The following is a 436,106-nucleotide window of genomic DNA, read 5'->3' as shown; positions in this document are numbered from 1 at the left end:
CGGATTAAAGTACTGGCCACAAGGGCCCTTTGCCCGGGGTGCCAAAAACAGAAGAACAGTGGAGCAAAAAATAATAATAAATAAATGCGTTCCAAAAAAATCTCTCTGCCTGAGGTGCCAAAATACCCTGGTCCGCCGCTGCGTACAAATACAGGATGTTTTTGAAAGGTCTCCTCAAACTTTGGGTTCTACTGAGCATGGGATGGAAGCAGCTTGTATGGACGTCTTGATATATTTCCCTTCCGACTTATAGTCGTTTTCTTTTTTTCATAGAATGAAGGTAAGGATATCTGTCAAGTTGACCTTTTTCATTAAAGTAATTAATGCACACTGTAAGTGACCATTGTGAACTTCCCTTTACAGTGTATTGCAGAGCAAGTGTTTGATATGGTCTTGAACATACACAATATATGCATCAGAGCTCTTCTTGCAGATTGTCAAACACGTTTGAAAACTCTTGGGAGTGTTCTGAATTGTTTGACAACCATTTGCTATCAACATTCAGTGAACTTGTGAATTACGAATCGAGGTAGCATGCAGGAGGTAGCCTACAACCATACAGGAGGGCGTGCTGGCTATGCAGTTAGCCACCTATACCAACCCAATGGACAGGATACTTATAGAGAAATTTTCAAGTAATGAGGCCAAAATGTGCTAAGCCCCACATTCATGAACCCCATGCGACGACAAGTTTTTAATGGAACCTCCAGCAATGCAAATTGCCAGAAAAATGAATCAATCCAGTAGTCACCAACGACTACCAAATTGGCCTACCTCTTTTGGGACTTCTTTTAACGTAATTAGAGAGATTCCATCAGCCAAAGGCCTTTGTGCACTTTTAGCTTTAGCTGCAGCAATTTCATTTTCATATTTAACATTATTATAAAATTATACAATCAGTATCAGATAGATTTCTGATAACCACCATTTATAAAAATTTCTTCATGTGTGAATGTAGGTGCAAAATATTCACACTGCCCTATCATTAATTAGTATCAGTACAAGTAGTGGCAAATGTTAAAGCATCAGCAAAATAAAAAAAAAATCCTTTCACATCACCAGTCCCATCACCTCCAACCTGAATTTACTCAAATAACTCACTTCCAGAACAGCCAATGGAATGTTGTTTCAACAATCCATTGGCTGAAGGCAAGCTTCCATACATCTATCCTGCAATTTGAATTTAAGTGCTCTCATAAGTGAGCAAGAGGAAGAATGCCATCAACATTCAGTGAAGTAATGCAAGATCTCAATCAGATCTTGCATTACTTCTTTAATCAGTAACTTCATTATTTTCTCTGAGACAGAAGTTAAGCTAATAACAGGTCCTTAATTACACATTCCACCTTTTGACACCCTATTGTGAATTGGAGATACATTCGCACATCTCTAGTCCATATGGACCTCCCCTGAATCCAAAGATTGCTCTTGTAATGATGGCTAAAGGTTTGCTTACCTCCATTGCTGCATCTGTTAACATACCTGGATAGATTCCATCCGCCCCAGGTACCGTTTTAAATTTTTAGCTTCAAAAATTTCCCTTCCAGTTTCCTCTCAGTTATCACAAAATCATTTAGATCCCTGTTAGACTTTTTTTAACTTCTGCCATCCACTTCCCTAAAGAAATTGTTATGCATGAATGTAGATGCAAGATACTTATTCACTTTGTAAGAAACCTGAGCAGCATCAACGGTTAAACTATTGATATTGGTGGTGCCGTTTTCTAGGTAGTCAATCATATGATGCCTTCTGCACCCCCAAAAATTATGCCATCAACTTGTCAGCTGTTGAAGCAATACAGAATTTCTTACAAGGTGGAGAAATAACTGCTTCCACATTAGACTTTGTGTTTTAGTCTCTCGGTCAAAGTGATGAACCCATTTTTTTTTCCATTGTAACGACCTGGCACCTGAAATTTTGTGGATCATCATGAAGCATGTTCAAGTTAGTGATGCACATTTGTTTGCGTCATGCCTTTTGCTCATCTGTCAACATCTATGGGGCCCATCAAGCACCGACCTTTTTCATCTTCAAAGATTTTGTCAGGATTGAATTGACACCACCGACTGAAATGCCTACAGACTCAGGTATACACCTAACAATCATTTGTCTGTCTTACATTACTAAATCATGCAAGAAGTTGATGTTTTTCTGTGGTGAATGTGGAGAGTTGTCCAGAACAATATGCATCATTGCATGATTTTCTACCACAATGAAATTGTATGTGCCACCTTCACAATTGTGGAACATGCAGGAGCTTTTTTTAAAGTCTGCACCATATCAGCACGAATCTCCTATCAGGATATTCCTTTCAAAGACATAATCTATCACTGCCCATAGCTGTTTTTTCCACTTCGAAAATATTCTACTCCTTAGTTCACAAAATCACCTACTAAAAAAAAAGCATTGGATTTACTAAACTAAGATTTGGTAGTGTCATACAAGATGTACTGCCTGCTCAAAAAATACTGCATGATTATATTCACTAGTAGATTAGAATACAAACTTTTTGAATACTCTGCATATTTGTTCCATGTAATCCACAGCAGGGCTTGAAATCCCCGACACCTTGCTTTCCAGGCTACTGCATGTTCCAATAGCAGCAGAGCAATAAATGCTTTCACCTCTGCCTGTGGCTATACTTAATCTATTAAATATTATATTTTATCTAATTAGTCTGAGTAATCTATTAATATCTGAACATCTGAATATCTACATACCTTTATTTACTGGAAATCTAATAACATGGGCTGAAACCTTTAGCCTTTATGACAGCCTCTAGTCTCTGCAGAAGTCTCCACCAGTTTTTGGTAAATGTCCTTGGATATTTTCTGCCATTTGGCCTTCAAAGCAGCGATCACTTCAGCTGTCTTTTTTGAACAGTTTCTCTTCAATTCCCCCCTCCCCCGCCTGCCCGCCCGCCAATGATCCAATTCTCCCTACAAGTTTTCTGTAGGATTAAGGTCAGAGCTCTGGGCTGGCAAGTCCAACTTTTCCATGTTCATGTCTTCAAACCAGTCTGTCACAATGTGAGCAGTATGATATAAAGCACTGATCTTCTGATACAGGTATGGATCTTCTCCGATGTCCATGCCTGTATCTGTATCAGCAGGTATGGATGTTAGGGAAGGTCTGTACCTGCTGTATTGTTCTGAGAGAGCGTGACTTGATTTGAAGTGGCAACTGAGTATCCTTGTTTTTTATATTTCAGGACAGCCACTAGTGTAATTATTATGGTAGTCAGACAGCAGCACTTAATTTACAATGGATCATGCATGTTCCAATTCTGTCTTAAATAATGATAAAAAGAGAGAAAGAGAATGATTTGCTGTCAATGGAGTTTCTGTGGCTAGCACCATCCTTACCACATCAGGTGGAAAATACTTAGTTTCAAATCCAGATGATGCAAGGAACTTTTATTGGGTTCTTTTCACTCTGCAGCTGAGTTACTTGATCTCGGGAATGGATAGCAAGGTCTCCCTCCCTGGAAACTGAAATTAACATGCACAATTTATGGATATAATACACACAGATAAATGTGTGGCCTTAATATGAGTTTTTTAAATGTCAGTACAAAGGTAATCCAGCTGCTCATTTGGATGCAGCTCTATTTCTCATTTTGGAAACAATGGAATTAAAGCAACTTTCCTTTCACATTAAAAGAATTTGTCACACAATTCTACAGAACTCCCCCACAAATGCATGAACAGTCCACATATCACTGGCAAAGCACACCCAGCAACCTATTCTGCCATGGCCAACTATTCCTCCTACCCATTTCTTCAACGTAACTGGACAGGATCTACCTTTCTTTTTTCTCAAACTCCTAGCATCCTCATGCATTTTCCAGGACTCCACATAATCCCGAACCAGTTCAAGGGCAGCCCATCCATATAGGCCAAACAGGTGGTTAGTAACTAGAGGGTGAAATTGATTGCATAGTTTGTCAAGGGTGCTGGATAGGTCAATTCTGAATACTATCTCTATTAATCTGAACTTGATGGTCAGAATAACTATGAATTCCAGTTTTTGTTTTGTTTGCTGTAGGGTTGGGTTTAGGTACAGCAGCAACTTAGGCTATATTGAGCCATATATATTATCTGTAAATTATATGTGTTCTGTGGTTGATTTTGCTGTTTGCTAGATGAAAAATGGGAATTTTTGGGAGGGAACCATACTATTCTTGCCTGAGACCAACTAACTCAGCCATGTTGTGAAAAAGGGCCCATAAAAATTCCTTACGTTATCAACGGGATTCAAACTCAAGTATTTGCCACCTGGTGTGGGAAGGATGGCAATTTTACAAACTGTGCTACCCACAAGGCATGAATTCTAGACACACAAACTGACAGAACTAGTCCACTAACCCAAAGCAGCATTGTGATATGAAAACGTGCTTGGACTAAAATGCAAGGTGTAGCACACTAATCAGAAAATATTAACAAATGTCAAAAGTTTATCTAACATACTAATACACTAGTTTTATACAGTGGCATAAGTGGCATTTTTAGGTGCCTATGGCCAAAAACAGAGGTAGGCATTGCTTTTCATTAATTTAATTAAATTAATTAATATTATAAATATAGTTTAAATAAGTGTTTAATAAACTGAATCATTAATAATAGTCTTCCACACTTACTGGTTTTGTCTGTTGAAAATTACTTCTAGAAATCAGTTTCCCACTGAGTATAATCCAATTGCTGTCTCACTTCCACAGTGAAGTCTAAGTAATACCTACAAGTGAAGATGGAACTTATCATTGGTTTCTAGTGCCTTAATGGCAGCAATTTATTTTTATAGCCTCAGTCATACCCGGATGTTCATTGACCTGCAGCTGAATTCTCTCAGCTGTAGATTTTCAACAGTGGCAGAATAGGAAATTTAGAGACCCTGGGTAAGAGGTGATACCCACTTTGGCAGAAAATTACATTTAAGAAATTTTAAGCTACTTCAAGTTACAGAATTTTAACATTAATTAAAATTAAAATACAGTGGTATTTTAACTTTAATTAGCACAGTGGTTATAATCACCGTCCTTCCCAAATTGCGTAAAAGGCCTGGGTTCAAATTCCATCAATGACACAAGGAACATTTATGGGTTTTGTTCACTGCGTGGCTAAGTTAGTTGGTTTCAGGTGTGGATAGCAAGGTTTCTTCTGGAAAAACAGGCAAATCGACCAGATAAGAATAGGCAATTTATGGACAATAATATACAAGGGTAGATAAGATAACTTTTGGGCAGTCATAATATGACAGTTAATCCTAACTTTACATGCTTTTTTTCATGACGTAGCTAGTTAGTCGGTCTCTGTTGAGAGAACATGAAATTATACACGTGATATACTGATGCTTCATAACCTTGGTTGCTTTGGCACTTAACACACATACACCAACTTTTAAGTACAATACATACAGCTGTTTTATAATTAAGGCATGTTTGTGTGCTGCAATTAATTTATGTATGAGGCGGTTTTAATATTATCTGTTGCCATTTTTGTGCAAAACCATTGATTCATTGATAATTAGCAATGGAAAAATCAAGTTTCTCAGTTCTGTTTTTCTTACATGACACATAAGGTTGACAAAGCATTTCAGTTATTTGAAACTATGCCAATTCAGCAGGCTTTAATATATTTAATCAGGATAAAAATCAATAAATACTTTAAGATTATGCATTCATGACAGCATTATACTGTACACACTGCCTTACTGGTTAATATCTGGTTAAAATAACCTTTATTTGCAGGAAAATTAATAATGTGTGCTGCAAATTTTAGCTTTTATGACAGCCTCTAGTTTCCATGGAACTCTTTCTCCTGTTTTTTGTAAATGTCCTCTGATATTTTCCACCATTCCACCTTCAAAGCAGTGACCAGTTTAGCTCAGTTTTTTTGGGCAGTTTCTCCTCACATGTACCCAATGATCCAACCATCCAAAACATTCTCTGTAGGACTTAATTCAGTACTCAGGGCTGACCAGTCCAACTTTCCCACACTCATGTCCTCAAAATAGTCTGTCACAATGCAAGCAGTGATAAATGGGCATTGTCCTTTTGATACAAATATGAGCCCCCGATGTGCTGCTACAATGTAGGTAATGCATTATTGTCTGACATTCAGACAAACCTTAGCAAGCATTCACGATTTTATCCAAAACAACCAATTGTCCCAGGATGAAAAATGAAAAATAGCCCCAGACCATCATGCTGCCTCCACTAAACTTCAATGCTGAGATGATACAGTCTTGCAGGTAGCTTTCTCTGGGAATCTGCAATGCTCAGGCACAACCACCACACTGGTAGGCCATGCTAATGTGACTCAATCACTCAAAAGCACACCTTTCCATTGGTCTGTGGTATAAGAATGGGAGACTTCACATCAAGTTAGATGTTGGTTTGCATTTCAGGGTGGTTAATGGCTTGTGGACAGCTGTACAACAGTGGTAACCTATATTATGCAGTGTTGTGCACATTATTGCTGCTGATATGTGTTTCAATCATTTCATTGAAGGCCTATGTGTAATTGTACTTTGAAATTGACTGGCATTCGGAGTGAAAAATTTTTTGCGGGGCTCTCTTGTCACATTCCACAAGCTTCGGAGGTTTTTTGGATCATTTTGTGGTGGTTTCAGCACCATTCTGCTCCAACTTTCAGATCACATTACCAATCACTGACTTAGGGATCTTTAGTGCGGTTGCAATATCATGTACAGTCCCATTGCTTATGTGGCACCCATCATCATTCTGTGCTGGAATCAGTTAACTCCATCAAATGCAGAATCTTGTATTCACAATTGTACTGCTGTCTCTTCAAAGGCCTATGAGCATTTTAATAGTTGTGTGGTGTTTGGATAGGCTGTGACCAGCTATCAATGAAAACAAGTCTGGACTGGCCAAGGGGTGCTGAGGCTGTTATTTTTGCATTTCTTTTGAGTTTCATGTAATCTCCACAAAACATTGACCATCAGTTCAGGTTTAGGTGCTGGTTTTAACTGATGGTTTTAAACACAATTAAGAATGAGAAAACTTAAAATCTGAATTTTTATTGTAAAACAGAATTGCAGTTGCAATAATTACTGTTTTAATCACATCCTTCTCTTTACAAAGCATCCCTGTAAATTTGTCATTTTTTATGTTTTTTTTTCTATATTTGTTGTTTGATTTACTATGCTAAAAATAATCAATTTATCATTTTTTATAATTAATTTTGCATATATGATAAAAATTCATCATTTAAAGAAATTTAAAGGGTCTAATTTTCAGAGAGTTTAAAAGTGGACTTTGACACTAATCTTGGTGTGGGTTTGTTCAGCATCAACAAAGACACTACTTCAGGAATCTACAGCAAAGTTTTCAAATGGGGCTCAAGTTCTGTATGAAATTGTCAAAAATCAATGTTATCATAAATTAATTTAATATCAGCTCTTCCATTATGCAGGACATTAAAGAAAAAAAAAAAGTTGTAACAGTCAAAGTTGCTTTACTGTTAATTTTGTCTCTGTACTTTACAATTATGTATTTTCATTGTTTTATTGGTTAGTGTGGTGTGGTGTGTGGAGATAACTAAGGCCACAAGGCATCGGAAAATCATCTCTAATAGCATGCACTCTTCAGCTGGTTTGTCTGAACACTGAGCAAAAAATTTCAGTTTCAGAGAAAAAAAAACATGCAACCCTCGCTGGAAACTGACTAACTTTACTATGTGTTAAAAAAAAGTCAATAAAGTTCCTCTCTTTGAGATGAGAGTCAAACTGATGCTTTTTCCAATGGAGCATAAAGGATGGCAATTTGTATTTTCTAGCTATTATTTTATATAGTAAAAATAACCATTAAAAATATAGAATAAATGGCATACTAAAAATTTTTGGGTTACATGAGGACTTCATAAGTATTTTTAAATAGGCATTCAATAATCCGACACCACTGCAATCCCATGGTTGCCAGTTTATCAGACTTCTACTATACTAACAACAAGCAGGATTAAAGTTTTCACTCACCCTAAAAATATCTTTTGTCCCTTTACTTGCAACCAAATTCACTGAAGTTTGAGACTAGTCTGGTGCAGAAGCAGTTATTTTCTGTGGAAAGAATGGTCAATTCTGATAGGCATTCCTGTGCCATTAGGGCTTAATTAGTTTCATTCTTTAAAAGATCTGTCAGGAGATGCATTAATTATAGGATAGTCATAATCATTCTTAAGAGAGTAAAAATATTTGGATACACTTCATCTGAGGTTTCAATGAACAATAAACTGAAATGTATTTCATGTAAACATTTGAAGGACTGACTACTAATTACTTAATTATTTAAACAGTCTGTAACAATCAGCATCACAATCATTGCCAAAAAACCACATTTTTTAAATGGTCTTCTGTTGATTTTTCATACTCTTATTTATACAAGAATGAGATTTAAAATGGAATGAGCATTCACTGAGAGCTGTGACTGTTTGGCAGCCTGATGTGATCATATTCCCTATTACAGTGGTTCCCAACAAGCGGTTTGCGAACACCCAGGGGTTCTTGAAAGTGTTCCAGGGGGTTCACAGTAAAAATTCTGTAATGGTGTCTGCTTAGATTTACATAGCTATATTATTGTAAACTAAAAAATATAACTAATAATAAACAATAAAGTAAAATAAAATTAAATAAAAAGTAAAAATTGCCAAAGAAAGAAACCACATCTCTCATAATTCCTTATAATTAGTGTACTATCTTACAGTATATCATGTTAAATAAATGTTTTCCATACTAATTTTTTTTTTTTCATTCTCAAGGATCGTTGTTATGTATAGGTACTTTTTTTCTTTTTTTTTTTAGAACCTATAGTACTTAGTATCGTGAATTGGTTGAAAAGTTGAAAGAAAATTCTTCTTTACATTAAACTTGAACTTCTGTAGATTGTAATTTTCAGGAAATACATATGAAGGAAGGTGGTTCCAGAAAACAGAAGTTGAATGAATAAATGAGGAAGAAGAAAAGTTGGTTCTGTGAGTTTGAACTTGGACAGCTAAATGATGTTGACTGGTTGTGGCACGTGTTCAAACTGCTTTGAAAGAGAGAGCAGGAATTATAGAAGCCAATTCAGAAGAACAGTGCATTGTATCTGTAGAAAAAGCTGTTATTATTTGTTATTTGGTTTTTAGGAGCATTAGCAACTAAGGCCATATTGCTCCGGGATATGCAGTGGTCATTCCCTGACCTTTCCGCATCCTCCGTATTTGGTGGTGACGGGCTCGAACCCCGGTCTAATCAAGAAGCGCGTGCTATGCACTGCTGCTCCTTCCCACCTGGCTATAGAAAAGGCATGCAACAGAAACAAAGAGTCTATGAGACAGAGAGTGGAGAGACTCTGTTAGAGATGAGACATCAATTAGCCTAACTGCCCTCTTTTGAATGGAATCTAGAAGCTTGAGAGAGGTTTTGGAGGCACCGTCCCAGATGTGAGAACAATATTCCATGGTAGGGCGGATTTGCAATTTCTACAGAGTCAACAACTGTTTGGAAGAAAAGTAACACTGAGAGTGAAAGAGAAAACTTAGTTTATTAGATGCAGAGGAAGCAATATTTGTAATGTGCTTTATGCCAAGAGAGATTAGAAGTCAGGGTAATCCCCAAGATCTTGCCTAGAAATTGGAGCGTCATTGAAGATAAGCATATGAGCAGAAGAATCCTTTTTTGTGAGATAAAAGACAGGACTGAGTTTTAGAAGGATTGAAATTAAGTGATCTTTGCCCCACTGGAGAATTATCCGAAGATCAGGATTTAAGGATTTGGCAGTGGATACTCAAGAAGTTGAAGCTGTTTGAGCAGGGCAAGGTTTCTCAAATTGGAAGGTGGAATTCAATGTGCTATTGACAGCAAAACTATGGATTGGATTTCCAGCCAATGGAAGAAGGTCATTAATATACATGAGGAAAAGGGTGATAGAAAGAACTGAACCTTGGGGAACACTAGCACTAGTGGACAAGTTAGAAGACAGAGAGCTGTCTATCACCACCTGCAATGTGCGGTTAGAGAGAAAACTGGATACCCCGTTAAAAAGAATAGCTGGCAAATCATAGGATGGAAGCTTATTCAGAAGACCTTTATGCCAAACACGACCAAAAGCCTTTGAATCAGTCAGAAGTCAAGAGAAATGGCTTGAGCTTCACCAAACGTTTCCACTGAATTTGTCTATAGATGGGTAACATAAGCCAGGTTATCACCAGTGGAACAACACTGACGGAATTCATACTAGCGATCGTTAGTCAGAAGAAAGATTTCCAGATAGTTTTAAGAGTTGGTGGTTAATTGATTTCTCCATTACTTTGGAAAGAGTAGAAGTAATTGCAATGGGACGATAATTGGATGGAAGGGATTTGTCACTCTTTTTTAGGAACTGGCTGGATATGAGAAAATTTCCAAGCAGAAGGAAAAACACCTTTGGAATAAGAAAGTGAAAAAAGATGACACAAAACAGGAGTAAGCTCAGGAGTGCAGGTTTAGAAAACAAGTGGAGAAATACCATCAGGACCTGGAGTTTTCTTAGCATCAGATTCATCAAAATCCTTCTGACATCCTTTTGACGGAAGCCCACAGGAGGTATTGAATGGAGTGTGCTGGGAATGGTTTGAGGTGATTTACCAAGATCATCAGTACATAAGTTGGAAGAAAAATAGGATGCTAGCAGGTCAGCTTTATCTTTGGCTGATGTCACAACAGAACCATCTGGTTTTCTCATAGGTGGAAACAGAGATGGGCAAAAATTGCGGCCAATAGCTTTGGCAAGAGAGCAGAATGCTCAGCTACCATCTGGACTAAAAGCAAGTTTTATACTCTTAGCCTGTTCGAAATCTAGTTTGGACTTATTAATAACTGCATCACAAAGTATAAATAATACTTAATAATAATTTTTGTTATTATGCAATGTCGCTTATAAAAACATAGTACTGGAAATATTTCATAATAAAAATTCAGTATTATTATACGATTTCAGAGAATATAGGCTTAGTGGTTCGCATTAAAAATATTATGTGAAAGTGGTTTGCGATAAAAAATATTACATTGAAAGGGGTTCGCGAGTCAAAAAAATTTGGGAACCGCTGCCCTATTAAATACAAAAAATATACAGGCCTAGCTTCTCATTTTTTTGTAGTTATGATACTGAAATTATGGTTAATGAAAATAGGAGCATATTTCTTCTCCAAATCAGTAAAACTGAATCTTATAATAATACAAGAGATTTGGTAGAATTCCATCAAGTATATACTTTTTGGTATACTCTCACCATCAGTTTGCTGCCACAGCAGTGGTTTCTTTTGCACATTCCTATTCTTTCAAATGAAAGCATGTCAAGAACAGTTTCAAGAGAATGAATTTCAACTCATCTGTAAAGGTGAATATTGACCCACTAGTCCTGGTTCCAAATTTGAAAGATTCCATCAAGTATTTAAAAAATTTTTTTTTTTAATATCACATATTTGATGGTTATTGGTTATAACTTAACATTTGGACAGTAGTAGTATTATTTTTTTAATATCACATTTCATGGTCATTGGTTATAACTTAACATTTGGACAGTAGTGTACATTACTGTGGCACTAACTACTCTAATGTCTCTAACTGGAGAAAAGTAAATTCTCTTAATTGTGAGAGGCTGTTCCAATTCAGCTGTCCAGGTAGAATAAAAGTGGAGGTTATTTTTGAACTGCTAATAATAAGCAGTATGACAATGTTTAGAATTTTACTTCCCAAATCAAAATTTTTATTATATTTTTATTGTTTATATTAATTACAGCACTTGACTGGCATAGCATCAATGAAAGTTTTCCTTCACTTGGGCTTATTCTTTCTTTCCATAGAGATATAAGTTGGCATCAAGAGAGGCCACAAGCAGCTATAAAAAAAAAAAAAAAAGTGGTAAGTATTTAGTAGGTTTTTTTTTTATTATTATTATTTTTTATAATGGTGTAGTTTCTTTATAATAATGAAGTACAATAATTAATGTAATTACTAAAATTACTACTGTTGTTGTTGTTGTTGTAAAATGATATATCAAACACAGATTACTGCAATGGTTTCTGATATGGTGCTGTTTCAACTATTATTGGCTAAATAGTCCAAACATTTTCCTTCGGCTTCTGCTGGCACTTTATAATTGTAATGTGTGAGACCATATCTAACAGAACTTCTCTAAATCACAAATTATTACTATATTATTGTAATTTATTATCATCTGATCCAAAACAACATGATTAAAAACCATTATTTGTAACAAATATTCAATTAAATTGTTTTCAACAATCAATATTTATTTTAATACAAATATAATTTCACATATCACTACACTGTGTTTCATATGAATCTCATTGTTAGCATATTTAGCATATAAAATTTCAATAAACTTTGAATATAAATATGATTTTGATAAAAATCTTGGAATATTTTTTCCATCTGCAATAAGATGCATAAGAGAACATAAAAGTATTTAATTTTTGTATGGCTTGATTAATGCCATTCATCAACAAATAATTGCATTAATTATTAATGCTAATAGCATTCTAGTATTATGGATAAATATTGAATAACTGTAAGCCATAATTTTCAAGAAATATAGGTAAAGGAAGTTTGTTCCTAAGAATGAAATAAAGATATATAGGTGCCCTGGATAAGTGGCAGAGGAATTAAACACATGGAACATCAGCACTGTCTGTAAACTACGTATTCTGTGGTCAGTTTTCTTGTTTTGCTGGTTGAAAAGCCTCAGTTTCCTGGGGATTTATTATCATTGTACCCAATGATAATAAATCACCCAGGAATTCAAACCAGATCGTACCAAATATGAGACAAGTGGCATAGCCACAATACCACCAGAAGAGTAAAGTATAGAAGATGAATGAAGAGGAACATTTAACCAAGTATAGAGTTAAACCAAATGGACAATGCTGGCTACAATGTGTGCTAAGAGATTTAGAGTTATGAACTACGAGTACCATTTTTGGTAAAACAATTTGCCATGGAAATATAGTTCTCCCTTGTATAATACACTTTTGTACTATGTTGTCATTATTATATTATTAAACAGTTTTTCTACCAGGGACAATTAACTAATTTATTGGACAGAGGGACTTTTTTGGCAATGTGTATGTGCATGCAATATACTGTACACACTCACATAAATCGGACTCAACTAAATTATGGTTTGTCTGTGCCATTCACTGAAATCAAAAGTGGTATGTATTCAAGGCTTGGCCTCTCTTATTCTGTGGATCTGTAGAAAGTTCATAAAAAAAGTTATTATGTAACTTATTCCTCTGAGTTACTTTGTTATGTAACTTACTTTTACTTAATATTCTTGAGTTGCTATATTAATGGATTCTTATCAAAAAATTAAATGTTTACAGCTTCACCTCACTTAATAAATAATTAAATAGCAGGTTTAAACCCATTTACAATAATAGTTGGTTTTTGGTATGTGTTACTTAATTCTTATGATTGTCAGATTCTCTTAACAGTTTTAAGGTGTCAGCAATAACATTTCAGAAACACCTTTGTATTTCCTAATATCTATCATTGTAGACACCATGCTCTCAATAATAATTTTCATTAATTGTGGAGCAAGGAAACCCAAAAAAAAAAAAAAAGCTGAGGAGTTCTTAAAGGGAAAGTGATAAAAGTACTTTTTTGAGAGAAAAAAATCAGACCACAAGCATCTCTCTCTCTCTCTCTCTCTCTCTCTCTCTCTCTCTCTCTCTCTCTCTCTCTCTCTCTCTCAGGAACATCTACAAGGGTATGCATGTATACTGGTTTTGTCTCTATAACTTGTTTAAGAAGATATGAGTTCAACCATCTTTTTTTTTATAAACAGAAAAATATATGGTTGAACTCTACAGCCTGAACAGAAACAAAATTTTTCTGCTCAGGTTGTAGTTAGATTGACCACAGGAAGAGGCTGAGAACAGTGCTTTTCAACCTTATTCATTTGGTGGTACAATAAATATGGATCAAAATCTCTTGGCTCACTTAATCTGAGCAACGTTCCAATTATCACATTTTATTACTTTTCATTTATATAAGGTATTCCAATTAAAATCCAATTAAAATAAGATATTCCAAAGCCTATTTTGCAATACACCAAATTGTAAAATGGGTTTAAAACGAATGTATAATTTAATGAATGTAGAATTTAATTAAATTGCTGGCAGTATCTTTCTTGTTCATTTAGACATACAATAATTTTTTTAGTGTTTGATTAAATTTTACTTTTACAAAATGCTAAAAATTGTCCACCTTGCTCATCTAGGCAGATATTAACTCTTTACTGTGTTTAATGTGACTCTACGTAGAATATTTAGGGAAAATGGGAATGTATTCTATAATTGAGACAGATGGAACAGAACCAGGGTATGTTCTGTTCAAAAGCATAAAACTGATTATGCTTGTAACCAATCGTTAGTTCCCTTAAGAACTGATAACTGGTTGGTAACACAACTGATGTATAGTTGCACATGTGGGAATTAAAATTAACTGATGATTTGGTCAAGAAATATAAGGACACATTGAAAAATGCTATGAGATGGGTTGAAATATTATCATGCCTGTAATTCTGCTCAGATGTGACAGGAAGGACTATATGATGAATGCCTTGTGGATTAACTTGGAACTTGAGGGATTTTGTTTATGGGGGAAGTTTTTCATAGCCCTGCCTGCCATAGTTAATAGAAGGGATTTATTTTGCAAGGATGGGATTCAGTTGAACACGGTCTTTACTCATATCATATAGCTTCAAGGGTCTTTGATCATGCCACAGAGGAGGCCCTAAGGGTTCAGGTCACTTTTGCTAATTTGGTGGGTGGAAAACATAGAAATGCCAATGGGGGAGAATAGGGAAGTCTCTGATAGTACTCAGATTAGGATGACTAGTTCCCTCTTATAGATTGGAAATCATGAATATGCAATACACATAGTGGGAACAGTTTCTTGAATTAGCTAAATGGCCATTATTTATTTAAACATGTTAGAAAAAGCAAATGGGAGTCAAATATCTTTGACCTAGTTCTCAACAAACAAAAGGGAATACTACAATGGAACATGCCTGGACCATATAAATATGGCCTTTGACATGTGTTTGCTTCCCCTTTGAAGATGTTATAAGCAAAAAGCCCCCATCAAGCTTCAGGTATTTATCTCCTTTTATACTTCCAATTATTTGCCATGCATGGATTTAAGGTAAAAGTTTGCTTTCATTCCTTTGTCCTGTTTTGAAGCCTAAAGATAGATGAACTGCAAGTTTCATCTATCTTTAGGCAGATCATTCAATACTATTTCTATCTATTCTAATTATACCTTACCTGAACGTGGTTATTCCCGAAAAATCCCAGGTAAGAGAATTCCTGACTTAAAATTTCTAATATTTCTATAATCTTTCTTAATATCCTATATATTCTATTTAATATTTTATTTTTATTTCATTTAAAATCAAACCATTGATTTAAAAATTAAATTGAAAATGAGGATATACACTGTGCTGCATATACACTTTATTAGGTACACCCCTATGGTGCACACAAATGGTTTGTCCCACAATGCTGCAAGTCACATGGCCACAGTTATGGATATAAATGCAGCAGAACAACCTTTCTAGTATCAGTTAAGTGTACAAACCAGAGCAAGAATGGGGAAAAGGAGTGATCTAATGGACTTCGAACGTGGATGATAGTAAGTGCAAAACATGCTGGGCAAAGCATCTCTGAAACGGCAGTTCTCCTGAACTTTTCATGCACCACAGTGTCAAGGGTGTATCAAGAATGGTGCAACGAACAGAAAACATCCTCTCAACAGCACTACTGTGGAAGAAAATCGCTTGTTGATGAGAGAGGTCAGAGGAGGATGGCTGGAATTGTGCAAGCAAACAGACGGGCCACAATGTCGCACATCATGTCAGAATACAACCTTGGTGCAGAGAACAAAATATTGCAACGGACCTCTAGTTGCACTTTGTCATGAATGGGCTACAACAGCCGACAGCCACATAGCATATCTTTGTTATCAATGAAGAACAAGAGAACACGCTTCCTGTGGGCACAGCAACACCAGCACTGGACTATCGAGGATTGGAAAACAGTTGCTGGGTCTGATGAGTCAAAGATCCTGGTGCATCATGTTGATGGAAGACTTGGAATTTGGTGAAAACAACATGAATCCATGGACCCGTCATATCTGATGACTACTGTGCAAGGTGGTGGGGGCAGTATTATGGTGTGGGGAATGTTTTCTTGGCACATGTTAGGTCCATTGATACCCATAGATTCACATCTGAATGCCACATTGTACCTAAACATCATTGCTGACCAAGTGCATCTGTTCATGTTGACAGTTTATCCTCAGTCAGATGGTTACTTCCAGCAGGATAATGCACAAGTGCAGAAAGCCCAGATCACTATGGAATGGTTCCAGGAACATGACAATGACTTTTCTTTGCTATAGTGGCCCACTCAGTATGCGGATCTCAATTCTATTTAACATCTTTGGGATGAACTGGAAAGGGCTGTTCGCTGCAGGCCTACACCTCTGTCGAATGTCAAGGAACTGCACGACACACTCATGTCTGCATGATACTCCATTCCTGGGCAACGTTTTCAGCATCTTGTTCAATCCATGCCTAGAAGAATTCAGGCTGTTTTGAAGGCTAAAGGAGGCTCAACACACTACTAGGTAGGTGTACCTAATAAAGTGGCAGCACAGTGTAGATCCTCTACAAGAGAAAAACATCACAATAAGTTAGCATTTGTCAGATTTTATGAATATTAGCGGGCCTCAATCATACAAGTTGTTTGTCCAATCATCATCAGATTTAGGAATCATTCTCTTGGAGTGGTGAAGTGTCAATGTCTCCCCAGTTCATAATAAAAGAGCCAAAGAAGTGAAGTGACAGCCAATTATAGATCAATGAGTTTAACTTCTCTGATAGGTAAGATTATGGAATCTATAATTAAAGATACAGTATGGAAGCAGCCAAATGGTCAAGCATGAGAATGCAGAGGTGCACATGTTTAAGTGGACTGTGGTTCCAGTGGCCCGTGTTTCTGTTAAATGTGGTTAATGATTGTCGAAATGATTAAAAAAGAAAAAAAGATGCCAAAAGTTTACCTGCTTATGCTCTGGCATGGACACTAGGTCAGAGAAGTTTGCAATTAATTATTTTGAAAATAAACATGAGTGCTTGAACACTGAGATAAGTGGCCTAAAGGTTTTATATTATGGGGAGTTTCAAACTTGGATCTGCATGTTCTCTGGGTAGGTACCAAATCCACTAGGGTACTGAGATTATTTGTAAACTCTTCTAATCGAGTAGTTGTGCCAGTGTATCAATAGAATAGTATACAAAAAGTGTCTCCACATAGTTTCACGAAAGGAATATCTTACTTTACTAATCTGGTAAATTACTATGATGATTATAAAGCAGTTGGATGCAAGAAACAACCTTGGCATTATATATATCTTGATTTTAATAGGGCTTTTGATACAGTTCCTCCTAAGAGGTTAATGCCTAAATTAAGTCAGAATAACAGAGAAGTAAAGCTTTTGACACTGTTCCATGTGAAAGACTGCTCTTACAAATTGTGGCATTGAGAAAAGTTACTGCTATGGATTAAGGGATTATTGAGTGGTTGAAGACAGAGGTGGTTATAAATAATCACTGTTCTATTTGGACTAATGTTATTAGTGGGGTCCCTCAGGGTTCAATGCTGATTCCCTTATGTTTTTCAATATTTATTAACAATACTGATGAAAGCATGTCAAGCTTAATGTCTAAGTTTACAGATGATACAAAGGTTGACAGAGTGGTTAATGAAAGAAATCAATGCATACTACTGCAACAAGATCTAGAAAAATAGGACAGATGTGCCAAGAAGTGGCAATTGAGGTTTAACTTACCCACTGGGTGGTAACACACTCAAGGTGGAGAACAATAGAGACCAAACTCATAACACAGTCAGGCTGCTAGGACAGCTGATCAGGTTCTGTCTTGAATATACAAGAATTTTGCCAGAAGGGTCAAGGAGGTGATTATCCCATCATATAAGACAATGGGTAGGCCACACCTTGAGTACCATATACAGGTCCGGAAGCCTCATTTTAAGAATGATGTGGATCTCCTGGATCAAGTGCAGAAAATAGCAATCGGATTAGTCAAGGACCCAAAAGGATACTCTAACAATGAAAGACTGCTCTTCTGTAAACTGCAGTGCTTGGAAACTAGGTACCTGTAACTGACCTTATTAAGTGTTTAAGGCTTTAAACTGGACTGAGTAAACTAAATGCTGATGGCATACTTACTGTTTTTTGAGCTAAGTGTTCTAAAGACAACACACACAAGGGAACATAAATTTAAAAAGAATGGGTGTAGGATAGATATGCAAAAATTTTCTTCAGCCAGCAATTGATTATTGGAACAAACTTCTGTCTGGTGTTGGGGGTGTAGTTAGTTTAAATAATTTAAGGAAGAATAAAACAAATTATTAGCAGGGAAGGATAGATGAAGTGAGTTTTTTTTTTTTTTTTTGCTGATCCTGCATATGCTTGCTTTCCTAAAATCCATCAGTGGATTAGGAGTTGGTTGAAGGACACGAGACAGTGATGGTCAAAAATGTGTATTCATTAGAGTGAACTGGAGCAGCAACTGGGGACCCTCAGGGATCAGTGCACAGACCTCTCTTATTTATTTACTTACTTATCTTCCTAAATGATGTCGATGAGGGAATACAGGGTAGATGTAAAAGTTTGCTGACAACTTAAGGTTTGGGTGGTTGATTAGTGACCAGAAATAGGCTATGTTGCTTTGGAAGGATTTGGACCAACTGCAAGTACGGTCTAAAATATGGCAGCTAAAGTTTAGCCACTATGCGTCATGAATGGGCTTGTCTTGTGCTCTTTAACAAGCATGTCAAACTAACTAGCTGGACCCCCTTCCTGCCTAAGGCCTCACTGATCAGAAATTATGGTGTTAGTAGATAATATTCCATAAACTTGTATAGATCATGGTTTGTCAAACAAGAAAAATGAGCGTATCATACTATCACAAACAAAAATGTGAATGGGATTTGCAGGTCATGAAAGAAAGCCACTGATATACAGGGTGTTTCAAAAATGATGGTCAATAATTTAAAGGTGAAAAGTACAAACTAAAATAAGCAAAAAAGTCCCAGTGAACATTGGGCCACAGATGACCATTTTCAAGATAATGCACATTTTCTGTTAAGATCCACCACTGACTATAGGAGCACTAGTTTAGCAAAAAGCTGTGAAATCCTTTGCTAAGGGTGGTTTTATTAAACATAAGATAATACATTTTTAATTTTTGGTTTCAACACTACGGGATTTTACAGATGTTACAAAAGGTGTTCAAAATGCTGTCCTTGCATCCATATGCAGCTTTGTAGCCTTCTCTGCATTGAACTGCGAATCCTCTCAGGCATTCTGGGTCATTTCTGATTTGCTGAAAGGCTCCTTCAACCCAATGCTGCAATTCCTCAACTGTGTTAATATCAAAAGTGTACACCAAGCTTTTTACATAACCCCAGATACAAAAATCCATAGGATTTAAGTCTGGTGATCTGGGAGGCCACATTACAGACCCACCTCTACATATCCACTGTTGACTATACTTTCTAGTTAGATACCGAGTCATAACTCGAGCAAAATGTGCTGGTGCACCATCATGCATAAACCACATGTTCTGGCGTTGCTGAAATGGAACATTATCATCATCAAGAAGGTCTGGAAGAACATTCTGCAGGAACTGAAGGTACAGCTCTCCTGTTAGCCTGTTTGGCAGAAAGTGTGGTCCAATTAGACAGTCTCTTAGTAGTCCTGCCCAGACATTCAATGAGAAACATTGCTGATGTCGTGACTCATGAATTGCATTAGGATTTTCGTCGGACCAAATGTGACAGTTATGAAAGTTAAAAATACCATCACAAGTAAACCCAGCTTTGTCAGTGAACAAAATGTTTAAAAATTGGGAGTTCGGGACACACTGTTGTTGCATCCACTGGCAGAAGTTCACTCTGGGAGGGTAGTCTGTATTACTGAGACCTTGTACACGCTGGATATGGTAGGGGTACAGTAATTGGTGATGTAATATTTGCCACACATTGCTATGACTCAGTACATGCTCTTGCAGAGCAACCCTCCTTGTCGAAATTCCTGGATTTTGTTCTATTCTTTCTAACACCCTTCCTCAACATCAGGTGTTATGCTTCTGTGCATACCTGCTCATACTCCATGTGCGAAGTGCCCATGTTCTCTAAGGCATTGATACCCTGATGAATGTGCCCCTGTTGGGCTGCCTTCAGCGGGAAAATGCTTCGTACAAATGTGCAGCCTCGAGTGCACTGCCATTGGCTTTACCATACCTGAAGTGCATGTCCACATATTCTTAGTTGCTGTAGCTTCTTTTAATGTTGACTATATCCTTTGACAAGTACTAGTATGCCTGCTATGTCTCAGAGCATTGAGAGAGGGGAAAGAGAAAGAATGAGCATAACCTAATCTAAACAAACAAGTCAGTGGTGGATCCCAAATCCGTACAGTTCACCTTGTACTTGCACCTTGTCAGTGGTGGATCTCAACTAGAAATGTGCAATTCTCGAAAACAATTCACTTAAGGACCCATGTTTATTAGGATTTTTTGCATATTGTAGTCCGTACAGTTCACCTTCAAATTATTGACCATCACTTTTGAAACACCCTGTATATACAAGAAATACTGATGTACTCCAACAATAAGAGAGGAAACTAATCATCTAATTGCAAAAGGCAGAAGGTGAACTTCAGAATGGGAACTTTTCAAATAAAAACTTCTAAATAAAAATTTTAAATAAAGATTTTTCTCAAAATATAATCAAACCTTTCTGAAATGTCGAAGGCAACTGACTTTTTAAACCTTTCTGGGAAATTTGTCCAGATGAAGGACATTAACTAGAAGACCCAGGTGGACTAAAAGCAGTAAAAAACATAAAAAGTAATTACAAAGTAGCTTTGCAACTTCAAACATTTATAACAACTTTATTTTTCAAATGAAAGAAAAACACATCAAGTTTTCAGATACACAGTTAAGTCTAGGTAAAAAGCGGCAAGCTATAAAAGCTATACAAAGTTATTGTACATGTTGGGGATAACTTCTTTCTGTAAATGGCTATGCTTTGCTTTTTATTTACAGCATATTCTGCTACCCAGACCAGGTTAAAAGCATGGTAGTAGCATACAATTTGGTTAAAACCTGAGTCAGGGTAATGGAATTTAAAAGCTATATACCTCTCCATCGGAGCAGTTCCTTTTTATCTTGAGTAGTGCAATATCGACACAACTTGTGAAGTGCCTCTACAATGTAAGAATAATGCACTAAGTAGCAAACCTAGCCATAACTATGCACAGAAAGATGGTTTTCAGATACTCAATGTATGCACCAGAGGTGATGTGGCACCCAACAAAACTCAATTTTATTTCTACACTTCATGGAGCATATTAGGAGTTACTTGGGTGATAGTCATAGTAATTCTTGTTGCTTTCAGCTCATTGATAGATGTGATAATGTTGAGTGATAAATTGCATCACTGATGAAAATCCAAAGAGAGGGAAAATGAATAGGGCTAGGTTTATAATGAGGAGATTGAAATATTTAATGAGAAGATTGATGATAGTACAATGAAGCTGTACACAGAAATAGAGTGGACCAGTAAATCAGATTGTCATATAATGGGGGATTTTAACTACCCAGATATACACTGGAACTTGTGGGTTGGTCACTCACACACTTGCAAGGCTTTTGTGGATATACTGGATGACTGTTTTCTACAGCAGCGTGTTAGAGAGGCAACAAGAGGGAGTAACACTCTTGATCTGATTATCGGCAGTGATTATTCATGCATTAAGAATTTACAGATAAAGGAACTACTAGGAGGCAGTGCACTGATCTGGGATTTACTCAAAGATGTGCATCAGGGGTAAAGGAAAGGGTTTTTGCTTTTGTAAAGGTGACTACAGTGGTCTCAGACAGTTTTTAAATTCTATACAGTGGGACCAAATGATGATATTACCAATAGCAAATTCTAAATGGGAAGCATTCAAGGAATTAATCTTGACAGCTACCAGGCTTTTCACACTAACTAAGAAATACTGCTCAAGATTTAAGCCTAAATGGATGTCAGATGAATTAATGAGACTCATGGCAGAGAAGAAAAATGCATGGGATGTTATAAATTGTCAGGAGACACAGATGCCTATGGTAGATATAAGATAGTCTGTAATAAAGTCACAAAGGAGGTTAGGCAAGCGAAGGCAGATTGGGAGAAATCTTTGACAAAGGATGCAAAGAAAAACAGTAAAGACTTCTTTACTTATGTAAACTCTAGAAGGAAGGGATGAATCAGATTGGTCCATTTGATACTGATGGTTCGACTGTTGATGATTCTACTCAGACAGCTGACAAGCTGAATGAGTTTGCATCTATATTCACATGTGAGGAATTCTGTAGGGAAGTGGAGGCCAGAAGCTTATCAAATTCTAACAGGGAGTTAAATGATTTTGTAATAACTGAAATCAAAGTGGAGGAGAAATTGCTGAAGTTAAACATAAGAAAGGCAAGTAAGGAACCTAGGATGGATGGGATCTATCCAGTTATATTAAAGGCAGCAGCAAAAGAAGTAACCAGGCCCTTAACCATGATTATGAGGGCACCCTTGGACTCAAGGGAGGTCTCCACAGACTGGAGATGTGCAAATGTATCCCCAATTTACAAAGGAGAGGGGGGGGAACAGACAGGATTCCTCCTCTTCCTCAGATTCCGCACCTGAGGGGGCATAAATTCAAATTGATGAAAGACAATTGTAGATTAGATGTGCAGAAATTTGTGTTTAGCCAGCGGGTGGTTGATTGCTGGAACAAACTTCCATCTGTTAGTGTTAGCATTAGCATTAGTAGAGGCATAAGATACAAGGGGCTTAGAGGGGAACAAGTATCCTGTGTGTTATCAGACACTCAGCCTAAAACACTGATGGATCCAATATCTCTCTATTACAGAAGATTTAGGAGAAGTCCGGTTGGCCTGCCTCCCTAAAATCCACTCATGCACACCTTCTCGATGGTAAGCCCTGTTACGTCACTTAGGTGGCAACGAACGTGTAGAGTGGTTCTCTTCAAGACGCCTGGTCAGCGTGAAGAGGAAAAGACCAAACCCTCCAGCAATGAGAGCACAACAATACAAATGGCCCTCAGTCCCCAGCAGCTTTCACTCTCCCTCTTACGGCAGCGAGAGGATCAGAGTGGAAGCAGAGGGTGCTAAGAATCTCTGGGTACGACCAGGCTGCCATGCACGGAAATTGAACTTGGCCTGTTATAACGTACGATCACTCATCAGTGAAGACAGGATATTAGAGCTGGAAAAGGAATTAGAAAATGTGAATTGGAATATCATCGGTTTGGCTGAAACAAGAAGAAGAAATGAATCACTTATAAATTTATCAAGTGGAAATCTGCCGTACACCAATGGAAACAGTGAAAGGAGTGAAGGTGGAGTTGGGTTTCTGGTCCATAAAGATTTTAAAAACAACATTTTGGAATTCAAAAGTACATCACCAAGGGTGTCAAGACTAATACTCAAGATTTCTAAGAGGTACAAGCTAAAGATTATAATGATTTATGCACCAACATCGAGCCATGATGATGAAGAGGTTGAAGAAATGTACACTGAAATTGAGAGTCTTCTAGATGAGCAGAAAACCCACTAAACTATTATTATGGGGGACTTCAATGCTAAGGTTGGAAAAAGGCAAAACAGCGCAGAAAGAGGAACTATAGGAAATTTTGGAATTGGTGAAAGAAATAAAAGAGGTGAAAGACTTGTGGAATTTGCAGAATCTCAAGGAATATCAGTAATGAACACATTTTTCAAGAAAAGGGTGAACAGAAAGTGGACATGGAAGAGTTCAAATGGATTAACAACTAATGAAATCGACTTCATCCTCACTAACAGAAGATATATTGTGAATGATGTTACCGTCCTGAATAAGGTAAATGTTGGAAGTGATCACAGAATGGTAAGATGTACACTTGATGTAGATGTAGGAAAGGAAAGGAAAGGAAAAAACTGACTCGAGTAAATAATACAAAGGTCTTTGAAATAACAGAGAGGAGGAGAAAAAGCAGTATGTACTGGAACTTAAGAACAAGTTTGAGCTTCTGCAGACTGCTCAGGACCAAGATATCGACGAGGAATATTACAACTTTCTGAAAGTGATAAAGCCCAAGAAACCTATAGGGAAACAGAAATCCAAAGAAGAAAAAATTAGTCAAGAAACACTTGTCATGATGAACCAAAGACGACAAATGAAGAGCAAGAAAAACACTGACAGGGAGAAAATTGAATATACTGAGTTATGCAAAGCCATTAGAAAGAGACTTAGAGAGGACATAAGAAGATTTAACACAAGAAAAGTAGAACAAGCATTAAGGGAAAACAAAGGATTTAAATCAGCAGCCATGAGCAGTAATACAGAAAGACAAATGATACTGAAACTGAAGAATAGCGATGGTGTACTTATAAACAGCAGAGAAGGCATAATTCAAATAGCAGAAGACTACTATAGAGAATTATATAAGGAGCGAGGGAATGATACCAGCAGTGGGGAAGATGGATTGCAAAGTAGCAACACATACGACATACCCGATATTCTTCCTGATGAGGTAGAACATGCATTGAAGAAAATGAAGAATCGGAAAGCCCCGGGGGAAGATGAAGTTACTGTAGAGTTGTTAAAATTGGGAGCAAGAGACAAAACACAAAAATTAGCAAGGCTCTTCACAAAGTGCATTAGAAAAGGTGTGACGCCTAAGTAGTGGAATAATGCAATCATAGTTTTGCTGCATAAGAAAGGAGATAAATCAGAAATTAGAAATTATAGACCAATTAGCTTGTTATCCCATATCTACAAGTTGTTCACAAGGGTCATTACTAACAGATTAGAAAGAATACTTGATGAGAATCAACCGAAAGAGCAAGCTGGCTTTAGGACAGGATTCTCAACTATGGATCACCTTCACGTAATATCACAGCTAATGGAGAAAGCAAATGAATATAAAACACCATTATGCCTGGCATTTGTGGATTATGAAAAGGCATTTGACTCCATACAGCATAAGGCAATGTTTCGGGCACTGGAAAGACAAGGCATAGATACCCCATATATTATGATTTTGAAGAAAATATATGAGAGTGCTACATCCTTTATTAGACTAGACAAAGACAGTAGCAAATTTAAAATCGAGAAAGGAGTTCGACAAGGAGACAATATCTCCGAAGCTGTTTACTGTTGCTCTTCAGGAAGTTTCAGAAGATTAGACTGCTCACAGAAAGGAGTCAATGTGAATGGAGAGTACTAAACCATTTATGATTTGCAGATGACATTGTGGTCATAAGCCACGATCCCAAAGAATTACAGAAAAATCTTAATCAGTTATGCACAGTTAGTAAGGATTTTGGACTAAAGATGAATATGGCTAAAACAAAAGTAATGATGAACAAGTATGCCACGGAAAGGGAAATAATGATTGAAGGAGCAGTAATTGAAAAGGTGGAGTCATATACTTATCTGGGACAAGTTATTAGCTGTAATAATGATAAATGGCTGGAAGTCAAGAGAAGAATAAATTTTGGATGGATAGCATTCAGGAAATATAGTCACATACTGAAGAGCAATATCCCAGTTTGTCTGAAACGTAAAATAATGAATCAATGTATACTCCCCACCATGACTTATGGAAGTGAAACTTGGGCACTCACCAAAAGAATGGAAGAGAAGCTAAGAACTACACAGCAAAAAATGGAACAAATTATATTGGGAATCAGACTGTTAGATAAGAAGAGAAACACATGGATTAGGCAGCAAACTCAAGTAAAGGACATTCTTATCAAAACTAAAGAACTAAAATGGTCTTGGGCAGGACACATAGCTCGAAGACATGATGACAGATGGACTAAGAAAATAACAGAATGGTACCCAAGAGGAGCTAGAAGAAAACCTGGAAGACAAAGGCGGAGATGGATAGATGAAATTCATGAGTTTTTGAGTAGTAAATGGATGGCCAGTGCTCAAAACAGAAAGAAATGGAAAGTTGCTGGAGAGGCCTTCATCCTGCAGTGGATTGAAAATGGCTGATGATGATGATGATGATGATGAAGATACAAGAAAGCAAGCTTATGCAGCATCAGCCAAAAAAAAAAAAAAAAAAACCCTCCCATTTCACCCCTCCATTTGTTCCAAATGCCTGTCAAGCTCAGCCTTAAATTTATTTAGGCTATTAGCTTCCACAACAAAAGATGGAAGCCTGTTCCACCAATCAACTACTCGCTGGCTAAAGGCAAATTTCTGCACATCTATTCTACAACTATCTTTCCTCAATTTGAAACTGTGACCCCCTAAGGATCTTAGTCTGAGCAATACGAAGAATCCCATCATCATTCAGCTTGCTGAACCCATTCAAGGCCTCAATCAGATCACCTCGCAGGTGCCTACTCACCAGGTGCTGCAATTTGCAGAACTAAAGCCTTGCTTGGTAAGAGCACCCCTTTGTTCCCCTCACCAATATTGTTGCCCTTCTTTGTACTAGAGACCTGTACACAGTACTCTAGGTGTGTCCTGACCATTGCCTTGAATAATGGGATAATCACTTCCCTGTTCCTGCTAGCAAAATTCCTATATATCATCGACAAGACTCCATGACCTGCTCTGGCAGCCCATCTGCACTGCTCAGCAAACTTCATATTTGACTGCACAATTAGCCCCAGGTCTTTTTCACTTTCTACTTCCATGAGTGTAGTACCACACAGTTGGTACGTTTCTCTTCGGTTATTGCTACCCATATGCAATACTTTACATTTGTCAATGTTAAACTTCAGTTGCCACTTCTCACCCCATTTTCCCAACTTATTTAGATCCAGTTGGAGTAGCATACTGTCTTTACTGTTGTTAACAACCCTGCCAACCTTTGTATTGTCTGCAAACTTGGACATTAAACCTGACATACCTTCATCAATATCACTGATAAATAAACAAAACAACAATGGGCCCAACACCGAACCCGGGGAAACTCCACTAATAACATTTGTCCACGAAGAGCAGTGTCCATTGATTACCACTCTCTGTCATCTCCCACTCAACCATCCCTTTATCCATTGTAGCAACTTACCCTTAATGCCATACCTCTCCAATTTGTACAGAAGTCTTCCATGTGCAACAGTATCAAAAGCTTTCCTGAAATCTAAGTATATGATATGAGAATTATTTTTGGCATTCAGTTCCTTTGTGAACACATCACAGTATCCAATCAAATCGGTCAGACAAGACCTCCCTTTAACAAACACATGCTGTGTCTTAACTATTACTGCAGTCTTGTCTAGGTGATCCTGCAATGCTTCTTTAACCAGTGATTCCATTATTTTCCCGGGAACACAAGTTAAACTAACAGGTCTGTAGTTACTTGTGTCACTTTTAGAACCCCCTTTGTGAATTGGTGATACATTTGCACACCTCCAGTACATGGGGACCTTACCTGAGTTCAAGGAAGCTCTCATAATTATGGCTAAGGGTTTGCTTACTTCCTTTGCTGCCTCCTTTAATACAACTGGATAGATCCTGTCCACTCCAGGTGTCTTCCTTATGTTTAACTTCAACAATTTCTCCTCCACTTTGCTCTCAGTTATTACAAAATCACTTAGCTCCCTGTTAGAGTTTGATAAACTTCTGGCACTCCCCTCATTGAATAACTCCTCATGGGTGAATGTAGATGCAAAATACTCATTCAGTCTATCAGCTACCTGAGCATGATCATCAATAGTCAACCCATCTATGTTAAATGTTAAGTGGTCCAAACTGATTCATCCCTTTCCTTCTAGAGTTTACATAAGTAAAGAACTCTTTGCTGTTTTTCTTTGCATCCTTTGCCAAAGATTTCTCGTAATCTGCCTTCGCCTGCCTAACCTCCTTTGTGACTTGATTACAGACTAGTTTATACCTGCCATAGGCTTCTGTGTCACCTGATACTTTATATGCATCCCATACATTTTTCTTCTCTGCCACGAGCCTCATTAATTCATATGACATCAATTTAGGCCTAAACCTCGAACAGTATTTCTTAGTTGGAATGAAAAGCCTAGTAGCCTCCAAAATTAAGTCCCCGAAGGCTTCCCATTTAGAATTCAACATTGGTAACATTATCAGTTGATCCCACTGTACAGAATTTAAAAACTGTCTGAGACCTCTGTAGTCACCTTTACAAAAGCCCTTCCCTTTAGCCTTGATGGTAGTTACATCTTTAAGTAATTCCCATATCAGTACATTGTGATCACTGTCACCCCAGTGGTTCCTTTACCTGCAAATTCTTAATGCATGAATAATCACTGCTGATAATCAGATCAAGAGTATTATTCCCTCTGGTTGCCTCTTGAACATGTTGCTGTAGAAAACAGTCATCCAATAAATCCACCAAAGTTTTGTTAGTGTGTGTGTAACCAACCCACAATTCCCAGTCAATATCTGGAAAGTTAAAATCCCCCATTATAAGACATTCTGATTTACTGGCCCACTATTTCTCTGCACTCCTGCTCATTGTACTCATCAGATTCATTAGGCCTATAACACACACCTACTCTCATTTTTCCTTTTCCAGTGCTTATTTCACACCAAACAGACCCAGCATTGCATTGTCTGCCAACATCAATTGAATGCACTTCCTTAGATTTTATGTGTTACTTACCTAACAGCATAACCCCTCCTCCCTTCCTGTCCTGTCTATCCTTTCTGTACACATTGTACTCCCCAAGTTCTAATTCTGCACTGCTTATGTCTGTGTGACACCATGTCTCTGATATCCCAACAATACCTGCTTTTGATGTCTTGACTAGCATTTCAAGCTCATAAAATTTATTAACTATACTCCTCGCACTGTGTACATGCAAGTATACATGCACCTGTTCCTACTCTTTGTTACTCTAACACGGCCCATGTATTTACTTGTTTCATTATGACTCCCAACAGTCCTGGAAATCTCCATTACCTTGCTTTCCAGGCTGCTGCTTATTCTAATAGAAGCAGTGCAAGAATCACTTTTGCTTCTGCCTTTGGCCACTATTAACACTGTCTCCATAGCATCAGAAAATATTCTTGCACCCTTCTTATTTAAGTGTACCCCGTCCCTGTAGAAGCAGTCTCTCCTGTCACAGACCAGGCTGAAAAAAATTCTACCCCTTGAGCCTTGCACAATCTCTCCAGGGCCGAATTGATCGACAAGACTCTCATCATATACTCCCTTGTATTGTGTCCGGACACTTTCACATTCAACCCTAATTCGCGACTTTGTTTCAACATTGACCTGTACTTGTTGAGTAAATCTGCAGATCTCTTACTCTTAATATCATTAGTTCCAACATATACAAAAATATCACCTTTTGTGACCTTAAAAGATGATATCTATTTGCTCTACAATGCTATCAACTTTTGCCCCCGGCAGACATACCCTGGTCTTATTCCACCTATCAAATGTTGTTGTGAAAGTTGACGGCCGAAATAAATTCAAGGCTGAAGTAGACAAACTTTTGGAGTGAACTGATGAGTGAAATAGGAAGGTTGTTTTTAGCTGATGCTATATAAGCTTTCTTTCTCGCATCGTATGCCTCTACTAATGCTATTAATGAAGGGTTAAATCTGAAAATGAGTGGAGTTAAGTTTCAATGAGGAGGCCATTGCAAATGCTCTAGAAACTGGGAATTGTTAATTTAGACAATTTCTCACTTGTAGCAAGTAATGGGGATGCCATCTTGTTAAAAAATGATTCACCCTTCCAAATAAGTGTTACTGATTTGTGATAATAAAGTTCTTGAGCAAATCCAATTACAAAACACTTGTAACTGGCTTTTCACTAAAAAAGGAAGTCCGTGAACTTTGATTCCAATGAACAGAATAAATCAACTTTAAGGCTGCTATGCAGTTTTTGCAGATATTATTAGGGCTTCTCACTAATATGGAAGGTTCACTTGTTATTAAAATGATATTCAGGTGTGTGTGTGTGTGTGTGTGTGTGTGTGTGTGTGTGTGTGTGTGTGTGTGTGTGTGTGTGTGTGTGTGTGTGTTCATTTTCTAGTAGTGCCAATATATGTTTCAACACAGAATGTTTTTTACTGTCACTATGATTGCTTGGAACACTTCAAATTTGTTGGGTTTGGTTGTAGACACATATACAACCAAATACAAGACAGCTCACAAATTGCATAATAAGTGAACTTTTTCAAAGTTTGGATATATGCCTGTTTTATTTGTTTCAATCTCACAGCAGCAGCTCTGCTGATTTTTGTAACATGCACCATATAACACACCCAGTATGCAAAAAATTTCTGTACAAATGGGATCTGCCAGGAAATTTCCTAGTATGTGTAATGTGCATGAAACTTTTCCTGCAATTGTATTGCTGACTAAGTTTCTTCATACCAAAACGCATCATGCTTTCTCTGCACCTGTGAAATCTCATATTTTGGTTTTTCCTACAGCAGTGCTGCTGACGGACAGGAACACAACTGAAAGAAAAATTGGAAAACACACAATGTATTTTTCTCTATTCTATTGTCATTCCTTTCCCTTTTGTGTAAAAAATAAAGTCATAAATCATTGAAGTATTAAACTTTGTGATTATATGTATATTCTAAATATATTTCTTGACAAAATGTCAAAGAGTATGAAAAGGCTGTTTAAGCATGGGTAATGCATCTCCATCATTTCTACTACCCGGGTAGTATGCATGCATTGTTTTATTATATCTCATATTGTGAATACCTTCACAATGAGTTGCCTAGGTGTTGCACTACTTTGAATAAGTAACGCTTCCCTGGTAGATGAGACTACTGTTACTTATTCTCAGATGGGCACCACCACCACCCAAATGGCACCATTTTGAAGCTGGTTGGCTTCATTATCGGTGGTTGGGCAGGTACCCTCTTGCAATATGACAACCCAGTTATGAAGTATAACTCCGCAATATGAGAGATGCTTGATGGCAAACCATGCACACCATCAAGCATCTCTCATATTGTGGAGTTATACTTCATAACTGGGTTGTCACTATTGCAATAGGTTACCTGCCCACCCACCGATAATGAAGCCAACCAGCTTCAAAATGGTGCCATCTGGGTGGTGGTGGTGGTGCCCATCTGAGAATAAGTAACAGTAGTCTCATCTACCAGGGAAGCGTTACTTATTCGAAGTAGTGCAATACCCAGGCAACTCATTGTGAAGGTATTCACAATATGAGATATAATAAAATGATGCATGAATACTACCTGGGTAGTAGAAATGATGGAGATTGAATACCCATGCTTAAACAGCCTTTTTATATGTATATTGATTATCATTAATCAGAAGGAATGTTTCAAGAAAACATAAATGTTAGGGATTAAGAGAATTCTTATTTACAAAAGGACTGGAGGAAGAACTACAGGATGAACACCAGATGGGAAAAATTCATCTTCCCTTTTTGTAGTATCTTAAATGTGGATCAATTTCCATGCAATAAAGGAAAATCTGTAATAAGAAAGCTTATAAAGCCAACCCAGAATAGAAATTTTAAGAAACGTCATCAGAACTATAAGACATGCTAGTACCAAGATTGGTCAAGATTCACAAAATTAAAGAAAGTAAATGAATGTGATATTATTCAGTATAGTTAGCAAAATATGTAATGAATGTCAATGCAGGAATTAGAGAAAAAACAGAGGATGCTAATAGTTCAGCTTTATCTTTATATAAATGTTACATAAAATCATTTAAAATCAAAAGCTGTGGAAACAGAGTTGGATACAATATTTACAATAAGATTGTTATTGTTACTAATAGTAATGGCAAATGAGGCAAGCAAGCAAGCAAGCTTATAGAGCATAAAAAAAAAAAAAAAAAAAAAAATTTACCTATCTCTGCCCACCCCCTCTAATAATATATGTAATTCTAACTTAAATTTATTCAAACTACCCACTTCCACAACACCACCAGATGTTCCAACAATTAATTACTCTCTACCTGAAAGAAAAAATTTTATAGTTTCCAAGTGATACAATTTGCAGAACTGAAGTCTTCTGTGATAAAGAGTATCTTTTTGTGTTTTTGATTAATCAGACTGCTCTTTTCTGCTCTCATTCCAAGAGATCTACATCTTTCTTAAAATGAGACCTACAGATCTGTATGCAGTACTCAAGATGTGGCCTAATCATTGCCTTATATAATGGAATAATCACCTCCTTGTACCTGCTGGAAAAATTCCTGTATATCATTAATTTATTCTCGCAGTCTATCTGCACTGCTCAGAGATCTTCATGTTAGACTGTACAATCATCCCTGTCTCTTTTGTTCTCTACTACCTTGAGTATGGTACCACAGTTGGTATGTTATTCTGGGATTACTGCTGCAGAACCCTGGATTTACCAATGTTAAACCTCAATTGTCACTTCTCATCCCCCTCTGCCAAATTTTTCTAAGTCTTGCTGCAGTAGCAATCCTTTATTCCCGTCATTAACCACCCTGCCAACCTTTGTATCATCTGCAAATTTAAACAATAAGCTTGGTATGCCTTCATCAATATTTTTAATAAATATTGCAAACAGTAAGCAGCCCAGCAATGAACTGCAAGGGACTCCTAATAGCATTAGCCCAAGAAGAGCAGTGTTCATTTATAACCACCTCTGTCTTTTGCCACTCAACTATCCTTTTACTGATAGCAGTAACTTGCCCCTAATGCCACACTGCTCTAATTTGTACAGCAGCCTTTTATGTAGTCTAGTATAAAAAGCTTCTCTGAAATCTAAATACATGATGTCAAAATTATTATTTCCATCGATTACTTTTTTGCTATGTCATAGTAGCTAATCGTATTGGTCAGACTGGGTGCTGTGATTTTGCTATGCTGTGATTTTGGTGTAATTCCACTTTTGTTAAGGTGACCCTGCAATACTTTTTTTTAACCTCTGACTCTACTGTTTTCCCTGGAACAGAAGTCAAGCTTACAGGTCTATGATTACTCACCTCATCCTTTGATCTCATTTGTGAATTGGGGAGACATTTGCACATCTATAATCCATACAGCTTTCCCCTGAATCCAAGAATGCTCTCATAGTTAAGGTCAAAGGTTTGCATACCTTTTTTGCTGCTTTTTTAATATAACTGGATAGACCTTATCAGCCCCAGTTGCCTTATTTACTTTTAGCTTCGGCAATTTTTCTTCCACTTTCTTCTGAGTTATAACAAAATCATTTAGCTCTCAGTAATAATTTGGTGTATTTCTGGTGTCTCTGTCCCTAAACACCTCTTCATGTATGATTGTAGATGCAAAATATTTATTTATTTTGTCAGCAATTTGAATGGGATCAACAATAGTTATGCCATTCATATCTAGTGGACCAATGTTGTTCTTCCCTTTATTTCTAGTATTAACATAAGAAAAGAATTATTTGCTACTTTGCTTTGCATTTTTACTCAAGGGACTTCTCATAATCTGCCTTATCTCATCTTATCCTCTTAGTCATCTGAGTACTGATTTGTTTGTACTTACTGCAGGATTTCACATTCCCTAATAACTGATCTCTTATCAGTTCACCTGATAAGCTATTAGTTCTAAACTTCAAATGATATCTCTTTGTTGGTATTAAAAGCCTAGTAGCTTCTATGATTACCTCCTTGAATATCTTCCATTTGGAATTGGTAATGTCATCAGTTGGTTCCAGTGAAAGGAATTAAAAACTGCCTAAGAACATTGTAGTTCCTTTTATGAAACCAAAATTCCTTCCCTTTACCCTTGGTGGTAGCTATATCTTTAAGATAAAACAATAAGTTGTGATAAGAATAAGAAACATTTTTACTTTTATATTTAACCAATCTAGTATTTAAATTATTATATTAAATATCATTTTATATTAATGAAAACTTCTTTTGAAGTGAAAGGGAGGGGAAGTTAAATTTCTAACTCCTGGACAGGCTGCTAACTTTCCAAATATATTTTGATTAAAAGTTTAAATTGAGTGTTAATCTGTGTATAAGACACACAATAAATTTAGCTCTTAATATGTTTAATGAATGAAGAAAAATGTTTTAACTTCACATACCACATGGCAGCTCACCCTGAAGAACTTCATTACCATTGTTTCGGCAACAAATTGTCACTAAAGACCATTTGTCACATGACATATCAGTAAGTACCAGAATAAACTGTAATAATGGTCTCATTTTTTAAACAGATGACAGATTAATTTTTTTTCAATGTTATTTGTTATTGTTATTTGTTGTTATTTTGGTTTTTTTTAGGAGCATTAGCAACTAAGGCCATATTGCTCCGTGAATATGCGGTGGTCATTCCCTGACCTTTCCGCATCCTCCGTATTTGGTGGTGACGGGCTCGAACCCCGGTCTAATCAAGAAGCGTGTGCTACGCACTGCTGCTCCTTCCCACCTGGCTACTGAGGCGCCCATGTTATTTGTTCAAAAGAAGTGCAATACCAAGGCAACTCATGGTAACATGAAGTGTGTTCTGCTGTGAGCACTAAACTGGGCAGTTTAAACCATTTTGGTCTCAAAAATACAAAAGAGGACAAGGAAGTCCTCCTGCTTTTCATCTTTTCTTGAATATTATTATGTTTCTAAAGATGTAAATGCAAAGAAATATTGCAGTCTAATTGCACTTTATGAAAATGTTTTAAATTAAAAATAACTTTAGAAAAGAACAAATAACATACTTGTGGTTTTCTAAGAGAAAAACAAACTTGTGAAATAGCACTACTGTGTTCTATTACTCTATGAAGGTAACTTGCAGCTCTTATATCATAGATGTATACCTACAGAAACAAAAGTAATTATTATTATTCTTGTAATAAATATTTACTAATGAAAATTAAATTATTTATAAAGTACAGTTTAGGTTTCAAAATTTTACCATATTAAAGATATTCGTAATTAAATACATTTCTTTGGAGGTTGACCTAAGATGATAAATTTTTTGAAAATATCTAACTAATATCAGTTACCAAATAGTTTCTGCACTATGAATATGCAAGTGTGTAGCTTGTGTACTCTCAATGCATGCAGTAAACTCTGAACAATCACAGATTGTCTAGCAGTTTGTCAGGTAGTTGCACATATTCCTTTCTCTTGTTTTGCAATTCAGTACACAACTAATGCAGTTATGGAGCAAGCCTACAAGAAGCAACTTATACACGGCCTACATCGAGTACTACAAAGCCTTTAACTTTGTGCCCCACATCTGGCTGATAGAGACACTGAAGATCTACAAAGTCAACTCAACACTGATACACTTCCCAGAAGCAACCATGGCAAAATGGAGGACCACCATCAAGGTTGAGAACATCATGACCAGACTGATACCCATCAGAAGAGGAATCTTCTTCCATGGAGATGCCCTGCACCTACTATGGTTCTGTCTAGCGCTCACCCATTGTCCACCAAACTCATTAATAGCAAGTATGGTTATACCCTAAAAGAAGGGAGGAAGAACCTGTACACCCTCTCTTACCTGATGTACATGAATGACATCAAACTCTATGCAGAAACTGAGAATCAACTCCAACAGCTACTCTGGATCACTGAAGAGTTCAGCACTGAGATCAGGATGCAAATTGGCCTAGACAAATAAAACACCCTTGGATTAGGTTAAGGGCATCCAGTCAAACAAAACTACCAGTTGAAGAGGGCAGATTGCTGAGGGAGGATGAATACATTTGAATTATGGAATGCTTTGAAAGCAAAAATCACAGAAGCCATGAATGCATACATACCATTAAAAAATGGTATGTATGTATTCATGGATGCAAACGGATGCCGAAATGGATGCAAACGGATGCCGAAATGGATGCAATGTATGCATTAATGGATGCAAACGGATGCCAAAACGGATGACTGCAAGGCTGGTTGGGCAAATAGAGCAGAAAGAGATAGCATGAGATAGTTACAGAGTGATGAAAAGTACTGAAGCTTACAACAGATAGAAGTTGATCAGTAATGGTACAACAAATAAGGTTAGGGAAGCCAAGAAGGTATTGGCTAAGAGAGCAAAGAATGGAGACAAAGAATTTTTCATGTGTATGAAAAAACACAAACTAGAAAACTAATCAGATCAGACCCTTGTGAACTGGGTGTGGGTAATTCTTAGATAACCCAGCTGTTTGCAGATGAATTGAATAGGCACTTTACATCAATCATTACTGAGGAAAGAACCTTCATACTGAGAAGAGGCTGTGCGAGTGAGGCTGAGCAATATAAAATTAGTGATTATGTAATTACAGGTGACTGTTTATTAGAAAAACTTCTGAGCATAAAGGCAAGTAAGGCTCCTGGAGTTGATGGCATATATACCCTGTAGTTTTGAGGGAGACCACAAGAGTGTGTATTGAACCATTGAGGTTAATTATGAGGGCATCTTTAGACTTCAGGGAGATTACGTTTGGATTGGAAAAGTGGCAATGTATCACCAATTCATAAAGGCAGTTCTAAGAGTGAAGTTGGTAACTACAGATTAGTTGATCTGGCTTCAGCAGTAGGAAAAATCTCACAGATGATTTAGAGTGCAATCCAGGGACATTTAGATAGATATGGCATTCTGAAAGAAACACAATGTAGTTTTGTTATTTCATAATAAATGCACAATCATACACCAACCGTTATTAAAAATATAAATAGTGTTATGTTATATTAAAATAATGATGTAGATAAATGAAATAAATAGAATGATAAAATTCCAGTGGATAAAACTGATGAAAAGGTAACTGTCTGTACAATAAAATATGAAATTTTAAACTGCAAAGAATTATTTACAATAAAACAATGTAGATAAAACAGGATGATAAAAGCGCTAAACACTGTAGCTTTCAGAGGCATCCGCCTTCTTTTTCAACAGTGAGGTTTATCATATGGCACATCCTTAAATATCAGCAGGCTCACGGTTCTCAGCATGTGGTTCTACAGGAGCATGGGCAGTATTCTCCTCGTGCACTGGAACCGGAAATGGCTCGGGAGCGTACCAGGCAGAACCACTCATCCCGTCCAAGAACCATTGCTTCGAAGAGGGGATGAATGCAGATCCCCCTGTCTCTCTTAATGGTATTGCTCTCAGAGGAACAAATCTGCAAGCTCTCGAGCCATTTGCGGTCCCAAAATCTATGTGCCCAGTCGACAATAACAGATTTTGGGACCGCAAATGGCTCGAGAGCTTGCGGATTTGTTCCTCTGAGAGAAATACCATTAATAGAGAGAGGGGAATCTGCATTCATCCCCTCTTTGAGGCGGTGGTTCTTGGACGGGTTGAGCGGTTCCACCTGGCACGCTCCCAAGCCATTTCCGGTTCCAGTGCACATGAGGAGAATACTGCCCATGCTCCTGTAGAACCACATGCTGAAAACCGTGAGCCTGCTGATATTTAAGGATGTGCTGTACGATAAACCTCACTGTTGAAAAAGGAGGCGGATGCCTCTGAAAGCTACGGTGTTTTAGCGCTTTTATCATCCTGTGTTTTATCTGCATTGTTTTATTGTAAATAATTCTTTGCAGTTTAAAATTTCATATTTTATTGCAGACAGTTATCTTTTCATCAGTTTTATCTGGTGGAATTTTATCATTCTATTTATTTCATTTATCTACATCATTATTTTAATATAACATAACACTATTTATATTTTTAATAACGGTTGGTGTATGATTGTGCATTTATTATGAATATTCCCAATCCCAGAGGCCTATTTGAAGATCGTTTTGTTAAGGGAAAATCATGATTACTTAACTTAGGAGGCTGATGCAGTTACTCATGAGCTGGATGTGGGGAACAATTTCGATGTAGTTTACTTGAATTTTAGAAAAGCATTTGAATTGGTTGCTCATGAGAGGTTACTGAATAAGCTTGAACAGGTTGGGATTACAGGTAAGATTCCAAGATGTACTGCTGGGTGGCTGCAGGGCAGAAAGCAGAGGGTTGTTTTTAATGAATATTCTTCAGATTGATGTAAGGTCAGAAGTGGGGTCCCTCAAGGATTGGTTCTTGGACCACCATTGTTTCTCATTTTCATGAATGACATAGATGAAGGGATAGAAGACGTGATGTCAAAATTTGCAGATGTAATAAAGATTGGTAGAGTCACTAATAATCAATACCAAGCAACACCTTCTGTATGACTTGAACAGGCTTCAGGAATGGTCAGAAAAGTGGCACTGAAGTTTTAATGCAGAAAAATGCAGGGTCTTACATTTGGGGAAGAGCAACCCCAAAATAGCATCCGTAGCCGAGTGGGCAGGAGTGGGAATGCAGCAGCACACACTCTATGAGTACACCATGATTCAAACCCCTGACTGCTAAATACGGTCGATCTGCCAACCCGCACTGGACCAGCATGGCAGATTATGGTCCATTCTCTCAACAAGAATCATTGAGGAGGCTTCCATCCTTCAGTGAATTGATAATGGCTGCAGTTTACTTTACTTTACTGTAACCTCAATAGACTATAAAATATTTAAGGGCAAAGGTCTCATGCTATGAGGTAGAATGACTAACATGTAGGTTAGTGCAAAAGCATCATTTTTAATATAGCCATAACCAAAACGATGCCAATTTAATTAATTAATTTAACTACTTCAGTAGATGGCTACATTAAAATGATGCTTTTGCACTAACCTACATGTTAGTCATTCTACCTCGTAGCATGAGGCCTTTGCCCTTAAATATTTTATGGTCTATATCACTGCACATCTCATATTGTGAAGTTATACTTCATAACTGGGTTGTCACTATTGCAACACCAGGGTACCTGTCCACCCACCGAAGAGAAGCCAATAAGCTTTGAAACAGTGCCGTCTGGGTGGTGGCATCAGCTGAGAATAAATAACAGTAGTCTTCTCCACTGGTGAAGTGTTATTTATTCATATTTAGTACAATACCATGGCAACTCGTGAAGGTATTCACAATATGAGATATAACAAAAACGATGCCAATTTAATTAATTAATTTAACTACTTTCGTAGATGGCTACATTACAAATGATGCTTTTGCACTAACCTACATGTAACCTCAATATTAATTATACACTTGGTGGAGTTGAATTAAAAACAGTACAGGAAGAAAGAGATCTGGGATTTATGATATGGGCAGATATGAAGTTTTCTGAACAGCATAAACAGGAAAGCCCATGTTGTCCTTGATAATTTATCGAATATTATCTTGTAGAGATAGGAAGGTTTTAATCCCCATATATAAGGCAATTGTAAGACCACATTTGGAATACACTGTATTCAAGTATGGAGATATCTGAAAAATTACACTGAGCTTCTTCAAAGGGTCCAAATAAGAGCAACTCAAATGGTGAGATCGGCAAAAGGACGACCATATGAGGAAAGGCTCTGATTATGTGGGCCACAGAATTTATCAACCAGGTACCTTAGAGGTGATCAAAAGAGTTTACAAGGCACTGAGAGGGATTAGTAAAATGAATGAAGGTGGAATTTTCACTGTTATAAAGAATTCCAGAACTAGGGGCCATAAATTCAAATTACAGGGGTTGAGGTTTAGATTAGATTGTAGGAAGTTTTTGTTTTCTTTTAGTGAGCGAGTCATTGACTGCTGGAACATGTTGCCCTCACAGGTAGTTGAGGCTGACAGTTTGAATAAATTCAAAGGTCAACTGGATAGTTACCTATATCAGGAGGGAAGCATATAATTTGTACTTTCTTATCTACTTGGTGTTTTTTTTTTTTTTTGCCAGTGCAGCAAAATGCTAAATGGCAAATATTATTACTAAAGCCGGTAAATATATTGAAGCTATGACAGATTGAGAGATATACAAATATCTGGAGATGATGCAGACTCACCAGTTAGAACACAAGGAGATCAAGTCCCATCTGACTGAGAAATACTATTAGAGACTGCGAAGCCTGCTAAAATCAAAGCTGAATGGTGGAACATGTGGTTGTCAGATTGGATCAACACCAAGCTGAAGGAAATCAACCAGGATAATGATGACTAAAAGCCATCAATGCCACCATTGAAAGACTGACAATAGCCCGTAAAGAAGGAAGGGGGAGGGAATTGACTGATCTCATTGAACAAGGGAAGGCAATTAAGAACCAGAGGGAATACTACCAGTAAAACACAGCACCAATCTACCAAGCCATGAAAAAGACTGACAAACAGCACACAACACTCAACCTCAACAAGGAGACCATGCTCACACAGACAGAAGAAACAAAGACAGAAAGATAGGCAAAGAAGACACTCCAGGGCAGACACTACAATGACCTCCTTCAAGACTACGTAGATAAGATAGCTTTCAATGCTTGGCTCATGAAAGGAAAGTTCTTTCCCGAGACCGAAGGATTCATGCTCACCATCCAAGACCAGGTAATCAAACCAGAACTACAGGAAATACATCACCAAGGAACCCCGGAGTACATAAACAATCCAGCACATCACTGCAGGATGCAGGGAGATCATCCAGACAGAGTACACTTACAGACATGACCAGGTGGCCAGGATAATACATCAGAAGCTAGCACAAAAATACCAGCTGAACAAAGAAAGTTTACCGTATTATAAGTACGAGCCTCAGGCTGTACTAGAGACCCATACTCACAGACTGTACTGACCGTACCATAATAATTGACAAGATGATCCTGCACAACAGAGCATACATAACTCTCAGTGACAAGAAGGAAATGGCTATCTACCTACCTGATCGATGTAGTAGTGCCCAATACCAGCAACCTCCAGAAAACATAGGAGGAGAAGATCAAGAAGTACTCAGACCTAAGATATGAAGTCAAAGATATGTGGTATAAGGAACAAGTAATGATCATCTCGATCACTATGTCAACCACAGGCATGGTGCCAAAGAGCCTCTATAAGAACCTAGCAGCAATAGGTTTCCCAGAAAACACTTACATGGAACTCCAGAAAGTCGCGATCCTGATCATAGGATATATTGATGATAGTATGACAGTTCCTCGTACATGAACTCTGCACTATGACTGATGTGCAGGGAAAAAATAATAATAATAAATAAGTTAGATAATGTACACAGTTCATTACATTTCAGGTGCATTCAATTTTTTTTTCTTAAATTAATTGAATTTCTTTTTCTATGATTAGTACTTATAATATAGTAAACTTTCTTTGATCAGCTGGTATTTTTGTGCTAGCTTCTAATGTATTATCCTGGCTACCTGGTCATGTCTTTGAGTGTACTCTGTCCGGATGATCTCCCTGCATCCTGCAGTGATGTGCTGGATTGTTTATGGGGGCCAGGTGTCAGAGGAGTGAAAAGTCAATATTAGCATTAGCATTAGTAGAGGCATATGATGCAAGAAAGCAAGCTTATGCAGCATCAGCAAAAAAAAAAAAAAAAAAACAGCTCTGATTTCACCCCTCTGTTCGTTCCAGATACCTATCCGGCTCAGCCTTAAATTTATTTACGTTATCAACTTGAACAACAACAAAAGATGGAAGTCTATTCCACCAATCAACTGCCCGCTGGCTAAAGGCAAACTTCCGCACATCTATTCTACAACTGTCTTTCCTCAATTTAAATTTATGCCCTCTCAGGTGATTATTCTGAGCAAGAGGAAGAATCCCATCTGCATTGAGCATGCTCAAACCATTCAAGGCTTTATATACCTCAATCAGATCACCTCACAGGTGCCTAGTCTCCAAACACTGTAATCTGCAAAACTTAAGCCTTTCTTCGTAAGAGCAACCCTTTGTTCCATTCACTAATCTTGTTGCCCTTCTCTGTACTCATTCCAACAGCTCTACTTCCTTCTTAAAATGAGGCCTGCAGACCTGTATACAGTACTCAAGGTGTGTCTTGACCATTGCCTTATTACAAGGGGATAATCACTTCCTTATCCCTGCTAGAAAAATTCCTATATATCATTGACAAGACACCATGGGCTACTCTTGCAGACCGTGTACACTGCTCAGAAAACTTCAAACCTGCCTACACAATTACCCCTAGGTACTTTTCACTCTCTACCTATGTCAGTGTAGTACCACACAGTTGATACGTTACTCTGGGGTTACTGCTTCCCATATGCAGTACTTTACATTTGTCAATGTCAAAACTTCAGTTGCCACCTCTCAGCCCATCTACTCAACTTTTCTTGATCCTGGTGCAGCAGTGTACTGTCATTAGTGTCATTAACAACCCTGCAGACCTTCGTATCGTCTGCAAACTTGGACATTAAGCCTGATATACAGGTCACTGTTGAAAAAAATCCGCGAATTAGGGTTGAATTTGAAAGTGTATCTGCAATTCTGCCCAGACATGATAGGAGGGAGTATATGATAAGAGCCTTGTTGTTCAATTCGGCTCTGGAAGGATTGTGCAAGGCTCAAGGGGTAGAATTTTTTTTCCGCCTGATCTGTACTTGTTGACAGGAGAGACTGCTTCTACAGGGATGGGATACACTTAAATAGAAAAGGTGCAAGAATATTTGTTGATGCTATCGAGGCAGTGTTAGGTGGGTCGGAAAACTGTTAGCTTGGAGGGATACAAGGACTAATAGATTAGCAGCAGCCACTGGCAGAGGTGAAAGTGATTCTTGTACTGCTTCTATTGGAATGAGCAGCAGTCTGGAAAACAAGATTCAGTGTATTTCAGAGACTGCTCGGAGTCATTGTGGTACAAGTAAACACATGGGTTGTGTTAGGGTAGCTAAGAATAGGAACAGGTGCATGTATACTTGTGTATACACCAATGCTAGGAGTTTAGTAAATAAATGTGATGAATTTGAGATATTGCTCAAAACATCAAAGGCAGATATTGTTGGGATATCAGAGATGTGGTGTCACACAGATATAAGGAATGTAGAACTGGAATTTGGGGAGTACAATGTGTACAGGAAGGATAGACAGGAAAGGAAAGGAAGGGAGGAGGGATTATGCTATTAGTTAAAAAACACATAAAATCCAAGGAAGTGAAGCCCATTGAAATTGCCGGACAGTGCAGTGTCGAGTCAGTTTGGTGTGACATAAGCACTGGGAGATCAAAATTGAGAGTAGGAGCGTATTATAGGCCTAATGGCTCTGATGAATATAATAAGCAACTGTACAGGTAAATAGAGTGGGCCAGTAAATTAGAGAGTATTATAATAGGGGATTTTAATTTCCCAGATATTGACTGAAATTTGTGGTTTGGTCACTCACACACTAGCAAGGTTTTATGGATTTATTGGATGACTGTTTTCTACATCAGCATGTTTGGGAGGCAACTAGAGGAAGTAATACTCTTGATCTGATTACCAGTAGCGATTCTTCATGCATTAAGAATCTGCAGATAAAGGAACCATTAGGTGGCAGTGATTACAGTATGCTGAAGTGGGATTTACTCAAAGATGTGACTACCATCAATAGTAAAGGGAAGTGTTTTTACTTTTGTAAAAGCGACTACGGTGGTCTGAGACAGTATTTAAATTCTATGCTGTGGGACCAACTGATGATGTTACCAACAGCAAATTCAAAATGGGAAGCATTCAAAGGATTAATCTTGGAAGCTACTAGGCTTTACATACCAACTAAGAAATATTGTTCAAAGTTTAGGTCTAAATGGATGTCAAATGAACTAATTAGACATATAGCAGAGAAGAAAAATGCATGGGATACATATAAATTAATGGGTGACATGGAAGCTTATGATAGATATAAGCTAGTCTGTAACCAAGTCACAAAGGAGATTAGGCAGGCAAAGGCAGATTATGAGAAATCTTTGGCAAAAGATGCAAAGAAAAACAGCAAAGATTTCTTTATCTATGTAAACTCTAGAAGGGAATGGATGAATCAGATTGGTCCACTGGATATTGATGGTTCAACTGTTGATGATCCTGCTCAGGTGGCTAACAAACTAAATGAGTATTTTACATCTACATTCACACATGAGGAGTTATTTGGGGAGGGGAATGCCAGAGGTGAATTAAAATCTGGCAGTGAGCTAGATGATTTTGTAATAACTGAGAGGAAAGTGGAGGAGAAATTGTTGAAGATAAACATAAAAAAGGCACTCAGAGTGGATGGGATCTATCCAGTTATATTAAAGGGGGCAGCAAAGGAAGTGAGCAAACCCTTAGCCATAATTATGAGAGCTTCTTTGGACTCAGGGGAGGTACTCATAGACCAGAGATGTGCAAATGTGATCCCAATTCACAAAGTAGGATCAAAGGGCGACAAAAGTAATTATAGACCTGTTAGTTTAATTTCTGTTCCAAGAAAATTAATGGAGGCACTGATAAAAGAAGCACTGCAGGATCATCTAGACAAGATGGAAGTCTGCTGAACAAATTGGAGCAGTGTGGCATTGGGGGCAAATTGCTGCAATGGATAAAGGGTTGGTTGAATGGGAGAAGACAGAGAGTGGTAACCAATGGACACTGCTCATCGTGGACTAATGTTATTAGTGGAGTCCAGCAGGGCTCACTGTTGAGTCCATTGTTGTTTTCTGTATTCATAAATGATATTGATGATGGTATATCAAGCTTAATGTCCAAGTGTGCAGACAGACAATATGAAGGTTGGCAGGGTTGTTAAGGACACTAATGACAGTATGCTGCTGCTGCAACAGGATCTGGAAAAGTTGAGCAGATGGGCTGAGAGGTGGCAAATGAAGTTTAACATTGACAAATGTAATGTACTAACCCCAGAGTAACGTATCAACTCTGTGGTACTACACTGACAGTGGTAGAGAGTTAAAAGCATCTGGGGGTAATTGTGCACACAGATATGAAGTTTTCTGAGCAGTGCAGAAGGTCTGCAAGAGTAGCATATGGTGTCTTGTCAATGATATACAGGAATTTTTCTAGCAGACATAAGGAAGTGCTTATCCCCTTGTATAAGTCAATAGTCAGGCCACACCTTGAGTACTGTATACAGGTCTGGAGGCCTCATTTTAAGAAGGATGTAGAACTGTTGGAACGAGTACAGAGAAGGGCAACAAGATTAGTTAATGAAACAAAGGGTTGCTCTTACGAAGAGAGGCTGAAGTTTTGCAAATTACAGTGTCCGGAGACTAGGCACCTGCGAGGTGATCTGATTGAGGTGTATAATGCCTTGAATGGTTTGACCATGTTCAATGCTGATGGGATTCTTCTTCTTGCTCAGAATAATCACCTGAGAGGGCATAAATTCAAATTGAGGAAAGACAGATGTAGGATATATGTGCAGAAGTTTGCCTTTAGCCAGCGGGTAGTTGGTTGGTGGAGCAGACTTCCATCCTTTGTTGTGGAATTTGATAGCCTAAATTAATTTAAGGCTGGGCTGGACAGGTATTTGGAATGAACAGAGGGGTGAAACGGGAGAGTGTTTTTTTTTTTTTTTTTTTTTTTTTTGGCTGATGCTGCATAGGCTTGCTTTCTTGCATCATGTGACTGTACTAATGCTAATACCATCAACAATATCATTAATGAATACAAAAAACAACAATGGATCTCCACTAATAACATTAGTCCACTAAGAGCAGTGTCCATTGATTACCACTTTCTGTCTTTTCCCACTCAAGCATCCCTTTATCCATTGCAGCAATTTGCCTCCAATGCCACACTGCTCCAATTTGTGCAGCAGTCTTCCATGTGCCACACTATCAAAAGCCTTTCTACGATCCAAATATATGATATCAAAATTATTCTTTGCATCCATTTCCTTTGTGACTTCATCATAGTATCCAATCAAATTGGTCAGATAACACTTTTCCTTAACAAACCCGTGTTGTCTGAGCTATAACTGAAGTGTTGTATAGATGATCTTGCAATGCTTCTTTAACCAGTGTCTCCATTAATTTCCCTGGAACAGAAGTTAAACTAACAGGTCTGTAATGACCTGTGTCTCCCTTTGATTCTCCTTTATGTATTGGGGGTCACCTTTGCACATTTCCAATCCATAGGTACCTCCCCTGAATCCAAGGAAACTGTCATAATTATGGCTAAGGGTTTGCTTACTTCCTTTGCTGCCTCCTTTAATATAACTAGATAGATTCCATTCACCCCAGGTGCCTTTCTTATGTTTATGTTCAACAATTTCTTCTCCACTTTACTCTCGGTTATTACAAGTTTATCTTGCTTACTGCCAGAGTTTAATACACCTCTGGCATTCCCCTCCCTGAATAACTCCTGCTGTGTGAATGTAGATGCAAAATATTCATTTAATTTGTTAGCTACCTGAGCTGGATCATCAACAGTTGAACCATCGATATTAAGTGGACCAATCTGATTCATCCCCTTTCTTCTAGAGTTTATATAAGTAACGAACTCTTTGCATCCTTTGCCAAAGATTTCTCGTAGTAGTAGTAGTAGTGGCATGTGATCCAAGAAAGCAAGTGTATGAGCTTATGCAGCATCAGCCAAAAAAAAAAAAATCACACCATTCCCTCCAAATGCCTGTCCAGTTCCTCCTTAATTTATTCAACTTATCAACTTCCACAACGGCAGATGGAAGTTTGTTCCAGCAATTAACCACCCTCTAGCTAAAGGAAAATTTCTGCACATCTATTCTACTTTTTTACATCGTAATTAGCCTTTGCCTGCCTAACCTTCATTTTTTTTTTTTTTTTTTTGATTTGGTAGTTGTTGGCGCATCGGCTTCTGTGGCCATATTGCACCTCCCAAGGTTTTTGCAGTACTTTGATCCAAGCCCGAGGCGGGAATCGAACCCGCGACCTTTGGGTTGCCGGGCAGGTATTTTACCCACTCGGCTAGCCCGGTCGGCAACCTTCATTGTGACTTGGTTACAGCCCAGCTTATATCTATCATAGGCTTCCATGTTACCCATTAATTTATATGTATCCCATGCATTTTTCTTCTCTGCTATATGTCTCATTAGTTCATCTGACATCCATTTAGGCCTAAACCTTGAACAATATTTCTTAGTTGGTATGTAAAGCCTAGTAGCTTCCAAGATTAATTCTTTGAATGCTTCCCATTTTGAATTTGCTGTTGGTAACATCATCAGTTGGTCAGACCATATAGAATTTAAATACTGTTTCAGACCACCGTACTCACCTTTACAAATGCAAAAACCCTTTCCTTTACCCTTGATTGTAGTTACCTCTTTGAGTAAATCCCACTTTAGCACACTGTGATCACTGACTGCATGAAGAATCACTACTGATAATCAGATCAAGAGTATTACTCCCTCTAGTTGCTTCCCAAACATGCTGCTGTAGAAAACAATCATCCAATAAATCCATAAAACCTTGCTAGTGTGTGAATGACCAACCCACAAATTCCAGTTAATCTCTGGAAAATTAAAATCTCCCATTATCAGACACTCTGATTTACTGGCCCACTCTATTTCTCTGCAAAATTGCTCATTATTCTCATCAGAATCATTAGGCCTATAGCACACACCTACTCACATTTTCCCTTTCCCAGTGCTTATGTCACACTAAAGAGACTCAACATTGCATTGCCCACCAACATCAATTGGATGCACTTCCTTAGATTTTTATGTGTTTCTTAACTAACAGCATAACCCCTCTTCCCTTCCTGTCCTGTCTATCCTTTCTGTAGACATTGTACTCCCAAAATTCCAATTCTGCACTGCTTATGTCTATGTGACACCACGTCTCTGATATCCCAACAATATCTGCTTTTGATGTCTTTACTAGCACTTCAAGCTCATCAAATTTATTAACTATATTCCTAGCTTTTGTGTACACACAAGTATACATGCACCTGTTTCTACTCTTAGTTACCCTAACACAGCCCTTGTATTTACTTGTTCCCATATGACTCCCAGTAGTTCTGGAAATCCCCATTGCCTTGCTTTCCAGGCTGCTGCTCAATTGCATTTCAATAGAAACAGTGCAAGAATCACTTTCACCTTGTCAGTGGCTACTGTTAATCTATTAGTCCATGTATCCCCCTAAACTAGCCGTTTTCCAACCCACCTAACTCTGCCTCGATAGCATCAGCAAATATTCTTGCACTCTTTCTATTTAAGTGTATCCCATCCCTGTAGAAGCATTCTCTCTTGTTAACAAGCACAGACCTGTCCGAGAAAAATTCTACCCCTTGAGCCTTGCACAATCTCTCTAGGGCCGAATCGATCAACGAGGCTCTCATCATATATTCCATCTTACCATGTCTTTGCAGAATTGCAGACACTTTCAAATTAAACCCTAACCTATGGCTTTTTTTCAACATTGACCTGTACTTTTTAAGTAATTCCACCGTCTCCTACTCTTAATATCATTAGTGCCAACGTGTACAACAATATCACCCTTTTTGCCCTTAAAAGATGATATCTGCTCTACAACATCATCAATATTTGTCCCTGGCAGACATACCCAGGTCCCGTTCAACCTATCCTTTTTGCACAATATATATCCCCCGTTTCCCTGACAGTAGCATCACTGACTATAACTAGTTCCTTTGGGACCAACGCATTCTGCCTTCGGGGTTGCTGCTGTATTGCATGACGTTCAAGTGCAAGCTCTGGCATTGATGTGGACAGCTGAGAGCTTGATGGGCCTCTGAATTTAAATCCTTTCAGGGCATCCCCCCTGTCCTTCAAGCTCTCATCTTATGCACGATTAAACTCCCATAACAACAATCAAGCTCTCATATAGGTCCAACAACACTGAGTTGGTGCCTGATTTCCTCACATTCCTTATATCGTGCACACACACAAAGACATTCCCCTTGGCAATATCATGTCCCGTTCCTGATTGATCCACAAACATCAAACAAGCAGTGCATTTCAAAAGGCTGTGATTCACAGGACAACTGCCCCTCTCTGTTCTCTCCTGAGCCACAGCACTCCCATTAGTTTGAGCCTTTTGCTTTGCTGCTCTGGTCTAAGTCATGATTTATATTCAATTTCAAATAAAATTCCAATACAAAATATAACCCTAAACTTATATCCCAATGCAGTTATAGCACTATATATATGTATTTCAGTATCAAATATTATCTCCAAGTTATGTTATATGACTTTCTTATTCTCCTGTCAAGTTATTTGTATTAATTTATAATGTTACATTTGTAAAACTAGGTCGTTGTATATATTTAGTTAAAAAAGCACAATTTAATTGATAATGAAATTTAATAAGATTAGTAAATTTTACTGATTAATTTAATCAGTAAAATTTACTGATTACTCGCTATCTAGTTTTCCGTTAAACCTTACGATTTCTGGTTCGGGGTACACATTGTATCATATAACAATGGCGGCAAGTTACGAACGGTAAATCTACGGACACGAGGTATTAATTACTTTCAAAATTGCGCTATCGAAATTCAAAATAAACCTCAGAGCTTGACTAGGTCTATAAGCTACTTATAGAATATAATTTAATCTAACAATTAAATCAATAAAACGGCTAAATATAATTAAAACTTAGCGTTTGCGGGAGCTGCAAAACTTGTTCAACACGTGGATTAGATACCCTTACCGATACTAAGTAATAACCTACAAAATCTCTAAGTTCAAATTATACTAAACTATTGTTACTAGGAATATACAGCAACTCTAGAAAATAAATTAATATGCCAATTTAAGTCAATAAAAAAGCAAAATTTTTAAAAAACTTCTCTATAGCTGGAGCTGTAAAAACTTTGCCTGTTCAAATGTACTCTTGTACCCAACTCCTATAGGTAGGAGAACCAAAGTTTAGTAAATTTAGATTATTATTATTCGAAAATTCTTTAATCAATTTGCCCCTTGTGTCCATTGTAGTGGATCCTCACAATGGATGGTGGCCATTAAAATCACCTAAAAGACAAATTGGCATTGGGAGTTGTGTAATGAGGTTGTCCAGTTCTGAATGAGGAAATGGTATTGATGGTGGAAAATAAATGAGAACAAGGGTTACTGAAACACCAACTGCAATACAAACTGCCACAGCTTCTAGAGCAGTTTGCAATTGGATGTGCTTGGATGGTGTGTTAGAATTAATAAGAATAACTACTCCTCCATGGGCAGGAGACTCACAGATCCTATCTTGTCTGTAGATGATATAATTTGAAAGTTTTGGTGAAACATGCGATGACAAGAAAGTTTCTTTTACACATATACCTATGGGGTTGAACTGAGCAAGTAAATCCTTTAGGTCATCAGAATGACTGATTGGTCCTCTGCAATTCCATTGTATGGTGTTGTGCCTCGTTTTGGTTTAACTGAGGATGATTTTTTGTATGAGGAGCATTTTTTTCGTTCTTTTTTTGAGAAGATGGGACGTCCAGTATCCATAGTGTCATGAAGTTCGCACGAAGTTCTAGTATGGGTTCCTCATAACCTGAGAGCATCTACTTCCATACTGTTCATGGTTTTCTTGCTGTCTTTAGATCTCAATTTTTCACTATCATGCAAGACTGTTGGAGTACCAACTGGAATGCTAATTGGAGTGTTGGTCACTTCACTGGTTTTAGTTTGAGGTATGGCCTTTCCAGAGTTTGATAGTGTTGCTTTAATCCAGTTAGCAAGAGATGTGTTAAAGGGTATTGATACATCTGTTTGAGTTGCTGTTGAATGGGTGCTTAGAGTGTGAGATGCATAAAAATGGCTGGGCATGGTCAACATTACTTGTCTGTGTGTCTCAGGATATGTCACTTTATGTTCCATTTTATATTTTTGAATTTTATTGCCTGATTTCCACATTTTGCAAGATTTAGAAATGGCTGGGTGATTTCCTTTCAGTTGGAACAAATGGGAGTTGAGGTTAAAGAGTCTGCTTGTGTATGCTCCTTGGAACCACAAATAGGACACATGGCATCACCTCTACATGCCTGCTGGGAATGCCCATATTTCTGGCACTTAAAACAACAAATGAGATTAGGAATATAAGGCTGAATTCAGCAGTTTAAATAGCCAGCTTTTACTGGAGATGGAAAATCTGGGGTACTGAAAGTTAAAATTATGGATCTAGTTTGGATGTGATTTCTATTTTTATAGTCATTATGCGTTTGGTGCCAATTATTTTTTGATTGCTCAGTTCTTGAACTAATTCCTCTTCAGATACTGTAAGTAGGTCCCATTCAGTTATGATGCCTTTTGAGGAATTTAAGGTGTAGTGCAGAGTAACAGATACTGGCAGCACACCGAATGTCATTGTTTTGAGCAGCCACTCGGAGTGTTTGGTGTTGGCTGTTTCAATGAGGAGGTCTCTGGATTGCAATCATTTAACCATTTTTGGTGTTCCAGTAATGGATTCCAAATATCTCTGGATTATGAATGGTAATAATTTACCCATGGGCTGGGTGGAAAGGGAGTGATTTACGAGAAAATTTGACATGTCATTGCACCACACTTCCCTTTGAAACCTTTTTGGTTGATTACAGTCATTATCAGTGGATGTGTCTGGTTTGGAGCTTGAAGGCTCTAGAGGTGGATAGTCATTTGAATCCATGGTTACTCCTTTTAGCCCTGAGGATAACTTTTCTCCCAGGTTACCAGTCCCTGCCACGGGGAGGCAGGCGCAGTGCCGCTCGGAGGCCAAGCGATTGAAGTTAGTTGATTAGCAGAACTAGAAATATAGGAAAATAAAGAAAGGTGTGTTTCCTTTCTGTGTTCTAACTTGTGGCTTTCAAGTATAGAACTGGTTTTAAAGAAAGACTGTCGATAGAAATGTAGAAACTTTTAAGTAGAAACTTAAAAGAAATAACTTCAATCACTTATCAAGAGCACTCTATAAATTGCAAGACTATCGCTTGGCCTCAAAATATGCTTGGCAACTGGGGCCTAGGAATAAATGATACTCAATACACACACAGAGGTGAATGTCATTATTTCTGCTCTGATCTATGTGATAATGTTTAAAAACCATAATAGAACTTTAATTCAGTAATATCAATCTCATCTTTCCTATAATCCAATTAATTTCATTAAATCAGCATCAACGACCATCATCAGTTTCCTTTTAGTGACAATTAAAGAAAATCATGTTAAAAGTTCATACTAAGAAAAACTTAAACTTCATTTTCAAAACAAAACTGCAGATCTACCTGTAATTTTGTTTATAATCAAAAAGAGGCTATACAATTTCCATATCATTAAAATTACTCTTTATCTATTAGTATGCAGTGTTAATTCCTAAATGCATTCAAGTGATTTCACAATTCTTCATCTGGATATCAGATTAATATATTAAGTATGGCCCAAAAAGTCAGAACAAATTAATCAATGTTGGTTATGCTAAATTTCTTTATCTGTCCAGCAGTTGTGCCAAAAAAAAATTATAACAGTAAGTGGGCAGCATATTTTGTGCACCATTATATTTTTGGGATAAAGGCAAGATATATTTAAATTGTACACTTTGTAATATCATCTGTCATTCTAACATAAAGTAGATAAAAATATGAATAATATGCTTTTTTTAAAGTTCAGAAGTCTTGTTTCCTGACAATTACATCCACACTCTTTCACTTCCAATGCAACCAATGATACAAATCAAAAGTGAACCGAAAACTAAGGAAATACTAGAGTTGAATATTCACAATGCATATTGAGTAGTGCATCAAGGCATTACTTTAACATGCAGTGAATTAAAATAAGCAAACAAGTTTGAAAACATAGCATCATTGCTATAACATCTGATATTGTGAAATCCTTCACAGAGAGTTGCTCAGCCTCGCATATTTGAATATATCATGTATTTCAGTAAATAATTCACAGAGGTGAATGCCATTATTTCTGCTGTAAGAAATAATGAGGCCTCTGATCTATGTGATCAGAGCAGAAATAATGGCATTCACCACTGTGAATTATTTATGTATTTGGCATCTTTGAACCTAGGAGTCTTGGGAGAGTGGGAATCACATAAAAATATTTTAAATATGTGCACATCAGCATACAGAATGTTCTGTGGTCCTCTTCAGAAACATCCCATTACTTCTGAAAGAGTCAGTGATGCTATTTATAGATGTTTAAAATTTCTTGCTTCAACCCTTGATTCAAACTGTGAGTGGATGTTTCTATAAACAGTATTCTTAAGAAAACCACACAAGAAGAAGTTGCATAGGTTCAGATCTGGAAAGAACAGTAGTTTCCTCCATCCATACCTGAAATGTGCAGAAATCAATTACACAAACCTCAGTCGTGAAAATGCTCACTGAGAATAGCACAGCATCTACCACATGCTGTGAGGTCTGTCCTACTAAAAAAATGCCTGGTTGAAATCAACATCTATTTTTCTACATTTTTAATTTTATTCCATACTTTGGAAAAATAGGATCAATTTTTCAAAGAGTTGAACAGCCAAAGCAGCACCCTACACTGTACATTTCTAAGGAGGTGTAATTCAGTCTCCGTTATGCCAATCAGATTTTCTGCGGCTTATAACATGTATATTTTGCTTCTTACCATAGCCATTCAGACAAAAATGGACTTTGGAGAAAGTGAAAATTTAAACATTTCACCTGCATGGAGTAAAATCTGTCTTGGATTTGCAAAAAAAAGGTAATTCTTGAATGTTTTGTGGAATTTCTATAATTTCTTCAAAATTATCGAATTGCTGTTATTATTACAGTGTCAATGTAATCTATCCAGCTGGTGGGGCTGTCCAAAGCTTTTCAAACTCAGTGCATTATGGAATAAATAAATAAATAAATTTTCTGTTTATAATCCGGCACGACAACCAAGTCAGTAGAGTTTACAATAAATTGTCAATACAAATATTTATCGTATTTAGTAGTCACAGGCTTAAACCCCGGTCCACTCAAGGAACGTGTGCTATGCACTCTCGCTCCTGACCACAGGCCTAAATAAATAAATTTTCTGTTTATACTCCTGCACGACAACCAAGCAGTAGAGTTTACAATAAATCGTCAATACAAATAAATATCATACTTAGCAGTCACGGGCTTGAACCCGGGTCCACTCAAGGAACGTGTGCTATGCACTCTCGCACCTGACCACTGGACTACGTCATACACACAATCGGTACTTATATGCAACATTACAATGAGGTCGTCTTCTTATCTGTCAGTTATTTTAAATCTAGCTTTCTGCTTCTGCAGTGTTTTCAGATGTGATCATTGTTTCAGGTGTATGGGAAGTACATCATCCAAATAGTCTTTGAACCTTTGCATCCACTTACAGATATGATCTTCACATAAGCATGCCTTTGTTGATGCACTTGTGTGAAGATAATAGGTGAATGTTTAAACAATAATTTTAATTTGATTTACCCTTCATAATCATCATCATCAGCCATTTTCAATCCACTGCAGGATGAAGGCCTCTCCAGCAACTTTCCAGTTCCTTCTGTTTTGTGCAATAGCCATCCATTTACTACCCACAAACTCATGAATTTCAACTATCCATCTCCGCCGTTGTCTTCCAGGTTTTCTTCTAGCTCCTCTTGGGTACCATTCTGTTATTTTCTTAGTCCATCCGTCATCATGTCTTTGAGCTATGTGTCCTGCCCAAGACCATTTTAGTTCTTTAGTTTTGATAAGAATGTCCTTTATTTGAGTTTTCTGCCTAAACCATGTGTTTCTCTTCTTATATAACAGTCTGATTCCCAATATAATTTGTTCCATTTTTTGCTGTGTAGTTCTTAGCTTCTCTTCCATTCTTTTGGTGAGTGCCCAAGTTTCACTTCCATTAAGTCATGGTGGGAAGTATACATTGGTTCATTATTTTACGTTTCAGACAAACTGGAATATTGCTCTTCAGTATGTGACTATATTTCCTGAATGCTATCCAGCCAAAATTTATTCTTCTCTTGACTTCCAGCCATTTATCATTATTACAGCTAATAACTTGTCCCAGATAAGTATATGACTCCACCTTTTCAATTACTGCTCCTTCAATCATTATGTCCCTTTCTGTGGCATACTTGTTCATTTTTACTTTTGTTTTAGCCATATTCATCTTTAGTTCAAAATCCTTACTAACTGTGCATAACTGATTAAAATCTTCCTCTTAATTCTTTGGGATCGTGGCTTATGACCACAATGTCATCTGAAATCGTAAATGGTTTAGGTACTCTCCATTCACATTGACTCCTTTCTGCGACCAGAATAATCTTCTGAAAGCTTCCTCAAGGGCAGCAGTAAACAGCTTCAGAGATATCATGTCTCCTTGTTGAACTCCTTTCTCGATTTTAAATTTCCTAATGTCTTTGTCTAGTCTAATAAAGGAGGTAGCATTTTCATATATTTTCTTCAAAATCATAATATATGGGGTATCTATGCTTTGTCTTTCCAGTGCCCGAAACATTGCCTCATGCTGTATGGAGTCAAATTCCTTTTCATAATCCACAAATGCTAAGGCATAATGGTGTTTTATATTCATTTGCTTTCTCCATTAGCTGTGATATTACGTGAAGGTGATCCATAGTTGAGAATTCTGTCCTAAAGCCAGCTTGCTCTTTCGGTTGATTCTCATGAAGTATTCTTTCTAATCTGTTAGTAATGACCCTTGTAAACAACTTGTAGACCAAATACTGAGGATGCGGAAAGGTCAGGGAATGACCACCACATATCCCAGAGCAATATGGCCTTAGTTGCTAATGCTCCTAAAAACCAAATAACAACAAAACAAACAACTTGTAGATGTGGGATAACAAGCGGCAAAACAATGATTGCATTATTCCGCTGATTAGGCGTCACACCTTTTCTAACGCATTTTGTGAAGAGTCTTGCCAGTTTTTGTGTCTTTTCCTCCCAATTTTAACAACTCTACAGTAACTTCATCTTCCCCCGGGGCTTTCTGATTCTTAATTTTCTTCAACATAAGTTCTACCCCATCAGGAAGAATATTGGGTATGTCATATGTGTTGCTAATTTGCAATCCATCTTCTCCACTGCTGGCATCATTTCCTCGCTCCTTGTAATTCTCTATAGTAGTCTTCTGCTATTTGAATTATGGCTTCTCTGCTATTTATAAGTACACCATCGCTATTCTTCAGTTTCAGTATCATTTGTCATTCTGTATTACTGCTCATGGCTGTTGATTTAACTCCTTTCTTTTACCTTAATGCTTGTTCTACTTTTCTTGTGTTAAATCGTCTTATGTCCTTTCTAAGTCTCTTTCTAATGGCTTTGCATAACTCAGTATACTCAATTTTCTCCTTGTCAGTGTTTATCTTGTTCTTCATTTGTCGCCTTCGGTTCATCATAACAAGTGTTTCTTGACTAATTTTTTCTTCTTTGGATTTCTTTTTCCCTATAGGTTTCTTGGAACTTATCACTTTCAGAAAGTTGTAATATTCCTTATCAATATCTTGGTCCTAAGCAGTCTGCAGAAACTCAAACTTGTTCTTAAGTTCCAGTACATACTGCTTTTTCTCCTCTTCTGTTATCTCAAAGACCTTTGTATTATTTACTCGAGTCAGTTTTTTCCTTTCCTTTCCTACATCTATATCAAGTGTACATCTTACCATTCTGTGATCACTTCCAACATTTACCTTGTTCAGGACAGTAACATCAGTCACGATATATCTTCTGTTAGTGAGGATGAAGTCGATTTCATTAGTTGTTAATCCATTTGGACTCTTCCATGTCCACTTTCTGCTCACCCTATTCTGGGAAAAAAGTGTTCATTACTGACAATCCTTGAGATTCTGCAAATTCCACAAGTCTTTCACCTCTTTCATTTTTTTCGCCAATTCCAAAATTTCCTATAGTTCCCCTTTCTGTGCTGTTTTGTCTTTTTCCAATCTTAACAATGAAGTCCCCCATAATAATAGTGCAGTGTGTTTTCTGCTCATCTCGAAGACTCAATTTCGGTGTACATTTCTTCAACCTCTTCATCATCATGTCTCGATGTTGGTGCATAAATCATTATAACCTTTAGCTTGTACCTCTTAGAATTCTTGAGTATTAGTCTTGACACCCTTGGTGTTGTACTTTTGAATTCCAAAATGTTGTTTTTTATATCTTTATGGACCAGAAACCCAACTCCACCTTCGCTCCTTTCATTGTTTCCATTGGTGTACAGCAGATTTTCACTTGATAAACTTATAAGTGATTCATTTCTTCTTTTTGTTTCAGCCAAACTGATGATATTCCAATTCACATTTTCTAATTCCTTTTCCAGCTGTAATATCCTGTCTTCACCGATGAGCAATCTTATGTTGTAACAAGCCAAGTTCAATTTCCGTGCATGTCAGCCTGGTCATACCCAGAGATTCATAGCACCCTCTGGTTCCACTCTGATCCTCTCGCTGCCGTAAGAGGGAGAGTGAAAGACGCTGGGGGCTGAGGGCCATTTGTTTCGTCGTGCTGTCATATGCTGGAGGATTTACCCTTAGAAAAACATAAATTTTAAAAAGAAGGTATGTCATATGAACTGAATAACTCACAGCTGTATCTTCTGCTCCTGCAGCAATATATCGGCCACAAGCACTGAAACAGGCTCCAGAAGGTAAGTATCTGCTGACATGTTCTGTATAATGTAGAACACAACTATAATAAAAATAAAATCGTATATCATAATTAGTATCAAACAATATATGCTCTGATGGGTATAAAAAAATTTTAACACTCTTAAAATTAAAATAAATCAGGATAAAATAAATAAATAAACCATAATTAATCAGGAATAATTTTATTATTCCTGATTAATTATGGAATGTACAGTGATCCTCACCAACTTCAGGGATTACTGTGCATTCCAGTATTAACTGGTACAAACTGGGGCCAATTTAATAATTTTTTTAACACATTGCAGTATTAAAGTACTGACTGGCAAAACAATAAATATTATAATAAAATATATGAAAAAAGGACAGTAAATTGCATTTTCTATTTATACAACATAAAAATGATAATAAGGTTGAGAACATAATAAGAAAAATAATATAAGAATAAGGCAATGGAACAAGACATGAGTAGACATATTCAGTTTTGGTACTTGTTGAATATTCAGAAGATATAATAAAGGGAGGAACAGAATAAATGTTAATTTATACTGTATAATAAACATGGTAATCCTGAAGATTTACAAAAAATAAGTCCAAAATAAATCTGGAAAAAACTGTAAATGTTAGTCAAAACACACACACATACAACACTGTATATTTGGTACTGATTAGTGCCATCAAGAGGGCAGAACGTAAACAAATCCTCTTATTCTGCGCCATGCACTAGCAAGACAGCTTAGTGAGGTTGCAGTGGATTGGTTGATCCAGTCCAAAAAAGTTGTGCAATTACTGTTGATTCAGCCCCTCCCTTCAGTGATCTTATTTATAGGGCCTCTAAAAATGCAAATATAAAACTGCATTATCTAAAATTTGCAGTCAGCAAGCTTGCAGCTGTGGAAGAATTTCTACATATCAATGCCAGTATTCATTAGAACATTATTATTACTAATTTATATGTTCTAATTAGCATTAGCATTTAGCATTAGTAGAGGCATATGATGCAAGAAAGCAAGCTTACGCAGCATTAGCCAAAAAAAAAAAAAAAAAACCCACTTCCACTTCACCCCTCCGTTCGTTCGAAATACCTGTATAGCTGAGCCTTAAATTTATTTAGGCTATCAACTTCCACGAGAAGGGATGGAAGTCTATTCCACCAACCAATCACCCACTGGCTAAAGGCAAATTTCCGCACTTCGATCCTACATCTGTCTTTCCTCAATTTGAATTTATGCCCTCTCAGGTGATTATTCTGAGCAAGAGGAAGAATCTCATCAGCATTGAGCATGCTCAAACCATTCAAGACTTCATACACCTCTATCAGATCACCTCGCTGGTGCCTAGTCTCCAGACACTGTAATTTGCAAAACTTAAGCCTTTCTTCGTAAGAGTACCCTTTTGTTCCATTCACTAATCTTGTTGCCCTTCTCTGTAGTCGTTCCAGCAGCTCTACATCCTTCTTGAAATGAGGCCTCCATACCTGTATACAGTACTAAAGGTGGGGCCTGACCATTGCCTTATACAAGGGAATAATCACCTCCTTATCCTTGCTACAAAAATTCCTGTATATCATTCACAAGACACCATGAGCTACTCTTGCAGCCTGTCTGCACTGCTCAGAGAACTTCATATCTGCCTGCACAATTACCCCCAGGTCCTTTTCATTCTCTACCACTGTCAGTGTAGTACCACAGAGTTGATACGTTGCTCTAGTGTTTCCCATATGTAGTACTTTACATTTGTCAATGTTAAACTTCATTTGCCGCCTCTCAGCCCATCTGCTCAACCTTTCCAGATCCTGTTGCAGCAGCATAGTGTCAGTAGTGTCCTTGACAACTCTGCCAACCTTTGTATTGTCTGCAATCTTCGACATTAAGCTTGATATACCATCATCAATATCATTTATAAATACAGAAAACAATAATGGACCCAACACTGAGCCCTGAGAGCCTCCATTAATAACATTAGTCCATGATGAGCAGTGTCCATTGATTACCACTTTCTGTCTTCTCCCACTCAACCATCCCTTTATCCATAGCAGCAATTTACCTCCAGTGCCACTGCTCCAATCTGTGAAGCAGTCTTCCACGTGCAACAGTATCAAAGGCCTTTCTAAGATCCAAGTATATAATATCAAAGTTATTCCCTGCATCCAGTTCTTTTGTAACTGCATCATAGTATCCAATCAAATTGGTCAGGCAAGACTTCCCCTTAACAAAACCACGCTGTGTCCGAGCTATAACTGAAGTCTTGTCAAGATGATCCTGCAGTGCTTCTTTAACCAGTGCCTCCATTAATTTTCCTGGAACAGAAGTTAAACTCACAGGTCTATAATTACTTGTGTCGGCCTTTGATCCTCCTTTATGCATTGGGGTCACATTTACACATCTCCAGTCTGTGGGTACCTCCCCTGAGTCCAAGGAAGCTCTCATAATTATGGCTAAGGGTTTGCTTACTTCCTTTAATATAAATGGATAGATCCCATTCACCCCGGGTGCCTTTCTTGTGTTTATCTTCAACAATTTCTACTCCACTTTACTCTCAGTTATTACAAGATTCTCTAGCTTACTGCCAGAGTTGAATACACCTCTGGCATTCCCCTAGCTAAATAAACTCCTTGTGTGTGAATGTCGATGCAAAATATTCATTTAGTTTGTTAGCTACCTGAGTAGGATCATCAACAGTTGACCCATCGATATCAAGTGGACCAATCTGATTCATTCCCTTCCTTCTGGAGTTTACATAATTAAAGAACTCTTTGCTGTTTTTCTTTGCATCCCTTGCCAAAGATTTCTCGTAATCTGCCTTTGCCTGCCTAACCTCCTTCGTAACTTGATTACAGATCAACTTGTATCTATCATAGGCTTCTGTGTCGCGTGTTAATTTATATATATCCCATACATTTTTCTTCTCTGTCATATGTCTCATTAGTTCATCTGACATCCATTTAGGCCTAAACCTTGAACAATATTTTTAGTTGGTATGTAAATTCTAGTAGCTTCCAAGATAAGTTCTTTGAATGCTTCCCATTTTGAATTTGCTGTTGGTAACATCTTCAGTTGGTCCCACTGTATAGAATTTAAATACTGTCTCAGACCATCGTAGTCGCCTTTACGAAAGCAATACCCTTCCCTTTACCCCTGATGGTAGTTACCTCTTTGAGTAAATCCCACTTCAGCACACTGTGATCACTGCCACCTAGTGGTTACTTTATCTGCAGATTCTTAATGCATGAAGAATCACTACTCGTAATCAAATCAAGAGTATTACTCCCTCTAGTTGCCTCCCGAACATGCTGATGTAGAAAACAATCATTCAATAAATCCACAAAAGCCTTGCTAGTCTGTGAGTGACCAATCCACAAATTCCAGTCAATATCTGGGAAATTAAAATCCCTCATTATAAGACTCTCTGATTTACTGGCCCACTCTATTTCCCTGTACAGTTTCTTATTATACTCATCAGAGTCATTAGGCCCAAAATTGAGAGTATGTAGCACACTCCTACTCTCAATTTTGATCTCCCAATGCTTATGTCACACCAAACTGACTCGACACTGCACTGTCCAGCGATGTCGACTAGCTTAACTTTCTTAGATTTTATGTGTTTCTTAACTAATAGCATAACCCCTCCTCCCTTCTTATCCTGTCTATCCTTTCTGTAGATGTTGTACTCCCCAAATTCCAGTTATGCATTCCTTATATCTGTGTGACACCACGTCTCTGATAACCCAACAATATTCGCCTTTGATGCTTTGAGCAATACCTCAAATTCGTCAAATTTATTTACCAATCTCCTAGCATTGGTGTACACGCAAGTATACATGCACCTGTTTCTATTCTTAGCTACTCTAACACAACCCATGTGTTTACTTGTACCGCAATGACTCCCAGCAGTCTCTGAAATATCCTGCATCTTGTTTTTCAGGCTTCCGCTCATTCCAATAGATTTAATCATTCCAATTAATATAAACTTATTGTATAATTCAGAAACTCTACTGTCAAACCATGAGCTGCAATAAATTTATGAATAGAAATTTATTGCAGCTGCAGAAATTCTATTGTTGAACTTCTTTTCTGAGATGTACTTATTGGATTGACCCATTTGCCAAAGTAATCAACCACTTTGACATGTATAATACTACATCATGGCAACTCATTGTGAAGGTATTCACAATATGAGATATACTTAATGATGCCAATTTATAACTACTTAAGTAGTTGGCTACATACAGAAATGATGCAATTGCACTAACTTGTACACTAGTTAACTCCCTACGTAACCTGAGGCTTTAGCCACTTCTAACTATTTTGTAATCTAGAGTACATTCAATATATGAAAACACTACAAAAGTTATTTACCTGGCTATGAAAATGATGTCACAAAATCTTAACTTTTTATTTTATTAAGGAATATCTTCATAGTTTCTGTGCAAAGTAATATCTTGTAAAATACTTTAGATATTAATCTTAGAAAAAATTATCTAAAGTAAAAAATATGTTGAAGTAATATGGATCTGAAAACACTGGAATACAGAACAATTAAATTCCTCATCAAAAAAGCCAAGTCTCTCAAAGAAATTTATGAGACGTAGATTAATGCATACAGCCTTTTTATCATGTTAAGCAACGTTATGGAGCAAACAATACTGAAATGAGGAAAGAAGTCACTAGAAATATGTGAAAAGGCAGCATTTTTCTTAAACATAAAGTTACAAAACAGATTTTTTATATTGCAAATTATTTCATTATTACATGTATTGGCAAAAAAATCATATTTATTTGTTAAGTCAATAAAAGAAATTATTTTAAACAAATAATTATTTAAAAACAATGCCATTAACTAACCTTTTATGTCGTAGGTCCCATATCTTAATACTATCTCCTACTGCAACAGACAAAAATACATCATATAATGATACTGGTAGACTTGTGTAAGGTGAACCCTGAAAGAATTATTTTCCATGAAATATACAATCATGCATCAATTATAAAGATCATAATAACATCTACAACAAGTAGGAAAAGTTTTTCCCCCCAAAAGTAAGAAAATAAAATTTTGTAATTGTTTTATTAAAGTGATTTCATCAATTATTCTAATGAAAATCATTGAATAAAAGTAAAGAACTTTTATCGAGTAATTTTCATTAGAATAACTAAATTTTCACATTAATTTTTTGTTGACTGACAAAAAAAATAAAATAAAATAAAATTTAAAAAAATGATCTCCAATCCTTGATTGACTTTCACGCAATATCACTGACAGGATGCCTTACTGCACTATGAATATCAGCTGCTCACTTTCCAAAATAGAAGTTTCTAGATTTGTAGATAAGGTGGGTAGAGAATTTCTGTTAGTTTTGCTTTGAGCTCAAGACCAAAAACAAAGTCATCATCCGGAATTCCATGAAGTGGAAAGCTGATGCATCTTGTAAAATTTCAAATCATTTATTTATAATCAATTATAAAATGTTAATATGATAAAAATCAACAACAAAAACTGTAGTTAAATATTTTGGAAACTGGAAATTTATTCTAGCTTGAATTAAATACTTCATCACACTTTATTACATTTATTCAGAATGCTTCATTTGTTATTCAGTTTATCTGAAGTATAATTACTTATGCCACTCATGACAGTGCAGTGTGCTCTGTATCATGGAGTTTTACGAGGAGATTTATGTTCTATTTTCTTTTCTAATGCAGAAAGTGACCAACTTTCTAATGGATTGTGTTCTAAAAGTTTTTTCATTAAATTGGCTGTTAAGAATTCAGATTCCCATAGAAGTAATCCTATGGGAATCTAGCTAGCCAATATAAACATATTTAACCTATAATGTAGCAAAACTACTGTACATCTGGAATGAAAAACAGGAGAAAGAATGCTGCAATAATTAGTAATTAAATGAAAAAATACAGTGGGCCTTCAATATCAGCCTTGGTCCCTGAGAAGTGTGACAGATAAGGAAATGATGAATAAGGAGCAACAGACTTGCATGTTATAAAGATAATTGCTTCCAGAAAAGCCACAAATTTCTGCAATAAGTTTGTTTTTCAGATAAATAAGTGCCAATAAAAACTAGTTTAATGACAAATTTATTGATTTAAACATACAATATGCATATCAGTTTACTTCACAAAGCGTGAATCACTCTTGATCTACATACCAGAAAATTAATATACAGAAGTTATGGCTGTAGATTCCTTGAGGCATCCTTTTTGCTGTTGTTTTTGTTATTTGGTTTTTAGGAGCATTAGCAGCTAAGGCCATATTGCTCCGGGGATATGCGGTGGTCATTCCATGACCTTTCCGCATCCTCCGTATTTGGTGGGCACGGCTCGAACCCCAGTCTAATCAAGAAGCGTGTGCTATGCACTGCTTCTCCTGCCCACCTGGCTATGGAGGTGTCGATCCTTTTTGCAAAAAGAAATCTACAGCTGATTGCTTACTAACCTTCTATTCTTTGTTTTTGCAAGTAGGTCCCAGAATTGATGTTGGAATGCTATTCAGGTTCACCAAAAGCATCAGTAATGTTATATATATGTATTAACTGCCTTCTGCATGTATTATCCTGATGACATTCCATGTCATAAAATTTTGAGTTCTGGCTACAAAGATCACTCTGTAACTGGGACATCATCAAAGGTCATTAGACTACCTATTTGTATTTGGGTAGACATTTAAAACTCCTTCACTGCCTCCCATGGTTAAAGAACTCCATTGGTGTCAAAGTTCTTTGTTTATTTTCCACCCCTTCATCACGTAACTCCTCTGAGACCTTGAATTCACTCATCTGAATTTCACTTAATTGAATCAGTTAATTCAGAATTTTGAGTGTTGACATTTTAAGTATGCACCACATACTTAAAATGTCATACTTAAAAACTCACACTGAAAAAACCTTTCCTGTATTTTTTCAAGTGTCTCCTCTTGAAATCTAGGGAAATCACCCATAACTTCCTTCATGTAGCATTCATACAATAGAAACTGCCATCATCACAGACAATTGCACTATTGTCTATTGCATTCTTGACAATGAAGCATTTCCAATATTCCCTGAGCTCTTTTTTCCATCAGTAGCCATCATACATTTAGGATATTATTAAAATGAAATGATTCCCATTTAGGAAATATGATAGTATGTCTTGAATTAGCAATCACATTCTGGTCCTTAGGGTGTAAGATTGATTTTGTATTGGGGAAAAGAAGGTGGAATTTATTATTCCAGCTCCACCATCCCATTTCTAATTCATCTTATGAAGGTTGTCTGAGCGAGCTGGAGCACTGTTAATGATCCATAAGTCATTATTGCCAAAACAAATCTTTAATGCAGGGCAGAAATGATAGCAGAACCACTTCTGGAATAAGGCTGGTAGCCCAAGTGTTTTTGTTTGACTTCAAAACAAGACAAAGCTAAAGTCTTCAAAGTTCTTGGTTTCTCATAGTAGTAAATAAGCATCAATGAGAAATCTCAAATAATACTGCCTCCCAGAAGAAGTAAGTTGATTCTCAGAAGACTAATACTTATCAAGTTCTTCTCTTCCTACACGATGAAAGTTTTGTTGGTCATTTTCTTACAGAACAGCTTGTTTCGTCAATGTTAAAGATTTGTTTTGGAGTTTAGATATGCTTAGAACACGTTTATCTTTTAATCTTGACTGCTCTTACTGGACTTTTAAACTGGAGACTGCATGAGAGAGAAAATGTAAGAGAGTAATAGATCCATGTTTTTTTTTTTTTTTTTAAATTTTCAGCTAACGCATTTTTTTGTTTTATAGAAAATAAAATGTGTAAAAAATGTTTTTTTAAATGTTTCATTATTAAATTAATTTTTTAAATAAAAATTAAAAAGTCACGTAAAATAAGTACTTCAATTTATTAAGAAAAGATGAAATACTGGTACTGTCCACTGAAAATTGGCATTGTCCAAAATTCAAAAAACCCAATAACTTTTCCCAGAAATTAAAAAGGAAATTGGCACCTATACGGTGCCATTCTACTGTGTTTGCCATAATTTGAGCTCTACCACTGGCAAGTTAAATTAATTTCAAGTGCTGTTTCCTTGAAAAATGTAAAAATGTCTGAAAAATTTATGGAACAGCAAATTTTTATGGAAGCTGAAATTTCTGGTTAAATTGAGGAAACCTCTACCAGAAGTTCTGAATTATTACAAGAGGTTTACAAGGAATGTGCAGTCTCAACAGGTTGAGTTTTTGATTGTCACAAACAGCTTTCTGAATGAAAAGAAAATGTCTATGATGATTCTTGATCTGGCCATCCAACGACAATGAAAACTGATGAACATGTTAAAGTGCAGGCTCTTGTTCATAACAACTGAAGGTTGATTATCAGAATAATAGCTTAAGAAATCTAGCAGCATATACAAGGGCACTAAAATCAATATCAGTTAATGAGTTCTAGAAATGATTCCAATTATGGCAGAAGAGGATCAACGAAGTAGCAGATTAAATTTGTGTAATTTAATCTGCTACGTCATCAAGAGAGTTCTGTTGATGCCATTTATATTTTGTTATGACTACTGGCTCACCAAGAACTGTTTGATTAGAAATGTGATCTTGGTAATATGTATGGCATAAATATTGTTAATATGTAAATCGAAAACAGGAAAATATGAAAAATTTATTAACATATTTTTTTACTAGGTTTTATTTTTTTTATTTCATGTTTAGAATTCCTCTCCCGTCATGTAAAAGTACATGCAAAAACTATTTTACAAAGTTTGTGAAGGTTGAAACTTCACCGGTAAACATTTTTTTATTATTATGTTTTTTTTTTTTAAAGTATTTTTAATTGGCAGAATAGCCAATATAAAGAGAATTACCATCAATCTCTGAGGAGCAATTTATAATTAAGTTAAAATTGACCTTATCAATTATTTGCTTTTGTTGCCTTCAAATACAAAAGTATTTGTTGCCTTCAAAGTAGTTCCTTGGGAACTATTTTGAAGGCAACAAATACAAAGTACAGCCACTTCCTGATTAACGTAAGGGTTGCATTCCGCAGAACTCTACATAAGTCAGAATTTCCCCCATGCTTGTGCAGTACTCGCAATTGTGCTCACTGAATTGATTGAATTTTAAAAAAAATGTTCGATTAACATGTGAATAGAATTATTTATTGTATGTATTAAATTTTTTTATCTCATGCGCAAGAAAAATTACAAAAGCATGCAATTTAAAAAATTTAAAAATTATAAAATTACAAAAAAAGAGAGGAGACAGGCATAACATCAGTAAGTTATACCTTTTGAGCATCATTGCCAGAATTGACATCTTCAGCTGATAAGTACGCAGCTGCAGAGGTTGAGGGCTGTGGAGATTTAGAAGGGGTCGGCTGCTCAACCTTGTTATTGTTATTTGGTTTTTTTTTTAGGAGCATTAGCAACTAAGGCCATATTGCTCCAGGAATATGCAGTGGTCATTCCCTGACCTTTCCTCATCCTCCGTATTTGGTGGTGACGGGCCCCGGTCTAATCAATAAGCGTGCGCTACGCACTGCTGCTCCTTCCCACCTGGCTACAGAGTCACCCCGCTCAACCTTACGAAAAAGAACATATTAATGGATGACTGGATGGTGGCTTTTTTATTTTCATCATAGATTTCTTTGTAGCAAGCAAGCATATCATTCACCCCTTTGTTAACTTTTAAGAATCATTCGCTGTCAGGATCCATCTTTTTAAGCCTCGCCATTGCTGATGCAATTTCACGAAATGCCATTGCCATCTCTCTGGTGTGGAAGCATCTCGACTCCTCATTTGGTTCATCTTGAGCTTCGTCAGCATTTTCTTCTTTCACTTTCTGCAAGTCAATAAGTTCTTTGTTAGATAATTCCTTCTCTTCTATTAACTCCTCCACGTGTTTGGCAACAACCTCCAATTGAAGTAGCTCTGCAACCTTTACAATCTTATCTGTAACCTCTTCATATGATTCGTCTTTTTCAAACCCTTCGAAGCTTTTTATGTGCTATGGGCATATTTTCTTCCATGCACCATTTAAACAACTTTTAGTAATTTCCACCCAGGCCTTATTAATGTTTAATATGGCAGGATATATATTGTAAGATTTCCAAAAGTCTCATAATGTAACATTTTTCTTACAATGCCCGAGCAGATGTTGTGCATAAATAGTATGCGTTTAAGTTCGGAATAACATCCTGATCCATAGGTTCGATGAGTGAAGTCGTGGTTGGCAGTAGAAATATGACTCTCACGTTTGAATTGAAATCATCTAGATACGTAGGATGTCCAGGAGCATTATCTAATAGAAGCAAAATCTTGAAAGGAATGTCGTTGTCTTTACAATATTTTTCAACCTCGGGAATGAAGCAGCATTTAAACCAATCCTTAAAGAGAGATTGTTATCCATGTTCTCTGGTTCGATCAAAAATGCACAGGTAGGGTGGCTTTATTAATGCCCTTAAATGCACGAGGATTTCCAGAATGGTATGCAAGCAGTGGTATTAATCTGTAATCTCCCACTGCATTAGCCCCAAGCAAGAGGGTGGCCCCATCTTTTGAAGCCTTGAAACCTGGCATTGTCTTTTCCTCTTTGGCAATGTATGTTTGATCTGGCATTTTTTTCCAATATAGAGCAGTCTTGTCAATGTTAAAAATTTGCTGCATTGAATAGCCAGCTTTATCAATAATTTTTTCCAACACATCACAAAATTTCTTTGCAGCTGTAAAATCAGCACTGGCAACTTCACTGTATACTTTAATATTTTGTAAACCAGCATGATGCTTGAACCTATTAAACCACCTGTTGCTTGCCATGAACTTGGCTTGGGGTTCACCGTACTTATCCTTAATATCTTCATAAATACTTCTTGCTTTTGCTTGAATGGCCATTGGACTCAGGGGCACTTGCTTCTGAATCTGATTTTCCATCCATATTATTAATAGCAGTTCCATCTTTGATATAGCACCTGAACACTGTTTTGTGATCACTGTTGATCTTAAGTGCATTGGTCCTTTGACATGTTCTTTTATACGCACACTGTCCCTTAAAATAGTATTCATTGTTGAAGCAGCGAGACCTAATTCCCGTGCAATAGATGACAAATTTTGTCCTCCTCCTTACTTTTTAATCATTTTCACCTTCATTTCTAAATCAATTTTGTTTCGTTTCCTGGCACTGCCACCACTTGCACTTTCCATTGGTTCCAGAAAGATGTTTTAGTGAAATGTGAGTCCGCATTTGTTTGTTGTTTGGTTTTTAGGAGCATTAGCAACTAAGGCCATATTGCTCCAGGAATATGCAGTGGTCATTCCCTGACCTTGCCACATCCTCTGTATTTGGTGGTGACGGGCTTGAACCCCACTCTAATCAAGAAGCGTGTGCACTGCTGCTCCTTCTCACCTGGCTACGGAGATGTCGTGAGCTCGCATGGGGTGATAATAGTGAGTTTTTGCCTTAACCCTGTGAAATTATTTACATTAAATTTCATTTTGACCGTGATCATGGTGCCAACTAAGAGAATAAGTGACAGCGGTACTAGTAAATCTATCAAAAAAAAAAAAAAAAAATGAAAGCAGTCAATTCGGATCAAAAAATTAAAATAAGGATGTTTGAAAATGGTCAAACATGAACAAGTATCGTGCAGAATTTAGATTTGTCAGTGTCAAAAGCAAACACAATAATAAAGGAAAAAAGACAGAATACGAGACGCAGTGAAGGGATTGGCACCAATGAAGTCAACTATGATAAACAAGGCTACGAAATACATATCAGTTTTTACTGTACAATTTCTTCCTTTATGAAACAAGTAAACATTGTTTTCTTTTCTTATGTGGCCACTCCAGCAACTTCACCGCTGTCCCCAGATAAAGTTTTTAATTGAACTAATTAAAAATATATCACTATTTATCTTCATTCTTCTGAGGATATTATGTGGTTTTTATAATTTTGGCATATCACGGATATAGGAGCAATATTTTATTAGTCATTCCCTAGTTACGTAAAACTCGACTTACGTAAGAAGTTCTGGAATGTATGTTGGGGACTTACAGTATTTTTGGATTAACCGGGAAATCGATTATCCAGGATTTTTATTTTACCATCTATCCAGAAAATTGAGAGTCTACTGTACTTGGATTGAATTTGAAAGTGTCTGCAATTCTGCCCAGACACGATAGAAGGGAGTATATGATGAGAGCTTTGTCGATCAATTCGGCCCTGGAAAGAATGTGCAAGGCTCAAGGGGTAGAATTTTTTTCAGCCTGGACTGTACTTGTTAACAGGAGAGACTGCTTCTATAGGGATGGGATACACTTAAATAGAAAGGGTGCAAGAATATTTGCTGATGCTATCGAGGCAGTGTTAGGTGGGTCGGAAAACTGATAGCTTGGGGGGATACAAGGACTAATAGTTTAACAGTAGCCGTAGGCAGAGGTGAAGGTGATTCTTGCACAACTTCTATTAGAATAAGTAGAACCTGGAGCGTGGGGTGTTGGGGGTTTCAGGGACTGATGGCAGTCATCCTGAAATAGGTGAGTATATGGGATGTGTTAGGGTAACTAAGAATAGGAGTAGGAGCATGTATGCTCGCATGTATACCAATGCTAGAAGTATAGTAAATAAATTCGATGAATTTGAAGTGTTGGTCAAGACATCAAAGGTGGATATTGTTGGGATAGCAGAGATGTGGTGTCACACAGATATAAGGAATGCTGAACTGGAATTTGGGGAGTACAATGTGTACAGAAAGGATAGACATGATAGAAAGGGAGGTGGTGTTATGCTGTTAATTAAGAAAAACATAAAATCAAAAGAAGTGCATCCAGTTGATATAGATGAACAGTGCACTGTTGAGTCAGTTTGGTGTGACATAAGCACTGCGAAAGCAAAAATAAGAGTAAGAGTGTGTTATAGGCCTAATGACTCGAATGAGTACAATGAACAATTGTACAGAAAAATAGAGTGGGCTAGTAAATCGAAATGTCTTATTATAATGGGCGATTTTAACTTCCCAGATACTGACTGGAACTTGTGGTTTGGCCACTCACACACTAGTCAGACTTTTGTAGATTTATTGGATGATTGTTTTCTGCAGCAGCATGTTTGAGAGGCAACCAGAGAAAGTAATACTCTTCATCTGGTTATCGGCAGTGATCATTCGTGTATTAAGAATTTGCAGATAAAGGAACCACTAGGTGGCAGTGATCACAGTGTACTGATGTGGGATTTACTTAAAGATTTAATTACCATCAGGGGTAAAGGAAAGGGTTTTTGCTTCTGTAAAGGTGAGTACAGTGCTCTCTGACAGTTTTTAAATTCTGTACACTGGGATCAACTGACGATGTTACCAACAGTAAATTCTAAGTGGGAAGCGTTCAATGAATTAATCGTGGAAGCTACTAAAAGTTTCATACCTATTAAGAAATATTGTTCAAGGTTTAGGCCTAAATGGTTATCTAATGAACTAATGAGACTTGTAATAGAGAAGAAAAATGCATGGGATGCATATAAATTATCAAGCGACTCAGAAGCCTATGGCAGATATAAGCTAGTCTAATCAAGTCAACAAGGAAGCTAGGCAAGCGAAGGCAGATTACGAGAAATCCTTGGCAAAAGATGCTAAGAAAAACAGCAAGGATTTCTTTACTAATATAAACTCTAAAAGGAAGGGGATGAATCTGATCGATCCACTTGACATTGATGATTCGACTGTTGATGATCCTGCTCAGATAGCAAACAAACTGAATGAGTATTTTGCATCTACATTCACACATGAGGAATTATTAAGGTTTGAAAATGGCAGAAGGTTATAAAATTGTAGCAGGATACTTAATGATTTTGGAATAACTGAAAGCAAAGTGGAGGAGAAGTTGTTGAAATTAAACATAAGAAAAGCACCTGGGGTGGATGGGATCTATCCAGTTATGTTAAAGGAAGCGGCAAAGCAACTAAGCAAACCCTTAGCCATAATTATGAGAGCGTCCTTGGACTCAGGGGAGGTTCCCACGGACCGGAGATGTGCCAATGTATCCCCAGTTCACAAAGGGGTATCGAAGGGTGACACGAGTAATTACAGACCAGTCAGTTTAACTTCTGTTCCGGGTAAAATAATGGAGTCACTGGTTAAAAATGCATTGCAGGATCATCTAGACAAGACTGCAGCAATAATTCAGACACAGCATGGGTTTGTTAAGGGAAAGTCTTGTCTGACAAATTTGATAGGATATTATGATGTGGTTACACAGGAACTGAATACAAAAAATAATTTTGATATCATATATTTGGATTTCAGGAAAGCTTTTGACACTGTTGCACATGGAAGACTATTGTACAAATTGGAGCAGAATGGTATTAAGGGTAAGTTGCTACAATGGATAAAAGGATGGTTAAGTGGGAGAAGACAGAGGGTGGTAATCAATGGGTGCTGCTCTTCGTGGACTGATGTTATTAGTGGAGTCCTACAGGGTTCGGTGTTAGGTCCACTGTTGTTTTGTATATTTATCAATGATATTGATGAAGGTATATCAGGTTTAATGTCAAAGTTTGCAGATGATACAAAGATTGGCAGGGTTGTTAATGACAGTAATGGCAGTGTGCTACTGCAACAGGATCTAGATAATTTGGGCAGATGGGCTAAGAAGTGGCAACTGAAGTTTAACCTTGACAAATGCAAAGTACTGCATATGGGTAGAAGTAACCCCAGAGAAACATACCAACTGTGTGGTACTACACTTAAGGTGGTAGAAAATGAAAAAGACCTGGTAGTAATTGTGCAGTCAGATATGAAGTTTTCTGAGAAATGCAGACAGGCTGCCAGGGCAGGTCATGGGGTTTTGTCAATGATATATAGGAATTTTGCTAGAAGGGAAAAGGAGGTGATTATCCCTTTGTATAAGGCAATGGTCAGGCCATGCCTTGAGTACTGCGTACAGGTCTGGAGGCCTCATTTTAGGAAGGATGTAGATTTACTTTAGCGTGTAGAGAGAAGGGCAACAAGATTGGTGAGGGGAATGAAGGGATCCTCTTACCAAGAGAGGCTTAAGTTCTGCAAATTGCAGTGGCTGGAGACTAGGCACCTGCGCAGTGATCTGATTGAGCATGCTGAATTCTGATGGGATCCTTCACTTGTTCAGATTACGAACCTAAGGGGGCATAAATTCAAATTAAGAAAAGACAGATGTAGAATAGATGTGCGAAAATTTTCCTTTAGCCAGCGGGTGGTTATTTGCTTCAACAAACTTCCATCTGTCGTTGTGGAAGTTGACAGGTTAAATAAATTTCAGGAGGAACTGAACAGGCATTTGGAGGCAATGGTGTGATTTTTTTTTTTTTTTGGCTGATATTTGCATAAGCTCATACACTTGCTTTCTTGCATCACATGCCACTACTACTACTACTATATCATGGATGTAGGAGCAATATTTTATTAGTCATTCCCTAGTTACGTAAAACTCAACTTACGTAAGAAGTTCTGGAATGTATGTCAGGGACTTACGGTATTTTTGGATTAACCGGGAAATCGATTATCCAGGATTTTTATTTTACCATCTATCACGAAAAATTGAGAGTCTACTGTACTTGGATTTCAGGAAAGCTTTTGATGCTGTTGCACATAGAAGACTACTGTAAAAATTGGAGCAGTATAGCATTAAAGGCAAGTTTCTGCAATGGATAAAAGGATGGTTGAGTGGGGGAAGACAGAGAGTGGTAATCAATGGGTACTGCTTCATGTGGACTAATGTTATTAGTGGTGTTCCTCAGGGTTCAGTGTTGGGCCCATTGTTGTTTTGTATATTTATCAATGATATTGATGAAGGTATATCAAGCTTAATGCCAAAGATGATACAAAGGTTGGCAGGGTTCTTAATAACGGTAATGAGAATATGCTGCTGCAACAGGATCTGGAATAGTTGGGTAGATGGGCTTAGAAGTGGCAACTGAAGTTTAACATTGACAAATTCAAAGTACTGCATATGGGTAGCAGTAACCCCAGAGAAATGTACCAACTATGTGCTGTTATACTCAGGGTAGTAGAGAATGAAAGAGACTTGGGGATAATTGTGCAGTCAGGTATGAAGTTTTCTGACAGTGCAGACAGGCTGTCAGAGTAGGTCATGGGGTCTTATCAATGATATACAGGAATTTTGAGAAGTGGGATAAGGAGGTGATTATCCCATTGTATAAGGCAATAGTCAACTTGAGTACTGCTTACAGGTCTGGAAGCCTCATTTTAGGAAGAATGTAGAGTTGCTAGAATGAGTACAGAGAAGGGCAACAAGACTGGTGAAGGGAACAAAGGGGTGCTCTTATGAAGAAAGGCTTAAGTTCTGCAAATTGAAGATTCTGAAGCCTAGGCACCTGTGAGGCGACCTGATTGAGGTGCATAAGGTCTTGAATAGATTGAGCAGGCTCAATGCTGACGGGATTCTTCCTCTTGCTCAGATTACAAAACTGAGGGGGCATAGATTGAAACTGATGAAAGACAGTTGTAGAATAGATGTGTGTAAGTTTGCTTTTAGCCAGCGGGTAGTTGATTGCTGGAACAAACAATCTGTTGTTGTGGAAGTTGATAGCTTAAATAAATTCAAGACAGAACTAGACAAACATTTGAAATGAATGGATCAGTGAAATGGGAAGGGTTTTTTTTTTCTTTTTTATTTGGCTGATGCTGTATTTCTTGCGTCATGTGCTGATGCGTCGTGTGCGTCACTAATGCTAATTCCTGGTGAGCCAGTAGTCAGAACAAAATATAAATGGCATCAACAGAACTCTCTTGATATAGCAGATTAAATTACACAAATTTAATCTGCTACTTCATCAATTACTAATTTTATTTATGTATTTTAATTAATTATTTTTGCACTAGATTGCTTTTGATTCGTAAAAGTTAGGATATTGATAAAATTTATATATTATACTAAAAATCCTCACAACATAACAAAATTTTAGTGCAAAACTATCTGTCATTATTTTAAGCAACAACAGTTACCTCATTTAAACTAATACAATGAGCAGGTCTTGTATGTACGTTTGGCATAAATCTTGCACATTGTCTTGTGTTCATGTCCAATATGCCTATTGAGCTTGTAGAATATGCACATACACACAGATCTAGAGATACCTGATAAGTAATATAACAAACCCTAAAAGTTAACAAGATAAACAGTATGTTTTATGATTTTTAAAGTCAAAACATGGAGGGTTGGAGAAGTATATACCAGGGTATTAGTCTTCATTCTCAAAAAATAACATATCAATTTAAAAAAAAAAAAAAAAAAAAGAACAAACTTACTTATAACATATATAGCTGGATAGTCCAATGTATTTTATCTTCCTTTACCTTTCTTTATCTTAATTTCTGTCAATGTATAATCTGCAGTTATTATGCCATTTGGTTCAAGTAGAAGTTAGCATTTAGTTTCAGATCTTTTCCATCTATTCCTGTATCATGAAGACAAGTTATAAGTTTTTCATGGTTGACTGTGTTGTCAAAATCTTTTTCATAATCCTTGAAGAATATCACTGGTTAAAGAAGTAATGCAGGACCATTTGGACAGGCATGCAAATATACTGCAATCACAGCATGGATTTGACAAAGGGAGGTCTTGTCCAATGAATCTGATAGGTTACTATGATGCAGTGAGCAAGGAACTGGATGCAAAAAATAATTTTTACATCATACACTTAGATTGCAGGAAGGCTTTTGATGCTGTTGCACATAAAATAATGCTTTAAAAACTGGTAAAAATGTGGCATTAAGGGCAAGTTATTGCTATGGATAAAGGGATGGTTAAGTTGAAGAAGACAGAGAGTGGTTATCAATGCTGACTGCTCTTCATGGACTAATGTTATTAGTGGAGTTTCTCAGGATTCAGTGCTGGATCCATTGTTGTTTTCAATATTTATCAATGATATTGATGAAGGTATATCAGACTTAATGTCTAACTTTAAAGAAGATACAAAGGTTGGCAGGGTGGTTAATGACAGTCATCAGGGTGAGCTACTGCAATGAGATCTGGGAAAATTGGGTTGATGGGCTGAGAGAGATGCTGAGAGATGGCAGTTGAAGTTTAACATTGACAAATGCAGGGTACTGCACATGGATAGCAGTAACCCCAGAGTAACTTATCAACTGTGTGGTACTACACTCAGGGTAGTGGAGAATGAAAAATACCTGGGAGTAATTGTGCAGTCAGACATGCAATTCTCTGAGCAGTGCAGACATGCTGCCAGGATGCTCACGGGGTTTTGTCAATGATATATAGAGAAATTTTGCTAGCAGGAATAAGGAGGTGATTATCCCTTTGTATAAGGCCATGGTTGGTCTGAAGGCCTCACTTTAGGAAGGATGTACAATTGCTGGAATGGGTGCAGAGGACAACCAGACTCGTGAAGGGAACAAAAGGGTGCTCTTATCTATAAATGCTAGCTACAGACTAGGCACCTGCAGTGAGATCTGATTGGGATATTGAAAGCCTTGACTGGATTGAGTAAGCTGAATGTTAATGGCATTCTTCCACTTGCTGAGCCCACACACGAGGGGACACAAATTTAAGTTGAGAAAGGAAGGTTGCAGGATAGATGTGCAGATGTTTGCCTTCAGTCAATGTTGATTGGGTGGTTTGATTGTTGGAACAGGCTTCCATTTGTTGTTGTGGAAATGGATGGGTTGAATCAATTCAGTGGAGAACTAGACAAATTCTTGGAAGGTACAGATGGGTAAACTGTTTTTTTTTTTTTTGGCTGATGCTATATAAGCTTAAGAGTAACTTATCAACTGTGTGGTACTACAATCCGGGTAGTAGAGAATCAAAAATACCTGGGAGTAATTGTGCAGTCAGACATGCAATTCTCTGAGCAGTGCAGACATGCTGCCAGGATGCTCATGGGGTTTTGTCAATGATATATAGAGAAATTTTGCTAGCAGGAATAAGGAGGTGATTATCCCTTTGTATAACTGGGTCAACTGTTGATGATCCTGCTCAGGTAGCTAACAAACTACATGAATATTTTGCATCGACATTCACACATGAGGAGTTATTCAGCAAGGGGAATGCCAGAGGTGTATTCAACTCTAGCAGTAAGCTACAGAATCTTGAAATAACTGGGAGTAAAGTGGAGGAGAAACTGTTGAAGATAAACACAAGAAAGGCACCCGGGGTGGATGGGATCTATCCAGTTATATTAAAGGAGGCAGCAAAGGAAGTAAGCAAACCCTTAGCCATAATTATGAGAGCTTCCTTGGACTCAGGGGAGGTACCCATAGACTGGAAATGTGCAAATGTGACCCCAATTCACAAAGGAGGATCAAAGACTGACACAAGTAATTATAGACCTGTGAGCTTAACTTCTGTTCCAGGAAAATTAATGGAGGCACTGGTTAAGGAAGCACTGCAGGATCATTTAGACAAGACTTCAGTTATAGCTCAGACACAGCATGGTTTTGTTAAGGGGAAGTCTTGCCTGACCAACTTGATTGGATACTATGATGCAGTCACAAAAGAACTGGATGCAGGGAATAACTTTGATATTACATATTTGGATCTTAGAAAGGCTTTTGATACTGTTGCACATGGAAGACTGCTACACAAATTGGAGCAGTGTGACATTGGAGGCAAATTGCTGCTATGGATAAAGGGATGGTTGAGGGGGAGAAGACAGAGAGTGGTAATCAATGGACACTGCTCATCGTGGACTAATGTTATTAGTGGAGTCCCTCAGGGCTCAGTGTTGGGTCCATTATTGTTTTCTGTATTTATAAATGATATTGATGATGGTATATCAAGCTTAATGTCCAAGTTTGCAGACGATACAAAGGTTGGCAGTGTTGTCAAGAACACTACTGACACTATGCTGCTGCAACAGGATCTGGAAAGGTTGAGCAGATGGGCTGAGAGGTGGCAAATGAAGTTTAACATTGACAAATGTAAAGTACTACACATGGGAAACAGCAACCCCAGAGCAACGTATCCACTCTGTGGTATTACACTGACAGTGGTAGAGAATGAAAGGGTCTTGGGGATGGTTGTGCAGGCAGATATGAAGTTCTCTGAGCAGTGCAGACGGGCTGCAAGAGTAGCTCATGGAGTATTGTCAATGATATACAGGAATTTTTCCAGCAGGGATAAGGAGGTGATTATTCCATTGTATAAGGCGATGGTCAGGCCACACCTAGAGTACTGTATACAGGTCTGGAGGCCTCATTTCAAGAAGGATGTAGAGCTGCTTGAACGAGTACAGAGAAGGGCAACAAGATTAGTGAATGGAACAAAGGGGTGCTCTTACGAAGAAAGGCTTACGTTTTGCAAATTACAGTGTCTGGAGACTAGGCACCAGCGAGGTGATCTGATAGAGGTGTATAAAGCCTTGAATGGTTTAAGCATGCTCAATGCTGATGGGATTCTTCCTCTAACTCAGAAAAATCACCTGAGAGGGCATAAATTCAAATTGACGAAAGACAGATGTAGGATAGACGTGCGGAAATTTGCCTTTAGCCAGCGGGTGGTTGGTTGGTGGAACAGACTTCCATCCCTTGTGGCGGAGGTTGATAGCCTAAATAAGTTTAAGGCTCAGCTAGACAGGTATTTTGAACGAACAGAGGGGTGAAGTGGAAGTGGGTTTTTTTTTTTTTTTGGCTGATGCTGCATAAGCTTGCTTTCTTGCATCAAATGCCTCTACTAATGCTAATGCTAATAAGGCCATGGTTATGAAGCATCTTTAGTACTGTGTACAGGTCTGAAGGCCTCACTTTAGGAAGGATGTACATCTGCTGGAATGGGTGCAAAGAAGGACAACCAGACTCGTGAAGGGAACAAAAGGGTGCTCTTATCTAGAAATGCTAGCTACAAACTAGTCACCTGCAGTGAGATCTGATTGGGATATTGAAAGCCTTGACTGGATTGAGTAAGCTGAATGTTAATGGCATTCTTCCACACACGAGGGGACACAAATTTAAGTTGAGAAAGGAAGGTTGCAGGATAGATGTGCAGATGTTTGCCTTCAGTCAATGTTGATTGGTTGGGTTTGATTGTTGGAACAGGCTTCCATTTGTTGTTGTGGAAATGGATGGGTTGAATGAATTCAGTGGAGAACCAGACAAATTCTTGGAAGGTACAGATGGGTAAACTTTTTTTTTTTTTTGGCTGATGCTATATAAGCTTGCTTTCTTGCATCATTTGTCATTACTACTACTACTGCTTTCTTTTTCATTTCTATCTCTCACAAATAGTTCTTACATTAAATATTTCTTCTCTTGTTCCTTTTCAATTTTTAAAATCAGTTTGTACAGCAACCCATCATGGACATGGCTCAGAAGTTTTTATAGTCTTGACTATATTGCTTTTTTGGAGAGAGGCACTAATGTAGAATTCATTTGATCATTTGTTGGAAATTTTCCTGTGTAAACACAGTTTGCCAATTAAATAACGAGACTGATTTTTTCTGTCTGTACTGTGAATTCTACATTAAAAAAATAGTGTAACATTTGAACTACTAGATGTGCTTTTTCGATAGAGTGCATATGCATGCACATCACTTCAGTAGTTTTTGAGTCACAGCAGTTGTAATGAGACAGTAGTGTGCTGTGTCAGAAATTTGAAGATGGAGCAATGTTCAGTAATTAAATTTTATTTTAAGTTGGGTAAAAATGTGACAGAAGCATTCAAAGACCTGAAAAAGGTTTATGGAGATGAGTGTCCATCCCATACGTGTGTTAGAGTGGTTTGTGTGTTTTTGCGATGGACATGAATCGACTGAGGATGACCCCAAACTGGGATGGCTGGATTCCATCTGAACTGAAGGAAACATCGAGAGAGTCTGCAATCTTGTGAATGAAGACCAAAGTATCACCATTTGTATGATGGCAGTTTAACATGTAGAACATTAATAAAGAAATGCCTTGTGACAGTTTAAAAAATGATTTAGGGTAACAAAAGATTTGTTCACGATTTGTGCCACACAGCTTGAACCATGAACAAAAGCAAAAAAGAATCAACTACTGTTGTGATTTCTTTGAATCTGTTGAAGACAATCCTGATATTCTGAAGTGAATTGTGATGGATGATGCAAGCCGGTGCTTTCAATATGACTTGGATGAAACAGGTTGTTGTTGTTATTTGGTTTTTAGGAGCATTAGCAACTAAAGCCATATTGCTCCAGGGATATGTGGTGGTCATTCCCTGACCTTTCCACATCCTCCATATTTGGTGGTGACGGGCTCAAACCCCGGTCTAATCAAGGATGAAAAGACATAGCATGGATTGATGATTGCCTAGCTCATCCAGGCAGAAGAAGATTCGACCCAAGAAATCTTGCATTGAGACAATGCTGATCATTTTCTTCGACCTCAAAGGAATCATTCACAAAAAATTCATCCCTCAGGGCACTACAGCCAACAGCTACTGTTTGGGTGTCACACACCATCTGTGTGAATGCATGCATCAAGATGAATAATGAATTAATCTATGATGTGATTTGTTCGACACAAAGCAGTTTTTGGCGAAGAAAGTGATCATGACTAATGATCACCCTCCCCCACTAACCCAATTTGGCACTAGCACAGCCTATATTTTGTTCACAAAAATTAAGAGGGTGCTAAAAGGACAATGTTTTGACAACAGTAAGGCCATTCAGGAGGGAGTGATGCAGCAGCTGAAGGGTATTACTTTGGAGCAGTATCACTGATGCTTTCAGGATTTAATTAATCATTCTGAACATTGTGTAGAGTCACACAGAAATATAGCCATTTTTTGACTTGGGCATTGTTATTTTCTTTTTTTTTAAATTTTGTCTTGTTATTGAATTGGAAGACTGTATATTAGATTAAAAAGCTTTGTTAGGCTATTACAGAATTAATAACAATAACTTTTCATCACTACACAGAACATTCAAACTAAAATATGACAAAGAAATAAAAAATCAACGGTAAAGCAGTAATAACAATAATTATCAATGCCAACTATAATAACAAAATTCTGAGACCTTCCAAAGGACAACAACACACATTGGACAATTAATAGGGACCCAACAAATTAAATCAGCAGAAAGATCAAAACAAAACAAAAATTGCTACTAAATCAGAGCAAAATAGATGAGACAACATAAAAAAAAAAAATTTCCACAGAACTCAGAAACTCCAGTGTCATTTGGAAAAAAGCCCATAAAAAAAAATAGTTTTCTATTTTCTTTATGTAAGGAACCACCCAGCCAGAAACTGGCAAGGTGGTTAGAATAATTAATCCAGCTCTACCATACAATTAAAGGGTTTTGAAATTCACAACATCTTCTGAACCACTTGCAAAATATTCAGGTCAATTCCAGTGATGTGCTGGTTTCCTATGTTGTGGACTAATATACAGGGTGATTCACTACCAGTGCAATAAACTTGCAGGAGGTGTAGGGGGCACAAAGATGAATCGGAATCACATAGCATTGCAGGGTCCGAAATGCCTTCGTCATGCGGTAGAGGACGTTGAACGGGAGGTCGCGTGAAAAGTGATCCTGCTGGAAGTCAGCATTTGTGAACCGGTTCCCGAGGCAGTAAGATGGACGAGTATTCAAACTTGAACTGGCCGACATGCACCTCGCATATGGAGCTGCGGACTGTAACGGGCGCGCCACTCTGCGCTTGTTCCAGGAACGTTTCCTGCACAGGCGTGCTCCTCATCATACGATTTTAACCGTATGATGAGAAGGTTATGTGAGACTGGTTGTTTCACAAGAGGTACCATGAATTGAGAGCGAACGACGAGGACACCAGACGATGACGAGAATGTCCTGTGTCTTGCAGAAGGCAATCCGAGTATGAGTTCATACCATCTTTAACGTGTCTAATCATTGGAGCATGCAGATTATCCACTCTGGAGGACTTTTGCTACTTGGTTTCTTCAACAGAAATGGTTCGCAAATGCTGGCTACCAGCGGGATCGCTGTTCACGCGACCTCCCGTTCAATGTCCTCTACCGCATGACGAAGTCATTTCGGACCCTGCAATGCTATGTGATTCCAATTCGTCTTTGTGCCCCCTACACCTCCTGCAAGTTTGTCGCACTGGTAATGAATCACCCTGTATATTCCAGTTGCAGCTTCTGAAACAAACTGTTTCAGAATCTCGTCACAATCAGATATTCCTTAGTATTACTATTTCTGATTTCAGGTCAGAATTTCAAAGCACGTCCAGAACTGTTGCATTTAAGCAAATTTGTTTAGCACGATGGTCATGCTGGCCATCTATGTTAAATAAACTGATATGTGAAACTAAATTTCAAGAAGTCAAGGGAAGAGGTGCAGGGAAAGTGTCAGGGAAAGCCTGTACCTTCCTAGGGAAGTACCATTCCTAATCACAATAAAATATTTGTTTCTGAAGTTTTGAACATCCATCCTATTGGTTATATCTAGATTCCATGTGATTTCTGTTTGTTATCAAAACTTTTGAAACAAATATTTTATTGTGATTAGGTATGGTACTTCCCCAGGAGGGTACAGGCTTGGCACATCTAAGGCTCTGAGCTGGATATTCTTGTTCTTTGTTTATTTGTTGATTCCCTTCTGTTTCTGACTCTTGTTTTTATTACTTTTTTTTTTCTGCAGTGAGAGTCTGCCTTCTTTTTCTCAGGGTACTTGTCCCACCCAAATTATGGACAATTAGATACAGCAATGGAAACCATCATTGGCAGTGAGCCAAGGTGTCAGGTCAGCAGGGGAGTTCATGAGATCTTCCACATTAACCAGCAAAACCACTGTGATATAAGCAGGAAGTAGAGGGGAGATGGTGAGAAATGGAATGAGGTAAAAACTCCACCAACCTTTCTTGGTGGAGTTTTATGATATCGTGGGTTTGGGTGGGATAAGAAGGAAAATTAAAAAGGGAACTTTAGAAGTGATCGGATAAGGGTTATATATTGCGGAGGTAATGAGAATAAGAATGAAGTAGAATCAGTTTTGAGTAAGCAGGTAACTGAAAGTGTGGAAGTGATGAAATTTATTAGTGATAGGTTGATAATTGGATGGATTGGATGCAGAACCAAAAGGAGTGGCATTAGTACAAGGACCGTATTTCTTCGATTCTAAGATGGCATTGATTGTAAGACGTACCTTAATTTCAGTACTACCAACAGAAAAAAAGCTCTGATTCTAAGAAAAAAAAAATAAATAAATAAAATAAAACTAAAATATAGCTAACAAATATTTTTATTATAATAGAATTCAATTTACTAACAACAATAGTATTTATCAGTAGATATGTTATCATCACTTCCTTCTGAATCTTCTGAGCCATCAATATATGCATCTGAATCAATATCAGGGTCCACTTCACATTCAGAGTCTAATTCTTATGAGCCGTCATTATCTTCATTATCCCATAATATATTGTCTTCTGAGCCATCGAGAGCATTGGTGATGTAACATTTTTTAAATGAGTGCTGCACTATTCTTTCTGGGATTAGCTTCCAAGCTGTTGATACCCATTCCGCCAATTTTGATGCCGGCGCTTTCTTAATTTTTCTGGAAAGTGTCAGCGGAATGTTGTCAGTCAACAGCCAGGATTCATATTGCTTTCTCAGGTAATCCTTAAACGGTTTGTTGACTGAAACGTCGAGTGGCTGCAGTTGGCCAGTCATGCCACCAGGAATCACAACCAAGTCACTATGTTTTTGCACAATTTTATTTTTGACCCGTTTGGACAAATACCCATGAAATGCATCAAGTACTAGCATGCTAGGAGGGTTACGAAGATTTACAGGACATCTATTCCACACAACATTTAGCCAGTCTTCTGTAAGCTCTGCTGACATCCATCCATTTTTTGTGCAGACACAATAACATTTTTGGGGAAAATTTCATTCTTTGGTATGGTTTTTTGATTTAAAATTAAATATGGTGGCAACTTTCGACCATCAGCGGTGATGCATAGCATCACAATGATACACTGCTTTTTGTAGCCTGTGCTTATAATCTCGATTTCTTTAGCACCTTTAGCATTGACAGTGTAATTTCGAGGCATATCGAAGAAGACCGGGATTTCATCAGCATTTCCAATTTCACTAAGCTCATAGTTTCTTTTTTTCCTTAATTTCATCACCTGTCACTGAAAGTTAATCAGCTTCTGTTGAAAGTCTGCAGGAATTTTTTGACAGATAGATGTTCCCTGCCTTAACGATAATCCGCTACAATGCAAGAGTCTGTCGCAACAGCCATGACTGCCTTTAAAAATTATTTTCTCTATTCTGAGGGACTTGGAAATTTCTCTGGCTTTCAATTGCATGGCTTGTCAAGTGATGGGTAATCCTTTTTGCATGTCTCTGATACAAAATGTATCACAGCTTCATCGACTTGTGGAAATCTTCCTTTCTTCGGCCCTATAATCAATTGGACTATATAAGTATAGAAACAGCATAAAACTCATGCATACCAGGACTGGACATATATACTGATCATGATATTGTGATAATGGATGTGGAATTAAAGTTGAGAAGGATAAGAGGAGCAAAGAAAGATAAAAGATAAAACATGGAGAGAATAAAAACAGCAAGGAAGAATATTATTGAGGCAAAATCAAAGAAAAAGATATCACTGGAAAGGGATGATCAGAAGGATATTCAAAGTACAAATGGTACATTTAAGAGACAAAATAGCTGAAGAGGACATAGGCAGGGAATAAGACCCAGGAAACCATGGGTGACAGAGGATATGAAGAGAAATGGAGGAAAGAAGGAAATGGAAAAGTACTATTAAGTACTTTTCCATTTCCGTAAGATGGCAGAAGAAGGTATAGAGAGAGAGATTAGCAATACGTTTGGCAAATAATAGGTAAAGTAAGGAAGGAATGATGGGATGGGTTTTGTAGGGAATAAGAAGGAGAAGTATTAAAAAGCTTAGGAAAATATTATTTAACATATGAGAGTAAGGAATGTGAGCATGGAGAAAAAGGGAAGAGATCAGAGTGTTGCAGAGAGAAGAAATGAAAAGGTACCAAGAAAACATGAGGAGATAAGGGGGAGAGGGGTGGATATATAAAGAGTTATATGGGTCAAACAAGAGGCAAGAGGAGAGTAATTTTGATGTAGAAATGGTGGATCAGGACAGTTTGGGGGCCAGTCTTAATGGAAGAAGAAGAGGTAATCACAGAAACAGAGGAAGGGAAATAAGGCAGCAGGTATCAGTGGAGTTTATAAGGTTACTAGGGTAAATGCACTTAAGGGAAGTAACAGAATTATGTAAGTTAATGTAGGAGCAAGGGGAATGGCCAAAAGATTTTAAGACTACAGCAGTGATACTAATAAAAAAGAAAAGCCATACAGCGATATGTAAATTTTTTTAGAACTATAAATTTGGTACTGCAGTAGCAAAGATAATGTTAACAATTTATTACATAGAAGGATGATGAGAAAGATGGGGGAAAATGTGGGAGGGCAGTCTGGTTTCAGGAGGGAGAGGGGGATGCAACAGATGTGATGAGAATGTTGGTAGAAAGACACTTGGAAGCAAAGAAAGATGTATATAGATGTTTTAGATTTGGAGAAGGCTTCTGATTGGGTTGATTGGGTTAAGTTATTGAATATGCTGGAAAGGATAGGAAGGACAGAAGAATGATCAATAGATTATATTGGGGACAAAAATTAATAGTAAGGGTAGGACAAGATGACACAAAGTGTAGAGATGGAAAGCAACATGAACAGGTGTGAGACAGGTGTTTTGTCAGTCCCCGACTTTAATATATATGTAGAAAAAATGGCTAAAGAGACATTTGATAAAGAAATATGGATGAGGAAGAATTGTATGGGATGAATATGGAGAGGAAGATTATTGAGTGTGTTAGAATTGCAGATGATAGCAATGCAGATATCTTCCACCTGCCTTATCTGCATTGGTGGCAGATTCTGAGGAAGGAGTACAGAAATTGGTTAACAGGCTAAAACACAGTTGTAATAGATTCGTGATGAGAATAAATATTAAGAAATCAATAGTTATGAGGGTGAGAAGAGAAAGGTGCGAGTTAAATATTGAAATTGGGGGACAGCAAATAGAACATGTGAACAAGTACAAGTATTTGGGAAACATAACAGTGGAAAAAAACAAAGAGCAGCAGGGAAATAAGAATAAGAATGGATAAAATAAAATAAGCAAAGTGAAAAATATTATGGTGAGAAATTAGGAGATGGTTTAAGGAAATGATTGGTAATATGCCTAGCATGGAGCATGGTACTTCATGAAGAAGCAAAATGGACACTGAGAACAGAAGATATTAAAAGAGTAGAAAGTATGGAGGAGGATGGAAAATGAGTCAAATGAAACAAGAAATGAGGAGGTTTTGAGGATGGGTGAGAAGAGATGTTCAACTGAAATAATAAGAAGGCGGAAGAGAAACTGAATTGGATATATGTTCTGAGGTGAAAGGGTAATGAAGGATGTGATGAGGAAGAAGTTGAGGTTGGGGGGGAGAGGCCCTGAGGACAACTAAGAAAAACTGTCGGCTGAATTAAGAGGGATGGTGGATATGGGGAGATGAAGAGAAAGGCTGAGTATAGGAGGATGGAGAAGTGGTTGTTCAGCATATGCCTGGGCCTGCTCTTGGCAGAGCACTAATGATGATAATGGTGATGAGAAATTGTGAAATGGTCAGAGCATCAAAATAAATATTTATTATTTATTAATTTTTTGGAACTGGGATCTGAGCATCGGTATATCAACAGTCCAAGCATAGTTAAAGAGGGGCATGCAAAATAAGGAAACAAATAAATGAAATAAATAAACAAAATAAGGAAACAAATAAATGGAATAAATAAACGAAATAAGGAAACAAATAAATTAAATAAGGAAACAAATAAATGAAATAAACAAACAAATTAGGGAAAGATATAAGTAATTCTTCACTCTGAAAATATCAATTTGCCATTCATCTTCATATATATCTAATTAAACCTCAAAGGATACTAGAATGAAACTGATTTACTGCTGCAATGGCTGTAATATGCTTTGCATCAACAGAAATTGTGGACATTAATTCTTTAGAGCTGCGTGTTTTGTACCTTGGAGGAAACGTAATAGCAAGTATAACTTATCAATCAGCATAACTTATATTATCATGCAGTTTTCTTTTTGAATATCAGTTTGTATAAAAAAAGAACATTAAATAAGTGAAATTTCTGGTCTTAATTGGAGACTAATCATTGGTAAATATAAAAAAAACAAATAGAAAATACACCAGTGAGCCAAAACATTATGACCACCTACCTAATATGATGTTGGTCCTCCACGTGCAGCCAAAACAGCTCGTACCTGGAGAGGCATGGATGCTACAAGATTTCTAAATGTGTCTTGTGGTATCTGGTACCAACATGTAACCAGCAGATCCTTTAACTCCTGTAAGATCCGTAGTTGAGACACCACAGATTGGAGTTGCTGTTCCAACATGAACCACAGATGCTCGATGGCATTGATGTCTGGGGAATTTGGAGGCCAGACCAACACCTGGAAGTTTTTCCTCATGTTCTGTGAACCAGTCTTGAACAATCTGGGTGGTGTGGCATGGCGCATTATCCTGCTGAAAGACGGCACCACCAGAGGGGAAGACCGTTGCCATGAAATGGTGCACCTGGTCAGCAATGATGTTTAGGTAGGTGGTAGACGTCAGAGAGCATGGAACATAGATGATTGGACCCAGGGTATCCCTGTAAAACATCACACAGTGCATCCAGGTGCCATCACTTCTCCAGGTAAATGACGCACACGTACCCGGCTGTTCACACAGTGCAACAGGAAACATGATTCATTGGATCAGACGACCTTCTTCTAATCAATCAAGGTCCAGTTTTGATGCTCATGTGTCCATTGTAGGCACTGTTGTCAGTGAACCATGGTTAGTATGGACACTCGGAGTGGCCTGCGGCTACGCAACCCCATTTTCAGCAGGATTCAATGTACTATGCGTTGTGACACATTACTCCCATCACCAGCAGTCGAATTACCGGCGAGTTGCACCACAGTCGCCCTTCCGTTGCCACGTACCATCCGGGAGAGCCTTTGCTAACCTCGAACATCGATGAGCTGTGGTCATCCAACACCTCGCTGGCGGTTCATGGGTCCCACCCCCTCCTCGGACCACTTTTAGTAAGTACTAACCATGGCTGACCGTGAGCACACCACCAGCCGTGCTGTTTCGGATATGCTCTGACCCACTCGTCTGGCCATTACAATTTGGCCTTTGTAAAACTCGCTTAAGTCTGCTGCCTTTCCCATCTGAAGAACAAGAGTAACACTGATTAACAGAGCTCAGTATCAGGTGTTTTTCATACCGTGTCCCAACCCACACACACACCGTAGTTCACCTGCAGTTGCTTTGATCTGCATAAGGACTCGCTGGTCATAATGTTTTGGCTCATTGGTGTAACTAATGACAATAGCAATACTATATTTAAAAATAAACAGTTTAAATTGATGAAAATAAGAATGTAAATCAGTCTGTACAAGAATGATAAAAATGAAGTTTAGCAGTACTCTTAATCAAGTGCTATAGGCATACATTTCTGAATAAAACAACCAACTATAATGAAAACCCAAAAATTTAACGTGATACAAAGTGTATACTTTGTCCATTCATTCAAGGTAGTTTGATCAATCAAGTTTCTTAATATTATAAAGAAAGAAAAAAATTAAGAATAACCAAACTCTTATAGCCATACCAGTCAAAGAGCTCTGATGCCTTTATTCTTTCTTTACATACATAAATTAGAAAGCGCTATATAAGTTCTCCCACCCCTCAATGAGTTGATTAGCTTTGGCATTAATAGATATGAACATACCATATCATCATAAAAAAAGACCGAAATTATGTACCAGGTACATAATGAGTTGCTGCCGCTTTACTCTGAGACTGGTAGTGTCATTGATAATGTCACAGAGGGAGCCGTTAAAAACGTCTTTACTGCCGTTATTTGACTTAATATCTAAATTGAAGACATCTTTCATAAATTTAGAAAACTTCTTTCCAGCCTCAGAATTTAATTCTAGATTGAAATCACCAGTGAGAACTATACAACCTAGTGGCTCTTCCAATAATTTTGCACCTTCAATGGAATACGGCATCAAATTCTTGTTTATGAATTTCTGAATTATATCTAACGGCATCCCTGGAGTGATGTATATGGCAACAATGAAAATAGATTCACTATTGAATTTGCATATAGATCCACAAATGTCTCCGATTTCATCTGATACCACTGTCGCATTACTGCTATTATGTTGTGCAAAGATATGTGGTGTTTGTTATTGTTATTTGTTTTTTTTTTTTTTTTTTTTTTTAGGAGCATTAGCAACTAAAGCCATATTGCTCCGGGATATGCGGTGGTCATTCCCTGACCCTTTCCACATCCTCCGTATTTGGTGGTGATGGGCTCGAACCCCAATCTAATCAAGAAGTGTGTGCTACACACTGCTGCTCCTTCCCACCTGGCTACGGAGGCACCAATATGTGGTGTACTGATGATAGTTGAACCTTCATGTTGATATATTGCAACACCACCACTACGAACATCCAACCTTTTAAATTGAGTCACACATTGGAATGGTTTAAGTAATATATGTTCATTATTATCCAACCACGGTTCACTTAATATCAATATTTTGGATTTCTCTAAGATTGTACCCATTTCGATATCTCGAACATGGGCCTGTAAACTTTGTTGTTGTTGTTATTTAGTTTTTTAGGAGCATTAGCAACTAAGGCCATATTGCTCCGGTGCGGTGGTCATTCCCTGACCTTTCCGCATGTTCCGTATTTGGTGGTGACGGGCTCGAACCCCGGTCTAATCAAGAAGGGTGTGCTACGCACTGCTGCTCCTTCCCACCTGGCTACGGAGGCGCCTTGTAAACTTTGTATGTTCATTGACGATATAGATATATCATCAATATATCTATATCACTTTGTATGAAATCTTGCAGCTCATCCTGTGGAGATGGTAGCTTATTATTTTTCAAGTGATCTAGTTCAGCATGAAGTTCTATATTACTAGTGGCTTTGCCATGGTGAAATGTGAAATTGTCGTTGGGATTTGTAATATAAACCTTGCAATGAGGTCACTCGAGATAATGCCACATATACAAGTTGCTGTTGATGATCTTTCTCATAATTATATATGTCTTTGTCGAAGGTCCCTCCTTGAGATTTATGTATAGTCAAAGCACAAGCAGATACTACTAAACGAAATTGTGTATGTCTACATGTTAATTTCCTATTGTTCTTGAATGGAATTGTAGTTGATTGTTTTACAATAGGTATGGATTGACTAGGTAAATGTTTATCTTTCGCATATTGTTTATAACGAGATTGAAGGTTAGGTCCTATTTTTGACTCAGGAAATTTCATCCATACACGTTTAACTGTTTCATCATCCTCAAATTCGAAATATACTAAAGTACCGATTGCATTGTTTACCAATCCATCGACCACATCTATATTTGTAGTAAACATGTATGGTTTTCCTTTCAATAATGGTAGCATGTATAGAAGTCCTGCATTTCAGTAACTGACATTTTATGAATTTTATTTCGTATACTTGCTTGTTCTTCAGAATGATACCTTGGTATAAATCTTGTGTAACCACTTCATGGGTTTCATCTGCAACTAAAAAGCATTTGTATTATAGGAATTTACATCACTATTTCTTAAAAATAGTCGAATCCTTTGTAGACATAAATTAGAGAATCTTCTTTGGTTACAAATCTTGATTCTATAATTTTAAGTCCATCTGGTAATAACGCTTTTCCGTTGCCTATTTCTGTAAGAATTTTAGAAAATGTACTATCGGACTGTTGAACAACTTGTACTAATTCATGAAATTGTAGTGAATGCCATAATTTTGGAGCAATCAATGAGTTCTTCAGGCATTTATACAGGGTGATTCACTACCAGTGCGACAAACTTGCAGGAGGTGTAGGGGGCACAAATACGAATCGTAATCACATAGCATTGCAGGGTCCGAAATGCCTTCGTCATGCGGTAGAGGACGTTGAACGGGAGGTCGCGTGAACAGCGATCCCGCTGGAAGTCAGCATTTGCGAACCATTTCTGTTGAAGAAACCAAGTAGCAAAATCCTCTGGAGTGGATAATCCGCAGGCTCCAATGATTGGACGCGTTGCAGATGGTATGAACTCATTTGGTTTGTTGACAGTATCCGCCATGCAGCGGATTGGGAAATACCCAATCGTTGGCCTATCGCTCGAGTACTCGTACTCGGATTGCTTTCTGCAAGACGTAGGACATTCTCCTCATTGTCTGGCGTCCTCGTCGTTCGCTCTCGATTCATGGCACCTCTCGTGAAACAACCAGTCTCACGTAACCTTCTCATCATATGATTAAAATCGTATGATGAGGAGCATGCCTGTGCGGGAAACGTTCCTGGTACAAGTGCAGAGCAGCGCGCCCGTTACAGTCCGCAGCTCCATACGCAAGGTGCATGTTGGCCAGTTCAACGTTTGAATACTCGTCCATCCTACTGCCTCGGGAACTGGTTCGCAAATGCTGACTTCCAGTGGGATCGCTGTTCACGTGACCTCCAGTTCAACATCCTCTACCGCATGATGAAGGCATTTCGGACCCTGCAATGCTTTGCGATTCCGATTCATCTTTGTGCCCCCTACACCTCCTGCAAGTTTGTCGCACTGGTAGTGAATCACCCTGTACATGGATGTAGCATGCACTGGAGGCAATTGCCGTAAATCTCTAATGAAGTATATATTCATACCTCCAAATGATATTTCATGAACACCAGTTATCTGCTTTAAATGCATATTTATAATCGATAATAGTTCTGCACTAATTATATTAACTTCATCGATTATAATACTACGTACATGTTGAAATGCAGTTCTATATTGTCGAAGAATTTCATCACTAAGTTGAAGATTATTTGATAGACATATACGGAAAGCAGAATGCACTGTTGTACCATCAATTACCACAGCGGCGTTGCCTGTAGAGGCAAATTAACATATGCATTGTGAATATGTGATACATTTACAAAAGCGATTATACATTTCCATCAATAATTTAAGAGTAAATGTCTTTCCACAGCCAGCAGATCCGGTGAGAAACACTGTATCGGTTCATGTATCTGATTATCAATTTGATGATACAGCTTCAAGTAATAATGCGCTTTGTTCTTTATTAGTACTACTCATCAAAGACAGTATTCTTCAGATGTAAGACATTCTCTTGCTTCCTAACAACAGATGATAATTTATCCATCATCACCATTCTCATCTCCTCATCAACAGTTTTCTTGTCGGTAAAGAAATCATCATAAATTTCTTTTGATTTAAGAAATTCTTCATTTTTTTCCCACCAGACCATTTTCATCATTCTCATCAAGTTTGATACAATCATCACCATCATCAGCCATTTTCAATCCACTGCAGTATGAAGGCCTCTCCAGCAACTTTCCAGTTCCTTCTGTTTTGTGCAATGGCCATCCATTTACTACCCACAAACTCATGAATTTTATCTGTCCATCTCAGTCGTTGACTTCCAGGTTTTCTTCTAAATAATTGGAGACTAATTGGGTACTATTCTGTTATTTTCTTAATCCATCTATCATCATGTTTTTGAGCTATGTATCCTGCCCAAGACCATTTTAGTTCTTTAGTTTTGATAAGAATGTCCGTTACTTGAGTTTGCTGCCTAATGCATGTGTTTCTCTTCTTATCTAACAGTATGATTCCCAATATAATTTGTTCCATTTTTCGCTGTGTAGTTCTCAACTTCTCTTCCATTCTTTTGGTGAGTGCCCAAGTTTCACTTCCATAAGTTGTGGTGGGGAGTATGCATTGGTTCATTATTTTACATTTCAGACAAATTGGGATATTGCTCCTCAGTATGTGACTATATTTCCTGATTGCTATCCATCCAAAATTTATTCTTCTCTTGACTTCCAGCCATTTATCATTATTACAGCTAATGACTTCTCAGATAAGTATATGACTCCACCTTTTCAATTACTGCTACTTCAATCATTATATCCCTTTCTGTAGCATACTTGTTCATCATTACTTTTGTTTTAGCCATATTCATCTTTAGTCCAAAATACTTACTAACTCTGCATAACTGATTAAGATTTTTCTGTAATTCTTTGGGATCGTGGCTTATGACCACAATGTCATCTGCAAATCATAAATGGTTTAGTACTCTCCATTCACATTGACTCCTTTCTGTGAGCAGTCTAATCTTCTGAAACTTCCTGAAGAGCAACAGTAAACAACTTCGGAGATATTGTGTCTCCTTGTCAAACTCCTTTCTCAATTTTAAATTTGCTACTGTCTTTGTCTAGTCTAATAAAGGAGGGAGCATTCTCATATATTTTCTTCAAAATCATAATATATGGGGTGTCTATGCCTTGTCTTTCCAGTGCCCGAAACATTGCCTTATGCTGTATGGAGCCAAATGACTTTTCATAATCCATAAATGCCATAAACATAATGGTGTTTTATATTCATTCGCTTTCTCCATTAGCTATGATATTATGTGAAGGTGATCCATAGTTGAGAATCCTGTCCTAAAGCCAGCTTGCACTTTCGGTTGATTCTCATGAAGTATTCTTTCTAATCTGTTAGTAATGACCCTTGTGAACAACTTGTAGATGTGGGATAACAAGCTGATTAGTCTATAATTTCCAATTTCTGATTTATCGCCTTTCTTATGCTGCAAAACGGAGAGAGTCTGCTGACGAGGCTACTAGAGACGGTCGTGTTCCAAGCCGCTAAGTGGATTTTTCTTATTTATTGATTTGAAAAAATTATTGTTTTTCTAAAACTTTTGATTTAAATTTAGTAGTATAACATCATTTTGTGATTTTCTGATTAACTTGGTGTAATTATTCTTTACTCGGCCTTGTAATTGCATAAAAGTATTGGTAAAGGTTTCCACGTATTTCAACTCCGGTACCGTTCGTAATTTTCCCGCCATTGTGATACGATAGTTGTATGCCGTACTAGATAGCGTTAGTTGAACTTCGTTAGGAGTTAAATTGTACGTTTAAATAAATACATATAACGACTTAGATTACAAACGTAATATAATTAATTATATTTAACATAATTAATAACATAACATAATTAATTAATAAATTAATAGAATCATGACTCAGACCAGAGCAGCAAAGCAAAAGGCTCAAGCTAATGGAAGTGCTGTGGCTCAGAGCAGAACTGAGGGGGGCAGTTGTCCTCTGACTCACAGCCTTATAAAATGCACTGTTTGCAGAGCAATCGGGTACGGGACATGATACTGCCGAGGGGGATGTCTTTGTGTGTGCGCGATGCAAGGAGTGTATCGATATCAGGCAACAACTCGGCGTTCTTGTGGGCCTATATGAGAGCTTGAAGGACAGGGTGGATGCCCTCGAAGAAACTAAATTGAGGGGCCCATCAAGCTCTCAGCTGCCCACATCAACGCCAGAGCTTGCACTTGGGCATCGCGTGACACAGAGACAACCCCCAAGGCAGAATGCGCTGGTCCCGAAGGAACTAGTAGTTGTTGGTGACTCTATTGTCAGGGAAACGGGGAACATGCTTTGTAAAAAAGATAGGTGGAACAGGACCAGGGTATGTCTGCCAGGGGCAAAGGTTGATGACGTTGTAGAGCGAATATCATCTTTTAAGGGCACAAAAGGTGATATAGTTGTACACGTTGGCACTAACGATATTAAGAGTAGGAGACCGGCAGAATTACTTAACAAGTACAGGTCACTGTTGAACAAAAGCCGAGAATTAGGGTTGAATTTGAAAGTGTCTGCAATTCTGCCCAGACACGATAGGAGGGAGTATATGATGAGAGCCTTGTCGATCAATTTGGCCCTGGAAAGATTGTGCAAGGCTCAAGGGGTAGAATTTTTTTCAGCCTGGACTGTACTTGTTAACAGGAGAGATTGCTTCTACAGGGATGGGATACACTTAAATAGAAAGGGTGCAAGAATATTCGCTGATGCTATTGAGGCAGTGTTAGGTGGGTCGGAAAACTGCTAGCTTGGGGGGAGACAAAGACCAATAGATTGACAGTAGCCACTGGCAGAGGTGAAAGAGATTCTTGCACTGCTTCTATTAGAATGAGCAGAAGCCTGAAAAACAAGATGCATGATATTTCAGAGACTGCTGGGAGCCATTGCTTTACAAGTAAACACATGGGTTGTGTTAGGGTAGCTAAGAATAGAAACAGGTGCAGGTATACTTGCGTGTACACCAATGCTAGGAGTTTAGTAAATAAATTTGATGAATTTGAGGTATTGCTCAAAACATCAAAGGCAGATATTGTTGGGATATCAGAGACGTGGTGTCACACAGATATAAGGGATGTAGAACTGGAATTTGGGGAGTACAACGTCTACAGAAAGGATAGACAGGATAGGAAGGGGGGAGGGGTTATGCTATTAGTTAAGAAACACATAAAAACCAAGGAAATGAAGCCAGTCGAGTTGAGTCAGTTTGGTGTGACATAAGCATTGGGAGATCAAAATTGAGAGTAGGAGTGTGCTATAGGCCTATGAAAATTTATGAATAATTACAATCCAAGGATTGTAATTATTCATAAATTTCTCTTCTATCTTGTGTTTAAAAAATATACATAGTCGTTTGATACCAGCCCCCAAAATATTTAGATATTCTTCTTCTGATTGGTATTGATTTGATTTAAGGAATTTTTCAAAATTAACATGATTATCGAATTCTGAGTCATGCATTTTATGATATTTTTTGCAATAATCTGATCTTTGATTGTTATCTGTGGCCATCGGTATCAATATACAAGTTTGTGACATTGGCCAAAAAGGTGCTTCAAATCGACATTCGCATCGGTTTGCATTATTATTTTTATAACAGGTAAAAGTATGTTTATGTTGTTGTAAATTTGAATAATCTGAAGTTTTCTCTATAGAACATAATGCATCTATCATTTGGATTGCTTCTTCCATCTCACCTTCTTTTTCTTCTAATGGTGCAGAAGGTGCATTGTTCATCCATAATAATATATGTGCATGTGGACTTCCTCGATGTTGAAATTCAATGCGTTTAAAGAAATTCACAACATAATATTTCCCAAAAGGACTATAGGTTTTGATTTTAAAATTTTGAGTATACTCTCAACAATTTTATTAAAGTATGTGGCACACGTTATGGGGTTTTCATTTATTAATGTAGCTCTTTCCATGTACAGTAGATCCATAACTTTGTTAGTTGTAATTTCTCATTTATATCTGAATTTGTATAGCATACATAGTAATACGGACCATGTTGGTTCCCACGCACTCAATGTCATGAACATTGTAGGTTTTCCTAATTGACGAATCATGGAAAACACATCTCATTTACGTTGACTCCAATAATATGCTGAATTGGGAAATGATTTTAGAAATTCCAAGTTAGGCTCTAATGACTTGTTTATAAATTCTTTCGATTCCAATATAGAACGAGTAATGTTAGCTGTTATTCCTATTGATTTAAATGCAATTTGCAAATTTTCTGCGGTATGCATTCGCATAACTTTCATTGCCATATATAGCAAATGCTGGGGAGTTACTCCACGACGATCAGATCTACGAATTTCCCTCAATGCCATCATAAAGGGAGTAATTTTCAATCCATTTTTAAATTTTTGTGCATGTCCCAAATATATAGCTGGAAAAGAAAGTTCTTCTGCATGTATATCAAATATGAAACTTGTTGGAGATGATTTCTGACCCAGTGCTATACATAAATATTTATTTTCAGACCATAATAATGTTTGTTGTTGAGTTAACAATAGTTCATCATCATTGTTGACAGGTTCCACATTTTCATCTGAATGTTCCTGTTCACTATCATCATTTGTCCTCAAGAAATCATCACTCACTTTTATGCCATAGAATTTATACAAAGGAGAATTTATCAAATACTGCAACCATATTTCCACTATTTTCTTCTGCACACATCCTTGTAGATATGATGATTTATGTATGAGTCTTCGTTTTATACGTACATTAATGGCATAATCGTCATCTAATTCTCTAAGTAATTGATGAATCATCGTATTTACATTAACTGATACATTTACTACTTGTCCAATGATCCCATATTGTCCATATTCATAACATAAATGACGAATTTGCATAAAGGGTAATCGTGGTGATATCAAACGCTCAGTTACAACATCCAGTGGAGGAAAATCAGTAGGATATGTTAGATATATAAATCCATTTGACGTGGCCATAGTTGGTATCCGTCCCTCTTTTAATGAAGTAAATTAATTTTGAAGTAATTCATATAAAGTTGTTGGAAATGGTTTCAAATCTAATTGAAACCATAAACAATCACAAACATTAGAACTAAATCCAAATGGGTTTTTGTACACTAGTTTTTCAAACTCACTGTCAGCTTGTGTAGACACTATAGGGATGTAATCAGGAATCTTATAATTAACCATTTCTAATTTCACTTTTTTTCATGCACGATATTCCTTCATTCGTTCTGCTGGAGTTTTAGATTCCTGATAAGTATAATAAGGCATAGCAGAATTTTGTGGTTGAATTTCATTATGATTTGGAATAGTTTTAATTCCTAATTTCCTTTTCTTCTGTTCACGATATCCCTTCATTATTTCAGCTTGAGTTGTTTTGGGTGCAATATGAGAAGTCTCAGGCATAATGAAACACTCTTGTTGAATTTCATCTGGATTCACATTTCTGTCCAATTTCCTTTTCTTTCTTTCACGATATTCCTTCACCTTTTGAGTTTGAGTTTTCTTGTGGGCAGTTTCAGAAGTTCCAGGCACAGTGAAACACTGTTGTTCAATTTCATATAGATTCACATTTCTGTCCAACTTCCCTTTCTTTCTTTCACAATTTTCCTTCAAACACCGGGATGTAGATTTTGGCACAGTCTCTCGTGTATTAATCATCATGCTGATATAACAGTATAACGTAGCACATCACTGCTCAATTGCACTTGTTGCGTACAGTTGAGTTTTCTTGGGTGTATGCATTGTACTAATTGTGTCACTGCACGCAACAAGTACAATGCATGCGGCCAAGAAAAGACATTTTTAACGTAAAGTACAACACATGCACATTGGGTTTTGTGACGATTTTATATAACGATTTTTAGGTAATGTAATGCTTTTTTCCAAATAACACTGGTAAAGATTTTAACGTCAAAATTTTGCACATTACATACATTATGACCAAAAGTATTTGAAAATGTAATACATAGGAGGACCACATTAGGTTCTGTATGGCAGCCTAAACCCTCCCGGCCCAACTTCTGGTACATGTCAACCAAAATTTACGTTTTCTTCTGCAAAGCAACTGCCAGTTTGGAAGAAGTTTCGGCCACAGCCCAATCTGGCACTCCAATTTGTTCTGCAAGTTGGAATTGAAAAGTGGAGTTCAAATCCATATGAGCTGGCTGGCCCAACATTTCAATGTCATTTTCAAAAAACCAGTCTTGCACAACCCTTGCTATATGACATGGAGCATTGTCTTGGCTGCTGCTGAGACTAACAAGGCTCATTTCAGTGGTACTGCTGTGTAGGTAGTTTCGGGCATTATCCCCATTGGAACAAGTCCAAACCAGATGAAAAAGCCAAGTACAACCTGACTACCTTCATCAAACTTCAAAAGAAGTTCTCTCTGGGAAACCTACAAATGGAAATATATTCATCAGTATGAAACATTGTGCAGTGTGACCTTTTGTCATTGTTCAAAAAATCCAAATATACTGAGAAGAATACAGTTTCAAATGCTGTTTCACACTAGTGGCTGTAAAATTGGGTTTATGCAAAGCTGCCCCACCAATTAACCTAAGTCTACGCAGCTCCGTATGTGTGTGTGATTGATATACTGATGGATGTTTCTGCAGTCTCTTGGACATTTTCTGCCACATTCTCCATAAATGCCAATGCAGGAGGTACAACATGTTTTTTTTTTTAATATTTTATCTAATACATTCCACGGGTTTGTAAGGTTGTCCAGATCTTTTTTTTCAGTGAGGTATCACCTGTGGTCTAACTTTGAATATCATTTGCCACAATGGATTTTTTTAGGATGTTCAGATCACTCACTCACTCACTCACACACACACACACACACACACTCACACACACACACACACACACACACACACACACACACACACACACACACACACATGGACGGACGGATGGACAGAAGGGGTTGCTAATATGGCATCCAATTGCCATACCAAACTGAAAGTCTGTATGTTGTTGTTTGGTATATTATCAACGATATTAATGAATATATATCAGGCTTAATGTTCAAGTTTGCAGATGATACAAAGGTTAGCATGGTTGTTAATGACAGTATGTTACTGCAACAAGATCTAGAAAAGCTGGGCAGATGGGCTGAGAAGTGGCAACTAAAGCTAAACATTGACAAATGCAAAGTACTGCATATGGGTAGAAGTAACCCCAGAGAAATGTATCAACTGTGCGGTACTACACTCAGGGTGGTAGAGAATGGAAAAGACCTGGGGGTAATTGTGCAGTCAGATATGAAGTTTCTGAGCAGTGCAGACAGGCTGCCAGAGCAGGTCATGGGGGTCTTGTCAATGATATACACAAATTTTGCTAGTAGGGATAAGGAGGTGTTATACCTTTGTATAAGACAATAGTCAGGCCATACCGTGAGTACTGCATACAGGTCTGGAGGCGTTATTTTAGGAAGGATGTAGGGTTAGAAAAAGTACAGAGAAGGGTAACAAGATTGATGAGGGATACTAAGGGATCCTCTAACCAAGAAAGGCTTAATTTCTGCAAATGCAGCATCTGGAGACTCTCTGGAGGCACCTGCGAGGTGATCTGATTGAGGTGTATAAGGCCTTGAATGGTTTGAGCAAGCTCAGTGCTGATGGGATTCTTCCTCTTGCTCAGATTACAAACTTGAGGGGGCATAAATTCAAATTGAGGAAAGACAGTTGTAGAATAGATGCATGGAAATTTGACTTTAGCCAGCAGGCAGTTGATTGCTGGAACAAACTTCCATCTGTTGTGGAAGTTGATAGCTTAAATAAATTCAAGGAAGAACTGGACAAACTTTTAGAGCAAATGGATGTGTGAAACGGGATTTTTTTTTTTTTTTTTTTGGCTGATGCCATATAATATAAGCTTACTTTCTTGCATCTTATGCCTCTGCTAATGTTCCAATCCATGACCTGCATTCATTTCTAACATAGAGCTGCTGCACAGGCAGGCATTATAAGATTTATATTGGTGTTTGAGCTGATATGCATGTGTGGGAAGACTTCTGGCACAGTGCACAATATTGATGGATGGGTTTCTGAACAATTTTGGTCATATAGTTTATATAAGCATTCTAGAGAAATAGAATAGTCTCCTTTATAAAAAAATAAATTTCTGCTTATTCTCGATACAGCTGAGAAGAGTTTACACATTCATTATAACTGCATACATATTGAATTAATTATTATTAAGGGCAGCCGTGTAATAATTAACATCTCCTGCTGTGGTAATTATGTTAAATATGAGCCAGTGAGAATCAGTGATGAAAGTCATAAAATTAAAAAAGAAAATTACTTTCACCCACCTACATATTCCTTAACCTTGCTTCCTTTTATTTTGCAAATTAATTAATTCATTAGTTCCACGAATAAGCGACACATCATGATTAATCATGAGCAACACATCATTATTAATGCTGAATGAAAATAATGAACTGTTCAGAAACAGTGGTGTAAGTCAATGTTTACATTATGAACACAGTAGTTCTTCTGACTGTTTGAGAAAATGACATTTACACATTAATGTAATGTGGATGTCAGATGAACTAATGAGGCATATGGCAGAGAAGAAAAATGCATGGGATACATACAAATTAACACATGACACAGAAGCCTATGATAGATACAAGTTGATATGCAACCAAGTTACAAAGGAGGTTAGGCAGGCGAAGGCAGATTACGAGAAATCCTTGGCAAGGGATGCAAAGAAAAACAGCAAAGAGTTCTTTACTTATGTAAACTCTAGAAGGAAGAGGATGAATCAGATTGGTCCACTTGATATTGATGGGTCAAGTGTTGATGATCCTGCTCAGGTAGCTAACAAACTAAATGAATATTTTGCATTGACATTCACACATGAGGAGTTATTCAGCGAGGGGAATGCCAGAGGTGTATTCAACTCTAGCAGTAAGCTACAGAATCTTGAAATAACTGGGAGTAAAGTGGAGGAGAAACTGTTGAAGATAAACACAAGAAAGGCACCCGGGGTGGATGGGATCTATCCAGTTATATTAAAGAAGGCAGCAAAGGAAGTAAGCAAACCCTTAGCCATAATTATGAGAGCTTCCTTGGACTCAGGGGAGGTACCCATAGACTGGAAATGTGCAAATGTGACCCCAATTCACAAAGGAGGATCAAAGGCTGACACAAGTAATTATAGACCTGTGAGCTTAACTTCTGTTCCAGGAAAATTAATGGAGGCACTGGTTAAAGAAGCACTGCAGGATCATTTAGACAAGACTTCAGTTATAGCTCAGACACAGCATGGTTTTGTTAAGGGGAGGTCTTGCCTGACCAACTTGATTGGATACTATGATGCAGTCAAAAAAGAACTGGATGCAGGGAATAACTTTGATATTATATACTTGGATCTTAGAAAGGCTTTTGATACTGTTGCACATGGAAGACTGCTACACAAATTGGAGCAGTGTGACATTGGAGGCAAATTGCTGCTATGGATAAAGGGGTGGTTGAGGGGGAGAAGACAGAGAGTGGTAATCAATGGACACTGCTCATCGTGGACTGATGTTATTAGTGGAGTCCCTCAGGGCTCAGTGTTGGGTCCATTATTGTTTTCTGTATTTATAAATGATATTGATAATGGTATATCGGGCTTAATGTCCAAGTTTGCAGACGATACAAAGGTTGGCAGGGTTGTCAAGGACACTACTGACACTATGCTGCTGCAACAGGATCTGGAAAGGTTGAGCAGATGGGCTGAGAGGTGGCAAATGAAGTTTAACATTGACAAATGTAAAGTACTACACATGGGAAACAGCAACCCCAGAGCAACGTATCAACTCTGTGGTACTACACTGACAGTGGTAGAGAATTAAAGGGACTTGGGGGTGGTTGTGCAGGCAGATATGAAGTTCTCTGAGCAGTGCAGACGGGCTGCAAGAGTAGCTCATGGAGTATTGTCAATGATATACAGGAATTTTTCCAGCAGGGATAAGGAGGTGATTATTCCATTGTATAAGGCGATGGTCAGGCCACACCTAGAGTACTGTATACAGGTCTGGAGGCCTCATTTCAAGAAGGATGTAGAGCTGCTGGAACGAGTACAGAGAAGGGCAACAAGGTTAGTGAATGGAACAAAGGGGTGCTCTTACGAAGAAAGGCTTAAGTTTTGCAAATTACAGTGTCTGGAGACTAGGCACCAGCGAGGTGATCTGATAGAGGTGTATAAAGCCCTGAATGGTTTAAGCATGCTCAATGCTGATGGGATTCTTCCTGTAGCTCAGAAAAATCACCTGAGAGGGCATAAATTCAAATTGAGGAAAGACAGATGTAGGATAGACGTGCGGAAATTTGCCTTTAGCCAGTGGGTGGTTGGTTGGTGGAACAGACTTCCATCCCTTGTGGTGGAGGTTGATAGCCTAAATAAGTTTAAGGCTCAGCTGGACAGGTATTTTGAACGAACAGAGGGGTGAAGTGGAAGCGGATTTTTTTTTTTTTTTTTTTTTGGCTGATGCTGCATAAGCTTGCTTTCTTGCATCAAATGCCTCTACTAATGCTAATTATTTTCCACAGGCAGTTTTAAAACTTTTATAGTTTATTAAACTTACACCATATTTAAATTATTACTAACGAACTTTTTTTGATAACTTGAAATTGGTGTTATTCATACTATTTCAAGTGTAGTGTTACCTATGAAACAAAAGTATTAAAATAGAAAAGATGGCATCAGCTCGTCACAATAAAAAATTTATTATCTGCAGAATACACTCTGAAAAGTTTTTTCTATATCACTCTTAGAAAAGAGCATCACTAGGTGAAATATGAAAAAATCATCCTTTTTAAATTCTTTACAAGGAGACCCTTTAAGATTTTACGAATTTTCAAATTTTGAATTTAAAAGCAAAATTGGTTAGCTTTAACTAAGTAAGACTGCAGTTATAGTTCAGACACAGCATGGATTTGTTATGGGCAAGTCTTGTCTGACAAATTTGATTGGATACTATGATGTGATCATAAAGGAATTGGATGCAAAGAATAATTTTGATATCATATACTTGGATTTTAGGAAAGATTTTGATACTGTGGCACATGGAAGACAACTGTACAAATTGGAGCAATATGGCATTAAGGGAAAGTTGCTAAAATGGATAAAAGGATGGTTGAGTGGGAGAAGACAGACAGTGGTTATCAATGGACACTGCTTTTCATGGACTAATGTTATTAGTGGAGTCCCCCAGGGTTTGGTGTTGGGCCCATTGTTGTTTTCGGTATTTATCAATGATATTGACGAAGGTATATCAGGGTTAATGTCTAAGTTTGCAGACAATACGAAGGTTGGCAGGGTTGTTAATGACAGTAATGATAGTACACTACTACAACAGGATCTCAAAAAAAAAAAAGTTGAACACATGGGTTAAGAGGTGGCAACTGAAGTTTAATGTTGACAAATGTAAAGTACTGCATATGGGTAGCAGTAACTCCAGAGTAACGTATCAACTGGGTGGTACTACACTCAGGGTAGTGGACAATGAAAATTACCTGGGGATAATTGTGCAGTCAGATATAAAGTTTTCTGAGCAGTGCAAAAAGGCTGCAAGAATAGCTTCATGGTGTCTTGCAAATGATATACAGGAATTTTGCTAGCAGGGATAAGGGATGATTGTCCCCTTGTATAAGGCAATGGTCAGGCCCTACCTTGAGTACTTTAACATGTCTGGAGGCCTCATTTTAGGAAACATGCAGAGCTGTTGGAACGAGTACAGAGAAGGGCAATGAGATTGGTGAGTGGAACAAAGGGTTGGTGTTAAGACAGGCTTAAGTTCTGCAAATTGCAGCTTCTGGAGGCTAGACACCTGCGAGGTGACCTTATTGAGGTATATAAAGCCTTAAACGGATCAAGCAATGCTAACGGGATTCTTCCTCTTGCTCAGATTACTCACATGAGGGGCATAAATTCAAATTGAGGAAAGACAATTTTAGGATAGATGTGCGGAAATTCGCCTTTAGCAAGAGGGTGGTTGATAGTTGGAACAAACTTCCATCTGTTGTAGTGGAAATCAGCAACTTAAATTTTTTTTTTTTTTTGGCTGATGCTATATGAGCTTGCTTTCTTGCATCATATGCCCTAGTAATGCAAATTCTAATGCTAATGCTTTTGAATTTAAAAGCTAACTAAAATTGTTGTCAATTATCTCAAAGAAAAATTATACGAAACAAAACACCCAGTTATGAAGTTGAAGAAAAAGAATGTGATGGAACTCTTGCATTAATTCTCCTGTGTGTCACACTTACCGAGGAAGCAGAAGAATGAGGAGGGGGAAGGGGCTTTAGACTTACATGAAGAAGAACGCAGGTTTAAAAGTTCATCAAAGAGAATTTAGTTATGTTGTGTTTTCCTTCACATTTTATTCAATAATATTTTTAACTATTGTTTTGATATTGTTCAAGTTTTGTTATTTTCTCATTTGTTTGCTTATCCCTGATTTCACGTAAAAATTAAGATAAAGTGTCAAATTTTCTTCATTCATTTTTCCAACGTTTTTAATTTTAGTACTCTTAATATTTCACTTCTTTTACCTATAAGAATGACAGTTAATAAGAGATGTCATCATTTTTCTATGATGAGGTAATATCCTTTTCTATCATTTACAAAAGGTAGTACCGTTTCTAAGTTGAATAAAACCTTAAATATTATAATGGTTTAAGTCATTTTTGCCATTCAGAAAACAAATTTTTTCAACATTTTTAATTGTAGTAATGTTCTACAATATTCCAAGTCTTTTATTATAATAATGACAGTTACTAAGAGCTTTCAACATGTTTCTTAATTTTTCTGTGATGAGATAAACACACTTAAAACACTAAAATGCTGAAAAGATTATAAATTTGACTTTACACAACTCCAATTCTCACCATCTCATATCATGCCAATTTTATTAGGTGCTGCTAGACAGCTAAGTTTACAGATTAATGTAGCCAGACAAGAACAGCAGCACGAAGATAGCAGGCTGTGAATTGTGATCTCCACCACACCAACAGTGACCTTTATTGGGGGGAGGGATTACAATGACTGTCCCAAAATAAAGTAATAACTAATTTCAAAAATTTTAACAATATATATTTCTGATCCAGCAGAGATCTTTATTTTTTAAAATTGGCATTTGTAACAATGTTTGTGAAGAGCTCTACTGTGTATGTATGTTTTTAAAATTTCAAATAATAAGTATTATTATTATTATTATTAACATTAAAAATTGTGTGTATATAATGGGTGTCCATAAAAGGTCTAATGATTTCATTTATGGACATATCTGGGGGAGGACCAAAAGTGTGGACAGGCACATAATTTTGAAAATTTCTTATTATGATCTTTGAAAACACTAAAATAAAATGCACTTTTGGCTAAGCAGCTCCTCAAAATGCCTCCATTCAGATGATCATTAAACTATCCAGCTCAATTATTGTCAACAACAGTATTTACTTTTGGGGGGGCACTAGCCAGGTTTGCTCATGAGGAAAGACAGCTCTGTAACTGGGTATGGACAAAATATTTTAAGTACATTGGGCTTCCCTTCAGGCTTGTAAATTACACAGCTGTTGCTTTAACTGAACCAGAAACTGTATTTCTGCCTCTTGACCTCTCACAAAAAAAGAAAGAAAAAAAAACTGAGCACATAGTTTATACAAATAAATTTGACTATCAGCCACATGAAGCTCTTACCCATTTACATTTCCTCAGGCCAACCATGTATAAAACATCATTATGATGGATGTTGTGTGCATTGGGTGGCTGTCACTCCAATATTTGGTCCCAGAATAATTATGACTTGATTGATGAAGGGAAAACTTCCTAATACTATTATGATCAGAACAAATCAACAGCAGAAAGTTAATTCTGATAGTCATTTGCAAAGTAGCATCAGAAGAAGGAAGTAGTAAATTTTCTAAAATGTAGTGATAAGTAATCATTTTAACTGCAAACAAGTTAGGACTGTATAACATAACATGGTGTAAATTTTTCTATTCAAACATGGTGTAAATTTTTCTATTCAAACATGGTGCAAATTTTTCTATTCAAACATGGTGTAATTTTTTTCAGTTGCCGATTAAAGGATATAAGACATCAAAAAGAATCAAAACATGTCATGATAGTGGGGTGATCCAAGAAGGAAAGTTTCTCTTTCTGGAAAGGTGAATATTCAAATATTTTGAAACTAAAAATGGACTTAATGTTTGATTTCAATAGCTTTGAATTCGCCTCTTGATGTATTTAGCTTTTAGCTGGAATAGTATGGTAAGGATTCTGTCCAAGTTCAGTATACTGGGAAAATTATCACCTACATTTACTGTCACATTTAATGACAGAAGATATTAATTGAATCTGAATAAGCCTGATGTCAAGAAGTCTCCAAGTCCTGATGGCATCTTTCCATTTGTTCTCAAAACTCCTGCTTCAGAGCTTACTTATTTTATGTCATCTTTTTACACTATCTTATTCTACTGGCATTTTTTCCTTCTGCACGAAATTTTTTCGTATCCAGCTAATTCTAATCTCTCCCTTCTAATTATTGTTCCACTGAACTTTCCAAATTAATGGAGTAAAGTATCACTACCAACTCTTATGCTATCTGAAAACTCACCATCTGATCAACAATCACCAATACAGTCTATTGGTGTGAATCTAGAATCTAGTGGTAATATCTTGGTTCATGTTACTGATCTTTGCACAGATTAAATGGAAAAGTTCAGAGAAACTAAAGCATTTTCTCCTGAAATTTCTAATCTGAAATGATATCAATCACAAAGGCAGATAAATGAGGGATTCCATAAAGAATTTTAAAAATTTTTACTTCATATCAAGTTACACTATGCTTACTTTATGGAAACTGGAAAAAATCATTTCTAATAATGGTTTCTTGCAGTTTCTCATGACGTTCAGAAGAAAAAAAGAAAAACAAATCTAATAAGAAATATTAATCATGTTTGGGATAAATTTTCATGCTAATGCTGCACTTTTCCATAGTTAGCAATTTTTAAAAATACATATTTTAAAACAGAAATATACAAAGTAAAAATTTCACCTTTTAAGATCAGATTTAGTGGAATCAAGATGATATGAATATATCAATAATTCATTACCAAATGACATCAGTAAAAATTTATCCATGTAGTAGAACTGTACACATACTTCATGATAAGAAATGCACTAAAAGGAATATAAATATCAAAAGAGAAATAAATATATGTTAGTCAAACTCTTGATTTTATGGATATACAAGGCATATGCATATTTAATGGTACCCCCATCAATATACATTTAATTAAAATAATTAAATAACCATGGTTTGTTTTAAAACACCAAGAGGACTTAAACAATAACAGATCAAAATGCTAATAGTTCAAAATGGCAACTAAGTAAAAAAAGCAGAAGCTAAAATACTGACCGCTTATAACAGATTACAATGCCAACCAACTGGCATTTATTTACTTATTATTAATTCATTAGTCAAAAATTTTTTGACAAGTGTTTTACTCCCTTTTACGTGGTTGGGAACCATGACAAAAATATGAATCTATTATCATTCACTAAATATTATTGTAATTATTTAATCTCTTATAGCATATGATAATAACATGTTGATCATGCAGAAAAAAAAAAACACACAGCAACAGCTGTCTATTACAAACTGAATCAGGCACAGCTAGGGGGTTAACAGTAGAAAAATACAACTAAGTTATAATGTAACATGGGTAAAGGGTTCATTTTCACAAGGCTGTAGTTTCACAGCTGTATGCTATATAGCATCCTCCTCATGGTGCCTTATGTAAATAATTACCAGCACTGCTTAGCTTGTGTCAATGAAATTATTCTTGTAGGAATGAAATCCTTTATTCTGTATTCCACCATAAAATCATGTTCTTTATCTAATCTCTGGTTTTCCAATAAATGTGCTCAGGCTGTATAAGATATGAATGTAGCATATTGCAAATGACTTGTATCCAAATCTCCAGTATCATTTTCTGCATACACAATAAAGCTCACAACAATTGTAAAATAATTATTAATCAATCCAAAGTTGACTTTGAACAGAATAAGAATATAAAACTTGCTTTTGGTCTAACTGGTAGTTGAGACTTGTGGTCTTTTACCAAAGCTATTGCCGCAACTGCTGTCCATGTATACTTCCACTTCTGAAACCTGATGGTTCTATCACATACTTAGCTAAAGATAAAGCTTACTTAGATTACTTATTATCCTACTTTCTTTCTAACTTCTGTATTGATGAACTTAGTAATTCATCTTTTCCATACCACGCACACTTTGCTGCTATGGTCTTATGACAGGAGGTTAGAAGAATTCTGGACAGTCTTGATGTGAAGAAAGTTACAAGTCTTAATGGCATTTTTCCACTTCTTAAAATTTGTACTCCCAAGCTTGCTTCTGTTTTGTGTTGCTTTTTTTTTTTAGACTTTCTTATTTTATTGGCATTTTTCCTGTGGCATAGAAATTTACTCATACCCAGTCAGTTCCTAAATAAGGGTGATAAATCCTTCCCTTTGCACCTATTTCTACTCTTTCCAAAATAATGGAGAAATCAATCAACAGCCAACTCTTAAATTATCTTGAGATCATCAGCCATTGAATCACCTGATCAATGATCACCAAAATGGATTCCATCAATGTCATTCCATTGGTAATATATTGGCCTCATGATGATCATCTTTGAACAAAGTTGATGGAAAAGTTTGATGAAACTCAACCAATTGCTCTTGACATTTCTAAAGATTTTGATTGCTTGGCAGGTTTTCTAAACAGTCCTTTCTTATGGGTGGCCCAACTGAATTTTGCAGTTGGGTATCCAGTGGGGAAATGCAAGATGACGGAAATGTTGTGTGTGTGTGAACTCCTCAGTGTTTCCATGAAGAAAAAGAAATAGTTAAGTTTTTTTTAATATTCAAGGAGAAGAGGAGTTTCCTGAGTGGATATTGTGTTTGAAGTTTTATGTAAGTTTAGTCTGAAGTTACTGAAGGTTGTAATTTTGACCTTCATAATGGCTGCCATTATAACGATAGCAACAGCGATAATCACTATTGAGTTTGATGTTGGCAGCCAGTTTTGTGAAGTATAATTTGAATTGTGCCTCAGGTTAGTCTTTGATATTTAGGAATTCTTAAATTGGAGTGTTTAAGATTCCAGTTTATATTTTAATGGGTTAAAGCTTGGTATTAAATTGACTAGATTATGTACAGAGGAATTTAACTTGGGAAACAGTAATTGGAGTTGCACAAGTTGACACCATTTTGTTTCTTTCACTGTCCTTTAGTATGGTTTTTAAAGTATTGTACCCTGTGTTAGTGGGCTATTTTAATACTGTTTTTTTTTATATTACTAATATATTTTCTGACTGGGTTTGCTTTGGTGGTTTTGTTTTATATTTTAGAATTTTATTATTTATTAGTTTTAAATTATAATATTATTTTATTATATTCTAATATTATATTGTATATAGCTGAACTTTTTTTTTAGATCATCACAGATAGTTTTTTTTTTTAATTTATTTTTGGTGCTGTTTGAGGTTTGAGCTAATTTTGATTGGGGCTCCTTGCTCTTTGACTTAACAGTTTGTAAATCTTTATAAAGTTTGTCACTAATCGTGTTTGATTTTAACTTTTAAATTGCATATAGCTATTTTATGTTATACAATACTAACTTATGTCCTCTATAAGTTATTCAGACATTATGGATGAAGACTTGTTGACAGCAAACAGTGAGGATGAGAGAGAGGAAATATTCTCTCTCGAGCAGAAAATATGATCAAAATGAGGTATTCTCTGGGAAAACTATTCCCAGAACACCTGTTAAAACAAGTTCGTTATTACACCCTGGTCTTGTGCAAAGGACTAAAGGGAAAAGCTCTAACAGGAAAAATTTAAAAGGAAAAGGTGCTGATGTAAGTCAAGAAGAACTTTCAGACTCTAACGTTCAGAAAGAGGATAAAAATCGAAAAAGAAAGAGGTAAAGAAAATAGCATAACTTAGAAACCTGAAAATGAAGGATTTGAGTATGTCCAAGAAATCCGTAAAAGACTGAAAAGTATTTTATGGGATGTAAATAGTAAAATCCTTATGGCAGCAATTCGAATAGTAGTGGACTCATGGGATAACTTGGAAACAAAAGGCTTATAATGTTTTCATGGAGAAAACATTATGAGCCTTTATCCACTTAAAAGGAAAGTAAATAAAAACAGTGAAAAAAAAGATGGCTGTTGATAAAAAATGTCCAGAGTGAGATATTTAAAAAGAAGATTAATTATGGGTAGAGAAGTAAGTGTTTTACAATTGAATGCCCAGAGATTTAAAAGTGTTGCCACTCAAATTAGTTATTTGATGGAAAAGGATGATATGGCAGTTGTCCTCTTCAGGAGCTGTAAGCAGCATGTAAACAAGTATCAGATATAATCTTATACCCACTGAGGTATAAGATTATATCTGACAGTGATTTGCCGGGTGCCGTGATCACAATTAGAGGCAATGATTTTGCTGTTACTAAGGTTTTGGATTTATGTAGTAAAATGACTGTATGTTGTGAGGTGATCTGCAGTATTGGCAGGGTCTACTTTGTTTCAGTATATTATCAGTATTCTGATGATATTGAGCCTTATGTGGGATATCTGGAATGTGTTCATGAGATGGTTGGTTCCTGTGGGATGATAATTGCTATTGACCCCAATGCAAATTCTCCACTATGGGGTAGTGAAGACACTAATGAAAGAGGATTAGTTCTTGAAGAGTTTGTAGCTGCCTCCCGGATGGAGATATTAAACATATAAGAGCATGCTCTAACATATTCAACAGTCCATGGGCAGTCACATATTGACTTTACTATGGCAACTTATGCTATTAAGAATAAAGTTAAAAATTGGCAGGTGATGGAAGCTTACACAACAGTGATCATAACAGCATCTCCTTCAGTATTGTTAACAGAGATGAAATAAGCAAATGATGTGATACTGGGAGATATTTGATTAAAAATGCAGTGTGGCCTAAGTTCCAAAGTTTGTATATAAGGTACGTTAAAGAAATAGATTGGCAAGTGTTAACATCTGAGTAGTATGCCAGAAAACTGATTGAAATTTTAGTGAAAATTTGTAATTCATGTATGAAAAAGAAGATGGTTACAAAGCCAGTTTTCTGGTAGAGTCAAGAACTTACTCAACTCAGGTCTCAAACTATGAAACTGAGAAGGCAATATAAGAGGCATTGAAGGTATAGAAATTTAGATATATGTAGTGTTTATTTACAGTTATATAGACAGCAAAGGAAACAATATGTTAAAGCTGTCAATGGGACTAAGATTATGTTGTGGAGAAAACACATTGAAGGTTAAGGATCCTGAGATCCATAAGAGTACTGTTTTTAAAGTATTAACAAATAAGAAATATCTATCTGAAATTGTTAATATATTGGTATTGGAGTTGATGAAATACCATTGGAGTTGATGAAAATCAAACTTTAACTTGGCATGATTCTGTGGACAGAATTCTGGAAGACCTCTTTCCTGATATTGAAATTGGGAATAAAAGCCTAGAACAACAAAAAATTATTATTGAAAATGCTTGGTATTAATCAATGAATGTGGAGCAAAAGTTTTCAATTGAAAAAGTTAATGAAGCTTTGGGCCATGCAAAGAATGCATGGCCCAAAGCTTCACTAACTTTCACTAAGAATCACAGGGCCTAGAAAAATTAAGCTGTTGTTATGAAAAAGTCATATGAATTGAAACCTGAATTATATGTTGAGTTGTTTAATAAATGTTTAGAAGTCTTCCCCCAGTGCTGGAAGAATGCTTGGGTGAAATTAATTGTTAAAGGCATGGATAGAATGCTTAATGAGATGGGGTCAGATCAACCTATTACTTTGCTCCCTGTTATAGGCAAAGTATATAAACAACTGTTGATCAACTGATTAATAATGATTATGTATGATGCAGAAAACATTTTCCTCCAGAAATCAATTTGGTTTCAGAAAAGGATTACCCACAGAGGATGCTGTGTATCAATTGATACAAACTGTGGAGCAAAGTGATACTAGGTATGTCCTTACTATATTTGTGGATTTCAGGGGAGCATTTGACCGACTATGGTGGGAGGGTATCCTGAGTAGAATAAGGATTTCTAATTGTTCACAGAATTTATATTCTGTATTTAAGAGTTATTTTTTGTTCTAGAGAAATAGTTATTAAGACAAGGTATATTCAAATTATTAAGGTTTCATGTGGATGTTCACAAGGCTTGGTGATTGGCCCCTTTACTAAAACAGGGGTCCCAAACTACAGCCAGTGGGCTGAATCCGGCCCACAAAAGAATTTTATCTGTCCTGCAGATATTTCAGTTAGATCGTAAAAATTAATGTTTATATTAGATCACAATAAAATTTACGAAAAACACATTTTACAGATTAGTTTAACATTCGTCAGTTGATTAACAGTGTTGATGCCTCTGTGTCGTCAGCTTAGTCTTGTTAATTCTGTTATTTCTACTCAAAGCTATTCTTTGGAACATTGTTAATATAATCCATTAATCTTGACCCTGTCATTAAAAAGCAATAGGCTAATGTTAGCGACAGTAATTAGGGATTTCCTAATCCCTTGCCAGCCTGCACATGAACCTTGATGTTCAGAGTATGGAAGCAAAGTCACCCCCGGCTTCTACTATACAAGAACCCCAGATCCACAATAAAAACATGACACTATCCTATTGGTTAATGGAGTTAATCCCTCTGCTATAAATTAACTGCTAGCGGCCTATTTGCACATAAAGTTTCTGGCAGAATCGGCAAGAGGAGGCTGTTGGCAGGTAATTTAATCTCTTTGTATTAGTTTAAATTTCCTGTTTTTTATTGTAACAGCAATTCAAAACTTAATACAGTAGAACGTCGGTTATCCAGAATAATTTGAAAGGCTGATCTTTCTTCTCTTTTTTTATTAACAGTAGTACAGTAAGCTCCAGTCATAGTGATCATGTTTGCAAATTGAATTTTGATTAAAATAAGCGAAAGATCGAGTTTACTACCTCTTTATAACAGATTGTACAAAGCTTCAAATTATTTTTATTGTTTTATGGTTGTGATCTCTAGAATTCTATGTGACCTTCAGAATAGAAAAATATCACAGAGACTATGAGGTTTTCTCAGAAACCATGAGTGAATTTCTGATTAGTTTAGCCCCAGATTCGGTAAGAATAATATCGGCCCGAAACTGTGCGATTTATTATTTTTTCTCAATTTTTCTAAATTTCGCAAAATGTAAATGAAAAGGAAACGCATAGTTTTAACATTGCAACAAAAAACTGAAATTATTGATAGAATTAGAAAAGGTGGAAATTTAGGAAATTTCTCCAAAGAGTTTAATATGGGGACTTCAACAATTTTCCAATGCTATATCAGAATTTGTGTTATAGCATTGGAATTTTTGTGAATTCGTGGAATTCACAAAAGATGATGTCGAAACCTGAAAATGCCACTTCAGAGAGTGCACTCTATTTGTGGTTTCTTCAGAAGCAAAATTTAGGTGAATCAGTGTCTGGCCCAATGTTGTGTGAAAAAGCATTGGATTTTAATCGAAAATTAAGAGGTAATGAAGATTTTAAGGCAAGCACAGGCTGGCTGAAAAACTTTAAACTGAGATATGGTATACGTGAACTAGATACTCAAGGTGAGAAACTTTCTGAAGACGAATCGGCAGCAATGTACTTTAAAAGTAAGTTTGCTTCAGTTATAGCAAATTAAGAGAAAGCAAAATTTATAATGTTGATGAGATGGGCTTATTATGGAAAGTATTACAGAGGAAAACCATAGCCACTAAAAGAGAAATGCCTGCACCAGGTTTTAAGATGAGAAAAGAGCAAGTTACAATTGCTATGTGTGAAAATGCTACTGGGACACACAGATTGCCCATGCTCGTTATCGTCAAATCAAAAAAACCGAGACCATTAAAAATGTTTTTTAATTTTCCTGTTTTGTATAAAAAATCATAAAAATGTCTGGATGGATGTTCCTGTTTTCTGAGATTGGTTCATATATATTTTTATTTAATTAATCTTATTTAATTTAATCGTAAGGTACGATTAAATTTATTTAATCTTACCAGAAAAATTTTTCCAGTTTGATTATTCAAAAAATGACTATCCGGAAGAGATCTGATATTAATTATTCCGGATAAGTGATACTCTACTGTACTTTAGAATCGTAATTTGCAAATTGCAATATGGATAATTACAATTGTATTATTGCTTTATATTATAATATAAATAATAATGTTTTATATTGTTTTATATTATAATATAAAACAATAAGTTTTATATTATAATAATGTAGGTTATTAGGCAAACAGCCTAACAAACAATATTATTAATTGCATGTGATATAATAATAACCTTTGTTAAAATATTTGGGCATAAAAGGATGTCAGATGAATTAATGAGGCTCGTGGCAGAGACGAAAAATGCATGGGATGCATATAAATTATCAGACGACACAGAAGCCTATGGCAGATATAAGCTAGTCTGTAATCAAGTCACAAACGATGTTAGGTAGGCAAAGACAGATTATGAGAAACCTTTGGCAAAGGATGCAAAGAAAAACAGCAAAGAGTTCTTTACTTATGTAAACTCTAAAAGGAAATGGGTGAATCAGATTGGTCCACTTAACATAGATGGTTTGACTATTGATGATCCTGCTCAAGTAGCAGATAAACTGAATGAGTATTCTGCATCTACATTCACACATGAGCAGTTATTCAAGGAGGGGAATGCCAGAAATTTATCAAACTCTAACAGGGAGCTAAGTGATTTTGTAATAACTAAGAGCAAAGCGAAGGAGAAATTATTGAAGTTAAACATAAAAAAGGCACCCAGGGGCAGATGGAATCTATCCAGTTATATTGAAGGAGGCAGCAAGGTAATAAAGCAAACCCATAGCCATTATTATGAGAGCATCCTTAGACTCAGGGGAGGTCCCCATGGACTGGAGATGTGCAAATGTATCTCCAATTCACAAAGGGGGTTCAAATGGTGACACAAATAATTATAGATCTGTTAGTTTAACTTCTGTTTCGGGAAAAATAATGGCATCACTGGTTAAAGAGGTGATACAGGATCACCTAGAAGACTACGGTAATAGTTAAGACACAGCATGGGTTTGTTAAGGAGAAGTCTTGTCTGACCAATCTGATTGGCTACTACAATGTGATCACAAAGGAACTGGATGCAAAAAATAATTTTGATATCATATACTTGGATTTCAGGAAAGCTTTTGATACTGTTGCACACAGAAGACTGCTGTACAAATTGGAGCAGTATATCATTAAGGGCAAGTTGCTGCAATGGATAAACGGATGGTTGAGTGGGAGATGGCAGAGAGTGGCAATAATAAATGGACACTGCTCTATGTGGAGTCTCCCAGGTTCGGTGCTGGGCTCATTGTTGTTTTGTGTATTTGTCAATGATATTGATGAAAGTATATCATGCTTAATGTCCATGTTTACAGATGATACAAAGGTTAGCAGGGTTGTTAATGACAGTAAAGACAGTATGCAACTGCAGCAGGATCTAGAAAAGTTATGTAGATGGGCTGAGAAGTGGCAACTGAAGTTTAACATTGACAAATGCAAAGTACTGCTTATGGGTAGCAGTAACAAAAGAGAAACATACCAACTGTGTGGTACTACACTCATAGAGGTGGAGAATGAAAAAGACCTGGGGGTAATTGTGCAGTCAGGTATGAAGTTCTCTGAACAGCGCAGATGGGCTGCCAGAGCATGCCATGGAGTTTTGTCAATGATATATAGGAATTTTGCTAGCAGAGACAAGGAGGTGATTATCCCTTTGTATAAGGCAATGGTCAGGCTATACCTTGAGAACCACATACAGGTCTGGAGGCCTCATTTTAGGAAGGATTTTAGAGTTACTAGAATGAGTACAGAGAAGGGCAACAAGATTGGTGAGAGGAACAAAGGGGGTGCTCTGATGAAGAAAGGCTTAATTCTGCAAGTTGCAGCATCTGGAGACTAGGCACCTGCAAGGTGATCTGATTGAGGTATATAAAGCCTTGAAAGGTTTGAGCAGGTTCAATGCTGACGGGATACTTCCACTTGCCCAGATTAATAACCTGAGGAGGCATAGATTCAAATTGAGGAAAGACAGTTGTAGAATAGATGTGCAGAAGCGGGTGGTTGATTGCTGGAACAAACTTCCATCTGTTGTGTAGTTCAGCCTGTGTTTAGGCTAAACTAAACAAACATTTGGATGACCAGATGGCTGTAATGGGAAGGGTTTTTTTTTTTTTTATGGCTGATGCTGTATAAGCTTGCTTTTTTGCATCATATGCCTCAACTAATGCTAATTCTAATATTTCATAAAACTTTAAGACATATCAATGCTTACTTCAATATTATGAGTATTTTTTTTTATTCCAGTGATCCCATAAAAATCATGTCGAAGTTCATGTCAAAAAAAAGAAAAGTTAATGCTGAGTGTCGTATTTTTAATGAGTGGTGGACAATTAATTACTTCTTTGCACTGCTCAATGATACTTGCACATATTTTAGTTGCAATGAAGCCCTGTTGGTGTTCAAGGAATATAATGTGAAATGTCACTACACCACAAAACATACCTCAGATTACGATAAATTTCAAGGAGCTTTGCGGCAGAAATAACTCCAAGAACTAACCCAAACTTTTCAAAGTCAACAACAGAAGATTATACAACTTTTACTCATCAAAATTTATCTGCAGTTAGAGCTAGTTTTAGAGCCTCTCAAATCATTGCTAAAGAAGGAAGGGCCTTTATGGATGGAGAATTTGTAAAACGAATTTGTTTGGCAATTGCAGAAGGAGTATGTCCTGAGAAAGTAGAGAATTTTGTGTCTGTAAGTTTATCTTCAACTGTAACGAGAAGAACTCAAAATTTAGGAGCCAATGTTCAAAATCAACTCGTAGAAAAAGTTCATGAATTCATACATTTTTCAATAGAAATTTATGAGAGTGAAGATACAAGGATTACAGCATACAGTTCAATTACTAATTTATATCTGAGGTGTAAATCAAAATTTTGTAGTAACTGAAGAGCTAGTTGCATTAAAAAGCTACAACAACAGGTGAAAATATACAACATACATGAAAGATCATGAAAAATATACATGAAAGATATAACAACAGGTGAAAATGTATTTTTGAGTGTGTCAGAAGCAATTGACAGCCTCAAACTGAATTGGGATTTGCTATCAGCTGTTACGACAGATGGCACTAAAAACATGGTCAGTACTAAATTGGGTTAATGGGTCAGCTTCATAAATATCTTAAGAGTAAAAATATTAAAAAACCAATGCAATTTCATTATAAAATTCACCAGCAGTCTTTATGTGGAAAATTTTTGGGCGTAGATTCAGTCATGTCTATTGTAATATCAACATTAATCGCTAGACTTGTCTGAATCATTGGCAATTCAAAAATTTTCTTGTAACTATTCAGGCTGAATATGGTGATTTGTTTTACTACACTGAAGTACGATGGTTGAGTTGCAGTACCGTGTTGAAGTGATTTTTTGAACTTAGGATCGAAATAGATCTATTTATGAATGAAAAATTGAAACCTGTTCCTGAACTGTCAGATCTCAAATGGTTGTGGAACTTTACTTTTTTAACAGATATGTATGAACACCTGAATTTCCTATCAAGTATTTAAGGGCAAAGGTCTCATGCTATAAGATAGAATGACTAATATGTAGGTTAGTGCAAATGCATCATTTTAACATAACTATCTACCAAAGTTAAATTAATTAATTAAATTGGCATAATTTTGGTTATATCTCATATTGTGACTGCCTTCACAACAAGTTGCCATGGTACTGTACTAGCTCGAATAAACAAGTGGAGAAGACTATTGTTATTTATTCTCAGTGGATACCACCACCCAGACGGCACCGTTTCAAAGCTTGTTGGCTTCTCTTCGGTGGGTGAGCAGGTACCCTGGTGTTGCAATAGTGAGAACCCAGTTATGAAGTATAACTTCACAATATGAGAGATGCCTGATGGTGCATAGTGATATAGACTATAAAGTATTTAAGGGCAAAGGCCTCATGCTATGAGGTAGAACGACTAATATGTAGGTTAGTGCAAATGCATTATTTTAACATAGCTATCTACCAAAGTTGTTAAATTAATTAATTAAATTGGCATCGTTTTGGTTATATCTCATATTGTGACTACCTTCACGAGTTGCCATGGTATTTACCTTGAATAAATAATACTTCACCAGTGGAGAAGACTATTGTTATTTATTCTCAGCGGATACCACCAGTAATTTAATTAATTAATTAAACTACGTTAATAAATGCTAATGCTAAGATCAGCTTGTTATTCATCTTTGCGACATTATTAAGGTGACTACAAATAAATAAAATGAAAATAAAAATATTAAACAGGAAACTTTTTTTAATGTCTTGGTTGTTTCTCTAGTTGTATTGGACCGCAAGTTTTTGGAAGTATCCTCAATTTTCATCAAATAATAAAGATGCTCCTTAAGTCTTTAATTATATCATGAGGTGGGGAAAACAACCAAGAAGAAATGATCACAGAAATCCTCAGCCACAAGAGTATATTTTACTGACTGAGAACAAAAAAGTTGCTTCCTTATAAAAGTTTAAATTAGACACATGGCATAAAAATTCCACATCAATAAATTTATGCTACAAGACAAAATTATGAAACTTACTTGATCATGTTTTAAATCCTTATTTTGTTGTTCAACTGGATTTAAAACTAAAAGGGGCTCAGATTTCCGATTTTTCCATTCCCAAACTTTAGCTACATTATCATTAGCTCCAGTGACTAGCCAGTTACCACAGTGGCTTGTATGGGCAGTGGTTAGTGGTCCACTGTGACCTATGAAGTTTTTATAATTAATTGTGATACCCAGTAAATAAACAATCAAAATTATTAACACTCAACCAAGTAAATTATAAACAGCAGGATAGTCAAAAGTAATGCTGAACTTATATGAGGTTAAGACTGTTTACTTACATGACAAAGTGTGAGATCTTTTTAGTGTTGGTATTTTAATTACTTCTACAGTGCCATCAGAGAAACCACATAACACATGGCTTTCATTACCTTCCAAAGGGAGGGAAAAAATTATATTTGATTTATACACTGAAATCAGATTCAAAGCAAATGCAAGTAATAATATTTATATAATCTGGTTACCTCTTGTATGCATATATCTCTTCCAAAATTAAAGATAATTTTACTGAAAAGACAAACATGCTTATGTGTCAAGCACTGTTATAGAAAATATAAACACTAATTACCATAAAACAAATACTACAATTAGGCTTATGCTAGGCAAGGTGCTACTTTGCTAGCTGAATATCAAGATAATATCCCACTTATGTCTCAAGGATTATTATAGAAAATATAAACACTAATTACCATAAAACAAATACAAGCAGTTCCCACTTTATGAAGCTTTGTGTTTTTTCGTTTTGTTTTTTTCCCCAAGTATCAAGTACAAACAAAATCAAAAATATGAACATTAATTTCAAAAAAAAAAAAAAAAAAAAAGAATGTTAAACATTCATAAATACTGCATTTCAAACCACACGCATGCAGGTGCATTTCAAACCATACGATGGTGTCTCTCGACACCATCGTATCGTGAAAATATCGTAATGCGAACCCAATAACACATTGTTTTTTGGTAATTCATTCCACAACCTCAGAAGTTGAAATTTTCACTATATAACTCTCTAAAAGGTCATTTTTATAGTGTAAATTGTATTTACACTTTACACTATAAAAATGTTGTTACCAATTCAAATCATTAAAATAAACTACACTTTCATCGTTATCATATGTTCTGTTATAAGAATCAATTTTTAACGGCTTTGTGATATTTTTCTAAAACACATTTCTGGAGATCGCGGCCATAAAACAATAAAAACAATTTGAACTTTCCGGTTTATTGGGCTTTTCTGTTAGCACAATCAATTATAAACAGGTAGTAAACTCAATCTTATTGCATTTGCGATAATCCTAATAACTGGAATTGTGTGGGGTTTTTACGTTATTATGGTGAAATGTGTTTGTTTCCCCTTTACTGAAATCTTCAATAGTATAAAAAATATACGTAAATTTTCCGAATCTTCTCTTCATTCCCTTTTGCATGGAGTAACAAGTAACATAAACTTGTTACTCCACGCAAATTGTGTTAGTTGCAATTTGTGCATGGCGTTAAAAAATCCTTATGCATGCTATTGAAATTTCTAAAGAAAAGAGAAGATTATCTTGGAAACAAATGCCACTTGAAGCTGTTGTTGTTATTTGGTTTTTAGGAGCAGTAGCAACTAAGGCCATATTGCTCCGGGAATATACGGTGGTCATTCCCTGACCTTTCCGCATCCTCCGTATTTGGTGATGACAGGCTTGAACCCCGGTCTAATCAAGAAGCATGTGCTACGCACTGCTGCTCCTTCTCACCTGGCTATGGAGGTGCCCCTACTTGAGGCATTCAGAAGGCATTCAGAAAAATGAAAAGATACAGACGGCAGTAGGCGCAGCTTTAGCATGTCAAACCCACTACTACCACTTAATTAGGTGTGGGTTTGGTTTTTTGTCTTACCTACTATCACCTAATTAGGTGTGGGTTTGGTCTTCTCTGGGTTTGGTTTTCTGTCTTACCTACTACCACCTAATTAGGTGGTGGTAGTAGTAGTAGTGGGTTTGACGTGCTGAAGCTGCACCTATGCCACCATCTACATCTTTTCATTTTTCTGCTTATATAAGCTGGTTAAGCTTGCATTATGTCGGCGGTGTGGTTCTGCTTTGGAGTGCTAGTCTGTTCTATAGTTTATTTTTCGCTGCATAAAGACCACCACTATTCAAATCCTCTGCACTGGTGGTTCGATTGGAGGATGGAGGGGGTGGTTGAGTCCTTCGACGATTTGTCTAGCAATTGAAATGTAGCGATTCCATAACCATTATTGGCCTCGTGGTCCTCTGTCATTATGGGGCATGATGGTCAGTCTATTATATTTTTACTAAATTTCACGTTTCTCAGAACTGGCACTTTACTGGTGGTACCGCTAAATTTCTATATAATTGACTAAAATAATTTATATTTTAAATTTTAATATGAATTTACTTTGAATTGGATTTTAATTGAATTTCTAAATTATTTGGAGGTTTTTGGCTACAGTTTCTGCCTTATCTTTTCTTTCCACTCCCTGTTGTTTTATTTTTATGTTAAATTTTTGCTCTACAGTTTTGACATACTGGCATATTTTTTAACTTTAATTTTAATTTTATATTTAATATCGGTTATGTAATGGGCATCATGTGGAGGATGTGTAATTTACTGCCTCTAATGATAGCTTTATATTTATTTTATGTACTTTATTTTCTTATCTATTTTCATAATGTCATTATTTAAACATATATATATATATTCCTTTTTCCTGTTTTTATTTATGATTTTATTTTATTTTAAATATTTGGATATTGTGGTACTCGGGTATCAAAATAGCATCTCGTGATGCATAACCTTCCTTAATTGTAATAATTGTAATATTAATTTTCTAAATTTGTTTTGTGATAATCAGTGTGATAATTTTTGATAATTTCCTTTTTCTATAATAACCACATTTGTCTTCATAGTAATATTACTTTTTATATGGAGATGATATGGTCTGTTGTATTTTCTTTTATTCTTTTCCCCACACACTTGATTTGTATTTTTCTTCTGTCCATTTTTTCATTAGTTGAATGCTCACAACAACCCCTTCATTATGTTTTAATTTAATCAGTAATTTGGCTTACATTAATTAGTTGACGATAATTTGATTTATTTATGTTAATTCTGTTTATGATTTAGTTTTAATGTTTATTTGCTCATTTGTTTGGTTCAGAGCTGTCAGCTGACTGAGTTGGCATTCAAATTTACATTTTGTTTGTTACATTTGCTTATTCAAATTATAGAGGGCAGTGGCCACATCACATTTTCCTTCCATTTTGAGTTTAGTTGCTATTATTTTCTTCTGTTCAGATCATATAGGGACATCTGTTGACATAAGGCCAGGTAGTAATCAATAACTGAAATACAATCCTTTTGGAGTTCACAAGAGCTGATGTCCCAGTGAAGAGGTGGGTCCTGTGAATCTCCGGGTTTTATTTAACTCCATTTATTTTTATAAGTGGCACTTGCAGGAATGGAATGCTTTATCCCACACTCCACTTTAAAATCTCATCCTTTATCCAACACTCCACTTTAAAATCTCGTCCTTTATCTAAATGTTGGTTTTCCAATAAATGTGCTAAGGCTGTCCAAGAGAAGAATGTTGCATATCGTAATTGGCTTGTTTCTAATTCTTCAGTTTCATTTTCTGCCTACACCAAAGCTCGCAACAATTGTAAAGCAGTTATTAATCAGTCCAAACTAGGGTTTGAACAGGCTAAGAGTAGAAAACTTGCTTCTTGCCCTAACGGTAGCTGAGCATTCGCGTCTCTTGCCAAAGCTATTGGCCGCAACTTTTGCCCATCTCTGCTCCCACCTCTGTCCCAACCAGATGGTTCTGTTGTCACTTCAGCCAAGGATAAAGCTGACCTGCTAGCATCCCATTTTTCTTCCAGCTCATGTATTAATGATCTTGGTAAAACAGCTCCCACCATTCCCAACACACTCCATTCAATGCCTCCTGTGGTCTTCCGTCAAAAGGATATCAGAAGGATTTTGATGAATCTTGATGCTAAGAAAGCTCCAGGTCCTGATGGTATTTCTCCACCTGTTCTCAAAACCTGTGCTCCTGAACTTACTCCTATTCTTTGCTGCCTTTTTTCACTTTCTTATTCCAAAGGTGTTTTTCCTTCTGCTTGGAAATTTGCTCATATCCAGCCAGTTCCTAAAAAGGGTGACAAATCCCTCCCATCCAATTATCGTCCCATTGCAATTACTCCTACTCTTTCTAAAGTAATGGAGAAATCAATTAACCGCCAACTCTTAAACTACCTAGAAACCTTCCGTCTGATCAACGATCGCCAGTATGGATTCCGTCAGTGTCGATCCACTGGTGATATTCTGGCTTATGTTGCCCATTTATGGACTAATTCAATGGAAAGGTTCGGTGAAACACAAGGAGTTGCTCTTGACATCTCAAAGGCTTTTGATCGTGTTTGGCAAAAAGGTCTTCTAAACAAACTTCCATCTTATGGTTTGCCAACTGTTTTTAGTAATTGGTTATCCAGTTTTCTCTCTTATCGCTCACTGAGGGTGACGGTAGATGGCTCTCTGTCTTCTAACTTCTCCACTAATGACGGTGTCCCCCAAGGTTCTTTCCCCCACTCTTTTCCTCTTGTATATCAATGACCTTCTTCCATTGACTGGAAATCCTATCCATAGTTTTGCCGATGATAGCACATTGCATTCCACTTTCCATTTTGAGAAACCTTGTCCTGCTCAATCAGCTTCAACTTCTCGAAAATCTGTTACCAATTCCTTAAATCTTCAATTCCTTAAATCTTCAGGTAATTCTCCAGTGGGATAAAGACAACTTAGTTGATTTCAACCCTTCTAAAACTCAGTCTTGTCTTATATCTCGCAAAAAGGATTCTTCTGCTCCTATGCTTATCTTTAGTGACACTCTGATTTCTAGGCAAAATGATATATCTCTTTTGGGGATTACTCTGACTTCTAATTTCTCTTGGCACAATCACATTACAAATATTGCTTCCTCTGCATCTAAAAAACTTGGTTTTCTCTTTCGCTCTCAGCATTACTTTTTTTCCAAACAGCTGCTCACTCTGTATAAATCGCAAATCCGCCCTGCCATGGAATATTGTTCCCACATCTGGGATGGTACCTCCAAAACCTCTCTCAGGCTTCTTGATTCCATTCAGAGGAGGGCAGTTAGGCTAATTAATGATTCTTGTCTTCTGAATTGGCTTCTATAATTCCCGCTCTCTCTTTCAAAACAGTCCGAACACGTGCCGCCACCAGCCAACATCCATTTACTGTCTAACTTCAAGCCCACAGAACCAACTTTTGATCTTCCTCATTTATTCATTCAACTGCCGTTTTCTAGAACAACCTTCCTTCATACGTATTTCCTGAAAATTACAATCTACAGAACTTCAAGTCTAATGTCAACAAATATCTTCTTTTGTCTTCTCAACCTCCAACCCAAGCACGGTACTAAGTACTATAGGTTCTAATACTTCTCGTGTTTGGGGTTCACATAAAAAAAAAAAAAAAACTTGTGCTTTGGTGGGTGTGAGGATGCATCTCCTTAAGCTGGGAGTTGTGCATTTGTACTTCTGAGAGTGAGCAATGCTTTGTTTTATTTTTCTGTTTATTATTTAATTTCATTTTGAATACTGGATACCACAGAAAAATAACATCCTGCTAAAAGTAACCCCAATTGTATTATTAACTTGCTTTTTTATTTTATGATAATGAGTGTTTTTTTTTTTTCTGTAAAGATAATATTGATATTTTGTAATGAAAACATTGTTACCAGAATCAATCAAAATATCTTCATTCTGTTTATTTATTTTAACCCACAGAATACACTTTTCTAATTGTTCAGTTATCTAACAAGGTGAGCAAACAATCATGCCTTCTCTGATTTATTTTAAATTTTGTGAGCTAAAGTATCCTTTAAATGATGCAAAATGACTGAGAAGTATGATTACATAATTAGAAACTTCTGAAAAAAACCAAGAGAGAGAGAGAGAGAGAGAGAGTTTCCTTTAGCTCTTATCAATACTTGTATCACATCTTAGAATCAATCCTCACAGTCTATGGGTTAGAGCAAAGTATACCAGTTCAAAAGCTGTGGATTTGATCCTCATATTTCTTGTTTCTAATTTTCTACATTTCCATTTTACCACTTTTTGATGGTTACAATGTAGCCGAGTGGTCAAAGGCAAGAGCACAGTGGCATGTGCTTTTTGAGTGGACCAGGGTTCAAGCCTCTGACTACTAAATGCAATAAACATTTGCATTGACGTTGGGTGAAGGAAACACCAAAATAAAACCAAGAACATAGAGGCCTGGCTAGCCGGCTTGTAAAAATTCAGATGGGTATAGCAACATGGAGGAATGACAAGCGTTCCATCCATGTCGCTGACCCCTAACCAGGACAAACAGAGCAGAAAACATTTTTTCATTTTACCACTTTTTTTTTTATTTTTCTTCATAGTATTTCAGAACTATTCACCATAAAAACAAAAGAATAGTGATTAATGCATTTTAATTACTCATCCAGTAAAGAAACCACAAATTCTGATCCCCCAACAAAATTTTTGAACCCCCCCTAACAAAGTGGCATGCTTGGTGCTATGCTGGTATCACTAATGCATTAGTAGTGTCAAATGATATAAGATTTAGTATTATTACTAAGAATTTGGTAATAATATTACTATTAATAGTAATAATATTACTTTTTACTAAAGATAAGATTTTGTATTAGTAGTGGCAAAAGATATAAAAAGAAGATATAAAAAACAAGCTTATAAAGCATCAGCCAAAAAAAAAAAAAAAAAAAGAAACCTACACACTTCACCCATCCATACGCTCCAAGAATATGTCTAGTTCTTCCTTGATTTTATTCAAACCAACCACTTCCACACATAACAACAGATGGACGTTCATTCGAACGATCAACTACCCACTGGCTGAAGGCAAACTTCTGCACATCTATCCTGCAATCATTCTTCCTGAACTTGAATTTATTCCCCCTCATGTGTATTCTCAGCAAGAGGAAGTATGCCATCAACACTTAGGCTTACTCAATCCATTCAAGGCCTTAAACATCTCAATCAAATCTCCCCACAAATGCCTTGTCTCCAGATGCTGCAATTTGCAGAACTGAACCCTTTCTTAGTAAGAGTACCCTTTTGTTCCTTTCACCAATCTGGTTGTCCTTCTCTGCTTTGTTCCAGCAGATCTATATCCTTTCTAAAGTGAAGTCTCCAGACCTGTACACAGTACTCAAGATGAGGCCTAAACACAGCCTTGTACAAAAGGGATAATCACCTCTTATCCCTGCTAGAAAAGTTTCTGCAAATCATTGACAAATGGCAGCTTGTCTGCACTGCTCAGAGAATTTCATATCTGACTGCACAATTACCTCTAGGTCTTTCTCATTTTTCACTACCCTGAGTGTAGTACAACACACTTGGTATGTTTATCTTGGGATTACTGCTATCCATGTGCAGTATGTTGCATTTGTCAATGTTAAACTTCAATTGCCATAGCTCAGCACATCTGTCTAATTTTTCTATATCTTGTTGAAGTTGATTACATTGATTAGTCATTATTTTACATTGATTAGCCATTAACCATCCTGCCAGCCTGAGTATTATCAGCAAACTTAGACATTAAGCTTGATATACCTTTATCAGTGTCACTGAAAGAAAAAAAAGAAAACTGAGCTTCTTGATAGGGTGCAAAGACAGGCAAATCAAATGGTGAAAGCAGCAGAAAGATGACCATATAACAAAAGACTCCAATTATGTGGCTACAGAGCTTGGCAACTAGACGCCTCGGAGGTGATCTGATTGAGATTTATATGGCTCCTGAGAGGGATTAGTAAAATAAATGAAAGTGGAATTCTAAAGAATTCTAGAACTAGAGACCATAAATTCAAATTACGGGAGTTGAGGTTTAGATTAGATTGATGAAGTTTTTTTTTTTTTTTCCCACCAGCAAGTCATTGATTGTTGGAACAAGTTGCCCTCGCAGGTAATTGAAGCTGACAGTTTGAATAAATTCAAAGATCAACTGGATAGTTACAGGTATGAGGAGGGAAGCATATAATTTGTATTTTCTTATCTACTTTTTTTTTTTTTTGACCAGTTCGGCAAAAGTCTGTGGTTTTCTTGTACGGCAAATACTATTACTTACCTACTTACCATACTTTTATCCACAGTAATAACTTTCTCTTAATGCCACAGGCTCCAATTTGTATAGCGGTCTCGTTTATGAGCAAGAGTATCAAAAGCTTTCCTGAAATAAAGGATATATGACACCAAACTTATTTTTGGCATCCATTTCTTTGGTCACTGCCTCATAGTATCCACTCAGATTGGTCATTCAACACTGCCCCTTAACAAATCCATTCTGTGACTGCATTATAATTGCATTCGTAGTAGTAGTAGTAGTAGTAATAGTAGTGGCACATGATGCAAGAAAGCAAGTGTAGGAGCTTATGCAGCATCAGCCAAAAAAAAAAAAAAAAAAATCACACCATTCCCTCCAAATGCCTGTCCAGTTCCTCCTTAAATTTATTTAACCTATCAACTTCTACAACGACAGATGGAAGTTTGTTCCAGCAATTAACCACCCGCGGGCTAAAGGCAAATTTCCGCACATCTATTCTACATCTGTCCTTTCTTAATTTGAACTTATGTCCCCATAGGTTGGTAATCTGAACAAGTGGAAGGATCCCATCAGAATTCAGCGTGCTCAACCCATTCAAGGCCTTATAGACCTCAATCAGATCACCGCACAGGTGCCTAGTCTCCAGCCACTGCAATTAGCAGAACTTAAGCCTCTCTTGGTAAGAGAATCCCTTCATTCCCCTCACCAATCGTGTTGCTCTTCTCTGTACACGCTCAAGCAAATCTACATCCTTCCTAAAATGAGGCCTCCAGACCTGTACGCAGTACTCAAGGCGTGGCCTGACCATTGCCTTATACAGAGGGACAATCACCTCCTTTTCCCTGCTAGCAAAATTCCTATATATCATTGACAAAACCCCATGACCCACCCTAGCAGCCTGTCTACACTGCTCAGAAAACTTCATATCTGACTGCGCAATTACTCCCAGGTCTTTTTCATTTTCTACCACCTTAAGTGTAGTACCACACAGTTGGTACGTTTCTCTGGGGTTACTTCTACCCATATGCAGTACTTTGCATTTGTCAAGGTTGAACTTCAGTTGCCACTTCTTAGCCCATCTGCCCAAATTATCTAGATCCTGTTGCAGTAGCACACTGCCATTACTGTCATTAACAACCCTGCCAACCTTTGTGTCATCTGCAAACTTCGACATTAAGCCTGATATACCTTCATCAATATCATTGATAAATACACAAAACAACAGTGGACCCAACACCGAACCCTGTGGGACTCCACTAATAACATTAGTCCACGAAGAGCAGCACCCATTGATTACCACCCTCTGTCTTCTCCCACTTAACCATCCTTTTATCCATTGTAGCAACTTACCCTTAATACCATTCTGCTCCAATTTGTACAGTAGTCTTCCATGCGCAACAGTGTCAAAAGCTTTCCTGAAATCCAAGTATATGATATCAAAATTATTTTTTGCATCCAGTTCCTTTGTGACCACATCATAATAACCAATCAAATTTGTCAGACAAGACTTTCCCTTAACAAACCCATGCTGTGTTTGAATTATTGCTGCAGTCTTGTCTAGATGATCCTGCAATGCATCTTTAACCAGCGACTCCATTATTTTACCCGGAACAGAAGTTAAACTAACTGGTCTGTAATTACTCGTGTCATCCTTCGATCCACCTTTGTGAATTGGGGACACATTTCCACATCTCCAGTCCGTGGGAACCTCCCCTGAGTCCAAGGATGCTCTCATAATTATGGCTAAGGGTTTGCTTAGTTGCTTTGCCGCCTCCTTTAAAATAACTGGATAGATCCCATCCACCCCGGGTGCCTTTCTTATGTTTAACTTCAACAATTTCTCCTCCACTTTGCTCTCAGTTATTACAAAATCATTAAGCACACTGCTACAATTTGATAACCTTCTTCCATTTTCAAATTGTAATAATTCCTCACGTGTGAATGTAGATGCAAATTACTCATTCAGTTTGTTTGCTATCTGAGCAGGATCATCAACAGTCGAACCATCGATGTCAAGTGGACCAATCATATTCATCCCCTTCCTTTTAGAGTTTATATAAGTAAAGAAATCCTTGCTGTTTTTCTTAGCATCTTTTGCCAAAGATTTCTCGTAATCCGCCTGTGCCTGCCGAACCTCCTTTGTGACCTGATTACAGACTAGCTTATATCTGCCACAGGCTTCTGCGTCACCTGATAATTTATATGCATCCCATGCATTTTTCTTCTCTGTCACGAGTCTCATTAGTTCATTTGATAACCATTTAGGCCTAAACCTTGAACGATATTTCTTAATCAGTATATAAAGTCTAGTCGCTTCCACGATTAATTCTTTGAATGCTTCCCACTTAGAATTTACTGTTTGTAACATCGTCAGTTGATCCCACTGTACAGAATTTAAAATTTAATGCAGGATAATCGTGTCTAGATTATCCTGCATTACGATGAGCAATGTCCATTGATTACCACTCTCTGTCTTCTCCCACTCAACCATCCCTTTATCCATAGCAGCAATTTACCTCCAGTGCCACACTGCTCCAATCTGTGCAGCAGTCTTCCACGTGCAACAGTATCAAAAGCCTTTCTAAGATCCAAATATATAATATCAAAGTTATTCCCTGCATCCAGTTCTTTTGTGACTGCATAATAGTATCCAATCAAATTGGTCAGGCAAGACTTCCCCTTAACAAAACCATGCTGTCTCCGAGCTATAACTGAAGTCTTGTCTGGATGATGGATGATTCTGCAGTGCTTCTTTAACCAGTGCCCCAATTCATTTTCCTGGAACAGAAGTTAAATTCCAGGTCTATAATTACTTGTGTCAGCCTTTGATCCACCTTTGTGAATTGGGGTCACATTTGCACATCTCCAGTCTATGGGTACCTCCCCTGAGTCCAAGGAAGCTCTCATAATTATGGCTAAGTGTTTGTTTACTTCCTTTGCTGCCTCCTTTAATATAACTGGATAGATCCCATCCACCCCAGGTGCCTTTCTTGTATTTATCTTCAACAATTTCTCCTCCACTTTACTCTCAGAGATTACAAGATTCTCTAGCTTACTACCAGAGGTGAATACACCGCTGGCATTCCCCTCGCTGAATAACTCCTCATGTGTGAATGTCGATGCAAAATATTCATTTAGGTTTTTAGCTATCTGAGCAGGATCATCAACAGGTGACCCATCGATATCAAGTGGACCAATCAGATTTATCCCCTTCCTTCTAGAGTTTACATAAGTAAAGAACTCTTTGCTGTTTTTCTTTGCATCCCTTGCCAAAGATATCTTGTAATCTGCCTTCACCTGCCTAACCTCCTTTGTAACTTGGTTACAGATCAACTTGTATCTGTCATAGGCTGTTAATAGGTGTTAATTTGTATGTATCCCATCCATTTTTCTTCTCTGCCATATGTCTCATTAGTTCATCTGACATCCATTTAAGCCTAAACCTTGAACAATATTTCTTAGTTGGCATGTAATGCCAAGAAGCTTCCAAGATAAGTTCTTTGAATGCTTTCCCATTTTGAATTTGCTGTTGGTAACATCATCAGTTGGTCAATCTGTATAGAATTTAAATACTGTCTTAGACCATCGTAGTCACCTTTATGAAAGCAAAAACCCTTCCCTTTACCCTTGATGGTAGTTACCTCTTTGAGTAAATCCCACTTCAGCACACTGTGATCACTGCCACCTAGTGGTTCCTTTATCTGCAGATTCTTAATGCATGAAGAATCGCTACTCATAATCAGATCAAGAGTATTACTCCCTCTAGTTGCCTCCCAAACATGCTGATGTAGAAAACAATCATCCAATAAATCCACAAAAGCCATGCTAGTGTGTGAGTGAGCAAACCACAAATTCCAGTCAATATCTGGGAAATTAAAATCCCCCATTATAAGACTCTGATTTACTGGCCCACTCTATTTCCCTGTACAGTTTCTTATTATACTCATCAGTCATTAGCCCAATAGCACACTCCTACTCTCAATTTTGATCTCCCAATGCTTATGTCATACCAAACTGACTCGACACTGCACTGACCAGCGATGTTGACTGGCTCCTTGGATTTTATGTGTTTCTTAACTAATAGCATAATCCCTCTTCCCTTCCTATCCTGTGTATCCTTTCTGTACACATTGTACTCCCCAAATTCCAGTTCTGCATTCCTTATATTTGTGTGACGCCACGTCTCTGATATCCCAACAATATCTGGCTTTGTTGTTTTGAGCAATACCTCAAATTCATCAAATTTATTTACCAAACTCTTAGCATTGGTGTACACGCAAGTATACATGCACCTGTTCCTATTCTTAGCTACCCTAACACAACCCATGTGTTTACTTGTACCGCAATGACTCCCAGCAGTCTCTGAAATATCCTGCATCTTGTTTTCCATGCTGCTGCTCATTCCAATAGAAGCAGTGCAAGAATCACTTTCACCTCTACCAGTAGCTACTGTTAATCTATTAGTCCTTGTATTCCCCCCAAGCTAGCAGTTTTCTGACCCACCTAACACTGCTTTGATAGCATCAGCAAGTATTCTTCCACCTTTTCTATTTAAGTGTATCCCATCCCTGTAGAAGCAGTCTCTCCTGTTAACAAGTACAGATCAGGCTGAAAAAAATTCTACCACTTGAGCCCCGCACAATCTTTCCAGGGCCGAATTGATCGACAAGGCTCTCATCATATACTCCCTCCTATTGTGTTTGGGCAGAATTGCAGACACTTTCAAATTCAACCCTAATTCACGGCTTTTTTTCAACGGTGACCTGTACTTGTTAAGTAATTCTGCTGGTCTCCTATTCTTAATATCATACCAACGTGTACAACTATATCACCTTTTGTGCCCTTAAAAGATGATATCTGCTCTACGTCATCAACCTTTGCCCCTGGCAGACATATCCTGGTCCTGTTTCACCTGATGGGATTCTTCTGCTTGCTTACATTATGAACCTGAGGGGACATAAATTCCAATTTGAGAATAGATGTGTGGAAATTTGCCTTTAGCCAGTGGGTGGTTAATTGCTGGAACAAACTTCCATCTGTCATTGTGGAAGTTCATAGCTTAAATAAATGCAAAGAGAAACTGGACAAACTTTTAGAAGGAACGAATGTGTGAAATTGTTTTTTTTTTTTTTTTTTTTTTGCTGGTGTTATATAATACTTGCTTACTACACTTGTTACATACACTTTCTTTCTTGCATCACATGTCTCCATTACTATTACTATAAACTTTGACACACATATGTATAAAAGTTGCTATATTTTAATTTTATTTGCTTACCTGAAGTGCACAAAGCAGTGAGTGCTGGAGAATTAGTTAATGAACTAGACATGAGCAAGATTGGTTTTTCAAAATCCCAGATATTCTGATATTCATAACTATATATTAAAATACATTATTAATGTAAACTTCATTTTCATTTATTTTTCTTCTTCATTTTTCTATATATATAACTAATATATAAAAAATATATATATAAATAATTAATTGAAAAATATATAACTATTTTTCTTCATTCTTCTGAGGATATTATGTGGTTTTTGTAATTTTGGCATATCAGGGATATAATAGCAATATTTTATAAGTCGTTCCCAAGTTACATAAAACTCAAGTTACGTAAGAAGTCCTGGAACGTATCTCTTATGTATGTTGGGGACTTACTGTATTGAAAATGCTTAACAATTGCTTGGCAAGGACTTTATAATTTCAAATGAGTTAAGTTATGTTGATGTAACTCCACTAATGGTGATACAAAAGTATTACAGAATGTTTCATTATTAATTTTTATTTATTTTATTACATGTTTGCTAATCATAAAAGTACCACATAGCAAGATTATATTTAAATGCTTTTATTAGTTGTATTCTAAGCATAGTCAAAATATTATATGACGTTATAATCATCTGTACAGTTTCTTTGTGACTGATGAGACTGTACGATAGACTGCTGGGTGGGAGAGAGGGAGGAAATAGAATTAGTAGTTGTAGTGCTAAATGATGTAAGAAAGTAATCTTATACAGTATCAGTCAAAAAAAAAAAAAAAAAAAAAAAAAAAACCCAAAAACTATTCACATCATTTGTCCAGCTCCTCCAATAATTTTTCTTATCCTTCCTAAAATTTATTCAAACTACCCACTTCCACAACAACACCAAATGGAAGTTTGTTTCAACAATTAATTACTGTGTGAAAATTTTCACACTTCTGTAACCATCCTTTTTCAATTTAAATTTGTATCCCTTATGTGTGTTATCTCAGAAAGAGTAAAGATGCCATAAGCATTTAGTTTACTTAATCCATTTAAAGCCTGAAACACACACTTCAATCAGGTCTCTTGTAGGTGGTAGGTTTTGAGATGCTGCAATTAGCAGAACTGAAGTCTTTCCTGGTAAGAATACTGTTTTGTGCCCTTGACTAATCTTGTTGCTCTTCCCTGAAACTATTACAACTGATCCATATCCTTCCTACAATGAGGTTTCCAGATTTGTATACAGTATTCAAGATACAGTTTAACCAATGCATTATACAATGGGATGATTGCCTTCTTGACCCTGCTGCAAAATTCCTATATATCATTGACTAAACCCTATGAGAATGGTCAGACTGTATAATGAAATTTGCATCTTTTCCACTCCTTCAGTATGGTTTCACCCAATTGATATGGTATTTTGTGATTACTGCTGGGATTCTTGCAGTACCTTGCATTTATCAATGTCAAACTTCAAATGTTACTGCTCATCCCATCTGCCTATTTCTTCATGTCTTGCTGTAGTTGCATAGCACACTCTGATTTCTGTCATTAAGCATGCTACCAACCTTTATATCATCAGCAAACTTTGTCATTAAACTTCTTATGCCTTCATCAATATGGTTAATAAATATTAAGAATAGGAAGGGAGGCTAGTACCAAACCCCAAGAAACTGCATCAATAACAAGAGTAGCAACCATTAATAATCATTCTCTGTCTTCTGCCACTCAACACATCTTTATCCACAGCAGCAACCTTCCCCAAATGTCATTGCTGCAATTTGTACAGTAAATTTTCATGTGGAACAGTATCAAAAGCTTTACTGAAATTTAAGTATATGATGTTAAAATTGTTTTGACATCATATACTTGAAGTTTCTTTCCAGATTTTTGTTAATGCTTCATAATGAGTAGCTAATCAGATCGGCCAGACAAGATCTACCTTCAACAAAATTGTGTTGTCATTGTTGTATAACTACATTCCTGTCAAGATGATCCCAGTACTTCTTTAACCATTGAATCCATTATTTTTCCTGGAACAAAATTCAAGCTTACAAGTCTCTAATTACACAATTCGCCCCTTGTCCCACCTTTGTGAACATGGGGAGGCATTTGCACATCTCTAATCTGTAGGGACTTATTCACGAACCAAAGGATGCTCTCATAATTATGGATAAAGGTTTGCTTACCTCTTTTGCTGATCCTTTAAACATAAATGGATAACATTCAGTCAGCCACAGGCACCTTATTTATTTTTAGCTTCAACACTTTTTTCTTCAACTTTACTCTCAATTATCACAAAATCATTTAACTCCCGGATGTAACTTAGTATGAGTATAGTTTTCAGGGATGCTATCGCCCCTCCCTAAAAACTTCGTGCATAAATGTAGATGCACTAATGATGGATCTGTGCAATAAATACAGTTGAAGCTCTATATATCTGGTCACTTGAATGCTAGCAAGACTTTTGTGGATTTATTGGAGGACTGTTTTCTACAGCAACATGTTCGAGGGGCAACCAGAGGGAATAATGCCCTTGATCTGATAATCGGCAGTGAATATTCATGCATTACGAATTTGCAGCAGTGATTGACAGTGATCACTGTGTACTGATGTGGGATTTAACTACCTAAAGATGTAACTACCATCAAGGGTAAAGGGAAGGGTTTTTGTTTTCGTAAAGGTGACTGCAGTGGTCTCAGAGAGTTTTTAAATTCTATACAGTGGGAGCAACTGATGATGTTACCAATGGTGAATTCCAAATGGGAAACTTTCGGGGACTTAATCTTGGAGGCTACTAGGTTTTTCATACCAACTAAGAAATACTGTTCAAGGTTCAGGCTTAAATGGATGTCAAAGGAATTAATGAGACTCGTAGCAGAGAAGAAAAATGCATGGGATTCATATAAATTATCAGGTGACACAGAAGCCTAGCAGATATAAGCTAGTCTGCAATAAAGTTACAAAGGAGGTTAGGCAAGCAAAGGCAGATTATGAGAAATCTTTGGCAAATGATGCAAAGAAAAACAGCAAAGAGTTCTTTACTTGTGTAAACTCTACAAGGAAGGGGTGAATCAGATTGGTGCACTTAACATAGATGGTTCGACTATTGATGATCCTGCTCAAGTAGCTGATAAAGTGAATGAATATTTTGCACCTAAATTCACACATGAGGAGTTATTCAAGGAGGGGAATGCCAGAAATTTATCAAACTCTAACAGGCAGGGTGCTCAATGATTTTGTAATAACTGAGAGCAAAATGGATTTGGTTTTTTTTTTTTTTTTTTTAGGAGCATTAGCAACTAAGGCCATATTGCTCCGGGATATGCGGTGGTCATTCCCTGACCTTTCCGCATCCTCGTATTTGGTGGTGACGGGCTCGAACCCCGGTCTAATCAAGAAGCGTGTGCTGCGCACTGTTACTGCTGCTCCTTCCCACCTGGCTACGGAGGCGCCTGAGCAAAATGGAGGAGAAATTGTTGAAGTTAAACATAAAAAAGGTACCTGGGGCAGATGGAATCTGCCCCAGGTACCTTTACAGTTACATTGAAGGAGGCAGCAAGAGAAGTAAGCAAACCCTTAGCCATAATTATGGGAGCAACCTTAGAGTCAAGGGAGGTCCCCATGTTTGTTGTTGTTTGTTATTTGGTTTTTAGGAGCATTAGCAACTAAGGCCATATTGCTCCGGGAATATGCGGTAGTCATTCCCTGACCTTTCCGCATCCTCCGTATTTGGTGGTGACGGGCTCGAACCCCGGTCTAATCAAGAAGCGTGTGCTACGCACTGCTGCTCCTTCCCACCTGGCTACGGAGGCGCCCAGGAGGTCCCCATGGACTGGAGATGTGCAAATGTATCCCCAATTCACAAAGTGGGTGCAAAGGGTGACACAAATAATTACAAACCTGTTAGTTTAACTTCTGTTCTGGGGAAAATAATGGAGTCACTGGTTAAAGATCACCTAGACAAGACTGCAGTAATAGTTCAGACACAGCATGGGTTTCTTAAGGGGAAATCTTGTCTGACCAATTTGATTGGATACTTTGATGTGGTCACAAAGGAACTAGATGCAAAAAATAATTTTGATATCATATACAGCGGGCCCTCATTATAACGTGGTTCACTCTACGCTGATTCGCTATAACACTGTTCTTATATTATAACACATATTTCACTATAACGCTGTCATAACTCACTATAATGCTCTTTTACCAGTGTACAGATTGAATTTTTGGCATGTTTAACTCAAACGTTTCATCTGATGTAGTCGATAGCTTGAAAATGAATAGCAAAGTTTCCCATGCTCAGTGAAATTTTCTCCTACACTAATTTAATTGCACTATGGTGACTTGTTACGTAGTTCCGAGATCAACATTTTAAAAAATTAACAAGTATTTTGCTTGTAATATTTGCGTTATACAGGGTGTTTCAGTTAACCGTTTCAGAACTTCTAAGAGGGGTAGGGTACATTCTGACAACTCGAAATCATATAGCAATGTGGGGTCGGAAATGCTTTCCTGAAGCGGTGTTGTACACAGAAGCACCATAAAGAAAAGAGACCGTAAGTGAGAAATCGTTTTAATAATACATGAAAAGAAGCAAAAGGTACATGGATTAAAGTAAGTGTTCGAAGTTTCTTCCACGGGCTACAATGCACGCCTCACATCTCCGACGCATGGACATCCGAACATTCTGGATTACTCCAGGCGAATTTCGAATTTCTTCGGCAGCTACTGCGATTCTTGCAACCAGCTCCTCAGCATTGTCAACAGGGGTGTCATAAACTAGCGATTTCATATGACCCCAGAAATAAAAATCAAGACATGATAGGTCGGGTGACCGAGCAGGCCAACGCACGGGACCACCACGTCCGATCCACTGTTGACCAAATGTGACATCCAGGTAGTTACGAACATCTCCGCTATAATGGGCAGGGGCTCCATTGTGTTGGAACCACATTGTCAAAAGTTGTGGCAATACTTGCTGCAGAAACATCAAGTAGATAGGTCCGGTTAGACGACACGGTAACAGGTAAGGTCCGATGAGGTGATCTCCCATAATACCGGCCCATACATTGACCGAAAATCGAATCTGTGCTCCACGACGTCGTATTGCATGCGGGTTCTCGACCGCCCAGATATGGTCGTTATGCGTGTTGAAAATTCCTTCCCTTGTGAAGGATGCCTCATCGGAAAACAACACTTCAGCAGGAAAAAGGGGATTTGTAGCACATTTTCCAAGGTACCACTGTGCGAAAGCAATACGAGGTGCATAATCCTCCGGTTGCTGTGTCTGGACACGCTGCACGTGAAACGGATGCATGTCTTGTTCTCGGAGAATCCTCCAGACGCTGCAATGGGAAACCCCGACTGCGTTTGCTAGACTTCGTGTACTCGTTCTTGGATTCCCCTGTACATGCTGCAGCACATTCTGTTCGACGGCTGGAGTCCATGCTGTTCTTACCCTGTCCCTGTCAGCTCTTTCAAATGAACCTCTCTCAGCTAACCTCTGGTGCAGTCTTGCAAAGAAATTATGACTGGGAATACGCCTCGTCGGATATCGTTCCGCGTACAAACGCTGTGCGGCCGGCCCACTACAATTTGCAGCCCTGTACGCCAAATGCATATCAGCTAACTCTGCGTTCGTGTAATCATCCATCCTACTAACTTGGCGTTCTTGTTCAAGAAATTCGAAATTCGCCTGGAGTATTCCAGAATGTTCGGATGTCCATGCGTCAGAGATGTGAGGCGTGCATTGTAGCCCGTGGAAGAAACTTCGAACACTTACTTTAATCCATGTACCTTTTGCTTCTTTTCACGTATTATTAAAACGATTTCTCACTTACGGTCTCTTTTCTTTATGGTGCTTCTGTGTACAACACCGCTTCAGGAAAGCATTTCCGACCCCACATTGCTATATGATTTCGAGTTGTCAGGATGTACCCTACCCCTCTTAGAAGTTCTGAAACGTTTAACTGAAACACCCTGTATGCATTTATCCGAAGTCTAGTCATCACTCGGTACAGCGTTAGACATCGTCTGTAATGGACAGTTTACTTGAACATTGTATCATAATTAATGCAACACAGTTACATTTTTAAGATTAATAATCATGGATAAGAATTAAAAAGGAACAACATCTGGACGTATTACAAAACCTACTAAGGTAAGAAAAATACTGAATTTGAAAATTTAATTATACGTTTTGAAGAGAATCGATTCCATTCAACGATAAGTGGATGGGTGCAATAATTTAGGACTGGCAGGTTCAACTGTAAAAACAATTATAAAAAATAAAGAATCAATTTTAGAAGTGGGAAAGATAGCTGATCTAATGCAAGCAACTAGGCCAGCTATTGAAATGGAGACACTTCTGAATAGTTTTATTGAAGATAATATCCAACACGCAATTCTATTAAGTTAAATATTATTAAAGAAAAAGCAATTAGCCTATATGATAATCTGAGGAAAGCTCACCTTTAAAAAAAAAAAAAAAAAATTGGAACCATTTAAAGCTAGTAAGGGCTGGTAAGATAGATTTAAAATCCAGGGAGAAGCTGCAAGTGCAGATCAAGAAGGAGCCGAAACTTTCAAAGAAGAACTTCTAAAAATTATTGAAGATTGTTGTTAAATCGAGGCAGTGTTAGGTGGGTCGGAAAACTGCTAGCTTGGGGGGGGGGATACAAAGACAAATAGATTAACAGTAGCCACTGGCAGAGGTGAAAGAGATTCTTGCACTGCTTCTATTGGAATGAGCAGAAGTCTGAAAAACAAGATTCAGGATATTTCAGAGACTGCTGGGAGTCATTGCGGTACAAGTAAATACATGGGTTGTGTTAGGGAAGCTAAGAATAGAAATAGGTGCATGTATACTTGCATGTACACCAATGCTAGGAGTTTAGTAAATAAATTTGATGAATTTGAGGTATTGCTCAAAACATCAAAGGCAGATATTGTTGGGATATCAGAGACTTGGTGTCACACAGATATAAGGAATGCAGAACTGGAATTTGGAGAGTACAACGTCTACAGAAAAGATAGACTGGATAGGAAGGGAGGAGGGGTTATGCTATTAGTTAAGAAATACATAAAATCCAAGGAAGTGAAGCCAGTGGACATCGCTGGACAGTGCAGTGTCGAGTCAGTTCGGTGTGACATAAGCATTGGGAGATCGAAATTGAGAGTAGGAGTGTGCTATAGGCCTAATGACTCTGATGAGTATAATAAGGAACTGTACAGGGAAATAGAGTGGGCCAGTAAATCAGAGAGTCTTATAATGGGAGATTTTAATTTCCCAGATATTGACTGGAGTTTGGGGGCTGGTCACTCACACACTAGCAAGGCTTTTGTGGATTTATTGGATGATTGTTTTCTACATCAGCATGTTCGGGAGGCAACTAGAGGGAGGAATACTCTTGATTTGATTATCAGCAGTGATTCTTCATGCATTAAGAATCTGCAGATAAATGAACCACTAGGTGGCAGTGATCACAGTGTGCTGAAGTGGGATTTACTCAAAGAGGTAACTACCATTAGGGGTAAAGGGAAGGGTTATTGCTTTCGTAAAGGCAATCTCCCATTGGACTGAGACAGTATTTAAATTCTATACAGTGGGACCAACTGATGATGTTACCAACAGCAAATGCAAAATGGGAAGCATTCAAAGAACTTATCTTGGAAGCTACTAGGCTTTACATACCAACTAAGAAATATTGTTCAAGGTTTAGGCCTAAATGGATGTCAGATGAACTGATGAGGCATATGGCAGAGAAGAAACATGGATGGGATACATACAAATTAACACATGACACAGAAGCCTATGATAGATACAAGTTGATCTGTAACCTAGTTACAAAGGAGGTTAGGCAGGCGAAGGCAGAGTACGAGAAATCTTTGGCAAGGGATGCAAAGAAAAACAGCAATGAGTTCTTTACTTACGTAAACTCTAGAAGGAAGGGGATGAATCAGATTGGTCCACTTGATATCGATGGGTCAACTGTTGATGATCCTGCTCAGGTAGCTAACAAACTAAATGAATATTTTGCATCAACATTCACACATCAGGAGTTATTTAGCGAGGGGAAAGCCAGGGGTGTATTCAACTCTAGCAGTAAGCTAGAGAATCTTGTAATAACTGAGAATAAAGTGGAGGAGAAACTGTTGAAGATAAACACAAGAAAGGCATCTGGGGTGGATGGGATCTATCCAGTTATATTAAAGGAGGCAGCAGAGGAAGTAAGCAAACCCTTAGCCATAATTATGAGAGCTTCCTTGGACTCAGGGGAGGTACTCGCAGACTGGAGATGTGCAAATGTGACCCCAATTCACAAAGGAGGATCAAAGGCTGACACAAGCAATTATAGACCTGTGAGTTTAACTTCTGTTCCAGGAAAATTAATGGAGGCACTAGTTAAAGAAGCGCTGCAGGATCATTTACACAAGACTTCAGTTATAGCTCGGACACAGCATGGTTTTGTTAAGGGGAAGTCTTGCCTGACCAATTTGATTGGATACTATGATGCAGTCACAAAGGAACTTAATGCAGGGAATAACTTTGATATTATATACTTGGATCTTAGAAAGGCTTTTGATACTGTTGCACATGGAAGACTGCTGCACAAATTGGAGCAGTGTGACATTGGAGGCAAATTGCTGCTGTGGATAAAGGGGTGGCTGAAGGGGAGAAGACAGAGAGTGGTAATCAATGGACACTGCTCATCGTGGACTAATGTTATTAGTGGAGTCCCTCAGAGTTCAGTGTTGGGTCCATTATTGTTTTCTGTATTCATAAATGATATTGATGATGGTATATCAAGTTTAATGTCGAAGTTTGCAGACAATACAAAGGTAGGCAGGGTTGTCAAGGACACTACTGACACTATGCTGCTGCAACAGGATCTGGAAAGGTTGTGCAGATGGGCTGAGAGGTGGCAAATGAAGTTTAACATTGACAAATGTAAAGTACTACACATGGGAAACAGCAACCCCAGAGCAACGTATCAACTCTGTGGTACTACACTGACAGTGGTAAAGAATGAAAGGGACCTGGGGGTGGTTGTGCAGGCAGATATGAAGTTCTCTGAGCAGTGCAGACGGGCTGCAAGAGTAGCTCATGGTGTATTGTCAATGATATATAGGAATTTTTCTAGCAGGGATAAGGAGGTGATTATTCCCTTGTATAAGGCAATGGTCAGGCCACACCTAGAGTACTGTATACAGGTCTGGAGGCCTCATTTCAAGAAGGATGTAGAGCGAGCCATGAGTACAGAGAAGGGCAACAAGATTAGTGAATGGAACAAAGGGTTGCTCTTACGAAGAAAGGCTTAAGTTTTGCAAATTACAGTGTCTGGAGACTAGGCACCGGCGAGGTGATCTGATAGAGGTGTATAAAGCATTGAATGGTTTGAGCATGCTCAATGCTGATGGGATTCTTCCTCTCGCTCAGAATAATCACCTGAGAGGGCATAAATTCAAATTGAGGAAAGACAGATGTAGGACAGACGTGCAGAAATTTGCCTTTAGCCAGCGAGTGGTTGGTTGGTGGAACAGACTTCCAATCCTTGTTGTGGAAGTTGATAGCCTAAATAAGTTTAAGGCTCAGCTGGACAGGTATTTTGAACGAACAGAGGGGTGAAGTGGAAGTGGTTTTTTTTTTTTTTTTTTTTTTTGGCTGATGCTGCATAAGCTTGCTTTCTTGCATCAAATGCCTCTACTAATGCTAATGCTAATGCTAATGCTAAACTTCTCAATAAGTTTTTAACATAGACGAAACAGGACCTTTTTGGAAACGAGAGCCCAAAAGACGTTTCATATCGAAAGAAGAAAAAAAAATGCCAGGCTTCAAAGCGGTGAAGGATCGGTTGACTTTATTGTTGGGTGGTAATGCTGTGGGGATTTTAAAGTAAAACCCCTTTTAGCTTACTAGGAAGACCGCCAAAGTACAACCCAAAATTGACCAAAGTTACGAAAACACGGCAGCCCAGGGCCTAGGATTAATAAATTCATGATTTTAATTGGCATTTTAAGTTTAATTTTGATAAGTTCTGTGAAGTATAGTGTTATTTCACTTTGTTATTTTGTGCAGTTATTTTTCACTTTCACAGCTTGGCTGCGCTTGAAAACAATCAAAGTACAAGTTCTAATCCTTGATGAGCATCTTACACTCAAGTTTCTTGTATAACCACAGTAGGTCACTCATCTTCATCACTTCTTTTTTTTTTTTTATTGTTTGTTGGCACTGTGGAAATTAACATTGTGCAGGAAAAAATTGCCAGAGTGAGATTTGGGTGGGGAGGTAGAGGGTTCTTTTTTCTTTTTTTTTTTTGCTCTCAGGCTTGGGCGTGGGATTGCTGGCGCCCTCTGGTCTAGCACTTCCACCAGAGGGTGCGGGAATTTTGTGCAGTCAGCACAGACAGTACAGTTCGCCTTTTAAAGTTGCTTTCTCCACGTTCATAAGGACGCGCATCAGGTAGCAGTTATCCTAGGTGATGACTGCTCTCTGGTGGCTAGGTATCCTGTACAAGGATAATAAAATCAAGTATATAAGGTGGATTTGGACAAATGTCTAGGGGCCGCCAAAGACAAAAATAATAATAATAAAATTATAAAAATCATCTTCATCACTAAAAATTTCAGAAGATTCCATTACGTCTGCAATGAGTTCCTCTTCAATCGTATTTATCCTGAAACATTCAATGTCCGCATCAACTTCTGCCTAATCTTTGAAGCTTAAGATTTCCTGTAAGTTTTCAGTGATGATGATGCACATGCTCAAATATTTCTTTCCTATTATCAGACTGTTCTTTGCAATTAATAGAAGAAGAAGCATGCAAATCTTCACAAATTGCATCATTCAAAGAGGTAAATCAGGAATGTTTGAACCAGCTGGAGATCACTTTTTCATCAACTTCTTCCCATGCAGATGTCAATTTCCCATTCAGTTTTTCTTTTAAGACATAGCACAATTTTGTTTAATGGCATTCTTCAGTAGATTTCTTAAATCACTGGATTACACCTCGATCAAGTGGCTGAAGAACTGACATCATATTTGGTGGTAGGTATTTGACAGTGATTGAATGTAGGTTGTTTACTTGATGAGGGATGCAGTTATCCACAAACAGCAAAATTTTTCTGTTCTTCTCACTCATCCTGCAATTTAAGTCTCTGAACCATTCTTCATAGATCTGCCATGTCATCCATGCCTTTTGGTTTGCTTGATATGTATTTGGTAATGTGTTCAAACCTTTAAAGCATTGAGACTTCTGGATTTCCCATTGATTAAAAGAGGGAGCTTGTCTGTGCCTTTTTCTGCCACTACGTTTCTTACCTTTAAATATGTTTTATCTGGTAGCAATTTAAAAAAGATTCCAGTTTCCTCAGCATTGATATCACTGTGGTCATATATCAGCAAAACAATTTACCATTAGCATTAGTAGAGGCATATGATGCAAGAAAGCAAGCTTGTGCAGCATCAGCCAAAAAAAAACCCCATTCCCATTTCACCCCTCTGTTCGTTCCAAATACCTATCCAGGTCAGCCTTAAATTTATTTAGGCTACCAAATTACACAACAAAGGATGGAAGTCTGTTCCACCAACCAACTACGCACTGGCTAAAGGCAAACTTCTGCACATCTATCCTACATCTGTCTTTCTTCAACTTGAATTTATGCCCACTCAGGTGATTATTCTGAGCAAGAGGAAGGATCCCATCAGCATCGAGCATGCTCAAACCATTCAAGGCTTTATACACCTCAATCAGATCACGTCGCAGGTGCCTAGTCTCCAGACACTGTAATTTGCAAAACTTGAGCCTTTCTTCGTAAGAGCAACCCTTTGTTCCATTCCCTAATCTTGTTGCCCTTCTCTGTACTCATTCCAATGGCTCTACATCCTTCTTAAAATGAGGCCTCCAGACCTGTATACAGTACTCAAGGTGTGTGGCCTGACCATTGCCTTATACAAGGGAATAATCACCTCCTTATCCCTGCTAGAAAAATTCCTGTATATCACTGTCAAGACACTATGAGCTACTCTTGCCGACCGTCTGCACTGCTCAGAAAACTACATATCTGCCTGCACAATTACCCCCAGGTCCTTTTCGTTCTCTACCACTGTCAGTGTAGTACCACAGAGTTGATACGTCACTCTGGCGTTACTGTTTTTCCCATACGTAGTACTTTACATTTGTCAATGTTAAACTTCATTTGCCACCTCTCAGCCCATCTGCTCAACTTTTCTAGATCCTGTTGCAGCAGCGTACTGTCATTAGTGTCCTTAAAAACCCTGCCAACCTTTGTATCGTCTGCAAACATGGACATTAAGCTTGATATACCATCATCAATATCATTTATAAATACAGAAAACAACAATGGACCCAACACTGAACTCTGAGGGACTCCACTAATAACATTAGTCCTCGATGAGCAGTGTCCATTGATTACCACTCTCTGTCTTCTTCCACTCAACCATCCCTTTCTCCAATGCTCCAATGTTTTCAGCAGTCTTCCATCTGCAACAGTATCAAAAGCCTTTCTAAGATCCAAATATATGATATCAAAGTTATTCCATGCATTAAGTTCCTTTGTGACCACATCATAGTATCCAATCAAATTGGTCAGACAAGACTTTCCCTTAACAAAACCATGCTGTGTCCGAGCTATAACTGAAGTCTTGTCTAGATGATTCTGCAGTTCTTCTTTAACCAGTGCCTCCATTAATTTTCCTGGAACAGAAGTTAAACTAACAGGTCTATAATTACTTGTGTTGCCCTTTGATCCTCCTTTGTGAACTGGGGTCACATTTGCACTTCTCCAGTCCATGGGTACCTCCCCTGAGTCCAAAGAAACTCTCATAATTATGGCTAAGGGTTTTAGCATTAGCATTAGTAGAGGCATTTGATGCAAGAACGCAAGCTTATGCAGCATCAGCCAAAAAAAAAAAAAAAAAACCACTTCCACTTCACCCCTCTGTTCGTTCAAAATACCTGTCCAGCTGAGCCTTAAACTTATTTAGGCTATCAACTTCCACTACAAGGGATGGAAGTCTGTTCCACCAACCAACCACCCGCTGGCTAAAGGCAAATTTTCGCACGTCTATCCTACATCTGTCTTTGCTCAATTTGAATTTATGCCCTCTCAGGTGATTATTCTGAGCCAGAGGAAGAATCCCATCAGCATTGAGCATGCTCAAACCATTCAAGGCTTTATACACCTCTATCAGATAACCTCGCTGGTGCCTAGTCTCCAGACACTGTAATTTGCAAAACTTAAGCCTTTCTTCGTAAGAGCACCCCTTTATTCCATTCACTAATCTTGTTGCCCTTCTCTGTACTCGTTCCAGCAGCTATACATCCTTCTTGAAATGAGGCCTCCAGACCTGTATACAGTACTCTAGGTGTGGCCTGACCATTGCCTTGCTTTGGGTTTGCTTACTTCCTTTGCTGCCTCCTTTAATATAACTCGATAGATCCCATCCACCCCGGGTGCCTTTTTTATGTTTATCTTCAACAATTTCTCCTCCACTTTCTACTCAGTTATTAAAAAATCATCTAGCTCACTGCCAGAGTTTAACTCACCTCTGGCATTCCCCTCCCTGAATAACTCCTCATGAATGAATGTAGATGCAAAATACTCATTTAGTTTGTTAGCCACCTGAGCAGGATCATCAACAGTTGAACCATCGATATCAAGTGGACCAATCTGATTCATCCCCTTATTTCTAGAGTTTACATAAGTAAAGAACTCTTTGCTGTTTTTCTATGCATCCTTTGCCAAAGATTTCTTGTAATCTGTCTTCGTCTGCCTAACCTCCTTTGTGACTTGGTTACAGATCAGCTTATATCTATCATAGGCTTCCATGTCACCCATTAATTTATATGTATCCCATGCATTTTTCCTCTCTGCCATATGTCTCATTAGTTCACCTGACATCCATTTAGGCCTAAACCTTCAATAATATTTCTTAGTTGGTATGTAAAGCCTAGTGGCTTCCAAGATAAATTCTTTGAATGCTTCCCATTTTGAATTTGCTGTTGGTAACATCATCAGTTGGTCCCACCGTATAGAATTTAAATACTGTCTCAGTCCACCGTAGTCGCCTTTACGAAAGCAAAAACCCTTCCCTTTACCCCTGATGGTAGTTACCGCGTTGAGTAAATCCCACTTCAGCACACTGTGATCACTGCCACCTAGTGGTTCCTTTATCTGCAGATTCTTAATGCATGAAGAATCACTACTCATAATCAAATCAAGAGTATTACTCCCTCTAGTTGCCTCCCGAACATGCTGATGTAGAAAACAATCATCCAATAAATCCACAAAAGCCTTGCTAGTGTGAGTGACCAACCCACAAATTCCAGTCAATATCTGGGAAATTAAAATCCCCCATTATAAGACTCACTGATTTATTGGCCCACTCTATTTCCCTGTACAGTTTCTTATTATACTCATCAGAGTCATTAGGAATATAATACACTCCTACTCTCAATTTTGATCTCTCAATGCTTATGTCACACCAAACTGACTCGACACTGCACTGTCCAGCGATGTTGACTGGCTTCACTTCCTTGGATTTTGTGTTTCTTAACTAATAGCATAATCCCTCCTCCCTTCCTATCCTGTCTATCCTTCTGTACTCCTTGTACTCCCCAAATTCCAGTTCTGCATTCCTTATATCTGTGTGACACCTTGTCTCTGATATCCCAACAATTTAAAATGATTTCCTTCCATTCATTTGTAGCATCAATGTCCATGGCTACACTTTTGCCACACACTTTTGTAAGGCAGGCCATGACAAATCTAAAATTTCTGGAACCATCCTTCTGAACTTTTAAATTCTTCAATATCCGTTTGATGGATATTGAAGAATTTAATATTCGGTAATGTGTTCAAACCTTTAAAGTATTGAGGCTTCTGGGATTTCCCAATGATTAAAAGAGGGAGTTTGTCTGTGCCAGACATGTTTGCTGCTAGGGGAATGGTAATCTGTTGTTTGGCCTTTTTTCTGCCACTACATTTCTCACATTTAAATGTGTTTCATCTGGTAGAAATAAAAAAAAAAAAAAAGAGTCCAGTTTCATCAGCATTGAAGATGTCATTGTAGTCATATGTCAGCAAAACATTTTTTAAATGATTTTCCTTCCATTTGTTTGTAGCATCAATGTCTGCAGCTGTACTTTTGCCACCCACTTTTTCTGTAAGATAGGCCACGACAAGTCTTAAATTTCTGGAACCATCCATCTGAACTGTTAAATTCTTCAATATCCATTAAATACACAAATGATTCAGCCTTAGCTTTTTTTAAAAGATTAAGATGGGAATGTTTTTTGCAAGCATCATCGTTAGCCATTCCAAAAGTACCTTTTCAAGATCTGGTTACTTCACCTTTCACATTTGAATTCTACCCAGTGTAGCAGGTTTCTCTAAACTTTCGATCTTTCAGAATAGTGACTAGAGTACTCTTAGGAATGCTGAACTGTCTGGCGATATCAGTCTTAGAATGCACACCATTATGTACAGCTTGTAAAATCCTAATTTTATCTGAGATTTGGCAAAGCTATTGGCTTTCTTGTCATACCAATAAACATAGACTTAAACCAACAAAATGAACTTCCAGCCAATGTTCATTTCATTACCACACTGCAAGAAAAGAGTGTGGGAAATCTTAACGAATGATTTCTCACGATCAGGCTACAAGCTCATCAGTTACTTCAATATATTTGAAGCGTACTCTCATTTTTAAATGCAAATATTGTAAGAAAAAAGTAAAAATTCAGATTAAGAGGTAGAAATTTATGGCCATTATAATGAAATCCATTTGTTTTCAATGTCATTATAATGAATGTAAAATAGCATTAGGTTAATGAGAAGCTGGCTGGGACTAACCACATAGGATATTATAACGTGTTGGGACATTAAAAAGAGAGTCGCTATAAAGACTTCGACTGTAGAAACACAGCAAGGTAAAAGAACAGGAATTTACAGATCAATAAGCTTTAGATTTTGTCAATTCAGGATGTCTCTACGTTACTTCAGCTTTTTGGATAACCACAGAATATCACCAATAATTTATTGGACCATCTGATTTGAAATGACCTGTCTATGAGATGAAGCATGTGATTTTCAGAGGGTTAAACAACTTTTTTATGATCTTTTGTAATTCTCAAAGAGCTGGAATACAGAAACATGCAGAACTGAATTAAGCTAAGAGCTTAAACCTTATCATAATCATATTTTTTCCTTGTCCTGCCCATCCTAAATATTCAAAACCATAGTATGCCTTTATATGGATTTTGTGAAAACTTTTTTGACTGCAGCATTAATACATTTTACAAAACAACAATAAGGTTGGTTGACATTTTAACCTCTTATGGATTACTGCTGTTTAAATTCCGTTGCCATTCTGACAGTCAGTGTTTTGAAAAATTGTCATTTTACCATATCAACATTTCTACACGTTTAGCATTCTGAAGTGTTGGTGCTTTGAAGTATCAGCATTTCGAACTTTGGTGTTTTCACGTGTTACTGTATTGACTGTGCTGGTATTTCAATGTGTTGGCAGTCTGAAAATAAATTGAGATTTCAGTTGTCAGCATTCTGATCATCCTGTTGACCTTTTGGCTGAAAATATTATAACTTTTGCTGTTATATCTTTTGGCAATGAAATTGCCAAAAGACGACAGATGACTGTTAAATATTCAATTTTTCATTCATACCATAATTATTATTCCACAAAATAAAATAAAACAAAACAAAAAATTAGCTAAAAATTATTTTTTTTTATTTGTTACCTCATGTTTCTGACTGAACTTGAAGGTTGCACTCGTAATGATAAAGGTTTTTCACGCTTGTTAATCTGAGGCTTAAACATTACTTGCCTAGAATCCATTAAAAAAATTATTAATCAATTAAATTATTTCAATTTTTATTTATCGATACAAAATATTAACATGCATATTTTCTAAATATGCAAGTTAATATGACATTTACCTGACAATTACCTTTCATGATATAAAAAAAAATAAGAAACTGATATAAATCTTAATACTAAGTCAAAAATCTAAAAACATATATATAATTTTTATATATTTTACATTATACATATTAATATGAATATTTAACAGGACTATGGGATCCAATATATCTTGAAGTAGATAGCTTTAAATAAAAAATTAGGCCCTTATTACTTGTTTTGTCAAAGCACTACAAAACAAGTGCCCTTATCATGTGTCCTGTAGGCAAGGCACACAATAAATTACTTACACTCATGAATTTTAGTACTCAGGAAACAAGCTACACCCATATTCCCTCCGAAACAAATGAAAGGGTGCCCACCCACCATCAACATGAGACATGAAAATGCACAATTTATTTCAAATGAAACACCAAAAGACAAGTCTATTAGAATGATAAAATTGCTCAGTCCTAAGCCAGATAGGGATTTCTACCCAATGACTTGTGTTTGGGGACAAGCTAAACTTGGATACCAAGAAAACAAGATTTTAAATAACCCCCATGGTAGCACTCATAAGACCATTAGCACTCGTATGGAGATAATACGCTTTGCTAAGAATCTTAATAAATATGGACATAATACACTCATGTAATTTTGGTGTAACTTTATTTCTAAGGCCTTAGAGATTAATAACTTGTGATATTGTGCATTATGCCCATTATTTTGACAATTTTAAAGGTGAATAAATGTTTGAAATTGATGGAATGACGTGGAAGGTCTAAGATGATGAACTGCAACTGAAGCACCATGTTGATCGCATCTCTATTTCAGCATACACCTAGTTGAATGCTGATATAAAGAATTGCAAGTAGTACAAGGAATACTACACAGGGTCATGTTTCTGAAGAGAACTGGCTGGTCTGCAAAATGATTGGGATTTGAATAAGGACACCAATTTACAGATGGGTTACACCACTATATTTTATTTTGTATTTTTAAGTAATTGTATGAGAAATTAAATCACTGTTCAATGTTAGAATGCAAGTAAAATATTTTTTCAGCAGAATTTAATTGTAGGCTAGTTTGCTCTTTTACAGATAAAATTAATTTCTAAGGGTATATTCACTTCATAAACCTATCTGTCAAAATGTTGATATTACTTTCTAAATCAAGTGGAAAATGAAATTAACATTTTAACAGATAGTTTACCTGTTAAAAATGTTTGCCTATAAATTCCTTCCAAAAATTCAATATTCTGACTACTGATCATGCAAACATATATGTGAAAAACCTTCCTGATGGCATGAGGGTTACTTAAAGTCTCATTTGTTTAATATCAAAGTTTGGCTTATCTGTGAACATGATGAAAAGCTCTGCATGATTTAGGGCTAAGCTATTTCATCATTTCAATTGACTTGTCTTTTGGCATCTTGTTCAAAATAGGTTGTGCATTTCCATATTCTCACATTGACAGTGGGTGGGCACCCCCCCCCTTTCATCAGTTTGGGTGGAAGTGTGGATTGTAGTTTGTTGCTCAAATTCTAAAATTCATGAATGTAAATAACTTTATTGTGTGTCATGTCTACTAGCAATACTTTTAAAAAATAATAAATAATGAGGATAAGAGTAATTTTATATTAAAAATATTAATGTGGAATATTAAAAAGTATAATACAAAATGGACCTTATATCAGTCTGCTGAGAAGAGATGCAATCAACCACAAAGTAAATTACTGAAAACAGTTTGAACAATTCATATGTCATAAATAACTTCATGTAAATATTTATTAATATTAATAAAGTAACATAAGCATGAAATTAATGCACAAATTATTTCTTAATAAACTGAGATATGTTAATAATGTATTAATATATATATACAAGTGTTGGTCCATAAATAATGCTTCTTTTGCTTGAAAGTATAAAGGCACTAGACAAAGTTGAATTTCATACCATTTATCAAACCGTGGGAAGTATATATATACATTATTATATTAAATTACAAATGCTGTGTTATTATTATTACATTGCTTATCATTACATTTTTACCATCGTTTTTTCCAACTAACATATTCACTGTCCAAGGATGAACCCTGCTGCTGAAATCAGCCAGTTACTGCTGAAAAAGTGTTTTATATGAAGAAATCTTTTCATATAGAAAAAAACTCAGAGGCAACCAAGTTTGGCACTATGCAGCATGAGGCAAACTCTCCACCCTATGTCTGAAATTTTCATCTTAGTCATATAGGCAGTGTGTAGCCTGGCATTATCATGGGGTAATGTGATCTTGTGTCCTGTTATAGCCTTCCATTTTTGTTTTGAAACCCTTTTAAGCTAATCAAGTGCATGGCAATATCTTTCCTTATTTATAGTCTGCCTTTCTCTAAAAAATCAACCTAGTTTTGTTTGATTTTTTTGAGAAAGGTAAGACTATAAATAAGGAAAGATACACTGTGTTGCCACTTTATTAGGTACACCCCTGCTGTGCACACAAATGGTTTGTCCCACAACATTGCAAGTCACATGACCACAGCTGTGGATATAAATGCAGCAAGAATGGGAAAAAGGAGTGATCTAACAGACTTCGAACGTGGCATAGTAGTAGGTTCGAGACGTACTGGACAAAGCATCTCTGAAACGGCAGTTCTCCTGAACTTTTCACACACCACAGTTTCAAGAGTGTAACGAGAATGGTGCAACGAACAGAAAACATTCTCTCAAAGGCACTCCTGTGGAAGAAAATCATGAGAGAGGTCAGAGGTTGTTGTTGTTGTTATTTGGTTTTTAGGAGCATTAGCAACTAAGGCCATATTGCTCCGGGATATGCGGTGGTCATTTCCTGACCGAGAGAGGTCAGAGGAGGATGGCTAGAATTGTGCAAGCAAACAGACGGGCCACAATGTCACACATCACATCAGAATACAACCTTGGTGTGCAGAACAAAATATCACAACGGACCAATAGTCACATTTTGTCGCAAATGGGCTACAACAGCCGATGGCCACATCATGTACTTTTGTTATCAATGAAGAACAAGAGAGCATGCTTCCTGTAGGCACAGCTACACCAGCACTGGACTATCGAGGATTGGAAAAAACAGTTGCTTGGTCTGACAAATCAAAGTTCCTGGTGCATCATGTTGATGAAAGGTTCAGAATTTGGTGAAAACAACATGAATCCATGGAATCGTCATGTCTAACGACTACTATGCAAGGTGGTGGGGACAGTGTTATGGTGTGGAGAATGTTTTCTTGGTACATGTTGGGTCCATTAATACCCATAGATTCACGTCTGAATGCCACATCATACCTAAACATCTTTGCTGACCAATTGCATCCGTTCATGTTGACAGTTTATCCTCAGTCAGATGGTTACTTCCAGCAGGATAATGTGCTGGTGCACAAAGCCCAAATCACTACGGAATGGTTCCAGGAATATGACAATGATTTTTCTTTGCTACAGTGGCCTGCTCAGTCTGCAGATCTCAATCATATTGAACATCTTTGGGATGAGCTGGAAAGGGCTGTTCGCTGCAGGCATACACCTCCGTCGAATCTCGAGGAACTGTGTGATGCACTCATGTCTGCATGGTAATCCATTCCTGCACAACATTTTCAGCATTTTGTTCAATCCATGCCTAGACGAATTCAGGCTGTTTTGAAGGCTAAAGGAGGCTCAACACACTACTAAGTAGGTGTACCTAATAAAGTGGCAGCACAGTGCATCTTTGCTATCCTAAAACACATATGTGTGAAAAACCTTCCATTAGGAGGGTTTTTCACACACATATATACTGGGATCATAATTTTTTTTTGATGATCTGGGAATTCAAGGTTTTTTATTCACTGGAGATGATAGATGTGTTCATTCCATAGAATAAAGGTCATAATAGAAGGTGCAGATCTCAACACCTGCTATCAAACTTTAAAAAATCTTGAAATTTATTTCACTTCTGCAACAGGTCTTGGCAGATCTCCTGCCTGGAGAATTTCATTTCTTTTGTTAACAGCTTGGGTACCCATTTCCAGCATATTTTCCTCTAATTTAATGTCTAAAATGGTTGTCTTTTTATTGAATCATTTCATCCAAAATCTTAAGTGTTTTCTTCAATACACAGAGATTTAGGCTCCTTGGATGGTCACAAATGTGAATGACTCCTCATTTAGAAGGTGCAAGCCAATTATAAACATTGTTAAGTGTCTTGTTGGTATGCTTACCTCAATTCTTCATGAATCTGGACAGTTGAGTTTTATCCTGACTTGAAAAGGAACTCATTCACTAGGAAGAAATACTGACAGCCACAATTCACATACAATGAATTACATTGTTCTAACATAAATGCTTGACCTGCATCCCTTGTATGTGATAAAGTTGGATATGGAATGCTGTATTGAATATCATAAGCAACAGCTCATTTACTAATAAATACACATTCACGGTCTCAGCCATAATATTACCTGAGTTGTCAGAAAATGTCAGAATTTTATTTTTCAAATACTGCCAACATCAAATCCATAATACTCATACATCAAGATTACAACCAACCAGCCAAATTAACTAGTCTCAAAATACCAGCTTACCTGTGAATGTAACCAACTTTGCATGATTCAAATGGTCCATCACTTAAAAACAAAGCTTTGGAAAACACAAGTCTAACATCAATCACAAGAGAGTCAAATACTTTGGACAAGGCTTTACATTGCATCAACCTGGACCACAATTACTTCCACAAAACTAAAATTCTTGATAAGGATAAGGAGACTCAATTCAGGTGATTCAAACATTTTTACATCCAAACTCATTACAATAATTTCCTCAAAAGCAAAGGAAGGCAGTTAAACAACTGTTGGATCAGCATCTTTAAAGAAAAAGTTTTTCCTGGTACAGCAGTCACTAAAAAAAAAAAAAAAAAAAAAGCATATCCTATGGTGACATCACTGACATTTTGTACAATCTGAAACAACTAGTGGTCACTGTTTTGTTGTTATTTGGTTTTTAGGAGTATTAGCAACTAAGACCATATTGCTCCGGGAATATGCGGTGGTCATTCCCTGACCTTTCCGCATCCTCCATATTTGGTGGTGACGGGCTCGAACCCCGGTCTAATCAAGAAGCGTGTGCTACGCACTGCTGCTCCTTCCCTGGCTACGGAGGCGCTGAGTGGTCACTGTAACTAATTCTAGTCACAATATTTCCTGGCACTGGACAATATCCACAGCCAATTCTGTTATCATTTAATTCAACAACTCTTTCTTCCAAAAAAGCCATCGCCATCACTTCTGCCTTATATAAATAGCTTTCTCCAGTTAGGTTGCCAGAGCTTTGGGGGGAGTGCCTGAATAGTTGCAACATTATAATAACATCATCCATACAAGATACCTTGAGACAATTTTCTGACTTCTTTTACTTTTAATTTCAACTTAAAAAAAACTGTTCACATTGACCTGTTGCTTAACTTGGTGCATCTTTTGTGACTTTATTTAATCCATTGATTTTCTTCTTAATTGTAAATAAGATATCAGCATAGATACCAAACTGCATTGTTATTAGTGAGTAGCTATAGGGAATAAATATCCATTTTATATACACAAAGCAAGTGTGGTTTTCTACACGTTCAACATGTAAACAATTACATTTACCAAGATGATTTTGCTATACCTCTAAATCTATCCATCAACTACTGAAACTAAACTGTTTAATCATTTTGATGATTTGTTTATGGTTTCTAGTAGATTTTTTATTCAGCAGGTATATTATATGGCAGGTTATGGATAGGTCCATTAAGGAACTTTTATTAACAGGAAGCAATTTTAAACTCAACTTAATATATGAAAGAAAATTAGTAAAGCTGTTAAGAAAATGAAACAAACAGTTTTGAATATCAATGCTGCATCACTGGACTGTGTACTCATTAAGGACAAGAAAGGCCTATTAGGGTATCTGAAACTGCAATGGCCAAAATTAGACCAAAATCATAGTAATATATACATTTTTTTTATCTAATAGTATAGCAGACCCTAGTTACTGTGATCACATTTGTTAATTGTATTTTGATTCTATTAAATAGTGATTCTAGTAAATGAAAATTGTAAGACTAGTACAGGAAAAACATTATAATAACAAACAACAACCTTCAAGGGGAGATAAAAAAAATTGAGTTATTGAAATTTTATAAAAGTATAATTAAATTATGTTGTATATGGAACCTTAATAACCTCTCTGTATATTAAAAACCTATCATAGTCAAAGCAATCAATAAATTATTTCAGTAATTGAAAACATTTCAAATTACAGAAAATTTGACATACTGTATGGAGATCATATTTCATATATTTATTTATACAATGTACTGTAATTCACTTTTAAATTAAAAATTCGGTTATTTTTAATTACTAAGGCATTATTTCTTTGCTTGCACAACAAAAACTTCCAAGATTATGTATAGAGTAAAATATATCATCAACATTTTCTTGCATTAAACTGCACATTTCAGTGTCCAGGACGTTAATTGCCTCACACACCTAGACCAATGCTAAATCAATTTCACCTCTATCTTCACTCTTTTTACTGCTCAGAATTAGCATCTGGGTTTTTTTTTTGTTTTTTTTAATGTTCCTTGATACCAATGGCAACAGTTACAAATTTAGTTTCTATTATGCCACAATGTGTGTATACCTTTGAGTTAACACAGTGGTTACAACTGCTGTCTTTCCACACTATATAGAAAAGGTCTGTATTTGAACCCCATCAAAGTGGGAGAATTTTTATGAACCCTTTTCATGCTTTGAGGAGTTAGTTAGCCTTGGATAAGGGTTACATGTCTCCATCCCATAATCAGAAGTTTGGATTATTTTTCCAGCAAAACAGGCAAATCGCCCAAGAACACACACAATTTACAATTACAACATACACCAATGAGCCAAAACATTATGTCCAGCGAGTCGTTATGCAAATCGAAGCAACTGCAGGTGAACTACGGCGTGTGCGCAGATCAGGACACAGTATAAAAAACGCCTGATACTGAGCTCCGTTAATCAGTGTTACTCTTGTTCTTCAGATGGGAAAGGCAGCAGACTTAAGCAAGTTTGACAAAGGCCAAATTGTAATGGCCAGACAACTGGGTCACAGCATATCTGAAACGGCACGGCTGGTGGGATTCTCAAGAGCAGCCGTAGTTAGTACCTAACCGAAAGTGGTCCGATGAGGGAAAACCCACAAACCGCCAGCAAGGTGTTGGACGACCATGGCTCATCGATACTCGAGGTGAGCGAAGGCTCTCCCAGATGGTACGTGGCAACAGAAGGGCGACTGCGGCGCAACTCGCTGGTAATTGGAATGCTGGTGACCGGAGTAATGTGTCACAACACACAGTACATCCAACCATGTTGAAAATGGGGCTACGTAGGCGCAGGCCTCTCCGAGTGCCCATGCTAACCACGGTTCACCACCGACAGCACCTACAATGGGCTCGCGAGCATCGAAACTGGACCTTGACTGATTGGAAGAAGGTCGTCTGGTCCGATGAATCACTTTTCCTGTTGCACCATGTGGATGACCGGGTACGTGTGTGTCGTTTACCTGGGGAAGTGATGATGCCTGAATGCACCGTGGGACGAAAACAAGCTGGTGGCTGCACTGTCATGCTTTGGGCGATGTTCTGATGGGATACCCTGGGTCCAGTCATCCATGTGCCAGGCATTCTGATGTCTACTACCTACAGAAACATCATTGCTGACCAGGTACACCCTTTCATGGCAACGGTCTTCCCCTCTAGCGATGCCATCTTTCAGCAGGATAATGCCCCATGCCACACCGCCCAGATTGTTTGAGACTGGTTCATGGTACATGAGGAAGACTTCCAAGTATTGCCCTGACCTCCAAATTCCCCAGACATTAATCCCATTGAGCATCTATGGTTTGTGTTGGAACAGCAAGTCCGATCTGTGGCATCTCAACCACGGACCTTACAGGAGTTAAAGGATCTGCTGGTTACATGTCGGTACCAGATACCACAAGACACATTTAGAAATCTTGTAGTGTCCATGCCTCTCCGAGTATGAGCTGTTTTGGCTGCACGTGGAGGATCAACATCATATTAGGTAGGTGATCAATGTTTCCAATGTTAGGTAGGTGATCAATGGCTAGCACAGTGCTATAACAGGTTATCGCTGTCATACTTCCACATTATGTAGAAAAGGCCAAGGCTAAAATCTCATCTTCATGAGAATTCTTAAAAGTATTTTTCATGCATTCAGTCTCACACAAGGGTTGTATGTTTTTTCACCCAGAAACTAAAGTTCTTCATCCAGCAAAACAGACAAAACGAACCACAAAATTTATGCAAGCTGCAGACATAATATACTGATGTCCCATGGCCTTTGTTATCTTGTGCAAATTGATATGAATTTTGTACATATACTATGCAGTTTATTTTTCTGCTTTTTCTTGCAAAGTCAGACTGGATACCAGACTATTTTTATTTATTGTGATTTCAATCAGGTAACATTATGGGATATCAGAGACGTGGTGTCACACACCACGTCTCTGATATCCCAACAATATCTGCTTTTGATGTTTTGAGCAATACCTCATATTCATCAAATTTATTTACTAAACTCCTAGCATTGGTGTACACACAAGTATACCTGCACCTGTTTCTATTCTTAGCTACCCTAACACAACCCATGTGTTTACTTGTACCGCAATGGCTCCCAGCAGTCTCTGAAATATCATGCATCTTGTTTTTCAGGCTTCTGCTCATTCTAATAGAAGCAGTGCAAGAATCTCTTTCACCTCTGCCAGTGGCTACTGTCAATCTATTGGTCTTTGTCTCCCCCCAAGCTAGAAGTTTTCCGACCCACCTAACACTGCCTCGATAGCATCAGCAAATATTCTTGCACCCTTTCTATTTAAGTGTATCCCATCCCTGTAGAAGCAATCTCTCCTGTTAACAAGTACAGTCCAGGCTGAAAAAAATTCTAACCCTTGAGCCTTGCACAATCTTTCCAGGGCCGAATTGATCGACAAGGCTCTCATCATATACACCCTCCTATCGTGTCTGGGCAGAATTGCAGACACTTTCAAATTCAACCCTAATTCTCGGCTTTTGTTCAACAGTGACCTGTACTTGTTAAGTAATTCTGCCGGTCTCCTACTCTTAATATTATTAGTGCCAACATGTACAACTATATCACCTTTTGTGCCCTTAAAAGATGATATTCGCTCTACAACGTCATCAACCTTTGCCCCTGGCAGACATACCCTGGTCTTGTTCCACCTATCCTTTTTACAAAGCATGTTCCCCGTTTCCCTGACAATAGAGTCACCAATAACTACTAGTTGCTTCGGGACCAGCGCATTCTGCCTTGGGGAGGTTGTCTCTGTGTCACGTGATGCCCAAGTGCAAGCTCTGCCGTTGATGTGGGCAGCTGAGAGCTTGATGTGCCCCTCAATTTAGTTTCTTCGAGGGCATCCACTCTGTCCTTCAAGCTCTCATATAGGCCCACAAGAACGCTGAGTTGTTGCCTGATATCGATACACTCCTTGCATCGCGCACACACAAAGACATCCCCCATGGCAGTATCGTGTCCCGTACCCGATTGCTCTGCATTGGGAGATCAAAATTGAGATGCAGGAGACTGCTGGGAGTCATTGCGGTACAAGTAAACACATGGGTTGTGTTAGGGTAGCTAAGAATAGAAACAGGTGCATGTATACTTGCGTGTACACCAATGCTAGGAGTTTGGTAAATAAATTTGATGAATTTGAGGTATTGCTCAAAGCATCACAGACGGATATTGTTGGGATATCAGAGACGTGGTGTCACACAGATATAAGGAATGCAGAACTGGAATTTGGGGAGTACATCTACAGAAAGGATAGACAGGATAGAAAGGGAGGAGGAGGGGTTATGCTATTAGTTAAGAAACACATAAAATAAAAGGAATTGAAGACAGTTGACATCACTGGATAGTGCAGTGTCGAGTCAGTTTGGTGTGACATAAGCATTGGGAGATCAAAATTGAGAGTAGGAGTGTGCTATTGGGCTAATGACTGATGAGTATAATAAGAAACTGTACAGGGAAATAGAGTGGGCCAGTAAATCAGAGTCTTATAATGGGGGATTTCAATTTCCCAGATATTGACTGGAATTTGTGGTTTGGTCGCTCACACACTAGCATGGCTTTTGTGGATTTATTGGATGATTGTTTTCTACATCAGCATGTTCGGGAGGCAACTAGAGGGAGTAATACTCTTGATCTGATTATGAGTAGCGATTCTTCATGCATTAAGAATCTGCAGATAAAGAAACCACTAGGTGGCAGTGATCACAGTGTGCTGAAGTGGGATTTACTCAAAGAGGTAACTACCATCATGGGTAAAGGGAATGGTTATTGCTTTCGTAAAGGCGACTACGATGGTCTGAGACAGTATTTAGATTCTATACAGTGACACCAATTGATGATGTTACCAACAGCAAATTCAAAATGGGAAGTATTCAAAGAATTTATCTTGGAAGCTATAGGCTTTACATACCAACTACGAAATATTGTTCAAGGTTTAGGCTTAAATGGATGTCAGATGAACTAATGAGACAAATGCTGAGAAGAAAAATGCATGGGATACATATAAATTAACACGTGACACAGAAGCCTATAATAGATATAAGTTGATCTGTAACCAAGATACAAAGGATGTTAGGCAGGTGAAGGTAGATTATGAGAAATATTTGGCAATGGATGCAAAGAAAAACAGCAAAGAGTTTTTTACTTATGTAAACTCTAGAAGGAAGGGGATGAATCAGATTGGTCCACTTGACATCGATGGTTCTACTGTTGACGATCCTACTCAGGTAGCTAACAAACTAAATGAATATTTTGCATTGATATTCACACATGAGGAGTTATTCAGCAAGGGGAATGCCAGAGGTGTATTCAACTCTGGCAGTAACCTAGATAATCTTGTAATAACTGAGAGTAAAGTGGAGGAGAAATTGTTGAAGATAAACAGAAGAAAGGCACCTGGGGTGGATGGGATTTATTCAGTTATATTAAAGGAGGCAGCAAAGGAAGTAAGCAAACCCTTAGCCATAATTATGAGAGCTTCCTTGGACTCAGGGGAGGTACCCATAGACTGGAGATGTGCAAATGTGACCCCAATTCACAAAGGAGGATCAAAGGCTGACACAAGTAATTATAGACATGTGAGTTTAACTTCTGTTCCAGGAAAATTAATGGAGGCACTGGTTAAAGAAACACCGCAGGATCATCTAAGAATTCAGTTATAGCTCGGACACAGCATGGTTTTGTTAAGGGGAAGTCTTGCCTGACCAATTTGATTGGATACTATGCTGCAGTCACAAAAGAACTGAATGCAGGGAATAACTTTGATATTATATACTTTGATCTTAGAAAGGCTTTTGATACTGTTGCACATGGAAGACTGCTGAAAAAATTGGAGCAGTGTGGCATTGGAGGCAAATTGCTGCTATGGATTAAGGGGTGGTTGAGGGGGGAGAAGACAGAGAGTGGTAATCAATGGACACTGCTCATCGTGGACTAATGTTATTAGTGGAGTCCCTCAGGGTTCAGTGTTGGGTCCATTACTGTTTTCTTTATTTATAAATAATATTGATGATGGTATATCAAGCTTAATGTCCAAGTTTTCAGATGATACAAAGGTTGGCAGGGTTGTTAAGGATACTACTGATGCTATGCTGCTGCAACAGGATCTGGAAAGGTTGGGCAGATGGGCTGAGAGGTGGCAAATGAAGTTTAACATTGACAAATGTAAAATACTACATATGGGAAACACTAGAGCAACGTATCAACTCTCTGGTACTACACTGACAGTGGTAGAGAATGAAAAGGACCTGGGGGTAATTGTGCAGGCAGATATGAAGTTTTCTGAGCAGTGCAGACGGGCTGCAAGAGTAGCTCATGGTGTCTTGTCAATGATAGACAGGAATTTTCCTAGCAGGGATAAGGAGGTGATTATTCCCTTGTATAAGGCAATGGCCAGGCCACATCTTGAGTACTGTATGCAGGTCTGGAGGCCTCATTTCAAGAAGGATGTAGAGCGAGCCATGAGTACAGAGAAGGGCAACAAGATTAGTGAATGGAACAAAGGGTTGCTCTTACGAAGAAAGGCTTAAGTTTTGCAAATTACAGTGTCTGGAGACTAGGCACCGGCGAGGTGATCTGATAGAGGTGTATAAAGCTTTGAATGGTTTGAGCATGCTCGATGCTGATGGGATCCTTCCTCTTGCTCAGAATAATCACCTGAGAGGGCATAAATTCAAATTGAAGAAAGACAGATGTAGGATAGATGTGCGGAAATTTGCCTTTAGCCAGCGGGTAGTTGGTTGGTGGAACAGACTTCCATCCCTTGTTGTGGACGTTGATAGCCTAAATAATTTTAAGGCTCAGCTGGACAGGTATTTTGAATGAACAGAGGGGTGAAGTGGAAGTGTTTTTTTTTTTTTTTTTTTTGGCTGATGCTGCATAACCTTGCTTTCTTGCATCATATGCCTCTACTAATGCTAATGCTAATAACTTGTGGGAAAGGAGGGCACTACTCCCTCTGCCTGAGAATGGCCAATGGCAGTGTCAATTGAAGAGGACTTTAGAAATTTCTCCAGTCATTTACAAGATTCAAACCCAGATCTCTTATGACAAGTGACTAATGGTAAAGACACATGCAATCTGCACATACCATCTGCACAATATGTTAATCACAAATTATTTCTCCAATTATTGTTTTAACAATAACAGAACTTGTTTCTCCTATCTGTATTAGTACACTAATCATATCTAATCACAAACTGTTTCCAAATTAATGTTTTAATGACATTGAAGCTTGCTGCTCATGTCTATATAAGTATACTAATCATTGTATAAGCATGAACTGTAGCTAGTCTGCAGTTCAGGGCTGGAGGGGGTAAATCTCCTTACCCCAAGATTATTTTGTTTTAATTTATATAATTGTACTGATATGTGACACTTGAGAAGGCTACCAAAGTGGAAGGTATGATCATCCCCTCTCACCATACAAAATTTCTGGATATGCCACAGATCCAACAATTATGCTAGGCAACACACCTGCTATATATCAGTTCGGATCATTTTTGCTTTTTTTTTAAATAAAAATAATGCTTTGAAAATATTTAAAAATTTTAAAAAAATTTCTTGCTCTTTCTTTCTCTTTAATGGAATGAGTTTGAACTTCTGGTTAGGACAACTAATGCTGACTTAATTAAGGATAACAGAAACTCAGTCACCCAAAAATAGGGGATGATGACCTCTGCTGTGGCATGGGCATGTATAATCCATTTAGGAAATACAGGCATGGTAGTAGGAGATGGTGGGGGGACATCATGCTTCTTAACAAAGGAAGGCTGAGCACAACAAAAGCATTCCTAGATTGGAACTTACATATGTTAGCAGAATCTGTGTGGTAAGAGACAGTTGGAAATAAAGGATAAATGAGACTGGGAGTATAATACAGACCAGAAGAATGTGAAGAATATGAAGAGAGCCTCTACATGCAGAGAGAATGAGTGAGTAACTGTGAATGCCTTCTTATGGGCGATTTCAATTAAATCCTTATTGATTGGAGCAAGTAAGCGGGGAATCCACCATGGGGAATAAAACATTTAAAATAAACTAGATAATTCTGATATTTACATTAGGCATGTTAGGGAAAATAAACTGGATAGCATGACAGGAAACCTTAGTGGGAGGTGATCATGAAGTTGGATGAGAGAGAGAGGTTGTTAAAAGACAAGGCAGAGGTTTAATTTCAAGAATGGGAGGGAATCGATCAGAAATAATATCACAGAAAACTTAAGATGGTGAAGGCTGATTATGAGAAAACAGTCTAAGAGAAGAAAGAATGGGAGTTTTTCATGTATATGAATACAAAGTAAAAAACAAAGGAAAAAGCTGATTGGACCCTCATGTAATGGATACAGGAATTGTGGATAACTCAGCCAGTGTTTCTAATGGATTTGATAGATATTTAACATTGATCTTTACAGAATAAAGCCTCTTTATGTTGAGGAGAAAATGGGCAGTATAAAATAAGCATTACTAAATTACATATGACTGCTCATTTGGCAAACTTCTGAGGGAGATGGCAAGAGAGTACATTGAATCACTGAGAGTAATTATCAGTCATTATCAGTTTATTGTATATGTCAATACAGAGTGCTAAAGCCAACAGATTACAATAAAGTTATGAGGGTGTCACTGGACTCATGGGAGACATTATTTTGGATTGGAGAAGTGCTAGCATATTGCCAATCCATTAAGGCAGTTCTAAAAGAGAAGTCTGATTTCAATGGTAAGGAAAATCATGGAGGCGATGATTAAAACTGAAATATAGAAGTATCTAGGTGGGAATGGAATTCAGAAGGAAACACAGCAGGGTTTTGTAAAAAAGATTCTTGTTCAACTAATCTGGTTAGATATTTTGCAAGAATAATTCATGAGCAGGAAACAGAAAACAACTTTAACCGTTGATTTGGAGCTTAACAAAGCATTTGACTCTATCCTGCATGAAAAGTTACTGTAAGATCCTTAACTGGATTGTGGGATTGCAGCCATATGTGATTAATGGTTACTCTTCAGAATGGGCCACTGATCAATGATCGCCAGTATGGATTCCATCAGTGTCGATCCACTGGTGATATTCTGGCTTATGTTACCCATTTATGGACTAATTCAATGGAAAGGTTCGGTGAAACACAAGTAGTTGCTTTTGACATCTCAAAGGCTTTTGATCGTGTTTGGCATAAAGGTCTTCTAAACAAGCTTCCATCTTATGGTTTGCCAACTGTTTTTAGTAATTGGTTATCCAGTTTTCTCTCTGATCGCTTACTGAGGGTGATGGTAGATGGCTCTCTGTCTTCTAACTTCTCCACTAATGCCGGTGTCCCCCAAGGTTCAGTTATTTCTCCCCACTCTTTACCTCTTGTATATTAATGACCTTCTTCCATTGACTGGAAATCCTATCAATAGTTTTGCCGATGATAGCACATTGCATTCCACTTTCCATTTTGAGAAACCTTGTCTTGCTCAATCAGCTTCAACTTCTCGAAAATCTGCTACCAATTCCTTAAATACCGATCTTCAGGTAATTCTCCAGTGGGGCAAACGCAACTTAGTTGATTTCAACCCTTCTAAAACTCAGTCTTTTCTTATATCTCGCAAAAAGGATTCTTTTGCTTCTATGCTTATCTTTAGTGACACTCCAATTTCTAGGCAAAATGATATATCTCTTTTGGGGATTACCCTGACTTCTAATCTCTCTCTTGGCACAAGCACATTACAAATATTGCTTCCTCTGCATCTAAAAAACATGGTTTTCTCTTTCGCTCTTGGCGTTCCCCAAACAGCTGCTCACTCTGTATAAATCGCAAATCTGCCTTGCCATGGAATATTGTTTCCACATCTGGGGTGGTGCCCCCAAAACCTCTCTCAGGTTTCTTGATTCCATTCAGAAGAGGGCAGTTAGGTTAATTAATGATTCATCTCTAACAGAGTCTCTCCACTCGCTTTCTCATAGACGTACTGTTTCTGCTGCATGCCTCTTCTACAGATACTTCCATCGGCACTGTTCTTCTGAATTGGCTTCTATAATTCCCGCTCTCTCTTTCAAAACAGTCCGAACACGTGCCGCCACCAGCCAACATCCATTTACTGTCCAACTTCAAACCCACAGAACCAACTTTTCATCTTCCTCATTTATTCATTCAACTGCCGTTTTCTGGAACAACCTTCCTTCATACGTAGTTCCTGAAAATTACAATCTACAGAAGTTCAAGTCCAATGTCAACAAATATCTTCTTTCGTCTTTTCAAACTCCAACCCAAGCACGGTACTAAGTACTATAAGTTCTAATACCTCTCGTGTTCGGGGTTCACATAAAAAAAAAAAAAAAAAATTAAAAGTGGAATCCTTCAAAGATGTTTGGAGTATCATTGTTTCTGATTTTGTTAAATGACCTTGATGAAGGGATACAAAGCATGATGTAAAAATTTGCAGATGATATCAAAATCAGAAAAGGGATAGCTGTGTTTTAATGGTAAAATACAAGGATTTCCATTTATTAAATAACAACTCCAAAGTAATTTATACACAAGGAGACAAATTTCTCTCTCTTTCCTCCCTCACCCACTCTACTATAGAGAGAGAAATTTGGAGGTTATGATCCAGGTAGACAAAGTTCTACATGCGGTACAGACAAGCAGGAGAGCTGATGGTATCCTATTGAGCATTTGCTTGTAGAGATGGGGCCATAATCCCACTGCAATAAGGCAATGGTGAGACCACGCTTGGAATACTGCACCTGAAACAAGGCATTAATTAACTACCTGAAAATGTCCTAAGGTGTGCTTGGTGTGATTGGAAAAAAGGGTGCCCACAGGAGAAAAGGCTTTGAATATGTGGGCTGCAGAGCTTGGAAATTAGTTACCTTAGAAGAGATCTGATTAAAGTCTATAAGGATATGAGAAGGGACAGTAAAATAAATGAAGGTGAAATTTTCACAGTTATAAATGATACTAGAACTGGAGGCCACAAATTTTAATTATGGGGGAGGGGGAAATTTAGATTGGAACACAGGAAGTTTTATTTCAGTCAGAGAGTTAATTATTTAATAAGTGTTACTGCTACAGGTGGTTGGTACTGATAGTTGAGAAAAATTTGAGGGTCAGCTGGATCAATGCCTACACGAGGAGGGAAATAAGAAGGGATTTTTGGCTGGTGCAGCAAGCAAAAGTCTAGGGCTTCCTTGTGCCATATGGCTGATACCAATATTAATTAAATGGAAACAATAAATGTTAATGAAAAAATAAATGTTCAATTAACAGTGCCAATTTTTTTTTTTTTTTTTTTGCTAAACAAATGCTTTGTGCATTAGCACATTATTACCTTATTTTCTCTAACCAGAGCTGGTTTAAATTAAGCAAGCACCATCAAAACATCAAACAAAACTAATAATCTAGGTAAAGCTGCTTTTCAATGTCATGGAACAAAAACATAATTCAAGTTATATACTTTGTGAACTTTAATATTAATCAAATAAACCTAGATTAATGAAATTATGAACCTTTTTTTAATATATATATATATATTTTTTTTTTTTTTTAATTCTGTTGTTTCATATTTATGAAAATATTGCACCTCATTACTCACTTAGGAGAAGCAGTATATCCTGATGATTTTATTCTTGAATGAAATACTAAAGGCTGTGACATGACTACTGATTTGGATAAATTACCTACAGAAAATAAATTCTGTATAAAACATTTATTAAAATAAAACATTTATTCTGTATAAAACATTTATTAAAAAAAACATTTATTCTGTATAAAACATTTATTAAAATTCAAAATGACTATAATAAATTATTCCATGAATTCATACCAGAAATGAGAAGAAAAATACCTAAAATACCCTACAATTTAGTAGAGAATTCAGCATTCTGATAACACAGGCAAATGAAATAGCCTGTAATAAGCTGGGACACATTAGTATGATAGACCTATAAGAAGAATTGCAATGTCTTGGTGGTCATTAAAGTAGAACCATGAGAAAGGTAGGTGATAACAGTGATGCTATGAGAGGCATGATCATAGGTACCCGTGCCACAGGAGCATTATTAGAGGAAGTAGAAGAATTCTACTCATGTATCACACAGTACCAACAGGTCTTCAATCATAACTTCAATCATAGTTGACGCCACTGTTATACGACACAACTTGTGCACTGAACTAGATAGTGTAAGGTCTAATGGAAAGCTAGAGCGTAAGGTTTAATGGAAAACTAGATAGCAAGTATAGTAGTATCAATTAATCAGTAAAATTTATTAATTGTCAATTGAATTGTATTTTTTTAACTAAATGAATACATTTAAGTTCACAGGGGATAAGAAAGTCATATAATGTAAATCTGAGATAATATTTGATACAGAAATACATATATATAGTGTTATAACTGCATTGGGATATAGGTTTAGGGTTATATTTTGTATTGGAATTTTATTGAACTTAAATATAAATTATGACTCAGACCAGAGCAGCAAAGCAAAATGCTCAAACTAGTGGAAGTGCTGTGGCTCATGGGAGAACTGAGGGGGGCTGTTGTCCTCTGAATCACAGTCTATTGAAATGCACTGCTTGTTTGATGTTTGTGGAGCAATCAGGAACGGGACATGATATTGCCAAGGGGAATGTCTTTGTGTGTGCGCACGATGTAAGGAGTGTGAGAAAATCAGGCGCCAAATTGGCATTGTTATGGGCTAATATGAGAGCTTGATGGACAGGGTGGATGTCCTCAAAGGATTTATTGAGGGGCCCATCAGGCTCTCAACTGTCCACATAAATGCCAGAGCTTGCACTTGAACTTCACGCAACACAGCAGCAACTCCCAAGGCAGAATGCACTGGTCCCAAAGGAACTAGTTGTTGTAGGTGACTATATTGTCAGGGAAATGGCAAACATATTGTGCAAAAAGGATAGCTGGAACAAGACCAGGGATGTCTGCCAGGGGCAAAGGTTGATGACGTTGTAGGGCAGATATCATCCTTTAAGGGCACAAAGGGTGATATTGTTGTACACGTTGGCACTAATTATATTAAGAGTAGGAGACCGGCAGAATTACCTATCAAGTACAAGACAATGCCGAAAAAAAGCCGTGAGTTAGGGTTGAATTTGAAAGTGTCTGCAATTCTGCCCCCAGACATGATAGGAGGGAGTATATGATGAGAGCCTTGTCGATCAATTCTGCCCTGGAGAGATTGTGCAAGGCTCAAGGGGTAGAATTTTTCTCAGCTTGGTCTGTGCTTGTTAACAGGAGAGACTGCTTCTACAGGGATGGAATACACTTAAAAAGAAAGGGTGCAAGAATATTTGCTGAAGCTATCGAGGCAGACTTAGGTGGGTCGGAAAACTGCTAGTTTGGGGGATACACGGACTAATAGATTAACAGTAGCCGCTGGCAGATGTAAAAGTGATTCTTGCACTACTTCTATTGAAATGCATTTGAGCAGCAACCTGGAAAGCAAGGCAATGGGAATTTCCAGGACTGCTGGGAGTCATAGTGGAACAAGTAAATACATGGGCTGTGTTAAGGTAACTAAGAGTAAAAACAGGTGCATGTATGCTTGCATGTACACCAATGTTAGGAGTATAGTTAATAAATTCAATGAGCTTGAAGTGCTAGTCAAGACATCAAAGGCAGATATTGTTGGGATATCAGAGACATGGTGTCACACAGACATAAACAGTGCAGAACTGGAATTTTGGGAGTACAATGTGTACAGAAAGGATAGACAGGACAGGAAGGGAGGAGGGGTTATGCTATTAATTAAGAAACACATTAAATCTAAGGAAGTGCTTCCAATTGATGTGGGTGGACAATGCAATGTTGAGTTTGTTTGGTGTGACATAAGCACTGGGAAAGGAAAAATGAGAGTAGGTGTTTGTTATAGGCCTAATGAATCTGATGAGTATAATGAGCAATTGTGCAGAGAAATAGAGTGGGCCAGTAAATTAGAGTGTCTTATAATGGGGGATTTTAATTTCCCGGATATTGACTGGAATTTGTGGGTTGGTCACTCACACACTAGCAAGGCTTTTGCGGATTTATTGGATGATTGGTTTCTACAGCAGTATGTTCAGGAGGCAACTAGAGGGAGTAATACTCGTGATCTGTTTATCAGTAGTGATTCTTCATACATCAGGAATCTGCAGATAAAGGAACCACTAGGTGGCAGTGTGCTGAAGTGGGATTTACTCAAAGAGGTAACTACCATCAAGGGTAAAGGAAAGGGTTTTTGCTTTCGTAAATGTGACTATGGTGGTCTGAGACAGTATTTAAATTCTATACGGTGGAACCAACTGATGATGTTACCAACATCAAATTCAAAAAGGGAAGCATTCAAAGAATTAATCTTGGATGCTACTAGGCTTTTCATAGCAACAAAGAAACATTGTTCAAGATTTAGGCCTAAATGGATGTCAGATGAACTAATTAGACATGTGACAGAGAAGAAAAATACATGGGCTACACATAAATTAACATGTGACACAGAAGCCTATGATAGATACAAGCTGGTCTGTAACCAAGTTACAAAGGAGGTTAGGCAGGCAAAGGCAGATTACGAGAAATCTTTGGCAAAGGATGCAAAGAAAAACAGAAAAGAGTTCTTTTCCTATGTAAACTCTAGAAGGAAGGGGATGAATCTGATTGGTCCACTGGATATTGATGGTTCAACAGTTGAGGATCCTGCTCAGGTGGCTAACAAACTAAACGAATATTTTGCATCTACATTCACAAATGAAGAGTTATTCAGGAAGGGGGAATGCCAGATTTTTTTTTTTTTTTTTTTTTTGATTTGGTAGTTGTTGGCGCATCGGCTTCTGTGGCCATATTGCACCTCCCATGGTTTTTGCAGTACTTTGATCCAAGCCCGAGGCGGGAATCGAACCCGCGACCTTTGGGTTGCCGGGCAGGTACTTTACCCACTCGGCTAGCCCGGTCGGCATGGGAATGCCAGAGGTGAAGTAAACTCTGGCAGTGAGCTAGATGATTTTTTAATAATTGAGAAGAAAGTGGAGAAGAAATTGTTGAAGATAAGCATAAAAAAAAAAAAGGCACCTGGGGTGGATGGGATCTATCCAGTTATATTAAAGGAGGCAGCAAAGGAAGTAAACAAACCCTTAGCCATAATTATGAGAGCTTCTTTGGACTCAGGGGAGGTACTCATAGACTGGAGATGTGCAAATGTGACCCCAATTCACAAAGGAGGATCAAAAGCTGACACAAGCAATTATAGACCTGTGAGTTTAACTTCTGTTCCAGGAAAATTAATGGAGGCACTGGTTAAAGAAGCACTGCAGGATCATCTAGACAAGAATTCAGTTATAGCTTGGAAACAGCATGGTTCTATTAAGGGAAAGTCTTGCCTGACTAATTTGATTGGATACTATGGTGCAGTCACAAAAGAACTGGATGCAGGGAATAACTTTGATATTACATATTTGGATCTTAGAAAGGCTTTTGATACTGTTGCACGTGGAAGATTGGTGCACGAATTGGAGCAGTGTGGCATTGGAGGCAAATTGCTGCTATGGATAAAGGGATGGTTGAGGGGGAGAAGACAGAGAGTGGTAATCAATGGACACTGCTCATCGTGGACTAATGTTATTAGTGGGGTCCCTCAGGGTTCAGTATTGGATCCATTATTGTTTTCTGTATTTATAAATGATATTGATGATGGCATATCAAGCTTAATGTCAAAGTTTGCAGATGATACAAAGGTTGGCAGGGTTGTTAAGGACACTACTGACGCTATGCTGCTGCAACAGGATCTGGAAAGGTTGAGCAGATGGGCTGAGAGGTGGCAAATGAAGTTAAACATTGACAAATGTAAAGTACTACATATGGGAAACAGTAACCCCAGATCACCGTATCAACTCTGTGGTACTACACTGACAGTGGTAGAGAATGAAAAGGACCTGGGGGCAATTGTGCAGGCAGATATGAAGTTTTCTGAGCAGTGCAGACGGGCTGCAAGAGTAGCTCATGGTGTCTTGTCAATGATAGACAGGAATTTTTCTAGAAGGGATAAGGAGGTGATTATTCCCTTGTATAAGGCAATTGTCAGGCCACACCTTGAGTACTGTATAAAGGTCTGGAGGCCTCATTTCAAGAAGGATGTAGAGCTGCTGGAACGAGTACAGGGAAGGGCAACAAGATTAGTGAATGGAACAAAGGGTTGGTCTTACGAAGAAAGGCTTAAGTTTTGCAAATTACAGTGTCTGGAGACTAGACCCCATGGAGGTGATTTGATAGAGGTGTATAAAGCCTTAAATGGTTTGAGCATTCTCAATGCCGATGAGATTCTTCCTCTTGCTCAAAATAATCACCCAAGAGGGCATAAATTCAGATTGAGGAAAGACAGATGTAGGATAGATGTATACGGAAATTTGCCTTTAACCAGCGGGTAGTTGGTTGGTGGAATAGACTTCCATCCCTTGTCGTGGAAGTTGATAGCCTAAATAAGTTTAAGGCTCAGCTGGACAGGTATTTCGAACGAACAGAGGGGTGAAATGGAAGTGGTTTTTTTTTTTTTTTTGGCTGATGCTGCATAAGCTTGCTTTCTTGCATCATATGCCTCTACTAATGCTAATGTTTTCTGTTTATTTGTATTTGTATCAAATTAACTCAATTAATTTATATAAGTTAGCATCTTTAGGTCGTCAGTGTCGTTAGTAACTTTAGATCTTTTTGTCAATGCCTAGTTCCTGACTGATGAAGTGCCAAAAAGCATAGAAACAACTTATTGACTGACTCTTCTTTGTAAAATGTATTTTGATTTTTGTGTTCCTACAGTTAATGTTTTCTTATATAAAGCATAATTGTCTGGAATGTATTATGTTCGTACAGTTAATTCACTGATTTTACTTGAAGGAAAAAAAAAAATTATATATCTGTGTACTGTTTCATAAAATAATATTAACATTGCAAATATTAGGATGTCCTAGAAAAGGCAAATATTACAGTGGTTGGCTTTATATTGCTTAGTTTGGAACTGTCCCAATTTTTTCTTCTTCAGGGTGCATTATGTTCCAATTTTTTTCATATTTAGAATTTGTTTTGTCCTGGTTTTCATTTCTGAAAATCTAGAAACCTTAACTGAACAATGATATGCAGTATGCAAAAATACATAAAATTCTGTGATTAATCAGTAATCAATTTAGTTCTCCCCCCCCCCCAGACTTGGCGTTTTTCTGTATTTGGGATTTGAACCATGTGTATTCAATGCAAAATTGCAATAAAATTAAAAGGATAACCGTCCATTGATATCTAGAAACACTCTACACCTTGATCAGGTGGACAAAAGCAAGAGAGAAACAAGTAGATTTCCTTTATAATCAATTCAACTTCATTTCATTAAACTTCAATTCAACTGCTGTACAAATTGGAGTGGTATGGCATTAAGGGCAAGTTGCTATAATGGATAAAGGGATGGTTGAGTGGAAGATAGCAGAGAGTGGTAATAGTTGGACACTGCTCTGCTCTACATGGGCTAATGTTATTAGTGGAGTCCCTCATGGTTCAGTGCCTGGTCCATTGTTGTTTTGTGTATTTATCAATGAATTGATGAAGGTATATCAGGCTTAATGTCCAAGTTTGCAGATAATATAAAAGTTGGTAGGGTTGTTAATGACAGTAAAGACAGTATGCTACTGCAATAGGATCTAGAAAAGTTAGGCAGATGGGCTGAGAAGTGGCAACTGAAGTTTAACATTGACAAATGCAAAGTACCACACCAACTGTGTGGTACTACATTCAAGTAAGTGGAGAATGAAAAAGACCTGGGGGTAATTGTGCTGTCAGATATGAAGTTCTCTGAGCAGTGCAGATGGGCTGCCAGAGCAGGTCATGGAGTTTTGTCAATAATATATAGGAATTTTGCTAGCATGGATAAGTAGGTGATTATCCCCTTTTATAAGTCAATGGTCAGGCCACACCTTGAGTACTGCATACAAGTCTGGAGGCCTCATTTTAGGAAGGATGTAGAGTTGCTAGAATGAGTACAGAGAAGGGCAACAAGATGGTAAGGGGAACAAAGGGGTGCTCTTACAAAGAAAGGCAAACTTTAGCCTGCTGGTTTTTTCGTTCTCCCCATACAATTCCAGGCAACAGCTTTACGAAAACTTAAAAACAAAGCCTCTGCAACAGGTGATCAACGAGTCTGGAATCATGCTTCTTGCAAAGTTAATTACCGCTACAAGCGATTCACCAAACTTAGCCAATATAATAGCTCCTCCCAACAGAGAAAATTCAAGAAACCAACAACAATTCAAATCCAAACTCTTCAGACTCAATCAAATGGACAGAATGTTCCCAAGTGCATCCCTTCACCTCATAAATTATCACAACGTTGATTGCACAGAGAAGCCTACAGGAGTCAGATTTACAATCAAATGAGAAATAAAAACAGCTGCCTGCCTGCAACCGAGTAACTGCATCCAAAAGCCAAATGTGATATTCTGCAATATATATATATATATATATATATATATATATAAATTATTTATTCATTTTATTATAATTTAACTTTATTTAATATAATTCAATGATAGTATATATTTCGGCTTCATATGGAGGAATTGCAAGTTGCTGCCTCTAATGAATGCTTAATTATCTTAATTATTTTAATTTTTTATTATAATTTAATTTTCGTCAACATTTAATATAATTCAATAGTAATGGGTCGATATGCTAATTTAGCAACGCCTGTGCCGCCATCTATTTTCTTTTTTTCTTCAATATAAGCTGATTCAGCTTACAGTATGTCAGTGGTGTGGCTCTGCTTTAGAGTGCTGTCTGTTCTATAGTTTATTTTCGCTGCATAAGGACCACCGCCATGCAAATCCTCTGCATTGGTTGATCTATCGGAGAATGGAAGGGTGGTTTGGTTCTTCGATATTTCCGCCTTTGCGATGTTTTGTATGACGATTGAAATGCAGCGATTCCATGACCATTATTGGCCTCGTGGTCCTCTGTCGATATGGGGCATGATGGTCAGTCTATTTTATTTTAGTTTATTTTGATTTTGTTATCGTTTGGTAGTTCCTTTAACCCTCTTTGGGTGATATTTCACGTCTTTCGGAACTGGTACCTCTCGGGGGGGTACCGCTAAATTAATAACTAATTGGCATTATCCTAAAATTTGTATAGTTTTTGTTAATTGGATTTAAAGATCGAAATTATATTAGGGTTTCTGGGCTACTATTTATATCTATTCTTTCTTTTCGTTCGATTGTTTATTTGGGTTATTTTTTATGTTAATTTTCGCTCTACAGTTTTTGCCATACTACTGGCTTATGTTTTATTTAATTTAAAATAATGGATGTATTTCAGCTTCATATGGAGGAATTGCATGTCGCTGCCTCTAATGAATGCTTAATTATTTATTCATTTTATTATAATTTAACTTTATTTAATATAATTCAATGATAGTATATATATATATATATAATTTTTTTGATCATTATAATTCATATCCATTGTTAATGTATATATAAATTCTGCTAAGTATTTGATTTTATATTTATCTCCTTTGTACTCAATTTATGCCCATAGCCTAGTGCTGTGATGGGCTTACTGTATTTGCAATAAACAAATATTTTTTTTATTTATTTTTTGAAATGCCTAGCCAAAGTGGCCGTGAAGGGTATAATGCCGGTGCATTTCTTATCTCTGCAACAAAGAATATTTGTTTATTTATTTACACTTGCAAATTGATTGTCATAATGTATGTCCACTGTTCATCTATACACTATAACTGCACAATGATGTGCAATATACAAAATATATGAAAAATCTGCTATTACATAATATCAGAAATCTCTTTCTGAAAGTCCAGTGACTCTCCTTTTCTTTTTTTAATTAGAATCACCAAATATGGTAGCTATGCAAGATTGTACGAAATATTCTAGATTGTACCTAGTGCAGGGTAATCTCAGTTACCATCATTAAAAAAAAAAAAAAAAAAACTGTTTTGAGATTGAATTATGAAAATATATACATATAAAGAAGTCCCTAATACCTTAATGGAATATGTTTAAAATTGAGTTTTAATGATTGAGTTTGCCTTAATTAGTCTGTGAGCAATTTGGAAATACAGAGGAGCTTGGATAATTCAAAATATTGTTTGTTTTGAATTATTTTTCTGAACGTTGAGCATCATAGTTGATAAAAAAGAATTATTTAATATGAAGTTTTGATAATTTGAAATAATTTCGATGCCCCTTCATCTCAAAATTATCCAAGCTCAACTGTATATGTTTATTGGTTCAGTGGAATATAACAAGAGTGGGAATAAACTTTTTATTTTTCATCTTGCAAAAACAAAAACATTAAAATAAGTTTTTCAGAATTCAAATCTATCATGGAATTTATGGAAGTTTTTTAACATGTTGACTGCCAAATATGAGTTAACTCATATTTGCCGATCTGGCCCAGGATGAGTTAACTTGGACTGGTATGACTTGCCTTTCAGGTGCAGCTATGAGTATTTGTAGCAAATATGTGCAACTGATGGATAGTGGACTTCTGGGATAAGAATAAAAAATCAACCACAGTGTCAGAAAACAGAAAATTTATTCACAAAAAAAAATATTTTATTCACAAATACATAAAGAAAAGTGTAAGACTCACAAAAATAATAATTGCTTATTTGTGATATTTCTTGAAACATTCTTCTACACAAAGAGCAGGCCTTTCTTGGCACACTGGACAATAATAGCATGTTTCGCAGTGTTTTTTATTCCTTGTACATACTCAACACAGCTTAGTCAGGCTTGTTTTTTTTTCAGTTGGTGGTATAGCCTCTAAATAATGAATTTCAAGTTCAGACCTAATCTTATTTGGAATGTTTAGATATTTTTCTCCAATCAAAGATTCAATGAATGTTTCTCTGAATTTTAGAGATTTTATGGTGGAATCTATAACTTGACGGAAAAGGATGTACGCATTACGTATACATATTTCTGAAATGTGTATTGCAATTTTTTTTGGCCATCTGATGGTTTTTCTTAGCACTGAATAATAGGAGAGCATTTGATCTGATCAATCTATGCCGGACATTCCACTATTGTAATCTCGAATTATGTTTGGTTTTATTGAAATTTTTCCATTCCGGTTATGTACCTCAACCATTTCAACAACGTGTTTGTTAGAAATAGTGAGAACTTCTCTTTTATCCCTCCACTTACATACTACAACAGGGCCATTTCACTGCCATGCAACTTCCCCTTTCTTCAATTTTTGCATCACCCAATCTTTTGGATTTTATTTTCTGTTGGTGCATAATGTTTCCACATACATAAGTTTTTCGAGCAAACAACAATTTCGTCAGAGCAACAGAATTATAAAAATTGTCCACATATAATACATATCCCTTGTCTAAGAAGTCTTCAAGCAAGTATAGCACAACTTCAGCAGTATGACCTGTGTTTTTTTCAGTTTCTGATTTACCAGAGTAAATTTTTATTTTTATTACAAGTCCATTGGACTCGCACAGTTCGTAAAGTTTGATTCCGTACTTGTGATTTTTATTTTTTATGTACTGGTGGAAATTCAGTCTCCCACGCCACATCATTGACTCGTCAATACAGATGTTTTTATTCGGTACGTAATTATTGCGCATAACATTATTGATATGATTCAAAATTGGTCTTACCTTGTATAGCCTGTCAGCAGATTGTAATGAATTATCTGTGAAGTGAAAATATCGTAATATCAACTGGTATATATTTCGACTCATAAATGATTGCCAAAACATAACATTGTAGAATGCACTTGTATTCCAGTAATGCTCTACTGAAGGAAAGAACAAGGGTCCATTTGTAACAAAAGTCCAAGAAACACTTTCATTTCTGAGTTTCCTTCCATTTCATTTCCTTCCATCTTGACGACCTGGCAGATTTTTGCATTTGTCCACATTTTTCAATTTCTTGCAAAGCGTAAGAAATGTAAGAAATCCTTCCGAAAAATACAGGTCTACCAATTTTTGTACACTAAGTTCTGTTTTTGTTCGTTTTCAAACCAACGTTCTCATCAAAAATAAATTGTGGAGGATCTTGTGCTATTTCATTCCACAAATTATTGTCATTATTTGACATACTTGACCATGGAGAATAGGATTATCTTCAGGCTGGGAGCTGGCTTCATCTTCGCTATCCTCACTTGAATCATTAGAAGGTTCATAATTGTCACTGTCGGAACACTAACTAATCCCATTGTTTTGTTTTTTTTGTAAAAAAAAAAAAACACATTTACTAAATTACTAAATACAAATATTACTAAATCACAAATTACTAAATACAATGTACATGGCACAGTCTGTGTCATTACTACGGATTTACACATAGCGCTAACTCTTACACGGTGAATTCTGTAGGTAACAATACGTCTGAGGTAATCGAGTTAACTTGTAGTTGGCTGCCGTGAGGAATTTTCTGTTACACACGCCATCTACGAGATAATTCAAGGAGCTTTTTTTTTTACAACAGTAAGCTACTTTTACGAGTTTTGGTGATGAATATATATTATAATTTGGGTTTTGAATAATTTAACATGCCTAACTCAGATTGGCGTCGGAGACCCGTTTACCCAAATAAGCTGTAGCAGTCATTGTGTTAAAGAATCATTGAAAGATTGGCACTGAGGGTTAGATGTCATTTGTGGTTTATTCATAGATGTCAGTAGAAGTTTAGAGATATATAAAGAAGTAGGACAAGGATCAGTTAGAAGTCTGTTTGTTATTACTATGAACAAACTGGCTAACTCTGAAAACCATTAAGATAATTCAAGAAAGTTTTATGAATGGGGGGGACAGTAAATTGAAATACTGTCTGTACAAACTTTTTACATAAAAACTATGCTTACCTTTTTTTGGTTTCTCTCTCTTCTGATGTGGTTTTTCATATCTGTTCATCATCTTCAATGGATCACTTAGGGGAGAAAAAAATTCTCTTGATATTTGCCAACTTATCAAAACTTTTAAATTTATTTTTTAAATATGAATGAAAATGAAACACAACTATAAAAGTTAAATTCAGGAAAAATTATTAAATAATAAAGAAGTTCTTTTAACAAGTCATAACTGACTTTCTACCAACCATGGTGTTTAAATTTTAATTAGCATTAGCATTAGTAGAGTCATATGATGCAAGAAAGCAAGCTTATACAACATTAGCCAAAAAAAAAAAAAACTAAAATATTTATAAATGCTGAAAAAATCCTCTAAGGTCGAGTAACACATATTGTATATTCTTCTTTGTTGTTATGGTCATACTACTGATTTTAATAAAATTCTGATGATACTAATCTTTAAAATATACTTAATACACAGATTAAAAATACAGAAGTTAGAAATAAGATAAAATATTAAAATGGCTTTATTATAAAATTAAAATAGTATTTATGTTAAAATGGATATGACTAAAATTAAAAATGACTCTGAACAAAAATGAAAACTTGGAAATAAATAAAATATGATGCAACTCTCCATGGCTATATGGAAAGTTGCATCTTGGCAACATAGATCTTAAAGTGTGGCTAGGGCTTAAATTACAAACTATTATCCCAACACGAGTACAGTGGAAGCATGTGATGCTTAGTAAGTGAAACATGTTGTTTCAAGATTTGCTGGTGGTGCGTTTACTCTTTTAATAGCACCACTCACATGGCTGAAGCCCTTCTCTCCTTTCTAATGTGCATCCTGCTGAAATAACAGAGCCTCAACTATATATGATGGATACAAATTCTTCTATTTCTATTAATGTTATCAGCTGGAATTATATTCTGACATTGCACTTTATATATATATATGATCCCAATCTTCATAAAGTCACGGGTGAGAATCTTTACTTTCATTATACAGATCATGTCTGCCTGCAGAGATTGTTGTATCTTGTATTATATACACACATTACCCTGCCAATGGTTTCTGAGGTGGTTTACATTCTGTTCCAGTCAGGCATTCCAGACTCATTGCCAGGGAACTCTGACATATATATTTGATGTATGTATATTTATTTAAGATTATATTTTCCCTGGCAGGAAAATCATTAGCATTAGTAGAGGCATATGACGCTAGACAGCAAGCTTTTATAGCGTCAGCCAAAAAAAAAAAAAAAAAAAAAAAAACCCTTTCCCGTTTCACCCATCCATTCACTCCAAAAGTTTGTCTAGTTCAGTCTTGAATTTATTTAAGCTTCAACTTCTACAACGACAGATGGAAGTTTGCTCCGGTAATCAACCACCTGCTGGCTAAAGGCAAATTTCTGCACATCTATTCTACAACTGTCTTTCCTCAATTTGAATTCAGGTGTGGAATCTGAGCAAGAGGAAGAATCCCATCAGCATTGAGCTTGCTCAAACCATTCAAGGCCCTATACACCTCATTCAGATCACCTCACAGGTGCCTAGTCTCCAGATGCTCCAATTTGCAGAATTTAAGCTTATCTTGGTAACAGCAACCCTTTGTTCCACTCACTAACTAATCTCATTGTCCTTCTCTGTATTCCCCCCCCCTCTCTCTCACTAAATCGACCGAGTACACCCCTTAACAATGCCGCCAAATTATAACACCAATGTTCTACCGGCTTTGTGCAAATCTCTAAGATATCTAACACTATCAGCTTTTATCTAGCGTTACATGTCTAAATTTAATAACATCAAAATTTTGCCCGACCTATTTGGCCTTTAACACATCTCTTTAGTGTTCAACCCTAACCAGCGATTTCCAAACAGCAATCCCATTAAGCATTAATGTCAAATGCATAAACTTTTTTTTTTTTTTTTTTTTAATAGGCCCTAGCCACTGAAATCCCAGGAAACTAGGTGGCAGGACCTGCCAGAGCAAATTGTTGTGATACTGGATACACCCGGCTAGCCTCCACGTGGCAGGGTATGGGCAACGTCGGGCCCCACTAGGGGCCTGGCGGCCAATAAGCCGGATAAACAATGGGCACAACATATCACACTGCACAGACACGACCCACACACTTTCAAGTCTCTGGCTTGACAGTGTACTGTCCTCGATACAGCGAAACACACGCGGAGATGGGAGAAATCCCAGGTGCCGTCTGACACGAACATACCTTATGTCCTTCTCTGTACTCGTTCTAGTAGCTCAACATCTTTCCTAAAATGAGGCCTCCAGATCTGTATGCAGTACTCATGGTGTGGCCTGACCATTGTCTTATACGAGGGGATAGTCACTTCCTTATCCCTGTTAGCAAAATTCCTATATATCATTGACAATACCCCATGAGCTGCTCTTGCAGACTGTCTGCACTGCTCAGAAAATTTCATATCTGATTGCATAATTACCCCCAGGTCTTTTTCATTCTCCACTATCCTGAGTGTAGTGCCGCACAGTTGGTATGTTACTCTGGGGTTACTGTTACCCATGTGCAGTACTTTGCATTTGTCAATGTTAAACTTCAGACCACCTGCTGAACTTTTCTAGATCCTGTTGCAGTAGCGTACCGTCCTTACTCTGAACCAGATGTTACTACTGGTTTGCTTGTTATCCCCCAAAGCAACTAAGGCTATGAGATATCAATACATTGTGTCTGTAAACTGCACATATTATGTGATAAAGTTGCCTGTTTGCTGGAATAAACACTGAGTTTTTGTGGTAAAAAAATCCGTGTGACCCAACTGACTCAGCCACATTGTGTACTGTGGAATTGTAATTTACAACAAATATTTGCTAACAATCACTGTATTGTTACACAGTGCTTATTTTAAACTTAAAAAATTTGGGAACCAAAATCAAAAGTTCTGAAATTTTTTAATGCGTGGGAATAGGATGGCTAATGTTTCTTAATGGTGAGTTCTTGGTGTAACTGAATTTACTAGGAGGGTTAATTTATTAGTGCAGTGCTGACAATTGTTATCTGCATATTTGCAAATTTGCTAAAAGCTATAGCATGGTCAACCGGTTTTTGGTTATTTTTTTATTTTTTATTTTTTTTTTAGGAGCATCAGCAACTAAGGCCATATTTTTCCAGGGATATGCGGTGGTCATTCCCTGACATTTCAGCATCCTCCGTATTTGGTGGTCACGGACTCGAACCCCGGTCTAATCAAGAAGCATGTGCTATACACTGTTGCTCCTGCTCAACTGGCTACGGAGGCGCCTGGTCAACTGGAGAATATTTGGCCCGAATAAATAAATTATAGGATGATTTGGGGCAGGAAGGGTGGATAAATGTATTTTTTTTGTAAATTGAAATATAAGTGAGATTAGTTTTAGACAGTAAAGAGAGAGACTAAGTCATTAATATTATAAAACTAGCATTGTTGATTTTTTTTTATTATATTAAAGTAAAACTAAGCATATTAAAACAAAAATTTTTATTTTAAGACACTTACTGAAATTAGATTGTTCTTGTTGTTTCTTCTTTATTGAGGCAGCCATCCAAACTCAGTTAACAAGACTGAATATTCTATAATTTTTACGTTATGAAAGCCTTTTCATTAATTATTTGGTTATTATTACTTTTACCTATTACATAATTTTATTAATAACAGATCCTTTTTAACTCAAAGTCCATTGATATCAATTAATTCGAATGTGAATGATGAACTTCTCTCACTTTCCAAAATATCGTGATTTTTTTTAATGAATTCTTATAAATCTTGCTTTGACTACTGCTACTGGAGAATGTCCAGATCTTCAGGGAGAAATCGTGTTGAAAAATGAGCATACCAGGGTGGAAAAAATTACCTTGGTGACAGAGCAACCTTGCCTGCCATCATGTTTAGTTCATTTAATAGCTCTTGGATTCAAATACCAAAAGGTCGGTTAGCAGTCCAATGGTTGTTGCAGAGATTTTCCCATCGTGGCTCAAAAGAGGCTGATAGAGCTAGAGTAGGGTACAGTGATCTGTACCCCATAGAATTGATGAAAGGGCATGAATAATGTTAAGCCCTTAGATGCACTCTGTCCTTAGCTTATGAATATGTAGAAACATTAGCTTCTTGTCAAAAATGTCAAAGTCCCAGGAATTTGATATCGGCTGCCACTGGGATGTTGTTTAGCCAAAGCCTTCATTCTGGGTCAGGATAAAGACTACATTTGCAATAAAAGTGTACACAGATGGTCTCCTACAATGAAATCTAAATCCATTAGCCAATGACCAAGATCTAAAATGATCGATGGCATTTTGCAGTTGCTTTTCAATGACTCTCATATTGTATGAATAGCAAAATACCATAAAATCATCAACAGAGATGGCATTGCTTACCATTGGTGGAAGTTGTTCTGTGATAGAGTTTATTTTAATGGCAAAAAGCATGACACTTAGAATGGATCCTTGTAGGACTCCCTCCTCTTAGCAAAATACTTGAGAGTGTGGATATTAAATGAACTTGAAATTTGCAATTTGAAAGGAAGTTTTTAATAAAAAGAGGAAGGTACCCCTAAGACCAAAGTTATGGAGGTCTTGCAATATGTCAAATCACCAGGCTGTGCCATATGCTTTTAGGAAGTAAACCAGATCCAGGATTCCTTTTGATTCTGATGTTGAATACAGCATGCTTTGGCACATGTATGTTTAAATGATATTAAATTTTTTGTGCCTTCTTTGCTGCTGTGCATCCCGAATTCCACCAAAGTTTGGGAAACAGTTGAAACAAGGTGGAAGTTTTTTAAATTGCAACTGCTGCTGCGTGGCAATACCTTCCATAATGTATGAAACTGCATCATTGATGGGATGCTGGTTGACCCTTGTATTGTCAAATTGTGTCAAATGCTCAAAGGTGTTCCATTCGGCCTTATCAAACTTCCACTGAGATATCCTTGATGGTTGACATGGTATGTTTTCAGTCATAACAGATATCACAGGGAAGTGATCACTCCTGTAGGGATTTTCATCATCCTCACATGTGAACAAAGGGAGGAGAGTAGGGGAGTTGATGGAGAGATCAATGGCAGTAAACATATGGGTATGCATGTGGAAAAGATGTTCATTCCCCCATTAAGAAGAGAGACAGCTCATTATTTTTAAGCCTGCACTCTATTTCACAGCCCTTCATATTAGTACCTGCACTACCCCAGAGGGTATTATGTCCATTAAAATTTCCCAATAAAATAGAAACAGGCACTTGTGCAATGAGATCATCAAGGTCTGTCTGGGAGATGTTGATCCCAGGTGGCACAAGTACCTGTGTGAGAAGAAACCCTACAAACAGGCAAATAGCAACTGCCTCTATGGTGGTTGTAAGAGGAATTACTTGAAAATAGGTATGGTTGCCCACTAGGATGGCAACTCCACTGTGAGCAATCCATCCCCAGTTCTGTCTTCACGTATTATACTGGAGGAGAACCTTAATGTCATCAACATTCTGTTGGAATCTCAAGGCAATTTCTGTATGGGTTTGGCCCTTATTTCAGCTTTGTGGGTCCATCGGATGGCTTCTGAAGTGCTGAGGGCTTTGCTTTCTCAGTATTGGATTTATCCTCTTTTGGGGAAATATGGATGTTGTCCAGTGTCCACATCTTTGTCCACATAAAGTTCCAAGACCGTATCATCATTTGCTTCCTTCTCCTCTATTTCAATGTTTTTATTTGTTGTGGGCAGTGAGTCAAGTTTTTTCTCTGTTATTTTATTTATTTCTAGGCAGAGCAGTAAGTGGTATCGATAAGGGTGTGACAGCTGATTGAGTGTTTTGTACTGGCTTTTGAGTGCTCAATAAGTAGCTTTCAATGGGAGCAAAAGATTCTTTTGGTGGGACTGTCATATCTGTTTGAATCACAACAGATTGCTTCCCTGCAGCTTTCTGAGCATACGTGGGCTTACTGCTACTTATTGCCATTACCAGTTTTCTCGCCTCTTGATATGGAATATTCAGCTGTCTTGTGTCATTGTATTTGCTTTTCTTGTTTCCACTACTGGCATGACCTTGAGTATGCAGATTGCTCACCTTCACAGTTGACACAAGTGAGTTTGGTGGAGGTACATTCATTGCTTTCATGGTCTTTTGAACACACCAAGCTCAGGCAAGTGCTCCACGGCAGGCCATCTGCAAATGCCATATTTCTAACATTTGAAACATCACAGTGGGGAATGTATGGCCTTACATTGCAATTTATGTACCCAGCTGTTATCGAATTAGGAGATGTTGGAGTATTAAACTTAAGGATGATATTTCTCATTGGTACTAACTTTCCATCTTTATGCATGGAAATTCTTTTAACAGCTATCACTCCCTGTGGCTTCAGTTAAGAGCAGATTTCTTCCTCAATGAGGCTCCACTATGAAATGACACCTCTCAATAAATTCAGTGTGCTATGCAATGTGGTGTCACAGTAATTGGTATTGCTCCAACTGATGTTGCTCTGAGTAGCTGCTCAGAGTGCATGTCACTTTTTGTTTCAATTAAGAGATCCTCAGAACAAAGACTCCTAAACCCTTCTGCATAAAAAAGGGTGCCATTTTCCTAATAGGTTTCTCAGATTTTGAGTGCATTTTTAAGAATCTTAAAAGAGCACCGGATAGTATTTCTGTTTGAGGTCTCTTGGCTACATTGGCAGTTTCTGTTTTATTGTTTTTATTTTCTGACAGGGACCATGTTGGGGCCCCTGAAGAAATAACATTATCAGGATTCATACTGTTTTATTTTGTTCAGTGCCTGGGCTTCCCGCCCATTGTGGAGCCCAAATGGGATGCCCACTACCTGTCATGCAATAAATGTACTCAGGAGTGGAATGCCAGGGCTGCCCAAAACTGGCATCAATGTTATTATCTTCCATAATATGAATGAAATATGGAAAATAGCTCCCAAAAACAGGTATCATTTACAATGCTTTCCTTAAAGTACACTTTTGGGTTACTAGTTGCCTCGAAAGTGTTATAATGGGAGTTACTGTAATTCCTTTTTAAATTTTATCCTAAACGTATATGATAAGAAAATCAGCAAATCAGCCAGTTAATACTGTAGCATAATCACTGGCTATTTTATCTCACTAAAGTTCTTGTTTAAATCGGGCACTAGTAATACCTCAAACAGGGAACTTACATTATAATCTGTGCTTAACCTAAACTGGTAATGCTGACAAATGTTCTTTGTGTTTTGATATGCAATGTAATAATTTGGTTCATTTTCAAAAATTTAGTAGCTTCTTGGTAGTATCCAAATTGCTCTCTCAGTCATGATATCAATGCTAAATTTACTGACTTCTAACATCTGACCTCTACATGCTAATTTCACTAATTTCAATTTGATAATTTATTCTTGTATGTTTTATTTCTTTATTCTCCTTAAATTTATAAATACTTTCCTTGTAAATTGTTCTGGTTTCATTGGGCCATCTCTGGGATTTTGTTTTTTAACTTGTGTGACCAATAAAACAGAGATTATATTATGAAGACCATAAGCATTCAAATTTTAAAAGTGATTATAAAAGTTAAGAAATACTATTTCTTTAAAATTTGAAATGGAAAACAAAACCACTTCATTCTCTGGATAAACTACATAATTTTCATGATTTAATGAGGAGAGTGAATGGCTAAATGTAACTAGTAAATTAAGACAATACTTACCTTGACAAAAAAGAGAGAGGTATGAAGGAATCATTACTATTAGAAGAAACAAATGGTTCTTGTAAAGTGAGACAACCAATTTTATTTGAGATGGCACTGCTAGTATCTGAATTCTTTTGTGCACATAACACCAACTTGATACATTTATAATCTAACAGGGGCAGCACAGTGAAAATCACCTGAAAAAAAAAAAGAAAAAAAAAAAGTAGGTGCAAGTCATCTCTATAAATTCCATGAGAATGAGTAGGTGCAAGTCATCTCTATAAATTCCATGAGAAATTAAAGTTGCAAAACAGAAGATTATGACTATGTGCAGCAGATATGTTGCCTAACTGATTTACCATAACATGTTCTTTTCCTCCAGGTCACACTGCATTGTGCTAAACTTACTGTTGTTCTTTGTTTAATATGAATGTCGAGCATTTATCTTATTCATCTACTATGACCTACAAATACATGCAGTTTGTTTTACACTACACTACACCATTGGTTCTGAAAGAATATTTTGGAAAGCACCAATGAAAAGACAAATATGCTTGTTGAAATTATCTTGTCTTCTCTGCAAGTAGCTCTCTTAAAACTTTTCACACCCTTCAAAGGGTGTGAAAAGTTGAAAATGCCAGCAAAATAAAATAAAATAAAATGGAAAGTGACAATAGAAGATTCCACCAGTTCCTCCATCCTCAACTTGTGAAGACATACATCTTCTTCCTTGTCAATCACTTTGGATATCCTTCTTAGTGCTAATAAATCATCTAAATCCCCTGAAAAAAAAAAAAAAAAAAAAAAAAAGGAATGTATTTAGGAGTTTCTGAAATCCTTTCTCTATTTCTTTTATTTACTGAGGCCTTGTGGCTTATGATGAACTGGAGCCCTAAACAAAGAAATGCTTCTTTAAATTTTTTTTTGTTTTTTGGAAATTTGTTTGGCTGACACTCAGTTTTATTAGATTTTATTAAGGTTGGCTTTCACAGTAATTGGGATTTCCAAGTGACTGTAAAAGAGACAATGAATGTCCAAATACGTTTGTTATATCGTCTGTTGTGGCTTTTTATTTGATTTATTTTTATTTTCTTTTACAAATATTCGTGCCTTTTGAATGTAGCTAGGTGCATGGAAGACAATATAGTTTCAGCAAGCATATGCATCTTTTTTGTGGTTTTCACAACATTCTTTTGAATTCAATGAACAATGTAATGTAAAATACGCTACAGTAAAACTTTAGTTAAGTGATACCAACTGCTCATAAAAAAAATCATTTTTAACAACCCATTATAGATTTTCCATTTTCTTCAACTTTTTTCAAACAAACATTTGTAAAAATCTTTTACTGTATGTACACCCAAAGCAAAAGCCCCACACAAATACCTATTTTGAACATAATGAAGACTGCAATCCTAACAGCCAAGCTTATAACAATACTCATTCCACAAAAATGGTTTGTTTTATTAAATGTAATGGTCAGCAAATATTAAATAACATTATCTGACATTAAAATGTTATTAAAGTTTCTTATTAAACATTTACAATATAATTCCATTCCACTTTTATGATACAGTTACAGGCACTCCCCAACTTACGCAATACTCAAATTCCATAAATTCGACTTTACGCGAGTTTATGCTGGCTGGTGTAAACTTAAAAAAATCTTGGAAACGCATTTTACATCCCATAGGAATAAATGGAGGCATTATGAAAACATCACAATGTGAACCCAATAACACATTGTTTTTTTGGTAATTCATTCCAAGACCTTGAAAGTTGAAATTTTCACTATATAGCTATGCTATTTATCTCTCTAAAAGGTCATTTTTATTATGGAAATTGCACTACACTTTCATCATTATCATATATTCCATTATAAACATCAATTTTGAACAGCTTTGTTGATATTTTTCTAAAGAACATTTCTGGAGGTCACGATCATAAAACAATAAAAACAATTTGCGCTTTCCAGTTTATTGGGCTTTTCAGTTAGTGCATCTAATTATAAACTCGATCTTATTGCATTTGCAATAATCCTGATAACTGGAATTGTGTGGGTTTTTACGTTATTATGGTGAAATGTGTTCCCCTTCACTGAAATCTTCAATCATATAAGAAACAAATAAATTTTCAGAATCTTCTCTTCATTTCTATTTGCTTATTACAATGATGAAGGGAAGGTGACCAACAGAAAGTGCAAGTGGTGGCAGTGTTAGGAAATGAAACAAAATTGATTTAGAAATGAAGATGAAAATGATTAAGAAGCAGGACAACATTTGTCATCTATTGCATGGAATTAGGTCTCACTGCTTCAACAGTGAATACTATTTTAAGGGACAGTGCATGTATAGAAGAACATGTTAAAGGATCAAAGAATTTAAGATCAATAGTGATCACAAAACAGCATTCAGGTGCTATATATCGAAGATGGAAAAGCTGTTCACAATATGGATGGAAAATCAGATTCAGAAGCAAGTGCCCCTGAATCCAATGGCCATTCAAGCAAAAACAAGAAGTATTTATGAAGATATTAAGAATAAGTATGGCAAACTCCAAGTCAAGTTCGTGGCAAGCAATGGGTGGTTTAATAGGTTCAAAACATTAAAGTATGCAGTGAAGTCACCAGTGCAGATTCTGCAGCTGCAGAGAAATTTTGTGATGTGCTTGAAAACTCCTTCAAAATTTCCACAGCCCTCAACCTCTGCAGCAGCATACTTATTAGCTGGAGACTTGATTCTGGAAACAATGCTCGAAAGGTAAAACTTGCTGACGTTATGCCTGTCTCCTCCCTTATTTTGTAATTTTATAATTTTTAAAGTTTTATAATTGCACACTTTTGTAATTTTTCCTACACAAGATAAAAAAAATTGACTAAATAATTCTATTTACATGTTTGTTGAACATTTCTTTTTTGTTTCAATCAAATTCAGCAAGCATAGTTGCGAGTGCTGCTTAAGCCTTTAGGGAAATTCCGACTTACGTAAAATTCGACTTAACGCAGAGTTCCATGGAATACAACCCTTATGTAAGTTGGGAGTGCCTGTACTATTAAAAATGAAATAACACAGAGAACTTTCTCCTTTTTTACTCACTTGACTGTTATCCTGCTGAGAACTAAATGTAGCTGATCTTATTAAACCTATGGGTTTTACAGGTAACACTGTAAATGTGTGAGAAATTAGATGTTCCTCTGAAATAGAAAAAATAAATATCCAATTAATATAGAAAAACAGTATCCTATCCCTCCAAAATATAAACTTTCATATTAACTTTACTCTTAGTAAATGACAGCAGCAGTTAGGTTTCTTCATAATTTCCAAAGCATCAGTAACCTTTAAATATTATAACAGTCAGATGACAAAATGAATATTTCATTAGTCTCATAAAGAGTCTTTCTGTAATAATATCATAAGAGCCATAAGATCTCATGAATTAATAAAATAAATGAAAAATGAAATTTAAAATCTGTAAAAATATGCAAAAACCAAAAAAGACTATGGTTTTAGTAACGTCTGAGTGACACAATTTTAATTATTATAGCTTATACTTATAGCTGCCTAGAGAAATAATATGCAATATAACATAATGAAAGCATAACAGAAGAATGTTGTATAAATTCCAAAATGAATTCTAGCACTTAGTTTTAGAACGGTTGGCAATTTTAACTCCATGGGGTGAAAATATTTCTTAGTCACAGATATCTTGATCAAACACATACATTAAGAATAAGTTTTTGTCACACAGTTGTTTTGTTGTGATCTGTTGATATAGCAAATATTAAAACAGCTTGATGGTTTTATATATTTTACATGGCTGTAAACTGGATGAATCAAGGCTTAACCAATTTACAGTTTTGATAAATGACATTAAAAAGGCAATAGTGGAATGAATTTATATCTCCGTATATATTTTCTAATTAAAAGGACAATTTTTTTGTAATTTATTCTTTAGCACTACCTCATCAAACTCATAAACTCTGAAAGAAGAATTATCATTGGGAAGGTGTTCACCAAAATAATAATTATAAAACCTTTCCTTTGGGAGGGTAAGATTTTATCACTATTATTTTAAATTGCAGATGTCTGTTCAATAAAGCAACACTGATAAATAGAGATCTGCCATAATGGGTATGGGTACTTTTTACTCTGGTTTTGTTTTCAATGATATCTGGTCCTGGGCTTCTCAAGACAACTTTCTACTGTTTCTGATGGTTTATATGGTTGATAGCATGATAATGGTAGATACTATAATCATTGGAATTTTGCTTGACATACTTCTCTTATTTGTTACTGGGGAGGTGTACTACATGTATAATGTTTAATTAAGGGTTTCAGAGTTTGAAGAGGAATTACTATAGAATAAATTACTGGTAAATTGTTCTTTTAATTGCATAATAAATACTGTCATAACAAGCATTGTTCTTTTATCATTACATTATTACTCTCTCTCTCTCTCTCTCTCTCTCTCTCTCTCTCTCTCTCTCTCTTTCTCTCTCTCTCTCTCTCTCTCTCTCTCTCTCTCTCTATATATATATATATATAAATATATAAACTTAAGTGAAAATAATGATTAAAGAATAAAAATAAAATAAAAAATAAAAATAAAAAAATAAAATAAAAAATAAAAACATTTAAGTGAGAATAATGACTAAAGAATAAAAAAAAAATTTTTATGCTTCTGGCATTTTTATTTATTTATTATTTTATTTTTTATTTATTATTTATTTATTTTTTTATTCTTAAATCATTATTCTCACTTAAATTTATTTATTTTTTTAAAATTTATTTATTATTTATTTTTTATTTATTATTTTATTTTATTATTATTTTTTTTATTCTTTAATCATTATTCTCACTTAAGTTTATATCCCAAGCGTCATGTAGAGAAAAATGCTTTTTGCTGCCTCTGATGTATGCTTTACCCCCCCTTTTTTATGTAAGATTCAGTTTTCAATTATTTCAAACATTATTCAAATATAAGTATATAAATATATATATATATATATATTATAATTAGCAATAATAATAGGCTGTAGTGATAAAACGGAATGTCTATAAAAGAATGAAAATATAATAATAATAATAATAATAATAATAATAATAATAATAATAATAATATATAATAATGGATTATGGATCTGGGACACTGCTAGTAATAGCAGAAATACCCAGAAACCATAATGAAATATATGCAAATAGATGATAAGTGTATGTGTAGGAGTGCTGACCTGACAGGTATAGTTACAATGGAAAAACTAAAAGTGCCTGAAAAATAAAAGCAGATTACTTAAAAATTATATAAATTAAATTAAAATATATAAATAATACTTAATCCTGTAGATCCTAAGATTTTAGCTACGTCATTAAGGTCTGGCAAAACCAAAGGAATCACAGCAATAAGAAAGATCTCTGTTTCTGTGATGATGTATACGTAGCAGGCAGAAAAAGCGAGCAAACGTATACATCATATGCAGCCTGACAGAGACCAAAAAGAAATATAAAGCAAAACCAAATTAAAACTAAAATAAATAACATTTAAAATGCAAAATTAAGCTAAAGGTGTATTAAACTCTGGCAGTGAGCTAAATGATTTTGTAATAACTCAGAGAAAAGTGGAGGAGAAATTGTTGAAGAATAAACATAAGAAAGGCATCTGGGGGTGGATGGGATCTATCCAGTTATATTAAAGGAGGTAAGCACCCATGGACTGGAGATGTGCAAATGTGACCCCAATACATAAAGGAGGATCAAAGGGCAACACAAGTAATTACATACCTGTTAGTTTAACTCCTGTTCGGGGAAATTAAGGGAGGCACTGCAGGATCACCTAGACAAAACTTCTGTTATAGTTCAGACACAGCATGGGTTTGTTAAGGGGAAGTCTTGTCTGACCAATTTGATTGGATACTATTATGTGGTCACAAAAGAACTGGATGCAAAGAATAATTTTGATATCATATACTTGGATCTTAGGAAGGCTTTTGATTCTGTTGCACATGGAAGACTGCTGCACAAATTGCAACAGTGTGGCATTGGAGGCAAATTGCTGCTCTGGATAAAGGGATGGTTGAGTGGGAGAAGACAGAAAGTGGTAATCAATGGAAACTACTCTTCGTGGACTAATGTTATTAGTGGAGTCCCCCAGGGTTCAGTGTTGGGTCCATTGTTGTTTTCTGTATTCATTAATGATATTGATGATGGTATATCAGGCTTAATGTCCAAGTTTGCAGACGATACAAAGGTCAGCAGCGTACTAATGACAGTACGCTGCTGCAACAGGATCTAGAAAAGTTGAGTACATGGGCTGAGAGGTGTCAACTGAAGTTTAACATTGACAAATGTAAAGTACTACATATGGGAAGCAGTAACTCCAAAATAACGTATCACCTGTGTGGTACTACACTGACAGAGGTAGAGAGTGAAAAGGACCTGGGGGTAATTATGCAGTCAGATATGAAGTTTTCTGAGCAGTGCAGACGGTCTGCAAGAATAACTCATGGTGTCTTGTCAATGATATACAGGAATTTTTCTTGCAGGAAAAAGGATATGATTATCCTCTTGTATAAGGCAATGGTCAGGCCATACCTTGAGTACTAAATATAGGTCTGGAGGCTACATTTTAGGAAGGATATAGAGAAGGGCAACAAGATCAGTGAATGGAACAAAGGGTTGCTCTTGTGAAGAAGGGCTTAAGTTTTGCAAATTACAGTGTCTGGAGACTAGGCACCTGCGAGGTGCTCTGATTGAAGTGTATAAGACTTTCATCATATGCCTCTGCTAATGCTAAAGTTAAAACCAACTGATTCCAGTTAAAGAAAAAAAAATAATAATGAAGAGCAAATTGCACTACCTGAATTTTAACAAAGGAAGCAAAATATCAGGATGAAAGAAATAGTCAGGATATGACAACTTACTGTCGAACTGAGTGAAGTGAACATAACAGGACTGTAACAGAGACCAATAGTACCCAGCAAATTTATAACAGCTAAATTAACCCCAGAAATAGGGGGAAGCAGGTGTGAATTAGTCAAAGTGAACCATACCCATGTGATGGGGAGTAGGCAATTGAACAGATGAGGCAAATGGGTCAGCAAATGGGAGAAAATTAAGACAAACAAAGTAGCATTGAAAGACTCTAAACTTTGTCTTAGAAGAACAAAGAAGCGATAGCAGAAAAATATATCGATATTGCTTTTGGTCAGCCTAATCGCGCATGAGATACAAGATGTAGAGTATAAGAACAGCAAAAAGTAATTGGAAGAAGGAGAATGCAGTGGTGCTCGGGCAGTCTGGGATTGCATCACCCATATCTAAAGTAGGTCCCTGGACACAGGACCGGCTATAGGCCTCATGTTTTTAAGTCAATAATGGTATTGTTTTCACAATATGAGACAGACAAATGTCTAAAAAGAACAATAAAGATAACGATGAGAAGATAATTAGCAATACAAGACAAACAGAACACAATACACCCGTAGTTAGCCAATCCATGGGCACAGACTTTCTACATCATGAGACATGACAGAGGCTGGGGTGGTATATGACTATACATTATGTACAACCCTGAATGTAAAAAGAAGATATCAACCAGCAATTATGCTATTAATATCAATAAGTTTTTTTAAATTTCATGATATTCAGTGTTTTCCTAAAATGATGGTAAAGGAAGGTTGAAGGGAAACTTTACTGAGCAGTTTATTATGGAGTAAAACTACTCCCCCCCCCGTCACATGGGTACGGTTCACTTTGACTAATGACACCTCCTGGGCTAGTATCATCATAAGAGACAGGGAACTTCAGGTTACAAAGATAACCACATTCACAAACCAACATGTAGCTTGTGCACAAATTGTGGGAGCAGATGGATCACTGCATATTGTGTCCATTTACTGTCCACCAGGCCAAAATATACAAGATAAACTCCAGTACCTCCAACAAATATTAACCTCAATTCTATCAGACAAGATATTAACTGCTATGGATTCTAACTGCAGATCCCACATGTGGTATGACCTATCCTCAAGAACCAATCCCCAAAGTTTTTTACTGGAAATATAAACACCAACAACTTAGCAGTTTTAAACAGACCTAACCCACCAGCAATCTTCAATAGCACCACTGGAGAGAGTAAGATGGATGTCACCCTCTCCACCATAGAACTGGCAAACAAAATTATGTATTGGACAGTGAATGAGCAGTGGACAACCTCTGATCATAACACCATCTCCTTTACAGTCAAACACACACTGAAAATCCACACAACAGATCTACCATAGGATAGAATACACTATTCTATACACTATTCCATAAAAACTTTAGGACTAAGTCCTAAAGTCTCAGTCCATAAAAACTGAACAGAAAAAAAAAAGAAAAAAAAAAAAAGAAAAACTGTTTATGTTAATCCCGAAATTAGCTGGACCACCTATTTCTTGATTAGGACATATATAACATTTAAATAACATTTTGAGTATCTTCAGTTTCCTAGCATCTCCTTCATTTCCATATAAAACATTGTCCTTGGGATGAAGATATGTTTACCTCAGCTGATGAGTCCCTTAATTTAAGAAGTTTGATAAAATCTGAACTGGAAACAAAAATGCCCAATGATGACTTCAGATATGGAAATTCCCAACTGACAAGTGGAAAAAATCCAAGAAAAATAAAGAACATAAAAAGAGAGATAAACCTGAAAAATCCTTCAGAAATTTAGATACAGAAACTGAAGCATGTGCCTCTCATTAAAACAAATAACAGTACTTGAATGGGCTGTCTTTGAACCTATGACAAATTGGCTTTATAAACCCAAGCAACCTGACTGGACACAACAAACTTTTTATTCACCACGCTAGCGATCTATATATATAAACACTTAGGCATGCTGCCCAAATTTTCCAATTGCTAATTATTGCCAGCACCTGGTCACCTCGCATGACCACCATATCGGGCATTCTTTTATTAATTTTTATACTAACATTTTTTGACTGAAAAAGGGCAACCTATGCCTGAAAGCTATTGATGTATGTTTATTTTAACTTTATTTTATCTGTCTTCAATTTTAATAAACCGTTCTAAGTTTTAAGAAGTGTAAAAATGGATGAACAGGGGCTCACATCTGGTGAGTATGGGCTTGGCAAACCCTGGGTCCTATGCTGGATATCATCATTCTTCTCTTTCTTGGTGATTCCTTTCTACTTTTCTTTCCCCTCTCTCTCTCTCTCTCTCTCTCTCTCTCTCTCTCTCTCTCTCTCTCAGGGTAACTCAGAAATTTATTTTTTTGGCTGGTGCAGCATAAGTCTCAGGCTTCCTTGTGCCATATGACTAATAATAATAATAATAATTAGAGGAGAGATCTAATAATAATAAGAGACTGAAACAAGACTCTATGACTACGAAGATGGACAGAAAACATTGAAGAAAGAGAAGCAAGATTGGAAATGAGAAGACGCCATAGGACTAATCAAATAGAAGTACCAGATGCAAATAATCAACAAGATGTAATTAATGTGGAAGAGCATGACATAGGAAATATGTTACAACTGTGAGTATTGCCAAGCAAGATATTGGGGATGTGAGTTAAACACATCGAATAAATACACTAAATGCTGTCATGATGGAAAGGTCTCATGACCCACTGTCTGAGACACCTACTCCATTATGAGAGCTGCTTACAGGGGATACACATGAAGCAAATAACTACAGAGAATATGTATGAGAGTACAACTCAACTCGGCAGTGGCATTTGCATCAATGGGTGCAGAAATTAAATTGCCGCCTGGAAATGGTCCATACTGTTTTAGAATACAAGGCCAGATTTACCATTTGGTCTCACCGCTATATTGAAACGAGGCAAATAAGCTAGGATATGGACAACTTTATATTTTTGATTCTGCTGAAGTAACAACAAAACGGCTTGAAAAACAATCAAACCAAGAGTGTACAGCCGAAGTAATGCAACAATTGTATGAGATGCTGTGACAAGTTAACCCATTTGCTGAGTTCATATAAACAAATGGATCAAATAACCCAGGCCAATCCAACAATGAATGTGCACATGGCATTTATAGAACACCCAGACTTAGATAAGAATCAATATAATGCACCTACATCTAAAACGGAGTTTGCTGCAATATTTGTTGGAGAAGACAAGGAACCATCTGTAAAGAGACATATGCATATATCCCACAGGTGACTGCTGTAGAATTATATCACTGCTAAACAAGAATAGTGAAGACTGAAGGGGTCTAGATTAAACTATTTACATCATAATCAGAAAGATGGCGTATGTTATGCTGGGTACATCTAGTTCTAAAAATTAGTGTAGATGCATACTACTCTCATTCCCACTGGTTCTACTGCCAAATGTGGGGGAAATAATGGGCCCATGGAATTGCAAGATTCTAATAAGGAAATAGAATTTAAAGTGTTTCCTCTGCCTCCCCCCCAGGTGACTATCTGATTCAGGAAGAGAACTGAGACCATAATGACAAATGAAAAATCACAGATAGCTGAACACTAGGTCCAGTAAGTTCTGAGGTGCTGGAGTAGAATGGAACAAATAGTTATCTGACTGTGGAGTTCTAAATCTAGTTCTAAAAATTAGTGTAGATGCATACTACTCTCATTCCCACTGGTTCTACTGCCAAATGTGGGGGAAATAATGGGCCCATGGAATTGCAAGATTCTAATAAGGAAATAGAATTTAAAGTGTTTCCTCTGCCTCCCCCCCAGGTGACTATCTGATTCAGGAAGAGAACTGAGACCATAATGACAAATGAAAAATCACAGATAGCTGAACACTAGGTCCAGTAAGTTCTGAGGTGCTGGAGTAGAATGGAACAAATAGTTATCTGACTGCGGAGGGCAAGAAACTGGCTGTAATGTTGAAAGACCCACAAAGAAGAATAAAAGAACTCAAAAGAACACAGGAAATAACTGCATTCTTTTCATCCTATGCCATGGTCATAAAAAAGCAATTCCCTGACTACAAGAGAGTCTGCTTGAATTGTTCATTCTTCACCCTTAAATTTGGAAGATACTGGCACAATAACTTGTCTCAGCTTATCCCAAAAACCTTGCCATTCTAAAAGCTGCAGAGGATGAAAATTTTAGTATTGGGAAAGATATTAAAGCTAATGTTACAAGAACCCTTATAAACTTGTTTAGAGAGATTAAATGGTCCATGAAAGTAATCAGAAACAAGCTTCTCGTAGAAACAAACCCACAAGAGAATATTGTGAAAACAACTTTTTCACCTGCCCTTTCTGATGCAAGAATTCTTCATGACATACCTAAAAAACTTAATCCTACCAGCTTGATTTTTGAACTGGATATAAATTCATCTAAACCAGAACCTGTTACTACAAAAATTTAAGATCTTCGTATCTCCTTGGAGGATATTGAAAAGTAGGTTTCCTTTAGGTTTCATACCAGGTCTACTTCTAAATCTTTTATTAATTGGATTGTTGCACTTTCCCCCCAGAATTTACAGAACCATCAACATTCTTGAATGCCTATACATGGGCTGGACCTCTCACATTTAAATGATCCATGGTGATCACAAAGTATTTCACTTTGACAATGTGTTCTTCAAATTGGCTATCATTTGTCTGCAGTAGTGTCTGATTCACTAACATTGCAAGTTAAAGCTAAGGATAAAAGGATGGCTAAGTGGGAGAAGGAAGAGAGTGTTTATCACTGGGCACTGCTCTATTCTCTTTTTGGACAAACATTATTAGTGGAGTCCTCCAGGTTCAGTGTTAGGCCATTGTTATTTTTGATATTGATGCATATCAGGCCTAATGACTAAGTTTGCAGATGATGCAAAGGTTGGCAAGGTGGTTAATGACACTAATTAGGGTATGCCACTGCAACAAGATCTAGAAAATTTAAACATATGGGCTGAGAACTGACAATTGAAATTTAGTAGTGACAAATATGAGGCACTTCATATGAGGAGCATTAATCTCAGATTGACATACACTGTGTGATGCTATACTCAGTGCAGTGGAAAATGAAAATGACCAAGAGCATAGTTGTTGTTAGATATGAATTTTTTTGAGCAGTGCAGACAGGACTGCAGGACACTCATGGAGTTTTGCCAGCAATGATAAGGAGGTGATTATCCCATATCTTGAATACTGCATACAAGTCTGGATGTTGATTTCTTGGAATGAGTGCAGAGAAGTGCAATGAGATTAGTGGAGGCTTTAGGGCAGGCTTTGGGGGATCATGAAGGGATTTAGTTCTGAAAATTGCAGCATGTGTAATTTAGGCACCTGCAAGGAGATCTGATTGAGGTGTTTAAGGTTTTGAATGGATTGAGTAAGCTAAATGCTGATGCATTCTTTACTTTGCTCAGACAATGCAAAGGAGGGGAAAAATTTTAATTGAGGAAGGATGGATAGGGAATACATGTTCAGAAATTTGCTTTCAGCCAGTGGGTAGCTGATTGTTGAAACAACCTTCCATTTGGTGCTGTGGAAGTGAATTGTTTTAATAAATTAAGAAGGCATTAGATAAATTATTAGAGGGGTCAGACGGATTATGTGGGAGATGTTTTGTTTGGCTGATGCTGTATAAGTCTGCTTTCTTGCACTGTTTGCCACTATTAATACTAATACCATTCCTGTACAGAAGTGACCATTTCATCATTTTGTGCTTGTGCAGACTGGGTGGGAAATTCACTGATACAAATAGCATGAGTGATTCCTTGAAACACTTATGCCATTTGTACATCCATAACTATGAAATGGTTTCATTACCAGAAACATGCGTAAGCATATTAAACAACTTGGTAAATGTCTTACCAAGTTAAACACAAAACTTCATGTTTATCTTCAGTGACAAATTCATAAAATTGAAATGTGACAGCATGCATACAGTGAATGTTGACTAAATGCATCTGTCTGTTGAGCAAAGCAGCTACCAGACTTGTGATAAACAAGTCTCTGACATCTATGCTGCTACCAACATATGCATGTTTATAAATGGTAGTGTTGCAGGGCAGAATTTAATATTCCATTTATTGTAACTGAACTATATATTATATATTGCATGATTCAATTCAAGGTTTGATTCCTGAAAACATTTTAGATTCGCAGAGTGCCAATTTAAAGTCAAAATTTTCATTCAGACATTTTTCCTTACCACAAAAATCCAAGTACAAAGAAATATCTGAGGTATGTGTATTAACTGCAATAAAACAGCCACTGGAAGCAATAAATAAGCAAGATGAGTGTGGGAAAATTCTGTAAAAAATATGAAAATATAATTAATACAGGAAAGAGCAGCAATAAGTTATTTATGCAGTTAATGTAATCCTTCCTTGTAAATATCAAGGAAGTTAATATTGTCTCCTAATGTACCTGTAACTTCATTTAAATTAACAATACTGTCACAAATAACTGTTTCAAATTTTGTTTTGAAATCAAATTTATGGAAATAAATTTAATTAAAAAAAAATAAATAAACAGCAGTATTTATTTGTGGGAAAATTAACATAAATAAAATACAATATGAAAAATAAATACAATATGATATTAAAGTCAAAATTTAGTCATAATGATACGGCAACAACACAGTATATAAACTTTGACTGAAAATTCAGCTGAGCTCTGAGCATTAAACAGTGAATGTAATTTTTTTTATGGTGATTCCAGACAGAGGAACCTACAGTGTCCTAGTAGTGTGTGGGACTTTAGGACTAAGCTCTGTTCTAAAGCTGAATAAACAAGTTTGTGAGACAATAGTAATTTTTCACATTTTTATGTTCTGTGTACCACATACACATTGAAGATTAAGAAGAGAGAAGATGGAAAAGATGAGAAGATATCAGAGCTTTCCTGTAAACCAGACAAAGTTTCTGCCACTTCAAGCCTCCAATAAGCAAAGTGGTTATAATGCACTCGGTGACAAGAGCTATCTACTACTCAATATTGCCTTAAGTCACGGAGGAGCTCAGATATTTTGTTGCGCAGTGTGGATGCCACATCTTGAACTTGGTTATAATGGTTTATACTTGGTGATTACCTCCAGAAGAGGGTGGGGATAAGTGATCACCTTGGTGATCACTTACTTACTTATTCCCATCTCCTTGAGCCAATTGACATTAATAAGCTGTTTCCATCTCTGTTTGTCTATTTCCAGCTCCTCTAGCTCCTCCCATGATTGCACTTCTATCTCATTTTTGAACATTTGCTGCCAGAGTGTCTTTTGTCTGTCATTTTGTCTCCTATCACTGGGTCTCCAGTTCATTGCTGTTCTTTTGTAACTGTCTTTATGTTATCTTATGTTACTTTCTTAATGTGTCCTAATCATTTCCATCTTTTTGTATTGTTATTCTGTTGGCACTAATGACATTAAGAGAAAGAGGTCTGCAGACTTACTTAAATATTTCATATTTAAGTAAGTTTCCAGAGCAATATGGAAAAAATTTGTGAGTTAGGGTTAAATTTAAATGTCTCTGCAACTCTGTCCAGACACAATAGGAGGGAGTATATGATGAGAGACTTGTCAATCAAATTGGCCCTGGAGAGACTGTGCAAGGCTCATGGGGTAGAAGTTTTCGCAGCAAGGTCTGTTCTTGTTAACAGGAGAGATTGTTTTTAGAGGATGGTGTACACTTGAGCAGAAGCGATGCAAGAATATTTGCTGATGCTGTCAGAGCAGTGATTGGTGTATCCCCTCCTCCAAGCTAGTAGTGAAAACTACTAGCTTCGAGGGGAGGGTACACAAACTAACAGTTTAAGTAGACAGGCAGAAGTGATTCTTGTTTGTTGTTATTGTTGGTATTGAGTTTAATGACACAAGGGCTTCTGGGGCCGTGATTCTAACATTGCTACTATTGGCACATGCAGCAGCAGCTTGGAAAGCAAGGTGTCAGGGATTTCAGGACCTCATCATCATCAGCCATTTTCAATCCACTGCAGGATGAAAGCCTCTCCAGCAACTTTCTAGTTCCTTCTGTTTTGAGCACTGGTCATCCATTTACTACCAAAAACTCATGAATTTCATCTATCCATCTCCGCCTTTGTCTTCCAGGTTTTCTTCTAGCTCCTCTTGGGTACCATTCTGTTATTTTCTTAGTCCATCTGTCATCATGTCTTCAAGCTATGTGTCCTGCCCAAGACCATTTTAGTTCTTTAGTTTTGATAAGAATGTCCTTTACTTGAGTTTGTTGCCTAATCCATGTGTTTCTCTTCTTATCTAACAGTCTGATTCCCAGTATAATTCGTTCCATTCTTCGCTGTGCAGTTCTCAGCTTCTCTTCCATTCTTTTGGTGAGTGCCCAAGTTTCACTTCCATAAGTCATGGTGGGGAGTATACATTTGTTCATTATTTTACTTTTCAGACAAACTGGGATATTGCTCTTCAGTATGAGACTATATTTCCTGAATGCTATCCATCCATCCAAAATTTATTCTTCTCTTGACTTCCAGCCATTTATCATTATTACAGCTAATAACTTGTCCCAGATAAGTATATGACTCCACCTTTTCAATTACTGCTCCTTCAATCATTATTTCCCTTTCTTTGGTATACTTGTTCATCATTACTTTTGTTTTAGCCATATTCATCTTTAGTCCAAAATCCTTACTAACTCTGCATAACTGATTAAGATTTTTCTGTAATTCTTTGGGATCGTGGCTTATGACCACAATGTCATCTGCAAATCATAAATGGTTTAGTACTCTCCATTCACATTGACTCCTTTCTGTGAGCAGTCTAATCTTCTGAAATCTTCCTCAAGGGCAGCAGTAAACAGCTTCGGAGATAGTGTGTCTCCTTGTCGAACTCCTTTCTCGATTTTAAATTTCCTACTGTCTTTGTCTAGTCTAATAAAGGAGGTAGCACTCATATATTTTCTTCAAAATCATCAGGCCCTACTATGGGTCATCATGGAACAAATTAATACATGGGTTGTGTTAGAGTAAAAACATGTGCATCTGTACTTGCACATACAATAATTCTAGGAGCATTGTGAATAAATTTGATGAATTTTAAGTACTGATTAAGTCATTATACGAAGACGTAGGAATAATGGAGACATGGTGTCACTCAGACATAAGTGATATTGAATTTGAATATAGGGAGTACAATGTATACAGGAAGGAAAAACGGAGGGGTTATGCTCTTAGTTAAGAGGAATATTAAATCTAAGGCAGTGCTCCAGTTGACTTGGATGGGGAGTGCAATGTTGAGTCAGTTTGGTGTGATATAAGCACTGGGGAAAAAAAAATGAGAGTAGGAGAGTGTTATAGGCCTAATGACTATGATGAGTATACCAAACAGCTATACAGAAAAATAGAGTGGGCCAGCAAATCAGAATATTTCAAAATGGGTGATTTTAACTTTCCAAATTTCTTGTTATTTGTTTGTTATTTGGTTTTTAGGAGCATTAGCAACTAAGGCCATATTGCTCCGTGATATGCGGTGGTCATTCCCTGACCTTTCCGCATCCCCGTATTTGGTGGTGACGGGCTCGAACCCCGGTCTAATCAAGAAGCATGTGCTACGCACTGCTGCTCCTTCCCACCTGGCTACGGAGGCGCCGCACTCCAAATTTCTTGGATGACTGTTTCTTACAGCAGCATGTTAGAGAGGCAACAAAAGGGATCAATACTCTTGATCTGGTTATCAGCAGTTATTCTTCACGCATTAAGAATCTGCAGGTAAAAGACTACTGGGTGGCAGCGATCACAGTGTACTAATGTGAATTTAATTAATGACATAACTACTGGCAGTCATAAAGGGAACAGCTTTTTCTTTTGTAAGGGTGACTACAGAGGTCTCAGACAGTTTTAAATTCTATGCAGTGGGACTGACTGATGATGTTACCAAACAGCAAATTCTTAATGGGAAGAAAATGGGGAAGTAATCATAGAAGCCACTAGGCTTTTCATACCAACAAAGAAATACTGTTCAAGGCTTAGATCTAAATGGATGTCAGATGAACTATTGGGACAAATGGCAGAGAAGAAAAGTGCATGGGATGCATATAAATTAGTCTATAATCAAGTCCCAAAGGAGGTTAGGCACGCTAAGGCAGATTATAAATCTCTGGCAAAGAATGAAGAAGAAAAACAGCAAAGACTTCTATGCTTATATTAACAGTAGAAGGAAGGGGTTGAATCACTTTTGGTCACTTGATGTCAATGGATTAACTGTTGATGAATCTGCTCAGGTTGCGGACAAATTGAATAGGTATTTTGCACCTACATTCACACATGAGAAATTCTTTAGGGAAGGGGATTGTAGAAGTTTATGAAACTTTAACAAGGAGCTAAATGACTATGTGATAACTGAAAGGAAAGTGGAAGAGAAATTGTTGATGACAGACATTAAGAAAGCCATCTGGGGTGGATGGAATCTATCCAATAATATTAAGGGCGGTAGCAAAGTAGGTAAGAAAACCCTTAGTAATAATTATGAGCATTTTTGGATTCAGAAGAGGTCTCTAGGCACTGGGGAAGTGTAAATATATCCCCAGTTCATAAATGGGGACCAAAAAGCAACATGAGTAATTAAAGACCTGTTAGCTTAACATGTTCCAGGGAAAATAATGGAATCACTGGTTAAAGAAGTAATGCAGGACCATTTCAACAGGCATGCAATTATACTGCAATCACAACATGGATTTGTCAAAGGGTAGTCTTGTCTAACCAATCTGATAGGTTACTATGTTGCAGTGACCAAGGAACTGGATGGAAAAAATAATTTTGACACCATTTGCTTGTATTTCAGGAAGGCTTTTGATACTGTTACACATAAAAGACTGCTGTACAAACTGGAGCAATTTGGCATTAGGGGCTTTGTTATGTTGTTATTTGGTTTTTAGGAGCATTAGCAACTAAAGCCATATTGCTCCAGGGTTATGCGGTGGTCATTCCCTGACCTTTACGCATCATCCGTATTTGGTAGTCACGGGCTTGAACCCCGGCCTAATCAAGAAGCATGTGCTATGCACTGCCACTCCTGCCCACCTGACTACGGAGGTGCCACATTAGGGGCAAGTTACTGCTACGGACAAAGGGATGGTTAATTGAAAGAAGACAGAGAGTGGTTATCAATAGGCATTACTCTTAGTGGACTAATGTTATTAGTGGAGTTCCTCAGGGTTCAGTGCTAGGTCCATTGTTGTTTTCAATTTTTTATTTATTTATTTCGTATGATGTGATCAATACATGAAGGAACCAGTTTTTTCTTGCTTCCTTTATGTATCGTGGCCGGGATATCCAACCAATCGGTTGGTTCGGCACCATCGTGATATCCAGCCCGAGGCGGGAATCGAACCCGCGACCTTTGGGTTGCCAGGCAGGCACTTTACCTACCCAGCTAGCCCGGTCGGCTGTTGTTTTCAATATTTATCAATGATATTGATGAAGGTGTATCAGGCTTAATGTCTAAGCTTGCAGATGATACAAAGTTGGCAGGGTGGTTAATGACAGTCATCAGGGTGAGCTACTGTAATAAGATCTAGGAAAATTGGGTTGATGGGTAGAGAAATGGTTTGTTTGTTTGTTATTTAGTTTTTAGCAGCATTAGTAACTAAGGTCATATTGCTCTGGGGATATGCGGTGGTCATTTTCTGACCTTTCTACATCCTCTGTATTTGGTGGTCATGGGCTCGACCCCCGGGCTAATCAAGAAGCGCGTGCTACGCACTGCTGCTCCTGCCTACCTGGCTATGGAGGCACCCCGAGAAATGGCAGTTGAAGTTTAACATTGACAAATGCAAGGTACTGCATATGGGTATCAGCAACTCCAGAGAAATGTACCAAATGGTGAAGGGGCCAATTGTGCAGGCAGACATAAAATCTTCTGAGCAGTGCAGAAATGCTACTCTCTCTGTGTGTGTGTGTGTGCGTGTGTGTGTGTGTGTACGCTTGCTGGAAACTATGCATATTTTCTACAAAAAAAAAAAAAAACAATTCAGCATCCTCACAATATAACTGACTTATCAGATTTCTTAACTTGGCATTGTTTACACTGAAATTACTAAGAGTTATTCCAATGTAAAATTCATATATGCCAAAAAATTAAATTTTTATAGCTAAATGTTAATTATAAATAAATCAAGTAGTAGTTGTGTGTCTTTCTAAAAAATATGTTTCAGTTTTGGAAATAGACAACTAAATTTAATTGTTCATATTAACACTGAATGGAAAGAAAAAATTGGAGGAGGAAAGGAGGGTAAACATGTTTGCTGCCACCTAGATGTGAGAGAACTTGTTCAATTTTCCATAATTTTTGGAATTTTTAAAAAAATCAACATTCTAAAATCTTCAGCATTCTGAAAATTAATACATAATGGTTTTAATTAAAAGTTTGGAATTCAATGCAAGCAAACATTTACTTTTTACTTTTGTATGGAGCTGTAAATCAGAACAAATCTTAAAATTTTATAAAAAGTTTATTTGTGTACATAAACTAACATGAACACACTAAAAAAAAACAAATAAAACTGTGTGCCAATTCTATAATCAATAGCTAAGCATTTCTGAAAAGCATTCAATCAGTGTGAAAATACTGAATAGTAGTTAATTTCATGTACCTTTACAGCACTTGTTAGTTGACCACTTATTCTTAAGAATGACTGCTCATATGCATTATAACACAGTGGTTGGGTGCATTTTTGAATGAAAAATGCACCCAAAGCATGCAAATCAACATGCAGCATATCACTCCAAGGGCTGTTTTATGCTTATATGCATAAAGGCAGTGAACATGTTAAATAATCTTGATGGCAAAGAAATCTAAAATTAATATGCAGTATGAACTTCTGGAAGAGATGATATTCAACATAGCAAAGAATTAAATAATTGGCTATTAAATTAAGTTATACCTATTATTTGATGAAGCTCCATGGTCACATTCCAGTCTGTTTAAAAATTTTAATGCCAACAGCTGGTAACTATCTGTGTCATTTCCATTTTTAGAAAGATGAGAACCTGTAAGGGATTAATTCTTTTTTAATGTAAGTAGACTACTTTGGCTACTGTTTTGCTTTAGATGGCTCTTTCTGAGACAAAACAATAATATTTTAATAGTTAAAAGGAATACTTATTCATATATATTTTTACTTTATATATATATAAAATGATCCTTAATCATATGCATTCCTTTGGAAGGATAACCACAGAGAACAAAAATAAGCAAAGAAGCCAAATCGACATGGGTTATCTAATGCATAAATTTTGTACTATGCATAAAGTTCATACTTTATGCAACCACAATCCAAAGAGTGGGGTGTGGAAAACACGATACATGTTGTCCATCATGGTGTTTTATTTGCATTTTTGATACTTCACTAGCACAAATAGATCACTGTATATTCTGTGACATAAATAACACCCTTCTAAAAAATGACATTTGCTCTAAAATTCTTGGCATAAATGAAAATAAACACCACGTGGCCACCTGATGGGACATCCTGTGGGAAAATATCTGTTTTAATGGGACTGCAAATAACCAAAACTGCAATATTTGACTAGAAATCCCCACCCTATATAATACAGGAAATCTCCTTAAGAGCACTTAAGGTCACCATATGGTATGGTTTCATGGATACTTCTATTATCAGCTGATCCTTTCTTTTGAAGAAAACTGTCGCGCTGTATTTGCAATGTGTTACGTTACCACCCAATGGTACTAAGACATATTAACAACTACTGTCATTCCACAACTTCAAAAGTGAGATATCTGGAAACAATTGTAAAGCAAGTCAGAGTGCCTTTACATCAAGAGATCTGTACAAGAAATGTTTCAACAGAACTTTACCATTTTACTGCAAGGTTAGTCAGCCACCTATTTCCCACAGTGTGCCAGCTCAATCATCCAATCTTACTCCTTGTAATATTTGGCTCTGGGGTTATCTGGAGGACAATATGCATCATAACAACATTTTTGACCTAACAGCTCTGAAGGATAGCACCACAAGGCAAGTGAGAAATATCACCCCTGATATGTTCCATTCTGCAGTTGATCATACTATTACTCAATCTGAGGTTCTGCTAGACCGCAATGTGACCAAGTCATGGTACACTCTGATTACTCAATGTCATTGATGAATTCAATATTGCCTCCCAGAACAGAATGTACTGTACCATTAATGCTGAGCTAATAAGCTTGGCATCATTCGTGCCACATGTTATGCATTGCCAATAATGCTACTGCAAAGCGCTGATCAAAAAGTTTGGGAATTGATTTTGCATTGTGAAATTGTGGTAGTGAGTTGCAACTAGTTACAAGATGTTTGTGACTCTCCTTGCCATAGTAATGCACAAATCATCTGTTTATCTAAAGTCAGTCTGAATTAGTGCATATTGAATAGAAGGTGTTCATGTGTTTTGTCGCATTTTTAAAATAAGTGATTTTTACTGATCAACAAATTTGCACAAATTTTGTTTAAAATTAGAGAAAAGTTGAATAGAATTGCACAAAATGTTAAAAACAGCTTTCAGAAAAGATGCTATGTATTTGAAGACTTCAGGAGCTCAAAGTTTAAAGAGGGCCACTTGCCCATTGAAGATGATCCTCACTCTGCCATCTTTCAAAAACCAGTGATTCAAGTGAGTTATGCTTGTACTCATAACTCTTGATCAAGAGTGGTTGACATTTAATTATTTAAGAAGTGAAATAGGTATTTCTTATAGTAAAATTAGCATTTCTCATGGGACATCTCAATCAATTTTAACATAACATTTGGGAAGGGAATGCAGTCATTTCCAAATCTTGTTCCATTCCCAATTGTTCCAGCCTTCAAATCCATTGGATTCCCAAATTTAAACCGAGTTTGTGCCTCGCATCCATCCATAATTGTCCTGCTTTTGTTGGTGAATGTGGAGAAGGGCCCCATAAAAGTAGTAGTAGTAGTATTGGCATGTGATGCAAGAAACCATGTGTATGAGCATATGCAGCATCAGACAAAAAAAAAAAAAAAAAAATCACACCATTCCCTCCAAATGCCTGTCCAGTTCCTCCTTAAATTTATTCAGCCTATCAACTTCCACAACGACAGATGGAAGTTTGTTCCAGCATTTAACCACCTGCTGGCTAAAGGCAAATTTCCGCACATCTATTCTACATCTGTCTTTTCTTAATTTGAATTTATGCCCCCTTAGGTTCGTAATCTGAACAAGTGGAAGGATCCCATCAGAATTCAGCGTGCTCAACCCATTCAAGGCCTTATACACCTCAATCAGATTGCCGTGCAGGTGCCTAGTCTCCAGCCACTGCAATTTGCAGAACTTAAGCCTCTCTTGGTAAGAGGATCCCTTCATTCCCCTCACCAATCTTGTTGCCCTTCTCTGTACACGCTCAAGTAAATCTACATCCTTCCTAAAATGAGGCCTCCAGACCTGAACGCAGTACTCAAGGCATGGCCTGACCATTGCCTTATACAGAGGGATAATCACCTCCTTTTCCCTTCTAGCAAAATTCCTATATATCATTGACAAAACCCCATAATCTGCCCTGGCAGCCTGTCTGCATTGCTCAGAAAACTTCATATCTGCCCGCACAATTACTCCCAGGTCTTTTTCATTTTCTTCCACCTTAAGTGTAGTACCACACAGTTGGTACGTTTCTCTGGGGTTACTTCTACCCATATGCAGTACTTTGCATTTGTCAAGGTTAAACTTCAGTTGCCACTTCTTAGCCCATCTGCCCAAATTATCTAGATCCTGTTGCAGTAGCACACTGCCATTACTGTCATTAACAACCCTGCCAACCTTTGTATCATCTGCAAACTTCGACATTAAGCCTGATATACCTTCATCAATATCATTGATAAATATACGAAACAACAGTGGACCTAACACCGAACTCTGTGGGACTCCACTAATAACATTAGTCCAAGAAGAGCAGCACCCATTGATTACCACCCTCTGTCTTCTTGCACTTAACCATCCTTTTATCCACTGTAGCAACTTACCTTTAATATCATTCTGCTCCAATTTGTACAATAGTTTTCCATGCGCAACAGTGTCAAAAGCTTTCCTGAAATCCAAATATATGATATCAAAATTATTTTTTGCATCCAGTTCCTTTGTAACCACATCATAATATCCTATCAAATTTGTCAGACAAGACTTTCCCTTAACAAACCCATGTCTTGTCTAGATGATCCTGCAATGCATCTTTAACCAGTGACTCCATTATTTTACCCGGAACAGATGTTAAACTAACTGGTCTGTAATTACCCGTGTCACCCTTCGATCCCCCTTTGTGAACTGGGGATACATTTGCACATCTCCAGTCCGTGGGAACCTCCCCTGAGTCCAAGGATGCTCTCATAATTATGGCTAAGAGTTTGCTTAGTTGCTTTGCCACCTCCTTTAATATAACTGGATAGATCCGATCCACTCCAGGCGCTTTTCTTATGTTTAACTTCAACAATTTCTCCTCCAATTTGCTCTCAGTTATTCCGAAATCATTAAGTATCCTTCTGCTTATTAATTTGATAACCTTCTGCCATTTTTAAACCTTAATAATTCCTCATGTGTGAATGTAGATGCAAAATACTCATTCAGTTTGTTTGCTATCTGAGCAGCATCATCAACAGTCGAACCATCGATGTCAAGTGGACCAATCAGATTCATCCCCTTCCTTTTAGAGTTTATATAAGTAAAGAAATCTTTGTTGTTTTTGCCAAGGATTTCTCGTAATCTGCCTTCGCCTGCCTAACCTCATTTGTGACCTGATTACAGACTAGCTTATATCTGCCATAGGCTTCTGAGTCGCTTGATAATTTATATGCATCCCATGCATTTTTCTTCTCTGTTACGAGTCTCATTAATTCATTTGATAACCATTTAGGTCTAAACCTTGAACAATATTTCTTAATAGGTATGAAACTTTTAGTAGCATCCACGATTAATTCCTTGAATGCTTCCCACTTAGAATTTACTGTTGGTAACATGGTCAGTTTATCCCACTGTACAGAATTTAACAACTTTCTGAGACCAGTGTACTCTCCTTTACGGAAGCAAAAACCCTTTCCTTTACCCCTGATGGTAATTATATCTTTAAGTAAATCCCACATCAGTACACTATGATCACTGCCACCTAGTGGTTCCTTTATCTGCAAATTCTTAATACACGAATGATCACTGCTGATAACCAGATCAAGAGTATTACTCTCTCTGGTTGCCTCTCGAAGTAAGACAATTGCAATCAAATGTGAAGGTCATGCTTATCATGTTTTTTTGATTCACAGGATATTGTTCATTATGAATTTTTTCTGTACAGGTTATTTGTATAACCATACAGATTCCTATTTATTTGTATAGTTATACAGATAACCAAGAATACTACAAAACAGTTCTACGGCAATTGTACAATTCTGTTTGGAGAAAATCACCGGAAAAGTGGGCTTCAGAGAATTTCACTTTTCTGACCATTGGAATTGGTGGTCATATCATGACAACACCCCTGTACACGGAGCTTTCTGTTCTGTTCAAGAATTCCTAGTGAACCATTACTGTGGTTCACCATTCACCACACTTACTGGATTTAGTTATCTGTGATTACTTTTTTCCAATTTAAAAAGGTCACAGATTTCAACAACTGAGGAAATTATTCAGTATGAAACACAGGAACTATTAGTAATTCCAAGAGAAGAGGGTGATCTTCTTTATAGGATAACTACTGATGATCCTAAATAGGATCATAAATAGTTATGCCATTCATATCAAGGTATACTAATGTAAATTATCGCATTCCTTCTAGTGTTAGCATAAGCAAAGAATCCTTTACTACTTTCCTTTGCACTCTTAGCCAAAAGGTTCTCATAATCTGCATTAGCATGCCTAACCTTCTGAAAAACTTCATTACAAACTAATTTATACTTACTGTATGATTCTGTGTCCCCCTAACAATTTATAATGATCCCACATATTTTTTCTTTACCCTTCTACTAAACTCATCAGTTCACCTGACATCCAATTTTTGTCAAAACGTTGAAAATTATTCCTTGATTGGCATAAAACATAACAATTAAAGGATGAGTAATCTCTATGATTATCTCCTTGATGTTATTCCATATTCTACAAACAGGACATAAAAGTTCATTCTATAAATATCTCTGAAACCCTTTATTTTTGTTCTTATATGCAAGGTATTCCTTTTTATATATGCTATTATATATGGAAATTTGCCTTTAGCCAGCGAGTGGTTGATTGTTGGAACAAATTTTCATCTGTCATTGTGAAAGCTGATAGCTTAAATAAATTCAAGGAAGAACTCGACAAACTTTTGGAGTGAATGGATAGGTGAAATGGAAAGGTTTTTTTTTTTTTTTTTTTTGGCTGATGCTGTATATGCTTGCTTTCTTGCATCATATGCCACCACTACTAATGCTAATGTACCATTGGGGTAGTGCCGAACTCAAGGTAGTTCATAATGAAAAAGATTTGGAGCAACTATACAATCTGACAGGAGGTTTTCTGAACAGTTTAGACAGGCTGTTAGGGTAGCTCCTGGGGTTCTGTCAATGGCTGATTGCAGATGCAAAATAATTCCTCTTCCTTCCATCATTTGGCCATTCTAATACTAATTTAATGCATTTGAAAGGCATTTAGTTTTTGAGCTGATTTCACATTTACTGTTCCGATTCCATACAATATATTCAGATCATCTTCAAACTACACTGCTTGCTATACAGGAACTTACAGGAACTTTGCCTGTAGAGACAGAGAGGGGATTATTTAATTATAAAAAAACAGTGGTTAGACCACATCTTGAATAATACATACAGAGTTAGAAACTATTTTAAGAGAGATGCAGATCTGAATGAAAATTGCATGCAAAAGTTATTATATTAATTACTACTGTATTTCAGTTCCTTAGAATAAGAAGAATGACATTATTCTATTTCTTTCAATAATATTACCTATAAAAGTCAATCTCTTGGGTCAGCCCTCCCCCCCCCCCAGACACATGTCTATTGGTCTATTGGGTAATCTTGGCACTATCCAGTAACATATATAAATGCACTTTGAATTTTATAAGAAATCATTCCCCGACTAGAATTTTTTTTGTTGTTGGTGTAGTTGGTGTTTATTCCAAGAATGTTGTGACATCCAATTCAACAATGAATTCCACATGATGCCCAAAATCACTGGAAAAATTAAAGTAGAAGTATTGTGGAACCTGCAAAAAACCTTCTGTGCAATTTCAAGTGGGAAATTTTATATCCCCAAACATGTCTCAATTTGGTTCTGTCAGCTGTCAAGGATTGGTTTGCATTGCAGGACACAAACTTCTATCACAATAGCATAAACACTTTTATGCTTTGTGCTGGAAAAAATGGTTGAACACAAGTGACCATGCTGAAAATTAATATAATCATGCTGCTGCATATGTACTATGCTAGTTTTATTACCATAAAAACATAAATTTGAAAAACATAAGTGCTAGTTGCCTAATAATTCTCATAATCTGAGAAACCCTGAAGCAAGCAGTGTAGTTTTAAAATGATCTAAATATATATCATATGGAATTGGAACAGTAAATACGAAATCATCTCGAAAACTAAATGCCTTTCAGATGCATTAAATTAGTATTAGAATGGCCAAATGATGGAAGGAAGAGGAATTATTTTGCATCTGCCAAAAAAAATAAAAAAATTCCCCAATCACTCATACTGTTTTCATTACCAGAAAATTTCCATCCAATTCTTCTTGGAATTTCGCTAAACTCTTTAGCTCATACTACCTTGTGAGTTAATTTACTATGATATAAAAAATGTTGCCCACTAGCCTTATGTTATTTTCTAAGGTATTAATTTGTATCTTCTGATTCTTGTCTTGCCTCTGCATTCATTTTACTCACCCCCTTCACAATCTCATACATCTCAATCAATTTCCTTCCTAAGGTGTCTAGCTGCCAAGCTTTTCAGTTTTGGCACTTTCTAAACAATTTCTCAATAGGGCTGTGTTTTTTTTTTTTGGTGTGATCTCCAGACCTGAATACAATATTTCAAGGCCCCTTCCCTCCAAGACACCATGTACCTTCCTGGCAACATTTCTTTAGATTGTATATTTGATTGTATCAGACAAATTTTTAGTTGTTTTCATTCTGAATCCCTCCCCCAGTACTGTAGTTACTCCTCAATTTCTGTTCCCCAGATGCAAAACCATACATTTAATACTATTAAACCTTAGTTCCCATTCTTCAGATCATATTTTTTTAAACTAGTCCTGTCATTTTCAAGCAACAGCCTAGTTCAAGTAAATAATTACCCTCCTAACCCAAATCACCAGTAAATTTTTAAAAGCTTCTCTGTACTCCCTCATCAACATCATGTTCACTAAGCATGCCTATTTATGACTACTTTCTGTGTCAATGGCCTCCATAGAATGGTCAGGAGCGGGAGTGCAGTAGCACACACTCTTTGAGTAGACTAGGGTTCAAGCCCTTGACTGCTAAATACGGTCAATCTGCCAACCCGCACTGGACCAGCATGGCAGATTATGGTCAATTTCCCTCAACATGAATTGTTGAGGAAGCTTCCATCCTGCAGTGGATTGATAATGGTGCTACTTATCTATACCTCTGTGTCTCTTGTCTCTCATTAGTCCTGATCTGCCTAAAGATCATCACTGTAATTATAATTTACTCTAGCTTATAATAATTAGTATTAGTAATGGCCACATGGCACAAGGAAGCCTATGGCTTATGCTGCATCACCCAAAAAAAATAAAATAATAAAATAAAAGATTAACAACAAATAAATAAAATAATAATAATACGAATAAAATTAAAATAATTATAATAATAATTAATAAGAGAAAATCCAGCTGACCTTTGAATTTCCCCAAACTGTCAGCCTCTACCACCCATGTAGATAACTTATTCCAGTAATTTATATCTCACTGGCTAAAATAAAACTTCCTCAATCTAGTCTAAACATCTTCACCAATAACTTGAAATTATGGCCCCTTGTTCTAGAATCATTAATAATGTGAAAATTTCATCCTCATCTATTTTGCTTATGCCTTTCAGAGCCTTAAACACCTCGATCAAGTCTTCTCTAAGGCGCCTAGTTTCCAAGCTCTGTAACCCACATATTCGAAGTTTTTCCTCATATGGATGCCCTTTTGCTGATCTCACCAGGCGAGTTACCCATCTCTGGACCCTTTCAAGAAGCACAATGTCTTCATTAGGTGTGGTGTCTATACTTGAATGCAGTATTCCAAGTGTGGTCTAACAATAGCCTTATATAATGGGATTATGACGTCTTTATCTCTACTAGAAATTATTCGATGAATCATCGATAGGGCACCATGGGCCTTCCTTGAAACCAGTCTACAATGCTCGAAGAACTTCGTATCTGACTGTATTGCAATACCCAAGTCCCTTTCCTCCACTACCGGCTTTAGTTCAACTCCACCAAGTGTATAAGTTATTTGTGGTTACTGTTCCCCAAGTGCAATACCTTACACTTTGCTGGATTAAAGCATAGCTGCCATTTTTCTGACCATCCCTGAAGTCTATCTAGGTCATTCTGAAGAAGCTCTGCTTGGCAGCAAACACTAACTACTCTACCAATCTTTACATCAGCTGCATTTTTAGACATCACTTTCTCTATCCCTTCATCAATGTCATTTATGAAAATCAAAAACAACAGTGGTCATAAAACTGATCCTTGGGGAACCCACTTCTTACGTCAACCCAATTTGAGGAATAACCATTTATCAAAACACTCTGCCTCCTGCCCTGAAGTCATCCATCTAAGGATTTTCCCTATGATTCCAACCTGTTCCAGCTTATAAAGTAACCACTCATGGTCAAATGCACTGCTGAAATCCAAATAAACAATGTCGAAATTATTCCCTAAGTCCAGCTCTTGAGTGACCCTGTCAAAATAGTTAATCAGATTAGTAAAAAACATGATTTTCCCTTTATAAAACCATGCTGAGTATCCTTCAGAATTCCATTTCTATCTAAGTGATCATAGTCTCCATGATTTTTCCTACTACTGAAGTTAGACTAACTGACAGGTAATTTCCCACTTCACTCTTAGAACTACCCGTATGTATTGGAGATACAGTGGCACTTTTCCAATCCAATGGATTCACTCCTGAGTCCAGTGATGCTCTCATAATTAGCCTCAATGGTTCAATGCACTCACTTGCCACCTCCCTTAAGATTATAGGGTATATGCAATCAACCCCAAGAGCCTTAATGGTCTGTAGGCTCAAAAGTTTTTTCATTCAATAAATGTGTGAAATTTCAACATCATTAATTACATTTTTTTCAACTTCACTCCCAGAATTTCTCATTGATGTAAAGGGTTTTTCTTCTGTAAATATCGATGCAAAGTAACTGTTGCGTTCATCTGCAACTTCAGCTGGGGTATTTAATACTATCCCAAGTCCATTACAGAAGGGGTCTCATCTGGTTTGTCCTTTTCTTCTTTGCATTTATATATGTAAAGAATTCCTTATCTCCACTCTTTGTCAGCAATTTCGCATGATCTGCCTTTGCCAGCCTGACCTTTTCTGTGGCACCATTACAGATCAATTTGTAGCTATTATAGGCTTCAGTACTTTTTATTGCTGTGTAACTTTTCCATACCATCTTTTTCTGCTCAAGAAATCTGGCAACTTCATTATTCATCCAACTTGGAATTCTCCTTGTGGAGTATTTTTTTAATGGTATATAAGCATTCAAGGCTTCTGTAATTAATATTTTAAAGGTATACCAAAATTCAATTATAATCTCCTGTAGTGGACTATAATATAAGAAAAAACCAGGTATAAAGACTAGGTATAAAATGTTTAAAATTGTTGTTGGAATCTAACTGTTTTATCACTTGGTCAAGCAGTAAATTCATGTTGTTGATGTTGTTTAGTTTTTTTTAGGAGCATTAACAACTAAGGCCACATTGCTCCGGGGATATGCGGTGGTCATTCCCTGACCTTTCCGCATCCTCCGTATTTGGTGGTCACGGGCAGTAAATTCTTATTGCGTCAATAAATATTGAAGTTAGCATTACATTAGCAGAGGCATATGATGCAAGAAAGCAAGCTTATATACCATCAACCAAAAAAAAAAAAAAAACTTCCATTCATTCCAAATGTTTGTCTAGTTCAGCCTTGAATTTATTTAAGTTGTCAACTTCCACAACGACAGTTGGACGTTTGTTTCAACAATTAATCACCCACTGGCTAATAGCAAATTTCTGCACATCTATTCTACAACTGTCTTTTCTCAATTTGAATTTTAGCCCCCTCAGGTGTGGACTCTGAGCAAGTATGAGCAAGTGAAAGAATCCCATTAGCATTGAGCTTGCTTGAACCATTCAAGGCCTTATACACCTCAATCAGATTATCTTGCAGGTACCTAGTACCAGATGCTGCAATTTGCAGAGCTTAAGCCTTCCTTGGTAACAGCAACCCTTTGTTCCACTCACTAATCTCATTGCTTTTCTCTGTACTCGTTCCAGCAGCTCTACATCTTTCCTAAAATGAAGCCTTCAGACCTGTATGCAGTACTCAAGATGTGGCCTGACCACTGAATTATACAAGGGGATAATCACCTCCTTATCCCTGCTAACAAAATTCCTATATATCTGCAATCTGTCTGCACTGCTCAGAAAACTTAACAACTGACTGCATATTTAGCCCCAGGCCTTTTTCATTCTCCACTACTCTGAGTGTAGTACTACACAATTGGTATGTTAATCTGGGGTTACTGCAACCCATATGCAGTACTCTGCATTTGTAAATATTAAACTTCAGTTGCCACCTCTCAGCCCATCTGGCCAACTTTTCTAAATCTTGTTGCAGTAGCATATCGTCTTTACTGTCATTAACAACCTACCAACCTTCATATCGTCTGCAAACTTGGACATTAAGCCTGATATACCTTCATCAATATCATTGATAAATACAATGGACCCAGCACGGACCCCTGGGGAACTCCACTAATAACATTAGTCCACGTAGAGCAGTATCCATTTATTACCACTCTGCCTTCTCCCACTCAACCATCCTTTTATCTATTGTAGCAACTTGCCCTTAACACCATACTGCTCCAACTTATGTAGTAGTCTTCCATGTGCAACAGTATCAAAAGCTTTCCTAAAAACCAAGTATATGTAATCAAAATTATTTTTTGCATCCAGTTCCTTTGTGACTACATCATAGTGTCCAATAAAATTGTTCAGATAAGACTTCCCCTTAACAAATCCATGCTGTGTCTGAACTATAACTGCCGTCTTGTCTAGATGATCCTGCAGTGCTTCTTTAACCAGTGACTCCATTATTTACCCTGGGAGAGAAGTTAAAACTAACAGGTCTGTAATTACTGGTGTCACCTTTCGATTCCACTTTGTGAATTGGGGATATATTTGTAGGGACCTCCCCTGAGTCCAAGAATGCCCTCATAATCATGGCTAAGGGCCTGCTTACTTCCTTTGTTGCCTCCTTTAATACACCTCAATCTTTCCCCTGAGGGGGAAAGTATGAGTTGTATTAAACTGAATAGATCTCATCCATCCAGGTGTTTTTCTTATGTTTAACTTCAATTATTTCTCCTCCACTTTGTTCTCAGTTATTACAAAATCATTTATCTTCCTTTTAAAGTTTGATAAGATTTCTCGTAATCTGTGTTCGCTTGACTAATCTCCTTTGTGACTTGCTTATATTTGCCATAGACTTCTGTGTCACCTGATAATTTATATGCATCCCATGCATTTTTCTTCTCTGCCATGAGTCTCATTAGTTCATCTGACATCCATTTAGGCACTTTAAACAGTATTTCTTAGTTGGTAGGAAAAGCCTAGTAGCTTCCAAGATTAATTCGTTGAATGCTTCTCGCTTAGAATTTGCTGTTGATGATATCATCAGATTATCCCACTGTACAGAATTTAAAAACTATCTGAGACAACTGTAGTCACCTTTACAGAAGCAAAATCCCTTCCCTATACACTTGATAATTATATCTTTTAATAAATCCCACATCAGTGCACTGTGATCACTGTCACCTGGTGGTTCCTTTATCTGCAGATTCTTAATGCATGAATAATCACTGCTGATAATCAGATCAAGAGTATTATTCCCTCTGGTTGCTTCTTGAGCATGCTGCTGTACAAAACAAAACAATCATCCAATAAATCCACAAGTTTTGCTAGTGTGAAAGTGACCAACCCACAAGTCCCAGTCTATATCTGGGAAGTTAAACTCCCCCATAAGACAATCTGTACAGTTGTTCATTGTACTCATCAGAGTCATTAGGCCTGTAACACACTCCTACTCTCAATTTTGCTTTGCCAGTGCTTCTGTCACACCAAACTGACTTAACAGTGCACTGTCCACCAATGTCAATTGGATGCACTTCTGTATATTTTATATGTTTCTAAACTAAAAGCATGACCTCTCTTCCCTTTCTATTCTTTCTGTACACATTGCACTCACCAAATTCTAATTCTATATTCCTTATATCTGTAAGTTGTTTCAATTATAGCAAATATTTAAATTGCAAAAATGATAATCTTACCTGGAATTTGTCCAGAAATGGCACTTTTATTTTTCCCCCTTCGTATTAAATTCCACAATTTTATGTGACTAAATCGCTGAAAAGTGGATGAGATGATAATAATATTTCCATTTGTCATTCCTACTGCGATGTAATGGTTTACCATATCAAGGGCCACAACTGATGGTACTAATAAATTAAATGAATACCCATTTAAAATAATTCTTTCAAATTGTTTATATATATACAATTCTTTTTTAAACAAATATAAAGCCTAGTGTGAAAGTTTTAAAGTTCATAAATAACCACAATTTACCAAGATCACATGACCAGTCATATGACCTTAATTGAAAGTGATAAACACCATGAGCTGCAAGAGTAGCTCATGGTGTCTTGTCAATGATATACAGGAATTTTGCTAGCAGGGATAAGGGGGTGATTGTCCTCTTGTATAAGGCAATGGTCAGGCCACACCTTGAGTACTGTATACTGGTCTGGAGACCTCATTTTAGGAAAGAGATAGAGCTGTTGGAACAAGTACAGAGAAGGGCAAGGGTGGTGAGTGGAACAAAGGTTTGGCATTACCGAAGCTTAAGTTCTGCAAATTGCAGCTTCTGGAAACTAGGCACCTGTGAAATGATCTAATTGAGGTGTATAAGGCCTTGAATGGTTTGAGCAAGCTCAATGCTAATGAGATTCTACCTTTTGCTCAGATTTCTCACCTGAGGGGACAAATTCAAATTGAGAAAAGACAATTGTAGAATAAATGTGGGGAAATTCACCTTTAGCCAGAAGGTGGTTGATGGTTGGAAAAAACTTCCATCTGTTGTAGTGGAGGTCAACAACTTAAATAAGTTCAAGTCAGAACTAGACAAGCATTTGGAGTGAATGGATGGGTGAAATGAGAGTTTTTTTTTTTTTTTTTCGGCTGATGCTATATAAGCTTGCTTTCTTGCATCATATGCTAATTCTAAAAATTTTTGAGTACTTAAAAAAGTCCTAAAGTTCCAAAAATTCAATAGTTAAAAAACAGATTATGAGTTTAAAAAAATTGTGTATGTTGCTAGGTGGCTTTAGTGGATAATGATGCTGATCATTATTTTTTGTCACTGAATAACAGTATTTGCCATATAATGCAAGGAAGCCAGAGGCTTTCGCTGCACTGGCCAAAACAATAAAAAAAAAACAAAAAAAAAACAAGTAGATAAGAAAATAAAAATTATGTGCTTTCCTTCTCACATAAGTAGCTATCCAGTCAACCTTTGAATTTATTCAAACTGTCTGCCCCAATTACCTGCGAAGGCAACTTGTTACAACAATCAGCAACTTGCTGGCTAGAAGAAAAGTTCCTACAATCTAGTCTAAACCTCTTCCTCTGTAATTTGAATCTATGGCCCTAGTTGTGGAATTAGTTATAACAGTAAAAATTCAACCTTCATTCATTTAACTAAACTAACACCTCTCATAGCTATATAAACCTCAATTGGGTCATCTCTGAGGTGCATGGTTGCCAAACTCTGTAGGCCACATAATTGGTGTCTTTCCTTGTACGGTCACCCTTTTGCTGATCTCACCACGAGAGTTGCCCATCTTTGGACCCTTTCAAGAAGTTGAATTTCTTTTTTCAAATGAAGTCTCCATACTTGAATGCTGTATTCCAAATGTGGTCTTACAACTGCCTTATACATTGGGATTATGACCTTCCTATCTCTGCAGGATAATGTTCGATAAATCATTGATAGGATACTCTGGGATTTCCTGGATGCCTGTTTACACTGCTCAGAAAACTTCATATCTACCTGTATCGTTACTCCCAGATCCCTATCTTCTTCTACTGTTTTTAATTCAACCCCAACAAATGTATATTTTATTTTGGGGTAGCTATTCCCCAAATGTCTAAGACAGTGCATTTTGCAACATTAAAACATAGCTGCCACTTTTCTGACCATTTTTGAAGTCTGTTCAAAGCATCCAGAATGAGCACAACTTAACACTGATCATTAATAACTCTACCAATTTTTATGACATCTGTAAATTTTGACATTGTGCCTTCTATCCCTTCGTCTATGTCATTTATGAAAATCAAAAACAACAGTAGTTCAAGAATTAATCCTTAGGGACCCCACTCTTGATATTACATCAATCTGAAGAATATCCATTAATCACAACCCTCTGCCTTCTGTCCTGAAGGAACCCAGCAAACCAACTTAGAATCTTTCCAAGTGGTGAAACCCATGTTTAGTCTCTAGAGCAAAGTTTCCGGCATCCCCCCCCCATACTTCTCCAACCCATGCACGGTACTAAGTACTATAGGTTTTGATACCTTTCGTGTTTGGGGTTTTCATAAAAAAAAAAATAAATAAATAAATAATCCCAACACGTTCCAGCTTATAAAGTAACCTCTCATGAGGGACTAAGTCAAATGCTTTGCTAAAATCCAAATAAACTATGTTGAAATTATTCCTTTCATCCAGCTCCTGAGTAACTGTGTCAAAATAGCCTACTAAGTTAAACATGATTCTTCCTTTTAACAAAACAATGTTATGTGCCCTTCAGAATGTCATATCTATCTAAATGTCTTTGGATTGCACTCTTAATCAGTGCCTCTAAGGTTTTCCCTACACTGAGATCAGACTAGCTGCTCTGTAGTTACAGACTTCACTTTCAGAACTGCCTTTATGTGTTGGTGATATGTTGGCACTTATACACTCCCTGGTGACCTCCCTCAAAATTAATGGGTATATGCCATCAACTTCCAGGAATCTTACTTGCCTTTATGCTTGAAAGTAATTCTAATAAATAGTCATCTGTAATTTCGAAATCACCAATTTCATATGGCTGAGCCACACTTGCACAGCCTCTTCTCAGCATGAAAGGTCTTTTGTCAGTAAAGATAGATGAAAAGTACCTATTCAATTCAGCAGAAACATCAGCTAGATTATCTAAGTCTTTCCCACATCCAGCGCACAAGGGTCCGATCTGATTTGCTTTATTTTTTGTTGTATTCGCATACACAAAAAATCCTTTGTCCCCATTCTTTACTCTCTTAGCCAGTGCTTTCTCATATGCAGCCTTGGCCTGACTAACCTTATTTGCGGTACTAAAAAAACTATTACAGGTCAACTTGTAACTGTTGTACACTTCAGTACTTCTCATCACTCTGCAACTATCCCATGCTATCTTTTTCTGCTCCATCTGACCAGCCAGCTCCGCATTCATCCATTTCAGCATTCTCTTCCTACAATATTTTCTTAATGGTATGTATGTGATCTTGGCTTCAGTGATTTTTTTTAAAGGCATTCCATAATTCAAATGTATTCATACTCACTCTGCAATTCACCCAATTAATAAAGAGTATATGACACCTTAAACTGTCAAAGTCCCCTCTTCTCAAATTAAAACCTTTGCCTTTACCTTTAACTACTGCAATATATTTCTTCATATTTCCGACTGATAATTGCATGATCATTACACAATGGTTCCTGTAATTTAAGCCCTGTGATGTCATCTGATTCGTGAGTAATGATGAGGTCAAGAATATTCTCACCCCTAGTATTTTCTCTGGCATGCTGGTAGAAATAATAACCATCTAGTTTATTTAAATTTTTTTTCCCATGGTGAGTTTCCCTCCCACTTATTCCAGTCAATCTAGGGCTGATTGAAGTCACTCATAATAAGACATTCATACTTGTTTGCCCATTCCATTTGCACATAGAGACTCTTGTCATACTCTTCACAATCTTCTGGTTTGTGGATTACTCCCACTCTCATTATACCTTTGCTTCCAACTAATTCACCACACAGATTCTATGCTGGCCGACATAACTTCAGACACAGCAAAAGCTCTTTTTGCACTTAGGCTCCTTTTGATCAGAAGCATGACCCCACCACCCTTCTATCTTCCCTATCTTTCCAAAATACTTTATACATATCATAGTGGAACTTGTCATTCCCAATTAAAGGTTGGCACCATATTTTTGTTAGCCCTATTATGTCAGCATTAGTTGTCCTAACTAGGAGTTAAAATTCAGCCCTTTTATTGACAACTCCTGACATTACTGTAGACACAGTTAAGACTAAGTATTCTTCTATAGTTTACTCTCCTGAGACTCCTTGAAGTTATTTAAGTTTTTGTTTCCTTAGCTTTATCATCCTGCTCATTTGAAATGATGTTACCCTCAGAACATTAGTGCAAGCATTACTTTGAAAAAGTAAACATGGATCAATATTATCCTTTTCCCCCCTCTAGCAATTTCCCTAAACCCTTAAGGTATCCTCAATGATACTAGCAAAAATCCTTGCATCATCTTTGTTCAAATGAATACCATTTCTACAAAGCAGATTCCTTCTACCTACAAGTAAAATTTTTATCAGTGGTCACACTGATAAAAATTTCACCATTAGTGCCTTGCATATTTCATAACGTCTTCAGTTAGCATTAGCATTAACAGAGGCATACAATGCAAGAAAGCAAGCTTATGCAGCATCAGCTTAAAAAAAAAAAAAACCCTCCCACTTGTAGTTTCCAAATGCCTGTCCAGCTCAGCCTTAAATTTATTTAGGCTATCAACTTCCACAACAAAAGATGGAAGTCCATTACACCAATCAACTACCCGCTGGCTAAAGGCAAATTTCCGCACATCTATTCTACAACTGTCTTTACTCAATTTAAATCTTGCCCCCTCAGGTTCCTAATCTGAGAAAGAGGAAGGATCCCATCAGCATTCAGCTTGCTTAACCCATTCGAGGCCTTATACACCTCAATCAGATCACTTCGCAGGTGCCTACTCTCCAGGCACTGCAATTTGCAGAACTTGAGCCTTTCATGGTAAAAGCATCCCTTTGTTCCCCCTCACCAATCTTGTTGACCTACTTTGTATTTGTTCTAGCAACTCTACAAACTTCCTAAAATGAGGCCTCCAGACCTGTACACGGTACTCTAGGTGTGGCTTGCCCATTGCCTTGTATAATGAGATAATCACTCCCTGTCCCTGCTAGCAAAATTCCTATATATCATTGACAAAACTCCATGACCTGCTCTGGCAGCCCCTCTGAACTGCTCAGCGAACTTCATATTTGACTGCACAATTACCCCCAGGTCTTTTTCACTTTCCACTTCCCTGAGTGTAGTACTACACAGTTGGTGGTGCGTTTCTCTTCGGTTATTGCTACCCATATGCAGTACTTTGCATTTGTCAATGTTAAAACTTCAGTTGCCACTTTTCAGCCCATGCCTTGGAGTAGCATACTGTCTTTACTATTGCTAACAACCCTGCCAACCTTTGTATCATCTGCAAATTTGGACATTAAACCTGATATACCTTCATCAATATCATTGATAAATATACAAAACAACAATGGACCCAACACCGAACCCTGGGGAAATCTACTAATAATATCTGTCCATGAGGAGCAGTGTCCACTGATCTCATTTCCATTCTCTGTACTCGTTCCTGTACTGCAAGAATGAGTACAGAGAATTCATTCCTTAAATAAATTTCTTAAATAAACAATTCCTTAAATAATTTTTTTAAATAAATAATTCCTTAAATAAATTTCTTAAATAAACAGTTCCTTAAATAAATTCAAGGAAGAACTAGATAAACGTTTGGAGTGAATAGAAGGGTGAAATGTGAAGTCTTTTTTTTTTTTTTTTTTTTGCTTCTCTCTATAAGCTTGCTTTCTTACATGATATGCCTCAACTAATGCTAACTGTAAACATTAGTTTCAAAGTTAGCAAATGCAATCTGAATGATTTGATCTTTTTTGCATCATATGCCTCTACAAATGCTAATGCTAACTGTAAATGTTAGTTTCAAACATCAAATGCATGATTTTGGATGTTAATGTATATTGGCATCTATTCAGTTGAGCATTTGTTTTGAAATTCATTTGAATGCCAAATGCTTCTCTTGCTTAGAATAATGAGTTCCATATAACAATGGAATTTATACTAACAATGTTTTCGCATTCATCTGATTAATGTTGCCTTACCTTCGCTTTATTAGTGGTGAAGTAGGCAGATGAACAAGTATCAGACTGCAATTCACTTCTCTTCAATAGGCATGCCACCACTCAGAGAGAAATGAGTGATTTTTGGATGAAACTTGTGTACTTCTCTGGTACAGAATGAATTTTAATTTTAATATAAAAGGCTATAAGCCTTTGATAAGAAATTATCCATTAATTTTTAGAAAACAACTTAGATTACTTAATTACAGTTAACTTTAATTCTCGCATGCAATATTTGAAATATATAGTATTGATCAATATGATGAACATCAAATAAGAAAAATTAAGAGAAAATAAAAATATTTAAATTTTAATTGAATAAGATCAAATTTACAAAATTAAGATTTGAATTTATCAATACAAGTGCAATAAGAATGAAGGTCTCTGTTATTGTTGCAGAGTCTTAGATCCATCAGTGAAGCAAGCCATATCGTGTGATTGTGTATAAAGTCTACAGAAGTGGGTGCATGTTCACAGACCAATTTGAAAGTTCTGTGCACTGAAAAATCTGGAATAACTCATGGGTAAAACTGTACTCCCTCTACCTGAGATTGGCTAACTGTAGCCTATTAAAAAAAAAAAAAAAAAAATCTGTGGAAATTCTTCCAGTTTGTGATGAAGCTTGAATCTAGATCTCTTCTAATGAGGTCTGGGTACAAGTGGTGAAACCACTATACCGCCAAAGAGGACAAGAATCAAGGACTAATGCTCTTCTGGCATATATAAAGATGGAATACACATATATGAACTAACATAAAATAGTTCATATTACTACCACATAGGATTTGAAAAAATACTTTTTTTTTTTAAATTTTTGAAAGATTCCAAGCTTACAATAAAATAAGTGCTAACTAAAATATGTGCAACAAACTATTACAAATACTGCTGCTCAATTAATATATGTTAAATTCTTAAATTGGTTCTGATATAATTCTGTAAGAATTTATTTACAAATCCACTATGGTAATGCTTTAGAAATTCTCAAGATTCTTATTAAATTGATCTTTTATGAACAGATATTTTATTTTTATTTGATTAAAATTTAAATTACATACCATTATTTTCATTCTCAAGAAGGTTTTTATTTAAATTTTTTCACCTTTAAGGTTTATCACGCTGATTTAAATAGGACTGCATTTACAAAGGAAAGCTTTAAATTCATAAATGTCATAAAGAAAAAGAATAAAAGTGGAAGAACTAGTGCCCTTCTTACAACATAAATGTGGGATACATGCATAATAATATATGCTAGTGCACACCATTAATATATGATTTTAAATATTAGTAATGTGTTCAAAATATTGCATGTGGAATTAAATGTAAATAATTCATCAATGTAAATTAAGCTGACTAAAGTTCAACAACATAAAATATCATTGAGAAGTTCCATAAATATAAACAGATAGTTTGTATTAAATTATGATGATGATGTTTGAGTATGACTGCTATTAGCAAATAGCATTAATACTCAAACAACACCATTGTCAGAGTTTATGCTCTTTCACTTGGAAAGATAATTAATATTTATATAATTTAGAAAATTTATATTTATAATATCATCACACAATGTTTTCTAATCCAGAAAGTGTACTAGTAATAGAAAATGTTCCTAACTGATAATAATAAGTTAGTGACCATTTGAATTTTTTTTTATGTAAACCCCAAACACGACTCAGAAGCCTATGGCAGATATAAGCTAGTCTGTAATCAGGTGACAAAGGAGGTTAGGCAGGCAAAGGCAGATTACGAGAAATCCTTGGCAAGAGATGCTAAGAAAAACAGCAAGGATTTCTTTACTTATATAAACTCTAAAAGGAAGGGGATGAATCTGATTGGTCCACTTGACATCGATGGTTCGACTGTTGATGATCCTGCTCAGATAGCAAACAAACTGAATGAGTATTTTGCATCTACATTCACACATGAGGAATTATTAAGGTTTGAAAATGGCAGAAGGTTATCAAATTGTAGCAGGATACTTAATGATTTTGGAATAACTGAGAGCAAAGTGGAGGAGAAATTGTTGAAGTTAAACATAAGAAAAGCGTCTGGGGTGGATGGGATCTATCCAGTTATATTAAAGGAGGCGGCAAAGCAACTAAGCAAACCCTTAGCCATAATTATGAGAGCGTCCTTGGACTAAGGGGAGATTTCCATGGACTGGAGATGTGCAAATGTATCCCCAATTCACAAAGGGGGATCGAAGGGTGACACGAGTAATTACGGACCAGTTAGTTTAACTTCTGTTCCGGGTAAAATAATGGAGTCACTGGTTAAAGATGCATTGCAGGATCATCTAAACAAGGTGCAGCAATAATTCAGACACAGCATGTGTTTGTTAAGGGAAAGTCTTGTCTGACAAATTTGATAGGATATTATGATGTGGTTACAAAGGAACTGGATGCAAAAAATAATTTTGGTATCATATATTTGGATTTCAGGAAAGCTTTTGACACTGTTGCACATGGAAGACTATTGTACAAATTGGAGCAGAATGGTATTAAGGGTAAGTTGCTACAGTGGATAAAAGGATGGTTAAGTGGGAGAAGACAGAGGGTGGTAGTCAATGGGTGCTGCTCTTCTTGGACTAATGTTATTAGTGGAGTCCCACAGGGTTCAGTGTTAGGACCATTGTTGTTTTGTATATTTATCAATGATATTGATGAAGGTATATCAGGCTTAATGTCGAAGTTTGCAGATGATACAAAGGTTGGCAGGGTTGTTAATGACAGTAATGGCAGTGTGCTACTGCAACAGGATCTAGATAATTTGGGCAGATGGGCTAAGAAGTGGCAACTGAAGTTTAACCTTGACAAATGCAAAGTACTGCATATGGGTAGAAGTAACCCCAGAGAAACGTACCAACTGTGTGGTACTACACTTAAGGTGGTAGAAAATTAAAAAGACCTAGGAGTAATTCTGCAGTCAGATATGAAGTTTTCTGAACAATGCAGACAGGCTGCCAGGGCAGGTCATGGGGTTTTGTCAATGATATATAGGAATTTTGCTAGCAGGGAAAAGGAGGTGCTTATCCCTCCGTATACGGCAATGGTCAGGCCATGCCTTGAGTACTGCGTACAGGTCTGCAGGCCTCATTTTAGGAAGGATGTAGATTTACTTGAGCGTGTACAGAGAAGGGCAACAAGATTGGTGAGGGAAATGAAGGGATCCTCTTACCAAGAGAGGCTTAAGTTCAGCAAATTGCAGTGGCTGGAGACTAGGCACCTGCGCGGTGATCTGATTGAGGTATATAAGGCCTTGAATGGGTTGAGCACGCTGAATTCTGATGGGATCCTTCCACTCATTCAGATTACGAACCTAAGGGGGCATAGATTCAAATTAAGAAATGATAGATGTAGAATAGATGTGCGGAAATTTGCCTTTAGCCAGCGGGTGGTTAATTGCTGGAACAAACTTTTATCTGTCATTGTGGAAGTTGATAGGTTGAATAAATTTAAGGAGGAACTGGACAGGCATTTGGAGGGAATGGTGTGATTTTTTTTTTTTTTTTTGCTGATGCTGCATAAGCTGATACACTTGCTTTCTTGCATCACATGCCACTGTTGCTACTACTACTACTACTACGAGAGGTATTAGAACCTATAGTACTTACTACCGTGCTTGGGTTGGAGGTTGAGAAGATGAAAGAAGATATTTGTTGACATTGGACTTAAACTTCTGTAGACTGTAATTTTCAGGAAATACATACGAAGGAAGGTTGTTCCAGAAAATGGCAGTAGAATGAATAAACGAGGAAGATGAAAAGTTGGTTCTGTGAGTTTGAAGTTGGACAGTAAATAGATGTTGGCTGGTGGCGGCAGGTGTTCAGACTGTTTTGAAAGAGAAAGCGGGAATTATAGAAGCCAATTCAGAAGAACAGTGCCCATGGAAATATCTGTAGAAGAGGCATGTAGCAGAAACAGTACATCTATGAGACAGCGAGTGGAGAGACTGTTAGAGATGAATCATTAATTAACCTAACTGCCCTCTTCTGAATGGAATCAAGAAGCCTGAGAGAAGTTTTGGGGGCACCACCCCAGATGTGGGAACAATATTGACAAGACATGTTCTGATATGATCTGAGCAAACGTTGAAATCAACTAAGTTGTCTTTGCCCCACTGGAGAATTACATGGAAATTGACATTTTAGGAATTAGAAGCAGATTTTCGAGAAGTTGAAGCTGATTGAGCAGGGCAAGGTTTCTCAAAATGAAAAGTGAAATGCAATGTGCTATCATCGGCAAAACTATGGATAGGATTTCCAGTCAATGGAAGAAGGTCATTAATATACAAGAGGAAAAGAGTGGGGGAAAGAACTGAACCTTGGGGGACACAGGCATTAGTGGAGAAGTTAGAAGACAGAGAGCCATCTACCATCACCCTCAGTGAGCGATCAGAGAGAAAACTGGATAACCAATTACAAAAAACAGTTGGCAAACAGTAAGATGGAAGCTTGTTTAGAAGACCTTTATGGCAAACACGATCAAAAGCTTTTGAGATGTCAAGAGCAACTGATTGTGTTTCATTGAACTTTTTCCATTGAATTAGTCCATAAATGGGTAACATTAGCCAGAATATCACCAGTGGACAGACACTGACGGAATCCATACTGGTGATCGTTGATCAGACGGATTATTTCTAGATAGTTTAAGAGTTGGCGGTTAATTGATTTCTCCACTACTTTAGAAAGAGTAGAAGTAATTAGAATGGGACGATAATTGGATGGGATAAGTTCAAGAGCACAGGTTTTGAAAACAAGTGGAGAAATTCCATCGGGACCTGGAGCTTTCTTAGCATCAAGATTCGTCAAAATCCTTCTGACATCCTTTTGATGGAACACCACAGGAGGCATTGAATGTAGCATGTTGGAAATTGTGGGAGGTGTTTTACCAAGATCATTAATACATGAGTTGGAAAAAAAATGGATACTAGCAGGTCAGCTTTATCCTTAGCCGAAGTGACAACAGAACCATCTGGTTTGGACAGAGGTGGGAGCAAAGATGGGCAAAAGTTGCGGCCAATAGCTTTGGCAAGAGACCAGAATGCTCGACTACCATTACGGCAAGAAGCAAGTTTTCTACTCTTAGCCTTTTCAAACTCTAGTTTGGACTGATTAATAACTGCTTTACAATTGTTGCAAGCTTTGGTGTTGGCAGAAAATGAAACTGAAGAATCAGAAACAAGCCAATTATGATATGCAACATTCTTCTCTTGAACAGCCTTAGCACATTTATTGGAAAACCAAGGTTTAGATATAGGACGAGATTTTAAAGTGGAGTGTGGTATAAAGGATTCAATTCCTGCAAGAATAATTTCACTGATATGATCTGAGCAAACGTTGACATCAGAAGTTTTGAAACAGTAATCCAAACAAGGTAAAGAAGAAAAGAAATCTCGCAGGTCATCCCATTTTGCATTCTTGTAATGTCAAACAATACGAGGTTGGGAATAGCCATGAGATAAAGGCTCCATTGGAGAAGAGACAATCACCAAGTTGTGATCTGAGGTGCCTAAGGTCTCACTTCAACCAGTACTTAGAGGGGTTGTTTGTGAGAAAAAGATCAAGCATGTTAGCTGTATAGTTAGGATTGTCTGGTATTCTTGTAGGTAAATGAACAATCTCTGCAAGGTCATTAGTAATTGCAAAAGCCTCAGTATCTCGACCAGCTGGGTCGATGTGACTAGAAAATGGAAGCCAGCTGGAGTTGTGAACATTAAAATCACCAAGGAAAATTACCTCACTGTTAGGAAAGTTGGACTGGAGAAATCAAGTTGCAAAGAGAGGAAGTTAAAGAGCTCCAAGTGATTAGTGGAGTTGGGAGAATGGTAAAGACAACAGATGAATTTGACACAATAAGGTAGAGAGATTTTAAGCCAGAGAAGATCGAAAAGAGGAGATTCCAAATTACCAAGTCTCTGACAGGGAATATTGGGACATATGCACAAGTACCACCTTTGAGGCAAAAGGAATCATACAGCGAATAATTTGGGCAACTCAGATGAGCAGTAGTTGAATCAACCGATAACTGAGTTTCTGTCAGAAAAAGTACATGGGGTTTGGCAGACTGCAAGTGGAAATGGACATCGTTGAGATTAGAATTGAGACCACATATATTTGTGAAATGAATTAGGAAGTGTTTGGGAGGTTTAGGTCTTTTCTCAGATAAGCTTACTCTATTAGTTTGACAATTCATAGTACATTCAATAGTAAGAAAAAGTAGGTGGGACATGCTGTATGAAGTAATGAAATTTTTGGATATGGCGTACACATGGTAAGAATATACCTAGATCCTTGACATAATGTGGCCTCGACAATGCCCCCCACATACACACTACTCAGACTCCCTCCAGTCACTATCTGACTTTGTTGATATTTTAATATTTTCTTGGTGCATCATCATCATCACTATCTGGCAGAGTAGAGGTAGCAAGATTATAACTAGCTGATCCAGAAACCTCCTAGAGAGTTAGCATATACATATATATGCTATACATATACTTTCCATATACATAATAGGTTCGGTCCGGTGTACTAACTAGCAGCCGGCCTGCGAACACCGTTTTAGAGCTGTACCCTCAAAATGTAAGAAGCTTGGATCTCGTCATGACGTTCATCATAACAAAAGTCATCAATCATACTGCAAGATGGAAGAGATGGGGAAGGGTTGACCGGTAATTAGCTCTGGAGACTAAACATGGGTTCTACCACTTCAAGCCTCCACTTTAAGCAAAGTGGAGGCGTCTACCACTTTAAGCAAAGTGGTGGTATTGCACCATTTGATGAGAGTCATCTACCACCTAGAATTCCTCATGTTGTTCCTCATAATACTGCTATATCAAATTAAGTACATTTACTGTGAGGAAATCTGTATGTGCTCAATTATATTGGTAATGTTCTTTCTCCAATACCATCAAGTTACAATTACTTGCTCAAATATACAGTATTCATCCCATCACACTTTTCATTCCTGAATGCCTCCAGCGTACTATACTGGCCAAAACAATTAGGGCACCACAGCATGTGATGTGGTGCCCTAATTGTTTGTATTATGTGAAAATGATGTTTGTGTAACTATGATGACATACATACCACAAGATTAGTCAAAACTTTCAATGCAAACTTTATTAGACTGTGACAAATCAGAAGCAAAGTACTGTAAGCTTTTAAAAACAGTTTTAGTCCCCACTATGGAAAACAACTTTAGAATCTACCAGGCATTTTTCACACCTGCAATGCATCAATAAAATCCACAGTATCGATAAGTTGCCTCTCTTGTATAAGTGCTCTTTCAGCTGATTAAGCATCACTGGATAATCCAGACAAGCTGCTATTCATCTTCCTAAGGCATTCCAGATGTGCTGAATGGGATTCAAGTCAGGGGAGTAGGTATGTTAATCCATATGGACAATAAACTTCATCTTTCCATATACAGTGGACGCTGCCCACTTTACAATATTAATTCGTTCCAGAGACACCATTGTATCATGAAAATATCGTAATATGAACCCAATAACACACTGTTTTTTGATGATTCGTTCCAAGTCCTCAGAAGTTGAAATTTTCGCTATATAACTAAGCTATTTATCTCTGTAAAAGATGATTTTTATAACAGAAATTGTATTAGTTTTATATAGAATATCGTATTTATATAGAATATCGTATTTGTGTATATACCATGCACCTTTTATCTAAAAATAACTTGCCCTAAAATTGTGGTGCGTCTTATACACTGGAATAAACAGTAGAGCATGATACAAATTAAAAAAAAAGAAAAAAGATAAAAATGATGATGGTGCCACATATTTTTACTTATTCCACCCCCCTCCCCAAATGTTTAGAATGATAATTGATAATTATAAACATTAAAAAAACAAAAAATCGTAATTTTCCATTAACTTACATTGGAAAAGCTGTGTCAATGGTGGTGTGGTGATGGAGCTGGAAAAGAATCTTTTACCATCAAGATATGAGGACAACCTTCAGGATCTGGTGTTCTTTCTGATCGCTGCCTCTTGCTACTTATGGTTTAAAAACTGTCCAAAGTGGTTTGCTTTTGGCGCTTTCTCTGAAGGTTCTTGAAATAACTTAACACCTGATCTTCAAATTTGAAGGTTATCATTTCAGTGGTTTCAATATCTGGGTTTTTTCTTACTGTCCTCTTCACAATATCCCACACAGCAAACATGTCCTTAATTTCTTGAGTTGTTGCTACACAGTCATCCTCCTCATGTTCCTATCTCCACTATCATGCTTGCCCATCTGCTCTAATTCCTGGAGCTTCTCTGTTGTCAATTCCCTTCCATGTTCTGCAATTAACTCCTCCACATCCCCCGCATCAATCTCTAGAGCCAAGGACTCAGCAAGAGTGATAATTTCCTGCTCTAGAACACCTTCAGCTTCAAATCCTTCAAAATCATGGATGATTGAAGGCCATAAGTTCTTCCAGGTGCTTTGAGGCACCGAGCTGAAACTTCATCCCAAGAACTGACAATCATTTATACACATGTTAAACCTGGTCTACCAGAATTCCTTTAAAGTGATGGCTCTGTCTCCTGAAGTCTCTTCACTTCGCAAGCATCTTCTTTGTGTAAATTTTTTTGAAGTTGGCAATCACTTGCTGATCCATCGACTGAAGCAGAGGGGTGGTACTGGGTGGGAGAAATTTGACAGTAATGAAGTTAAATTACTCCTCCAGAGATCAGGCAAGTTGGGGATCATGACCTAGGGCATTATCCAAAATTAACAGTGCCTTTAAAGGAAGTTTGTTTTTTTCTAAGTAACCTTTGACTGAAGGACAAAACACTTCAAATACCCATTCATTGAAGAGGAGTCTTGTCACCCAGGCCTTCTTGTTACATCGCCAAAAGACGCCCAACCTGTTTTTGATGACCTTTTGCTGTTTAAACACTCTGGGAGTTTCTGAGTGGTAAACCAACATTGGCTTAAGTTTAAAATCATCACAGGCATTGGACCCTAATAGCAGAGTAAGCCTATCCTTCATGGGCTTATGACCAGGCAATGAGGCCTCTTTTTTTGTGATGTACGTTCGCCTAGGCATCCTTTTCCAAAAGAGGCCCATTTAACTTTTTTTTAAGGTTTTCTTTTTATTTCACTATGGTAAAAATGGTTGACTGTGAAAAATCATATTCATGCACCAATAAACTAATTTTAGCACCATCATCATGTTTTTTCACTATTTCTTGTTTATTTAATTTTAATTGAAATTTTCTTCTTACTGCACTCTTTAGGGGCCATATTATGATTTTGTACGTTCAAGAATTCGATACAGTAAATTTATGGAAAGTAAGCACAAAAAAAATCACTTGAACTAAAGGATATGAAAACAAAACATGTGCCCAACATGTTTACAAATGCTGCTATTGGCTGAGACAAAGGACCACGTGGTCTGGTCGGAGACAATCACAAGCCATTGTAGAGAGAAAATAAGTAGGCACCAGTGACCACTGGTTAGTAGAATAAGCTGTTCAAATCATTAAAATGCACTACACTTTCATTGTTTATTGCTATGTTTTGTTATAAGAATGAATTTTGAATGCATTTGTGATATTTTTCTAAAGCATGTTTCTGGAGGTCACGACCATAAAACAATAAAAACAATTTGCACTTTCCAGTTTATTGGGCTTTTCTGTTAGTGCAAGCTATTATTAATGGGTAGTAAACTCAATCTTATTGCATTTGCGATAATACTGATAATTGGAATTCTGTGGGTTTTTACCTTACAGTATTATGGTGAAATAGGTTTCCCCTTCACTGAAATCATATAAAAAACAAAAATAAATTTAGAATCTTCTCTTCATTCTTATTTTTTAAGCTCCGTTTAATAGAATTAATTAATTAAAATAGAATTAAAATTCAATTTGCAAACATGATGACAACATACTGCGCTTACTACATATATAGTGAAAGGTATTTTATTATGAGCAGTCCATAGTAAAGTGATTTGATCGTATAGCGAACCCATCATAAAGCGGGGGTCCACTGTACTGGTAACCATTTATGCTTTAAGGAGTTGAGCACTGTCATCCATTAGAACACACTCTTTCCCCCTAAAACACCAGGATAGGGAGGGACTGTGGATGGTAGGAGCTCACCTCTAAACCTGTGTGCAGCCTGGGTCCTGTTCCTGATGGTGTGAAGGTCTATATGAGCACAGACTAATGCCACCCCATATCAGCAATCCACCTCCACCAAACTGAATTCTGTGTGTGTTCCTGCACATACACAGAATTTTTTCATTTTGTCTTTCATACCATGCTAGGATCTGATGAGAATCTGACTCCAGGCTGTACTTAAATGCATATGTGAAAGGTACATGGCACCATTCCTCATCAGTCCAATTACAATGTTCGAGTGCCCACATTTTTTTGGCCTTACAATGTCAGATAGTCAATGAAATACACAATACTGGTCGTCTCGTATAAAGTCCATGTCAGTGCGGACAATTTCAAATGGTTTGGGCTGACATTTGTTTCCTTGTCACTGCTGAAGCAGGAGAGAGAAACAGTGTTTGTTTGTTATTTGGTTTTTAGGAGCATTAGCAACTAAGGCCATATTGCTGCGGGGATATGCGGTGGTCATTCCATGACCTTTCCGCATCCTCCGTATTTGGTGGTGACGGGCTCAAACCCCAGTCTAATCAAGAAGTGTGTGCTACGCACTGCTGCTCCTGCCCACCTGGCTACGGAGGTGCCGAGGGAAACAGTGATCTCAGCTTAGCATTGTTGATAGCCTATGACACTGATTTAGATTCTAGTGTAGGTTTCTTGTAATATATATCACAAGTGTCACTAGCAGGTTTAGAAATTTGTTAGCAAGCCACACTGCAACTTGGTGTTGTGACTGTTTTCCTCCAGTCTTCTGATGGTTATCCAGGCAAATCCACTTGGTATAAAAATTTCAGAGCTTCACTATGATAACAATATGTAACAAAAAGTTTATAATTATATTTAAATAGATGCCAGTTTTAACTTTCAAAAGCTGGAGATCAGACAATTGTAAGGAGGAGGAAAACAGGATATTTTTTTGGAAAAAGCAGATTTTTGTCAAGTCCACAGCACTAAATATTAAATTTCACTGACAACACAGACATTTTATATTAAAATATAGACACAGGATTGTTTAATAAAACAATATGCTTTCAAATATTACCATATCTAGGATTTTTCAGGCTGTGGATTTCTGTTAGCCCTCAACTGATTTTGATTGCTTCGAGAAAGATGGTTTCTCTTCCAAAATGTTGAGTCAAAGTTTTATACATAAAATGACCCTGCTATCTAGACTTGGATGTCAAGAGCATCTCCAAAGCTTCACCAGTAAGAGAAGATCTGAACCCGGTTTTTATTTTTCTCACCTGGCTTAATATTCTCTCACACCCAGCACTGCCATGAGGAATTTTTAAAATGCCAATCATGAATTCAGATAATTTATTGTATTTCAAGCTTCCTTGTGCACTTGTCACTTCTCCAACTAAGGATCACACACATCAATTCTTTCTTCTTTCACAACAGCATCTGGTAAGTTCTCAAACTCAAAACTGACAGAACTGATGTTGCAAAACATCTACTGCTCTTTATCTTTAGTGATGCCAAGAAGTATTAGAAATGTGTCCGCAAAAAAATTCAAATTTGAAAATGGTACACTGCCAATTGATGAAATTTGTGCTACCTCAGCATTTACAAGAATATAATTTTTCACCGGGAACTTGCATCCCATGTAGGTGTATGCTTTATTGATGCATGCATCCGATGTAGGTGAACGCATCAATAAAGCACTTCCTGACTGAACAAAAGAACAGAATCTTCTCCTCTTATTTTAGACTTGCCATGACCTTGGCAGTAGAAATGCCTATGACTATGTCAGAATTAACCTTTTGATTTAGGCTGCTATGGTAATCAACTTCCAAAATTGAAGTAGAAGATTGAAAAACTGCTAGTATAATAAATTTGCATATAACATTCTTCAACATATCTAGGAGTAATGATCTCAGTATATAACATGTGAAGTACACTGGATTGAATAGCTATGTTTGGATTTTCAAATGCTGGCATAAAATTTAAAAGAAATAAGCAAATGACTTCGTTCAAGCCAGAGATAGGAAAACACAATCAAACTTTTTACATGAATGGGGATAACATGCCCAGAAAAATTAGCTTGCTTGGCCTGTTCACCAGAGTTTACAATTCTAAAGTTCTTTGGGAGTTCATTAATTTGTCTTGTTTCAAAACTTCTTTTGAATCATGAATTGGTTTTGGATATGAGTCAGTGCACTCAATAGAGATTGCCTGTTGCACCTTTCAATTTGATACCTCTGAAAAGTGCTCATATGGCTTTTCTCACCACTTCTAACCTCTTCTTCAAGTACACTTGTCAAAAGTTGCTACTATTCTACCAATCTAGTTACACATTTAACCAAAAACAGTCAAGAGGTCCACACATGCTTCAAATACATTTTTACTTTGGTGCCATGTAGCAGTTGAAATTGTTTAATTCTATTTATTTGTCTATCCTTTTAGCACTTCTAGATGGTCTTAAATGCTCACCAACATTCATCCACTTTTGAAGGTATGCAGCTCCCCTTTCAACACACAATTTATAATATGATAAAGAGAACCTATTACCACTAAGTGCTCAATCTTCTCTTTCAACATCCTTTCTTCCCCAATTTTTAGGCCTACCATAATAGTTGCATTATCACACTAAGTAACAGACTGCCTTTTTCGAAGAAATCCAACAAGTCTTTAAGTTTTTCTAAAGAAGATAACCAAAGTTGTATCCTGTCGAGTCACCTTCCAATATGGAACATGAGAGCAAGCTGTTTCAATTTGACTTTTTTTTATTTTTTTTTTTATTATTATTATGAAAGGTCAATACAATAGGATATTAAATCGCTTTGATTGCTGCCATCTGTAACAATTGAAAGTGGTCCATTTCAGAGCAAGGGAAAAAAGTATATTTTTGAAGTTGGCTATTAGATAATATATAGTATTTTTTATATTATAGAGTATTTTTTTTGTCTTTAATCTTTCATACTGACTAAACTAGGGAATTTTTTTTTTAAGTTACTAACTTACATGCAGGTAAGGTAATCCTTTCCACTATATGTGCTTCTTTTTCATAATTCCATACCTAACAAATTATATAAAACATCATAAATGTTGTGTCATGTGCTTTGCAAATATTCACTATTTGGATTTTTCATATTTATTTAACAATTATTAACATTTATTTATAGTATGTAATAAATTACTGTCACAAAGTAAATATTTTAAAACATTAATTCATGAAATTCCTGGTTTCTTCGATGTTCAATACTCATGAAAAGTGTAACTAATAAAACTTGATATAGGGAGTGTCTTGATAATGTACTGAAACTTTTAAAAGTTACAGACTTAAAAAAAAAAACCCTTATGTAAAAGAGCACGTAAATAATCATCTCTAAACTAAAATACCTCTACTTTACTAACATTAGTAATGTATTTTTGGAAAAACTTATTGTGCTTATGGAAATTCCTAGAAATTTCCATAAGCACAATACAGGCACTACTTGGCTTACATAATACTCGACTTATGGAAATTCAATGTTAAGTAAGTTTTGCCGGCCAGTGCAAACTAAAAAAAAATCGAGGAATGTATTTTGCATCCTGTAGGAATAAATGGAGGTATTGTGAAAATATCGTGATGTGAACCCAATAACACATTGTTTTTTTTGGTAATTCATTCCAATACCTTGGAAGTTGAAATTTTTGCTATATAACTAAGCTATTTATCTCTCTAAAAAGTCATTTTTATAATGGAAATTGCACTACACTTTCATCGTTATATGTTCCATTATAAGAACCAATTTTGAATGCCTTCATGATATTCTTCTAGAACACATTTCTGGAAGTCACTACCATAAAACAATAAAAACAATTTGGACTTTCCAGTTTATTGGGCTTTTCTGTTAGTGCAATCTATTATAAACGGGTAGTAAACTCGATCTTATTGCATTTGCGATAATACCAATAACTGCAGATATCTGCAGATAAACGAACCACTAGGTGGCAGTGATCACAGTGTGCTGAAGTGGGATTTACTCAAAGAGGTAACTACCATTAGGGGTAAAGGGAAGGGTTATTGCTTCCGTAAAGGCGACTACGATGGACTGAGACAGTATTTAAATTCTATACAGTGGGACCAACTGATGATGTTACCAACAGCAAATTCAAAATGGGAAGCATTCAAAGAACTTATCTTGGAAGCTACTAGGCTTTACATACCAACTAAGAAATATTGTTCAAGGTTTAGGCCAAAATGGATGTCAGATGAACTAATGAGGCATATGGCAGAGAAGAAAAATGCATGGGATACTTACAAATTAACACATGACACAGAAGCCTATGATAGATACAAGTTGATATGCAACCAAGTTACAAAGGAGGTTAGGCAGGCAAAGGCAGATTACGAGGAATCCTTGGCAAGGGATGCAAAGAAAAACAGCAAAGAGTTCTTTACTTATGTTAAATCTAGAAGGAAGGGGATGAATCAGATTGGTTCACTTGATATCGATGGGTCAACTGTTGATGATCCTGCTCAGGTAGCTAACAAACTAAATGAATATTTTGCATCGACATTCACACATGAGGAGTTATTCAGCAAGGGGGAATGCCAGAGGTGTATTCAACTCTAGCAGTAAGCTACAGAATCTTGAAATAACTGGGAGTAAAGTGAAGGAGAAACTGTTGAAGATAAACACAAGAAAGGCACCCGGGGTGGATGGGATCTATCCGGTTATATTAAAGGAGGCAGCAAAGGAAGTAAGCAAACCCTTAGCCATAATTATGAGAGCTTCCTTGGACTCAGGGGAGGTACCCATAGACTGGAAATGTGCAAATGTGACCCCAATTCACAAAGGAGGATCAAAGGCTGACACAAGTAATTATAGACCTGTGAGCTTAACTTCTGTTCCAGGAAAATTAATGGAGGCACTGGTTAAAGAAGCACTGCAGGATCATTTAGACAAGACTTCAGTTATAGCTCAGACACAGCATGGTTTTGTTAAGGGGACGTCTTGCCTGACCAACTTGATTGGATATTATGATGCAGTCACAAAGGAACTGGATGCAGGGAATAACTTTGATATTATATACTTGGATCTTAGAAAGGCTTTTGATACTGTTGCACATGGAAGACTGCTACACAAATTGGAGCAGTGTGACATTGGAGGCAAATTGCTGCTATGGATAAAGGGGTGGGTTGAGGGGGAGAACACAGAGAGTGGTAATCAATGGACACTGCTCATCGTGGACTAATGTTATTAGTGGAGTCCCTCAGGGCTCAGTGTTGGGTCCATTATTGTTTTCTGTATTTATAAATGATATTGATGATGGTATATCAAGCTTAATGTCCAAGTTTGCAGATGATACAAAGGTTGGCAGGATTGTCAAGGACACTACTGACACTATGCTGCTGCAACAGGATCTGGAAAGGTTGAGCAGATGGGCTGAGAGGTGGCAAATGAAGTTTAACATTGACAAATGTAAAGTACTACACATGGGAAACAGCAACCCCAGAGCAACGTATCAACTCTGTGGTACTACACTGACAGTGGTAGAGAATGAAAGGGACTTGGGGGTGGTTGTGCAGGCAGATATGAAGTTCTCTGAGCAGTGCAGACGGGCTGCAAGAGTAGCTCATGGAGTATTGTCAATGATATACAGGAATTTTTCCAGCAGGGATAAGGAGGTGATTATTCCATTGTATAAGGCAATGGTCAGGCCACACCTAGAGTACTGTATACAGGTCTGGAGGCCTCATTTCAAGAAGGATGTAGAGCTGCTGGAACGAGTACAGAGAAGGGCAACAAGATTAGTGAATGGAACAAAGGGGTGCTCTTACGAAGAAAGGCTTAAGTTTTGCAAATTACAGTGTCTGGAGACTAGGCACCAGCGAGGTGATCTGATAGAGGTGTATAAAGCCTTGAATGGTTTAAGCATGCTCAATGCTGATGGGATTCTTCCTCTAGCTCAGAAAAATCACCTGAGAGGGCATAAATTCAAATTGAGGAAAGACAGATGTAGGATAGACGTGAGGAAATTTGCCTTTAGCCAGCGGGTGGTTGGTTGGTGGAACAGACTTCCATCCCTTGTGGTGGAGGTTGATAGCCTAAATAAGTTTAAGGCTCAGCTGGACAGGTATTTGGAACGAACAGAGGGGTGAAGTGGAAGTGGGTTTTTTTTTTTTTTTGGCTGATGCTGCATAAGCTTGCTTTCTTGCATCAAATGCCTCTACTAATGCTAACTGGAATTCTGTGGGTTTATACGTTACGGTATTATGGTGAAATGCATTCCCCTTCACTGAAATCTTCAATCATATAAAAAAACATAAATAAATTTTCAAAATCTTCTCTTCATTCCTATTTACTTATTATAATCGTGAAGGGAAAGAGACCAATGGAAAGTGCAAGTGCTGGCAGTGCTAGGCAATGAAGCAAAATTGATTTAGAAATGAAGATGAAAATGATTAAGAAATAAGAAGCAGAACAAAGTTTGTCATCTATTGCCGGAATTAGGTCTTACTGCTTCAACAGTGAATACTATTTTAAGGGGCAGTGCACATATAGAAGAACATGTTAAAGGAGCAAAACATTTAAGATCGACAGTGATCACAAAATAGCATTCGGGTGCTATATTGAAGATGGAAAAGCTGTTAACAATACAGATGGAAAATCAGATTCAGAAGCAAGTGCCCCTGAGTCCAATGGCCATTCAAGCAAAACTAAGAAGTACTTATGAAGATAATAAGGATAAGTACGGCAAACTCCGAGTCAAATTCGTAGCAAGCAACAGGTGGTTTAATAGGATCAAGAATTGCACTGGTTTCCAAAACATTAAAGTATGCAGTGAAGTCCAGGGGCTCACATCTGGTGAGTATGGGCTTGGCACACCCAGGGTCCTGAGCTGGATATCATCATTCTTCTCTTTCTTGGTGATTCCTTTCCCTTCTACTTTTTCTCTCTCTCTCTCTCTCTCTCTCTCTTAGGGTAACTCGGGAATTTTTTTTTTTTTTTTTTGGCTGGTGCAGCATAAGCCTCAGGCTTCCTTGCACCATACAGCTAATAATAATAATAATAATAATAATAATAAGTCGCCAGTGCAGATTCTGCAGCTGCAGAGAAATTTTGTGATGTGTTCGAAAAAACTCCTTCTAAATTTCCACAGCCCTCAACCTCTGCAGCGGTGTACTTATTAGATAGAGACATTGATTCTGGCAATGATGCTCGAAAGGTAAAACTTGCTGATGTTATGCCTGTCTCCTCCCTTATTTTGTAATTTTATAATCACACTTATGTAATTTTTCCTACACGAGATAAAAAAAAATTGACTAAATAATTCTATTTACACGTTTGTTGAACACTTATTTTTTGTTTCAACCAAATTCAGCAAGCACAGCTGCGAGTGCTGCATAAGCCTTTAGGGAATTTCCGACTTACACAGATTTCCACGGAACACAACCCTTACATAAGTCGGGGAGTGGCTGTACATATATAATTGGAGATTGTTTTCCTGATGGACCTTAAGGGAAAAAAAAGCACATTTTTATCATAGAAAATGGATTTGAATAGTAAATTAGAATGGAAGTACAAGGGATCCTCGTTATCCGAGGATAATTGGTTCCAGAATATTCCACTTAAAACAAATGCACTTAAAACAGGGACAAATTTATGTAATGTTTATTATTTAAATAAAACTAAATGCAATTATGTCATAATATTTTAAGAATTTAAGATTCTATATCTAAATAATATTGGTGTAGATACACCCTAGACAACTCAAAGAAAAACTATGATAGTAATGTGAAAAGCATCATTTCATCTGCATCTCATATTGTGCCTCTCCTTCACAATAAGTTGCCCATATATTGCACTACCTCGAATAAGTAATGCTTCACTAATAGAAAAGACTATTGCTATTTATTGTTACTATGTAATAAATGAGAGTAAAGTGGAGGAGAAATTGATAAAGATAAACATAAGAAAGTCACCTGGGGTGGATGGAATCTATCCAGTTATATTAAAGGAGGTGGCAAAGGAAGTAAGCAAACCCTTAGCCATAATTATGAGAGCTTCCCTGGACTCAGGGGAGGCACCCATGGACTGCAAGTGCGCAAATGTGACCCCAATCCACAAAGGAGGATCAAAGGGAGACACATGTAATTACAGACTTACTGGAGGAATACCTGTTAGTTTAACTTCTGTTCCAGGGAAATTAATGGAGGCACTGGTTAAAGAAGCATTGCAGGATCATCTAGACAAGACTTCAGTTATAGCTCGGACACGGCATGGGTTTGTTAAGGGGAAGTCTTGTCTGACTAATTTGATTGGATACTATGATGTAGTCACAAAGGAACTGGATGCAAAGAATAACTTTGATATCATATATTTGGATCTTAGAAAGGCCTTTGGAGCAGTGTGGCATTGGAGGAAAATTGTTGCTATATATAAAGGGATGTTTGAGTGGGAGAAGACAGAGAGTGGTAATCAATGGACACTGCTCTTCGTGAACTAATGTTATTAGTGGAGTCCCTCAGGTTTCAGTGTTGGGTCCATTGTTGTTTTCTATATTTATAAATGATATTGATGATGGTATATCAGGTTTAATGTTCAAGTTTGCAAACGATACGAAGGTCAGCAGGGTTGTTAATGACACTACTGCTGCTGCAACAGGATCTAGAAAAGTTGAGTAGATGGGCTGAGAGGCGGCAACTGAAGTTTAACATTGACAAATGTAAAGTACTACATACGGGAAACAGTAATCCCAGAGTAACGTATCAAATCTGTGGTACCACACTGACAGTGGTAGAGAATGAAAAGGACCTGGGAATAATTGTACAGGCAGATATGAAGTTTTCTGAGCAGTGCAGACGGTCTGCAAGAGTAGCTCATGGTGTCTTGTTAATGATATACAGGAATTTTTCTAGCAGGGATAAGGAGGTGATTATCCCCTTATATATGGCAATGGTCAGGTCACACCTTGAGTACTGTATACAGGTCTGGAGGCCTTATTTTAAGAAGGATATAGAGCTGTTGGATCGAGTACAGAGAAGGGCAACAAGATTAGTGAATGGAACAAAGGGCTGCTCTTATGACGAAAGGCTTAAGTTTTGCAAATTACAGTGTCTGGAGACGAGGCACCTGCGAGGTGATCTCATTGAGGTGTATAAAGCCTTGAATATTTTGAGCGTGCTCAATGCTGATGGGATCTTCCTCTTGCTCAGAATAATCACCTGAGAGGGCATAAATTCAAATTGAGGAAAGACGGTTGTAGGATAGATGTGCGGAAGTTTGCCTTTAGCCAGCGAGCGGTTGATTGCTGGAACAAACTTCCATCTGTCGCTGTAGAAGTTGATAGCTTAAATAGATTCATGGCAGAACTTGACAAACATTTGGAGTGAGGGGATGGGTGAAATAAGGGGTTTTTTTTTTTTTTTGGCTGATGCTATATAAGCTTGCTTTCTTGCATCATATGCCCTTGCTAATGCTAATGCTATTCTCAGTGGGCGCCACCACCCAGATGGCAGCAATTTCAAGTAGTGCAATAATGGGCAGCTCGTTGTGAAGAATGAGTAGATATAGTGTACTGTATCTACACTGATATTATATAGTAATGGTTTTTTATGTTCTTGTACATATTAAAAAATGGACGAAGGAACTGAAAAATGGGAAAATTATTCTATTAGACATTTTTTATTATAAAAGAAGATTGTTCTGACAAAAAAATATTCAAATGTTTGGTCAATTTTCTAAAGGGAAAAAGCTTAAATTCTTTAATTTTCATATTCTCATAACTGTGGGGACTCGGATAATGAATACTCTGATACTGGGGACTCCCCAGTAGTATAATAAACACATGATCTAGTCTAAATAAGATTTAACAATGTAAAGTGCGTATGAAAATGGTTTAATCATCTAGAGATGCAAAAAAAAAAAAAAAAAAAAAAAAAAAAACCAGAACAGGCATGTGGTGCACCTTTATATAATAAAATAAAAAAAACATCAGTAGAAACAGCAGTTATATTATCAAAAAAAAAAAAAAAAACCCTTTCAATTAAAAAAATAGGTAATGGAGACTGAAGATGAGTATCTTACTGGAGGAATACAAATCACACTGATATAATTCTAAGAGATATTTAAATTTATATGTTTCACTATTTTCAGTGTATAAAATAGATAAAGTATGACAGCCAGCTAATGCATTAAACTTTATCTTCATGTGCAACAGTATCAAAAGCTTTCCTGAAATCCAAGTATATGATATCAAAATATTATTTTTAGCATCCAGTTCCTTTGTGACCAGATCATAGTATCCAATCAAATTGGTGAGACAAGACTTCCCCTTAACAAACCCATGCTGTGTCTGAACTATTGCTGCTGTCTTGTCTAGGTGATCCTGTATCACCTCTTTAACGAGTGACTCCATTATTTTCCCCAGAACAAAAGTTAAACTAACAGGTCTATAATTATTTGCGTGCAACCTATTATAAACACAAATTCCTTTATGTTGCACATAAAGGAATTTGTGTTCCTTTATGTGCAAATGTATCCCCTTTGTGAACTGGGGATACATTTGCACATCTCCAATCCATGGGGGACCTCCCCTGACTCTAACGATACTCTTATAATTATGGCTAAGGGTTTGCTTACTTCCTTTGCTGCCTCCTTTAATACAACTGGATAGATTCTGTCCACCCCAGGTGCTTTTCTTATGTTTAACTTCAACAATTTCTCCTCCACTTTGCTCTCAGCTATCACAAAATCACTTAGCTCCCTGTTAGAGTTTGATAAACTTCTGGCACTCCCCTCATTGAATAACTCCTCATGGGTGAATGTAGATGCAAAATACTCATTCAGTCTATCAGCTACCTGAGCATGATCATCAATAGTCAACCCATCTATGTTAAGTGGTCCAATCTGATTCATCCCTTTCCTTCTAGAGTTTACATAAGTAAAGAACTCTTTGCTGTTTTTCTTTGCATCCTTTGCCAAAGATTTCTCGTAATCTGCCTTCGCCTGCCTAAATTCCTTTGTGATTTGATTACAGACTAGCTTCCGAGCAGAGGTGTATTGCTAAAAAAAATAGTACCGGAACGCTCATCAATTAACTACAAATAGTTACCTATGCTTTTTTCATTTGAAAAAATAAATAAGCCAAAGTTTAGAATATTTGTTCAGTATTTATTTATAACTATTAAATTAAAATTTTAAAAGTAAAAAACAAAAACAAAAAATTTTAAAAATCAGAAAAGAAAAAAATGAAAACAAAAACTCCAAAATAATATAAAAAATACCGTTCAGAAGAATCAGAAATTCCCATACAGGATCAATTACGTATTCTTCTGTGAATGACCTTTTTGTTTGTTGGTCAACAGCAGAACGATAAGACCGCAGCCAAGTTTGGACATAAGAATTTGGATTTCATAATTCTAATGGTGGACTGTGTAGTTTAATAAACAACAAACTTTTAATAAACTTTTAGAAAACGGTACCAGGACGTTGTTCCGGCCCGTATACACCACTGGCCACGAGCCTCATTAATTCATCTGACATCCATTTAGGCCTGAACCTTGAACAGTATTTCTTAGTTGGTATGAAAAGCCTAGTAGTCTTCAAGATTAACTCTCTGAAGGCTTCCCATTTAGAATTCACTATTGGTAACATCATCAGTTGATCACACTCCATTGCACAGAATTTAAAAATTGTCTGAGACCTCTGTAGTCACCTTTACGAAAACAAAAACCCTTCCCTTAACCCTTGATCATTGTTACATCTTTAAGTAAATCCCACATCAGTACATTGTGATCACTATCACCTAGTGGTTCCTTTATCTGCAAATTCCTAATGCATACATCATCACTGCTGATGATCAAATCAAGGGTATTCAATTTTCTGTTTATACTCTGACACGACAACCAAGTCAGTAGAGTTTACAATAAATCGTTAATACAAATATTTATCGTATTTTAGTAGTCACGGGCTTGAATCCCAGTCCACTCAAGGAACGCATGCTATGCACTCTCACTCCTACTACTCGGCTAAGTCAGGCCTATTATACTCCTTCTGGTTGCCCCTCAAACATGTGCTGTAGAAAATAATCCTCCGATAAATCCACAAAAGTCTTGCTAGCATGCGAGTGACGAATGCATAAGTTTCAGTCAATATCCGGAAAGTTAAAATTCCATCATTACAAGACATTCTGATTTACTGGCCCATTCTGTTTCTCTGCAGAACTGTTCATTGTACTCATCAGCGTCATTAGGCCTATAACATACTCCTACTCTCATTTTCCCTTTCCAAGTGTTTATGTTACACCAAACAGACTCAACATTGCACTGTCCACCTGTGTCAACTGAATGCGCTTCCATAGATTTTATGTGTTTCTTAACTAATGGTATAACCCCTCCTCCCTTCCTGTCCTGACCTACCCTGTCTGTCCTTTCTGTACACATTGTACTCCCCAAATTCCAATTCTGCACTGCTTATATGTTCGAAATCTGAAATATTTGGGAATCATTCTGGATGATCATGCCAAAAAAAAAAAGTCAGAAATTTTACTGCTGCTCTCTTCAGGATATCCAGGTCTGAATGGGGGCTGAATAAAAGAACTCTTAGATTATATTATACTGCAGTATTTCTACCAATCGTGTCTTATGCCTCTGGAGTGTGGTCGCACAGAATTACTATTGTTATTGGCCATAATAAGAGTAGCAAGAACGGTGTCTAATAATGCATTACAGGTGATGTCTGGTGCAATTCCTTTAGATATATATATTGCATATAGAGGAATTTTGTATTGGTTAAAAAAGGAACAGTCTATCAATTACAGGTATCTCTGGAGATGTTGTTTGTTGTTGTTGCTGTTTTGGTTTTTAGGAGCATTAGCAACTAAGGCCATATTGTTCCAGGATATGCGGTGGTCATTCCCTGACCTTTCCGCATCTTCCATATTTGGTGGTGACGGGTTCGAATCCCGGTCTAATCAAGAAGCATGTGATACGCACTACTACTCTATCTCTGGAGATCTTCTAGTCACATTTAAAATTAGTAAAGTGATTATTTAGAACAAGTTTGTTGCTGCTTAGCAAAACAGGTGGGATTCGAATGATTCTGGCACAGTTACCCCTCTTTTCATTAAGGATGTTAACTTCAATGCAGATAAGAAGAATTCTTGGTTTTTCCTAGAATGTTTTCATCTTTTTTACTTACAGGACATGGATCTTTTAAAGAAAAACTGTGTTGATTTAACAAATAGATATTTATTTAAAGTATATCCAGTATAAAATAAAATAAAATAAAATATTTCAGTAGCTTTCGGAACTCGTGTCCCTTCGTCAACTGACAAATTTGAATACATTACAAGCAAAGTGTGGCACGTTACTCATTCGTCATTGTTGTAGCACGGACGTGTGCTGCCTTGCGCCAGTGATCATCCATCAATAAAACGGTTGTCTCCAGGATTGGATGTATACGCATGCCTTTCTGGCGATTTAATGCCTTAGGGTTGTTCATTATGTTTAGTGACTCTAGCCATAGGCGGTGGCGAAAGTGTCGCGCGTGGTCCACTATCTCAAAGTCGCGCTTGGGGTCAAGATCGTGGTTGGTAGCCCAAAAATGTTCTGCAAGCGCGGACTGGTCAGGTCTCGGTAAGGTCTCGCCTATTGTATTTACAAACCTTATACATACCATCTGCCATCGGGCTAGTCAGACCTCGGATACCTACCGTTTACGCCAACAGCGCAAGTTCATAAACTTGAGCATAGAAACTAACTCCTTAAAGACGAACACTCGTTCAGACGACACGACTTCTTTCGTCTTGAATCTAAGTAACAAACAACTGTCCAACGAGCAGCTGAGTGTTTTATCAAACGGTATGAAATTCGCCGTTATACCATCGAAACCTCCCATCACACAGCTCGCTATGGGTATAGAAGCCAGTATTACCAACCTTCCCGAAGAAACTGCCAACGAGATCCGATTCAAGACTGCCGCAGTCCTCCGCAACACTCGAAAAACGTGCTCAAACCTCAACCACCGCCAACGTGCCGCCCTGTCATCTATAAGAAAAGACAACTCCATCGTTGTACTTCCTGCGGATAAAGGGCGCCGGACTGTTGTGCTGGACCGATCAGCCTACCGAGAGAAAGCCTTGGCCCTATTACTCGATCCTAACGTATATGAACCTCTACCTGATCCTCCCGTTAAAGTCTTGAAACGTCTGGAAGCAAATGTTAATAAACTTGTCCACGCATGGCTTAAAGATAAGAAGATCCCGACCGCGACTCACCATCTTCTGCGTGCTACTGGCTGCCAACTACCGCAATTCTACGGATTACCAAAGATCCATAAACCGGGTATTCCTCTCAGACCTATAGTGTCTTGCTGCAGTGCCCCAACGTATGAACTGTCCAAACACATCGCGAGCCTCCTCTCGCCTCTTATAGGTAATACATCTCACACCGTTAAAAACAGCAGTGAATTCATTAACACCATTAAGGACATTTCAATCCCTGATAACTCTGTCATGGCATCATTTGACGTGATCTCTTTATTCACCTCGATTCCCGTCCAACAGGCCGTGCACTGCGCCAGAAGGCTCCTTGAGAGCGACTTAAGCCTCCAATCCAGGACGTCACTATCCACTGATGACATCTGTACCGCCCTCAACCTATGCCTCTCTAGCAGCATCTTCACCTTTGAAGACTCACTCTACAAACAAGTACATGGCACTGCTATGGGTGCCCCTGTCAGTTCCGTAGTAGCTAACATCGCCATGGAAGATCTGGAGAAGCAGATACACCAGAACCCACCTACACCTATTACAACGTGGTGTAGATATGTCGACGATATTTTTACCATAATACCACGTGGTTCTGAAACCGTACTACTAGAATACCTCAACTCTCTATCCAATTTCATCAAGTTTACCGTAGAATCAGAGGTGGACGGTTCGCTCCCGTTAGTTCGCTCCCACATGGGTTTGCGGTATACCTCAGTATACCGCAAACCCATGTGGTGCGGTCAATTCACCAACTACGGGTCCGGCCACGCTCCAAGCCATCTCAATAGCACTGCCCGCACCCTGTTCTCCAGGGCCTGGAGCCATTCCAGCACCGACACAATTAGACGTAACGAGATCTCCCGTGTGAAGGCGGACCTAACCAGATGCGGTTGTCCATCCCATGTACTAAACAGATGCTTGTTACAGGCACAAGAACTTACTTCCAACGCAAGACCTCCGAAGCAAGTCGGCATATCATCCGCCTACATTCCGTACTATCCAGGAGTGTCAGGACGTATCTCGAAGATCCTGAGAAGTTACAACATCAAATGTGTACAATTACCAGGTAGGAACCTACGTTCACTTGTCTCCAGTGTGAAGACCCCTGTCACACCTGTCTTACGCAGCAATGTAGTGTACCGTATCACCTGTAGGGCCTGTAACAGTTGCTACGTAGGTGAGACATCGAGACGTCTCCAGGATCGCCTCACGGAACACGACAGAGCAATCCGGCTTGCCGAAACTGACCAGTCCGCGCTTGCAGAACATTTTTGGGCTACCAACCACGATCTTGACCCCAAGCGCGACTTTGAGATAGTGGACCACGCGCGACACTTTCGCCACCGCCTATGGCTAGAGTCACTAAACATAATGAACAACCCTAAGGCATTAAATCGCCAGAAAGGCATGCGTATACATCCAATCCTGGAGACAACCGTTTTATTGATGGATGATCACTGGCGCAAGGCAGCACACGTCCGTGCTACAACAATGACGAATGAGTAACGTGCCACACTTTGCTTGTAATGTATTCAAATTTGTCAGTTGACGAAGGGACACGAGTTCCGAAAGCTACTGAAATATTTTATTTTATTTTATACTGGGTATACTTTAAATAAATATCTATTTGTTAAACTATGGACCCCAGTACTCCAGGCCCATTTGTCACTGTGTTGATTTAATTTAGAATCAGATCCTTTCTATACATGTGGTGAAGTGGATAGATCTTTATTGTTTACTTGCACTTGACAAGTGAGCTTTGCTCGCATGGTCTTTTGCACCATATTGAGCAGAGGCAAGTGCTCCATGATAGACCATATGTGAATGGCATATTTTTGGCATTTGAAACATCCCAAATGGTTTCAGATGTACAAACTTATTGTGCAGTGTAGATATCCTGTGATTACTGAGTTAGTAATAGTACCAGCCATATAGTGCATTAGTATTAGTACCAGCCATATAGTAATCTTTATGAAAATCGTTTGTAATCTTTATGAAAGATTACAAAATTTAAATTTTGTAATCTTTCTTAAGTTCAAATTTTACTTGAATAATGGCATTACAAGATCCATTTTCAATACAATGGAAATGCCTCTGGACATTTCTTGATATCTACACTGTGAGTAACAAGTTTGTTGCTTGTATAGCTTGTGGCATATATTCTAAGGTCGGTCTAGTAGGTGCATTATAGACTTAGTTGCTAATGCGCCAATAAAACCCAACAACAACAAATCGGTCTAGTAGACAAACCAAGCTCAACTGACAACTCTCTTATTTGCATCTGATGTAAGGAACATCCGATTAAAACTTAATGCATTACTAGAAGAATCTGACTCACGGAAGAAACAGTGCTTGCCCGAGAAACAAATGTAACTAAGAGCTCTTAATAGACCAAATATCTTGTGATCTGGCACGTGCTGTATCTTCAAATAGGGTCCTAGACAGAATAGCCACATGCAACCACTGCCCTGGTTGAAGAAGATTGTTTTATTGGGAGACTATTCTTTTTGTAATAAACATTGGAAGACCATAACCAGGGCGTGTTTACCAGCAGCAACAATTGATAATGTTACCAACAAATTGTCAGATTTTAAGGGGGGGGGGTAAATAAGCATTATTATTATTCATTGTTGTTGTTGTTGTTGTAATAGGGTTTTAGCAACTAAGCAACTAAGGCCATATTGCTCTGTATATAATGTCTGTAAATTGTGTGTTCTATGATCGATTTCTGTTTGCTAAACCAGGTAAGTGGTTGCAGGTAAGATTTATGAAAATCTGCCTTCAACTAGAGGGTGATTGATTGTTGAAATTGCCATCTGATGTTGTAGATGTGGGTAGCTTGAATAATTCAAAGAATGACTAGATAAAATGTTAGAGGGGATGAAGTGGGAAGTGTTGGCTGGCTGATGCTGTATAAGCTTGCTTTCTTACATCATTTACTACTACTAATAATAATAATAATAACAATGATATCGTCCAATTGGCAAGGTGTTTTGAAGATAGTAATGTTTCAAAGAGAAGGAAGATAAAGCTAGGGAAACTAGCCTAAACAACTTCAAGGGGTGTGCCAGTGTAGGAAATTATAGAAAACAGGCAACCCCAGTATAACATGGTACTTCTAGAACATGGTTTTGCTCTAACACGATTTCTAAATTGTGGGAATCCTCACACGGTACTTTTATACCACGGTTTTGCTCTAACATGGTCAGAGAATTATGGCAAATTTTGCATAACATGATTTTTTTGAGCTTTTGTGCAGAGAAAACTCTCCTATTATGCTGGATGTAATTTTTCAACATTTCCATTATTTTTTGTGAATCCCTGCTGTTGACTTGTTAGGCATTATGCAAAAAAAAAAAAAATATATTGTGAAATCCCTGTATTAGGTTCTGTGCTATTGAACTTGTGCTTGGTTGAGACCATAAAAAATTGTGAATTTGAAACGTGCAATTTGTGACTTTAAAAGTTTTGTAAGGTTATTTTGGTTTTTATTTGATCATTTATAAATTTTCTAGATATGTATTACTAATCTTTGTTCTTAAGAGTTGCATTGGAATAATTTCTGTGTTGCAAATTAAATTCCAGCCCTAAATTATGAGTCTAGGAAATTTTATCGCCAGCAATTTACCGCTGCATCAGTTTATCGCATTTTACTGTCTAGAAGCAATGAGATATGTTTGGTCAAATCATAAAAAGTTATTTTTTATTTAAGTTTCTGCCTTAAGCTATGATTAGCATATTTTTGGAATTCTATGAACTGTGAGGGAATAGTATGGAAATAAAAAAACACCTGTATGGAAATATGTAATTTAATAGGTAGATTATGTATTTTAATAGTTACGTGTATCACAAAAATAGTAAAAAATCCATTATTTGAACAATATAACAATTGGTTAATTTTAAACTAAACTAATTATAATATTAGGTATGTCACAGTACACTTCAAAAATTCAAAATGAATGTTTTTGCAATCTTCAGAATCAGTCATGTTGGGATAATTAATTACTAAGAAACTGTAATATTTACAACACAGTATGTAAATTATTAATAAGAAATATTATGCGCTATACCTCTTAGATAATCAACAATATCACCCCGTTCATCATATGCACTAACAAGTCTTTTAATTTGTTCATCACAATCATGATACTTATTTTTTTTGTTGCCCGGATCACTTCAACTTAAGTTCAATGTGCATTTCGTTAGTACTTTGTTCTTTTTTAAAGCAATCAATAAATTTCCAAATGTTGGGATGATAAGCAGCGACTTGTTCCTCAAATCCTCTATGCCACCCTTCAACAGAATTATTCATTCTTGGTAATCCTTCAAGAACAAGCTGGCATACGTTCCACATTTCATGGGAATACTTTGGTGGTCGACGAAGATGTCGTCTGGTTGGGCATCCAATCCATGTATCCTCAAAATAATCAACAACTTGTGATTCTGGAGGAAAAACACCATTTTCACAGAAATATTCAAAAACGACCGTCACAATTGGAGTGGGCACAAATGCAATTGCTGCCAAAATTCGCATATTTAAAGCAAAATTAGCATCAGTTTCATAACGTTGTTTCAATCCATTATTCTGAATGGAATGAAAAATACATTGTGAAAAGTGGAAAAAACAACCCCGTTGCGAAGCGTCAGGAAAAACTCTTCTGCAAGCATTCATCATCGCCGTCTCAAAATCTATAGTTATTGATTGCGGGGACAGAGCCGGTTCCAATACTTTCAGCTGCTATAGTAGAGATACATACGTTTCCTCAGACTTGTTAGGCAATAATGCATATACTAATGGAAGCAATATTTTGTCCTTGAATCCATGTATCGTATACAGTTGATAAAAAAGTAAGGGAACAGTTTTGTTCCCTTACTTTTTTATCAGCTGTATAAGTCCCATTGACATACCAGTGTTCACTTCGCGCTAACAACTGCAAATTTCTTTTCGTACTGAAAATTAACATACGATTGTCCTCGGGTCCAGAATCAAATTGTAGAAACAATTCTCCATTGCATGATGTTTTATATTCTTCTGTAAAAACTATGTCTCTACGATACATTGGAAGAACTGGGCCATCAAAATTTCGATTTCTTATATTTCAGATCGTTCGTTTCATTGTATCTACACTTGGAAGCTTAGGAGCTGCTGCTTGGCTACAGATTCTCGAAACATTTGAAATAATACTATGAGGCGTATTATTTGTTGTTTCTGTATAAGTTCGAATGGTATCAAGAAGTTGTGCTGCCTCAACTCCTGCTGCATCTCCACAATGATTGTGCTCCTTCCGTGTTTTAACGATGGTGTTATCTACCATAGTAACTTGAGTGGCACATTTGGTTTTTCGGTATTTTGACACTTCCAATGAATTTTTGTTTCATTTTGCCTGTCTTTATAAAACAAATGTCCACTAAAGCACGATTTCGGTTTTATTTTTTCTGATTTCAAAAATTCCATCGACATGATGCGTCACAAACTCAAAAGGATGAAAAATAAACTCAAAATAAGAAAATGTTGTGATTGTAAGAGATTATAAATATATAAGTACCTCCCTAATCAGCATGCCCTACCCCCCACTCCCCTAAAACATTCATAGATTTGCACTTCAAGCAAAGTGCAAATCTATGAATGATAAAATTTTATATATTCATTGTTTTGCTCTGTCTGAATTTGGCACTGGTTGAGAGTTGCACTTTGCATAAAAACAATCCTGTCACTTTTGATTTCTTTAGTGTAGTGCAAATAATTTACAATTTCTTGGAAGGCAGTGCTGTGTGCTGTGCAGTATTAGAAGATGTCATTAAAAATATTAAAAACCAGCTTATTACATTAAAATCATTATCTCAGACGCAATGGGCATGTCGAGCAGAAGCAGTCCTGTAAAGTTCCAGGTTAAGGAAATCATAATTGCTTTGAAAAACGATTCAAAGAGACTACCAACAATCCGGAAACAAAAATAAATGCATCAAATGTCCTAAGACATGTTTTGGATTTCAAATTTATCCTAGATCTCAAAATATTCCATCCTGTTTTACAGGTTATTTTGAAAGTCAGTAAAACACTCCAGACAGCAAATATTAATTTATTAACTGCTATTGAACAAGTTACAGCACTTCAAAATTATTTATTAGAGATCAGAAATCAAGACACATTTAAATCTACTTTTACATTTGCATCTTCTATTTGTGATGATTTGAGAATAGAGCTACCTCAGTCTGGAGCAAAATGTAAAAGACGAATATCTTCGAATCTTGACAGAAATGGAAATACTCAACATTACTTTGAAAATTTAAAAGAATATTTACGAATAAATTTTTATTACCCACTTCTTGATGCTCTAATGAATGCTGTAGAGAGCAGACAGATTTAATCAAGAAATAATCCTAGTAATCAAAGCTATAGGGAATCACCTTGAATTAAATCTTACATCTGAATATATGGAAATACTCTGACTAGTTTCAATTATCTTTGATGGATTTACAGACAAAAATATCATTGTTAAAAGCCACTAATCATCTAAACTGCAAAAATCTTTTAACCTAGAGTAAGTGGCTTAATGATCCCAATCAATATAAATTATAACCAAATTTCACAAAAGTGACATACGACTTTCAGGTTTTAGGCATTACAAGTTGCACTCCTGAACAAACGTTTTCCAAAATGAGTTATATAAAAACAAAATTAAGAAGCGTCATGACACAAAAACAGTTGAACTACTTATTGCTTTCATATGTGGAACAGGATTTAACTGTTGCAGTCACTGTAGAAAATGTAATTGACAAATTCGTCACTTTTGTTTCTTTTGAACGTAGAATATTATTATAATAAATAAATAAATAGACCTAAAAACATTGTAAACCTAAAAAGGCTGAATATTTATTAGTTACAAACTATTATAATGTATATGTTTTTTTAAATAAATTATTATATAAATTTATTTTTTAAATAAATAAAAGTTTTAATATATATACAAAATTGTATTTATAAAAATATATTTATTTAAAAATAAAATATTTTATTTTTTATGGGGGGCCTAAAATGTGGTTGCCCCCCCCCCCTTCTTGTTTTAGGCTGCACACGCCTATGGAAATGGTAAAAGAACTGGCCAAAAGCTATCTACTCCATATATTGCAACTGTACAATAAATGTTTCCAAAAGATACTTCCCTCTTGGAAACAAACATAATATTAGTACTGAAAAATCCAGAAAAACCACCAACAGATCCAAAATCTTACAGGTTCATTGCCTTGCTACCAGTTCTGGGGAAGGAAATGGAGAGGCTTATACTATTCAGGTTGCAGACTCACTATCTCAATGCCAATTTACAATCAGACAAACAATTTGGATTTAAACAGGAATGCTCCACAGAGGATGCCATGAACTATCTAGTCAAAATAGCACATACAGCAGAGGAAAAATATGTACTGGTGATATCCACTGATTTTGCAGGAGCTTTTGATGCATTGTGGTGGCCCAGTTTACTTTGCAGATTGTGATGTGTTGGGGTTCTGCAAAACCTATACCAGTTAATACAAGACTATGTCAGGGATAGATAGGTCTCAATCTACACCAGATATCAGTGCATCATTAGACAAGTGACAGAAGAATGCCTCCAGGGTTCAGTGCTGGGTCCCTGTTTCTGGAACCTGATACTGGATGAATACTTGGCTGATGACCTTGTCGTGCTTGTCAGATATAACAAGACCAACACCCGGGCTGTGTTAGAACAGCATGCCAATTTAGCAATCAATCCAGTATACTCAAACTAATAATATCCAGCACTAAAACCAAATCAATTCTGTTAAAAAGTAACTTGAACAGACATCCACAAATTAAAATAAAAGGTAAAACAAGAGCCCTAGTAAGAGAAATGAAATATCTAGGTATAATATTTGACAATAAATTAACTTTCTATCCACATCTTATGCACTTGGCTAAAAAAGTCAGGAACTATGCTAAAATGATTAATAGGATCAGCTGCACTGACTGGGGGTTTAAAAAGGAAGACACTTGCTTTTATTTATAAGGCAATCTTTCTCCCAGTTATTACCTATGGTGCAAGCATATGGTACTATAGAGTCACTTTAGATAAGAATAAAAGAAAAATTAGATTCCATACAGAGGTTTATACTCTTACCCATCATGAGAGCATGCTGCACTGTCAGTACACCTGCTCTGCAGGTCCTGGCAAGGACACTGCCACTGGACTTAGAAATAAAAGAGGGCTCAACTATAGACTCAAAAAGCTAATCACAAGTAATATCTTAGAAATTACCATAAACTTTGAGGCTGATATCAAACAAAAAGAAAAAGAATATCAACAACACTCTCCCAGCAATGACAAAGTAGGCAGGAACAGACATCTAAAGGGAAGGTTCCGGCTTTGGGTAACCCTAGTTCCCCCCAAAACCACCCCTCCATGGGTTTGCTGCAGGACTCTTATGTCACATTTTTGCTAATAAGGCATGATTCCCTAAAGGAAATGTTGTGCCAACTGGGTCTCACCCAGGATCCTAAATATACCTGTGGACCTGATGATTGGGCCCATGTCCTTTATGACTGCCCCAATCCATTCCCACAGATGTAGGCTTATGTCCAAGCATCTTTTTTTTTTTTTTTTTTTGATTTGGTAGTTGTTGGCGCATCGGCTTTTGTGGCCATATTGCACCTCCCAAGGTTTTTGCAGTACTTTGATCCAAGCCCGAGGCGGGAATCGAACCTGCGACCTTTGGGTTGCCGGGCAGGTACTTTACCCACTCGGCTAGCCCGGTCGGCTCCAAGCATCTCTAGATCACACTAGAGATGAGCAACTACTCATCTCTGATGAAATGCATTACATGACCTTCTCTGAGTTTGCTCTAAAAGTTTCTGAGACCAGGAGAAACAACCATGCCATGACTGTGATTCCCTCCCCCCCTCAACTTAGACTAGTATGCTTACCTGATTGTGATATATACTGATAGAGACTTACCCAAGTGAGACTGGACTGTTAGAATGTATTTCCCAGCCAGTGAGAATGTATAAATTAGGTATTGATGTTTGTTAAAAGTAATGTAGTATCTATTTTTATATACTGTTTATAAATGTGCATTATTAATATACAATTGTGTATAATTTATGGAATGAATGATTCTCTTAGAATAAGATCATTGAGTGATTGTGTGTATGAGAGTCTATGCTTTTTTTTTTTTTTTTTCAGTTCTCTGTCACTTCCATGTTGTTGTATGTGATGGAGAGCTCCTGCTTGGGCATTTTGTACTTTGATGTATGCTTTGCAGTTCTCAATCATGTCTGCATCGTTGGACATGATTGAGAGCTTGCATTAGTATGATCTACAGCATTTTTCTTTGGTAACACTTTTCCAGATATAAATATATTATAATTATTTTATGTCTATCCATAAAAATATGTTATCTGTCTACTGTCATTATCCTGAAAAAATAAAATAAATAAATAACTTATTCTTTCAGATTAAGTTGTATAAACTTGAGTGAATGTCAGATCACCTGTGTGAACTGTGTTGTGACCAAATGAAGGTTTGTGATTAGTATTAAAAAATATATATATATAAAGTGTCTTGGTAGTTATATTTAGGTGGCACCTGTGTCCTGCTCTGACGGAAGTAAGATGATAAATATTTCAGAGAGTGTTGTATCATGTGCTGTTATTCAGTTTGACCCTAAATATGTATTATATAAAATAAAAATAAATAAAAAAAAGTATGACAGGTACATAATTGAGCGAGTGCATGTAGGGTATGTGTTGTTCTAATAGACCCCTCCCCCAAATTAGATTGATGTCATATTCCCTCTTCTGGGGCATGATGTGGGAAATTTTTTGGGAGAACTTGTATAAGAATGTAATTCTTATACAAATACATTCTTATACAAATTCTGCCAGGAAATTTGCTAAATTGTGTCATTTACTAATTCTCACTTTTAACCACTTATTATTGCATATAAGTTACACTGTACGCACTTATTTTAATTTTATTAAATTTTACTTCTTAATTTACTTTAATTTCTTATGCTCTACAATATACACTGCATTGGGACTACCTTATTCATATTTTTAGGAAAGTTCTAATGCTTTACCCTCATATTTGCTCTCACTTATGTTTATTTTTAAAATTCCTTTTCTTCCACAAGTAGTGACAAGTATAGAAACAGTTTTTGATACATGATCAGGTGTAGTCCCCTGAAGAAATATCTGATAAATAAATATTATGTATCAATATTTATTTTTAGCTAAAATCAGATTTTAATTTTTCTCCCCCCTTTTCTGAACTTATAACCAAAGTATTCCACCTACTTTACAGTTCCCTTCTCTCTAATTGGCTATCCAATTCAGCCTATAAATTTTTATTTAATTCATTATATCATATAGGATATTCATATTCTTTCTCACACCTTCAATATCTCCAATTTCTGCTATCCTTCTATTAGTTTTGGAATTTTGTGTCATTTATGCCTCCATCTTCGCACTATAAATACCTTTTGACACAGTGACTAATTTTATGGGTCAATGAAATCTTTTATCATCTTTCTATCTTTTACTGTTCTTATGACTGTTTTTATTCATTTATGGTTTAACTACTTTGGCATATTATAACTCTGTTGCTGATGCACCAATAAACTCCAAACCAAAACAAATTAATATGGATGCACATATAATATCTTCCTTCACATACATAAATTATAAAATTAATACTGACAGTAATGTCAGTATTAATTTTATAAAAAATTTGTTCAAATTAATTTTATAATTTTATAATGTTCACTGTTTCTGGGGAGGGGAATTGTACTAAAGTAGTTCATGAACCACGCAGTGAGTAACAGTGACATAGACAGATTAATGAAGATATGCACTAAAAATTCAATTAGTTTGGTGAACTTGATCGCCACTTGAGAGCATAATTAACTGGTTGATAAATGAGTTTGATGCAATTAGCATGCATATACCACACAAAATAAATGGTCAACACATATGTAATAAAAACAAATTCTCATGATATAATTAATTTGAATTATTTTGTTTCTAATCACAAATATAATGAGCTTTTTTATACTAAAAGTAAAGGAAGTATTACCCCCTTTTTTTTTACCTACCTTACAAGTGTAATCTTCAGAAACAGAAATCAGCATATTATTCCATCCAAATTCACATGAAATAACCCTATTTATACCATCTTCCAATATCACTACCTTGTGGTATGCCTGTAAAACACAGACTAAAATTAGCTTCATTTCTTAATTGTAAAAGGCAAAAATCTAAAACAGAGAATATAACAAATATTTCAACACAGAAAATAAACTTCATCCTCTTACACACACCAAACTTTTGTAGGGTAACTAAACATGTATAATTGTGGTTGTACACCAATTTTTTAAAAGAAATTCTTTAATGATATATATATTCCAATGCAAACTTGCAGATTTGGACAAACTTGCATACATACATACATACAAGTTTATCCAAATACTGCCATTCTCTAATTTTTTCATTATCTCTTTCAAGGCACTTGACCCAGTACCAAATAAGAGCCTGTATTACTGTAGTCATCATTGTCAAAGTGTTTGCTTTCCATGCAGTGTTCTTTAAGGATCACACAAATGAAAGTCTGAAGAAAGTGATTTCTTCTGTTGTTTAGTAGCAAGTGTGTAGTCTTGAATTATCACATTGAAGAAGAATGTCTTCACTACATATAGTTTGGAAAATTCTGTGAATACAGGCTTGCAGTTTATGCAATGTCTCAATGCACCATTCAAAAGTAATAGCATTTCTCTCCTTTAAAGAATCAATGACAATGACTGCATGATTCCCAGAGCACATGACCTTCCACATAGACTGTTGGACATCAATACATAAATTGATACTTTGTTTCTGGTTTGAAAGGATGAACACACATTTTATCACCTCTCACTATATGATGAGGAATGTGACCATCCTCTCACATGAAATAACCTATTTATACCATCTTCTAGTTTCTAGTTTTCCACTGTTCATAGTTTTATATTTTAGTAACACTGAAGGAGATCAGTACAGATGAATTTTCTTGTATCTGTATTGGCAGGAGTTAATGTCCAACTGTGCATACAATTTTAAGTAAGCAAATCTGTGAATAACTGTTTGTATTGCAATATTACAAATCCAAACACAAGCCCACTTCAAGAGTGGTGATTCATCCATCACTTTGGATCAACTCATCAATTTTTCTCAGATATACAGCTATTGCAGGTCACCCTATGTGAGTCATATCATTCAGATCTGTATTATCTTCCCTAATGTGTTTTACCCAATGACTTGTTGCACTTATATTGACACATGCACATCACAAAAAATAATTTAAAAAACAGTGGATCTCTACTTTCCTAACATCTGCTGAAAGAAATTCATTTGCACCCTGTTGTCTAGTATGTATATCTGTGTCATTGGCCATTTTGAACTGCTGTATCCGTGCTGCCATCTAAGGTAAATTATTAAAACTTTCAGAGTTTTAATAATTTACAAATTTAATACTATGTTAAATCAAAAAAAAAAAAAATCAGGGGAATTACTTTTGGGACAATGATGATAACAACAGGCCCAACTGAAATTTCTTTTTCCATTATTTTCAAATAATTTATCCAAACAGGAGGGTGCCACATTTGCTATACTTTCAGGATGAGATCAGGACATAAAAACAACAAAAAAAGTTATATAAAAAAAAACTCTTTGAATGTTTAGTGCATGCTAGTATATAAATCCCTTTATAGCTACAAGTCAGGGGTTCATATTAGAAAACAGATAAAGATAAAATTTGGATAAAGACGATATAAATAGAAGCTAAAAGAAAATAATAAATACAAAATAAACAAAGATAAAATAAAATTACCACTAATAGGTGCAAAATAATATGGATTCCAGAAAGTCTCAAACCATGTAGAGTCAACAGTGAAGTGCCCTTCTAAGGTACACCTACTTAGTGATTCAGTATTCACCTAGTCCACATCAAAAAGGTTTATAGTGATTTACTGTCACTTCTTCCCAGTGATGAGAACCAGACATATCCTCGTTGTGGAGTATGGAATTAGGAATTCTATCATGCAAATCATCCATGGATGAGTAGCAGAACACTAACAGTCATGAATAGCAAAAATTAGGGGCTAAAATCACAGGAAGACCAAACAGATTGGAACCATAACTTTCAGATAGGGTTGATGGTAAGACCTCTCAGGACCATGTCCTTCCTACTTTAAGTACTCTTGTTTAAATATAAGATCAATATCATACCTTTATTGTAGGAAATCTTGACCCAACGCTCACATCAAACTAATCTGATTAATGTAACATAAAATCTTTAAGTATTACAATCTTTAAAACCGTGGACATATCCCTACTGAAGGATTGTTGAATTATATGATATTATATAAAAAAAAAAAAGGTATGATATCGATCTTATATTTAAACAAGAATATTTGCTTATGTTAGGTAGGTTGGAAAACTGCAACCTTTGGGGGGGGGGGGGGGGGATACACAGACTAAGAGCAGCCACAGGCAGAGTGACAGTTATTTGTGCAATGCTTCTATTGGGAAAAATAGCAAACTGGAAAGCATGGTGTCGGGAATTATAAAGCTTGCTGGAAGGGGGAAGTATTCCTCCTCGTGGAACAAGGAAATAAATGGGCTGTGTTGTTACTATGAGCAAAAACAGGTGCCTGTTTTATAAGCTCATGCAAGGCGTACAGTAAGAAAATTTGATGAATTTTAAGTACTGGTTAAGTCATCAAACACAGACATTGTAGGGATATCACAGACATGGTGCCACTGAGAAATAATGGAAGCGGAATTTTAATATGGTTAGTATGTGTACAGGAGGAGAGTTTTGCCCTTGGATCTTCTTAAAGATATAACCACTGTCAAAAGTAAAAGGGAGGTGTTTTGCTTTTGTAAAGGTAATTACAATTGTCTCAGACAGTTTTTAAAATTATATTCATTGGGCCCAAGAAAATTCCAAATGGGAAGCATTCAAAGGTGAATTCAAAAGGTAAAGCAAGTAATTAGAGATCTTTAAGTATAACCTCTGTTTCAAAGAAAATAATGGGGTTACAGTCAGACTAAACTAAACAGTACTATGACACATGAACAAAGGAACTGGATGCAAAAAATAATTTTGACATCATATATGTATATTTCAGAAAATCTTTCATTACTGTTCCATATGTACACATGGCATTAAGGGCAATTTACTATTATGGATAAAGGAATCGTTAAGTTTTTGAGTGAGAGAACACAGAGAGTGATAATCAATGGGCACTGCTCTTCTTGGAATAATATTATTTGTAACATTCCCTAGGGTTCAGTGTTAAGCTGGTTATTGTTTTCAGTATTTATTAATGACACTGATGAAGACAGAACAGTTTAACGTCTAAGTTTTCAGATTGTCAATGACAGTAATCATGGTATGCTACTGCAACAAAATCTAGAAAAATTAAGCTGATGGGCTGAGAAGTGGTAATAGAGGTTTGACAAATGCAAGGTACTTGTTAAGTCATCAAACATGGACATTATAGGGATATAAGAGACATGGTGTCACTTAGAGATAATAGATATGGGTAGCAGTAATCCCAGAATAACATACCACTGTGTGCTACCACACTCAAGGTAGTAGAGTAAAAGAAAGAACTAGGTATAATTGCACAGTCAGGCATGATTTCTCTGAGAAGTGCTATGACAGCTCATGGCAACACACACACATGAGGGTTTAATCAATGACAAAAAGGAATTTTTCCAGCTGGGATAATGAGGTGATTATCCCAATGTATAAGGCAATAGTTAGGCCACATCTGGAGTACTGTATACAGGTCTAGAAGCCCCATTTTAGGAAGGATGTGGATCTGTTGAAATGGGTACAGAGAAGAGCAATGGGATTAGTTAGGGGAAGAAAAAGGCACCTTTACCAAGAAACACACACACACACACACACACACACACACACACACACACACACACACACACACACACACACACACACACACACACACACACACACACACACACACACACACACACACACACACACACACACACACACACACACATTTAAATTGAGGAAGAACAGTTGCATAACCATATGTGGAAATCTGATGTCAGCCAAAAGGTACTTGACTGTTGGAGCAAACTTCTACCTGGTGTTGTGGAAGTAGGATTTGTATAAATTTAAGAAAGAACTAGAAAAATAATTAAAGTGGATGGATAGGTGATATGGGAGAGTAATTTTTTTTTTTAGCTGATGCTATATAAGCTTGCTTCCTTGCATCATTTGCTACTACTTACTAATTTCATGTGACACCATACAAAGTAATCCAAGGGTATGGTCAGATGAAGATAGTTGCCATTGTACAGTGCCATTCTGACAATTCATTGGCTATTGTTCTCCATATTTAAAACGGCAGAGACATTGCAGGAAATGTGGTCTGATGTGCCATCAATGCATAAAAAACATTCTCGGCAATTTTAAAGGAATACATCTAACTGTTTCCACAAAATTGTTCTGCATAAAATGTAACAATGCCATTCCTGAAAGCTCTGCTGGAAAAACATAAGGACCAATAAGGTTGTGTTCAAGAACACCACAACAAACATTAAAGGAAAAGGTATGCTCTGATAATAAGTACTGACAACTGTATGTGGGTTTTCGTCAGCCCAAGTAGGAGTATTTTGAGAGTCCAGAATTCCATTTGATGTAAAACCGATAAATCATATCAGTTAATTCAAAAAACATAAACATATTTGTATTGTCTACCATAATATCAGTTTAATAAATATACTGTAAACAATGGGACAGTCATCATTTACACTAAAACTCAAGTAACAGAAACACTGACACCGCTATCATGTATTCTATAATACTGGTTACTCACAAATGAGTAATTTCTATATTAGTAGGATTTGTGTCAGTATTGGTATCTATGTTTTAAATTGTTTAAAGTCCATTTCAAATGTTGGAAAAAAAATTTTTTTTGAGACACATTTATAGTAACTTTTTTTCTTAGCTGTAGAATGTACTCTTACATTCATTCCTTGCAATTCTGAGACACCTCATATATTAAATTTAATAAGGAACATTAAAAAACAAGTTCTTTGTCAGTTAAAATATCACTACATATAATTTTTCAGACTTAAATGAAAAGCTCAAACCTTTATTTTAAATAACGAAACTTTACTGTCATGGCAAAGGGCAATTTTGGAGTCATCAAGGTTAAAACAGCAATGTACAGTATGTCCTAAGGAAGATGCAAGTACTTTTCCCCGGTTAGGTTTGCCTGTAAAACAACAACATAACTTTCTAACCTGTAACACTCACAGATGGAACCCATAAGTATTTTCTGATCTTTTACTGCTTTTATAAATATTTTACTGCTTTTTTTTGTTACAAATACGCCAAAAATATCTAATGAGCTTATGATAGCATACTTTAGTTTTTTATGCAGATATCAGTCAGTGAAATCAGGATTCTTAAAAATGGAAACCAAAACGAAAATACAATAATAATTTTAAAGAGAAATAAATAACTCCTCTAGTAAATCTAAATGTTCCAAATTTAAATTTGAGCTTCAAATGTTTGTGCCACCCACCATTTTCAAAGGAAAGGAATGAAAAAGTTATGCGTGAATAAAATTTATTGTAAATTAGTAATGTAAAAATTAAAATACAAAATATTTTTATTCATTTTTCCCTTTTACATGTAACATCTGGAACTTATCTGATCAATGTTTAACAATAACTGGCCAACACATTTGGATTCCACCTTCACTGTATCATTTCCATATCCAAAATATCTTAATGAAAGCTTTTGCCAGGCTCATCACTGATAGCACTCAGATCTAATATGGAAAAAAATATATCTAAATACAAGTGCCAGCAATTTAACTTGAGAGACATATCACAGTCCATTTTTTTAAGGCATTCAGCATTTTTTTAATAACATCACCATAATTTTCTACTCTAATATTTCCTAGGAAATTGACAGTGGCCAATTTAAAAGAGTTTTATGCTGCTTTTGCAACTGATTTAATGCAGTTCAAATATGCTCTCCTACATAAGTTTTCTAATTTTGTGGACTAATGAAAATACTTTCTTTGATTTTCACTCTATTTATTTTCCAGAATTTATTCTTTATATATAAAAATCCTTCACATTCCTTTATTCATAACTTTTACAAAGCATTAGGTTCAAATTAACATAAAGAGATAAAAGCTCTTTTCTATTTATGGGAGGCTGCTGCAACACATTTTTCTACTCTGTCTAATAAGCCCGTGTTGATCTATGTAACACCTGTTTACTGTCTCGCTGCTCCATTTACACAAATTCTAAGAAAAGGTGCTATCATACAAATATTCCGCAGATATTTATCATAGATAATACTTTTTAAAAGAACCTACATACAGCTGCTTTCATATGAACAGCATAATATGTGATTAGAAAATATTAGATCAGTAAATGTTTCCATTATGTAGAAGAACCACTTTAAAATTTAGATTTGATAAATCTTATTAATATATGATATTCATCCAGCTTGTGTTCTAGCCCTAAAGTCTTTATAAGTTAATTAAAATCATTGCAAAATTCAAAATATACTGAGTCACTGCTCACAGAGAAAAAGGAAGTCAAATATCCTTGATGTTCATGAAACAGTCACCCTGGTACCTTTTTATAGCAAGGTCTGTCCCTGAAATCTTGGATCTATGAGATTGGCCTGATTTTTTTTTTTTTTAATAAATTCAGGGTTCTCACAAGATTATTTAATTCTCCTTACAAAATAAAGTGAGGTCTTGTTGATGTAGATGACTAAAGACTGGACTGAGATCCACTAAGTTTGCTGTCTGAAACTGAGATATACTTCACTGTCTCAGTCATCACTTGATTCTTCTTCTTTCTGAGTGCACCCTTCTGGTGGCTGCTGAACCAGTACCTGTTCAAACTTGCTATCTAGTATTTGACCAGTACCTCATAGGTACTGGTCAAATACTAGATAGTAAGTTTGAGTAATATGTAGAATATTTTGACTCTGAAGAAAATCGGAAATAAACATAAATAACAACCATTTGCATGGTCCTTCAACTTTCTATGTACCATTAGAATGGCAAATGGCATTGATGACTGTGATTCCTCTAACCATCTTCTCAATGACCTAGCACATGAATTCTTTCCGCTCAGTATGCTCATTTCCACCATTGTGCAGATGATAATATTGCCTCCCACTGAAATTTTCAACCTTACTAGATACAAACAAGTCTCAGGGGTGATGAAGCAAAAGAAAGAGAAAATTATGTCATGGCCCTGCTCAAAAGAAAACTGTATCATGCACCTTTGCTAGAAAAATGCAAATGTGACCTTTCATCAAACTGCATGTGAGACTAAAATAAAGTCTACATGATTATGTAAAAAACAGCTGTACATAAGGCTGTAGTTATGAAATACTTCTCTTCCTCTATATCTCGTTTCATTATGAGTGTGAGCTTACACTTCAGTACTGTGTACAAAATGTAAAAATAGTAATAAATGATCAGTATTTAAATTTTTCATTTTCCTTACAAAAAATTTAAATGGAATATTGGTCCCTTATTAAAAAAAAAAAACTTTCCAACCACTAGGGTTGTCAGGTTTCCTAAAAAAAAAAAATAAGGAAGATTTCTGTCGATAAAATTAGTTTTAAAAAATACAAGAAAATTCAAATTGTCTGATATTTTAATTGTACTTATTTTGCCATGCTCATCACTGATAGCACTCAGATCTAATAGGGAAAAAAAAAAAAAAAAAAATCTAAATGCAAGTGCCAGCAATTTAACTTGAGGGACATATCACAGTCCATTTTTTTTAAGGCATTCAGCATTCCTTTTTAACAATTGTTTATCCTGTCTTACATACTGAAGGAACTCATTACATTTAAAAGAGAAATTCATTGCAATCTGCAACTTTGCCTTGATTAATTCTTGGTGACTTCTGTTTCTGACATCTGTCCACTTCAATTTCATTAACGAAAACACCCTTTCTACTACAGCATTTGAGCCAGAAATACTTAACAAATATCCTACTATTCTACTGATATTGGGTACATTTTCTTTAGGAACTTTGGAAAAAAAAAATCAAGCCACTTGTGCACATCACTTCCTGTACACTTAACACCTTCCAGCAACTTCAACCTATTCTCACAAAACTCTTCATACAACTCATCCAGATTTACACATTCTTCGAGTTGAAAAATATCAACTGCCGTTTCAGAATCGTGATATTTAATTTCTTCTGTTTCCAGAGAAAAGTTTACTAACTTAGAACACTTATTTTTCTCAGTGAAGTCATAGTTTTTTCCTAGGTATTGCAATAGATTTGAATACAAATCACAACATTCATCAACAATCTTTTTGTAAAATCAACCAAAAAAAAAGTAAAGCTTATGGAAAAAACGCAGGACCTGGCAACCCTACCAACCACTGCACCAGAAATCGGAAGTAATGAGATATACTAGGGTGTTCCAGTCTTCAATGTATGTAGCAAACAATCTACAAGAACCATCTCTATTGTTATCTTCAAAGGACGTAATTTTATATATGAGTAAAGGACATTATGGATATACATAAAATGGAATGGATTTTTCCACGTGGAAATTAAATTAATGTTATTCCACATGAAAAAAAAATTTTCAATGAAAACAGTATGTGCCCTTCCTTTTATATTTAAGGATATAAATTTTGTTGCTAACTGATAACATTATGACACAAAAAATTATTGTTTAATTAATTTGTTGTGGTTTCTTTATGATTTTTGAATATACTGTTTATTAATTTCTACTAGAAATTAAAAAATATTGCATATACTGTATATTAGCATTAGCAGAGATATTATACAAGAAAGCAAGCTTATATACAGCATCAGCCAAAAAAAAAAAAAAAAAAAAAACAAAAAATCCTATTGCGAACATCCATTTGCTCTAAAAGTTTGCCCAATTCTTCCTTGAATTTATTTAAACTATCAACTTTCACGACAGCTGGAAGTTTGTTCCAGCAATCAACTACCCGATGGCTAAAGGCAAATTTCCGCACATCTATTCTACAACTGTCTTTCCTCAATTTGAATTTATGCCCTCTCAGGTTTATAATCCAAGCAAGAGGAAGAATCCCATCAGCATTGAGCCTGCTCAAACCATTCAACCTTATACACCTCGCAGATACCTAGTCTCCAGATGCTGTAATTTACAGAACTTAAGGTTTCTTGGTAAGAGGAAACCCTCACCAATCTTGTTGCCCTTTTCTGTACTCATTCTAGCAACTGTACATCCTTCCTAAAATAAGGCTTCCACATCTGTATGCAGTACTCAAGGCGTGGTCTGACAATTGCCTTATACAAAGGGTTAATCACCTCATTATCACTACCAGCAAAATTTCTGTATGTCATTAACAAGATCCCATGACCTGCTCTGGCAGCCAGTCTGCATTGCTCAGAAAACTTCACATCTGACTGCACAATTAACCTAGGTCCTTTTCATTCTCTACCACTCTGAGTATAGTACTGCACAGTTGGTACGTTTCTCTGGGGTTACTTCTACCCACATGCAGTACTTTACATTTGTCAATATTCAATTTCAGTTGCCATATCTTAGGCCATCTGCCCAGATTTTATCTAAGTTAATGAAAAGGAACAAATCTCTTACCAAAGTCAATAAATCATCTCAGAATAGAAATGGAATGGATTTTTTTGTGTGATTTCATGGGATTTTTTCTCTTTTTCAAAGGAGGTTAAGGCAAGTAAACACAGATTACGTGAAACCTTTGGCAAAGGATACAAAGAAAACAAAAAAAAAATTTTTTTACTTCTGTAAACTCTAGAAGGAAGGGGATGAATCAAATTGGTCCATGATATTGATGGCTTGACTGTTAATGATCCTGCTCAGGTACGTGACAAACTGAATGAGTATTTTGCATCTATATTGACACGAGGAATTCTACAGGGAAGTGGATGCCAGAAGTTTATCAAACTCTAACAGGGAGCAAAATGATTTTATAATAACTGAGAGCAAAGTGGAAGGGAAATTGTTGAAGTTAAACATAAGAAAGGCACATGGAGTGGATCGGATCTATCCAATTATATTAGAGGAGGTAGCAAAGGAAGCAAGCAAATGCTTAGCCATAATTATGAGGGCATCCTTGGTGATCAAAGGGTGACACAAGTAATTATAGACCTGTTAGTTTTAACTTCTGTTCCAGGGAAAATAATGGAGTCACAGGTTAAAGAAGCATTGCAGGATCATTTAGACAAGACTGCAGTTACAGTTCAGACAGAGCATGGGTTTGGTAAGGAGAAGTCTTGTTTGACAAATTTGATTGGATACTACGATGTGGTATATCAAAAAATAAATTTTGATACACTGATGAGCCAAAACATTATGACCACCTACCTAATATGATGTTGGTCCTCCATGTGCCAGCTAAAACTGTACCAGGCGAGGCATGGACGCTACAAGATTTCTAAATGTGTCTTGTGGTATCTGGTACCAACACATAACCAGCAGATCCTTTAACACCTGTAAGGTCTGTGGTTGAGATGTCACGGATCGGGGTTGCTGTTCCAACCCAAACCACAGATGCTCAATGGGATTAATGTCCGGGGAATTTGGAGGTCAGGGCAATATCTGGAAGTCTTCCTCATGTTCTGCAAACCAGTCTCAAACAATCCGGGTGGCGTGGCATGCGCATTATCCTGCTGAAAGACGGCACAGCCAGAGGGGAAGACCATTGCTATGAAAGGGTGTACCTGGTCAGCAATGATGTTTAGGTAGGTATAGGTACGTTGAGGGTCAGAAGGCTCTGGGGATGTCTCCCATTTCTTATTTATAAACCTCTGACATTTCTGTCTATGTCAGAGGTTTATAAATAATGTACGGTTCATGTGGTATGTAGTTTGTTGTGCCCATTGTTCATCCAACCTGTTGGCTTCTGGGTGCCTAGTGGGATCCAGCGTTACCATACCTAGCAACGGGGATGGTGGCCGGGTGTATCAAGAGACTAATTATACTCTGGCAGGTCCTGCCACTTACTTTCCTCGGATTTTGGTGGCTAGGACCTAAAATTAAGGTTGGAGCGATCGTGGTTGATTTCGGTAAAGCTGCATTTAGAAAGCGCTGCGTGGGATTTTACGCTGAAAGAACTTTCTAGAGAGCCTAAAAGGTCAGGCAAAATTTGATGTCATTTAAATGTGGACATGTGGGGCAGTCGCTGTACAAGAGAAAGTGTTGGGAGGCGAGGGTGAAGACTGGGGGGTGAAATAGAAAGAAGAGTGGTTGGATAGGAAGGTGACCCCCATTTTCAGTGGGGCATGCCTATGCCCCACCAGAATGAAAATATGGGGCAGCAAGGAGGGGAGAAGAAAAAAAAACCAATCCTCCCCCCTCCCCAGGAAATAGTAAAAAACAGCAGATCCACACAAGGGAGTGTAGTTTTGGGTCACCAATAGGCCATAATCACCTATTGTATCTCCGCTGTAATCCAAATGGTGGTACCAGGTCCAGTGGTGTCACCACTGACTCAACAAACAAGGTCTTTTCCTGGCAAGCCAGGGTCTGGAATTCTGTAATTTTTATTATTGGGCCTTTGTCATGCAGTGAATTGGAGTTTTCTTCTGTTACTTTCAGGAGTGGAAATTTTGGATTGGTGTTCAAACTGGGTATCACAGAATGGGTTCTGCAGAATAGCTTCATACATTATGGTAAGTTTTATTTGTGTGTCACGTTCTTGTTTGACCCCATGCAGTCCTAGCCAGGTTGCCTTTGGTGTATTTCTATCATTGTTTTCCTTCTGGAAAATAGATCCTAGGCATATTGACTGAGTGCCTTGTAGTCCTCTTCAGTGTCTAACAGTCTGGGTTCTTGATTGTCTGGTATATATTGGATTGCCGTTATTAGGCATAGTCGTAGGTCGTCATACAGATCGCAATCAAACATTGTCTCCAGGACTCCGGGTTATCACAGGGACAGTCGGCATTATCTGTGATGCCAAGTTGGAGAAGCTTAGCTTTAAACGGGCCATGCCCTGTAAGGAGGAAGGTGGTATTCCGACTGGGGTGAAACCACGCTGGCGCCTTGGGATAAAGCTTGGTGACAGTGGGGAGGAATCTTCTAGTCACTGCACCTTTTTCTGTATCGCTCCATCTCCTCTGCCGAATCTGGACGAGGTGGTTGGTGATTCTTCTCTTCTCACAGTTGCAGTCATTAGTGATGTCAGTGGTGAGGTCACACAATGTAGCCGATGTGTTTCTAGCAAGATGGTAGAGCAGACCACAGCGGGTAGCCTCAAGTCCAGGGGAAGAACCCCTGGACTTGAGGGCAGCCTTGCTAGTCATTCTAGTTGTTCTCATCATGGTAAGGAGGATGGTCCTCTGAATGGTTTTGAGGATCCTTTTATTCATTTCTAGACTCGCCCTCACAACCAGACAGGGGAGCCATACATGATAGCAGGGATGAAGAGAGCTTTGTAGTAGACAGACAGGGTAGTATGGCTGAGTCCCCAGTCTCTGTGGGTGACTCTAGTGACGAGGGCCGCATATCTCCTTATCTTTTGTTTAATATAGGTGTGGCTTGAACTTTAATTTTCTGTCCAGGATTATTCCTAGGTATTTGATCTGTTTGCACAGCTTGTTTTGTTCTCAATCTTAATTTGTGGTGGTCTCCTTAAGTCTTGCATACCTTTTAGCAGCACCGATTTTGTCTTGTCAGATTCTAGTTTGAGCAAGTGTAGCTTCGTCCAATGTAGCAGCTTTTGCAGGGCATCATTTGCTTGCATTTCTAGTGAGGATCTGCTGTCAGCCTTGATGGTCAAGACCAAGTCATCTGCATAAGCCTGCGCCCCCACACCACCCAGATCCATGGCAAGGAAGTCATCTAAGACAAAGTTCCACAGGAGCAGCTCCAGGACAGAACCCTGGGGGCAGCCCCTACGGACTGGGCGACTGAGGCATTTATATGGTGTGGTAACTTGCACTGCTCTATCAGCCAGGTAATCCTTCATGCAATTGTAAAGATTCAATGGAAGGTTGGCAGCTCTGAGTCTCGTCAAGACGCTCGGCCACCAGAGGGTGTCGAATGCCCCGGTGAAATCCACTGTGATGACGAGGAAGTATTTCCTTTGACACTGGGTGGCTCTAGAGAGGAGGTTCTGTATTGCTTTGATAGTGGATATGCCAGGAGTAAATCCATATTGCTTTGTAATGTTAGGATTTACTTCATTATAATGCCTTGTGATTCTGGTATGTAGCAGCCTTTCGTATATTTTACTAAGGGTTGGTAGCAAGGCTATGGGTCTGTAGGAACTAGCTATCTCCGGTGGCCTTGTTGGGTTTTTTAGGAGCAGTTTTAAATTTGCCTTTTTACACTGTAGTGGAAATTTACCTGCTTCCAGGCAGCAATTGAATAGTTTTAGTAGTAATTCCGGTATATGTTCTGTTGCTTCTTTTGCCATCTCCAGTTCAATTAGGTTCAGTCCAGGGCATTTTTGGTTTTTCGTATGGCTTGCTGCATCCTGAATTTCTTCTAAGGTGAAGGGGGGGTTCTATATGGTCATTATTATAGCAATTATTGTTTGGCAGATAGCATGCTGCTCATCTGTTAGTGTAGTTGGTAGCTCCTGAAGGATGTTGTCCAAGATGTTCCCAATCGACTCCTCCCAGGTTATAGTTAGGTTTCCTTGTGCTGTTTTGGTGGCTGTCGTGACTTCCCCCCCTGGGGAGTTTGTGAGTGGTAATTTTGTATACCACTCACCAGGGATTGCTGTTTCCTGACCCTTGTACCAGCCTCTCCCATGATTCTCTTTTCTTTTTCTTTATCTGTTCGGTATAATAATTTTTTATAGGATTCTATATTGGTTCCTGAGTTCAATGACGTCTTGTTGTGGCCAAGTCCTCCTAGCCCTCTGAAATGTTTTTTTCTATGCTGTACTAATTTACTCATTCATGTGAGCTCTGGAGTCCAGCAGGGCGTGGCCCCTGCAGTGAGGGTTCTTCTCTTCATGGCTTTCTCTGCTGCTTCAGTTATTATTTTTGTTACGTCATTCTGGAGTCATTCCGGGTTCTCAGTCCTGTATGCCTGCTCCCTCAGTGTGTGTGTGTGTGTGCAGGTATTGCTGGCCTGCTGTGCGTAGTGTCTCTCAGAAGGTGTCTCAGTTTGCCTTGCCGAGGGCGAATCTATTTAGCGTGTGCCTGTCGGCAGTTGTTCTTGTCCGGTTCCCTTTCTAATGTGAAGGTTATTGTACGATGGTCCAAGGTTGTCCAGGCATTTCTAACCATCCAATTTGTGATGTGGGTATCTATATTTCTTGTGGCTAATGTTATGTCGATCTCTGCCTCCCATAAGGTGTTGCAGAAGGGTTGGTTTTTAACAACAAATATGGAGTTGGCCAGGTGTTCCTCAAGCTTTTGCCCATTTGTTGTGCCTCTTCTTCCGGGTGTGGTACTGTGCCAGAGGGGGGACCTGCAGTTAACGTCCCCCCCACTAGTATCTTGTATCTGCTTAGTGCAGTTTGAAGATTCTCCAGGTATGTTATTGCGTATTTGATTTCTGCCACTGGCCTGCAGTATAGGGCAACCACATAAAGACTATCCGGGGAGGTGACCAGGTGGGCACATGCTGCCCAGGGAGTGCAGAATTGTGGGATTTTTGTGACCGTGATGTGGGAGTTCCTGATTATCACAGTTGCCCATGGGGTTTCATCAGTGTACTGCACAATTTTGTATTTAATCGGATATCCCAGTACTTGCTTCTGGTACATGCACGGTTCCAATATTATGAGGATGTTTGTGTTTTCTTTGTCAGCTTTTAGTCGGACCTGCTCCATCACCGCTCAGGCATGCTGTGCATTGATCTGGTGGAATGTGAGAACTCTGGAGTTGAATTGTTTATGTTGTGTGGCCATAATCTATTTTCTGTTGGTAGGAATTCTTGATTTTTTGGTATGTCGGACATCCAGCATTGCAGATGGAGTGCTCCAGTTTCAGACTCTTACAGTTTTCACAGGTTGGTGTGTCGATTTTGTTGGTGCAGGTACTGTACTCATGCCCTTTGCCAGAGCAGTGGCTGCCGGTCGGCTCTCTCTGTGTGCAAGTATGGCCATATCTGCAGCAGCAAAAGCACTTGGGAATGGGTATATGTTCCTGGTATCTCAGGCTGCTTCATTCTATATAAATTCTGTTTTGGGTGCTTAAGATTTGCCATGCATATGGCGCCAGTTCCACCATCTAATTTATTCCCATCCCGTTCTTTGCTTTTATTTTGAACTTTGAAAAAATCAGCTCAGAGCATTCCAGCTCTGGGAAGTGGCTCTGTAAGTTCTTTCTATAAATCTCATTGGTTAATTTCTGCGGATCCAGGTCATACGCTACATCAAATGTTAGTATACATGGGCCTTTCTTTTTTGGTAATTCTGACTTTAGCCCTAATGTGGTTATTTTCTCATTTGCTTTTATTTCTTCATTCTCCTTCTTGCTCTCGATCACGATCCCGATCCCTGGGTTCCTGGTTTTTCGGGTAGACTTTATCCTGGTGTTTTTAAAGTCTTCCTTCATATTGTCTATGACTTTTTTTTTTTGATTTGCTCACTTGATTGGTTGCTATCCCCGGTAGGTCTCAGTATTCACTATATTTGGTGTTTTTGTGAGTGTTTTCTTCTTTTGTGCTTGCAAGTCGTTGGTTTTTTCCCCTCACACTTGGGGTGTACCTCAGTGCTTGGGCGTATGATGGGGCATGCTGTAGAATTTGTTTGCCACCATCAGCAGTGTTATATGCTTCTAGGGCTGCAAGCATCCTCTGGTGCTCCACATTTGTTTGTAGGAGGATTGTTTCTAATTTGGTCCATTGAAGGACTATCCTGAAAGAGGCCTCTGAGGTCGGGAAAACTCATATCTAGGAAATAAACTCATACACCGACCATTGAACAAAATTTACTGTAACTAAAATTTTTACAAATAGTATAAAAATATAATATAAAACAAATTATTTACAATAAACTAATGACTGTACATTACGGAATACTAAAAACTGTAATAAAAGATCGTTTACAATAAAATAAGCTAAAATATAAAATATAAATATGGAGGAGTTGGAAAGTAGGGTTTTTAGTGGGTGTTCGTTTCCTATCAGGAATTGGAGAAGATACGTTGACAATACTTTTGCCCTGGTCCAGAAGGGGAGGGAGGATGATGCCGCTTGCTGGCTTAATAGCTTCTCCCAATTTATACAATTCACCTCAGAGGTGGAAACTGGCGGTACTCTGTCGTTTTTGGAAGTATTGGTCTCTAGGGTGGGTTCTAGGCTTAAGACGTCAGTTTTTAAAAAACCCATGTGTAGAGGTCAATACACCCACTATAATTCAGCAAAAGCTGGACAATACAAGAATAGTGTAGCAAAAGCTTTATTTGACAGAGTAAGATCACACTGTACCACTTCTGAGGATAAAGGGAAATAAATTAATCGTGTCACGGCAGAACTTAGAAAGTGCGGATACCCCCAGAGGATCCTGGATAGATATAGTAGAGGAGTGTCCAAGCGTAGGGAGTCGTTCGTCCCGGTAGCCACCGCATACATCCCCTACTATCCAGGCCTTACTGAGCATCTGGCAAGAATTTTACGGGGTTATAAGACACGCTGTGTACAGCTTCCTGGGCGGAGGCTGTGCACAGCTGTGTCTCAGGTCAAAGACCGTATACCAAAAGATCTCAGTAGTGGAGTTATTTATAGAATAGAATGCCCGGATTGTGTGGAGTGTTATGTGGGGGAAACAAAACGACGGCTTAGGGATCGCCTGGGGGAACATTTAAATGCCACAAGAACAGCTGATTACAGTAAGTCTGCCGTGGCCGAGCATTTTTGGGAGAAGCAGCATCAAATCTCCCCGGAGGACGCTATTATTTTGGATCATGCACATGGATACTGGGAGCGTAAATGGCTCGAGGGTTTACGGATTGGTTCATCCAGTAAGAATACCATGAATAGAGATAGAGGCATGCGTATTCATACAATTTTTGAAACAATTGTATTAAATTCGGATGAACGATTTTCTTTGCCACATACCTGAGACATTTCCGCTTCCGGTTCTGACCATGTGCCGATTGAACCACGTGGAGAAATACCACGTGTGGAAGTACCGTGAACCTGCTATTTAAGGAGATGTTGCAGAAAGTTATATTACTGTTGAAGAAGAGAGCTGACGCTCTCGAAAGCTCCAGGTTTTTAGTGCTTTTAATTTTATATTTTAGCTTATTTTATTGTAAATGATCTTTTATTATGGTTTTTAGTATTCCGTAATGTACAGTCATTAGTTTATTGTAAATAATTTGTTTTATATTATATTTTTATACTATTTGTAAAAATTTTAGTTACAGTAAATTTTGTTCAATGGTCGGTGTATGAGTTTATTTCCTAGACATTGAAGGACTGTCTGCTCGTAAAGTTGAAGAAATCCTGTTACTGTTATCTTTCATTATGTTTTCTAAAGTGGCTTCCAGGGTGAGCACTTTCTCAAGGACTGTTCCCTGTGGCAATGCGGGATCCAAGGTGGAAGTTTTTCGCCTTGTTTTTGCTCTTCAGTGGTTTTGTTTGGTTCCTGTCTATCTCTTGCTTTACTATTGCTCCTCTCATTTCCCTGTCTGGTTTTTCACTAGTGCACCTCTTGTTTCTCCTCTTGCCGGTGGCTTCTTGTTTGGTTTCGTCCTGTTCTTCTGGTTTGTCCAGGGTGGGGGGGGTTCACCGCTCGCTTGTTGGTAGATGTCTGGGAACCCTCGGGCTGGCTTTGTTGACTGTCTTGCATCTCCTCTGGTTCTTGTGTTCCCATACCCAGAATTGAATAATGGTGCTGAGATGATTTTTTTAAATTTATTTATGCAGCAGGATGAAATCCATGGGATGAAAATCTGCGGGATGAAAGGTTCTGAAGGGCAGCTGCTGAGTTGCTTTGCTGTAGGGTGCAATGTTTAGTTCAGAGTCTCCTGTATAATTGTTGACCCGGAGTTTGCTGGGTGGGGGGGGGAAAGGCTTAACCTTAGATATCAAAGATACTGGATGTTGAGCTTAGCATTAGCAAAGGTACATGACAAGAAAGCTAGCATCAGCTAAAAAAAAAAAAAAAAAAACCCTTATTTCACCCATCCACTCGCTCCAAATGTTTGTCAAGTTCTGCCTTGAATCTATTTAAGCTATCAACTTCTATAACGACAGATGGAAGTTTGTTCCACCAATCAACCATCCGCTAGCTAAAGGCAAACTTCTGCACATCTATTCTACAACCGTCTTTCCTCAATTTGAATTTATGCCCTCTCAGGCAATTATTCTGAGCAAGAGGAAGATCCCATCAGCATTGAGCATGCTCAAAATATTCAAGGCTTTATACACTTCAATCAGTTTAGCATTCGTACTGGGGAGCCATTGGGATCACAGCACTGCACATATTATTATATACATATATACAGGGCTTTTTTTGTGATGGTACGCAACAGTATGGCATACCGGCACCTTTTTTTAACAGCGTGTGACATGGCTGGCACGCAGTGCGTGTCAACTTCTATCAGTCTGGAAGGGGTACGCGTTTCTGAATCTCGACCAAAACTTCATTATGAAATTATTTTTACTTATTTTTTTACTCTGTACTTATTTTTACATTTTACTTATTATTTTTTATTCATTAAATAAGACTCACCTTTGACTTATTTTTTATATACTTGTATAATAAATTTATGCTTAATAAACTGTGTGTTAATAAAATTAATGGTCGAGATTCAGTATTGGGTACAGCGTTCCGACTGCTAGTGATACAGCCGTGATTGACAGATGCTGACTCCGCCCAGCATTCGTGTCACGTGATCTCCTTAACAGATGGAAGCAGCTGGCATGGCTGACACCCACTATGTGCCAGCCGTGTCACTTGTGCCGGCATGGAATTTTTCTTGATAGCAAAGAATGTGTACCGGCACCTATTTTTTTACAAAAAAAGCACTGTATATATATATATATATATATATATATATATATGTTCTCAATATCTTAAATGTAGTGAAATTAATAACTTCTATTAATCATATATTAAGTCAAATAAATTTAGTATCCATAAATATTCTGGATATAGATATTTTGAGGTACTTAGCTACCAACTGACACTAATGGTCACTCAAACAGGATCAGACCAATCAGGGCTTGACCGCGTGGTGTACATTGAGAACAAAGGCCTTTGTTTATTATGCAGCATACTAAAATCAGACGAGGAAAGCTAGTAAAATATCCAAAATTCATCATGAAAGTTATATGTGGCTGTAGAACTGTTCAATTACTATTTCCGATAATTACTATCATCAATATTTAGGCAATATTTGTGGTACTATTGGCTTTAATAAAATTCATCTTAATATACAATGGAAAATCACGTTGTGACTCAGCAAGATCAACACTAATAAAAATGACCATAACTTTCAATTAGCTTGGCCAATCTTCATGAAGTTGATGTCTGTGGACACAACTTGAGAAGAGGATCTTGATGGACACAAAATAAATCAAAATGTGACACTTGAAACCAATAAACGGCACAACAAATAACAGAGCACCAAAACTATACATCGATGTTTAGGTAAAAAAAAAAAAAAAAATTTTTAGGCCACCCAAATAATGAAATTCATCTGCTGTGCTGTGTATCTTATGTCTGTTAATTGTATGTGTTCTATGGTCAACTTGTCTATTTTGCTGGACAAAAAACCCGTTTCTGGGGGAAAAACCTTGCTATCTATGCCTGAGACCGACTAACTCAGCCACTGAGTGAAATAAACCCATAAAGTTCCTTGCGTCATCAATGGGATTTGAACGCGGATCTTTTCCACCTGGTGGGGGGAGGATGGTGACGATACCACTGTGCTACCCGCACAGACAGATGTTTAGGTAAAGTAAAGTGTAGTGTATTGTCTAATGGCACCAGGGGTTCCCCCCATCTCCGCATTGCTTTCATTGTAGGTGTACCAGTTCACTGGGAAGGCTAGAGACTTAAAAGTGTGTGGATTTTGTATATGTGTAGTGTTGTGTATCGTTGTCCATCTGGCCGTTCAGCTGCTGAACCCCTACTAAGGCCCAAAGTTGCCCACACTTGGCCTCGTGGAGGCAGACCAGATACACAGAATGAAAAATTACTCTGGCAGCCCCTGCCACCTAGTTTCCTGAGATTTCAGTGACTAGGGCCTAAAAAAAAAAAAAAAAACCTCGGTAGGGGTGAGCGCTGGAATTAGAAAAGCCAATTGAGATTTATGCGGTTTAATTTGGATGAAGTTAAGTTTTTGCAGTTTGTCTGGGGTTATACGGTGGCATATCAGGCAGAGTAGGGGGGAGACTGAAGGCTGGGGGGAAAAGACAGAAGTATGGGGATGATAGAGAAGCTGATCCCAGGATTTTCAGTGAGGCAGGCCCGTGCCCCACCAGGAGCAGAATAAGGGTTGGCAGGGGAGGAGAGGAGACAAGACTGTCTCCTCCTCCCCGCCAGGGGAAAGTGAGTAAAGGTACCAGGCAAGGGAGCCCGGTACAGATTGCTGTCAGGCATTGACAGTTGAGAGCACGTGAGAGTCCAAGAAATCTGAACCGGATCTTCTTTGGTGATCTTTTTCAATGCAGGAGTCAAATCCCAGTTGCAAGGTCATACATGAGCAGTCTCGTCCTATGGTTGGTCATGTAGGCTGTTCAGGTCACCTATTGTGCATGTTGCGAGGATGCTGCCTTGGGTCCTGGTGATATCATTTTCTTAGTTTGTGTGTTGGTCATTTGGTTTAGTCATCCAGCTAGTGGTCCAGTGCGAATAAGTTGTATCCAGTTCATGTCAAGTCCTGTGTCAGTTTGTCTCTGGTTCAGACGTAGGTCTTCCTGGTTATCAGTTCCCTCGTGAACAAGGCTAAATGACGGTCATGTTCGTGGTTGTAGGTTATTTGGTACAGTTTTCTTGTGTATTCCAGTTTTCTCCAGTCCTAGTTTTGAGATTCATCATCAGCTTCCGGGTGCTGAGCATGATGGTTTGCTATAAGTGCTTGCCTTCTAGCAAAGATGGTAAGGACTTTGTATTCATGTTCCGAGTCAAGAAGATGCTGTTCCATGTTCTGCGGGAAGTAGGTGATAGCAGTGGTGAGCATGCATCGCAGGTCTTCATAGTGGTTGTAGTCATACATGAGATGTTGCCATGTCTCCTCGCGACCACAGAGGCAAAGGGGATCCTCAGTGATTCGGAAGCTAGATAGTTTTGCATTAAATGGCCCGTGCCCTGTGAGCAGAAAGGTGATGTGCAGCCCTGGTTGGAACCAACTCAGGGGTTTTGGAAAGACTCTGTTTACGCTCGGGAGGAACTTCTTGGTGATCTCCCCTTTAGTGGATTCTGTCCACCGATCCTGCCATTCCTGTCGGAGGTGGTCGAGCAGTCTGGTTTTTCCAAGTTTCCTGTTGTTAACCAGATCCAACATGAAGTTCAGGATAGTACACGGTATTTCTTTTGCCATATTATATGTCAGGGTGCATCTAATGATTTCCAAGTCCAGCAGGAGGACTCCGGCCAGAACCTGGAGTGCGTGCGTGTGTGCTGACTGTGGAGACAGCTCGTGTGATTGTCAGAAATATTGACAGCTGGATACTGTCCAAGGTTCTTCTATTTACCACTGTGGTTACCTTTTTGTACCAAACTGGTGAAGCATATGTGATGACCGGAATGAAGATAGATTTGTAGTAGAGGGACAGGGTCTGCTTGTTTAGCCCCCAGTCCCTCCTGGTCACTATTGTGACCAATGCAGAATATTTCTATATCTTTTGTTTAATGTACTTTAGATGGGGCTGGAAAGACAGATATTTGTCAATGATGATTCCAAGATATTTGATTTCTGTAGCAAGTTTTATTGTGGTGCCTTGGATTTTCACTTGCGGTGGTCTGGCAAGGTTGAGTCTGGCCTTCAGGAGTACCGAGCAGGTCTACTTGACGAAATCCATAGGCAATGGATTGTAGCCCAGTTTTGCAAAATTCCTATCACGTGGTTGGCTTTTCTTCGATCTGCGCTCGTGAGTTAGCAGCAACAGTCAGTAAATCATCGGCGAAAGCCTGGGCACCGACTTCACCAATATCAGGGGCCAGGAATTCATCTAAAATCATATTCCATAACAGGGGTCCTAGGACAGAGCCCTGTGGGCACCCCCTGTGGATTTGTCGGGTTAGCTTCCTATACGGTGCATGTACTTTGATCGTTCTCTGTGTTAGGTAACTCCTCATTGTGTTATATAGGTTTAGAGGCACTCCAGCTCGCCTAAGTCTCGCGAGGACGCTCGGCCACCAGATGGCATCAAACGTCCCTGTGAAGTCAATACTGATAACAAGAAAATATTTGGTAGTACAGGCTTCTACTTTATCCAGCAGTGTCTTGAGAGCTTCGATCGTGGATAGGCCAGGTTTGAATCCAAATTGCATTGTGGTTGTTAGGTCTGCGCCTTCGTAATAGTGGAGGAGCCTCTTGTGCAGCATACTCTCAAATAGTTTGCTTACAACTGGGAGTAAGGCGATCGGACGGCAAGACTGGTTTTTCTGGCTGCCTTGATGGATTTTTCAATTTAAGTTTGATGTGGCAATTTTCCAGTCATTAGGAAACGTTCCTTCTTGGAATGGTCTTATATAGCACGAGTAACAGATCCGGGGTGTATTCCATCATTTTCTTCACAATTTCCGGTTCAATTAGGTCTGGGCCGGGGCATTTTTTGCTTCTGATTTGCATGCCGGCCGCATGAAGCTCATCCACAGTGAAGGGTGTTTCTTGTTGGTCAGTGAAGTACGAGTCATTTTCTTGACAGATCCGCAGTTGTTCCTGGAGGGTAGGAGTTACCTGTTCCAGGAAGATGGTGTTTAGGATATTGGTCACCGAGTCATCCCACGTAGTGGTCAGGAAACCCAGCAGGGTCATTGTTGCTTCTATGACTTCTCCTCTGGGGTATCTGTTAGTTGCTACTTTATAAACCACTACCCCAGGGGTTAGCATTCCCTGCTGTGGAAACAAGATTTTCCCAAGTTTTGTGCTTGGTGTCCTTTATTAATTTTGGGTATCGATTCCTTGAATCTTTATACCTGTCCATCGTGGCTGCGACCTCAGCGGCCGGCCAAGATCGCTGGGCCCGTTGGAAGTCCTTTTGTCGTCTCATTACTTCATTTCTCAGATTTTCAATGTCGGGGGTCCATCAGGGCATGACGCCTGGCTTTGGGATTTTCCTTTTCATTGCCTGTTCGCTAGCTTTTGTGATGATTTCAGTTACTTTTCTTTGCAGGTCATTTGCCTCTCTGGGTCGGCTCGCAGTCGGGTAGTGCTCCCCAACCTCAGCAGTGAGTTTTTCCCTGAAAGTTTCCCAATTTGCCTTATTAACTGCGAAGCAGTTTAGTAATGTTTTTGTCATCGGGGTTCTACTGAGTTGGTTCTGTATTTGGTATGTAATCACTCTGTGGTTGGACGTGGTCCAGGAGTCTTGGACCGTCCAGTGTTTAATGTATTGGGTGACGTTCGCAGTTGCGAGTGATACATCTATTGTGGCCTTCCACAGAGTGTTACAGAAAGTTGGCAGTTGGTGTGGCAAGTTGAGGATCTGAAATTTAGTGTTTGCCAAGTGATCTTCCATGATCTGGCCATTTCTATTGGTGGCGCCTCCGTAGCCAGGTGGGAAGGAGCAGCAGTGCGTAGCACACGCTTCTTGATTAGACCGGGGTTCGAGCCCGTCGTCACCAATACGGAGGATGCGGAAAAGTCAGGAAATGACCACCGCATATCCTGGAGCAATATGGCCTTAGTTGCTAATGCTCATAAAACCCATATAACAAACATTTCTAGTGGCTCTCCTGTCTGGGGTCATGCTGTGCCAGGCTGGGGAGTGGCAGTTTACATCTGCCCCTATGATAATTCTCTAATTAGGCAATGTGTCCAAGAAGGTCTGGAGATATCTAGTTGCGAGGGTTATATCCTCCCCTGGCCTGCAGTACAGGGACACCACAAAGAAAGCACCCAATGGGGAGATAATATGGGCACAAGCAGCCCAGGCCATGCATAGTTGAGCTATTTGCGTTACTGTAATGGCTGGATTTTGGATAATGATGGCCGCCCAGGGGGTGTCTTCGTCAGTTTGGATGATCTTGTAATTGGCTGGATAACCTCGTACTTTTTTAACATGCATGTATGGTTCCTGAAAGATCAGTATGTCTGTGTTTTCCTCGTTGGCTTTCTTTCGAAGTTGCTCGAGCTCGTTGTGCATTGACTTGCATGATTTTTAGCAGGGCTATATTGTAGTGTTTAGGCCTAGTCCCCATAATTTATTCTTTGTTGAAAAAGACTCTTTGTTTTGAGGTAGGTAAGGCATTTGGGGTCTCTGATTGAGTGATTATGCTCCAGCTTGAGTTCTTTGCAGTTTAAGCAGGTCGGTGGTTTAGCCCTGTTCGGACAGTTGTTATATTCATGCCCTTTTTCTGAGCGGTGGCCACAGGTGGCAGCAACCTGGGTGCTGCCACCTGTGATGGGAGGTGTGGCCATATCAACAGCATCTATAGCATTTGGGCACGGCCACATGCTCCCAGAAGCTATGACTTCCCCATTCTATGTAGATCCTGGATTGCTGTTTCAGTGTTTGCCAGGCAGCCAGCACAATCTTAACAACCCAGTTTTTGTTAATCCCGGTCTTCGATTTCGGTGAGTACTTCGGCTGTACCACAGCCTGAGGTTCCTGATCTGGCAATGCTCCTGACAGGTTCCTTGTATATATTTCCTGTATTAGGATTTGTGGGGTGACTAGGTGGTAGATGTCAGAGCGCCCAGACACGGATGAATGGACCCAGGTTATCTCAGCAGAACATCGCCCAAAGCATGACACCGGCCACCAGCAGCTTGTTTTCATCCCACAGTGCATCCAGGTGTGATCACTTCCCCAGGTAAATAACGCACATGTACCCAGCCATCCACATGGTTCAACAGGAAATGTGATTCATCGGACCAGACGACCTTCTTCCAATCACTCAAGGTCCAGTTTCGATGCTCGCGTGCCCATTTTAGGCACTTCGCTGATGAACTGTGGTTAGCATGGGTGCTCTGAGCAGTCTGAGGCTATGCAGCCCCATTTTCAGCAGGGTTCAATGAACTGTGTGTTGTGACACATTACTTCCGTCACCACCATTCCAATTACCAGCAAGTTGCACCACAGTCACCCTTCTGTTGCCAAGTACCATCCGGGAGAGCCTTCGCTCACCGTGAGCATCAATGAGCCCTGGTCGTCCAACACCTCACTGGCAGTTCGTAGATTTTCCCTCCTCGAACCACTTTTGGTAGGTACTAACCACGGCTGACTGCGAGCATCACACCAGCCATGTCGTTTCAGATATGCACTGACCATTACAATTTGCCCTTTGTCAAACTCTCTTAAGTCCGCTGCCTTTCCCATTTGAAGAACAAGGGTAACACTGATTAATGGAGCTCAGTATCAGGTTTTTTTTATATTGAGTCCTAACCTGCGCAAATGCAGTAGTTCACCTGCAGTTGCTTCGATGGTCATAATGTTTTGGCTCATCGGTGTATACTTGGATTTCAAGAATGCTTTTGATACTGTTGCACATGAAAGACTGCTGTAAAAATTGGAGCAGTATGATGTTAAGGCCAAGTTGCTGTTATGGTAAAGGGATGGTTGAGTGGAAGATGATAGGGAGTAGTAATCGATGGACATGGCTCTTCATGGATTAATGTTATAAGTGGAGTCATCCAATGTTTGGTGTTGGGCCCATTGTTGTTATCTATATTTATCAATGATATTGATGAAGGTATATCAGGCTGAATGTCCAAGCTTGCAGACGATAAAAAGGTTGGCAGGGTTGTTAATGACAGTAATGACAGTACACTACTGCAATAGGACCTGGAAAAGCTGAGTAGATGGGCTGAGAGGTGGAAACTCAAGTTGAAGTTTCACAAATGCAAAGTACTGCATATGGGTAGAAGTAACCCCAGAGAAATGTACAAACTGTGTAGTACTACACTGAGTGTGGTATAAAATGAAAAAGACCTGGGAGTAATTGTGCTGTCAGACAAAGTTTTCTGAGCAATGCAGACAGGCTGCCAGAGTAGGTCATGGGATATTGTCGATGATATACAGGAATTTTGCTAGCTGCGATAAGGAGGTGATTATCCCTTTGTATAAGGCAATGATCAAGCCACGCCTTGAGTACTGTATATAGGTCTAGAGATGACATTTTAGGAAGGATGTAGAGCTGCTGGAACGAGTACAGAGAAGGCAATGAGATTGATGAGGGGGAAAGAAGGGGTCCTATTACCAAGAAAGGCTTAAGTTCTGCAAATTGTAGCATCTGGAGACTGGGCACCCATGAGGTGATCTGATTGAGGTGTATAAGGCCCTGAATGGTTTGAGCAGGCTCAATGCTGATGGGATTTTTCCTCTTGCTCAGATTACGAACCTGAGGGGGAATAAATTCAAACTGAGTAAAGACAGTTGCAGAATGGATGTGTGGAAATTTTCCTTTAACCAGCAGGTAGCTGATTGCTGAAACAAATTTTCATCTGTTGTTGTGGAAGTTGATAGCTAAAATAAATTCAAAGATGACCTGGACAAACTTTTAGAGGGAAAGGATGTGTGTTTTTGGCTGATACTACATAAGCTTGCTTTCTTGCATCACATGCCTCTCCTACTACTACGATATGGTGTGTGTGTGTATATATATATATATATATATATATGTATATATAAAAGAAAAAACAAATTTACATGGACTAGGGCTGCTGATCACACTAGTGAACATGTAAAATGTTAAGAAAACCGAAATTATCAAATCTTGACTAATTTTATGCTGTCAAACACAAAAATCACATTAAATTTTTCGATTGGCTATTGTTTTGGAATTACAGTTGGGGTCTCATATTAGTCAGTTACTCTACATTATCAACTATAGTTCTTAGTAAAACACATGGCAACACTGCAGTTTCAGTAACACCACGCTCATATCACGTGATCAGCAACTGTCACCTCATTCTGCATCACATGACAAGTTGTCACCTCAAATGCGTCTTCAACTCAACTTTGTCTTTAGCCAGCGGGTGGTTGATTGCTGGACAAGCTTCCATCTGTTGTTGCAAAAGTTGATAGCTTAAATAAATTCAAGAAAGTACTGGACAAATGTTTGGAGCAAATAGATGGTGAAATGGGAAGTTTTTTTTTTTTTTTTGGCTGATGCTGTATATAAACTTCCTTTCTTGTATCATATACCTCTACTAATGCTAATAACAAATCATTTGACTACCATTGCTACCAAGAAAGGTAAACTAGGGTAGTACTTCCAACCAGCAGTCAGTGGACCACTTGTGCTTCTTATATCTTATTAAAGTGGTTTGTGGGATTTGGCAATAAAATAGAGCTTTTTTTGCAGTTGGTAACAATCTTGTTAAGTGATGAGAAATATATGCATGCCTACAAGAACCCAACATATGTCAAGTACAAATCATTGTATTTAAAAATAGGCATGCATGTGGTCCATGTCTGAAAAATGGTTGCAAAACACTTAACTAAGACAATTTAGTCAATAACGAACATCTGAATGTCTTTTACTTTTTTGTCCATTGTCACCACCTCAAATCATACACCAGATACAGTTAGAAATCATAGCTGAATACTACCTTTCCTGATAATACCTCTTTTTCCTTACTTGAATGTTCTGATGGACGAATTCTATATGATCTTCACCTATACCATGCAAATTTAGTCTGAAAAAGACTAAGCGGAAGTTCAAATTGTGTACTAAAATTGAAAATATGAATAAAACACTTATTGGCAACATTTATTCCACTGTAGCACAAAAATTGTTTGACAACACTTGCTGATTAAGTATTTTCACCACAAATCTACCTTCTGAAGTCCCTCCTTCCCAAAAGGAATGGTCTTAATTAAAAATTCCCTGTATATTCTAAGTAAATAAGTGGAAATAATTATAATAGTTGACAGATGTTTCACTGACTTCTGTAACCTTATTTCTTTTGAAAATCTTTGTAAAATTCTTTGAATGATAAGACATTTTAAAAAAGGTTTTAAAATTACAGAATAGAATACATTTTAAAATACCTTCATTTTGCAAAAGATCCCATAAAATAACATTATCATCTGAGCATGAACAAAGTAGTCTACCTTGCTGTTGATGAGATAATGTCACAGCAGTAACAGATGTGTGATGACCTTTAAGAACAGCCACCTGTATAATTAAATTAGGAGAATTTAGCTTTCTGTTATTAAAATTCCACTTCTTTGAAGCTCTTATTAAATAGTTATTTTTTCATATAATGATCATCAATAATTCAGTACTGAAGACAAAACAGAAGACAAAACACACTTTTTATCAATTAAGGAAATTAATGAAATTAATTAAATTATCAATTAAGAAAACTAAAAGCAATTACAGTGGAATTTCAGTTTTCCAAATATGTAGTATCTCAACCACTCAAGGAACTTGTAGATAGCAAGTTCCTTGAGTGGTTGACTCAAGAACTTGCAAGAAATAAAATTTAATTTACACTCGCTCAGGTGAGAAAGCAGGACTTGCTTTCTTTCAGCAACATCAGGAAGCAAAACCCATGTAGGAAAAAGCTTTACCCTCTCTGAAGACAGTGATATAACTGTTTTTGAAAAACTACAGTAAATTATGTTTGTAGTTTCTTCTATAATACTGTAATTTGTTCAGTGTGTGGAAAGTGTTTCTTAATATTATGATTTCTGCTTGCATTAAATTACTGAAATTTTTCTCCTGTTGGAACATGTCTTACAATAATGCATTCAGTATTCATCTTCTGAACATTCAAAAAACTGAGTCAATTTTAAAACTTCCTTCTTGCATTTATCAACATTAAATTTCAGTTGCCACTTCTCAGCTCATCTGCCTAATTTTTCTAGGTCTTGTTGCTGTAGTATACCTTGATTCTTGCCTTTAACTATGGTACCAACCTTTGTATTATTTTCAGATAGTTTTTTGCAACTTTCATCAATATTGTTAATAAATACTGAAAACAGTAAGGGAATACTTGAGGAATTTTATTAATAACATTAGTCCAAGAAGAGCGGTGTCCATTTATAAGCAGCCTCTGTGTTCTGCCGCTCAACCATCTCTCGACATTTTATGTTGGCTCAGTGTATAATATGGTTATCAAAGAGTCACTTTTGAACTGTGATTGATGGGTTCCTCAGTGCTTAATACCAGAACATAAGAACAAAGATTTTGTGCATATTCTGTACTTCTTGGACAACGTAGGTCTGGAGGCCTCATTCTTGGAAGGATGTAGAGCCGCTAGAACAAGCACAGAGAAGGGCAGCGAGATTGGTAAGTAGAACAAAGGGGTGCTCCAACCAAGAAAGGCCCCAATTTTGCAAATTGCAACGTCTAGAGACCAAGCACCTGTGAGGTGATCTGACTGAGGTGCTTAAGCTCAACGCTGACGGACTTCTCCCGTCGCCAAAACCACACGAGGGGGCACAAATTCAAATTGAAGAAGGACAGCTGCAGAACAGATGTGCAGAAGTTTGAATTTACCCAATGGGTGGTGATTGTTGGAACAAGCCCTCATCTGCTGTTGTGGAAGTTGACAGCCTTAAGAAATTTGAGGAAAAACTAGGCAAACTATTGGAAGGAATGAATAGATGAAATGGGAGGTTTTTTTTTTTGGATGATGCTTGCTTTCTTACATCATTTGCCACTGCTAATGCTAATGTGGGCAAAGAAGATGCCTCCTTAGAATACACAGTGACTAGAGATGAATCTGGGTACACCATTACGTGTCTGGGTACACCATTACAATCTGGGTAAACCATTACATACTTATGGTATTCTGGAATCATAAAGGAGTGATTTGGGGACATCATCCAAAGAGAGGTTCAGAAGTATGATTATCACAGTATTTGTCACAAGTGACAAATATTGTGATATGCTTCAGAACTAATTAAAACCAGCAATTCAAAAGAAATTCTGTGGTATTCTGTTTTCAAGTATGTGTGCCTACAGCATGATAATGCTCATCCCCACACTGTCCATTCTACAGTGAATCAGATAAAATAAATGAAATTTGAGGTATAATTCTATTCTCCTAAATCACCAGGCTCCATGTGATTATAATTTTTTTTTTGACCGCTAAAAGACACTTACGAGGATGTCACTTCTCATTAGATGAAGACATCAAAATGTCAGAAAATTAATAGCATTAACACCAACCATGAAACTTCTCTCGAGAAATCCAATTAAATGCTTGCAGTAGAAATGCTAATGATAATTCCGATATGTGGTCATTTGTATATAATTATATAATATCGGTGTAGATACACCATAGTTTACCCATAAATTAAGCTACGGACGTAGTGTGAAAGGAATAGTTTTTAAATGTATCTCATATTGTGGCTACCTTCATGAGATACCAGGTATTGCACTACTTTGAATAAGTAACGCTTCTCTAGTAGAGAAGACTACTGTTATTTATTCTCTGTGGATACCACCACCCAGACGGCATTGTTTCTGTTAGCCTATCATCAGTGGGTAGGTACCCAGATAATGCAAACATGGCATCACAGTTGCGAAGTGGTTCCACAATATGAGAGATGCCAAGTGGTGTACAGAACGATACAATATTTGAAGACTAAATGCACAAGCATAATATAATATGGGTTTAAATTAACTATACAATATCGGTGTAGATACACCATAGTTTACCCATAAATTAAACTACGTATGTAGTGTGAAAGGCATTGTTTTTAATTGTATCCTATATCATATTATGCCTTGCATAGTTTACCCATAAATTAAACTATGTAATGTTTGCATTATCTGGGTACCTGCCCACCAACCAATGATAGGTCAACAGCTTTGAAACGGTGCCATCTGGGTGGTGGTATACGCAGAGAATAAATAACAGTAGTCTTCTCTACTAGAGAAGTGTTATTTATTCAAAGTAGTGCAATACCTGGTATCTCGTTGTGAAGGTAGTCACAATATAAGATACAATTAAAAACAATGCCTTTCACACTATATACGTAGTTTAATTTTTGGGTAAATTATGGTGTATCTACACTGATATTATATAGTTAATTTAAAGCCATATCATATTATGCCTTGTGCATTTAATCTTCAAAAATTTGTATATAATATACCTCACATAACTACAGTTCACTTAACGATATTTCATTATAATGACATTTGTGATAGGTGGGACAGGTACAGGATATGTCTGCCAGGGGCAAAGGTTGATGACATTGTAGAGCAAATATCATCTTTTAAGGGCACAAAGGGTGATATTGTTGTACACGTTGGCACATGTGATATTAAGAGTAAGAGACCGGTGGAATTACTTAACAAGTACAGGTCAATGTTGAAAAAAAGCAGAGTTAGGGTTGAATTTGAAAGTGTCTGCAATTCTGCACAGACACGATAGGAGGCAGTATATAATCAGAGCCTTGTCGATCAGTTCAGCCCTGGAGAGATTGTGCAAGGCTCAATGGGTAGAATTTCTCTCAGCCTGCTCGGTGCTTGTTAACAGGAGAAACTGCTTCTACAAGGAGGGGATACACTTAAATAGAAAGGGTGCAAGAATATTTGCTGAAGCTATCGAGGCAGAGTTAGTTGGGTCGGAAAACTGCTAGCTTGGAGGGATACAGAGACTAATAGATTAACAGTAGCCGTTGGCAGAGGTGAAAGTGATTCTTGCACTGCTTCTATTGAAATGCAATTGAGCAGCAGCAGCCTGGAAAGCAAGGCAATGGGGATTTCCAGGACTGCTGGGAGTCATAGTGGAACAAGTAAATACATGGGCTGCATTAGGGTAACTAAGAGTAGAAACAGGTGCGTGTATACTTGCATGTACACCAATGCTATGAGTATAGTTAATAAATTTGATGAGCTTGAAGTGCTAGTCAAGTCATCAAAGGCAGATATTGTTGGGATATCAGAGATGTGGTGTCACACAGACATAAGTACTGCAGAATTGGAATTTAGGGAGCACAATGTGTACAGAAAGAATAGACAGCACAGGAAGGGAGGAGGAGTTATGCTGTTAGTTAAGAAACACATAAAATCTAAGGAAGTGCATCCAATTGATGTTGGTGGACAATGCAATGTTGAGTCTGTTTGGTGTGCCATAAGCACTGGGAAACGAAAAATTAGAGTAGGTGTGTGTTATAGGCCTAATGAATCTGACGAGTATAATGAGCAATTGTGCAGAGAAATAGAGTGGGCCAGTAAATCACAGTGTAGTAGTAGTAGTAGTGGCATATAATGCAAGAAAGCAAGGGTATCAGCTTATGCAGCATCAGCCAAAAAAAAAAAAAAAAAAATCACACCATTCCCTCCAAATGCCTGTCCAGTTCCTCCTAAAATTTATTTAACCTATCAACTTCCACAATGACAGATGGAAGTTTGTTCCAGCAATTAACCACTTGCAGGCTAAAGGCAAATTTCTGCACATCTATTCTACATCTGTCTTTTCTTAATTTGAATTTATGCCCCCTTAGGTTCGTAATCTGAACAAGTGGAAGGATCCCATCAGAATTCAGCATGCTCAACCCATTCAAGGCCTTATACACCTCGATCAGATCACCACGCAGGTGCCTAGCCTCCAGCGACTGCAATTTGCAGGACTTAAGCCTCTCTTGGTAAGAGATTCGCTCAAGCAAATCTACATCCTTCCTAAAATGAGGCCTCCAGACCTGTACGCAGTACTCAAGGCGTGGCCTGACCATTGCTTTATACAGAGGGACAATCACCTCCTTTTCCCTGCTAGCAAAATTCCAATATATCATTGACAAAACCCCATGACCTGCCCTGGCAGCCTGTCTGCATTGCTCAGAAAACTTCATATTTGACTGCACAATTACTCCCAGGTCTTTTTTTCATTTTCTACCACCTTAAGTGTAGTACCACACAGTTGGCACGTTTCTCTGGGCTTACTTCTACCCATATGCAGTACTTTGCATTTGTCAAGATTAAACTTCAGTTGCCACTTCTTAGCCCATCTACCCAAATTATCTAGATCTTGTTGCAGTAGCACACTGCCATTACTGTCATTAACAACCCTGCCAACCTTTGTATCATCTGCAAACTTCAACACTAAGCCTGATATACCTTCACCAATATCATTGATAAGAGCAGCACCCATTAATTACCACCCTCTGTCTTCTCTCACTCAACCATCCTTTTATCCATTGTAGCAACTTAAACTTAATACCATTCTGCTGCAATTTGTACAATAGTCTTCCATGTGCAAGTGTCAAAAGCTTTTTTGAAATCCAAATATATTATATCAAAATTATTTTTTGCATCCAATTCCTTTGAAACCACATCATAATATCCTATCAAATTTGTCAGACAGGACTTTCCCTTAACAAACCCATGCTGTGTTTGAATTATTGCTGCAGTCTTGTCTAGATGATCCTGCAATGCATCTTTAACCAGTGACTGCATTATTTTACCAGGAACAGAAGTTAAACTAACTGGTCTGTAATTACTCATATCTTATAATGGGGGATTTTAATTTCCCAGAGTTTGTGGAATTTGTGGGTTTTTGGAATTTGTGGGTTGGTCACTCACACACTAGCAAGGCTTTTGTAGATTTATCGGATGATTGTTTTCTACAGCAGCATGTTGGAGAGGCAATTAGAGGGAGTAACACCCTTGATCTGATTATCAGCAGTGATTCTTAATGCATTAAGAATCTGCAGATAAACAAACCACTAGGTGGCAGTGATCACAGCGTGCTTGTGGGATTTACTCAAAGATGTAACTACCATCAGGGATAAAGGGAAGGGTTTATGCTTCTGTAAAGGTGACTCTGAGACAGTATTTAAATTCTATACGGTGAGACCAACTGATGACGTTGTTGTTTGTTATTTGGATTTTAGGGGTATTAGCAATGGAGACCATATTGCTCCGGGGATATGTGGTGGTCGCTCCCTGAGCTTTCCGCATCCTCCGTATTTGGTGTTCACAGGGCTCAAATCCCAGTCTATTCAAGAAGCGTGTGCTGTGCTACGCACTGCTGCTCCTGCCCACCTGGCTACGGATGCACCCAACTGATGATGTTACCAACAGCAAATTCAAAATTGGAAGCATTCAAGATTCGAGATTTAGGCCTAAATGGATGTCAGATAAACTAATTAGACATGTCGCAGAGAAAAAATATGCATCGGATACATATAAATTAACAGGTGACACAAAAGCCTATAATAGATATAAACTGGTCTGTAACCAAGTCACAAAGGAGGTCAGGCAGGCAAAGGCAGATTACGAAAAATCTTTGGCAAAGGATGCAAAGAAAAACAGCAAAGAGTTCTTTACTTATGTAAACTCTAGAAGGAAGGGGATGAATCAGAGATTGGTCCACTTGATATCGATGGTTCAACTGTTGATGATCCTGCTCAGGTAGCTAACAAACTAAATGAATATTTTGCATCTACATTCACACAGGAGGAGTTATTCAGGGAGGGGAATGCCAGAGGTGTATTAAACTCTGGCAGTAAGCTAGATAATCTTGTAATAATTGAGAATAAAGTGAAAGAGAAATTGTTGAAGATAAATATAAGAAAGGCACCTGAGACAGATGGAATCTATCCAGTTATATTAAAGGAGGCAGCAAAGGAAGTAAGAAAACTCTTAGCCATAATTACGAGAGCTTCCTTGGACTCATGGGAGGTACCCACGAACTGGAGATGTGCAAATATGATCCCAATCCACAAAGGAGGATCAAGGCGGGAGAAAGGTAATTATAAACTTGTTAGTTTAACTTCTGTTCCAGGGAAATTAATGGAGGCACCGGTTAAAGAAACATTGCAAGATCTAGACAAGACTTCAGTTATAGCTCGGACACAGCATGGGTTTGTTGTTGTTATTTGGTTTTTAGCAGCATTAGCAACTAAGGCCATATTGCTCTGGGGATATGCGGTGGTCATTCACTGACCTTTCTGCATCCTCCGTATTTGGTGGTCATGGGCTTGAACCCTGGCCTAATCAAGAAGCGTGTGCTATGCACTGCTGCTCCTGCCCACCTGGCTACGGAGCTGCCTAGCATGGATTTGTGAAGGGGAAGTCTTGTCTGCCCAATTTGATTGGATACTATGGTGTAGTCACAAAGGAACTGGATGCAAAGAATAATTCTGATATCATATATTTGGATCTTAGAAAGACTTTTGATACTGTTGCACATGGAAGACTGCTGCACAAATTGGAGCAGTGTGGCATTGGAGACAAATTGCTGCTATGAATAAAGGGGTGGTTGAGTGGGAGAAGACAGAGAGTGACAGTCAATGGACACTGCTCTTTGTGGCCTAATGTTATTAGTGGAGTCCCCCCAGGGTTCAGTGTAGGGTCCATTGTTGTTTTCTGTATTCATCAATGATATTGATGATGGTATATCAGGCTTAACGTCCAAGTTTGCACACAATACAAAGTTCGGCAGGGTTGTTAATCACACTAATGACAGTATGCTGCTGCAACAGGATCTAGAAAAGTTGAGCAGATGGCCTGAGAGGTGGAAACTGAAGTTTAACATTGACAAATGTAAAGTACTGCATATGAGAAGCAGTAACCCCAGAGTAAAGTGTCAACTGTGTGGTACTACACTGACAATGGTAGAGAATGAAAGGGACCTGGGGGTGATTGTGCAGGCAGATACAATGTTCTCTGAGCAGTGCAGACGGGCTGCAAGAGTAGCTCATGGTGCATTGTCAATGATATATAGGAATTTTTCTAGCAGGGACAAGGAGATCATTATCCCCTTGTATAAGGCAATGGTCAGGCCACACCTTGAGTGCTGCATACAGGTCTGGAAGCCTCATTTTAAGATTTTAAGAAGGATGTAGAGCTGTTGGAACGAGTACAGAGAAGGTCAACAAGATTAGTGAATGAGACAAAGGGTTGCTCTTACGAAGAAAGGCTTAAGTTTTTCAAATTGCAGTGTCTGTAAACTAGGCACCTGCGGGGCGATCTGATTGAGGTGTATGGTGTTGGATTGAGGTGTATTCCTTGAATGGTTTGAGCATGCTCAATGCTGATGGGATTCTTCCTCTTGCTCAGAATAATTGCCTGAGAGGGCATAAATTCAAATTGAGGAAAGACAGTTGTAGGATAGATGTGCAGACGTTTGCTGGTGGTTGAATGCTGAAACAAATTTTCATCTGTCGTTGTGGAAGTTGAGAGCTTACACAGATTCAGGGCAGAACTGGACAAACATTTGGAGCAAGTGGATGAACATTTGGTGAAATTAGAAGGGTCGGTGTATTTTTTTTTTTTTTTTTTTTTTTGGCTGATGCTATTTAAGCTTGCTTTCTTGCATCATGTGCCCTTGCTAATGCTAATTTGAAAACTACCACCAATATTTGGTCTGTGCCTCATTATAAAAACGCCGTAAAATAATTCCAAGAAATATAAGAAGTATACTACTACTAAACAGCAGCCTTCCAAGCTGATTAAAAATAAATCTTGTTGCAATATTTCTCCCCAAATTTAAGAGTAAATAGAAGGTATTCTACATGAAGGGAAAAAGCTCCATGGAAGGAAGTTAGCAGTAGCATTAGTAGAGGCATATGATGCAAGAAAGCAAGCTTATAGAGCATCAGCAAAAAAAAAAAAAAAACCCCTTCCCATTTCACCTATCCATTCACTCCAAAAGTTTGTCTAGTTTAGCCTTCAATTTATTCAAGCTGTCAACCTCCACAACGACAGATAGAAGCCTGTTCCAGCACCTAACCACCTGCCGGCTAAAGGCAAAATCTTCACACATCCATTCTACAACTATCTCCCCAATTCGAACTTATGTCCCCTCAGGTGGAGAATCTCAGCAAGAGGAAGGATCTCGTCAGCACTGAGTCTGCTCAAACCATTCAAGGCCTCATATACCTCAATCAGATCACCCAGCAGGCACCCAGTCCGAAGATCCTGCAATTTGCAGAACTTAAGCCCTTCTTCATAAAAGCAAACCTCCCGTTCCCCTCACGAATCCCACCGCTCTTCCCCACACTCGCTCCAGCAGCTCCACATCCTTCCCAAAATGAGGCCTGCAGACCTGTATGCAGTACTCAAGGTGTGGGCTGACCACTGCCTTATACAAGGAGATGATTACCTCCTTATCCCTGCTAGCAAAATTCTTATATATCATTGACAAGACACCATGACCTACTCTTGCAGCCTGTCTGCACTGCTCAGAAAACTTCATATCTGACTGCACAATTACCCCCAGGTCTTTTTCACTACCCTTAGTTTAGTATGGCACAGTTGGTATGTTACTCTGTGGTTACTGCTACCCATATGCAGTACTTTGCATTTGTCAATATTAAACTTCAGTTGCCACCTCTCAGCTCATCTGCTCAACTTTTCTAGATCCTGTTAAGGCACCAAACATGACTGGAGCTCAACAAAAACTATGGTTTGGTTGTTTTCAAAATTACCTTGGAGTGGAAGCCAAGGAATACAAAAAAAAAAAGTTGAGACTCCAAAAAAAAGTTTGGCTTGGATAATGTTGGGAGGCTCATTTTATTGATTTACTTGAATCAAATGAAAATTTAACTATTGAAGAACTCATTGAAATTGAAAATCCAAGGATGCAAAACAAGGTCAAAGAAATGCTAATACTGCAGCCACAAAAAAATAATAACAACCAAGGACATGTAGATGTAAAATTGTTCTCCTTGTTAAAAGTATATGAATGTTAGCAACTATTGAACAAACAGAAGAAGTGTAGATAATAGATTCATATGCTAATGGCCTCAGCCAGCCATCTACTCATACAACAGAGAGAAGTTTCATATCTGTGATTGACTAAGATTTAAAAAAATGATTATTCCTTTTTCCCATGGTTATGGGCCCTCATTAAATAAAATAACAATCCATGGAGTTTCAATTTTATTTTATTATTATGCTGTTATATAGCTAGGCAGATTATTATGTCATTTATGCAAAATTGGAAAATTATGTCTTTCCCTATTGTTGTATTATGCTCTAGAAAACTGTTATATTTAAAGTTTACAACTTAATTTTTTTTTTTAAAGAAATGCATCTCTCATTATAACATAGGGTATATGGGAAATCACCATTCACTTAAAGATATCACTTAACAACCTATTTTTGAGGAACCTAACCCTGTCATTAAGCAAGGCATACTGTATTTTCTAGGACACAAGGGACATTTTTTTCTTGTAAAATGTTGCCTAAAATTCCATTGTGTCTCATGGTACCAAGGTGTATCATATGCACACAGTGATATTTTTATTTCCAGCTGTTGCTAGAGAAAGAATGGTCAAAACTCAGGAGACTTTCTGAAAATGCTAGTTCTTTTAGTGTATGACCAATTTAAATCACACATAATGAAGGCAACTACAAAGTTGGTACTAAATACACGGTTATCTGTGGTTTCAGGGAACCTTAATCAACTGCAGCCTTTAGACATTTCAAATTAAAAACTCATTAAGGCATTCATGCATGAGGAGTGGACCAAATGGAGGTATCAAATCATGACTCGGCCCCAACAAGAGGACTGAAACAACCAACAATTTCACAAGTATGCAAATGGCTGAAAAATTTGTGGGTGTCAGTTGCCAGATCTTCAGATCTTTCTTCGAGGATGTGGGATTATTAATGTCCTTGAACTGCATTGAAGATGATGATTCTTCAAAGAAAGTGAAAATTTAGAATCATAGCATCAGTAATGACAAGTGTGATATAGTGGTAAAGCTTTTTTGCTGTTCTATGATGAATAAGAGCTTTATTCTATACTGTCATTTTGTTAGTGAGCACTTATGAATTTGAATTTGTTTCAAAATATATGCAATGAAATATTTTTTCCATAAAATTTGCCTTCTAAAACCCGGGAGTGCCTTAGTGTTCAAAAAACACTAAGGTAATTAAAATTATTCCATATTCATTTCAAAATGAATGGCATTCTCCTTTGGCCACTGTAAAAAATTTTAAAAACGGGCGTGTCTCTTTCCACTATTAATAAAATCAAATCATATAATAGATTTTAAAAGGCTGACAGTAACCTCAGAGATGTACAGCAGCTCTGCTGCCAACAAGCCATTTAGTGATCTGAACCAGGTACTCAAACCTGGTTCCCCTTTAACACCCCATCCTCCAGTTAGGGAGGGAGAGGAAATGGGTCTCTGTTGCCTCCCCTCCCTGCCTACCCCATACTTCACCTGGTGAGGCTTGTCCCCACTGACCTCTTTGGGAATGCCTACGCTATCGTCCCCATCCTTCTACCTGTTTCCTCCCCCCACGCCTCTTTCAGCCTTTCAAAATTCTAGTGTTCACCCGTGTTTTTTTTTTTTTTTTTTTAATAGGTTGTGCCACTGAAATCCTAAGAAATTAGGTGGCAGGGCCTGCCAGGGTACTTAAATAATCTACTGGGTGCCTAACCTGCCTCCTCGTGGCAAATGTGGGCAATGGTGGGTCCCAATAGGGGCCCAACGGCTAAATGGTCAGAGAAACAGCAAAACATAGCATACATAACAAAGAACTCCCCACACACTTTTTAAATCTCTGGCCTCCACAGAGTTCTGTGTCACACCTACAAAGAATACAATGCAAAGATGGGGGGGAATACCTGGTGTCGTCAGACAACTAACACACTTTAATTAGTAACATAGCCTATGAGTAAGTTACTTCAGCATTTGGCTTCACCTGATATTACAATATCATGCTGATACAGAAGAAAATTTAAATTTCTGACAGCAGCCTGGAGGTGGGTGGGGAGTAATCTCACATTTAGCAGTATAATTAAGAGTATTCATTTTTGAATGCAAAGTATCCTCTTGGACTAAAACTGTCAAAACTTATATGATGTGGCAGCTAGCTGGTAAGACATCGCTGTTTGCCACTCATTTGGAAAGATCTGGGTTATTATTATCATTAGCCATATGCTACAAGGAAGCCTGAGGCTTTTGCTGCACCAGTCAAAAGAAAATTTCTCAGTTACCCTGAGTGAGTGGGTGAGTGAGAGAGAGAGAGAGAGAGAGAGAGAGAGAGAGAGAGAGAGAGAGAGAGAGAGAGAGAGAGAGAGAGAGAGAAAGAGAGAGAGAGAGAGAGAGGGGGAGAGAGAGAGAGAGAAATAGAAGGGAATCACCATGAAAGAGAAGAATGATGATATCCAGGCCAGGAGCTTGCATTTGCCAAGCTCATACTCACCAGATGTGAGCCCCTAGGGTTAGAAGAATTTCTAAAGTCCTTTTCAACTGAGGCTGTAGTCAACTATCCTCAGGCAGGAGTAGGGTTTTTCAATGGAGCTGTAGTAAACTGATCGCATGCAAAAAGAGTTAAGGTTTTTACTGTGAGTTATTCTGGATTTTTCAATCCACACAACATGCAGATTGGCCCACAAACACACACACACACTTCTACAGACAAATTCAGAACCCCCATAAAGGATATGAGTAATGAGCACTGGTGCTATTAAAATAATATCTTTAATTTGTAAACTGGAAACACTGGTACCTCTCTTTCATGGTGCTGACATAAAGGAATAAAAGTTAAAGCCTTATGCATGATATCCCTTGGTCAGCTGGTAAAAATTAACAAGTATTGCTTCTGAATTTTAAGCTGCAAAACAAATGTAGTGTTCTAATTTCACTCTGCAAGCATGATTTCTTATGCTACAAAGTGAAAGGCTTGCCAGTGGGAAATATAATGAAACTGCCAAGTGGAAATGTTTGTTCATCTGTCTGGAAAAATTGAGAAGAGCTCCAACAGCATATAAAATTTAATTCACTGTACACATTCATCAGCCCTAATTTGTTCATTTTTAGAATATATTCAGGCCTGCAGTGTAAAATCTGACATCATATATCGTGATATTAGATTTTAACAGCTGTATAACAGCCAGTAAGATTATACAATCAATGACTGATTGACAAGTGGACATAAACAGATGATAACAGGGAGACATAACAGATCATGAAATCAAACATTAAAGTGATTTAACTGACAGGATAATTTGGAGCAATGAACCGGATGCAGGAAAGCAGGGTTGCCAATAGAGCTTCCATAGTTGTTTCTTAACCTTTGCTGTATTATCTATATAAATATTTTGTACTGTATATACAAATTAAAGAGTAATGCCTATTATAGAAATAGTACATCAACCATATAGGAATAAAGACAAAAAATGTATTTTTGACATTAAAGTTTATTTTCCATTATATCATTAAATATGTGAAAAAAATCACTTGCAATTACATTTTGCAGATGTGTATGGAACATAATGGGCAAAGTGACATGATACAATTCATTCATCTAAGTATAAATAGTAGAGTATAGCAGGGGAGCTTCACTTAATTTTGTTTTTAAATCTTTAAAAATATAAGTATTTTTAAAAGAACGGAAAAGAACAAACATTGCTATCCTTAAACATTAAACTGAATGCAACATTCTAGGCCAAATTCCTGTGAAACAAAATTTCTCATAAGTTTAACATAAAGGAAATTGTGGTTATTAAAAAACAGATTCTCACGACATAAATACATTACAGCATAACACCAAAGATGCAAAATTGACTTACTACATTTCGAAAGCAATTTTATTATATCACTGGTCTTAAAAAATAATGGTTGAGTCTTCTCATTTGCTGTAAGTTAAATCTGCTTTGTTGGAGCACTAGTGTGGGGTTTAAGAGACCATGAGAGTTTTTTTGGGAAGGAGAAATTATAAGAGATTTTCAAAACAGTGGTTAAAATTTATTTATTTAACCTTAGAGAACCACTCCTTTTGCCTATTCCTTCTAATAATTGGCCCACTCATTTAACTCTTTATTAGTGACATGAGTTGATTAGAAATTTGGCTTGGCTACTTAAGAGTTAGAAATTAGAATAAATTGGCTGGCCAACATAGGCTACAATAAGCCAATAATGGTAAATTAATAAAAATAGTATTAAAAACGGTAAAAAATAGAAAGGCAATAAAAGATTACACTGACCCATTAAAATTGGTCACTATGTCAAGCAAGGGTTTGTAAGCTATATAAAAATAGAAAATGGTAAAAAAAGGTATAAACGACATACAGGCAACCCCCGTATAACATGGTACTTATATAACACGGTTAGAGAATTTCAGTAAACCTTGCATAACAGTGTATTTTGAGATTTTTGGTTGGGGGAAACCCTGCTATTATGTTGGATGTAATTTTTCAATATTTCCACTTTTTTTGAATCCCTGCTGTTGACGTGCTATCAAAATAAAATTATTGATAAATCCCTGTATTTTATTTTGTTGGGAAATTCCCATGTTACGTTCTGTGCTATTGAACTTGTACTTGTTGAACTTGTGGAAAAATCTAGATTTCAAAGTTTTATTACTATTGGATAGCACACCAGGCCATCCAAAAGATTTAAGTCATCCAAATGCCGAAGTTATGTTCCCACCACCACAGAGTTGTACTGGGTTAATACAACTTCTTTCATTCAGCCATTAGATCCACCTTTAAAACTCATTCCATCAGAAAATCGTTACAATGGATTTTGGAAAAAATTGATTCAGAGTCTATTGAAGTAACGGAGGCATGGAAACATTTCTCAATTGTGGACTGTATCAGAATCATAGCTTTATCACTGAAAGAAGTAAAACCATCAACATTAAATGTATGTGGAAAAATGTATGGCCTGAGTCAGTTCATTCAGGAAACATGATCGAACAGGCAGAAAACGGAATCGGTGCGATAAGTAGAACTTGCTATTTTGGTAGGAGGGGAAGGTTTTGATGATATGACTACTGAAGCCCTCATGGGTATCACAGTTGATAGAATCGCCCTACTCCCCACACCAGCTGGAAAAGACTCGAGTTCGAATCCCCTGATGAAAGGAGGAATTTTTACAGGTCTTTTTCGCAACGTGGCTGAGTTAGTCGGGCTCAGGCAAGGGTAGCATCGTTTTTTCTCCCGGAAACTTGGGTTTTTCGTACAGCAAAACGGAAAATCGATCTTGAGACACAGGCAATTTATAGGCAATATACACAGAGTAACATGGCCTTAGTCGCCAATGCCCCTAAAAAAAAATAAAAAAAGATATGATTACTGATGTTCAAGAATTACTGGTAGAAAAAGGAGCTGATGTAGCAGATTTGGTGCAAATGGCATCGGTGGTAAAATCAAATCAATTCAGAGGATGACAGCAGAGATGAAAATTCTAAACTTCCAAATTTAACACTAAAAAGCATATGAGAAGGCAGAAAGTTAGCTGAGCAATCTTATTTTTATGAATGCAGAATCTTCAATGAAAGGAGCCAAAATTCAAAAGGGAGCTTCAAAAATGCTGTTCTGTACAATGAAATTCACCAAGATTTCTCAAGCAAAAGCAAACAAACCAGATTACTGATTTTTTAAAGAGAGTGAAAGATGCACGAAATCTAGAATGGTGTATTTTTGTTAACAGTTTGTTAACAAAATAGTGAGTTGGTCGTCGACTTACGACCGACTTCTGTTCTGACTGACAGGTCGTAAGTCGATCTGGTCGTATGTCGGCCATATATTTATTAACAGTATTTTTTAACCTTTCTAATCTTTTTATCATCTTTATGATTTATTTTTATAATCTTTTATTTTTCATTTTAAATACAGTAATGTTTTTATCTTTTACTTAGCGATACTGAATATACCTTCGTTTCTAGGCCTAGGCTATCTCTCTCTCTCTATGAGGTTAAATTCAAACGTTCTCTACATTTTAATTGGTTTATTATTCATACTGTTTATAAAAAAACAAAACTACAATCTATAATTATATTGTACATAATGTACTGTAAACACAAAAATACAATCTAAAATTAATGTAAAAATTAATACAAATGAAATTTACAAAATCAATTTTCAATCTTTGCTTGTGCTGGGTTGTGCATCGTCAGGGCCATGTTCTTGGGTTGAGGTAGGAAATGTTTATTTATAGAGACATTATGCAAAGAAAATCTTTTTTTAAAAACGCTTCAACCACCCCGTACTAGCCTGAAAATCTTCTGTGTAATCGTCTCCGGCGCGTGATTTTAAACTGAAACAAACTTCTAGCCTTTGCTTGCACTGTGTGAAGACTCACGGGTGTATTTTTTTGTATTAAATCTTCCATCCACATAAACAACAATTTCTCCATTTCATGGATGGGTTCCTGTCGTTGTTTGGTTAAAATTGTAGACTTAATAAGTGCAGAACCTTTCACAGCTTCCCGAATTCTTTCTTTGTCCTTAAGTATCGTCAATACCGTGGAATGTGATAACTTCAAGTCACATGCTATCGTATTCACTTTCTTTCCGCCTTCATACTGCTGGATAATTTTCATTTTACACTCTAAATCAATAGTTTTCCTTGACTTTTTAGCTGGCGTATATGTAGATGAAGTCATTTTCCTTTTACTAAACATTTTATGCGTATTTCAGTAGAATTTTAATTAATACACCACACACAACAGATACTTGAAAGCGACTGGGTGTATGTGAGAGAGAGTGACTGGGTGTATGTGCCTGGTGCTGTCTTCAGGCCTCCCGTCATTGATTAATTAATTTATTATTATTATTTTTTTTTTTTGTGGTCGTAAGTGCGGCCGGTCGTAAGTCGCATAGGTCGTAAGTCAACGACCAGGTGTATTTTTGTTGGCTTTTGAACATAACTCCTCTTTTTGTACTTTTTCTTAGTCCATATAACATGGTTTCGCACAACACAACATTTTACAGGAACATAATAACCGTTATACGAGGGTTACCTTTATAAATAACAATTAAAAGTAACAAGTTAATTAATTTTAAATAGTTAATAACAGCTAACATAGCATTGAGGTCAAATGGTATCTGACTGAGTGTACAGGTTCAGTCAGATGGTTAAAAGCAGTAAAAGATATGCACCATTCATGTCTAAAATATGGACATTCAGTTAAAATATGTATAATTATTAAAACGGTGTTGTGCAATCATCGCATATAGGATAGTTATCAGCCCCCAGCAAAAAAGAATGTGTAAGATGACTATGTCCTGTGTCGAGGTGAACAAGAACAACTTCCTCTCTATGGTTCCTCTGCAGACTAGACTGCCATGTTTGGATCACAGGGCTTAATCTGATATAACTTATTTGTTACCTGTCTATGCCATGATAGCTGCCATTTCTTATCACTTACCTGTAGTCTGTATAGGAAACCACAATGCTATGATTCCTCTGGGATTGCGCTGATGCAGCATCTGCCATATCACTGCCTGATATCCTAATGTGGCTCAGGGTCCAGCACAAGCAGATGTCAAAGATATAATCATAGAGAGAATGTAATTTCTGCTGAACTCTGGACAGGACTAGATGAGGATCATATCTCATCACTGATAGAGCCCGTAATGCACTTAAAGATCTGTGTATATCATACATCTGTGATAATTATTAGTTTTAGTGTGGTCCAAGGCTAGCTCTAGCAGGAGTGCAGTATATACAACTCTGCAGCGTATATACTGCACTCCTGAGGAATCTTCTTGGACACAATGCTATCTGGGAAGACTGCAGCAGATCCCACAGATGACTCTGATTTCAAGCCATCAGTAAAGCCTGGCAGGAAATCAGAATACAAAGATCGATGGGCAGCATTATAGGTAGACAGATGGTAAAGTGCTTGCCTTTCCTCTGTTAAAAAGGGAGAAGCTGAATGGTGGAAAATGGGTATGCCAGGGTGGTATGGGCTGCACTGATGACTGAGCAACATTGTCTACCATGATATTAATCTATCTGAGCGCTCTTGGACACAGAATACCAAAGGGATGGGTAGCAGTCTGATGGGTGTTACAGAGATTTTCCATTATGGCTTGAAAATGGAGGTCCATGTAGGGTTGTCTGGCAGGGATTTCAGTTTAAAAGTATATTTTAGCAACAATCACCTTTGTCAAAGCACCAGAGGTGGTTTAGCTGCTTTGACGTATAAACTCTGAACAGAGAATGTTCTAAATGCTCCAGTAGCAATGCAGATAGCTTGATGGTGAACTGGGTCTAGCCATCACGATACACTGTATCTAGCAGATGTGTACAATTGGGATCCATAATCTAATTTGTAGAGCACAACAAAGGCAGAGTAGAGTGCAGTGGTTAGCTCCCAAATTATTAGAGGAGGTTCAGTTCCCTTGTGCAATTTGTCTGCAGTTGATGGATATGGGATAAGAACATCAACTTATTATCAAATACAAGCCCCAAAAAGCCCCAAAAATTTTGTCTCATGTGCTACTGGAATGACATTTTGTTCAAGCTTTAGTTCTGTTTGAGAGTGATGGTCCTATTTGTGATAAAAGTTCTTCTGAGATAAAAATATGAACCCATTAACCATTACCCAAGAGCTGACATGGTCAGTGGCATGCTGCAATTGCCTATTGACAACCCTCATGTTGCATGATTGTGAAAAGATGCTAAAGTCATCGACAAAGCAGACACTATTAACAGTTGGAGGAAGTTGTTCAGTAATAGAATTAACTTTGATAGCAAAAAGCTTAACACTCAGAACTGATCCTTGGGGGGTGCCATCCTCTTGGCAGAAAGGTTGAGAGAGAACGGACCTCACACAAACTTGATTGTTGGTGTGTTTTTTTTTATTTTTTAGGAGCATTAGCAACTAAGGCCATATTGCTCCGGGGATATGCGGTGGTCATTCCCTGACCTTTTCGCATCCTCCGTATTTGGTGGTCACGGGCTCAAACCCTGGTCTAATCAAGAAGCGCGTGCTACGCACTGCCGCTCCTGCCCACCTGGATACGGAGGCGCCATGAAAAAAAAAAAAAAAAAAAAAAACCTGGCTACGGAGGCACCACACAAACTTGAAATATGCAGTTTAATAAAAAAAATTTTAATATGAAGGTCTATATGACCCTTAAGACCAAGGTTACAGATATCTTTTAGAATTCCAAATCCCCACTTCGTGTCACATGCCTTTTTCATATCAAAGAAAATAGACACCAGGTGCTCAAGTTTAAGGAAAGCATCTTAAATAGATGTTTCCAGTCTTATTAAATGGTCAGAATATAATATGGCTTCCAAAGGAACAAGTCAACTGACCTGTTCCTTTGGAAGCCATATTATATTCTAGAAAGTAGGTCATTTGCTTCTAAATACCATATGAGGCAGGTGAGCTAACTGAGGTAAAATAAAATGATATATAGGTGCAGTAAAAGTGGATTGCTTGATCAGTTCTGAATAGTCTACATTTGAATAATTAACATGCCAATGTATTACTGAATCTATGGTATGAGGTGAGTGACAGTAGGTTTACATTTTATCTCCAAATGGCTAGTCAGGTTTTACTACTTGATACCTCATGACATGGATCTGTCCATCTCCAAACACCAACATCCTTTCCAGGTTTAAGTGGTAGTGCAAAATATAAATCAGAACAAGCTGAATTAACATTCAGCACTGATGAGTGACAATCAAAGGTTGCACAGTCAGTTACTTCAAAAGTCATACTTCAAAAATCTGGAACAAAAAATAAATATATAATGGTATCTAAAATCTTATACATATCGGGAAATTCAATGAAAAGTTTGTCATTAGCTCTGTAATGAAAATTCTTAAAATAATTATAGCTGACAAAAACACTATTTAAAAAGATTCTTTAAATTGCTAATTTTAGAAACTATACTGGCCATGGATCACTCTTTACAATTAATCTGTTTATGGTTACAAATGAGAGCATTAGAAAAACCAAAACCTCTGGCTTGTCACAAACACTGAAATAACAGGTATATTAATCTATCATTAGTTGTTTAAAAATTACTCATGTGAGAACCATTCTGGTCCTTTTCAATGGACAGTTCATAAATTTTTAATAAAAAAAAGGCTAAGAAAAACTTTTCTTGAAAGAAATTAGTAAATTGAGGACTACGCTATCTATCTTGGAATTTTATAGCCAGCATGAATTTCAATTGCCATGACCAAGCCAATGGTACACAACACTACACATCCTTCCACTCCCCACACACTTTTTAAATCTCTGGCCTACACAATGCAGAGATGGAGGAAACCTCCAGTGCCGTCAGACAACTAACACACTTTGCCACGAGCAAGCTCGCCCAGTGGAAATTGGGGCTCAGTTTGAGGAGTATTGTATCTCTCATTTCCCTTGCATAGTTGTATCTGCTCCAGAGAGGATGGAAAAGCAGCTGGATGAAAAGTAGTGTTCAGGATATTGTCAATTGACTCTTTCCAAGTTTTGGTGTTTTTGCCTTGTGGGGGTCCTAGTAGAGGCAATGATTTCCCCTCTGGGGAGATTATTCATGGTCACTGTGTAGACCACTCCCCAGGGGTCAGTGTTCCCGATCGTGATAATCAGATGCTCCCAGGATAGTTTTTTGCATTGCCTGATCATCGCGGAATATCTGTTCCTGGTTTCTCTGTAATCCTGTCTGAGGTTATCGACTTCTCTAGATGGCCAATATCTTTGGGCACGTTGGAATGCCCACCTTTTGGAGCTAACTTACCATCTGAGAGCTTCAGTCTCTCAGAAGGGAAGTTGTGTACTCTACCATCTCGCCAAGGGAAGATCAATCACCTTCAGAGGACATACCACTGATCCCCTTAATAACCGAGGTGTGGAAAAATAGAGACTATCAACATACCTGCAATGGGCGTCGTCCAACCTGCAGCAGTAACAATGGTTCAACTCAACCAAGGGTGCAATAACCAGGAAATTTCTTCCCAATATAGAAAGTTTATCCCAAATCACCAAATGGTTTTCTCCAGGCCTTCATACCAAATTTTTTACTTACGGGGCACAGCTCCATCCAAAAGCTCGTGGACCTTGGAACTCTGAGGACCTCTTCCCCTCTGCTGCTGTTGTGATCCAAAAACCTGGGAACACCTCATGTTCGAGTGCCCACAATATGAGGATCTCTACTGCATTCTGATGACAAAAATGTATTACTTGCCAAAACATCAGGAACACCAACTCCTGGACAGTGCACAGGAATATGAAACATTCAGCAAATTTGCCAGCAACCTCTTTAAAAGATGCTGGACTCTATACCAAAGCCACGCCAATCATAACTTCAACCTCTGAGGACAGTATCAAACCCCAACCACATGGAATTGGAACCACAGAGAAATCTTGCTACTGTCAGAGCTGTTTCCAAATCTCCCCCCCCCCCCAAGTAACAACAACTCAATTCCATGAGCACCTACCCAGGGCACCTAGTCTAATTAATCTATCTGAGTGGACCACACTACTGAAAGAGACACTCATACCGGACTGTACTTCAATACAACCACCCAGTTAGGACAGTTAGACTAGGCACCTAGTCTAACTATCCTAACAGAGCCAACCGTCCCACTGAGAGTGACACTCATACTGGACTGGACTTTAATACACAAGATTTGACCAATGAATTGGTGCCAAATCCGTGTAACAACAACTCACAGTGCTCCCTGACTAGGACACCTTGTCTAATTAATCTATCAGAATGGACTATATCACTGAAAGAGACACTCACACCGGACTGGACTTGATCACTGAACTGAGCCAAGCTCATGCTTGCTGAAATCCTCAATAGAGTGCTACTGGACCTGACTTATCACCTAGACTAAAGAAATAGGACAGGACCCTGGATATGACAAACACACTTTCGGGTTCCTGTTTAAGAAGGATACTGACTGACTGGACATACTGGACTGGACAAAGATGTACGAGGATGGGAACAGACTCTGTACTGGATCCCCTCCCCACCAGACCAGACTGCCACATTCAAATGTCATCTCTTGTAACATGGCAACTTCAGCTATGTACTCTTGCATGGCTCCTTTCATTCCCAATCCCCTTCCCTTTCTTCCTTGTCTTCCACCCACTCTTGACTATTCATCACCTATACTCTACCTACAAGTGTTTTTTTTTTTTTCTAGGTCCTTGCCACTGAAAGCTCAGGCAATTAGGCTGCAGTACCCACCAGAGATTTGGAACTGACTGGCTACCTCCCATAGGTTAGTGGTGGGCAACATGGGGACTCATCAAGGGGCCCCGTGTCAAAAAGCCAGATGTTCAACACAACCAAAAACTACACTTCACAAAACAACACACACACCTCTGGCTTTTACAGAGTACTGTATCACCACACAGAGCAAACTGTGCAGATGTGGGAAACCACTGGAGGTTTCCCAGAGCTGCACAGTTCCCACCCAAACACTATGCCATGAGTAAAGTTTGATCCTGGAGACTTGCATTATTAAGTGCTTTCACTTGAAGCTTCTCTCTAATCTTTTTGGATATGTATAATGTGTGTCTAAAGGCAGGTATTTTTCCTAAGGTCTGAAATATTTCTGTTTTTAAAGTAATCCTTAAGAGTCTAGACAACCAAAGAATGAACTGAAGTCATATCGCCAGATTGCTCTTTTGCCAATTTTCGGCAAAGTATATAAGAGACTGATCATCCTAAGATATCAAACAAGATATGAATCCTTGGGCTTGTCATCTTCAAAACAATATGGACTTAAAAAGGGTAATTCTACTGAAGATGCAATCAGAAAATTAATTACAACTGTTCAGAAGGAGTTGCAGTGATATGTGCTCAGTTTGTTTGTGGACTTCATGGGTATGTTCGATGCCCTGTGGTGGGGTAGTATCCTATGCAGGGCTGGAACTACCTTCTGCCCCTGACATCTCTTTAACATTTTTAGGGATTACTTTTCTAACCAGGATTATAGTTCAGTCTCGTTGGGAAGCAGAGTACTGTGTCATGGAGCACGGGTGTCCCCAGGGGTTGATCTTCAGGTCTAATATGTGGAACACGGTTTTGGATGAGTTTTTGGAGCATGTATGGGTGAGACTTGTGCCATCTCCAATGCAGATGACTTAGTTTTAATTATTGCAGGTGATTCTCAGAAAATAATTGAAGAAAATATAGTTGTACACGTTGGCACTAATGATATTAAGAGCAGGAGACGGGCAGAATTACTTAACAAGTACAAGACAATGCTGAAAAAAAAGCCGTGAGTTAGGGTTGAATTTGAAAGTGTCTGCAATTCTGCCCAGACATGATAGGAGGGAGTATATGATGAGAGCCTTGTCAATCAATTCGGCCCTGGAGAGATTGTGTGCAAGGCTCAAGGGGTAGAATTTTTCTCAGCCTGGTCTGTGCTTGTTAACAGGAGAGACTGCTTCTACAGGGCTGGGATACACTTAAATAGAAAGGGTGCAAGAATATTTGCTGATGCTACTGAGGCAGAGTTAGGTGAGTCAGAAAACTGCTGGCCTGGGGGGGGGGGGAAATACATGGACTAATAGATTAACAGTAGCCGCTGGCAGAGGAAAAAGTGATTCTTGCACTACTTCTATTGAAATGCAATTGAGCAGCAACCTGGAAAGCAAGGCAATGGGAATTTCCAGGACTGCTGGGAGTCCTAGTGGAACATGTAAATATATAGGCTATGTTAGGGTAACTAAGAGTAGAAACAGGTGCATGTATACTTGCATGTACACCAATGCTAGGAGTATAGTTAATAAATTCGATGATCTTGAAGTGCTAGTCAAGACATCAAAGGCAGCTATTGTTGGGATATCAGAAACATGGTGTCACACAGACATCAGCAGAGCAGAACTGGAATTTGGGGAGTACAATGTGTACAAAAAGGATAGACAGACAGGAAGGGAGGAGGGATTATGCTGTTAGTTAAGAAACACATGAAATCTAAGGAAGTGCATCCAATTGATGTGGGTGGACAATGCAATGTTGAATCTGTTTGGTGTGACATAAGCACTGGGAAAGGAAAAATTAGAGTAGGTGTATGTTATAGGCCTAATGAAGCTGATGAGTATAATGAGCAATTGTGCAGAGAAATAGAGTGGGCCAGCAAATTAGAGTGTCTTATAATGGGGGATTTTAATTTCCCGGATATTGATTGGAATTTGTGAGTTGGTCACTCACACACTAGCAAGGCTTTTGTGGATTTATTGGATGACTGTTTTCTACAGCAGCATGTTCGAGAGACAACTAGAGGGAGTAATACCCTTGATCTGATTATCAGTAGTGATTCTTCATGCATCAAGAATCTGCAGATAAAGGAACCACTAGTGGCAGCGATCACAGTGTGCCGAAGTGAGATTTACTCAAAAAATAACTACCATCAAGGGTAAAGGGAAGGGTTTTTGCTTTCGTAAAGGTGATTACGGTGGTCTGAGAGAGTATTAAAATTCTATACAGTGGGACCAACTGATGATGTTACCAACAGAAAATTAAAAATGGGAAGCATTCAAAGAATTAATCTTGGAAGCTACTAGACTTTTCATACCAACAAAGATATATTGTTCAAGATTTAGGCCTAAATGGATGTCAGATGAACTAATTAGACATGTGACAGAGAAGAAAAATGCATGGGATACATATAAATTAACATGTGACACAGAAGCCTATGATAGATATAAGCTGGTCTGTAACCAAGTTACAAAGGAGGTTAGGCAGGCAAAGGCAGATTACAAAAAATCTTTGGCAAAGGATGCAAAGAAAAACAGCAAAGAGTTCTTTACTTATGTAAACTCTAGAAGGAAGGGGATTAATCAGATTGGTCCACTTGATATCGATGGTTCAACTGTTGATGACCTGCTCAGGTAGCTAAGAAACTAAATGAATATTTTGCATCAACATTCACACATGAGGAGTTATTCAGGGAGGGGAATACCAGAGGTGTATTAAACTCTGGCAGTAAGCTAGATAACCTTGTAATAACTGAGAGTAAAGTGGAGGAGAAATTGTTGAAGATAAACACAAGAAAGGCACCTGGGGTGGATGGAATCTATCCAGTTATATTAAAGGAGGCTTCAAAGGTAGTAAGCAAATGCTTGGCCATAATTATGAGAGCTTCCCTGGACTCAGGGGAGGTACCCATGGACTGAAGATGTGCAAATGTTACCCTAATCCACAAAGGAGGATCAAAGGGTAATTACAAGTAATTACAGATCTGTTAGTTTAACTTCTGTTCCAGGAAAATTAATGGAGGCACTGGTTAAAGAAGCATTGCAGGATCATCTAGACAAGACTTCAGTTATAGCTCAGACACAGCATGGGTTTGTTAAGGGGAGGTCTTGTCTGATTAATTTGATTGGATACTATGATGTAGTCACAAAGGAACTGGATGCAAAGAATAACTTTGATATCATATATTTGGATCTTAGAAAAGCCTTTTGATATTGTTGCACACGAAAGACAGCTGCACAAATTGGAGCAGTGTGGCATTTGAGGCAAATTGCTGCTATGGATAAAGGGATAGTTGAGTGGTAGAAGACAGAGAGTGGTAATCAATGGACACTGCTCTTCATGGACTAATGTTATTAGTGGAGTCCTCAGGGTTCAGTGTTGGGTCCATAGTTGTTTTCTGTATTTATAAATGATATTGATGATGGTATATCAGGCTTATTGTCCCAGTTTGCAGACGATACGAAGGTTGGCAGGGCTGTTAGTGACACTAATGACAGTACACTGCTGCAGCAGAATCTAGAAAAGTTGAGCAGATGGGCTGAGAGGTGGCAAATGAAGTTTAACATTGACAAATGTGAAGTACTACATATGGGAAGCAGTAATCCCAGAGTAATGTATCAACTCGGTGGTACCACACTGACAGTGGTAGAGAATGAAAAGGACCTGGGTGTAATTGTGCAGGCAGATATGAAGTTTTCTGAGCAGTGCAAACAGTCTGCAAGAGTAGCTCAATGGTGTCTTGTCAACGATATACAGGAATTTTTCTAGCAGGGATAAGGAGGCAATTATCCTCTTGTATAAGGCAATGGTCAGGCCACATCTTCAGTACTGTATACAGGTCTGGAAGCCTCATTTTAAGAAGGATGTAGAGCTGTTGGAATGAGTATAGAGAAGGGCAACAAGATTAGTGAATGGAACAAAGGGTTGCGCTTATGAAGAAAAGCTTAAGTTTTGCAAATTACAGTGTCTGGAGATTAGGCACCTGTGAGGTGATCTGATTGAGGTGTATAAAGCCTTGAATGGTTTGAGCATGCTCAATGCGGATGGGATCGCTCCTCTTGCTCAGAATAATCGCCTGTGAGGGCATAAATTCAAATTGAGGAAAGACGGTTGTAGGATAGATGTGCGGAAGTTTGCATTTAGCCAGCGGGTGGTTGATTGCTGGAACAAACTTCCATCTGTCATTGTAGAAGTTGAAAGCTTAAATAGATTCAAGGCAAAACCTGAAAAACATTTGGAGTGAATGGATGGGTGAAATAAGGATTTTTTTTTTTTTTTTGGCTGATGCTATATAAGCTTGCTTTCTTGCATCATGTGCCTTTACTAATGCTAAAAGGCTAGTTCGATACTTCATGATCTTCTAAATTGGTCAAATTTACATAAGCTACAGATTTCCTTTGGTTATTAGCATTAGCATTAGTAGAGGCATTTGATGCAAGAAAGCAAGCTTATGCAGCATCAGCCAAAAAAAAAAAAAAAAAAAAAACCACTTCCACTTCACCCCTCTGTTCATTCAAAATACCTGTCCAGCTGAGCCTTAAACTTATTTAGGCTATCAACTTCCATGACAAGGGATGGAAGTCTGTCCCACCAACCAACCACTCGCTGACTAAAGGCAAATTTCCACACGTCTATCCTACATCTGTCTTTCCTCAATTTGAATTTATGCCCTCTCAGGTGATTATTCTGAGCGAGAGAAAGAATCCCATCAGCATTGAGCATGCTCAAACCATTCAATGCTTTATACACCTCTATCAGATCACCTCGCTGGTGCCTAGTCTCCAGACACTGTAATTTGCAAAACTTAAGCCTTTCTTCGTAAGAACACCCCTTTGTTCCATTCACTAATCTTGTTGCCCTTCTCTGTACTCGTTCCAGCAGCTCTACATCCTTCTTGAAATGAGGCCTCCAGACCTGTATACAGTACTCTAGGTGTGGCCTGACCATTGCCTTATACAAGGGAATAATCACCTCCTTATCCCTGCTAGAAAAATTCCTATATATCATTGACAATACACCATGAGCTACTCTTGCAGCCCATCTGCACTGCTCAGAGAACTTCATATCTGCCTGCACAACCACCCCCAGGTCCCTTTCATTCTCTACCACTGTCAGTGTAGTACCACAGAGTTGATACATTGCTCTGGGGTTGCTGTTTCCCATGTGTAGTACTTTACATCTGTCAATGTTAAACTTCATTTGCCACCTCTCAGCCCATCTGCTCAACCTTTCCAGTTATGCTTTGAAAGGGTAAGTGAGTTTGACTAAATCACCTCTTGTATGTTGTGGAGGCATCTCCCTGAGGTATGGAAGGTGTGTCAGGTATTTGGGTTTGTATCTGGAGGAGCATTTTTTTTTTGCACAACATGTGAAATACTTGAAAGAGAAAATTAAATTACTGTATTCCAAGCTTTGGAGAGTTACTAGAGTGAAATGGGGAATTAACAGCCAGCCTTTAAATTTATTATATGAAAGTGTTTTTGTCCCCATAATCACTTATGCCTCTGGAGCTTGGTTTATGAAGGCTAAAAATTCAATAATAAAAAAACATCTCCTTTTGGCCAAGAGATTTGCTCTTCTGGGTATTACCAATGCTTATTGCACCATATCTACAGATGCTATTAAGGTTTTGTCTGGCAAATTGCCTGCTGATCTGTTGATCATTCATGCTGGACTTATGTATTGCTTCAGGTGGGGTATCCCTGTGGTGATATTAGGTGTTGAGTCCTGCCCAGAAGGTGGGAGGGGGGGCTAGTGAGGTGACTGGTTGCAGTAAAGCAGAGAAGAATCTATAATGAGCTTGTAAATATATGACAAAATCGTTGGAGCAGCTCTGAGAAAGGCAGAGAAATGTTATTGTTACTGCCCTCTGTGTCTCTATTGTGAATTACAGGATTAGACTCTGGTTGCAATTCAGTTTGTATACCTGTTTCCTGCTGACGGGCATGACTTAATGTCTAGGCTAAGTCAATTCAGCTTGGTCCCTTCTGGCTTTTGATTTTGCAAGGAGATGGAGACTGGCATTCATATCGTGCTTCACTGTCCATATTATGTTGACCTGCAAAGTGAGCCTAAGAGAAGGGTCCATACCTTAACTAGAGATAATTTACCAGTTTTATTTGTAAATCGTCATAATTTTAAGCTTTTTTGTTGTTATGTACAAAATGTTTTTAAGAGAAAATTCCGGTTACTGGATCAAGCAGAGCATGGTGTACCTGTATGAGCACTGGTGGATCCAGAAAAAAAAAACACAAATAAGGCACAAAATAATGCACAGAACAAAGCAAATATGACACTCAAATGTAATGTGACTGGCGGACACAGGCACACAGCTAAACTCTGAATTACTTTGAAGTAAACATTATGCATGACCAAACTGTGTGACACCACGAACTAGAATGGTGATCACATCAGCATGAGTGTTGCAACTGTAGTCAGTTGAAAATAGCTAGCTAGGACACAATGTAAAAATAACTATAATCCTATGTTAACAATGAAAAAAAACTTTTTTTTTTGTAGCTAAAGGGAATTTAAATGATTGGTGCATATTTTCCAAAAAACAACAGTTATTGTGCAGAAAAAGAAGGTAAAACTTCAATTATTCTCGAATTGATATAATCCAAACTTTCTTGAAAGATACTGTGAGTTACAGCTGGTAAATGGAGTGATTTATAAAGTTAAAAAAAAAAAAAAAAAAAAAAAAGTCAACCTCGCTCTTCTTTGTAAACCAGCAAAATAAGCATCTATACAGGCTATTCTAATAGCCTGTTAAGATTTAAAATACTGAATGAATGCCACACTGTTTCTTAACACTTTTCATACTGTTAAAAAGTACACAATATCAATTTAGTATGACAATTACTAATGACCTCGCACAGATTGTTCATTTACCTACCAGAATACAAGACAATCCTAACCACACAGCCAACATGCTTAATCTTTTTCTCACAAACAACCCTTCTAAGTACATGGTCAAGGTGAGTGGTCCTCTAGGCACCTCAAATCATAACTTTGTGATGGTCTCTTCTCCAATGATGCCATTCTGTCATGGCCATTCTCCACCCTAGCCGAGTGGGTAAAGTACTTGCCCGGCAACCCAAAGGTCGCGGGTTCGATTCCCGCCTCGGGCTTGGATCAAAGTACTGCAAAAACCTTGGGAGGTGCAATATGGCCACAGAAGCCGATGCGCCAACAACTACCAAATCAAAAATCAAAAACCATTCTCCACCTCGCATTCTTTGGCATTAGTTGCCTCTACCGTCTCTGCCAACTTACATAAGTTGGTAGAGACAGTTTGGGAGAATTTTGATGAAATTAACAAACTCATTACTTCTAGTATAAAAATATTTTGTGAAATTTCAATGAAGTAAATGATATGCTATAATTATAAAGTCTGCCTTTGGGATTGTATGCTTAACAAAGAGATTTCCAGTACCACATTCATATCACAATACAATACTGTACCACGTTCATATCTTCAGGGCAGAATGTGCTGATCCCACAGGAGCTAGTTACTGTTGGTGACTCAATTGTCAGGGAAACGGGATATATATTGTGCAAAAAGGGGGTAGGTGGAATAGGACCAGGGTATGTCTGCTAAGATATCAAACAAGATATGAATCCTTGGGCTTGTCTACTGAGAAAAAAAGATAGATAAAGTTGATGACATCGTAGAGCAGATATCTTTTAAGGGCACAAAAGGTGATATTGTTGTGCACGTTGGCACTAATGACATTAAGTGTAGGAGAGATCTATGGATTTACTTAGCAAGTACAGGTCAATGTTGAAAAAAAAATGTCGGGAGTTACAGTTATTTGAAATTGTCTGCAATCCTACCCAGACATGAAAGAAGGGAGTATATGGTGAGAGCCTTGTCAATCAATTTGGTCCTGGAGAGACTGTGCAGGGCTCATGGGGTAGAATTTTTCTCAGCATGGTCTGTGCTTGTTAACAGGAGAGATTACTTCGACAGGGATGGGATACACTTAAATAGAAGGGGTGCAAGAGTGTTTGCTGATGCTATCGAGGCAACGTTAGGTGGGTAAAGCCTCCCCCAAACTGCTAGCTTGGGGGAGGCTTGTTTGTTTATGGGAGCTTGGGGGGAATTCACAGACTAAAATATTAACAGTAGCTGGAGGCAGAGGTGGAAATGATTCTTGCACCACTTCTATTGGAATGGGCAGCAGCCCGGAAAGCAAGTTGCTAGGAATTTCAGGAACTGCTGGAGTCATGAAACAAGTAAATACATGGGCTGTGTTGGAGTAACTAAGAGTAAGAACAGGTGCATGTATACTTGCATGTACACCAATGCTAGGAGTATAGTGAATAAATTTGATGAATTTGAAGTGCTGGTTAAGACATCCAAGGCGGATATTGTCCGGATATCAGAGACGTGGTGTCACTCAAATATAAGGAATGCAGAATTGGAATTTGGGGAGTACAATGTGTACAGAAAGGATAGACAAGGTAGGAAGGGAGGGGGGTTATGCTCAGTTGTCGACTCGTGACTCTGATGTATAGGGGTGCTGTTTCGGCAACAAGACTGGTGAAGGGAACAAAGGGGTGCTCTTATGAAGAAAGGCTTGAGTTCTTCAAATTGCAGCTTTCGGAGACTAGACACCTGCGAGGTGATATGATTGAGGTGTATAAGGCCTTGAATGGTTTGAGCAGACGCAATGCTGATGGGATACTTCTGCTTGCTCAGACTAAGAACCTGAGGGGGGCACAGATTCAAATGGAGGAAAGACAGTTGTAGAATAGATGGGCAGAAGTTTGCCTTTAGCCAATGGGTAGTTGATTGCTGGAACAAACTTCCATCTGTTGTTGTGGAAGCAGACAGCTTAAATAAATTAAAGGCAGAACTAAACATCTGGAACGAATGGATCAGTGAAATGGGAAGGGCCTTTTTTTTTTCTTTTTTTTTTTGTCTGATTCTGTATAAGCTTGCTTTCTTGTAACATGTGCCTCTACTAATGCTAATATTCATATCATGATAACATATGTTTCTTGTTAAGTCCCTTGTACAAACTTGAGGACAAACTAAGCTTCATGTTAAAAAACTGAAAAAAAAAAAAAAAAATTGCCTACTTTGCACATTTATATGGCATGCAATTTGAAATAACAGTAGATATTTCATACAGATTGAATGACATCAAGAAACAAGTTGTTTGGGGAATTATGGACAAGTTTTCTAAGGTCATATATATGACTCAATGATGTATTATATATAGTTGCAGGTTTTTTTTTTAGCATCTTAAGTAATTTCTAGATAATTCAGTATTTTTCGTGACTTCTAAAGTAATTTCTGGATAATTCAAAAAAGTGTGATTTTTTTTGAGTGCTGATTTGTGAATTTTTTTCTGTATTAGTCATATCTGCATTTGTAGCAGTGTCTGTCTGCTACTTCATGATCAGTAAAAAGAGATATTGTTAATAACCAGAGAATTGGAAAATGTTCTCCCTCTTGTCATCTCATCCCCTTCTGACACTTATGTAAGGCATCTTGAATTGACATGGCAAATGATGCAAGAAAGCAAGCTTATAAAGTAACAGCAAAAAAGAAACAAAAAAAAACAAAAAGAAAAACAAAACTAACTACCTCACCCATCCATCCGCTTCAAGAATTTGTCTAGTTCTTCCTTGAATTTATTCAAACTATCCACTTCCACAACAAACAAATGAAAGTTTGTTTCTACAATCAACCACCTGTAAACTGCAGTATTGGAAATCAGGCCCGTCAGATAAGACCTGATTGAAGTGTTTAAGGCTTTAAATGGATTCAGTAAATTAAATGCTGATGGCCTTTAACTTACTCTTTCTTGGATGATACAGATAAGGGAACATAAATTTAAACTGAAAAAGGATGGTTGTAGGATTGATGTGTGAAAATTAGCTTTGAGCCAGGGAAAAAGGAATCTGGTGTTGTTGAAATAGGCAGTTTGAATAAATTTAAGGAAAGACTGGACAAATTATTAGACAGGGGTGAACAGATGATGTGGGTAATTTTCTTTTTCTCTTTTTTTTGTTGCTACACAAACTTTTTCCTTGCATAATTTGTCACTACTAATACTAAGAGACTCTTAAGTAGTCTTACAGTGCCTGATTGGAGTTGAACCAAGGCCTCTCCAAACGACTGACAAGTGGTATAGACCCTACTATATAGTCACTGAGACTGGCTCATACCAAATTCTTGGCAACCAATTTAGTCTGTCTGTGGAGAAGAAGGAAGGAACTTGCATTTATTAATATTATGACCAAAACTTTGTAAAACTGTTACCAAATTAAAGACTTGAAATAAGATAATCACAAATGTTGAATTTTGCAACTTAGTTTTTTTTTTTTTTTTTTTTTTATGTGAACCCCAGAGAGGTATTAGAACCTATAGTACTTAGTACCGTGCTTGGGTTGGAGATTGAGAAGACAAAAGAAGATATTTGTTGACATTGGACTTGAACTTCTGTAGATTGTAATTTTCAGGAAATATGTATGAAGGAAGGTTGTTCCAGAAAATGGCAGTTGAATGAATAAATGAGGAAGATGAAAAGTTGGTTCTGTGGGTTTGAAGTTGGACAGTAAATGGATGTTAGCTGGTGGTGGCACGTGTTCGGACTGTTTTGAAAGAGAGAGCGGGAATTATAGAATCCAATTCAGAAGAACAGTGCCCATGGAAGTATCTGTAGAAGAGGCATACAGCAGAAACAGTGCGTCTATGAGAAGGCGAGTAGAGAGACTCTGTTAGAGATGAATCATTAATTAACCTAACTGCCCTCTTCTGAATGGAATCAAGAAGCCTGAGAGAGGTTTTGGGGGCACCACCCCAGTTGTGGGAACAATATTCCACGGCAGGGCAGATTTGCAATTTATACAGAGTGAGCAGCTGTTTGGAAGAAAAGTAACGCCGAGAGCGAAAGAGAAAACCAAGTTTTTTAGATGCAGAGGAAGCAATATTTGTAATGTGCTTGTGCCAAGAGAGATTAGGAGTCAGGGTAATCCCCAAAAGAGATATATCATTTTGCCTAGAAATCGGAGTGTCACTAAAGATAAGCATAGGAACAGAAGAATCCTTTTTGCGAGATATAAGACAAGACTGAGTTTTAGAAGGGTTGAAATCAACTAAGTTGTCTTTGCCCCACTGGAGAATTACCTGAAAATCGGCATTTAAGGAATTGGTAGCAAATTTTCTAGAAGTTGAAGCTGATTGAGCAACACAAGGTTTCTCAAAATGGAAAGTTGAATGCAATGTGCTATCATCGGCAAAACTATGGATAGGATTTCCACTCAATGGAAGATGGTCATTGATATACAAGAGGAAAAGAGTGGGGGAAAGAACTGAACCTTGGGGGACACCGGCATTAGTGGAGAAGTTAGAAGACAGAGAGCCATCTACCATCACCCTCAGTGAGCAATCAGAGAGAAAACTGGATAACCAATTACTAAAAACAGTTGGCAAACCATAAGATGGAAGCTTGTTTAGAACACCTTTATGCTAAACACGATCAAAAGCCTTTGAGATGTCAAGAGCAACTACTTGTGTTTCACCGAACCTTTCCATTGAATTAGTTCATAAATGGGTAACATCAGCCAGAATATCACCAGTGGATCGACACTGACGAAATCCATACTGGCGATCGTTGATCAGACGGAAGGTTTCTAGGTAGTTTAAGAGTTGGCGGTTAATTGATTTCTCCATTACTTTAGAAAGAGTAGAAGTAATTGCAATGGGATGATAATTGGATGGGAGGGATTTGTCACCCTTTTTAGGAACTGGCTGGATACGAGCAAATTTCCAAGCAGAAGGAAAAACACCTTTGGAATAAGAAAGTGAAAAAAGGAGGCAAAGAATAGGAGTAAGTTCAGGAGCACAAGTTTTGAAAACAGGTGGAGAAATGCCATTGGGACCTGGATCTTTCTTAACATCAAGATTCATCAAAATCCTTCTGATATCTTTTTGACGGAAGACCACAGGAGGCATTGAATGGAGCGTGTTGGGAATGGTGGAAGGTGTTTTACCAAGACCATTAATACATGAGCTGGAAGAAAAATGGGATGCTAGCAGATCAAGTTTTCTACTCTTAGCCTGTTCAAACTCTAGTTTGGACTGATTAATAACTGCTTTACAATTATTGCGAGCTTTGGTGTAAGCAGAAAATGAAACTGAAGAATTAGAAACAAGCCAATTACGATATGCAACAATCTTCTCTTGGACAGCCTTAGCACATTTATTGGAAAACCAAGATTTAGATAAACGACGAGATTTTAAAGTGGAGTGTGGGATAAAGGATTCCATTCCTGCAAGAATAATTTCACTGATACCTCTGAGCAAACGTTGACATCAGAAGTTTTGAAACAGTAATCCGACCAAGGAAAAGAAAAGAAGTCTCTCAGGTCATCCCATTTTGCATTCTTGTAATGCCAAACAACACGAGGTTGGAAATAGCCATGAGATAACAGTTCCATTGGAGAAGAGACAATCACCAAGTTGTGAACTGAAGTGCCTAAAGGACCTCTCACTTCGACCGTGTACTTACAAGGGTTGTTTGTGAGGAAAAGATCAAGCATATTGGCTGTATGATTAGGATTGCCCGGTATTCTTGTAGGTAAATGAACAATCTGTGCTAGGTCATTAGTAATTGCAAAAGCCTCAGCATCATGACCTGCTGGGTCGGTGTGACTAGAAAATGGAAGCCAGCTGGAATTGTGAACATTAAAATCACCAAGGAAAATTACCTCACTGTTAGGAAAGTTGGACTGGAGAAAGTCAAGTTGCAAAGAGGTCCAAGTGATTAGTGGAGTTGGGAGAACGGTAGAGACAACAGATGAATTTGACACAATGAGGTAGAAGGATTTTAAGCCAGAGAAGATCAAAGAGAGGAGATTCCAAATTGCCAAGTCTCTGACAGGGAATATCAGAACGGACATATGCACAAGTACCACCTTTGAGGTGAAAGAAATCATACAGCGAATAATTTGGGCATCTGAGATGAGCAGTAGTTGAATCAACCAATAACTGAGATTCTGTCAGGAAAAGTACATGAGGTTTGGCAGACTGCAAGTGGAAATGGATCGTTGAGATTAGAAATGAGACCACGTATATTTGTGAAATGAATTAGGAAGTCCTTGGGAGGTTTAGATCTTTTCGCAGATAAGCTTGCTCTATTAGTTTGACAATTCATGGTGTATTCAATAGTAAGAAAAGGTGCGTGGGACATGCTGTATGAAGTAATGAAATTTTTGGATATGGCGTAATGTGGTAAGAATATACCCAGATCCTTGACATAACGTAGCCTCAACAATGCTCCCCGCATACACACTACTCGGACTCCCTCCAGTCACTATCTGGCAGAGTAGAGGTAGCAAGATTATACACTAGCTGATCCGGAAGCCTCCTAGAGAGTTAGCAATAGGTTCGGTCCGGTGTACTAACTAGCGGCCGGCCTGCGAACACCATTTTAGAGCTGTACCCTCGAAATGTAAGGAAGATTGCATCTCGCCATGATGTCCATCATAACCTCAAAAGTCATCAGTCATACTGCACGATGGAAGAGATGAGGAAGGGCTGACCGGAACTTAGCTCTGGAGACTAAACATGGGTTCCACCACTTCAAGCCTCCAGTAAGCAAAGTGGTGGTATTTCACCGGTTGATGAGAGTCATCTACCACCTAGTACTACCACCTAGTCATCTACCGCCTATAGAGTTGCCAATAGGTTCGGTCCGCTGTACTAACTAGCGACCGGTCTGTGAACACAGTTTTGGATAGAGCTCCAAAACGGCCTGTGAACAGTTTTAGAGCTGTATCCTCGAAATGTAAGGAAGATTGCATCTCGCCATGATGTCCATCATAACCTCAAAAGTCATCAGTCATACTGCACGATGGAAGAGATGAGGAAGGGCTGACCGGAACTTAGCTCTGGAGACTAAACATGGGTTCCACCACTTCAAGCCTCCAGTAAGCAAAGTGGTGGTATTTCACCGGTTGATGAGAGTCATCTACCACCTAGTACTGCCTGGTAACATAGAGGGGCGGCGTTCCTCCATGTGGTGTGGGCGGCACACCTCGACCCCTACTTACGTTGCACCATGTACTTGTGCATGGAGGTTATACCCAGGATTACTAACAGTCCCACCATCGTGAAGGTGCAAGCAGAGGATTTGGCTGTCACAGACTGTCCAGACTTCGCCGATATTGGGTCCACTTGATTTGAGTGTCACACGAATATCAGTTCCATCAGCGTTTTAGACTCCCAGGTAGCAAGTACAGCTTGTCTGGCATATCTGAGAGAATGTCTGTGACAACCTCAAGGACCAACTAGTTATCAACTAAATAGGATTTATACTTGTTCCAATATACAATAAACTCTCCCTTTAATGGATTTAAAAAAAAAATGGATTCGGAGGGTTGTTAAAAATATTTTCATAAAATATGTAGAGTGCCAGGGAGCAAAGATTTTAATCGTCATCACCTTCCAACAGCTTACAAAATGTGGACACCAGAAGAAAGTTATATGAACCTCCAGCATGGGTATTAAAGAGCTCTTCAGGCTCTAAGCTGCAAACAAAGTTTCCACTACTACTATACAACAGCAAAATTTCAAGCTCTGTTTTTTTTTTCTGCATAGTAAGTTGTAATACTGCATTCTACTGCATAATAAATGGCAAAAAAAAAAAAAAAAATGCATAATAGGCCATTTAATGTTTTTATTTCATAGTACAGCAATTTTTCATAACATTCTAGCAATGTTGAAAAAATTGTTTGTTGGTTTGTTTGTTTGTTGTTTGGTTTTTAGGAGCATTAGCAAATAAGGCCATATTGCTTCGAGATATGCGGTGGTCTTCCCTGACCTTTCCGCATCCTCCATATTTGGTGGTGACGGGCTCGAACCCCGGTCTAATCAAGAAGCGTGTACTACGCACTGCTGCTCCTTCCCACCTGGCTACGGAGGCGCCGTTGAAAGAATTAATAGAATGTTACGAAATATATATTTGATTTTAATGGGCAATCACATTTAGTGGACAAGTGTTCTCCCACAAACTGAAGTGAGGTTTTACTGTATGTGTGTGGTTCCAAATGGTGTAATTAAATGCACAGATAGCTGGTATTAAAAAACATTGTGAAAGAAAGCATTATGAAAACATTAGGAGAGCATTACTTCCTAATTCATTTCACAAATATACGTGGTCTCAATTCTAATCTCAACGATGTCCATTTCCACTTGCAGTCTGCCAAACCCCATGTACTTTTTCTGACAGAATCTCAGTTATCAGTTGATTCAACTACTGCTCATCTCAGATGCCGAAATTATTCGCTGTATGATTCCTTTCGTCTCAAAGGTGGTACTTGTGCATATGTCCATTCTGATATTCCCTGTCAGAGACTTGGCAATTTGGAATCTGCTCTATTTGATCTTCTCTGGCTTAAAATCTCTCTACCTCATTGTGTCAAATTCATCTGTTGTCTCTACCGTTCTCCCAACTCCACTAATCACTTGGAGCTCTTTGACTTCCTCTCTTTGCAACTTGACTTTCTCCAGTCCAACTTTCCTAACAGTGAGGCAATTTTCCTTGGTGAGTTTAATGTTCACACCAGCTGGCTTCCGTTTTCTAGTCACACTGACCCAGCTGGTCGAGATGTTGAGGCTTTTGCAATTACTAATGACCTAGCACAGATTGTTAATTTACCTACAGGAATACCGGACAATCCTAATCATACAGCTAATACGCTTGATCTTTTTCTCACAAACAACCCTTGTAAGTACACGGTCGAAGTGAGAGGTCTTTAGGCACTTCAGATCACACCTTGGTGATTGTCTCTTCTCCAATGGAACCTTTATCTCATGGTTATTCCCAGTCTCATGTTGTTTGGCATTACAAGAATGCAAAATGGGATGACCTGCGAGACTTCTTTTCTTCTTTTCCTTGGTCGGATTACTGCTTCAAAACTTCTGATGTCAACGTTTGCTCAGATCGTGTCGGTGAAATTATTCTTGCAGGAATGGAATCCTTTATCCCACACTAAACTTTAAAATCTCGTCGTTTATCTAAACCTTGGTTTTCCAATAAATGTGCTAAGGCTGTTCAAGAGAAGAATGTTGCATATTGTAATTGGCTTGTTTCTAATTCTTCAGTTTCATTTTCTGCCTACACCAAAGCTCGCAACAATTGTAAAGCAGTTATTAATCAGTCCAAACTAGAGTTTGAACAGGCTAAGAGTAGAAAACTTGCTTCTTGCCGTAATGGTAGCCGAGCATTCTGGTCTCTTGCCAAAGCTATTGGCCGCAACTTTTGCCCATCTCTGCTCCCACCTCTGTCCAAACCAGATGGTTCTGTTGTCACTTCAGCCAAGGATAAAGCTGACCTGCTAGCATCCCATTTTTCTTCCAGCTCATGTATTAATGATCTTGGTAAAACACCTTCCACCATTCCCAACACGCTCCATTCAATGCCTCCTGTGGTCTTCCGCCAAAACGATATCAGAAAGATTTTGATGAATCTTGATGCTAAGAAAGCTCCAGGTCCCGATGGTATTTCTCCACTTGTTTTCAAAACTTGTGCTCCTGATCTTACTCCTATTCTTTGCCGCCTTTTTTCACTTTCTTATTCCAAAGGTGTTTTTCCTTCTGCTTGGAAATTTGCTCATATCCAGCCAGTTCCTAAAAAGGGTGACAAATCCCTCCCATCCAATTATCGTCCCATTGCAATTACTTCTACTCTTTCTAAAGTAATGGAGAAATCAATTAACCGCCAACTCTTAAACTTCCTAGAAACCTTCCGTCTGATCAACGATCGTCAGTATGGATTCCGTCAGTGTCTATCCACTGGTGATATTCTGGCTTATGTTACCCATTTATGGACTAATTCAATGGAAAGGTTCGGTGAAACACAAGTAGTTGCTCTTGACATCTCAAAGGCTTTTGATCGTGTTTTGCATAAGGTCTTCTAAACAAGCTTCCATCTTATGGTTTGCCAACTGTTTTTAGTTATTGGTTATCCAGTTTTCTCTCTGATCGCTCACTGAGGGTGATGGTAGATGGCTCTCTGTCTTCTAACTTCTCCACTAATGCCGATGTCCCTCAGGGTTCAGTTCTTTCCCCCACTCTTTTCCTCTTGTATATTAATGACCTTCTTCCATTGACTGGAAATCCTATCCATAGTTTTGCCGATGATAGCACATTGCATTCAACTTTCCATTTTGAGAAACCTTGTCCTGCTCAATCAGCTTCAACTTCTAGAAAATCTGCTACCAATTCCTTAAATGCCAATCTTCAGGTAATTCTCCAGTGGGGCAAAGACAACTTAGTTGATTTCAACCCTTCTAAAACTCAGTCTTGTCTTATATCTCGCAAAAAGGATTCTTCTGCTCCTATGTTTATCTTTAGCGATGCTCCGATTTCTAGGCAAAATGATATATCTCTTTTGGGGATTACCCTGACTCCTAATCTCTCTTGGCACAAGCACATTGCAAATATTGCTTCCTTTGCATCTAAAAAACTTGGTTTTCTCTTTCGCTCTCGGCGTTACTTTTCTTCCAAACAGCTGCTCACTCTGTATAAATCGCAAATCCACCCTGCCATGGAATATTGTTCCCACATCTGGGGTGGTGCCCCCAAAACCTCTCTCAGGCTTCTTGATTCCATTCAGAAGAGGGCAGTTAGGTTAATTAATGATTCATCTCTAACAGAGAGTCTCTCCACTCACTTTCTCATAGACGTACTGTTTCTGCTGCATGCCTCTTCTACAGATACTTCAATGGGCACTGTTCTTCTGAATTGGCTTCTATAATTCCCGCTCTCTCTTTCAAAACAGTCCGAACACGTGCCGCCACCAGCCAACATCCATTTACTGTCCAACTTCAAATCCACAGAACCAACTTTTCATCTTCCTCATTTATTCATTCAACTGCCGTTTTCTGGAACAACCTTCCTCCCTATGTATTTCCTGAAAATTACAATCTACAGAAGTTCAAGTCCAATGTCAACAAATATCTTCTTTCGTCTTCTCAACCTCCAACCCAAGCACGGTCCTAAGTACTATAGGTTCTAATACCTCTCGTGTTTGAGGTTCACATAAAAAAAAATAAATAATTATTAAATGAAACTGTTATTCATGTATGTCATTTAGTTTAATACTTACATTAATAAAACAATATAGATACATTTACAATTTAATGTAATAATGTTGCATGCATAATGTTGCATGTGTTTGTGTGTGTGGGCACATCAGAGAAATGCACGAGTTTCTACACTTCATTACATTTCTAACAGCTGGTCCAACCTGTGCAATGGCTGGGTGGTGCCACCAGACATTCTTAATTAGAATGATGACCTAATATCAGTGTTTTTAGTTATACATATATATACTGTACAGGAATACTCTGCTTTTCACTACAGTATTTAACTACTGCAAAAAGAGATAAAAAGATTAGGCAAATGGGCTGAGAAATGGCAGATGAAGTTTAACATTGACAAATGCAAGGTACTGCGTATGGGTAGCAGCAATCCCAGATTAATATACCAACTGTGTGGTACTACATTTAGGGTAGTGGAAAATGAAAAAGACCCGTGGTAACTGTACAGTCAGATATAAAGTTTTCTAAGCAGTTCAGACAGGTCAACTCATGAGGTTTTGTCAATGATATACAGGAATTTTACTAACCATAGTACAAGGTGATGGTTAGGCCACATCTTGAGTACTGCATACAGTGTGGAGGCCTCATTTTAGGATGGATGTAGAACTGGAACAGGTGCAGAGAAGAGCAACAAGATTGGTGAGGGGAACAAAAGGAAGGTCTTACAAGAAAAGCTTCCATTCTGCATACTGCAGAATCTGGAAACTAGGCACCTGTGAGGTGATCTGATTGAGCATGCTCAATACTGATGACATTCTTCCTCTTGCTCAGACTACATACAAGGAAGCATAAATTCAAACGGAGGAAGGATGGTTATAGAGCAGATGTGCAGAAGTTTGCCTTCTGCCTGCCAGAGGTGGTTGATTGTTGGAACAAACTTCCATATGTTTTTTCAAAGTGGGTAGTTTGAATAAATTCGAAAACTAGATGAATTATTGATGTTGGAAGTTGGTTTTTTTTTTTTTTTTTTTCACTAATGCTTTATAAGCTTGCTTTCTTGCATCATTTGCTACTACCAACACTAATACTAATTTGTCCTGGTACTTTTTTAATAGTTCCACCTTCTGAACTCTATAAATTCATCAGAAAACCAAAAAAATAAACAGACAAATAGAATATATAATGTAAAGATACACATATAACCCCAGGAGCTCACATCTGGTGAGTATGGGCTTGGCATACCCAGATTCCTGAGCTGGATATCATCATTCTTCTCTTTCTTGGTGATTCCCTTCTACTTCTCTCTCTCTCCAGAGTAATTCATAATTTTTGTTTTTGGCTGGTGCAGCATAATCCTCAGGCTTCTTTGCACCATATGGTTAATAATATGTACTATATGCAGTGGTGGACTGGTCAGGATGTCAGCTTGCCTGATGGCGAGTGGGCCCCTTTGCAATAACATTAGACAATATGTTAAAAATGTTAATGACCTTTTAGTAGCTTGAAAATATAATACAAGTTCCAATATTATTACTGTATGCAAATAAAATTTACGTTGTATTACTATTTTAATTTTAAAAAATTTAATAAAATCATTTTTATTAAAGGGTGGGCCCCCTTTGTCTCCTGGCAACCAATATTTTTATACCCAGTCTGCCACTGCTATATGCACATACATATATATATATATATATATATATATATATATATTTTTTTTTTTTTTTTTTTTGTATACAAAAGTGTGAAGTCTATTTTTCTATGTATTGAACATTATAGTTGAATTCTGAGCCACATAAAGCATACAAAAGATATCAATAATGAAATAAACAATAAAAAGTGAAATGATTATAAATAATAGAAAAGCATATAAAACCAATAAAACAAAGAAATAATTAAATGAGTCATGTTATGCTAAAATAATTTATTGTGAACCATACCCTTTTGATTTCCAATAACTTTCACCTGCGTGTGTGTATCTGTGTATTTATAAACACACACGATTTATATGTCCCATATCCACTAGAAATAAAATTAATAATAAAACATTACAATATTCAACTTTTTAAACTCATTACTACACCACCTACGAATAAATATCGCAAAGCAACTCAATAAATAGCTTTTGGATTTAATCCAGAAAGAAAAAAAAAAATCTGCTTTTCATTACTGAGCCCTCTAGTGGTTGATCATTGCATTGCTTCGGTCAGGTCAGTTCGGTTCGGTTTCCCTTGCTGAATGGATGGATGGATAGGTATACGGAGCATGGACCTGCTTCGTTAGGGGCACAGAGTGATTAGTTTGGTGTCAATTTTGAGCAATCTATACTGACCGTTTTTGTTCATTTTTGGTCTGCGAATCAGTAGTATGCATATCATAAGCATACAGTTAAGCAAATTAAGTGGAACGGTAACATCGGACCCTGGACGAAGCAGACTAAACAGAAAACGGGAGGAAAGTGAAAGGAAGAGGCCTGCAATTGTATTCTCCAAACATATTCAGTGTTCCAATTTTTAACAGGACAGATAGGAGCTAAGGTAAAATTAACAAGTTGAAGCTGGTAAGTAACGCAATATCTGAACATATTTAGAGAATTAATTTTATATCGGAATTTCCAGACTATCCGAAAACACATTTTAAACTTCTTTCTCATTGTACTTTCGCATATTTTCAATACTGCTTCACTGGGAAACTATGCTTTCTGCAATGTGTAAAAATTGCAGTTGTAATTAGATGCGCCTGATGCTTACCAGATGTCATTCATAACCTCAGTCAAAACCCACTCATTCATAAAGATACCAATCAGTTAATCTTTAAAATTTTAAGTCTTGAATTATCATTTAGAATGTGTGCATTGCTTTCATCCCCAGAAAAACTATTTGTTGTGTCAGTTTGTTTTTTTTTTTAATCATCTTTTGGGCTGGTTCGAGTCACTTATTGCCATCGTTTATTTTTTAAATTAAAGAAATTCTAATATTATGATCAAGCATCGTTTTCGCAATATGATACCCAATTCAGTAATCTCTTTGAGTTTTCATGTGAGATTATCTACAAGACCAGTAGTTTTTAGGTATTTAAATTTTTTTTTTTTTTTTTTCAAATCCTACTTGTATTTATCAGAACAGTAAAATTGGCTAAAAATTGTTTGTTTGTTTTCATGGGATCAAATGGAACATATTTTTAAACAAGTTAGGTAAGTATGTCATACATACATTATTCAACTAGTTATCTAATTTTTTGATTATGTCCAATTATCAAATAAACATACCCTAGGAATGAAAAACAAAGAGTTTAATTCGGCCTAAAACCTTATCAGCATTTGTTTCCTAATAAATCTTATTAGGTTGATTTTCAGCATGACCTGATATGTAGAAAAATACCTCAACAACAAGCAACCAGCTGAAAGTTTGGTATTGATCCAACTTTTATGTTTCAAATAATGCCTGCATATCTGAAAAATACTTTCATTTACAGTAAAAGCTTTGTTGTTTAGCTTGGGTAACTGGAAAACTCTTGTAACCATTAAGAATATGTCTTCAATTACAGTAATTTTCTTTTAAATCTATTAGAAAAAGTATAATTTATCACAGTTTGGGTCCCCTTTTTGGCATTAAATTAATACAACATCAAGTAACTATGATAATATTTATATTTTGTTTGATTACAAAAAAATTAATTTTTACAGAAAATGAAGAAAAGTGCATTTAATGTAATGTATGATCCATTTTTAAATATAGTGCATCAAATTATTATTATTACCCATATGATGCAAGGAAGCCTGAGGCTTATGCTGCACCAGCCAAAAATAAAATTCTCGAGTTACCCTGAGAGAGAGAGAGAGAGACAGTCAAAAGTAGAAAGGAATCACCAAGAAAGATAGGAATGATGATATCCAGCTCAGGACCCTGGGTTTGCCAAGCCCATACTCACTAGATGTGAGCCCCTGGGGTGATTATGAAAGCTTATAAAAATGCAAAATTACTTGGTAGTGCCTGTTATATAAGGTATAGTTACTTACATTTTATCTCTTGAAATCTAGGAGCCTGAGAGAACTTTTGGAGCACTGCCCCAGGTGTGGGAACAATATTCCATGGTCAGGCAAATTTATGATTTGTACAAAGTGAATAGCTGTTTGGAAGAAAAGTAATGCCAAGAGTGAAAGAGAAAACCTAGTTTTTTAGATGCAGAGGAAGCAATTTTTGTAATGTGCTTATGCCAAGAGAGATTAGAACTCAGGGTAATTCCCAAGAGAGATATGATCTTGCCTATAAATCCGTGTTATCAAAGGTAAGCACTGGAGCAGAAGAATTCTTTTTGTGTGATATAAGACAGGACTGAGTTTTAGAGGGATTGAAATCCGGTAAGTTATCTTTGCCCTACTGCAGAATTACCTGGATACCAGCATTTAAGGAATAGGTATTGGATATTCGAAAAGTTGAAGCTGTTTGTGCAGTGCAAGATTCATGAAACTGGAATGTGGAATGCAATATGCTGTCATCAGCAAAACTATGGATAGGATTTCCAGTCAATGGAAGAAGGTCATTAATATATAAGAGGAAAAGAGTGGGGGAAAGAACTGAACCTTGGGAGACACCAGCATTAGTGGAGAAGTTAGAAGACAGAGAGCCATCTACCATCACCCTCAGTGAGCGATCAGAGAGAAAACTGGATAACCAATTACAAAAAACAGTTGGCAAACCATAAGATGGAAGCTTGTTTAGAAGACCTTTATGCCAAACACGATCGAAAGCCTTTGAAATGTCAAGAGCAACTGCTTGAGTTTCACCAAACTTTTCCAATGAATTTGTCTATAGATGGGTAAAATAAGCCAGAATATCACTAGTGGATCGATGCTGACAGAATCTATACCGGTGATCATTGATCAGATGGAAGATTTCTAGATAGTTTAAGAGTTGGTGGTTAATTGATTTCTCCATTACTTTAGAAAGAGTAGAAGTAAGTGCAATAGGATGATAATTGGATGGGAAGGATTTATCACCCTTTTTAGGAACTCGCTGGATATGAGCAAATTTCCAATCAGCAGGAAAAACACCTTTGGAATAAGAAAGTTAAAAAAGGCAACAAAACAGGAGTAAGTTCAGAAACACAGGTTTTAAGAATGAGTGGAAAAATGCCATCCGGACCTGGAGCTTTCTTAGCTTCAAGATTATTCAAAATCCTTCTGACATCCTTTTGACAGAAGACCACAGAAGGCATTGAATGGTACTAAGAATGGTGGCAGGTTTTTTTACCAAGGTTATGAATACACGAGTTGGAAGGAAAATTTAGAATGCTAGCAAGTAAGCTTTATCTTTGGCTGGAGTATCAATAGAACCATTTGGTTTTGACAGAGATGGGCAAAAGTGGCTGCCATAGCTTTGGAAAGAGACCTGGATGCTCGAATACCATTTGGGCAAGAAGCAAGTTTTCTACTCTTAGCCTGTTCGAAATCTAGTTTGGACTGATTGATAACTGCTTTACAATAGTTGCGAGCTTTGGTGTTGGCATAAAAATGAACCTGGAGTTTTGGATTAAAGCCAATTGTGATATACAACATTCTTCTCTTGAGCAGCCTTGGCACATTTATTGTTAAACCAAGGTTTAGATAAAGGACAAGATTTAAGTTGGAGTGTGGAAAAAAGGATTTCATCCCTACAAAAATAATTTCACTGACGCAATCTGTACAAACGTTGACATTAGAAGATTTCAAACAGTAATTTGACTAAGGAAAAGAAATCTCGCAGATCATCCCATTTTGCATTCTTGTAATGCCTTGTATTCTTGTAAGTTGAGAATGACCATGATAGAAAGGCTCTGTTGGAGAAGAGATCATCAAGTTGTGTTCTGAGGTACCTAGAGGACCACACACCTCAACTTTGTACTTAGAAGGGCTGTTATTGAGAAAAAGATCAAGTGTTGGCTTCGTGGTTAGGATTGTCTGGTATTCTGGTAGGTAAATGAATAATCTGTGTGAGGTCATTAGTAATTGCAAAAGCCTCAGCATCTCGACCAGCTGGGTCCGTGTGACTAGAAAATGGAAGCCAACCGAAATTGTGAACATTAAAATTACCTCACTATTAGGAAAGTTGGATTGGAGAAAGTAAAGTTTCAAAGAGTTCCAGGTGATTAGTGGAGTTGGGATAATGATAGAGGCAACGGATGAATTTGACAGAATGTGGTCGAGAGATTTTAAGTCAGAGAAGGTCGAAAAGAGGAGATTCCAAATTACTAAGCCTCCAACTGGGAATATCTGAATGGACATGTGCACAAGTACGACCATTGAGTGAAAGGGATCATACAGCAAATAATTTGGATAACTTGGATGAGCAGCAGTTGATTCAACTGATAACTGAGATTCTGTAAGGAAAAGTACATGGGGTCTGGCAGACTAAGTGTAAATGGACAGAATTGAGATTAGAACTGAGACCATGTATATTTGTGAAATGAATGAGAAAGCATTTGGGAGCTTTAGATCTTTTTGCAGATAAACCACAAGGGGCTCACATCTGGTGAGTATAGGCTTGGCACACCCAGAGTCCTCAGCTGGATATCATCTCTCTCTCTCTGTGTGTGTGTGTGTAACTCAGAATTTTTTTTGGCTGGTGTAGCATAAGCCTCAGGCTTCCTTGCACCATATGGCTAGGACATGCTGTATAAAGTAATGAAATTTTTGTATGTGACGTACACGTGGTAAGAATATATTCAGTTCCTTGACATAATGTGGCCTCGACAATGTCCCTGCATGCACAGTACTCAGACCCCCTCCAGTCACGCTGGCAGAGAAATTATATGCCAGCTGATCCGGAAACCTCTTAAAAAGTTACCAACAGGTTCGGTCATATTGGTAACTCAGACTATATATTTGAAGTGTACCCTCAAAATGTAAGCAAGGTTGGATCTTGCCGTCATGTTCATCATAACTTCAAAAGACATCGATCATACTGCATAATGGAAGGAATGGTGGGGGGTGCAGGAGCTTTGCCCTGGAGACTAAATGTGGGTTTCACCAATAAGCAAAGTGGTGGTATTGCACCGGTTGATGAGAGTCATCTACCACCTAGCATTGCCTGGTAACACAGAGGGGCAGCCATCCTCTGTGTGGCATGGATGCCACACCTCAACTCCTGCTTACATTGGTTCGCACATGGGTGGTCACATCCAGTATGCTAGGTGCCAGATTTCAGGACTTACACATTGGGGCTGTACTCAGGGTTACTAACAGTCCCACCATCGTGAAGGTGCAAGCGGAGGATTTGGCTGTCACAAACCAACCAGACTGCCAAAATTAGGTCCACTTGACTTGAGTGTCATCCAAATATCAGTTCTATCAGTGTCTTAGGCTCCCAGCTAGCAATCACAGCTTGGCCTACCTGAGAGAATGTCTGGAACAGTCCCAAGGACTGTTAAACAAAACTGTGCATCATGGTTTTTTTGAAAATTTTTTAAAACTTTAATAAAAAAAACTATATTTTTTTGTATATAATCTTTGGTATGGTAATATGATCATATTATATACTAAATGGATACCTAAAAAGGATTCCCACCTAGCATTGTGAAAATGAAAAATATGCTTCTTACTGTATACACTACCCTACAAAAAAAGTGACTATAGTGATTTCTGAGTGATATCCAAGTGATTTTCTCAAAGAGCGGCTGATAATTATAGTAGTATTCTTCATTTTTCAGAGTTATTTAATTTTTCTGTTCTAAAGTAAAGAATTTAGCGTACCTAACAGAAGGGAAAGACACCTTTCTTCTTGTACATAGGACTACTTATTAACTCACTAACTACTAACCTTCCTTTATCGCTTGGTCACTGGTGGCACCGCTCCTGCCTCCACGTGGTGGGGCTGGAAACCTGGGAGAAGAAAGCCACCCTCCCAGAGCAAAAAGGAGCAAAGATGGACAAAATTAAACAGCCCACTTATGGATCTTTTGATCCAGATCTAGATAAACATGATCGAGATCATGATGACACAACATCCCATGCTAAACGACAAAAAAAAGAAGGAATGGATAATACTGTACCTCTCTTTTTAATTTTACAATCCTCCACAGACCAACCATTGAGTAAGCTTCCCCGTTTTTGATACAAAAATGTGGCTGGCCCTCCAAAAATGGTTAGGCGATTAAGATCCGGAGACTTATTAGTTGAAATGACCGAAGGTAAACACGGTGAGAGACTGTTAAAAGTATCTACCTTTGGTGGAATTCCCACGAAGGTTACCCCACATGCCACCTTAAACTCCTCTAAAAGGATAATATCAGAGTGGGATCTTTTAAACGTATCGGAGGATGAACTTGTCCAAGAACTACAAGATCAAAATGTTGTACACACAAAAAGAATTGTCATCAATAAAGATGGAGAGCCTGTCCCTACTTGGACAGTGATACTCGCATTTAAAACACTGAACCTACCTACCACCATAAAAGTTGGTTACCTTAGGTGTCAGGTAAGACCTTATATTCTGAACCCAGTCTGGTGCCTTAAGTGCCAAAAATTTGGCCATTTACAAACTGTATGCAGAGGAGTTCCTGTCTGCCCAAATTGCAGGTCCTCAGATCACAATCAGAGTGACTGTTCTGCTGCAAAAATGATGTGTGTGAACTGCAAAGGTGACCACCCGGCATATTCCAAAATTTGTGAAAAATGAAAAACTGAGAAAAAAAAATAGTAAAATCTAGAAGCAAGAAAACTAGTTACACCTACTATAAACAAAAATAGTACCTATGCTAATGTAATAAAAAAATACCAAGCAGTCTCCACTCAAACAGGTGTCACAGTTCCCATTACCAAGTCAATTTCTGATTGGGCTAGAACTGTCCTCTCTGAGCAACAACCAAGTGTGCATAAACAACAACCCAAACTCTCAGATCAGGCAAATAACACTCCTCTGACAATACCAGCGGCATCTCCTCCTCAAATGTGTGCTAATACATCCGATATTACAGACCCAAAATCAAAGAAAAGTACCCAGGACATAAATCATGGATACAGATAGCACATCTATACATGAAGAACCAATTTTAGAAATCTATGCTGAAGAAGAAATGGATACTGGTCGACCAGTTTTCAAAAAAGACAAATCAAAATTGGAACATAATAAGCCAGTCAGATACAGCTCCATCAATTAAACACAAATAATGGCCTGTGTTTTACAATGGAACTGCAGAGGCTTCCGTTGCAACACAGATGATATCCATGATTTGATTAACCGGTATTCTCCAGTTGCTCTTTGTCTTCAGGAAACTTACCTAACCTCACAAATTTCTCCTTCGATAAAGAATTATTGCCTTTATCGAAGAGATCGTAATATAACAAATGCTGCCCATGGTGGTGTAGCAAACCTAATAAATTCAAATATCTCAACTAAACATATTCCACTTCAAACTGAAATAGAAGCTGTTGCTGTTCATATAATTCTCTGTATTTCAATGATAATTGTCTCAATTTACCTACCAAAACCATACTTAACTCTTTAAAAGATCTTGAAGATCTCTTCATACAGATACCTCCACCTCTCTGTATATTAGAGGATTTTAATGGGCACCATCCCTTATGGGGCGATCCTAAACTAGACAGATGGGGTCAACTCATTGAAAGCTTTCTAGAGTCGCAAAACCTTACCATACTCAATACTGGTGCACACACTCACATATAACTCCCAACTGGACACACCTCAGCAATAGATCTCTCAATTTGTTCTCCAGTGTTGGTCCCAAGCATAGAGTGGTATGTTTCAAATGATCCTATGGGCAATGATCACTTTCCAATCATATGCAATTTTTTAATATCAAAGACTCCTTCAAACAAACCCTGTAGGAAATGGAAATTTGTTCGGGCAGACTGAGCAAAATTTTGATCATCAATCTCCCTTAATGAGGAAAAAATCCAGCTTCAGAATATTGATAATGTAACAGATAACATCACATCTTCTAAAAGTGGCCAAGGACACGATACTATTATCAAATCCCCCTGGTCACAAGCATTATAATTACTGGTGGAATGCGGAATGCACAAAAGCAAAGAAAGCAACAATTAAAGCCTGGAATTTATTTCGGCAATGTCCAACCACAACCAACCTCATTAATTATAAGAAGCTAAGAACAAAAGCACGATTTATACAAAGGCAAGCCAAGAAAGAATCCTGGACCCGTTTTGCCTTGACCTTTAACAGAAACACTGATCCGAAAACTATATGGAAAAAAAAATTAGACAGTTATCCGTTACTACTATACCTTCTCCAATCCTCTCCTGGAAAGGGCAAGACCTATCCAGTCCCTTAGATATTGCTAATGCTTTGGGCAATACTTTTGCTGAAATCTCAGCAGCATCAGCCTATTCTACATCATTCCAACGAATTAAAAACACAAAAGAAAAGCATGCCATTAACTTTCAAACTGCCCACCTTCTTTCATATAACAAACCTCGGCAATACTCTGAACTTTTGCATGCCATTAGAACAGCCCACAATGGTGCTGCAAGGCCAGATGGGATTTATTATGTCATATTACAACATCTTGATGACAAAGCTTTGTGCCTGCTGCTGGTTTTATACAATCGTATATTTTCAGAAAATGTTTTTCCAGCTTCCTGGCATCACTCTACTGTTTTTGGCATTCCTAAAGCCTGGGAAAGATCCAATCAACCCCCCCATAGCTATAGACCGATATCTCTCTCAAGCTGCCTCGGCAAAATCCTAGAAAATATTGTCCACGGAAGACTCGTCTGGATCATTGAGACAGAACATCTGAGCCATAGTCAATATGGCTTTCGTAAAAATAGGTCGTGCTTAAATCTTATGGTCAAGGCTGAATTCACCATTCGAAATGCCTTTGTTAAACGTGAACATCTTGTAATGGTTTCAATAGACATAGAGAAGGCTTTTGACACCACCTGGCGGCATGGCATACTTAGTGATCTTTACTCTCTTGGTCTGCAGGGCAACCTTCCTATATTTGTTCAAAACTTCCTACATACTAGATCGTTTCAAGTTCAGTACCAACATGCCCTCTCTGCAACGTTCATGCAGGAAGAAGGTGTTCCACAGGGATCAGTACTGAGTGCCACTCTGTTTGCTCTTAGAATAGATTCTATTACAAGACAGCTTCCAAACACAGTCGAGACTTACCTTTATGCAGATGATCTTTCCATCTCCTGCCATTCCCAAAATATGAGGTCTATTGAACGGCAGCTTCAGATATCACTTAATAAAATACAACCGAACTTCAAATTTCTAATGTCTCCATCCCGGTCACTAATAACATCAGATTTCTAGGATTAACCCTTGACAACAAGTTAAATTTTATAGGCCATATTAAAAATGTAAGTACTTCCTCTCCAAAAAAGTTAAACATACTCAACGCTTTACCTGTATAGCTGAAGCAGAGATCGTACTTCTCTGCTTCGGCTATACAGGGCATTAATCAGATCCCACCTTGATTATGGAGCTCCCATCTATGATTCTGCCAGAATGAGCACATTATGCTGGCTTGATCTCATTCAACACAGTGCTTTGAGGATTGCACTTGGTGCTTTTAGAACATCGCCCACACATAGTCTCTATATTGATGCTCACGAGTCCCCACTATCGTTACGTAGAAAAACACTGTTACTAAAGTATGCTGTTAAGATACAAAGTTGTCTCACATCCCATTCAGTCATACTTGTTCAATCCACCATTAGAAAACCTCTTCAGAAATAAACCTAGCATAGTAAAGCCAGCTGGTCTTCGCCTCCTTGAACTGATGGAAGTTTGGAATCTTTCAGTTCATTCCGTATAGCAGGTAGCAACCTGCTGTCAACCACCATGGGCTTCTCTTCCTCTGGTGACTTGTGACACTTATCTCTGCCAATGGGGAAAGGGTGTTTTACAAGCATCTAATATTATACAGCTTCATGCAGTTCACACTCAAAGATATAGCGATTTTTCCCCAATTTATACAGATGGCTCTAAATCTAATTCAAACGTTGGAGCAGCTGCAGTGTTTCCAAATACCGTTATTTCAGTATCCCTTCCATCTGAATTCAGTATCTTCTCAGCTGAATTATATGCAATTAAACTGGCCTTACAAAATCTCTGTACTGATCGCTCTTTAAAATCTGTTATTTACACCAATTCGTTTAGTTCAATCATGGCTTTATGTAATTTCTCAGATAAAGTTCACCCTGTTATAGACGAAATACGAAGAATATTACTAAAAATTGAAGAACGCCATCAACAGGTCATCTTCTGTTGGATTCCAGCACATTCTGGTATTTTGGGTAATGAACTGGCTGATAAAGCTGCAAAACATCCAACTACCTTAGACTTAACTAATATCCATGTTCTGCCATCAGACCATGCATTAATTATTCAAGCTGCATGCTTGTCAGAATGGACAACAATATGGCACTCTCAAACAAATAATAAACTCTTTCAATTTAAACATGATCCGAAAATTTGGTGCTCCAGTATCCATACATCAAGACGAGAAGTAGTCCTATCAAGGGCAAGAATAGGTCATACCCATCTAGTAGTAGTAGTAGTAGTAGTAGTAGTGGCATGTGCTGCAAGAAAGCAAGTGTATGAGCTTATGCAGCATCAGCCAAAAAAAAAAATCACACCATTCCCTCCAAATGCCTGTCCAATTCCTCCTTAAATTTATTCAACCTATCAACTTCCACAACGACAGATGGAAGTTTGTTCCAGCAATTAACCACCCGCTGGCTAAAGGCAAATTTCCACACATCTATTCTACATCTCTCTTTTCTTAATTTGAATTTATGCCCCCTTAGGTTCGTAATCTGAACAAGTGGAAGGATCCCATTAGAATTCAGCATGCTCAACCCATTCAAGGCCTTATACACTTGAATCAGATCACCGTGCAGGTGCCTAATCTCCAGCCACTGCAATTTGCAGAACTTAAGCCTCTCTTGGTAAGAGGATCCCTTCATTCCCCTCACCAATCTTGTTGCCCTTCTCTGTACACGCTCAAGTAAATCTACATCCTTCCTAAAATGAGGCCTCCAGACCTGTACGCAGTACTCAAGGCGTGGCCTGACCATTGCCTTGAGTACTGCGATCCACCACAGTGTCCACATTGTTATATAAATCTGACTGTTAAACGCATACTTGTTGACTGCCCCTACTATAGACAAGACAGAACATCAACCCTGCTATCACTGGTAAATCTTGATAAACCAATAACTTTAGAGAATCTCATTGATGACAAGGCAAATATTTTTGAATTTTTCAACTTTCTGAAGCAAATTGGACTTTTTAATCTTTTCTGATTTTAAGAAAATTTTTCATTTCCTTATATAAAAAATGAATAGGTTCATTATAGCTATAGTAGCTTATGCGGCATTAAACTCCCGTAACAACAACAACAAAAAAAAAAAAAAAAGTGTGTCTAGATATAATATTGGTTTCACATTTTGTACTGACATCACTGCCACTCACTTCAATATTGTGTTGGTTCTCCTTTGGCCACTACAACACACTTGCCCTCTTGGGTAGACTTTCCACCAACCGACAATAAATTGCAGTAGGTGTTGCCCTCCATTTTTATGTGAAACAGTGACTGATGAATTACAGATATGGGAAACATTGGTCTGATCCTTGCTTGGCATTTTATTTCATCCCATATATGTTCCATAGGGTTCAAATTGGAACTCTGCACTGGCCCACTGGGCTTTCCAACTTTTGTACTTACCATAATTGGTCCATAGAGTAATGGAAATTGGATCTAGAGTGACAAATCTTGCAACCCTTGATGCTATTTGCAAATACAGTGGATTCTGGTTATTTGGGCCACTGGTTAATCGGGACAGCCGTTTATTTAGGGCAAATCGTAAAAAACAGAAACCAGTCGAGAAAATAGCCAGGGTTTACTTCACTTAATCGGGGCAGGAGACCGTAGCACTGGAGATTATCCTGCGATTGTCTCCGACGGTACCACGTGGTTTGGTAGAAATTCTGGAGGTCACAACCATAAAACAAAAACAATTAGCAGTCACCTGTTTATTGGGCTTTTCTGTTAATGAAATCTATCATAAACGGACAGTAAACTCGATCTTACTGAATTTGCGATAACACTGACAGCTGGAATTCTGTGAGTTATTATGGTGAAATGTGTTTACACTTCCATGAAATCTTCAATCATATAAAAAAATTAATTTTCAGATCTTCTCTTCATTCCTATTTTTAAAGCTTTGTAACTCGTTACTCCGTTTTCACTTGCACGTATTGTGTTACTAGCAATTTGTGTGTGCCGTGTTCTTTGTTATTGATTGCTTATCTTTTTTTTTACTGTTTTAAATTTTAACCCCCACCCACAAATGTCAGTGAACAGAAATGTCAACTAGTTTGTATGTACATATTACGGTACATATTAATTATTCCGATTATCACGTATCATTTAATTTTTTAATTGGTAAGGTAATAAAGGATAAATTTGTGCTTAATATATCTTTGCTTTTATAGCCTGTGGATAATATTCCACCTATTTTCGCTAATTAGAATCGCTGTTTAATAGAATTAAAATTCAATTCACAAATGTGATCACAATGACCGGTGCTTACTGCACATCGTATAGTGAACTTTACTATGGTGACTCCATCGTAACGTGATTTGATTGTACAGTGAACCAATTGTAAAGGGGGAGGTACATTTTATTTTTAACTATTTACGTGAAACTCCGGATAATTAGGGCAGCCGCTTAATCTGGCCAAAATGCACTAGTCCCGATGTGTCCCAAATAACCGGAATGGACCTGTAGTTCATGTTGGAGCCATTTTTGAACAACACTTGCAGTATGGCATGGAGCACTATCCCATTGAAACAAACATGGGCTGGTACCAAAGAACCTCCACATTGTAGAGAGCATGGAATTGTCCAAAATATTAATGTAGCTGTCAGTATTTAGGTTTTTCTGCATAACCACCAGAAGTCCTTGGCCATTTGTTGCACCATGCATAGCAAGACCAGTGATTTCAGTTGGTGATGTTTGGCTTATGTACTGCCACTCTCCTAAGAAAAACCAATGATCTGTACATAGTGCATTTCATATAGACTTCTTCAACCCCTTGTGATACCTTCTTCAACCCCTGGTTGATGTTTGAAGGGATTTCTTATGAGATTTGTCATATTACCCTTTTGAGTACCCTCTGGTTGCTTGGAGTAAACTTTTGTTGTCTTCCTGTGCTGGTTGATAATGGTACTTTCATCCTTCCATTTCATTATAACATCACTGATATTCAACTTCAAATGGTGTAGTATTGCTTCCTTGTCAGTCAAAAGTTGATTGGCAAGTCAGTAATGTTACATATCAAAAATCAGTCACACCAGTGCTATGTGTAAACAATGAGAACAACTAACTGAGTTAGTCATTCTCATTGTGGCATCCTTATACAAGGTGTGGCTATTAAAATAATAGACTCCTGCAATAAAATAAATATAATGAAATAGTTTTTAGCTCATTTTAGGAAGGATGTAGAGTTGCTAGAACAAGTACAAAGAAGGGCAACAAGATTGGTGAGGGGAACAAAGGGGTGCTCTTACCAAGAAAGGCTTAAGTTCTGCAAATTGCAGTGCCTGGAGAGTAGGCACCTGCGAGGTGATCTAATCGAGGTGTATAAGGCCTTGAATGGGTTGAGCAAGCTGAATGCTGATGGGATTCTTCCTTCCTCTTGTTCAGATTAAGAACCTGCATGGGCACAGATTCAAATTGAGGACAGGCAGTTGTAGAATGGATGTGTGGAAGTTTGCCTTTAGCCAGCGGGTGGTTGATTGTTGGAACAGACGTCCATCTTTTGATGTGGAAGTTGATAGCCTAAATAAATTTAAGGCTGAGCTGGACAGGCATTTGGAATGAATGGAGGGGTGAAATGGGAAGTTTTTTTTTTTTTTTTTTTTTTTCGCCTGCTGCATAAGCTTGCTTTCTTGCATGTATCGTATGCCTCTGCTAATGCTAATACCTTACGATAGTTATCCCCTTCAAAATAATTGCTTTGGGCTTGAACACACTGTTCCATACATTTCTTCCAAGCACAGAGACATTTCTGGACGTCATCTTCTGTAAACCCTTTTAACATTTTGGTCTTTTTTTCTGAATGTCTTCAATAGACTGGAAGGCAAATGGGGGAAAAAAGTCACAAGGGGCAAGGTCTTGTGAATAGGTTGCGTACAGAGAGCGAGAATGTTATGTGCTGGAGTATTGTCTTGATAGAACGTCTAAACATCCTTCCACAATTTAGGTCTCTTCCTTTAAATTTTTTCATGCAGCCTTGTCAGAGCTTCAATGTGGTATGTTTGATTGACAGTCTGATTTGGTGAACATATCCAGCCATATTATTTTCTTTAATGTTGAAGAAAACAAGAAGCATGTTTTTCATTTTGACATTCTTGCTTTTTTTGGTGTGGGATTTGTTTTGTCTTCCATTGCGTTGACTGTCTTTTATTTTCTGGGTCATACTGGAACACTTTCATCACAAGTAATTATGGTACTCAAAGTCCTGATCTTTGGTTTTTTCAAAACCTCCTCATAAACTTAGTCCTCATTCTTTGATCTTCTTTCAAAATTTTTGGCACATACTCTTCTCCTGCCTAATTTTCAGTTAAATTTGATCTAACTGTTCTTTGTTCATATTGAGTTCTGATACAACCATTCTAATGCTTAAACAATGGTCACTTCTAATCAATGTCCTTATCCACTCCACATTTTCATGGACATTTCCTGGGCATTCATTGATTTCCACGTTCTCTCTTCATTCTAAAAATCTTTTATGCCATTCAAACTCACAAACTCTCAGCATAGTATCTTCCCCATAAACTTGACATAACTCCTAACTTTCAGTTGGTGTTTTCTTTAGTTTTGTTAAAAATTTGAGGTTGATTTGTTGTTCAATTTGTTTGTCCGGCAAACTGCAAAAATAAAAAGGTAATGAAAACCTGTCTCACTGAAAAGCGAATGAGCATGTTAGAATGTGGCTTGGCAGACAACTAGGGAAAGGTTCAAGCTTAATTGCTGTGCCTTTGTTTCACAGGTGGCACTTTGTGTGCAGTGGCAGCATGCTTTCTTGTTATTTAATAGCCACACCTGGTATACCATATGAAATCATTGTGAGTCACTTTATTATCCGGGAAGTTCCAATGGACTAGTGTAACTTTTGTTCTACTAAAATAAAGTATCATTATTTTTTAATCAAAAATTTGTTTCCTGAAGTTACCATTTGAAAGAAAACTTCAAAATGTTAGTGGGTTATTGATTTCAATCTTTATATATTTACTTAATCTACTTTATTCTTAAATATCATTCTTGTTCTTTCAAGTCGGTTCTTCTAAAACCATTTGACATGGGGCCTGACGTAGCCCAGTGGACTAGGGTTCAAGCCCGTGACTACTAAATATGATAAATATTTGTATTTACGATTTATTGTAAACTCTACTGACTTGGTTGTCGTGCCTGAGTATAAATATCAATTTTAAATAGTAATGGTTTTAACAAATAAAGAGAAACAAAAGAGGTTCATAAAATGATTAGAAATGAACCAAAGACAGAAAGAACATTTTGGCAAGAGAAGTATAAAAAATAAGGAAATATTATAATAGGTAGAGGTCGTAAGCATATGAAATGATACTGGAGAGAGATTCAGAGAAATTTCTAGAAGAGGAGAAACTGCAGCTTCAAGTGAAAAGGAAAATTACCATTGTAGTTAGTGCAGTTGCAGCTAGTTTAATCAGCAAACTCGGAACCAAGAAGTTTAGAAAATAACAATGGACAGATAAAAAAAAATGGTATTAAAAAAGATTCAAAATTAAAATGTACTGCAGAATGCATTAGGAAGGAATACTCAGAAAACTGACTGAACAAATGTTTATTGATTCACACATCTCACTTAAGATTAGACTGTCTATTTCATAAATACTTTGTAAGTTGAGAGCAAAAGAGAATTGAAAACATCAGAAAATGTTTACCATAGATATTCAAGTACAAGTTGACTTGCACTCGAGTATAGTATTTGGCCTTGGGAAGTCATAAAATGTATAAGTTAATATTAGAAAATGTGCTTTGAGAACATAGCTGATGCTGCCCAGTTTTGTATGTTTCAGACAGAATGGGCGATCCTCTGCAAAACTTTGATGCAACACCTTTTATTTTATCTCTCTATACATTAAAGTTTTCCTCTTAGTGATATTTTTTTGAGCCAGTGGAAGAAAACGGCAGGACAATTCATCATCATCATCAGCCATTTTCAATCCACTGCAGGATGAAGGCCTCTCCAGCAACTTTCCAGTTCCTTCTGTTTTGAGCACTGGCCATCCATTTACTACCCAAAAACTCATGAATTTCATCTATCCATCTCTACCTTTGTCTTCCAGGTTTTCTTCTAGCTCCTCTTGGGTACTATTCTGTTATTTTCTTAGTCCATCTGTCATCATGTCTTCGAGCTATGTGTCCTGCCCAAGACTATTTTAGTTTAGTTTTGATAAGAATGTCCTTTACTTGAGTTTGTTGCCTAATCCATGTGTTTCTCTTCTTATCTAACAGTCTGAGTCCCAATATAATTTGTTCCATTCTTCGCTGTGTAGTTCTCAGCTTCTCTTCCATTCTTTTGGTGAGTGCCCAAGTTTCACTTCCATAAGTCATGGTGGGGAGTATACATTGTTTCATTATTTTAAGTTTCAGACAAACTGGGATATTGCTCTTCAGTGTGTGACTATATTTCCTGAATGCTATCCATCCAAAATTTATTCTTCTCTTGACTTCCAGCCATTTATCATTATTACAGCTAATAACTTGTCCCAGATAAGTATATGACTCCACCTTTTCAATTACTGCTCCTTCAATCATTATTTCCCTTTCCGTGGCATACTTGTTCATCATTACTTTTGTTTTAGCCATATTCATCTTTAGTCCAAAATCCTTAGTAACTGTACATGACTGATTATTACATCAAGACAATTACATCACTACAAATGTGCAAGTAAATAATTACATAGGTCATTTCCTGATTAGATTTCGATCAGTGCATTATTATATTAGTATAATGTTATCGTTATACAAATAATAACATTATACAATACAAAACTATATAAATATTTCCAAAAAACTAAACTATTTACAATCATACCTCTACTATATCGGGATGATGGGTCCCTTCATCAGCTGACATTAATATACAAAAAAACATTACAATGGAACATCAGATGATGCTGTTCGTGTATTAGATAGTGAAACATGTGCACGAGGTTGGTGAATGTTAAATGGAAGGAACACAAAGGTGTTACTGGACAGAATCAGACACTTGCTGTTGACAATGTAGAGCGTGTATGTGGGACGCATTGAAAGACAGCTGCTTCCATAATGTTTGTAAATAGTTTAGTATTTTGCAAATATTTTAAATATTTGTATAATTTGTAAATATTTTAGTCCTGGTTTTTCGGATGCAATAATATTCCTCGTGCATTATGGAACCCTAAGCAAAAGGCCTTTTTCCTAAGTGACTTATGTAAATTCAGGTAAATAATTACATAGTGATATTTATTCGACCTTAAGAATGCTGCGTGGTAGGGTAGCCAATGGGAGAAGAGGGATGCGGGTCATGTGGTACAAGTGGGCAAGGCAATTATGTCACTACAAATTCACAGGTAAATAATTACATAGGTCATTTCCTGATTAGATATCAATCAGTGCGTTTCAATAGGCATCTTTTACTTAGAAAAGATTTGTCTCACTCTGTCATACCTCTACATTTTACGAAGAAAAGCGTGCAGGGGGAGCGGAGCCTCCTAGCAGTAAATTAATGAAATATTTAATTGCAGAAGCCACAATAATGTGACCTCTGCAAGATTAACTACTTTCAGTTTTATGCCAGCATCATGTGACACTTATTTTCAATATATTTCAGCCATACTTTTTATGAAAGGATTAATAAAACTAGTTTCACATGATTACTAGTACTATCTACTACATTTACAATTAAAATAAAGGCTATTTAATATCAATTTCCATCTGTTGCACAACAACAAAATGTTGATGCTATTAAAGTTGAGAAATGCAAGATTATCACCTGGATTTGTTTCACAAAACACTATGCAACAAAAATTAGTAGTGACTAGATTTCCAGTAGTATGCACACATCTCACTTACTCTATAAAGAACTCTATATATGGGAACAAGTTGGATTTTTTGTCATTAACATAAGTTTTATGTCAAGTCATTAACATATTTTTCTCTGTGTAAAAACTTGAAATGATCAGTATGTAAGGCAAACTTGTGCTTTTTGATTTTGCAAATGTTCAAAATTTCTCGATTTATAATGGAGTAACTGTTGTATCTTATATAATTCCAAGGATAACTTTCAAAAAGTATAACGTGTAATCTACCAGTGCTACGTGTAATCTACCAGTGCTATTCTTGCCATAGCAAGAATTAAAATTCTTGCTATGGCAAGAATTTTAAGCCCTTTTTTTTTTTAAATTGAAAACAAGATATACCAGGTTAACCAATAACAGTGTGTCTCAGAGTGAACAGAACTGATAAACTAGTTTGTTTCACAGCTAAATCCAGCAGTGAGATAAAGCATTAAAGAGACTCCAAACAGTAAAAATAATGTGTAGTAAGAAGTATTCATTAAGTTTATTTATTGGTAGAAGGGGGGGTGGAATACAAACAATAAAAATAAGTAAATAACAAAAATAAGCACATAGATTTAGTGAGATCTATTCACTTCATAGTTCAAGATAGGTGGTGTATTTGGTGTTGGAGTTCCTCATTGGATGAGTGTTGTCAATAAGAGAGTCATTTACTCATCTGATGATTCTGTTATCAGACTAAACTTTATGATATCCATGTTGGCAGAGTCAAGGTGAAACAACATGAGATTCCTTACTTGTCTAGTAGGAGTATGAAAGTTAATTTTGCTACCCATCCTCACTACACAAAAAAATCTTAGTAATTAACATATTCATTTTTTTCACTACATAAAAAGATCTCATTGGTACTATTAGTTTAACCCCCCCTCCCGAGAATCTAAGTCATAATTGATAGAAGTGAGAACCAGGCTTCTATAAATTATGACTTAGTTCTGTCACATTTGTGAGCCATTACAAGGTGATTTCTGAGAATTGAGTCAATTTTCTGTCTAGAAATAGAATTGATTTTGATAGACTCAATATTTGTAAATAGGTCTGGAGAATTTTATTATTGTTCTCATAATTTTTAATCTTGTTTCTTTAAGAATTATTTTAAGATATTATTATAATTAAGCATTGCTTGTCAGTTATTCAGAGCACAAAGATTTATTACACTTGTTCTTGTGTAATTTTGAAATTGCTGTACATTAATGTGCAAAAGGTTATGGATCACTTCTTTTTATGAACAGAATGTGTTTATTCAAAGAAATTTATAACATGTTTACCCACCTTTGGATGTATTTCTTCAATGCATCGTGGAAAACTTATTACAGGAACTCCCCGACTTACGTAATACTCGACTTACAGAAATTTGACTAAATTTTTGCCTGCTGGTGCAAACGTAAAAAAATCGTGGAAACGTATTTTGCATCCCATAGAATAAATGGAGGTATCGTGAAAATATCATAATATGAACCCAATAACCCTTGGGTTTTTTTTTTTTTTTTTTTGGTAATTCGTTCCAAGACCTTGGAATTTGAAAATTTCACAATATTACTAAGCTATTTATCTCTCTAAAAGTTCATTTTTATAATGGAAATTGCACTACCCTTTCATCGTTATCATATGTTCCCATTAGAATCAATTTTGAACACCTTTGTGATATTTTTCTAAAACACAACAATAAAAACAATTTGCACTTTCCGGTTTATTGGGCTTTTCTGCTAGCACAATCTATTTATTATAAATAGGTAGTAAACTAGATCTTATTGCATTTGCAATTATACCGATAACTGAAATTCTGTGGGTTTTTATGTTATGGTATTATGGTGAAATGAGTTCCCCTTCGTTGAAGAGGAACTCATTTCGTCATTTTTGTTATAATCTTCAATCATATAAAAAAACATAAATAAAATTTCAGAATCTTCTCTTCATTCCTATTTACATATTACAGTGATGAAGGGAAAGTGACCAATGGAAAGTGCAAGTGGTAGTAGTGCCAGGAAACTAAACAAAATTGATTTAGAAATAAGGATGAAAATGATTAAGAAGTACGAAGGAGGACAAAGTTTGTCATCTATTGCAAGGGAATTAGGTCTCACTGCTTCAACAGTGAATACTATTTCAAGTGACAGTGCGCGTATAAAAGAACATGTTAAAGGATCAACGCATTTAAGATCAACAGTGATCACAAAACAGCATTCAGATGCTATATCTAAGATAGAAAAGCTATTAATAATATGGATGGAAAATCAGATTCAGAAGTAAGTGCCCTCGAGTCCAATGGCCATTCAAGCAAAAGCAAGTATTATGAAGATAAGTACAGCACACCACAAGCCAAGTTTGTGGCAAGCAACGGGTGGTTTAATAGGTTCAAGCATTGCGCTAGTTTCCACAACATTAAAGTATGCAGTGAAGTTGCCAGTGCCGATTCTGCAGCTGCGGAGAAATTTTGTGATGTGTTGGGAAAAATTGTTGAAGGCGGCTATTCGAACGTACAATGTCCAGTTTCAAGGCGTCAAAAGATAGGACCACGCTCTTGCTTGGGGCTAATGCAGCGGGAGATTACATATTAATACCACTGCTTGTGTTACCATTCTGGAAATCCTCGTGAATTTAAGGGCATCAATAAAGCCACCCTACCTTCATTTCCGATTGAAACAGAGAGCATGGATAACAGTATCTCTCTTTGAGAATTGGTTTAAATGCTGCTTCATTCCTGAGGTTGAAAAATATTGTACAGACAGCGACGTTCCTTTCAAGATTTTGCTTCTATTAGATAATGCTCTTGGACATCCTACGCATCTAGATGATTTCAATTCGATCGTAAGAGTCATATTTCTACTGCCAAAGACGACTTCACTCATCCAACCTGTAGATCAGGATGTTATTTCAAACTTTTAAAAGCATACTATTTGCTCAGGCATTGTCTGCAGTAGACAATGAGAAAAATTTTACGTTAAGAAACTTTTGGAAATCTTACAACATTTACAATGCTATCTTAAACATTAATAAGGTCTGGGCGGAAATTACTAAACGTTGTTTAAATGGTGCATGGAAGAAAATCTGCCCACGGCACGTAAAAGGCTTTGAAGGATTTGAAAAAGACGAATCATATGAAGAGGTTACAGATAAGATTGTAAAGGTTGCAGAGCTACTTCAATTGGAGGTTGATGCCAAAGATGTGGAGTAGTTAATAGAGGAAGAAGAGAAGGAATTATCTAACAAAGAACTTATTGACTTGCAGGCAGCGATATTGAAAGAAGAAAATGCTGACAAAGCTCGAGATGAACCAAATGAGGAGCTGAGACGCTTCATCACCAGAGAGATGGCAATGGCATTTCTTAAAACTGCAATGCCGAGATTTGAGAAGATGGATCCTAACAGCAAACAATTCTTAAACAGAGGGGTGAATGATATGCTTGCTTGCTACAGAGAAATCTACGATGAAAATAAAAAAGCCACTGTCCAGTTATCCATTGATATGTTCTTTCGTAAGACCCCTTCTAAATATCTCCACAGCCCTCAACCTCTGCAGCGCCGTACTTATCAGCTGAAGACATCGATTCTGGCAATGATGCTCGAGAGGTAAAATTTACTGCTGTTATGTTATGTTATGTTATGCCTGTCTCCTCTTTTTTTGTAATTTTATAATTCTGAAATTTTTTAAATTGCACGTTTTTGTAATTTTTCCTGCACATGAGATAAAAAATTAAATAAATACAATAAATAATTCTATTTACATGTTCATCAAAAATTTCTTTTTTTGATTCAATCAATTCGGCGAGGAGAGTTGTGAGTGTTGTACAAGTGTGGGGGAAATTCTGACACGTAGCATTCCACGGAAAGCAACCCTTACATATGTCGGGGAGTTCCTGTACTAATTTTTGGTAGAAAGCTAGTACTATCGAGCTCCATTCCTCCTTCAAAGCATTTGTAATCTCCATTTTATTAGTTCAGGTTAAAATGCTTTGCCTATCCTTACTCCTGCTTTCCAATTCACTGAAGATGTTCAGTTGGGTTAAGGTGGGATTGTGAATTTTCTGATGTTATTCTCTTTAAAACACACATCCACCTTTCATTGTGACAATGTTTCTTTGTTTTATTACATGAAGCATTATCATGTTGGAAAGTGTAAGGCTGTTTCCACAAAATTGTCACAGGATAGTGCACATTAAATTTTCCAAAACATCAGTGTAGGCTGCAGCATTCATAGTTCCACGCACTGAGACCAGTGATCCGCAAGAGAATTTTGGTGGTCCACAGAGTAATTTGAATATATTTGCAATTTTCGTCTTTATTAAAATGTTTCATTATATTCTGATTCTACTTTTTTGAAATTTTCACCTTATTACGTTGCATGTTTATAAAAGGCCCAGTGCAATATCCGGTATTAGCGATGCTTCTATTGTAAAAAAATATAGAAAGCTATTTCTATTGTTGGGCTTATTCAAGAAACGAATTTTTGTCAACGCTATACTGGTGTTTATTCAATACGATACTCTTCTTAGGTAAGTGACCAGCGATATTTTTATTTTAACTGTGCACAGTGTGATATTTAATGGCATCAAAGAGCTTGAGTTTGATAACTATCTTATTTCTTGTTTGGTTTTAGATAAAAATAAAATAACCTCAATGAGTCAGAAAAAGCAAACAAGCATTTTGTGCTTCTTAGGTAATACATCACGTTGTCATGAGTTGGTTAATAAATCAGAGCCTCCACAGCCACTGCAAGGCATCATCAGGAAAGACATTAGAATTGGAGGCGGAGAGAAGAAAAAGTTCAAAGTTTCAAGAAAATATGATGCGGACTACTTGAAGTTTGGATTTATTCAAGAACCTGGAAGTGAACTGGATCCATGGCTGCTTTATATTATATGTTCTGAGAGTTTATCCAATGATGCCATGAAACCTTCGAAACTTGGCAGGCACTTGCATTCAAAACACCCAGATTTAACTAAAAAGCCAGTTGACTACTTCCAAAGAATGCGTGAAAATTTGCAAAAGCAAAAAAGTTCATTAGCAACAATGATTGTTGAAGGTAAGTCCTTAGTAAAATCTTCTTATTTGATAGCACTTCAAATCGCGAGATGTAAAAAGCCATATACGATTGGAGAAGAATTAATTAAACCTTGCTTGTTACACGCCTGTGAAGAGGTTTTGGGGAAACAGGCTGTCGAGAAACTGAAAGGAATTCCTATGTGTGCTAACACTGTGAAGCACAGAATTGAAGACATGGCTGAAGTTATTGAAAATCAAGTGATTGCACTTGTGAAAAATTCTAAGTTTTATTCAGTTCAACTTGACGAATCAACAGACAACTAACAAGGCAGTTCTTTGTTTTGTGAGGTTTGATTGCCAAGGAGAATTAAAGGAAGAACTCTGTTTGCTAATCTTGTCGGGTAGAACAACCGGCTCTGAAATTTTCAATGCACTTAATGGTTATTTCCTGAAACACAGTATTGAATGAAAGAAATGTGTTGGGATACGCACAGATGGTGCCGCAAACATGACTGGACATCATTCAGGAGTTGTTGCAAAAGTGAAAGACATTGGACACACAGATATCTTGTTTACTCATTGTATTATACATCGTGAGCAACTTGTGGCGAAAAGATTATCTCCAGAACTGCACGAAGTACTCTCTGATGTAATTAAAATTGTAAACGAAATTCGCCATAAAGCACTCAATTCTCGAATATTTGAGGCACTTTGGGCTGTCAGCATAATCATGTTCTTCACGCTGAGGTGAGATGGCTGTCGAGGGGCAAAGTGCTAACCCTATTGTTCGACCTGCACCAAGAAGTCAAGTTATTCTTCCAGCAGCAAAATAATTCGAGGCTCCGTGATCTCTTGTCTGACAATGATTGGCTAGCCAAGCTTGCATACTTGGCAGATATTTTTCTCTGTTAAATGAGCTGAACATGTCCTTGCAAGAACAGCTTACGGATGTGTTCATACTGTGAGGCAAAATGGATGCATTTCAAAGGAAGATATTGCTGTGGCAAATGCGGTTGGCTGAAGAAGATCTGGAAATGTTCCCAAATTTTGATAATTATATGAAACAGGAGGATGTCAACCCAACAGGTAATAACTCTTGTTCGATTGCACTTACAGTTGCTCACTGACTCTTTTGGTCGTTATTACCCAAAGGAAGAGGACCCAAGACAAAGAAATACGTGGATAATAGATCCATTTTCGGCGAAAATTGAGGATAGTAATTTGAACATGAAAGAAAAGGAAAGCCTAATCTATCTATAATCCGACAGTCTCAAAGGTAAATTCCACTCGTCCTTAACAAGATCTCATTTTTGGCTTTCCGTAAAAAGTGAGTACCGAGTGCTGAGTGAAAAGGCCATTAAAATTTTAATTCCATTCACAACTACATATATGTGTGTAAAAAGACATTTTCATCAGTTACGGCAATTAAAAACAAGTATCGCTGTCGGCTAGAAATACAAACAGCTCTCTGTGTTGCAGTAATGTTATTGGAGGCGAGAATCCAACAGCTTATTTCAAACAAGCAGCAACAAATTTCACGCTGATTATTTTGCTATAATTAATCCTTTATACACCTCTATGTCAAGGTGCACTGATATTTGATAATTGTTAATATTAATTGTTTCCGTTAATTCTTTTTTAATAAAATGAAATTTAAAATGTTTTTTTGCATTTTTCATAATGAATATATCTGCTTTTATTTATTATACTTTTTTATCATTATAAGGCCATTATATTACTAATTATATTAACATTAATGATATCCATTTTTTTTGCAAATAACTTGGAGTACAAAAACAAGTGTAAGTACCATTTCATATTTAGAATGTTACTTTTATGGAAAAAATCATGGTAGTGGTCTGCGGGATTCAAAATTTTGAGTTTAGTGGTCCGTGAGGTCCAAAAGGTTGGCGACTGCTGCCCTAGACCATGACACCTTCTCCAAACTGTACAGTTATTATGAAACACCCAGGTAATAATTGTTTTCCAGGAATCCTCCAATGCCAACATGTCCTTCTTAGGACTATTTTCCATCAATCCATAGTCCTGTTTCAGTGTGCCTTGCACCATACCAATCAGTGATGTGCATTTCATTTTACTATAAAAGCTTTTGGTCCACAGATTTTCCATGAAAATTTGTGGAATGCAGCTCTCTTTGTATCATGGAAACATTTTTGCTGTGGCTCATTCAGATTTCCCTAGTCTGATGGTGAGATATTGTAACCATCAGTCCCAAGGTGTGCTGGCCACTTGGGTTATTTTTTGGGGCAAGCATTCAGCTCTGTTTTGATCAGCACATTGCCACAACTTGGGAATGTTTAATTCCTGAGCAGTAGCATGCAGAGGCATTTTCTCCACATGATATTCAACTGTCATTTCCCTCTGAATCTCTATTAGCTCTTTCTGTGTGCACTCATTGTTTTGTGCACACATTTGAAATAAGTTCCAGATAACTGCTGATCACCTTTGTAAACCAATATGTTTGCATATTTTGTAGTCACATAGCATCCTGCACTCAGAGGAGTGTCTTATGACTTATGGTGGGATTGTGTATTTCTCAATTACAGTTTTTCTTTATTAATTTACTTTCCTTAGACTTATTTGGTAAAATGACACCTTATATGATTATTGAGGGCATTATAATATTGCTGCTGTGTGACTGCTGTTGATGGTACCCTTGAGAGTGTGGGCTGTTGTTCTCTGGATAATTCATTCTTCTTTTGATAAGCCACTGGTAGGAAATTACAAAATCCTCTACCTTTCAATGTGCATTGAGCAATGTCAAGTTTAGAAAATAGCGGCTCATTTCAGAGGTTACTTGGCAGTTAGATGTCATCTCAGCTAATGTCCAATGTCATTCAAAACCAGTACTGGTTTTTAGGGACATTGGACATTAGCTGAGATGACAAAAAAGGTCCAGATATTGTTCAAGAAGACACTTTTTTCCATTCCATATTACAGATGTGTCCATTCTTTTGTTTTATCAGAGTGAGTTGCTCAAAGAAATTATTTGAAACATTGTATAGAAGTGGAAGATAGTAATTCTAACATTCATCCAAAGCCTATTAGGCAACTATTTTATGATTGTGAGAGCCTGTTGGAGGGAAAAGAAATTGTTGTTATTGCGGTCACTCTTTCTAAGCTCCAAGAGGGATTCTTCGTAGAATAACAATAGTTTTATTGGATGAGCAATCGTTACAAAGTTGCACACTATGATATGGGATATGGTTGTGTAGCTACTCCCAAGCTGAAACTCTTACTTCACAACTGCAGCTAATGATAGTCATGGTGCATAGAGCAGCTGATCCTGCAGCAGTGACTGAAGCTAAATGGAATTATGGATCATGGTGCATGATTTCCTTGTCAGTGGATTCACATAGATGTACTATATATATCCAAAGCACAGTTTCCCATTTAATGCATTGTACCTCAGTGAGTGTTCTTGGCCAGTTTCATATAGTATGGCCTAGGCCATTGGCTGTTGTATATATAAACATAAATTCTAATACACCGTATGCCTCTACTAATACTTTCTTTCATCGTATGCCTCTACTACTAATACATGCCATTACATTCTACCCTATTGGTATGAAAAATCCTGTGCCATACAGCTTGATCCAGTACAATGATTTCAGAATAGTATTATAGAAATCTAACTTGGCAATATATGAGAGAGAGAGAGAGAGAGAGAGAGGGCCAGTCACTTCTACAATCTGCTGGCTCTGCAGGTAAAAATATTTCTTTTCCTTTTCCCCCATTGATGTAAATATGTTTTTCAAATTGTATTTTGTCCTCCCCTGCTAAAATCATAAGTAGGCACTTATAACCTTGGCTATTCCAGAGTCAAAACCTTAATCAAATTGAACACTTCTCTTTCAAAAGGACATGGACACATCCATTTCATATCACAAATATGTCCATTCATCAGATAACAGAGCAAGTGGGTTGCCCAAAGTCAGTTATTTTAAACATCATATAGAAATAGAAGATAGAGTAATTCTAGCATTCACCCAAACCTGGTAGAAAAATGGGTTATGGGTGAATGCTAGAAAAAATTAACAAATAAAATTAAATTGTTATAATGCTGTTCAAAGCAAAATCTACTGGTGTAGATATGGCGCCTCCATAGCCAGGTGGGAAGGAGCAGCAGTGCGTTGCACATGCTTCTTGATTAGACCGGGGTTCAAGGTCACCACCAAATACGGAGGATGCGGAAAGGTCAGGGAATGACCACCGCATATCCTGGAGCAATATGGCCTTAGTTGCTAATGCTCCTAAAAACCAAATAACAAACAAACAAACTGGTGTAGATTTTGCTTTAAGTAGCATCTCTGATGACCTGATCCAACTGTGCAGTTTGTTGGAGATGCTGTTCTTAAAGAAAATGCTATAATCTTAAGAGAGCAAATCCCAATAATGCTCTCAGTGATCAGCAAAAGAAGTGGACACCACCTATGAGAGGCTAACAGCCTTGAAATGGCTGTCTGGGTGGTTGTGGTGGTATCTACTGAGAATAAGCAATTAATTAATAGTCTTGTCCACTGGTGAAGCGTTACTTATTCAGGTCATATCAGGCAAATCTTTTTGTGAAGGTATTCACAATATGAGATATGATAAAAATGATGCTGTTTTGCAATTTTCGGTAATTCACTATGTACAAACATGATGCTAATGCACTAACCTGTTACGTTTAGTGAATTTCCCATAAGTTGAGGCATTATCCCATAATCTTTTCATTTAATTATTATTATTATGTTGGTGGTTTTTTTTGTTAACTTGTGTTTCATTTTGAAGCCTGACTGAACTGTGACAGGTAGTAGAGTTTCTTTGCGCAGTTTTTAAAACAGCTCCTAATAAATATACATGTGCATATGATGGAGTAGGCTAGAATTATTTTTACAACTAATTATTACTTTACATCATTGTAGACAAATGTTAGAATTCAGAACTTTTGAGATTTGAATAAATTTTTTTAAAGAAGGATAAAGTTTTTTTTTTTTATTAGTCTGATACTTCATTTTTTTGTTTTTTCTTAGAATCACTGTGTACTTTCCAAATATTAATTCTGATAACTGGATTAACACCAAATATGGCAAGAGAACCAGTAATATTGAATGTCTATGACATGGTAAGTTGAAAATGAATAAATTCTATAATTTATTCTTATGAAATATATTCTTTATTTGTACGCATTTTAATTGGTTTACCATATTTTTTATTTTTATTTTATTATATCTTCATAGCTTATCTTTTATTTCTATAAGGTTAACAGTGTTTAAGGTTATCTAAAAACATTAGAAAATTCATTTATAATAAAATTGAAGCAAGACCAGTTGACTTTCTTCTAGTTGAAAATAATAATAATAAACTATCATGCTAGGGCCATCCGAGAACAGTCTCGGGTGGCCCTAGCATGACAAGGTCTTTATCCCCCAGAAACCATGTTTTTTGAGACCAATGAACTCAGCCACAGAGTGAAAAAAAGCCCATAAAAGTTCCTCGCATCATCGATGGGATTCAAACTCAGGCCTTTTTCCATCGTGGGAAGGATGGTGATTATAACGACTGTCCTATGCACACAGGCAATTTAAAATAATAATAAAAAACCTATGTATATATTTTCATGAACTCACTAGGAATTAGACTGGAGAGGAATCACGAATATTCTTTCAGAAGTAGCCAAGAAGGCATATATGTGCATGCATTCATCTGTTCTAGCACAGGTCACTATGCAAATAACAGTCACAACAGTAGGCTTTTGGGGGGCTTCACTAGTGTATAACCATTTAATAGGCAACAATGATCAGGAAGCTGCTAGAGGAAGAGGTTACTATTCTGTTTTGTGCACAAAACAGAATAGTAACCTCACTTACAAAATACCTTACGCTTACAAAAAAAATATTAAGCCATGCACAAAATCATACCATTTAAGACATTCTGTATTATACATGTATAATGAATTCCTTAAATGAAACATCACTTAATGGACAGCACTTAGTATTCCAATATGATTCTGCTCTTGCTCATATATGAAAAAAAATACATGGAAATACTTGCCGGCATTACTCTTGAGTTCATATAGTTCTTGGATTTTCCCCTCTGGAAGCTTGCATTTGAATCCATTAGATTGCAAACTGTGGGCGAAGAGTTAGAATTCATGGCCTACATAAATAAAGGTATATGCCTAGATGTACAAGGGTTTGTACATTTGCTTTTATGTAACTATTTGATGTTTACCATTATCACTGTCAGATGTACAATTTATACTATGTATTGGTACTAGCTACCAGTCTTTAATTTGGTATTAGTATTGGCAAAATGATGTAAGGAAGCAAAATTGTAGTATCTGCTGAAAAAAAAAAAAAAAACCCTCCCTTGGTTTCATTTATTTATATCTTTCAAGTATGAGTAAATGAAATTTCAACACTACCAGTGGTTGTTTTTATTGTTAATTTTTAGGGGCATCAGCAACTTAGACCTTATTGTTCACACTACTAATGAAAGTTGTAACAAAATCACATACCATTCAACATGTATTGGTTTGAGAGTCTATGCAATATGCTTTTGCTAGATGCATGACAGTTGGATCACACTGAATTGGATCATTAAATATATTGAAGTTTTATGGGTCCCCCCCTTTTTTTTTACGTTGCACTGCATTCCTAGTTTTGAAAGGATTTTGATGCTTTCTGGAACTATCTTGGCTTCACTGTCAGCCAGCCAGCTGAGCACATTAGAAGAATGCACAAATTTGTAAATTAAGTTGAAAACACTAACAGAATATTTCATGAGCCTCTTGATGTATATTTCCATTTCCTATACCAGTCAGTTAAGAAACACTCAATTGATACAGAATTCAATATGTATGTCAATAATTAAAAACTAAATGTGAACCAAACAAATTTTCATTTATATATTTTGGAAAGTTACCTTTGAATAGTATTTATGAGAATGAAGTTATTTTCTTCTTAACTTTAATGCATATAACTCCAGCTGTCTTCCTTTGCTGTTCCAGTTAAAAGTAAATAATAATAATAATAACAACAACAACAAATAATAATGGATGTGTTCAGAAAAAAAAAAAAAATACTACATTAACCCATTAAACAGAGATGTGCAACAGCAGCAACACAGTGCCTACTTACCCACCAATGAGGACCCCAAAAAGAGTTGAAAACTACAGTCTGGGTAATACAATTTAAATAAATAGTAATGTAGTTCTCCGTTGGACCAGTACTTTTTATTTAGAGTAGTGTGGTATGAAAGCAACTTATAGCGAAGTGTCTCCACAGTATGAGATTGATGCACTTTTAGCAAAAATATGGTTTGCTAGCTAGCAAGTTTAGTTTGCTCATTTTTGCCTATGAACTAGGCAGTGTCCTACATGTACAATAATGTTTGTATTTATAAAAAACATATGCTTGTAGGTCCACTGTGCTTGAACTTTCCCTCCCTCATTGCTATATATGAATGAGGTTATACATGTTCAATAATGTTTGTATTTATAAAATAAATATACTGTGGCTCCATTAGTGCATTAACTTTTTCTCCTTACACCTTGTGAGATTATTTACACAGAAACAGCAGTAAAGAGTCACACTTTCTACTCTGTAGCTCCTTTCATTATAAAATGCTAACTAAATAAATGTCATTTTATATTTATAGAAAATTAGTACCTATATACCCGAGAATGGTTTCAACAATAAAAAATAAATAAATAATAAAAATTCATATCAGGCTACTTCCTGTAAGTTAATTTTGTCATATGCTTTTTTTTTGTTTTAAAAATTGTAAACTTTCTCTTTAGGTGAGTGTTATATATAGCCCTGTAAAAATACACATGCTTCTCCTTTGAATAAATTGATTAATTTCTTTTGTAATTGATATATGTACTTGTACTATATACAAAGTGGAATTTCCTCTGAATCAACTATCTTTTTTGATTAACTGGCATCCCACTCCTTATCATAAATGACCACAGTTCTACTGTATTCATTTTGAAAAATCTGCACAAAAGCTGAATAGTGTTCAGAATAGTAGTAGTAGTGGCATGTGATGCAAGAAAGCAAATGTATGAGCTTATGCAGCATCAACCAAAAAAAAAAAAAAAAAAAAAAATCACACCATTCTATGCCACATGGGTAAAATGTAACTTAACTTTAATGAAGAGAAAAATATAAACAGAATAAAAATGAATGAAACATACTTTTTATGTTCAATTTAATTTTGTCTTTTTGTTCAAAATCGAAAATTGTTTATTCCTTCCTGTCTCAATGTGTTCAAAAACATATGAAGCCTGGAGAAAAGTTTCTATAGTCATGATTTTCTAACCTTTCACATAAAGTATGCACTTATTTTCTTCTCTACTTTTTTATGTAGCCGTCTTCGTTATTGCATGCTATTTGTGCATAATGTATTAAGCAGTAGAGTCTGTTTTAGTCTAAATATTTTATATTGTTTAATATCTATTTATCTCACTTTTCTATCCTGGATTATTAGTTATCAAGCAATGGTTATTACTTAGTCTCACTAAAGATGAAATTTTATATATAATATATTGCTTTTTATTTTTTTCATTTATAGTATTGGATTAATGAATATACCTCGGCTTTTGGGCTTGGTGTCTTTCACTCGGGTGTAGAAATCTATGGCATAGGTGAGTAACCTTTTAATATATTAGAGAGCATATATACTAGCCATTTTATTACGTATATTTGTCTTAATATCCATGTTGTTTTTCTTCTCGATTACAATTGTGAATCAACTGGATTCTCCTTTTGCTTTTTGTTTTACGAAGCGATTGCAAAATCCTTAGAGGTATTAAATCCAGATAATTCATCTACGAGAATTATTGAAGGAAAGTACTGATGGAAAAGTCAAATTCTTCACAAACATTTTAATAGAACAAAGAATATGCTGATTTACTGGTAGTTAAAATATTAAAAATCATATTATTTTTATAATAATCTTTTTTAGCATGTTATTTTAAAACACTACACACACATACATGCATTCATACTCTTTTCTCATAATATAAAATGGTCTTCTTCTATTAGCATAGCTGCCAACTCTCCTTTTTCTTTGTACAAAAAAAATAGTAAAACCATGTTAAATAGGAAAATTTTAAAAAATTCTGCAAATTCCTTCAAATTCAATGAATTGGAAATTGAATGCCAGTTGTGCTAGTTTCTGTTGCAGAATAGGAATGTGGGATAACAGCATTGTTCTCTGTAACAGGCAACTGTTTATCATATGTGTGGTGTGAAGCTAATTAGCAATGTCTTTCAATAAGATGTGACATAAAATTTCAGAAGACAAACTCAGGATTTTCCTTGTATTGTAAAATATGGGAAAGGTAATCTGTTTGCTTTGTGTACAGTACATAAATGCGATTTTTCAGTTTCATGTGGTGGGAAAAGCAGTGTAATCAGATGTTTGCAAACAAATAAGCATAAGGAAAATCTATAGTGCATAGAAAAAAAATGTAGAAGTAACATTTCATAGTGACAATGATGTAATATGTGCTGAATACTTATTTGCATCATTTATCATAGAACATAATCTTCCTTTGAGCTCTGCTAATCATGTAGGTGCATTGTTCAAGAATATGTTTGTTGATAAGGTATAAGGTATGTTAGTGTCTAACGGCTCCTGGGATTTCTCCCATCTCCGCGGGTGTACATTGTATCGGGGCCAGAGATTTGAAGTGTGTGGGGGTCATGTGCTGTATATTGTGTTGTGCCCTTTGTTCCTCTGGTCTATTAGCCGCCGAGCCCCTAGTGGGACCCGACGTTACCACACCATGCCACGGGGAGGCTGACCGGGTGTACCACTGTAGCTAGAGTACTCTGGCGGGTCCTGCCACCTACTTTCCTGGGATTTCAGTGGCTAGGACCAGATTTGAGAATGAGATGATCGCTGTTTCTTGAGCAACGGTTGTAATTTTAACAGAGCGTAGGGTTGTTCGCTGATAACTTGTTCTAGGGCCAAGATAGTGAAATAGCAATAAAAACAGTTGTGGAAGGAAAAAAACAGCAGGCATTGTTAGTGAAATTGCACATAGAAAGAAAGTAGTACTGGCGGTGCTGAAAAAGGTGCCATTTTTGATTTTGACAGATGACAGTAACCATGATGATTCCATTCTCTATCCTACTGTGATGACTTTTCTCAACAAAAAAAAAAAGCTAAATCAAAAGCAGCTTGCTCTAGGTGCCTGCACTGGAAGATACAACGCTGGGCAGGCACCTTTAAAAAACTTTCTTGCACTTAGTGTTGGTAAAGCCTCTGTTATGATAGGCTTAAAATGGAGTAGCAAGGGTATAAACTCTACAGTGGTATTGTACCTTTTACAGGTCCTCCAGAGAAGTACTTTTTGCTTCCATGTTACTGATTTGAAATTAATGATTGTTGTTATTCGTGCCTACTTAATAGTATCTTTAGTCTTTTATGTACTTTTTTTCTTGTCCATTTATATTTTTGTTTACTTCATGTAAATTGAGGGGTCTGCGAAACTATGTGATATCATGTATGTCATTCCACTGTTGGGCCAAGTATAATTGTAGCGAAACATTGCTGTTCATCACAGTGACATGTTTTCCCCTATTCAAATGAAAGGTTCTCAAAGATCACCACTTATATGAGTGTTATCAAGGAAAATAAGATAAATTCTACAAGTGACTACTTGTTCATTCTTATCTAAACAACTTTGCACACACATTCATCCAGTCATGCACACATGTAAGGACAACATATATACACATGCATAGGGGAAGCAGACCACACTCAGCTATGCACCATAAGGTTCCAGAGGTCAAGCTGAGAGTTAACAAATTGGGAAATCAAGTACAGGGAGGATCGGCCTGATGGAATTTGAACTGAGTATCAGTTAGTAATGTTTCTAAGGTGCATGGGGGGAGGATTGGTACAGCATTTTATCTCAGGTTCTGTCTGCGTGTCTGAAATATTGTCTGTGCATATTTGGTAAGGGCTACATAATAGGTTTGTTCTATTATATAAAGAGGTGTTCGTGATCTCTAGGTGCTGAAAAAGATGCCATTTTTGATTTTGACAGATGACAGTAACCATGATGATTCCATTCTCTATCGCCGACCGGGCTAGCCGAGTGGGTAAAGTACCTGCCCGGCAACCCAAAGGTCGCGGGTTCGATTCCCGCCTCGGGCTTGGATCAAAGTACTGCAAAAACCTTGGGAGGTGCAATATGGCCACAGAAGCCGATGCGCCAACAACTACCAAATCAAAAAAAAAAAAAAAAAATCCATTCTCTATCCTACTGTGATGACCTTTCTCAACAAAAAAAAAAAAGCCAAATCAAAAGCAGCTTGCTGTAGTGCCTGCACTGGAAGGTACAACGCTGGGCAGGCACCTTCTTCTAAATAGCCTGAAAGCATGTGTGGGATTTCTTTAAAAAGCTTTCTTGCAATGGGCTGATCCTTAAAATTAGTAGACCCTTGAAATTAGGGGGGTGAGGGATTGTCACATTTTACAATTCATTGAAAGTGGCATAATTAGATGAGTTACATGCTGTGTGATATCAGCCAGAATACACGCTGATCCACCCTGATTTTTTTCTTCCCCTAATGAATTTTGTAGGCATGAATTTGCAAGTGCATTTGTTATGCACATGCAGGTGGTAATATGCAAAGAAATTGCTATCCATAAGAAAAATAAAAAAAATAAAAGGATATGAATAATTTCATGTTTATCATATTTGTTACATATATAGGCAGAATTAACAGCAGTTATTTTGTTTTCTCATTGATATACATTCATTGCAAATTTTTTTCTTAAATATTGGCTAAATTTGTTGTATTAGAGTAATACCAAAGTTTTCTATAATGAATTCCTCCACAAACTTAAATGTTTTACCGAGAATACTGTAATTGTTTCATGTGTCTGTTTTTTGGTACCAATTTTTTTTCTGAAATTTTAAATATTAGTGTTAGCAGTGGCAAATGATGCAAGAAAGCAAGTATATACAGCATCAACAACAAAAAAAAAAAAAGCCAACAAATCCCATATCACTCTATCCATGCCTTCTAACAGTTTTTCTAATTCTTTCTTGAATTTGTTCAAACTATCCACCTCTACAACGCCAGATGGAAGTTTGTTCCAACGATCAATCACCTGCTGGCTCAAGGCAAATTTCTGCACATCAACCCTGCACCCTTCTTTCCTCAGTTTGAATTTATGCCCCCTCGTGTGAACATTAAGCATCAGCATTGAGCTTACTCAATCCATTCAAAGCCTTAAACATCCCATTTAGATCCCCTCACAATTGCCTATTCTCCAGGTGCTGCAGTTTGCAGAACTGAAGCCTTTCGTGATAATAGTACCCTTTTGTTCCTTTCGCTAATCTCAGTGCTCTTCTCTGCACCTGTTGCAACAGATTCACTTCCTTTCTAACATGAGGCCTCCAGACCTCTATGCAATACTCAAGATGTGGCAGACCATTGCCTCATACAATAGGATAATCACCTCCTTATTTCTACTGACAAAATTCCTGTATATCATTGACCAAACCCTATGAGCTGTTCTGGCACACTGTCTGCACTCTTCAGAGAACCATCTACAACAACCCACTATTCAGAGAACAACCCAAACGTTCTGACTGCACAGTGGAGAACAGTGCAGTCATAATTTCATACTGGCTGCACAATTACTCCCAGGCGTTTTTCATTTTCCATTAACCTGAGTGTAGTACCACACAGTCGGTATGTTACTCTGCTACCCTTATGCAATGCTGAGATCCTTAAGAATGTCTGGATGTGACAAATATATGTATGGAGTTATACGCTCTTATTTTAGTGACCGGATGGTGAAGGTTTGTGCGAAGCATTTGATGTTTCACAAATATATTAATCGAGGATGTCCGCACGGGTCGGTGTTGGGTCCGATATTTTGGAATGCTGTTTTGGACCAGTGGTTGAACAGATCTTATGCTTCAAGTAGTCTGCAGGTGGTGTATGCAGATGACTTGGTTGTGGGAGTTTCTGGAGGATCCAGAATGATACTGGAGCAAAAAATACAGGACATCTTGGATGACTTTGTCTGTGTGGGCCTCCTTGAATAAACTGAAAATTTCACCAAAGAAAACAAACTTTATGGTGTTTAAAAATCAGTTTGATTACAACCGTCCGCCCAGAGTACTGTTGAATGGAAAACAAATTCCTCTAGTGTCAAGTACAAAATATTTAGGAGTGATTTTGGATGATAGGATGGGTTTTCATTTGCATGTGTCACACCTAAATGAAAAAATCAAGAAATTTACTTCTTCCGTGATACGGATTTCTAAGAAAGAATGGGGACTTAATAAAAGAACTATGACATTGTACTACAAAACCATCTTTCTACCAATTGTAGCTTATGCAGCTGGAGTGTGGATGGGTGCAGTGATCAAAGTCCGAATTAGAAACAAGCTTATGTCATTGCAGCGATCAATGTTATTGGCTTTTTTACATGCTCTGAGAACTGTGTCAACAGCGGCATTGCAGGTGATTGCGGAAACTGTTCCTTTGGATTTATACATAATGTATCGGGGAATGCTGTATGTGCTGAGAAAGGGAATTCCAACTGAGTATTTGGACATTTCCATCGACCTTACTAATAATATTAAAGAAGAAAAACTTAGAATTTGGAATTCTTTAGTGGAAGTATGGAGGAATCGGTGGAGCTCTTCTGAGGTTGGAGAGGTGATGAGAAAGTTAATTCCATTAGCAGACTTTGCAATGTCAAAAACAGTGGTGTCATGGTTTCATCCTTCGATGTTTACCAATTATATATTGACAGGACACGGGTCCTTTCGTGAAAAACTACATTCTCGAGGACTGGAACCTGATCCGTGGTGCTCCTGCGGCGAAGCGGAATCTTGGTCACATATGTTGTTTCTTTTCCCTTTTTACGGATCTGAGCGTAATCGACTTTCTGAAGAACTTACCAATGTTACTGAGGATAATGTGCAGATTCTTCTGAACGATGCATCCAGTTTTCAGGCCTTGCAGAGGTTTGCAGCTGCTGTATTTGCCAAAAGGACTATCTTGAGAAATTTGTCAGAAGTGGAATTGGCTGCATATATGAATAATGCATAAATGCATCTGGGTTGGGAGCTTCAGATCAGGAAGTTATACGTCTGATCTGTGGTTCCTCAACATGTACCACTACGGTGGTTTTGTTTTTGTTTTTTTTTATCTCTCCTTGGTTCTTGGGTTTGGGTGGCCTAAGACCAGGATAGCTGGCACCCATCAGTATTGCACTTCCTCTGTTGGGTGCGGGGTTGTGCTTAGTCACTACAGCTTGTATTAGTAGAAGCAGGTCCGGCTCCACGTGCCGGGGATGGGCACCAGTTAGCAGCTGTAGATGTCAGCTACTTCCTGATGGCAAAGTGACCTGACATTAACAACACACTAAACACATAAACATTTCTATAATACATTTTTAATCTTTCCTATACAAAATTTTAATTATTATTTTTCGACATTTTGTTTAAAATTAGTAACCATCTCAAAATTTTTCTTGTTTTGGGTTTTCAATTTCTTAGCTAAATTTCAGGCCCATTTTACAGTTTTTCTGTTACTTGAACGATTTAGGTGGAGATGGGCATATGCCTGGGAACCACCCCGACACAGTATACACACACACACACACACACCCTTATGCAATGCAGAGATGGGGGGAAACCCCCAGTGCCATCAGACAACTAACACACTTTACCCTTATACAATACTTTGCATATGTCAATATTAAACTTCAGTTGGCATTTTTCAGCCTAGCTGCCTAATTTTTCTAGCTCCTGTTGCTGTAGCATACGGTCATTACTGTCATTAACCACCTAGCCAACCTTTGTATCTTGTGCAGACTTCGATATTAAGCCCGATATGCCTTCATCAATATCATTTATACACATAGAAAACAACAACGGGCCCAGACCAAACCCTCGGGTACTCCACTAATAACGTCAGTCCATGAAGAGCAGTTTCCATTTATACAATTTTTCCAATACAAAGAATATTCTCCCAGTCAACCATTCTTTTATCTGTAATAGTAACTTTCCCTTAATGGCACACTGCTCCAATTTGTACAGCAGTCTTTTATGTGCAACAGTATCAAAAGCTTTCCTGAAATCTAAGTATATGTATCAAAATTATTTGTTGCATCTAGTTCCTTTGTGACAGCATCTTAGTATCCAATGAAATGGTCAGACCAGATTTCCCCTTAACAAGCCATGCTATGTCTGAAGTATTACTTCAGACAAAGCATGGCAGAGAGAGCTCAATGATCTCATTGAGCTCTCCATTAGAGTTTATCTGGCATCCCCTTCCCTAAAGAATTCCTGATATGTGAATGTAAATGCAAAATACCTATCATAAGAATAGTCGTCTTTGCATTCTTTGCCAGAGACTTCTTACAGCTTGCCTAACCTCCTTTGTTGTTGTTTTTTTTTTTTTTTTTTTTGTTGTCGGCGCATTGGCCTCTGTGGCCATAATGCACCTCCCAAAGTTTTTGCATTTACTCTGATCCAAGCCCGGGGTGGGATTCAAACCTGTGACCTTTGGATTGCCAGGCAGGCACATTACCCACGCTAGCCCGGTTGGCCAACCACCTTTGTGACTTGATTGCAGACTACTTTATATCTACCGTGGGTTTCTGTATCACCTGATAATTTATATGCACCACACACACTTTTCTACTTTGCCACAAGTCTTATCAGTTCATCTGACAACCATTTAAGTATAAGCTTTGAACAGTATTTCTTCATTAGTATGAAAAGCCTAGTAACTTCTGTGATAACTTTCCTGAATGCTTTCCACTTAGAATTTGCTGTTGGTAACATCATCGGCTAGTCCCATAGAATTTAAAAATTGAGACTACTGCAGTCACTCTTATGAAAGAAAATGCTTTTCCCTTTTACCCTTGAGAGTGATTATGTCTTGAAGGAAATTCCACATCACTAACTGTGACCACTGCCACCTAATAGTTCTTTTATCTATAGATTCTTAATGCATGAAGAATCACTGCTAATAGTAATGGAGGCTTGACAGGAGATAAGAAAGTCATATAACGTAACTCGGAGATAATATTTGATACTGAAATACATATGTATGGTGTTAACTGCATTGGGATATACGTTTAGGGTTATATTTTGTATTGGAATTTTATTTGAAATTGAATAGAAGTCATGACTCAGACCAGAGCAGCAAAGCAAAAGGCTCAAACTAATGGAAGTGCTGTGCCTCAGGGGAGAACTGAGGGAAGGGGGACGGTTGTCCTCTGAATCACAACCTTTTGAAATGCACTGCTTGTTGGTTTTTGTGGAGCAATCAGGAACGGGACATGATATTGCCAAGAGGAATGTTTTTGTGTGTGCACAATGTAAGGAATGTGAGGAAATCAGGTGCCAACTCAGCGTTGTTATGGACCTATATGAAGGACAGGGTGGATACCCTCAAAGGATTTAAATTGAGGGGCCCATCAAGCTCTCAGCTGCCCACGCCAATGTCAGAGCTTGCACTTGAACATCACCCAACACAGCAGCAACCCCCAAGGCAGAATGCGCTGGTCCCAAAGGAACTACTTGTTGTCGGTGACTCAATTGTCAGGGAAACAGGGAACATATTGCAAAAAGGATAGGTGGAACAGGACCAAGATATATCTACCAGGAACAAAGGTTGATGATGTTGTAAGCAGATATCATCTTTTAAGGGCACAAAGGGTGATATTGTTGTACACGTTGGCACAAATGATATCAAGAGTAGGAGACCAGTGCAGTTACTTAACAAGTACAGGTCAATGTTAAAAAAAAAAGCCGTAAGGGTTGAATTTGAAAGTGTCTGCAATTCTGCCCAGACACGATAGGAGGGAGTATATGATGAGAGCCTTGTCGATCAATTCAGCCCTAGAGAGATTGTGCAAGGCTCAAAGGGTACAATTATTCTCAGCCCGGTCTGTGCATGTTAACAGGAGAGACTGCTTCTACAGAGATGGGACACACTTAAATAGAAAGGGTGCAAGAATATTTGCTGATGCTATCGAGGCAGAGTTAGGTTGGTCGGAAAACTACTAGCTTGAGGGAATACATGGATTAATAGATTAACAGTAGCCGCTGGCAGAGATAAAATTGATTCTTCCACTACTTCTATTGAAATGCAATTGAGCAGCAGCCAGAAAAGCAAAGCAATGGGGATAACCAGGACTGCTGGGAGTCGTAGCGGAACAAGTAAATACATGGGCTGTGTTAGGGTAACTAAGAGTAGAAACAGTTGCATGTACACCAATGCTAGGAGTATAGTTAATAAATTTGATTAGCTTGAAGTGCTAGTCAAGACATCAAAGGCAGATATTGTTGGGATATCAGAGACGTGGTGTCACACAGACATAAGCAGTGCAGAATTAGAATTTGGGGAGTACAATGCGTATAGAAAGGATATACAGGACAGGAAGGGAGGAGGGGTTATGCTGTTAGGTAAGAAACACATTAAATCTAAGGAAGTGCATCCAATTGATGTTGGTGAACAATGCAATGTTGAGTCTGTTTGGTGTGACATAAGCACAGTGAAAGGAAAAATGAGAGTAGGTGTGTGTTATGAGTGTAATGAGCAATTGTGCAGAGAAATAGTGGGCCAGTAAATCACAATGTCTTATGGGGGATTTTAATTTCCCAGAGATTGACTGGAATTTGTGGATTGGTCACTCGCACCCTAGCAAGACTTTTGTGGATTTATTGGATGAGTGTTTTCTATGGCAACACATTCGAGAGGCAACCAGAGGGAGTAATACTCTTGATCTGATTATCAGCAGTGATTCTTCATGCATTAAGAATCTGCAGATAAAGGAACCACTAGGTGGCAGTGATCACAGTGTGCTGAAGTGGGATTTACTCAGTGGTAACCACCATCAGGAGTAAAGGGAAGGGTTTTTGCTTTCGTAAAGGTGATTACGGTGGTCTGAGAGAGTATTAAAATTCTATACAGTGGGACCATCTGATGATGTTACCAACAGAAAATTCAAAATGGGAAGCATTCAAAGAATTAATCTTGGAAGCTACTAGACTTTTCATACCAACTAAGAAATATTGTTCAAGATTTAGGCTTAAATGGATGTCAGATAAACTAATTAGACATGTGGCAGAGAAAAAAGATGCATGTGATACATATAAATTAAGAGGTGACATGAAGCCTATGATATATATAAACTGGTCTGTAATCAAGTCACAAAGGAGCTTAGGCAGGAAAAGGCAGATTACGAGAAATCTTTGGCAAAGGTAGCAAAGAGTTCTTTACTTATGTAAACTCTAGAAGGAAGGGGATGAATCAGATTGATCCACTTGATATCGATGGTTCAACTGTTGATGATCCTGCTCAGGTAGGTAACAAACTAAATGAGTATTCTACATCTACATTGACACATGAGAAGTTATTCAGGGAATGCCAGAGGTGTATTAAACACTGGCAGTAAGCTAGATACTCTTGTAATAACTGAGAGTAAAGTGGAGGAGAAATTGTTGAAGATAAACATAAGAAATGCACCTGGGGTGAATGGAATCTATCCAATTATATTAAAGGAGGCAGCAAAGGAAGTAAGCAAACCCTTAACCATGATTATGAGAGCTTCCTTGGTCTCAGGGGAGGTACCCATGGACTGGAGATGTGCAAATGTGACCCCAGTGCACAAAGGAGAATCAAGGAAAGACAGATAGTTACTGACCTGTTAGTTTAACTTCTGTTCCAGGGAATTTAATGGAGGCACTGGTTAAAGAAGCATTGCAGGATCATCTAGACAAGACTTCAGTTATAGTTCAGACACAGCATGGGTTTGTTAAGGGGAAGTCTTGTCTGACCAATTTGATTGGATACTATGATGTAGTCACAAAGCAACTGGATACTAAGAATAATTTTGCTATCATATAATTGGATCTTAAAAAGATTTTGATACTGTGGCACAAATTGGAGCAGTGTGGCATTAGAGGCAAATCAATGGACACTGTTCTTCATCTACTAATGTTATTAGTGGAGTCCTCAGGGTTCAGTGTTGGGTCCATTGTTGTTTTCTGTATTCATGAATGATATTGATGATGGTATATCAGGATTAATTTCCAAGTTTGCAGGCGATACAAAGGTCATACAAAGGCGATACAACATTGACAAAAGTAAAGTACTACATATCGGAAGCAGTAACCCCAGAGTAACTTATGAACTGTGTGGTACTACACTGACAGTGGTAGAGAGTGAAAAGGACCTGGGCATTGTGTAGGCAAATATGAAGTTTTCTGAGCAATTCAGATGGTCTGCAAGAATAGCTCATGGTGTCTTGTCAATGATATACAGGAATTTTTCTAACAGGGATAAGAAGGTAATTATACCCTTGTATAAGGCAATGGTCAATAAGGAATTTTTGTAACAGGGATAAGGAGGTAATTATCCCCTTGTTTAAGGCAATGGTCAGGCCACATATTGAGTACTGTATACAGGTCTGCAGGTCTCATTTTAAGAAGGATGTAGAGTTGTTGGAACAAGTACAGAGAAGGGCAACGAGATTAGTGAATGGAACAAAGGGTTGCTCTTACGAAGAAGAAGCTTAAGTTTTGCAAATTATAGTGTCTGAAGACTAGGCACCTGCGTGGTGATGTGATTGAGGTGTATTAAAGGAGGCATTGAATGGTTTGAGCATGTTCAATGCTGATGGGATTCTTCCTCTTGCTCAGAATAATTGCCTGAGAGAGCATAAATTCAAATTGAGAAAAGATAGCTGTAGGATAGATGTGTGGAAGTTTGCATTTAGCCAGCGGGTATTTGGTTGCTGGAACAAACTTCCATCTGTCGTTGTAGAAGTTGATAGCTTAAACAGATTCAATGCAGAACGAGACAAACATTTGGAGCGAGTGGATGGGTGAAATGAGAAGGGTCTGTGTGTTTTGGTGTCTGGGTCTGTAATGCTAATGTAGCATCAGCAGAAAAGAAAAAAATTTCACTCATCTATTCCCTCTAAACCTTTGTCCAGTTCCTCCTTGAACTTTCACAATTACAGACAGAAGTTTTCTCCAGCAATCAACTACCCACTGGCTAAAGGCAAATTTCTGCATATCTATTCTACAACTGTCTTTCCTTAATTTGAATTTATGTCCCCTCAGTTTCGTAATCTGGGAAACCGGAAGAATCCCATCAGAATTCAGTGTGCTCAACCTATTCAAGGCCTTATACACCTCGATCAGAAATACCTTGCAGGTACCTACTCTCCAGCCACTGCAATTTGAAGAACTTAAGCCTTTCTTGGTAAGAGGGCCCCTTTGTTCCCCTCACCAATCTTGTTGCCCTTCTCTGTACACGCTCAAGCAATTCTACATCCTTCCTAAAATGAGGCTTCCAGACCTGTACGCAGTACTCAAGGCGTGGCCTGACCATTGCCTTATACAAAGGGATAATCACCTGCTTTCCCCTACTAGCAAAATTTCTGTATATCATTGATCCCATGACCTACTCTGACAACCTGTGTGCACTGCTCAGAAAACTTCATACCTGACTGCACCATTACCCCCAGGTCTCTTTCAATCTCCACTACCCTGAGTATAACACCATTTCTCTGGGGTTACAGCTACCCATATGCAATACTTTGCAGTTGTCAATGTTTAAACTTCAGTTGCCACTTTTCAGCCCATCTACCCAACTTTTTCAGATCCTGTTGCAGCAGCGTACTGTCATTAGTGTCATTAACAACCCTCCCGACCTTCGTATCATCTGCAAACATTAAGCCTGATATAACTTCATCAATATCATTGATAAATATACAAAACAACAGTGGGCCCAACACAGAACCCTGGAGGCTCCACTAATAACATTAGTCCAAGAAGAGCAGCATCCATTGATTACCACTCTCTGTCTGCTCCCACTCAGCCAACCTTTTATCCATTGTAGCAACTTACCCTTAATAACATACTGCTCCAATTTGTACTGTAGTCTTCCATGCACGACAGTGTCAAAAGCTTTCCTGAAATTCAAGGATGTGATATCCAAATTATTTTTTGCATCCATTTCCTTTGTAATCACATCATAGTATTCAATTAGATTTGTCAGACAAGACTTTCCCTTAACAAACCCATGCTGGGTCTGAATTATTATTGCAGTCTTGTCTAGATGATTCTACAATGCATCTTTAACCAGTGACTCCATTATTTTCCTCCTAACTGGTCTGTAATTACTTGTATCACTCTTAGATCCCCTTTTGTCGATTAGGGATACATTTGCACATCTCCAGTCCATGGGAACTTCCCCTGAGTCCAAGCATGCTCTCGTAATTATGGCTAAGCATTTGCTTACTTACTTTGCCACCTCCTTTAGTATAACTGGATAGATCTCATCCACCTCGTGTGCCTTTCTTATGTTTAACTTCAATAATTTCTCCTCCACTTTGCTCTCACTTATTACAAAATCATTAAGCACCCTGTTAGAGTTTAATAAAAACTTCTGGCATTTTCCTCCCTTAATAAATCCTCATGTGTGAATGTAGATGCAAACTACACATTCAGATTATCAGCTATCTGAGTGGATCATCGACAGTTGAACCATCAATGTCAAGTGGACCAATCTGATTCATCCCCTTCCTTCTAGAGTTTATATAAATAAAGAAGTCCTTGCTGTTTTTCTTAGCAGTCTTTCTCGTAATCTGCCTTCACTTGTGTAATCTCCTTTGTGACTTTATTTCAGACTAGCTGATATCTGCCATACGCTTCTGTGTCGCCTGATAATTTATATGCTTCCCATGCATTTTTCTTCCCTGCCACTAGTCTCATTAGTTCATCTGACATCCATTTAGGCCTAAACCTTGACCAATACTTCTTAATTGGAATGAAAAGCATAGTAGCTTCCACGATTAGTTCCCTCAATGCTTCCCACTTCGAATTTCCTGTTGGTAGCATCATCAGTTGGTCCCACTGTATAGAATTTAAAAACTGTCTAAGACCACTGTAGTCACCTTTACAAAAAGAAAATCTCTTCCCTTTTCTCCTGATGGTTGTGACATCTTTAAGTAAATCTTGCATGAGAACACTGTGATCATTGCCACCTAGTGGTTCCTTTATCTGCAAATTCTTAATGCACAAATAACCACTTCTGATAATCAAATCAAGAATATTACACCCTCTTGTTGCCTCTTGAACATGCTGCTGCAAAAAACAATCATCCAATAAGTCTTCTTAGTGACCACCCAGATTTTGGATCTATACTAGAAATATTTTTTAACTCTGAAATATGTTTTGACAAGGTTTGACAATATGTGCTGACAAGGCTAGTGGGAGCCAGACTTGTTCAAAGTTGCTAAGTTGACTGACTTTTTTTATTTATTGATTTGAAATTATTGGTTTTGTATAACTTTTGATTTAAATTTAGTAGTATAGTATTTTTTGCGATTTTCTGATTAATTTCCGGCATTTATCTTTTACTCAGCCTTGTAAGTGCATAGAAAACCACAGTCAATTTCTGCCGGCATTGAATCGACAGTAACATTTGAATCTGCCGCCAGTGGTTTTGCATCAATATAGCAGATACTGGAAGTTTCTGCTTAACTTGTAGCAGTATCAGCAGAGGATTATAGATTATAACGCTACCTACATGTTTTAATAATTTAACTCGTTGCATAGATCGTAACGTGTGATAGTAATATTCGTACAGTTTTTAGAATCGGTGATTTGGCATAGATAGCTAGCGTGAGAGTTCAGACCAAGTGGGTAACAATAGATAGTTAAATTTATCATCTATTATAACTACTTACAAACATAATCTTTACATAGGTAAAGTAAATCTTTACGTAGATTAAATTATTTTACAAGCATAATTTTCTTAATATATATAATGACTAAGATTTTATAAATGTAACATTATAACTTAACTTGATAGGAGATACGAAATTCATATAACGTAACTCAGTAGGAGATAAAACTCGATACTGAAATATATATATACAGTGTTATAACTGCATTTGGATATAAGTTTAGTGTTATATTTTTAATTGTATTGAAATTGAATCGAAATCATGTCTCAGATCAGAGCAGCAAAGCAAAAGGCTCAATGTGATGGGAGTACCGTGGTTCAAGGGAGAACTGAGGAGTGTGGTTGTCCTCTGAATCACAGCCTTTTGAAATGTACTGCTTGTTTGATGTTTGTGGATCTATCAGGAATGAGACATATTGCCAAGGGTCTGTGTGTGCTTGATGTAAGAAGTACATGATGTAAGAAAAACAGCAAAGAGTTCTTTACCTATGTAAACTCTAGAAGGAAAGGGATGAATCAGATTGGACCACTGGATATTGATGGTTCAACTATTGATGATCCTGCTCAGGTGACTAACAAACTAAATGGGTATTTTGCATCTACATTCTCACATGAGGAGTTATTCAGAGAGGGGAATGCCAGAGGTGAATTCAACTCTGGCAGTGAGCTAGATGATTTTGTAATAACTGAGAGGAAAGTGGAAGAGAAATTGATGAAGATAAACATAAAAAAAAAAAAGGCACTCGGGGTGGATGGGATCTATCCAGTTATATTAAAGGAGGCAGGCAACAAAGGAAGTAAGCAAACTCTTAGCCATAATTATGAGAACTTCTTTGGACTCAGAGGAGGTATCCATGTACTGGAGATGTGCAAATGTGACCCCAATTCACAAAGGAGGATCAAAGGGGGACACAAGTAATTATAGACCTGTTAGTTTAACTTGTTCCAGGAAAATTAATGGAGGCACTGGTTAAAGAAGCACTGCAGGATCATCTAGACAAGACTTCAGTTATAGCTTGGACACAGCATGGTTTTGTTAAGGGAAAGTCTTGCCTGACCAATTTGATTGGATACTATGATGTCATCACAAAGGAACTGGATGCAGGGAATAACTTTGATATCATATATTTGGATCTTAGAAATGCTTTTGATACTGTTGCCAATGGAAGACTGCTGAAAAAATTGGAGCAGTGTGGCATTGGAGTCAAATTGCTGCTATGTATAAAGGGATGGTTGAGTGGGAGAAGACAGAGTGGTAATCAGTGGCCACTGCTCATTGTGTACTACTGTTATTAGTGGAGTTCCTCAGGGTTCAGTGTTGGGTCCATTGTTGTTTTCTGTATTTATAAATGATATTGATGGTGGTATATCAAGCTTAATGTCCAAGTTTGCAGACGATACGAAGGTTGGCGGGGTTGTTAAGGACACTAATGACAGTACGCTGCTGCAACAAGAACTAGAAAAAAGTTGAGCAGATGGGCTGAGAGGTGGCAAATGAAGTTTAACATTGATAAATGTAAAGGGAAGCACATATGGGAAGCAGTAACTCCAGAGTAATGTATCAAATCTGTGGTATTACTTACAGTGGTAGAGAATGAAAAGGATCTGGGAGTACAGTAAACCCCCGCTATTCGCGATCGCCAATTTAATATAAAATGAGACCTAAAAAAATGTGAATTTTAAAGCGCCGTGAATATTTTCCGCCATAAAAAGACATGGGCGTGGCTAAAATTATCTTTCCCGGTCAAAACAGCGCTCAGTGGGTGGGGTCAATGAGTCAACAGTACGATCAATCAAAAAATCAGAAGAAAAAATCCGCCGTAGTGTCCGTGAAAATGCGCTAATTGCTTCAAAAATTTGCTCTGTAACTTGTGATGTTAAATTAGAAAAAATGGAAAAAGCTTTAAATCTGTGGATAGAAGACCAAACTCAAAATAAAATTCCGTTAAGTTCACTCATCATTCGTGAAAAGGCAAAACTCATTTATCAACACTTTAGCGGAACTGGTGATAGTACTGGCAGGATAAGTTTTTTTTTTGCTAGCAAAGGCGCTGGTTTGAAAGATTTGTTTGAAATTTCTAATAAATATTACATTTAATATTAAAATGTTTCTTATTTTCATTTCGATGCCATATGCTTGCATTTCACTATGTACTGTCTATGTACATAGTCGTATTATGAAGGTACATATAATACATACATAGACAAAATTTTAGAAGAATAGTTTTTCTTATATATTTCATACTTTGGAATGGAATCCCTTTATTACTATGGGAGCCATAACTCAGTATTTGCGTTTTCGGTATTCGTGACATTTCTTAGGAACGTAACCCCCGCGAATAGCGGGGGTTTACTGTAATTATGCAGACAGATATGAAGTTTTCTGAGCAGTGCAGACGGTCTGCAAGAGTAGCTCATGGTGTCTTGTCATTGATATACAGGAATTTTTTTTAGCAGGGATAAGGAGGTGATTATCCCCTTGTATAAGGCAATGGTCAGGCCACACCTTGAGTACTGTATACAGGTCTGGAGGCCTCATTTTAAGAAGGATGTAGAGCTGTTGGAACAAATACAGAGAAGGGCAACAAGATTAGTGAATTAAACAAAGGGTTGCTCTTACAAAGAAAGGCTTAAATTTTGCAAATTACAGTGTCTGGAGAATAGGCACCTGCGAGGTGATCTGATTGAGGTGTATTAAAGCTTTGAATGGTTTGAGCATGCTGAATGCTGGTGGGATTCTTCTTCTTGCTCAGAATAATCACCTGAGAGGGCATAAATTCAAATTGAGGAAAGACAGATGTAGGATAGATGTGCGGAAGTTTTCCTTTAGCCAGAGTAGTTGGTTGGTGGAAGTTGATAGCCTAAATAAATTTAAGGCTGAGCTGGACAGGTATTTGGAACGAATGGAGGGGTGAAATGGGAGCGGGTTTTTTTTTTTTGGTTTTTTTGGCTGATGATGCATAAGCTTGCTTTCTTGCCTCATATGCCTCTACTAATGCTAATGCTAAAGTGTGAGGAAATCAAGCGAGAACTCGGCATTGTTATGCGCTTTTATGAGAGCTTGAAGAACAAGGTAGATGCCCTCAAAGGATTTAAATTGAGGGGCCCATCAAGCTCTCAGCTGCCCACATCAACCCCAGAGCTTGCACTTAAACATCAATCAACACAGCGGCAATCCCCAAAGGTAAAATTTGTGGTCCCACATGAACTAGTTGTCGGTGACTCTGTTGTCAGAGAAATGGGGAATATATTGTGCAAAAAGGATAGATGGAACAGGACTAGGGTATATCTGCCAGGGGCAAAAGCTGATGACGTAGAGCAGATGTCATCTTTTAAGGGCACAAAATACTTTTGTTTTTTTTTTTAGTGTTTCAAAAAAAATGAAATGGAAATTAATGAAAAGCATTAAATGAAATGGAATGGAATTTAATGGAAAGCATTAAATATATTCAAATAAAAATGGAAGTTTAAAGTTTTGATGAAGGTGATTTCCAACATGGATCCAGACATTGAAAGAAGCCCATGTTTAAAAGAAAATTGGATGATATGATGAGCAGTTACAGATATATTTTAGAAGAGAAAAAAAGCAAGCTAGGCAACCAACCTTAAATTCATGCTTTAAAAAAAACCCTCCTCAAATTGAAAAATAAGTATCATAAACAAAACCTTTGAGTTTTAATGTTATTTATTAATGATAGTAAACTTGTTTTTATTGATACAAATAAGTTTGAAAATGGGTAAGTGACAGTGCGTAGTTTTTATGGAACTAATCCCTGAATGTTATATGAAAATGTGCATGCTGTGGTATTCACATTTTCATATATAACATGCATTTCTACTATGCACTTTTTTACAGAATGTGCGTAGTAGGATAAGCTGTTTGTTGTTGGAAGTGTGGAGAAGTTATATGTATTTACATCAGTTTTTGATGTGATGGGGGGAATGCTTGTATTTTCATTTTTTGTGTTTCTTGACAGATGATACTTTGCTCTTTTATTACTTTCCTGTTTTCATCTATTGTGCAATTTAAAAATTATCCCGTTTGCTTAGTAACAGTTTGAAATTAGTTCTTTCACTTTTCTTGTTTGAATGATTTCCGTAGAAACTTTGGAAGAAGGGGAAAAGGAGATCACCCTTATAAGAAAAATTATATTAGTGATATTAAAGTATATAATTTAATACATTTACTAAATATTATTGTTAGTAATAAACTGATCTTTAATTATAGAATTTGCATATGGAGGACACCCATTTCCATTTTCTGGCATATTTGAAATTGCTCCAAAGGATGCTGATGACTTAGGAGAACAGTTTAAATTCAAGTAAGATTACTTTAATTATTTTTCAACTTTTCTTATTGTCATATTGCTTCCATAACACAAAATCAATAAGGAAGAAAAATAGGTAAGTTTAATGTAAGGTAATGTACTTGTAAACGGCCTCCGTAGCTGAGTGGTCAGGAGCGGGAGTGCAGTAGCACACGCTCTTTGAGTAGACCTGGGTTTAAGCCCCTGACTGCTGAATACAGTCGATCTGCCAACCCGCCCTGGACTAGTGTGGCATATTATGGTCCATTTCCCTCGGCATGAGTTGTTGAGGAGGCTTCCATCCTGCAGTGAGTTGATAATGGCTGCACTTTACCTTTTTTTTTTTTTTTACTTGTACTATGAGGAGCAATCTATTGTGTCATGTAATGCCATCAGTTCTGGTTGAATTGCTTTCATTCTTCATTGTCTGTAATGAATTTGATTGGCTGCACATTTAGTTTCAAGTTGTCACACTTCATATAGTCATATTTTTCTGTTATTTTTTTCAGCATAAAGTAACCTAAGGGAAATGTGCCTTATCTAATGAAGTGATAGTTACTTGAAAAACTATTTTTTAAAACTATTATGTTTTCCAACAGTAAAATAATAGTAGACAAGTATTACTGTACATAAATAAAGGCTAGATTATTTTATAATGTTATATACAGTGATATAGTAGTAGTAGTAGTAGTGGCGGCATGTGATGCAAGAAAGCATGTGTATGAGCTTATGCAGCATCAGCCAAAAAAAAAAAAAAAAAAAATCACACCATTCCCTCCAAATGCCTGCCCAGTTCCTTCTTAAATTTATTCAAACTATCAACTTCCACAATGACAGATGGAAGTTTGTTCCAGCAATTAACCACCCGCTGGCTAAAGGCAAATTTCCGCACATCTATTTTACATCTGTCTTTTCTTAATTTGAATTTATGCCCCCTTAGGTTTGTAATCTGAACAAGTGGAAGGATCCCATCAGAATTCAGCGTGCTCAACCCATTCAAGGCCTTATATACCTCAATCAGAGCACCGCGCAGGTGCCTAGTCTCCGGCCACTGCAATTTGCAGAACTTAGCCTCTCTTGGTAAGAGGATCCCTTCATTCCCCTCACCAATCTTGTTGCCCTTCTCTGTACACGCTCAAGTAAATCTACATCCTTCCTAAAATGAGGCCTCCAGACCTGTACGCAGTACTCAAGGCGTGGCCTGACCATTGCTTTATACAGAGGGATAATCACCTCCTTTTCTCTGCTAGCAAAATTCCTATATATCATTGACAAAACCCCATGACCTGCCCTGGCAGCCTGTCTACATTGCTCAGAAAATTTCATATCTACCTGTACAATTACAATCTACAGGGATGGGATACACTTAAATAGAAAGAGTGCAAGAATGTTTGCTGATGCTATCGAGGCAGTGTTAGGTGGGTCGGAAAACTGCTAGATTGGGGGGATACAAGGACTAATAGATTAACAGTAGCCACTGGCAGAGGTGAAAGTGATTCTTGCACTGCTTCTATTGGAATGAGCCGCAGCCTGGAAAATAAGATGCAGGATAGTTCAGAGACTGCTGGAAATCATTGGAGTACAAATAAACACATAGGTTGTGTTAGGGTAGCTAAGAAAAAGAACAGGTGCATGTATACTTGCGTGTACACCAATGCTAGGAGTTTAGTAAATAAATTTGATGAATTTGAGGTATTGCTCAAAACATCAAAGGCAGATATTGTATGGATTTCAGAGACGTGGTGTCACACAGATATAAGGAATGCAGAACTGGAATTTAGGGAGTACAATGTCTACAGAAAGGATAGACAGGGTAGGAAGGGAGGAGGAGTTATGCTATTAGTTAAGAAATACATAAAATCCAAGGAAGTGAAGCCAGTCGACATTGCTGGACAGTGCAGTGTTGAGTCAGTTTGGTGTGACATAAGCATTGGGAGATCAAAATTGAGAGTAGGAGTGTGCTATAGGCCTAATGACTCTGATGAGTATAATAAGAAACTGTATGGGGAAATAGAGTGGGCCAGTAAATCAGAGAGTCTTATAATGGGGGATTTTAATTTCCCAGATATTGACTGGAATTTGGGGGCTGGTCACTCACACACTAGCAAGGCTTTTGTGGATTTATTGGATGATTGTTTTCTACATCAGCATGTTCGGGAGGCAACTAGAGGGAGTAATACTCTTAATTTGATTATCAGTAGTGATTCTTCATGCATTAAGAATCTGCAGGTAAATGAATTACTAGGTGGCAGTGATCACAGTGTGCTGAAGTGAGATTTACTCAAAGAGGTAACTACCATTAGGGGTAATGGGAAGGGTTATTGCTTTCGTAAAGGCGACTACGATGGACTGAGACAGTATTTAAATTTTATACATTGGGACCAACTGATGACGTTACCAACAGCAAATTCAAAATGAGAAGCATTCAAAGAACTTATCTTGGAAGCTACTAGACTTTACATACCAACTAAGAAATATTGTTCAAGGTTTAGGCCTAAGTGGATGTCAGATGAAATAATGAGACATATGGCAGAGAAGAAAAATGCATGGGATACATACAAATTAACACGTGACACAGAAGCCTATGACAGATACAAGTTAATCTGTAACCAAGTTACAAAGGAGGTTAGGCAGGCGAAGGCAGATTACGAGAAATCTTTGGCAAGGGATGCAAAGAAAAACAGCAAAGAGTTCTTTACTTATGTAAACTCTAGAAGGAAGGGGATGAATCAGATTGGTCCACTTGATATCGATGGGTCAACTGTTGATGATCCTGCTCAGGTAGCTAACAAACTGAATGAATATTTTGCATCGACATTCACACACGAAGAGTTATTCAGCGAGGTGAATGCCAGAGGTGTATTCAACTCTGGCAGTAAGCTAGAGAATCTTGTAATAACTGAGAGAAAGCGGAGGAGAAATTGTTGAAGGTAAATACAAGAAAGGCACCTGGGGTGGATGGGATCTATCCAGTTATATTAAAGGAGGCAGCAAAGGAAGTAAGCAAGCCCTTAGCCATAATTATGAGAGCTTCCTTGGACACAGGGAAAGTACCCATGGACTGGAGATGTGCAAATGTGACCCCAATTCACAAAGGAGGATCAAAGGGCGACACAAATAATTATAGACCTGTTAGTTTAATTCTGTTCCTGGAAAATTAATGGATGCACTGGTTAAAGAAGCACTGCAGGATTATCTAGACAAGGCTTCAGTCATAGCTCAGACACAGGATGTTTTTGTTAAGGGGAAGTCTTGCCTGACCAATTTCATTGGATACTATGATGCAGTCACAAAAGAACTGGATGCAGGGAATAACTTTGATATTATATACTTGGATCTTAGAAAGGCTTTTGATACTGTTGCACATGGAAGACTGCTGCACAAATTGGAGCAATGTGGCATTGGAGGCAAATTGCTGCTATGGATAAAGGGGTGGTTGAGCGGGAGAAGACAGAGAGTGGTAATCAGTGGACACTGCTCATCGTGGACTAATGTTATTAGTGGAGTCCCTCGGGGTTCAGTATTGGGTCCATTATTGTTTTCTGTATTTATAAATGATATTGATGATGGTATATCAAGCTTAATGTCCAAGTTTGCAGATGATACGAAGGTTGGCAGGGTTGTCAAGGACACTACTGACACTATGCTGCTGCAACAGGATCTGGAAAGGTTGAGCAGACGGGCTTCGAGGTGGCAAATGAAGTTTAACATTGACAAATGTAAAGTACTACATATGGGAAACAGCAACCCCAGAGCAATGTATCAACTCAGTGGTACTGCACTGACAGTGGTAGAGAATGAAAGGGACCTGGGGGGTGGTTGTGCAGGCAGATATGAAGTTTTCTGAGCAGTGCAGACATGCTGCAAGAGTAGCTCATGGTGTATTGTCGATGATATATAGGAATTTTTGTAGCAGGGATAAGGAGGTGATTATTCCCTTGTATAAGGCAATGGTCAGGCCACATCTAGAGTACTGTATACAGGTCTGGAGGCCTCATTTCCAGAAGGATGTAGAGATGCTGGAACGAGTACAGAGAAGGGCAACAAGATTAGTGAATGGAACAAAGGGGTGCTCTTATGAAGAAAGGCTTAAGTTAAGCAAATTACAGTGTCTGGAGACTAGGCACTGGCGAGGTGATCTGATAGAGGTGTATAAAGCCTTGAATGGTTTGAGCATGCTCAATGCTGATGGGATTCTTCCTCTTGCTCAGAATAATCACCTGAGAGGGCATAAATTCAAATTGAGGAAAGACAGATGTAGGATCGATGTGCGGAAATTTGCCTTTAGCCAGCGGGTGGTTGATTGGTGGAATAGACTTCCATCCCTTGTCGTGGAAATTGATAGCCTAAATAAGTTTAAGGCTCAGCTGGACAGGTATTTCGAACGAACAGAGGGGTGAAGGGAAGTGGTTATTTTTTATTTATTTATTTTATTTTATTTTTTTTTTTTTGGCTGATGCTGCATAAGCTAGCTTTCTTCCATCAAATGCCTCTACTAATGCTAATGCTGATTACTCCCAGGTCTGTTTCATTTTCTACCACCTTAAGTGTAGTACCACACACACATTGGTACGTTTCTCTGGGGTTACTTCTACCCATATGGAGTACTTTGCATTTGTCAAGGTTAAACTTCAGTTGCCACTTCTTAGCCCATCTGCCCAAATTATCTAGATCCTGTTGCAGTAGCACACTGCCATTACTGTCATTAACAACCCTGCCAACCTTTGTATCATCTGCAAACTTCGACATTAAGCCTGATATACCTTCATCAATATCATTGATAAATATACAAAACAACAGTGGATCCAACACCGAACCCTGTGGGACTCCACTAATAACATTAATCCATGAAGAGCAGCACCCATTGATTACCACCCTCTGTCTTCTCCCACTTCACCATCCTTTTATCCATTGTAGCAACTTACCCTTAATGCCATTCTGTTCCAATTTGTACAATAGTCTTTCATGTGCAACAGTATCAAAAGCTTTCCTTAAATCCAAATAGATGATATCAGAATTATTTTTTGCATCCAGTTCCTTTGTAACCACATCATAATATCCTATCAAATTTGTCAGACAAGACTTTCCCTTAACAAACCCATGCTGTGTCTGAATTATTGCTGCAGTCTTGTCTAGATGATGCTGCAGTGCTTCTTTAACCAGCGACTCCATTATTGTACCCGGAACAGAAGTTAAACTAACTGGTTTGTAATTACCCGTGTCACCCTTCGATCCCCCTTTCTGAATTGGGGATACATTTGCACATCTCCAGTCCGTGGGAACCTCCCCTGAGTCCAAGGATGCTCTCATAATTATGGCTAAGGGTTTGCTTAGTTGCTTTGCCGCCTCCTTTAATATAACTGGATAGATCCTATCCACCCCAGATGCTTTTCTTACGTTTAACTTCAACAGTTTCTCTTCCACTTTGCTCTCAGTTATTACAAAATCATTAAGTATCCTGCTACAATTTGATAACCTTCTGCCATTTTTAAACCTTAATAATTCCTCTCGTGTGAATGTAGAAGCAAAATACTCATTCAGTTTGTTTGCTATCTGAGCAGGATCATCAACAGTCGAACCATCAATGTCAAGTGGACCAATCAGATTCATCCCCTTCCTTTTAGAGTTTATATAAGTAAAGAAATCCTTTCTGTTTTTCTTAGCATCTTTTGCCAAGGATTTCTCGTAATCTGCCTTCGCCTGCCTAACCTCCTTTGTAACTTGGTTACAGATCAACTTGTAGCTATCATAGGCTTCTGTGTCACATGTTAATTTGTATGCATCCCATGTTCTGTGTCATGTGTTAATTTGTATGCATCTCATGCATTTTTCTTCTCTGTTACGAGTCTCATTAGTTCGTTTGATAACCATTTAGGCCTAAACCTTGAACAGTATTTCTTAATAGGTATGAAACTTTTAGTAGCTTCCATGATTAATTCCTTGAATGCTTCCCACTTAGAATTTACTGTTGGTAACATCGTCAGTTTATCTCACTGTACAGAGTTTAAAAACTTTCTAAGACCACTGTACTCACCTTTACGGAAGCAAAAACCCTTTCCTTTACCCCTGATGGTAATTAAATCTTTAAGTAAATCCCACATCAGTACACTGTGATCACTGTCATCTAGTGGTTCTTTTATCTGCAAATTCCTAATACGTGAATGATCACTGCTGATAACCAGATCAAGAGTATTACTTTCTCTGGTTGCCTCTCGAACATGCTGCTGCAGAAAACAATCATCCAATAAATCCACAAATGTCTGACTAGTGTGTGAGTGCCCAACCCACAAGTTCCAGTCAATATCTGGGAAGTTGAAATCCCCCATTATAAGACATTCCGATTTACTAGCCCACTCTATTTCTCTGTACAATTGTTCATTGTACTCATTCAAGTCATTAGGCCTATAACACACTCCTACTCTTATTTTTGCTTTCGCAGTGCTTATGTCACACCAAACTGACTCAACAGTGCACTGTTCATCTATATCAACTGGATGCACTTCTTTTGATTTTATGTTTTTCTTAATTAACAGCATAACACCTCCTCCGTTCCTATCCTGTCTATCCTTTCTGTACACATTGTACTCCCCAAATTCCAGTTCGGCATTCCTTATATCTGTGTGACACCACATCTCCGATATCCCAACAATATCCGCCTTTGATGTCTTGACCAACACTTTAGATTCATCAAATTTATTTACTATACTTCTAGCATTGGTATACATGCTCCTACTCCTATTCTTTGTTACCCTAACACATCCCATATACCCACCCGTTCCACGATGACCGCCACCCATCCCTGAAACCCCCAACACCCCACGCTCCAGGTCGCTACTGATTCTAATAGAAGTTGTGCAAGAATCACCTTCACCTCTGCCTACGACTACTGTTAAACTATTAGTCCTTGTATCCCCCCAAGCTATCAGTTTTCCGACCCACCCACCCAACACTGCCTCGATAGCATCAGCAAATATTCTTGCACCCTTTTTATTTAAGTGTATCCCATCCCTGTAGAAGCAGTCTCTCCTGTTAACAAGTACAGACCAGGCTGAAAAAAATTCTATCCCTTGAGCCTTGCACAATCTTTCCAGGGCCGAATTGATCGACAAGGCTCTCATCATATACTCCCTCCTATCGTGTCTGGGCAGAATTGCAGACACTTTCAAATTCAACCCTAATTCACGGCTTTTTTTCATCAGTGACCTGTACTTGTTAAGTAATTCTGGCGGTCTCCCACTCTTGATATCATTAGTGCCAACGTGTACAACTATATCACCTTTTGTGCCCTTAAAAGATGATATCTGCTCTACAACGTCATCAACCTTTGCCCCTGGCAGACATACCCTGGTCCTGTTCCACCTATCCTTTTTACACAATATATTTCCCGTCTCCCTGACAATAGAGTCACCAACAACTACTAGTTCCTGTGGGACCAGCGCATTCTGCCTTGGGGGTTGCCGCTGTGTTGCGTGATGACCAAGTGCAAGCTCTGGCATTGATGTGGGCAGCTGAGAGCCTGATGGGCCCCTCAATTTAGATCTTTCGAGGGCATCCACCCTGTCCTTCAAACTCTCATATAGGCCCATAACAACGCTGAGTTGTCGCCTGATTTCCTTACACTCCTTACATCGCACACACACAAAGACATCCCCCATGGCAATATCATGTTCCATTCCAGATAGTTCAGCAAACATTTCACAAGTTGCACATTTTTTTTAGGCTGTGATGCGTTGGAGAATCGCCCCCCCTCAGTTCTCCCCTGAGTCACAGCACTCCTCCCTCTTTGTGCCCGTTGCTTTGCTGCTCTAGTTTGGGGCATGATACTTTAAATTAATAAAATCAATAAATTAAATTAATTAAATGTCAATACTACGCTATCTAATAGAAACAGTGAAGCGTATTACTGTTTCTCTAATTATACTTAGATCTACCTAGCTACCTCAATTAAAAATTTGAATTCCCTATCACTATATACAAAATCAATGCCTGCAATGCCTTCATTGTCAAACTAATTGTAAACTCTTCTGGGCTGTGTTCACACACATGATACTGAAGTAGATCTGCCAGTGCTTAATTCTCTAACCAACCAATAAAATTAAAGATTATGAAGGACCTTTAATTTTATTAGTTGGTTGAGGGATTAAGCATTGGTGGATCCGCTTCAGTATTGTGTGTGTGAATGCAGCCATAATGATCATGCTGGTGTTTAATATAAACAAGGAATCAAGAAATAGATTGCATTAGGATTACTTAGATATTGAGCAAAAAGTAGTTTTTACCCTTTAAGTGATTAAATCTTGATAAATTATTTTTAAAATTGGGAAACTTGAAAAGACAAAAAAAAAAAAAAAAAAAAACCCTCTAAATCAGGAATCACCTACCTCAAATAGTATTGTAATAAAAAAATAATTATTTTGTGTAATTCTGTGTATAGGTTTAATTATTTCTTATTTATTTACTTATTTTTCATTTTCAAATAAATTAATTCTCTGTAAATTTTTTTGATTAAAATGGTATGTGGAAATGCTCTTTTATATAAAATGACGTTTCTGTATATAATTTTATTTCTTGATGCATATGTGCTCAAATGTGTCAACAATTTTTTTTTTTTTTTTGAATAAAATTTGTGAAAATATTTATCAAAGGAAAATATACATATGAAAAAAATTCATATATATATTTTCTCCTTTGTTTTCATTAAAAACCTCAGCAGTTTTGTGCTTAATACATCTGTAGTCTTCAGTTATCTGTAATTTTATTTAAGACTGTCAACAGGCTTCCTGTAAAAGTCAAAATTTGATGTCACTTATGAAGTAAGTAGCACTAATCTTTGTGTCTCTAAGGAATAGTTTTCACTTGAGACTCTTGAGTGCTTGTACATTACCCCAGGGGGTTCAGATCTGGTGAGCATGGGTTTGGCACACCCAGGGTCCTGAGCTGGATATGATCATTCTTCCCTTTCCTGGTGATTCCCTTCTACTTCTCTCTCTCTCTCTCTCTCAGGGTAACTCAGAAATTTTTTTTTTGGCTAGTGCAGCATAAGCCTCAGGCTTCCTTGCACCATATGGCTAACAACAATAATAATAACTGCTATTTGTTATGCTATTCTATGATTATTTTCTGAATATTCACTCTGTAGTTTATAAAATTTGCTAAAACTGTCAAGATTGGTTATCATAAACTACTTTTATATTTATAAAATTTGTTTAATTTCATGGTTATAAATATCTATTATTAAATTGTTTATTTTCCAGTTCAATGTAATATTTTTGTATGATTAACATTATATGGCAATCAGCTGCTCAGCAGCATAAGGTAAGCACATAAAGCAATATTCATTGCAGACACTATGGTAAAAAATTAGAGGGAATTATGCTAGCAGAAAGCTCTCTCGTACTTTTGAATTTGTTTTTAGTTTCAATAACATTTATTAAGTTTTTAGTGTTACTTGTACATTGTCAAACTCAGTGCATTGAATAACTTTTTTTTTTATTCAATGTAAAATAAATTAGATAATTCTTACACATGGTATGAATTTCTCTCATGATTCAAAAATCTTTCATTTTTAAATTTTTTATTTTTTCAAATAGGCAATCAGTATTAATAGGGCATACAGATTTTACCGATACTGACATAAGACAGATTATTGAGGAGCTGGGAAAAGATTTTCGTGGGGATCGTTATCACTTGATGAATAAAAATTGTAATCACTTCTCTGGTGCTTTTTCACTGGTAAGGCTAGTTGTATTTTATGAATTATTTTCTAAACTTTAATCAAGATTTTGAATGAGTCGTTTTTTTCATAGGCATTTTTCATAACGATTGCTACTAATTACTTACACTCTTTACCTCACAATAAAATCATTTAGCAGTATGTAACAACATTTTACCGGAGCATTAGTCACTTGCAAATTGGATTAAAGCTTATGCTTAAGCACAAATATATATTTTACACATCATAAGTCTCTTTGAGGAATTACATCTGTGTTTACTGGGCTTTAATTCAGTTTGCAAGTGATTGAGTCTCTGGTAAAGATGCTGTTATGTATTACTGAACAATAAGTTATTTTACCAAGTGGTGTAAAAAATATTTCCAGAGTGTCAATGTATGGTTAGTTACAGTATGAAAAAATTTTTGTAAGATGCATAGTGCACATGCAACAATGGAAAAAGATACCATTTGTTAGACAGACATGTAGTGTCATTTAAGAAATAAAAGAGGCTATTTTGTGTGCTTATCCATAAAATATAGTGCTGATTTCTCCACATTTCAATTTATTCTGCCTAATCTATTGTTGAATAAGAAATGATTTTATTATTCAGCATATTTTAAATCACATGATTTTTCTTGAAGAATCTCACTTTCATTTAGATAGTTATGTGAACATATTTTTTTTTTTTTTATGAAACCCCCAAACAAGAAAGGTATCAAAACCTATAGTACTTATTACTGTGCTTGGTGGGTTTTTTTTATAGGTTAAAGGAGATGGGATTACTTGCCTCTGAACTTCACAAAATCTGCATGCTGTCATTGCTTACAATCTTCTGTCCTGAGAGATTTCTTAGATTGGCATGTTTGTATTTGTGTTTTTTGAAGACACAGCCATTTCTGAAGCATGTGTTCAGGTTTTATTCCACAAAATGCATTGTTACACAATGCCAATAAGATGTCATTATGTAACTGGTATTGTCAAACTTGTTTTGAGAGAATTGTTTGGCAATAGTGCTATCCAAAAAATTCCTGATATTCATTGCAGAGGATTCATTAATAGGCTACCTCTTTGTTACCCAGTTTAAATTTGCAAGGCTATTTATTTTTTGTGGAGATATTGAAAGACAATGATCACTACCAGTAGTCCTTATACAATTGATGATTTGAAAATAATCTCTATAAATTGTACCTCAGAATTTCATCATTTTACTTTAGCTAACTGTGAAAACAAATGTTTCTGCAAACATAAAAAGTGATATGTAAAAGTTTAGATCGAATAAAACCAGATTATCTTCCAAATATATGTAAATATAAGTAAAAAAAAAATGTATCTGCATTCATAGTGAATACTGTTCTCAAAGACTTGAGTTTGTATACATATACAGTAGAACCCAGATAAGAAGTTTTCCAAGGCACTAGAGGTTTAGAACTTCTACAAGGGAAAACTTCTTAGAAGGGAAAATGACTTAAGGATATGAAATAATAACTACACAACTAAAAATGAAAAAATACACGTACATAAGTTAAAGATAATTTTTAAATGCTATTTCAGAATTTATAAATATTTTACTCTACCTATCGGAAACATTAAACTGAGGATTTCTAATTGTTTAACATTCTGTTCATTAAACTCATTACCAAGTTGGAAGAGTGAGCTCCTTTGGAGTTTCAACGTACCTTAAAAGGTCACAATTACAATAAGACAGAGCAACAATCCACTAAGTAATCCAGAACTGTTCACAACCATCAGAACTTAGCGGCAAATGCTTCACCGTGCTTCACATGGTTGATGCTATCCAAGAATGGATATCGATGATAACAATTGCAATATGTCACCTCCATTATATTAAAATGTTTATACTAAAAAGGTTTTAGTGCTGAAAGCCTCAGACTATGGACAATTCACTAATGGAACAAGTTAGTGCCAAGCATCATTTTAGTTCATAGTAAATCACCGACCAAAGTAGGTGAAATGGCATCATTTCTGTTATATTTCATATTGCGAATGCCTTCACAACGAATTGTCCTGATATTGAACTATCTCGAATAAGGTAGTTCAATATTGCTTCAACAGTAGATTCTTGAATAGGCAACACTTCGTCACTGGATTCTCAGTGAATGCTACCAACCCTGGGTAGCATTCACTAATGTTACTTATTCTTGGTGGTATCCACCAAGAATAAGTAACATTAGTCTACTCCACTGGCGAAGCATTGCTTATTGGAGTAGTGCAATATCAGGGCAACTCTTGAAGGCATTCCATTCACAATATGAGATGTAACAAAAACAATGCCATTTCACCTACTTCGGTGATTTACTATGAACTAAAATGATCCTTGACACTAACTTGTTTGATTACCAAAATGTTTATATAGGGGACCGTGCACTGAAAGGACAGGATTCATGGGATACTTGGTTCCTGGGTAATGCGACGCTGTCACCCCTCTCACTAGTGGACGAACCTACCGCTTGTCAGGTATATAGGTTCACCACATTCGTGTAGATGGTAATTCGATGTCAGTATGGATAAACATTGTGAGTTAACAGACTTTGAAAGAGGGATGAGTGGGTGCCCGACTCATGGGTCACTCTATCGTGGAGGTGGTACAGAAATTGCACTATCCCTGTTCAGCAGTATCAAGAGTGTATCGGGAATATGCCATTTCTGGAATAACATCTCATTGTGGACAGTGCTGTGGGTGGAGATAGGTGGTAGGTGAACATGGCTGTTAACATCTGTCTTGTATTGTGTCAGCCAACTGGAGAGCAACAGTGGCAGAAATCACCACCAACTTCAATGAGGGAGGTGCCAGAAACATCTTCACCAAGACCATCAGGCGATCATTAGCCTCAGTAGGTTATGGGAGCTGCCAATCCACCAGTGTAAGTTGCTAATACCACGACACAGGACTCGACACCTGAACTGGACGAAAGAACATTGGCACTGGACCTTGGATGATTGGAGACGGGTCTCCTGGTGTGATGAGTTCTGCTTCCAATTGTTTTAAGCGGACTGGGGTGCATATCTGGTGGAAACTGCATGAAGATATGCACCCATCATATCAACAAGGAACTGTTCAGGCAGATGGATGGTCAGTAATGGTCTGGTGCGTGTTCAGCTGGCACACATTGGGACCTCTGATATGTCTAGATGCATCTCTGAACAGTCCAGGTTACATGTCCATCCTTGCAGACCATCTGTATCCCTTCATGGTCATTGTGCACCCACAGGAAAAATGCATGCTTCAACGGTGCAGCATGCATGGATGGAAATAGCTGTGGAATGCTTTTGTGAACTAGTGGATTCAATGTCTCCTGTGTGACTGCCCTTATCTAGGTGAAAGGTGGGCCTACCCGTTACTAGGTAGGATTTATCTCATGATTTCTGCCCACTCAGTGTACTGTTCCACAGGCCCTAGTGGCCAGACTGAACAGCCAACATAGCCTAGCATAACACATGATGCACACTACACAATATACATACACTATGTGACTTTCACAAAGTTTGTATTGTGTCACAAAGCAGCACCATGGAGTTGGGGGAACCCCCATGTTGCTAGATGGCATTATATGCTATACACTATAGTTATGTTTTTTCAAGACCTACAAGAAAGCAATTAAAAAATAGCAATCTGGAAAAAGTGCATTCAGCTACAAGGAGGCTACATTGAAAAATAGTATAAAACTAACATCAGATAACTCCTATGTCAGACTAGAAACTTATCAAACAAGGATTATTTGAAAGTTTCTAGCCCAGCATAGGAGTTGAAGATGGTGGATTCCACAGTTTCTGTGAAAGGATGCCTGTAATTTTGCAGCAATTGTGATATTTCCTGGCCCAAATTTTTCTGCATTAAATATTTTTTGAAGTGAGACATCTGTAAATTTTTGATTTAAACCACAGTGGATATTGCAATCTTTATACTATTTCTAAATTTAAAAAAGTCTTAAATTTAGTGTCTCAAGCATTATTATTTGAATTTTTTCTCAGAGTCCCTCATAGGTATTTGTAAAAATCCCTGTATAAATAATTGTGTAGCAGAGCCCATTTATTGGTATGCAGGTTGATGAAAATGTTGTACCTCACCATTGTGTTTATTATTTTTTCAAAAAATGTGCCTGTATTGGAATATACAGCTTCCATGATGTTGATATATTATCTGAAAATTTGAATGCCCTGTAAAGCAGTGGTCCAACCTAATAAACAGGAACACTCCCTCTCCCAACAGAGACTTCTGCTATTTGTTATCTCTAAATAGGCCTACAAGGCTGGGACAATTCATATTGAACAATTAGACTTTACACCAGCCGGTATTCAAATAAACAAATTCCAATCCTGCAACTAAAACACTTTATTTATAATAAAATAAAATATGAGCGTATGAAATGAAATGAAATAAAATATATAGCAGTCTAAAACTGATGTGATTTAATTTACAATAAAATACGAAAATATAAAATATGATGATAAAAGCGATAAAAACAATTAATAAAATACTGTAACAACTGTAGCTTTCGGGGATAGCGATCCCCTTTCTCAACAGCATATTTCTGCTGTGTGGTACATCCTTACATAGCAGATCCACAGCACTCGTCACATGGTTCCTCGGGAGTAAGGCCGGAATTTCCCATTTATGCACCGGAACCGGAAATGGCTTGGGAGCGTGCTAGCTGAAACCGTTCATCTCGCCCAAGAACCACAATTTCCAAGAGGGGATGTAAACGTACACCCTTGTCTCTATTAATGGAATTGCTAGCTGCCCCGATACGTAAACTCTGAAGCCATTTACGGTCCCAGAACCCAGGGGTTCTGGGACCGTAATTTAGGCTACTATATATTTTATTTCATTTCATTTCATTTCATACGCTCGTATTTTATTTTATTGTAAATAAAGTGTTTTAGTTGCAGGATTGGAATTTGTTTATTTGAATACCGGCTGGTGTAAAGTCTAATTGTTCAATATTCTGCTATTTGTTTCACACGTTATCTTGCTATTTATTAATAGAAAAGTATGAAGCAGGATTTAATTGGACCACTCCACTCAGTTGTCCCTATACCACCATTGATGCAGCTATAGTTTTCATGTCTTTATGTTTTTACCAATTCTGAACTTGGCATTTGTTTGCAGCATGCTGTGATGTTTGTTGCACTGTAGTACTTCTAAGTCTTCACTAGTTCCATTATTGAAGAAGTGGGTGTTCTAGAGTTCCCAACCTAGATGTATATTTTTACTGTTTTTCTATGCATTATATATATATACCTTTGTGGTGAGAGGCTTAGATACTTCAGTGAGTGTCATGGCCTGTAAAATTATTATGCCAAGTGACCACACAGAACTAATTTATTTCATTTCCCCACCACTCAACCTTCTAAACCTTCTATGGACAGCAAGTAATCCATGCATTTGTGTATCTGTAGTTATTTTATCAAGCAGTTGTTAAATTATATGTAACTGCACCATGTGGCATTGTTCATTACTCGTGTTTTCTGTACACTGACAATAACACGCTCATTGTTGACAGTGGTTTCTAATGTTTTTGTCCAAGAAGGACATACAAATTAAATATGCTTGTTCCTCACTATCTTTAATGGTAAACTGCAATAAAACTCAATTCAGTTTAAATCAGATGTGTAATAATAATAGTTTTTGCTTAATTATATTAGCAGTACAAATAATGTTTCCTAGTGTTTCTAGTTTTCAGTCATTGTTTTCTATGAACAGATCCTTTGTGGTAGAGACATTCCCTCTTGGGTAAATCGACTCGCTTACTTCAGTTCTAGGGTCCCATTTCTGCAACGCTGTTTACCAAAGGAATGGCTGACTCCAATTGCTCTTCAGGCATCAATACAAGAAAATGTAGACTCACCAAGCCAAGATAAGGAAGGACATCTTTGATATTTTAGGAAATACATATTGGCTATGAACTACGTGTCAGTTGTTAAAGTGCCATAATTGGGGGGAGGGAAAAAAGTCTTTAAGCCGTCTCTTCATTGTGCCTAGTCCTCAGTTATTTATGAGGACTAATTCATGAAACATTCAAACTTAATGATTAGCTTTTCTGTTCTGTTTAGAGCAGGAAATTGTTACTGTAAACAACTTTTATAAAAAATCATTGTGTTACAGATGGCATGTACATTTTATCATCAGTGGTGTTTTATGAAAGGTTAGGAATAAATAAATGCTTTTGTATATTAAATAAGTTATGGCATATAAGCATATTACATATAGAGGAGAAATTAATTTTTATGGTTTTATGTTATCATTTACTTTTCAGAACTTTAAACCCTTCTGGATGATTTTTTAGTTAGTTTGATTAGATGTATTCTTTGTTTTTGCTTCTTCCTCCTCCTCCGCTATTCTTTATACTTAAATAATTAAATCTTAATCAGGAAGAATTTATTTTCAAATATAAAACCTGATGTGTATAGTATTATATGTTAATATAACCATGGTCATATGACATTTGCATCTTTTTAAAATTGAAATGAACTGACCTCCATAGATAGCCGTCATTAATTAATGTTACTGTGAATCTAAACAGACTGACTACATTATTTATATTGAGAAAATTAAGTTGTTTTATTTCGAAAACTTATCACAGTTTTTATTATGAATGCAGAAGGGTACTTAAATTTAGTACACAGTGCCTTAACCTGCATGTCCCAAATACTTTTCTCCTTATATTAGCATTCATTTTCTGGAAATTAGTAAGTATCACACACACATTTTTACATAGTCTGTCATATTATTTTAGAAATTTACTCTTCACAGTTTTCTCCAAACATGTTTACAAATATGTTATCATGTTGTTGTTTATAAAAGTATGAGTATTCATCAGTTGTAGTTTCTCCATCCCAGAGCAGCTAGTGATATCATCTGTTATCCCACCCATGGCCCTAAAAAAATTGATCAAATAATTTATTGATGCACACCCAAGTAAGTAAGAAATAAACATATCCCACAAATAAAGAAATAAGTTTAGCATAGTAAGGTATACAATCTTGGTAAATCTTAATCAAGAAAGTTAACCTGGGCCATAATTGTTGAGTCAGTTCAATCTGTATGCACATGTAAGTTTAACATTAGTACTAAGTATGTATATTTTTTTGTAATATTTTTGGGATATGTTTATGAAATGCCCCCCCCCCCAAGGAATTGAGAAATAAAGAGGGAAATGGAAGTTAAGTTAATGATAATGTCCATTATAACCACTGAATAATGCAGCTGCATAGCACATCTAAAAAAGTGATTTTTCTCATGCTAATAGGAAAATCACTGATTTGACTAAACTTCATTTAAATAATAATTTCCTAGTAATATGTTTTCTGAAAAATTTTCTTTTAATAAAAGTTTAAGAATATTTCTTTATAGATTTTCTTTGCTTTAATAGATTTTCTGTTTTTGATATAATTCTTGCTGATGCAGACTTTACTTTTTTTTACATTATTAATTCATTTTAGCAGCTTGTTTTATTTTCTTTTAACATGCCAATTTTTTGTAGAATTGGTATATTTTTATTCTTAATAAAGATACAAGATCCTCTAGTTCTGATGCTTTGTTGATAGCAGATATATATACAAAAATTTACCACTTCCAGACAAATATTTATACTTCTGTTGAATTATTACTCTGTTTTTGTAGTAATGGTTTTGCAGGCTTATATTTAAATATATATATATTGAAGGAATCTGAAAATTGTATGTTTCTATATTTGATTTTGTCTCAGGGATACTTGCTCCCTCCAGTGACAGTGTCCAAATTTTACCTTTAAACCTGGGGGCTTATGCTCACATTAGAGATTATGCTGTTATCCATGAGTCAACCTAATTTATTAATATCATTTTATATAAATGACATCATCAGAAAGGTCAATCTGCTGTTTGTTTAAAGCTCAGGGTAGTACCACTATGGGAACTATTTTGAGATTTGTCTTTCATCAGACAATGAGTGGCCTCTGTTGTTGGACTTATTATGCTGTGACTAGTGAATAATGAATTGAATCTCAGTAATCAGCCAGGTGATGTTTGGAAGTAAAGTTAAATAGGCACATAACATGGGTTTTGTATTCCTTTAATCCATAATACCAAGCCACATTTGTCCCACACAGGAAAGTTGCAAAAGGTGTGGCATTACATTTTGGTGCAAATGTGAAATAATTTAAAAATTGTGTTAATTTCTATGTTTAGTTTGTGTGTATATGTATTCATTTTCTGTAATCAGTGACAGAAACTTATTTTTGGCTCTCAAATCTGGGCTTGTGTAGGGCAAATGGTCCAGTATTAGGGATTAAATGTGAACATAACTTTTGTTGTATTTAATTGAAAGATTTTTTATTTTTCATTCAATAGGCTTACATTATTTACAAGGTTGTCTTAACTTGCTAAGGAGGCCTTTGTCTGATGGGAGGCCAGTGGGTGTTGTAGACGGCTGTCACATTAACTTGAGTTTAAATAAATAGCAGGATTCACCTTTCTTTTGATTCTGTTTATATTAAGAGTACAGTATTGGCAATTTAGGTTGACTTTAACAATGTTTTTGAACTTTAGCCTTTGACCTTCAAGGCTCACCTCAAATGTGAGATTTGAAGGTTGGTCTCTGCTGCTGAAGCATATAGGGCCTCTGGAGCAGAAATTGAATGCAAAAATGTGTACAAATTTTCAAATTATTCTGTTTTTTTTTTATATATATAGTAGAGTGTCGATAATCCAAACTAATTTGGACTGGGGATAGTTCTAGTTCGACTTCCCCCGATTTGTTTGGCTTTTCGAACTTATAAAAAATACTATTCTGGAGACTAAAAAAAAAAAAAAAAAAAAAAGTTTTGTAAGTTTAGAAATAAAAACACTGGCTTTAATTTTTTAAATTAAAGCCAGTGCAAAGGTCCAGATACGAGTTCTTCTAAACTTTGTATCTGTGTGAACCATAAATAAATGACATCTTCGAAGGATGTGCCATTAGCTGTTCTCACAGTTTCCTCTCCTCTTTTTTTTTTTTTTTTTTTTTTTGCACCATCCGAATCAAGTTTTGATATGAACTTTAAAATTTTTTCCTTGTTGTTTTTAATGTCTGTTATGGTTGACTTTCCAACCTTGTAAAATTTTTCTAACAAAGACCTGCTTTCTCCATTTGAAAGTCTTTTAAAATCTCAATCTTCGATTCAATTGTTAAAAATTTCTGCTTCTTTTTAAAACTACATTATCATAAAATAAAACTGTAAAAACTCTGTTAAGAATCTTTTTTCTGCATATCCCACTTGTGCGTATCGTGTTAGTTACTACTTCTGCCTGCTGTGTTCTTTGTTATTGAATGATGCTTATCTTTTTTTTTTTTTTTTTTTTACTATGTACTTTAGCAAAGCATAAAGTTTTGTGCTGTAGTATTTTTATTTTGATAACCTGTGGATAATATTCTTCAGATTTTCACGTATCATTTAATTTTGTTAATTGGTAAAGAAAAAAAAGTATAAATTTATTCTTTATATCTTCATTTTTATAGCCTGTGGATATTATTCCTCCGATTTTCACTTATTAGAATTGCCGTTTAATAGAATCAAAATTCAATTTCCAAACGTGATCACAATAACCGGTGCTTACTGTAATTATTTTATGGCACCAGCATAAAAAATAATAATAAATGCTGGTTCATTCGGATTATTGATGTTTCAAATTATTGACGTTAGGATTTTTGATGCTCTACTGTAATGTGGTTCTTTCTTTTAATATTTCAAGCATTTTTAATAAATATTAATTTTTATATATATATATATATATAACAAAATAATATATATATGATTTTGAATAAAACTATTTTTTTAGATGCATTTAAAAGCATTCAAAATCCTAAGTATAACATACCATAAAAGAATGTTGCATCAAATGTTTTAATAATGTAACAGCAGTTCATCTTAGAAACTTTATAATAGTACAAAAAGCCATGTATTATTCATTAAAATCATTAATTCTGTAAAATCTTTTACTTCTATAAATTCCAGAAAAACTAAAGGAATAAAAATAAATAAATGAAATGAAATATATTAAAAGAACTGAAATTGTAAATTTAAACCTATTCATTCAGCCTTATCTCTTATAGATAAACAAAGGGGCAAATATGAGCCATTGACTCTGTTTCAGTATTGAATTAAAAATTAGTTACTAAATACAGTTTTATACATGTGTTTATATAGTTTTTCTAAAATGATAATATAGTGTTATCAATTAAAATGAATTGCAGATTGCAGTATAATAAAAATTTTATTAAAAATCAATATGATACAATTCAAAAACTGCTAAAGTTTTGTGCTTTAGCAATTTTTTACATAAATACTGTGTTTAGAAAGTTACCTCTATATAATTATTGGCTTATTTTAGTTTTTTCTATAAATTGAATAAGTTATTCTGAAAATCTTATTCTAATAATTTAATTATATAAGGTCTAGAGTCTAATGTAATAATAATATGGGTTTTCACCTTTGTTTTTGAGTTTTTAAAAAAAGAATTAAAAATATATTATAAAGTCTGTATTTTGATCTTTCCCTGTATATTTTTTTCTTTATTGTATTATATATGTTACGTTGAGGCCACCCTAGTGAGCAACATTAAGATATTGAGTTTCCTATTTTTTTTTTTTTTTTTTTTTGAAGGTTGGTGGAAGTCAAGATGGAATTTATCTTTCAGCTATATTAGAATTGTTAATACTGGTTATCTAAGTAACTAAAAGAAAAAAAAATATTTCCATTTCTAGAAAATTTGCAGGGAAAATTTGTTCACTTGATTAAGACCAAGAATAATCAAAATGCTAACTGAGAAATCAAATTATTTGGGGTAGGGGGGGACTTGACCTTTGGAAATGATTGATTTCCATAATTTGCATAAATTCTTTTCTGCAGTGGATTAAAAGTAGGTGCTATTTCTTTCTGATCCTATAAAATTACCCAAATGTAATTTTAAGGGTAGGAACAATAACTCAGAAGAGTTATTCAGATTATAAAGGGTCAGCGTGTTAGTTGTCTGATGGCATTGGGGGTTCCCCCATCTCCACTTATAATAAAGGGTCGTTGAAATAATTCAGATAATAAGTTTATGGGGTGATAAAATCTTTATTATCCAGTAAATCTTATTCTTTTTGAAATATAAGGGTTGACTGAAGTGTTCCTGATTATTTCATGGTAAGAAACTCATGGCCCACAGGCTTCTAGAATTATTTGGTAGTCTCTTGGAGCTGATTGCACTTTTCCTATTTATGCTCTTTTTTGCATTGTGGCAATAAAAAAATAGATAATAAATAGTTTTAAGTAATAAAAATAAAATAATAGAAAATGGTTCTGCATATCAATCCATAGCTGTATCATCTATGCATGTTCTTTCAAAATAGGAAAGTAACACTTTCCTATTTCCTGTTTTCTTAATCTCATTAAAGTTTTCTAGCCATAGAGTCAAAATTTTACTACTCATCCAAGCAATTTTATTTTCATGCCATTCAATCCCAAGTTTGGAGATGTTTATTTTATTTTACTTATTTATTTATTTTTTGAAGCAGCACAGCCTTAGTGCATTGTTTATAATCAGTGGTTTTTCAAAATGTCTTTTTATTCATAACTCTGTCTCTTAATCTTGAAATCCAGTCCTCAATTGTATCTTGATTATTCGACACACTGTTACCATAAACAGATTTGAAAACAATATTGTTTCAATTACAAAACTTTTCAAGACATCCATTACTAGCTGCAAAATTATCAGTATTTAGTATATTACCAAAACAACTTACTTTCTCCTTTAATATTGGTCCATTATTGGTAAATTTCTCCAATAAGCACAAGCAAGTCAAATTTGTGACCTTAAAGGTTTGATGAGAGAGTCATTCTGAGATTTCTGTTGGTATTGTTACTCCTTATTTTAAAGGGCGCCTCCGTAGCCAGGTGGGAAGGAGCAGCAGTGGGTAGCACACGCTTCTTGATTAGACTGGGGTTCGAGCCCGTCACCACCAAATACGAAGGATGCGGAAAGGTCAGGGAATGACCACCGCATATCCCCGGAGCAATATGGCCTTAGTTGCTAGTGCTCCTAAAAACCAAATAACCTTATTTTAAGGAGTTACCTGGATCTAAGTCTTTCTGGAGAAACACAAAAATCATATTTGCCTTTATCATAATGCATTTCATAGCTCGTTTTAAAATTTTTACTATATGTATTTTAAAATAAATAGATTTTTAGTGAACTGGTTGGTACATTAAATCAATGAGAATATTACTCCATTGGCAGTTTTGAAAGTTGTGACCTAAGTATGTGTGTGAAATTAATGAAATTAAATTGAATTCCAATAAAAGTTCCATTCGTGAAATTAATTTTATTTTGTGCTTTTTAAAAAATCATGAAACAGTAATCTTGGGGCAAGATCACAACTTCCTCTCCTTTTCTTCCATTTCTTGTTATAATACATCTTACACTAAATGTAGATTTCCTTCTGGACAGGGAGTGATTAATATAATTAGTGCTAGGCATTTATCATTAAAAAAAAAAATTACAAGGAAGTCATGGAAACAATTGTGAAAATTCAAAGAAAAATCATGGCTAGGATCGTAGTAGACAATATACAAAAGTAAAGTAAAAAAATAAGCGCACTTTTATCTGATTATCTAAATTATAGCATTATATAAATTTTAAAACAAAAGTATGCAAATATTAGCATAAATGATTTTGAAATTGCATGATTTAATAAATCATCCTTAATATTTGTTTGCAACCTGTTCATTCCTTTTTTTGTATGCTAGTGCTTGACAACAAACAAAGTCGTAATAGGCACCAGAGATTTGAGAAAAAAATTATGGGGGAAAAGCTAAAAATTGGTGACTGCCATTATTAAATTAAATTACAATAAAAAGCAGTAGTGAACATCTCTGTGCCAGTTCTTGGAACACCAGTGTTGTGAGAGTGTAGTTTGAGAAATACTGGACTAAATTATTAAATAGGAAATCAATGCCCATAATTTTTTGCTTCACAGTGGAGAGTGAAGTTATTACTCAGAGTTGCAAACTTCCTGACATCATTGTTTGCTTTTAAAAATTCATTCAGGGTGCTCCTTTGGCCATTGGTCAAAATTTGTAAGCTCTGAGATTTACTGCACTTGGCTGCCCTTTCTTGAATTAAATGTATTGTAAATTTATTACTAGAAGTAAATTTACTTAATAAATATGCATAAAAATATTATTTATAATATTTTTTATGTATAATCGGCTTTCATTTATTTATCATAAAATCATATAATTTCATTTATGTAATGCTTGGAAACTAATTAGTTTCCGAGCACCATGTGCAAAGTGATTGCCATCTGTTGCCTCCAATGTGCAGTTGGTTAATTACTATTTTTGTATGTGTCTTTGCTGAATTTTTTAATCAGAGGACTTGATTAACTTCTGTTAATTTCTAAAGTTCTACAAAAATTTGACAGAAACAATACAAAATAAAATTAGAAAAAATCACAGAAATCTGCTTAAAACATTAGCAATATCATGGAAATAATTGTAGAAATCATGGCTGTGATGTATGCCAAGATCTAGCTATAACTACGGTATTTATATTTGTAAAATAATAAGAGAAGTTTACCTCAATATAGTACATAGAACACTTCCGTATGATACTCTCCAGAAATTAAAATGAAAAAAATTGAAACACTTACATTAGAGTAACAAATAAAAATCAATTCATTTTTCAAACTCTTATTGAGTATTTATATATAGGATCTGGGGTTAGTATTATATTAGTATTATATAGGGTTGCGGGATTAGAGTTCTTTTTTTTTTAATTGGAAAGGTTCTCCTAAAATAAATGAAGAAATTATAAAATAGCAAATTTTAACTTTTACTTTTATCAATTGGAAGTTTTATAACATTTAATCCTTTTCAGAAGTTTATGTTAGAAAAAAAAAAATTAAACTTAAAACTTCTCAGTTGTCTTGAGAAAAGTATTCAGGTTTTCTTGCATCAGACTCTGTATTATTGGTTGATACAATATAGCTATGTCACTTACTTTCACGTAGTAATAAGTTGAGTGGTAAACAAATCTTAAAAATATCAGCATGAACGTCTATTTCTGTTGAAAATGTATATGCATCTTCTTTTTCTTTATGATTATTCTCTTTGTCATTTTTTGCTACAGTTTGAAATAATTAAAATTCACTTGCAACCTAGTCCATAAATTTTCAGTGCTGTCATTTAGTTAATATAGCACCCATGTGATATTATTACTAATATCACTATAATATTAGTGGTATTATATGTGGTGTTATTATCACTAATAATACCACAAATATCTATGACAGGTGATGTTTGTGGCTTAATGTCAGTTTTGTCAGCTTCAATTTGGCTTTCAAGTGATCAAAAAGCTGCAGGATTTGGGCAATCGTGCTGTTGTAAATTATGCTTTGTTATTATATATATATTTTTTATTGGTATATGAAAGGTGATTGAAAAATTTTGTGATTTAACTAATATTTAAGAAATAATGAAGATTACTGGTTTCCAGTTGGATGTCCTTCAAAATAATCTCCTTGACACTATACAGACTAATTCCAATGCTTCTGCAGCTTTCTGGAAGCATTCTGAATAGGCTTCTTTTGAAATTACTAATAGTTCCTGTATTGTATTCTGTGTAATTTCCTCAATCTTTGAAAATCTGTGAGTTTTTTAAGGGGGGCTTAAAGCTTTAGGGGAGAAAAATTGTAGAGTAATTTGGTGGTGAATATGGCAGATGAGGAACCACTGTGAATGTTTTGCAAGAATTTCTTAAATGGGCATTATCATGGTGCAAGCAGCAATTCCCCAAAACATTTTTCTGGCCATTTTCTATGAACAGTATCATGCAATTTCCTTAGAACTGTTATGTTGTAGTCATGGTTCACCATTTGACCATTCAGGAAAAATTCATAATGAACAATGCCCCTGGGTTAAAAAATACGATAAGCATGATCTTGCACATTCAATGAAGATTTTTTTGTGTGTGTGTGTTCGAGAAGTCTTTCATTGAGAGGACAGTTCCTTTTTTTTCTGGGTCATGACCATATGCCCTTAATTCATCACCAGTAATGGTGACAAATTGTGGATGAAATTAATCAAATTCCCAGATCTTATGTTAAAATTGATATGTCCCAGAAGAAATTAACTATCAGTGATGTTGCTAATTTCATTGGCAACATTACTGTGATAGTTAAACGCTGATCATCCCTAACCAGAACACACAAACAAGCAATTTAGTCATTGGTTTTTGAAGTTGAAAGATGGCCAGAGTAAGGATTATCTTTTGCATACAAGCAGTCTTCTCTATACTTTGTGAACCACTGAAAAAGTCTTAATGACACACAATGTCCTCTCCAAAAGTTGTTTAAATTTTGTGGATTTCTCTTTCACTTTTCTCTAATTTGAAACAAAATTTGATGCAAATTTTTTGTTTTGTGAAGTCATTCATTTTAAAATGTGGCAAAACTCAAAACACCTCTGTTCAGACTTCTACACTAATTCAAACTGAACTACACTAATTCAAACTGAACTACACTAATTCACACTGAACTACACTAATTCACACTAATTCAAACTGAACTACACTAATTCACACTAATTCAAACTGACTGCCAATAAACATGTGATTCATGGATCACTATGTCAGAGTTGAGTCGATGAACATGTTATAACTTCCTGTGATGCCTCAATTTCGAAATACAGTACAGTCAGATCCTGAACTTTTTAACCACACTGAGTTCATGCATATTAAAAATAAATTATAGACAATTAAGTTTCAGAAAAGAAAATCATTTGTGTTGAATTTATATGTGAAATTTGAAATTTTGTAAGACATTACAAATTACTGTGAATTTCTCTAACATTGAATTAGATTATTAAAAGTTTTTTTTACTAAATCATTAATAAAAAATATTAATGATTCATTTTAATCCCCCTTTTTCTTTAATCATAGCAACCAGTAGCAAATGGTATGTCAATGAGTTGTCAACACAAATTAGACAATGTGTTATGTAAAAGGTATGACATGGGTTGTTAATACTAACTAAAAACTATATAATATAAACACTTATACACCATATTTGTTTATGTAATAAATTGATAGAAATATGTAAAATATCGATATATCAGTCTAGTATAATTCAGTAAACTAATTGACTGTTTGGCTATTTCAGAATCCACTTTGGAATTCCATCATCCGGTTGAAATAAAACCTCTCCAGAGAGGTTCAGCATTGAGTAGTTAATTTAGTTCTATTCAGGCCTGAGGTGGAATTCCAAAATGTAGCAAGATGGTCAGTTAGTTTACTGAATTGTACTTGGTGTTTCAATGTATAAAAACTTTGTGTATTTGTTTATGTAATTAGTTTAGTCTGAAATAAATGATCAAAATACACAAAATATTTATACTGCACTTTCCAACACTTAGTACAATTAAGTAAACTAATTAGCTGTCTTGCTATGGTTTTGGAATTCCATCATCAAACCAAAATAAAATGAAATTGACTTTTTGTGTTGAACCTTTCAGGAGAGTTAATTTTATTTTGGCTTAGTAATGGAATTCCAAAGTGGGTTCTGAAATGTAGCCAGATAGCCAATTAGTTTAATGAATTATAATAGGTTTGATATGTCAGTATTTTGTATATTGTGGTGTATAAATGTTTGTTATACAATTTCTAAATCAGACATTATTTTGGGATATCTAAAATAAATAATTGTTTCCCTAAGTTATCCTCATTTGTAGGATTTCCAGCAATGTAAAGAGTACAAAAGAGAGGAACAAAATTAGTTAACGACGCAATGAGATATTCTTACAGGAAGAGATCTCAAGTGCTGGAACTTGCAAAATCCAGAAACCACACCATTGCTTGGTGACTTCATTGAAATATTTAAGGCATTAAATTAGACAGTGATTTAAATAAATCAGTAATCAAAAGAGATGAATACATTAAATCAGAGAGGGAGAGAAAGAAAGAGACTGATTGGATTAAATAGATAATGAAAATGAAAAAGATGTGTAGGTTCCAGATTTTTTTTTTTTTTTAATGACTGATACATAGGTACTACTTACTGGAATTGTTCTACCGGTGTTAATTAATGCTGATGCTATAATACAAAGTTCAGTACAGCTTATTCTTTGATGTAGTTCTATAGGCAGAGATGAAAACGTTACTCACCAATACTGTATATTGCACTATAAAAGTGTTTGGTGCTTTTGGTAATTACAAGGTTTTGTTGCATTATCAGTACAGTCCATTTACATTTGGGAATTATTCTCAGTGTTCAATAAACATGATGTCTAGAATTTGATAATAATAAAAATAAAAGATACACTAATGAGACAAAAGGAAAAAGGAAATAAAAGAAGAACAAAACAGGTACAAAATAAATATGAACGTAGCGAAAGAAGTTCAGGGAACTTCTTTTGCTTTGTTGATATAGAAAACTTGTGGGAGTCTTTGGATCAGACAGTGATTTAAATCAATCAGTAATCAAAAGAGATGAATACATTAAATCAGAGAGGGAGAGAAAGAAAGAAAGAAAGATTGATTGGATTAATATGGATTAAATAGATAATGGGATTTCCCTGAACTTATTTCACTTTGTTGATATAGAAAACTTGTGGGAGTCTTTGGATTATGGCATCTTTAATCCACAGATTAGGATTAAAATAATCTACCCAGAGATATTTGTGCAAGCATGCACACACACTATACATTGATATTACGGGAAATTTTGGATACTATATCTGTTATTGAAGTAGAAAAGGTAAATAAATTGGAAAATATCAAGGATAGAAAGCAGCGGATGTAAACCTGAAATGCTGGAAGTTACATATTGTAATGACGGTTAAATCATATTATCCAGGAGTTGTTTCCCAAAGTACAAATTTCCAGAAGCTTTGACCAAGGCTTTATTTATACTGTATATGAAAAGGAAATAAAGCTGAAATATTTCAATCTTATCATACAGGTAAAATCTGTGCAAGTATCTCAGGGAAAGAAGGATTAAAAGTATGTAACTTTCAGTTGGGTTTTATGCCAACCGTGGGATGCCAGGCTCAGCTATTCACATAAGACAAATTATAGAAAAGCCCCGAGAACATTAGCATGAACCTGTATTTACGATTTGTTTGATAAAATATGGCATCAAGATAAACTTTTGAGGAATAAAAACTTTGTATAAAAAATGGCAAAAAATCTGCAGTGCGGATTGAAGCAAGGATTAAAAAATTGTTTAGGGTTGAACATAGTGAGGCGGGCCTGTACTTTATCACAACTTCTTTTTGTAATTTTCATGGACTGTGTAATAAAAGCTGCTGACAAAGTTTATTGTGAGAGAGAGAGAGAGAGATGTAAAAGTGGATCATTATTATACGTTGATATTATTGTGCTGTCAAATGTTATCTGTTGCCTTTTAAGTGCTGTTAGCTTACAAGCTCTTAAAGAACATCTGAATAAACAAATTAGATTAGATTTAGTTGCAGAGAATTTTCATGAAATTAGTTGTCAAAAATTGGAAGCTGTAAAATTTGGGAGAGAAAAGGAGAATTTAGAGTGTATACTAAAACAACCAAAAATATGGCATCAAAGTTACTTTTAAGGGGAATAAAAAGTTTTTATAAAAATGGCAAGCATCTGAAGTGAGGATTGCAGGAAGCACTGGAAAATTGTTTAAGATTGAAATTAGAGTGAGACAGGCCTGTATCTTATCACAACTTCTTTCTATAATTTTCACAACCATTTAATAAAAGTTATCGACTAAGTAAGTATGGGAGATGTGAAAATTGGATCATTATTTATGTCAGTGGTATTATTATGCTATAAAATGTTATATGTTGCCCTATAAGTGTTAATTAGCTTACAAGATCTTCAAGAATCTCTGAATAAATAAATTAGATTATAGTTGCAGAGAATTTTTATGAAAATTCTCTGCAACTGTAAAGTTTGGAAAAGACAAGGAAATTTAGAGTATAGACTGAAACAGCTAAAAATTGGAAAAGTTTGTAATTATGTATATCTAGGGTTGGTCTGTAATGAAGATGAAAGGTTATACATGGAAAAAAAATTAAAATAGAGCAAATAAAGCATTAAGTGTATTGAGTCAATTAAACAGATTTATTTAGACCAAGAAAGAAAATAGTCATTTATAACACAGTTTTTAATCTACTGAGATGTGAGTTGGGTAATAAATAAAGATTTTTTATCAAAAATTAGAATCTTCAGAAATGAGAATTTAAAAAAAATAAATGGAAGTAACAGATGAAAATATTACAAATGAGGAAAGGAGAAAACGTCTTGCAGGTCATAAATGTAGAAGGGAGATTAACTAAAAAGATATTTGAAGTAATAATCATTGCTTTCAATTAAATTAAATTATACACTCAACTGGGAACAAAATTATACACATAAATGGGAACAAAAAACAGGTCTTGTTAAGAACTATTATGCCAACAATGTTGGTATAAGTTGGTCAAATTGGGATACTGAGAAATTTTCTAATGGACCCTGAGAAGCGCCGACCGGGCTAGCCGGGTGGGTAAAGCGCCTACCTAGTAACCAACAGGTCGCGGGTTCGAATCCCGCCTCGGGCTTGGATCAAAGTACTGCAAAAAACCTTGGGAGGTGCACTATGGCCACAGAAGCCGATGCGCCAATAACTACCAAAAAAAAAAAAAAACCCCCGAGAAGCAGGACCTATTGGATTATCCAACTTTGTACTTTACATTATTCTTAAATATCTGAAAAAATTATGGTAACAAGATATTAATTTACCTTGGTCGTTTATGGGATTTTGGTACATTGTCTGTTTTGGTTGTAGTATGCTGGTTCACTTAGTTTTTTGTGTTGTGTGTCCATATAAGTGTATTCACAGGTGATTTGAATGTTTTGGTGACTGATAGATCTAAAGCTGCTGTTATCACCTTATAAAAAAGTTATAGAGAAATTTAAGATAAGGATAAGCAGCTTTCAGTCACACAATTCTTGAAGCTGATTTCTACCTCCACTGCATTGAGCTCTATTGCATCTATTTTCTCTGCATCCAGCTTTTTCATCAACAATTTACCCTTATCTCCCACCATGCCAGACTTATATATGGTATTTTTTTGCTTTACTGGTAAAACTTAAAACAGTTTCATAGTGAAACAGTGAGCCTCATTGTTCTTATATTTCCTAACTAAAACAGTTACATATTTTTTTCAATTGCTAATCTTTTAATCTTAATCTTTTCCAATTATTAATTATTTGCTGTGTCTGTTGTTTGAAAATTGCATTTCTATATTTTCAAACTAGCCCTGAACATAAACCTCCTCCCTCCCCCCTCCTACAGCATCTCCATTACTTTAAATATTTGCCATTCACAGCTTTGCTGATCACAAAGGTTTCACAATTTCGCATTAATCAAGAAGCATGTGCTACGTGCTGCTGCACCTGCCCACCTGAATACACTATGCAAGAAAGATAGGTGGAACAGGACCAGGCTATGTCTGCCAGGGGCAAAAGTTGATGACACCATAGAGCAGATATCATCTTTTAAAGGGCCAAAAGCTGATGTTGTTGTTGTACATATTGGAACTATATGTTGAAAAAAAAGTCACGAGTTAGGGTTAAATGTGAAAGTGTCTGCAATTCTGCCCAGACATGATAGGAGGGAGTAAATGATGAGAGCCTTGTCAATCAATTCAGCTCTGCAGAGACTGTGCAAGGCTCAAAAAGTAGAATTTTTTCGGCCTTTCACAGATTTCCAGGACTGCTGCGAGTCAGTGGAACAAGTAAATACATGGGCTCATCAGCCTTCACAGATTTCCAGGACTGCTGGGAGTCATAGTGGAACAAGTAAATGCATGGGCTCATCATCATCAGCCATTTTCAATCCACTGCAGGATGAAGGCCTCTCCAGCAACTTTCTAGTTCTTTCAAAAAAGTTTATTTTTTTGTGCAATGGCCATCCATTTATCCATGTGTTTCTCTTCTTATCTAACAATCTGATTCCCAATATAATTCGTTCCATTCTTTGCTGTGTAGTTCTCAGCTTCTCTTCCATTCTTTTGGTGAGTGCCCATGTTTCACTTCCATAGGTCATGGTGGGTAGTATACGTTGCTTGATTATTTTAAGTTTCAGACAAATTGGGATATTGCTCCTCAGTATGTGACCATATTTCCTGAATGCTATCCATTCAAAATTTATTCTACATGGGCATTTATTCTAAATACATGGGCTGTGTTAGGGTAACTAAGAGTAGGAATAGGTGCATGTATAATTGCATGTACTCAAATGCCAGGAGTATAGTTAATAAATTTGATGAGCTTGACATGCTAGTCAAGACATCAAAGTCAGATATTGTTGGGATATCAGAAACGTGGTGTCACACAGACATAAGCAGTGCAGAATTGGAATTTGGGGAATACAATGTGTACAGAAAGGATAGACAGGACAGGAAGGGAGGAGGGGTTATGCTGTTAGTTAAGAAACACATAAAATCTAAGGAAGTGCATCTAATTGATTTTGGTGGACAATGCAGTACTGAGTTTGTTTGGTGTGAAATAAGCACTGGGAAAGGAAAAATGAGAGTAGGTGTGTGTGTGTGTGTGTGTGTGTGTGTGTGTGTGTGTGTGTGTGTGTGTGTGTGCGCGCGCGCGCGCAGGCAAAATTGACAAACATTTGGAGTGAGTGGATGGGTGAAATTAGGGTGTTTTTTTTTGGCTGATACTATATAAGCTTGCTTTCTTGCATCATGTGCCTATGCTAATTCTAGGCATAATGAATCTGATGAGTATAATGAGAAACTGTACAGAGAAATAGAGTGGGCCAGTAAATCAGAATGTCTTATAATGGGGAATTTTAACTTTCTAGATACTGACTGGAACTTGTGGATTGGTCACTTGCACACTAGCAAGACTTTTATGGATTTATTGGATGACTGTGTTCGAGAGGCAACCAGAAGCAGTAATATTCTTGATCTGATTATCAGCAGTGATTATTCATGCATTAAGAATTTGCAGTTAAAGGAACCACTGGTTGAAAGTGATCACATTGACAAATGCAAAGTACTGCATATGGGTAGCAATAACTGAAGAGAAACGTACCTACTGTGTGGTGCTACACTTAGGGAAGTGGAAAGTGAAAAAGACCTGGGGGTAATTGTGCAGTCAAATATGAAGTTTGCTAAGCAGTGCAGATGGGCTTCCAGGGCAAGTCATGGAGTCTTGTCAATGATATATAGGAATTTTGCTAGCAGGGACAGGGAGGTGATTATCCCATTATACAAGGCAATGGTCAGGCCAACCTTGAGTACTGTGTACAGGTCTGAAGGAAGGATGTCTCATTTTAGGAAGGATGTAGAGTTGTTAGAACAAGTACAAAGAAGGGCAACAAGATCGGTGAGGGGAACAAAGGGGTGCTCTTACCAAGAAAGGCTTAAATTCTGCATATTGCAGCACCTGGAGAATAGGCACCTTCGAGGTGATCTGACTGAGGTGTATAAGGTTGAATGGGTTGAGCAAGCTGAATGCTGATGGGATTTTTCCTCTTGCTCAGACAAAGAACCTGAGGGGGCACAGTTTCAAATTGAGGAAAGATAGTTGTAGAATAAATGTGCGGAAATCTGCCTTTAGCCAGCGGGTAGTTGATTGGTGGAACAGGCTTCCATCTTCTGTTGTGGAAGCTAATATCTTAAATAAATTTAAGGCTGAGCTGGACAGGCATTTGGAACAAATGGAGGGGTGAAAGGGGAGGTTTTTTTTTTTTAGCTGATGCTGCATAAGCTTGCTTTCTTGCATCCTATGCCTCTACTAATGCGAAAATGCGAATTAGATCTTAAACTGGTGTTTTATTTAACTGGAGACGTTTAATTTGTTCTTTTAAAATATGAAGGTTAGACAAAAAGAAGAGTAGTGAGTTGTTTGAAGGATGGATGTTAGGCCATGAGAAGTCAAAAAGGCAATTTATGGCAGCTGTTTGTTTCGTCCGTAAATAGATTTACAAATTATTATTGGCGGCTGTAATTTCACCACTCTTTCATCTCCTTGGCATTTATTGATCTTTGTACAAAATGCTTTCGTTTATTTACAGTAGAATCCACAGTGGTAGTGTGCTTACCTTTAGTACAGAATCATCAGAATGCTGTGTGTTGAATATCTAGATCTGAAAGTTTTTTTTCTTCCACCCCTGTAATGTTTGAGGTGAGCAGTTTTAATTTTTAATGTCCCACTGTACTTGTCTATTCTCTCTGTTTGTCAAATAGTATAAAAAAAAAAAAAAAAAAGCAATAGGATTATTGGGGAAGGGCACAAAAGGGCATTTTTACCAAGAAATACTTGGGTTCTGTAAATTGTATCATCTAGAAACTAGGCATCTGTGTCGAGATTTAATTGAAGTATTTAAGGCTTTAAAGGGTTGAATAAACTAAATACTGATTGCATCCTTACTTTTTTCTCAGGTAACACACACAAGAGGCATAAATTTAAATTTAAATCAGGAAAAAGATGGCTATAGAATGTGTGTGGAAATTTGCCTTCAGCCAGGGAGTAATTGATTGTTGGAATAAACTTTTGTGTAGTGTTGTAGAAATAGGAAATTTGAATAAATTTTTAAAAAATTGGACAAATTATTAGAAAGGATGGGGAAATTAAATGAATTATTATATGTTTATTCCCCATACATCAGTTTGTCAGTACAGTACTATATGTGGGGCCACATGCTTGTGACTAGCCTTCCTCATAGTTCACTTCTGCCTGCTTTGTCATAAAATTTCACATGGAAATCCAGTGGATAAAATAATTTCATTTGTAGAGATTGTTTGGTCACTTTACAGGCGAGCCAGATTTATACATAATGTGGACCGTTTTAATAAAAGTACTAAATTAAAGACCTACAAGTAGTTTTGAAATTTATAGTTGGGTTAAAAAATAAAACATAAAGCTTAATGAGCATTTCCTTTGTTTCTAGCTCTGTCATCTCTAATATATTCTGTTTTTTTCTCCATTTCATACTTTTTTTTAAATTTCATCTTTACATGTGTTTTTAAAGATAGTGCTAACCACAGTTTTGACCCTCGGTTCATGAGCTGCTGTGAATTTTACATACTTGTACCAAACCTCCCTTTGGGTCAGTATAGTGGCTCAATCATTTGGCACCCACTTGAAAAGCTCTGGACCCAGACCTTTTCAAATGGGTATCTTTGGCTGGAAATTTCTGGCAGCCTTTTCATTTGTGATTGAGTTATTCGGTCTTAAGCAGAGGTGCATGGTTTTTGCCTGTGAGTTATTCCGTGGTTTTTTCTCCTACCAGCAAACAGGCAAGTGAACTTTGAACTTGACTACTACAGTAGCCTTAAAAAAATTCTCAGGATTATGAACTTCAAACAGAACAGTCATCATTATCATTGAACCTTCCCAAGACCATATCAACTTTAACAACATGGTTTCTTTATTTTCTGTATATCTTATGATCAGCCTACATTGGCTCTTCTCAATATATATCTTTTTATTATCAAGGATAATATACTTTGTGTACACCCAAATGTAAATGAGAGATCATATACTGATAATATTATAATAGGTCATCAGCTTTCTATAGAGTGGTTATAAAGCCCTTTCCCATTTTTATAAATTAGTAACCTGTAAATTATAGGTTGTATTGAAAAGTGCTTTTTGCATTCTAAATCAGTATATGTAGGACATTTTTAAACAATAAAAAATTATTTTGAAATTTTATCCACAGAGACATACAAAATGATTGATTTAGAAAAATAACACATAAGGTAAATTTTTAGTATTAATAATGGCAAATGATACAATGGAGAAAGCTTATGCAGTATCAGCCAAAAAAAAAAAAAAACCAAAAACCATAATAATAAATAACTACATAGGATGGCCATATAAAGTACAAAAAAGAACTCCAAAGTTGCTGTCCTATAATTTACAAAGGAAGATACCAACTTTTATCAAAATGAAATTTGAATTTTGGGTATATAACATAATAATTATATAAAACAGCATTATTTTTAAAAAAAATGTTTTGTAAATTATATAATATTTTCAAACCCAATCTGTGTTATGCTCACTTGATGCATTTCTTTGATTTAGTTCATGTTTTTCAAATAACAAACTGTTATTTTTCAAATAACAGTTTGTTATTTATTTATTATTATTATTTTTTAACTAAACTAAACTATTACAGTTTAATAAAGTCACTTTTTCCTTTATTTGATACTTTTATATTGCATCTTGAAAAGCACAATAAATGAGACACGTAATCTTAATCTTCACTACTTTTATGCAAGGGCATTCTTTTTCCCACAGTTCTGAGTATGATGCTGATGATAATAAAACATAAATGCTAACCATTGCCATGAAGTTTATGTAAATACACTTGATACATGACAGTGCATGCAGTTATTGTGATTCACACAGAGGAACCTCTATGAAAAAGAATCAGTTGGTAGTTGGAATGCATATATACAATAAAACACTTTAAGCGTAATGCTTTAACTAACCATGTCAATACATTTGATATGTGACAATGCATTCAGTTATGATTCACACAGAGGAACCTCTATCAAAAATAATCAGGTGGTAGTTGGAATGCATACAATAAAACACTTTAAGCATAAAGCTTTAACTAACCATTACCACAAAGTTTACTAATCAGTACACTTGATACATGATGCAGTGAAATATGTGTGTGTGAGAGATACATTACATGCAGTTGTAGTGATTTGCACAGAAAGAAGACTACACTACATGTATATACTAGTGTCAGTTGGTAGTTTTGGCATATGTTCCAAAAGGAATTGGATGCGGACAAAGTTTAGAATAAACACACTCAGAATGAGCCTAATTTAGAGGAATCTGACAAAATTGTCATGAACATCTGACCACTTGAATTTGTTTATTTAATATTAATTTGGAAAGCCAGACAAATGTCCAAAGGAAGGCAGCTATTTGGAATCTAGAGTGTAGACTGCCAGCTTAAAACCAGACATGTGGAAAACCTATACCCACATCATTGGTCATCCCGTTTAATAATTTGTTTAATTTTTAAATTTATTCAAACTACTCACTTCAACAACATGAGATGGAAGTTTGTGCCAATAGTCACTCTCTGGCTGAATGCAAATTTTCACACATCTGTCCTGCAACCATCCTTTTTCAGTATAAATTTGTCCCCTTACGTGCTTTGTTAGAGGAAGTACAAGTCTTTATTGATGGTTAAATCTTCACATGTCCACCATTATTTTATAATAAATAATCATGACATCAACATTGTCTTTTCCATAGCTACCTTTAAAATTTCTGGTGGAGTGTTCTCTACTTTCCAATGGGTTGCATTTTTTAAATCAGAGTCGTTGTAGCACCTCATTAATTCTTTGAATCACATCTAGTGATGCTAATGGCAGTGCATAGCTAGGATTGTGGATGCTTATAACCATACATTAAAAAAGCACCTTAATGGAAAAAAAAATTATTTAAAAAACAATTATCACAAAATAATAAAAAATTAACAAAAAAAATAGTTATATAACGAAATACAGGCATAGTTTTTCTTATAAACAACATAGATATGATATAATCTTTGGTACTGAAAATACTTTTTTCAGTATAAATTACAAATAAACTAAATAACTGTACAAATTAAATGAACACTACTTTTTGTGCCTTCAAATTGGCAAATTCATCAATAATATCATTAAAATCTGTTTCTATAAACAGATCATTTTCAATTGATAATAAATTTAAGCTACTCAATCTTGAGCCATTGTAGACCACAAATAATTTTTTTATTTACTGAAACCCCTTTCACTTGAAGATACAATTACAGATAAGGTTAATGTTATTCATAATGCAGCAGTCATGCATAGGTCCTTCCAAAATAAGAAAATAATGTAAAGATTTTAAGTTGTTAAAATTATTTGAGCTTGACACTCTATTTCATTTAACAACTGAATACTATCCAATTCATTGTATATAATGTAACAGTTGGATGCCGCTTTTTTAAAATCTTCTAATGGCACGGTAGCTAAATTTTTACTGTTTAAAAAATCAAAAATTTGTGAGGTGTGATGATATAGATTGCATATTTTCAAATTGGTCATTCAATTGTGAGATTATGATGTCAGCAACTTCATGATACAAATGTTTTAATTCATCTTGACTTTAAAATAAGGCACCTTCACATCTGTTTCTTTCTTTTGAGTATTTTTTTTTTCTTCGTTTGTTTTTGGGTGCTGAATCAATTTAAAGTTTTTGACATTTTTTTTTTCACATTCTAACATAATGTTATCAAACCCTTCATTCCTTAATTTTTGAAGGGGAAAAAAAAAAAAAAAAAAAAAAGAGTTCATTTAATAACTCTGAGGACCTGAAAAATATCTTGTAGTTAGTTGTTGACAAAATAATTTTTGTTAAAATTGTTTCCCCACATATTAAGAATAAAAATAAAATTATATGATTTACTGTGACCAACTATAGTTCTATCTGTAGCTACACCATTTCCAAATTAAGAATGTTCAGAAATTTCTTTTAGAATTTGTAGAACTTCACTAATTTGAAGTTTTAGAGCACTTTTGCCCTTGATTAAGAACACCACCTTGTGTTGCTGTGCCCTTTGAGTTTATATTTAGTAATGTGGCAATTTTTTCCCACCTATATTGAAAAAACAAAAAAATTTAACAGCTTCTGGTTTATCCCATGAAATGAAACCATTTCCACATTGTTACTTGCTGCATATACTCCAATCAAATTAAATAAATGTGCAGCACAAAGCACATATTTGGGTATTTTTTCTTAATATATGCACTTACATTCCATTTTTTCCAGCCATATTTGTGCCGTTGTCATATTGGTGACCTCACATCTTTAATATAAAAACCATCCTTCTTTAATTTATCTAAAATTTCATTTGTAAGTCCTTCTCCTTTTCTTTTTTTTCTTTTTACAACACAAAATCATTAAATTGTTCAAGGAAAACAATTTCATTGTCAATTTTTACATATCTTATAATTGACATAGTTGAGCTTTATGAGATATATCGGGGGTACTATCAATTATTATGCTGAAATATTTTGCACTTTTAATATTACATGCCAACATAACTTTACATGCCAACATAGTTCTTTCAGTTAACATGGTTTTTAACATTGTGTCATAAATGCTCACAATTTCCATTAAAGTAAGAAAAATTCCTCTACTTAAATTACTATCAGTGCTATTTTCATGACTTTCTCTTAAAGCTAAATTATTTGTTGCACAAAGCATTATACATTTTAAAATAGTTTTGAGAATATGGGTACCACTTGTTTACTTCTGATATTTGTTTCTGTATAGCATTGTTAATGAGATTTTGATTTTGTCCAGTTCTAAGTTTTTTTTTTTTCCTAGAATTTTTCATTTTGTATAATAATTTGTGTTCCATTGATAATTCATTACTTGGAATTCTTGGGTTTAATTGCTTCCATTTAGAAAATCCACTTTCTTTGTTACTAAATAATGGAAATGAATTTTTTGAAAATAATAGGCATGGAAAGCAAAATAAACAATTTTTAACTTCAAAATAAAATGACTATTTTCTATACTCTCTTTCACCATTAGATAATTTTTTATACATCCAATCTTTATTAAAACTACAACCATCACTTGAAGATGGATATACTTGTAGTTCTTTATGTCCAGGACTGTGCAATATTAGTAATGTTCTGAACTTATCATCCAATTATAAATTCCAAGATGATGGATCATTAAAATTAATTTTTTCATTTTCTTCACAAATTACGGCATTTTCCTTTTCTGAATGTAAATCTTGAGACACTTGCTTCAGATTCTGCAATTTCTTTAAATGATTTACCTGTACTACTTTCCTGTTAGTGATCCTCACTTATGTTATTTTCAAATTCTTCACTTACATTTTCACTGTTACATTCATTTTGCATGTTCCCATCTTCGCTTTCTTCATTTTCTCTGATATCTTTACATTTGTCTCCAGAGTATGTTAAATACTCCTTCAACCATTTGGTTATTACTCATACTTTCTTCAGAAACAGGATTTTCCTTATATCTTTAGCACCAGTTGTCAAATACTTTTGATTGTTTTTTCTGTTCTATTAAAATTCTATCTTTTTGCTTCTTATATTCCCAGCCAGAATTATTTTTAGTTGACATTTCAAGTTGTAAAATATATCTAAAATAAGTAACAATTTTAATAATTAATTAATTACAATTAAATGGTATACATATATTAGTTAGTTATTAGTTCAAATATTAAAAAAAAACATAAGAATATCAGTAAATTTTAATAGTTATAATACAGATGTTTATAGTACAGTAAATTGTTCAAAAAAATGTTCGAAAGAATATTTCAGTTTAGAATACTTACAAAATATATTATGTAAAACAATTACTTTCCGTATAAAATCACAAACACGCACACACAGTTTGAATAATAACAGCAAAAGTGATCAATACTATAGAATATATTTTTATGCATGTGTTTTCACTAAGTAATTGATGCTGCTGCATCACATATAGGCATACAGATGCGCAGTTGTGAAAAGGGCATCCGACGAAAACAAATGCCGCAATAGAAGCCACTAAGAATTAATCAAAAGAAACCTAACATATTTGGAAGGACAAGAACTTTGGAGCATTTTCAAAATGCCTTACAGTATTTAATATGTTCTTCTTAAGCATGGTGTCCTTGAGAAATTTTTCTGTCTTTGAAACACTGAGGTCTGCAATAACATTTTTTCATTCTTGTAATAAAGTTTAATTGAAAGCACTTTATCTTTAAATTAAAAATGCTTTATTTTAAAATGAACTTACTTAACTTAGATTTACAGCTTCAAGCTTTTTTTATATTGACAACAAAGAATATGACTGTGACATGCAAATGCAAAAGCCAATATGTTTATTGTTTAATAAACTCCCACATATACTAATTATAATGCAGAAAATGTGAGTTATTTTAATTTTTAAAAGTGGTAGGACTTGATAACTAACAATTACCCTGTATTATAAAATTGTGGATATCTGAAGCAATTAGTATTCACATGCAGTATAATACAGTTAATGTCTGACCATTCATCATCTCCAATGTATTTTCACTTATAAAAATGACATACTAAAATTCACTCATATTTGCACATTCCTAGGTTTTTTCAGGTATTACAATATGAACTGGCACAATAATAATATAATTCTCATCCTCCTAACTGCACTAGCTATTTCTTGAATGCAAATTTAAAAAACAATCACTCTTAAACTTAAGTGGCCGTATTATATGCTATATATATTTATTTATTAACTCTTGTTAATAAATATAGCACACTTTCAAAGGGATTGGCTTCAAAAAGTACTGTAAGAAGGGAATTCTCCTCCCTCCCCCTCCGACAGACTTGAGTATTGATTGTTGGACCAGAAGAAAAGAGTTATAAAAGCAGGATATCACTGTATGATTGGAGTTTACTGCATACATACACAGAATGTGTTATAACATATAGGCTATTTGAATTTTGAAAAAATGACTATGGCATTTTGCAATAAAGAAAATTAATAAAAAAATACGAATAAGCAAACATGTATTATTTTACTAAGTAATGTGTCTGCTTATTCTCTTTATTATTTTATATTTTTATTATTTTTTTACCATTGAAAACTTCATAGTCATTTTTTAAAATTGAAACAGCCATAGCTTCATAACTGCTCAGAATTAGACACATTTATATAAACTTTTTTTTTTTCATTGTTTTCAGGCTCTGAATCAATCCTGAAGATAGAATCCATATGTTATGTAATATCCCATATATAGGTTCATCAAGAAAAGACCCAACTGTTTTAAATGCCTATATTATTTGATGTATTAGTCTTACATGTTGAGTTTGGTGTCATTAAAACTGTAGGACATGAGAGTTTTGAAATAGTTTTATTCGATTAGCAGTTCTATTACAGTGCAGTGAGAGTTTAAAATTAGATTTGGTTGCAGAAAAGGTCCAGAATGATCAAGGGTTTTGAAGTTAGCGAAAATGTTTTAAAACCCTGGTTCTGTGATAGGCAATATGAAGCATTATTGGCAGAATGAAGTCCACATGGATGTTTGAATGTGTTGTGCATGTATAGGAAATGATTATTTGCAGTCCATGGAAATCATTGAAATGATTGTTATAACAGTTGGATTTAAAACAAACATCCACTTTAAGCATTATTTGATATTTACATCTTACCAAATGAAAATACTGTAATCACCAACTGACATTGACAGAAAATGGCAATTTGCCTTTTGTGATCCATGTTAATATGTGGGAAACAGTGAAGCAGTTATTCACTACATATGGTTCACTGACAAACCCCATCATGCACAGTTTTTTCATCTGGAATTTAAAGATAATGAGTCTTCCTGAACAACAATTAATATGGAATGCTGCCTGAAACTCTTCAAGGCCATTTCATTACAATTCTCCAAAGCATGGGAGGGTTGCTTAATTTTCTAAAGATGCATTTTAATGATAGTGTTATCTTTAATCGATATCTTGGATGGTCTTTTACACTGTACTTGATTTAGGAATCCCTGTAGGAAATAATCACATTAATGTGATTATTTCATAAGGGGATTTGTGAATGACAGTGTGTGCAGAAATAATCCACATACTATTGAAAAACTAGAAGGTGAAATCACAGTTGCTATGTGGGAGGGGGGGAAGGATCACTAAAGTTTTCCATAACTGGCTTCAGTTATCATCTGCAGATGGTTTTGGATGCATAAAGATCACTTATTGGATATGCTTTTGCTTAATAAACGCTTGTCTTACATGTGTAACAACATTGCAAAATATAAGTATTCAAAACTGCTACATCTTTTCTTGATGGTTCTTTATGTATTCATGTGATTACAAATTTGTTTTTTTCTTCATTATGGTTTTGGTTGTTTTGTTGTTTATTGGTGCATTGACTGAGATCATAGTGTGCCAGTTCATTTGTTATATTATGTTCTTTGTATGTATATTCATTCTCTATATCTTGGTCAAATGCATGGAAGTTAAATATTTTCTGTGATTATATACACCAGGGGTGGCCAACAAGTCGATCGCGGATTTAATTTCAGTCGATCACGATGGATTTTAAATATACAGTCATCCCTTGATTTGTGCACCTTGTGCAATGTAATTTTTGAGATGGTAGATCGCGGCACATTTTGAAGGAAAAAGGTAGATCACATCACAAATTAAGTAGGCCACTCCTGATATACACTCTTTATTTATAGTAGATGGTAGACGTTGATTGTCTGCATGAATCTGAAAATGTCTGATACACATTCTTTGTCACCTAGGATATCTTTGAGTGTGATGTTTTGATTTCCTTTACCTAATGAGAGAATCTTTTGTCAATCATATTCATAGGTTGGGCATTCTATGAGCATATGTCTGATTGTTTGCATGTTTGGCATCTTGGAGGTTCTTTGGCATGCAGTAAATAGCGATTCGTAGTCTGGTCAGAATGACTTCCTCTCTCCTTGATTTCCTTGTGCTTGTTTTCTAATGTTCAACTTTTGGTTTTATTTCATATAATTTATTTGAAGTTTGTTTTTGCCAGAGTTCTTGCCATTGTGTTAGAGAGTGGTTTTGAATTATTGGTTTGTAATCCTGATATGGAACTGGGAAAGGTTGTTATGGTTTGGTATTTCACCCTAGAATAATGATAACCATACTATGGATATGTAAATTTTACCTGCATTAATATTATATGGTAAACTGTGCCTCAATATGATCTTTTATTTACACGCTGTCATATATATGTTATTATTGTATTAATTGTTATTATCATTACCATTAAAAAATATTAGCATAAAAATATACACTATGGGCAGAGTTTTTTCCTGATGGTCTCTATATATAGGTATATGGAAATTTCAACAATAGGAGATTTGTCTTAAACTCATTCAGATGATGTTAGATTGTTCCAGGAAAAGCCTAAAGTGTAACTTTGATTCCCTGTACAGTTTGTTCAGCTAACTTCAGATCCAGACTCACTTTCTTGTTTTTTTTAACCTGTTGCTGCTGTAGTTCTTTGTGAAAGCTCTAACATGAATTTTAAAAACTGACACTAAACGTATCGATGTGTAAAATAAATGTAACGCCCACCAAACGTTCATTTATAAATCAAAGACCACATTGACAAAACTTTGGCCTTGAGTTACCAACTGATGGAAGGTTACATTGCTGGAGGAGGATCACTGACACTTTCTGTGAAAAAGTGGGGAGGCATTGTTTTGCAAATTATATTGTCAGATTTTTGTATTTAATTTGTAAGTCTCAAAGGATTTAGAAATTTTAACTTATTAGTTTGATATTCGAATTGAATATCATCATCTCAGTTTAGTTTTAAATAGTTAATTTCACAACAGGGCAATGGTTTAATTAACTTAAATTAAGCATATTATTATTATTTTATGTGGGGGGGGCCCTCCATCTATGATAAGACTTTTTCCAATTTTATATAAACTGTAATATAGTTTTGTAATTGCATTATAATTATCAGATTATATAGACCCCCTTTGTTAAAACAGTAATATGGTGATATGTTAGCAGACTTTTAAAAAAAACCTCTAATTGTGGTATTAATCTCACAAACTGTTCTGCTGTTACCCCAAATTGTTTCAGTTTTGCACTGAAAATAAACAATATTTCCCTTTTGATACATACAATTCCTATTTAATAATTGCTAGTTCAAATGTTATTACTACTTTCTTAGAGGATGTTCAGACATCCTAACAGTAACACACTTCACAATTCTGATGATATAAGATACAAAATGAGAGCCAAGCCAAATAGTGATTAAAATTTGTCTTGTTTAATAGATAGAATACATATAATATGCAAAGGGCATTAAGGGCATTTTTTTTTTTTTTAAATTATATAATTTTCAGTCCATTTGTTATCTCTTGTTTTGCAACTTTAATTTGTCACTGAATTTTCAAGTGCACCACTATCATCGTACCTGCCTACCTTCTTATGACAGGGTAGCACCATGTGGCAGATAATGGCAATTGTATTTTTCAAAAGGGAAGCCCTCTTTATTTGTAGTGGAACATTGATATCATTGTTTAAGACAGTGGTGTCTCGGATGCTATCCCTGAGAAGATTGAAGTCACCAGTAGTTGTTTATTATTGTTAATTTTTTTCAATTATAAAATATTTATATTTTTATTATAAATTTAACTATAATTATAAATTTTATTAAAAATTTATATTATAGTTAATAGTTTTTAAATGCTTTAATAGTGATAATAGTGGCATTTTAGATAAGCATTTCTTGCTGATAGATTAAGAATAAATGGATTCAAAACTATTGAATCTTGTTTTCAAGACTAATCTTAGTGAAATTAAATAATGCAAAGAACAATTTTAAAATTGGCAGTCATACGCAAATAGCATCACTGAAAGTTAATCTGCTATTTATTTAAAAGATGAGTAGTGCAGTACTAAGGCAACCTTTGATAACATGGTTTTTTATTATGTTTTACTATGAATATTTAAGACCATTGCATTTACTAGGTGGTTTAAACCCTACAGCTATAAAAACACAACAGAGAATGAGGATGCCATTCCTACTTTTTATAATTTTAAAAAAGGCCAAATAGTGTTAATGATTTTATTATATCATAATTCCTATCTTAATTATTTCATTTACATTTCAGAGATGACTTGAATGTTTGGTTTCTATTAAAACTCAGGAAAAAGCTAACATTTTTTATTATTACTTTGTAACTACCTTTTCTTTTGTAGAATACTATAACTATTCTACAAAATTTTATTTCTACATATTGCTAATATTATAGAGATGATTTTTTATTTTCAATCATGAAGCATATTTGCAGGCTGAAGTTTCAAGAACTGATGTAGAAATAAGGATCATTAATGGTTTGCATAACTTTTTTCTGTCTATAAAATTTCTTTGTTGATTTGTGAAGCATACAGATTACAAAAGTGCTGGCATGTCTATTTTAAGTAAATGACTTTTTTTTTTTTTTTTTTTTTTTCCCTTCAAAAAAAAAAAAAAATTGTCATGTGATAGCAACTGCCAGTCTGCTTGCAAAGAAAAGTTTTATTGAAGAAAAATCTATAGAATTATGCATAGATTTTTCCTGTTTCATATGTTTTTCAGGATCATTCCTTATGATGTTATAGATGGCAAAATTAAATATCGAGTTATTTTATTACTGTTTGCATTAAGTTCAGCTACTTTTCCCTCAGTGTCATAGGTATAATACACAGCTTCCAGTAATTTCTATCAGTATGTAATTTTTGGAATGTGCTGTACAAGGGGATATTAATGTCCTGCTTTATTATTGTAAACATGGCATTTTTATTTGAAGGTGTTATCTAATATATAAATGCTATATTTTCATGAAACATAATTAGGCTTTTAATCTGTTTCTTTATTAATGATACTATTATTGTACCTCTAGTCAGTTGTATTGATTGTAAGTTAGCCAAGTAACCTAACAGACAAGTATTTTGAATGATTAATTTTTTTGTAGAGAATGTTTATTGATTTATTTCCATGTTTCAGAAGAAACAGTCTTCCTTATTATAGTTAATAGTTTTTCTAGTCTTTTGAAAAGATCCAAATGTAGCTACTATAAATGAATTGTACAAAGAGAAACAACGAATAGGCATTTTTATCATGTAATATATATATATATATATATATATTTTGTTGTTTTTTCCCCCTACTAGAAGTGTTACCGATACTCTTATACTGGAGAATGTAGTAGGAATCTGTTCCATACTTTCTTGTTTGAAGTTTAACCATAACAGCTTACACAGTTTGGATCTTTATATTCACTGTTCACCTGTTAAATGATCATTAAGAAATATTGTTCTATATACATATATGCAAATGTGCCATTGAAATAAACCTCATGAAAATATAGTGGGATTGAACAAATTGCTAAGAACTTTAAATACTAGTATAAAAATATTCGTGTGTGTGTGTGTTTCAATAGGGAAAATATAATAATACTTTCTCCTATTTATAAAAGTCTATTGTCATAGAAGAATACAGCCTAATATTTACATGAGCTATTTAACTCCATTCCTTGTACACATGTTTTATATATGTCCTTTTCATCTCAGCCAGTACTGAGCAATCTTTTTTGCTGGTAAACTATATCGAGATCTTTGCTGGGTTTTGTGGGGCACATAGAAAGGCAAATTTATCTTTTATGAGATCCAAAAGAATCAAAATTTTAAATTTGAACTCCAGTTTAGTATATATGTACACAGAGGATCTAGCACTTTCTGTTTTTCATTGTATAAAATTATACTTTTCTGCCTGGTTTTGTTTTTTAAATTATACTTTTAACTTTATAGGCTATTTGATTAATTAATATTTCTTATATTAATAGGTCCCTAATGTTTAATTTTATTTTTCAAAAGATATCCTTGCTTATAAATAAAATTGTCTTCCAAGGGCCATATCAAGCCCAGGGGCTCCAGATTGCTTGTCACTTCTTTCAGCTGTGTTTTATTTTATTGCTTTATTTTCCACAAAAAGAAGAAAGGAAGCTGTTTCTTTAAATAGAGTTATACTATCAATTGGAAATTTTTTTTTTGAGTTGAATAGTTTTAATTTTTAGCTAGTGAAATCACTCATGGCCCACATTTGGATGGTCATGAAGACCTTATGTGGCCTACAGGTTTTTGCAATTGATCTAAGCTAAGAGTGTGCCCTGAAGTATTTCTTTGCTAACAGTTTCAACAAAAAAGTAAGGACCTATAAACATTTTTGTTTGTCAATAGCTACCCATGCTGTAATCCATGGATCAGGTTGAGAATGGTCATCTTACAACTAATAGGTATTCTCATCCCCCCCATAGTGGTAACTGTGCTAACAGTTCCATTCAAATAGAAGACATCATTGGCACCGAAGCAGGTTTCTGAAAGAACTAACATGAAGATCTGTTGCCCTCATTGCTTCTTCCCACTGATGGTTTTAAATATAATAGTACACTCAGGGCTGGCAACTTGGGGCTAGACTGTTGTAGGTTTATAGAATTTATGCTTTGTGGGAGCAAGGCTGCATTAAGCCTACGGCCAAACTGGCAATGGCTGGGGATCTCATCCGAAGAAGGGCCTCATTTTCAGTGTAAATATTTTCTAAAGTAGTGATAAAAATTTCTAATAATAATAATAATAATAGTTTTTATATACATATTAAAGGGGCCCCAAAGTTAAATATTGGCCGGAGGGCTTGTTTCATCCTTAATCTGGCCCTGTGTGGGAGCTTACACAGTGTCTGTTCATGTTTAATGTAAATAAATAAAAACACTTAATTTATAAAATGGCAGTTTTAATGAACTAATTAAATATAATATACTGGCATAATATCAGTATAAATAAATAAACATTATGTTAAACACACTATTTATTTATGTAAACAACAGTAATCAGTAAATCAGTATGCTGTATAAAAATAGAAATGAAGGCAATTCATAATAAAATAAGTCAGTGATGAAGTTTATAAAATAAATTTTTATTTAGGTACTGATATAGCCCAAAGGAAATGGGGCTTTAATAGTTCACAAATTCATCAGAATTGCTTTATTGTAGTGATATACAGCTGATTCTGCTATAATATGCATCATAGATTCTGAAAAAAATGGTGTGTAATAGAAATGCACACTATAGCATGTGCATTTTAATATGACAGTCAAGGACAGGTTCCATAAAAGCTATAAATTTTCACTACTTATCCCATATTGAAACTTATTTTTATTAATACATACTGTGACATGTAAGGTGATATATTAGAACTTAAAATGACTGAATAAAATTTAATTGAAATAAAACATCCACAAGCACTGTTTAGTTTTTGATGTTTTGAGTCATACAATATATGACACCAAATTTTGGAGTCATATATTGTATGACTCAAAAATACACATTCTCACATTGCTTGTACCTCTGGCTTGAATGTATTACCCAAGGATCATTGTCAACCCTCTCATTTTAATGACATTCATCCATGCAAGTAGTGACAAAATCAATTCATTTAAATTTTGTACTGGACTATTTCTAATTAGTTCTCTTAGCTACTATTTTTATATCATGCACAGCACACCAATTTTGGATTCCTACTTTATGTGATAGGCAATATTTGGCTATGTAGTATTGTGAAAAATTTTGTTATTATTGCTATATTTAATATATCGGAACAGGTCAATACATAAAACACACAAATTAACACTCTCTCAGCCATAATATTCAAATATTACTGATAACAACTGGCCCCAAAAATGGAAGGGAGGGATAGTCTTCACTATGTACACATTTGCCTAGTGGATAAACTGAACTTGGCCAAATAATTGCATAAATTAATTTTGAGAAGTACTTAGAATTATGTACAATGTAAAGCTATGCTTAAATACTGCTTGTCAGTCAATACAATAGCACAGTAGTGAGGAATTTAGTGCTAAAAAATATGTGGAGGCAAGAAGAGAGTTCTGAATATTTGTTTAAAATGTATATTAAGTATTATACTGAACCAATGCTTGAAATGTAGTAATACTTGTTAGACTGAATGAATTGTTATCTGACAACTAGAAGCTTCCCCAAAATTGCACCTCTTAAGTCTGAAATTTTATATTCATTTAATTATTTTAACTTGCATAATACAAAGGACTTCCATAATATATAAGTAGTAGTAGTGGCATGTGATGCAAGAAAGCACTTGCTTTCTTGCATCATGAGCTTATGCAGCATCAAAGTGTTTTTATTGTGATTGTTTTCATCTTAAGACATTTTTATCTTCATAAATTATGTTCAGAATTATTATTAAATTACAGAAGAGGTTAAAATAAACTTATATAATCTACAAATACTTTTAAAATATACACTGTCGTCCTGGAGTATAAACAGAAAATTTATTAATTTATTTATATTACAAAGTATAAATGAACCAGAAAAATGCTTGGATTATGAGAGTCCAGATTAGGGATGCTCCAGCTTAATAAGATTGCTATTAAATTTTTCTGTGACAATGGACTTTTATATATTAGTAGAAAGAGAAAGTGCAGAAAATCTTAAATCATTGTCATAAAAATTGCAGGTTTATTTTCCATGCATTACTACTGAAATGTAATTTAATGTTTTATGAAAATATAAGATTTATGTGAGTAGAATGATGTTAGTTGTTGACAGAAATGAAGTTTAGTCAACTGTTTTTACCTAAGGAAATATGAACATTAAAAATCAGATGCTGCAATTTTTTACTGAAGTCACCAGTGTTCTAAGTGTTGTGGTGCCCAAAACATTTTTTTCCACTTTTATTGTACCTCATTTTTTTATATTGAAACATTTTTCTTAAAAAAATTATCTTGTTGTCAATTCTGTGCTATTAAAATTGGATTAATTTTTTGAAGTGTCATTTTATATATAACCCTGGATTAGAACATTTATTAATTGCATATTGTAAGAGAAATGCCAATAATTTAGTTTTGATCTGAAATAAATTTCATTGTTGCCATTTCTCTTAAAAAGGATTCTAAAAATGTTGTGGTATTTATGAACGTGATTGAATTAATTACAACACTTAATTAATTTGTCTTCCAAAATTCAAAAAAGTTACGTGTCAAAATATAAAACAAGCAAATGTAAAAGCAGTGCCTATAAAATTTCCAAGAAAAGTGGGAGTAGACATGACAGACTATGAGCTAATTGCAAGTGAAATTACAATTGGCAACTTTGAATATGCACTTTTTTATTTATCACAACACGGAGCCACATATATCCAGTGTGTTGCAATTTACAGATACCAAGGTCTATCTCACTTATTTTTAGGGCACCTCCGTAGCCAGGTGGGCAGGAGCAGCAGTGAGTAGCACACGGTTCTTCATTAGACCGGGGTTCAAGCCTGTGACCACCAAATACAGAGGATGCGGAAAGGTCAGGGAATGACCACTGCATATCCCCGGAGCAATATGGCCTTAGTTGCTAATGCTCCTAAAAACCAAATAACAAACAAACAAAACTTATTTTTAGGTTTAGTAGATTTGTCAACTAAGCTTTTTTTCTGTCATATTTGTGCTGAAATTATTAATGTTACCATTGTATTATATATTTGGTTTCAATTTTACAATTTAATTTAAAATTTTTCCTAATAATTGATTTTTTTTTTCCTACTAAAATATTTTCCATTGATACACATGTAAAATTAACAAACCAATTTTATTTGCAAAACGTGCATGCCTCCATGGGTAGCACATTGATATAATCACCATCCTCCACACACTAGGTGGAAAAGACCTGAGTGTGAATCTTATCAACAATACAAGTGATTTTATGGGTCGTTTTCACAATGTAGCTGAGTTAGTCAGTCTCAGGGAAGGTAGCATGGTTTTTCTCCCAGAAACTCCCATTTTTCATCTAGCGAATCAACCACAGAACACTCAATTTATAGACATATTATATTCAGCAGAATATGACTTAAGTTGTTGATGTGCCTAAAACCCTACAACCAATGGTGGGATTCAGCTGGTTTGCACGAACTGGTCCCTAAAGGCATTTCACACTGAACGGCATGTGAGCTATGCTAGTTTTGTTTGATTGATTGTGTTATGTTTGATTTTTCTTTTTTATCTTGAAAAGACGGGGGGGGTAAGATGATAATAAAGAACTAGTTTTTAAAATTTTTGATTCTCACCACTGCCTACAATTAATTGCAACACATAGCCAGAAATCAGATGTAAAAATAAATAAATAAAAACATTGTGTATGAAAGCTCCTTTGCTTTCATACACAGCCTAAAGTATAAACTGATTGTCATATGGACAAAATGTGTTTATGTTCATTTTACAAGTACATCAAGACCAACTAAGAAAGGGTGCAAGAATGTTTGCTGATGCTACGAGGCAGTGTTAGGTGGGTCGGAAAACTGCTAGATTGGGGGGATACAAGGACTAATAGATTAACAGTAGCCACTGGCAGAGGAGAAAGTGATTCTTGCACTGCTTCTATTGGAATGAGCAGAAGCCTGGAAAACAAGATGTAGGATATTTCAGAGACTGCTGGGAATCATGGGGGTACAAGTAAACACATGGGTTGCGTTAGGGTGGCTAAGAGGAAGAGCAGGCGCATGTATACTTGCGTGTACACCAATGCTAGGAGTTTAGTAAATAAATTTGATGAATTTGAGGTATTGCTCAGAACATCAAAGGCAGATATTGTTGGGATTTCAGAGACGTGGTGTCACACAGATATAAGGAATGCAGAACTGGAATTTGGAGAGTACAATGTCTACAGAAAGGATAGGAAGGGAGGAGGGGTTATGCTATTAGTTAAGAAACACATAAAATCCAAGGAAGTGAAGCCAGTGGACATCGCTGGACAGTTCAGTGTCGAGTCAGTTTGGTGTGACATAAGCATTGGGAGATCGAAATTGAGAGTAGGAGTGTGCTATAGGCCTAATGACTCTGATGAGTATAATAAGATACTGTACAGGGAAATAGAGAGGGCCAGTAAATCAGAGAGTCTTATAATGGGGGATTTTAATTTCCCAGATATTGACTGGAATTTGGGGGCTGGTCCTTCACACACTACCAAGGCTTTTGTGGATTTATTGGATGATTGTTTTCTACATCAGCATGTTCGGGAGGCAACTAGAGGGAGTAATACTCTTGATTTGATTATCAGTAGTGATTCTTCATGCATTAGGAATCTGCAGATAAATGAACCACTAGGTGGCAGTGATCACAGTGTTCTCAAGTGGGATTTACTCAAAGAGGTAACTACCATTAGGGGTAAAGGGAAGGGGTATTGCTTTCGTAAAGGCAACTACGATGGACTGAGACAGTATTTAAATTCTATACAGTGGGATCAACTGATGATGCTACCAACAGCAAATTCAAAATGGGAAGCATTCAAAGAACTTATCTTGGAAGCTACTAGGCTTTACATACCAACTAAGAAATATTGTTCAAGGTTTAGGCCTAAATGGATGTCAGATGAACTAATGAGGCATATGGCTGAGAAGAAAAATGCGTGGGATACATACAAATTAACATATGACACAGAAGCCTATGATAGATACAAGTTGATCTGTAACCAAGTTACAAAGGAGGTTAGGCAGGCAAAGGCAGATTACAAGAAATCCTTGGCAAGGGACGCAAAGAAAAACAGCAAAGAGTTCTTTACTTATGTAAACTCTAGAAGGAAGGGGATGAATCAGATTGGTCCACTTGATATCGATGGGTCAACTGTTGATGATCCTGCTCAGGTAGTTAACAAACTAAATGAATATTTTGCATCGACATTCACACATGAGGAGTTATTCAGCGAGGGGAATGCCAGAGGTGTATTCAACTCTGGCAGTAAGCTAGAGAATCTTGTAATAACTGAGAGTAAAGTGGAGGAGAAATTGTTGAAGATAAACACAAGAAAGGCACCTGGGGTGGATGGGATCTATCCAGTTATATTAAAGGAGGCATCAAAGGAAGTAAGCAAACCATTAGCCATAATTATGAGAGCTTCCTTGGACTCAGGGTAGGTACCCATGGACTGAAGATGTGCAAATGTGAGACCAATTCACAAAGGAGGATCAAAGGCTGACACAAGTAATTATAGACCTGTGAGTTAAACTTCTGTCCCCGGAATATTAATGGAGGCACTGGTTAAAGAAGCACAGCAGGATCATCTAGACAAAACTTCAGCTATAGCTCGGACACAGCATGGTTTTGTTAAGGGGAAGTCTTGCCTGACCAATTTGATTGGATACTATGATGCAGTCACAAAAGAACTGGATGCAGGGAATAACTTTGATATTATATACTTGGATCTTAGAAAGGCTTTTGATACTGTTGCACATGGAAGACTGCTGCACAAATTGGAGCAGTGTGGCATTGGAGGCAAATTGCTGCTATGGATAAAGGGGTGGTTGAGGGGGAGAAGACAGAGAGTGGTAATCAATGGACACTGCTCATCGTGGACTGATATTATTAGTGGAGTCCCTCAGGGTTCAGTATTGGTCCTTTATTGTTTTCTGTATTTATATATGATATTGATGATGGTATATCAAGCTTAATGTCCAAGTTTGCAGATGATACGAAGGTTGGCAGGGTTGTCAAGGACACTACTGACACTATGCTGCTGCAACAGGATCTGGAAAGGTTGAGCAGATGGGCTGAGAGGTGGCAAATGAAGTTTAACATTGACAAATGTAAAGTACTACATATGGGAAACAGCAACCCCACAGCAACGTATCAACTCTGTGGTACTACACTGGCAGTGGTAGAGAATGAAAGGGAACTGGGGGTTGTTGTGCAGGCAGATATGAAGTTTTCGGAGCAGTGCAGACGGGCTGCAAGAGTAGCTCATGGTGTATTGTTGATGATATATAGGAATTTTTGTAGCAGGGATAAGGAGGTGATTATTCCCTTGTATAAGGCAATGGTCAGACCGCACCTAGAGTACTGTATACAGGTCTGGAGGCCTCATTTCAAGAAGGATGTAGAGCTGCTGGAACGAGTACAGAGAAGGGCAACAAGACTAGTGAATGGAACAAAGGGGTGCTCTTACGAAGAAAGGCGTAAATTTTGAGAATTACAGTGTCTGGAGACTAGGCACCAGCGAGGTGATCTGATAGAGGTGTACAAAGCCTTGAATGGTTTGAGCATGCTCAATGCTGATGGGATTCTTCCTCTTGCTCAGAATAATCACCTGAGAGGGCATAAATTCAAATTGAGGAAAGACAGATGTAGGATAGATGGGCGGAAATTTGCCTTTAGCCAGCAGGTAGTTGGTAGGTGGAACAGACTTCCATCCCTTGTCGTGGAAGTTGATAGCCTAAATAAGTTTAAAGCTCAGCTGGACAGGTATTTCAAACAAACAGAGGGGTGAAGTGGAAGTGATTATTTTTTATTTATTTATTTTACTTTATTTTTTTTGGCTGATGCTGCATAAGCTTGCTTTCTTGCATCAAATGCCTCTACTAATGCTAATGCTAATCAGTGATGTTTTCAGTCTAAACAATTGATGGGGAAAACTTTCAATTAAGATAAAAGGAGTAGATTAGACAAAACTTCAAGTTATATAGTGTAAAATTGAAATGGTAATATTTATTGCTGATTAATTAAATATAGAAAAAATACAAATCTAAACTTAATACTGTGAAATATCTGAGAATTATCTGCATTCCTTCTAGAAATTCAAGACAGACTTCATTCTGGTTGAAGCACTTAGAATTTCACCTTTCTCCAGTGAACTGCACTGCATTTCATTGCAGTAAAATTACAAAAAAGTGTAAAGTCAAACAGGAAACTTAGGAAGATACTAATTATTAATCAAGTGCTACATTATGAAATACTGTTTATTATTATGGACAATGTTCAGGACAGAAAAGATATACAAAAAATTTAATCATTGAATGTAATTTAATCATTCAATGTATTTGAATGTCCTTGCAATTGAATTTTATTTCCTATAAGTGAGGATATAAAAATTTTGATAGTTGTGACTGTTTAAATGATTTACCTACACGCCATTAGCATTATTGGGGGAAAATTCACTAAAATCCTTTTTACGGTGTCCTCTGCATGTAACGGAATCATGGTCACTACATCCAGTACTGTCAACGTCAGTGTCTGTTTTCAGAATTGTTAAGTATCAGTGGTGTCAAAAGCCAGCATTGACTCTAGAACAGTCACATCCGAGTCTGCCTTTGCCCCTCCATTTCCTATTTCTGTATCTTATGGCAATGAACTGGGTTCCCTGCTCAATGTCTGGGGTCACAGCAGCTGACCCACCTGATTCTCCCTAATGCCACTATTTATTTCATAATCTGTACATTTCGTTAATCTACTCAAACAGTTGTTTCACTTTCAGCACTAAAATCTTCCACACTAATTCTAATACAGTGCAACATGGAAGCTGGGGAAATACACTCCATGACGGTACTGCACCAAGTACACAGGGTGGTTGTAATGTCTGGTGTTATTATTATTACTATTAGTGGTATGGTGATGCAAGGAAGCCTGAGGCTTTTGCTGTGCCAGCCAAAAAAAAAAAAAAAAAAATCTCAGTTACCCTGAGAGAGAGAGGAAACAAGATTCTGAAGTAGAAGGGAATCACCAAGAAAGAGAAGAATCATGATATCCAGCTCAATACCCTGGATGTGCCAAGCCCATACTCACTAGATGTGAGTCCCAAGGGTTATGTTCTCAAAATCATCGTCTTTCATCGGCGAAACTATGAATCATTTTGCAACTGTTTCAGGGCAGACTGGGCTAACCGGGTGAATAAAGTACCTGCCTAGCAACCCAAAGGTCGCAGGTTCGAATCCCGCCTCGGGCTTGGATCAAAGTACTGCAAAAACCTTGGTAGGTGCATTATGGCCACAGAAGCCGATGCGCCAACAACTACCAAAAAAAAAAAAAAAATCTGTTTCAGGATCTTCCCTCCCTGCCCCCTAGTGGATAGCTTCCCTCTTTTTCCCTTAGTGGATAGCTCCATGATCACTTTTTGCTTAAGATACAGTGGCGGCCACATAAATTGCAACAAAGTAAATTTTACCCGAAACAAGAATTACAATTGAAATAATTGCCCCTATAACCTAAAATTTGTTATCCAGTGAAGGAAAATGATTATGCATTTTAAAGATAAGAAAATAAATTTAAAGAAAGAGCTTTAAACATTTATTAAGTATGCTGCGGTCTATACGAATGCCTTTTCATTGCGACCAATATTTTTAATTAAGATTTGTATTATTATTATTATTAACCATATGGTGCAAGTAAGGCGGAGGCTTGGGAGGAAGAGACATAACACAAAAACTAGCAAGGCTCTTCACAAAGTGCATTAGAAAAGGTGTGACGCCTAAGCAGTGGAATAATGCAATCATAGTTTTGCTGCATAAGAAAGGAGATAAATCAGAAATTGGAAATTATAAAACAATTAGCTTGTTATCCCACATCTACATAACGGTCATTACTAACAGATTAGAAAGAATACTTGATGAGAATCAACTGAAAGAGCAAGCTGGCTTTAGGGCAGGATTCTCAACTATGGATCACCTTCACGTAATATCACAGCTAATGGAGTAAGAAATTGAATATAAAACGCCATTATGCCGGGCATTTGTGGATTATGAAAAGGCATTTGACACCATACAGCATAAGGCAATGTTTCGGGCACTGGAAAGGCAAGGCATAGATACCCCATATATTATGATTTTGAAGAAAATATATGAGAGTGCTACCTCCTTTATTAGACTAGACAAAGACAGTAGGAAATTTAAAATTGAGAAAGGAGTTCGACAAGGAGACACAATATGTCCGAAGCTGTTTACTGCTGCCCTTGAGGAAGCTTTCAGAAGATTAGACTGGTTGAAGAAAGGAGTCAATGTGAACGGACAGTACCTAAACCATTTACGATTTGTAGATGACATTGTGGTCATAAGCCACGATTCCAAAGAATTAGAGGAAAATCTTAATCAGTTATGCACAGTTAGTAAGGGTTTTGGACTAAGGAGGAATATGGCTAAAACAAAAGTAATGACGAACAAGTATACCACAGAAAGGAAAATAATAATTGAAGGAGCAGTAATTGAAAAGGTGGAGTCATATACTTATCTGGGACAAGTTATTAACTGTAATAATGATAAATGGCTGGAAGTCAAGAGAAGAATAAATTTTGGATGGATAGCATTCAGGAAATATAGTCACATACTGAAGAGCAATATCTCAGTTTGTCTGAAACGTAAAATAATGAACCAATGTATACTCCCCACCATGACTTTTGGGAGTGAAACTTGGGCACTCACCAAAAGAATGGAAGAGAAGCTGAGAACTACACAGTGAAGAATGGAACAAATTATATTGGGAATCAGACTGTTAGATAAGAAGAGAAACACATGGATTAGGCAGCAAACTCAAGTAAAGGACATTCTTATCAAAACTAAAGAATTAAAATGGTCTTGGGCAGGATACATAGCTCGAAGAGATGATGACAGATGGACTAAGAAAATAACAGAATAGTATCCAAGAGAAGCTAGAAGAAAACCTGGAAGACAAAGGCGGAGATGGATAGATGAAATTCGTGAGTTTGTGGGTAGTAAATGGATGGCCAGTGCTCAAAACAGAAGGAACTGGAAAGTTGCTGGAGAGGCCTTCATCCTGCAGTGGATTGAAAATTGCTGATGATGATGATGAAGGCGGGGGCTTATGCTGCACCGATCAAAAATAAAAAAAAAAAAAATTTTCGAGTTACTCTGAGAGAGAGAGAGAGAGAGAAAGTAGAAAGGAATCACCAAGAAAGAGAAGAATGATGATATCCAGCTCAGGACCTCATTATAAATCCCCCGGGGTTATAATGAGATGGAAAAATGATACACATATGGTTGTGATATCAGGTCTTCTATAACAGATATAAGACAGTATATTGTTGGCCCTTTCCGAGCTTTAATTGCCGCTTTGCACGTGTCTGTCATGG

At 36.9% G+C, this 436,106-nt stretch overlaps 2 protein-coding genes across 2 annotated transcripts; one reads left to right on the top strand and one right to left on the bottom strand.

The window, feature by feature from the left end:
- Positions 1-11,809: 11,809 nt before the first annotated feature.
- On the bottom strand, positions 11,810-328,695 carry LOC150088452 (WD repeat-containing protein 27-like). Its single transcript, XM_090370163.1, has 24 exons — positions 328,657-328,695; positions 306,013-306,173; positions 286,828-286,954; positions 263,859-263,983; positions 258,788-258,895; positions 236,441-236,495; positions 217,358-217,525; positions 204,696-204,801; positions 197,999-198,099; positions 187,946-188,043; positions 184,869-185,047; positions 177,196-177,260; positions 165,925-166,009; positions 148,563-148,649; positions 131,813-131,910; positions 118,683-118,772; positions 118,375-118,544; positions 106,687-106,811; positions 86,308-86,402; positions 74,366-74,487; positions 62,248-62,345; positions 57,344-57,446; positions 34,799-34,897; positions 11,810-11,875 (listed from the first exon to the last, which is right to left on the bottom strand). Exons 2-24 carry the CDS (start codon positions 306,160-306,162, stop codon positions 11,822-11,824), a joined length of 2,508 nt encoding a protein of 835 aa, XP_090226289.1. The 5' UTR covers positions 306,163-306,173; positions 328,657-328,695; the 3' UTR covers positions 11,810-11,821.
- A 266-nt stretch (positions 328,696-328,961) lies between these two features.
- LOC150088451 (deubiquitinase DESI2-like) lies at positions 328,962-394,621 on the top strand. The gene is made up of 6 exons (XM_090370781.1): positions 328,962-329,276; positions 356,874-356,965; positions 360,421-360,493; positions 378,838-378,931; positions 388,507-388,648; positions 394,352-394,621. The coding sequence occupies exons 2-6, from the start codon at positions 356,927-356,929 to the stop codon at positions 394,523-394,525; spliced, it is 522 nt and encodes a 173-aa protein (XP_090226907.1). The 5' UTR covers positions 328,962-329,276; positions 356,874-356,926; the 3' UTR covers positions 394,526-394,621.
- The last annotated feature ends 41,485 nt before the right edge of the window (positions 394,622-436,106 follow it).

The sequence above is a fragment of the Mastigoproctus giganteus genome, chromosome 3, assembly GCF_048544385.1.
Source record: "Mastigoproctus giganteus isolate SK-2022 chromosome 3, ASM4854438v1, whole genome shotgun sequence".
Taxonomy (NCBI): domain Eukaryota; kingdom Metazoa; phylum Arthropoda; class Arachnida; order Uropygi; family Thelyphonidae; genus Mastigoproctus; species Mastigoproctus giganteus.
The sequence above is the reverse complement of the archived record's forward strand: the minus strand, read 5'-3'. Positions and strand labels throughout refer to the sequence as shown.

Excerpts from the sequence above, each read along its gene's own strand:
- LOC150088452 (XM_090370163.1), bottom strand. The coding sequence starts at position 306,162 with ATGACTTTTGAAGTAACTGACTGTGCAACCTTTGATTGTCACTCATCA. Across the intron at positions 185,048-187,945 it reads CTCAGCAGGATAACAGTCAA|GTGATTTTCACTGTGCTGCC; the intron begins GTGAGTAAAAAA and ends TTTTTTTTTCAG. Across the intron at positions 74,488-86,307 it reads AGTAAATCAGTTTCATTCTA|ATCTGTGTGTATGTGCATAT; the intron begins GTATCCTTTGAG and ends AGGTATCTCTAG.
- LOC150088451 (XM_090370781.1), top strand. The coding sequence starts at position 356,927 with ATGGCAAGAGAACCAGTAATATTGAATGTCTATGACATG. Across the intron at positions 360,494-378,837 it reads TGTAGAAATCTATGGCATAG|AATTTGCATATGGAGGACAC; the intron begins GTGAGTAACCTT and ends CTTTAATTATAG. Across the intron at positions 388,649-394,351 it reads TCTCTGGTGCTTTTTCACTG|ATCCTTTGTGGTAGAGACAT; the intron begins GTAAGGCTAGTT and ends TTCTATGAACAG.